This window comes from Lynx rufus, unplaced genomic scaffold, assembly GCF_022079265.1.
Source record: "Lynx rufus isolate CCGP_SWC_20201006 ecotype Redwood Valley unplaced genomic scaffold, mLynRuf1.p SCAF_7, whole genome shotgun sequence".
In the NCBI taxonomy this organism is placed as follows: domain Eukaryota; kingdom Metazoa; phylum Chordata; class Mammalia; order Carnivora; family Felidae; genus Lynx; species Lynx rufus.
Genome location: NW_025814889.1, coordinates 124,267,517 through 124,844,232, shown reverse-complemented (window position 1 = coordinate 124,844,232; position 576,716 = coordinate 124,267,517). Strand labels below are relative to the sequence as shown.

Genomic DNA, 576,716 nt, shown 5'->3' with positions numbered 1-576,716 from the left:
GATTGGATTGAATGAAGGAAGTTTAGAGGAGAGCGAATAATTTACCTGGGTTTGGTAATCTAGTAGAAGGCAGTGAGTTATTGTGAAACATTAGGAACCCAAAATAAGCGATATAGGGAGCCCAGTGGATGAGGCTAATGAAATCAAGGGCTAAAAATGAGAAATGATTTCACTAAAAGTGGCAGGGCTAGCTCAAATGAGAAGAGACTTCTTCAGTACAAATCAGTAGTCAAGGTCTGTGATCCCCATAGATGGGACTAGAGTGTCCTCCCAGGTTCTGATGAGCGTTCAAGGAAGGAGGAGTTGGCATGAGGTCACAGCAAAATGGCAGAGAGTGGTGTTGGGGTGAACATGAGAAAACCAGAGGGATGATTGTTTAAGAGCTTATTGGGATGAGCTCTGAGAAAGGTGATTTGATGGAAAATCCTTAGGAAAAGGGAATTGTGGATAAGAAATGGGGAACCTGAAGTGTTCAGGTCATGAAACTGATATCTAAAAGACTTTTAAACATAATTTTTGCTTAAGTGAAAGGAGTTGATCATTGAGAGAAATTGGTGAGGATTTAAGTTTACACAGGTTTAGATCTTAAAATGAAAATACTTAAAGTCAACTTGTTGCCTAGGTGCTGCAAAAAGCAAATTAACTAGACATGATCTTTCTTTATGAACTGATTGTACAATTAAACAATTAAGTACTTACTGAGTATTATTCAAAAGAATGAACCAAAATTTTTTATGAAACTAGAAAATAATTTCGTATGTCAGCTGAGGTCTGCCCTAACCTCTCTGAAAACTAACTGACCACATAATACATCCTCCGTGGTAACTACCTACATTTGAATAACTAACCAGAAAACATAGTCAAAGAGAAAACAGAAGGGAGCAGAATGCACACTATACGAATACATACAATTTATACAAATATATTTATATAAATATACACACCTGATGGACAAGTTTTGAGATTTTTTGACTAACTGTGAGAATGCTGGTAACAGATTAACTCAAAACAGTTTTGTTGTGGGAAGATAACAAAGTATTAAGCTCTCATTTAGTGCCTTTCTTAGTAATTAGGCAGGACAGGCCTGGTAACTCACAGCTCTGTTGGATTTTTCAAGTGTATTATTTAGCCTTTGCAATCAAACAATGCCTCCTCCAGCACCAGGAACAGATTTTCTCCAAGATAATGATGTAGTAAATCAACACACATACAATATGCTGCTTTTCCTAACTTTTTTTTTTTAATTTTTTTTTAACGTTTATTTATTTATTTTTTTTTTTTCAACGTTTATTTATTTTTGGGACAGAGAGAGACAGAGCATGAACGGGGGGAGGGGCAGAGAGAGAGGGAGACACAGAATCGGAAACAGGCTCCAGGCTCTGAGCCATCAGCCCAGAGCCTGACGCGGGGCTCGAACTCACGGACCTCGAGATCGTGACCTGGCTGAAGTCGGACGCTTAACCGACTGCGCCACCCAGGCGCCCCAACGTTTATTTATTTTTGAGACAGAGAGAGACAGAGCATGAACGGGGGAGGGTCAGAGAAAGAGGGAGACACAGAATCTGAAGCAGGCTCCGGGCTCCGAGCTGTCAGCACAGAGCCCGACGCGGGGCTCGAACTCACGGACCGTGAGATCGTGACCTGAGCCGAAGTCGGCCGCCTAACCGACTGAGCCACCCTAGGCGCCCCACCTAACTTTTAAAAACAAGCAATTTGAACTAGTGTTTTTCATTTTTGTGACCAAAGTTGAATTCATAAGGAGTATCTGGTATTATTAGTTTATATTTCTTTAAGTCAGTGGTTCTCTGATGTGACTCTGTAGACCAGTGCTGTCCCATGACAGTACTTTTATAGGGAACATGGAGTGAGTTCTTCATTAATCTAAATGTGTTTAATGGAAAGGCTGTCTTTTGGTCTAAGATTTTGTCTCTTCTGCATTCTTTTTTTTTTTTTAATTATTGTATTTATTTTTTTAGATGTTTGTTTTTGAGAGAGAGAGAATATGAGTAGGGGCGTGGGCAGAGAGAGGGGGACAGAGGATCCGAATCGGACTCTGTGCTGACAGCAGAGAGCCCGATGTGGGGCTCAAACTCATGAACTGCGAGATCATGACCTGAGCTGAAGTCAGATGCTCAACCAACTGTGCCACCCAGGCACCCCATATAATATTTTTTCTAAGTTTTAATTTATTTATTCATCTTAAGTAACCTCTACACCCAACATGGGGCTCAAACTCACAACTCCAGGATCAAGTTCTTCCAGCTGAGCCAGCCAGGCACTGCTCCCTTCTTCATTCTTGGTGTTAAAATGTACAGTTATTTTTTAAAGTTAATTAATTAATTTTTTAATTTACGTCCAAGTTAGCGTATAGTGCAACAGTGATTTCAGGAGTAGATTCCTTAATGCCCCTCACCCATTTAGCTCATCCCCTCTCCCACAACCCCTCCAGCAGCCCTCTGTTTGTTCTCTATATTTAAGAGTCTTTTATGTTTTGTCCCCCTCCCTGTTTTTATATTATTTTTGCTTCCCTTCCCTTATGTTTATCTGTTTTGTATGTTCAGCTTCTCATATGAGTGAAGTCCTATGATATTTGTCTTTCTCTGACTCATTTTGCTTAGCATAATACCCTCTAGTTCCATCCACATAGTTGCAAATGGCAGAATTTCATTCTTTTTGGTTGCTGAGTATATACACATATACATATACATACCACATCTTTTTTTTTTTTTAATTTTTTTTTTTAACGTTTATTTATTTTTGAGACAGAGAGAGACAGAGCATGAACGGGGTTGGGTCAGAGAGAGAGGGAGACACAGAATCTGAAACAGGCTCCAGGCTCTGAGCGGTCAGCACAGAGCCCGACGCAGGGCTCAAACTCACGGACTGTGAGATCGTGACCTGAGCCAAAGTCGGCCGCTTAACCGACTGAGCCACCCAGGCGCCCCATACCACATCTTTTTTATCCATTCATCTATTGAAGGACATTTGGGCTCTGTCCATACTTTGGTTATTGTTGATAGTACTGCCATAAACATTGGGGTGCATGTGGCCCTTCAAAACAGCACAACTGTATCCCTTGGATAAATACCTAGTAGTGCAGTTGCTGGGACATAGGGTAGTTCTATTTTTAATTTTTTTAGAAACCTTCATACTGTTTTCCAGAGTTTGTATTCCCACCAGCAGTGCAAAAGAGATCCTCTTTCTCTGCATCCTCACCAACATCTGTTGTTGACTGAGTTATGAGTTTTAGCCATTCTGACAGGTGTGAGGTGATCTCATTGTGGTTTTGATTTGTGTTTTCCTGATGGTGAGTGATGTTGAGCATTTTTTTCATGTGTTGGTTGGCCATCTGGATGTCTTCTTTGGAGAAGTGTCTATTCATGTCTTTTGCCCATTTCTTCACTGGATTATTTGTTTTTTGGGTGTTGAGTTTGATAAGTTCTTTATAGATTTTGGATGCTATCCCTTTATCTGTTACATCATTTGCAAATATCTTCTCCCATTCTGTTGGTTGCCTTTTAGTTTTGCTGATTGTTTCCTTTGCTGTGCAGAGCTTTTTATTTTGATGAGGTCCAATAGTTCATTTTTGCTTTTGTTTCCCTTGCCTCCGGAGATGTGTTGAGTAAGAAGTAGCTGCGGCCAAGGTCAAAGAGGTTTTTGTCTGCTTTCTCCTTGAGGATTTTGAGGCTTTCTGTCTTACATTTAGGTCTTTCATCCATTTTGAGTTTATTTTTGTGTATGGTGTAAGGAAGTGGTCCAGGTTCATTCTTTTGCATGTCACTGTCCAGTTTTCCCAGCACCATTTGCTGAAGAGATTGTCTTTATTTCACTGGCCATTCTTTCTTGCTTTGTCAAAGATTAGTTGGCCATACGTTTGTGGGTCCATTTCTGGATTCTCTATTCTGTTCCATTGATCTGAGTGTCTGTTTTTGTGCCACTACCATACTGTCTTGATGATTACAGGTTTGTAATACAGCTTGAAGTCAGGGATTGTGATGGCTCCAGCTTTGGTTTTCTTTTTCAAGATCGCTTTGGCTATTTTGGGTCTTTTCTGATTCCATACAAATTTTAGGATTGTTTGTTCTAGCTCTGTGAAGAATACTGGTGTTATTTTGATAGAGATTGTTATGTACGCTTATTTTTTAGAAAAGATCATTAAATTTTTTTTAAATTTTATATATATATTTATTTAATTTTTTTCCAGTTTTATTGAGATATAAGTGACATATGTCACTGTGTGAGTTTCAGGTTTACAGCATAAAGTTTAGACTGTGAAGTAATTACTATAGTAAGTTAACATCCATCAAGCCATATAGAGAGAATAAAAAGAAATGAGGGAAAAAAACCCTTCCTTCTTGTGGTGAGAATTGTTAAGATTTACTCTCTTAACAACTTTTATATGTCATAGAGCTGAGGAAATTATAGTCATCATGTTGCACATTATATCCCTAGTACTTGTGTATCTTATAACAGGAAGTTTGTACTCTTTAACCTTTTTTGTTCCAATTCGCCCTTCTCTTCCCCTGACCCCATCTCTGGTTATCCCAAATCTGATTCTTTTTCTGCGTTTGGGTCTTGTCTTGTCTTGTCTTGTCTTTTCTTTTCTTTTCTTTTCTTTTCTTTTCTTTTCTTTTCTTTTCTTTTTCTTATGATTCTACATATAAATAAGATCATGTGGTATTTGTGTTTCTCTTTTTGCCTTATTTCACTTAGCATAATGCCCTCAGGATTTATCCATGTTGTTGCAAATGGCAGGATTTCCTTATTTTTTTTATGGCTGAATAATATTCCATTATGTACACACACACACACACATGCACACACACACACACACACACACATGCCACAACTTCTTTATCCACTTACCTTTCAGTGGACTCTTAGGTTGTTTCATGTTTTGGCTATTGTAAATAATGCTGCTCTGAATACAGGGCTACAGATATCTTTTCAATGATCCAAAGATCATTCCTTTGGATATGTTCCCAGAAGTGGAATTGCTAGATCATATGGTAGTTCTATTTTTAATTCTTTGAGGATCCTCCATATTTTTTCCATAATAGCTGTACCAATTTACAATCCTGCCAGCAGTGGACAAAGGTTCCCTTTTCTTCAAATCCTAGTCAGCATTTGTTATCTTTTGTCCTGTTGATGGCCATTCTAACAGCCATCAAGTGGGAAAGATTGTTTTTGGTAAAATTTGGGGAGAAGTTTGACTGTTTAATGAGATCTAAATGTTTGCAAACCACTGTTACAAAATTCTTTAACTGTAGATGGAACCCTTGAGTGCTCAGAGACTCAACTAAAATAGGTAGGAATCTATGGGTCAGGGTTCTTTTCTACATACTTACTTTTAGGTAGCTTTTGTTGGATCATGCTGTGGTAATAATTCCAAACTCTCAATGGCTTTCAACCACAATGCTTTATTTCTCTCTCGCTTTACATGTTGCCTGTGGGTTACCACGTATTGGCCGCAGTTGCTGGGGCTCTGCATGGGTCTTTGTCCCAGGACCCAGTCTGAAGAAGTAGCACTAACCTAGGACATGCCATTCTCATGACAGATGGAAGAAGAGACATAGCTGAACTGTTTCTGCTTGTAGGTGTTGCTGCTGCTCTTATTCCATTGGCCAATTCAAGTCACATGGCCAAATCTGCTGTCAGTGGAGATGAGGAAGTAGAATTCTCTCACAGTCCCTTCAAGTAATGTGGCAACGGGTGGAGATAATTCTCTTATAGGAGGGCAGCAATAATGGGAGTAAAATAAAATCTACAATATCATTCTTACTGAAGCACTCATGTAGTCTGTATGAATAAAGAACAGTAAGAAACAGATATCCACTATCAAGCTGAAAAAATATAACCAATACCTTTGAAGCTCTCTGTGTGCTTTTATACCACGTACTCAAATATACCCATTCTCTTGAAGTTTGTGATTATTTCCTACCCGTCTTCATATATTCCATTGTATTAATATCCCACAGTTTCTGTTTTCTGTTGAGTTAATTCCAATTTTTTACTAGTATGAAGATGCTGCTAAGGATATTATTTTATGTGTCTTCTAGTATACTGTGCATGAGTCTCTCCAGGATATGAACTTAGGGTGGAATTTGCTGAAATGTGGGGCACAGAATCTTTAATTTTAGCATACAACAATTGTTTTCCAAGGCAGTATAATGTTTATAGTTGCACTAGTAGTGTTTTATGTATTACCAGTGCTCACATCCTTGTTCACATTTGAAAGTTTCACAACATCTAATTTTTAGTGTAATGAATGTAAATCAGATTCTTTTTTGAATGTACTGGGAGACACTTCTCAAGCTTCCATGTGTACACAAATCACTTGGGAATGCTATTAGAAGTGCAGGTTTTGATTCACAGGTTGGGCTAGGGATGAGAGCGGAGGTCCTGCATTTCTAACAAGCTCCCAGGTGATGACAGTGCTGCTGGACCATAAACCATACTTGGAGTAACAAGGATCTAAGGCACTAAAATAGAATTGTCCCTGTGTTGGTTGTGCTCAGCACCTAAAGAGTCTTTGGAACAAAACTGCTAAATAACAGTATTTGATGCAGCCACTTAATCTAGGGTTTTTGAATTATGCCTGATATCTTCACTGACGTTAGATGAGTAGTATAGATAAATATGTATTTTTCATCTAGCAATTTTGGAAAAAAAAAAAAAAGTCCCAGGCCACAATTTTAATCATTCTACTTGTACTCTACTGCTGATTTTTTTGTTTTTTAATTTGAAACTTCTGTTTTGTGGAAATACTGGCCATTAGTGAATAAAATAGTGGATTATTTTTTCTTAGAGTTTGTCGCTTTATAACTGACAGCAAGAATTCAGAATTTAAGCCTCGGCCACTCCACTAACGTTCTAAAGACACTATTTCTTCTCATCTAGGTTGATACTAGATTAATATAATCTACTAAGAAGTTGAAGAATGAGCCATAAATATCTCCACCGGCATTCTTTAACTTAAGCACCTTAAAGCTACGGGAAACTTTGCCCAATTCCTTTTATTTATTTTTAAAATTTTTCACTTGTTTTTACTCATTCATGGGTAAACAACAACATAGAGTAACCAATTTTTATTTGGGGGCATATATGTACATCACTCATTTTAAATCTACCACAAAGTATTTCGATTGTAATCCATTATTCCCTGAGTTCTTTATTTTATTTATTTATTTGGAGAGAGAGGGAGAGAGAGAGAATCCCAAGTAGGCTCTGTGTGGTCAGCATGGAGCCTGATGCAGGGCTTCACCCATGAACCGCAAGATTATGACCTGAGCTGAAATCAAGAGTCTGATGCTCAACCAGCTGAGCCACTTGGGTGCCCCTAGGTGATTTCTTTGAAAGACAAAAGTTTAAGGAGTCTTTAAGAGTGGTAATGGAACTTGTCAGTAAGCAAGCATTAGAGTAACTGGTGATCAGTCACTAACTTGATAAAATGAAGGAGAAAATAAAAATAAACACGTATTCCTCAGTGCAAAATAGTGATATGTGGTCCACGGCATGTGCCTGTAACAAGGTAATCCCTACTATTTCCAAATTGCATTCTTAAACAGCAACAAAAAAAGATGTTAGGACAAAAAACACCACTCAGACTAGCTTATGCAACGAAGAGTTATTGGCCCATATAATTGGTAACAACAACGCTGGAATGAGCTTAAAATAAATGAAATAGACATTCTAATTATGTTGTCAGGACCCTTTCATCTCCTGGCTTTGATTCTCTCTGTGGATCCTCTTCTAATGTAGATGGGCTTTCCTTCAAGTGGTACTAATAGTGGTGGTGGTAGAGGGGACTTTTTGAGGTGGAAGATAAAGGGACAGCTTCAGAATTATGTTGTTCCAAAGGGAAGTGAGTAAACTCTCCCAGAGACCTTCCACATTAAGGTAGTCCTATAACTTACTCACTCTTCATTAAATCAGCTCTCTCTTTTATAGCCTTTATCATAAATTATCTCATTTGTTTGCTCACCTGGTTGCTTTTCCTCCCCACTACAAGGTAAAATCTGTTAGAAGCAAGAATGGTGCCTATTTTGTTAATTATGTTAGTCTCAGCATTCAGTAGGCACTCAGGACATAGTAAGAAAAAAAATACAGTAAAACCTTGGTTTGTGAGCATAATTCGTTCTGGGAACATGCTTGTAATCCAAAGCACTGGTATATCAGAGCGAATTTCAGAACCATTGGCTCAGTTGTGATCATGTGATGTTTGGTGTCTTGTATTACTTGTATTGCAAGACATCACTCATTTATTAAATTAAAACTTACTAGACATGTTTGCTTGTCTTGTGGAACACTTGTGGAACAAGTTATTCACAATCCAGAGTTTTACTTACATATGAAATTCTGGGAGAGGAAGTAGGTTCTGCTCAAACCATTTGTCATCATGTAGTCTGGAGGGTAGGATACTGTTGATTGATAGACCTACCAGAACTGCATGGAATAGAGGAAGAATGTGTTCACGCAGGAAATGGAAATTTGTATAAATTTTTATTTTAAAGTGATCTTTACACCCATTGTGGGGCTTGAACTCACGACCCCGAGATCAAGAGTCTCAAGCTCTACTGGCTGAGCGAGCCAGGTGCCCCTGAAATTTGTACAATGCTTCACAGAAAAAGGTAGCCCTGAGAATGGAGGCTTGGGCTGGATTTCAGCCCTAATCCGTGGTCTCTGTCAACAGAGACCCTGATGAGTAACTATCTCTCCATCTCAGTTTCTGAATAGCTTATGCAGAAATGAGAATATTAGGAACAAAAGTATGAGCTGGACATGTCTTTGCATCTGGATCGCTCTTGGCCAACACCGTGTAGACTGTGCTTAGCCGTAAAAATATTCTAACAGAGATGTCTTGAGAAATTCCTCTCTTCCCCACCCCTACCCTCTCCTTTATTTTTCTATCTAGGGTTAATTGGTCAAGTTTCCCAAGGACACATGTTGGGTTTTCTGAACTTTAGGGTGACTGGATGGTGGTACAGACCGTCCTTCTTTCTGGTTTATTTACATTTCTCCGCATTGCTGTTTTGATCAACCTGATAATTCTACTTCAAAAGGAAGAAACTCCCTGTATATATCACAGGCCCTTCAGTAGAATAGATTTGTCTTAAAGCTCAATCCCTTTGGGGTTTGTTTTATATTTTATTTAGTTGAGGATCTCTTTGAGGCAGTGAAATGCACACTCTTTAAAAAGGGGCAATGGCCCCTGGGTGGCTCAATCAATCAGTCAAGTGTCCCACTCTTGATTTTGGCTCAGGTCCTGGTCTCATGGTTTGTGAGATCCAGCCTTGTATTGGGCTCTGTGCCAATAGCACGAAGCAGCATGGGATTTACTCTCTCTCTCTCTCTCTCTCTGATTCTACCTCATTTGTGTGTGCTGTCTCTCTCTCTCTCAAAATAAATAAATATTTAAAAAAAATAAAAAGGGGCAAATAGGTTGAAGGAACAGAAACCCGCTCAATCTTCTCATATAAGGCTGCTGGGAATCTCTTAAGTTCCAGAAGTACAGCTCAGCATCTCGACATGAAGGGTTTTCAGGCTGCTGTTCTGCCTGTCTTTCTCTTTCTGGGACTACTTGTTTTCTCCTCTGCTTTAGTCTCGACATTGGTTTTACTCTGGACACTGATTCTCTTTAAACACTGACTTTTCTCTATATGCAGATCAACCTGCGAGTGGCAAAAAAAAAAAAAAAAGCAACTAGTACTTAATCTACTCATTAGATTCTCAGGACAAGTCAACAAGAAGTCCGCACTGTAATCCCTTGGGGAGCTTGAAAAGAAAGATATACAGGCCTCAAATAACAGATATTCCGAGTCAGGAGGTCTGGAGTCCTAGAATCTATTTGAAAATGTTCCCCAGTAGGAATTCCAAGAGCCTCCACAGTCACAATAGGGAAGGAAGAAAAGTGAGTGAATGATGAGTAGATGAGACAGGCTCTCGCACCTGCTTGTCCCCTCCGTAGCTCCTTCTCTTTTTCTGCGTGCCATTTCTTGCTGTTGATTTTCCTATGCCAGGAGAGGAGATAGACATTCTAAGGAATTGAAAACAAATATTGAAAGATGTAATAGTTTTCACTAAAAGCAGCAGTACGGGCAGCAATCATTCTTACCCTCACCTGGTGGGTGGGCAGTGGGTCATCTGTCCCTTATCAAATAAGTGCCGATTTCTTGATCGCGGATGCTCTTGCAAGTATAAGGCAGGCCTGAGTGTTCTGACTTGAGGCCTTTAGACCCATTGCAGTAGATTGCTCTGAAAGCCTCTGCAGCTACGGCAGCAGCGGTTTGCCTAGGCTCTCTGCGTTGGCGGGGTGGGGGGGGGGGTATGAACCTGCAGCTCAGTGCCTGTCATGAACCTGCAGCTCAGTGCCCGTCACTCTCAAACCAGCTACAGCTGTGTCTGTGTCTCTTTGTTCAGTCTTTAGAGAGAATTTGGTCACTGGCCAGCCTGTGAGGGCTGGCTCTACTCCGGGCAGTCTACAAAGAGCAGACTTTGTGAGAAGAGCATTCAGTTATAAGTGCATTACAAGCTTTCTTTTGGTTGGCTTGCAAAGTAGATCTTTCAGTAAGTATTTGTAAAATAAATGCCCTGAGCAGTATTTAGGATATTTACCAAATGTTTTTATGGCAAAATTATCATTGTCTCCTCATATTTAATAAAAATAACATTTTGATAAAATATATATTATTCAAGTTGTAAATAAAGTTACACGGTTTATTATTTAAAACATGATGCCATATACTTTACCTTTTATTATGTACTGACGTATGTAAAGAGTTGTAATGATTTGATTTTAAGACCTCCCTGTAAGTAATAGAAGCCATCACTTTATTTAATAAATTTGTCCACTGTAGGACTGCAGGGACATTTGATGACTTTACATAGGTATCAGCTACATTAAGTATGCAAAGATGAGAAACTTTTGACAAAGATTGGGCACAATAGCCCAGTACTGTTTTCTGTGTACAAAGTAGTTGTATGGCTCAAAACGGGTATGTGTTAAGGCCACAAAGTATAGTGTCCCTATACCTTAGGGTTGGTTTAAGAGCGTATGTGTTTTCGGGGCGCCTGGGTGGCTCAGTCGGTTAAGCGTCTGACTTTGGCTCAGGTCATGATCTCACAGTTTGTGAGTTCTAGCCCTGTGTCGGGCTCTGTGCTGACAGCTCGGAGCCTGGAGCCTGCTTCCGGTTCTGTGTCTCCCTCTCTCTCTGCCCCTCCCCAACTTGTGCTCTGTCTCTCTATGTCTCTCAAAAAATAAATACATGTGAAAAAAAAATTAAAAAAAAAGAACATGTGTTTTCTATGAGAATCTTAAGTATGAAGATAGTTAATCTGATTTTTAAAAATGATTTTGTTTTCTTCTTTTCAGATCCAATCCCTCTGTGGACCTTCTAAACATCTTTTACTAGTAGAAACATTATTTCCTACAAAATGAAGTCAGCGTCTTAATTTAAACCAGCATTTGTGTGGTTCTGACTTTACCTGCTATGGTTTGTGAAGCTTGAGATCTAAGGAGTACAGGGTCTTTTGTGATGACAATATGACTAATAGTAAAGGAAGATCTATTACCAGTAACACGAGTAGTGGTCCAAGTAGTGGAGGAGGTTTTGTAGACTGGACTTTAAGCTTAAATACAATTCAATCTGATAAGTTTTTAAACTTATTGTTGAGTATGGTTCCAGTAATTTACCAGAAAAACCAGGAAGATAGGCACAAAAAAACCAATGGCATTTGGCAAGAGGGATTATCAGCTGCAGCCCAGACTTTTAGTAATCGATCTGAGCAGCACATGGAGTATCACAGTTTCTCAGAGCCGCCTTTTCATGGCAACAGTGGGCACACGCCGTCAGGCTGCAGCCCAAAGTATGATGACTATGCCAGCTACAATTACTGTGATGCAAGGGACACTGCGGAAACAGCTGCCATGTTACAGAATGAAGCTGCGTCTAGTGATGGCGACGAAGATGCCACTGTGGAAGTAAACCAGAAGTCACCAAAGGAATCCAGTGGCATCATGGCGCTGCAAATACTTGTGCCATTTTTGCTAGCTGGTTTTGGAACGGTTTCAGCCGGCATGGTTTTGGATATAGTCCAGGTGGGTTTATCATTTTATCTTCACCGTCTTTGTTGCTTTAGGTGCTTTAGGTGGGTTATTCATCTCACACATTTACTTTAGATCTAACTTATCCCTTAGTGAAATGAACCCATGCTGGCTCGGGCAGCGAATCTGCTACTTCTAGGTGTGTGTTTGTTTTCCTTTACAAGTTCTGAGAGAATGGTCTCATTCTGATTGTAAAGTAACCCTTCATAAAGTATTACAATAATAAAGCAACCCCAAAATGGATAAATCAATTAAATGCAAAACCCAATAAATGTTATATTTAAATGCTTCTTTACTTTTTGAATAAAATCATATACTTGTTAAAATGCATGAAAACCATGCAGAGTATTAAATACAAGATAAAGTCTTCCCTGTTCTTCCTCTTCAGACCAAACTCCCTTCCCCTCCAGAGGTTCCCGTTGTTCAGAATTGGTTGTGTTTACTTGCATATGTTTTTCTATGTTTTCATATATACACATGCGCAGTTTCTTTTTCGGAAATAAAAATGAAGTGCCATATATATCTGCAAGTTATTTTCATTGCTTAATAATACATCTTACATATTTTTCCAAACTAGTAACAAAGATATTCTGCATTTTAAAATGAGAACTTGATATTCCATTGTATGTACATACCAAAGTTTATTCACTCTCCCATGCTCGTGCTATAATGAATGCGCTTAGAAATATATTTACACTATTTTCATAGGCTAGATTTTAAAAATGGGATTGCTGGGAATTGGTAGGTGTATATGTTTAAAATTTTATTAGACACTGTCCTATTGACTTTCAAAAAGTTTGTGCCAGTTTATAATCCTCTCAATATATAAGTACTTTCATTTTTCTATGTCCTTATCAATCTATGTTGGACATTCTTGATCCTTTTCATTTTTGGCAACTGATAGGAAAATGTTTGCATATTTTAATTAGCAACTTTTTAAAAAAGTAACTTCTTTATTATTAATGTTTAGTGTGTTTTCATATGTCTGTTGACCATTCTTAGTTGTTCTATGGATATTTCTTACGTGAATTACTTTTATGTATGTTATTCATTTTAAAAATGTATATGCTACTTATCGTTTTTAGGAGTTCTTAATGTAGTGTGGTTACAGAATTACCTATTCTATAATTATCTTTCTAAAGTAGTAAGTTGTTAAAATGTGACATTCTATTACTGTCAGTTTTCATTCATCAGTCAGAGAAAGAGTAACATGCCCTTGTCTTTCATTGCTTTCTCCCTAAAAGAAATCTCAGGTCATTTGTGACACTAAAAAGCTTTCAACAGATAATATTTTTATCTAAATGGAAAACATACATAAATAGGAACATAAGTTCCACCATCAGTTGGAGAAAGGATATAAAAAGAACCATGTTAAGAAGTATATTAAGGGGCGCCTGGGTGGCTCATTCGGTTAAGTGGCCGACTTCGGCTCAGGTCATGATCTCACGGTCTGTGAGTTCGAGCCCCGTGTCGGGCTCTGTGCTGACAGCTCAGAACCTGGAGCCTGTTTCAGATTCTGTGTGTCTCTCTCTCTGACCCTTCCCTGTTCATGCTCTCTCTCTCCGTCTCAAAAATAAATAAAAACGTTAAAATTAAAAAAAAAGTATATTAAATTTTTAAGGAATCTGACAAGAAAAAGAAATAAAAGACATCCAAATTGGTAAGGAAGAAGTAAAACATTCGCTATTTGAAGACAACATGATACCATATATAGAAAACCCTTGAGGGGCGCCTGGGTGGCTCAGTCAGTTGGGCATCCGACTTCGGCTCAGGTCATGATCTCAGGGTCTGTGTGTTTGAGCCCCACGTCAGGCTCTGTGCTGACAGCTCAGAGCCTAGAGCCTGCTTCTGATTCTGTGTCTCCCTCACTCTCTGCCCCTCCCCCGCTCATGCTCTGTCTCTCTCTCTCTGTAAAAAATAAATAAACATTAAAAACAAAACCATTAAAAAAAAAAGAAAACCCTTGAGACTCCACCAAAACTTCTAGTACTGATAAATGAATTCAGTAAAGTCACAGGATACAACATTCATATACAGAAATCTATTGCATTTCTATACATTCATAATGAAATAGCAGAAAGAGAAATTAAGAAAAACAATCCCATTTACAGTTGTACCAAAAGTAATAAAATACCTATTATTAGACAACCAAGGAAGTGAAAGCCCTGTACTCTGAAAACTATAAGACGCTGATGAAAGAAATTGAAGATGACACAAACAAATGGAAAGATAGTCCATGCTCATGGATTGGAAGAACCAATATTGTTAAAGTGTCCATACTGCCTAAAGCAACCTACAAATCTTATGCAATCCCTATCAAAATAACAACAGCATTTTTCAGAGAACTAGAACAAATAGTACTCAAGTTTTTGTGGAAACACAAAGACTCTGAATAGCCAAAGCAATCTTGAAAAAGAAGAACAAAGCTGGTAGGTATCACAATCCCAAATTTTAAGATATACTACAAGCTGTTTTGATTAAAACAGGGCACCTGGCTGGCTCAGTTGGTGGAGCATGCAACTCTTGATCTTGGGGTTGTGAGGTCAAGCCCCACATTGGGCATAGAGTTTACTTAAAAAAAAAGAAAAGAAAAAAAAGAATGGTACTGGCACAAAAATAGACACTTACATCAATGGAACAGAGTAGAGAGCCCAGAAACAAACCCATGCTTATATGGTCTATTAATCTATGACAAAGGAGGCAAGCACGTACAATGGGGAAAAGACAGTCTCTTCAACAAATGGTGTTGGGAAAACTGAACGGCCACGTGCAAAAGAGTGAAACTGGACCACTTTCTTACACCATACACAAAAATGAACTCAAATGGAATAAAGACCTAAATGTGAGTGAGCCCCGAAACCATAAAACTCCTAGAAGAAAGCACAGGCAGTAATTTCTTTGACATCAGCCATAGAAACATTTTTCTAGATATGTCTCCTCAAACAAGGGAAATAAAAGCAAAATTTAACTATTGGGACTACACCAAAATAAAGAGCCTTTGCACAGTGAAGGAAACCATCAACAAAACAAAAGGCAACTGAATGGGAGAAGATAGTTGTAAATGATATATCCAATAAGGAGTTAATATCCAAAATATATAACGAACTTCTACAACTCAATACCAAAAAATAGGCAGTGTACCTGAATAGACATTTTTCTGAAGAAGATGTACAGATTGCCAACAGACACATGAAAAAATGTCAACATTAGTAATCATCAAGGAAATGCAAATGAAAACCACAATGAGATATCACCTCAGACCTGTCAGAATGGCTAAAATCAAAACACAAGAAATAACAAGTATTGGTGAGCATGTGAAGAAAAAGGAACTCTCATGAACTATTAGTGGGAATGCAAATTGGTATAGGCATTGTGGGAAACAGTATGGAGGTTCCTTAAAAAATTGAAAAGTAGAAACACCATATGATTCAGTAATTCCATTATTGATGATATTTACCAAAAGAAAATTAAAACACTAATTCAGAAAGTTATATGCACCACCGTGTTTATTGCAGCATTATTTACAATAGCGAAGACATGGAAGCAACCCAAGTGTTCATCAGTAGATGAATTGATAAAGAAAAAGTGGTATATATACAATGGAATCTTACTCAGCCATGAAAAAGAATGAGATCTTGCCATTTGGAACAACATGGATGGACCTAGAGGATATGATGCTAAGTGAAATAAGTCAGAGAAAGACAAGAACAATATGATTTCACTCATACATGGAATTTAAGAAACAAAATGTACAAAGGAAAAAAAAGATAAAAAAAACACTCTTGAATATAGAGAACAACTGATGATTACCAGGGGGAAGGTGGGTGAGGGAATGGGTGAAATGGGTGATAGGGATTTTAGAGTACGCTTATCAGGATGAGCACTAAGTAATGTATAGAATTGTGGAATCATATTGTACACCTGAAACTAATATAACATTGTATGTTAATTGTATATCAGTAAAAATGTTGGGGGGAAAAACGAAACTTTGCAGGTATAATTAATTTAAAGATATTGAGATGGGGAGATTTTGTGGATTTTCCAGGTAGGTCTTTTTTTAAAAAAAAAAAAATTTTTTTATTTTGTTTACTTTTGAGAGGCAGAGAGAGACAGAGCGTGTGTGGGGGAGGGGCAGAGAGAGATAGAGACACAGAATCTGAAGCAGGCTCCAGGCTCTGAGCTGTCAGCACAGAGCCCGATGCGGGGCTCGAACTCACAAACCATGAGATCATGACCTGAGCCGAAATCAAGAGTTGGACACTTAACCCACTGAACCACCCAGGTGTCCTGATATTTTTTTCTTGATATACCAATTATTCTGAAGAAACACTCAATATTTAGCTCTAAAATGATAACATCTATACATCTGTAAGAATGATGTGTTGGAGTATAGTTTATTGGAATATTTATATAGGTTATTTGTACATTCCTGTGGTGTAGTGTTCATTTCTTGATACTATTCGCAATAACAGCACATGTATAATTAGTTTGTAATATTAAGCTTTAGTGTTAAAAATTATAAAAACAAATGTTTTGAAAGGTTTAATTTAAATATGCTTTTTAAAACTTTTTAATTGTGAAATTTAACATACAGAGTATACAAACCAAAAATGTACAACTCAGTGAATTTTTGTGACACAAACAACTATATAACTATCAGGTCAAGGAACAGGATCTTATCAGTACTTTTCTTTGTGCTCCCTTCTGATTGCTGCCCTTTATTCCTCATCACCAAAGGTAATATAGTGCTTCCTTGTCTTTATAAAAGTGCATCATTAAACACCATTGTTTGGTTTTACTTAATTCTTCTAAAACCTTATATAATGAAGTATAGAGTATCTAGTCCTCTGTGTCTGGTTTTTTTGTTCAACATTATGTAAGTTTTATGAAATTGTATTTCATTTATTTTTATTGTCATATCTAATCCAGTTATGAATATATCACAGTTTATTCATTCTGCTATTGATGCTCTTTGGTGTTTCCAGAGTCTGGGTGCACATGTGCGTGCATTTCTATTGTGTATATATATATGTATGTAGAAATGGAATTTCTGTGTCTTAGGATATCCAGGCATTTAAATTTAGATATGTCAAATGATTGTAACAATTTACAGATTAATTAGCTGTGTATGAGAAGTCTCATTGCTCTGTATTCCTATTTACACAAGGTATCAGCAGTCTTTTTAATTTTAGAAATTCTGGTATTGGAAATCATGGGGGTTTCCCTCATGACTGATGTTGTTTATTGATCATTTATTTGGACATTAGTGATAAAGGGTTTTTGCCCATTTTATTATTTGTCTTTTTCTTACTGATTTATTAAGAATTATTTGTGTATTCTGGATACAAGCCCTTTAGTTATATGTATTAAAAATATCTTTCCTTCCTCTGCAGCTTACCGTTTTACTTTCTCAATGGTGTGTTTTGATGAGCAGAAATTCTTAATTTTGATATAGTGCCTTTTCCCTTACTTTTCCATGGCTTGTACTTTTCGTTTCTTGCTTGAGAAATCTTTCCATATTCTGTGGTAATTAAGGTATTCTCTTTAATTGCCTTCTTAAAGCTTTGCTGTTTTGCCTTTTACATTTAATTTTTTTTAATGTTTATTCATTTTTTGGTAGAGAGAGACAGAGCATGAGTGGGGGAGGGGCAGAGAGAGTGGGAGACAGAATCCAAAGCAAGCTCCAGACTCCGAACTGACAGCACAGAGCCTGACGCGGGGCTGGAACTCATGGACTGTGAGATCATGACCTGAGCTGAAGTTGGACGCTTAACCAACTGAGCCACCCAGGCGCCCATTGCCTTTTACATTTAGATCATTCTCTCCCTGGAATAATTTTTTATAGAGAGTGTGAGGTAGGGATTGTTTTTTTTTTTTTTTTTTTTCTTTCCACATGGACTTCCAGTTGTGTCTGCACTATTGCATAACCAAAATCTTTGCTGGCAATGAAGTACCCATTTATGTGCAGATGTGTTTCTGGGCTCTCTATTCTGCTTCTTTGGTGTATTTATGTTGTTTGGCATTAATATCACACTATCTTGATATCTAGTAGAGAATGTTCTCTCCATATTTTTCCTCAAAGTGCTTTGGTTATTCTTTTCCCTTTGCATTAAATGTACATTTTAGTATAAAAACTTGTCGGTTTCCACACAAAACAAAGGGGTGTTGTAGTTGTGATTCAGATTGCATTGAATCTACAGATAATTAGGGGGAGAATTGATTCTTGATAATGCTGACTCTTCTGATACATGTACATGAAATAGCCCTCTCCATTTATTTAGGTCATCTTTAATTTCCCTCTCTGAGGTTTTATAGTTTCTGAGCACAAGTCTTTTATATTTTTTGCTGGACTCATTCCTAATTATTTGATACTTTTTATGCTGTTATAAATGGTATAGTTCTTTAAAAAAAATTCATTTTATGTTTGTGTGTATCTATTGACCCTGTATCTAGCAATTTTGCTAAAATCACTCATATTAATAATTTATCTGGGACACCTGGGTGGCTCAGTCGGTTAAGCATCCACCTTCAGCTCAGATCATGATATCACTGTTTGTGAGTTTGAGCCCCGCATGGGGCTCTGTACTGACAGCTCAGAGCCTGGAAGTTGCTTTGGATTCTGTGTCTCCCTCTCTCTCTGCCCCTTCCCCACTCAAGTTCTGTCTCTCTCTGTCTCAAAAATAAACATTAAAAAAATTAAAAAAATAATTTATCTGTAATTCTTTTGGAATTACTTCATCATACCACCATATTATCTGTGAATAAGACAGTATTATTTCTTTCTAAACCTTATATATTTTATATTTTATTTACTTATTTATTTTTGTGCCATTCTGTACTGACTAGGACCTTCAAAGCACTATAAAATAGAAGTGCTGAAAGCAGGCTTATCTTGTTCCAGATCTCAGAGAGAAAGCTTTCAACAGTTCAGCATGAAGTATGGTGTTTGTTGTTGATTTTTGTAATATTCTTTATCATATTAAGGAAGTTTCTTTTTTAGTTTGCTAAGGCTTGTTTTAAAAATTATGAATGGGTGTTGAGTTTCATCGATATACTTTCTCTGTATTTATTGATAACATATGATTTTTTTCCTTTATTTATTGCTGTGTTGAATCATATTGGTTATTATTATTATTTTAAGTTTATTTATTTATTTTGAGAGAGAGAGAGGGAGAGAGAAAATCCCAAGCAGGCTCACCCTGTCACATGGAGCCCAATGTGGGGCTTGATCTCACAACCGTAAGATCATGACCTGAGCCTAAATCAAGAGTCGGAGGCTTAACTGACTGAGCCACCCAGCCGCCCCTTGAATTATATTGATTAAACCAACCTTACATTTCTGGAATAAGTATAACCTGGTCATGATTTATTGTTCTTTAATTTTGATTAGAATTCTGATTAATTTTGCTAATATTTTGATTGTAATTGGAATTGGGATTTTTGCATCTAAATTCATATGTAAGATGAGCCCATAATTGTCCTTCTCATAATGTCATTGGCAGTTTTCATTAAGGTAGTACTAGTGTCGTGAATGAATTTGAAAATGTTCTCATTTTTCCTCCTTTGTTGCGGTTTATGTCACTTTGTCATTGTTTCTTTCCTAAGTATTTGGTATAATTCCCTGATGAAGGCATCTGGGCCTCCCATTTTCTGTGTGGGAATGTTTTTATTTACAACTTGAGTTTCTTTAGAAGTCACAGGGCTAATCAAAATTTTCTATTTCATTTTGTGTGTGGTAAGTTTTTGTTTTTTTATTTTTAACCATTACATTCCTAGCAGGTTGAGTAGATTCTCGATAAATACTTGTTGAATAAAAGTTTAACAGTCACCATTTATTGAAGGTTTGCTATAGGCTAGGCACTACCATAAGCCCTTTACATACATCATCTTATTTTAATCCTTACAACTATAAGGAAAGTGTTATTGTCTCTGTTTTGTAAAATAAAATACTTCGTGATTAAGTGATAGAGCTGAGGGTTGGATCTTGGTCCAGATTCAGTATCTGTCCTCCTAACCACTATACATTATATAAATTTATGCATGTGGAAACTTTTGTAATCCTTTAAGGGCTACATACCTCTGAAGTAATAGAGTTTAGGGACAGTTTTATGCAACTAAAATAGTAAAGTTTGTCTTTGGTGCTGTCTTAGTCTATTTGGACTGCTATAATGAGATGCTACAGACTGGGTGGCTTTAACATGAGACATTTAGTTCTCCAGTTCTGGAGGCTGGGAAGTCCAGAGTCAAGGTCCCAGGCTATTCACTTTCTGGTAAGAGCTCTCTTTGTGGTTTGCAGAGGGCTGCCTTCTCTGTGCCCTCCCATGCTGGAGAGAGCAGGCCCCGGTGCCTCTTACTCTTCTTATTAAAGGCACCAGCCCTGCCAGATTAGGGCCCTGCTCTTATGACTTCGTGTAACCTTCGTCACCTCCTCATAGGCCCTATCTCCAAACACAGTCACATTGGGGGTTGGGGTTTCAACATATGATTTATGAGGGCGACGCAACTCAGTCCATAGCAGGAGCTGATGCACGTGCTGCCTCAGCTGGATTATCAAATTCAAGATAAGGAGTTAAAGAGCCATTAGTGTCTTAAGGCGGTATTCTTACATTCTAATATGTGACAGATGGCCAGTTAAGATAGACTGCTTGGCCATTATCTGCCTTCTCTTTAGTAGGACATCTACTCCCTGTTTTATTTAAGACCTGCTCTAGCCCTGCCTCTCTACTTTTTCCTTTTATTCTTTAATTATCAGTCAGCTTGGAGTTGTCAATTGATGTTTGCTGAGAAAATTTGCCAACATCACCTCTTTTGAGTTGAAGCAGTAGTTCAAAGATTGAGTTGTATAGATATTTCCTCACTTTACAACTGAAGAATTTGAGTGAGGCTCAGAGAACTCACTCAGCTAGCAATTCCAATTTGGAATTTCTGCCCCAAAGTTTATGCCTTTCTGTAGTAGTGGGAAATACAAATACATAGATTATAGCTATAGTGTATGACGGAATATTTAAGTATCTTTAGAGGTAAAGAGAGTGCTGCTATAGGAATTCTACTGACGTACCAAAAAGACCCGTAGGGATACAGAATGCTCTTTTTACATATTCAAGCTTACCCCAAGGAGTAAGCCTTTGTCTCAGCCTAAACTACCTTTGTGTGCTTGTGATTTACAATATCACTTTATTAATCCTGGGCCCCAAATTAAAGAACTTGTAAAAGAGCATGGGAAGCACAATTATAGTGCCTGGGAGATCAATGTTCAGTAAATGGTGTAATATTAACAAATAACATTCATTGAATGTTCTTTGTCAGTATATCGTATTAGTTATCTGATGTTCAGGAGGACTCTGAGGTAGGTGATGTTATTTCCATTTTACGTACCAGGCTTAGATATTAAGTTTTTTGCCTGGGGTCACACAACTGGTAAGTGGCTGAATTAAACCCAAGTTGGCTGACTGCAAAACTCATGTTTTTAATTATTATACTATCTCCTCACTGATGGGGGACATATCTTAATTTTGGATCACGTCTGTGAGTCAGAACTTTTTTGTTGTGAGAAATTGAAACCTATATATCCAGTTAATTTAAGTGATTAAAAAAAAAAGAATGCATTGTCTTCGGTAACTGGGAACAATACGTATACAGCCTACCTGAGATATAACTAGATCGGGGGCTTAATTTTATGATTACCTTCTCTCTGTCTATCTCTCATTTCAATTTCCGGTTTGTTTGTTGCCCACATTCTCTCCTGTTGCATATACCTCGTGATAGTTGTGGGGTCATATACTTTTAGTTTGTTTTACAAAAGGAAAGAATGAGCTGTTGTCTGTCTTCAGTTTGGAAAATTCTAAGGAATAATTGCCCCTGGAACCAGTCAGTGTGACTAGGGAGATAAAATAATATGATCAGCCCTGTTTGAGTTACACTTCTGTCTCAGGGGACAGATGGCCACTCAGATTGGCAATTTCACTAAAATCACAAAGAATAGGAATTGAACTGCTTCTTAAGTAGGAGGGAGTGGATGTTGTTTCAAGGAAAATGGAGATGGAAAAGTGTGCAGAAGAGGCAGGAACAAAACCTTGCGTGTAGTGACTCCTCACATATAGGACTTGGCCCCTCCTTGGTCTTTCTGTTTATCTGAGTCAGTGGTTCGCAAAGTGTGCTCCCTGAACCACAGCATCAGCATCATCTGGGAATTTATTTTTTTATTATTTTTTTTTAATTTTTTTTTTCAGTGTTTATTTATTTTTGAGACAGAGAGAGACAGAGCATGAACGGGGGGAGGGGCAGAGAGAGAGGGAGACACAGAATCGGAAACAGGCTCCAGGCTCTGAGCCATCATCAGCCCAGAGCCCGACGCGGGGCTCGAACTCCCGGACCGCGAGATCGTGACCTGGCTGAAGTCGGACGCTCAACCGACTGCGCCACCCAGGCGCCCCTCATCTGGGAATTTAGATACACAAATTCTTAGGCTCTATCCCAGCCCTGAATCAGAAATCTAGGGTGGGACCTAGCAAACAGTTTTTGCAAGCATTTCTGGTGATTTTGATGCGGGCTCGAGTTTGAGAACCACAAATCTAAAGTGATGTAAGTTCCCTTACTACTAGTAAATGGAGTTGGGCGGGATAGGTAGGCCACATAGTCTTTGGTCCCACTTAAGTAGTGCCCAGTCCAGAAGACCAGACTAATGCCTTACATAGAGTAGACGTTCATTAATTCCTTGTGGAATGAATGAATGCACGAATGAAATAAAGCATACTCTACTTTGTCATACAGATTCCTGAATTTTGATAATCAAATTTAGAGTTTTAAATTATAGGATTCAGAACTGGAAATATCCCTAGATATTAGAAAGCACCCAGTCTAAGCTTTTCTTCCCTTGCTAAAAATAAGCAAATAGTTTTAAGTGATTTGCTCAAGAATATACAGGTAGTAGACAGCAGAGCCCTGTCTTGTGGATGAATCCTGTTCTCTGTATAACATGCTATATGTGTATCTTGGATTGTCCATAGACTTAATCCATAGACTTAATCTCTGGATTATGTAAAGATTCTATAAAATGAGGTTAATGTTAGCTACCCATCCATCTAAAAGAAATTTAAGCAAACTGAGCTAATACCTTTGTAACTACTAGTAATTCCTAGGTACATTTATACTTCTCACTAGAATATTATTGAAAGCTAATATCTGCCAAACCCAGAGATCCTATTATGTTTTATGAAGACAGTATTCTTGCAATGCTGAAAATATTCTTTTGAAATAGAGGGTAATACAGCTCTCAAGTATTCCTTAATTTATTACTACACTGCCAATACAGTGTGTGTGTTTTGGAATTCAGAGAGAATGATGCAATACCTAAGTTGTGTTTCTAACTTGGGACTCTGAGTTAGGGTTATTTTCCTGATATGGAAAGTAGAGCGGTCAGAGAGAAAAGGGATGCTCTGGTGAAGTTTTGTGGACACAATACCAGTGTTTTAAATGGGCAAAGAGAAGGTAAGGGGGCAGGATCAAGGCAGGATCACAAAGCTAAGAAGGCATCACCATGTTTGTCTCTCCTTATAAAGCATAGCTATAATTTTAGAGTTTGTCCTAAAGATAAAATACCTCTTTTAACATAGCTGTGATCCCAGAAAGGCACTAGCACTCTCTGCTGTAATGGTTCTGGTTGTTATTTAAAAAATAATACATGGCCTTTCACTTCCGGGAAGCTATAGTAAATGTACTTTTACCTATCCTGCCCATTAAGTCCGATAAAACAAAGCACATGCACACGTGCGCGCGCGCGCACACACACACACACACACACACACACACACACACATCCTGGAAACTTGATATAAAACAAACCTAAGAAGATTCTCTAAAAGATGGAAAGAAGAAGGCAGCCTGGCTAGTCCCCTTTAGCTTCATATATCCCAGATTTGTAGCTAAAGAGGCCAACAACCTGGGAATGCCAACAGATGCAGACAACAAGAAAGGCCTGCTCTCTAAAGGACTAGGAAACGGGCAGCCTAGCAAGACTGAAACCTGGTAGGTAAGAATTGTCCTGCTCTAGCCAACCATGACAGAAAGAACTGTGGTCTCACCCATACACCCAGGGCAGCAAAGGTTCAGTTCAGGGCTTAGACTTCAACCTCAAGAGGCTGTAATGAACAACATGGATGTGTATGGAGGGTGTTATGCTAAGTAAAACATGCCAGATAGAGAAAGACGGATATGCATGGTATCACTTATATGTGGAGTAAAAAAAAAAAAAAAAAAAAAAAAAAAAAAAAAGTCAAACTCAGAAACAGAATAATCCTTGCTGGGGGATGGAGGAAATGGAGAGAGATTGGTTAAAAGGTACAAACTTTCACTTATAAGATGAATAAGTTCTGAGGATTTCATGTATAGCATGGTGACTATCGTTGATAATACTGTACTGTATAATAATTTCTAAATAAGAGAGTAAGTCTTAAGCATTTTCACCAAAGAAAAGGTAACAGTTTGGGTTGGTGGATGTGTGAATTAACTCGATGGAGGGACTTTTCACAGAGCGTATGTGTATCAAATCATCGTGTTGTACATTTAAAATATATTACAGTTTTTTCAATTATACCTCAATCAGCCTGGGCGGGGAAGAGGCAGCAGTGAGATACCCCAACATTTCAGCCAGAGTGATATCAGAGAAGGGCACGTAGAGTGCCAGGACTTTCATTTAGGTAGCTAGTAATGACAGCCCGTGATAGAACTGAAAGGAGAAATAGAAAAATCCACAGAGTCTTCCACACCCTTCTCTCAATAATTGATAGAACAACTTGGTAGAAAATCAGCAAGGATATAGAAGGACTCAGCAACGCCACCAGCCAGTGAGATCTAATTGACATTTGCAGACTACTCCACCTGAAAACAGCAACACACATTCTGTTCAAACTGTTACAGATCGTATACCAAGAGAGACCATATCCCGGGCCATAAACCAAACCTCAACGAGTTTAAAATATTGAAGTCATTCAGACTGTGTTCTGTGATTGCAATGTAATCAAACTAGAAATCAGTAACAGAAAGAAAAAAGAAAAAATTCCAAATACTTGGAAACTAAACAGCATACGTTTAGATAATCCATGGTCAAAGGGGAAGTCTCAAAAAAAAATCAAAAACAAAACATTGAACTGAGTGAAAATGAAAATGTAACATCAAAATTTGTGAGTCACAGGTAAAGCAATACAGAGATGGACATTTATAGAACTAAATGCATACATTAGGATAAGGAAGAAATCTTCATAATTGAAGCGCTCATCTCAAACGTAGAAAAAGATGAGCAAAATAAGCCCAAATCAAGCAGAAGGAAGATAATAAAGATAACAGCAAAAATCAATGAAATTGAAAGCAGGAAAGCAATAGAGAAAAATCTTTGAAACAATGGTTTCAAACGAATGGTTCTTTGAAAAGATCACTAAAACTGACGATCTGTGGCAAGACTGACAAAAAAAAAAAAAAAAGACAAATTACCACTATCAGGATGAAATGGGAGATACCACTATAGATCCTGTAGATGTCAGAAGGATAATGAGGGAATACCACAAACAGCTCTGCACTCATATGTTTTACAACTTATGCAAAGTGGACTGCTTCCTTGAAAAACAGAACTACCACAATGAACTCAAAATGAAATAGATAATTTGAACAGCTCTGGTTATGGCTCAGGTCATGATATCACGGTCTGTGAGTTCGAGCCCCGCATCTGTGCTCTGTGCTGTCAGTTCAGAGCCTGGCGCCTGGTTCGGATTCTGTGTCTCCCTCTCTCACTGCCCCTCCCCTGCTCATGCTCCGTCTCTCTCTGGTTCAAAAATAAGTAAAAACATTAAAAAAAATTTTAAATATCTTAAGCAGAATTGACACTAATCCTTCAGGATCTAGGGCTAGGTAAAGATTTCTTAGACTCAATACCCAAAGCAGGATCCAAAAAAGGAAAAATGGATAAAATTTTTGCTCTGTGACTGACATTTTTTTATACATATATTAGAGAGAGAGTGAGAGGGAGGGAGAGGGAGGAAGGGAGGGAGGGAGAGCAGAACGGGCAGAGAGAATGGGAGAGAGAGAATCCCAAGCATAGTACACACAGAGTCTGATGCAGGGCTCAACCTCATGAACCATGAGATTTTGACCATAGCCAAAATCAAGAGTCAGGTGCTTAACTAACTGAGCCACCTGGGCGCCCCTAAATGACCTTGTTAAAAGGGTCAAAAGCAGCTTTGCAGAGTGGAAGAAAATATTTGCAAATACATATCTGACAAAATACGACTATATAAAGAACTCTCAAAGCTAAACAGTTAAAAAAATGTAGAAAACTGGCAAAAGACAGAGACGTTTCACCAAAGAGTGTGTACAGATGGCAAATAAACATGAAATGTTTGATGTCTTTAGCCATTAGGGAAATGCAAGTGAGGATCTCTATGAGATATCACTACACACCTGTCAGAGTGGCTATAATAAAAATAGCAAAAATATGAAGTGCTGTTGAGCATGTAGAGAAATGGTATCACTCATGCATTGCTGATGGGAATTTAAAATAGAGCAGCTATTCTGGAAAACACCTTGACAGTTTCTTAAACACACACACACACACCCACACACTAACTAAAACTAAATGCTAACCATCATATAACCTAGCAATTGCATTCCTGAACATTTATCTCAGAGAATGAAGACTTCTATTCACACAATTCCTGTACATGACTGTTTGTAGCTGTCTTATTCATAACAGCCAAGAAATGGATACAGCCCCAACAGTTGAATGGTTAAATAAACTTGGGTAAATCCATGTGATGAAATACTACTCCTCAACAAAAAGGAACAAAGTATTGCGTGCAACATGCAACATCCTAGATGAATCTTCGGAGCATTATGCTGAGTGAAAAAAGCCAACCCCAAAAGTTTATACTTACTTCACTTGTGTAACATTCTAGAATTGACCAAATTATGGAATGAAGAAAGATTAGTGGTTGCCAGGGATTAAGAAGATGTTGGGAGTGGGGAGAAATGGATGTGGCTATAAACGGGCAGCAGGAGGGATCCTTGTGGTGGTATCTTGACCGTATCAGTGCTAATATCCTGGTTGTGATATGGTTCACTATTGTTTTGCAAAATGTTACCATTGGGGGAAACTGGGTAATGGGTACATGGGATGTCTCTGAATTTTTTTTTTATAACTGCATGTGAATATATAATTATTTCAAAATGAAAAGCTTAATGAAATTGTATATTTGATAAAGCATATTTAAACTGCATGAAAGAATATATAATGGAGAAAGTAGTCTCTCTCTGCCTGTATGTGCCTTTCTCCTATTCCCTTCCTTAGCACCATTACTTTTTGTTCTGTGCCTCCTTCAATAGACATCAAGTGTGGGGGGTGTGTGTGTGTGTGTGTGTGTGTGTATTTGCCAGAGACACAAACAATGCTTCTGTTCACCTTGCTTTTCTTAGTTTATCCTTATGTAGGTTCACAAAGATTTACCAAATTCTTCTCCAGCTATGTCATGCTCTATTGCAAGGATGCATCATTTTATATTATTTTTCTACTAAGTTACCTAATGAGGGGGATTTCAGTTGCCTCCAATCTTTTATTATGAACAATGATGCGGTAAATTCATCATATGTATGTATTTAAACTCATGTTCACGTTTATTTGTAGGATAAAATCCTTGAGGTAGAGGTTTGAGTTGAAAATTATGTTCATTTTATATTTATATATTTATATTTATATTTAAGTTGCCCAATTCCCCCAAAGAAGTTAAACCTTAACATTCTCCCCAGTAGTGTCATAGAGTGCCTATTTCCTTATACTCTTCCCAACGGAATGTTATCCAAGTTTTCGATCTTTACCAATCTCACAGATGAAAATTTATCACCTTTTATTTCGCATTTATCTGATTATGTATGAGATTGGTCATTTTGTCATATGTCTGAAAGTGAATGGATTTAAATTTTTTTATGTTTTGGTTTATTTTTTGAGAGCGGGAGGGGCAGAGAGGGAGGGGGACAGAGGATCTGAAGCAGGCTCTACACTGATAGCAGTGAGCCCGATGTGGGGCTTGAACTCACTAACCATGAGATCATGACCTGAACTGAAGTTGGACACTCAACTGACTGAGCCACCTAGTTGCCCCTGAATAGGTTTAGTTTTAACTAAATCAAAATAAGAACCAAACTTCTCCAGATTTGGAGTATGTATGTTTCTTAAAATTGCATCAACTTCTTTTACCAATTAGACTTTTTAAAACTTTTGCTGTTTATTTGGTTTATTTATGTATTTTAATGTTTATTTATGGGGGGGAGGGGCAGAGAGAGAGGGAGACAGAGAATCCAAAGCAGGCTCTGCACTGACAGCAGAGAGCCTGATGCAGGGCTCAAACTCAGGAATGGTGAGATCATAACCTGAGCTGAAGTCAGACACTTAACTGACTGAACCACCCAGGAACCCCTAAAATTTTGCTGTTTATATTAAAGTTAGGACTCTGTGGATCTGTTCCTCAACTTATTTAATTATTATTATTTTTTAAGTTTCGATTTTGTTTTTCCTCTTGGCCATTAAAAGATTTTTAGGTTTTGAGTCTAATGTATATGTACAAGCACTCTGACATTACATTTGATTGTGTGAGTACTTCGCTGAGGTTCTGGATGTTGACAGAAGTCCAAAATTAGGTAAGATTAGACATTGATTTCCTTTAGGGTAAGTTCTTGTGGAGAAGTTTAGGGATTCATAAATATATATAGCCTCGGAGGTCATGTCTTTATTATGGCAAAAATTTTTAAGTATATGAATTTTTTTTCCGCATTACCTCCTGCCAGGAAATTAACTGGTAATATATCTTGGTGTTATATAGCTAATAAACTTTCAATATTGCTACCCATTACTATGTACAGGTACAGTCCTAAGCACAACCATATGAGGTAAGTTCAATTATGTCCCTATTTTATTTTTTTTAATGCTTATTTAGTTTTGAGAGAGAGACAGATAGACAGACAGACTGTGAGCTGGGGAGGAGCAGAGAAGAGAGGGAGGCACAGAATCCGAAACAGGCTCCAGGCTCCGAGCTGTCAGCACAGAGCCCAACGTGGGTCTTGAACTCACGAACCATGAGATCCTGACCTGAGCTGAAGTCAGATGCTTAACTGACTGAGCCACCCAGGTGCCCCTCAATAATGTCCCTGTTTTAGATGAAGAAAGTAAAGCATAATTTTGCCCAAGTTACATAGTACAAGTCATTGACTCAGAATTTCACCCAGGTATCTGAAGCCTTCCCTTTGACTAAAGTTCTGCACAACTTCTCACTAACCTCATCATATATCCTAAGTGCTGTCTCTGGACACTCCAGGGTTGCTGTGGGATTTTTAAAAAAAATTTAAAGGAAACACAGTGACATCTCTTGGACACTTTACAGACTCAAGGTGGTTTAATACTTCAACATTACATCACACAACATTTCTCTTGATGACTAGATTTTCAGTGGTGCTGTGAAAAAAAGCAAGTGTCACACAAAAACCAATACAGAACAAGAAATGAAGGTGGTAGTTTCCAATTCCAAGGTTTGAGAAGTCATGCAGTGACCCACAGGTACACACACCCAATTAATAAGTAATTATGATGGTATAACATAAAATATTATTTTTTCAATATAATTGTATTATTTCTACAAATGGCTAGTAAATTGTTAGGAGGTAAATATTCACTAAGTTTTTTGGACCAACTACTTCATAAATAGGACTGTTGGTATTTCTTTTGGCCTAGGGGTACCATGAAAACTGAGAAAGTTTGGGAACTTCTAGACACATGCCTCTGCAGGTGTAGGGAAAAGAATGTAGAATTTATTTGGCATGGGATAGGAAATCAATCATTGCTCGTTCTTATTATATCAATGCTAAGGTGTTAGTGACTTCATAGGGTTTCTCGTGGGAGTATTTGATTTGAATTGAACTTGGAAAGAGTGGGAGTAATCAAAAGAAGTATATCCCAGTAGATACAATCTGTGATGACGTGAAGGAACTGGACTGATAGAGATATTCGGATAGTATTCTGGTGTTTCCAAAATTAAGTCATATAGGTAGGTATCTTAAAATTACGACCTAGGTAAAATGTGCTCCTGAATTATGTCTGATTTTTTAAGAATGGTACCTATCGTAGGTTTGTTGTAGCTTAAATGAGTAAGCCTAAGGAACAGTGTCTGGGCACATAACAAGCCATCAGTGAATGTCAAATATTGTTTTTGTTTTTCAGTCCATAAAGTCTCTCAGTGCCACAGTCACCTCTTAATAGCATTAGTAAAATAGCAGATTTTGCTATTAAGGGATTTGTGTGGGTTTTTTTTCCCACTTTATAAAGTACTTTAATATGTACTTTCATTAACATGAAAGTATTTTTGCAAGGGCTAGACAGGGCAGAGTAGAAATTGAAATCCAAAAGACACATGACTCATCCAAGATTATGTGGCTAGATTATGACAGATCCATGCCTAGAACCACAAATTTTCTAATTTCCAATTTAGTGCTTTTTAAATGATCCTATGCTTTCTTGCCTCACACCCTAAAGTGGGTACCACAACATGGGATGACTCAGAACTCCTGACGTCCAATCTAGGTCTCATCTTCTGGCCTTGGGAAAATCATTGAACTTCTCTGAGTCTTTATTTCTTCAACTGTGAAATTAGATAATAATATTGCTGTAATTTTCCTGTGGAGTTGTTGTAGTTAGTGTTGGAACCAAGATTCAAATCCAAATGTTCTGGTTCTTGAGTCTGCTCTCTTAACTACTGGTTACACTGACTCTTGTCCTCATTAAGGGATAAAGCAAAATGTAAGGGCATCAGACTTGTGTGGCAAGCTAGAGTTATTTGGGGATGTAGTGACTGCATCGACTATCACTCCCAATTTAACTAAATCTTCTAAAGCAACTCAAGGCTCCAGAGCTCTGGAGAATAGGGTTAAGCTAAATGTTCACTCATTAAATGACTTGTGTTGTCATTCAATATGTGGATGCAACATTGGGAAAGATGGCGGAGATTTTTAGAAATGTCCTTTATCTAAAGTGTTTTTGACAGGGTGTCAGAAAATTCTGTTTGTTTTGTTTTTGTTTTTTTCTTGCAGCACTGGGAAGTGTTCAAAAAGGTAACAGAAGTTTTCATTTTAGTTCCTGCACTTCTTGGTCTCAAAGGAAACTTGGAAATGACATTGGCATCCAGATTATCCACTGCAGTAAGTTTTTTCCTACTTCTAAGTATATATATTACCTATGCTGTTTCTTTCTGTGAAGGAGAATTTGTACCAGGAAATTTTTTTTTTCCTCTATCTGATAAATTTCTGGACCTCAGGGATATGATAAGTGGTAATGCCTGATATGATACCCTGAAAGTTCTCTGGGTTGGCTAATTTGCAAATTATAGACCTTCATTTATCCTGAGGTAGTATACTTGCCTCATTTTACTCCAGGGCATTCTGGCAATTATCATCAGTGCTTCAGACATGGGACAAATCAGATATTGAGATTCTTTATGGTTCAAAGGTTGGTTGATTGGTATTTATACCTTTTGTGATTATAAAAGTAATACAAACTTATTGCAAAAACTGAAGAAAAGGGAAAGATTATAAAGAAGAAAATTTAAAACCACCTAGACATAGTCATATATTAATATTTTGGTATAGATCCATCTATACCTATACATCATTAGGTATATCAGAGTAGATACATACTGTATATTCTAAAAAAGAACAGTAATCGTATATTTTGTCTCTTAAAATCTATGATATCCGTTTTAAGATATATGCTGATCATCTTTTCACCTCAATGAATATACACCTATGTCATTTTTATTGGCTATGTACTTTCTGTTATATAGCTCTCCTATAGTTCAGTCTAGCATCTATTTTTGGATATATAGGCTCTTTATGATGTTTTGCTATTATAAACAATGTTATAATGAATAATTTTATACAGACAGTTTTGCATTCTTTTATTTCTTTGGGGCAATTTTAGGATTGTAATTAAACTGTTCGGAAAAAAAAAGGCATTCTTTCAAGGCCTTAGCTACATATGCTAAATTGTCATCCAGAAAGGTTAAACATTTAAAAAAACACTGCCACTAACAGGGTTCTGATTTAATTTTAGAAGCCTAAAAGGGCATTACTTTCTCACTGTAACATTTGTTGGAGTTTCACCATCGTGCAACCAAATTATGTTGATTAAAATCACATAACTAGTGAGGTTCATTTCAGTGAACCATCTACCCGTTTAATGTTAGTCAAAAATTAAGCCTTCAAAAGGTGTTACTAATTGCATTGCCTTTAGTATATGAAGTTGGGTTTATTTGTTTGTTTGTTTGTTTGTTTGTTTGTTTAAAGATGCTACAGCAGGGGCGCCCGGATGGCTCAGTCAGTTAAGCGGCCGACTTCGGCTCAGGTCATGATCTCACGGTCCGTGAGTTGGAGCCCCGCATTGGGCTCTGTGGTGACAGCTCAGAGCCTGGAGCCTGTTTCAGATTCTTTGTCTCCCTCTCTCTCTGACCCTCCCCTGTTCATGCTCTGTCTCTCCCTGTCTCAAAAAATAAGTAAACGTTAAAAAAAAAAAAATTAAAAAAAAAAAAGCTACAGCAAATGAACCCATCTATGAACTAGGGGGAAAATTTTGCGTATCTAAAGCCTGAACAACTGTGTTGGTGATGGGAGTACTCTCTCCTGTTCCTTCCCTCCCCCCATTTCTCCCCCAGGCAACTGTAAGTTCCCTAAGGTTTCCTGAGTAAAAAAAATGCTTGGAAAGGAGATAAATGCATGGCATTATATAATGTTTTATTAACATTATTGGCTTGCTCAGTTAAGAGAAAGTGCTGCATATGCCCTATGGAACCTTCTAAGCTCCCTGTTGTATATGAAAGGTCATATAGCTAAACTCTGCCCAGGACCATAATGAAATATTGGGTATTAGTGTGCTCTCATAATGTGCCAGGACTGTACTAAATGCCTACAAGGGTATCTTATAGCAACCCTATGAGATAAACACTATTATTCCTGTTTATAGAGGAGGAACTGAGGCTTAGAACAGTTGAGTAACTTTCCCGAAGACACAGAGCTAGAATATAATGGAATACCTCACATTCCAGAACATTCCCTTTTACTTGCACAGGATAACTGAGTCAAGAGTTTTAAAACCAATAAATAACCTCAGTAACAAATACCTGATAGTCTCCTCTGCATCCTCCTCAAGGATGCTCTCCTGAGGGCTTGGTCTTAGCACCAATATACGATATTTTTTGTTACTTAATATTTTAAAACTTTGATATTTATTATTTCTCTTAATGTTTTAATCTTAGAGAGAGAGAGAAAACATGCGTGCACAAGTTGGGGAGGTGCAGAGAGAGACAATCTTAAGCCATGCTGAGCATGGAGCCCAATGCGGGGCTCGTTCCCATGACTCTGAGATCATGACCTGAGCTGAATTTAAGAGTTGGATGCTTAACCGACTGAACCACCCAGGCACCCATGTTATTTTTTTAAAGTATTAAAGATACAGTCCTGTTACTTATTTCCGTTATTAGTTGGTGAGCTAGAAACGTCTAGGGGTATCAGCCAGTCAGATACTAGCCAGACCTTGGTAGATTTGTTTGGGCAAATTCACTTTAGTCTATAATTTTTCATATCATCATTATAATGATTGAATATTAAAGGAACTGGAGAATAATAGAAATGAAGCCTCTTTGGACTGGAACATAAAAGTATAAAGTGACCTTGGAACATCTTGTGGTGGCAGAAGGTAAAATGCTAACCAAAAATAATTGGGGGGAGTGACTTGGTGTTAGCTGAATATTGATTTTCACACTTGGAATGTGTGTCCGTTATACCTCTAGCTTTTGTCTTAAAAAAAAAAAACTTTTATGTAGTTTTATCAATGTTTTAAGAGTTAGTGAAATTATATACATGTAGTCCGTCTGCCAGCTTTTCCCAGTGATCTACATTTGCATTATGTTTTAAGAACTGGTAGGTCAGCAAGGTAGAACTCAATCCAAGAGGCTTCTTGGCAAGACAGGGGAATAAAGAAGAGGTCTTGAAAAACAGAACTGGCAACAGTTAAAGGAAAAGAAAATCGTTACAATGAGAGTTAAAAGGTAGCTCTAGTTTCATTTTGTTGGAAAATGAACTTTGTTCTGATAAATATAGTTAGGCACCCAAACTTTTAAGCAACTTGATAACTTAGCCCGGAAAACTGAAATTTTGGCTAGCTTATCTCAAAGAAAATATTTCTAAAAGCAACATTCTTGAGCACTCTCCAGTATTTGTTTAGATTCAGATAATAGCTTAAATGTTACTCCATTTTGAAATAGGCCATGCTGTGGAGAATCTGCTTAAAAAGGAATTTGCTGCAAATTAATTTCTGTGTAATTTGGTCACATATTACCATTAATACTGCCTAAAGGTGAATTTAATCTTAATCTTTTAATTTGAACTTTAGTTTTTTTTGTTGTGGCATTTATATTTTATGGTAGATACTTTCATCAAAAGTCTGGTTACATTTATTTGTTCATATTTAAGAGAGTGGAACTCCAAAGCTGATTAGAAGCAGAGCCCATGGGAGGAGAGTATCAACCCATGTCTTCGCTGAGTGAGCTAGCTGCACTTTTCTTTGGGGGGGTAGGACTGCAGTTGATGTCTTCCACAGATCAGGAATTTTGTCACTGATTATAAGATATTTGAGTTGCAAAATGAAGAGATTACCTAGTTCTCTAAGTAATGAAAATACCATAAACTAGATGAGTATAACATGTTATCATAGCTTGAAGCCATGAGTTACTACTTTACCATCTACTAATGTGTTTTACTTTTATTTTTTATTTTTATTTTTTTGGTCAAAAAATGTTAATAGCAACTTTATTCATAATGGCTCTAAACTGGAAGCAACACAGATGTACTTTTATTTTTTGAGGCTAAGAATTTGAGATAGGCATGGCCTAGTCAGTGTTAAAGGCCAGAGGCAGGACTGTCGATATGTTAGATCACTGGTTCTCAAAGTTAGCAACTTTGGTTAGCAACTTGTTGGAAATGCAAAATCTTGGCTCCACCCAGAAGCTGCTGAATCAGAAACTCTGGGGGTTCGTTCAGCAATCTGTATTTTAACCAGCGATTCTGATATACATCAAAGTTTGAGAACAACACTGCATTAATGAAGAGGATAGAAGCCAATGGGCCTGGGATCAGGTGGGAGAAAGGAAAAATAACAGGGTGTGAGATCACCTTGTGGGCCTTTGTAAGGACTTTGCCGACTGTGGGAAATGGGAAGCCATTGGAAGGTTTTAAACAGAGGAGTGCTATGATATGATAGATATTTCAACAGATTATTTTGACTGTTGTGTTGAGACAGAGCTATAAAGGGCCAAGGACTAAAACAGAGACAAGTTAAAAGTCTGTTGCCATAATACAGGCTGGAGGCGATGCTGGCTTGGATCAGGGTGGTAGCAGTGGATATAGTGAGACATAGTTGGAGTCCAGAACTAATTTTCAGAGAGAAATGACAGAATTGGCTGATGGATTAGCTGAAATTAAGTACTGGGAGTAGTCACTTGAAAATTTCTCAGGATTTGAGAGATGGAAAATTTGTAGATGGAAAAGTAGTAGCTCATGGCATCAAACTATGATAACATGGTATATTTACCTAGTTTATGGTGTTTTCATTGCTCAGAGCATTTGATCTCAAGTGGTAGGGGGAGTGTGTTACCATTCTTACAGAATGCTAGAGAATCATTGCCAGCTATATTCCAATCCCGTTACTCCATCAACTGTTAAAGCCACTCTAGGTTAAAGCCTTCTTGAAAGCAGAGTACCCAAAGCCTCACCTTTGATAGACTCTTCACTGACTATTCTGTACTTAAAATTTTTATTACTCTTGACTTTGAGACCCCACACTGCGGTGTGGACTCTTTCCACTTCTTTCATGGCATCTTCTTAGTCTATCTTTTTTGGTTTCTTTTTCTTTGCTCATCTTCTTGATTTGAGGTTTTCCTGAAGTATTAGTACCTTGTTTTTGTGTTTCTGTCAATAATTTCATGTATGCCACCCCTGCCTGTACATTGCTAGCTCTCAGATCTGTACCTCCAGCCTCTTTCCTGATCACTACAGCTGAATTTTCAATTGTCTGTACCCTCACTACATTCAAAAGTAAACTCATTACCTTCTCTCGCTCCAACTGTGCTTTCTGTATTTCTTATCAGTTTATTAACATTACCAATCACTATCCCTCTTCTATCCAGTTAATGTCTAGGCTGTCCATTCAACCTATGAAATCCCTCTCCCCTTCCCTTTATGCCCCACCTGCCACTACCTTAATTCAGTTGTCCATTGTCTCTAAATGCGACGGTTGTGGCAGATTCCTACCTGAACTCCCTGGTTCCAGAGTAAAAAGTCAACGATGTTTGTTTGTTTGTTTAACTTAAAACAAGTACTATTTGAAAGTCAGCCTTTTCATCTATGGTCAAAAAATAATTCTTTTAAAAATTTTACAATTTTCTTGTGTAGTATTTATTTTCAGTTATAAAAGTAGGAGTAAGGGGCACCTGGGTGGCTCAGTCCTTCGAGTGTCCAACTTCAGCTCAGGTCATGATCCCACAGTTCGTGAGTTTGAGCCCCTCATCAGGCTCTGTGCTGACAGCTCAGATCCTGGAACCTGCTTCGGATCTGTGTCTCCCTCTCTCTGCCCCTAAGCCACTCACATTCTGTCTTTGTCTCTCTCAAAAAAAGTAAACATAAAAATAAATAAATAAATAAATAAAAGTAGGAGTAAAAATCATTATAGCTGTGGCAGGCAAGTCTGTGATTACTTTAATCTTTTTGCTCCATTAAAGAGTCTTTTCTCATTTTTATCATTGTCTGCCGGAGAATCAGGATAAATGAACTTATAGGATTATAAGGAAAGCTTTGTGTAAGTATAAAGATAGAGAACCTAAAACATAAGATATCAGATAGAGTCTACTCACTCAATCGTTGAAGGGCAGTTGTCTTTAAAACTTGTTATTATAGGGGTGCCCTGGTGGCTCAGTCAGTTGAGTGTCCGACTTTGGCTCAGGTCACGATCTCACAGTTAGTGAGTTCGAGCCCCATGTCAGGCTCTGTGCTGACAGCTCAGAGCCTGGAGCCTGCTTCGGATTCTGTGTCTCCCTCTCTGCCCCATCCCCACTCATGCTCTGTCTCTCTCTGTCTTAAAAATAAATAAAACATTAAAAAAATTTTTTTTAAAAACTTGTTATTCTATAAAGGTAAAGGTTAAATGTTACCAGATAAAAAGATATTTCAATAAAAAGGTTTTCTATTTTAACAAGGGAGATATAATAATGATGAATTCAAATCAACTTTATCATGCCCTCTTACCTGAGTCAAAATTTGTCTCTAAATTATAATGATTAACTTGAATAATTTTTCCTGGATTTTTATCTTTTCAACAGTAGATATGTATTATAGTAGATAATTGTTGTGGATATATAACAGTAGTATATAATTAGAAAACAATCCCAAGCACAGTGATTCTATAAATTGTTTAAATTCTGTTACCTGAGGTCTATAATTTTCTGCTTCTGGATGCTAGATATAAGAGTCAAAAATGGCATCCACTGTCTTAAAGACAATGTATATGTTTTTAAAGCTTATAAATCTATTTTCCAGGAGCAAATTGCCAAGAACCGTTTGATTAGTATTTTCCCACTCTAGACAAAACTGATTTCTGTTGCCTTAAACCTCTCAGAGAACTCCTTTGATTTTCTGAAATTATTTTGTAACATTTTAGCTTTTTAATTCATTAATTCAAAAAATATTTCTGAGCCCTTACGGTATGCCAAGTGCTAGTGTGTGCTAGGGAATCATCAATAAATAAAACAGAAAATATTCCTGCTCTCACTGAGCTTACATCCCAGTGTAAAAGGATAAGAAGCTGGCAAAACCTTTCCCTGATAACTATAAGTTAGATTTCCAATTCAAATTGTAAAACTTCTAAAATAAAGAAAAATTAAATCCCAAATAATGATATTAATAACTCTGGCATAACTTTGATATAGTTACAGTCTCAGTATTCTTTCCTAAATTTGACATAATTCTAAATTTTACAGGTTCTTATCATAAAACCGGATTGTTAGATACAAACAAAACTTGCATATTCCTACTGGTTCTCAATTTTAGAGTATGTTTCTTTACATTATTTTTTAAAATGTTTATTTCTTTATTTTGAGAGAGAGAGAGAGAATGAGCAGAGGAGGGGCAGAGAGAGAGGGAAAGAGAGAGAATCCCAAGCAGGCTCTGTGCTCTCAGCACAAAGCCCGACATGGGACTTGAACTCATGAACCGTGAGATCACGATGTGAGCTGAAATCAAGAGCTAGATGCTTAATCGACTGAGCCACGTAGGCACCCCTAGAGTATGTTTCTTAAGTTATAAATACCAATCCATAGCCATAGGTTTGTGGAGTGTACTACTTATGTATAACTTAAACCGTTTCAGTCATCGAGATTTTTAACTCCCCCCTTTCTTTGAAGCTTTATTGAGGTATAATTGACACAAATCGACTACACAAATTTAAAGTTTACAATTTGATGAGCTTCAATACGTAGTGTGTACATGTGAAACCATTACTGCATTCAAGATTATGAGCATAGGCATCACCCCTGCACATTCAGGAAGATATTATTAGGGTGTCTGTGTACATATATGTGTTTTACCATATTATGTTTTATGAAATACTTCAAGCATGTAAAAGTATGTAATATGGTTTCTAATTCCATATAATGGCAGAATGAAATAGTGAGTGACCCTTCCCAGAGAATAACAATTAGAAAACCTAGACAAACTATATGAAGGCAATAGAAAGTAATTAAAAGCAGGTAGAAATGAGAGGTCACCCTTAAAGGACCATGTCTGCAATGAGTAAGCATTGCAAAGTTTGTAGCTTTTTTTTTGCCTGAGGGAGTTTCCCCAGTCCCTGGATCTCATGTGGCAGAAACCCCACAGTCTTTCTTAACAGTTTGAGGTGACAGAGGTCAGGAAGTCTAACAAAAAATGAAAAACAAAACACACAACTAAATAGAAGCATGAGAGGGGCCTGTTCTTGAAAGACAAATACACTGGTTAAGATTTGTGAGTTTTTTTGCTTTTATTGGTCAAATGCCTTTTGTGACTCGTGCGTAGGTATAGTGGCAGAATGCTGAAGTTTTATTGCCTTGAATTATTAGATAACAGAGCTTGGAGCTGACACAGCAGGTAGAAATTTATGGGGAAATCCCAGCAGCAATAGAACTGTAGAAAGGATGAGCCCCAAAATCTGGGCATAAGTTCTGCTTAAATCTTTGGCTGACAATTAAACTACACAGGTGCAGGGGAGAGAGAGAGTGTGTGCGCATGTGCACAAGCATGAGCAGGGGAGGGGCAGGGAGAGAGGGGACAGAGAATCCCAAGCAGGCTTTGTGCTGTCAGCACAGAGTCTGATATGGGGCTCGAACTCATGAACTGTGAGATCATGACCTGAGCCAAAGTCAAAGAATTAGTCACTTAACTGACTGAGCAAGCCAGGTGCCCCTGGAGCACATATTTAATATATATATATTGAAGACTAATACTTCAGTGGAGACTTTCGGTACCCTTGTTTCATCTATTTACATATTAAATATATTTTTTTCCAATACCAAGTATAGTAACTATATTTGTAAATCTGTACTTTCAAGGTCATTCCAACCTACTTTTATCTTTGGTCCCAGTATATTTTAAAGCCTATCTGTAATTCATGTGCTTCAGGGTCAGAAAAGTAACATATACATCTATGGAGAAAAAGGTGTAGGGATTATAAAAAGTAGGGATTGCAGGCTCAAGCTAAGGCATTTAGATTAAAAACATTAATGGAGCGCTTGGGTGGCTCAGTCGGTTAAAGCATCAGACTTCGGCTCAGGTCATGATCTCGCGGTCCGTGAGTTCGAGCCCCGTATCGGGCTCTGTGCTGACAGCTCAGAGCCTGGAGCCTGCTTCGGATTCTGTGTCTCCCTCTCTCTCTGCTCATTCCCCGCTCATACTCTGTCTCTCTCTCTCTGTCAAAAATAAACATTAAAAAAAAAAAATTTAAAACCACAGTGTTGGCCAAAACATCTTCAGGCTCTGGACACCTCAAGCTCTCTTTCCTTAAAAATTAACTAGTGTCGGGGCGCCTGGGTGGCTCTGTCGGTTGAGCGTCCGACTTCAGCTCAGGTCATGATCTCACGGTCCGTGAGTTTGAGCCCCACGTCGGGCTCTGTGCTGACAGCTCAGAGCCTGGAGCCTGCTTCGGCTTCTGTGTCACCCTCTCTCTCTCTGCACCTCCCCCGCTTGTACTCTGTCTCTCTCTCTCTCTCAAAAATAAACATTAAAAAAAAAATTAACTAGTGTCTTTGCAAAAATATTGGCCAGGTTTATATAAATATTAAAATATTTAAAACACATAAAATATATATATTTAAAATATATAAAATACATATCAATTAAAAAATATTAACCCAGGTCATATAGAAGTCTTTATCAGATCATATTCTACTATATCACATTCTTAGTTCTCAGATTTTCTAGCCAGGATATTCAGGTCAGCTAATTGAATAAAAGTAGGTCTAGCAAAAGCCTTTAAACAGAACACTTTGTGATTCTTCCTCTCTACTCTGGAAAAATTTAGATGATTCATGCTGATCCTAGGCCACTGGCCAGTATCTTAGATCAGCCCAATTCTTGGACAGCACAGGTCAATTTTCAGTTTCCTGCCAAACTCCCACTTCCACTCCAATGCACGCCTGTACCATAAGTATTTTCCCTACATGGTTAAGTTTGGATCAACATTTCTCTCTCTCGTCTTTTTTTTATCCTTCTAAAAATCTTTGCTTTATAATTAAAAACAAAAAAAGGCGATTTTTATTTGTGAATATATTCTGCTTTATTTCACATAATACATTGTGATTTCTCATTATAAATTATATTTCATAAAATGTGAAATATATTTTATTTCACATCATACATTAACTTGTTATTTAGGTTAGACTAAAAGAACTATAGATTTAGAGACTTATAGATCTGGAAGGGACTTAGAAATTGTGATCTTCATCATTTACAAAACAGAGCAATTGAATAGCGTGACATTGTTCTATCAGTATGGGTTTGCTCACTAGAACCGCCCTGGTATATATTGGAATTTATAGAGAGCAATAAGGAATCTAATAGAGCAATTTGGGCTTACACAAATGGGGGAGAAGGAGAGATCTGTGATGGAAGGGTCGGAGAAATAACCTGAAGCACTGGAGAAGAGGAAGAAAGCTATGGGTGTATTGCAGTGTAGACATCTGGATGCCTACCGTGTCTGATTACCAAGACCTTACAGAAATAATGGCCTCTCTTTCACTTCTGCCTTCCAAATCTTAGGCAAACTCCTGTCACTGGCAGACTGTAACCTGCAGCTCTAGGGGAGAGGATTTTGAGGAAGGTAGCTTCAGGCTTTAAGCAGGAACTGTGGCAATGTTACAAGTGAATCTGGCACAGTAGCATACCTAATCCATAGCACTCATTCATTCTGTGACACCCCTTTCTTGACCTTTTCCTAGACCTTAGTGTATGTGTGTCTCTACCTCTCCTGACTATCAAGTAATCCTGGAGTCTTCACATCTTCTGCTTTTTCGTGGAATCATTTTAGATTGTTTCTTATACCTATAGACTTTTTTTTTCTAAAAGTTACTAAAACTAACACTAATTTCTGTCATGCCTATTTCCTGAATATTAAACCCTAAGTGGATTTCGCTCTTTAAACATTACCTCTGCCTCATTACTCACTGGAGGAAAGACTCAGGTTGTTAGAGCTACAAACACAAATTTCATGAATAATGTAGATTTCCAGGCTTAGGAAAGAAATCTGCAAATAAAGGCAGCATGAATAATTATACTGAAAAACTGAGAAATCTTAATATTTGCATTGCTGGATACTTTGGGACTAGATCCCAGAAGGAGGTTCGAGAATAGAATCTGTTTTCCAAATTGATAGTGGAAATGTTGATGTAGCACTTAATCTTCTGGTCTGAAGCCAGTGAGCTAAACTCTACTGATAAATAACAATCCTTATGTATCTCCTACCTTACCCGTTCACTTAACCTTCCATGACCAAGCAGATGATGAATAATTGAAACCCAACGTGGTATGTTTTTTTTTTTTTTAATAAACATTGTTCACTGCTTTCCAAATGATTGCATTAGAAAAACTCGACAGATTTGGATATACGTGTTTTGAGTCCTAAATGGTTGAGAAGTAATGATTTAGCATATAGAGCAATTGAATAATATATTTTTAGAGGGTATTCTTCCATTTAGCAGAAAGATACATAAATTTTAATAGTGAAATACACAATGAAAATTTATATGTGAACTGAATGAATTTTTTATTGCTAAGAGTTTTAGTCATGGCTCAAATATAAATTATGTACATATAAATGACTTATTTAATCCTGGGTTTTCTGGTCACTAATTCTTCAAATTAGACTAGTTTCATGATGTGGAATAAAATGCTAGCAGCTCAGAATTATGTGATTATTCCTATTGGGCTTCAGTACATAAAATTTGGCATGTTAGGATGACATTTGATGATGTTGTAAACAGTGGGCAAATGGATAGTATTAACTGGCCCGCTAGTTCTTGTGGGCTAGTAGTTAAATTTAAAAAAAGTGTTTTTTTTTTTCCCCTAAACGTATTGGGCAAGCTAAATGTGAGATTCAAGGCTGGTAGTGAAATCAGATTTATATTAAGTAAAAATGTGAGTTCATCAGATTTACTAAAGAATTATCTTTGGCTTAAGATTTCATATGCTGCTAAAACAGAGTTGAAAGCATATGATTAGTCAGTGATATGTGAAAGTATCTATCTTAACAGGTAAATATCGGGAAGATGGATTCACCCATTGAAAAGTGGAACCTAATAATTGGCAACTTGGCTTTAAAGCAGGTAAGTGATGCAGATATTTGCCTATGGATCTTGGGTTTATACATCTTGGGTGTTACCTGTAAGAATGGAATAAATATTAGTGCTATAAAAACTACCATTTAATTGTTTCAGGGGGCTTGGGGCACCTGGGTGACTCAGTCGGGTTGAGCGTCCGACTTTGGCTCAGGTCATGATCTCACGGTCCGTGAGTTCGAGCCCCGTGTCAGCTGTGCTGACAGCTCAGAGCCTGAAGCCTGCTTCGGATTCTATGTCTCCTCTCTCTCTGCCCCTCCCCCTGTTCATGCTCTGTCTCTCTCTGTCTCAAAAGTAAGTAAACATTAAAAAAAATTTTTTTAATTGTTTCGGGGGGCTCAAAACAATTTAGTACAATGAAAAAGTGATAGAGTAAATGGATACCCATGACTGCTGAAAAGTTTTCTTTCTCTAGAAATTGATCAGGTTCTTCCAAATTTGAAAAACATGTAATTAAAATATAATATATATATGTGTAAATTTTTAATCATAAGTGTGTAAGAGAGCCAGAATTTGAGTACTTGAGTTAATAACTGTACAAATAAATATTTAGCACGTCATTGCTTAGGTACTTTTTTTTCTACTTTTTTTAAAGTAAATCTTTTTAAATTAAACTTAACCCTTTTATGTATTATGGTTATATATTTATTTAAACTGAGTTTTTCTTAATCTGTTAATATTACTCAAGCTCATCTAAATGAACACATTAAATTGTCAGTTACATATACACTAAATCATGGATTATATATGGATTATTTACAGCTCCTTCTGATCTCAGGTGAATGTCTTTTCATCTTCCACTACTTCCTACTATGCCCAAGACACAGGACTGCAGCCTCTAGTAACTCTCCAGCAAGTGGGCTTAGGGAACACTCACTATTTTAATGTTAGCTCAATTAGGACATCACGTTGAGAGGCATGGTTGCAGAAAAGTAATTTCAGGTAATGTATTTCAAAGACATAGAAATAAAATGAGTTTTGGAATGTGGGCTTAAAAGAAATATTTGTCTAGCTGCTTCTAAGATCACAGGATTCGAAATAAGAAAATCTGTGATTTAATCTGAGCTCTAACGTTCACCAGATGCATAAACTTTGTTAATTTACTTAACTTTTCTGGGCTTCCTGGCCCCCTTCTTTTAAACCATGGTATTGCATTAGAGATGTCTGTGATCTTTTCTAGCTTGAACTTGTAGGAACCTAGGCAGGGTTAATAATCAAAATATTTAACAACAAGTAAGCTACTATAAATTAAAAGTTGAAACTATATTGCATTTTAGTCTCTTAATATTCTGAACTCTTACTAAGTAAGAGTGGTAGTATAAATTATTCGTCGCATCATTCTAATAACTTCTATCTCAGCTTAATTTTTCCTTCTGTTCTTTGTACCCTTCCCTTGTCATCCTCCTTCCCTGCAGCTGTTGGTCAGGATGGGAGCCAGAGATGGCTCTGGATTCCAGTACATGGACTGGCTTCAGAGAGTCTGTGAGCACCTAGAAATTCTTCTCAAATATTGAGCACAACTGTGTTTTCATAGAGAAGAGAATCTTTACAAAGATTCTTTAAATGTCTCTTTAAAAAATAGATAAGAGCTGGGGGAGAACAAGGAATAAATCTATTTTGAGTACTGTGTATCCCAAGACCCAGGAGAGCGCGCCTCCTACGTGGTAGATTCTAAATAAGTACTTGCTGGGTGAATGAATTTAAATAACTTGCCACAAATTAGGTGATAGAGCCAAGAGTCAGATTCTTATCATTTGATCATAAAATCCAGTCTCTTACCAGCACTGCCTCTGAAGTCAGACTTCAGTCGTGTGGATTGGGTACACGTTTCCGTTTCAGTCTTAAGGTTGGTATCTTCGTAGATGATCTGTGGATTAGACCGTCAGAGTCACTTTAGGTGCTTCATAAAAACAGATGCCTGGACCCCATTCCATACCCACTGGCACCAGATCGTGGCAGTTCGAGAACTCACTGCCTTAGGGAATATTAAAACCAAAATAGAGTGGCTTCTTCAAAAGGTAATGCGGCTCAGTGACCAGATGCAATCCTTTCTTCTGACTTTTGGTATGCATATTTACATAATGAAGTAAAAACTGGTTTTGAAATGAATAATTCAGTTGGACTTTCTAAAAAATTTTTTTAGGTTCAGGCAACAGTGGTTGGTTTTCTAGCAGCTGTGGCAGCAATTATACTGGGCTGGATTCCAGAGGGGAAATACTATCTTGACCATTCCATACTCTTGTGCTCTAGCAGTGTGGCAACTGCCTTCATTGCATCTCTTCTGCAGGGTAAGTGGATTTAGAAATGGCTACTGTACCATCCTTCACTTTCAAATAATTTATTTTCCATGTCGACTATTTTTATTGAAATGATACCTGTTCATTGTAAGAACCACAGAGAAAAAAATTTTAAGTTTTATTTAAGTCCCAGTTAACATACAGTGTCATATTAGTTTCAGGCGTACAATACAGTGATTCAACACTTCTGTACGTTACTCAGTGCTCACCATGATAAGTGTACTCTTAATGCCCTTCATCTGTTTCCCCCATCCTTCCGCCCAACTCCATTCTGGTAACTACCACCTTGTTCCCTGTAGTTAAGAGTCTGTTTCTTGGTTTGTCTTTCTCTCTCTCTTTTCCCTATGCTCTTTTGTTTTCTCTCTTAAATTCCACATGTGAGCGAAATCATACTTTGTCTTTCTCTGACTCATTTAGCTTAGCATTAATACTCTTTAGCTCCATCCACGTTGCTGCGAATGGCAAGATGTCATTCTTTTTTATGGCTGAGTAATATTCCATTATGTGTGTATGTGTGTGTATATATAAAACATATATATTTTTATATATATAAATATATATAAAACATATATTTATATATATAAAACATATATTTATATATATAAATGTATATATTTATATATATATAAAACATATATATGGTGTATATATATGTATACCATAATCTTCTTTCTTTATTCCTCAGTTGACTGACACTTTGGTTGTTTCCATAGTTTTGCTATTGTAGATAATGCTTCTAAAACATCAAGGTGCATGTATCCCTTTGAAGGAGGATTTTTGTATTCTTTGGGTAAATACCTAGTAGTGCAGTTGCTGGATCATAGGGTAGTTTTATTTTTAACTTTCTGAGGAACCTCCATACTGTTTTGTAGAGTGGCCACACCAGCCTGCATTCCCACCAAGAGTGCAAGAAGGAGAGAACATTTATCTACAAACTTCTAAAATATCTTATTTCACAAATACCTATATTTGTTGTATGTAAACCTTAATGTAGAACAGGCTTTCTGAGGTTGTCTCTTGGACTTAGGTACTCTGGTAGAGTTCCCGAATGAGATCAAGAAAATAGATAATTCATTAGTTTCTATAAATTAAATTAATTGAGAAACTCCTTTCTGGAAATCATGCAGAGGATTTACTGGCTTGTCATTTGAGTAGCAAGGATTCCAGGAATTCTGAATTTCAAAAGCAGTCCCTCTGTTAAAATTTTTTGAAGTTTCAGATTTCAAAAATTTTTTTTTTACTAATTCTGTGGCAATACAAATATAACTATATGCTCAGCACAGTATTTTACTGGCTTTAGACTTAAAAAGCCAGAAAGTTATTTTTTTTTAATTTTTTTATTTAAAAAAATTTTTTTTTCAACGTTTATTTATTTTTGGGACAGAGAGAGACAGAGCATGAACGGGGGGAGGGGCAGAGAGAGAGGGAGACACAGAACCGGAAACAGGCTCCAGGCTCTGAGCCATCAGCCCAGAGCCTGACGCGGGGCTCGAACTCCCGGACCGCGAGATCGTGACCTGGCTGAAGTCGGACGCTTAACCGACTGCGCCACCCAGGTGCCCCAAAAAGCCAGAAAGTTTTAAAAATTAACTACATTTGGAGCACCTGGGTACCTCAGTTGGTCGAACATCCACCTGTTGATTTCAGCTCAGGTCATGATCTCACAGTTTGTGGGATCAAGTCCTGCATCAGGCTCTGAGCTGACAACATGGAGCCTGCTTGGGCTCTCCCTCTCTCTCCCCCTCTTTCTGCCCCTCCCCCCCCAAATAAATAAACTTAAATAAAAGTTAACTACCTTAAAACTTTTCAGTTGCGGCATCATTCTTTTTATTTATTAAGAACTTAACAGTAGAGAACTAGCTTATTATGAAATTATAATCATTTTTATTTTACAGTTGTCATCTTCTTACCCTTATATCACCAGCAAGGTGAAAAATAGAAAATTCTCACGTCAGGTGATTATAAAACTGTTAAGCTAACTTTTTTGGTTAGGTTCTGGGAATTTAGAGAATCTTACTAAGATTAAGACTTGACTTCCAAAATATTTTCAAGCATTTTGTTTTGATACTTTTATTAAGGGTAGTTTCTTGTCTATATATAGAATTACCAGAATTCAGTGGTGTTAACACTGGCCAAAGTGGGATGAAGTTAAGCTATTGGGAAATTAATTTCTGGTTAAAAGAAATTTGGGGCACCTGGGTGGCTCAGTTGGTTAAGCATTGGACTTCGGCTCAGGTCGTGATCTCACAGTTTGTGAGTTCGAGCCCCGCAATGAGTTCTCTGCTGTCAGCACACAGCCGGCTTCTGATCCTCTGTCCCCATCGCTCTCTGCCCCTTCCCCCCCCCCCCCAAAAATAAAGAAACACTAAAAAAAAAGTCAAAGCATTAGCTTCTTTTACCTTAAGTTCGTTTCTGTTTTCTAATCTTGCTTCATTTAGAAATAATTGTTTAAAAGCTTTCAGTAAAAACTATTGGTATTGCCTAGGATTTTCAAAATCATAAGAATTCAGACTTTTAAAATACATGTGCTTAAAGCTTGTTACTTTGAACAATGTGTGTTCTAATTTTATGATAGTTATATGTAGAGAGAGCAGATACTATTAACCACCTTTTGTAGGTGAGAAAACTGGCTCAGGTAAGGTGACTTACCTAATTTCATCAGCTTGTTTGCAGAAAATCAGTATTAAAACCTGTTTCCTGACTCCCAGCTCTTTCCGCTGGCCCATGATGGCAAAATATTTGTGTTCAGCTGAAAAGATATGGATGGCATCCTGTCCTGGGAGAACTTTCCATGTTGATCTTTAAATGTGCTGACTTTGAAAAAAGGATTCTATGTGAGCACATCTTGATTATTACATAATACATTTTAAAAACTTTTCTATTGCTTTTTTTTTCTTTTTACAATGATATTATGGGAAAGGTAAGTCTATAGATTGAAAACATATCCAGAATATAAGAGGTGAGAAATTATTTGAAGCAAGACAGAGATTCTACTTTTAATAATTGTGGCTTTATTGGGGTAGTAGAAAACATGGAAGTAGAGTTACTTACAAGCTCTGTGACCTTCAACAAGAATTTAAGCTCTACTCCCAAGACCTCAGTTTTATTATCTATAAAATGAGTAATGCTAGACTAAAATCATTTTGAGTCATTTTCAGTCTAAAAATGCAGTGAGATTCTGTTTTTTTTTTCCCCCCCATAGCCATTTTTAGGCTTCCATACTGGTTTATGGTTAGCATATAAGTGAACTAATCTTAAATATTCTCTGCACTGCATCCTCTAAATGTTGGCATGAGAAAATCTATACAATTGAGTATGGATGTAAATGTTATCAATCCCCCTTCCCCATTTCTATGATTCAAGAAAATAGATATCTAGGAGTATAAGTACACAGTCGTATTTTCATCTTCTATTCTCTAGTTGGAAGTTCATAGACAGAAACTTTGGTTTTAAAGAATATCCTTTATAAAGACTGCTTTTTGTGTTCTGGTCTCCAGTGTTCAAATTTTAATTACTTCCCTCTTAATACTTCAACGATTTTAAATAATAAAATGAAGCAAGCATTCTGGCTACCACCATGTAGACAAAGCTGTTTTTGTTGGTCTTCTTCCCAATTGCTGTGCATATAAATACGAATCACCTTTTCTTTGATATTTTCATTCCTTATTTGAGGGTTAACATAAAATCTTTGGGTTTGGTACAAATATACATTACATCTAAGACATACATGTTATTAAATTTGAAACTTCAGCTTGAATGTTATTTTACAGTAGCTTTTCAGTTCTCTAAATGTAACACTGAACTTCTCAAATCTTCTATGATCCCTACTTGGAATTTGTTGAAAGGCATTTTGCCAGAGCATTAGAGTAAAATGTTTTGTTTGCTTTAGTCAGCTTATCTAAGCAGTCTAACTGGAAATGATGTACTCACTGTTTGTCTAGCTTTTATATTTCAGTATTTAGGGGATTGATTCTCTCTAAATCATAGCATAAAAAGTAATGAGTTTTCTTTCTTCCAGGAATAATAATGGTTGGGGTTATTGTTGGTTCAAAGAAGACTGGCATAAATCCTGATAATGTTGCTACCCCCATTGCTGCTAGTTTTGGTGACCTCATAACTCTTGCCATATTAGCTTGGATAAGTCAGGGTTTGTACTCCTGTCTGGGTAAGTTGACTTGATATTAAATATAATGTGCTATTCAGAGTCTCTTTAAATAAGTAATTGTTGCAACAGTGCTGTGAACCCCTGGTGGCCTTCACCTGCAGTAGAACTCTGGTTGAGACTGATTAGAACAATAACTGCCATTTGTTGTATACCTACTATGTGTTGTGGTTCTCATATATTTTTCTTCTCACATTTTTTCCCTCTTTTTATGGAGTTTAAAACTCTCTAAGATAAGGGTTATCATCTCTAATTTCAGATGAGAAAATTGTGGATTGTAGAGGCTATACATGTTACTCCCTACTGGTAGGAAAGTTGACCACGGGCCTAGTATTCTATGAATTCTGCCCTTTTGCTAACTGTGTAGCCAGTGAGGAGTCAACCCTCAGTATTCTGATATATGCATTGTACTAGTGTCCCAGGGCATAAGGTTAGAACAGTGCTTGAAATTTAGTGATTTTCCCCACCCCCCCCCATCAGAAACCAACATGGCAATTACTAACAACTAAAAAGTCACCATGAAAATGAGCCTGAATGCTGTGTGAAGTTGGAGACATCTTATATAAGATTCCTGATAATAGTAATAGATTACATATGGAATCTAATGAATCCTTTTAATGCAAATTTGTACTTTGGGATTATTGGTAATGTAAATGAATATGATTTGTGAGCATTGGTTTAGTGCTAAAAGTTGTTTATGGTTTTATTTTTAGATGCCAAATTGAAAAAGTAAAAGAGAATAGAAACCCACAGAATTCTACAAGAAAAAAAAAAGATAGTTTATAAGCTGAACCAGAAGCAAACATTTATTCATATATCCTCATATGATCCATGAATTCTATACAGTTTATGGTATAAGTCTAAAGTACCTTTGGTTTGAAGAAGTAAGGATCTCATGTATGTTTTTGAACTAAAGAAAAGACTTTATTTAACCTAACAAAAGCAGGCGTTTTACTACTTTTGGAGATATTAAGGGAAGCTTTGTTTAGTATATAAAATTACCTTAAATTATTTAATGAGTGGCATGAAATTAGTCAATAAGACATGATGTATATGTTCAAGGAAGAGCCTTCTCATTTAGAAGATGACGTGTGTCCACTTGATGTAAGGTAGAAGACAATAAATGATCAATGACCTCCATGTAAGATCTTGTTCCCATAGGTCTTGGGTTTTCATTATTGTGAAATATGCAAGGAATGACGTGTGTGCAAGTATGCTCAGGGTAATTAATGTTCAATCCTTCTTTCTCCCAGTCAAATAAAGTACAGAAAATGAGTAATGTTATTAAAAGGATAATCTTCTTTAGTTCATATTGTTAGAGTGATAACTGGTCATATTTTTCTCTATTATACAGTTTAGAAATTCATACTGAAGTCAAGGATTGAAATAGTAGCTTTGGCTAGTTTTAGAGAACGTGACTTAATGTTCTTCACCTACCTACTCTATTAGACTCCTTCACCCATTCACAGGCAGGTAGCTGGACGACTTGGAGGCCTCACCTCCCCAAAGGAACAGATTAACTGCATTGGGGAAGGAGGCGGTCATCAATAGGCTGGATCCCAAAAGAAAAAGGAGATGAATTAGGCATGGCTAGTGCCCCTTTCCCTAGTCTTACCAATTAGACCAGTCTCTCCCACTGTGAGGAGGAGGTAAGAGAAAGGAAAGGGGAAGCACAAGGGGATAAAGGGTTTCTTAGTATTATTCCATAGGTCTTGCCAAGACCCTTGAGGGTGGGGTGGGGATGGGGCTGGAAGGTTGGTAGTGGTTCTTGGATGGGTTCCCTTATATACACAAAAAGAAAGGTACGTTATTTTCAGACTTGGAAACCTATATTAACATGAAGTCATTGTAACACATTTCCCAGCTGCTGGTATCTCCTCAATCGGAAGTCCCAGTAGTAAGAAAATAAGCAAGAGAATGCTATTGAAGAATGTCGTAACAAATATTACAATTGTTACAGTGATACAGACTTAACATTATGATATTGCAGAAGATAAATCAACTTTTGGGGAAGTAATGTGTACTGACTTAAAATAAGGTGTGTGTGTGTGTGTGTGTTTTTAAATCACTTGAGTGATGAACTTCTTACCAAAGACTAAATCATGTGTTACTATCTAAAGCTTTCACTATTTTGAGGGTTGTATGTGATACATTAGTAGTTTAGCTAGATGAATAAAAAAAAGGAAAATAGAATGATTTCTATTTTGAGAAATAATTTTATTGTTAAACATTGCTTAGGCTTTTCTGGGCCTTTACTTGTTTTGTGGAAGTTAGCTCAAAGTAATTCAAGATGAATTAATCAAAATAGGTTCTTTACATTTTACCTGTCACTTATTTCCCTAAAGTGCTATATATATATATATATATATATATATATATATATATATATATATATATTATTATTATTATTATTATTTTGATGGGCTGCTGATTGATTCCATAGTTGATTTAACAGTGAAGGGTTTTTCTGGGGTCAGTGTTGGATTATAACATGTCTACATTGTGAGCACTAGGGGGCCTCATAAGATCATTATAGTATTTGTGGTATTCAGGATATAAAGATTAGGAACAGTCTCGTTTAAATTCTGAGGCCTCATTCATCCTGCTGAGATACCTGATTCTTGGAAACAAAGTTTAATTCTTGAGCTACATTGGAAACACTTAGCAGTCTTTAGAGATAAGAGGATTTCATGGCAGCCCTGGGCTTCTGTTACGAATAGAGGCCATGGGTTCCATAGGTCCCAAAGAACTGACTGGGCTGTGAAAAAAGCCTGAGTTAGTTCCCCACCTCTAATTTTGGATACTTAGAAATGACTTTGAACAGCTCCCCTCTTGTCTTGTTTGTTTTGATGCATGTACTGAAGCTCACTCTACGTTACTTCAATGTGTTACTTTTCCTTTGGTCCTGATAAAATTTGCTGATTTTTGATGTTCGAAGTAAAGACGGGATTTTCCCTCTTTTTACCGCTCCAGTTCTCCCCTAAAAGGACAAAATGAGCCCAGAGCTTTGTTTGTTCCTATTGACTTTATTTTGTGTAGTCACCTAAGTTTTTGCTGCTCATTTAACAAAGTTGAAATTTTATGTTAGCCTGGTGTTTAGGCCTCTGGGAGTCAGCAGAAACTTTCCTGTGATTGTTACTCCTGCCAGACTCAGCCAGTACCAATTCTCATACACTGTCCATGATTTTTCTCTTTTCTTTCTTACATCGTTCCCTTTCCCTCCGTTAAGGCCAGTTTTCATTTTTCAATGCTAAATTCATACGTGTCCCTAATGTTAACTGATCTTTTCCTCCTCTGGATTCCTGTAGCATTACACTGATACTTCTAACATTCTTTGCATTTTATGGATCATTATAGCTTTGTGTGCATATGGTATTAAGGAAATATTGGAAGAATATCTTGCCTTAGCAGAAAGTATCAGGGGGATTAATATCCCTAAGGAAAAAATTTAAATGGCAGAAAATGGCTAGGAAAGATCTCGAAATAGAAGAGAAAATAGAAAGTTAGTTTAGAAAGTAATCTAAGCTCTGGACTATGATATGCTTTGGTATGACTTGCTGAGAAAATATAAAGGTATTTATTCATTCACACAGTAATGTTTGAATAATAGTAACTTTTGAAAGCTATTAAAAGAATAGTGTTAGGCCAGTAACCGAAACATCTATACACAGTGATTGTTGCCCTCTCTTTCTTGTTTGCATACTTTTAAGAGGATTTTAAAAATGTTTATCAGTTGTTTATACCTGCATGGCTATCTAATTCTTCTATGTATGTGATTTTACTGATTTGAGAAACTGTCAACTTTTCTTCTTTAGACAAGATTTGAGCACAATGTTGACTGATTTCTCATTCTTCGAGGTTAACTTTTAAAAGATGGCTTAGTTGGGGCCATAAGGACAATAACAGTCAGCCTCAGGTTGCTTCAGTCTGGAAGCTAACAGGGATGCCAGCTAGTTATTTACAAGACATTCTAGAATATCATGGCCTTGCTATGAGTGGTGATATGAGTAGAATCTAAATCTGTCTTGCCTGTCACTCTTCTTCAGGTATTTTCAGCACCGTCTTGGTTTAGAATGATCACTGGAAGGTCAAGTTAGTGAGAAAATTCTGATAGTTATAACAGAGGGCATTTTAAAAATCGGCAACTTACAGAGCCCATTGCTTTGTTGCTCACGCAGAAACAGGTGCCATATAAAAATGTCACTCAGAGCAGTTACATATTTCAAAAAAATTTAGGGTAAGAATAATGGATGTTATTAATGAAGTTACGTAACAGTAGTTGCAAAATGCCACCAACAGTCTAATAAAAGGTGAAAGCCATGAGTCCAAAAGGTGGCTGTTATGGTTGGTACTTCAGTGTTACAGCAATTTGAACCACTTGAGCTGTGTTCATCCCACTTTTCCCTGGTCAACTTATATCACAGGGTCAATACTAATGCACACAGACATTTATTGGGCTTCAAATTCTGCAGAGCTTTATCTGAACACCTGTGTTCATTTCCTATTGCTTCTGGAACAAATTACCGCCGACTCTGTGGCTTAAAATAACAGAAATCAATTTTCTCACAGTTCTGGAGGCCAACAGTCTAACGTGACTCGCACAGGGCCAAAATCAAGGTGTCCGCAGGGCTGGTTTCTTCTGGAGATTTTGGGGGGAAATTCCTTTGCTTGTCTCTGATCTTCTGGCATTTGGGTTCACCCTAATAATCCAGACTAACTTCTGCATTTCAAAACACTTGACTTAATCACATCTGCAAAGCCTCTTTTGCCCTATAAGGTAATATGCATAGGTTCTAGGTTTAGGATGTGGATTTCAGCCAACTAAAACACCCATTGTGATCTACCCAGAAATTAATACAAAATATCATTTTGACTAGGATTATTTAAATGTATTTCCTATAGAAGGAAGATGTTATTTTAGATTTTGGTATTAATGCAGAAGTTCACAGTTGGCTTTTAACTGACCATTTTTTCTCACCAATTGTGTCACTCATGGTTTTCTGAAAATAATTCCTTAATTTTATGACATCTTTAAAACACCAATATATCCCACAAAGAGAAGTGTTTTAGAGACTTCTCTTTTCTTATATTTAGCCATCAGGATTGGGTTAGATGTTAGCCAGGGAAAAGATAGGAAGGTCCTATATAATCATAATTTGGTGGGAATGGGCATGTTAGGTTTCTCAGGAAATTGAGATAGTAATGATTTATAGTAAATCAGTTTTAGTAATTTTTATTTTATCATGGCTTTCCCACCTTTTTAATGTTTACATTTTCTTCATACTTGGAGATACTTTTTAAGCTTATAAAATAGTTGCAAAAATTAAAATAGTATTAAATATCTTGCATACCCTGGACTCAGATTCACTTAATGTTAACATTTTACCCCATTTACTTTGTTTTTTATTCTTTGTCTCTATTTCTCTATATGTTTTTATATATATGTATGTATATATTTTTTCTTTGTCTTTAGGACAGAGACTTTTTTTTTTTTTTTTTGAGAGATAGCACATACATTTGCAAGCTGAGGAGGAGCAGAGTGAAAGGGAGAGAGAATCCCAAGCAGGCTTGATCCACACCCAGTGGTGACGCAGGGTTTGATCCCATGACCCTGAGATCATGACCTAACCTGAAATCAATAGTCAAGTGCTCAACCGACTGAGCTACCTAGACACCCCAGGACATTGACATTTTTGAAGACTGTAGTTGCCTCTCCTTTTTTTTCATTATTAGAATTTTTGAAAATTGAGATACAATTTATATTCCACACTGAATTAATTCACCTTTTAAAAGTGTGCAGTTCAGTGGTTTTTAGTACATTCATAAGATTGTACAACCTATTATTAATAGAACCTATGTTCTATTCCAGAAGATTTTCATCACCTCATAAAGAAACCGTTAGCTCTCACTCCCCAGCCCCTGTGACCAGTAATCTATCTACTTATGGGTTTGCTTGCTTGCCTGTTCTGGACGTTTCCCCAAAACGGATGACCTTTTATATCCAGCTTCTTTCAATGAGTATGCTTCGCTTGTGTTGTAGCATGAATCAGTACTGAATAATATTCCATGTGTAAATATACCACATTTTGTTTATCCATTTACCGTTCCATGGACATTTGGGTTCCTTCCACTTTTTGGCTATTATGAAAAGTGAACATTCTTGTACAGGTTTTTGTGTGAACATATGTCTTCGGTTCTTTTGGTAGTTACCTAGCAGTGGAATTGCTGGGTCATATGATAACTGTTTAACTTTCTGAGGAACTGTCCACTCATTATTTTTAGTTTATTTACTGAGAAGTTTCCGCCCACTTTGAAAGTTCAAGCAATGACCCTGGGGTTGAGTTGGTAGGTGCCTCTTTCAACAGCAGATGTCCTTCCAAAGATTTAATGTTGAGAAGAAATTAAAAGCTGAGCATAGTGCTCCTTTTTTGACCTAAAAATGAAGTACTAAGATGGTCTGACCTAGCAGAATAGTTCTTTTCATTTGTGTTTAGTGGATTTTGCCTTTAGTTTTCTGCTTGATCCTATAAAGAGATTGTTGGCAACCTTAGTTGTTTTAAGAGGTAAGAATGCCTCCTAATTGGGATGTTATTTAACATAACATTAATGTTTAACATTAACATTGTTAATGTTTTAACAAGGAGAACTGGGAATCCGTTCAGTAAAGGTTTTTTTTTTTTCAACCTTTTATAAAAATTCATGGAGAAGATGACACTGTGTAGCATTAGTCATATCCCTGTAAATGGGAGAAAATATTTAATGGATTTTGTTAGCATAATTATTTTGAAGATGTGATCTAGATAAAGCCATGAGAAAATTTGGTTGGATATTAGTTTAATATTTATAGTAATTGTTTGTTCCTATCTGCTAGGAAAAAAAAAATTGAGTTTCTATCTAGTTCAAACATCTTTAGTCATAGGCAAGAAGATCTTTAAATATTTTAAGATGAGGAAATACAAAGTTCAATTAAAGATAAGAGTCTGGATAAGGATTGAAGAATTTTGTGAGATGCCAGAAAAATTTAGTAACATATAACTGAAATCTAGGACTAGAAGCTACAAGGACTGTGAGTTCAAGGCTGTCTTTAAGGTATAAGGTGAGGCCTCTACTATACACAATAAGTATTAGAATCATTGAGAAGAATCCAGGAACGTCCTGGCTGAAATCTCCGATAATAGTAAAACCTTGGTCAGCTAAAATGATATTACCAAAAATGTTTTGGGGTGTCACTGTTTTAAGAAGGGGTAGGCAACTTGTATTCCTGAGGATATTTAGAATTGACTATAAAAATATTTGAGAATCAGACTCATGGTATTAACAGTTTTATGCTGAAGAGGCAAAACATGGATTTTTTAATATACTTGTAACTTAACCCATTAGAGAAACACATCAGTCTTCTAATTCTGTCTTAAATTTGTAATTAAGTAATTGACTTATTCTTGTGATTTTAAATATAAATGTTCCCAAATTTGTATGCATTATATAAAAATTTATGAAAACTTAAAGACTTTCTGTATCTGTACATTTAATTTGCTAGGTTTATAAAGATTGTCATAAGTACTTGGAAACTTTTGAGAGACATGAGAAATGTCTAAGTACAACAGAGTATCTCAGAGTATTTAAGTTTGTAAATGTGACTAAATATTATTCCAAACACTGAAAAATAATTTTTGGTTGGGTGCTACACATTGTGATGTAATACCATTAAGTGCTCAATTGTTTTGGTTTTCTTTACAGAGTGTTTAATTTTATTCTTGTAGGCAGTTAATTGTGGATTAGCTTGAGCCTTACAAGGCATGGTTTCAAGCTTTATTGGAGTGAATCTTGAGTAGACTTTACGCTAGGGCTGGCCCTACTACTAAGATGTGACCCTTCTCAGGTCTTTACTAAATCTTCTCAGTATTCAAAGAGGCCTCTCTTCTCTACAAGATTAGCTCTTGAATGACTTCCAGCCCTTTGTAAACTCTGGGAATTTTTCAGTTTACGACTCCCCAATTATTCTTGGCCTGGCCTTGTGGAGTTCACCCTATGCATGCTTGACTTAGTATTCAGTTCACAAGCTCTTTCTCCGAGAGCTTCCTCTTCTCTAGTATTTTGTCCTATAAATTCCTGCTGCCCTATCATCACTCTGCTTGAGTTTTCCCTTCCTGAGCTGTGGTCTGGAATGTGCCTTAAGTCAAAGAGCTGAGGCTGTTATAGGGCTTATCTCATTTCTTTCCCTTCTCTTAGGGATCACAGTTTTCCAATGCCTGTTGTCTAGTGTCTGGTGTCTGAAAACAGTTCATATTTACCCATCTCTATCTATCAATCTACCTCTTTCATTTCTGAAAGCACTTAAAATTTTGTTCAGAGGTGATATGTAGCATGTCCACAAAGCAAGACAAATAGCTAAGCTCAAAGTCAATGAGACAGAGAAGGATATTCATTTTATAGGAAAATATAACAAGAATGGAGAGACAGTGAATAGTTGTGATCAAGTAAAACAGTTTACCACAAAGGGGTTGTAACAAAGTCCTGGCAATCTGGTATCTCAGTGTGTTCCAAATAGCAAGATGTTAATGATAATGGCCATGATAATTATGACAATAGTAAGTGTTCAATAAATATTAGCTAGGTGCCTGGGCACTATTGTACTTACGTGTACTAATTCTCTTAAGACTCACAATAACCCCATGAAATAGGTACTATTATTGTTGCCATTTTATAGATAAGGAATTTGAAGTTTATAGAAATTAAATTTCTTGTCCAAGGTAAGTTGTCACACTTAGATGTGAAACTAGGTGGTCTGGCCAACCTATGGTTAACATGGTGTACTATATTCTGTCTTAGAATATTAAGGGTTCTGAGAAGTGCAGCAGTGAAAAAATGTGTTTAACTTTATTAAACTTAGTTTTTCTATTTTATTTTGGAGCTTGGAACACTATTCAATATGGGGATATCTGTTATCAATTGATTGGCCAATACTCCTTGGAATGCTTGCACTATAAGATCTTTGTGGGTCAAAACAATATCCCATTTGACTCGAGAGTTAAGAGTACTAACTTTGGTGTCAGATTCCATTTCCCCCCAACTCTTGCTGTCTCTTAGCCATGTTCTTAAGGTCCAAAGCTTCAGTTTTCTTCATAAAATAGAAATGACAGTGTCTACCTCATATTTGTGAGGATTGTCACATGAGTTGATGTGTTGAGTTGAAAGTGTTTAGCACAGTACTTGGTAAATAATAGAAGCCAAATAAATGTTAGCTTTTTTACTCTTGTTCTTACTGTTTATTATTATTATTATTATTATTATTATTATCATTATTATTGCAGTTCTCATCTAGCACAGATAGCTAATTCCATAAATGTTTGTTGAATTAATGTATTAGTTTTTGGTTACATTATTTAATATTTTTACCTTATCTACTGTTTTAAATTTGTTTGAAGTTTATAGAAAATATAGCATGTGAATATGTTGGATAACATCCTATCTTCTGGGAAACTTCTACTTTTAATATCTACATTTGCTCCATGGTTAGAAGAGAGATTGAAATGTTGTCTCTTTTTTAATTTTAGAGAGGTATTACTACATTTCTCCATTAGTTGGTGTCTTTTTCTTGGCTCTAACTCCTATCTGGATTATAATAGCTGCCAAACATCCAGCCACAAGGACAGTTCTCCACTCAGGCTGGGAGCCTGTCATAACAGCTATGGTTATAAGTAGGTTAGTATTAAAATGTGTGTGCGTGTGTGTGTGTATCTATCTGTGTGTTCTATATGCCTGCATCTGTGTATACATTAAAACATCATTTCTTGGTTCAGTCATTTTATATACTCACATCTTTATTATCACATGTAATAGAGCTATTAGTCACAGGAGTTCTTGGAATGAGTAGACATACCTCATTTCGCTACCAGTTTCAAACTTTTCTCCAGTCAAATCCTTACCAGACTGACGAGTAAGGTTTAGTGGTGTGTGTGTGTGTGTGTGTGTGTGTGTGTGTGTGTGTGTGTGTTAGCCTGACATTATTTATTTTTAATAGTAAGTTGCTCACATAAGTATCAGACAGCCTTAGAAATGGACATACCATTTGACTACTTCTCCTTCTAGGACTTTGGCAGAACATAGGGATGTAATTAAGGATATTTGCAAATGATTAAGTTGTACGGGTCCTCATCACAGAGGAACTTTTAATAACAAAAGAAGAGAGAGACCACCGTAGAGGTCTCAGCAACCAGGTAGTGATCAAATAAATTATGGTATAGTCACGAAATGGAATATTCGCTGCTAAAAATAACACTGCAACGTTTCTGTTAACATGGAAAGATGTTCATTATGCCTTTGGTGAAAAGAGCCAGCTAGAAAAGGGTATGAATTTCCTGTTAAGCATGGTATATTGACACGCATTTACTGTCTTCCTTCCTGAAACTACTAAAATGACAGTAATAGAACAGAAAAGCTGTAAAACCACAAAAGCAGAAGGGGAGCAGAGAGGACAGCAGGTGAGAGATTCAACAAAATTAGTAAAATAGGAATCAGATGGATGACTTTTAGCTGAACCACCAGAATGGAAAAGGATAAAGCCTAACCTCCAGCAGGGTGAGGGGACACCCATAGGAAGCGAGCTGATCTAAGCCTCAGAAACCCAGAAACGTGGAGAAATTGGAGGCACTAAGTACTTCTCAAAGCTGAAATGGAGAAGATTGGTTGAAAATTTATGTGAGAAACAACTAGACCCTCAAAGCCCTTCTCCAGCTTGACCACCCAAGTGACTGCCCCCTCCCACCTTGGCAAAAGACAAGAATTAACTCTGGCGAGACTAAATCAGAGAAGCTGTGGATTAAGAAACACCTGCACAAGTGAGGGTGTGGATTAAGCACTGTATGGAAAGTAGGATTAAGTGAAAATCTAGATGCCCAGCAGTGAAAACCCTATCCCACTTCTTTTTCTTTGCTCATGGAATGCTGGTAGTCAAGCCTATACCCCCAGGCAAAAAAATTAGACTAATTCCCTCCTGGGGTAACTCATCAGCGCCAGAGAGCCAGAGAAAAACTCGGTTACTGACCCTTGTGGGTCCTTGAGTGAAAGAGCTACCTGACCATTCTTCAGGAGGCTCACCTGCTGACGAGTGTGCTCTGCAATGCCCTTTACAGAGGAGCAGACAGTAAAAGGATCACCAGACATTTGATTAAGACTTCTAACATGAAAGACAGAGACCAGAAAAATGGTACTCAAAGAAAGTGCAGGGATAGTTGAAAGACCTCAAAAACTCTCATCAGTGCCCTTAAAGCAATAAGAGAATCTATGGCATCCATAATGTAAGAACAGAATGTTCTAATAAGGAGGATTTGGAAAAGCAGGAAGAGCTCTTGGGAACGAAGAATATATATAAAGAGCAGAAACAAATAAGCAAACAAAAAACTGAGTAGAAAAGTTAGAAGACAGAGCTGAAGAAGTGTTCTGGAAAATAGAACAGAAAACAAAGAGGCGGGCAACTGGAGGTAAACAATAAGAAGAGATTCTTGAAGAAATATTGCAAGAAAATTCCCCAGGACTGAAGACCACAGGCCTCCAGATTGAAATGGCCCACTGAGTACCAAGCATAGTGAATACGAGGAGGGCCCCAAATCATAAATTTACTATAAATCCCAAAATCTCCTGGAGAGAAAAGACAAGTTACATATAAAGCATTGGGAATCTGAATGATGTCCAGTAGCAACACCGGAAGTGATTCCTTCAAGAAAGTTCTGAAGGGAGATTATTTTGAACACAAAGTATGGTTGCAGTATCAGCCAAATGGAAGAATGGCATCCATTCAGTCATGTAGGATCTCAAAATCTTTGCTTCCTATGTGCCCTTTCATATGAACGCTGGTAGAAGATACAGTCTATCAAAATGAGGAAATATATCAAGGAAGATGACATGGGCATGAGGAAACCCATTCCATGAGACCTTGTGGTTCTTTTTTCTCTGATGTAGATTGCTTTTTTCCTGGAAGCTTCAGGCAATAGGGTCCTATGAAATGTTGGGACTTTTTCAAAGACCCAGCATGGGAGATTGAAGTTCAGGTTGACAGCTGTGTATCAGGCCTAGAGGCAACCGTCCAGGTTGGCAGGAGGACAGTGGGCTCAAGGAGGAAGGTCTCTAAGAAAAAAAAAGCAGAATTGATTGGTTGCCAGGTGACTTTGACTTATTCAGAGGCACTTCATTAACTTTGTTAGAAATTTGAGGCTGAATTAGTAGTAAGTACCTTAAAAATTAGGAAAAATATGGGACAGAGCAACAAGTAACAGTGGGGAAATCCAATGAGACTTGGTGGTCCTTCTGTGAATAATGATTCCATTGTCACAATAAAGTAAACCCTAAATACTCCACCCAGAACTACAGAACCAAGTTGGCAGGATACGGGGAGGAAGGGATTTATGAGTGGTCTTAGGTGGAGAGAGAAGGGCAAGTGAGACTAAATCCTCATCCGTCATAGTGGAGGTCATTAGGTAAGTGTCTAAAATTAAAATCAAGAAATCACAGTATAAACATGCTATCTGGACATACAGAATTAAATGCCAGAGGAAACAGCTACAGAAGTTGAAAAAAAATTTACTGGGGCAGAACAGGTTTTGGGGGCAGGGGCCAGGGGCTATGTAATAGGCTTTGCGGCACTCTCACTTTTTAAATAATGTACATGTGTTTATTGGATAAAATCAAAATTTGATAAAAGTGAAGAGAGAACTACTTTTGCAATGTGGGTTTTCATTTTTAAAAATCTAAGTGTTTAAAAATGTCTGGGAGTCTAGCTACCAGCATACTAACAGTATAACTCTGAATGATGTCATGATAGTTGATTTTTATTTTCTTCTTTTTGTTTGTATTTTCTAATTTTTCTATATTTTGTTATCTGGGTCATAAAAACATTTTAAAATGTGTTTTAGCAAATATTCATGTTACAGTCGCAGCATGAACCTATGTGTTTTGGCACAGAGATTTATTCTTTAATACACAACTAGTTCTATGAAATATATACATATTTTAAATTAGAGCTTAAAATATGAAAATACTGCTAAGGATGACTATTTTTGGACTTTACAGTGTAACTTTAATTTTTAAAAAAAATTTTTTAGTTTATTTATTTATTTTGAGAGAGACAGATAGCACAAGTGGGGGAGGGGCAGAGAGAGAGGGAAAGAGAATCCCAAGCAGGCTCAGTGCTTCCAGCAAAGAGCCCAACGTGTTGATGTGGGGCTCAAACCCACGAAACCGTGAGATCGTGACCTGAGCTGAAAACAAGAGTCAGACGCTTAACCAATTGAGCCACCCAGGTGCCCCTATAGTGTAACTTTTAATGGGAAATTCTAGTAATTTAGGCATATTAAGTCACAATTCATTTATTTTACTAAAAAATTAATAAAGATTTAATAAATTCCTAATGTTCGCTGTCAAGTAGTGGTAAGAATATTTTGATCTGATATTTTGACAATCAATTCCATTCTCTGATAACATGTAGTTTATTTTTGTGTGATGTAGATTGCATTTTCCTCGAAAATTTAGGCAGTACGACCCCATGGAGTATTGGGACTGTTAATGTTTTATAGGGCTTAGACCAAGAAACTGAAGTTAACCAATTAGTAATGGCCTTGAAACTTAAAAAAAACCCTCGGAGCTCCATTGAGACATTGAAGTTGAAGGCCTGCTTCTATGTAGCTTAGCTATATGTTATTTTTCCAGACCTCCATTCTGAAAATCAGCCCTTTCTATGCTACAGCTCATTATTTCAATTTACCAGTGATAAGATTATTTATATGTATATATATATAGTTTTAACACCATAAAAATGATCCATTTAATGCTTTGTTAATTTCATAAATGAAGAAATATTCTTTTAAAAACTAGATTTTAGGGGCGCCTGACTGGCTCAGTTGGTAGAGCATGCAACTCTTTTTTTTTTTTAATCTATTTTTTTTAATGTTTATTTATTTTTGATAGAGAGAGAGAGACAGAGTACAAGCAGGGGAGGAACAGAGTGAGAGGGAGATACAGAATCCAAAACAGGCTCCAGGCTCTGAGCTGTCAACACAGAGCCTGATGCAGGGCTCAAACCCATGAACTGCCAGATCATGACCTGACCCAAAGTCGGATGCCTAACCGACTGAGCCACCAGGTGCCCCTAGGGCATGCAACTCTTGATCATGGGGTCAGAGTCATGAGTTAAAGCCCTGTGTTTGCTTTAGAGCTTACTTAAAAAAACAAAACAAAACAAAAAACAAAACAAAAAAAAACCTATTTTTTAAATTATAAGAGCAATAAATACACATGGTTTTAAAAAATTAACAAATACAGAAGGATATTAAATAATCATCAGTCTTTTGTCTGCCCCTCCACCCAGAGATGGACATTGCTAATAATTTCTTATATATCCTTCCAGAAATTTTAAAGCACTTAAAGCATATTCTTTTCCTTTTTATTTATGTTTTTTATTTTTTCATGTTTTTATTTATTTTTGAGAGAGAGACAGAGACAGTGTGTGAGCAGGAGAGGGTCACAGAGAGAACGGGGGAGACGCAATCTGAAGAGGGCTCCAGGCTCTATCAGCACGGAGCCAGATGTAGGGCTCGAACTCACCAACAGTGAGATTAGACCTGAGCCGAAGTCGGACGCTTAACCGACTGAGCCACCCAGGTGCCCCTATGTTCTTTTCCTTTTTACAAGGAACACATCTTGGAGATCAGAATGAGAATGGAAACAGAGGGCTACTGCTCATGCCATGTTTTATTTTCAGCATTTCACTGTTGACATTGATTTTTACTTTGAATATTTTTCCTTTTTATTGTTTTTTAAATGTCTGAAATGTTTACTTTTAAAAGTAGAGGTGTTTGTATGTAAAGAGCAGCTTTAAATTAGTGTGTTTTCTTTTCTCTTCCCTAAACTGTGTGATTTTCTTCCAGCATTGGGGGCCTTATTCTGGACACAACTGTATCTGATCCAAACTTGGTGGGGATTGTTGTTTATACACCGGTTATTAATGGTAAGAATGAGATACACTGTTTCACGATGACAACAAATCATTACATACTCCTAGGCACTAAGGAGAATCGTAGGGTTCAGATTTTAAGAGGTGTATCTTCCCTTCCCTTCCATTCTCTCTCCAAGCCCAGGGTGGTATCTGGGGGTAGAAATGATGTTCCCTGTTCTCAGTATGCACAACACATTTTTGAAAAAAGCTGTTTTTTTACTCTTACCACTTGATCTTAGCTTGAGAATCAGGCATACCTGATTTTTGAGGTTAACATAGCAAAATATGACATTTCAGTTCTGGATTATCACTGGCTTTGGGTTATGTGCTCTGTCCTGTTTTGTTGCTGCCTCTGTCAATTTTTATGGATAAATTAGAGTAAGCTAGGTGTAAGCATTGCTTAAGTCAATGCAGTCCATTAACATCTATCACTCCTCTGTGGGTCCCTTTAAAATCTGCCTTATGTTTTTTTTTTCTTACCTATAAAGTGGGAACTGTAATACTTAGGTTCACAGGGTTTCTTGTATCTATTCCATTTAATAAAATAATTTTAATCCAGCTATACTGACTTTTGGGCTGGCTCATTAAATTGGATTTTAGTATAACCTACACCAATATAACTTAAAAAGTAATTTTACCTGAGAGAAAACCTGTCATAGGATATGCTACACATTTAATATAAACTGCTTTTTATATTTATGTGTAAGAAAATAAATATGTTCTATGAAGGCAAGTTCTCCAAAATCTAACTTCATATCTAAAATGTCAACTGAACATTTACATTTCTGTGTAGCTATAAAATGTCTGTAAAGAAATTTCCCCTTGGGGTGCCTGGGTGGCTCAGTCGGTTGAGTGTCTGACTTTGGCTCAGGTCATGATCTCACAGCTTGTGAGTTCGAGCCCCAAGTCGGGCTCTGTGCTGACAGCTCAGAGCCTGGAGCCTGTTTCAGATTCTGTGTGTGTCTCTCTCTCTGCCCCTTCCCCACTCATGCTCTGTCTCTCTGTCTCTCAAAAATGAATAAACATTAAAAAACAAAAAAGAAAGAAATTTCCCCTCTAGATCCCCTTCCCAATTTTCCTAGTGCCACACTCCTCCCCATCATCCACCCTTAAAATCATGGCACCATCAACCTGGCCCTTCATCCTCTTTGAATAGACATGACCAAACCTTGTCTATTCACCCATTAACATAATTCACTTCTTCACTTACTTATACAACAACAGTCTCAGCATTGTAGTCTGCTGATATCTCACTTCAGCCATCATTGAAGTAACAAAGTAGCTTTCCTGACCCACTCCCTATTCAGTGCCAATTAAATGTCACTAACAGACTAGTCATCCTTAAACATTGTTTTTATTACATCAGACTTAAGATGATGAACTTATCAGTGGTTTCCTCCTACCTGTCAAATCAAGTTTGAATTCTTCTGCTTCGCTTTTCAAGGCCCTCTATATGCTCTTGGCTGCGTACAACTTTTTCCTTTATCTTTCTAACCGGATTCCTATTTGGGGGCCCCACAAAGATCTAATTTCCACTGCTTGGAATTGCTTTTCTTCCACCTGTTCCAATCCTATTCAGTGAATATTAGTTGATGAGGTCACTAGCATAAGTTTTACTCACTAATGCCATTAGAGCTGTATTGTCCAACATTTCAGTGAAAAAATGTAAATTACAACAATACTGTCATGAGTAAGGTTTTAATCAGTATTTCTGTTGTTTCACTTTAATCAGTATTTCTGTTATTTCACTTTACAAAAGAAATAATTTTAGAGCTTCATTGAAGTGCTCTTCTTGGAAGCCATCATATTACACGGCAATACAATCTTTTTTTTTTTTTTTTTGTATCCCAGTAAGTAAATCTCTTAGCTGCGTATCATAAGGAGCTCACTTCATGTTAAATTCCACTCTTTAAAGACATTGATAGAGAAGATTAATTCCATGGTCCTCAAAAAAGTGGAACTTTTGAGAATTGAATTTCATTTTAAATGTGTTAGAGGATGTGCTATTTAAAGGACCCCTATGTATCATGACCATCATCATGACCATCATCATTTACTAACTAGTGAGTACCTACTGTGTACCGGGTAACTTGCAGGTCCTTTATGCACGTTCGTATCATTTAATCCTCCCAATAAGAAAGTAATTTGTCCAGCATCTCATATCTAGTAAGTGGTAACTCAGCATTTAGACCCAGATCTGCTTGATTCCAAAGCCTGTGATTTTTTCCCCCTCAAAATAATTGCAAATTTATCTGTTTTATTAGATACAAGAATACACACTTTGTTTAAAGTAAGGCATATCAGTGTTGATATTTTGCTTAGGACATCTTTTAACACATCTCCCAGCATTTAGTAGCATTTTGTAAAATATATTTCAGGGGCGCCTGGCTGGCTCAGTCGGTTAAGCGTCCGACTTCAGCTCAGGTCATGATCTCACAGTTCGTGGGTTCGAGCTCTGCATTGGGCTCCACGCTGACCATGTTGAGCCTGCTTGGGATTCTCTCTCTCTCCTTCTCTGCACCTCCCTGACTCGTGCTTTCTCTCTCTCTCTCAAAATAAATGAATAAACTTTTGAGTATGTGTGTATGTGTGTGTGCGTATATATCACAAGAATACTAGTTCTATGAGATATTAATAAGTATAACTTGAAAAGTGAGTTTTTGTTGTCCATTCAGTTTGGGAAGCATTAGGTCAAATAGATTTCTTCACTACAGGATTTCTTAAAGATCTTTATCATGCTAATGTGTACTGTGAATCTTTCCCTCTGGGACTTGTGCTAGCAAGGGGTTAGAATTTCTAGAATTAACCTTCCTTCAGACCCCAGACCATATTTTGCAAACTACTGCTCTAGGTATTATAATGTATATCCTTATCACAGTGCACTGTCAAATAATAATTTAGTTCATTTACATAAAGGATAAGAACTTTGCATCAGTATACTTGGATTTTCACTCTTCTTTCTTATGTGTTCTTTTTGTCATACATTCTACTTTGTTACAAACCTTGTATATACATTGTTATTATTTTTGCTTTAAATGGTCAGATGTTTTTTGAAGAGATTAAAAATGAGAAAATATCTTTTCTATTTTCTGATATATTTTACATTTCTAGCATCCTTCTTTCCTTTGTGTAGTTCCAGATTTCCATCTGGATTTATGTTCCTTTTGCCAAGAGAAATCCCTTTAATGTTTCCTGTAGGGCATGTCTGTAAAGTATTTGAGAGAATAATCTAGGTTAAAAGATTACTTTCTGGAGTATTTTTTTCAGTCTCCTCTACCAATTTCTTTAGGAACCTGAGCAAAAAAGTACCAAGCCTTGTCTATTTGAAAAAAAAAAAAAAATCAAGCTTATTTTTCCTTTCATTAAGGAGGTAAGCATTAAATATCTTGCTACCTAGCTTTATACCTTGGCCGTGGTAGTAATTTAAAACAATTATGTAGTCTGGTCTGCTTTCAGTCGGTGAGCAGATTTGAAAAAGTAATGCAAGAGTCTTTCCTAATAATGACTTTACGCCTTTGGAATATCCACTTCAGCATTAAATAAGTCAACATTTCAGAAGAAATTCTTTTTGCTTGTTTTATTGCCCAGCACATAACACAAAGAAGGCCTGCCTTTGGTTGAATTTATGCAAGTTGCTTAAAATAGAAAGATAACTGCTTTGTTTTTCCTTATGTTTCAGGTATTGGTGGTAATTTGGTGGCCATTCAGGCTAGCAGGATTTCTACCTACCTCCACTTACATAGCATTCCTGGAGAATTGCCTGAGGAACCCAAAGGTTGTTACTACCCATTTAGAACTTTTTTTGGTCCAGGTATGTGCTTTGGAGTTTTGCATCTTATATCAGGAATAATTCTGCTCTGAGCACATAGGCAGGCAACAGTTGCTGAATACTTATTTTGTCAGAGTTTTGCATGACTTTTTTTTTTTTTCTGAGACCTGAATAGATTGGAAGTAGAATAGATTGTGTTCATTAAATCTCAGTGAACAAAAAGTTATTTGTATCAAGTCTGCAGCTGCTGAGGAACTTTGTATACTTTTTGTCTTTCATTCTTTTCTCTGGGATACCTTGTTCATGAGTCAAGAAAGAGGAACCTTATCTAGATCTAGGTGATCTAGAGAGACGGATGTACTGTCTTTACTGTATTAATCCTTTTGGCTTTTCTAAATGTAAGCATTTGATCCCAAAGAGAAGGAGAGGGATAACTTCTGTCACAAGGAACAGTGTCCTGTTTATGTCACCCGGGCAGTGAGTACCAAAAAACTAAGACCACTATATTAAATCTCACAATTCCTGTCACTTCTTTTTTGATCAAAATAAAGGTCATTCTTGACTTTTGAACGGGGATGAGAAATGCTCAGTAAAATATCAGTGAAAGAACTCTAAAGGAAAAGTAAAATTAAAACATTCCTGGGGCCCCTGAGTGGCTGTCGTCAGTGAAGCATCTGACTCTTGCTTTCGGCCCAGATCATGATCTCATGGTTGTGGGTTTGAGCCCTGCTTCGCGCTCTGTGGTTTAAGTGCAGAGCCTGCTTGGGAGTCTCTCCGTCTCTGTCTCTGTCTCTGTCTCTCTCTGTTTCTCTCTCTCTCTCTCTCTCTCTCTCTCCCTCTCTCCCTCTCTCCCTCTTTCTGCACCTCCCCTGCTTGCTGGCTCACTCTCTCTCAAAATGAATAAACGTTTAAAAACAACCAAGAAACCAGAACATTCCTATGCTTTAGGAACTTTACGTGTTTTCTTTTGTCTTCCCTCTATTAGTATGATAGACATTAAAGTCTGGCCAGTGTTCTTCATAGCAAGCTTTTATCAATTTCCTGTCATTTAATTAGCCTATAACATACAGTAAGAATTTCAAAGAATTAAGTGAATTGTGAAAAGTTGAAATGTTTTGCTAGCAACAGAATTTTTTATTTTATATATATATATATTTTTATTATTTTTTTTATTTAAAATTTACATCCAAATTAGTTAGCATATAGTGAAACAATGATTTCAGGAGTAGATTTATTTGTTATATTTTGAGAAAGAGCATGGCTGCATGTGCATATGGGTGCTTATAGGCAGGGAAAGGGCAGTGGGACAGGGAGAAAGAGAATCTCAAAGAGGCTCCATGCCCAGTGGGGGAGGGAGGGTTGGGAGGGTAAGGAGATGCCGACGTGGGGCTTGATCTCATGACCCACTATGAGATCATGACCTGAGCCAAAATCGAGAGCTGGGCACTTAACTGGCTGAGCCAATCAGGTGCCCCAGCAACAGAATTTTATGCAGTGCTATTCAGTATAGTAAGTAGAAAGTAGTCCTTAAATGTTAATAACTGACCTGTTATTAACCAAAATATGATTTTGTTTTAACTCTTATATTTTCTATTACAGGAGTGAATAATAAGTCTGCTCAAGTTTTACTGCTTTTAGTGATTCCCGGACATTTAATTTTCCTCTACACTATTCATTTGATGAAAAGTGGTCACACGTCCTTAACTGTCATCTTCATAGTAGTGTACTTATTTGCTGCTGTGCTACAGGTAAGAGTTGAAACCTCTTGTAATCTCTTTTATGCTCGGAATGCTGTAAAAGCATAGCTATGCAAATCTAAAAGCACATGAAATATGTTAACATTCCAAAAAGCAACTGAAAGCCTTCATATGGATTTCATCTTCCTAAAACCAGTAAGCTCATGATCGCTTTTAATATGACTTGATAAATAGAACCTTCGGATTTCCTGTTTCCTGAATTCCACCGGCTTTCCCTTTTTTTTAGATTCTCTAATGTTGTATGAACACATCTTCTGATAGATGCCTGAGAGTGCCTAAGAACCTTTGCAATTTGTAATATGCTTTTACATGAATAGGTTGAGTGACTATAAAATTATTTCTTTTAGAATTTGGAAGGCTTTGCTTCAGTGCCTTTTAACTTCTGTTACCATGAGAAGAACAACAGGTGCTTTTCTCACTGCTGATCTCATTATACATAACTTCTTTTCATCTCCCTAGAAGCTTGCAAGATCTTCTCTTTTTTCCTATTGCCTTTCAATTTCACGTTGATGTGCCCTGGTTTGGAAGTCCTTTGTCCGTTTTGTTGGATGTTATTTGATCCTTTCAGTCTAAAACTTCATGTTCTTCAGTTCTAGGAAAAATTTATGAATTATTTACTTGATTTTTTTTTCATCATTTTCTCCATTCTCTTTTCCTGGAGTCTTATGATTTGATTCCTACAATGCTTGCATTAAATTTCTGATCTTTTCTTATTCTCTATTTATCTTTTTCTCTCTTCTTTCTGGAATATCTCTGTGCCTTTCTGCATCTTTTCTCTGTTGTGTCACTGAGGTATCTGGAGAGGGTAGAGTTGAACATATGTACTCAACTTGCTATCTTTCTGTGGGAGGTTATTTTAAAATTTAAGAAAATTGACTTCATTTTCAAGATCTGTGATCGATATAATACATGGACAAAATTTAAAAATTAAATAGTACTAAGGTGTTCTACCTTTCCAATCACATTCCTCAGAGATAATCACTGAAATATTTTAGCCGTTTCTTCTGATAGATATCTGCAAGTTTTAAAGTAACATGCCTGAACTTTAGACCTTTGCTAATAAAAACTGAGGATTTCAGGGGCTGTGTTAACACCCCGTCTTTTCCGTATAGTTATATCACAGTTTTTTTTGTTAAATTTGCCATCCGTGTTTGTCTGATTAGGCCTATGGAAATATGTACTATAGAGCAAGATAGTGTAGTATGATTATATTTGCTTTTTGTGTACTTTATTTTTCTTGAGGTTAATAATTACCTCTTTTTTCCTTTGCATCATTTTCCATAAACCCAATCTTTCCAACGTTTCTACTTTATTTTGGCTTCTTAGGCTCAGCCCTTTGCCAAACTCTGTAGGGTTAGTGCCTTCTACAGTGAGAAATCCTAACCTCATAAGAAGTGCATTCAAATAATTCTTTGAAGAGATAACATTTACATTGGGCCTTCATGACCAGTATTGTTCTAAGTGTATTACATGTACTGATTCACTTAATTCTCAAAGAACCTCTATGAGATTTGTTCTTTTCATATAAATCAGTGACTTTCAAAGTGAAGTACATCTAAAACAATCCGTTGTGTCCAGGACGAAAAAATTAAAACTTCTATTTATATATCCTTCCTTATTTGCTTAAAATGTCTATTTTCATGTGTTTTTATAATTGTTTTATTATAAACATAATATATCAGCACAGTATTAAATGAGTATGCTGGGGTATTTTATACTAGGGCTAAATAATCTAAAACTTTTGGAGATTACTGAGTTAAAGTGTAGAGATGAGAAAGCACAGAGCTCGTGTCGGAAAGAGAAAGTAATTCTTGGGGCGCCTGGGTGGCTCAGTTGGTTAAGTGTCCAACTCTTGGTTCCAGCTTAGGTCATGATCTTGTTGTTCATGAGTTCGAGTCCCACATCGGGCTCTGTGCTGGCAGCCCACAGCCTGCTTGGAAGTCTGTCTCCTTCTCTCTCTGTACCTCCCCTGCTCACTCTCTATCTCTGTCTCTCAAAAATAAACACTAAAAAAAGAGAGGCAAAGTAATTTATGCCCAGGATATAACTAGGAAGAGAGTAGATGAGATAAGGTTAAGAAAGTAGATTAGGGCTCATGTAGAAAGGCCTTAAATGCCAGGCATGGGAGGCTGGAATCTATTTTTAAAATCACAAACACCCTTATGACTTAATTGATATTTTAAACTTTTCTATAATCCTGTGTAGTGCCTGAGAGTTTATCAAAAGTCACCTCTTGAATCATTCATTCATTTATTCACCCAATAAACCTTTATTCTACTAGATGCAGAGATGGGTTTTAAATCCCAGGATGAATAAATTCACACCCTATCCTCCAGGACTAGAAGTCTGGAGGGAAGACTGCTACATGAACAAATAATTATATTGTAATATGATATACAAATGCTGGGGATAGCTACCTATAAAGTGCTTTCAGAGTTTGGAAGAAAAAGCTCTACCTGGGGAGTAATATTTTTCTACTGCTCAGTAGGGACAAAAGTTATTTCAAATGCTTTTTTACCACTGGCTACCTTTATCACTGTAAATGATACGGTCATTTATCTCTGTGTAAGTATTGTGAAAAAGATGCATTCTTCAATCCGGTGGGAAATATTCAGAGATTGTTCTTTCGTCTATTGATAAACATGGCATTTTTAGAGCATGTTTCTATTTGCAACTCTACCTCTTAGCCTCATGGATTGATTTTACATTTATGTTTATGGCTCTGTGCCAACATACTATCACGCATCATTTCACCTGGGTCAATGAAGGATAGAAGTAATTTTTCTGAACTTAAAAAAATACTAGATTTCAGTCGGTACTCAGAGAAATCCTACATGTCTTTTTTTAAGCTCTACTTAAATTCTTACAGGTGAAGGTTGAAAAACTGGAGGAAAGATTGATATTCATTTCTCTGAATCTTGGTTACCTCTTCTATAACATGGGAGGAATAGAAGTATCTACAACAAAACTCATTTTGAAGATTAAATGAGTGAATTATATGAAGCTTGTAACATAGCAGATGCTATTTGAGTGTTAGCTGGTGCTCTTGTTATTAAAAATAGAATTATAAGTGGTGAGGCATTGACCTCTGACGACAATCGGAAAACGTTTTTTATAGTCTTACAGCGTTGATTGGCTTTTCTTATATATCTTTTACAGCTTTCATTTTTATGGGTTTCTCCCCAAGAATCAGATATCTGCCAGAGTAGATTTTTTTAAGTTGATTTATTTTGAGAGACAGAGGGAGACAGAACAAGTGGAGGAGGGGCAGAGAAAGAGAGAGTGTGAGCAGGAGAGGGGCAGAGAGGGAGACAGAGGATCTGAGGCAGGCTCCGAGCTGATAGCAGAGAGCCCGGTGCACAGCTTGAACTCACGGAACCGTGAGATCGTGTCCTCAGCTGAAGTCAGACGCTTAACTGACTGAACCACCCAGGCGCCCCCAAGAGTAGATCTTTGTATGCATCTGACATTGTGTGTTATTCCAGTGGAATAGCTTAGAGCCAGATTGTAAATGCTCAAATCAAATCTTCATGTTCTGATGCCGACATACGTGACACACATGTAAATACATATATGCACACACCTCTTTGGAAACTGAGGTTCAGATACAAGCCCTTCCCCTGCTTCCTTCAGTCAATTCAGAGATGGACAGAAGGAAGAAATACTTTATTTTTTTTTATTTAAATTTTTTTTAAATGTTTATTTCTGAGAGACAGAGAGAGAGAAAGAGACTAGCAGAGGAGGGCCAGAGAGAGAGGGAGATGCAGAATTTGAAGCTGGTTCCAGGCTCTGAGCTGTCAGCACAGAACCCAACGCAGGGCTCAAACTCGTGAACTGCGAGATCATGACCTGAGCCGAAGTCAGACGTCCAACTGACTGAACTGCCCAGTCACCCCCAGAAATACTTTTTTTTTTTTTTTAACGTTTATTTATTTTTGAGACAGAGAGAGATAGAACATGGACGGGGGAGGGGCAGAGAGAGAGGGAGACACAGAATCCGAAGCAGGCTCCAGGCTCCGAGCCATCAGCCCAGAGCCCAACGCGGGGCTCGAATTCACAAGCTATGAGATCGTGACCTGAGTCGAAGTCGGACGCTTAACCGACTGAGCCACCCAGGCGCTCCCATGAATACTTTTTAAAGACAAAGCCTCCTTGACTACTTAAGGCTTACCTTTTACTCTTCTTTACTTGATTGGCTTCCCTTTTTTGATCTGGGTTAAATTTATATTCAGAACTTTGGTTTAGGTCCCAGCTCTTACCCAAATATTTTAGTCCACTTTTCCCATCCCTAGACTATATATTTTGATTGAATATGCTATAGTAAGATTTTCTGATGCATGTTTAATTTCTCCCCATCTATATCCCTACCTCCTTGAGGCTAGAGACCAGCCTTTCCCTATGGTATTCCCCGTGAGACATTATATAGTGGTTGTTTTTGAATTCCTGGTGTTTTGGTTTTTTTCCTAATATTCTTTGATGAACTTTCCCCTCTATCCCTCCCCACCCAATTCCCCAACCAATTAAATGAAGGAAATCTGTTTGAAGGAAACCTCGTGCTGGTCTTATTATAATGACATAGTAACAATCATTTGCAGTATATTTGCATTTACTCAGATATCATCTCTTCCTGGAAGCCTTGCTTGAATCCCTAATCTGGCCTGAGTGCCCTTATTCTGTTCCCATAGTACCCCGTGAATATCATTATTCTAGTTCTGACACATTATATTGACATTATCTGTTTATGCGTGTCTCACCCCTTATAGAGAAGGGATCTTTGGCTTATTCATTTTTATTCCTTTTACCTAGCCCCATCCCTGGTGTTCAGTTCATGTTTGTTAAACAAAATGACTATATCTTGCCAGCTCTGCCTCCTCCTTCACTGGAGGGAGGAGAAAAGTTTACAACTGTATTTAAGTCCTGGAAACGCCAGAAAAACTGAAGCATCTAAAGTTTCTTCTCCTTGCTGTCAATAAACACCAGCTTTCTCTCTTTGAATGGCATGAGGATTGAAAATAAGAGGCAGTGAAAAATAAAACACAAAACCCCCCAAATTTCCATCAGTGTTCAGCCAGAATTATAAAGTTTTACCGAAGTGTTTAGAGATGCAATGACTTGGTATTGAGAGAAAACAAAAGGTAGGGGGAGATAGATACAGCAGAATTGGTCATGCGTTGATCATTGATAAAGCCAAGTGATGGTCCATGGGAGTGGTGTGGATTAATTTATACTGTTCTCTTCTATGTATTTGAACTTTTACATAATAAAGAGTTCTAAAAAGTTAAGGTTTAGTTTCAGATGTTAACACAAGAGTTTTTTCAGAGTATATTAGCTTTCTAATTTTGGTCCTGCAGCTGACTATTTCTCATATCAAGTGAAAAGTGAAACGTCAACTTGAATTTGAAATCGTTTGGGACTTGGAATGATTAAGTGTCTTTTATCTTATTTTGCCTCTGGCACACTCTAACTACATTTTTTGAAATTATTCTTTACTTTTTTTTTAAGTTTATTTATTTATTTTGAGAGAGAGAGAGAGAGAGAGCACATGAGCAGGGGAGGGTCAGAGAGAGAAGGGGACAGAGAGAGAAGCCCCAGCAGGCTCTACACTGTCAGCATGGAGCCTGATGCGGGGCTTGAACTCACAAACCACGAGATCATGACCTGAACCGAAAGCAAGAGTCAGATGCTTAACTGACTGAGCCACCCAGGCGCCCCGAAACTATTCTTTAAATTTAAAAATCTACTTACACAAATTACATTATTTAGGTATTTATTATGTGTCTTGCAATTCAAAGGAACCTAACAAATGTGTTTTTGTTGTGTGCAGTAAGGCCACTGAACCAGTCAGTAGCTGTGATGGATTATATGCTTACTCATGTTCTTGCCCAGGGCCCGAGAGCAATCAGGGTTAGTTGGACTGTGTCGAGGCCAGAGTAATGTGTGAAAGGCATTTTATTTGGTACACCAGTGACCATATTGCATTTTGAGTTTTCTTCAGCAGTAAGGATGGGTTGGTACCAAGCTAACCACCCTGTACTACTTGTTACAACTTTTGTGATATCAGCCAACATTTATAAGACTGCCAGCTGTGGCTAAGGATGTAGTTTTGGGCTTTCGAGCGTAATTTTTCATCTGTGTCACATTAGCCCATTGAACCCACAACTCTGATTTTATAGAACCAAAATATACTTTCTTCTACAAACTTAGAGATGACTGGGGTCTTTCTCCCTAAGCAGTGATTTCCTTGGCTTCACATCTTATTTATTCAGATGCTCCATTAACTGTTCAAAGCTTGTGAATTTGTGAAATGAAAAGCATAATATGGAATTCCGGGCTGTGATGAACCTTTTTGGCGTTTCAAGATACATCAAAGGGAATCCTGATGCCTTCTTCAGGATTTTCTGTCTGTTAATTCATTTGTTTGCCTTATTCTCTACATACAGTCTCTTTCAAGGATGTGGTATTTTGACAACATAATAAACCCAAGAAGGTACAAAAGTAACTATCAATCAAATAAGCAGACTGGCAATTTCTTGAGCAAAGAAGGAACAGAGTACATTGTGGCTTGTTTCCCTATTTAAAGTCTCTACTAGTTTCCCTTTGTGTTTGAAATCCTAACTGTGCCTCCTTTGTAAAAAGACAAAAGCGTAAAGCTTGGATGACATACCCTCCAAGAGTCAAAAAGATAAGCACATAAGAGTATATTAACATTTTTTTTTGCTATAAAATATTTTAATGGGAAAAAAGACTTTTTTTATTTTCTAGATGCCTATTGAATTCCAACAAAGTGCTTGCTAATATAATTGGTAAATTATGAAGCAAAACCATTTAAAATTTTTTTTAAATGTTTATTTATTTTGAGAGAGAAAAAGAGAGTGTGAGCAGGGGAGGGGCAGAGAGAGAGGATCGCAAGCAGGCTCTACGCCGTTAGCACAGAGCCTGATGTGGGGTTTGATCTCATAAACCATGGGATCGTGACCTGAGCTGAAATCAAAGTCAGATGCTTTAACTGACTGAGCCTTCCAGGTGCACCAAATCAAAACCATTTCTAAATGAAATTTTTAATTCCCTATTGTAGGCAGTGATTGTTTTGTGCAGAAAATTAGGTTATTAAGAACTCGACTAAAAATTTCAGCAGCACCAAATTCCATGAGAAATTCATTGTGCAAGTTGATTGTAGAAAACCTTTGCTCCCGGCTGTGTCTGTCTTTGCATATGGGGAAGACAAAATATTTCCATTAAATGGTGTAATGACAACAAGTTCCCAATATGTAAAATTTAGAATGATACGTATCAGTATTATACCAAATCCATAACACATGTAGTCTTCTAAGCACTGTGCTCATTGCTGTACAAAAGAAATAGAAGACATTGACCCTGGCCTTTACCATCTTTTCTGTTGTGGGAGATTGGACTTAAATGCATGAAACAGAGAAAAGCCTGACTTTCTTCCCTATGATAATAGAGTCTTCCTCTGTAACTTCAGAATCAAACTTTTTGCCAATGCCTGCATTTCATTCTTTAAAAGTGCCTCAGTACATTTTTCTTTTTATGAGTTTATTTTTGAGTAATCTCTACACCTAAGGTGGGGCTTGAACCCACAGTCCTAAAATCAAAAGTCACATGCTCCACTGACTGAGCCAGCTAGGTGCCCCTTAGATTTTTCTTTTTCTTTCCTTTTTTTTTTTTGAAGAGGAGAATCAGAGTATATATTGTAGCTGATGAGAAACTTTAATATCAATAAATATGAAATTATTCTTAGCAAAATAATGATTCTTACACTTTTTATTAGTATGATTTAAAAAAAATGGAGTCCCCTTAGTTTTTTTTTTCTTTGAAGTTTATCTATTTTTTATTTTTTGTTTTTTTTATTTGTTTTTAGTAATCTCCACATCCAGTGTGGAGCTTGAACTCACAACCCTGAGATCAAGAGTCACATGCTCCTCTGACTGAGCCAGCCAGGCGCCCCTTCTTAGTTTTTATTACTACCTTTTGGTAGACAGTATTTGATTTTGAATTTTACACTTATGTGCAAATTTCATGGGTTCATATTCTCCAGAAAAATTGTTCCCAGCAAATCCCAAGCCCACCTTAAATGAACAAATGTATGCCCCCATAATAAAATTTGTCATTAGGATCTTGATTAATGAATTTCCTAATAAGTGTTTCTGTCTTATAAATAATAGTTCATGGTCATTTTGGGGCTTTTTGTTTGTTTTTTTTTTTGTTTCTGTTTTTGTTTTTTTAGCTCATGGTCATTTTGGGGGTTTTTTTTGGTTGTTTTTTTTTTTGGTTTTTTTTTGACTGGGAAAGTAACTTTATTTTCTTCGGGGGTGTGGACAGACGTCTAGTCTCAGAACTTCTGGAATTGCTTTTTGGTGCTAGCGGCCTTTGTGACTTTGAGCACGTTGAAGCGCACAGTCTTGCTCAAGGTCCGGCACTCAGCCTGCTGTGACAATGTCGCCGATCTGGACATCCCTGAAGCGGGGGGACAGGTGCACGGACATGTTCTTGCGGCGTTTCTCAAAGCGGTTGTACTTTCGGATATAATGGAGGTAGTCTCGGTGGGTGACAATGGTCCTCTGCATCTTCATCTTGGTCACCACACCAGACAGAATCTGCCCTCGGATGGAGACGTTACCGGTAAAGGGGCATTTCTTGTCAATATAGGTGCCCTCAATGGCCTCCTTGGGCGTCTTGAAGCCCAAACCGCTGTTTTTGTAGTATCGCGAGAGTTTCTCCTTGCCAGTTTCTCCAAGCAGAATCCGCTTCTTATTTTGAAAGATGGTTGGCTGCTTTTGGTAGGCACGCTCAGTTGAATGTCCGCCATCTTCCCGGCCGCCTGGAAAAAGGCGCTCATGGTCATTTTGAAACATATGTTTGTAATATGAGTGTGGCCGCGACACAAATAGTATAAATTAAAAACAAATATCTTCCATTTCTTATCTAGTAGAGTATGCTTGGGACAGAAACATGGTCTAGATACTTACTAAAAGAAACACTGGCCACATCTTAGTTCTGAAGTCACATCCACGTGATTTAGTGTCATCTTAACTTTGAAGACATAAAATTAATGTTTTCACAGAAGGATATTTATAAGGCAGGCTGTCTATAATCACATACATCACATACAAAGGATAAAGGAAAGAAGAGGGAAGATAAGATCCCAAAATGAGGAATACTATAGAGAGATTGGAGCTGTTCACAGTCAGTCATGAGTCAGAGTTTCTGCTCTGCTACTTATTTTGTGACTTTAATCAAGTTTTGTAGCCTACCTGGCCTTATTTTTTCCCCCTAACTCAGAGGGTAGTGATGAGAGCTAAGCTAATGTATATAAATTACTTGGTGGAATTTCTGGGACATAGTAAGTTTCCAATAATGGTAGTAAATGCAGTGTATCGTATTATTGTCAGAGGCATCACTTTTCCTTCCTCTCATTATTTGAGACACCTTCATTTTGACGCCTGTTCTTTACCACACAATTCCCTTCTTGCCCTTCTGATGGGTGGCCTAAGCTTTAGATAGCATCCTTGCATTGCTTGCTCTCATATTGACGTCTCTAGTCTGGACTCCTTTTCTATATCTCCAGTTGTATGTTGAAAGATCTCTCAAACGTGAAATGTCCAAAACTAAATTCCTTGTTCCCCCATAATCTCTCCCAACTCAGTAGCAGGGGTGGGGAGATGAGAAGCCACAAGGGGTACAGTGAAAAGGGCAAGAAGCCAAGCTTAGGGCACACAAGCAAAGATGTCTAAACCTCTCCATCCTCAGCCCCTGATGCTGTAAAGTCCCTCTGGGATGGGGAGAGCCTCATTCACGTAGGCTTATGGCATGTGCGCCGTTGGCACCCCAAATCCTGCCTGTCACAGTCATCACCATTATCCTGCTACTGACAAGTGCATGCGTTGTGACAGGAAGACTCCTGGACTGGGAATAAGTATTTCTTTCTTTTTTTCTAAGTTTGTTTATTTTATGTTGAGGGGGGAGAGGGTCAGAGAGAGGGAGAGAATCCCAAGCCAGCTCTGTACTGTCAGCGCAGAGCCCAGTGCAGGGCTTGAACTCAAGAACTGTGAGACCACGACCTGAGCCAAAACCAAGAGTCGGATGGGACACTTAGCCAACTGAGACCCCCGGGCTCCCTGGAGTAAGTATTTCTGGCCCCCTCCTGTATTGTGACTTTAGCTAAGTCACAGCACTGCTGTGTGGCTTGGTTTTTTCACTTGTAACATTACAGTGACACTCCGTTGTGCTCTTAGTGAACTAACACTAAGGTAACCATTTAATTTTAGTCCAAACTAGGACACTTTGGAGAGTGACAGGGAGCTATTGATAATTAGAATGACCATCACTTCCGGGCAAATGAGGAAGCATAGTGACCCTAGCTATCACTCAGATCCCCTCCTGCATTCATGATGTTTGATTTTGTGAATTTCCACTTCTACAGGAAAGATGATTTGTTACAAAGCATTGTTGTATATATTTAGTAATGTATATGCTAATATTAAAATAATCTGCTAACTACAACAGTCTATTAATATGGAAGTCAATAATTGCTGCTAAAGTAATATTAAGTTAAATTGGCTTTTATGGGTTAGCCAGAGAACCAAAGCAATACAAAAAATGTTGTTTTCTTGAAAAATTGTATTCCAAGTCTGCTAACTTTTTTTTCAAAAAATAGTTTATTTTTAATGGGTCTTTTTTTTTTTTTTTTTTAACCCGGAAGTCTGGCACTTCTTTCTGCCATAATTTGACTTATATTATAGTGTTCAGTTATATTTCTTCTGGATTTTTTGAGAGGAAGAGCGTAATGGTGTGTGTGTGTGTGTGTGTGTGTGTGTGTGTGTGTATATATATATATATATATACATATATATATATATATATATATATATATATATATATATAGGCCAGTTCATCACCTCATCACCTAAATTATATATTCTGAAAGTTTCCCATCTCTGACAGTTCCTTTCCTGGGATTTGGTAATCTCAGCCACTTTTTCAATATATATAAGAGTTTCAAAAGTGGTGATAGCAAACAGTGTATGGCATTTATTATGAGCCATTCACTGTTAGGCACCTTACATATATGAACTTGCTGAGTACTCTCTACAACTTCGTGACATACGTTATGCTGTTCCCATTCACAGATGAGGCAGATGACATAGAGAGAAGTTGACTGACTTCTCCGAGGCCACACAGCAAGATGGAGTCTATAGTCTGTACTCCTAACCACTATGTTTTACAAGAATAGGTTTGACACTTTGTTGTGCTCTTAGAGGTACATGGTTCTTAGGATGGCAGTTTCTGAAGACTTAAAGCTGCCTTTTGTCTCTATTTTGTTCCATCCTCATATTCCTTCCAGCCTGGCATTTTGCCTCAGAAGGGCATTCATTGCACAGAGTTTACATAGAATCTTTGTCTACTGAAGTCAGGTAGGAATCCAGTCAAGAAGTGGGAGTTTTTCCCTCCATGGGGAGGAAGATTTATAATGGATAAAATTTTGTTTTGTGGAATCCATAGAAAATGCCATTTCAGCAAAAGGAAATAGCATTAGGTAAATGAGAAAAGTCAGGGCATTTACAGAAAATAGGAAGAAAATTTATGGAGCATAGGGGCTTATGTAAAGAAGTGATGGAAAATAAGGTTGAACATTAACAGATTGTGGCAAGATCATGAAGGATCTTGAAGACCGGACTGACGAGTTTATTTTGTTTTACAAAATGATGATTTTCAAAATTTGTTCCCCTTGCAACAAACTTGTGAGATCTGATAACATTTCATTCATCCGATGCAGGGAGCATAGTATGTAAGGGCTTGGGCTCTGGTATTCACCACTTGTACCTGTGTCAGCTTAAGCACGGTAACCTCTCAGGGACTGTGTTTTCTCATCTATAAAAAGTGGCTAAGAATAGACCCACCTTGTTGGCTGTTGTTATAAGGATGAAATGAGTTAATCTATGAAAGGTGCTATTACGGTTTTACTATTTTATTACCATCATCACTAGTAGCTGTGGATTACTGGAGTAATGAGTCTCTTAGGGGATCAGTGATAGGATCAAGACCTATGGAATCTATCACCAAGAGTCCCTACCATGATTCTGATACCCCAGTAATTGCTTGGAGTCATTCTTCTCAGTAAGGAAGAATGTAGCCATGTGGTGGCAACCTGCCCATAACTGGAATCCCAGGATAACTACCCAATAACTGAGAGAGTTAATTGGCTCAGCCCTAGGCAAGCTGCTTAATTCCTTAGGGGTCTCATTGTTCTTGCCTGCAAGATGAGGATAATGACTCCTCATTGTATAGTAGTAATAATGTTTAAATGTGTGGCACATAGTAGGCCTTATTAAATGGCGTGGTTATATATATATATATATATATATATATATATATATATATATTTTTTTTTTTTTTTTTTTTTATTACAACACTAACTCAAATCCTATTCCCAGATGGCATCACAAAAGAAGGATCTAAGCAATTAGGGGATTGTAACAGGTTGCCTGACCTCATTCCCATTCTTTTCTCACTCCTCAAGATTTAAATCCACCAGATTTCAAATGGGAAGTAAGGATCTCTTTATTCTTTCTGCATTCTGTCTCTGTTTCTTCATTGGTTTCTGTTTGGGTTGAAGGAAAAGTATGAAGAGAATGGTAAGGAAATGTGAGGAGAGGGTCAACAGTTGCAGGAGTTTTCTTCTCTTGTTCTAAAAACACCTACTTTAGCTTTGCGAGTTGATGAATATATTACCTTAAGGTAGACAGTTGAAACAGGCGAATTTTTGAGATTCCCTTTTCACCTTGTTTTGATTGTATTTTTTGTGATACGATGGTGTGATGACGCTATTGTAGCTTAGGTTGTAGGGTCTTAAGATGGAGACAATTTCCCAAATCCCTTTTTAGGATTAATTCTCTAGACAAGTATGCTTGGGCTCCAGGCCAGACAGCCACAGAAGATGAAATGATAGCCTGCCTCATTGGAGACATAGCATGCTGGATCCCTTGGGTAGTGAGGCATTGAGAAGGGGAGTTCTCTTCAGGCTTGTCGACCCTGATGAAGACGAAGGTAGGGCCAGAGACGCTGAGCTGTCTGTTTCTAGTGTTCTGGTGAGGATGTAACCACCCGTGCTCGGAATCCTGCTGAGACTGCAGACGTGACTTAGAGCACTCATCCATCACCGACAGAAAAAAAAAAATCTTATAACACAGCTATGGGAAAGCACTTAATTGAAAAATATAAAAACCATTACTCAAATTTGCCAGAATAAAGTCCTGGTTAATTGTGATTCCAGAATAGTCACTGTAAAAATTCTGACCTGACCTGATTTTATCATTTAAAATGTTTAGCTTATTTAAAAAAAAAAATGTTTAGTGCCATGCCACTTTTAAAAAACATTTTTAAAGCTAAATGTCTATGTCAGCTCTAGTTGTACTTATTGAAAGGAATGTTTAAACAATGTCAAAGGAGGATGAGACCATCATTCCGTATCTAGAATTAAGAGACAGTTGAATTTACTGCTCCCTGTTGTGAAGTAGTTACACTGGGATCAGGCAAAATCTCTCTAGGCCAGCAAACTGCCATTCTTACATAGGGTTTAGGGTTTGGGAGTTGAGGGTTCAAAAGCACAAGTGGGCTGATGCCAGGTGGAGAAGTACGGTTACTGGGGTGTGAGTAGTGTTGTTTGGTTGGCCCCAAGCCGTATACTTATTGGGCTGAATTTGTTCCTAATTGGCTACTTCAGAAGCAAGGACTGTCATTGATTGGCTGGTTTTTAAAGTGTGTTCAAGTATGTAAGCTGTTTATTGATTGAATGAATTCAAAACCACTTCTGTCGGCTTTTTGTTACATGGTGAAAGAATCATCAGTGTTTTCCTGGGAATGTGGGAACTTTCGAAATTCTCAGTCCCCATTGTTCTTAACTCAGTCAAAGCTCCAGGAGACCATTAAGGATTGTCCAGACCTTCCCCTCTGTTGTTGATTCTTCTTGAAGATGGGGTTTCATTTGTGAAGATCTGATTTTCAGTTTGCATCAATCAGCATGATTTCATTTATTTCTTTGAAGCATTTATTGAAACATCTGCCAGGATAGTAACTGTAGAAGAATTTGAGGTGCTAGACAATAAACATCAAATGACTCTGAGGCAAACAAGAATAATTAGAAGTATTGGGAGGGACTAGTATATATTTCACTCGCGTAACCTAAGATTTTTCAGGTATGACCAAGAAAACAAGTCTTAGGCATTCCCTAGGTGGCCAGACTGCCTTTTCTTTCAGCTTAGATATAGATTGCTGTATTCTACCTGTAATGTTGGTCAGGTATAAATAACATGAGTGTTAGTAATGGTTTCAGTTGGCCAAAAGAAAGTCCAAAGCCATTCTATTATCTATAACTGGAACTATTATTTTGATAGTCTTGAATGGAAGCTGTCTACTTGTATGATCATCTCTGTTCTGAGAATCTTGGGTTAATAGTCAAGTTCTATGAATCATCTGTTCCTGGGGGTGCTCTGGAGAACCTGTTTTTTTGTTTTGTTTTTTTTAAGTTTTATTCATTTATATTGTGAAAGAGAGAGAGTATGCATGAGTGAGGGAGGGCCAGAGAGAGAGAATCCTCAGCAGATTCTGCACTGCCAGCACAGAGCCCAACACGGGCTCTGTCTCACAAACCATGAGATCATTACCTGAGCTGAGATCAAGAGCTGGGGGCTTAACCGACTGAGCCACTCAGGTGCTCCTTGGAGAACCTGTTTTAGGTTCTCGACTGGTATTACCTTCCGGCTCCTCTAAGGTCCCTTCCATTTTTTCCCCCAGAGGGTGTCCATCATTGAGTCTTATCCAGGGATCATGTTTTGTTTTGTTTTGTTTTGTTTTTAGCTGAATAATTGACATTCCTTTTAAACCGGGTTGTACCTGTACATAGACAAAAAGATCAGGGATTATTTTATTCATCGTCATAGACTCAGCACCAGCCCCTAATGCAGTAAATAATTATCAAATACATTCAGCTTTCTATAATTCTTAGATTATTTTAGGCATTTCAGTCATGTTTCTTTTTGATTCTGATCTCACTGAAAGCAATAACTATGTCATATTCTTTTCTGAGTAACCCAGAAAGCTTATCACAATGTTTTTTATGTTAGGTACCAATAAATATTCGTTAAATTGGATTCAAGATGCATTGAGCATACTTTGGATATTTGGGAAAATACTTGACATGGTTGCTAACCGCTTGAGCAGAAGACGCCAGACACAAAAAGAATACATAATATATTATTACATTTGTATTAAGTATAGATAAAGGCATATACAACTAAAAAAGAAAGTAAATGAAGTTTGATAACTAACTTGTGCCAGAATAAGAACTGAGGCAAAGGAAGAAACAATAGCTTGTGGCTTCTAATTCAAAAACTGTTCGGTGAGTGATCAGGATCATTCTTTTTCTCCTCGCCTCTGTTTCTACTCGCTACTGTTCTTAGATACCTTATTTACAAGAAGAATATGAACTAATATTTATTAAGTGTCTATTAATTGCCAGATGACTTTTTTTTTTTTTTTTTTAAGTAGGCTTCACGTCCTGTTCGGAGCCCAATGTGGGGCTTGAACTCACAACTCTGAGATCAGGATCTGAGCTGAGATCAAGAGTCAGATGCTTAACCAAGTGAGCCACCCAGGTGCCCTAGCCAGACACCATTTTTTCTTAATGTTTATTTATTTATTTTAAGAGGGAGAGAGGGTGTGAGCACATGAGTGGGGGGGGGGGCAGAGAGGGAGAATACCAAGCAGGCTCCACACTGTCAGCACAGAGCCCAACATGGGGCCCAGTCCCACGAACTATGAGATCATGACTGAGCTGAAACCAAGAGCTGACTGCTGAACCGACTGGAGGCACCCAGGTGCCCCAGACAACACTTTTTATTGAAATTATTTCACATAATACTTTTAGCAGCCCTCTGAGATATGCAGTCTTCTCTACTTTCCAAGTGACAAATCTGAGAGACTGAAAGTTTAAAAAACTTATGCAGAGTCAGGGAGCCTGGGTGGCTCAGTTGGCTAAGCGTCCAACTTCGGTTCAGGTCATGATCTCACGGTCCATGGGTTCCAGCCCGACATAGTAGGGCTCTGTGCTGACAGCTCAGAGCCTGGAGCCTGTTTTGGATTCTGTGTCTCCCCCTGTCTCTGTTCCTTCCCTGCTCATGCTCTGTCTCCCTCTCTCTCAAAAATAAATAAACATTAAAAAAAAATTATGCAGAGTAACAGAAGTAGTTAAGTAGTAGATAAAATTTGAATTTAGATCTGTGTTACTTCAAAGTCTTTGTTCTGTCTATTCTATCACAAAGTAAAAGGACCAAGAATTTAACCTGGTAATTTCATTATTTATTAGCAGAGGATGACAAAAAGAGGTCCTACACTCGAGGGCAGGGGTCAGCAAACTTTTTCTGAAAAAGGCTAGAGAGTCAACATTTTAGGACTTGGAGGCCATGCGGTCTCTGTCACAAGTACTCAACTCTGCTAGAACAGCACAACAGCAGCCACAGACAATATGTAAATAAATGAGTGTGGCTGGTGTCCCAGCAAAACTTTGCCTATGGACACTGGAAATGAAATTTCCTAAAATGTTTATGTGTCACAAAATACTATTTTTTCTTTGGTTATTTTCAACCATTTAGAAATATCAAATTCTTAGCTTATGGTCCATACAGGTAGGTGCTGGGCCAGACAGGCTGTAGTTTGCTGACCCCTGCTGTAGGCTGTTCCTAGAAGAAACCCCTATCAGAGTCCTTACATATTTTTAGGAATTTCCTTTCCTTTATAGACAGATTTAAAAAGTTCAACAGATACTTATCAAACCTCTCCCTATGTGCTGCACACTGCTACTTGTTTTAAAGAGATGAATTCTCCAACAAAACAATTTGAAAGAAAATGACATTAAGGTCTAATTTATATGCAGTAAACCATACCTGTGTAAAGTGTAGTTTGATGAGTTTGCATACATAGTTTGCATAGTTTGTAGTTTGCTTAGTTTGTGTAGTTTGCATAGTTTGACGTATGCATACATCCATGTAACAACCACCACAGTCAACATATAGAACATTGCCTTCGCCCTCAAAAAGTTCCCTCATGCCCCTTTGCAGTCAGCGCCCCTCCATCCCTGGCTCTAGACAACCACTGATCTATCCTTTATCATTATAAATTGTATTTTCCTTTTCTGAGTTTTCATATAAATGAATATAAATTTATATTCTTTGACTCCTTCTTTTACTCCACATGTGTTTTGAAATTTATCCATATTGTTACATATGTTAGTAATTTGTTCCATTTTTGCTGCTTAGTATTCTATCATATGACTATACCCAACTGGTTTATCCATTCACCTGCTGATGAGCATTTGGTTTGTATCCAGTTTGGGTCTATTATGAATGAAGTTGATATTAACATTTATGTATAAGTTTTGTGTAGACATATGTTTCTGTTTCCCTTGGGTAAATACCCAGGAGTAGAGTTGCTGGATCTTCTGGAAAAGGCATATTTAACTTTAGAAGAAACTGCCAGTCTTTTTTCCAAAGTGGTTATACTGTTCTGCATTCCCATTAGGGTGAGAGTTCCCATTGTTCCACATCCTCACCATTACTTAGGATTGTCAGTCTTTATGCCTTTAGCCATTCCAGTGGATATAAAAGTGGTAGCTCATGACCATCGTAATTTCCATGTGCCTCCTGATTAACAGTATTGAGCATCTTTTCATGGGTTTACTGGCCATTCATGTTTTCTTTTGTGAAGTCCAAATCTTATGTCCATTTTTTAAAACGGGTTGACTTATGGAGTTGTTAAGAGTTCTTTGTATATTCTGGGTATAAGTCCTTTGTCATATACATGTATTGAAAATATTTTCTCCCAGTCTGGACATTGCTTCTTCATTTTCTTAACCATATATTTTAACAGTGAGAATTTCAATTTTAATAAAGTTCAGTTTATCAGTTTTTTTCATTACGGTTAGTGCTTTTTTGTTTTAGAAATTTTCTGGATTTTTTAGCTCTTCTTTGGGGCTCTGATCCATTTTGAGTTAATTTTTATGAACTACAGATTAAGGTTCATATTTTTTCTTGTGAATACTTGGTTGTTTCAGCCCCATTTATTGAGAAAACTAGCCTTACCCTCCTTGAATGACTTTAGTGCCTTTATCAGAAATCAATTTACTATGTATATGTGGGCTTCTTTCTAAATTTTATTCTGTTCCACTGATGTATATATCTATTCTTATGCAACTGTTTTCTTTTGAGCCTTCACATGGTGTTTTTTTTTAATTTTAGCCTCAAGAGAAATCATTTGCTTTTTTTTTTTTTTTTTTTTTTTTGGTCATTCTTTTTAATTGCAAGCTCTCTTTATGTGGGTCTCAGTTCATTTATGGGAGTATCTGTATCTTTACAGCTACAGATATGCCAAATAACCAAAACTAATGTAGATGTTTCTTCTGTGATTCCTGTCAAATCAACATCCTTTTATTCTCTACTCTTAACAAAGAGTTCTCAGTGTGCTAGCATTTCAACAGCAGCAGTAATTATATTTATGAATTCTTATGTGATACTGTATCTCAAACCTTATGGAAGTCCAAGTGGATTATGTCTGGGCTTTCACACTTGTCACTTCTCATGGCTGCTTTTTTCTAAGATGTGAATTCGATTAACTACGCATGTTCCTTCTTTTTGTACATCCAACTCTGTTCCCTGCTTCTCTCCATATTCTGTCTCTAAGCATAACTTTAGACCCTTCTATATCAAGAAAAGATCTATTTTCAAATCTCTCAATTGTTTCTTTGCCCCTTTCTCCCATTAAAATGAGTTGTCTTCCTTTCAGGGTTTACCTTTCTAAGGTCAAAGAAGTTCAGAACTGTACTCCTGACACCTTTCATTTTACCTGCAATCATAGTGGTTTCCAGGTAGTTCCGTGTTCTAGCACTATTTATTACTCAGTTCCTGTAGATTTCAAAGTTATCCTTTTAAATCTGTTTTCTGAGACAATATGTCACCTAGTAAAGTGAAAAAACAGATTTCTGTACTGAGCTTAGGCAAGGAAGGGGTTTTGGGTCATCATTTCATGGGGGTTTTTGTGTGTTTTAGTTTGAATTTTGTTTCGTTTTGTCAAGCAACATGCATTCATGACGGTAGAATTGCCCCAATCCAAAGACTACCACCATAAATATTTCGGTGTGCTATTAAAAAAACACATTTTTTAAAGATTATTTCTCAAATTTAAGTAATACATATATTGGAAAGGCATACAATAAGTGGTTTTAAATGAATGAATATTCTTTTTTTTTTTTTTCTCAGTTAAGTGTTTTGCTAGGCAACCCACAGAAAGGCCTCCTGCTTGTAAGACAAGCAGGGCCATCTTTGGGCTAAGGGCAGAGGGTGAAGGAGGAGCCCCTAAGTGGCTCAGGGCCTGGTCTCTGCTGATTGCGTCTTTCCCTATTACTCTGTGGGTACTAACAGCATTCAAGTAATTTAGCTTGGTAGTTGAAAATCAATAAAGGTTCATTTTCTATAGCTATGTACATATGTTTTATTTCTATCCTTTTTCCTCTTATTAGAAACTAAGAAATATCTTATTTTGCCTGACTTTTTTTTTTCTTTTAATTTTCCAGGCTGTCATTTCCTAATGTTAAGTGACATTAGTTATCACTGGCTCTTTGCATGATTGGAACAGAATGACATGGTCAGATGAGGGAGCGATCAGTGGCAGGATTAACTGGGCCAGGGTTAATGAGCACCCAGCCAAAAATTATGCTTTTTTAAAGTTTTAATTATATATTAAATATTGACTGAACAATGACCTGCACAAGGTATGAAGAATAATAATACAGTGAACACCAGGACCCTCAGCGGTCAGCTTAAGAAATAGAACACTACATGGGGCGCCTGGGTGGCTCAGTCGGTTGAGTGTCTGACTTCAGCTCGGGTCATGATCTCATGGTCTGTGAGTTCGAGCCCCGCGTCAGGCTCTGTGCCGACAGCTCGGAGCCTGGAGCCTGTTTCAGATTCTGTGTCTCCCTCTCTGACCCTCCCCTGTTCATGCTCTGTCTCTCTCTGTCTCAAAAAAATAAACGTTAAAAAAAAAAATAAAAAATAAATAAATAAATAAACGTTAAAAAAAAATTAAAAAAAAAAATAGAACACTACCAGAACCTTAGTATCTGTACCTTGTAAAGCTCCACATTCTAAAAGTTACAAAATAAAGCTGATATTCCCTTAGTGGGAAAAAATAAATAAATAAATAAATAAATAAATAAATAAATAAATAAATAAAAGTTTCTTTTGGACAGAAGGTCTTAACCATTTTTGTGCCATGGACTCCTTGAGAATATTATGGGCTCCTTCTCAAAACAAGGTTTATTCTTTTCCCACCTTCATCCACCTGCCACCTCCCAAGAATAGTTTAGACCAAAGAAAAGATGCTTTTATTTAAATATCAGAATTAGATTGAATTCCTGTTGACTGATAATCCTAAATTCTTCTGAGCAAACATTTGTATATTAGATTTTAATGAGTAGGGTTTCTAGTCTGGAGACTGGATTAGGGAAGCACATTTTTATAGGGGAAGTAAATTCAGCCTTTGTAAGTTAGGGGTTTGGAAGAACTTTATTAATTTGCTACTCCTGGCATTTATTTGTACCATATTTCTAAGCCTTCCTTCCCTGAAGAATCATCTTTCTTTACACAGTACACAAGGCTGTTACTGGCATTTGGGGCATTGAGGGGATGCTAGTACCCAGGAATGTTGATTCTAGCTCAAAGAAGGAGCTGGCCAAGAGAATCAATATCGTCCAAAGCAAACATATATTCTTGTATTTGGGATATTTATTTAAATTCCAAGCAATACATCTAGAACATGCAGAACAGGCTACAAAGTTGCCTTTTCAGAAGGTATATTTACCTAAAGAATGTATGCATATTTCATAAAAAACAAACAGATGATGTAAAAACACAGTCTACCCTTGGTTTGATTTCAGTGTGTTTTTGCAGTGAAAAGCATGCAGTTCTTAAATAATCACTTAGTTTTAAAATAAAACATGTTGCATTAAGAAGTATCTGATATTCATTGTGACTTTAATAATGCATTGTATACTGTTCCAAGGAAACACTGATATCCTTTGTTAACTTGCAAAAAAATAATTTAATAAATTGAAACCTGCATGAACTTTAAGTCATCCCAGTACCTTTAAAAAGAAATTGCATGGGAAGGGAATTTAAATCCTATTTAAAAGAGTAAGAATGTGTGGCAAGGCAGGAGAAGAAATGCAAAGGTGAGGCAAACAATCACTATGTAATTTAGGACAACAGATTTCTTACCTTTGTACTCCAGAGCTAGAACAGATGGTGAAGACATAAATTCATCTATTTCCAAGAAACCTAAACTAAGGCTCAGGGAGAAAGATCATGTTAGTAAGTGTTAGAAACCAGTGTTTACACTTCCAGTCCAATAACCTTTTATTTTTATTATTTTTAAAATTTAAATTCAAGTTAGTTGGATTATACATAGTGTATAATAATTATTTCAGAAATAGAATTTAGTGATTCATCACTTACATGTAGCACCCAGTGCTCATCCCAACAAGTGCCCTCCTTAATGCCCATCACTCATTGAGCCCGTACCCCCCCACCCAACACCCCACCAGCAACCCTCAGTTTGTTCTCTGTATTTAAGAATCTCTCGTGGTCTGTCTCCCTCTCTGTTTTTATCTTATTTTTGCTTCCCTTCCCCTATGTTCATCTGTTTGTTTCTTAAAGTCCACCTATGAGTGAAATCATATATTTGTCTTTCTCTGACTTATTTATTTCACTTAGCATAATACACTCTAGTTGCATCCATGTTGTTGCAAATGTCAAGAGTTCATTCTTTTTGATCACCGAGTATTATTCCATTGTATGTGTATACCACATCTTCTTTATCCATTTGTCAGTTGATGGACATTTGGGCTCTTTCCATACTTTGGCTATTGTCAGTAGTGCTGCTATAAACATTGGGGTGCATGTGCCCCTTCGAATCAGACTTTTTGTATCCTTTGGATAAATACCTAGTAGTGCAATTGCTGGGTTGTAGAGTGGCTCAATTTTTAATTTTATGAGGAACCTCCACATTTTTCCAGGGTGGGTGCACCAGTTTTCATTCCCACCAGAAATGCAAAAGGGTTTCTCTTTCTCCACATCCTCGCCAACATCTGTTGTTGCCTGAGTTGTTAATGTTAGCCATTCTGACAGGTGTGAGGTGGTATCTCATTATGGTTTGATTTGTATTTCCCTGATGATGAGTGATGTTGAGCATCTTCTCATGTGTCTGTTAGCAATCTGGATGTCTTCTTTGGAAAAGTGTCTATTCACGTCTTCTGCCCATTTCTTCACTGGATTGTTTTTTGGGAGTTGAGTTTGATAAGATCTTTATAGATTTTGGATACTAACCCTTTATCTGATATTTCATTTGAAAATATCTTTTCCCATTCCATCAGTTGCCTTTTAGTTTTGCTGATTGTTTCCTTCACTGTGCAAAGCTTTTTATCTTGAGATGATGAGGTCCCAATAGTTCATTTTTGCTTTTGTTTCCCTTGCCTCTGGAGACATGTCAAGAAGTTGCTGCAGTCGAGGTCAAAAAGGTTGTTGCCTGTTCTCTCCTCTAGGATTTTGATGGTTTCCTGTCTTACATTTAGGTCTTTCATCCACTTTGAGTTTATTTTTGTGTATGGTGTAGGAAAGTGGTCCAAGTTCATCCTTCTGCATGTTGCTGTCCAGTTATCTCAATACCATTTGCTGAAGAAACTGTCTTTTTTGTATTGGATATTCTGTCTGCTTTGTGAAAGATTAGTTGGCCATACGTTTGTGGGTCCATTTCTGTGTTCTCTATTCTGTTCCATTGATCTATGTGTCTGTTTTTGTGCCAGTACCATACTGTCTTGATGATTACCACTTCATAACATAGTTTCAAGTCTGGAATTGTGATGCTTTCAGCTTTGGTTTTCTTTTCCAACATTACTTTGGCTATTTGGGGTCTTTTCTGATTCCATACAAGTTTTGGAATTGTTTGCTCTAGCTCTGTGAAGAATGCTGGTATTATTTTGATAGGGACTGTATTGAATATGTAGATTGCTTTGGGCAGTGTCAACATTTTAACAATATTTGTTCTTCTAACCCATGAACATGGAATGTTTTTCCATTTTTGTGTGTCTTCAATTTCTTTCATAAGCTTTCTGTAGTTTTCAGTGTATAGATCTTTCACCTCTTTGGTTAAGTTTATTCCTATGTATTTTATGGGTTTTGGTGCAATTGTAAAAGGGATCAATTCCTTGATTTCTCTTTCTGCTGCTTCATTATTGGTATATAGAAATGCAACTGGTTTCTGTACATTGATTTTATATCCTGCGACTTTGCTGAATTCCTGGATCAGTTCTAGCAGTTTTTTGGTGAATCTTTTGGGTTTTCCATATAGAGTATCATGTCATCTGTGAAGAGTGAAAGTTTGACTTTCTCCTTGCCAATTTGGATGCCTTTTATTTCTTTGTGTTGTCTGATTGCTAAGGCTAGGGCTTCCAACACTATATTGAGTAACAGTGGTGAGAGTGGACTTCCCTGCCATGTTCCTGACCTTAGGGGGGAAGCTCTCAGTTTTTCCCTGCTGAGGATGACATTAGTTGTGGGTCTTTTATATATGGCCTTTATGATCTTGAGGTATGTTCTTTCTATTCCCACTTTCCTGAGGGTTTTTACCCAGAAAGGATGATGTATTTTGTCAAATGCTTTTTCTGCATCTATTGAGAGGGTCATGTGGTTCTCATCCTTTCTTTTATTAATGTGATGTATCACATTGATTGATTTGCAGATATTAAACCAGCCCTGCATCCCAGGAATAAATCCTACCTGATCATAGTGAATAATTCTTTTAATGTATTGTTGGATCTGGTTGGCTAGTAATCTTGTTGAGAATTTTTGCATCTATTTTCCTTAGGGAAATTTCCTGTAGTTCTCCCTTTTAGTTGGGTCTGGTTTTGGAATCAAGGTAATGCTGGCTTCATAGAATGAGTTTGGCAGTTTTCCTTCCAGTTATATTTTTTGGAAGCGCTTCAAAAGAATAGATGTTAACTCTTCTTTAAATTTTTTTTAATGTTTTTATTTTAATTTTGAGGGGCAGGGGAGCGGCAGAGAGAGAGAGAGAGAGAGAGAGAGATACAGAATCCGAAGCAGGCTCCAGACTCCGAGCTGTCAGCACAGAGCCTGGCACGGGGCTCGAACTCACAAACCGTGAGATCATGACCTGAGCTGAAGTCAGACGCTTAACCAACTGAGCCACCCAGGCACCCCTACTCTTCTTTAAATGTTTGTTATAATTCTCCTGGAAAACCATCTGGCTGTGGACTCTTGTCTGTTGGGAAATTTTTGATTAGTGATTCAGTTTCTTTATTGGTTACGGTCTGTTCAAATTTTCTATTTCTTCCTATTTCAGTTTTGGTAGTTTATTTATTTTTTTATTTTTTATTTTTTTAATGTTTATTTTTTTCTGAAACAGAGACAGAGCATGAGTAGAGGAGGGGCAGAGAGAGAGGGAGACACAGAATCTGAAGCAGGCTCCAGGCTCTGAGCTGTTAGCACAGAGCCCGACATGGGGCTCGAACTCACAAACCGTGAGATCATGACCTGAGCCGAAGTCAGTTGCTCCACCGACTGAGCCACCCAGGTGCCCCAAGTTTTGGTAGTTTATATGTTTCTAGGAATTTGTCTATTTCTTTCAGACGGCCCAATTTTTTGGCATATAACTGCTCATATTCTCCTGTTATTGTTTGTATTTCTGTGGTATTGGTTGAGATCTCTCCTCTTTCATTTGTGATTTTATCTATTTGCATCCTTTCCTTTTTCTTTTTGATCAATCTGGCTAAGGGTTTGTCAGTTTTGTTATTTCTTTCAAAGAACCAGCTCCTGGTTTCATTAATCTGTTCTACAGCTATGTATATATAAAATTGATTTCTGCTCTAATCTTTATTATTTACCTTCTTCTGTTCCTGGTTTTAGGCTTTATTTGCTGTTATTTTCCAGCTCTTTTAGGTATAAGGGTAGGTTGTATATTTGAGACCTTTCTTCCTTCTTTAGGAAGGCCTGGATTGCTATATACTTCCCTCTTATGACCACCTTTGCTGCATCCCAGAGGTTTTGGACTGTCGGGTTTTCATTTTCATTAGCTTCCACATACTTCCTAATGTCCTCTTTAATTTTTTGTTTAACCCATTCATTCTTTAGTGGGATGTTCTTTTTTTTTTTTTTTTAATTTTTTTTTTAATGTTTATTTTTGAGACAGAGAGACAGAGCATGAATGAGGGAGGGGCAGAGAGAGAGGGAGACACAGAATCGGAAGCAGGTTCCAGGCTCTGAGCCATCAGCCCAGAGCCGGACGTGGGGCTCGAACTCACAGACCGTGAGATCGTGACCTGAGCCAAAGTCGGACGCTTAACCAACTGAGCCACCCAGGCGCCCCTAGTGGGATGTTCTTTAACCTCCAAGTATTCATGGTCTTTCCAAATTTTTTCTTGTGGTTGAGTTCGAATTTCACAGTGTTGTGGTCTGAAAATAGGCAAGGTATGGTCTCTGTCTTTTTGTACTTGTTGATGGCTGATTTGTGCTCCAGTATGTGATCTATTCTGAAGAATGTTCCATGTGCAATCAAGAAGAATGTGTATTCTGCTGCTTTAGGATGAAATGTTCTGAATATATTTGTTAAGTCCATCTGGTCCAGTGTGTCATTCAAAGCCATTGTTTCCTTGCTGATTTTCTAGTTAGACAATCTGTCCATTGATGTAAGTGGGGTATTGAAGTCCCTTACTGTTATGGTATTATTGTCAATCAGTTTCTTTATGTTTGTGATTAATTGATTTATATATTTGGACGTTCCATGTTTGGAGCATAAATGTTTACAATTGTTAGATCTTCTTGGTGGATAGACCCCTTAATTATGATAGAATGCCCTTCTTCGTCTCTTGTTCCAGTATTTATTTTAAAATCGAGGGGCGCCTGGGTGGCGCAGTCGGTTAAACGTCCGACTTCAGCCAGGTCACGATCTCGCGGTCCGTGAGTTCGAGCCCCGCATCGGGCTCTGGGCTGATGGCTCAGAGGCTGGAGCCTGTTTCCGATTCTGTGTCTCCCTCTCTCTCTGCCCCTCCCCCGTTCATGTTCTGTCTCTCTCTGTCCCAAAAATAAACATTGAAAGAAAAAAAAATTTTAAAAAAATAAAATATAAAAAATAAAATCGAGTTTGTCTGATATAAGTATATCTACTCCAGCTTTCTTTTGACAACCATTAGCAAGATAGATGGTTCATCCTCTTACTTTTGATCTGTAGGTGGTCTCAGGTCTAAAATAAGTCTCTGGTATGAATTTAGTGCTATTTGTGTTGCCTGTAGAGTTGGTGTTTCTGGTGATGTTCTCTGGTCCTTTCTAGTCTTTGTTGGTTTGATCTTTTTTGTTTTGTCTTTTCTCCACTTAAAGAGTCCCCCTTAAAATTTCTTGCAGGGCTGGTTTAGTGGTCACAAACTCCTTTAGTTTTTGTTTGTCTGGGAAACTCTATCTCTCCTTTTTTTGAATGACAGCCTTGGTGGATAAAGAATTCTTGGCTGCATATTTTTCTGATTCAGCAGGTTGAATATATTCTACCACTCCTTTCTGGCCTGTCAAGTTTCTGTGGATAGGTCTGCTGCAAAGCTGATCTGTCTTCCCTTAAAGGTTAAGGACTTTTTTCCCCCTTGCTGCTTCATAATTCTTTTCTTGCCTGTGTATTTTGTGAATTTGACTATGATATGCCTTGGTAATGGTCGGTTTTTGTTGAATCCATTGGGAGTTCTTTGTGCTTATTGGATTTAATGTCTGTGTCCTTCCCCAGATTGGGAATGTTTTCTGGTATAATTTGTTCCCCCCTTTCTATCTTCTGGAATTCCTATGATTTGGGTGTTATTCCTATTTAATGAGTCACTGAGTTCTCTAAGTTTTGTATCATGATCTTTTGCTTTTGTTTCCCTCTTTGTTCCACTTCATTATTCTCCATAATTTTATCTTCTATATTGCTGATTTACTGCTCTGTTTCATCCATCTGTGCCATTGTGGCATCCATTCGAGATTGCATCTCATTTATAGCATTTTTAATTTCAGCCTAACTAGATTTTATTTCTTTTATCTCCACAGAAAGCGATTCTCTGGTGTCTTCTGTGCTTTTTTTCAACCCCAGCTAGTATTCTTATACTGTGGTTCTAAATTCTAGTTCAGACATCTTACTTATTATCTGTGTTGATTAAGTCCCTGGCTGTCATTTCTTCCTGTTTTTTCTTTTGGGGTGAATTCCGTCATTTTGGGGGAAGAAAAATGTTAATAAAATAAAAAAATTAAAATTGAAAAATTAAAAACAAAACAAAAATCAAATAAACAAAGCTAGATCCCAGGTGTGTTTTTGTCTCCTTGTTGAAAGAAACGGTAGAATATAGGAAAAAAAAAAAAAGGGAAAAAAAGGTAAGAAAAAATTTAAAAATTAAAAAAATATGTAATAATAGATTTAAAAATTTAAAAACATAAAATAATTTTTTTTCTCTTTCTGTATCCAAGAAAGAGAAAGAAAAGAAAGAAAAAAGAAAGCAATGTAAGCAAAAACAAGCAAAGAAAACAAATAAATGACCCACCAAACAGAATGAAACCCAAATGAATTTACATCCAGTTTCTCCTAGAACTGAAACTATGAAGCACTCTATAGTCTGTACACTAAGCAGGTGGAGTGACTTGTGCTGGTCTTCTGGCGGATGTCCTTGGAGGGCACAGTTGGGTGGGGTTTGGTGTAATGGCTCCATTCTCCACTAGATGGCGCTGCTTAGCTTCCTGGGGTGGATCCATGTGCATGCGGGTGTGCAGGGGAGGTGGAAATGGTTTCACCCAGCTCCCTAGTCTCTGGTGCAGGAACTTTGAGCACTCACCAACCCATAATCAAACACCCCTCCTTGGTGCCTCAAAAAACTAAAAATAGAACTACCCTACAACCCAGCAATTACACTACTAGGCATTTATCCAAGGGATACAAGTGTGTTGTTTCAAAGGGACACATGCACCCCAATGTTTATGGCAGCACTATCAGCAATAGCCAAAGTATGGAAAGAGCCCAAATGTCCATCGATGGATGAATGAATAAAGAAGATGTGGTATATATATACACTGGAGTATTACTTGGCAATCAAAAAGAATGAAATCTTGCCATTTGCAACTACATGGATGGAACTGGAGGGTATTATGCTAAGTGAAATTAGTCAGTCGGAGAAAGACAAAAATTATATGACTTCACTCATATGAGGACTTTAAGGTACAATACAGATGAACGTAAGGGAAGGGAAACAAAAATAATATAAAAACAGGGAGGGGGACAAAACAGAAGAGACTCATAAATACGGAAAAGAAACTGAAGGTTACTGGAGGGGTTGTGGGAGGAGGGATGGGCTAAATGGGTAAGGGGCTTAAGGAATCTACTCCTGAAATGATTGTTGCACTATATGCTAAATAATTTGGATGTAAATTTAAAAAATAAAAAATAAGATTAAAAATAACTCCACCCCTCCTTTGTCTCAGCCCTCTCTGTCTGCTTCCCACCTCTATCCTGTCTGTGCCCAAGCTGTCTACCTGCCAGGCAGCACCTCTCTGTAGAGTTTTATCTCAAATGAGGTTGTGTTTCAAAACCCCTGTGGCTGAGACCCACACCAACTCTCTCGGGGAGGGTCTTGCTGAGCAATGGCCCAGTGCCGGCTTGTCCTAGAAAACGTTTGTGTGGTCACTCAGTGACAGAGGTTCAGAGATTATGGCAAATTGCAACACACAGTCAGTGCCAGGTTTGGCCACACTCTAGCATCTTCGTCCCAATACCAGCAAATGTGGCTGCTCTCTGGGGTTCGCTGAGACTTTTGCCAGCAGGGAGGCCGAATGGCCTCTACCAAATGCTCTTCAAGCAGGGGAACCACTTTCTCCCCGTGTGGCACACAGACCCTTCAGACCTGCTGTCTGCTCTTGGGGATTTCTTGCCCTGTTTCCTCACCAGAGCACCACCAGGCACTGAGCTCTGAAACTTCAGACTCTGCACTCTAGTGTTTATAGAATTCTGGTGGTATTGAAACCCTCTCCTTTCTGCCCATCAGTACTTACTGTGTACAGACATTTGCTTAACCCTTAACACATATTAGTTAATTTCTGCAATGTACCAATGAGATAGTTAATGGATATCTCATCGAAAAGATGAAGAAACTAACATTTGAGGGTTTTATTCACTCCTTGACAGTAACACAGTCATTCAGTGGTAGAGCCCCTTCAGCAACACCCATTTGTTTCAGGCTTATCATGTAAAAGTGTTTTGTTAGAAACCAAGAAGCCAAATAGAAAGATGGCATGGTTTTCCCCTTCCAGAGATTCACATGTGAGATCCCTGGAACCTAACATGTGAAAAATACATGTTAGATCAGTAGCTTTCAAATGTTTTCGACCACAACACTCAGTAAGAAATATGTTTATACTGAAACTAATGCATATATATTTCTATATTTTATTTATATTTAAATATATGTAATTTTGTAGCTGAAACAAAAGTTTTATGAAACGTCCCTAGTAGCATGCTAATACTTTCTACTCTAACCCGTTGTATTCTATTTTATTCTATTTCATTACATTAAATTGATTTCATAATTCATTCATGGGTCACATATTGGAAAAGGATATGTTCTATATACAATTATGCTTTAAAAAGTTCTTTTAAGTGTGTGTGTGTGTGTGTGTGTGTGTGTGTGTGTGTGTGTATAAAACTAGTTCCTACTAGTCCTCCAGAGCAACTTTAGGTACTACTTCTGTTATTTCTATGTTGGATTGCTAATTTTGCTTTCTTAATTTAAGAAATTATCTATGGACTTTTAGTTATGGTAGATGAGGATATAGCCATCTTGCTCAATGCCTTATTTCCCCAACTTTCATCCTCCTAATATAGGAAGGCTCAAATTTATTTAACGAATAGTATTGTTTATATTCTATGACCGTAAATATCATTTATCACAGAGCCGAGTCATGCGGTATAATGATATTTTCTTTCTTTTCCTTTTATATTTTCTTCCTCTTAACCTCTCTTTGATTTTTTTCCAGAGATAATTGCCCTATTTTTTCACTGGCATAGTTTCCTATAGACCTATCCTTAATTTTTTCCTAAGTGCTCCATCACAGTCGTTGCATACCTAGACTTAGTTTTTTGCCCCCAAACTCTATTATGTCAGATAATTTGCCATTTGCCTTGATCACAGAGACCTCGTTTCCAGACTCTCCATCCTCCTTCTGTGTCTGGACTCTGGCTCCCCAGCCCACTGCATGGCTCTCATCCCAGAGCTTTCTTCCCTCCTTGCTCTTTTCGGTTCACTCTTCTATTTCCCGATCCCCGTTCTTTCTCTTTCTTGGTTCTCCTCTCATTTTGCATCAACAGATTTTCAAGAAAGTTCCCAAGAAAGAGAACATGGGAGAAAACTTCCTGAGCGCATGCATGTCTTAAAATGCTTCCGTTTCCCCTCCACACTTAGTAGATAAATTGACCGGCTATAGGATTCTAGTTTGGAAATGCCTTTCTCTCAGAATGTCGAAGGCGTTTGCTTCCTCGTCTCCCAGTATTGCTATTGGAAAAGTCAGGTTCTTGTTCCTTCATGTATGACCTGTTGTTTTTTTAAATCATAGTCAGTGTGTGTCATGCTCTTTCTATGTATCGGGCGCTGTTCTAAGTATTCTGCCCAATTTCATCTCACATCATTGTCTCGCTGAGATAGGCATCATTTCCTCTATCTTACAGGGAGGAGACTGCGGCACGGCAAACTTAGGTAGCTTGGCAGTGGAGAAGGCTGCTGACTGGGCGCTCTACCAGCAGAGGATGGAGGGGTGGGGCGCTTAACTGGGAGCCCTCCAAATGTGAACATCTAATGTCCTCTCTGGGGGGTATACTCCCACCTGCCACTGTTCTTGGAACAAAACCAGGGGCTAAAGGAATCCCATTGTTAACTACCAATTAATCCTCATTCTCAACCAGTGCTTGATGCTTCCTCGTGTTTTTGCGTCCTGAGACTTTCCCATTCAGTTTCTCCACAAAACGTCCCCTTATTTTCCCAGCTGGAGAGGACAGTTGCAAGAATGACCAAAGAATCAGCCAGTTTCTCACTCCACACACAGACACTTAAAGACCCCTTTGGTGTTAGCCTTAGAGCCATTTGGTACTAACAAGTCCAAACCTTTCGTGGCCTCTTCAGGGCGCACTTGACTTCCTCTCTCAGCTATCCCCCTGGGCAGGCATTCTAAGATGTAGCTTGGATCGCCCTGGTCAGTGAGTTACCACTGCCCCAGCAGCTCACTTTTTTTTTTTTAATTATAAAATACAAATGAACAGGAACTATAGGAAATAGGAAGTAAGATGATCTTGTATTTAGCACCAGCTTTATCAACTCTTAACAAATTATTTAAACAACTACTTCAAAATAATCAAAAATACATCATGTATAGGGCTGGTGCCTCCTGTACCCAGTCTCATTTGATTCCCCTCCCGAGCAGTTAGCAAAATTGGTATGTGTCACTACCAAGCATGTTTCTGTACTCTTGCTACGGAATGAATCTATAAATAACATATTGTATTTTTTGTCGTATTTATAAGCCTCATTGGAATCTTTACGTAGTCTCCTACTACCTTTTCATTCAATCCTTAGGCTTTTGAGACATGCTCCTATCGAGTCGCGTAGCTCTTTTTCATTCATTTTAGCTTCTCTGCAGTGTTCAGTCATGTGACCTCGGAGTCCATTTAGTCATCCCTCTGCCTGGAGACTTTCTAGGTTATTTCCAACTTTGGACTTTTATGACAATGGTGCAACGAGCATGCATGTAGGAGTTTCCCGGAGGCGCTCTTGCAAACACACCAAGATATTGGTCTTCTCAGTCCTTGAGGTAGCCACGTGGGACTGGGGCTCAGTGGAGCCCCCGGGGCAGTCTCCTTCAGCCATGAACAATTTTACCCTTTTACCTATGCTGCAGAAGAAACGGAGGGGAAAAATCATGTTTCCATGTGGAATTACCGAATTGAGGAAACGCACACATGTTGCCGAGTTGGTCCCCAAAGCAGCGCGCCAATTTATACTCCTGTTGGCAGTGCAGAGTTCTTTTGAGCAAAAACAGTGAGCTGCACTGACGGGTGATAATTTGGGCCTTAGCGTTAGACTATAATATGGGTTTGAGCCTGTCTCCGCCCGTGAGCTGTGTGATCTCGGGCAGGCTTCCTACACTTCACATATGCCTTAGTATCCTCTTGTGTCAAAAGGGATAGTAATAGTCCATAGCATATAATAGAGGTATTTTGAGAATTAAATCTGTTCACATGAACCTCTTTGAACATTGCATGTATCCATTACAGCTATTTCACAAAACAAAATTGCTATTACTGTTGCTGAAAGATTGATTTTTGCCAGTCAGTTGGGTATGAAATGGAGTTTAATGCGGTTTAATTTGCATTCGCGTATTATTAGTGAGGTTGAGCATCTTTTCATATGTTTATTAACACTTTAGATTTCCTTTTCTATTCTATTGGGTTGTCTTTTTCTTATGAACTGTAGGAGTTCTCTGTATATTCTCTTTAAATATTCTGAATACTAATTCTTTGTCAGTTATAAACAGTGCAGAGATTTTTTTTCTCCCCCAAGCCTGGAGAGTGATTTTTAACTTTATTTGTGGTATTTATTGAACCACAGAAATCTTTAATTAATTTATTTATTTTTATAAATCTTTGATTTAAAATTGTTTATAAACTAAAATATTTTATGCATTTTTACGCATTTTCCTTATGAGATCATTGCCTACATCAAGGTCACAAGACATTCTCTTACAGAACTTCTCAGGTATTGCTTTTTGTACTTGAGTCTTAGCTAGAATTTATTTTAGTGTATGAGGTAGGGATGCTATTTTATTTCTTTCTGTATGAATAAGTATTTGTCTCCTGAGTAGAGGTCAGCACACATTTTTCTGTAAAAGGCCAGAGAGTAAATGTCTTGGGTTCTGTGGACCATATGGTCTCTGTCACAGCTAAATAGTTCTGTCATTGTAGTGTAACCTGTAAAACAGGTTATTTAACCTCTCCGACCTGATTGCTCCAAATGAACATCAAGGGTAATAATAGTGCCTATTTCATGAGAATCTTTTGAGGATTGAATAATAGACTAAATAGAAAGTAAGTAAATAAATGGGTGGGGTTGTGTTGCAATAAAATTTTATTTATAAAAACAGTTGGCAGGTTGAATTTAGTCCATGGACTATAGTTTGCCCACTCCTGTTCTAGACAAATCTAATCTGTTCAGTGCAGATGTGCAACAAGGAATTAGTAAATTGTGTATATATCACATATGTATGATGTCATATATTGAATAAATTTATGTATATAACTATATATTAAATATCTCCTACATGAATATATAATATGATGTATATATGATAAAAGAGATTTATTTATTTACATTTCTTGCCAGTCTCATGGAAATCAGCTACCTTTTCCTCTTTAAAACTGTTGTTTCCTCTTGTACACATTACTCATTCATCAGCACATTCCTTTATTGAACTTCCATATAGTCCAGTATTATACAGCTTACTACCTAACTTATTCTATTTATAGACAACCCCAATTGTTTTCTTGAAAAAAGTTCTGTCTTTTGGTACCTTTTATCCTTTAGCCTAAAACTACCCTCTGAAGCTGTGTATTATAATCTAGCATCTCCTGATACTATAACCTTCTTACGTTCACATCTGCCACTCTCCCTGCCTGGGACAGACTGTTGTATGACATTGTCTCACACTGATTCCCCAGCATTCAGTTGGATACCAAGTATCTGCTTTGTGAGCTACTCACTTTGCTAGACCCTGAATCTAGCAAACTTGGGGGCGACCTAGTTTCTATAGAAATACGGCATCTGGAACAGAATGCACTGCCCAGATGTGGCCTGGCCCATTCAGGGTCCAGTGGATGACTCTTTCTCGCTCTGTGCATTATGCTTTTATTGATGTACCCTGAGATCGTGCTTTCTTACCTTTCTCTTCATGCCCCCAGACCAAGGCTCTTATTACTTACTTCAAAGTCAGTGTGGCAGATATTAGGCCCTTTGGGTTTTCTTCAAATGGGAAAATTTGGGGCACCTGGGTGGCTCAGTTGGTTAAGCATCCAACTTCAGCTCAGGTCATGATCTCGTGGTTCGTGGGTTCAAGTCTCATGTCGGGCTCTGTGCTGACAGTTCAGAGCCTGGAGCCTGCTTCGGATTCTGTGTCTCCTCTCTCTCTGCCCCTCCCTCGCTTGCTCTCTGTCTCTTTCTTTCAAAAAATGAATAACCATTAAAAATTTTTTCTTAAAAATGAGAAAATTTAAACTCAGCATGGTAAGAAGCTTGCCCACAGTCATACAGCTGATAAATGGAAATCAAATCCACATCTTATCATTTTCAAGTCCAGAATTATTTCTAATATTCCATGCTTCCTCCACACGCAAAACAGATTGTTCTGATGGAACTTTCTGTGATTCTAAAACAGTCTTTGCCAGGGAAACACTAAAGAACAAATAACTTCATACAAAATAAAATGGGTTAAAACACAGCCTCCCTCTCTGACAGATGTCCAAAGATATTTAAAGTTCACTCCTTTCGAATGGGTACACATCTGTCTCTCTGTGTAGACGAGCCAGTCTCCTCTGAAGGTGTCAGAGCTAAACCTCAGCACACACAAGTGTAGAACCCAAGGCAGCTCGCCCAAAGTGAGCCTCCATATCTACATGTCAGTGAAAGGTAACAGGCCCTTGGCGTAGACTCTGGGCCAAGGATGCGCTTCCTCCTGCACATAGAAATAGGAATGAGATGGCCACAAATGGTTCTAGCAATGACACCATTAAAATCTACTAGTAGCAGACATCTGATGAAAGCTTATTGTGTGCCAAGGACCGAACTATTCAGTCTATTTAATCCTCACAGCGTTCTCGTGAAGGTAGGTGCCATTATTATCTCTAACGTTCACTTGCGAGAAATAGAGAGATTAAGCTACTGGCCTTCATTTGGCTAGTAGGTGACAGAGAAGTGCTCGTAGCCACTAAACTCTACTTGACGAGTTGTCCACAATCAGGGAACACTGACCTCTCTAGTCCCAAATCCCTTCATAGTAAAGGAATTTGAAAATTAGACAATCCTTCTACTCTAAATATTCAAAGAGAAAAATATCTGGTCCCAAAATTCAAAGCATTACAAACGTCTTCATATTCCTGATATTCTAGAAAGTGCTTACATATATCACCTTCGCATTTGAATAACCCTTTAATATATTTTGACTCTATCTAGATCTATAATACATCCATGTAGATGAGTCATTCCTCACTACACCTCCCTTCTAGTTACTGTCCTTACCATTGGCTGAAATTTCCCTTGAGAAGCCACCCATGGCCTTATAATTAGTGAGTGCGTGGTCAGTTCCCCATCTTTATTTCATTTGATATACCTTCAATAGGAGAAATGTTATTCCTTATTTTAGTTTTTATTTCCTTCTTTATATGTCTTCTCAGGTTTATCATATAGAAAGAAGTTGAAACATTACAGTGATTTGGCAACTGTATAATACTATTCAATATAAGGATTATTGGGATTTGGGGAAGCTTGAAGAAAATGAGAAGGTATATGAAAAGTTGAAGAAAAATGTTATTAATAACAGATACACACGCTATTTTTTCTTGTGAAAAGATGTTCTTGTCAGTTAAAGATTTCTTCTCTTCAAGCATGGTTCTTGACGCATGCTCTTCCTTTCAGAAAGCAGTGGTGTAGGATTATGGCCCAGTGGGCGTTATGTCTACCGGGGTACAAATATCCAGGCAATAGAAGTAATCTCTGGTGTTTTCTAGGTGTTTACCTTGCTGTGGATTGCTGACTGGATGGTCCATCACTTCTGGAGGAAAGGAAAGGACCCAGATAGTTTCTCCATCCCCTATCTGACGGCATTGGGTGATCTGCTTGGAACAGCTTTGTTAGCCTTAAGTTTTCATTTTCTTTGGCTTATTGGCGATCGAGATGGAGACGTTGGAGACTAATAAGTCCTCAAACTGTTCTCAAGTTCCACGGAGGAAAACACAAGACAACCACTTATGACTCTTTTTCAAAAATCTTAAATCAGTAGTTTGACTTCTACCAGGGTGATCTTCAGTTGGCCCTGATTCAATTAAATGGCCTTAACATTTTTTTAAGGAATTTGTGTTAAAACCAGAATCAACAGTATTTGTGCTGCTTTTCATAGAATAAATGATAATTTGACATAGATGTAGACATAAGCTCAAGCTCCGAAATTAACAAAATAGGAAAGTATATAGGATGTTTACAATGAAGAAGTTAAAAACCGCTGATGTAGCGGAAATATGTGTTATTGTTTAACTTACAATGCCAGGTTCAAGGAAACAGAGCTCTACTTTAGCCTTTCTTGTCTCACAGATGTGTTGGACTGCAAATCCTACTACAAAATGAAAGAGACCCAGCCCAGCCTTTAATAGTTTTAACTATGCCCACCTCTCTGCTAGCTGAGAATAAATGATCAGTTACTAGCTCCCAACCTGACCTAAATATGTTCTGCTGAGCATAAGATAAACTCACTTTTCCCTGTGCCAATGCTAATTTCAGCTCTGTAAAGTCTTCACAGGCTACTGTTTAAACACAGAATGACCTTGACGGATCTTTAAAGAAAGCAATGGGTCATTTTTGATCATTGATTTGTTAAAAGAATTTTGATCTTTTTAAGAAAACTTAATAGTCAATAACAAGAGAAAACGAGCTGCATTTATAGGGACGAGATGGTGTGAGAAATCCTGTGTGTGGAGGGTGGGGAGAGACAGAAGACAGACAGAAATGTTTGATGGGGTACTGAATCTTGGATTGTTGATAGCAAAGATCATAGTACTATTGGAATATTAGCATTATGTAGTTCTTTTTTTTTAATGTTTATTTATTTTTGAGATAATGCGAGAGACAGAGTGCAGGCAGCAGAGGGGCAGACAGAGGGAGACACAGAGTCCGAAGCAGGCTCCAGGCTCCGAGCTGTCAGCCCAGAGTCCGACGCGGGGCTCAAACTCACAAACCGTGAGATCATGGCCTGAGCCGAAGTCAGATGCTTAACCGACTGAGCCACTCAGGTGCCCTAGCATTATGTAGTTCTTAAACACATTTTATCGATATGCTTTTGTCATTTGGTCCAAAAATTTTGCTACTGCCCAGAATTTACTATTTATTACCTATATTAAAATGAGTAGTTTTTTTCTTATTAAAAAAAAAACCCTACAATTTAATATAACCTTGATATTATGAGACTTAGAATGAGCAAGTGATTCACTTGGTCTTCCAAAGAAGTCTATTGGAACTTTTAGGCTTACCATTTTAAAAGAGAAGTTGGTGGGTTACTTCAATTATTGGTCATGCCTGTACATATCATCTCTTTGCACAAGCTTATTTCTACATGGGAACTCTATCATATACACTGCTATGTTTCCTATATATTTTTCTAAAACCTGATCTATATTCCAAAACTTTACCAACTCTTTAGTTATTCAATAGGTAAGTGTTTTTATATCACATATGGTTCATTAAAAAAATTCAGTGGACTCTCTCCAGCCCATCAGATATCTAAGGGAAATGTACATTAATTTTGATCATTGTGGTTTAAATTGTGAGTTAGTGTTAATATTATATAAATAGTACATTGTTCATAAACGTTGCGGTAAGTATTCCTATTAAACTCTTTAAGGGGACTGTGGTGTAGAGTTATATATTTTTGCTTATTTTAAAACTTTAATTATTCCACTCTTCTGCCTTATAATGAATCTTCCAAGGCAGAGAACTGAACTAATTATAGAATTTCTCCTTTGGAGAGTTATAATGTCAAACAGTGAACATTCTTTTAAAAGAAAGAATGATTAAGTCAATGAATATTTAGCTGCAAAGATTTTTTTATTTAAAAAATCCATAAATAATTTCCTTGATTTTATTGTAAAGCTTTTGTAAATTACTTATTTACATCTGGACTGTATGATTCATAAGCATTTGTATTTCCTGATAGATTTCTATTTTGATTTGTAACATGAAAAAGTGCCCAGCAAACCATACTTTTAAAGCATTTACCATCATCTTTAATGCATTACATATTCTGAAGCGCATTCGAATACACTATGTTAGATAGTACTCACAACAGTACCTGTGAAATAGGTCAGGTGGATACTTTTATCTGTGTTTTGCAGCAGAAGAAACTGAAGTGCAGAGAAGTTACACTTCTAAAGTTGCCTGGGTGCAGGGTGCCCAAATGATGACTAAAATCTGGGTCTCTGGCCCCCTGAGCCAGTACCCTTTCTATGACCCCTGGGTGTATCAAGAGTACCTAACTAATTAACTGACTGGAAATAGTCTGAAGCATCAGGATTTTCTAAAATAGGATAGAGTGTTGCTACATCTTTCAGGTTTCAGACAGGGAAACCTCCATTTACTAGATCGTAATGGTAAGGATAGCCAACTCTAAATTATTCATGCTCCTAAGACCAAGGAAAACACCAATAAACGAAGACTTCAGAATAAAGAACAATGCCTTATTTCATTGAACATTTAGTTGCCACCCCCTTCCCAGATTTAACCATTTTCCATAGATGCTAATAAATAACCAGCATGACTGATTGGAGTTCTGTCTCCTTTCTCTTTAGCTATCCAATCTTGGTTACAGCAACAAAATGTCTAAAAAGGCATGTCAAAGGGGAAAAATAATAATAAAGACATGGAAAAATCAGTTACCAATTAGATCACTTAATTTATAAGATGGATGTAGATTCCTTTAAAAAATTTTTTACTGGTTTTCTATAAGCCTTTACATGAGTATGCAACCAATAAGCTGACTTATTTACCCACAAAATAATTTATTTCCAGTCTTATATTATGTAAATCGACAGTATTTATTTTTATACAACATTAAAAGCTTCTGCTCTCCAAACTTCTTCCTTTCGCTAATTTATCACATGCTTTATTTATACAGAGATCATCTTTTTTAAGACATATTTTTATTCTTGCTCACTATTTTTTTTCTTTAAAAAATAAAGTTTAGGACCTGATAAAATGGAAACTTGTGATAATGTATCCTCTGGGAGACATCAAGAGTTTCGCATCATAGACTATCAGTGACGTAGCCAAAAGAAGTACATTTTCAAACTCTTTCAGTAACTGGGCTTCCTTGCCTTATAAAGTATGTATGGTCTAGTATACCCATTTATAATGGGCATCTGCCATCTTTGAATTGTTGTAAACTCAAATAAGAATAAAATTTAAGAAATATTACCCAGTCTTGTTGTACTTCTTGATAACCTAGATGGACATCAAGCCTGTGTGGAACTCACCCAGAAGAGACTAGGGTGATGTACATATATTTGTTGTATTTGTGAGTATAATACATTAGGCTCTGACCGTACCTAGACCTCCAAACCATTGCTTTACCACCTTTTCACTATAGAGTACTCTTCTCATTTTTCAGCTTAGATCCCTGGGTCCGTCAATCCATACATCCTCAACTGCCTCCTTCAGACACCCGGGGCAGCCCTGGTTAAATACAGCTCACTGCCTCTGCTTTGCCTGCACTTGAGCAGTTCGATATGGTTCATGAAAAACACACGACGGCTCGGACAGATCTTTATATTTATAACCTCAGACGTCGAGTTAACTCCCACTGCCCAGCAGCCTACTGTATTTCTCTAATTACTTCACTCTGGAAATCAGGCTTTTGTCTCCAACACTGAAAGTAGACCTGTCAAGGTCACCAACAGTCTCCATGCTGCCAAATCCAGCTATCAGTTGTCAGCAAGAATTCTTACCTTATTCAGTCCCTACAAGTATTTGACAGTCTCCTTCCTCCTTGAAATGCTTTCTTCATTTAGCTTCCCAGAAAAAACTCTGCCTCTTTCTTTCGTACGTCACCGAAAGCCTTTTCTGTGTCTTGCTGGTTGGTCCTCCTCAATCTCTACATTCTGGAATGCCCTACAGCTCAGTTTTGATGACCTCTTCTATCTACCCTTTCTAGGGGACCGCACTCATCTCATTGTTTCAAATGCCATCTGTACCGATTATTCTCAAATATATTCCTCCAGCCCAGGCCTCTCACCTGAGTTCCGGACCTGTATTTTTACACGCCTGCTGGACAACGCCACTCGAACAACTATGAGGTATCTCAGACATTGGAACAACACCATCAACCACTTAGCCTGCCTGACCCAAAGAGACCACTATATCAACAACTACAGAATAGGGCTCATCTCCTTAATATATAAAGAAATCTAGAAACCAGAAAGGAGGAGACCAACTACCCAATAGTTTTGGGTATTTACTCTCTGACCCTTTCTACACAAAAAAGGTGACCTACCCTGTTTTAGAGTGAATTCCTCAAATTTTCTTTCTTTCTTTTTTTTTTCCTTAATTTTTTTGTTTATTTTTGAGAGACAGACGGTATGAGCGGGGGAGGGGCAAAGAGAGAGGGAGACACAGAAGCAGGCTCTAGGCTCTGAGCTGTCAGCACAAAGTCCAACGTGGGGTCAGACCCACAAACTGTGAGATCATGACCTGAGCCGAAGGCAGATGCTTAACCGAATGAGCCCACCCAGGCGCTCCTCAAATTTTATTGCTAAGTCTCCCTCACATACCTGGGACTAGCTGGGATCAGCAGTGTGACCCAGGCGGGGCACCCCAAGCTGAAACTAGTCCTATTTGGGCTCCAGTTGCCAGAAGCACCTCACAGATTCGTAAGTCACTGCCCAATGCCCGAGACCAGCCTGGGCTGACAGTGGGCCCGGTTCCTGCTGCTTCTGTTCAGGGAAAGCCCCTTGTTAGGGGTTGACTAGATGCCTCTAGGAAGTCAGAGACTCCACCTATGGGGTAGCCCCAGGGCTTGAGGGGTGGCCCTGGTTCCAAGAAGGCAACGTGGTAGACCAGTCACTCTCACTGGCCAGAATGACAATGAGTCGCTGGAATGATGCTGACATTGATTTGGAGCGACTCTCACATCACACACAGGACAAGTGCAGAGCTCTGGGCCACTGACAGTCACCTCACAGCTAACCCTTGGACTTGAACCTTAGATCTCTTTTGTTAGCTTTCGGACTATGGGATCACCTCTGGTCTGCAGCATTGAAGCGTGACGGTGGTGGCAGGCACCCTTTACCCGTGTGCCCTCGCTGCTTGCATCCAGGAAGGTCTCCCCAACCTCTTGCAGGCTCTATGCCACATGTCAGGCAGTCCACTGGAGGTGACCGCTCCTTTCTCCTCAGATGGCTTTCAAGCCCCACAATTGGCCCTCCCAGTTGACATCCTGTCTTGCCTTCCATTGGTGAGATGATGCCGAGCTGTTCCCGGTCAGTCTTAAATTGTACTGGACAAGGAACAGCCATTCATTGTGTGGATGGTACCATTCTTCTCAATCTGCTGGCCCTTGCCTCGACTCCCTGCTGGTGACAGTGTGTGGAAGGCAGGAGCTGTTAAATATTCAATGACACTTATTAACAATGGTAAGGAAGACCTTATTCAGGGCCATCGTGATAGGTATAGGGACCACTGCAATGGGATGTCACAGTGGGGACAGAGATGGGGCTCAACTCTGAATACAGCATGGGCAAGTGGGAATTTGTAACCAAGGAGCGGGGGGGGGGTCAGTGGATGAAAAATTACTGATCGGAAACATCAGGGGTGAGGGGGATTCGGCCTCAATGGATCTAACAGGATTCTTGCCGCAGGCAGGCTGAGGTGATCAGACATCACCTGCCGGGGGGCGGGGGTGGGGGGGAGGATGAGGGGCCCATCAGATATTGAGGTCTGATCAGATATCAAAGGTGGGGGGTTCTGGTTAAACTGACTTAGCAGGGTTCTTGCTTGCTAGAACTGGATTTTACAAGGAAGTACATACACGGACCTAGAAGTTTCAGGGGCCTGACTAGAGTTTGACTCTTTGTCAGGGTGCAGTCGACACTGAAAGAAATCACATCTAAAATTGACCTACATCTACAGTCTGAAAGTTCAAGAGAAGACATGGTTGAAAGGTGTGCTGTTCTACATTTATGCTATAAGATTCCAAATGGTAAATTTGACATGAGAAAACATCACCATTCACATTTTCCTGCACACTTGAAATAAGACTAGTTACCAGCAGCAAAGGACAGTAAACAACCTTTGAGAAAGTCACTGGAAGCCAGTATTCACGGGGGAGTGAGGTGGGGAAGACGGATGCTGTAGCCACATGGCAAGTGTTGGAAACAGGGTTAAACAAATGATATCAGGGGACTGAAAACTATACAGGCACACCTCGGAGACACTGCAGGTTCCAGACCACCACAATAAAGCAAATACTGCTGTTGAGAAAATAAAGTTATGCACCATCAGATGGCCGTAAGCTCTAGTTCTAGCTTAGACGCTCCTCTTCCGGGTTCTTCCTGCCCTGCTTGCCGTGTGCACCAAATTACTACCAATGCGGAAGCAACAGGCTATAAATCGTCCCCTGCGTTTGTGCTCGGGACTCCGATCTCTGGAGAAGGATCTCCTCTGAGCCTGCTGGTGTAAAATAAACCTCCCGCCTTCCAAGATCTCCAAGCGCCGCTTGCTTTTCCACCAGTGATCCGGCATGGTTCCATAACACTGCAATAAAGCAAGTCAAATGAGTTTTAGTTTCCCAGTGCATATAGAAATGATGTTTACACTGTTTAGTCTGTAGTCTGTTACGTCTGCAATAGTATTATGTCTTTGAAAAACAGTGTGTATACCTTAATTAAAAAATACTTTACTGGGGTGCCTGGGTGGCTCAGTTGGTTAAGCATCTGACTCTTGGTTTCAGCTCGGGTCACGACCTCATGGCTCAGGAGTTTGAGCTCCTCATCGGGCTCCATGCTGATGGTATGGAGCCTGCTTTGGATTCTCTCTCCCTCTGTCCCTGCCCGCTAGTGCTTTCTCTCTCTCAAAAGAAATAAACTTTAAAAGAAAGTACTTTCTTGCCAAAACTGCTAACCCACATCTGAGCTTTCAGCAAATCTTCATCTTTTTGCTGGTAGAGGGTCTTGCCTTGATGTTGATGGCTGCTGACTGACTGGGGCGCTGGCTGCAGAAGGTTGGGGGTGGCTGTGGCAGTTTCTTAAGACAACAGTGAAGTTTGTCACGTCGGTTGATTCATCCATTCGCAAATAATTTCTCTGTCACATGCGATGCTGTCTGGTAGCATTTTACTCACAGTAGAACTTCTTTCAAAATTGGAGTCAATCCTCTCAAACACTGCCACTGCTTCATCATTTAAGCTTATGTAATATTCTAAATCCTTCGTTGTAATGTCGACAATCTTCACAGCATCTTCACCAGGAATAGATTCCAGTTCAAGCCACCACGTTCTTTGCTCACCCATAAGAAGCAACTCCTCATCTCTTCAGACGTTACCATGAGATGACAGCAATTGAATAGTAATCATCTAAAAGTCTGAAACACTGCAGGAATTGCCAAAATGTGACACAGAGACAGGAAGCAAGTGACTGCTGTTGGGAAAATGGCGCCGGTAGCCTTGCTCGAAGCAAGTCTGCAAACCTTCAATTTGTAAAAAACCAAACCAAACCAAACCACCACCAACAAAACACAGTATCTGTGAAGCACAGCAAAGCCAAGCGCAATAAAGGTATGCCTGTAAAATGACTCAATCTGCATTTTGGTCAAGTTAACTTGTATTCCATGAACGACCCTGAGCCTAAAGTCCCACGTGGATTGAACCTGCTTCATTGTGATGGTAAAACCAAAAGCTTTAATGGTGATTTCCAGAAGGTTTTGTCCTCCCAAAGGCACAAGTCAGGTAGCTTTGGTATGTAAGTCCCCTCTATCTTGGTTCTTCTCTTGGTGAATCAACAGTTGATTCTCATAGTAGCTGTTAGGACATTACCATCATTACATACACAGTGTGAGTGTGTGCACACGCGCATGTGTGTGCCTGCGTGCGCGTGCATGTGCGTGCAGTTTGTACCCGATCATCATGTTGGGACTTGACGCTGTGATTGCATACAGTGGTGTACCTCATCACCAGGAGCTCCAGGAACGGAGCTTACACCTACTACTGCCTAGGATTTGTTAGGTGGTTCCTCTAGAAAGGACATCATTTGAATAGGGGACTTTGTTGCTGTTGCTATGAATAAGTGCTTAGTATACATTCATTGCGACGTGTTTTTAAAAAAACGATTACTTGGGTTTTGATTCGCTAGTGCCTGAATGGTTTCTGCTAATAGCATGTCAGAAGTTGAATATAACAAAATGCGAGATGCTTGTTTATAGAGCAAAGAGCTTACGATAGATGCTAATCAGGGTTGGCACAATCTTGTGATTTCATATAGCTTAATATTAAAGAGACAGGTTTTCTGGGCCCCAATGAAAGCTGATCTAAACCATGAGTGAAGTTAACAAGCTTGTATTAAGGGCCACATGTGAAGCCACTCCTGCCCTTAGCATTGAGGAGTGTCCAAAGGATGAAATGAGGCACTTGTGGTTCATGGCAAATGATCTGTGAAAGGGCCAAGGATTTCCATGTGAGAAAACTCATAGCAGTTCTTGATAAGAGTAAAAGCTGCAAATAAATTAGATGTCCAACAGTAGAGGGATGGTTTAAAAAAATTATGGCACACAATTTGCGAAATATATCTAAAATATTTATCATCGTGCATAATCATATTTTCCAAAAACATCTAATGACATGGGGGAAATCCTCACAGTGTAAGTGGAAAAACATCAGGATATACGCAGGTTTATTTACGGTGGATTGCCTTCCATCATCGCCCTCACCCAGGACCAAGGAGAAACAAAAAAGTCACTTGGGTTTATCAATTTTCCTGCTAATTTAATGCAAGGAACTGAATACAATTCCGGGCAGGGAGAAGTCACTATCTCAGGAAGGAAACGAACCCTCACAAAGGTCAGGTCTATAATTTCAGATCTTCTAAACCAATCAGAACTCCACTGAATTCATACCGCCAGGGTCTCCATCTCAACCCCCACAAGCTTGTGTCTGCCATCACTGAGCCCTGTGCTCACTGCTGCCCCTGATGGAGCCAACAGGAACTGCAAAAAGAACAGCGACCTGAAGGTAGCGCGCAAGCTGTGAAATTTGCAAAAGGGGCGGGACTTAGTGAGCTTGTTATTTCTAGGGGATGAATGGCCGTGTACTCAAGGGAAAAAGAGGAGTTTGGGGAAACCAAGAGAAGGGAGAGGTGGGAAGAATTCAGGTATGAGTGAAGGTCACATGGCACAGCCCGGAAGACCTAGCCAGTATTTCTCACTGCTGCACATTACAGTCACCCGAGCGCCTAAAACGAACCCTGATCCCTCGACCTCACTAATGGAGTCCGCTGTGGGGCCTGGGCACCCAATGGTCCTAGTACAGATGGCAGGAGCGGTACAGTACAAGTATAGGAAGCCAGGCATGCTGCTTATCAGCTTCTCCCTCTCTCCCCATATGACTAAAGCAACTGTTGAAGCATTCATTGAAGGACTTCCAACCTTCTTTGGGGGAGGGTATATCTGCTCCAGGGAAAGGGTCACTGGGGAGGCTAGCCTCTTGTCCCTCCTTGAGTGAACCACGGCAGCCCCCTTGGACCGCTTGAACATCAGGAGGCATCAAGTGAAGGCCTGACTCACAGTGCCTTTGAGCTGGAGGACTAGTGGCTAGGGGGTGGGGAAGAAAGGTAAGAAATATATGTGTGATATGTAGCTGTGCGTTTTTAAGAGATTGGAAGGAAACACCAAAATAATAACATTGGTTATCTTATGGTGGTATTTTAGATGATTTTCTTTTCTGTTCATTCTTCTCTATATTTATAAGTTTTTCTTCAGCAAACATGTATTATTATTGTTGGATTTTTTGAAAGCTATATGTCCTGCCGAAAAAGCAACCTTGGCCTTCCAAAAGTATGTTCTAAATGGGGTTTTCAAGGGAAATTTTCTGGTGCAGTATTCACTTGGCTTTAGTGGTTATGACAGAGGGTATCTCTATGCTTATCGTGTTCTCATCACCTAGGCTACCAGCTGTCACTGTCATTAGAGCTAAGATTAAGTTGATTGACGTCATCACAGGATAGTGACTTAAGGATTTCCTGCATCCTTGTAAAGTGAGTGATACCTTCTGTGTGAAATGGTCAGGAACACACAGGACAAGAGCTCTTCACTGTATTTTCTAGGCTTCCAAATCCTCTATCAGATATATATTGGACAATATATATTCTTTTTTTTCAATTTTTTAAACATTTATTTATTTTTGAGAGACAGAGAGAGAGAGAGAGAGAGAGAGAGAGAACGAGTGGGGGAGGGGTAGAGAGAGAGGGAGACACAGAATTCGAAGCAGGCTCCAGGCTCTGAGTTGTCAGCACAGAGCCTGAAGTGGGGCTCGAACCCACGGACCGTGAGATCATGACCAGAGCTGAAGTGGGACACTCAACTGACTGAGCCACCCAGGCGACCCGGGCAATATCTAGTCTAACTTGTTTTATGAGTGTTACATACCATGGTATCTCCTTAAGCCCTGGTGTGCAACGAAATAGAGGCAAATACAACTTCAATTTCTATGTTGCCTCCTACTTCTTATCAGATTATTGGTGTAGGCGGTCTTTGATCCAAGCATATCAATCACCTCCATCGGAATATGCCATTAGAAGTAAGGTGGTGCCTCAAGCCTATTGACAATAGATGCCCACAAAAGCAAAGGATTAAAAGTATGGACATTTGGGGTCCATTTAGTCTGGTAAGTGGAGATGACTTGATTAGCTGGAGGAGATGTTGGCTTCTGAAGCTCCTATAGCTCAAATAACAAATGTCCTTCTCTTTCACCTTGGTGATGGAGAAACACAGGTAGGGTTGATTTTGAGTTTTAATTCACAGATATTATGGAGCATTTACATGAGGAAGAAATTTAGACTTCTTGGTCATTTATCCAGAAGGTTGAATCGTTTCAGGGCAAAGGAAAATGTGGTTTAGTGGCCTCAGAGTAATTGGCACATTAACCATCCTGCAGAAATTTAAAACTCTTCTGTGTGGGTTAATGGGTACGATTAACACCAAAATTAGATACCATATGTAAGTAATTGAGGCTATTTAACACAGCTATTGACCATATACATCTCTGGACTGTAGAGCAGGTAGCCTTAGAATTCATTAGAGTGTAATTAGCAAGCCTTTATTGGATTTTATTGGCTCCAGAGCAGATCTGTATGGGAAACACCTCGGTAAGTAGTTTTCTGAGAATGCCTGAGTGGCCGGTTTGAATCTCAGCATCCGGTTTGAAGTGGGTAAAGATGTATTTTCTTTAAAAAAAAAATTTTTTTTTTTTTAATTTTTAACGTTCATTTATTTTTGAGACACAAAGAGAGCACAAACAGGAGGGACAGAGAGAGAGGGAGACGCAGAATCCGAAGCAGGCTCCAGGCTCCGAGCTGTCAGCACAGAGCTCGACGCGGGGCTGGAACTCACGAGCCACGAGATCATGACCCGAGCTGAAGTCGGACACTTAACCGACTGAGCCACCCAGGCGCCCCTAAAATTTTTTTTTAAGTTTACATCCAAATTAGTTAGCATATAGTGCAACAATGATTTCAGGAGTAGATTCCTTAAGCCCCTTAGCCCATCCCCCCTCCCACAACCCCTCCAGTAACCCTCTGTTTGTTCTCCATATTTATGAGTCTCTTCTGTTTTGTTCCCCTCCCTGTTTTTATATTATTTTTGTTTCCCTTCCCTATGTTCATCTGTTTTGTCTCTTAAAGTCCTCATATGAGTGAAGTCATATGATTTTTGTCTTTCTCTGACTAATGTCACTTAGCATAACACCCTCCAGTTCCATCCACGTAGTTGCCAATGGCAAGATTTCCTTCTTTTTGATTGCCAAGTAATACTCCATTGTGTATATATACATCTTCTTTATCCATTCATCCATCGATGGACATTTGAGCTCTTTCCATACTTTGGCTATTGTTGATAGTGCTGCTATAAACATTGGGGTGCTTGTGTCCCTTCGAAACAGCACCCCTGTATCCCGTGGATAAATGCCTAGTAGTGCAATTGCTGGGTCGTAGGGTAGTTCTATGTTTAGGAACCTCCATACTCTTTTCCAGAGTGGCTGCACCAGCTTGCATTCCCATAAAGATGTATTTTCAATGCAGATTCAGTCCATCAAACTAAACTTAATCTCATCATATTCTCTGTCTCTCTGTTCCCTCCACCCCTCTCCAATCTTTCATGGCTCCCCTTTGTCCCACCCTCAAATGAACTTTTCTGCCCACCCATCAAAGTCCTTCATAATTCTCCCCATCACTCACAGCACTCGGACACAAGTGTTTGCTGGTGTTAGGGCCAGCCTTTCCATTCTCCACTTTATCAGCTGAGCTCAGTTCCTACCTTCCTCCATGGCTGACTCCCATCTATCACTGGACAAAAAACCATTTATTGAGAAAAAGGGAGCCAGGAGGAGGTAAGCCCATGGTAGAGAGAAGGAGAAGTGATGAATATTTGAATCTGGGAGGAGGGCAGTTGTGATAAAAAGCTTACCTGACATCTAATCAGGCTGAACCTTTGAGCAAAGGTTTTCAATGCTAGCTGACCACTAGAATCACCGGGAAGCTTTTATAAACCGCTGCCACCTGGTTCCACACCTAGAGATTCTGATTTAATTGCACTGAGGTGGCGCCCAGGCAGCTACATGTTTTCAGGGCATCCAGGGGCTTCTAAAAACAGCTTGGTTAAGAACTCCTCAAGAGCGTGGCTTCTCATACTTTGATGTACAGATACATCCGAAGAGTGGGGGTCAGGAGGATTTTGTTACAATGGAGATTCTGGTTCAGTAGGTTTGGGGTGAGGCCTGACATGGTGCAGTCCCAAGAGGTTCCCAGGGGCTGCTAATGCTGCTGGTTTCTGGACCACACTGGGCAGCAAGGCCAGCATCGTGGAGCCGGAATAGGACCCAAAGAAAACGTTTTGCAGCCCCAAACAAATCGAGATAAAGCCCAAGTGCTGTGACACTGAGTCTGTGCACAATAGGGTGGTAACGATCATTTGAATGCAGGGGAAATATAATAGAGGTTCCCCCAGACCTCCCCAGCCGGTGCGTTACAAGCCGGTGTGTTTACAGCACATACACAAATGATTCCTGCTCATTACTCAACTTATATATCAGAATCTGCAGCTCCTTTCCCTTCTAAGTCCCACCAGGTGATTTCTAGGTGTCCCTGGGGGTCTCACTCCACTTCAACCGCAGCCCAGCCTCTCAAGGCTCTTCAGCTGGGGATCGCCTTGTTCATTGCTCAAAGCTCAGGACACCTCTCGAGGGAGGGTGTTCCTGCGGCTGGTGCCAGGCCCTGCTCGGATCCCACCGGGGCCGCTCTGGAGGCGCTGTCCCCCCGGGGATCCCAGTGCCGCAGAACTTCGCGAGGCCAGAGCAGGGCTCCGTCCAGGGCAGCGCTGGGCAGCGTCTACACAGCAGTAGATTGCCTCGTGCTGAATCTCACTTCCTGCAGCGTCAGCCTGCATCTCCTTGGAAATGGCATCAGACTCTCCCTGCCGCCCCTCTCCTAGCCTGATCCACGGGCTGGCACACAGACATCATCTCTGCCTTGGCACAAGCGGAAGAATGTAAATTGGCTCCAAACAGAAAAATCTGCCTCTTGGAATCGAGTTCCCTGCCCGAAGAAGTTTTAAAGTAGGAGCAAGATGGCCAATGCTGATGAGCGGAGTGGGCCAGTGTTTCCTAATTTCCCTGTTTTTTTTGGTGGGAGCACCATCGTTTTTGGATTGTTTCAAGATGCATGCGGAAATTCAAACAATTAAGCAATGAGACGTTTAAACAATGTTGGATTAAACCATTAAAATTCCAACAATGTGGAGATTCGGCCTTGCTCCGCATCCCTAGTCCCCCGGCTCACAGGTAAGCCACCTGGACGCTTAGTGGCAGTCGTGCTGTCTTGCGGCTCTAAACTATGTGCTTCTCCCTCTGCCTCACGATTTCTTGGTTTTCAGCAATTATCTACTAATCACCGACGTGAAAATCTACAGTTTGATTCACTGACAAACGATCTCCTTTTCCAACCCCTTCCTCCTGATTTTGTTGTGGTTTTTATTATTTTTTGTAATGTTTATTTATTTTTGAAAGGGAGAGCGTGAGCAGGGGAGGGGCGGAGACAGAGGGAGACAGAGGATCCGAAGCTGGCTCCACGCTGACAGCAGAGAGCCTCATGTGGGACTCCAGCTCACGGACCATGAGATCATGACCTGAGCTGAAGTCGGACACGGAACCGACTGAGCCACCCAGGTGCCCCTGGTTGTGTTTTTAATGACCGGTTCTTATTTTGGTTACTTTGAAAATTTAAGTAACGTGCTTAAACTTCTGTTTCTCAATCCCTAATCTCTAGATGTTGGTTTCTTATTTACCAATACGTAATATAAGGGCATTGGCACCCCTGCCTACTCCTCCACACCTCCCTCTTTCTCCAAGTCCTGTTAACCGTGTTATCAAGTTTATCTAAACAACATCAAAGGTTCAGAAGTAGCCAAAGTAGAACCGATGAATCACTGAAGTGGCGATTAGTAAAAAATTTATTGTGCACACAGCACAAAGGACAGTTTGCAAACCGGGAGGTCGCAAACCAAAACACAGAAGGAGGCTCAGGGATACTATGGTTATGAAGCAGCTTCTATAATGAGAAAGCAGTGACTGCTCATTCTTCACATCGATTGTTTACAATATTAGAATTCTCCCAAATGATAGGGAATTGGCCAGTGGTTAGCTCATATCAAACCAGGAAAGCAGTTTAAGTTTTGCTCATGATTTCCAGAGGCATACACAAGAAATAACCCAGGTCAAGTTAGCCTTGCAAAATAAGCTAAATTAAGCTCTGCTTGTATGCCTAAACTGGTTTTGTCTGCTCCGGGAATTTGCGGGGCTGGTCTCTGTTTGTTTTTGATTTTAACAAGGAAAAACAGAGTTTAGAAAGTTATGTTTAAATAAACAGTGTTTAATGAAGGACTGGGACAGGTTGACTGGACGCACAGAATAGGAAATCTGTCCTATGGCAGGCATGGCTCTCCAAGGGGAGATTCCAAGAGTCAAGGGCAAATCGATTCTCTTCCCTTAAACGCCATCAAATACTGAACTGTTTATGTCACTGCAACATTTAGTGTCACTGAAAAGGAACACTGGGTATGTTTAGTTTGTTTTACTTTCGGAATGAATACTCTTGTACAGTTTTTCCTCCCTGGTGTTTAAAAATTATCTTCTTGGGGCGCCTGGGTGGCGCAGTCGGTTGAGCGTCCAACTTCAGCCAGGTCACGATCTCGCGGTCCGTGGGTTCGAGCCCCGCGTCAGGCTCTGGGCTGATGGCTCGGAGCCTGGAGCCTGTTTCCGATTCTGTGTCTCCCTCTCTCTCTGCCTCTCCCCCGTTCATGCTCTGTCTCTCTCTGTCCCAAAAATAAATAAACGTTGAAAAAAAAATTAAAAAAAAAATAAAAAAAAATAAAAATTATCTTCTTTCTTGATGAGAGAAAAAAAAGTACCCTATCGTTTATATCTTCCAGCTGTTTAATACATTTTGAGTGCACGCATATACACAGACTTCTTTCTAGGACTATTTTCATAGAAGTTATCCTGGGTTTACATTTCCTTACCCGCTTTAGTTAGTTTCACTGTTCTTGGGTCTGATGCATTCTTTCTTCAATGTACTTTTCCTTTTTTTTTTTTAATTTTTTTAAAGTTTATATATTTATTTTGAGAGAGAGAGAGAGAGAGAGGGCCAGCAGGGAAGGAGCAGAGAGAGGCAGGGGGTGGGGGCGAACGGAGGATCCGAATCGGGCTCCACACCGACAGCAGAGAGCCTGATGTGGGGCTTGAACTCACAAATTGTAAGACCATGACCTGAGCCGAAGTCAGACGCTTAACTGACTGAGCCACCCAGATGCCCCATTCCTTTTTTTTCTTTTTAAGTTTGTTTATTTATTTATTTTGAGAGACAGAGAATGAGCAGGGAGAGGGCAGGGAGAGAGAGAGAGAGAGAGAGGGAGAATCCCAAGTAGGCTCCATACTGTCACTGTGGGGCCCAGAGCGGGGCTCCAACCCATGAACCGTGAAATCATGACCTGAGCCGAAATCAAGAGTCGGAGGCTGAACCGACTGAGCCACCCCGGCACCCCAATGTGTTTTTCCTTTTGCTGCCGTAGTTCCCTAAATTACTTTTCAAAATAAAGCACCACGGTGTTGGCATGTCTGAAAATGCGCTTTTGCGCATCTGAGTTCTTCTGTGTCTGAAAACGTATTATGCTCCCCTAACATCTGATGAATGTTTTGATTAAGTCTACATTTAAAATCCTTTTCCTCCAGAACTTTGAAGACCATTCTCTACCGCCTTCGAGAATTTAAGCATCACTGAAAAGGAAGTAGGGTCCCCAGTACTAAGCCCGACTGCTGGCTTGAGCTCCTGGTCCTGCCACCTGCTAGCCGTGCAGCCATGGGTAAGTTTCTCAGTATTTTTACCCAATAAATGATAATGATGATGCATCGAAGGACTGTTGTGAGGATTAAATCACTTAGCTAATATATAGAAAGTGAAGGGGGTGCAAGTGTTAAGCCCTAGGGAAATGTAAGCTCCCTTAAAAAAAAAAATTAGTTTTATCATCATCATCTTAACATTTATCCTGGTTGTTCCGATGTGTCGTGATGTTATGGCCATGGGAATCTTTTTGTACTCCATGAACTTGATAATTAGAAGACCCTTTCAAGTATCTTCCTTTAGTTCTGGGAATTGTAAAATGTTTTATAAATAATTTTATGCCATCCACTTTCTCTCTTTTCTCTTTCTCAGTGGCCTTGGTTAAATGTAGGCCCTTTTGGATGACGATAATGTGTTTCTTATCTTTTTTTTCCCCCTCAGATTTTCCATTTCTTTGTCATTTTGTTCTATATTCAGGGAGACTTTCTCATCTATTCCTTCCACTTGATTTATTACATTCTAAATTTCTACATTCATGTCATTAATTATCACAAATGGCTTCTGGTTCTGTGCTGCTTCGGGTTAGCAATTTGGAGTTTTTAATGGATGTAATAACTATCCATATCTCTTTGTAGTGCTTAGGTTTGTTTTATGATCTACAATTTCTGCTAAATTATCTCAGTTCCTTCTAGAATGTAGAAGGACCCTAGTCCTTTATAGATGCCTCACTTCTTTTGAACAATCTCCTTGTATTTTAATCCTTTTTCATGATATTAATTACACCCTCCCATCATTGACATTAAAAAAAATCACATTTTGCAACTCCCTGTAACTAGGGCATAGACTTTGATTTGGCCACTCAGAATATGCTCCTTTGAGAAGTTTGATTCTAAAGTTAGTTGCAGGAGGAAATGGCCAGGACACCTGACATCTGTTTTGCACTGGGGGGGACAGTGCCAACATTTCTTTGGAGTCTGCAGCAGGGGCAACAGCAGATCCCTTACTGGACTAGGTCTGCAGTATGGTTCTGGGAGACGTTCCTGGAGACTCAGCCCAGAGTTGATTCCTCTAGTCCTTTAAAAGATTGTCGAAGATGCTTAACATGCGATGACAAGTACTTTCCTGATAACGACTTTCCAGCTGAATTTATTCCCCATGTTCCAGATTTGTTTCAAACTGCTCAGATGGCCTTGCCACGTAGACATTCAATGAACCCCACCTCTTGGTATTCATGTCCCTGTGTAATCCTCTTTCACTGAGTGTGGGCAGGCTGGGCATATTGGCTCACTTCTAACGATTAGAATATGGCAGACATAAGGGATGTCACCTCTGAGATTCCATAATAAAAAGAGCATGGCTTCCATTTTGGGTGCTCACTCTCTCTGGCTCACTCTTGGATCATTCACCCTGGGGAAAAACCAACTGCTATGTCATAGAGCAGACATGTGGAGAGGCCTACATGGCAAGATTCCAAGGCCTACAAAAATCTATGTGAGTGAGCTAGGAAGTAGACTTCCTCAGTCTCATTTGAGCTTCCAGATGACACCACAGCCCAGCCAGGAACTTGATGGCAATCTCATGAGAAACCTTGAGCCAGAGGCACCCAGCTAAATAGCACCTGATACCTGACTCACTGAAACTGTGACATAATAAATGTTTGGTGTTCAACAGCATTTTTCACAGAACCAGAACAAAGAACCCTAAAATTTGTATGGAACCACAAAATACCCTGAGTAGCCAAAGCAATCTTGAAAAAGAACAAACCTGGAGGCATCACAATCCCACGTTTCAAGATATACTACAAAACTAGAGTAATCAAAACAGTATGGCACTGGCACAAATGTAGACACAGAGATCAACAGAACAGAATAGAGAGCTGAGAAATAAACCCACGATTATATGCTCAACTAATCTATAACAAAGGAGGCAATATATGCAATGGGAAAAAGTCTCTTCAACAAAGCTGGGGAAACTGGGCCACTTTGTCACACCATACACAAAAATAAGCTCAAAATGGATTAAAGCCCCAAATGTGAGACTGAAACCATAAAAATCCTAGAACACAGGCAGTGATTTCTCTGACATCAGTCACAGCACCATTTTTCTAGATATGTCTCCGAAGGCAAGGGAAACAAAAGCAAAAATAAACTTTTGGGACTGCCACAAAATAAAAAGCTCCTGCACAGCCAAACAGTCAACAAAACAAAAAGACAACCTACCGGGTGGGAGAAGATATTTGCAAATGATATATCTGATAAGGGGTTCATATCCAAGATAAATGAAGAACTTATACAACACAACACCAAAAAACCCCAAATAATCCAATTAAAAAATGGGCAGAAGGCGTGAACAGACATTTTTCCAAAGAAGACAAACAGGTGGCCAACCGACACATGAAAACATGCTCCACATCACTCATCATCAGGGAAACGCAAATCAAAACCACGATGAGATATCACCTCACACCTGTCAATAGCTGAAATCAGTAACACGAGAAGTAACAGGTATTGGCAAGGATGCAGACAAAAAGCTGGTGGGAATGCAAACTGGTGCAGTCACTGTGGAAAACAGTACGGAAGTTACTGAAATAGTTAAACACAGAATTACCGTGTGATGCAGTAATTGCCCTGGTGGGTATTTACCCAACGAATGCGAAAACACTAATGCAAAAAGATACATGCACCCCTCTGTTTACTGCAGCATTATTTACAACAGCCAAGATATGGAAGCAGCCCAGTGTCTGTAGACAGATGAAGGGGTAAAAAAGATGTGGTGTATATATATATATACAATGGAGTATTTCAAGTGTGAAATCTTGCCATCTGCAACAACATGGATGGAGCTAGAGTGTATTATGCTAAGTGAAATAGAGAAAGACAAATACCATATGATTTTACTCATATGTGGAATTTAAGAAACAAAACAAGCGAACAAAGAAGAAAATGAGACAAACCAAGAAACAGGCTTTTTTTTTTTTAATGTTTTTAATTTATTTTTGAGAGAGAGAGAGAGAGACAGCATGAGCAGGGAAGGGGCAGAGAGAAAGGGAGGCAGAGAATCTGAAGCGGGCTCCAGGCTCCGAGCTGTCAGCACAGAGCCCGACGCGGGGCTCAAACTCGGGAATGGTGAGATTATGACCTGAGCGGAAGTCGGATGCTCAACCGCCTGAGCCACCCAGAAGCCCCAAGAAACAGACTCTTAACGACAGAGAATAGACCGACGGTTACCAGAGGGGTGGTAGTTGGGGGGACGGGGGAAATGGGAGATGGGGGTTAGGTGTACTCAGGTGAGCTGAGCAATGAATGGAATTGTTGAATCACTATGTGGTACACCTGAAGTGTATATTATACCTTCTGTTAATTTAAAAAAATTTTTTTCTAAATGTGGCGTGTTTTTCGGCCACTAAGTTTGGAGTAATTTGTTGTGCAGCAATAGCTGAACAGTACAGGTATCGCAAAGTTAACTTGCCCAAAACTAGGCTCCTGACCTTCAGTCGTGCCCCCAATGTGTTCTTCCTCTCAGCAAATGACTACCTCATCCTTCCAGGTCCTGAGGCCAAAATCTTGGGGAATCCTTCTTGGCTTCGCCTCCTCTCTCATGACTGATAACCAAACCATCAACAATCCCTGTCAGCTCTGCCTTCACGATATTTCTAAAATTGGCCCATTTCTCATCCTCTCCGCTACAGTCACCCTGGACAAAACCACTGTCCTCTCTGATATGGATGATCGCATTAGCACCCCCACGGGTCTCCCTTCCTCCATTTTTATCCCTCTACGGTCTACATCCAACGCAAAGCCAGAGTGACCCATTTAAAGAGATCATTTTTCTCTTTTGCTTAAAGCTCTCTAATGGTTCCTCATCTCCCTAGTAAAGACAGTCTTTTTTTTTTTTTAATTTTAGAAAGGGGGAGGGGCAGAAGAAGAGAGAATCTTTTTTTAAATGTTTATTTTTGAGAGTGAGAGAGAGAGAGAGAGACAGAATGCGAGCAGGGGAGGGACAGAGAGAGAAGGAGACACAGAATCCGAAGCAGGCTCCAGGCTCTGAGCTGTTAGCGCAGAGCCCGATGTGGGGCTTGAACTCATGAACCGCGAGATTATGACCTGAGCCAAAGTCGGACGCTCAACCGACTGAGCCACCCAGGCACCCAGAGAGAGAGAATCTTAAACAGGCTCCGCACTGATGTGGGGTCTGATCCCACGACCCTGGGATCATGACCCGAGACAAAATCAAGAGTCGGATGCTCAACCGACTGAGGCTTTCAGGTGTCCCAAGACAGTCTTTATAATGACTTGAAAGGCACGTGTGGTGACCTTCTCTCCTAACACTCTTCCCTTTGCTCTCTTCCCGAGCCATCCTGGGCAAAGGCAAAGTCTGACTGCATCTCAGGGCCTTTGCATGTGCTGTTCTCCAGCTAGAAGGGCTGGACATACCTGACTTTAAGGAAGGGATTCTCTCTACTTTGTCCATTGCCATACTCCCAAACCTAGACAGTGCCCAGTTCATGGTAAGTCAAATATCCATTGAATACCTGTATACACGCACGTAGAGTGGATGCTGTGCTCTGCAGCTAAAAACCCTGATGAATATAAAGCATCCGTTATTTGTTTCTCCTTTGTGCGGGAGCCTTTCCCTGCATGTCCTGTGACTGTTAGTTACCTGCTTGTATTTAATAGCGAAACACTGGTTCATCCATTTAGGTAGTTAGCATGTTTTCCTCTGTCTTCAGTGGCCTCTTTCCTGAATGAGAGGGCTGACTTATACTATGCGTGTGTGTGTGTGTGTGTGCACGTGTGTGTGCATGTGTCGTGGGTGGGGGCTGCTGGGCATATCCAATGGTAGGCTTCACTAGAAGCTTTCATTAAAGCATATTCAGGTTAAAAGCAGGCAGATACACTGAGTTTCTTCCCCGAAAATGTCCAAATGAGGATGGCTTTCTCTACTTTGAGGACTCAACCACCACTGGAGGAGCCCTAGGTTGTCCCGGTCCAATTTTTGGAGCATTTTCCTCAGATTTCAGTCCGGGGTGGGGGCGTGGCAAATCCCACCCATCACTGGTAGGGGTGAGGGTGTTGAAAACCAGAAAAACTTGATGTTTTTCTAAAATTTCCATCAATGTCTGCTCTTCATCCCATGTCCGTCCTCTGTACCATCTGACTCTGAAGACGCCCAGAAGCAAGAACTATGCTGTGTATCTTGGGAGGGGCTCCTTCCCTGTGTGTGTGTGTGTGTGTGTGTGTGTGTGTGTGTGTGTGTGTGTGCACACATTCCCCCATTTGCTTTCCATACTCCCGGTGCTCACAGTTGAAGAATGCAGATGCCAGCGTCCTTTTCAATTCACAGCAATTTTGTGATTTTATTCTCTTCAATTCTTTTTTGCTTTCACGTGAGTGAGTTTCCTGCAAAACGAGGTGGTAAACTCAGTTGTGTGCTGTGTCTTCTTCAATCAGAAAACACCCATTATATTGTAACTTTTCCTTCTGCCATTCTCATTATGTGGTACCTTGATTTTTCTGCTTGCCTTCATTTTCTTTTACCTGAAGCTTTTGTTCCTGGTGTTATGAAACTTTATAGTGGTATGCCTCCTGGTGGAGGTGTTTTTTATTCATTGTGCTGAACGGAATCCTTTCCTTGCTTCCGGAAAAATTTCTACTATTTTTGATAGTTTTCTACTCACTGTTTTATCTTCCTGGAATTCCTATTAGTTGGACATTTTACCTCCTGCATAGATTAGCTACCTGTCTCATCTTTCTTATCTTCTTCCTGTGAGATTTCCTTATCTCCTTATCCTTTAATTGAATTTATTTCAGCTATCCCTGCTTTTAATTTCCAACAGTCCTCTTTATTCTCTATTTGCTCCTTGTTTTTTGGCATTTCTTGTTTTACGAATACAATATCCTCTTTTACCTCCTGGAGGATAACAGCTCTACTTGGTGCTTTGTTTATTTTAATCCCTATTTCCTCTGGATTTATTTTTTTCTCTTTCCTTTGGATGGCTTTCCCAAATATTTGGAGATTCCTAACTGTATACTTTGTTTAAAAGATAAACTGAGACATACAAAAAACGTTAAGAGTTTGAGCAAAAATTGCTTTGAATTGGGTAGGGCCAAACTGAAAATGGTTAAGATTCGCTTGGCTGATGGGAGACGGGAAAGGGCTTCCAGAGAGCCAAGTGTGGAAACAAAGAAAGGAAATTATTCTACCGGCTGTAGTTTAGTTGGCTGTTAATGATTGGTTGTGTTTAGCATTTTGATTTTATAACCTGAGGCATTTATAGGCTTAGATTTTGGTTTGCTTCTGTAGGCCACCATGGCATCAGAAATACCCTAGTCTAATGGCCTCCTTGTTTGATTAAACAGCCACATTCGAGAGTAAGACGAGGCGTGCCTTTCATTCGTTGACTGGTGGGTTTCACGTTAGGATCATTTGGATCATTGGGCATTTGTATGGAGGTCGTTTTTCTGGGATCCTGCGTGGTGTGTGTATTGTATACTGCAGGACGCTCATTCCCACATTGAGTGGCAGGAATAATAGTCAGAGACTGGCAAACATCAGTAATAAAATGTCATGTCCAAACATGATATCCCCCCAAGATACTCAGCTACGTCATTACCGTATTTTACTGTTATTATTCTAAAATCTGTGACCAGCTTGAGGATAAGTACTATTATTTATTTATCTTGATATTTCTTGATGTCTCAATACATTCATGTAGAATGAATAAATGGATAAACTCAGCCTGGTAGGAATTTACTCATGACCCTGCCCAGTGCCTTGAATAACACCAGCCTAATAATACAGGCCAACTAGCTGCTGATTGTGTCACAGGTTCCTTCCCAGGCCCTGAGTGATCCATTTGAGGTGAGGCAGCTCAGACCTCATGGGACCAAGACAAGGGTGAGCGTGTGTCCAGGGCCCAGAAAGAGGACAGTCATCTCTGTTGTGCTGTGTTGCCGTGCATTCTTTTTTTTTTTTTTTAATTTTTTTAATGTTTGTTTATTTTTGAAAGAGAAACAGAGCACAAGCAGGGGAGGGGCAGAGAGAGAGGGAGAGACAGAATCCGAAGCAGGCTCCAGGCTCTGAGCCCAACGCAGGGCTCGAACCTATGAGCCCGAGATCATGACCTGAGCCCAAGTTGGACGCTCAACCAACTGAGCCACCCAGGCACCCCCGTGTTGCTGCACATTCTTAACAGTGAGCTTGAGTTTACTGTTGGATCCTTTTTGCCAAAACTCAACATAGAGCTAATGGCTTCCAACTATATAATGATTGCAAGCTACCCACGTATACCCTCGTGGCTATACGGTCTGGATATTTTTCCCTTTTGTATTTTCCACATTAAGGGTTATCAGTGTTGTATCAGCCCTGCCCCATCTTGCCGTTTGCCTAACTTGGAAAGCCACTTTTCATCTGAAAATATACCCTCTTCGAAACCAGTGGTGAACATGATGTTCTTTTCCATCTAGAAAAAGGAGCACAATCCTTATTCCCTCGTCCCTCTTGTTTTGTTTCCTTTTTATTTATTTTATTTTTTTTGAGCGAGAGAGAGAGAGAGAGTAAGAGAGAGACAGAGCGCAAGCAGGAAAGGGGTAGACAGAGAGGGAGACACAGAATCCAGAACAGGCTCCAGGCTCCCAGCTGTCAACACAGAACCGTGAGACCATGACCTGAGCCAAAGTCAGAGGCTCAACCGACTGAGCCACCCAGGCGCCCCTCCCTTTCCCCTCTTTAAGTCAGTCCGTGCCAGATTTGCCCCAATGCCAAGATAATTGATTTTTTTTTAAATTTTTTTTCAACGTTTATTTATTTTTGGGACAGAGAGAGACAGAGCATGAACGGGGGAGGGGCAGAGAGAGAGGGAGACGCAGAATCGGAAACAGGCTCCAGGCTCCGAGCCATCAGCCCAGAGCCTGACGCGGGGCTCGAACTCACGGACCGCGAGATCGTGACCTGGCTGAAGTCGAACGCTTAACCGACTGCGCCACCCAGGCGCCCCAAGATAATTGATTTTAAATAGGCTTTCGTAAGACTTTTAAAACGTATAAATAAATGATGCCTTTCCTATTTAAGCACATCTTACTCACTTCCTACTAAGTATGATAATGGATAACGAGAAAAATGCTCCCTTCAGAGTTTCACAATCTAGTGGAGGAAAAACATACAAACATAACTAATCTGAGTTTGGCGAATGTTGCATTATTCTTAACGGCTCACAGACAGTATTTAGGGAATGGAGAATAAGCTCGTGGTCTCTCTGTGACCCCGGTTGGGTATTCACAGAGCCTCTGAATGACTCTCAAATATAGGAGTAAAATTTTAAGTCAGTAGAATTACCTTGTGCTTTGCTTTTATCACTTCTACTGCAGATTTGTAAATTAACAAATGGAAATTCGAAGTGACAGGCAGGTGTGAAAGAGAACTCCCAGAAACAGCTGCTTTAGGGAATAATATTGAAAATGTATAAAAGCTGTTAATAAATAAAAAGAAGCCCATATGTGTATTTTTAAAATCCCAAACACTTCTTTCCTGGCTTCTTCACAATCCCTAAGTATAAATAGCTTTTTTTTTTTTTTTTAATTAACCAAATCTGCCCAGATTTCCAAAGACCCTCAAGGAAGCATAAAGGATAAGCTATGAGTCAATGTAAAAGATTAAGTTAGAAATGGTGGTTGTTGAAAAGGAAAGTGGAGCAGGTGCGAAACCCAGAGCTGAGGCTCACGAACGAACAGAAGCGCTGGACAGTGAAAGAGGTGGGGAGGGGGGACTGACACCAGAGCAGCCCGATTAAAATCCTTAGTGGAGCCTTTGGATTCTCTGAGCTCCTCTGCAGGGTGAAGTGGTGGGGAAGGCTCCAGACCTCCTCAGCCCCCTTCCACCACCGCCAGCCACCAAAGAGGCTCCTCTGTGTCTCCTTTAAAAAAAATTTTTAATGTTTATTTTCGAGAGTGAGAGAGACGGTGTGAGCAGGGGAGGGGCAGAGAGAGAGGGAGACACAGAATCCGAAGCAGGCTCCAGGCTCCGAGCTGTCAGCACAGAGCCCGACGCGGGGCTGGAACTCACGAACCGCGAGATCGTGACCTGAGCCGAAGTCGGACGTTTAAATGGCTGAGCCACCCAGGCGCCCCAATGTGTCCCCTTTTTAGACTGGACATCTGCATGGGATTTCGTGTGGACACAGAGTTTGGCAGTTCTGTAAAAGTGTAAAAGAGGGCTATTGCATCAGCATGTAGGACCACGTCACAGGGCGGAAGGTGCACCTGGACGGCGGCCCTAAATCAGGTCCACATCACAAAAGCAAGCAAGACAGACAGACCTCGGGAGTCCTGGCAGGTACTTGATAAAATAAATAGAACACGAAGTTCCCAACAGGGCTGAGGGCTCCAGACAAAAAGGCAGGGTCAATCAGAAGTCATTCCAGATCGATATCGTGACCCGAACGGCAATCTCAAGTCATTGGGAAGGAACGACCTTGACATCCATGTAGGAATGATGCTCGAAGAGAGCTGCTGGGGGAAGAGTTTAAACCTCAGAATTAAAGAGAGGCTTTTCCAGGGACTTAAGAAAGAAAGAAAACATTGAGGGGTAGAAGAAGAAAACAAACTTGGAATTCACCCCTGTAAGTATAGAGAACAGCAAAGGAAGGCTCTGGAGAACACGTATCTGAAGCTAAGAGCTGGGGGTTGTCCGTGTTCCTGCAGGTTGGCTGGGTTGACCTTTCATCTGACCTTTACCATAGGCCACATTGACCTTTCTTTTGGAAGTGAAAAGGGGGTTGGTAAGAGGTAAGACAACACGTTATCAACCCCAGATCCCACAGCTGCAAGGACCCTCGTGGGGAGCACTGCCCGTTTGACACGGGGGCTTTTCTGAAAGAGAGGTTGTCTGGACACTCCCATCATGCAGTTAGTGTCAGCATACCAACATCTGCACATCGGTCCCCAGAAGCAAGAGAAGCACAGATACAAACCCGACTCTTTTTTTTTTTTAATTTTTTTTTTTCAACGTTTATTTATTTTTGGGACAGAGAGAGACAGAGCATGAACGGGGGAGGGGCAGAGAGAGAGGGAGACACAGAATCGGAAACAGGCTCCAGGCTCCGAGCCATCAGCCCAGAGCCTGACGCGGGGCTCGAACTCACGGACCGCGAGATTGTGACCTGGCTGAAGTCGGACGCTCAACTGACTGCGCCACCCAGGCGCCCCCAAACCCGACTCTTAAAGAGATTTCAGATTTCTGGGTTAATCCACACACCTGGTCTCCACTGCATTCCTGGTAGGATCCCAATGACTATATTTTAAACGGGGTGCCGGGGTGACTCCGTTAAGCCTCTGACCGCGGCTCAGGGCATGATCTCACAGTTCAGGAGTTCGAGCCCCGCGTCGGGCTCTCTGCTATCAGCACAGAGCCCGCTGCGGATCCTCTGTCCCCCGCCCCCTCTGCCCCTCCTCTGCTCGTACTCTCTCACTCTCAAAAATAAATAAACTTAAAAAAAACACCACAATTATATTTAAAATGACTAAATCAGCGTGCCAGACGCTGTGGCAGGCACTAGGAATGTGGGGGTCATAACACACGAATTTACAAGTCCCGTAGTTTGAGAGCAGAATGAAGTGAAATCGAGACGTTACAATTCACCCTGCAAATAAAAAGAGAGAGCAAGCCACTGTAGCGATGAAAAATGTATTTAGAAAGTGGTGACAAAAATCTAGATGTATCACTTACGTTTAAGTTGAGAAGCTGAAATCTGGTAAAGAGCCACTGACAAAATTACGAACAAAATCTAATTATCTGCTGCTGAAGGCGTCACACTTACAAGAGAAAGTCCCATGTAAACTAAATGCTCTGTGAAGAGCACAGCTGATGAGAGCCTGCTATCGTATACTATGTAATGAGGTCCCACGACGGGAAAACATACGTGATTCCTCTCGATGCGCCGTCGAGGCTGACGAACATGAAGCATCTCCAGGAGAAAATCCAGATATTGGATTATCTAATGGGAAAACGCATAATTTTCCTAGCAGTATAAGAAAAAAAATACTAAACTGAGGTACCTTCTAGGCACCATTAATCATGGTTTTAACTAACAAAAATAAAGTGATAAAGCCCAGTGCTGGCAATCAAGAAGAAATATGTATTCAATTGTCTAGTGACACCGTAAATGGTATTCTTCTGTCTGGGGCCAGTTACAAAACTGGGGCCAGTAACACAAACTATGAAACTGCTCAAATCCTTTGTTCTGGTATTGCTGCCGAATCTCCAGGAAATATCCTTAAAAAAAAAAAGCTTGCCAATATGAACATTGTAAAAAAAGAAAAACATTCTTTATAATTTTGTTTTAACAATTAGAGAACTACTCCAGATTCTCAGTGTGAAGGGGTTAATTAAATAAGCTACAGCTATTGAAGCAACAAGCAGACGTCTGCGTTGGACCATGAGGGATGAACGCAGTCCAGAATTACCTTCCCACCCACACAAACCAGAAAAGTGGACAAAGGCTAGGAATCAACTGTTTTCAGACACCAGACAGCAGGCCGAAAGTGACTGGGATCCCTGAGGAAAGAGAACAGTTGAGATGAGGTCCGCCATTTTCAAGTCCCTCTGTCAGGAGGTAATTTGCAGGGTGTGGCTCACCAAGGAGAATCCCAGACCCAGCCTACCAGTCCCTGTGAATTGAGGAGACGGACTGATGTCCTGGGAGGCCAAGGGGGCTAGGATTGGCAGAGTAGGGTACCCAAGTGAGGAGAGCCATGCTGAGAAAGAGCTTCCCGAATTTAGACAGGGGTCTTCTTAAGTCTTTGACTAAATGCCCGTGAGTGCCTGTGTCGAGGAAAATCCCACAAGGCTGGACAAGAACAACTCCCAAGGAAATAATTCCAAAAGTTACACGGTGCCGGGGTTTATTTGCTTCTCCTCCACCGGAGTGAAAGATCCCACTGAATATTCAGGGCACTAAGTAGGGTCCTTGGAAAGGTGACATCTTCCAAATGGGGTTTAATGAGTTCTAGGATAAAAAGCAGTCTAAAACCACCTTAAATGACTTTTTACTACCAAAACTCAGTCCAGAAAAGTTAGATAGCTTAATTAATCATGTATCTATTAAGTAAAATGAATGCGTAATGAAAGGTCTTCCAGCAACGACGCAATGAAAATTCCCGGTTCGGATGGCTTCACAGGTGAATTTTACTTAACATCTGAGGAAGAAATATTATAATGTCTACACAGGTTCTTCCAGAAAATACAAGAAGGAGCCCTTCCTAAGTCATGTTATGAGGTCAGCATTCTCCTGACATCAAAACCAGGTGAAGACATTATAAGAAAAGGAAACTACAGGACAATATTTCCCACGAACACAGATGCAAAATCCTTAACAAAATAGAAAATTGGCCACCTCAGTTTGCCGATACAGGGCACCTGCCAAAGACCTCTAGCTGGCATCATACGTTGTAGTCAACAATGGAGTGCTTTCCTCCTAACCACCTCTATTAAACCTTGTGTCGGAGTTTAGAGCCAGTGCAATAAACAAACAAAAAACCAAACCTGCTGGGGGAAACGATACGACATGATATCAAGGCTAACTATGAAACTATACTAATTATGACGCTGCGAGGTCAATGGAACAGAATAGGATCCAGAGAGATACCCACATATATGTGGTCACTTGGTTTTTGACAAAGCACCAACAGGAGAAAAATACAGTTTTTTCTGGTAAATGGCACTCAAAGAGCTGAATATCCAGATAGTCTTAACTAGGGCCCTTCATACCGTTTGCAAAATTAACTAAACGAACGTAGACTTAAATGTGAGAGCGGAAGCTTTAACTCCTCTGTAAGAAAGCCCTGGAGAAAACCTTGAAGGCTTCAGGGAGGGGCAAAGGTCACACAGGACACAATCTGCCACAAAATAAACATCCACGCATTGGACTTCATCAAAATTAAAATGTTTTCATCTTCCAAAGATGCTATTAGGAAGGACAAAGAGGCAAGCGACAGACTGGAAGAAAAGATTTGCAAAACACGTTTCTGAAAAGGACTCTTGTGCGACATTTATAAAGAAATCCCACAAACTGATACCAAGAAGAACAAGCCAATTCTCAAAATAGGCAGAAGATTTGAATGAGCACTTCTCCGGAGAAGATATGTAAAAGTGGTTATAAAATAATATAATGTCAATAAACACACAAAAGTGTCCAATCCATGTGTCCACAACGGTAAGACTCAGAAATGAATCTGAAAATTATTTTGATTCAGTATTCACTGAAGTATTTTTAAATAAGGTTTTCTTGAACAAACTTTTTTTTTATTATTATTATTTTTGAAGAGCCTAAGTTCATTGAACTAGAGAATCGGTGATCATGGATTTGAGTGACAAGATGCCAAATTTCCAACATTTACCTCGTGGCAACACATCCCAACGTGTGAGCTCGAGAGCGAAGAATACAGCCACGAGGATATCACATACGTGTCATTTTAGAGTTTGCAAAATTTCAGAGAGGGTGATAGGCTGATTCTTATCAGGCTAATCATTTCTAGCTCCAGGTTCCTTTCTGGGAGGAGAATGAAGCCTGTTCTTTGTTGAGGGAGCCGAGGAATCGGGAGCGGCCCCTGGCTCGGAAGAGATGACAGGCACTCTGTTCTCCAAAGCACGCGGCTGTCTTTTCAAGAAGGAATTGGCGTTTGGATCTTGCTGCTGCTGCTGGAGACCTCCATCTGCAGCATAAGAATAGCGCAGCAGAATGCGGTCCCTGCTGTTTTGCTCTCGTTTGTATTGTATCAATCACAGATCCAACGAGAATTCGCTTGCTTTCGTTTTTTTTTTTTTTTGCAAAATCGCTGGGATTCTCTGTTGTCTGCCAGGGGGGTAGAAGCGGATGGACGCTTCCAGATGGGGGTCCTGGCTTTGGGCTCAGTGCTGTCAGAACACCTGGAGGCTTGTTTGGCAATGTACGGTTCAAGTGCGGGGACTGGCATTGTGTCACGAGAGACCGGAACAAACACAGATCCTGGCGTCTCTCGCCTATGTTTCTGTCTGAAAATTCACATCTACCTAGGAGGGTTGGGCCAGGACTGTGTACCGACCAGCGTCGTACTCCATAAGCTTCTTGGAATTAGCCTGGTGCAGAAAGAGCAGGAGGTTTGGACCTTGGCTCCCTCACGTACTTAACCTCTCTGGGCCTTAGTGTCCCCATCTGTAAAATTAGGGTAGTACGAGTTGACAGTTCCTCTCCGCAACGCTTGGACCCGGTGTGTTTTAGGATTCAGAAATTGTCAAATTTCAGAAAAATAATGCTGCACACACCACGTGTGTTACCTAATACTCCAGGAGGGCGCAGGGCTGTCTCCCCTCACAAAACACATTAATATTTCTGCAGGGAAATGTATCGCTATTTACAGTAAGTGGGATAAATAAAGGCTATAATTAGCCTCATGTTAGTTTAGGTCAGGTTTTGCTGCCGAGTGAGCCTGCTGTAAATCTATAAAAAGACTTTTGGTTTTCAAGGGTTATAGATTTCAAAACTGCAGATAAGGGGGTGTGGAACCGAATTATATCCAGGGTCACTGCTAGGCCACAGGGCTTTTCTGTGAAGAGAATAGGACAACCATCATATCACGGAAACCACCAGCTTTTGCGCAAATTAGGACGGAAACCTTCTGGGTGATCGCAGCCCGTGCCGTGACTTGGCAAGTAGAGTAAGAGAAATGCATCCTTTCCTTCAGGGTAAATATCAGGTGTCAGCCCCATCCTCAGCTAGGCACCTCTGTGCAGTGCACAACCTGTACAACCAGATGCTATACAACCCGTGGCCCCGATCGTACCCACATCTCAGGGTCGCTGGAGGAATAAGCAATACTATGAGAAATCCCCCTTCCCCGAAGCTATGGTTCTACTTCAGACTGTCTCTTGTGCTCTGGAAGAATGCGTCTCCAATGTGAATGTGCACATGAATCACCTGGCTTCTCAAAATGCAGGAGGGCTGAGTGAAACACGGTGTTTCTAGCAAGTTCCCAAGTAGTATCATGCTGCTGGTCCACGCATCACAGTTTGAGTAGTAAAGTTCTAGACCCACTTATCCATCTTCCTCTGGATGTCCCGCGTGAACTTAATCAAGCACGTCCCATACTGGAGTCATGACCCCTCCAAAAACCTGTTTCTGTTCCTGATTCCCTGACCTCCATTAACGGACCGTCTCCAGCTACCATCTCCCAAGCTGGGAACGTGCCAAGCCTGCTTGCCTCCTCATTTCCTCTACCTCACCCCCACATCGATCAGTCGCTAAAAGCCACAGATTCTAACCTCCTTGGCATTTCTCCCATTCAGGCATTTTTGAGCTGGACAATTCTCTTTTGTGGAGATCTGTCCACTGGGGACAGAGTCACCCCTGATTCAGAGCCGCTGCTCCAATCTCTCGCCTTCTCTCCATTTCTCCCGCTACTGACTTGTTATCACGTCTTTCCCAAGGATAGTCTGCTGTTTCATCTTTGTGTATATTTTAATTATCCTATAACAATCTGTTAACATTTCTGTGTTCTCCACTTGAGCGCGAGTCCTAAGAATTCCCACATTCTTGGCATCCTGCACAGGGTCTGACATAGACAATGCCTAACACAAGTTTGAGTGAATGAGTGAGAGGACGAATAAATGAATGATTCAATCCCCTCACAGCTGCAGGTTTCTAGAAGGCGTGGGGAAGCTTAGGAAGTCAGCTCACGGGAGATCTGCCCCAGGGCTGGAGTAATCCTGTGCATGTCTGGAGAGAGCCTGACCGTGCAGAGTGGGCTGTGAAGACAGAGGGACGTCCAAAGCAGTTTCTGTCCCCCAGATACTCCCACCTGCCCGTCAGCCTCTCTCTTAAGTAAGCTGTTTTTGTCTGGCCTCTCGACCCTGCTTAGAAAGCTCGCTTGTCCCACTGCTGCTCGATCCAGGGTGCACGGTGCAGTGTAGGTAAGAGCTGCTTGAACACAATCTCTTCATCCTGAACAGCTGCGCTTGAAACCTGGTTTAGGGCTTATGGTTTGTTTTTTTTTCTTTTTTTAAATTTTGTTATTGTTAATGTTTATTTTTGACAGAGAGAGAGAGCGAGCGAGAGCGAGAGTACGAGCCGGGGAGGGGCAGAGAGAGAGGGAGACACAGAATCCGAAGCAGGCTCCAGGCTCCGAGCTGTCAGCACAGAGCCCGAGGCGGGGCTCGAACTCACAAACCGCGAGATCATGACCTGAGCTGAAGTCGGACACTCAACTGACTGAGCCACCCAGGCACCCCTAGGGCTTATGCTTGAAACACAGATTGGCTTGTTTGGTTCGGACTATGAGAATACATATAGTATATGCGTTCCGTTCGGTAGACTCACGACCTCCTCCGAGACCCCCCCCCCCCCCAGCTGGAATTTCATTCTTGCCACTGGCTTTTAGTTAAAGTCCGACCTTTAGGAATAGTTTGTCTGAATTTGCTGATAATTGGTCCAGCTATTTTGACAAGATACTTGTAATAGACAACTGTGAGACAATAGAAAAAATATACATTGGTCTCTGCCCTGGTTCCTAAAGCTCCTAAAACCCTTGTAATTTCCTGAGTGACCAGAGCACACAGAGAGAGCTTCTGTGGTTGCAGTAATTGGTCTTTGACCCGGTTCTTGACACAGAGCTCCTAAATCCCTTGGAATTTTCTAGGTGATAGCAGTATTTTTTGCTCTACCGAGGTGACGCTTGGTGGGCTCCTGGATGGGGGCTGCTCACCAGAAAGACCACGCCATGATTAGGAGCTTGGAATTTTCAGCCTCACTCCCCATCCTCCAGAGAGGGGAGAAGGGCTAGAAATGGAGTTAATGATCGATCGTGCCTACATGATGAGGCCTCCGTAAAAATCCCCAAAGTGTGAAGTTTGGCGAGCTTCCAGGTTGGTGAACACTAGGAGATCCTGGGAGAGTGGCACACCTAGAGAGGGCGTGGAGGGCTCCGTGCCCCTCCCCAAACCTTGCCCTGTGTCTCTCTTCCATCTGCATATTCTTTTTTTTTAAATTTTTTAAAGCCTTCTTTATTTTTGAGAGAGACAGAGTGAGAGCAGGGGAAGGCCAGAGAGAGAGGGAGACACAGAACTTGAAGCAGGTTCCAGGCTCTGGGCCGTCAGCACAGAGCCTGACACAGATCTTGAACCCATGAACCGTGAGATCAGGACTTGAGCCAAAGTCAGATGCTTAACCGACTGAGCCACCCAGGCGCCCCGCCATATACTTTTATAATAAACCGATAAGCAGTTAGGAGACTGTTTTTCTGAGTTTCGCAAGACACCGTAGCAAATTCATCTAACTTGAAGAAGGGGTCATGGGAACCTCCGCTTTATAGTCAATGGGTCAAAAGTCCAGGTGACAATTAGGACTTGTGACTGGCATCTGAAGTGGGGGGTTAGTGTCTCGCAAGACTGAGCTCTTAACCTGTGGCGTCTGACACTATTTCCAGGTAGATAATGTCAGAATTGAGTTGAACTGAAGGACACCCAGCTGGTGTCGCAGAGAAAACGCCTCGCATCTGGTGTGCGGAGGGTGGGGTGTGACTGCGGTGTGAGGGGTAAAGGGGACACATGGGAGGGGAGCTAGTTTGTCCTATCTCAACAACACAGGCAGAAACTTAATAGACCGTCTAGTTGCCTGTGACTGTTAGTCTGAACTTCCCCTTTTTGTCTTCACAGCTCTTTTCTTTTCTCTTTAGTGTCCTTCAACTTTTCAACTTTCAGCTTTTGCCCACTTTGGCTAAAGTTTTCATCTCTTCCCATGTCTGTCTGCAGGACCGTCATCCCCCAAGTCTGGACTTCTGTCCGCTTCCCCTCTTGGCCCACCAGTGATGTCAATTCCGGTGGGCCAGGAGTCGACCCGACCTGGGTTTAATTCTGGCTCTGCCACTTATTAGATGAGTGATTTAGGAGAAGTTACTTATTCTAATCTTCTGCTTCTTTACCTGCAAAAAGGGTCCAGGCATCTACCTTGCTGGTCGGTGTGAGGAGGAGATGGAAAGCATCTAACACCGTGCGGTAAAGGTTGTGAGTTAATAAGTTAGCCACTTTTATGGTCAGCTTTCTTTATGAAACTATGTACCTTTGGAAGAAACGATATTAAAAGGAAACATTCCCAAGCCACCTACAGTTGAATCTGTGCTTTTTGAGCAAACAAGCTCAGTGTATAGGTATCATTCCTTTATTTATGTATCTTGAGAGAGCGAGAGAGCATAAGCAGGTGAGGGGCAGAGAGGAGAGACGAAGTCCCAAGCACAGATGGCACAGAGCCTGATGCGGGGCTTGATCTCATGAACCCTGAGATGGTGACCTGAGTCAAGATCAAGAGTCAGAGGCTTAACCGACTGAGCCACCCGGGCGCCCCAGGTATGATTCCTTTAGACAGAGGTCCTTTCTTCCTTCATTTCTGCTTCAGGCATTTCCCCTTCATCTTGTTGCTAGTTTGGTTCCAGGCACAAAGTTGTTTCTGGCTTGATCTGTCAGGTAAAGACCCAGGGCTGGCCTCAGCCATAAATACCTTCTCCAGCTGATGGTTTGTCTAAACCAATGTGAAATCCAAGGCTTTGCCATTCTTCCATAATGGCACACTCTATTATTTTTATTCTATTTTTTTTTGGATGCACTCTATTATTTTAAAAAACAAACACTGAAAATTAAAAAGATTAATACAGAGAATGGTTTTTATTCCAGTCTCTTGCATTTCAAATAGGAATTGGGAGCCTGCATTTCCTTGGTAGACCATTTGGAAAGAGGAGTCTAAACCTTGGTTCCCACCTTGAATCTGGGTGTGAGCTCTTTCTTTCCTGTGTCTGCCTTTACCTTTTTATTTTCCTTTCTCCTTATTTCTTTTTTCCCATCTTAATCTTGTTCTCATGCTGTTCCCTTTACATCCCTTCTTGAAGCACTTGACGCCTCTATGGTGTCATCTAATTGCTAATCAACCTCTTTGGCATAAAGAGCCACCGAGGAGGGTTTGGGCCAGTCGTTTAGAGAATGTCACAGTTGGAAGGGCTCAGAGGTCACCTAACTTCTGGTTCCCAAACTGTGTTCCCTACAACCCAAGGGGGCCATGGAGGGTCCACAGGAACTTTATGGGGAAAAGAAGCTCAGGTGGGGCTCAAACTAGTCAACCACAGAACCTCTGCTTCATCTATTTTACAGATGAGCGTTTAACATACAAAAAAAAAAAAATTAAGAGGCTCGTTTTTCCTTTTAATTTACAATCACAGATCTAGCTCAATTCTTCCATTTCACAGGTGAGGGAAGTGAGGCCCAAACAGGAAGTGACTACCTCTAGGGGACACACAGCCCCTTGGTGGATGAACCAGGGCTAGTAACGTCAAGGGTTCTTATTTATCGCAACTGAGATAAACAATTCAGCTATTACTATTTTCCTCTTTCAAAGAGGCAGTGTATTTGTACATAGTCCTTCGCCAGCTGTGTGTCTGAAATCAGCAGGCTGCTTCTGTCCGACTGTTCTATCCAGGGGTTGTTGTGAAGTGGGGAAGACGGTGGTGCTGGGGGAGGATTGTAAAATGGGGGAAAGATTGTTTGTTTCCCATGTCAGTCCTGCTAGAATCCCCCTTACCGTTTCATATTGGAAGCACTAGACCCAAGATGTCTGATAAACTCCCTTTGGTGAACGTAGACTGGACTAGTCTTCCCACTTCCTGTAAGTCCTCTAGGACCCCAAGGGGCCATAGCCATTGACCACAATGTGCCGGCAGGAATGTGGGGACCAGCTGTGCAAAGCTCAGAACTGCACTGCGAGAGGGATTTCCCTCCCCAGAGATCTGTTCTCCACCAAGCCCTCAGGGGTCTGCTGCCTCAAATGTCTTCCGGGCCAATGGTTCCTAGTCTTTTTGGATCTTGTGACTCTTTGAGAAAATGTTTGAAAACACTTTGGGGGCTGATCTGGAGCTGCCGATGCCTTATTTTCTTACATCAGCCAATGTCTATTATCATAAAAGTTATTCGAACACCAGAAATGTAGGAAAGATACAACTTGAGAAAGAGGAACTCTTCCCAAGAAAGGACACTTGGGCACTGGGTGCTAATGATTCTGCCTGGTGCTACTGTTCACTTGGAGGTGGGTCAATAATGACCTCACCCTGGCCCAGCCCCGACAACGTTCTAGGCCACAGGCTCCTTAGTTTTTGTAGCTTCTACAACGTCAGAGGGCACCACCGGCACCATCAGAAATACTGACCGATTAGCCACTGACAAGAGGGCATTTCAGTCTTATTCCGAGAATTATCGAAGACTGGAGATGTTCTCGTTCAGCCTTGCTTCCCACTGACATTTCCCACTGTCCCAGATGAGTCAGGGACAGGACATGACCAAGTTATGTCCACTTATTACATTAAAAAGAAATGCATTCTCCATTAACTTGAGACAACTAAGCTCTGTGGTCTGGACATCTCCCAAGCAGATGGGACCAGAGCAAGGACGACCGGGACACCAGGAACGGGGGGAGCTGGCCTCTGGGGGCGGATGGACACTCCGCTGGTGGTGGACATATTACAAACTGTATCTGGCATGGATGAGAATGGGATACATTTTTAAATCCAATATTCTCATGTTAAATGTTCAGGTAATACTTTTAAAGAAATTAGAATAGAGAAACAGCTTTGGCAAAATAGAAATAAGTAGGTAAGTCATTTCTATCAATAAAGCCAAAATATGCCCATCAAGGGAGCAGAAAAAAGCTATCTGGGGCATCTGGAAAGGAATGGATTTGGACCTGGGAAATTGGAGTCCACAGGGCAGGTCTGCAACTTCTGGACAGTAGACAGCCGCTTAGTGGCAGTCGTCTGGTGGCCAGAGCATGGGCCTCTGAAGGCACATTAACCCACACTGGTACACTGGCTTTGTCACCAAAGTCTTTAACCTCTCAGAGACTCTGTTTCCTTGTTTTTCCCATGGATGGTGGGACCGCGTGATCATGGGGTACGCATCACTCTGCAGAATTTGTAGGCAAAACAGGAAGGAAGAAAGCTTCTCTTCATCCACTAAACAGGAAGGGTTCAGATCGGTGGCGGCCTTTACCATGGCCAAGACTGCCAACGGGGTCCACGTCTCTGTTTCTCTCTCCCCATCCTTTGGTGCACACGAACAGGGCTCCCCACACACTAAGGAACACAGCCCACCCAATCCCTACAGTCTTTTGTCAATGAGCCATGAAGAAACCATACACAGAGAGAAGCTTTTTTTTTTTTTTCTTCTTCAATTTAATTGAAGTTACTTAGAAAAATAATCAGGCTTGAATGGCTTTTCCTGGAGGAAGGTTCATGAACATTTCACGCTTTTGTTGGCAATGTGGAATTCAGCTTTCTTGAACAGTACAGTAAGATACAGGGAGAGTTTTCTAAAACAAGCCCTCTACTGCATACAAATATGTAAAAAAAAAATCACACTCCACAAAGATGTTAAATTATATGTGCATATACCATACTGAGCATGCTCATAAGAAAATAGTACGGGCGGCTCCTTCTGTACCTGATAAAGAGTAGCAAACTGAAATTCGCCTGTGAACAGCCAAGGGGCAAGCTGGTTATGGTGGTCCTGTTGCCTGTTCATAGGGTCCAGTCAGTCGTGATGAGAAAAGGCTGGAAGAAGTGCTGGTCGTAGGAACTTGGGGGGACTTGTAGGAACTTGGGGGAGCCATACGGTCAGTCCGGCTGACATACGAGTGGGCGAGGAAGGGATTCTGGTCACAAGGACTGCACAGAACAGGGCAGCTGAGATTGTGTGTGTGTAGGGCAGGGCTAGACTGCGAGAGAGTTGCTCTCTCACCCACCAGGGACAGAGTCTCTTGGCTTTTTGCCAGGTTAGAACAGGAACTTCTGTAATCACTAACTCAGCAGTGGTCCAGACCCCACCATCTAAGTGTGCGAGCAACTTGCTTTTTTTTCTGAGAACTTTCTACCAGCAGGAAGTAGCTCCTTGTGCTTCCACACCCTTGCTCTCAGGAGGGTGAAACTCACCTGGGTAGGAAGGAGACGGGAAGGTCCCCTCTGAGACAACCACAGGTCAGCAGAAGCCTTTCTTCCCAGACCAGCTGGGGAGGCAGATGGGGGGAGGGTGGCATTGTCTGGAGAAGCTGCAGGAATTCAAACCCTGTGGCTAATATTCTAGCATTTTCCAACCAAAGGGATAGGTTAAGCAGGAATGTCCTTGTAAATACTACCCTCACTGTACCTGGTTTTGAAAACACAGCAGCACCTTTGAAAAGTGGCCTGGAGATAGGACACCTGCCTGTACTTTTCTCCAGCTAAGCATGCAATGAAAAAGCGTTTTCAAACAGTTTTCCTTAAAAAAAACAAAAAAACAAAACAAAAAAAACCCCCCAAAAAAACCCCAAAACACAAGCTTTTGCTTCCCAGGCACATTTTTACCCATGGATTCTTTTACACCAAGGACACAGAATACTTTCTACATTCCGCAGAACAGTTGATTCAATTTCTTGAAAAGTTTTTATGCCATTAGAAAATAAAGTGTGAACATAAAACACAAGGGGAAAAGTCCCTTGTTGCAGAACGACACTGAAGTCGTGTCCCTTGGAGGACAGTCCTTCTCACTTGAGAGAAGATGGTGAAAGGCGGTACTCTGCACACGGCACGAGCAAGCTCACGCAACCCAACAAACATGGCGGCAGGCACACAAAACTTGGGAGATCTACGTGAATTTCCATTGGAAAAACCGAAAAAGCACATGGTGAGCAATTCTAAACTCTGGAATCGAAGAAGTACTTGTCAAGGGTTGAGCCCACTCTGCTTGCATTGAGCAACCTAAGGCTTGAGGAGTAAGGGGACCACTCTGTGGCCTGATGCCACCCCTCCCTCCCTTTCTCTGTCCACACCACCCAAGACAATCCCCTGCTCCCTTTTGGCAGGGATGGAATCATCGCCCAGGGTAGAATCCAGGATTAAAACCATTGCACTGACGTAAAAGTTTCATTCATTTGATAAAGTACCTCTGTTGTTATAAACCAGATAGAGACTGGTGTTCTATTGTTTTGTTTTTGAGAAGGGTCAGGGAAGTAGTTTTATCTTTGAAGACCTCAGATCTGCTAAATCAACCTAACCAGAGTATCTTCTGTGCAGTATCTCTGTGAGATGTGCGAAACAGAGTAACCTGGTCACAAAAGTTCAGAAAATGCTACCAACTCAATGATGCTTTGGGGGATTCACAACGCACAGCACACATCCAGGCTCTGAAAAGTCCTGTAGAAAGGAAATTGACTTAACTTTGTTTCCCAAGGGTATGTGACCCCCAAAACGCATTTTTCCCCTTTGTGGCATCACACTAACTTTACACCCCCTAGAAGCTTTGTTCTGTGGGGCACATTATCAGGAAACGCTGGACAACATGTCATTAACAGAAGCGCTGTTTCTGAGGACAGGGTCCCCTGATGGGAAACAGGACCCAGACTCCCAACTCCAGGGACAGTTGAGGTCTGTCACTCTGTTCAGTAAAACATACTGCCTAACATCTCTATCCGTGGAGGACACAGTTGCTGTGCCCTTCCCCAAGGGGAGAGAGCTTGGAAGAAGGTACAGAACATTTTATAAAAAGCCTTGGCCACCCTCTCCAGTGCACACCTCACTCACATTCAACAAAATAATATTCTCGGTGAGACGTGGCAGCTGTGGCTGAGTCGGCTGTGAGCTTTACAATTTGAATCATTTCTGTGAATAAATTATTCATTTTTTGCTTGTTTAGAATAGTCTCACCCCTTTGCTATATACTGCATCAAAAACAAAAAGCAAACCCCACACCCATCCCACCCGACCCCCTATTATTAGAACTATAATTATTATTATTATATACAGGAGCTGCTACCAACTCACACCCTAGCTCTACGAGGGATGTGGCTCAAACTTCAACCAAGGCATCGAAATGGCTGGAAATGAGAAGCGTGCGCAGATGCGCATTAGCAAGGAACAGGAAGCGGACCGTATCCGGACTTCCGGAGGAATGGGGACGTGGGTTGCCGTCACGGAAGGCTGTCCTTGCTGCTCAGGCACGGTGGCCGCAAAGGTGTTGATGGTCTCAGCCTCTGGAGGACTTGGGCCTATGTGTACGAATGGCCGGCCTCGGATCTCTACGAGGGAGACACGCCGGGCCTCTGCAGATCCCACATGGCCAAGGCCTGCCATGTCACCGCACTCTCGCCCGTGGCCAAGAAGAGAGAACGCTTCCACCCGGAGATGTGGATGCGGGACTGACACGACAGGCACTTGGTGAACGTTCCCCTTCCCTCGCCCAAGGCAGGACATCACTAACCAGCCACAGCACCCTCTCGTGCTACGCCTGGCAAATCTGTTCCGGGGCTTAAAGCCAGATGCTACGGATACGTCGGAGTGGACACAGGATCTTTGTCATCTCTTGTGTTGGGCAGTGAACTTGGATTACTCATCAGCTGAAGTGGCCTGTTCTAAGTGTGTTTCAAATCTGGGCCAGAGAGAAAGGCCAATCTGTAGGGGTCACGGACATTCTGGGGTTGTTCAAAACAGCCCAAACCTCATGGTAAGTCCGTGAATATCAGGGGATTGCTAATTGCTGGGCTGGGTACTGCATTCACATAAAGCTTTTTGAGGGCCAAGACTATCGGTTTTGTTCAATGCTCCATCCGCGGGGCCTAAACTTAGGCAGAGCACATAGTAGTTGCTCAATAAATACTTGTTGACTATAAAGCAACAGCCACTTCACCATCACAACTGGCACCGCCAGTTAAAAGTTTCTGTAGAAAAGCCTATCCTAACAAACTGCTATTTCTGGTGAAAAGGAAAGGAAAAAACAAAACTACAATCAGTTCTTCTCCTTGGGTTAAAAGCAAAAACAAAATCACATTTTTTTTTTTTTTCTTAGTGCCAGGGGGCTCCTGGGTTGTTCGGAATCTATCCAGAATTAGTCCCTTGCAAAGGTGCCTATTTCTATTTATCTCTCACAGAATTTCAAGATGGCGGCACGATGGGCCTCGCGGTGGGTGTCATCACACAGCTGGCTCCGCGAGCGCTTAGCAAGGGGGGGCATTTGTGCCCCCACGTGAGCCGCAGCAAGCACAGAACAACACACGCATTTCTTCCGCAAAGACGTCAGAATCTTGCTGCCACAAAAAGAAATCTCTACAGAGACCACGTTTAAATAACGATAAATAATATTAATTAGAATTTACGGGATGCACAATTCATGGAATTCACCAGAGCACAAGGAAACCTTTGAGACAGCGTTGCAGTATTCCCGTCTAAAACCAAGGACACCCATCCCATCCCCCTGCAAAGACAGCCGTCCTTCCCTACTAAGGATTTTAAATAATTCTCACCATGCTGCTCGCAGCATCATTCCCAAAGAAATATTAATTTACAAAATAACCCAATATCCATATAATTCTTTTGACAAATAAAAATCTTAAATTAAAAAGCACGACTCTCTCCCTCTCCCACCCCCTTTATTCCAATTTCAGGTAGCTTGGCACTGAGTAATTGAACATTAAAAAATCGAGTTTGTAGACTTCGTACAGCTGCGTTTGGTGCTCGGAGCTGATGTTCTGGAAGAACTCCGTGGTCATTTCGTCAGTAGTTCTCGTAGACTTGGCGTAGGTGGGGAACTTGAGGTAGCTGCCCACCCCCGCCAGCCGCAGCACGTAGTTGGAATCCTCCTCCAGCGTCTCGTACTTGCCCACGAGGTCGTAGCGGATGTGGCACGGGTGGCACAGCGAGTGCACGGTCTGCCAGTGCTCGTTGAAGGGCTCCTCGCGCTGCGTGTGCGGGTCGATGAGATAGGCCACGAACTCCTCGAACCTGACGTCGTCGCCCCTGCGCAGCGCCTCCTGGGTGGCGTTCTTCCGCTGGCGCCGGATGATCTTGGTGCCGTAGCGCTTGTGGAAGGACGTGTTGTACTTCTGCGTGAACTTGTTCCGGTAGGCCGACACCAGCCGCTCGAAGGGCTCCCGCACGAACAGGAACTTCATGTAGCTTTTCAAGCGGTGGTTGATCTCGGGGATGCTGTACTGGTTCAGGGTCTTGAGGTTGGCCGCCACGTGAGCCTCGTTGGCCGGGATCTCCATGGGGTCGCTGTACTTGCCCCGGCCGCTCAGCACCATCATGAGCCGCTTCCAGTTGGTGCACGCCACCTTGGGCACGTAGCAGTAGATGAGCTCGTGGTCCTCGTCCACCACCAGGTGCTTCAGGTCGTTGGGGGTCAGCACCCGCCGCTTGCGGCTCACGGCGCTGTTGGCCCGGCAGGTGTCTGTGACCTGGTCCCGCCTCATCTGGTGCAGGACGGCGGTGTTCGAGAGCTCCAGCTGCAGAGGGGACACAAGGGGGTGGGGGGGGAGAGGAGAAATCAGTGTTGGTGCGGGATGTTGCCACTTGGCCACCGCCCCGATGGCCGGCGCCGGCCACCAAGATGGCCGGCTGACCACCTGACCGGCCCGTCTTCCTTCCTAATCCCCCACCAGCTGCCTCCGCTCTTTTTGTTCTTTGTTCCGCGATATTTCCTTCCTAGAACGACAGTAATGGTCACCTCTGTGACTTACCCATCACCCTCTACGTGCCTGGCATTTTACCAGAGCCTCACGTTGGCCATTTCCCCCCCTCTGCACAACCATCTTGAAATGACATCGATTTAATAGTGTCAAGTACCCACCACTGTGCCAGGTAGAATGCTGCCAGCAATGGGGACGCAGTCAAAAGCTACAGTGGGGAAACTGCCCTTTGGAGCTGATAATCTAGCTGGAAAGAACGAGGGAACCGAGGCTCAGAGAGGTGAAGTTACTAGAGTGAGATCATACGGTGGGGAAGCGACAGACCCCAGATTCAGACCCAGGTCTTCCTGGCAACCAAGGCCGCCCACTTTCCACTCTACCCAGAGGTCCAGTACTCCCATCTTCTTGATTGAAGCATGAAAGGTCTGGCATCTGACGGATCTACTTTATTTTTGTTAAGGTTATTTACCTTGCAAGACCGCACCACATGTGTGTGGGGGGCGGGGGGGGGCAGGGGCAGAGAGAGAGAGAGGGAGAGAGAATCCCAAGCAGACCCTGCGGTGTCAGCACAGAGCCTGCCACGGGGCTGGAGCTCATGAACTGTGAGATCATGACCTGAGCTGAAATCAAGAGTTGGACGCTTAACTGACTGAGCCACCCAAGCGCCTCTTGTCTGATCTACTTTAAATGGGATCCAATTTCTCTCCAAGCCTATCGTTGTGAACATCTGTTGCTTTGTGCTTCTTCTGGTACCAGGGTCTTGATTTTGCCCTGGGAACCCGCTTTCCTCCATTCCCTGTTCTTTTTCCTCTCAAGCAGCTGAGCTGTGAGAATGGCAGCCTGGGGCTTGGGGACAGGGAGGAGGGCCACTGTGCAGCAACAGCTAGACTGGGAACGAAGGGCTCAAAGGAAAGATGAGCAGGAAGACAGAGGGATGTATTCCCAGGGACGTCACCTGAATACCTAGGTCCACACACTCCTGAATCCAGATGCCCTAACTCCTGGGCTTTTGTTACATTAGTATGTTTGCTTTTGTGCATAAAGTTGTGTGACTCTGGATTATATCATTTGAAGCCCAAATATGTGGGTATTTGCATTTACTACCTTAGAGCTTTTCTCTCTGCCGTATTCATCCATTGATGTATCCACTCAAACATCTGTCCAGAACTCACAGTGGACAGGGTACTCTACTCAGCATTGGGAGACAGAACCTTCTCCTCAAGTGCTCACAGCCAAGGAGGGGTCAGGCCTAGAGCTAGTGGCCTCAGTAGGGTCTAAAGGGAAGGTGTGTGCACCCCTCTAAATTCTAGGAACAGAAGTTTCTCCTTCAAGGCCACTCACTCCCAGTGTGAACCAAGAATAGGAATCCACCAAGAATAGGAAACAGAAGACCTCACTGCCCTCGTATGCTGCCATCTTGGTCTCCAACACCCAGAGACAGGGGGACTTTGATGGATGCCGACACCTTATTGTTGTTGGCTGAACGCTGTGCCTCCATCTACCATCCTGAATGTGCAACGTGGCTCTGGCAATTAATTAATTATGGTTACAGCTATAGAGAAATTGGGGCACCAGAATTACGGAATAGCCAGTGTGGGGCTGCAGATAACAGGATGTCCTGGTTGCCTTCCTGGCCTGAGAACGCAGTCCCCATCCATGTACTTGTCTTTGAGGACCTCCACAGTCCTGCACCAACCTACTTTTCCAGCCTTGTTCCTATTCCTCTCCCCTTCAGAACTAAAGGGAACTCCAAAGAAATCAATGATTCGCTCTTTTCTCTTTATTTTTTAATAAAAAATTTTTTTAAATCCCAGTATAATTAACATACAGTGTTATAGTGATTCAGCAGTTCTGTACATCACTCAGTGCTCAGCATGCTAAGTGTACTCTTTTTTTAAATTTTATTTTATTTTATTTATTTTAAGAGAGAGAGTGCACATGTGCTTGTGTGAGTGGGGGAGGGGCAGGGAGCGAGGGAGAGCGACAATCCCAATCAGGCTCCTGTCAGCATGGAGCCTGACGCAGGGCTCGATCTCACGAATTGTGACACCATGACCTGAGCTAAAATCAAGAGTCGGACGCTTAACAGACTGAGCCACCCAGGAGCCCCAATAAGGGTACCCTTAATTGCCTTCACCTATTTTACCCATCCCCCCACCTGTCACCCCTCTGGCAACCACTCGTTTTCTATATTTAAGAGGGTGTGTGCCTCTTTTTTTGTTTTGTTTCATTTCTTAAATTCTACATATGAGTGAAATCCTATGGTATTTGTCTTACTCTGTTTTCGCTTAGCATAGTACCCTCTAGATCCATCCATGTTGTTGCAGATGGTAAGATTTCATCCTTGAAATATTCCATTACTTCTTTATCCATTCATCTATCTATGGACACTTGAGCTGCTTCCGTATCTTGGCTGTTGTAAATAATGCTGCGGTAAACAGAGGGGTGGCACCTATCTTTTTGAGTTAGTGTTTTCACATTCTTTGGATAACTACCCAGTGGTGCAATTACTCGGTCCCATGGTAATTGTTTTAACTTTTTGAGTAACTTCCATACTGTTTTCCTCAGCGGCTGCACCGGTTTGTGTTCCTGCCCACAGCGCTCGAGGGTCCCTTGCTCCACATCCTCCCCAACACGTGTTGTTTCTTGTAATTTTAGCCGCTGACAGGCGTGAGGTGGTATCTCCTTGTGGTTTTGATTTGCGTTCCCCTGATGATGAGTGATGTGGAGCATCTTTTCAAGTGTCTGTTAGCCACCTGTTTGTCATCTTTGGAGAAACGTCTGTTTATGTCTCCTGTCCATTTTTTAAAATTTATTTACTTTTTAATTTATGTCCAAGTTAGTTAGCATATAGTGCAACAGTGATTTCAGAAGTAGATTCCTTAGTGCCCCTTCCCCATTTAGCCCACCCCCCCCCACAACCCTTCCCGTAACCCTCAGTTTGTTCTCCATATTTATGAGTCTCATGTCTTGTCCCCCTCCCTGTTTTTATATTATTTTTGTTTCCCTTCCCTTATGTTCATCTGTTTTATCTCTTAAAGTCCTCATATGACTGAAGTCATATGATATTTGTCTTTCTCTGATTGACTAATTTCGCTTAGCATAATACCCTCTAGTTCCATCCACATAGTTGCAAATAGTTAAGATTTCATTCTTTTTGATTGCCGACTAACACTCCATTGTGTATATACATACACCACATCTTTATCCATTCATCCATCGATGGATATTTGGGCTCCTTCCATACTTTGACCATTGTTGATAATTGCTGCTATAAACATTGGGGTGCACATGTCCCTTCGAAACAGCACACCTGTATCCCTTGGATAAATACCTAGTCGTGCAATTGCTCAGTCGTAGGGTAGTTTTATTCTTAGTTTTTTGAGGAACCTCTATACTGTTTTCCAGAGTGGCTGCACCAGCCTGCATTCCCACCAACGATGCAAAAGAGATCTCTTTCTCCGCATCCTCGCCGACATCTGTTGTTGCCTGAGTTGTTAATGTTCGCCATTCTGACAGGTGTGAGGTGGTATCTCATTGTGGTTTTGATTTGTATTTCCCTGATGATGAGTGATGTTGAGCATTTTTTCATGTGTCGGCTGGCCATCTGGATGTCTTCTTTGCAGAAGTGTCTATTCATGTCTTTTGCCCATTTCTTCCCTGGATTATTTGTTTTTTGGGTGTAGAGTTTGATAAGTTCTCTATAGATTTTGGATACTAACCCTTTATCTGATATGTAGAGTTCGCAAATATCTTCTCCCATTCTGTTGGTTGCCTTTCAGTTTTGCTGATTGTTTCCTTTACTGTGTGGAAGCTTTTTATTTTGATGAGGTCCCGATAGTTCATTTTTGCTTTTGTTTCCCTTGCCTCTGGCGACGTGTTGTGTCTCCTGTCCATTTTTAAGTGGATTATTTTTTTGGTGTCACATTGTAGAAATTCTTTATATATATATATGTAAAGTATATTTAAATTAAATTAGTACATTTAAAGTAGGCTTCGTGCCCAGTGTGAATCCCAACACGGGGCTTGAACTCACAACCCTGAGATCAAGACATGAGATGAGATCAAGAGTCGTATGCTTAACCTACCGAGCCATCCAGGTGCCCCCGAAATCCTTCATATGTTTTGGATATTAACCCCTTCTTGAATATGTCGTTTGCAGTTATCCTCTCCTTTTTAGTGGGTTGTCTTTTAGTTTTGTTGATTGTTTCCTTTGCTGTGCAGAACCTTCCTATTTTGCTATAGTCCCAAAAGTTTATTTTTGCTTTTGTTTCTCTTGCCTCAGGAGACACAGCTAGAAAAAAGTTGCTCTGGCTGATGTCAGAGAAATTACTGCCCGTGCTCTCTTCGAGGATTTTTTTATGGTTTCAGGTCTCATACTTAGATCTTTTATCCCTTTTGAGTTTATGTGTGTGTACGTGTGGGAAAGTCGTCCAGTTTCATTCTTTCACATGTAGCTGTCCAGTTTTCCCAACACCGTTTGTGAAGAGTCTTTTTCCCATTGCATATTCTTGCCTCCTTTGTCATAGATTAATTGAGCATATAATCATGGGTTTATTTCTGGGCTCTCCCACGGCTCTATTTTTGTGCTAGCTTTGAGTACTACAGTTTTGTAGTATATCTTGAAGTCTGGGATTCTGATACCTCCAGTTTTGTTCTTTTTCAAGACTGCTTTGGCTCCTCAGGGTCGTCTGTGGTTCCATATGAACTTCAGGATTATTTGTTCTAATTCTGTGAGGAACGCTGGTGGTATTCTGATAGGGATCGTATCGAATCTGTAGATTGCTTGGGGCAGTATGGACATTCTAACAATATTTGTTCTCCTGATATCTTTGTATCTCCTAATATTTATTAATATTCCAAAGCATGGACTATCTTTCCAATTGTTTGTGTCATTTTCAATTTCCTTCATCAATGTTTTATAGTTTTCAGAATACAGGTCTTTCACTTCTTTGGTTAGGTTTACTCTTTTTGGTGCAGTTGTAAATGAAATTATTTTCTCCAATTTCTCTTTCTTCCCCTTCATTATTAGTGCATAGAAATGCAACAGATTTCTGCATATATTCATTTTGCATCCTACAATTTTACTGAATTTATTTATCAGTTCCAGTAGTTTTTGGTGGAGTCTTAAGGGTTTTCTATGTGTAGTATCATGTCATCTGCAAATAGGGAAAGGTTTACTTTTACATATGGATACCTTTTATTTCTTTCTCTTGTCTGAGTGCTGTGCCTAGTACTTCTAGTACTATGTTGAATAAAAGTGGTGAGAGTGGACATCCTGTCTTGTTCCTGCTCTTAGGGGAAAAGCTCTTAGTTTTTCACCATTGACTATGATGTTACCTGTGGGCTTGTCAAATTTGGCTTTTATTATATTGAGATATGTTCCCTCTAAGCCTACTTTGTTGAGGGTTTTTATCATGAATGGATGTTGTAGTACTTTGTCAAATGCTTTTTCTGTATCTATTGAAATGATCATATGGTTCTTATCCTTTCTCTTATTGATGTGATGTATCATGTTGATTGATTTGTGAATACCGAACCATGCTACCATCCTGGGAATCAATCACACTTGACTGTGGTGACGAATTTTTAAAAATGTACTGTTGGATTTGTTTTGCTAGTATTTTGTCAAGGATTTTTGCATCTATGTTCATCAGAGATATTGGCCTGTAGTTCTCCTTTTTTTGTGGTGTCTTTATCTGGCTTTGGTTCAAACAATCCCCTTCAGCATTTCTTGCTAGGCTGGTTTAGTGGTGATGAATTCCTTTAACTTTTGGGAAACTCTTTATCTCTCCCTCTATTCTGAATGATAGCCTTGCTGGATAGAGTATTCTTGGCTGTAGTTTTTTTCTTCCAGCATGTTGAATATATCATGCCACTCCCTTCTGGCCTGCAAAGTTTCTGCTGAAGAAAATCAGCCCTATGGAGTTTTTCTTCTATGTACCTGTTTTCTTTTCTCTTGCTGCTTTTGACATTCTCTCTGTAGTGCTACTTTTTGCTATCTTAATTACTGTGTGTCTTGGTGTGGACCTCCTTGGGTTAATTTTGTTGGGGATTCTCTGTGCCTCCTGGATCTGGATGTCTGTTTCCTTCCGCAGATTAGGGAAGTTTTCAGCTATTATTTCTTCAGAGAACTTTTCTGACCCTTTTTCTATCTTCTCCTTCTGGGATCCCTATAATGCGAATATTATTATGTTGGATTGTGTCGCTGAGTTCCTTCAACCTATTTTCATTTTTTATTCTTTTTTCTTTCTCCTGTTTTGCTTTCCATAACTCTGACCTCCAGCTTGCCGACCCGTTCTCCTGCTTCCTCTAGTCTATTTATTCCCTCTAGTGCATTTTAATTTCATTTATTGTGTTCTTCATCTCTGACTGGTTCTTTTTTATGTTTTCTCTTCATTGAGGGTCTCACTGAGATCTTTTACTCTTTTCTCAAGTCCAGTGAGTATCTTTATGACCATTCCTTTAAATTCTCTATCAGCCATAAGGCTCATCTCCATTTTGTTTAGCTCTTTTTGCTGTGATTTTTGTCCTGTTCTTTCATTTGGGACATATTCCTCTGTCTCCTCATTTAGTCTCTCTGTGGCTGTTTCTATGTGTTAGAAGAGTCAGCTAGGTCTCCCGTCTTGCAAGTAGTGGCTGCATGAAGAAGAGGTCCCATGATGCCCTGCAGTGCCATGCTCCCTGTTCACCAGAACCTGGCACTTCCGGGGTGTCTCCTGTGTGTGTTGCATGTGCCCTACTGTTGCGTCTGAGCCGCTTTTGCCTCCAGTCTATTCACCTGCAATGGCTCTCTTTGTCTATCGTGGTCACGTTTTGGTCCCTATGTTGTTAGTATTAGTCTGGTCAATAGGAATTTGTGAACTAAGACTTAGAAGGAAAATGTAAGGTTTTCTTTTTAAAAATTCTCAAATTGGGTCATCTGGGTGGCTCAGTCGATTAAGCGTCTGACTGTTGATTTTGGCTCAGGTCCCGATCTCACGGCTCGTAAGATCGAGCCATGCGTTGGGCTCTGTGCTGACAGCACAGAGCCTGCTTGGGATTCTCTCTCCCTCTCTCTCTGCCCCTCCTCCACTCGCTCGTGTGCGCTCTCTCAAACAAACTTAAAAAAAAAAAAACACTGCCAGTCATATAGAAGATGCTCAATAAATATTTGTTGTGAGTAAATGAATCAGTTAATACTCTCTTTAGGGAAACCTGATACGAAAGCAGGAAGGCCCCTCTGTAGCAAATGAAACTTCCCAAATGTTCATAGATGCCAGAACATTCTTTAATAAAGGCTGTACTAGGATGAATGGTGTCTCTCCCAAATTCATGTCCACCTGGAACTTTGGAAATAGGATTTTTGCAGATGTAATTAGTTGAGGTCATAATGAATTAGTGTGGGCTCTAATCCAATGATTGGTGTCTAATTAGGAGAGAAAACAGAGACTCAGAGACACACAGAGAGGTGGCCATGTGATAACAGAAGCAGAGGCTGGAGTGATGCATCTACAGGCTTAAGCGGTCCCAAAGATTGCCAGCAACATCCAAGGAAGGGTCTACCCAGGAGCCCGAGGAAACAAATACAGGGGCCAAGCCAAGTCAATAACTTTGAGCACACTGATATAAAGCATAAATGTATAAGAGAAGATAACATTATATAAGAGGATATTTTTACATGGAAAAATAAGAAAAGGGTTTGAGAGCAGTAGTAAGTAGAGAGAGCAGGAGATCTGAAATCGGAAGCTCTGGGCTTGATCTTGGTTGGCCAAGACCATTAACCTTCTGGGCCCCAGTTCTCTTAGCTGCAAAATGGGGATAGTACCATTTTGCAGGCGTGGGTTCAGCATTTAGAAAATACGAGCAAGTCTAGTACTGAATTTGGACAAGGTATGGTACACAGCAGGCAGTTCATATGCAGGCGTTCTTTCATGAAAGAAGAAAAAAGGAACCCCAAAGAGAGGGCCAGGACTCCCAAAGACAAATTTCACCAGCTCTATATTTTGTTGTAGGTAGCTCTAAGCTGTGGAAGTCAAATAATATTTTATTAACATGAAAGGTTCTGACTTGCATTTCCTGACTTCTTAGCAGAGGTATCCATCATAGAGGAGCATCTATGCCATTCACATATCAACAGCGACAACAAACTGTCCAAAAGGAAACAGAAGGATTAGGAAGGTGAAACGACCATCAATTTAGCCCATTCAAATCGCTATAGGCTGTTTTGAAGGCAATACGTTACTAAGTGAGCAGAGAAACAGGGGGATCTCCCCCAATTTTGTTTTCTAGCTCTTTTCCATTGGGGACAATTTTCTGGCCATCTGAATCTCCGGGGAGGTAACACATCAGTTAGTATTGCATTTGGGACCACAAAGCCATGAAATGGAAACGATACCACGGTTTCCTTTTATGTCCAGTTGCAGAGACAAAATTAACTCAATGGGACTCTGAAATGTGGTATTTGAGGTTTCTTTCTCTTTCCATTTCCTTCTTCTCCACGGCAGTTGAGGTGGCAAATGATGCACCTGCTGGAATGAGGTATGCCCAGTCCCCCTCAGGAGGGTGAAGGTCAAGAGAAAGGGCAGGTTCTCAAACGTGACACATATCTAGTCCCCGTCAGAGGAAGAAATTCAACTGGGTCTCTACTGTTCCATTTTTTTTTTTTTTTTGCAAAATATTTTAATTGGTCTTTTTATTGATTTTTTAAAAAATTTTTTTTCAACATTTATTTATTTTTGGGACAGAGAGAGACAGAGCATGAACGGGGGGAGGGGCAGAGAGAGAGGGAGACACAGAATCGGAAACAGGCTCCAGGCTCTGAGCCATCAGCCCAGAGCCCGACGCGGGGCTCGAACTCACGGACCGCGAGATCGTGACCTGGCTGAAGTCGGACGCTTAACCGACTGCGCCACCCAGGCGCCCCTGGTCTTTTTATTTTAAAATAACTTTAGACTGGTGTTGATTTAACTTAGTAAAAATACAATGTTACTAAAATGTGCATAGATAAAAAGCTAGGTATACAACTGAGACCAAAACAAATGTAAACATTCAAGTGAACATGAATGTGACAGATGATGTTGTTTTGCTGGAACTAAAGCCCTGCTTGAACCTGGAAACTGCTCGCTCACTGCTCCAAGGCAGGTTCTTTGCAACACAGCATTCGTCCTCTGTGTCCTGCAGGAGGTTTGCCCACCGTTTCCTCCTTTCCAGTTACTGTGAAACCCGCCACCCTGTGACATCACTTGACCATCACTTGGTACAAACTCATCATTTACGTATTTTTTGTCTTTGCTCATTTCTAATTAGCCCAAGACGACAAAAATAGAGCTACACGATGCCATCAAGGCCGTCAATGAACACATGCACCTGAGTCTACAGGGTAGGACTGGGTTATCAGGGGTGGCCCTAATAATCCAGAAATGCTTCAACTCTTTCAAAAGGGCATCACCAAAATGACAAAACGCAACTAAGGCAATTGTCAGGCCGAACTCCAGATCCCTGGCGGTTGTATTGTGGACCCCTTGAGCCTTGGTTTAAGAAGCCTGGATTAAGGAGGGGAGCCCTGGCCAGGTCACAAGGAAGAGAGGAATTCTTCACCATTATGGCCAAGATGAGGCAGGAGAGATGTCTGATGGCAGCCTGGCCAGTTCCAGATATCTCTATGTTTGTTAAAAGGACCAAGAGTACGTAGAGATCGCAGTCGGGCAAATGGCGACTTCTAACCTCAAAAAATGTAAATCTTCTACACCTGTTCCCAAGCAGGGCTCACAGGAGCTGTTGTAAGGGTGATAACTCTTTAGCAACTAACAGGTTCCCTGGGTATCAGAGAAGTCTCCAAGGGGTCTACAGCTATGGGACATCAGGAAGACAAGGGACTGAAGAGGAACTCACTGATGAAAAACAGTTTGGTCCTTGTCACTGTAAGAGAACATCCGTCTTTTCCAACCATGTTTCTCAGTTGATCTGGTAACTGTGAGATCAATCTCTTTCCTCTCTCATACTCTTTCTCTCCCTACTTCTTTTCTTTTTTTCTTTCTCAAAGGTATTTGAAAAGAACGTAACAAAGGACAACACTAAAAAGGAAAAAAAAATATGCTAACCATGAAAGCTGTGATTAAGAATCTGACTTAGTTGCGGGCTTCCTAGTAGCAGGGACAAAAGGGAAATGGGATTAAATCTCCTTGCCTTAGTTCTCGGAGGTATTCCAATTGGTTGGGGTGGAAAACGTACAAGATTTTGAAGGACTCAGATTTTGGTCGAGGAGGGAGATTCTTGGATTCAGTTTGCTCTTGCTGGGTATTCAGATGGCTGTCTTCTTCCATTGACAAAAAATTAACGTTGCCACTCACGACCGCCTCATGTCGCTTCAGAATTTACAGGGCACTTTCACACACATCATCCCATTTAAAGAACAGGGACTTCTCTAGAACCCGGTAAAAGACATTTGTATTTTAGCAGCTGTACTTCCCACCACGTGTCCTCTTTCTCTGGGTCGGTTACCACCGGGTATTAACAATACCTCACGTTAGTGGTCCTCAACCTTGAGCACCGTGGCAATCACATGGGGGGGCTTGTTAAAACACAGTTTGCTGGACCGCACCCCAAGTTACTGTTCAGTAGATCGGGGATAGGGCCTGAGAGTCTGCATTTCTAGCAAGGTCCCAGGCGTGTTAGTTCGTTAGGGGTTGCTGTAACAAAATACCTGAGACTGGGCGGCTTACGCAGCAGAAATTAATGTTCTCGGGCAAACAGGGTTCGTTCGCTCTGAGGCTCCTCTCTTTGGCTTGCAGATGTCGGCCTTCTTGCTCCTCGTCCCCTCTTCACATGGGTGCCCCCTGTGCACGCCTGTCTCTTCCTTTTCTTGTAGGGACACCAGTTGTATTGAGTTAGGACCCTAACGGCCTCATTTTAATTTGATCACCTCTTTAAAGACCCTAACTCCAAACACAGTGACATGCTGGATTATTGGGGATTAGGACTTCAACATGCGAATTTGGGGGCAGAGGCGGGGGGACGGGCACAATTCAGCCCACAACACTGGCAATGCTGATGCTGTTGGTCCAGGGACCATACTTTGAGAACCACAGGGTTGTATGCTGAGGAAATCACCGATTTGCAGCTATTCTCAATTACAGAACACAGAACCCAGGTTCATCGTCTGTTGCCAAGAGGCTCCTAGACCCACCTCTGCTCTCAGCCTGGACTCCCTTCAGCTCCCTTTGATCTCCCAAAAGTATAAATTAGGTCAGAGGAGGGCTGGTTCTAGGAAACCATGAACATGGCTACAGGCTCTGGGCTGTGTCCTGCGTCCTCATTTAGACGTCTATTTTTAATTTGGACATTTAAACAAGGCATCTATAATTAGTTTAAGTACCAAATTTAGGGACTGTTTGAAAAAGTCTTTAAAACTTCACTACGTTTCATCTTAAAAGGAAGAAACGCTGGTTTCCTGTAAGTTAAAACATCTTCCGTGGTGTTTACAATTTCTTTTTTTTTTTTTTTTAATTTTTTTTTCAACGTTTATTTATTTTTGGGACAGAGAGAGACAGAGCATGAACGGGGGAGGAGCAGAGAGAGAGGGAGACACAGAATCGGAAACAGGCTCCAGGCTCCGAGCCATCAGCCCAGAGCCTGACGCGGGGCTCGAACTCCCAGACCGCGAGATCGTGACCTGGCTGAAGTCTGACGCTTAACCGACTGCGCCACCCAGGCGCCCCTACGATTTCTTTCAGACATAAGAACCCAACCGGAAGGAGCAGCTGTCCAGTGGGGAAGATGCAGAGAAATGGAAACCCGGAGAAAAAGGTAAACTTGGAGGCATGAGTGGCTGGAGCTTGGCGCGGTCTGCCATTAACGACTGTTGGCGTGCACCCGGGATCAGTCTCTCCACTTGACAATTCTAATACGACTCCCCTTCCAGCGCCTCAGCTGCACCTGCTATCATCCCGCTGATTTGAGAATTGGGGAGGAGAGAGAAACCCGGAGTCTATCACATTTCTTTCTGGCACAGAGATTCCCAAATGCTCACGGGAAGGGCTAGTCTTGAGGCATCACTGAAGGAACCACATCCACAGCAAAGCAAGAGGCCCGCGTTCATTATCCTTGCTGCCAACTGCTGGACCCATGTACCAGCCGCTTAGTCCTCACGCTCTAGGAGACAGGTATGCTCGTACTCCCAACTTACGGATGAGGCAACTGAGGCACAGGGAGAATAAGTAGCTTGCTCGTGGTCATGGTGCTCTGAGACCCTGCACCGAGTGGCCTCTCAAGGGCTGCACACCCGCCTGGGAGTTACCATCTCCAGCCAGGGCAGTCACTGGAGCCGAGGGTCTCAACCCTGGCAGATCACTGGGATCAGAGAGAGGGTCTAAATACCACTCAATCCTGGGGCCCACCCCCGTGATCTGATGTGATTGCTCTGAGTGTGGCCCAGCTCCCGGGGGATTCCATTCTAAGGCTTTCCACGTGGGGAGTCATTGCCCTGGAGGCTCCAACGCCACCAGCTATAAATGAAAGCACATACAGAACCCAAGCAATGCCCGAGTATGGTCCTAGGCAAAATTCCTTTTCCGGGTGCTCAGATTTAAGATGAAGGGGCTTTCCGATCATTCAGCAGGGCCAGAGGTCAAAGGTCCAGAAGGCCACAGTTCTCAGATGTGTTTGGATGCATCCTTAGGGGACTACCAGGAATTATATAATGCTTAAACACTTTTATGTTTAGGAAAGAAAGGAGAAAAACACTGAACCTCTGAAGAAACAATCTGGTCTGAATCTGTTGCAAAACTTACAGGGTTTAGCATTGCCAGGAAATGGGTTGCTTAGGATTGGAACTTGTCGCTAAGGAAGCAAGGACTGATTAAAAGGACTGAATGTCTGCAGGAGCTTCTCCTACCTTTCCAAAGCAAAAGGTGCACAGATGGGGAGCATTTTGAGCTCTGGCAGGTGAGGTAGGGGTGCAGGAGATGCTGGGTGCCTGAGGGCCGGGTGCTGGGCTCTGGATGCAGCCCCAAGCCAGGCGCAGCTGACGGGGCCACAGGGGCTGAGAGTTCCGACGGGCATTTTAATCTCAGGAACTTTGTGGGCCGAAACAAGCCAGCAGAGGTTTCGGGCTAACAGATCACTTCTCTCGTATGCGGGGTTTAAATCTGTGACCTGGATTCAGGTTGCAAATTCAAAAAGGCCCTTCCGGGGCCAGGCAGAAGTCCCGGGCTGCTGACAGTAAGAGATGCCCCTTGAATCCTGCTCCTGTCGCCATGAGGGAATGGGAACCTGGTCTTTCAAGATGTTTCAGTTTCTCAAGAGAAGCCAGAAAGCCAGATTTTATGTGAAATCTTGGCATTCTTAAATGTTAGCTACAATTAAAAAAAAAATTTTTTTTTAATACGTGGGCCAAACCATACTTGTTTGGGCTGGGTTTGCCCAAGGGCCACCAGCTGGCGCCCTCACCAAGGCGTTTGAGGATACTAAGGCAAGTAAGGAGGTGCCCTCCTTAGAGCAGGCTGTTCTAAGCAGCACCCCCTTGCCCCCGCTCAGTTAACAGAAGCAACTAGGGGTGGGGAACCCCCAGGTGGAACTGGCCAGACCGTAGGAGTCCCAGGGAGCAATTGGGAAAGTTCTCAATCAGCAGCAGTTATTAAGAGAAGCCGCTGGAACGCCAGCTCTCACACCCCCTTTCCTGGTTAGTGCTCACCTCCTTCTGATGCTCTTGTCACAGCTTCTGCCGTGTGGCTCTCCCTCCCGGAATGTAAGCTCGCGGGAGGGCCGGGCGCTCTCACTGCTTTGCTGACTCCTGTCTCCCCAGCCACCCGGGGCTACGTAGCGGCCCCTCAAAGCTTTGTCGAATGAATGAGTGAACAGTGAGTGCAGGCACGAATGAACGACTTGGGGATGGCAGGGACTTTAAAGGCCACAGAATGGCTGATGCGGCTGCATGGGCTTCCTGGCGCCTGAGCCTGAAGCACCACCCCGTCCTCCCACAGAGGTTTCTGGCACAGACTCTGCAGCTGCAGAGCCGGGTGGAAACAGGCTCGGGGTGGCTGCAACAGCCTTTGATGGGGAGAGAGGGAGACTGGCACTTTCCACCCATCTGGTGAGGCCAGGAAACAGGAGGAGGGGAATCACGCGAGAGGGTGCCGAGCCAAGGGCTGCCCTGGGGAGGCCTGGTGTGGGGTGCGTGCTGCCAGGGCTCCCTTTCAGCCCGGCCAGGTGCGGCTGGAGGGGCTGCATTTCCATTCCAGATCAGCTGTTTGGGCTTCCGGAGGCCTGGGCAGGGTGCGGGAGGGGCGCAGGAATACGGATGGGGCTGGTGCCAAGCTGGACCGGCTTCCCGTGGATGGTAGCCAGGAACAGGGACAATGGTGAAGGGATGTGGCCCCCACGCTGCTCGGCGGCGGGGGGGCGGGGGGCTGGATTTCCCGGGAAATCAGAAGTCAGAGGGCAGGTGTAACGTGCACCTGCTGACTGAGGTTTTGGGGCCCTCGGAAGTCACAGCTGGCAGGAGGGCACAGGGAGGAAGTTTCCACCGCACAGATTCAAATGGCTCCGACTGCCTCTCAGCCAAGGTGCTGACGGCACCTCTCCAGAGGGCAATGATCTCCCGAGGCAGGGGGCTGTGACCCCTCAATGTCTCTTTCTGGTCTCTCCCTCCTTGGACCACGTGGCTTCGGTGGTTTGCTTCCTGATGCTCCTAGACTCACCAGAATGTTCAACTACTCACATTTTGCCCAAGTCACTTGACCCCCTCAAGGGTCTTGGTTTCCCCACCTGTAAAATGGGGACCATCACGTCTACTTCTCAGAGGTGTCCTAAGGGATTCAGTGAGAGCCCACGAGGAAAGCACTTGGCATGGCGCCATGCACGTTAGGAGGCATTCGGTAAACAGTGATTCGCTTTCCCGTTATAAATATAACACAGGGCTGCTTCGTACGCAGCCGGCAGGACAGCAAGCCTAGCACTCTGTCTAAAAGCAGCTCAATCTTTGGTGTGTGGAAGGGTCACGGTGGGTGTTGGGCAAAGCGTGGATGCCTGGGACATGCTGACTCAGAAGGTATGGCTGTCCTGGGTACCTGCTCTTGGCTGCTGTCCTGTGGCAACTGGACGAGCCAATTCCAGGGACGGCGGTCCTGTGTTCCATTCTGAGAACTGTCGGCTGAGCACTGCTTTTATACGAGCGGGTTCTAGAGCTGACATCACACACATTTGTCACCCGTGCCAAGCACCCGGCTCACCACCGTTCAGTCTCGCTGATGTAGGGGACCGACAGGGGCCAACGGAGGCAGCTCGGACTGTCAGCCATGAAGCAAACTGGAGGTCTCAAGAGTCATTTCCTAGCTATGGAGAGAGGGCCTACTAATACGTATTAACAGACTCTAGCCTATCCGTGGAATTTCAAAGTGACCTGTGGATGGAGAGACGCTCCAAAAGGTCAATTTAGTTCATCATCAAGTAGCATGTTTCAACAACATCCCATTTCCTCTTTGTTCAAAAGGTTTGCAGAAGCCACTCTGTCGGGCCTTCTTTTCTGCATGTGGTATCTTTCCTGGGGAGGGGGCGCCGGTTTTTCACAAGGTGGCGAGGTCGAGCTGGCTCTGCAGAGGGGCCCCCAAAGCCCTCCTCTCGGCTCTGCCGGGACACCTCCTCCCTTCCACGGTGACCAACAAACCTGGGGTCCCGGAGGAGCGGTTTCCACCGCCTTTCACCCAGCCCCGCCGTGTCTCAAGTGCGCCATTCTGATCACAGGTATAGGGCCCTGCACGATGCGAGTTTAACTAATTTCCCTCCTCTGAGGTGGCTCCGACAGGCCTCGGCTAACTCTGCATCCCAAGTGCCAGGCACTCGGTGCCCAACGCTTGCAGGACTTGGAGACGGTTAGTTTCGTGCCAGCACCTTAAGGCCGTTCCGGCACTAAGATTCTTTTTTTTGTCTCTGTCGCTCCACCGCCTCTCCCTCATTTAGGGATGGCCCATCTGGGATGATGGGCGTGTAGCAGGAAGGCCACTCTGGAGGGCTACAGGGTATCTGAACTCGCCAGCCGAAGCACCTGGGCTGTGGGGCTTAGCCATACACGCCAGCAGGGACCTCGACCCGGGCCCACAGGTGAATAAGGCGCCAAGCGAACGACACCGGCGGTGTAAATGCACTTCTGTCTGTCTGGAGGGCTGGGGACTGATTTCACACCCCTGGGGTCCTTGCAACCCAGAGGTGCAGAGCTGGAAAACACCTTTGTGAATAACTGACATCACGTTGCGACCTCCCGACGGCAACCCTGAGGCCCAGAGATGGGAACCCCTCACCCTCTCCCAGGAAGTGGCACAGCTCAGACTGGAACACGAGTCCCCTGCTTTTGGGACGGCGCGAGGGGCGGGCCAGCCCCAGGGCCCCTCCGTGAGGTGTGAGGTGTCGAAAACATCCCTGCTACCTTCCACCAACCTGAGGGGCAAATCACTCCATGTGGAGTCATGATGGGTGGAAGTTCTGAAGCCAAACAGGAGCCAGTGACCTCGTATTATCCCAAACAGGAAACACGGCAGAGGCTCCCCACCGGGCTGGCTCGATTTGGGAAACCGTTAAGGAAAAGTGAACGCAAGAAATGGGTGAAGTCTTGACCGTTACAACGCACACACACACACAAAAAACCCTCAGTGACCCTGTTTGGGTCAGTGGAAGGAAATGAATGAATCAATTTCAGGACAGGGCTCCTACAGAAAAATCAGTGCCTCCCTGATCCCATTGCATGAATACGGAACAAAGATCGAGAGCATTTGGTTTCGTACCCTGCGTAGAAAGTCTGGGATTCTGCTGAGCCAACCCCACACAAGGTTTGGAGGTCAGACTCTGGACATAGGCAGACACATCTGGATACGAATCCTGGCAATGCCCCCGTCTACCCACATGACCTAGGGGCAGTCATTTCTATCCTCCCGGCTTCAGTTTCCTCATCTGTAAAGTGGGGCTTATGACAGCACTGACCTTCTAAGGTTATAGGTGATGGTGATACCAGCTTCCTGAATACAGAATGCCCTGGAAATGCACAGGTGACTGTCCCAGAGACCTTACTTGTCTTCTGACGTAAGAAAAGACGAGGAAATCCCCCCCCCCCCATTCACCTTCCCTGATCTATAAAGCTCAGGCCCGCGTGGGCCCACACTGCCGGCCCGGGCTTCTGAGCAGTGTGGGAAAGGGCCCTGATGCCCAGACCTCTGGCAGGCAGGCACACGGTGGGACCCCCCCCAGGAGGAACACCTCAATCCACCGGCTGGCACTGGTTAAACCACCAGGCTCCAAGCTAAGGCGCTGGAGGTCACCGACTGCGAAGCAAGATAAGCTTTGTCTCCAGGGGAGAACCTCACATTCTAACAGGGGATACAGATGAGGAAAGGAATAAAATAAAATGCCGCGTGGCAGGTGACAAATGTTACCCCAGGGATCAGGAGGATGCTGGTGTCAGACTCTCAGATGTAGCACCTCCTAGCCTGGAGGCCTGGGGCTCACTCAGCCCTCCCAGGCCTCTCTTTCCCCAGCTGTAAAATGGGCAGAGCAACAGCCCCTGCCTCAGCGGTGGGAGAAAAGATCAGAGGAGGAGCTGTGTCTGGCCTCAGCACATAAACACTCGGGAACATGGCACGAGGCGGGGTGGTGATAATGAAGTGGGATGAGTAGCACAGGCAGTGCCCCTTCCCTGTTAGAGAACGACCTCCCCGAGAAAAGAACATCCCTGGGAAGCTGGAGAGACAAGAAGTTGTGAGCTGGGCGAGAAGAAGGTCTAGCAGGCAGCGGATGGGGCGGGCGAAGAGGAAGCACAGAGACTCAGGGAGAGAGAGGCCAGGACACCTCTGGGCCCTGCAAGCCGGACGCTCAGTCCGGCGTGACCGCTGTCCCTGTAGGACTGCGGGCCCCAAGTGACAGGGACAGGTCGACCCACTGAAGCCGGAGGAGCCTAGGGCACCCGCGGGGGGCTGTAGCACACCCCCCCACCCCTGGCCTTGCAGAAAGGAAGCTCCGCAGACATAATCGCACCGCCGGAGCAAGGGGAGCCACTGGGAATCTTTTTTTAAACGCTAAGTGGCATTCTCTGAGCCAAAGCAATGACCCGATTCGGAAGAGCAAGTGGGGTCAGGGTCTGAGGGGGCCTGATTTTCAGGAATGCATCTACTTCCCGTGGCGCTGACGCCCCTGCAGCTCCAGGGCACAGAGGTGCCTGGTGACAGCTGGGGACCCAGCTCTCTCGCAGGAGGGAGGCGCGGCCTTCCCCTCCCACGGCTCCCCTTTCACTTCCCCTGCTCAGCCCGTTTTCCAGGCCGGGGCCCTGAGCACACAAGCACCTGGTGGGGGAGCTCCTTCCTCTATTTCTCTTTTCTTGTGAAAAACATAGAAACTAGAGTCACTCAGGGGAGGCACGGATACCCCCACTCTTGTCTTTTCTGGACTGCCCTGAGGAAAGCGCTGGGCCTAGAGTCAGTGTGAGGTCTGGAGTGAAACAGAAGGATCCGGAAAGCTACAAATTCACCTGCAGGCTCAGGGGGGAGAAGAAAGAAAACCAGATGTTGCATTCATGGAGGGCAGCACTGAGTGAGTACCCATCATGCCGCAGGGGAGATGCCGGGTCCAGAGGGCGGATCAGACGTGGCGGCAGGACGGGGACAGGACCCGAGAGGCCCGGGCTGGGAGAAGAGGGCTCCGTGGGGCGGTGGCCTCCTGCCTCTTTACTGCCACTAGGAACTCCCCATCCTTAAATGAAGTCACGGAAAATCAGAGCCAGACTGACAGCAGGAGGCCTGCTGGTCAAATATGGAGTCACAGTGATTGTGATGGCCGCTCACCGTGGACCCAGACCTACTTCACCTAATCGTCGCTCGTTCCCCTAACGGCGAGGTGCACCCTCATGCCTTTGTTTTACAGATAAGGAAACTGAGGCTTAGAAAGTTAAGCAACTTTCCAATGGTCATCAGTCCACTTTTGCCCTTTGACCCAGCAGAGCTGTCCCATCGTTCACTCCGTCGAGAGCCACTGAGACATGGAAGTGGAAGCCCAGCTTTCCGGTCTGGGAATTCCTCAGAGTGTATCCTGCGTGGGCTTCCTCAAAGCACTCTCCACGGTGCGCCGGACATTTTGTGACTGGAGCATGGCGGGCTGGCTGGGACTATGGACGTCGCCCGGGCGCCACACGGGGAGTGCTGGCTGGGCCTCAGCAATGGGACGGGGTTGCCTGCCGTGTGCCAGGCATCCTGCTAAGCACCTGGCAGCCACCCTCTCGGTTAAACCTCACGGTAACCTGAGAAGTGCTACCCACTTTCCAGATGAGTAAACTGAGGTTTACGCGACTTAAACACATCTCTCCAGGCCTACACCTTGTGGGGCACGGATTTGACCCTGGAGGTGCGGTTCTGGAGCATGGTTCTTCAGCCCAAGCCAGTGACCCCCACGCTGACTGCCTTCGTGACCTCAGCCATTCCCACTGGGAACAGCCTGGAGCACACAGGCTGATCCCAAGGCCCAGATCTCCCTCGAAGGGGCAGGCATGGCTTCCAGGTGCACGGAAGACGCCCCGGCGACGAGTACTGAGCTGAACTCTTAGGAAGGAAGCTCCAATTAAATTCTCTTCCCCAGTCGCTAAAAAAGTAGATCTTCAAAGTTCTCTCCACAAGGGAGAAAACAAAACGTGTAACTATGTGTGCTGACAATGTCACACTAGACCAATTGTGGGGTCATTTCCCAGCATATACCAGTGTCGGGTCAAGTCATGTACCTGAAACTAATGTTACGTCAATTATATCTCAACTGAAAGAATAATAAATTCCCTTCCTGAAGTTGTTAAGGAGTTTTTAAAAATCCCGTAACTACCTGGGCAGGCAGTGTATCCCCATAAAGATCATCTGTAGACGGTGTTAAGGGAAATGAAGATTTCCTCTCAACGATGCCACGAGTTTCAATACTCTAAGCCACAGGGTATGGTTTTGTCTTCTGGTCCCTGAAGCCTGGTTTCGTTTCTATCAAGATCTGTGATGAGGGCACCTCACAGCAGAGGGACGCATTTCTCCTTGGCTTTCATAAATCGGATTTTCGCGGTGGTTTCCCCTGCCTTCTAGCACATCTACAGCTCTGTTTAGGGGCCTTGAGGCGGGGCCCAAAGGATCCGAGTCTCCCCTGGGCACCTGGGGGGGGGAGCTCAGAATTAAACCAGCATTTGCAAGGGCTGCTCTGTGAAGCCCCCACGGGGCCAGCTCGGCAAAGTGAGGCCTTCGCCAGCAGGAACACCTCACGCAGGCTCACAGCTGCCCACACAGGCTTCCCAAGATGCCCTGGATGGGAGGCCCAGCCCCTGCCCACCCTGCCTCTCTCTAGGCTCTGCTACAGCTCAGTCAGCCCGAGTGCTCTTCGACAGGCCAGAATCCAAAAGGGCGGGGCATCTGCTCAGAGTTTTATAGGAACTTCTAACCAGAAACATCTGGAAATACAGGGGACCAAGTTGGATGCCTCAGGGCAAAGCTCCAGCTCTGCCAGGCTGGGCATTCGTTCGCTGTATGAGCTGGAGTCACTGGCCTCTTTCCCAGCGGCCTCCTCTGCGAAATGGCCCTCCCTCCTTCCCTCCCCTCCTCCTTCTCTTCCTTCCACTGAACATGGCACACTCGTTTCATTCTCGAGGTCGTTGAACCTCCTGTCCCTTCCTTGGTCATCACCCTGTCATGTCCCATAGGAATCTCAAGCTCAAAATATCTGAAAATAAGTTGTCACCCATCCTGTCCCATGCCCCCACCTCTGGGAACAGCACTCCCCAGCCTGGCCTCTGGCCTCGACTGCTGCTGGGGGCTCCAGGCCCGGTCTCCTGCAGGGCACAGTCCCTGTAAACGTGGACTCCACTGTTCCTACGCTGTAAGCCCCCAACGAGTCTCCACTGCCTTCCGAGGGGATTTCGGGACTCCTGAACCTGAACTCAGGACCTGTGTGCCCAGCCCCGCAGGGTGGCCCAGTAGCTATGCTGGGCCACCGGGGTTTCCTCAGAAGTGCTGTGTTTTCCTGCACCTGAGGGACCCGTGCAGGCCTGAGTGTTCTGCCCCAAAGCCTCACTCCTCACAGCTGCTCTACCCACGGACTCCTGTGGGCTTTCGGTAATCTCTGTACCCAACGTGGGGCTCGAACTCACGCCCCCGAGATCAAGAGTTGTGTGATGCTCTTCTGACCGAGCCAGCCAGGCGTCCCTTCTGTGGGCCTTCAGACCTGCCTTTACACCTCCCTTCTTCCAAAGCGATGTCTCTGATGACCCGCCTTCGGGCTCGAATCGGTTAAGTACCCCCTTCCCCTGCTGCTCCCCAGTCCTGGGCTTCCCTCTCTCATGGCACAAAGTATTACATACACCTGGTATGATTGTTAACAGCACAGCCAGGAGAACCACCACCACCAGGAGAACTGGTATTTTTTGAGTGCTGTGTGCCAAACACTGTTCTAAGTTCTGGAGTCCTGTGGGGCAAAGGATGGAAGGAACGAGGCCCTCACCCCTGACCCTGGCCGAGTGAGAAATAAGGAATTAGAGCCTTGCCATCGATCCTGTTTTCCACCCACATCGGTGCTTGGATTCCATTACTGCCCCTAGTTTGCTGCAGGACCTCGGACAGGTCGCCCTCTCAGCCTCAATTTCTGCATCTGTGAAAAGGTCTGCGATGAGAAGGAAACGCACACCATCCATCCTGTAGGGCCTGGGATTGCTGGCCCTGCAAGAGGGACCTTGCTCCTGGTTGAGCGGAACCAACCCCAGATCCTGAGACCAACATCCTCCTTCTTATGGATGTTGGGGCTGGCTTTTCCTCAGTTATACGTCTCCAACCGCCTTGAAATACAATTTTGAAAACAAAAGTACCAGAAACGCAGGCCCACTTCTGTAAAGGAGCACAAAGTCAACCGGCCCCTTGTGCTCTTGGCGATAGCACACGCCAGGTGCTTCTCGGCAAACAGCGCTGCTGGCAGGAGCCGGTCCCTCCCAGCCCTCCCGATGTTTGTCCAGGTTGCTGCTGGCACAGGGAGAGCCCTGTCGCATTCTTCAGAGGGGCTGGCCCAGCCGCAGAGAGCTGGTGGTGCAGAGAGGGGCACGCGCCCACATTCCCGGACAGCCCCACCGATACGTACTCAGCACCCGTGCCCTCACCAGGAGCATCTCATCAGAAAGCTCACATCACCCACGCTGGCTTTTCAAAGAAGCCCTTCCCTGCTCCAGCCCCAAACCCACCCCCTCCTGTCTCCAAGTCTCAAATGCGGAGCTCCCCCTCCTCAGGACCTCAGTGTAGATGATCTCGCTCGGTTTGAATCCCAGCTCTGCCACTTAGCTGTGTGACGTTGGGCAAGTTACCCTCCCTCTCTGGGCCTCGGTTTCCTCATCTATAAGGTGGCGACAGGGGCAGCGCGGGACTCACAGAATATGTCAAGCACTCAGAAGAACGCCTGAAACAGCACATGTTAGAGCATTAGCCATTGTTACCATTAAGCGACAGAAAGATTCTAATTCCTTTTGTCACTGCAAAATAAATCACCATGTGTTTTGCCGTCTGGTCTCATAAGAGACCAAGCTGGGAAGGAGGGTCCCAAAGAGACCCTGGAGCCTGAGGGTATTGATGGATGATGTCAACTGCCCGGATCCAGCACAGGCCCCAGTGACGCCAGTGTGAGTGGCATTTACCTGGCTGAGCTCAGGTTTTGATCCGGCCACTGGAACTTGAAGGACACCAGGCATGGGTAATTTCCACCGCTAAGTACCAAAAGGTGTTTTTATCTTTAGTCACGTGGGTGAGGTCCCTCTTGCCCTCACCCACCCTGGAGTCTCTCCCATCGCTGACCCCTTGGAGGCGGGGCTAGAGAATGGACAGAGAGCAGGGGAGACTCAGAGATTGGGCAAGAAGTTTGATTTCCAACGCGAAAGCTGGATTTTTGAAAAGTTAAGTGACAGTCCAATGATTTGGTTTTCGGGCCACATACAAGTACCCCTGGTGGTTCAAATAGCCATTAAAATATGCCACAGTCTGGATTTCCTGCCACGATCGAATCACGCGCCGGGGAGGTTCTTCGAGTTACCATTGCTTTCTGTCTTTCCATCGTGGTCATGTGGGTGGAAATCCATGGCTTCTAGCACGTGGATCAACACAGGCCACGCTACTGGCACAGCCTGGTCCACACCACTGGAACTCGCCGATCCCTGGGAGGCCATACGGGGTGCGGATGTCACCCACAACTTCTGGCCACCAGCAGTTCCCTTCTCTCCCCTGGAGAAGCAGAGCATAGACGCAGGACCAGCTTCTGCTCTAGGCTGGGGCTTGGGGGCAATGGTGAGGCAGACCCGCCAGCCCCAAAACTCCAACAGAAGCTGGAGTAACCGTCGGGCTGTAAGACCACGGGAGAGGCTCCACATCTGTCTCCACAGCTGCGCCCTTCGTGTCTCAGCACAGTGCCAGGCGCTCAAAGCTACTTGGTGAACGAACACTCCTCGGGGAAGGCTACGGTTCATTCAAAACCACGTTCTGGAGTCATTCCACACGGGTTCATCATCCCGGGAAGGGGTGGGTAAGAGAACGAACATTTTGGAAACCCTTACGTGGTGCACGGAAGCCTGACATGTTATTTCCTGAATCCCTTTAACTGTCAGAGGTGGATAAGCTCATCTCTGATTACAGATGGGACACAGAGACTCGGAGAGGCCCGATCCTTGGTCCTGAGTCTGAGTGCTGCCAGGGAGGCGGGCAGGGGCTCAAGTGCCGCTTGCCTGCGCTTCTGTTACAAAATGGTCTCGGGGCGCCTGGGCGGCTCAGTCAGTCAAGCGGTGAAGTGTCTGACTCTCGATTTTGGCTCAGGTCGGGATCTCACAGTGTGTGGGATTGAGCCCCGCGTTGGACTCTGTGCTGACAGTGCAGAGCCTGCTTGGGATTCTCTCTCTCTCTCTGCCCCTCCCCGACTCATGCTCTCTCTCTTAAAAAAAGAAACATTAAAAAATAAATAAAATGGTCTCAGAGCCACAGCCTGAAAGCTCATTTACAGGACAGAAGGTACCAGATCCTCCCCTTCCATATGCCCCCCAAATAAAACCAGGAGAGGCCTCCTTTCAGGTGTGTTTTCTTTATATTCCTAACCCAAGCGGGTCTTACTCCCAGGGTCTGAGTATAGTTGAGAGCTACCTACCAGCACAGGCCGGAAAATAATCACATCTCTGCTGTGCTCATTCGGGCTCCGGTCTGCTGATGGATTGACTTTCCTGTTTTGTTTCCTGGACTGCACTTATTTTCCTGAGTGGGGGGGTCAGCCGGGTCTGGGTGATGGATATGCCCACGCTCTGCTCCTCTAAAGCCCGTGTTAACAGCAAACAAGCCCTCCGAGGAAGGTTCTATCCACTCTGTGTTCTTTGGCTTGGAATGCCAGAGACCGCTCACGTCAAGGCACGCGTATCGGTGGGATGAAAAGGGTCGGGCAGCAAAGGCTGGCCTCAGGAGGGCAGCCAGCCAGCAGAGATCAGGGGGCCACACGGGGAAGGACGCAGCAGAGGTGCTGGAAGGCAGTGGAGATAAGACGCTCATCCCTGCACCGGCACGGACACCGGGGAGTCGCAAAGGTGCCCCGGGGGAGTGGGGGGAGGGTTCCAGAGCTGAGACTCTGTGGGCAGCTGCAATCCCCAGGAGCCAGGAGAGCCCTTTGGGGGAATCAGCGTACCTTCGGTTCCCTCCAGGGCAGCCCTGGATTCAATTGCTGGCCTCACACAGAGACAGGGTGAGAAGCCTGTCCCCACTTCTTTACCAAGCAGAGCAGATGATGGACTTTTCACCACTCTACCCTCCATCTGGAAGCACGCGCCCCCCCCCAACTCCACCTCTCATGCTCCCTCTTATTTCAAGCCCTAACCAAATGTCTTCTCCAAGCCAGTCAATGAGGCAGCCATTCCGTGCACTGCACCTGTGTTCTGGACGCACTGCTATAATCACACTGTGTCACAGGAAGCTGTTTCACACACCCGTCTGGGCCCCAGACCTGAGCAACTTGTGCTTCTAGCGCCTTCTGTGCACTTAGCATGGTAGGTGTTTAATAAATGGTTGCTGGGTGAAAAACTGTAACCTACTAATAACAATTATTTGCCCCTGCTGTGGGCAAGCCCTGCAGCAAGGCTTCTGTGCGGATGACCTCGGTGAAAAGCCCTAGGACAACCCTCCGTGGCAGGTACCATTCTTCCTCCCATTTGACACAAGAGGCCATATGGCCAGAGAGGTTAAGTAACTTGGTCTCAGGTCACACAGTGAGCGAGTGGCAGAGACAGGACTCCAGCCCAAGCAGGTGCGGGTGGCTCCTGAGTGTGCCGGCCACGGTGCGATGCTGCCTCTCCAATAATGAGCAGAGCAAGTACAGGGAGGGGGGTGGGGGGTGGGGGGTGGGAGGAGGTCACTGTACCCGGAACTGGTTGGAAGCAAAGTGAAAGGCCCAAGAGGCAGGCCCTGCTATCGCCCATGTTTTTGGGGTGGCTTTGCTCTCATCTGACACCACCCGGCCCAACAGGTTAGGGGACCAGGCTCCCGGTGTGTTCAACCGTCTAGTGCTACTTAGAGCCCCCGGTCTGGTCATGGGGACACGTGGCGATCAGGGAACAGAGAGTGCAAAATCACGGACCCAGGCTGCCTGACAGCTCCGGAGGGAGGCCAGAAGAAGGGCTGCTTTCTGTCCCAGGCTAAGCCCCTGTCCCCCAGGCACGCCCCCGCTAGACACCCCTGGGCTCCCCCTCCCCTTCCTCATTCTAAGTCCAGCCTGCCCTTCACAGATCCCCTTCGCTGGCTGCGACCAGCTCCCCCTGAGCTCACGAGCACACGTGTTACTCGACCATCGAACCACTCACTCTGCATCCATTTCTCACGTTCCTGCCACAATGCTGTTTGCTCTAAATCCCCGGATCTCAAACTTTCAAAAACACAGGAATCCACGGGGCAGGTAGAGGGCTTGGACCTGCGCGCTAAAATGCAGATTCCGGGGCCCAGCTCCCAGAAATCCAATCTGTGCCACAGGCCAGGAAGTCTGCATTCTTAACAACTCACCCAGGTGACTCACCTGGGAAGAAACACTGTTTAAAACCTCAGTGGTTAATTACTGGATGACAATAACCCTTCACGAGTATATAGTTTCTCATATAGGTAGGCCCCTTACTTCTTCTTGCTGGACTATCTCAACAACTGATAAAAGGGTCTGGACAGGAGGCGCGGGTACCACTGCCCAGATGACAAAGGAGAAGTTCAAAGATCCGCTGGTTCAAGGTGATAAAGCAAGTCAGACAGGAGGCAAGATCAGACTGCCCGGCCCTGTCACTCCAGCCATGATTCTGTCTGTCAGCATATCTAAACCCCCCCTCCCCGCCTTTTTTCTTTCTTGCTATTAATTCTCTACATTAATTCTAGAAACTGAAGGTAACAATCAGGGATAAATAATAAGAGGAAAATAAAAATTGTCCAAACTGCTGTTACCCAGAGATAATTATTAATGTTTTGGTATATTTTCCCAGCTTTGTTCTAATGTCTTGATTGCTATTATACTGTTTTGTAAACCACATTTTCCAACAACCAGAAACAAGGATAGTATTGCTTTAGTTGGTACTTGAAAGGACAGAAAGACACTGGCTGTCTACTTTGTCCCTTCCTGTCCCCTGCCTTCCTCGGTGGACGCTGCCCCTTCATGCTCTCCCCCTTCCCTCCAGCAATTATTTTTTTAAAGATTTTTTTTTAAAAAAATGTTTAATGTCTATTTATTTTTGAGAGAGAGAGAGAGACAGAGCATGAAGTGGGGAGGGGCAGAGAGAGAGGGAGACACAGAATCCAAAGCAGGCTCCAGGCTCCGAGCTGTCAGCACAGAGCCCGATGTGGGGCTCGAACCCACAAGCCGTGAGAATATGACCTGAGCTGAAGTCGGATGCTTAACGGACTGAGCCGCCTAGGTGTCCTTCTAGAAACTGTAGGAGCAAGTAGCATCCGGGAGGCCACCTTCCTGGGCAGGGGTGGGGTCTCTGGATGTTCAAGCTGTTGAGGAAAGGACTTCAGGAAATTACAGGGGTCTCCACTGGTTTCTTGAACAACCCAGGGGGACAACAGCACACTGAAACTAGCACTTTCCCAAGGACATAGCGAAATGCAGAGCGCTCTGAAGAACTGGGAACTGGGACTCAAAATCCATCATAACCTCAGACGGAGGCGTGGCTGGTGTCCGGGGTTCCTGTTCCAGGTCTATCTCCCGACTCCTTGCTTCTGAAAGGAGCGAGAACTCATTGGCGATGCAAACTGACCTCACTACGTTTCTTTCTTCCTTTTTTAAAAAGGAACTTAGGGTTGAAGACAGTTTAATTGTTCCACAGATGCTTCTGAATTGACCAGAAACTGTGTGTGTTGGGGCGTCTGCTAACCGTAGGGTAGGTACGTCTGACTTCCTTTTTACTTTTACTCTGAAATCCAGCGTGGATCCCCCAGGGCCTTGATTAACTTGTAGTCACAGCTTTGGGGAAATTTTAAGGCCAACTCTGAAGAGACTTGCAAATTAGTTCCTGCCAGACTTCTGAATAGCAACTGATTACAATCTCTAATTATTTTTAAAGGAACTACTTACTCAATTAGAGTGACAGCCCATGAATGGGATGTGAAAATCCTTTTGATGGAGAGCAGTGAGAAATCATAGCTATTTATTATTTTTATTATTATTATTGTTTTCTAGAATCATGTGATGTCTAGAGGCCATCAACTCGTTCAATACTGGCTTTTACCCCAACGCGTTCCAGAAGGCATGTGCTCTATGCCTGAATCCACTTCTCCTCCTCTTTTACTCGCTGACTCCTGTAATGTCAGGCTTTTATAATATGATGCTTCCTGGGGGGACTTTCCTGAGCCTCTATACTCCTCCTTCACAGCACTTCTGTGTTTCTGTGACCATTTGCTTGTCCTCTGTGTATGTCATGTTCGCCGCTGTGTCCTCAGCACCTAGAATACTAGAATACCTGGCACATACGAGGCACTCAACAAACATCTATTGAATAAGACTGAATAAAAGGGTCTGGAGGGGCACGTGGGTGGCTCAGTCGGTTGAGCGTCCGACTCCTGATTTCGGCTCAGGTTATGATCCCAAGGTTGTGAGATCAAGCCCTACGTTGGGCTCTTCACTGAGTATGGGCCGGCTTAGGATTCTCTCTCTCTCTCTCTCTCTCTCTCTGCCTCTCTCCCCTGCTTGTGCTCTCTCAAAAAAGAGAAAAAAAAGTTCAAAAGAAGGGATTAGAGAATGTAATCTTTCCTCCTTGGGTTCCGAGTATAGATTTCTATCGAAACTTGATAATAAAAGCACATTGACTCATTCGTTCGTTCAACATTTAGGCATCTGTAGCGCGTCAGGTGGCAGCCTGGATGGTCCAATCTCATCATCTCCAGTCCATCACCATCCAAGGTACCGCTCCAGGGTTTGTGGCCAACCTGCTCCCCGGAGCCCACCCACTCCCATTGGCCATTCTGTCGGCTCCATAGCCCCGCAAGGTCAGGCTTGGAGAAGGGAATTTCTGTTTGCATTGGTAGAACTCCAGTCACCTGAGCAGTTACAGCACTTCCCTGGCTCTGATGTCAGCTCGTGGCTAGGTCAACACATTTGTGGCTCTTCAGAGTATTGAACGGGGTGAGCTGGGAGCAAGGTGTGACCTTCAAGGGTCTTCAACAAAAGACCCTGGGGGTATAACACAAAGTGTGAACAATCAAGATCTTAGGAACCCCAACAACTGGCAGGGGGTGGGGAGTAGGCACCATTCATTCCAGAAAATTCTAAAAATGTCATTTGTCACTGCCACATCTACATCACCACTTGGTGGGTGAGGAGGGGAGGTGGGGCCAAATAAGTGCTGATCTGGTTCCTTCTAAATCCCTAGAGACCTGTCCGTAGCTACGCTGGTCACCTGAGGTAACTCGGTGGCTCAGCAAAACTGCGAGTGGGCAAAAGTGTCCTTCTTCATCATACTAACCGTCTGACGTGTCCTAGGTTTGTTCCTAATCTCTTCCCTATTCCAGCCACCCAAATTTACCCACCCCACATCCTCCTCTTTCAGAGCCCTGAGTTCTGCTAGACAGATCAGGAGATTGTTGAGACACAGCAAACCGTGCGAATGGCACACACTCCATTCGGCACTGTATTCTGCTCACCCACAGCCGAGCCCAGTTAAAACATACACGACTAGAACATTCTTGAGAAAATGTACTCTAATGTCTCAGCAGGTTTACAGCAGCCTTTGATGCCCCCCCCCTCCCAAATCCTAGCCCATTACACCAATACACCAGGCTTGCCCTCCCTAGACAATTCCATCCTGGAGGAGGGCTGCTGAGCTCCTCTGTCTGGGGGGTGGCCCGGGGTGTGTAGAGGTGGGAAGGCAGATACATGCCACCCCGCTCGTTTTCCACTCCCACTGGCCCCACATCACTGGGATTCTCCGGTTTGCTTTGTGGAAACGGCCCATTTTTAGTTCACCGTAGCAGGTACTAATCCCAGCCCTCTGGTTTATGCCACAGTCTTTTAATTACAAGGCCCTTAGGTTTCCATTTTAACCCAGCTGCCTTGCTTTTCTCTTAGAACCACGGAGGGGCAGGTCCAGCGTCTACTCGAGCTTGGACTCAACACCCCAGGGGACACCCCGCTGGTCACAGAGACCACCCAGAACCCAACTGCTAAACGGTCTGTCAGATAATGAAAAGGACAAAAACTCCTTTGAACTTTGAAGCTGGACTTAAAGGATGAAAGTCTCTGGGTACGTAGTTTGCTAAGGATTTTAGATGAGACACTAAGAACCCCACCTGAAATATGTAATTATTTCTCTCTGCCATGACGGGAGGGGACATATTTGTTTTCTACCCCGTCCTCTGGGTGACGGAGGCCTCGCTGAGAAGGCCTTCATCGCAGGCACTGTTCTTGCCAAACCTACTTCACTAGCTTCAGGGATGGGCAACAAGGGAGTGATGGCTTGAAGAACCAAGAGGCTTCTTCTGCTGCCCGGTCACATCTGGATTGTTCAAGATGGCAGTCGTAATGTGGTGAGGAAATATTCCGTGTACCGTTTCCATCGGCCTCTGGGAACCATACAGACGGCCCCACCTAGCTTCACCTGCCCAGGGATAATCCGTCCGGGGAGACTTGACCTGGGGCCGGCCTGTGGAACCCTGCTTGCCCCCAACCGCCTCCAAAGAAACCCCTGGTTTGTAGAGGATGGTAAGAACAGGGGTACGGGGAGACCAAGATAGGAAGTCAGGCTCTGCCACAGAATGGCCGTGTGACCCTGCACAGGCTACTTAGCTTTTCTGAGTCCTGAGAGTCATTAGCCAGGTAGGGCAAAGGACACCTGCTTCTCATAGCTGTGAGCATTAGGTGAGAAGACTTACATGGGTGTCTTGTGCTGGGAGACACAAGGGAGGTACACTTCAGAATTAAAAAAATACATATTAATAGCTTTATTGAGGTATAATTTACACTTCTGATTTCGAAAGCCACCTTAGAACTGTTTAGATCCACTTAGATCCAATTTAGAGTTGAGGAAATGGAGACCCAGAGGGGTACGGTGATTTGCCCGAGGTCACACAGCATTTCAGCGAGGCTGGGGTAAGCAGCCAGACTGTTGTCTTCCTGTCCTGGCATCACAGCCTAACGCTCGTTAAGTACGTGGTTCTCTTTAATTCATAAGGGAAAGAAACTCACGAGAATAATTAAAGAAGAGTTACCACTGATTCAACCCGTACTGTGCTTGGGCTCTACAGGTACCGCTGTTTAACCTTTCACCATTTCATGAGGAAGGTGCTGTCATCATCCATATTTTAAGATGCAGAACTGAGGGGTGCCTGGGTGGCTCAAATTGAGCAGCCGACTTCCGCTCGGGTCGTGATCTCGTGGTTCGTGAGTTTGAGCCCCGCGTTGGGCTCGCTGCCGTCAGCGCGGAGCCCGGAGCCTGCTTTGGATTCTCTGCCTCGCTCGCTCTCTGCCCCTCCCCCCACTCGCACTCTTTCAAAAATAAATAAACGTTAAAAAAAAAAAAAAGAGGCAGAATTGGGGATCAGAGGGCTGAGTAGCTCGCCCAAGGTCACACGGGTATTTGATGAGTCCGACACCAGAACCCGCATCCCTAATGTTGACACCGTGCCACCACCTGTAGTTGTCAAGTGCAAAGATACCAGGGAACGAGACCCCGGTCGCCTCTCACGGAAGCTCGCCAGATTTAGCAAAGAAAATTCAAACCACTGAAATCGGAATTTCAGATAACTTGGTATGGGTATGTCCCAAATATTGCACAGGACACACTTATACTAAAACATTATTCATTGTTTATCTGAAATTCCACTTTGGGTGTCCCGTATTTATCTGTCAACCCTACGGTAACATGATGTGTTCCTCGAGGCAAGCCTCGTTGCCTCTTCTGGTCTCCATTTCTCTCCTGTAAAAGGACAGGACTGACCACAGCTGACCTCCAAGGCTCCGTAACGGAGTGCACAGGTGGAGGGAAGGACGGAGGGAGCCCGCCGGTGACTGTTCTAAGCAGAGACCAGCCCAGGAAATCTACACCGAGGCCTCAAAGGTGCAGGACAAGGCCTGAGGGCAAGGTCCCTGCTCCTGGCAGCTTCTCTCTGACCCTTGGGGACAAATGCTTTAGTAAGGGCGTAAACTCCCCGGGCAGTACCGGGAGCAGAAAACCACCCGGAGTTCTTGTGCGCACGCGCGTTTAAATTGTGGCACGGTATACGTGACACGAAATTTGCCACCTTAACCATTTTTAAGTGTACAGTTGAGCACCATGAAATATAGTCCCTCTGTTGTGCAGACAAACACTGTCTCTGGAGATGTGTCCCCTCCCTAAACCAGAACTCTTCTCCAGTGAATACTAACTTCCTCAGTCCCTGGCACCGCCCCCCCCTCTTCTGCTCTCTTTCTGAACTTGACTGTTGTAGGTCCTTAGTGTGCTGGAAACACACACAGTGCTTGTCCGTCTGCATCTGCCCTACTGCACTTAGCAGAATGTCACCAACGTGCAGCCACGTGGTAACGTGTCACAGACCCTCCTTCCTTTTTAAGGCTGAACAGAGGTTACTTTATGTAACGTTCTCTCTCCGGGGAAGAAATGCAGAAAACGCCCCAATGCACCCACTCAGTCTTCTGGGCTCTGAGGACGGAGCTCCTTTCCAGGGAGGGCTGCTGAGGTCACAGCCATCAGGGGCTCTTGGGGGCAGGGTGACGGAGATAGCCCCCTGCCCAGAATCTACCCTGGACCCCCATGGGCTTATAGGACTCCCCGCCTCCCAGGGGGCACTCCTCTCCGCGCCAAAGACCTGGCAATAAGCCAGAGGCAGATATACGAGGTACTCCAAGGAGGCTTTATTGCTGCTCTAACAATACGACTGGAACAGGGAGTGATTTACTGAGGGCGAGCACTGGGGAGGGAAGAGACCCAGTTCGCACTTGGAAGCAGGCCACAGGCCGAGGGAGCCTGCAGAGTCAAGGGCAGTGCAGGCACACGGTACAGCCTGTCCGTGCCTCAGTTGTACCACCAGTAACGGTGCCAACAGGGAGCACCCAGAGGGTGGCTGAGGCTTTGTCAGCCGCATACCGCGGTCCCCGGCAGACAGCAGGCCCTCACGGAAGGCAGCTGTTTTCCGGAAGGTGGGGGTGAGCCGGTGGTGCTCAGAAGACAAAACCCCAAATCGGAGGGGAGTGTCGGGAAGTCTGTTAACGGGCTGCAGGGGACAGGATTCACGTAGATTCAAAAGGGGACCTCTTTCGTAAAAAATCAATTAAATAAAACGGGAGAGTCAGACAAGCCCCCTGCCTCAGGAGGTTTCGTCTGGTGAGAGGCCCACGGGCTGCCCTCTGAGCCACTGGGGTGTCTGCGTTCCTCGGTGCACCAAGGGGGAAACAGCTCCCCGGGTTCAAAGGGCCTGAACCCCCCAATGTTTGGCTGGGCGTTTCATTTACCAAAACGTTGGGGTTTTTTGACAAAAGCACATGTATCTCCAACACCTGTGCACTGGCTCTCTCAGAAAGGAGACCCTGGGACTCAGCAGAAGTGGAGCGATGACCCGCTCACCTCCCGACTCAAAGCTTGTGCAGGCCGCGATGTGCTAAGTCTGGGTTTTTACAGGAGAATAAGTGAGGAGTAGAGGGGAGTCAGAGGGAGAGGAACAGGGGAGGCACTGACCTCCCTGCCTATGAGCATCACCCCACCTTGAAGACAGGCTGCTGGCCTCCCAGCCCCGGGGGAAGGGAAGAGAAAGGACACTGCTTGAGCACCCACTGCGTGCCTGGTCTCGTGCCTTCCATTCACCTTTGAGTCCTGCCTCTGCTGCGACCTCTTGCTGTGTGACCCTGGGCCAGCTGTGAACCTCTCTGTTTTTCTCACTGGCTGGTGAGAGGGAGACCTTCATGAGTAAACACACAAAGTGCTTACCACAGCATTCAAGAAGCATCAGCTCTTATCCCACCGCAAATAAAGTCCTGATACACATCCGCTGCCTTGTTATCGTTGTGACTGATACTGCTGACTGTCAGCACAACTCCTGTGGGAGATGATACAACCCTCATGTCACAGATAAGGAGACTGAGGCTCAGCGCGGTTGCACAGGGCTGGAGTGGGGATTCAGGCCAGGTATGTCTGGTTCTCTTGGAAGAATCTCGTGGTGAGATGTCTGCCCCAGCAAGAGTCTGACCAGGCCCCCCAGCACCGCACCCCTGAGAACTGAGGGACAAAGGCCAAGAAAGTCATTAGCCCCAGGCACACACGAACCCTTCCTGTAATACACTTCGGTTTGTCAGTGGCAGGTGTACAACTCTTAAGAGTTCTGGAAAGATGCTCTCTCCATCTCAGCCTCCGAAAGGTCTCGGCTAACTTTTCACAATGTTTCACTGCCAGGGTTTTTGAGAAAAGCCCCGGGTATCAGGAGGAAGCAGAGGGAGAGGGACTGCAGAGGAGGGAGGGACCGTCTTTCCTTTTGAAAGATGTGGGCAAAGAGCCCCGAAGCGAGGCTGGAGCAGAGACTCGGACGGCAGGAAGCCAGAGGCACCAGCATGCGGCCACCAAAGCCCATCATCTCCCACGAGCAGAGACGGCGGCGCTCCAGAGGTAAAATTCATCACCACCACTTTTAAAGGCATTGGGAAGTCATGACTCATCTACTTGAAACAGATGCACATATGCTGGGTTTCATAAAGCAAATCTAGCCCACCCGAGTACTGCAGCACACTACAGTATGAGAAATACACAAACAGCCACGGTTGGGAGAGCGCTTCTCTTGAGCTTCCCAGCAGCCAAGGTATAAAGGGAAATGTGATGGGGCATGAAACCTTCCACCTCCGACGAAGTTGAAAACGCACAGGAATGAGAGTTGATACCGGACTGGTTGTAGGCTCTGCAATTTGCAGACCTTGTGACCTCAGGCAATACTCAAACCTCCAATTCCTGTTTCCTCATTGTAAGCTTCCTCTTAATAATACCTTTGCCATTTAGGTCAAATAAGACGTGGGAGTGCTTTGAAAATTATTAAATATCTCACGCAAATCTTACTACTACTGATGGTGAAGTATTTATAGTAGTTCTTCAGAAGAAATGAGCTGTTTTTCAGTGCCACCTGTTTTTGAGGTATAGTTTGGAAAACATTCCATCACATGACTCCTTCTACAAGGGCCACTGGATAACAGAAAGGACAGCTGCAATAACCACCATTTTTGAGCATTAATTAGGTGCCAGGCACTTAACACCCATCTGAGTTTGAATGAGTTAATAAGCAGAACCACTTAACCTCATTTTGCCTTCACAGACATTCCAGATATGGGCACTATTAGTATTCCTATTTTTCTAGAAATGGGGACACGGAGACATGGACCAATCATATTCTCTCCCCCATGAACACAGCACTGAGGATCAGAGAGATGGGACGAGCCAGCAGCGGGCACTGGACCCATATGGAAATGAAGGCTCTGGACTGAAGGCGCCATTTTGAGGTGGCTGTGAGTGAGTGAGTGAGAGAGAGAGAGAGAGAGAGAGAGAGAGATGGAGGGAGACAGATGCAAAGACACAGAAACAAGCAGTAGAGGCTCAAGGGTCCAGAGGGAGCACTGTGGAGTCACAGCCTAGCCCTGAAGGGGTGGGGGCAGAGCAAGGGCAGGCACAAACCCAAACACCCTTTCTGCCCCAGTTTGCCCTTCCAACACATTCCCTTTCTGTTTTAGCAGGACAGGATGGGTTCCGGTCCTTTACAAGCAAGCATGTCCCAGGAATGGATGGATGGCAAAACCCAGGCAACGAGAGTGGCCGAGGAGCCCCTGGGGGCAGGCAGAGTGATGGCGCACCAGATGGCACTTCTCCCCGTCCCTTATGCTCCTCGACCCCCAGAATGCTGCGCCCAAGAACCCAGGCTCATTAAGGGAGGCAAGAGGAGACAGACGCCCGGTCTAGAATACGGACGGTCGTTTTCAAAAGCCCCAAAGCGACGCGGCATCTGACCAGCTAACTGCACCCCACACTTCCTGTTTGTGTGAACTTGTTCTGTTTTTTTCCAATTAGAGTGCTACTCACTGGTGCGCTCCAATTTTTTTTTCTTTTTTAATTGAATAGCAAATCAAAAGGAGAGCACAGGAAAAGCTCGCGGTGTTCTCCTCCCTCAAAGGCCAAGCATCTGCTGGCTTTGTTCAGTCTTGGCTGCCGACCACGGCATTTCAGGCTGTTGGAGATTAATACCTGCGACGATGCCTCCTCGTGGGGAATGGGTGTGAGGTGGCCGTGGTCCTGGGGAGACCCTGGGCTGAGTGTGGCTGCAGGCCTGCCTGGCAAGGGGCCTTGCAGGACGAGGGTCTGGAAGGGGAGGTTGCACGGCCGCCCAGAAGGGACAAGGGACACAGAACCAGAGGCAAACATACCTCCCAAACGAAGGGCAGTGACGACTGCCCAAGTCCCCAGAAACTTGGGTGAAGTGTCTGTCCTACTTTGGTGTCACGCATCCTGGCTCTGCCCCTCACTGTCGCGAGGGCACGGACAAGCTTACCGAACCTTCTTCGCTGCCGTCTTCCTCATCTGTGAAAAGGGGAGTGTCATGGTACCCACCACACGGGACTGTGGGAAGAAAATCAGACCGTGTGGGTAAAATGCTCGGCACACAGTAGGCCCTCAAGAAATGGGAGCTGGGACTCAGTCTCTGAGCGCCGTCCCGCCTGCCCTGTGGGCACGTTTCAGGAGGAAGCGGGTTTCCTGGGGCCCCGGCTGCCTCCAGCAGTGTTTACCGAACCAGAAAAGTCTACTCATCCAATTTACAAAAAGCAATGTGTTTACAAGGCCACTGGAGCCGCAGACCCAGAAGTGTGGAAAAGCCTGGAAGGCAGCAAAGATCCGGAGAGAAAGGTTTATTCCAGAAGTTATGGAGCAGGGACCAACTCCTAAGCCATTTTCATTTGACTCCAGGAAATGGGCGCAAGGCAAGGGAAGCTGTGAGCCGGACGGCCGGACGGCCGGACAGCCGTGCAGGAAGTGGCCGGGCCCCAGGGCTCGTGGGGCTCCTAGAGGAAGCGGAGCCTGTAAGTCCCCTCCAGCCACGCCCTCCCTGAGCACCTCCAGGTACCGGCCGCCTCCCGTGGGCCCGCTGGCCACTCAGCAGCTCTTCTGTCTGAAGAAGACTTGAAATGAGAAGTCCTAGCTGAAAAGGGGGTGTTTATAACGCGAAAAGTGCTGACATGCCAACTAGTCATTGGCCCTGAAGTAGGCATTAGCTAGAGCAGCAGTTCTTGGAATTACAAAAGGACTATGAATAGACTGTTATGCTAGGTCTGCAGCTAGGGGCCTCCAATTAATGGCAGGAAGCCTGTGTTCTTGTCGGACTGGAGCCGGCATCACGCGCGTGTGCGCACAGGGCTGGCTGTGTGTGTGTGTGTGTGTGTGTGTGTGAGAGAGAGAGATACAGAGAGACAGAGAGGGAACGAATGAATGAATAATGGTGAACAAGGGGACAGTGGATGGATGTACTTGAACGTACACTAAGAATAACGGCCAGCCTGCTGTCTTCCAGAACAAATGCGGTGGGCCACTTTGACTTTCAAGTCGCCACTGAGAGATGCCATGGATGGCCTAGAAGGCGGGGCACCAGGGGGGTGGTCTGGCACCAGGGTTCCCTCATTTGGGAGCCACCCCGAGTGAGAGAGGACGGCCGAGGAGGCCAGGGTCGGAGCCGCACCCCTTCTGGACCCTCGAGCTCAGTGGATAAGGACTCTGGGACTGTGTTTAGCATTTGCTTTCACACACTGCCTCTGGAAATCAGCCCCCAGAGCCAGCGTTGGACACGTGCTTAAAACGGGGACTTGCCATCCTCGAGGCCAGAGGGACACCTCGGGGCCCACGGTCACACCGACATCTTCTCTGGAACTTTCCCCATTCCCTGTCATTTTGCACGCAGCACAGACCGGTCTCTAAAGGACTGCCTGCATTCTGAATCTGGCCCGCCGCCGCACAGCTCTGTGACTTTGCGCACGTCCCCCAAACACCGTGCCTCGGTGCCCTCATCTGTAAAATGGGGATGATAACCGGTGCCCCACCACCTCTCTCATGAGTATCAACAAACTGATGTGTGTGAAGGGCGGGCACAGTGCCCCGCACTCGGTTAGCTCCAGAAAACCTTGGTATTATCATCCTCCGTAAGGATCGGGTAAAGATCAGCATCCGTGTTGGTCTCTGAGCCCCATGGGGGCAGGGGGCCCGCCTGTCCCGCGCACGGCTGCGTCCCCAGTACCGAGTGCCGGCTCTGACATACGACAAGGTCTCAGAAAGCGTTTGCAGGAAGGGGGGACAGAGGTAAACATTACTGCCCCAGCCACGATGGGGGTGGCGGACGGGGGTCTCCGGATAACTCGGAGCCCTTTAGGGGTTCAAGGCCCAGAAGTCACCCCAGCAGGAAACTGGGGTGCTGGGACTGCTCTACTTTCCTATGGCTGCTGTACCAAGTCACCACACGTTTAGTGGCTTAAAGCCACACAAATTTACATCTTACAGTTCTGGGGGTCAGAAGTCTGACACGGACGGGCCCACTTGGCTGCAATCGAGGGGATTTTAGCTTCCAGGGGCTACCTGCTTTCCTTGTCTCCTTGTGTCTTAACCAGACACTCTTCCCTCTTCCCCACTTCAACTACTTCTGTGATTACACTGGGCCCACCCAGATAACCCAGGAAAATCTATCTTAATTAGACGATTAGCAACTTTAATTCTATCTGCTGCCTTAATTCCTTCCTCCTTTGCCAGTTAACAGAGCCTATTCCCAGGTTCCAGGGATTAGGACATGAACATCTCTGGGGACCACCATTCTGCCTGTCACAGGGACTTTCAGGCGGTCGGGAAAGCTAATGCAGAAACTCCCTGTTTAACTGCTCCAAACTCCAGGGTCGGAACCGCACCCCTTCCGGACTGTTTTTGGAGAGCAAGGCGTTTTGTTTTGTTTTGTTTTAAGATTTTATTTCCAAGGAATCTCTATACCCCAGGTGCGGCTCAAACTCACAATCCCAAGATCAAGAGTCTCACGTGCTCTGCTGACTGAGCCAGCCAGATTCTCTAGAGCAGGCAACAGGTGCTAGCACAGCCAGACTTAATAATGCATAAGAGCCCGGAGTCAGAATCGGGAAATGTTCATGGAGCCCCTCCCGTCCGCCGGGGACAGCTGCATTCGGCAGCATTCCTATCACTCACGGCCATTTTCCTTAAGTACTCCGTGAAAGGCACTCTACCAGGCACGAAATGCCCATTCCGTCCCTGAATCCTCACGACAAGCCCCTGAAATAGGTTCAGTTGTTACCCCCATTTGACAGAGGAGGAAACCTTGGCACAGACAGGCTTTGTGACCTACCCAGGGTCACACGGCCCATCAGTGGCAGAACTGGGATTTGAACCCAGGGGGTTGGACTCTAGAATCGTGCTCGCTTCTGGTTTGCTCTCCTGCCTCTCTACCGTTCATGCACATTCTCTCATTTCAGTTGCACAACTAACTGCCTTGTGAGGGCAGGACTTCTCGTTAGTTCCCACTGCTTAGATTAGGAAAGTGAGACCAAGAAGGATCGCTCGGCCAGCCCTGCGTGACCCAGCCGCCCACCGCCCTGCTCAGGCGCTTTCTCTGCATCAGGCTGCCTCCCTAGGTGTTAGCGATGAAGAATTAATTTTAGAAAATGAATCGTTTCACAACACACCCCGCCCCCTAGTCCCTTTCAGGAGCATTGGCTGCTTTTAATGCTCCCCCACCCGCCAAAGGTAAGCAATCGCTGCTGTTTAGGAGGAGGTGTGGACAGTGTCTCCCGTCTGCAGCCCAGGCCTTCCGTTGAGCCGGCTGCCTGAAGATTGCAACAAACAGGCAGACGAGATGCCGGAAGAGTAAATGAAGCTGGTCCCGCAGGGCCTCCTTAATGAAAAATCTCAGTCCTGTGGACCAGACACAAGCCCTCGTTACTACCCACGTCTAAATTAAACAAGACAAGGGAGGCTCTTGAGGAAAAAGGCACAAGTGACCGAAGGCTTGAAGAACGAGCCACAGGAGGTAAGCGAAAGAAAGTTCTCTGACTTTCTGGGGGTGCAGAGAACCCCCAGCACCATCAGATCCGCGGGTGCAGAGAACCCCAAGCACCATCAGATCCGCGGGAGCTGGGGGCTTGGGGCTGCCCCTTTCTCCGGGCTTGGCAGGGACCCCAGGCCTGAGCCCGAGCGGGGCTGAGCCAGCCGACAGTCAACAGGCCTTTATTGACTGTTCATTCTCAGTGAGCACAAGGCTGTCCATTTAAACGCTGATCCAATATTGCTGTACGTTGGGTAAGCTCATCGAGAATTCATAGGGTGATGCTCACTCAGCAAGAGACAGGCACGCCACACATGAGCTCATTTATTCCAGCAGCAGCCGCGATCCGGACCCATTGAGCCCTGAGCAATAGTCCCCAGGGCTGGGGGCAGTGAGCTGGCAAGGCTTCCTGTGGGGGGAGGGGGGCACAGGAGGCCGAGAGAGAGGGGGAGGGGCCGGCGTGGATGCAGGCAGCCGAGGGGCCTGGGTTGCCACAGCTGTAAAGTAAGGAACAATAATAACATCTGCCCGATGGGGACAGGGAGGACTGAGACTATACGAAGTGTTTCGCTTGATGTCTGGCACCTAATGGCGGCAAACTTAGCGTGAGCTGGGATTATGTCACGCAGTCTTACATAATCCCTGCCGGTGACTGAGTGCAACCGTTCCTGTCTCCATTTTACAGATGAGGATTCCAACGTCCCCAGAGGGGCCGGAACTTGCCCGTCGATTCCTGGCAAGAGCCTGGGCAGGATTCACACCCGGGGCTCGAGACTGGGCGCTTCCCACAGCTCCGCCTCTACGTCCCATACTCCGGGGTTTGCACCGGCTCTCTGCACCCTCCCGGGCGGGGCCTTTCCCCCTGAACCACGATCTGCTCTTCCTCTGGCACTTGCGGGGGAGGCGGCAGGACGCCCCCAGAACCGCGGGCTGCCTCAGCGACGGGGACTTGGGTCAGCTGGCTCACTGAGTGGGACTCCCCTCGGTCGGTCTCTCCCGGGAGCTCCTTCTTCATGTGCTTCGGCCTTTCGGAATACACACACGCATCCGTGTGCGCGCGACCCCGCGATATCAGACTTGAAGTGAGCAAGGCTCAGTGTCCCGAGCCATTCGAGGGGTGGGAGGGCAGGGGTCATGCTGCTGCCCCTGAGAGCACATGTTGGGGTAGGGGCCTCCCAGGGAGCACCAGAGAGACTGAGAAGCAAGAGAGGCTCTGGCTAACCAGGATTCCTCCTGGCCGGTAGTCCCGAGGGTTAACAGTGGATCCGGGTAGGCTGCCCAGCTACCGTCACAACAAATGCTTCCCCAAGGGCCTCCGGAATTCAGTGGCCAAGAGGGAGGCGGCTGCTTGGGCTCTGGAGCCAGATGGACCTGGATGTTTATCTCAGCTTTGCTACCTTTTTAGCTGTGTGACCTTGGACATATTACCTAACCTCTCTGGGTCGTAATTTCCACACCTGTAAAGAGGGAGAAAGGCTTAGAGGCGAAGTTGTGGTGAGCAGCTTTGTATCGGGCGCACAGTAAATGCACAACTAAAACGAATCACCTGCTCCTTTGCCTCTTAGCACGAAGATGAGGAGGAAAAGAGAGGTTCCGAAGGCGGAATCCAGCACGTGGTTTACCCCTCAGCCAGTTGTGGACCTTGGGGGAAAGCTGTGCTGCTCTGTGCCTCGGTTTCCTCCGGCATACAACGAGAATAAAATACAGTTCCCACCTCATAGAAACCAACTGATACAATCTGTATAAAATGCTCACATAACGTCTTGACACACGGTAGTTCCCAGCGTGACTTTTCCACCCTAACGATTCCATCCCGACCTCGCCGGGCGCAACCTTGGTCCACCCGGACCCAATCAACACCCAGTATCAGCTTCTCCGGAGGATGTTCCTTCCCTACCTATATCTGGTGGCACCCCCCCCCCCCATAAAGTGAACTCTTTGGGGTCGGAGGAAGTCCTAGGCGCTCCAAGGGAGACTTCTGTCTGTAGTGCCTTCTCATTTTTCCTTGTGGGAGCCACACAGGGCAAGTGGCAAAGACACTGAGCCTAAAGTGAACTCAGAACCAAGCCATGTTAAGACTCATCAAAACCCTGTGTTGTAATCATTTCCTTTCAAAGTCTTTTTTTTTTTTTTTTTTTTAAGTTTCCCAAAGCATCCTTCATCTTCAAAGAGTCTGGCTGCCAACTCGACTTTGCCCTCTGAAGTTCTTTTTCATTCACCCTCGCAGGCACTGCTCCAGAAATGCCACATGGCGGAGACGAGCCCCTCGCTCCCCCCTCCTCCACCCCCACACCTCCCAGTTTGGACGCCATTATAAATTGGCCGACGTTGTCCTTGGGTCCTTCCCAAGATCAATTAGAAAACCAACATGAAGGGCATTTGTAAAAAGTAAGCCACGCTATTTATTCACAGAGGAAGGAAAGGGGGGGATAATTTCTAGTGCTGTTTTCTTCTGTCTTCTCATGACAGCCCCACCAGAGGCCCTGGGATACACGTACGAGCAAACAGATCAAAACTCCAGTCAAGTCTGCAGCCTCAACTTTTTTCCCCCCTTCTTTTTCTATTTTTTATTATTTATTTATTTTTAAATTAAAAAAAAAGTTTTTATTTATTTTTGAGAGACAGAGCGTGAGCAGGGGGAGCGGCAGAGAATTGGAAGCAGGCTCCAGGCTCTGAGCTGTCAGCACAGAGCCTGACACGGGTCCTAAACTCATGAACTATGACATCATGACCTGAGCCGAAGTCAGATGCTTCACCGACTGAGCCACCCAGGTGACCCTTTCCCTCTTTTTTTTTTTTTTTTTTTTAAAGAAAGCACTTATTTATTTGGATTTATAGCCTATTCAAATGATGTCTTGGTGCCACAAGAAAACACGGACCCCCTGCAAAAGGAAGCTCGTCTATAAACTAGTGGAAAAATCAAATCCATCTGGGTACTTCAGGCACTGCTTTCAGAGGGATGTCTTTATTTTTTTTTTAATTTTTTTTAATGTTTATTTATTTTTGAGACAGAGAGAGACAGAGCATGAACTGGGGAGGGGCAGAGAGAGAGGGAGACGCAGAATCGGAAGCAGGCTCCAGGCTCTGAGCCATCAGCCCAGAGCCTGACGCGGGGCTCGAACTCACGAACCGTGAGATCGCGACCTGAGCTGAAGTCGGACGCTCAACCGACTGAGCCACCCAGGCGCCCCAGAGAGGGATGTCTTTAAAAAGCATTCTCAGGATGTCAGGAGATATATTCAGTGGACAAGCCCATCTTGGCACGAATACAGTTTTACTGAGCGTGACACAGCCATTCCGGGGAAGATGTGAGAAGATGAACCCCCCACAATACTTGATAATTTCATCAGGATGTTAAAATGGCAGTTTTCACTGAGGCACCCGGCTACACCATACATTCGCTGGCTCCCTTCAAAGCGAGTGCTAGGCTCTAAGCAGACTTAGCAAAGGAGGTACTAACAACGGAGTCACCCGACTCCGAACCGTGAAGCAGAGTCCCAGTTAACCTCGCCCACAGCAACACCAAAGGGTGGGGTTGGAGGAGACGGAAAAGAGGTTTGAGAGAGGTTTCCTGGAGGGAGCTGTTGAAGGACCCCCCAAATCCCACCTGTACCTGCCCATATGCCCAAGGGGGAGGGCCGGGCGGTTTCCCCTTTCCTTCTAAATTGAGAGAGGGGCTTTGAAATCACCGACAAGTTTAATATACGTGACCCCTACGGTCTGAGGCGACACATTTACCCAAAGAGGTTCGAACCTGCGACCTACCAGCCATTTCGATAACAAATCAGGACTCTTGCTGGGCTGGAGAGCAGCCCACCCTCTGAGACCTTATCACAGAAGGGCTGGATGTGTGTGGTTCTTGATAACCAGGCAGGGTCTCACTTGGGGAAAGGCAGCCACAGGTCATCCCTGGGCCTGCCCACGAGGGGCCGCCTGCAGGGGTAACTGGGATTCCCAGTCTCCGGGCTGCGGAGGAACAGAGGGGCAGGTGCGAGCCAGAACCTCCTGAAGGGAAGCGAGGGCGAGGATCCCCAGGGATGGAGAAGTCTCCAAAGAACTCACAGAAGTGCCACGAAAGAAAGAGCCTGCCAGAAGCATCTCCCTGGTTGAGGGGGAGCCGAAACCGACTTAAGACTGTGTTAGCCATGCCTGAATCGTCTTCCTTTCCACTACCTCCTGCCCTCCCCACAGCAGAGCTCAAGGCAGAGAGAGAGAGAGAGAGAGAGAGAGAGAGCGCGAGAGAGCACACACAGATACTGACCCAGCTGCTCCCTACCTGCAGGGACAGGCCAGCTGACAGAGGGGGAAGAGGGAGTGACTTTAAATGAAGCTTTCTTGAGATATAAGTTCCATGCCATGCAATTCACCCATTAAAAAAAATTTTTTTTTTAATTAAAAATAGAACTACCCTATGATCCAGCAATTGCACTACTAGGCATTTATCCATGGGATACAGGGGTGCTGTTTTGAAGGGACACAAGCACCCCAATGTTTATGGCAGCACTATCCACAATAACCAAAGTATGGAAAGAGCCCAAATGTCCATCGATGGATGAATGGATAAAGAAGATGTGGTATATATATACAATGGAGTATTACTCAGCAATCAAAAAGAATGAAATCTTGCCACTTGCAACTACGTGGATGGAACCGGAGGGTATTATGCTAAGTGAAATTAGTCAGAGAAAGACAAGTATCATAGAACTTCACTCATATGAGGACTTTAAGAGACAAAATAGATGAACATAAGGGAAGGGAAACAAAAATAATATAAAAACAGGGAGGGGGACAAAACAGAAGAGACTCATAAATACGGAGAACAAACTGAGGGTTGCTGGAGGGGTTGTGGGAGGGGGGATGGGCTAAATGGGGAAGGGGCATTAAGGAATCTACTCCTGAAATCACTGATGTACTAAATGCTAACTAACTTGGATGTAAACTAAAATAATAAATAAAATAAACATTGCAAAGGCAAAAATAAATAAATAAATAAATAAATAATTTTTTTAGTGTTTATTCTTGAGAGAGAGAGAGAGACAGAGCGTGAGCAGGATAAAGGCAGAGAGAGAGGGAGACACAGAATCGGAAGCAGGCTCCAGGCTCTGAGCGGTCAGCACAGAGCCCGACGTGGGGCTCGAACTCATGAACCGAGAGAGATCATGACCTGAGGGGAAGCTGGCCCACTAAGTCACCCAGGTGCCCCTGCAATTCACCCGATTAAAGGGTACTCGTTCATGGTTTCTAGTATACTCACAGATTTGGACATCCCTCACCACAATTAATTTTATTTATTTCTCTACTTATTTGTTTATTTTTGAGAGAGAGAGAGAGAGAGAGAGAGAAATGGGCTGTGGGTTTGGCTCAAGTGGGCTTGTGTTCACCCAGAGTGGGGCTCGAGCTCACAGGACTGGAACCCACGAACCGTGAGATCATGACCCGAGACAAAGTCAGATGCTTGACGACTGAGCCACCCGGGCGCCCCTTGTCACAATGAATTGTAGAACGCTTTCAGCACCTCGCAAAGAAACCCTCTCCTTACACCCCCCTCCTTGGCTGTCACCCCCCTCCCCAGGAAATCATTAACCTACTCCCTGTCTCTATGCATTTGCCTATCCCGGACCTTCGACAGAAGGGCGGTCACACGCCACGTGGTTCTCTGCGACTGGCTCCGGAGTGAAAGAACCCTAAGTGTTGACCAGACACCCCGGCCCTGCAGCCTTCTGGGGGCGGGCTCCCCGGCAGGCCACGGCAGCGCCTTCCTTCCTCAGACTGAGATGCCCGCCCGCCCCCCCCACCCCTCCCCGTTCACGGCTCCCTTCGAGTGAATTCACCCAGCCTCCCCAGCTAGGCCTGGGCCGGCAGGGAAACGAGTCCGCCCGCACACCCACCTCGCGGCACGCCCGGCGGCGGCGGCGGGTGCCATTACGCGGGTGAGGTCTGTCCTTCCAGAGGCAAACGTCTGCCTCCTCCGTGTTCCTGTTCCCAAAGGTGCCTGGTATGTTTATTCGCTGGCTGAGGATGCAGGCGGCTGTGCAGACAGGGCGGAGGCCCCGGGGCGGCCGGGGTGGGGGGTGAGTCCCTGGGGGGACCCTCAGGGGGCTTCCACATGGCGCTCGGGAGGGCCAGGAGGCAGCAGCAGGCCGCAGACCGACTCTGTCGCTCTCTGGTTAAGTTTTAGGTGTTTCCTTGTGTCTCAGCTTCTCTGGCACTGACATCTGCTGCTCTGAACGGCTCCAGAGGCCGACTGGAAAGTCGGAAATGTGTCTGGGACGCTTTGCTCCCCCCCATCCCAGGTGCCCTGTTTGGATGTGCTTTGTTTGCCCTTGGCCCCAGGACGGCCCCCACCCCCCACCTTGGTGACCCTTCTCTTTCCTGCCTTCACCCCTCCTCATCTCCTCCCTCAAAGCCAGATGCCGTGCAACTAAGAAGGTGAAGATCACGCTTGACGTACATTAGCGCTCCCCAGGGGCCTCTGGCCCAACGCAGGTAACACGGGGTCGTTCCACCAGAGCCTTCTGGGGACGGGGAAGCCCAGCCTTGGATGGCAGGAGCAAGAGCGGTTTCCCAGGGGGAGCCCGGCCTGGCTTCCTGTAGCCTCAGAGATGGTGAGGACCGCGTGGGGTGGTGGGGGCTGGGAGGGGGCCCACGGGGGAAGATGAGGCCGCAGGCCTAGAGCACGTGACGGGCACCGAGCGCCTCCCAAGCTTCACCAGCCACCAGCCGGCCCTCCCACAGACCTACTATTTCCTCCCAGTGATCCTGGCCGCTGCAGATTCGACGTCCCCCTCTCACAAAAGGGGCCCGGGGAGCTGGTCCACGATCACACAGCTAGGGGGAGAGGCACAGTGGGTCCCAGTGTTCCCGACGGGGCATCTGGCAAGTCTGACCCACGCACGCGCCCAGCTCGTCCCCGCCACCCCGGCTCCTCTGCCGCCCCCTGTGAGGCAGGCGTGACCTTCACCAACTCCAATTCCAGGTGAGGAATCGGGCTCCACGAGACGGAGTAGCCTAACTAACTAAGGTCACTCAGCCAGTCAGTGGAAATTTGAACCCAAGTCTGGATAACTGCAAAGGCTGCGGACTTCTGGAGCCCAACCTCCCCCTTGGTGCAGGTGGTGAGAATGGCCTGGTGTCGCTGTGTGAGAGAGGGCCACAGAGCATCAGAGGGAAGAAATAAGGATGTTCTTGTGTGGACCTGTGTGTGTGTGCACGCGTGTGTGAGTCTATACCTATGTCTGTGTATACATAAATGTGGTGTGCCTATGTGAATTGGTATCTGTATCTATGAGTGCATGTGTCCACGTGAGTTTGTATGTACAGATGTGTATTTGTGCGTATTACTGTGTGCGTGTGTGTACAGAGAATGTGGATGTGTCCGTGTGCATGTAAGTATGTGTCTATGTATATGCTTGTGTGTGTTAGTAGGTGTCTGAGTACATCTGTGTCTGTGTGTATTTGTATGTGAGCGTGTAAATGACCCCATACATGCTGGTGGAGACTCAGGAGACAGAGCCCCCTCTACGGTAGAAAGTTATTCCTTTTTTTTTCAGTTAATAGGAAACAAAGGAATCTTTTCTTAAAGTTCTGCTTTGGTGCCCTAGAATGTAAACTTTATGCAACTAAGTTTACAGTCTCTAAGGGAAGAATGTTCTTTGAAGATCAAGCCTGAGAAGACTTAGAATTCACTGCTGCATTTCAAACCTTTCTGACTACTCTACAGTGAGAAATACAGTATTTCATTCCACATACAGTGAATACGTGTATGTACATGTATTTCTTAAAACAATACTTGCCCTTACCATGTGTAATGTGCTCTGATATTTTAAATTCTTTTCTATTTCTTTTTTTAAAAACGCTAGCTGTGAGCCACTACACTGATATCACAGCTCACTGATGGGACGGAGGCTACAGTTGGAGAGCACTGGTCTAGGGTGACCCTTCCCTGGCTCTATGGAAAGAGATTTCATCCATCCACTTAACAAATAAACACTAGGCAGTTGCTGCGTGACAACTACTTTTCTAGGTTCTTTGGAAACAAGTTTCCTGCCCTCCTGGCACTTTCATTCTAAAGTAGAAAATGAACCATGAATCTGGAAACACATAAGATCATTTCAGGTAGTGACAAGGTCTATGAAGGTAATTCAGTGGGCTGGTCAGGGAGGACTTCTCTGAGGAGGTGACGTTTCTGCTGAGACCCAATGATCACGAGTTGGCTAAGGCAAGAAGTGTGGGAGAAAGGCTCATCTGTATTTCGTGTCCTGCCTCTACCATCAAAGGTTAGAGACAGACCTTGACTGGGACAGCGGCGGGGATTCTGTCCCTCCGTCCCCAGCCCTCCTGTCCTCTCCCATCAACTACATTTTGTCCCAACACTCCACGTTAGAATTTGGCAGTTCTGCAGGGGCACATACTCCGTCTTTCCCTGGAACATATAAAATGACATCTGGTCCAATTAATTCCGGTGTTAAGGAAAACTCCCTGAAGACGCGGCCGATCTCGTGGAGAGTGGTTCCGCTGGGCAACAAAACTCAGGACTGAGGAGGCAGAGGACAGGCCATGGGGCTCAGAGCCACGCGTGGCACAGCCCACACGAAAGAGGCAAAGACGGCGACGGGCCTCACCCTCCAGGCTGTTCCAGGGTCAGGCACGGCTTCTCTAGAGGTGTCTGCATGGCCAGCAATGTTGTCACCTTCGGGTTCTCGCTCAAGTGCGTCTTCTCTGAAAGCCTCCCCCGCCCACACTATTTAGACCGCAGCCTCCCTCCTGCCTTGTTATCTCGTTACTGTCGGGCTCCTCCCCCCCAGGGTGGGGATCTTTGCCTGTGCGAGTCCCCATCTTGTACCCGGCTGATGCCCAGTAAATAGCTATTGCATGGCTCAGTGAGTAACAGCGTCCATTTATGGAGCACCTACTATGTGCCGGGCTCTTTACATCCACGGTCTCCAGGCCCCACAGAAATCCTGCGAGATGGCGGCTGTCATTCCCATCTTACAGATGATAACATGAAGGCTCAGAGAGGTGAAGCGAAGGCACTGAGTAACCGACAGACGTGGGTATGAACTCGGGCCTCCCTGACTCCAAACCCACCAGGCCACGACACATCCACTCCCATAACAGTAATGCTGTATAAACCAGATGACCCACACCAGGATCCTTCCAGAAGCAAGCTCTGTAGGCATACAGCATTCCTCTTCATTTTGCCTAAAGACAGGCAGAGGGTATGTTCTTAATCAGGAGAGGTGCCTCTCTGCCAAACGGCCGGGTCATCCCCTCCGAGTGGAAGGAAAGTTTCATGTTGTGTTGTTCTTCACAAGAAATTTCCATGCCTTTTGTTTTTCAAACACACTGAGGCACGTGGAACATAAATCGGCAGAAACTCAGGCCACTAAATACCCTCCTCCAAGTGCCCTGAGGTTGAAGCTGGGTGTGTTCCTCGGGGCACCGCGGGAGGCCTTCCTAGGGGGCCAAGGTGGCCCGGCAAGGCGGGACGACAACCTTCCATTCCCTCTGTACCTCGGGGACAGGCGGCTGAGGCTGAATTAACCAGGGGAGACCTCTGAAGGCTGGGGTTCTGGGAACACCAACAGAGTGGTTTTGCTTGGGGACATCAGCTGCTTCAAATTATGAACTGCTCCAAACAGAGTGCACATTAACACGTTTTTCAGCCCTGGAAGGAGACCAAGGGACTCGGGCCACAGCCTTCATCTTCAGACTCTTCTGGGGGAAGGCTTCCAGCTGAGAGGCCCGGGCAGGAGAGAGAGGGCAGAGGTAGAAGGTCCCGACCCCCTTCCCTGACCAGCAGCAACTCACGGGATGCCTGTGTGGAGCCTGAACGCCAAAGGGGAGGGGAAGCCGCCCCGTCCCATGCCACCCTCTCCCTCTCCCCCACATCGGCAGTTCGACAAACGTTTGAGTTCCTGCTCGGTGGCAGGCATCGGGCCAGGCCCTGGACACATAACCCGTTCAAGTAACCTTAGTGTCTGCTCTGAATCAGGCCCCAAGGATCCATTGTAAGAATACAGTAATAACTAACAGCTACGGGGCCAGGCACTGTTCTAAATGCTTTTCACATGTTAACTCATTCATCCTCAAAACATCAAAAGTGATTTCTAAGCGGAGGCCTGAAGGAAGCGAGGAAGTTAACCAGGAGCGTGTCTGGGGAAGTGAGACAAAGGCCGAGTCGGGCGCGTGCCGGGCGTGTGCCTGGCAGGTGCAGGGGCCCCCGCGAGCCTGGGATGCGGCGGGGAGGACCCGGGCCTTCACCGGGCGATGGAGGGTGGTGCGGGACTGCCAAGCTCCCACCTGTGTTCTCCAACAGGTCTGCTGCAGCACTAGAATGTTCCTTGGTGGGAAGAGGGGTGGAGGCTGGGATAATCCAGGAGAGGCGGGAAGAAAGAGCAGCAGTGGGGGCGGGGAGAAGCCGCCGCACCCCGGATCTATTTTGAAGGGAGAACTGAGAGGATGTGCGTGCGGGCTGAGCACGTGCACGGAAGACAGGGCGTCCAGGAACGCTGCGAGGATGTCGCCCTGAGCAGCCTGAAAGAGCGGATGCCATTGGCTGAGGCGGGAGATGTGAGATGAGCAGCTTTCGTCAATTCCAGGCATGTTAAATCGCAACGTCCAATGAAGATGTCCAGGAAGTGGGTGGGGAGACGGGTCTGGGGCGCAGGGGGCCGGGGCGCTAGCCGAGCAACACCATGAACGGGAACGGCGACCGGTGGGCTGGCGTTGCCGCGGCCGGTGCAGCAGGGAACCACTCGCCCTGGTGAGTTCACATGAACCAGCAGGCACGGGAGGACAAGGGAAGGGGCTGGGAGAGTCTGAGAGGCCAGCGTTTCTGGTTCTGAGTCCCAGAGGGGTGTGGGTGTGGGGCCGCAGGGCCGGGAGGTCAGCCGTGACCACCCGCCTGCTGGGCCTCCAAGGCCCTTCCCGGGAGGCAGCGCCCAGCAGCTGCCAATGCACACGGGGGACTCAGACGCCAGGCTTGCATTAGATCTGAACGGTGTCCAATTTGCTGGAATCCATTATCGACTCTCGCTGACCCGCTGTCTGCCCTTGGAGAGATGTCTAAACTGTACGGTCGGAGCCAACGCCAGCCAAGACAAATGGCTGGGGATGTGTTAATGTTTCCAGTGTGCTTTAAGACGCCGCTGGGGGCAGGGTGGGATCTGGGAAGGAGGGGCGACCTGCCACAGTGGGCTGGGACAAAGGGCTGAGATGAACGGCTGCCTGTGCCCTTCCTGGAGCTTCCTAAGGGACCCCGAGGGATCCCCTGGGCCCAGTTGTCCCACGCCCCGCAGGCCCGCATCTTCACACCTACGTCCAGGGCGTGGGTTCGGGGCTGCCCCGGGTTGCCAGCCCCGCCGGCAGTGTGACCGGGCAAAGGACTCACCCTCCCTCTGCCTCAGTTTCCACATCTATCCGTCTCGCAGGATTCTTGAAGTAGCAGAGCATGAACCAGTACGGTGTCATTCACGGTTAACGGTCGTGATGGTTTCCTGAGCACCTAGAATGTGCTGGCCCGACGGACGCCTTGCCATCTTACAACTTGTCCATTGCCCATTTCAAAGAAATCCTTCATGTCAGCACATTCTAGATGAGCTACGCCGGGTGGGGAGACTCTCTCCAAGGAGCTGTGAAGATGGAAGGGAGCAGAATTTCTCAGCCTGCTTGTTGAGTGAATGAAAGATGGCCTTTCAGGATCCAAGGTGATTCTGTGGCCACGTGACCACATGCTTGGGGCAGCGTGTGAACTTGTGAGTTCTGACCACCCCAGCCCAGCCTGGCTGCCAGGAAGTGCAGGCCTCCCGGAAGTCCCCCCTGACCTCAGCCCAGATGAGCTTGGATTGGAAAAATATCGGGAACCCGTGATGGGGATGGGGGACAGTCTACGGCCGGGGTCACACTGTGCCTCTGCTGTGTTCCAGCACCCAAGTGGGCATCAGCCTCCGTCCTCCTTGTCCAGTCCCAGCTAGCTGTCCGCTGACCAGCCTTGGGGTGGCCCAGGTCCCTGCTTCCCATTTAATTCCCTGACTCCATTCCTGACTTCCCATCCTTAAGTCTTACCTGGAGGACCACGCGGGTCTGCCCTGAATGCTGTCTTTAGCGTCTGCTTGACTCCCAGGCAGCCCAGCCCGGGACCCCACCTATAATCATCTCCAGGCCCCTCTTAGACTTTGAGAATAGCCCACCCACAGTGTGCCTGAGGGGTACACTTCACAGAAAGCAGGGAACTTCTGGTTTTAACCTCAGTGATTTGTTTTGCCTGGTCTTCCATAATGTTGGGGATGAAAATGTCTTATTATAAGATTTTCAGAGACATCAAAAGGATTGACCCCATCACTTTAATAGAGAGAATTACAAGCTGGTGGAGAGAGTGGAGGTCTTATGGGTACAAAGACTCGAGTTTGGATTCAGCGAGGTGTCTCAGGAGCTGGTTCCCCTTGGACTCAGCCCCTCTGAGACTCAGCTTCCCCACCTGTGTCAGATGGGATGGTTATAAAGATGAAATGAGACCATGTATGTAATGAATGTGTAAAGGGACTGGACGGTGGCAGGGACTTAGCATTATTATTGTCGTTACTGCTGCTATTTTTTTTTTTTTTTTTTTTTTGCCTATCCAGCTCCTGTGAGCTTTCCTTTCCGAATCTTACGGCTGCTTATACCCTTAAACTTCTCACTGTGCCATTTTCCCTAAAGCTGCCGCAATGGCGGAAAACTTCCCTTCGCTGGGATATTGGAAGATATCCCAATAATGCCTGTCATTGTACAGGTACACAATGAGGTTCGATAGCTGTTAGTTATCTAACATAACTAATACTAATATATTACCAGGTGTCAGATACTGTGCTAATTGCCTTCTGCACATTATTCTCATGTAATAACCCTCTTGATCTCACATAGGAGTTTATTACTAGTACTGCTCCCTATTTTGCAGATGAGGAAACTCAGGAAACTGAGGTACTGAGTGAATGTGCCCAATGTTACATAACTAGTAAGACGTGGGGATGAGATTAGAAGCCAGATGATTTGACTTTGGGATCTGCCCTTGTGACCACCATACTGTCTCACGAATACGTAATTTTCAGAGCAAATATAGAAGGGGAAAAAACCCCACTGATGTTTATTTAATCTGGGATTTCTAGAGTTGAGTCATGAATCATGGGTGATGGGATAAAATGAATTCCAGAAGTTGTGTGTGGACAGCTGGAAGAAAGACGGGCATCAGATAGGCAAAAAATAGTCGGATAGGCAAAAAATTAGGGTGGTCAGGACTATTCCCGGTTCTAAGTGAAACCAAGAGGCGATCAGGGGAAGGATTACACAGAAGATGAAATTATCCAGGATTCCCAGTGAGGCTTCTGACCTCACCACCCGGCAAGCTGAGGATGGCATCATTTCCTGCCCCTGCTGAGCAGCGTTCTGCCGACACTACAAGGGGCAGATAAGAGCCTTTCTCTGAATCACTGAAGAGATCCAACCCCAAGTGGATAACGGGGCTCCTGTTACTCTGCTTACTTCATGGATGAGAAAACTGAGGCCCGGGAAAGCGAAACAGCTTGTTTAAGGTCCCACGACAGGTAAGTGGAAGTCGTGTCACCGATCAACCTCACTCATTCATCCAACAGACACACAATGAACACCGACTGTCTGAAATTCACCAGGAGACAAATGCCACGTTCTCAGTGACTCAACAATCCAGACCAGCACTGTCCCACGGAGACAGGGTAAGCCACGGTTGTAATTTAAAATGTTCCCATAGCCACATTTAAAAAGTGAAAAGAAACAGGTGAAATTAATCTTCAATCTATATAGCCAAAATATTAATGTTTTAACATGTCATCAATATTTAACAATATTACTAAGACATTTTACTTTTTTGGGGGGGGGATACAAGGCTTTGAAATCCAATGTGTATTTTACACTGAAAGCACATCTCAATTTGGACTGAATACATCTCAAGCGTTCCACGGCTGCATATGACTAGTGGCCACCATAGTGGACGGCACAGATATAGATCCATGGATCTCAATCTCCGTATTAGAATCACATGGAGAGCTTGTCAAAAAGCACAGATTTCCAGGTCCCACCCAGAGAGATTCCTGGGAGTGAAGGCAAGGCCTGGGAATCTGTATTTAAGACACAATTTTTTTTTTTAATGTTTATTTTTGAGAGAGAGACAGAGCACAAGTGGGGGAGAGGCAGAGAGAGAGGGAGAAACAGAATCCAAAGCAGGCTCCGAGCTGCTGGCACAGAGCCTGATGCAGAGCTCGAACTCATGAACCGTGAGATCATGACCTGAGCTGAAGTTGGACACTTAACCAACTGAGCCATCCAGGCTCCCCTGGGAATCTGTATTTTAACTAGCATTCTAGGCGATTCTGAACCAGTTATTTTGGAACCAGTGAGCTGATAAAATGAACCGCAGCCCAGTAATTTGTTGTACCTAATAGAGAATGGCCATTTAGCTAGTGAACACTCTTCCTTCATTCCCATTGATTAGGGAAAGCTTGATCTTCATTAGCAAAATCTGAATTAAAGGCATCAGGTTACAGTCAGTTGAATTACTTTTAAGAATAAAGAGTAAACTCCAAAGAGTTTTCAAGTAGAGGGTGTTTGTTTACGTAAGGCTTCCTGATTAAAAATAAAGAATATTCATCCACACACTTTGTTAAACTCCTTAAAAGCTAATCAATTCTCTTAAGATGAAACAAACCTTCCAACAAGTCTCCAGCACTAATTTGCAGAACAGAGAACTTCTTGGCGGACAATGGGCAGCTGGATGGTCATGGTGCCTACACCGAACTGGGAGCGGGGGAGTGAGGAGATCTTCATCACGAACTTTAATTATGCACGTGCTGTATGCCCGAATCGGTCCTCAGCCCTGAAGCTACAGGGGTGGATGAGGACGGGTCATGCTTGGGAAGAGTTCACACAGTAGCTAGTGGGACAGGTGAGGATGTGCACAGCTCTATGGGAGCACAGAAGGGAAAAGGTCAGTTCTACCCGGAGCACAGAGGGCTCCTCAGAGAAGAATGGAGCTGAGCCTTGGGCGACCACAAAGTGTTTAACAGGTAGACACCGTGGTGGTGGCAGAGGGAGCGAGTAACTTGTCACTGAGTGTCTGGAGAACTGTGGACAAGGAGATTAGATGCCAGGGCAGAGGAGACCGAAGTGATGCAGGGAAATGAGCTGGAGCAGGGATGGTGAAGTGCCTTGACAGCCAGGCTAAGTCCGGGAGGTAATGAGGGGCCATAAGCGTGGTTATAGGGATGCACACAGGAAGGTTTCCGTCAATGATGGATGAATGGATTGATAAACGACTGACTGAATGAATGGGGGACCCGCAAGCCAGGAGGCCAGCGAGGCTGAAGGGCAGCTGTTCAGGCGAGAGGTGGTAACGAGACCTGGCCCAAGTGCTAACAGCAGATGCGAGATGTTTTCTGTTTTCTTTTTTTAATTTTCTTTTTTTAATGTTTATTCATTTTTGAGAGACAGAGCGAGACGGGGCATGAGCGGGGAAGGGGCGGAGAGAGGGAGACACAGAATCTGAAACAGGCTCCAGGCTCCGAGCTGTCAGCACAGAGCCCGACGCGGGGCTCGAACTCACGGACTGTGAGATCATGACCTGAGCTGAAGTCAGACGCTCAACCGACTGAGCCACCCAGGTGCCCCGCGAGATGTTTTCAAATGACCCAGAGTAAGAAAGGTACGACTTGGGGAGATTGCCGTAGGGAGTCGCCTTCCACCCGGCGAAGTGCCGAAATGCAATGCTATTGTGCGGGAGGCTGAAAGTCCCAGGAAAGCAAGGAAGAGGCTCGTGAAGCCAGAATCTCCAAAAGCCCCGAGGAAGGGAGATGCTGAACCCTGAGACTTCCAAAGCATTCTTTTTCATGGGCATGCTTAGGTACTTCAGTGCAAGATCCTCATTTAAAAAAAAATCTTTTCTTTTTCTATAGGGAGCTCATCGATTTGGTCAGAAATGCAAAATGGCTGACAAAATCAAGTGTCTGGGAGGATATAGGAAAGCAGGAGCCTTCGGCCACTGCTGGTGGGTGTCCTGACACACAGTATATCCTGTAGAGAAACTCTCGTGCTTGGGCATGCAGAGACAGGCATGCACCAGAACGTTCAAGTCAACGTCGTCTGCACTAGCAAAAACTCGGAAGCAACCTATGTGGCTACCTATAGGGGGTGGATACATGAGGAATAGTTATACGATGGGAAACAGTAGTACAATTAAAACCAACGGAGGGCTGGACCTCAAAACACAAGGTTGAGTGGGACAGGGCAACTGAAGGATAACATACTCAGGACGACAGCGCCTGCCTGGGCTAGGACAACACACACCGTAGGCATACTGTATACATGGCGTGGATGTAAACGTGTAAAAACACAGGCTGGCATTTATGGTAAATCCGCAATAGGAGATGGACAGAACGGGGATAAAGAGGAGACAGGAAAGAGATTATGAATTATTTCTACCATATATGCAGACCTACACAAGATCTGAAACAAACACGCCCACATGGAGAAAAAAGTGTTTATTATATTATTTGCTACGCTTTTCTTTCAAAAATTTCCCAGACTGGGGTGGGGGAGGGGTGGGGGGAGAAAAAATGGTGGAGGGGGAAGGAGCCAAACAGAAGGCTTGGAAATTACCCAGCCCGACCAACTGGCCTCACCACACAGCAAAGGAGCAGGCAGATGGTTACAAAACGTACCTGGAAGGTATTCCTTGGGGTCTAACAGTCCATTTAATACACTCAGATGACTGCGCGGGCAAAGGAAAAATAAACACACTTTCTGTGCTTCCCTTCCTCAGCCCTGCATCCAGGCCAAAGTAAGGGTGTGGCTGTCACATCATTTATTTACACAAGGACCTCTTTATCTGCATGTCTCCAGGAACCTTATTCATCTGGTTGGCTCCCCTGGGGACCATCCCACCGTTCCCGGCAGACCAGGAACGTGACCTCACTGTGCAGCACCACATCCAAGTTACAAGTATGTGTGGAACACCAAACATGCACGAGAAAGAACAGTGATGGGGCAAGCTAGGGCTGCTCCTGCATCGTGGGTTCCTCCCCTATTTCCGTCAAAGAGCTCTGTGGTTGCAGAATTAAAAAAACAATTAATAGTTCGTTAAAGCACATACCATGTGGAATTGGGAGCAAGGAAGCATTCTTATCACCATTTTTGAAGCCAGATAAAAATATCTGTCTGGAGTTCCTTCTTTGCAGCCAGGAACTGTGCCTTAGTCAGCTCTTTCTCCAGGGCTTTGCACAGAGTAGGTGTTCAGGAAATGCTCGCTCAATAAACAAAACCATGGACGCACACACACATGCACACACACACATTTTGAGAACTATGTTTTTGTTTCTGTGAGTTTCACTTCTCTTCCTGGGGCAGTACCACCTAATGGTTAAGAATGTAGATTCTAGGGGCGCCTGGGTGGCTCAGTCAGTTTAGCGTCCGACTTTGGCTCAGGTCATGATCTCATGGTTTGCGAGTTTGAGCCCCACGTCGGGCTCTGGGCTGACAGCTCAGAGCCTGGAGCCCATTTCAGATTCTGTGTCTCCCTCTCTCTCTCTGCCCCTCCCCCGCTCACATTCTGTTTCTCTCTCTCAAAAATAAATAAACATTAAAAAAAAAGAATGTAGATTCGACAATCAAATTGCTTAGGTTCTTGGAACAGACACGGAACCTCTCTTTGCCCAGTACCTCGCAGCATCTTGAAGAGAGCAAGAAGAGGCCCTTAGCACAATAGTTGGTACAAAAAAATGCACTCACTACACTTTGGTAATTTTCACCGGTTAGTCCTCATGGCAAGCCAGGTAGACAGGCCATATCATGTCCATCTTACAGGCGGGAAAGCTGAGGTTCAAAGAAGTCCTGCGACTTTTTGGAGGTTAGGTAATTTACCAATAAGTGACAATAGGCCGGGATTGGAAAGCAGCTCATCTAACTCCAAAGAGCTTTCCCAAGGAGTTCTGTTGCAATTTCCCACTAGCTGACTCAAGGACCAACTTCCAGAATCTTCTCCGGCTGTTTTGTGTTCCATCCAGCAAAGGGTCTCGTGGGAACTCCCTCAGCCAACTGGAAGCTCCTGATTTCTTCAGTGCCTGGCCAGGAATCTGACTCAGGCCCAGGAGACTCTTAATTCCCACATCAAAGCTGACACCTCAAAGTCACTCTGGCTAAGAGCAGAGAAGGCAGAAAGTTCTAGTGCAAGAAGGCAGTGGAGACTCCTGATAGGTTTTCATCACTCTGCACTCACCCCAGGGCTGATGCCCAGAGATGAACAGTTCCAGCCACAGCCTGGCCTTTCTGTTCCGAGAGTTCAACGAACCTCGAGCCTACGTGCTCAGAAAAGCTCACGTCCCCCCTTCTGCCACGTTCGTGCTTCATTTCCCTGAAGTAAACATGATCCTGGGAGAATACGTCGCAGGTGGCTCAGGTGAAGGCACGCTCTACATCAAACACATTCCCTCCACAAAAGGTAGTGTCGGAACAGGGGCTTGTGCTCCTGACCGAGAGGGCTCACACTTTTCATGGAAATGACCACCAAAAACACGTTCAAAAACTATCTGTGAATGGCGTCCCGGCCACCAGCGATACCTTTGAACTCGTAGGGCCTGGTGCCGTGCTGACGAGTGGACTCTCACTGGGTGTTCCCGGCAGCCCTGAGAAGTAAGTGGCATCACGTGTATTTTACAGATCAAGGAAACTGAGATTCAAGGAGGTTAAGCAGCGTGTCCGGGGCCTCACTGCCGCTGAGGGGCGGAGGGGGGCTCGAACACAAATCTGCTGGGCTTTTGGACTTCTGAACCGTGGACGTCCCGATACTCAGCCGCCTCCCCACTTCCGCACTGTGTGTCTAATACCTGGCAAAGCTTTCTGTTGGACAGATAATGCCAGTGAGGCCGAGGCAAGACCGTAACCTCCAGCAGAAACCCAACAGCCAGACCTAATCAGACGCCTGGTTGTTTTTTTGTTTTGTGTTTTTTTTCTTTTATGGTCCTTGAGCTACGAATGCCTTTCATAGTTCTACAAGGTTACGTTTTAAATAGTCATAGATATTCCCACCTAACATCCTCAATTTTGCCTCTTGGCCCACAGAGCCTAACATATTTACTACCTGGCCTGTTAAGAAAAAGTTTGCACACCCCTTATATAAATAAGCGGCATCCTGTTTTATTTGAGGTCCCAGAGAGTAGGGGTGTGCCTGAAGCCAGAAGCTTGGGACCTCCTCTCTAGACTCAGCCCTTGGTCCCCCTCCAATGCCGGCTCTCACCACCATACCCCTTCTCTGTCAGGCTAATGGCTACCAATGCATCGGTCTCAGCTTAGTTGTCCCTTCCTCCAGTCCCTTTTCTAGTGGTGTGACAGTGGGTAAGTCACTTACCTTCTCCGTGACTCAATCTCCTCCTCTACCAAATGGAACTGATAATAGTGTTTACATCACAGGTTCGTCGTGAGGGTTCGAGTTAATAACATACCTCAAACAGCCAGAACGCTACCTAGCAAATTGCAAGTGCTACGGAAGGGTTCGCCGTTACTGCTAACACGGAATCCGCGACGCCAGTGCAACGTCTAATACACAGCAGACGGTCACACACGCTGCCTGACATCAGAGGCGAGACAACGCGGGCCTCAAGGCCCTGCCGGTCACAGCTGGTCAGAGAGCGTTCGGTCAGAGCAGCCGAGTTCATGGGCTTCTGCTCCAGGACCCGAGGACCGAGGCTCACTCCATGGGTATAAGTGCTCGTAGCTCTATTCCTGGTCTCCTCTCTACCTTCCTAGATGGATCACTGATCCTCCCAGTTTGACACAAGTCCTCCCAGACTATTCTCTATACGTTCATAAGCCTCCAGCCTAAGTGCACCTCTAGAAAAAATGTTGTAATTTCTTTCTTTTTTCAACGTTTATTTATTTTGGGGGCAGAGAGAGACAGAGCATGAACGGGGGAGGGGCAGAGAGAGAGGGAGACACAGAATCGGAAACAGGCTCTAGGCTCTGAGCCATCAGCCCAGAGCCCGACGCGGGGCTCGAACTCACGGACCGCGAGATCGCGACCTGGCTGAAGTCGGACGCTTAACCGACTGCGCCACCCAGGCGCCCCGAAAAAATGTTGTAATTTCTTAAGATATATGGTATTGCGCTGCAGGTATCTCTTAGCTACTTGCTTTTTTCTTCAACGGTAGAGTATGAATTTATTAGACTGAGACCTAGCTGATTCTTCCTAATTGTTGCAGAGCATTTCATAGTTCGGATATAATATAGCTCATCTGCCTATCCAAATAATTCCCTATTATAAATATCAGTGTCACAATGAGTATCTTTGCTGGGCCTCTTTAAGCTCTGGAGAAGTCTTCCAAGATGTTCCCACCTCTTTTCAAGGCAAGCTGTTTCTCACTGTTTTCTCAGGACTGACCAGAGGAAGGCCTCAGATGCTGGTCTTAATGCTTCCATTTCTTTTTCAAATTTTTTCATTTGAGAGAGAGAGAGAGAGAGAGAGAGAGCGAGCAGGAGAGGGGCAGAGGGAGAGAGAGAGGGAATCCTAAACAGTCTCTTTGCTGAGCATGGAGCCCGATTCTCAGGGCTCAATCCATGACCACGAGATCATGACCCGAGCTGAAATCAAGAGTCGGATGTTCAACAGACTCAGCCACCCAAACGCCCCAATACTTCTATTTCTCATATGAGCTAGAGTCACAAATCAACGTTTATTTCTGTCCATGAAGGAAACAACTAAGTACATTAAAAAAAAAAATTAACAAGCGTTTTAGCTAATAGAAAAAGAGAAATACAGATGAAGTGACTCAACCCTCTGAATGCTGATGATGCTGGGATAGGAAGGAATGTCTACATTCTCAAGGAACCCCGTGCACTCTCTGGAATGCAATTCTTCCCGTCAATTCCCCTTGAATAGAAAGCTATTAACCGGATTCTCACCTTATTTATAGGTACCGTGTCATTTTAATGAAAACTAAATCTTGCTTGCTCTGTCTTTTCAATCCTTTCTCCACTCAATTGCTTTCCTGTGGCTACATGGGAATAATTTATATTTAAATCTTCACCTAAGTCACAAGAGTTTTAGCTCACCTGAATGGAGAGGCAATTGCCATTAGACAAATTAAAAAATACTCTGGAGAACTTCATGCAAACTCATCCAGCTCTCCACATTGAACCAACCTGGCTTTGACCTAAATCGTGATTTCTGCACAAAATGTTAGCAATAAAAAAATGTGTACTTGCATTATGTGAAAGAGGTGTGTGCGGGTTGGGGGTGGGGGGACAGTAAAGAGAAGAAGGGGAGAAACGTCCTCAGGACAGAGGGTTGGGGGAATGGCGCGCAGGGGCAGAGCTGAGAGAGCGCGGAGTGGAGAAAGACGGATTTTTCTCCCACGTTAAGCTGATCGCGCCTTTGCAGGCCTCGATTTTCCAGAAGATGGTCTTCCTGGGGCTTTGCCTCTCCCAGCGCAGCCCCAACCTCCCCGCTGTGTTCAAGGCCAGATGCCTCCCCCACCCAGGCTCCAGCCCTGGGCAGGTACCCGGGATGTCTTCGGCACTACTGAGAGACTAACACAGTGCCTGCCACAGAAAGCATCAAACAAACGTAGCTACTTTATTAATCATGTCATTATAGTAAGTGCTTAATAAACAGTTGCTGAATGACTACCTGGAAGAAGACTAGACCCGCCCTTCCTCAACTTCACATGCTGGAGGGAAGTCTTGCTACTGCCTCAACCAGGACATAGCACACATACGAGGGTCTCCCGTGTCAGCGTGAGGTTGGACGGGACAGTCGTCGGATCCCACCCTCAGCAATGGAAAGTGCTTTCAATGCAGTTTCGTGACAAGGAAGCATATTCCTTGTAGGAGGTGGCCGGAGATTTAGGGCCCTGAGGCTGCAGGTTGGGTAGGAAGGGGTTTGGGCCGGGGCCACATCGGGGACCAGGACAAGAGCTCCAGGAATTTTTCCGAATCTGCTTTCCTAACAGCAACCCTGTCACCCACATTAAGACCCAGCAGAATCACAGTCACCTGAATGCTTGCAACTCATCTGCAAAATGGAAGGAGGGGACGCGTGAGTCTCTAAGGTTCTCCTCTGCCATAATGGCCTTAAAGCGTACCCTCAGCCCCCAGTTTACAGACACAGAAATAACCGCATCTTGTGTTTTCTGAGACTTACAGGACCATCTGATGTCACGCTGGGAAGTGACACACAGAAAACATGATCACAGTATTGCTAAATTCAAGTGTGAACTCTTCCCCCCTCCACACATCGAGAGCAGGAAATACCGAATCACCCCAACCCACTCCCAACCCAACGGCATGAAACAGATGAAACACAGGAATGGTATGAGAAGGGTGCCTTGCGTGCCACAGGATCGGTACAATTTCTCACTAGAAATAGTTACTAAAATCTGAAGTTGTAAAAAATTTTTTTTCCTCTGGAGCACTCTGGAATTTGGGTAATCTGTATGAAAAGGCCCTTTCCATAAAAGGAATAGTGAGCTAACCTGGCCTTGGCATCTATCTTCCCATCTTGACTGGTAGCACCTGCTCGCCTCCCAGAAGTGGTCTAAGGACCACTCTGGGACACAGTCCCTGCCCTGCTTCTTAGCTGTGATGGCAAGCAAGGTCTTGAGTTCTTCGGCCTCAGTTTCTTCATCTGTAAAATGGGGCTTGTCATGGCACCTACTTAATGGGGTGGTTGGAAGGTGAAGTGAGATAAACTGAGTCAAGCACTTGGCATGGCGTATGGTCCACAGTGAGTGCTCAATAAATGCAGGCCATTGTCATTAATCATTATTACTGCCTTGCTACCTAAGATTTGTATACATTTACTTAGTATCTCTCATGTGCAAGGTGCTTTTGAGAAGTCACTTGACAACCATGGGCTTGAACACCCAAATGAGAGGAAGACAAGGCAGAAAGCACCCGGATGCGAATCCGATGGCCCCAGAAGTGCTGGTCCCTGGCAAGGGGCCTTGCCGACTTCCCAGAAAGCAACCGCAGAACCCTACACCCCCCTCTTTGTACCCGGCAACATGCAGAGGGCTTGCTGTGTTAACTACAGCTTTGTGGCATCTATACAGGAGAAGGACCACGTGCCCTGCAAGTTGGGCCTATGCCAGTCTCTGACCACGTCCTACAGAGGCCCAAAGGGAAACTGATTCACAAGGTAAAGCCTTAAAACAAAACCAAGGTCAACAGTCACAGAAAACCCAAAACGTTCTACCCTAGCAGCAGCTCCTTCTTTTGATGGAATAGTGTCCAGAGTTGCAAGCCTTGTCCAGGAGACCAGACGTTCTAGAGAGGGACACAAGGGAGCTGAATCTGTGTGGGCCTCGAACCAGAATCAAGTTTCCTCTACTCGGACAGCAATCGTCAACCAACTGCCTGGTCTTTAGCATCTCCTGCACCTGGGTGAGTGGGGAACCACAGAGGACTGTCTCTTAAGAGCATTGACTGTCCCACGGTCTGGCAACCAGGGACAGACAGTCAGCCAAGCCCCAGAGCATGGTAAGAGAGCCTGGGCTGCTTTTGACTTTTAGGAAAAGTCAGGTCAACCGTGTGAATCATCGTGTAGAAATGTTTTGAACAGTGGAGCGTCAGCCCGAGAAATCCCCAAATAGCACAAGAGTAATGGTGCAAATCAGTTCACGTCTCAGGGGTGCACTGGCGGAGAGGAGGCCCTCAGCACCAGGAGTGCTGGCCGGGAGCTGATATTTTGATCTAACTTGCCCAAAATGAACGCAGAGGCCCAATCTCTCCCACAAACCACCTTCGTGAGCTCAATCGCAACAACAGCACTACTTAACGGCACCAAGCACTAAGCACTCCAAGCACATTATCACATTTAATCCTTACAGCGGTCCTGCAAACAGGTGGCTTGCCAATGTGGAGAAATGGAACCCACCTAGGCCGATGCACTTGCCTGAGGTCACACAGCTTATTAGTATTTCAATCCCTGCTCACTGACTCACGTATCTTGCTTGAGTGATGAATGTTTACAAATGGAAAAAAGGCACTCAAAATTTATCACTGGGTGATAAATCACAGCTTAATTTTTCTCAGTACAAAGCAACTTTAACCTGTGACAAGCATATGTATTAAGAGTCATAAAATTAAGTTTGGGTTTTTTATACCAAGCAACCTCACTTGCTTATCGAGAAACATCAAGGAATAGAAAGGCAGAATTTCAAGCCAAACTGAATAAGAAGTGTGCTGTAACATCGCCCCCCAGCCCTTTCAGGAGGCTCTATATTAAGGGTTTTTTAAGGCCTTCTACCTAATGTTTCTAGAGAAATGAGACAGATGAGGTTTTACAGATTTATTTCAGCATAAATTAATGCTAACCATCTGGATGGATAAGATAACCAAATAGCCATAAAATCTTGGCAACCTCCGGTGTAAGAAAAATTGCTTGGGAAAAGAGAGGAGGAAAAAAAAAATCCATGCAGAGTTTGCTGGAGTAATTCCAAAGTGATCACAGAATTTACTACGATTTTGACTTACTCTTGTACTTCAATCATAATACATTTGCAGCATGGGGGACTACGGGCAGTCTTGGGAGGGACGGGGTTATGCAGGTAAGAATTCCTTATAGTTGCCGAGCACCTTGACTGAACAAAGGTGTCTGGGTTTTATTTTGAGGTTCCCGAAGGCCCCTGCAGCCAGGGAGGAGCGGGGTTTGCAGACGCTAGGACTGGGCTCAGAGAGGGAACAGGTGGTTGGCTCTGCCTTTCAAGACCAGTGCCCTTTTCATACCAGGTTCTGATGCCCATTCACCCAACCCTCCATCCATCCATCCACCCACTCATCCACCCGACCATCTGTTCATCTGTATTTCCTACCAAGTCCTATTTATTCTCTAATCCTTTAAGAAAGAAAGAAAAGAGAGGGCTCCTTTGGGGAGAAGCCACCCCCGTGCGTCTGGGCACAGTCTTGCAGGAAGAGTAATCCTTCTCTGTCAGTAATACCATCAGCTTGGGGATTTGGAGCGTCCGGCCCTCCTTCCTGGATCTGCTGTATCTCCTTGTCCCTCCTGCATTTCCACTGCGATTCTTCTGCGAGCAGCGTGTGCCTACGGTTAAGCGCTAACCATTATAGGAACATTCATTCCTTCACCTCTCTGCCCTTCTGCTAATCTGCTGTACTCGTGTGCCTCCCGCCTCACCATGCCGGCCTCGCCCTGGCGGACAAAGACGACCATGATGGAACTGGATCTAGGGACGAGTACCCAATAGTAGTGAATTTTCCCACCGATGTAAACGTATGCCCGTCGTCACCCACGCGTTCATTCGTTCATTCACTCGCTCGCTATGCCTTCCTTCCCTCAGCAAACAGCCTTTGAAGCATCTACTAACTAATCAGCAACGTGCCGGAGGGAGTTGGCTGCAAATACGATTCAAATACCAAATAAAGCTATTCAAGTAGTTTTAAGCCATTTTCCCTTGGGGGGGTGATAGCCTGGTGTTGGAAAATCAAGGACGGACCGTTCAAGCCTGGGGGTGGGTGGCAGGGCAATCTCACTATCTCTTACCCTTTTCCTGAGGAAAATCAGGCCGCGCCACCTGCTCCGAATGGCTTATTCTGACGGCACTGAGTAGCTACCAGCAGTTAAATGCGAAGTCTCAGTGTACTGCAGCCGGATGCAGGTCCTTCGAGGCCCTCGGCCCCGCCGTAACCCCAGGGCGCCTCCAGACTGGGAGCCCAAGTGAAAGCGAGGTCAAAGCACGAAGGAGCTGTAAGCACAACCTGTGTCTGGTTTTTCCCGTGATGACTCTACTGGTGATTTTCGTATCAGAAATTTCTCTTTGTCCTTCCTTGGGCGATGGGGGAGCCACGTTCCCAGCTTTGCTGAAACCTCAGCACTGGTCGCGCCTGTCTGCTGAGTCATCCCTCGCGGGGCAGGCTCTGGTCTTGAGCCAGAAGGCATCAAGCCCTGCTCCTGCTGCCATTCTCCTATTCCCCAGGGAACCTCCATGCCCGCTTCGGCGGGTGACCCCCTCGCCCTCTCCCGCTCTCCTCTTTCCTGCCAAGGGCCGGCTGCCCTTTTGAGACACGCGGCCCCTCTTCTGAAGTGGGTCCACACCGGTCTCGTGAAGGCAGGGACAGCTTCTCTCCATTCGACAATTTGGAGAGGGAGGAGGGCACCGGGGGCACCAGGTACTTGCCCGGGGGCGCTGGCACAGGGTCAGTGCTCCGTGAGCGCCTGCTGTGGCCACAGCGTCCGGCCCTCAGATCCAGTTCTGCTTCCCTGAGCTTCCTGCTACATCGTGCTGCAGGGATGGAGACTCTCCTGCCACAGGGGCAGCCCTCAACCCCTCATGAGGTGGCTTCCCGGAAGAATCAGCACGAAGACGAAACCTTCAGAGCCTGGAGAGGGCACCACTGCCAACTTCGGGGCTCGCTCTCTGTCAGCTCGTGAAACGCAAGACCCCGGACGCCAGAGACATGGAAACCTTCAGTACCAAGGTCCGGGCCGCGCTATTACAGGTACTAGCGGAGCTGGGGGAAGCAGGAGTCAACCGAAATCAGGGACCCACTTGTGTCTGGTGGTCAGTAAGAGCTTCTTGTCACCAAGGGCAGAACTAAAATACGACCATAAGAAATAATACTGCTCTTCCCGCAGGCAGGGAAAAGCACCGATCTTTTGCACGCTGCGACTTCTACCCATCTCAACCAGCCAGAGGAACTCCTGTTTATGCCTCAACACCTCGCTCAGGTGAAATGTCCCTCAGGAAGCCTGCCTGAAGCTCTCGCTAACTCACCTGGTCCCACCCAGATGGAACCTGCCATTCCCAATACTGTACTGTGTGTATGTGTGTGTGTATATATGTGTATACGCGCGCGCGCGCGCACACACACACACACACACACACACACACTTCCAGTATGGCCCAATCCCACACTATATATAAGTTCAACATATGTCAAGATAGTCGGTGATACATACGTTTCTCTTTAAAAACAAAAGAATTTAAAAAGAAAAAAGGGTGGATGAGTGTTTCTAGACTGCTCAGACTGAGAAATAGCAGGCTTGTGAAAGTAAACAGGTTTCCCTTCATCGCAGGACTTATCAGGGCCTTTGGGGTGCAAGCATGCTCTTTGAATTCCCAACAAGTACAGAAAGCGGTTACTTCCCAAATCTTCTAGGAACCGTGTTTGGAGGGTAGCAGGATGAGTCACTGGGCTAGTATGATGACTGATTTTTCCTGTCAACTTGATTGGGCCACAGGGTGCCCAGGAGGCTCAGTCAAAGGTCATTCTGGGTGTGTCTCTGAAGGGTGTTTCTGGATGAGATTCACATTGGAATCAGTAGACTGAATAAAGCAGACTGCCCTCCCCAACGTGGGTGGCTCTCATCTAGCTAGTTGAAAGCCTGAATAGAACAAAAAGGCCGACTCTCCCCATGAGTAGGAGGGAACTAACTCCTCCTGCCTGACTGCCTTCAAGCTGAGACATCAATATTTTCCTGCCCTTTGGGCTCAAACTGAAACGTCGGCCCTCCTGGGTCTCCAGCCTGCCGGATGCAGATCTTGGGACTTGTCAACTCCCATAATCATGTGAGCCAATTCTCCATACTAGATCTCTTTCTAAATAAATATACGCACACCTCCTAGTGGTTCAGTTTCTCTGGAGAACCCTGATACAGCTGGTATCCTGAGCAACACCCTTCGGTGAGGGTGCCTGTGTATTTACGGGGCCACCTTGGAAATCCTTCAAGACAGCCACTGTGCCTACTTCTGCTTCAGCACTTAGGACAGTGGCTGACACACGGTGGGTTCCCACCACGTACATCGGAACTGATGCCAATGAAAGTCTGCGTGGAATTAGGAATCGTTTCTATTTTCTGTGGACGTTTAGGGCTTTACTCTGAAAAGGACCAGAAATCCCACCTTCACAAAATCAAGGATTCCGTCACTGACTTCAATTTTCCATCTTTTATTCTAATGCCCTAAGAGCAGGGAACAGAGTCAAACCTTACATGGTAATCCTCTCAGATAACGGGTACAATTTTGTATTAACACCTAGGTCCTATTTTTGTATGTCTTACTTTGAAACTGTATTATTCCTGAGAGTAATGAAATCACACCTTTTAAAAAAATTTTTTTAATGTTTATTCATTTCCTGAGAGAGAGAGACAGAATGTGAGCAGGGGAGGCGCAGAGAAAGAGGGAGACCCAGAATCCGAAGCAGGCTCCGGGCTCTGCACTGTCAGCACAGAGCCCAACGCGGGGCTTGAACCCACGGGCTCCGAGATCATGACCTGAGCCCAAGTCAGACGCTTAACAGACTGACCCACCCAGGTGCCCCAAACTACATCTTTTTAAAGAAAACTTAATTGAGATATAGTTTTTATACCATACAATTCACCCACTTAATGTGTACGGTCCAAAAGTCTTTAGTTTATTTAGAGAGTCTTGCAACTATCACCATAATTGAATTCTAGAGGATATTTGTTGCTCCAAAAAGAAACTCTGTACTAACAGCTTCATCCTCCACACTGACGCCCAAGCCCCATACAACCTGTCCCTCTTCCAAGTGCTACACAACAGACTAGAGAGGACTCGGGGAGAGGAAAGCTTTACACTGATTAAGCATTTACCTCTGCGTGACATGAGTTCACATATTATCTCAATTAATCCTCACAACCTAGTCAAGTAGGTAGTATTATCTATTGCCATTGTTACTGAGGTTCAAAAACTGTGAGGGACTTGTCCAAGGTCACACCGCCATTACATGACAAGACTGAGCTTCAAGCATGGACCTGTGTGACCCTAATATCTATTCTCCTTCCCCCGAATCCTCGTTTTCAGCAGGAACGTGGAGCTTGGCACTCAGCACTGACCTTTAGGGCGAGCATAAGCCAGAGGAGAAGGGAGAGCCTTCAATTCCATGCTGCCTGGGGCAGGCGTGGGAGCTGAACCACTGCCTCAATGAGCAGAGGTAAGCCGCCCACTGAGAGGACGCCAGGAGAGGCCTTGAACTTCTGCCCCACAGTCAGAAGTCGTGTGTTTCCAGGGCGCCTGTGTGGCTCAGTTCGCTAAGCATCCGACTTCGGCTCAGCTCATGATCTCGTGGTTTGTGAGTTCGAGCCCCACGTCGGGCTCTGCCCTGACCCTCCTGTTTGGGGTTCTCTCTCTTTCTCTCTCTCTGCCCCTCCCCCGTTCATGCTTTCTTTTTCTCTCTCAAAATAAATATGTAAGCTTAAAAAAAAAAAAAAGAAAGAAAAAAAGTCATGTTTCCTAGTAAAGCATCCCTAGTTCTGTGGTCTAACCGGGTCCCATGGATTGGCTCCTGCTCCCTGCCTGACCACACTTCCCTCCCTTTTCTCATTAGAGTCCAGCCACACCCTTTGTTTTGGGTTCTTCAAGCCACCGCACTAGCTTCTGCTGTGGGGCCTTTGCACCCTCTTTTCCCTTCTGCCTGATGATTTCCTCCACATATTCCCATGGCTGGCCCTTTCCTCTCCTTCACATCTCATTCAACCTAAATGTCTCTGCCTTAAGACATGAATAGACACTTTTCCAAAGAAGACATCCAGATGGCCAACAGACACATGAAAAGATGCTCAACGTCACTCCTTATCAGGGAAATACAAATCAAAACCACACTGAGATAGCACCTCATGCCGGTCAGAGTGGCTAAAATGAACAAATCAGGAGACTACAGACGCTGGCGAGGATGTGGAGAAACGGGAACCCTCTTGCACTGTTGGTGGGAATGCAAACTGGTGCAGCCGCTCTGGAAAACAGTGTGGAGGTTCCTCAAAAGATTAAAAATAGATCTACCCTACGACCCAGCAATAGCACTGGTAGGAATTTACCCAAGGGATACAAGAGTACTGATGCACAGGGGCACATGTACCCCAATGTTTTTAGCAGTGCTGTCAACAACAGCCAGATTATGGAAAGAGCCTAAATGTCTGTCATCTGATGAATGGATAAAGAAGATGTGGTTTATATATACAATGGGAGTATTACTCGGCAATGAGAAAGAATGGAACCCTGCCATTTGCAGCAATGTGGATGGAACTGGAGGGTATTATGCTGAGTGAAATAAGTCAGGCAGAGAAAGACAGATACCATATGTTTTCACTCATATGTGAATCTTGAGAAACTCAACAGAAGACCCTGGGGGAAGGGAAGGGGAAAGGACAGTTACAAACAGAGAGGGAGGGAGGCAAACCATAAGAGACTCTTATGGATTGAGGGGGGGCGGGGGAGAGGGGAGAAGGGGTGATGGGCATTGAGGAGGGCACTTGGGATGAGCACTGGGTGTTGTATGGAAGCAATGAATCATGGGAATCTTCCCCCAAAACCAAGAACACACTGTATACAGTGTATGTTAGCCAATTTGACGATAAATTATATTTAAATAAAAAAAAAATGTCCCTGCCTTAGTGAGGCCTTCCTCCACCGGCCGCCCCACTGTCCTGCCTCCTTACTTGCTGGCGTCCTTGTATTTGATTACTGGCTGGTGAGTGAGTGAAAGCTGAACGAGATTCAGGTCCCTCAAACAGAAGCAGCTACGCCATGGGCTTTCCCAACTGAAGGGCAGCCCAGCAGGTAACACTGACTCCCGGGCTGGGGGTGGCGTTGGGGGGTGGAGCGCGGGCAAGGCCTCACCCCTGCACACTCAGAGTGCCTTGCGGCAGGAATGGTGCGACGAGCCAATGGCGATTCCAGTGACGCTGCTAATGAAGAGTTTCCCAGGTCAGGGGCCCGTTTCGTCTGTTTTCACGCTCTGTTGTGAAGGGTGAAGGTAAAGGCGCGTGTGCTCTCCCCCCAGGGGCAGATGTCAGCGCGCCCTGTTCTTGCGGCCCTGACTTCGCTGCCCCACGGGTCAGGCCCCAAACCCCACGCAGCGTCCACACAGGCCTGGCCTCACCAGCCCCACGTGGCTCAGCGGCAAATGGCTTGGGCTGGGGGCCTCTCTCCACCTCCGAGCCACGTGTGGGGCCAAGGCTAATGCAGAATACCCACTCCAGAGCTCTGCCCAGGAGAGACCGCAGCCCTGTGGGAGATGGTGTTCGGGGCCCATGTCCCGGGGGGTTTACAAACCAGAGTATATATCCTCGCTCTCCCCTCCCCTGTCTCCTGCTGGGGGGGGGGGTGGGGTGGGTGGGGTGGGGGGATCCTCACTGCGGGACCCTGCATCCCACCCCTCGCAGACAGCATTGGCTTCAGGAGTTGCAACCATCTGGGTTGGAATCCTGACTGCTCTCCCACCTGGATGACCTTGAACAGAATCTCTCCCAATTCCTATTTTCCTCACCTGTAAGGGGGAGACGGTGGTGTCCACCCTGAGAGGCCGAGCGGCGTCCCTTCCCCCCTCATTCTTTCAGCCGACGTTTATGTAGTGGCTACTGTGTCCAAGCACCCCTCCATCTGGAGGATCGCAGAAAAGTAAAAACAGGACTCAGGCCGTGGAGGCGGGACTCGGTCCTTTCGCTCCCCGTCTCTGCCCCCTGAACAGAGTGAAGTGGGGCCAATGCCACACACCTGTCAGGACCGCTTGACGTATTTACAGATAAAAGCATGCCCAACAGCGGAGGTTAGATCCCAGAAAAAAAAAAAATAATAATAATAATAAAATAAAATGTCACAGAGAGCCTGACAACACAGGGCCAGTGCCCAATTAATGTTCGCCACCACTCCCTGCAAACATAAAGTACCGTCTCTATCCCTCCCCCAGAGGAAAAATTAAAAAAAACCTTATTCTTTTTGTTCCTCAGCGCCATAGACGGCTACCGTGAGGAAATGGGATGTTTTGAGGGGCGCCTGGGTGGCTCAGTCGGTTAACCATCTGACTTTGGCTCAGGTCGCGATCTTACAGTTTGCGAGTTCGAGCCCCACGTCGGGCTCTCTGCTGTCATCACGGCCCCGTTTCAGATCCTTGGTTCCCCCCTCTCTCTCTCTGCCCCTCCCCTCCCTACTCGCACGCACGTGCTTGCGCTCTCTCTCAAAAAATAAACATTAAAAAAAGAATTGGGATGTTTTGTCACACAGAATTATTGTGGCGATAATTGATACATTGCTAAATTCAGTGATACTTCAAATATGGCAGAATAATCCATTCATTTGATTTTTTTCCATTTATCACACTATGTCTCCGTGTAGAATAGATGAGCTGAGAGAAATTAAGTGAATTACTGCACGTAAGACATTTAAAACGAGATGTGGCACAAAACAAGGGCTAGTATTAGCCATTCTTATCATAAATGCCTTCTATGTGCTCAGGCGGCGTCCTCGCTCTGGGGTGATGGCCCTAAATAGGAGGCAAGGTCCCTGTTCCCTTAGAGATTACAGTCCAGAAGGGGTGACAGGGATACCAGAGAAATAGAAGAGCAAAGTCATTGCTGATGGAGATAGGTGCCGTGAGGACAATAAAGCAAGGCGATGGTCACCCGAGATTGGGAGGCTGGGGAAGACTTCTCGGAGGAGGTGAGATTGCATCTGAGATTTGGAGCCAGACACATAGAGATCTACGGGGACGTATGTTCCCAATGCCAAAGTGGGGACAAGTTGGTCATGTTTGAGGAACGCAGGTGGGGGGGGGGCGGGGGGGGCAGGGCGACAGATGAGATTAGAAGGGGAAGCAGCCCCCCCCCCCACCCCACCGTTAACAATCACTGTTCCACTTGCCAGTGAATCTCCAACTTCCCGTCTCAGCAACATGGCACCTAAGGAGGCCAACTGCTGTATCTGAAGTTCACAGGGACTGGACTCCGCTCCCTTCTCTCTGCTCCACGCCCTTTCAATTTCTCCTGGTTTCCCCTCCTTCCAGATAGATACCTGGAGAGATTTATACCCGATTCCTCCTACAAACATCACATAACCTGTGAAAGGCTGATCAAACAGGGTTGCTATTTAGGCTCTGGGGCCTCAATCGGGGCCATAAAATATCTCGTGCCTCCTTTAATATAAACGCCGTTACAAAAGGCTGCCTTGATGTGCAGCTTTCACAGTAATACACTGTTTGACAAGCCAATCTCGGCCCCATTTCTCTTCTTGTTCACACCTATCATCTGGTCAGCTGAATAACGCTTTTGTTTCCAACTGAGTCCAGTTCTGGTACGTTGGAACCGAGCTTGGCTCTTTGCTGCTTTTCATAGGCCCTTTTTAGAGACCCCCTTGACCTGTATGCTAAGACCTTTGTTCGTTTTTACCAAGACACTGGGCTCTGTTTGTTGTTACGGGAGCATTAAAAATAATTTAAAGGTCCTCATTGTGAGAATAATGGTTCCCAGTTTTGAGGGCCAGTTAGGAACAGGCGCTCTCCCCACATTCCCTCATTTTGGGCACTCAATAGCGCTGCAAAACTGTGGTAGTGAAGCCTCTCATCTTTGGATGAAGAAAGCGGAAAACGAGAAATGAAACAGCAGTGGCTCACAGGTCAGCGGGGGAGGGGGTGGGGCTGGGACTACATCTGCCTGAAGTCAACACCACCCAGCACCGGAAGAAATGAGAATATGGTCAGCATCGTGGCAAGATGAGAAGGCCCACCTGGGGGGTACAGGATGATGGCCCCCAAAGAGGGCCAGGTCCTAAGCCCCAGAATATCTGACTATGTGACCTTGCACGAAACAGGAGACTTCGTGATGTGATCTTGAGATGGAAAGATGATCTTTACCTACATTTGAGTGATAATTGCAAGGGTGCTTATAAGAGGGAGGCAGGAAGATCAGAGTCAGAGGAGATGGGACCGTGCAAACAGAGACTGAGGCAGTGTAGCCACAAGCCAAGGAATGCAGGTGGCCTCTAGAAGCTGGAAAGGGTAAGAAATGGATCCTCCCCCAGAACCTCCAGGAGGAGCTCAGACCTGCTGACACCTTGACTTTAGCCCCATGAGACCCATATCAGACTTCTGATCTTCAGAGTGTAAAATGAAACATTTACCTTGTTTCAATCCCCTGATTTGTGGTAATTTGTTCCGGCAGCAATAGGAAACTAATATCCCATTACCAACTGACAGGCTGGTCTCTTGCCCCAGTGAGACAATGGCTGAAAAATCAACCTTCTATAAAAAGGTAATCATTCGGCTGTTTGCCTCCCGCGCATCCAACATTACCTTGTGCAAGATGACTGGCTGAGGCCTGCCAGGGTGCACAGTGGGAGCCCCGCCTCTGGGGTCAGAGCTGGGCTTGAGCTCACGCCTCCCAACCAAGGCATGTGTGGCCTCGAGCAAGCCCCTAGCCTCTCTGAGCCCGAGTTCCTCATACACAAAACTGGGGGGTCCCTAAAAAGTTCTTAAGGGGATTAACAATAATTAACACACGGGGCACCTGTGTGGCTCAGTCAGTTAAGCATCTGACTCCTGATTTCAGCTCAGGTCATGATCGCCTGGTTCACGAGACTGAGCCCCGAGCCAGGCTCTGTGCTGACAGTGTGGAGCCTGCTTGGGATTCTCTCTCTCCTCTCTCTGCCCCTCCACCACTCATGCTCCCTCCCTCTCTCTCTCTCTCTCAACATAAATACATAAAGAAAATCTGTCTTTAAGAAAAAAAACAATAACTAACATGACCGAGTGTCTTCAGCCAGCCAGATATCTGCTATGTACTTAACATATATTCTGTTGTTTGAGCCTCAAAACAACACTATCAGAGGGTAATGTGATTAATTCCAAACTGTAGGAAAGGAAACCGAGGCACAGAGAAGTACACGGCTCAGGACCAAGAGCCTGACTTCAGAGCTGGTGTTTCTTCAATAACCACTGTGAGTAAAGTCCTAACGCAGTATCTCGCACTGAGTTAAACACTCAGCTACTAACAGCAATTGTTATTGTTAGTTTTCACATTATTATTTCTACTATTATTCTTGGTCGCAGTTACTTTCTTGGATCCTGAGGAGAGTAATACATCCTCCTGACATTACATAGCTAAGTAAAGAACAGAGAAGAAAGACAAAGATTGCAAGGACGGGACTCTATCCCTTAGGTGGAAAAGGGCAAAGCTACGTATGAGGCAATTTGCTACCATTGTTCATTGTTGTGCAGGGGCCACACGAGTGTTCACAGCTCCAACCAAGTACACACAAGAAGCCAAAGTCATTGATGTCTATGACAGCTTCTGACTCAGATCCCTTTCAATGGTAAACTATTCTGTTTCATAAGTAATGATGTTCGTCATCACTCATTACTGGTTCAACTTTAAAAAGTGTATTTTTATAATCGTTCATTGGGCCAGAATATTTTAATGTAAAAACTGATTCAGATGATCTCTACTAAAAACATGCGGCATAACAGAGACACCTAACACTAAATTTCTCTGAACCAACAAAATGTACTAAGAAAAATGTACCTTCAGAGTTATGCAACAACATGCTTCAGGGAAACATCACGTATTGTATATTTTACCTTTCACGTCTCCATTTCTTGAGACCTGCTTTGTGCCTGGCACTTTGTATATACAGCAGTATTTAAGGTGTTCAATGTTACTAACACGAGAAAAGTAGGGCTCAGAGAGGTGATGTGGCCTGCCCAAGTCACACAGCATCTGGGGTCTGAAGGTCATCCTTTGTTTTTTTTTAATGTTCATTTATTTTTGACACACACACACACACACACACACACACACAGGGTGTGAGCAGGGGAGGGGCAGAGAGAGAGAGAGGGAGACACAGAATCTGAGGCAGGTTCCAGGCTCTGAGCTGTCAGCGCAGAGCCCGATGCAGGGCTCGGACTCACAAACCTGAGATCACGACCTGAGCTGAAGTCAGACGCTTAACCGACTGAGCCATTCGGGCACCTGAAAGATCACCTTTTGACACCACACCCAGGTTAAGAAAACCAGACCATTACATCCTCGACTGAAAAAACAAATAAGGGAAAAATTTACTCTAGTTTCAAGCCACAGGGGCAAAGAAAATGTTCTAATCTGCTGACAGAGGCGAAGATTTCTAAGTTAACAGGAAAAGCCATTCGACATTCAGTTAAATCGACAATACATTTTCGGAACTGCGTGTCCTTGGAAGTCACCGCAGACATCCAATGAGGCGCAGTCCCGTGGGGTGGCTCAGAGCACGGATGCGGAACTCTGCGTGCCTGGGTTCAAATCCCAGCCCCCCCACTTATCGACTGGGTGACACCCGGCAAGAAGTTACTGACACCCTGTGGGCCTCACTCATGCCTCGTTCGTAAAATGGGGATCGTAACAGGACCTTCCTCATGAGGCCGAGGGGATGAACGTGAAGTTCAGAACGTTCCTGGCACAGAGCACGGGCGGCCGGCATGCCAGGCGTGTTAGTAGCTACTACGGGAGTTAGGATCTGGTTACTGCTCACCAGGACAGGCCACCGAGGGAACCGACGCAGCGTTTTCCCGAAAGGTTGGGAGTTTTAAGCACACCAACTTAGGATGTCCCTGGAAACCTTTTCCCTCGTAGAACAGCTAAGTCTTGATTGGATACTACCAAACTTCCTCCCCAAACGCGCCAGCGAAAACCTGGTCTGGAAACAGCAATCTGGAAAGCACAGCCTTATGTGTGCTGGGAACCGAAGAGAAAGTGGGCTCAGGGGAGAAAATTGACTAAAATTAACTGCCAGCCAATCTCTGCGTTCTGGGGAGAGCAGACAGCAGGTGCAGACCAAGCAGCCGTGAAGACACAGGCAGGGAAGAAGGAAGAAAGAAGCCACCAGTGCTCGTGGAGAAGCAGCCGCTCCCTCACTGCTCAGCCAGCATGGATTGATGCAAACGGGGCGGGGGGGGGGGAGGGGGTCACACAACTTTTGATCTTCCAGCAGCCCTTCCGGGATGTGCTCTACCAGACTCAGAGAGGGTAAGGAACTTGCCCAGAGTCGCACAGCAACAAATTCCACGCTATTTTCACTAAGCCAAGAAACAGAGGCATAAAAGGCCGGCACACTAGGAGACGATACTGAATGTTAAACGAGTGGTCTGGAGAGAAGTTCCGGTGGTGATGATGAGGCCGTGATGGTATCACTATGGCAATGGCTAATACTCAGAGAGTGCTTGCTATGTGACAGCACTCTACACATGACACGTACGTCGGTGGGCAACCCCTACTATTATTATTCCCACTTTATAGGTGAAGAAACTGAGGCCCCAAAGGGGTTAAGCAGCTTGCCCAAGTCAAACATCTGGAACTAGATATCCCAAGATGTTTATTTTTGAGAAAATGCTTTAGGCTCACTATAGAAAACCTCCTCCAGTCAGTGTTGACCCATATAACCAACCTTCCCGTTAGAAAATACAACAGGTTGGGGCACCTGGGTGGCTCAGTCGGTTAAGTGTCCGACTTCGGCTCGGGTCATGATCTCACGGATTGTGAGTTCGCGCCCCGCATCGGGCTCTGTGCTGACAGCTCAGAGCCTGGAGCCTGCTTCGGATTCTGGGTCTCCCTCTCGGCTCTTCCCTCGCTCGTGCTCTCTCTCTCTCTCTCTCTCTCTCTCTCTTTCAAAAATAAATAAAAACATTAAAAAAGAAGAAGAAGAAGAAAAGAAAGTACAACAGGTTATAGGTAGCCCTCCAAAGATATATCCAATCGAAATTCCTGGAACCCGTAAATGATACCTTATTTGGAAAAAAAGGGTCTTTGCAGATGTGATTAAGGATCTCGAGATGAGGACACCATCCTGGATCCCCAGGGTGGACCCTAAATCCCATGACAAGTGTCTTTATAAGAAACAGAGGCCACGTGAAGACAGAGCAGGGAGACGCAGCCACCAGAATCTGGAAGAGGCAGAGAACAAGTGCTCCCCTAAAGCTCCCAGAGGGAGAGCAGTCCCGTCGACACCTTGATTTCATCCTTCTGGCTTCTAGAACTGTGAAGGAATGAACTTCTGTTGTTTTAAGCCACCCGGTTTATGGTCACTTGTCAGGGCAGCCTCGGGACAGTCATGGGGAAGGTATGGCTCAGTGTCAGGAGTTCAGGCCAATCTGGAGGCCCGGATGTGTGGGTGGCAGCAGCAGGGAGAAGAGGCGCCTTGCTGGTGGCATGTGAAACCCGGGGGAGGTTCACTGCCTGGAAGTTGTAGGAGGAAGAGTTGAAGTCAATATAATGAGCCAGTTTTCCAGCCAGGATTACTGTCCAGCAGTGTGCGCCCATCTTGTTATATACTGAGTTGCCCATCACGATGAGTAATCTAGCCCCGCTGGGAGGTTATTCCTCCCCAGCTCTCTTTGGAGGTGGGACTGGCATCTGAAGCCAGCCTCAGGCACATGTTCTACTAAAGGCGCCCGGGGCCAGCCAAGCAGACGGCTCTCAGAGACACTTGCTCACGGAATCAATGGACACGAGTCATGAGATCGCTCACAGAGTGGCTTTCCTTTAAGGTGTTTCTGTAGTATTTTGGCCGAATTTGCCGGGAAACAGAAAGCAACGACGTCTTCATTCTCTGTTTCTGGAGCCATCCGCTCCTTCCTGCCCGTCTCCGCATGCACACCTTCAATAAGACGGTCGGACGGCTGGAGCCCCGAGTGCTGGAGTACCTGTCACTCAATGCCAGCTGTTACTCTGCGTGCCAGAGTTCCACGACCCCTTCCCCCTGCAATCTGCACCCCACTGTGTGGACCAGACAGGCCTCGGGGGGCCTGTAGGCACCACGCACGTCCCTCGTCCACTGTGCTTCTAGAAACAACCACCCTTGCGCCAGGCTGGCATTCTCAGGCATTTTCACAGTCAAGGATCAAAAGCCTGGGCTAGTACCTAAATTGTATTAAACACGTAAAATCAGAGCAGAAATCGTAGCATTTTTTTCTTCCAGGGCTGATGATTACAATATTTTCTAACCGCTGTGACTGGTCAGGAGAAATGCTGGCAGTGACCCCAGTTACACACAGGAAATCCCAGAGTCCCTGTCCCGTTTGCGAACTTCAGCGTTCCCAGGGCCACGCACCTGTAAGGAACACAGGGGCTTCCATGGGGCTGTGGAAAGCCTCTCCTCACTTTAGGTAATATGAGGGAATAAAAAAGAGAGAGAGAAAAGAAAAAAACTAAGCTTGGGCAAGATGTCCGAAAATGTAAGCAAAAGAGAGCCCCTCTGTAACTAATCTTTTCTAAACACAGTGTCACCTCATTTGTAACAGTGGCTTTTTCTACCCGCCAATTGTTCTCTGGAGTTGAATAAAATACTCTCCTGGTTCTTAATCTGCTGCCAGACCCTTGAGGGACGTAGACAAGTAAATCATGGATTACAGTCCAGTCCAATAACGATAACACTAGTCATAGTGATGGTATGTGGCCAGACGTTCTAAGCACTTTATATGGACCATCTCCCTGAATATTCCTAACAACCCTATGAAAAGCGGGTTATTATTGCCCCGAGTCTACAAACGAGGAGACTAAGGTACTGTACAGGCAAATCACTGAGGGGTCAAGACTTCGATCAAGCAGACTGGCTCTCATCTACTCCCCTGTATCCCTTGGTTAGACTCACGGGAGCACAAAACTGCTGTATGCAAACAGCCCGGAGACTCACAAGAGGCTTCCCGGAGGAGGGGTTGCAGGCCAGCAGACAAGATGTAAACTAGGGGGGAAAGATCATCTGTCCCCATCCCGTGTAAAGGAGTAAAGATAAAACTGCCCATTGGCCACTGTTTTAACTCAAGACTTTCAAGCTGGAGGTTACCTTTTCACATCCACACATGCTCTTATGGCCTTCTCCTGTGCCCATCACTTTCAGGAGGCAGGAGATGGAAAACCAGCTTTGTTTTCATTTCATGTGGGATATCAAAGCAACAGAGAAGGCCGAGGCGGAAGCATTAGCTGGGGGTGTGTGCGAGACAGACAGACAGAAAGGGAAGGTCCATGAGGAGGCTGAGCGGGGACATAGTGGGGTGGGAAGCAGTTCATGGAGGGACCTCAACAGAAAAGGAAGGAAGGACCCCTCTGCCCCAGAGAGGGTATCAGGCACACATCACCTGGAGATTCAGAGCATGGGCAAGTCCCCGGGTCTTGAGGACGGTCTCTGCTGCTGACCTCCTTAGGGAGGGTCTCCCTGTCCCCGGCAAGGACAGTGGGGAGTCAGCACACCAGGGACCTTCTGAGGGCTGTTCCTGCCAGGGTACGGCTGGCCAGGGGACACCCTTCTCCTTCCTCTCCCGATTAGGTCAGTAAGACCTTCAGCAAGCTGAGGGGAGAGTACAGATTCTTCTGACTTCCTGGCAAGCTTCCGCTGCCGTCCAGCTGTTGGCTTCTTTAGCGTTTAGGAAAAGAGGGAGGGGGAGAGGAACTTAGATTTATCAAGTGCCTCTTGCCATGGGACTGCGTATGTGTATTTGCCCTCTCCCCCCCCGCCCCAATGTTGGCTGCATTGAGCCCTTTCCATGGGCCAGGCACTAGCTAGCACTTTATATATACATTAACACAGTTTTCTCAGTACCTTTTGAGGACTTACTGTTACCCTCAACTTAAAGAGGAGTTAACTGAGAAAACAGAGAAGCTGAGATCACAGAATGAGAAAGGGGCAGAGCTGGGATTCGAACCCAGGTTGCCTCACTTCTAAAGCAAGAAGGTAGAGCTGTCATCCGACCCATTTTACAGATGAAAACCAAAATTCTGGAGAAGCTGAGAACTGTGCCTAGGGTCCCACAGCCAACTGGCAGAGCATGACTTGGCCTCGGGGTCAGCCTGGACCCAAAGCTCATGCTCTCTAACCTCCAGGTGGCTGCTCTCTGTGTCGGAAACATTCACAGTCCGGAGCAGGAAGGACACGAGTCTGACCCGGGATGGGGAGACGCCCAATTCATGTTTATGGACAGCCTGAATGAAGAATGAACAAAACCTCGGCTCACACACCCAGGTCTGGAGACTGACTGCAGAATCCAGCCTCGGGGGCAGCGGAAGGACCCAGAAGCATCCTTTTCAGAGGGGGAAAAAAAATAATAATCACTTGCACCATTTCTGAAAGCTGGAGGGGGAATGGACTGAAAAATAAGCAAAGCTCTCCAAATAGCGATAAATACCTTAAATTACCCAGCAAGTTTAAAAGCCTTCATGCTGCTCTTTTTCCCAGCACAGAAACAGGCTCCTGATTGTGGCTGGTTTAGAATGGAACATTCAGGAGGGTGTGGAGCCAGCGGGGCAGGAGAAGGGGGGAGGGGGGTGGAGGATGGGGGGAGGAAAAGTCTCCGGGGGCCCAGGAGCATTCAGCCCAGCTGGCTGGCAGGAGACAGAGCGGGCAATTGTACAGGCTTGTGCCTGCACAGGAGTGCATATGTCTGAGGATCGCTGGAGCTAGAAACTTCCTTCGTTCCTGGGGGCAGTTTTCCTGCCCATAGAAATGGAGAGACAGAAATGTCAGGGCTGGGATGGCTGTCTGCGGATGCCTTCCTTTCTAGAACCCAGTGTTGCCTGGGGCTTCTCTGTGTTCCTACAGGGAAACAATATATTGATTCCAAAGAAGAGAACAGTTCGCGGAGGGCTGTAAATTCCCAGAATCCAATTCCCTCCTAAAAGCGTGGTTTGGGGATGAGCTTTCTCCCTCTTGCTCCATGACCCAAGCATCTCTGAAGGCTGCTGCTATCAGACTCGTATAAATTAGTGCTGTCCACACTGGTGGCCGGGGGGGGGGGCAGTCAATGGTCACTGGCAACAGGGAGGGGCCTGAAATGCTCCTCCCTTCTGCACCACACAGCTGATCTCGAGCCCCAGATAAATCAACATCGTTTCCGGAGAATGTATTCCGTGTCCACTTGTGTGGTCAGCTGCAGCTTGTGGACCAAGCAATCACAGCCCGCTCAGCTGGGCAGATTCTACCGCCTGCAGACAGCTCATTCTGGCATGTTCTGTGCTGTGTCACGGTGAGGAGTACGGTGTCTCCGGGGAGCAGGTTCAAACACTTGTGACCTTAGAGAAGTTACATAAGTGCTGTCTTTGTCTCCCTATATATATAATGTGGATAACGATAGTACCTACTATCTAGGGTTATTACCAAGATGAAATGAGTTCATATGTATTAAGTGCCTACCACTTGCTTGGAGGCTTACTCTGTGCCAGGCACTTTATAAAACTTGACATGTTACTATCTCATTTACTCCCTATATGGCCCTATGGGGGTGCTAATCTTGTCCTTATTTTCTTGCTGAGCAAGCTGACCTCCAGGGAAGTGAGGTCACCGGCGAATGGTTGTGAGCAGGTGAGGAGCACTGGGGTTGGAATTCAGCTATTCTGACTCCAGCATCTATGGGTTTGGCTGTTGGGGCTCCACTGCCTCCTGAGGAAGAGACCCCATGCCTCCAGTTGCTTTAGAATCAGCAGTTTCAACCCTGGCTGAGCACACACAGCATCTCTGGGGTTTTTCGAAGATATGAACCCCTGGTCACCCACCTCCAAAGATTCTGATTCAGTAGGTCTGGGCATCTCAGGAATTTGAAAAGCTCTCCCGATGATCTGGATGTGTGACCACAGTGACCAATATCGCCTGGGCCCTCGGGCAGTGCTAAGAAGTGGACGTGCTTCATTCATCCCTCACCGCCGTCCAGCATAGAACCATTACTGTCCCTATGCGACAGACGAGGAAACTGAGTCCCAAGGAAGCTCATGGATGCCCCAGGTCAGAAGTGAGTAGGAAGCAGAGCCTGGGTGAATGTTGGCGTCTCTTGTAGGCGCAACGCCCTGCTATGGATTCAGGCATGAAGAAGTCAGGGCCACCCATCCGGCACTGTCCTCTGTCTCCACAGGGCCCCTTCCCAACAGACCCTGCCTCTGACTGAGACGCAGGGTAAGGGCTGATACAAAACTCTAAGCGCTGGCGGCTTTAAGAGCACGTGGGTCGTTACTGCAGGACATCGATCTAGAGCCGAAGCCATGTTCTGGCAAACTCCATGGAAGATGTGGCCTTGGCGGGCAGTCTGTGAGCCGGAGGGGCCCATGTGACACAGAGCACCGAGCCATGGGGGCTGAGGCTGCCTGACTGTCACATCTTCTTCCAAAAATAGTGGTCAGGGAGGAACACCTGTAGGCCTCCAGGGCACCGAGATGCTACCAACCTCTTATGACACAGGCTGCCTGTAGTCGAGAGTTCAGGAACAAGGACTGTGAAGGACCAGAGACTCTGCTGGACCAAATTCACTGAACTGAGTGAGGGCCCACTTACTTCTCAAAATATAGTCACATCAATTAACACAGGAGTTCTGTAAGTGAAACCGGCTATATTTACTAAGAAGCTGTCGGGTCAATGGAGCATTTTATTCAACAGCATTTTTGAGGCGCCTTTTATTTGCCAGGTCCCATTCCAGACACCGGCAGAAGGAACATGACCGAGAGACAGAGAGAGACAGAGAGAGAGAGAGAGAGTCCTCTCCCGCTAACGTTGGCACAGTTTGGGAGAAGACGATGGGGTAACAACTGCCCATTCTGCCTCTCCAGGTCCCAGCACACACGGTATTGTAGAACCCTGGCCAGGGTGGGTGGTTGTCAGACCCCTCCCTGCCTCTCTGTCTCCCCACCTACCGCCATACACTGGACTCCCCCCTGTCTACCCGCCCTCCCCTGCCTCCTCCCTTCCCAGTCTTTCCTTCTTTGCTTAATCAAGAAACATTTGTTGGCCATCCATTGTATTTCAGAGCAAAATCTGTATTTCAGGCATGTTGAGCCTTGAATACCGAATTTGAATACCAATGGGGCTGGATGCTCATATTATTTCGTCCTATTTTATTTGTCCATAATCACACCCTCTAGAATTCAACATGCAGACAGATGCAAATGACTTACAGAAATGCAGAGTCCCAAGAACAATAGAAGGAAATTGGACAGTCTTATCTTAATAAAATCTTGCTTTCGCAGGGCAGAATTCTAGGCCAAGGGAGCTGCAAAGGTCCTCATGTTTCACAATAACCCCTGCTCTTCTGTATTGCATTTGGGGCAGGGCGGGGAGAAAAAAAACCCCTGAAATTTCCTTTATTACATTTCTCTGTTCTTGCCTCCATCCAAAGGTAAACTGTTTTTGGAAAGATTGAGAAAAACTGTTCAGGTGTTTTTTAGGGAGAGAGAACCTACACTTGGCTCAATTTTAAAGCATTAAATACATTTTTAACCCCTACCCAAACAGAACTTGCAACTGACAGCTATTCAAATAAAGTATCCCAATGCCAATTCTATATATGTTGGTCTAAATACGCTAAGAAAGAAGGAAGCAAGGAGGGAAAGAAGGAAGACATAAAATGGGTGTTTGCTCTGTATCCAGAAAAAATTACAAAGTTTTGCTTCAAATGTACACGCGGAGTTTTCAGCAGGCATAAAAAAGCTCAAAATGAGGAACACTACTACTTCAACCTATTGAATATGTGTGTCAGCGACTTTGCAAGGCACTTAGGATTGATTCTGTAGGGTCATCCTCCGAATGATCCCACTGAGGAGTTATTATTATCCCGAGTTTACAGAGAGGAGATGGAGTCACGACAAGTCACAAGACTTGCCCGAGGCTACACATTAATACCACGGAGACCGGAGGCAGTGCGACCCCAGGGCCTGCACTTGTGACTCCCATACTCAAATGGCACAGTTGGAAGAGAGACTTTCCAGAATACATTTTCAAGCGCTGCTCGAGCATATGATGTCCTTTTCTTCCTGCACTGCCCCCTGCTCCACCCCCCCCCCCCACAAAAGCTCTATCTTCCCCCACATCCTGAGACGAGTGTTAGGCTCACACCTGTCTTTTGCAGATGAAGCGATCAGCCCAAAGGAACACAGGCACGTAACCAAGGCCACACAGCTAACAATAAACGGGGTAGAGCGAGCTGGACCTCAGATCCAGGTCCTTCGACTCCACATCTGCCATCGGTACACCTGCCATCAACCTCAAAGCGGTCAGATCACCGGGGAAAAGACAGCAGGGAGGAGAGGGAAAGAGGAGCGGGTGCGGGAAGCGGCGGCTGCCGGGCGCTAAGCGGGAGGGAGGCCCGTGGCGCTGGGGCCCCGCAAGGACCCGCCGACCCGCCGTCGTCGCTCGTCGAATAGCCTGGGCGTTGGCCACCTTCCTTTTCAAACGAGACCTCTGAGGTTTGCCTCGGGGCTGGGGTTGTTAACAGGATTTTGGTTATCTTTAAAAAGCCGCACACGCACGGGGCTGCGCTGGTGACACGGCAACGTGTGCGCGCAACAGTTCGGGCGATTTCGTTAAGTGGCACATGCGACAATTTAGGGGATCACCAAGGCCCGTTGGAAGAATTATTTCCTTATAAACCTATGGCGGTCTCAGGAAGTCGAAATGGCACCATAAAAAGAAACAGCCCCGCTTCCCTGGAAGGAGCGCAGCCTACTGACTCCGTCTGGGGAGGGGGGAGGGGGAGGGGGGCAGGGGGGAGGGGGGCTGTTCACACTTGTAACATTTTACAGTAACCGCTGCCGGCATCCAGCGAGGTACTTCCGCCCGGCTGTAGGCTGGTGCCGGGCTGGGCGCTGCGTTCTATTTTACTGGCAAAAATAAATCTTCCCTTTTCTTACACAAAGCCCCGCTTCTCCAGAACAAACCGGGAGGGAAGGGAATGCTGCTTAAGGCTTAACAGACTAGCCTTGCTGTCTCTCACGGACCTAAGACCACACGTAAAAAAAAAAAAAACAAAAACAAACCTAAACTCATCAGAAAGTTTTGGGTCACCCCCCCCCCCGTCCTTCTTTGGTAGGTGAGTTATGTAACCGCTGTGCTGAGAAACAGCTTTTTAAAAATGTTGCTGCCCCTTTACCCTCTGGTCTCATATTCAGTTTATCTGGTGGTCTCGCTGAGCCCTGGGCTGCACAGGGTTAGTTGGCGTTTCGGAATTTAGAGAAGGGAAGCGACACAGAGATGCTTCTACTGTGCAGGAGGAATTCCCTGCTATACCCCCCGTTATCTGCCAGGCAGCTGGCCGGAAGCGGTCAATTTCATGGCGGAGAAACAAGACGGAGGCTACCATCTCAGGTCCAGGGTAGATGGAAGTTCCCGACGGAGGCTGGAAAGGCTTAGGCGGCCCGCATCATGTAGCTCCGCCTCTTTGCCACCAAACACCATGCCTGGCACAGCCTAGTTGCTGTGACATATGATAGGATATTGACACTGATGATGGATGGCTGATGGGTGGACACTTGGATGTAAGGAAGGACAAGACGGACAATACGTTGGATGGATGAATGAATGTTCAGAAGGAAGAAGGTAAGGGAGCGAGAATAACACAGTCGTCCTTAGGAAGTTCTTAAGAATGGTACCTCAAATGGGCTAAAGAAAGGGAGAGGGCCATCTGGGTTACCTCACTGCCCTTGAAATGACATCGAAGCAACCCAAACTGAAATGTATGGCAGCAGCTAATCTCGCCTCTCTCCAAGGGCATGATGCACTTAGGCAAACCCTTCCCAGGGAGATACTTTGTTTTTAGAGTCAGTCTGCCCAAGCCCCTTTGAATACCAGCCTAAGCAAGGCCATTGGCGATTATGGAGAAAAACTGCTCAAAAATGGTAAGTGAATCGAATAACTACCAAAAAAATATGGGCTCTGTGTGTCCTTTTTCTCTTATTATTATTATTTTTTAATACAAAGATGTATAGCAGAGAAACAAGTCTGGAAGGATACTTATCAAACCTGTTAACAATGATTACTTCGGGATGATGGATTTGGTGATTCCTAGTTCATTCCTTTGATTCATATGTGTTTTCTGTGTCTTCTGTAATAAACAAATTTCTCTTTCGTATCAGAAGAAAATTTAGAAGTTGCAAGAAAGCTGATGGCACCAGAGAAGAAAAAGTCCTAGCAAACAAACCCACTGGAATAAGCCTTAGCTAGATCTCAGTCAGATTCACTAGACAATGAGGAGGTCGAAAGAACTGTTGAGGGTTTCAAGCCCGGCTGATGGGTGAGGGTAAATCTGTAGAAGTCCCACAGCCGCCCTGAAATGCTGTGGGGGTGACGGGTCCGTCTTCCCCTCCATTCATGTAGATGAATCTCAAAAGAGTCACACAGAGGTGAGGGCAGAGTGGATTAAGGGCTTCCCCAAACGTCCAGAAGGAAATCTGCCTCGCAGACCTAACCCAGCCCAGCCTGCCAGACCCTACCTGACGCTCTCTAGAGGCCCGGCCCCCATCCCCTGGGCACCTCCTGCTTTGCTAGGGGAACAGTTGATATTTGTTTTTCCTCCGACTATGGCGAGGAACAGCTGCACAACGCAAATCACATTAAACAAATTAGTGGCTCCAGAGTGGGCTCCGTCACATAATTTCTAATTCATACAATGCCTCCAGTTTCGCTATTTCAACTAAATCATTTATCAATCCCTTCACGGATGTCAGTAAATCTCAGCATCTGGGGACCTGTAAACATTAAAATAAGAAGCTATAAAAAATATTAGTAAACCAATTAAAAGCTCAAGTAGCAATAAACTCTCCTTGCATTACACCTAAAAAACAAAAACAGACCCACCCTCCTCCTCTGAAATTAAATAAACACTCTATATCAGCAGTTTTTCAAAGAGCTTTTTCTTTCTTCTGGAAAGAGCCCCCTGGTCTCCCATCTGGCGCCGTGGTGAGCTGGGGATCATTTATGGATCAGGCAAAAAGGAATAAAGGACGGAAGAAACCTACGTGTTTGCCTCCAGAAAGCAAGTGTGATCAATATTCAGTTGCAGGAGTTGAGAAATGGCCTAGAAACTGCATTATTTGAAAAACATCCAGTTTGAATCACGACTGGCAATTGACTAATATTTATCCAAATCAAATAAAAAAGAGGCACAATTATTATCATTAACCACAATAATTAAGGATGGGGAACTAGTATGCTGTGGAGTTTTGCCATTTACAAAGCACTCTCGTTCAGTTATTCTCATCACTGCACGAAGTAGGTAGGGTTGCGATTCCTAATTTTTTGGACGAAGACCTGGGACTCAGAGACGGAAAGTGGCTCGCTTGAGGGCACACGGCTAAGGAGAGACGGTGCTGATGCTTGAACCCAGGTTTAGGACTCCAAGTTCTTTTCCTTTCCTCGATGGCCTGCTTCAGGCACACCAAGGACAAGGGATCCACACGCATGGAGATCCTACTATGTGCCAGGTGCCATGTTCACGATGTGATCCCCGACTTCAGTTAGTAATCCCTGACTACTGGAGCTTCTATTAAAAATGACTTCCTGCTTGCCTTCTCCTCTACCCACCTGGAGCTCACTGAGTCATCCCCAAATAGGAAATGAGGCTCAGGATGTTTAATTAAAAGTAATATCTCCTCTTTGCCAAGACTCCTTGTTCTAATCCTGACATAAACAGAAAGGACAGGTGGCTTCTGAAAACCAAGGAGGGAGAAAGACGGGTAATCTCCGACTTCCAGAATACTTTATCCACATTCTGTACCTGCCATAGAAGAGAACTCTTTGCTGGACAGCATTAAATTGGGAGGAAAATCCTGCGTGCGTCAGAGACCAGTGCAGAAGGATCACTCATGCTTCCCACATGTCTGCCACATTCTGGGCACTGTCTGTGGCTGTTTATATATTATCTCATTTAACCACAGTGGCAAACTAGGCAGGTGCCCACTATTTCCATTTTTATTCATGCAGAACCGAATGCCCGAGAAGCTCAAAGACACATGACTTGAGTCAAGCTACATCAGGTTTTGGGAATAGGTGAATCAAAGTTCATATAAATTCAGGGACATCACCTTGACCCTCAGCAGAGTGAGTGAGCAAGGCCAGGTCTGTGGTGACGGACAGCAGATCAGCGGTGAGAAGAAAGAGAGGCGGGTTAGTTAAGCTGTGGATGCAGTCAGCTGGGTTCACAGCTCCTACATGCTGAGCCCTCACCAGAAGCAGTGATGTCACAGTAGGGGTAAGAACAACAGAAATCCAAGACAGTAGAGACTGGACCAGAGACCTCTCTAAGACCCATCTAGCCTCAGCATTCCTTGACCAAAATTCCTCCCCAGATGCTCTACCCGGTGGCCGCAAATCTTGGGATTTGTCAGGACTGTGGGTGGAGCTAGTCTGTGCCCACAGACCTAAGGTCAGAGAAAGATGTCAGCTCCTCACCCCCTTACAAGGGCTGGGTTTGGGGCTGCTCTGGGGACGAAGGGGATATGGAGGAGGGATGGAGGTAGAAGGATTAAATTTTCTATCTTCACAACGCTCAATTTGAGAAGCCAAGTCCAGAAAAGGACCTCACACTTGGTGGAAATTTCCTGCAGGCCTTTCTCTCCTGCACACCGTGCACAGTGATCTCTTTCATGGGTCTCCTTTGGCCTATAAAGTGAGCTTTCATGTCCTCTGTGCAGAATTAGTTTCCCTAACATGCTGAAAATAGAAGAGATGTCCACAGCCGTGTTTTCCCTCTGGCTGAAGAGCGAGGCTGCCTCGAGAGAGGCGGAGGCCTGGCCGTCAAACCCAGCCATCGGTGGGAGGCTGGCCTGGGCCAAGCCCAAGGGTAACGACACCAGAGACCCAGTGAGCTGGAAATTCCAGTCTGTGGGGCTTCCCTGAGCTTTGGGAACCGAGGGCTTTCCCCTGATCCTGGCTGGGTACCCAGCAGACCTTTCTGGGCTAAAAACAATCAAAACCTCAACAATGATTGATTGATTGATTGGCTGATTGATTGATTGATTGATTTTAGTGTCTCCTATGGGGCTGGGATCTGAGGGAGGTGCTGAGGTACAAAACAAAACAGATGTGGTCTGTACATCTACAGTCTACAGCCCGGACCAGTACTATCCAATAGGAAGTATAATGTGAGCCACTCATGCTGAGCTTTTCTAGTGCTGCCTTAAAAAAAGGGAAAAAGAAACAAGTGAAATTAATTTTAATATACTTTGTTGAACACAATACATCTAAAACATCACTTCAACCTGTAATCAACATAAAAATTGTTAATGAGACAATTCACATTGTCTGGTACAAAGCCTTCAAAATACGGTATGTATTTAAACCTGCCAGCACATCTCAGCTCACACGAGCCGTATTTCAAGTGCTCAGTAACCACGTGGGCTCGGGGCACCACACTGAGCAACACTGCTCGGGCCTCTGAATGAAGAGGGAGGACAGAGTGGGGACGGTGATGGCTGATGGTTCTTTGAGGCAAGCGGCGAAATAAGATTACCACCGATAATATCTATTAAGCATAGTTACCACATGCCGGTCACTCGTGCGATCTTCCCTAAACCACCCTGAAAGACTGTCATCCCCACTTTACAGATGAAGAAAGGGAGGCACAGAGAGGTTACACCACTTGCCCAGAGTCACCAAGGTGATCATCAACGGTGCGCAGATGTGGAACCCAGAGCACCATCCCAATTCTTGAGTCTAAGTTAGAACCTCCTCAGCCTCTCCAGTGTTGCTCTTGGTGATGAAGCTCAAGCAAGAGAACATACCTGGGGCCCTTGGTAAGCCGTGAAGGGCTTCCCGGCAAATACTGACTCTATCAAGTGATGTGGAAGTCGTTTATAAGGTAGCCAGAGGGGCTGGGTCCAAATCTTTGCTCCAGCACTTAAGAGCTGCGTGACCTCGGACAAGTTACTTAACCTCCCTGTGCCTCGGTTTCCTTGTCTGCGCCATGGCAATAAGGGTCATCGTGAGGGTTACATGAGTTAATATAAGCTAAATGCCTACTGAGCACCTTGCTTGGTGCCTAAGGGGCAAACAATAAGGGGCAGCTCTAAATATTTCAACATAAACGGGGTTTAGATGCTGTGGGGTCTGAAAAGTATGTATGGAAGGCAAAGGACGAGAGAAGAAGGCAGAGAGGAGGGCCGGTCGTCCACCCACTATACAGTGCCGGTGTTAGGGACCCCCCGGACTGCTTCCTGCGTTTCTAGATACACAAGGTGGTACACAACAAGGTACACACCATTGTGGGTTGAACTGTGTCCCTCCAAAATTCACATGTTGGGAGTCCTAAGCTCCAGTATCTCAGAATGGGATTCTATCTGGAGATGGGGCCTTTACAGAGGTGATCCCATTAAAATGAGGTCACCAGGGTGGGCTCTAATCCAGTGTGCCTGGTGCCGTTCAGGCAGAGGAAATTTGGACGCAGCTGTACACGAGAACACCGCATGAACGTGAAGAAGCCCGTGTCCAAGCCAGGGAGAGAGCCCGGAACAGCTCCTTCCACAGCCCTCAGGAACCAACCTTGCACACACGTTGATTTTGGACTTCTGGCCTCCAGCACCGTGAGCCCATAGACTTCTGTTGCTTAAGCCCCCAGCCTGCGGCCCTCCCAAGCCCATGCACAGCGGGACACACACCTTCCCCGAACCTTGACCGGGAGACGCCACGGAAGGGCCTCTGGGTCAGCACCCAGCCCCGTCCCCACGGCGTGCTCGTAAAAATCTCCATCTCCTCGGCTAGCTGGCTTCGGTGGATCTGCCGCAGTGGAAAACTACCCGGGAAGGTGGGCTGCGTCCTTGAACACTGCTCACTCTGTCTCCCCTGTTACCTTCAACATCCCCCTCTGTCAACTGCAAGGGAAATAAAGCGGGTCTTTATTCGGGCCCGGGCTGCCTTGGACACGATGCTCCGGCCTGAGCCAGGACAGACACAGTGGCTCATTGAGCACGGTTCTCCCTCCGTGTGTTCCAGACACACTACACCGGAGCCCCCGGACCCTCAAAAATGCGCACACGTCCGTCCGAGTCCTGGGCGGCAAACGAGGGTGAAGGCGGCAGAAGCGTCTCAGGTAGCCGCTGTCACGCTTACCTGTTGATTCAAACGCATGGGGGCGCCGAGAGTTTTATTTCTTCTTTTCCTTCCAAAAGCCCAGCAACTTGAGACAGTTCTTGCTAATTCTCCAAGCTGTGAGATTCGACGTGCGTGATTTCTCACATGCTGCTCACAGGCAGAACATGGGAGTGGTGGTGGGGGGGGTGCGGGGAGCCTGCAAATGATTTCTGAGGGGTTTTTCTCATCTGCCCCAGAAGAAAGAAGGTTCTGTGATGCCCTGATCAATTCTGCACTCCTGAAAACGTGCCTCGTGAGAGGCGGGTTCCTGGAAGACCTCGCTCCCCTGTCCACAAACAGCTTCCTTGGTTCTCATCAATCATGCCTCTCACCCAGGAGAATCGGTGAAACACAGCAAGTCTTGTAGTACAGAAGGCGGACCCCCTGGCCAAGAACTGAAAATGGGGACAAACGGCCCTTCAGGGTCGAGGATGTGGAACCTTTAAAGTACATTCTTTTTGTTTCCTCGCCCAGAGACCGGACCTGCAAACGGTGAAACTCAAGATGCTTCCTGGAACACGCCAGGACTCCGCTCGATTGTCATGATGTGCGGGGCCGACTGGCAGCCGCGAAACCGGAGCTGAGAAAGGGCGCCACCGTTTGTGAGCTTTGTGGCCTTAAGTTACTCCACGTCCCTGGGCCACACTTTCTTTCTTGATCAATTTTGAAAAACAGCAAAGATGAAGCTCCAACTAGGCAACGTCTAAAGTTTTTGCCAGCCCACTGTCCTTTCGTAAAAGAGTTCCGCATTATCAGAACCCTGAAACTTCCCGCGTGTGGCCGGAGGCAGGGACACAGGCCGGGTCACCTCTGTAGCCTTCAGTGCCTAGAAGGGGTTAATAAATGCCTCCTGAGCAGAAACAAAGCCGAGGCCTGCTTCTTTCCTCCAATGTCTCCCCCTCCTGCCCAATGAAGCCCCTGTGGTCGTAAAGATGGTTTGTGTCTGTGTTTCACTCTGCATCTCATGGGCTGGTGGCCACATTCCAAAGTCCCATCAGCAAAGCTGGCAGGGGCCACTTGGGCATCAGTTAGACCAATCACAGTTAGCCTGGGGCTGAGGATGTCGTGGGGCTCAGATGCCACAGAGGCCACTGAAGGGTCACCACATACATGCTGACTTCCACCAGCAGACCAGTTGGCCCCGTAGGGACACAAGATGGCGGAGATGGTTTAACATGTCTACAGCACGCTCCCATTCAACTCTGGAACTTTCTAATCCAAACATGCTTCTTGGGTTCAAAACGATGACATTTCCACTCTTCCTTTTCACCAAGATCTCTTACCTACTTCCTGGAGCACTGCTTCTCTGTTAGGTTGGCTCTTCAGAGTATTCTGTCTGAGCAACAAGGAGTGAGGCAAGGCAGCCTAGCGTTTGCTAGGGGTCTCCGGCTGCGAAAGCCAGGAAGGGGAACCCCGCCTCCCCCACACCTTCCCCAGCCTCCCGTTTCGCGGATGCACACGGTCTGAGGAGCCCCCAACCAGAAGGCAGTTCTCCCTCTTCTCCCACTGCCTGCCTGGCATTTCTGGGCAAAAGCCTGACAGATCTTCAGGGAATGAGAACGGAGAAGGAATCCATCTCCTGGCGTCCTACTGAGGCCGGAGGGGCAGAGCTGCCTCCACGCTGGCCATCTCTTAAATCAATCAGGAACGAATGAAAAGAAATGCCGTGAAGTGGAACATACCTGCCCTCGGCACCAGCTCCAAGGTCAGGGGGATTTGTACTGAGCAGCCGGAAGCCTCTCTGAGCTCTGCAAAGCCACTCACCCCCGCCTACCACCCAAAGCAGGGCACGCAGAAGGCTTCTGCCTCAACTCCACAAAGCACCCTGCCGTTTCCATCAACGGTTCCTGGCCACGGATGCAGTGTTCCCGCCCCGCTCTCCAAATTCTCGGCATTTCCCAGAATTTCACGAAGGGATAAGACAGACAGAGACCCAAACCACACATGCCAGCAGGCAAAGGAGGAGAGAAATTAGTTAACGGCATGCTCCCGATTCGTAGACGCTGTGTCAGACGCTTCACCTGCATTTCACTCAGTGCTTACAGTGCATGTAAGCTGTAAGCATGTAAGGATGCTGTGACGGTCTCAGCTCTGAAGGTGGAGGGGCTGGTGATCCGGCGATGAGCCCCATACGCTGGGGAAGGTGGCAGTGGATGGGGAGGAGGGGCTCCAGGGCGATCCTGGCTCACTGTGCAGGAAGGCCAGAGGCCAGCAGCGGTCTGGAGGTGACCTTCCATCAACCCAGCAAAGGGATGGGGTGTCTGGTACCAATTCCTTGCTCCTGGTGAGTGGACAGGTCAAAGCATCCAGAGCACTGGGCTGGGGGCGGGGGGCGGGGTGCACAGGACGTACCGTCCCCCATGGGAAGGGAGAAGCTTCCCCACAAAGTGGACCCGTCCTCTGTGCCCTTCCCTTGGGGAATCCAGGGATGGGGGAAACTGTGCCCACCGCCAGGCGCAGCCTGTGTTATCTTGCCCTCTGCACACACGTCCGTGCCCTGGGCCACTTCCCCCGGAGTCTGTGGGTGTCTCTCTGTCCATCTCTTCACCAGCAGCTTCTCCCACATCCCTAAGCCTTCTTAGAAAACTATGCTGATGGAAAAGCGTTTGGGTCCCACCAAGTGCTACGATAAGCCCAGGGATCCTGAATTCTGAATACCCCCTGACTGCGGGCAGTCAGGAAGCTCCCCCCTTTCTTCCATGCCTGCGGTCTTCAAGAAGCTCCGTCTGTGAGGTCAGGGCCTTGCTACATCACCTTTGCATCCCCAGCACCCGGCACATGTTAGATGCACAATAAACTCTTGGGAAATCAATGTCTTAAGCCTGGCAACCCCTTACCTTCTCATAGGAGGACGAAGGCCACTAGGTGCCCAGCACGCTAGGCTGCCCGTGGCCTCACACAGCACCCCACTACGTTCTGCCAACCGGCAAACGACCTACACATCCATGGTTGGCTCCAGACCATGGGGCAGGAACAGCACCTTGGCCCCCAGCAGGTGCAAACGACACTGAAATGTAAATACAGCACCCTCCTGAGGTTTTCTAGCTGGTCCCTACAGCTCTTTTGGGGAACAGGAGTAGGGATGAGGGTCTGGAGTATCATTCATCAAGGCTGTCCAGGGGAGGTGCCAGGGAAGCATTTTCAGGCCTGAGCCTGACTCTGTCTGCAGTCTGACTCTGCAGCTACTGCTTAGAAATCGGAGGCTCAGAGCCAGACAGCCCGGTTCTAATCCTGGTTCTGCCACATGCACGGGCGTTGTCACTTCATCTCTCTCTCTCTGTGTCCTCACTGGACAGAAGGGGAGCACCTACTCTACGGGGTTACCGATACGGTTAAAGGAGATCACGTAAAATGGCGACACAAATACAGACCTGAGACCAGCGCCCGGCTGGTGGTAGGGAATTTGATATTGTGGGGTTGCTGTCACGGTGGTCTCTGCTTTCCTCTCACCCAAGGGGAGATGCAGCTTTCTTTCTGCTCAGGTACCTGGATTCACACACGCTGCCCTTCCCACTCGTACACATACAGCCGACCGTAGGGTACCTACCACGTAGGAGCTGCTCAGAAGTACCTTTTTAAAAAGGTAAATGCAGGGGCGCCTGGGTGGCTCAGTCAGTTAAGCGTCCAACCGCAGCTCAGGTCATGATCTCACGGTTCGTGAGTTCGAGCCCCGCGTCAGGCTGGCTGCTGTCAGCACAGATCCCACTTTGATCCTCTGCCCTTCTCTCTCTCTGCCCTTCCCCTGCAGCCATGTGCTCGCTTACTCTCTCTCTCTCTCAAAAGTAAATAAACATTAAAAAAAAAAAAAAGAAGAGCAAATGCAGGTGGAAGCCACCCAAATATTAACTGATGGGTGAATGGATAAAGAAAATGTAGTATATGCATATAATGGAATATTATTTGGCCTTAAAAAAAGAGGGAAGTCCCGACTTCCTTAAAACTGACTTAAAACAGGCTATAACATGAAAAGAGAAATATGGTAGGATTCCACTTCTCTGAGGCATTGAAAGTAATGGAACTCAGAGAAAGAAGTAGAACAGTGGTTGCTGGGTGGGGGGGCGGGGGAGAGGGAGAAATGGGGAGTTGTTCGGTGGGTACAGAGTTTCTGTTGTGCAAGATGAAAGAAGTTCTAGAGAACTATTGCACAACAATGTGAACATAAGACTACTGAACCACAGACGTAGAAACAGTTAAGACAGCCAACTTTATGGTATGTGTTTTCTGCCACAATTTTAAAAAAGGATGAATGCCTCCCTAGACAAAGCGGGCGGTCATTGGGCCCAGGCAAGAGCAGGTTGGTGCACAGCGTGGGTGGGGAGCACCGCCAGAGCAGGGCTGCGGCCCCCGGCCCTTTGGACCTGCTTCCAGGGCGGGGAACACAGCTGAGGATCAAAACCAAGAAGACTCATCAATGCACAGCCTCATGTCCACCTGGGAGCCGCGTCGGGGCTTCCAAGACGGAGTGGATGGCTCTTCCAGACCGGGTTTGTCACTGAGGTCTTCTTCCGTCTGGGGGCTTAGGAATTTAGGACCTGGCAAGTTAACATTACACATGGCAGTCGTAGACTTACTACCCCAAATGCATGCTCTGTTCTCCAGAGGCAACCCGGCAAAGGTATACACCAGGGATCGCTTGTAGGCTGAGCCGAGTTATTTGGCACTGTGGCCACCGCTCCCCTCGCTGGCCCCCACCTAGTCTAGTACCTTCCTTTCCCCTTGCAGCCACCCAGGACGCAGGTCCCCATCAGAGGCTGACAGGCGTGGCTCCCCGGGGGCGGCTTTCCTTTGTGTAATTAGATCAATTATCCCGCTGCCTACAATTACCCTCATTGCCTGGGGGCCACTTTTAGATTATTTGGCGGTTAGACTCCTCTCAATCACACTGCAAGTAGGACGGCACCGAAAATGTAAATGACTGCGTAAAACCCCTCAACACTGCATTTTGCAAGAATCTCTAAGAACTGGGGTGGGTGGGAAGGACGGGGCCGAATGTGGGTTGGGGACCACGTTGGGTAGAGTCCCATCTCCTTCGTGCCTCACAGCCCTTCCAAGAGGGTCTACTTATAATCCCAACCCTACCCTACCCTATCAACTCCCTTGTCCTGTTGTCACCTAACCCAGGGGTGTCACTTGCTCCCGCAGAGACAGAGAAAAGAGGTGAAATGTTAACCCTGTATTAGGTGAGGACTAGGGTCAGTAGAGACCCCCTCAGAAAACACCTATTGAGAGCTTCTGGAACAAGATCTGTGATAAGAAAACAGGTCAGGTTAGCAAGAGCTGGGATTGGAAGAAGCCAAGGGCAGTAGAAAGAACGAGTTTTTAAAGTTTTAAATTAGGAATAAAGAGTAATAAAGACTTAGGCGGAAAAGGTGGGGGAGAGAGCTGGGGGGCTCATGGGGTCTAGTTTTGTTTCATCAAAACCTCCCAGAGTGGCCTTGGGTCGCTCACCTCTGCTCAGTGCCCTCCCACCCCCACCCTGTGCGGGAAGCAGTGATCAGGGAGGGGCCCAAGCAGGGAACCCCAGACAGGACTGGCTTGCAGGTGGAGGCTGAGCAGAGGGGTCAGGGGCTTCTTTCAGCCCCCAAATGGAACCATTCTCTTTCATCTGGGGTTCCAAGTTAATATTCTGTGTACAGTGTTTTTCTTCTCAAAAGCATCAGCAGGAGTGCGTGGGTGGGGGGGGTCACTGTTGAGATGCATAGTGATGAACAAACAGCACAGTGCCCTGAACAGAGCAGTTATTCAATAAATGCTAATTAAATTACATGCCCTCAAACACCCCTCCTTTCAAAATGAACAATCCACGGTGTCATATTCTTGGCTCGCGTGGAACTTTTTCGGTGTGAACCCACAGATCATTTTCACGTGAACGGATGCCAAATTGTAAATCAGGGCTCTTACATCCAGCATTAATTTTTTTAATGCAAGTAAGAAATAAGCATAAAGCTTTAGGTTAATTTAGAAATTAATCCAATGGTGTTATGCTGGATGGCTTTGAACCACGAGAGGAACTGGAGACCGGGTCCTGATAAAATCGGGGTATAAGAGGCCATTTTGGCAAGCTCGAAATGGAGCTAAAAATTAGGAATAATGACTAATAAATACTATGTGTTAAGCTCTTCCTGTAACATCAAATCATTTAACCCTTATAACAACCCCATGAGGTAGGGCCATTATTATCAGTGACTTGTCCATGATCACAGAGAGTGGACGTAAGCCCAGGCCTTCTGGCTCCTTGAGGCTCTGTTCTTAACCACCCCCATACTTGCCAGGCCCTTAGCAACGCTGCCCGAGGGAGCACCTACTGTGTGCAAAACCCTGGGTCTAAGTTCACCGAGCACTACTGTGCCTCCCACGTTTTCGGCTCCAATCCAATGGGATTTCAAATTCAATGCCATACGGCATTGTCCCATTGGCTGGCAAAGGCCTGGATGGGAACCCGGTCCCCGCTTTCGTGCCCGGGGGGACTTTCCAAATACACAGGCTGCCACCCCCCCATCATCTTCTCTGGCAGGACCCTCCTATCCTTGGCCTGCATCTCCAGAGTGAATAAGCAGGTGTTTGGGTGACCCACTCACAGACTTGGCTTCCAACTAGAGAGATTAGCTAGGTAAATGTGCACGTACCCCAGGATTGATGGGGTTTTCAATCATGGCGCCGAGAGTTTAAAGCATAAATAGAAGATTCTCTACCTAGAGGACGAATGCAAAACATCCCCTCAAACTCACTAGGTTCTGGCTGCAGCCATAGGAGACCCCGGCGAAGAGCCAAACCAAAGTCTTCTAAAGAGCTTGGCCCCTCCTCCCCCAGGTGACCTTCCCAGCAGTGCGAGGCCACCCCTTTCCTTTGCCGGAAGAATCCGGAGGATGTAGATGAAAACAAACCAGGGAAGTTCCTACATTTTTTTAACTACATGACCAGCACTGAAGACAGAGTGGGTAATTTTCATTATTCCAAACGCCGAGTGCAAAGTAAGGCATCTCCCCTCCATCCCCAACCACCGCACACCCATCCCTCTGCCCTGGGGTAGGGGTGGGGTGGGGAGACTTTCTTCTAGAACCAAGTGATTGACAAAGTGCCTCCCGAGTGCCCAGGGCTGCCAGCACGCCTCGTCCATTAGCCGCGGGCTCCGCACGGTAATTTACTAAGATCTCAAAGGTGACCTCCACTATGGCAGGTGCCAAGCTCCGCGTGCCCCTTTCCGTCATTCCAAGGGTTAGCTTTCTCCCCCCCTTCATGCCTACTTAGCACGCACTGGCACAAAACTCAAAATGTGTCAAACACACAATACTCTTACTCCTGGGCAAATGTCCAGAGGGTTGGTGTGTTCAAGATTTTATTCTTTCTTTTAAAAAATTCCTCCCTTATAGAAGCAGCCATGGAAGGCTTCTTAGAGAAACTACATCAGTCCACTCCCTGAGGCTGGCCAAGGCTGCTTTGACAGGAAAGCACTCGGAGAAGAGGGTAAAAGAGACTGGAGTCCAATCCTAATTTTGTAACCTCGGGTGGGATCTTGAGATTCTCCGAACCCATTTCTCCTTGCCTGAGAGGGGCTCCCAACAACATGTGCCCAACAGATTGGCTATAAACATTAGACACGGTATGTGTAGAAGGCCCGGTAATGTAACACCTTGCCCTGTACGTGGAAAATACTTAACGCAAGATAGGTAATACTATTATGATTATGGATAATAAAATTACCCCACATCTATAATATGGCAAGAGTTAGTTACTTCTGTTCTTCTTCTTCTTCTTTTTTTAATGTTCATTTATTTATTTTTAGGGAGAGAGAGCCAGAGCACAAGCCAGGGAAGGGCAGAGAGAGAGAGAGAGAGAGAGAGAGAGAGAGAGAGAGAATCCCAACAGGCTCTGTACTGTCAGCACAGAGAGCCTGATGTTGGGCTCAAACCCACGAACGATGAGGTCACGACCTGAGCCGACACCAAGAGTCGGACGCTTAACCGACTGAGCTACCCAGGCGGCCCCGTTACCTCTCTTCTGACAACGCTGTTCTGTGCCCTCTTGGTGTCCCCAGACTACTGACTGACAGTGTGTTGGCCATTCCCCTTTCCTTCTTCTTTCCATCCTCCCGTCCATTCTCTACCTTCCTCTCTTCCCCAGGAGGCTGACCTCATGGACCACATCAACAGGAGAGTGGGCAGAGGAGAGAGACTAGGGTATGTCTTCCCTCCTTCCGTGCCGTTCTGTTGCCCCGTCCCCTTCAGGCCTCAAGGTAGCAACGGCTCATCTCTGCTGCCGGTCTCGGGGGCGCCTGGAACCTTGGTTTCCTCGTTCCTGCTCACGTCTCTGCGAGTGGTTCCTTCCTTAGAGGCTCAGAGTTGAAATGTCTCCTGCCGGACCCTCTAACCCACTGATGTACTGTGGCTGTCCCTTCAGGGGATACCTGAGGAGGAGTAGAGGGGGTGGTCCAGAGGGAGCCCAGTGTTGGGTATGGCCCCTCGTGACTTTGCTCCTGGGTTGTAACTTTGAGACCCTGGCTGGACTAAATGAAACCGAACGCAGACCAGGCACTTGTACCATATCAGAGACTTAAGGCTTTCAGGAATATACACTCTGTATAACAGCGAAAGAATGGAAACAATATAGGTGGGCAACAATATGGATTAGTTATGTGGGGGGAGGGGGCGCTACGGAATTAGGAGGATGTGGCAGTCAGCCCCCATGGTGGCTCCAAATGACCCTCCCTCCTGATATTCATGTCTCCCAGTGCTGAACAGGGATGAACTGGGTGACAAACAGAATATCGCCCGAGTGACAGTGTGTGGCCCCCGAGGCCGGGTCATAGAAAAGACGTAATTTCTGCCTGGCTGTCTCTCTCTGGGATCATTCGCTCTGGGGGAAGCCAGCGGCCATGTTGCAAAGCCACTCAAGCAGTCCAGCGGAGAGGCCACGTGGAAAAGTGCCACTTGCCAGCCACGGGAGTAAAGCCACCTCCCCCAGTCCAGCCTTCGGATGATTACAGCTGCAGCCAACATGTGACCGCATCCCAGACCAGAGACCCCAGACCAGAACTGCCTCACCAAGCCACTGTCAAGATCCTGACCCACAGAAACTGTGAGAGAGAATGATCATTGCTGTTATAGCCACTAAATACTGGCGTGAGTTTCTATCAACAGATAACACCTAAGTGGGAACGCTGTACCGTAGGTAAAAATCTTAACGTGGAGTCATTATTTCCTGAAGTAAAACACGCTCAATCTATTAAGTGAAAAGAACAAGACAGAAGATGGGATCCCATTTTTTTAAAAATATAAGTATTTTTTATATATTCATCAAAAAAGACTGGGAGAGGGGCGCCTGGGTGCCTCAGTCAGTTGAGCAGCCGACTTCAGCTCAGGTCACGATCTCGCGGTCCGTGAGTTCGAGCCCCGCGTTGGGCTCTGGGCTGATGGCTCAGAGCCTGGAGCCTACTTCCAATTCTGTGTCTCCCTCTCTCTCTGCCCACCCCCCCCATTCATGCTCTGTCTCTCTCTGTCTCAAAAATAAATAAATGTTAAAAAAAATTTTAATTAAAAAAAAAGACTGGGAGAAAATAAATTTAATGTTTACAGCGATCACCTTCGTGTAGAAGAATTAAAGTTCCTCCTCATTTTCTTATATCTTCCCGTGGTTTCCAAAATGATCAGTTTTTTTTTTTTTTTGTTTTTTTTCTTAATCATCTGAAAAACATGTACTTTGAAGAGGAGCTTTCCTGGTATATTTTTAAAAATGGAAATTACTTGACATGAAGTGAAAACGTTTGGCTCCAGCTTTAAGAGGAGCCTGCTGACTTCCACCAGGAAAACACGAGACAATGTCCACCTCGTAGGCCACCCCGGGCCCCCTTCCTGATCTCATCTTGCTTCCTTCCCGTAGGTCTGGCAGCTACACGGCAGCATTCGGCCCAGTGTCCTTCAGAGAGTCAGAGAAGGACACGAATGGGACCTTCAGAAGCCCCTACTTGCAGCATCACGACAATAGGTGGCCCAGGCTCTTCTTGAATACTTCCTGTGATGGGGAGCTCACTTCCACGAGGCAGCCCACTCACTGAGAGGAATGACTGTTCCACTGAAGGTTGGTCACTTATTTAGCCAACAGGAAAGAGTGGCTGGTCTGCAAGCACCACGATGGTGGGCACTTTGCTTTGTTCATTGTTGTATCCTTTGTACCTAGCACAGTGCCCAATACTCAGTAGGTACTCAAGAAATAGTTCCTGAATGAATGACGGAGTTAGCGGTTGAACGTATTTTCCAGACACCTTCTGGGGACTCTGTATTGAGCAGAACACACGCCATCCTGGCCTTCTCTGAGTCTACAGTCTGGCAGGGGAGATGGGCATCCCAGAAATCACTGATTACCATTATGATGAGTGCAGTGCAGGGGAACATTAAGGGGCTCTGAGTAACCTGGTTTAGGGAGGTCCCAGGAAAGCTTCCCTGAGAAAGCGACATTAAGGACAAGGCCTGAAGAAAAGGCAGGAGTTGGCCAAGCAAAGAGGGGGTGAGGTGGAGAGAGTTGCCAGCAGAAAAGAATACAAGTGGGGGTGGGGCGCCTGGGTGGCTCAGTCGGTTAAGCTTCCAACTTTGGCTCAGGTCATGATCTTGCGGTTCATGGGTTCGAGCCCCGTGTTGGGCTCTGTGCTGACGCCTCGGGGCCTGGAGCCTGCTTCGGATTCTGTGTCTCTCTCTCTCTGCCCCTCTCCCCCCGCTCACACTGTCTCTTGTCTCTCTCTCAAAAATAAACAAACATTAAAAAAACTTAAAAAACACACACACACACACACACACACACACACACACACACACACACAAGTGGTGGCCGTTGGAGAAACAGAAGAATGAGAGAGGGCAGGGGCCACAAGGAAAAAGAGATAGGGCCTTGGGAAGCAGGACACACAGGAGTGTGAAATGCAAGCTTCCCCCCATCGAGGGGCAAGACGTGTGCAAACCATTACAGGTGTCCATTCCCCCGGGGAGCAGCTGGCCATCCAGCCGCATTCTGTACACGAGACTCAGGAAGGGGCTGAGGAGGGACTGATACAGTGAAGGTGATGGGAAGTATGGCTCTCGGGACCCCTAGGAAACCACGCCTGCCTCGACCACCACTGCCACGAGCTTGGCCATGGCGGGCCGGGGGGGCCGGTGAAGGGTGAGGACGACAGGTTGACGGCTGCCTACCGGAGGCCATGCCAAGCTGTGGGTAGGATCGAGAACCGTGCTCTGCAAACTCATCTGCTTTGCTGCTGTTGTTTTTCTCATTTCGGATTTGTTTACCCTTTCATTTCCTAGTTTAATTTCCTTTTAATAAAGCCCTAATCTTGTCTTGGCTCACCTAATGGGAAAAGGGATTAGTCTACGGCTGACCCAGGAGGGTGGAGGGGACGGCTGGGGGCCCTCGGAGGCCAGGCCCAGTGAGGGGAAAGCCGGAGTCGAGGATGTGCCTCCACAGCCCAGGCAGACAGACGGCAAACTCAGGAGGGGCCGGAATCCAAACAACCCCAGTGCCCACCCCACTGGATGGGCCACTCCTCCTCGAGCTCATGCCAAGCTTTCAACACAGACGTCTCTTCCAAAGCTGGAGCAGGGAGGCCTGAGCGCCTGGCCCGGCCTGGCCCCTGGCTCTGTGCTGGGCAAGGTCTTAAACCCCTCAGAGCCTCGGTTTCCACACTTGTGTGACAGATGGATAGAGTTTCTGCTGCAGAGGGTTACCGCAAGTACCTGGCACAGAGCGAGTGCCCTTAAACCACGGTAACTATTACTGTTCATTTGAAAGTGTGATGAGCTCTGTTTCCCTGATCGGATAGTCACACAGATAAGCCCCAGGCCCACGCCAGCCCCTGGGGCCAGGCTCTGCGACAGCCCCTCCCAGTTCTGACCAGACTCTCCCAGCACCCGGGAGGTCTAAATTCGGCCCCGCTTTCGAAGGACAGACCTCTGCTGGGGGTGCCAGTGTGCTCATACCTGTATCGGCCAGCCCGCCGCCTTGCTCTGAGACACAAGCACCCAGTCAGGAGTTTGCCCGCCAAGGCCACAAAGTCTACTGCACACGGGAGGGCCACAAGTCGAACCCAGGCTCCAAATCCCGGGCCCTTTTCTCTGCCCCCCGATGCTGCTCCCGAGGCCCTCAAAACACAGAGCAGGAAGACTCTTCGGGAAGGAAGGCCGACTGGCTTGTCGAGATGCCCAGACAAGAGCAGCCGGTGTGGCTTTTCGGCGGGTGCACCAAGCTGCCCCGCCTTTGAGGGGAGAAGACTGGCCACATGTTGGACGCTGGAGGCCGGAAGTAGAATCTGGCCTTGATGAAGGGTGGGACCAAGCAGAAGCCATTTCAAAAGGTGACTGAGGGGGGTGCCTGGGTGGCTCAGTCGGTTGAGCATCTGACTCTCGGTTTCAGATGTGACTCTTCGGACACCATCTCACAGCCGCTGGGGTTCGAGCCCCGTGTCTGGCTCTGTGCTGACAGCATGGAGCCCCCTTGGGATTGTCTCTCTCTGCCCCTTCCCCACTGTGCACGTGCTCGCTCGCTCTCTCTCAACATAAATAAGTAAACTTAAAAAAAAAAGTATTAAAAGAAAAGAAAGGTGACCGAGGAAAGACACAGGCAGGAGAGTGGTGTCGGAAGAGTGATACCTGAGGAGGCTGTCACATGTAATTTCAAGGGGTGGAAAGCCAAAAGGCGACTGGAGATGAGATGCCTCGGGAGGATGTGGGAGCCTGCCCACACGCATGAAAGGTGGGGAGCGAACCTTTCCGGGGATGTCCAGAAACGTCTCCAGATAGATATTCAGGAGTGTGACCAGACTCTTTGGCATAAGTGACATTTCTATCCATGATCTAGAATGAGTTCTTCCAGACAAAGGAATTTTCCAGGTAAGAAAAAGCTCTCTAAATGCAAACAAACAAAACTAATAATGAAACTTTTTTTTGTGTATATAAGGGCGCCTGGGTGGCTCAGTCGGTTAAGTGTCTGACTCTTGGTTTTGGCTCAGGTCATGATCTCATGGTTCGTGAGTTTGAGCCCCACATCAGGCTGTGTGCTGACAGCACGGAGCATGCTTGGGATCCTCTCTTTCCCTCTCTCTCTCTGCCCCTCCCCTGCTCGCTTGTTCTCTCTCAAAATTAATAAATGAACTTTTAAAAATAATAACGAGGGGTGCCTGGGTAGCTCAGTTGGTTAAGCGTCCAACTTTGGCTCAGGTCATGACCTCATGGTTTGTGGGTTCGAGCTCCACATCAGGCTGTGTGCTGACAGCTCAGCACCTGGAGCCTGCTTTGGATTCTGTGTCTCCCCCTCTCTTTGCCCCTCCCCTGCTCACGCTCTGTCTCTATCTCTCAAGAATAAACATTCAAAATAATAACAATAATGAAACTTTTTTTGTGTATATGAATAGAAGTTGTCAGAATGCTCTCTAAATTCTCAAAAGGGAAATCCCCTAAACACGTTAGGGATGTCTAAGCTACATACTGAAGAAAATCTGACTTCTCACTGATAATCCCACATCAGCACGTTACCATGCCCCTCAGCACACCGGCCCTTCTGTGGTATAGCAGGGAAGGTGCGGGGCTCGGATTTGGAAACCCTGGCACATAATTCCACGGCTGCTGTTGACTCAAGCACCCTCTGAGCTTTGGGTTCCACATCTGTACGATGGGTGCAGACGCACAACAGTTCAATATGAATTAAAAAAAAATTTTTTTTAATGTTCATTTATTTTTGAGAGAGACAGAGAGAGAGCATGAGCAGGGGAGGGGCAGAGGGAGAGGGAAACAGAGAATCTGAAGCAGGCTCCAGGCTCTGAGCTGTCAGTGCAGAGCCCGACACGGGGCTCAAACCCACGAACTACAAGATCGCGACCTGAGCCAAAGTCGGATGCTTAACCAACTGAGCCACCCAGGTGCTCCTCAATACAATTTTTTTCAGAAGTGAATGAGACGTCCTAAAACCTGGCATGCAGTAGGCACTTAATTAGTATGGTAGTTTACTCCCTAAAATGCTTTTGAATGTAACTAATGGTTGCAAGTATTTTTTTTTTTTTTACATTTATTTATTTTTGAGAGACAGAGTGAGACATAGTGAGAGCGAAGCAGGGGCAGGGAGAGGAGGAGACGCAGAATCCGAAGCAGGCTCGGAGCAAGCGTTCACCACAGAGCCTGATGTGGGGCTGGAACCCACGAACCGTGAGATCATGACCTGAGCCGAAGTCAGACACTTAACCAACCGAGCCACCCAGGTGCCCCAATGGTTGCAAATAAACCCCAAAACTTCAGCATCCTTTACCGGACTACACATCCAGCAGCATGAATTTTTAATCTCAAACAATGTATTTTTGTTTTTATTGGTTTTTTTTTAAATTTTTTTTTCAATGTTTATTTATTTTTGGGACAGAGAGAGACAGAGCATGAATGGGGGAGGGGCAGACAGAGAGGGAGACACAGAATCGGAAACAGGCTCCAGGCTCCGAGCCATCAGCCCAGAGCCCGACGCGGGGCTCGAACTCACGGACCGTGAGATCGTGACCTGGCTGAAGTCGGACGCTTAACCGACTGCGCCACCCAGGCGCCCCTATTGGTTTTTTTTTTTAATGGTGTAAGTGATACATGTTGAATGTAAGAAAAAATTCTAAACATCAAAAAAATTTTAAAGGGTAAATTTTCCGAGGTAAAAAAGAATTTTAAAAGTCTCTTGAACACGCTCGACTGGCTCTTGTGAAGCAACCCCCGCCTCCCGCCAGAGGTTGAAGACTTTGTCAGGCATCTTCTCCGACGTTTTAAGAAATGCAGAGACACTCTACCTTCACAGTGATAGAATTATACTATGCATGTTGCAGTGTCCTCCTTCCTCATTTACGATGTCTCGCGAACACTCTTTCACGTTAAACACCCCAGCTCCGTGCCCTCATGCTACAGGCTGCTCAGGATGCCGCAGTATGGACGTACCCGCCTTTACTGAACTAATCTGAATGATTTTTGGCGATTTCTAATTTTTCCCTGCTCTGAACGACACTGAGATGAGCATCTATGTCCCCGCACACTGTCCCAGCTGAGTTTCTCAGCCGCGGTGCCGCTGACAATGCAGGACTAGGTAACCCCCGCGGTGGGGGCCGCCCTGTGTGTCGGTGGGTGCCTAGCAGCACCCGGCCTCCCCCCACAAGATACCAGGAAGCAGCCCACCAGCTGTGACAACCAAAAATTTCCAGACGTTGCCAAATATCCCCCTTCCTGGGGCGGGTGGCAGGGCACAAGATCCTCCCCGGTTGAGAACCGCTGCTTTAGGATAAACTCCTACACGAGGAATGGCCACATCAGGATTCCATGCCTTTCAGGTGGTGACCCATTGCTAAAATGCCCCCCCCCCCGCCCCGCCCCAAGGTTAAGTGCCCTAGCCAGCACCAGGGAGATCGATCCTCCTTTCCATTTTTGCCAGTGTAAAGGTGAGTAGGGCCAACGCACTGTTTTGTTTCTAATTAATACTTTTTTTTTTTTTGGAGCAATTTTAAGTTTACAGAAAACTTGGGTGGAAAATACAGAGAGTTTTCATTTAGCCCCTCACCTCTGGTTTCTATGATTCACATCTTCTGTTGGTGTGGTGCCTTTGCTGCGGCTGAGGAGCCCTTGTTGATACAGGACTTTTAACTAATGTCTGTAGCTTATATTAGGGTTCACTCTTTGGGCAGTGACAGGTAGGCACCATTACAGTATCGTACAGAATAGTTCTGACACCCTAAAAAGTCCCTGTGCTCCTCCTATTCTTCCCTCCCTCATCCCTAACCCCTGGAAAACACTGCTCATTTTACTGCTCCCAGAGTTCTGTCTTTTCCAGAACGTCACAGAGCGGGGATCAAACGGTATGTAGCCTTGGCAATATGCATTGGAGGTTCCTCCATACCTTCTCATGGCTTAAGAGCTCATTTCTTTGTCGTTGCTAAACAACACTCTGTTGGACGTACTACGGTTTATTTATCCATGCACCTCCTGAACGACATCTTGGTTTCTTCTAAGTTTTGGCAATTGTTAGTAAAGCTGTTATAAACATTGCCGCGCAAGTTTTTGTATGGATGGAAGTTTTCAGCTCGTTTGGGTAAACAGCGCAGAGCAATCGCTGGGTGGTATGGTTAAGACTAAGTGTAGCTTCGTAAGACACCGCCAAACGTCTTCAAAAGTGGCTGGATCATTTTGCATCCCCACCAGCAAAGAAGGAGAGTTCCGGTTGCTCTACAACGTCACCGACGCTTGGTGGCATCAGTGGATCTTAGCCATTCTAATAAGCATCGTTGTCTCTCCTTAATGTTTTAATTTGCAGTTCCCTAGTGACGTGATGCTGAGCATCTTTTCATGTGCTTCGTTGCCATCTGTGTATATTTGTTTGGTTAAGGTCTTTGGCCTATTTTTAATTTGGTTCTATTCCTATTGTTGAAGCCTAAAAGCTCTTTGCGTATGTTGGATACCCGTTTTTTGTGTGTTTTTTTTTTTTAATCACGTATGTTTTGCAAATATTTTCACCCAGTCTGTGGTCGGTCCTTTGCATTCTCTTCATGGTATCTTTTAAAGAGCAGGAATTTTTAAGGAGATCCAACTTACAATTTTTTTTCCTTTCATGGACTGTGCGTTTGCTGTTGTATCTCAAAAGTCACCACTCAACCCCAGGCCACCTGGACTTCCCCCAATGTTATCTCCTAGGAGTTATCTTCTACAGTTTTGCATTTAACATTTAGGTCTACGATCCAGTTTGAGCTTAATTTTTATGAAAGAGGTAAGGTCTGTGTCTAAATTCATTCTTTAGCTTCTCCCTTTTTAAAAATATTATTTGAAGCTGGGTATCTTCATCTTTTAATTGCCATGTGTCCTCTCTCCTGAACCACCTCGGTGTGTTCTTTGTCCAACTTTTTGGTCATGTTGTTCACATCCAGCTCTATTTTTTTTTTTTTTGGTCATTTAACTATTGGCTTTACCAGTTTACGGAGGTATGATTTACCTACAATAAATTTTACCCATTTTAAGCATATCACTTGGTGAGTTTCATATCACTTGGTGAGTTTCAATAGATGTAAAGGACATCCACAACCACAGTTACTACCACATCCTTCCGTCACCCCCCCAAAAATTCCCTCCTGCCCCGTGTAACCACCCCCCCCACCACAGCCCCAGCCAACAACTGATCTGCTTAGCTTTGCCTTTTCTAGAATTTCATATAAATGGAATTCGGCAATTTTGTAGTTTGGGGAGTCTGGCTTCCTTCACTTGGCTGAGTTCATCCTCACTGCTGCATGTATGGGCACTTGTCCCTTTCATCATTGCTGGGTATACTCTATTATGTGGACATAGCACATTGTATATGTCCATTCGCAAGTCTGTGGGCACTGGGATCGTGTCCAGCATAGGTCCTTCGGGAAGAATGCTACGAACGCTCACGTACAATCTTTGTGCCGTGGCCAGTTGTTTTAAAAGATTTCGTCATATTAATCTTCAACCCATAATATACAAGCAGGTCTTCTTACAGTCCCAACAGTGTCAACCAATCCCCACAAAGGGCAATATGGAGTATATGACTCCGGACCAGAAGTTACGGCCACGTGCCCCCTCGACTGAGGGAGGGCATAAAATTCTAACCCAAGCTCATGGGAAGCCAGGTGTTAACTCTGAGAGTCACCAAACAAACCAAGGTGCGTGTAGAGTACCAAGACCAGGAAATGCACTTTACATTGACATTTTCAAGCTTAGCACTCCCCAAGTGACATTTCTAGAAAAGACATTCTCGGCTCGAGTGCCAGGAGGAAAGGGATGTGCACGGCTCTTTGGATCTGTGCCTGCCACTGGTATTTGGGATTTGTTAAACTCAAAGCCACTGCTCTTTAAAGACTGCTGGTACCTTTCTGGTTTTAGGAAGAAGGAGGGGAAAAAGCTAGAAAACTAAAGTTACGGCCAATGAAAGGAATCGGAGGGCCCGGACCTGTTCAGATAAAGAAACTTCCGTCACGTATTCAAGGGAGATTTCCACCAGACCGAGGAAGGGAAACGGTAGTGCACCGCGCCTTCCCTGCAAAGTGACCAGGACAAAAGAAGGCGATTCCTGGCAGACACATAAGCGGGTTTTCTGTGCCACCCCAACCTTAACTTCACCCCGTGCGGCACTCCATCCCACCCCCCAAACCCCACGTGTTCCCTTTATCATGGGAGCGGTAGGCCCTGCCCACCCTCTCCCATCATGTCTCGGTTAGGGAGGGCAGGAGCTCAGGGTAGGACATACAGTTGGCCCTTACTGCATACCCATTGCTGACAGCATCCTCAGTTTACACTCAAAGAAACTGAAGCACAGAGAGCTTAAGTGACTTGCCAAGGTCACACATCTGGTAAGTGGAAGGGCCCAGATTCAAGCCCACACTCTTCCACGCCATGCCATGCCACTAAATAAACGAATGGTGCAAAACCACTAGAAGTGGCTAGAAGAGCGAAGAGGGTGTTCCTGCTTCTTCGCCTGAGTGGCCACGACATGGTGTCACGGAGATGGAGGGCACTGGAGCCTAAAAAGCCAGGGACTTTTCGAGGAGCGTCTCGGGCGGGCAGAGAGAACACAGAGAACAGAGCCACAGAACCGAACAAAGGGCGGAGACCCGGGATGTTTCTCTGGTTCGGCCTCCCTTCTCCAGGCCTCCGCTGTCCTTCTCTGTAAAGCAAGGGGTGGCCCATGCTGTTTCCTCAAGTCAGGGAGTAACTCAGTCTGACCACAGTGGACGGGGGTGGGATTGGGTGGAGAAGCGGAACGGGAATCCCTCAAAACCATGAACAGCATAGAAGTGAGGATACGGGACGGCCCAGCGCCTGGATTTGGACCTGGACCAGTCCCTAGGACTCAGTGACTCCATCTGTAAAACGGGGAGGATGCGATCCATAGAACAACATCTAAAGATGTACAGCTCTTGGCACATAATACACACACGGTAAGTGCTAGCTCTATTTTTATCATCACTCTCATCATCAGTCTAAAATTGTACTTCACTCGTTATGTGGTTATAAAACCGCACTTGATCCAGCCCAACCTGCCTAGAATGAAAGGCACACGGGGCCAAGCAAGGACGATGTTCACTGAGGCCACCATGCGTGCTGGCCCGGTGGCTGCTGAGCACGACATTGGCCTGGTTAGCGCAGCTGCTTCTCTGCTGGGTCATCTCCAAGCCACACGGCCACATTCGCAGCCCCTGGGCCCCCAGCTCACTTTCTTCCCATGAAACCAGCACTGGTGAGCTCCTCCCCCCTCGGCAACCAGGAGTGGAGATGCACAGAACTCAGCACGGCTCTGCCCCAGCAGGTGTGGTGGCCACGGCCATGTCCTGCGGCCACGTCCGTCCACCGAATGTCTGCCACCTGCCGGGCCGTCAGCACAGCCGCGTTTCACTTTGTTCTGACACATTCTCCCGCTGAATTGGACCCGCCAGGTGTTTGTGCGGCCGTCTGCCTCCTGAAGGCTCCTCCCGATCCCCGGGGATGGGACGGTGCTTGTAAGCCATCAGGCAGTTTGGGCCCTTTTAAGGCATATTTAAACACTCGGAAGAGCCCTTAGACACGTGCCACCAAGTGACCAGGTAGCATTCGTGATGGAAAGGGCCTTGGAATGATCATTTAAATGTAAAAATGTACTTTCCTTCCTGAAAAGGTGGAGATTCTGGCCCCTCTCCTCTCCCCGCATTGTGTCTTTCAGGCATTTGCGACGTACAAAGCACAGACTTGGGGGCGGCAGGGGGAGGGGGGGGGTTGTTAGCCAGCATGCTACCCTGGACCCACAGCTGGAGGTCAGATATCAGCTAATGAAAGCCTTTTGTGATCAATGGAATTTATTTTATTTTTTTATTTTATTTTTTTATTTATTTTTAACATTTATTTATTTTTGAGACAGAGAGAGACAGAGCATGAACAGGGGAGGGGCAGAGAGAGAGGGAGACACAGAATCCGAAACAGGCTCCAGGCTCTGAGCGGTCAGCCCAGAGCCCAATGTGGGGCTCGAACTCATGGACAGCGAGATCATGACCTGAGCTGAAGTCGGACGCTTAACCGACCAAGCCACCCAGGCGCCCCAAGAAGAATATTTTTAAAAAAATAAAATAAAATGACCCCAAAAAGTTGCAGGAGTGAAAACAGAGCCACAGCACGGAGGGGAGATGGTTGAGGAGACGTTTGGAAATGGTGCAAGGTGCACAGGGCGCATAGCAGGGGATGGACGAGGAGTGCCTCCAGTCCCCAGAGGAGACCCCTAGGTTCTGGGAGCACCTGTGGCTGTGCCAACGCCTCTTCCCTACATTCCCTCTCTTGGGCCGGAATCCAATCCCGAGAAGCTAATTCTGCCCGATGATATCTGGATTCCCAAGGAAAATGCCACTACCTCAGAGATCCTAGGTGACCAAACAGCAGCCATCAGATCATAAGCTGCCTTTTTCTTCTTCTTTTTTTTTTAATAAACTGCCTTTCATTCCCTGAGTACCTACTGTGCGCCTAATGTGCACCTACTGTGCGCCTGCTACGCACCACAGATTCACGGTACGTGGTAGTAGAGAGACTGTTGCCAATAAGATGGACATGGCCCTGTCCTCCTAGAGCTTCAAAGTTGGTGGGGAAGACGTGTCCATCAACGAATCGCCAAATAATTACTCATCGCCACAGCCTCAATGAATTTGGAATACGCCTTCCCTGAAGACAGGGATTTGTGTCTGTTTGGTCCACGGATATGTCCCAAGTATCTAGAACAGAACCTGCCACGGAGCAGGTGGTCAGCAAATATCTGTCAAATGAATGGAGGGCTAGAAAAGCGAAGGGGTGGGGTGAGAGCATATGATGAGGGGACCTAAGCTAGCTGGGGCGCCAGGGAAGGCCTTCCCAAGGAAGCCACGTTAAGCGGATACGGGCTGTGTAGATGCTACAGGCAAGGGAAAGCGAGCTGGGGGAGGGGATGGGATGTCAGAGGGACGGAGAAGCCTCCCAGCGTGGCCAGGGGCGGGCAGGGGTTGACTGTGCACAGCCACAGTCAGGGACGCGTTTGAAGCCGGACCACCCTACCCTCACCCCCACCTCACCCCCTGCCCCAGAAGACAAATCCAAATGAGGACAGCAGAGAGAGAGAAAGAGAGGAAACGTGACACTCCTCGTCCACTGCCTTCTTCCCCTTCCAGTGCCACTAGGTCATTAAAAATCATTTGATTATAATATATATCCATAGAACATATGTAGGCCTTCTTTTAATTGCTTAATAGAAGGCAGTGAAGAAAGCACGAATTACCGCCCCAAATGGGATATTTGTCAAGAAGAAGTACGAGCCATGACCAGTTGGTACTCACATCAAGTTCGGGAGCAGCCAAATATTTCAAGCTTTAGAAAAAGAGCACAACACAGAACTCCTCCTGCTTCCTGGCAAAGCCCAGAGGCTTTTATGGCATTTACACGCTTATTCTGGGATGGAAGAGTTATCATCCTCCCTGCCAATGGTCACGCTGTGAAAAATGAGGGATGGCCTCAGTCTGACAAAGCCAATGATAAAGAAAAGTTTCCCAGGGCCCCACAGAACCACTGGTCCCCTGCCATCGGCCTCACCGGGAGGCGCACGGCCGGCACCTACACTTCCCGGCCTGGGGTGGGGAGGCCCCTTTCTCCCACCCATTGCTGTCGCGTTCTGGGAAGCCGGCGGGGTGTCCGTGGGCTCCCCAGAGTGGGTGCTGTCTGCAGAGCACTGTCACCAGCCCAAGTCAGGATGTAGCTGGAGGTGGACTGTGGGACCTGGGGTCATTTCAGAGGAGAGCCCCACCAACTTGGAAGAGGACTGAACTATTTCGTCTGAGCAAACTGATGGGCTAGGGGGCTAGGGGGCTAGTTCAGGGGTCCAGACTGAGCGGACTCTTGGAGGGGGGGGCTTCCAGAGGGGAGCTCCAACCCCTTGTCAATTTCTGACATTCCACAGTCAGGAAATCTTTTCTTTGCTGAGCGGTTCTGGGACCCCTCACACCCAACAGTAAATCCTCGGAAGACTGACACTCTCTTAGATTTAGCGCGTGTTCTCACCTCCTTCAGCTCAGGCCTCTCTTACAGAGTTCCGCCTGAGGTGGGCAGAAGCCGCTCTGGAGAGCACCTTGGGGGCAAGGACCGGGTTTTTTCAAATGCCAACCTTCCGCACTGAGCACACAGTAGGCAGCTGCTAAATGAGAAGTCTCCCCTCCGTACCCCTGCTCACACCGTGCCCCCTTTCATCTGCTGCCCCTTCTCCTACATCATCAGCCCCGAGTCTCTCTGTCCTGCACTGGGGGCACACACACCACACTCATACCCAGGGCAGGAGAAGGAACCCTGGCCTGGAACTGGGAGCCCTTGTGCGGACACACCTTTGTCCCTGTTGCATCCACGACTCCTGAAACAGAATGCTACGGGCACCAGTGAGAGTCACAGCAAGGTTTACTGCAATGAGAGGCAAGGCCAACAGATTGGGACCAACACTCTTGATAAGAGTGCGGCCCCGAACAGCCGGGGTACAGAGTTTTTATGGCCGATCACATCGTTTTATCATCACCTGGGAACAGAACAGAGAAACAGTTCCCAGACGAGTTAGAAACAGTTGCCGAATGAGGTTGATTATTTTAGACTTTCTGCCGCTAAGTTGCAACCAGTGGATCTCCTTGACCTTGCCTCTGATGCTCTTTTCTTTGAACTTTTGTTTCCTTAGTTGGTCAAGCTTGATTTCCAAGAGTAGGAAGCGTAATTTATAAGAGTAAAGCAAGGCTGTTATCTCTTTACCTTCAGTGTCAGAACAAAGCTGTTATTTTTCAAGCTACGCTTAGCCCTACACTACAGTTTAACCCTTACAGTCCCCACACCTCTCGACGGGGCCCCTCACCGGGAGGGCTTGAATGACGTGGGCTTGAATTCAGTCTGACTGATGGGTGACGTAAGGACCTGTGCCCTCATCTGTCTTTCTGCAGCACCATCTTAGAACCATCCGGATGAGACAAGAATTCCCGTGCAAGCGACTGCGTAAGCGATGCTCCCAGGAAGGCAGGGGATAGAAGGCAGGGCCAGCTTCTTAAGCATGTGACGTGTGAAGTCACACAGGGCCACCAATCAGAAGGCTCTCACCCTTGGTGAAATACTCTGCTGTCACCACCTCGAGAGTCTTAATTTCTAATCGTATTTTAACAAGGGGCCCTGCATATAACGTAGCTGGTCCTGGGAAGTGGAGAGGGGAAATGAAGAAGCCCAACAAAAGATATAATGTCAGGTTTAATGCCACGTCTTAAACCTGACTCTACAGGGGGAGCTTGGGAGCATGACTTTACTCCTCTGAGGTCGTGTGACTTGAGGTTAAGGGCTGTACAGGAAGGGATAATTTCCCCGATTCTTTTACATCTCCGTGCAGGCAAGGAGGCAACTCTAAAGCCCAAATGCACCCTCAGAAACAAGGTGCAGGTGTGGCCATTAGAAACCAAGCACATAGAAGCTGGAGGACGGGCGCCCAGCTACCCTAAGGGGACCCAAGGGTGTCTGGACAGAGTACCAACAATGTCCACCAGCACTGTCACTAACGTTACTGGAGCTGAGATGTCACATGCAAAACACGAGGTCTGAGCAGAGTGGATGACCCAACCAACGGGGATTTCAATGAAGCAGCTCCCGTCCGGACAGAAGCTTTCTCTTCCGCCAGCCGGTATTCCCAAATACGCCACCGTGAACTTGCCTCCCTGCCTCACCTCGCTGCACCTTCCCACATTTGGTTAACAGCATCCCAGATTGAGCAACAAATTGATTCTTAACATTCTCCAGCAAGCTGCACACATCGTGCAGCAAATTTCCATGAACGCCTCCTGCTAGCCATGTTGTGCGAGTGCTGGGTCACACGACTGTGGGTCTCCCCGGGGTAACGAGGGACCCTTAATTTTTATTTTTGAGAGAGAGAGTAAGAGAGCAAGAGAGTGAGTGCATGCATGTGCGTGAGTGGGGGGAGGGGGACAGAGACAGAGACAGAGAATCTTAACGGGGCTCCACGCTCAGCACGGAGCTTGACGCAGGGCTCGATCCCACAACCCTGAGATCATGACCTGAGCCGAAATGAAGAGTCAGACACTCAACTGACCGAGCCACCCAGATGCCCCAGGACCCTTATTTTTAAACGGAACCAACTAAGATCTCGTTTCAGGAGACGCCTTTCTTTAGGTCAGACTTTGGAATACAACCTGCTTACATAAGTCGCCTGAATATCCAGTTATGTTCACGCCCTCCTATTTGGGGAGGTCAATCTTGATTAAAATTCCTGATATAAGGGATGTCTAGGCTTTCCAGAGAGACGAGAACATTCTTCTGCCTCGAGAAGAGACGTTTTAATGAAATGAACTCAAGTGGGGGGCATATGCGCCCACTTATATCCAATTTGCTTTGGTAACTTGATCCAGCTTCCCTTCTGCCTCGCCCTGTTTTGCCCCGAGGAGTAGAAGCTGTCAGCTTCCCTTGTAGAGAGGCAATTTACCAAGCTCGTTGATATTCTCTGGTCTCTTCTTTCCCCTTTAGCCTGGCTTCTCAGATTTCATTTGCAGCCGGTTAGTGGATTGTATTTCTAAGCTTGGATGCCACTGGCCCGGTTGGGGATTATCATCGTTTTTATGGTTGTAACAGCTAACATTTACTGAGTACTCACCACCTGTCAGGAATTGTTTTAAGCATTTAACATAAATTAACTCATTTGATCTTCACAACAAACCCTATCAAGTGGACACTACCATCACTCCTGCTTTACAGAGGAGGCAACATTGGCACAGAGAGGTAGAGCAACCCACCCAAGGCCACACAGCTAGAGTAGCAGTCAGAAATGGTCCCTGTTGATCCCTGCCCACCCTGGGATGCATATGCTGTATAATCCTCTCCCTCTGAGTGTGCACAGGACCTGGGAATATGATGGAATATCACTCCTGTGATTAGATTATAAGGCAAAGGCAAAATCATTTTGCAGATGTAATTAAGATCCTTAATCAATCGAGACTGTGTGCTCATCAAAAGGGAAGCTATCCTGGAGGGGCCTGGCCTAATCAGGTATGCATTTTTAAAGAGGGCTTATCGTTTCTCTAAACTCAGACTCTCGTGCCGGCCTGGAAAAAGCCAGCTGCTGAGATTTCTACAGCTACAAGGAAAGGAATTCTACCAATAACCACGAGAACTCCAGAGGGGACTTGAGCCCCACAGGGGACCGCGGTTCTGGAGGACACCTGGGTCGCTGCCTGCTGAATCCCAGAGCAGAGGACCCAGCGTGGCCTGCCCAGCTCCTGAAGCACGAAAACCGTACGCTATTAAACGTGCGTTGTTATCAACTGCTAAGATTGTGGTGATTTGCTATGCAGAACAAATAGAACTAGTAAGGGGCAAGGCCGGGAACAAACCCGCATGGCCTGGCTCTAGAGTTCTCACATGTAAGTTCTTCTCTATTTGCAGCTCTAGATATGGGGCCTGGGGTGGGTGGAAAAAGAGTTACTGAGCAGATGGGTCAGAAGACTCTGGTCTTATGAAGCCGGGGGTGGGGGGAGGGTTCTCATGCTCACCCCATCTACCCAGCGCCCGTCATGTTTCAGGAACTACGTGAGGCATAAAGCAGGCACAGAGGCAGCCAGCACGGACTGTAGCATCCAGTGAGGAAGAGGGCACTAACCAAGTAACAAAAAATGATAATAATTACAACAGGTACAGGGCTGTAAAGAAGTCAAGGTGCTAAGGGAATGTGGAACAGGTCCTAGGGAACACCTTGGCCTGTGTCTGAGCAGGGGCCAATCAAGCAAAGGTAAGGAAGGGAGGGAAGAGCGCCTAGGCAGAGGGAACAGCATGTGCAAAGGCCCAGTGGTAGGAAAATGCAAGTACAGTGGAGGCACCAAACCAGGTCCTGTGTGGCTGGAAGGGAAAGAGGATCCTGAGATGTGACTGAAGAGGCAGGGCCGGGGCGGCTCAGGTGAAATGATACTGCTCATTACAGCAGAAACTGACCCTCTTCCGCAAGAGGGATTCAATGTCACATTACCCCAGACAACGGAAGCACATTTCACTGAGCACTGGTGGCCCAAAGTCAAAATTACTGCTCTCTGAGAAGGAAACTAGAAATGCTTTCAGACTCAACAAGCTTTGATAGGCTCATGTCGTGATCCTGGCAGCTGAAAATAGAAGTCTTTTGCCCTCTGTCTTTTCTTCCATCTGAAAACACAGAGATGGCCTGAACATATGTGGTCAGTGGGCTCTGTGAGGTGGGGAGTCACCTGTCAGCATGTGTCAAGCTGGAGATGAGGCCCCTAAAGGAAACACAGGAAGAATGGGACCTTTGGGATTAAGCCAAAGAACCACAGTCTCCTGTCTCCTGACCTCAGGCTTCCTGGCAAATGTCGGGGGCCTGACATACATTGCTCCCAGCCCTGAGTCACCGTAATGGGAGCAGCACACATCCTGGGACTCTTAAGAGTCTCGGCAGATGGAGACTTAGAGCCCTGCGCCAGGCGGCCGTGAAGGGCGTCAGGGCATGAGATGGTGGGCGAGGAGGGGTCGTCTCTTGGGGCCGTCACTTGCCAGCTGTGTGACCTAAGGCAGGCTATCGACCTCTCGGGGCCTTGACAGCATCATCTGTCAAATGGAGTTTCTACCTTTCGGGGTTGTGATGATTTAAGTAGTGTCTATATAGAAAGCACCAGAATGGTGCCCGGCACAGAGCAAGTGTGCAAGGAAATGTTAACAGCTACAAACAGTGCTGCTACAATCACCACCACTGCTGTATCACATTATCATCATTATCACCTCCACCACCACCAGCATCCTATCAAGTACAGAACTGGTTTTATGACTAAGGTTGTAAGCTTTAATCTCCCACAGTCTGAAAATGGAGTTAAGGATGCATTAAATACTCAGGAAGGAGAGAGAAGCCCCCCTCACCCCCCAGATACTGGGAGTGTTCCATTCTCGGTGGCCATGGCTGTGGCAGAGAATTCAATCCCAAGGTCAAGGAAACACACTGTAATTTTGTCCACCTCACGGGTGCTGTGAACCTGGCATCACTGAGTAATCTGTTGATTGCAGTCTGGTGCCCTAATTGGTCTACCCCAGAGAGAGGACGTGCTGATGTGCTAATGAGAATATTCCTGTAACTGTGTGGCAGTTACAGTTGGAGTTAAATTAATAAATTGGCTTCTCGTTTATTTTTTTTTTAAATCACATGGGAGACAAGCCCATTCCCTGGGGCGTCTCCAAGGAAATGTTGTATTTGCATCCACAAATACATTTGGACCACTCTCTGGGGGCTACCCAGGCCAGAGATGGTAATTGAGAAAACATAAAGCATTTGTGTATGCTTTCACACCCATTTTTTCATTTGCTCTGCCTCGATCTTATAAATTATAAAGCATTACACTTCTCGTTTCTCGGGGGTTCAGTGAATGCTGCTTTTAAGGTTAACATGAATAGACAAAAGTTCTGGTCTTTTCAAAAGAAGTTGTTAGTGACATAATTGTAAGAGGGGGCATTGGTTAGAATGAATTGTACAGAAGGTTTTATGAGGTTTTTAAAAAAGCTTTTCTTATTAAATAACTATAAAACCTCACCCAAATAGCTCAAACTAGCTTGGGAGAACGCCAGTCATAATTAGGGAAAACCTAAAATGCAGAATATTTTTTTTTTAATGCACTTTTAATACTTGAAGTCCGCATAGTAAAAAGAACCCACAGCTAATAAAGCGCCTGTGTCTTTCACAAACAGGACTCCGTGAATTAGGTCGGTGTCCTTAAGGAGGGTAGACAGCCCCACTTGCGCAAGCTCGGAGGGGCCACATACCCTCACTGGGCCTCGACGTCTTGACTTGAAAAGAAATCAGCCACCAAGGGAAAGGACTGGATCATCTCCAGGTACCTCCCAGCTCTACAAGACTCGTCTTTTCTAATTATGTTCACACTATTAATTTGCTCCACAAATTCCTTCTTCGTGGCGACGTTGGAGGAAATGTTACATATTCTAAATTAGCAGGGTTCAAGTTAATGAGCTTTTCCTGTCTTCCAGGTAGATGTGGAGATGAAAATACATAGAGAGAAAAAGAAATGAGTCCCACCAGCGCTTAACTCTGACACAGAATTGCAGCCTCACCCGGTCGATTTCTGCTCCCAGGGCACCTGTTTCATGGAAGCCTGGGAGAGGCAGTTCAGGTATTTCGCTTTTTTCACCCAGGAAAAGGTTATTTCGGTCGTTTCAAAGGTTTTGTGTGGCTGCTTAGAAGAGCGTGAGGCACAAGAACTACAAAAGCAAAGTCTGATTCTTTACGGGTATTAAAGACAGAATTGTGTCCTCCCCAAATCCATATGCTGAAGCCCTAACCCCACAGACAGGGCCTTTAAGGAGGTCATCAAGTTCAAATGAGGTCATAAGGATGGGGCCCTAATCCATTAGGATTGGTGTCCGTAAAAGGGACACCAGATCCTTCTCCCTCCATTCTCTCTACTCGCACAGAGAAAAGGCCACGTGAGGGCACAGAAAGCTGATGGCTGTCCGCTGGCCGGGAACAGGCCTCACCAGACATTAGCCCGCTAGCATCTCAATCTTGGACTTCCAGCTTCCAGAACCTAGAAAATAAACACCTGCTGTGTAAGCCCGCCACTCTGTGTGGTATCTTGTTACGACGAACCTAGCTGACAAACGCACCTAAGGAAAAAGTAGGACCAGCATTGGCTGAGATTGAGCACCTGCTCGTGCCAGGCACTGTGCTCAGGATTTCAGGTGAGTTATCCCGTTTAATTCTCACACCAGCCAAACGAAGGAGGTGCTATTAGTATCCTCATTTTACATGATTATTGGCTTGTTAATCTGTTCATTCATTCCTTCTTTCTTTCATTCCCGTATTTGACAAACATGTGACAAGCACCATTCATTCATTCATTCATTCAACCAGCATGTCCGAAGCACCACGCTTGCGACCTTCTAGAGTAAACCTCTTTGATTCCAAGAAGGCCTATGAAGGACACCGAATATGCTGTCCGTGTGGCCCATATGTGACTCTGAGACCACACGCTTAGTCGTGAGTGACTGGAGTGTCTGCCTCTTTGCGTCCCATCTTCCTTGCTGCTACGGCCATTTAATACCTATTGTTCCAAACCACCTCCCTCCTCTTTCTTCTCCTGCCAATTATGCACTGACCCCTTTTCAGACCTCAAAATTGACGTTTGCACATAATGGCTCTGACAATTCCCCTACAATCGAGGCCGAGACTGAGTGCATCTTAATGAGATGCATAATTGCTTAGCACAATGCTTTTTATTCACTAACCACTCTGTGATTCAGCTCCGCAATTCATTTACCACCCATCTTCCCCCATCAAGGCTTCAGGTTCCCCTTCTCCAGCCGGAGACATTGAGAACGAGCATTGTGCTTCTCTGGAGCCCCCATTCATCACAGTCATTTTGCTCATTTGCAATTTCCAGAATGGAGATCAATTCGCACTACACGGAAGGCATTGTTGCTTGAGAAACATCTCATCGCAGTAAAGGGGAGCTTTGAGAGGCTGGTGCTTTTCTCCTATCCCCAGACAAGATGAATGCAACTGAAATTAAATAAGAATGTAACTGAAAATAAATAAGTCTTTTTGACCTCATCATGCAACTGCAGACAGGAGAGCTGGGGGCCAGCATGCAACATTTTACACCAAGTGCACGTGCATGCTTTATCTACCAGCAGTGGCCTGGACCACGATCGTGCATCAGTGACAAAATGTTAATAACCGCACTAGGCTTGGTCCTGTGGTTTTATACATCGCTCTCGTTGTCCTCGCCGTTGCCTAAGAGAGAGAGGCATGGTTGTTCCCAATTTTAGAGGTGACAGACCTGAGCCCTGAGAGCCCGTGTGACGTGCTCAAGAACACTCTTGCGGGTATGATGAGGCCGGGACTTGAACTGGGAGCTTCTGGCTCTCAGCCGTGTCTAAAGGCCACCTGTGGACCAAACCCAGCCCCATCCGTTCATTTACACATTGTCTACAGCTGCTTTCACACTGCCACGGCATCGCTGAACTGTTACCTACGATAGTCACTATCTAGAAAACATGTGCGGACCTGGTCTAGAACTTAAGGAACCGACTTTGTTTAGCACTTTAGAATGCTCCAGCAGAATGAGACGGATTTGGGGTGCTCCGGCTCTTAGTATGTGGGGAACCCTGGAATGAGCCCTGATCTAGGACTCAGCTGACCCTGGTTATGGTTGTGGCCACTACTGCTCTTGGTATACAATTACACACCCCACAACGTGCCTGGCACCGTTCTAAGCATTTCATTGTTGCATCTTTCCTTAGTCCTTGGAACAAACTTCTGAGGTATGTCCTATGATTACCCTTACGTGGACAGATGAGGAAACTGAGGCACAGGAAGGTTAAGTAACTTGACTAAGGTCATCTAGCTAGGGCTGGCAGGGCATCGGCTCTAAACCAGCACCACACTCTACGCCCTCCCCTAGCTTAGACTTGAAGTTCAGCCTCGTCTTATTCATGGAGAACTTGCTTTGGGGGACTCACTCAGTACCCTGGGCCTCCTTCTCTTTGCATCTAGAGAGCGGGAGTTTCGATGGAACCAGCCTTTAGCACAATACTTTGAGAACACTTGTAGCACTATAGAACCATGAAGGAAAATCCCCACAAATGTAACACCACGACCTCCAAATATGCATCCAGTCCTTTGATGTAGTGACAAAATATAGTGGGAGCACCTCCCATCCACAGGAACCCATCACCAAAAAAAAGCGTGATGGAAATTTCAGGTGGTGTATATGGTTGTCAAGGAGACGCTTACAAATACAAGGATTTCGCTCCATCCCGGCCCATGCCCTGGAGGGGTGGGTGCCACAATGAGCCAGTGGCTTGGCCACCAAGGTTGCCGGTTCAAAACTTAGATTCATTGCACATTTTCACGGAACTTCACTTTAGGCTCAAAGCCATCTCTTCGTGGAGGCAATCTCACCACCTCCGTCAGCAGTATCCTCACGTTCCACACCCAACAGACCGCTACGAGATTCCGCTTTCCTGAGGTGACCAACCCAGCACCTTCCAGCACCTTCCAGGTCTCTCGCAAACCCTGGACCGGGGAGCTCATGGACCAGTCTCCTAACGGCCACTGTAACAAAACCCTACAAAGTCGGGCAGCTAAAGACGACACAAATGTATTCTCCTACCCTCCAGAGGGTCCAGGTGCTAGCAGTTCCTTCTAGAGGCCACCTGCTCTCCTTGGCTCATGGCTTGGTCCTCACATCACCCTGACCCTTGCTTCTACGCATCATCACATCTCTATCACCTCCGTTGTGACTACCCTAAACCCATCTACGATAATCTTCCCTACTTAAAATCCTGGACTTAACCACACCTGTCAAGTCCCTTTTTGCCATGTGAAGTAACATACTCACAGAGTCTGGGGATTAGGGTATGGACCTCTTTTGTGAGGCTGGTTCTGCCTATCAGTTTGGGAGGCAAGTAACTCCAGGCTCTAAAAGGCTGTAAATGACCCTGGGTCAAGGGCAAAGTCAAGGACAGCACCAGAGAGGAAGAACAGGTATCTGCTCTGGTTCCCTTAACTCCTGCGGTACACATTCACCTTGGAGACTGGCTTGGCTTTTATTCCCCTAACAGGTCCTTTCCCTAGGTCACGATTAAGGTGTGCCCCCCACACTGGTGGCTGTAATCTGTGGCCTTCCCAAGAGCCCACTGTGAAAAAGCCCAGAAGCACTGCAGCCTTCCAAGGTTTGCACCAGGTTTGGACCTTGCTATTGAGCAAGTTAAATTTGAACATCCAAACTGATAAAGATGAGCAGGCTTTTCTTAGGCTCAAGAAAGAAAAGCCTGCGCTGTGCTGTGCTGCACTAATCCGATAACGAATGGCAACAATTTGCCAGGGGCTGTTTTTGGCAAGGCCTTATCTTAACAAGATGTTTATCACTTCTTCCCTGGGACTGAGTTACACCATGATGGAGGGGGCGGGGGGGGGGGGACTTCCTTATCAATAGCAAGGGCTTCCTTCTCCCAGCTCCTGGTTCTTATTTCAAGATTACCTACCCCTGAATCCCAATCATGTTTTCTTTTCAACAAAAAGAAAATTGCAATGTTATATGCTCTTCTCTAATCAGACAATGAACATACCAACCAACACAATAAGCTCATTTTGCCACTTACTCGAGAAAAATGGCACTTTACTCAGAAGGGGGAAAAATCAGTTCCTTTGGATCCTTCTCATTAAGAAAGGGGTTGGCAAATTATTTCTCCTGTATGATCTCTTAAGATCTCAGTTTCGAAGAGAGCGATGAATCAGCCAATTTTTTGGCACTGGTTAAAGGCATGTTGGAAAAGAAGGCTATTGATTAACATGAGCTTTGGAGATTATCTGTGGATTTCTATTTCGTATTCAATCCCTTTCCCCCAGGACCGTGAATAATTGGATGTCAGCTGCTTCTGAACTCCCCACGTATCTGCCAATTTCTTTAAAAAAGTCACATTTCTTTTCAGACACCAGCTCATTTATCCTGTAAACTGGAGAAAAACCTACTGAGGCTGAGATTCTAAACTAAGATTAACCAGTCTAGGAATAAGAGAGACCCAATGCAGAGAGCAGAAGGTTGGAGGTACCCTTTGTGAGCCCGTCAAAGTGGTGACAAAACACTTTTGAGGGACATATCCCGAGACAGCCTCCTTATTTCCAAATGTCACTCTAGCAATTTCCCTACAAAATGAGATGAGGCTTTCAGCTGCTGCATCAGAAGTACAAGGCTGCTGCAATGAGGGTGGACGGCTGGGCTCCCTTAGGAGCTAAGGGACCAGCTTTTTCGGATTCACATTTGTCCCTCTGTAAAGATTATAACCGGTCCCTTCTTAATGGACTTCCAGCTTGCTCTTGAAAAGTGGAACCCAGGGGTGTTCCCTGGGTTGGCTTGGTCGGTTAAGCGTCTGACTTCAGCTCAGGTCACGATCTCGCGGTCCGTGAGTTAGAGCCCCGCATCGGGCTCTGTGCAGACAGCTCAGAGCCTGGAGCCTGTTTCAGATTCTGTGTCTCCCTCTCTCTCTGCCCCTCCCCTGTTCATGCTCTGTCTCTCTCTGTGTCAAAAATAAATAAACGTTAAAAAAAAATTAAAAAAAAAAAAAAAGAAAAGTGGAACCCAGAATGTTCCACCTGCAAACTCCAAAAGCTTAGGGTGAGTTTATGTAATTCCTTACCCTCAGTGATAAATGGGCTACAGGGGTGAATTAACCCTTTCCTACAATTCCCTCCATCAGCTACTGCTGGTAAACAGGCCCCTCTAGAAGAGAAGAATGAATTGGGGAAAAAATTACAGATGGTCCCTGTGCCTAGGCCGGGAAGTACTCAAAAAGGAACATCCAAAAGCAGCCTCCCAACTCTTAAATCCATGGGAGTACCTCCCTGCAATTTCCCTGTTTCAGGCATCATCTCTGGCCTGAGCACCCTTGTTCCTGGTTCAAGGATGCTCTGTTGACTCAGGAAGGGGCTGGGTGAGTTTCTGGGAGAGGTCTGGAAGCCAGGAAACAGAGAGAAGCTGCGGGCTCGGGATGCGGGCACACACAGCCCCCGTCATCCTTCCTCCGGTCACTGCATCCTGTCGTGGAGCTGGGACAGGCGGGACCTCAGGACCCAGCTTCCCCCAGGGGTGCCTGGAGCAGCCGATGTCTTCCCCATACGGAGTTCCAGCTGGCCAGCTACCGAGAACAGGCACGGAGCTGGCTCATTTATGAACTCCCCCTGGAAGGGGGGCTTTTCACCTGTACCTCAGGACCTGTGAACTGGGAATCAAAGGAGTTCAGGTCACCCATCCAGGCCAAGAACTTTTACGCCAGCCGGCCAAGAACTTTTATGCCAGCCGCGCCAACGGAGGGGGCCTGCCCCCCGGAGCAGTGGGCTTCGGCATTGGATTGAATCCTGGCTCCGCAACACCTCACCTAGACCAGATGGCCCCGCCCAGTTTACTTTAACCACGGCACGGCCTCTCTGTGCCTCAGTTTCTGCAGCTGCAAACTGAGGAACGATGCATTTGAAGGGCAGTAACAGGTTGTTTGGATGGGAGGAACTGTAAAAGCCACAGGGCCACACAAGCTTTTTTTCAGTCAGTTACTGGGACCCAGATTGTGACGATCATTTGTTTCAAAGGGAGAACAGTGGGGAGTTTCAAAGAAAATATAAAGGCAAAAAAATGCTCACTGGCACATTTGAGAGCGTCCTGCTGGTGTCCGTCCCAGCACTTGACACAAGGCAACTCCTTAAATTCTCGTAACAGTTCAAAGAGGCAGGTACTGCTGTTATCCCCATTACACGGATAAAGATACTGAGGCACCCAGCGATTAGGAATCAACCCAAGGCTCCTCTGCCAGGAAGTATGGATTTAAACCGAGCCGGCCTGATGGGGAGAACACGGTTTTCACTGCGGTACCATGTGGCCTCTTTAGCTAAAGGTAAATAAATTCTTCCTACTTTCCTGGTGAGGGGATTGAAAGCCCTAGGAGACTGAGATAGTTCCCCAAGATCCTATTGCTAGTAAGTGAAAAAAGGCAGAATTTCAGCTTAGAACCTAGGGCTCTAAATTCCATTCTCTTACTACTAAACCACTTGAGATCTGCTGCATTCGGGGCTCCGGGGGTGGGGGAGGATGACATCTGAAAATGTCATTTGGAAATAAGGGCAGCAGGGTGGGTAGGGGGAGTATGCAGGGTCCACGTTGGGTTCCTCCTTCTTGTTTCTTAACAAAGTGAGGTCAGGAACAGCCCAATCCATGAGGAGAACAAACTTGAACTCTGGCCACCCAAGGGAGCCCAGCGTACCTCCGAAGCCTGCAAATCCCCTTTGCCCCAGGGTCACGGCATCCAGGAAGGCCGGAGCTGCCTTCTAAAAGCACTACAGTGGCCTTCACTGCCAGGGCCCTTGGCTCAAAGCCACATTTCTTTCCCCCCTGAGTTGAGCCCATTAGGGATATTTAATGCATCCAGAGGAACTGCAAGGCTGGCCATCAAGCTAGCCTACCGCGGGACTCTGGGTCCCGGCCACTGACAAGCACTCCATGCCACATAAACACAGCTTTATTTCCTAAGTTTTCCGAAAGCAAAAGCGTGCCAGGCTCTGGGAGAGATAAGGACCTCTTCTGGCTTCCCCGCCTCCAAAACGCATGCACCTGTCCCTTGCTATCTAATCCACCTTGTTATCAATGCTTCTTCTGGGAGCCTCAGGATGGGGCCGTTTGCTCAAGAGCCTTCCTCAGTTGCATTCAGCAGACCAAGGCTCTGCATTTCTAGCAAGTTCCTGGGTGATGCCAACACTGCTGGTCCAAGGACCGGTCTTCGATAGTAAAAGCCCAGAGCGGTGGTTCTCAGACGTGGCTGCACGCTGGAATCAACAGGGAGGCTTTTACAAAGCACTGACGCCCCAGAAACGCGGATTCAGTGAGTTGAAGGTGTGGCCTGAGCATCGGGATTTTTAAAATTTCCTCTTTTGATTCTAAAGTGCAGCCCAAGCTGAGAACCCCAGCTCTAACAGACAGAATTCCCTTGTAACGGGGAGAAGATGATCTAGCTCTACGGAGCTCTGTCTTCCAAGTGACCTGAACTTGGACTTGCTCATTTGTCCCCAGGGATCATTTGCTCCTTTCTGGCTTTCGTGCCTGAATAACAATCACAGCAACAAACAGCAAACAGTTACACTGGCCTCGCTCAGGGCCAGGCACCCTTCCAAGCACTTCACATGTCTGGATTCATTTAATCTTCACAAGAACCCTATGACGTGGGCGCCAGTATTATCCTCATTTTGCAGGTGAGGAAACAGACACAGAAAAGGTTAAGAAGCTTTTCCAAGTCACGTAGCTGGCAGGTGGTGGCCCCAGGACTCTAGCCCACGTGGGCTACTTCCAAGGCCCGTGCTCTTGACCACTTCTAGGCTGTGTGGCCTCAGACACTCCCCTTTGTCTCAGAACTTTTCCCCAAACACTGGGACAGGACGTGAGGCCTGGATCCAAGCAAGCACTGAACTTGCCCACCTCTTGAGAACAAAGCTCTGCATTGGCAGGATGTCATTACACCCATGGATGTATCTGTGGATGTTCCTGCAGGGAACATGCTGGAGACGGAACAGGCGGTCAGAGCCATTTCTCCAATACTCAAAATGACTGCCAGACTGCATATTGGCTCTTTTGTGGCTTTAAAACCCCTGATTTAAGATGAGGAAAAAAGAAATGCTGCAAAAAGCCGTTTTGGGCAGCACCAGAATCTGCCCGGGCGTCACACCCCTGTGGTAAGTTCCAGAACGGCCAGCTTCTTTCCAGGGCTGCCCAACACCTGCCAAGGCTGGGACACAGCCGACCTGGCAGTGCCTCCAATGTGGTGATGCAGATATCAAACAGTGGAAGATCAGCTGGAGGCCCTGGAGCTGCAGACCTTTCTAGAAGTCCTTTCTACAAGGAGCTACAGAGGAACCTGTGTTTTGGCAAATCCTTGGCCTGCTTGTCCCAACTAGAGGGGCGTGGGTGGGGCTGCCCGCCCAGGAGGGACAATGCTTTAGTCCCTTGAAGGCATGTCCTCTCTGCTCTGCTGGTGCATAACCATGCGGGGAGGGTGGAGCCATCTGTCGCCATGTGCCACCTCTCCTGTGCCCTTGCTCAGGCTACACACACACACACACACACACACACACACACACACAGAACACCTCATGAGGGGGCAAGACAGAGACGGAGGTAACATTTCCACAAGCCACGGAACGCTAACGACTGCCAACAAACAACCAGAAGTTGGGCAAGAGGCATGGACCAGATTCTTCCTCATGGCTCTCGGAAGGAGCCAGCCCTACCAACACCTTAACCTGGGACCTCTGGCCTCCAGCACCGTGAGACATGAAGTTTCTGTTCTGGACGCCGCCCGGTCTAGGGCAGCCGAGCAAGCTACCTGAGTGGGAACACAAGGGGATGGGAATTTTAGTTCTACTTCATTCAGTGCACATTTGCTGAGTTCCTATTTGTACCACATGCCGTGGAAGAAGGAGGGAAGAAAGAAACAGGGCTGGATGTGGACTAAGTATGGAGGGAGGGTGAGGTCTGGCTTAAGCAATCCCCCCACCCCACCCCTGTATTCCTTTCAGTCTCCTTCAAGCACCCGAGCCCTGCATCCATTCTCTCCCACCTCCCACGCTGACACATGCTGGCTTCCAGGCTGCTTTTCTAAGCATCAGCCCTGCCACAGTCCTCGCACTTTACAGTGTCAGGAAAAATGTGTTCAGGGGAGACCTAGGCATCGGCTTAGCTTGGAGATGTATTTCTGGACCAGATATCACTGGGCCTCATGAGACCTCTTGCTCTGATGGTTGAAGCCCTGATCACCTTCTCAGCATGAATGTCCACACCAGACTTGCTCAAGGCACGGGCAGGCAGCTCCCTTCACTGCCGAAACACCTGCTGAGCCCCTCTCTTTGGCAGCTGGCAGGAGATAGCCACTGGGTAAACAAGACACAGCCCCTGCCCTCAAGGAGCTCAAGGCCCGTAACATCATTTCAGACGCATGGGATATGTGAATCACGATTATTCCTGATAGGCAGCACCATTCTAGAAGGACATTTAACCTGAGCTTGGAGACAAAAGAAAAACAAAACAAAACAGGGAGAGCTAGCTTCCTGAAAGAGGTTTCATCTAAGCTTGAAAGGAAAAGAAAAGAAAAGAAAAGAAAAGAAAAGAAAAGAAAAGAAAAGAAAAGAAAAGAAAAGAAAATCAGCATTGATTGAACAGCTTGCCACGAGTCCAGAACTTTCTCTGTACTTTCTGATTTAATCTTTGATAACTGAACTGTTGGTATTTTGTTCCATCCAGCCCTGTTTCCAAAGTCTCCAGGGCTGGAAAGGCTTCAACTGTTTGCCTGCGATTTCACAGTAATTAGTGGTGAGGACGAGGCGGAGACCTTGCTCCCCACCAGATCTGCAGGCCAACTTCATTTTCGGGAAGAGAGGAGGATGGGGATGGGGGGCAGGTGATATCACCCACCCCCACCCAGGTCTCTCCTCCAGAGAATCTGAGAACAAGCCAGGGCTTAGTTTCAGCCCTATGCATCCGACACGGTTCAAATCCAATTGGCTGAGAAGCTACCTGAGTTGTGTCATTTACAGAAAAATCACATTATGTGGAGGCCTCCTATAATTGGGGGTAATTTAGGAAATAACTTTCCGAAAATGGCAGATTTTACAGCTGTGTTACCATTTGGAAACTGCCGGGGGTCATTTTGCCACTCGGATGCCCTTCTCTGGTGGAAATGGGCCAGACTGTCCTCACACAGACTGACACAGAAGAGGCCCATTAGGGCACGGAGCTCACGCTCTAGATTTGAATATACTGGGTCAAATTAGGCCCTCTGAAACAGAGCAACTGCCTCTAAAGGCAGGCCGAGTGAAATGCGGATGAAGCCATTCGCTCAGCAGTATCACATTGACAGCACACAGAGAGGGGGATCCTATTTCATAGCTATTATGACTGAAGCACCTCGCCAGGGACTGGGGGATGATCAACATTAGCGGAGGAGGTCTCTAAACTTAACGGCTGTATCCGCCGCGTTCCGTGGGCTGACTGTCCAGGCACACACGCTCACGCACATGTCACGTCCACGCGCGGAAGCACCCACGGCCTCATCGGTCACTACACCCGGCTTCTTAATAACAGAGTCAACCAGCCGCAGTCATCAAACTTTTTAGGAAGTGCTCACCATGAACAGCTGGTAGCTTCCGGGCGAGAGGAAATCGTCTGTCTTACTGTTATTCAACAAAATTCCAAGTGTACATCTGCCAAGTCTCTGAGCCTGCAGCACAGGGGCCCAGCGTGGCCCAGACCCCCTAAGAAAAGTCCCAGGTCGCCTAATTCAACTCGGCCCGCTGTTGGCTACTGATGAACACCAACTCTTTCTCGGTACTGTCTTAGGTGCTTTGTATACATGATTTTGAATCTCGTAAACTTACAAGACTGTATTGTGCTCCTATTTTACGGATAAAGAAACCAATGCTGGGAGGCCAATGCTGGGAGGCCAACCTGGGCTGGGATCCCCCAGTTCCTTCACGCAACCCATTCTCTCCTCTGACCCAAATCGTGTCTGACTCTAGAGTCCCCATCTGTCTTGGCTTGACTGGAAATCTGACCAGGGCGCCTTCCCCGGTTCAAAACTAATGGAGCCACCGGCCGTGGTGAAGGAGGTGGCTCGCTGTCCCTGGTGTTTGCAACGGGCTCGCTCGTCTATTGTAATTTGCAATTAATAATGAAGCATTCTCCCAAGCCCTGTGTGTAAGATCAAGTTCACGTAATAGTTCATCTTTGCCAGCCAGCTGCCGTTCTGCTAGACTGACAGTAAGTAATATCTTTGCATAAGGAGCCAGTCCACAACTAAATCAATTAATCCCTCTTTGGCTGGTAGACAGCTGTTGGGTCAAAACAAGATAATTAGATGGACTCGTCATTTACCAGGTGGTTGGTAATGAAGGGATTAATTGCCCAGAGTTGGCGGCTGTACGATGTCTGTTCTTTCTTGCCTTCTCCAGTGTGTCTGACCATTATTAGCACCAGTCTTAACCAACAGTGTGGAGGGCAGAGAGCCTCTCCCGTTGGCTCCTTCACTGGGAAGCCAACGCTGGGGCTGCTCCTTCTGAAGGGCCCATCGGATGCCCGGCACGGAACAAATCTGCGTTCTCCTCCTTATGGGGTCCAGAGCCGAGTGGCTCAAGTGTCCCTAACACAGGGTCCTCCCAAGTCCCTGCCTGGGGGCCCCGCCTCCTGGGTTTGTCCACCCGGCGTGGGGTCTCCAACACTCAGGGCCTCGACTCACCAACCTGCCAATGGAGCACGAGGGCATGTGATCTCCGCGAGGCTGAGTGCTGAGCACGGACACAGGGCCTTTGTAACAAACGACAGGGAGCCGCCTCGGTGCGGAGGCTCTGAAGCGCTTTTCCCGGAACGGGCTATAGGAGAATCAAAGAATCGAAGAGTTTTGAACTGGAGGGACCGCTATGGGCCTGCCAATCCAGAGCTTCTGAACTCTGCAGCCCGTCAGAATCACCGGGAACTCTGAAGACCACCGATGCCCCAGCCCTATCCCAGACCCACAGGTAAAATCAGAATGTCTGGGTGAGGCCTGGGCACCGGCCATTTCGTCCAAACTCCCTGAGTGGTCCTGATGTGCAGCCAGGGCTGAGAACCCCAGAACCAGCCCATTTTGTAGATGAGGCCGTGCTCTGCCTCAGAGGAGCCCGCGGTTCACAAGCGGCTTGACTCGGAAGCGGCAGCCGGCTGGTCGGTCGTACACGATCTCCTGTGGGCTCCTTGGGACCAGCCATCCTACTGGCGGGTGAAGCCTACACCCACCACCCGGGTGGGCAAGCCTCATCCAGCCGGCACCACCCTGCCCTTCCCGCCTTCTCTCAACCGGCTCCCAGCAGCTCCTCACTCCAGCTGCAAACCCCTCACCGTTCTCTGAATGTGCCACAGACGGGCCCTCCTGGGGCCCCCACTCCTGCTGTTCCTCCTCTCTGTGATGCCGTTCCCTCTTCTCTGTCAGGTGAAGTCTGACGCGTCTTCAAAGACCTAGTTCAACCGCCACCCCCTCTACAAAGCCTCCCACTTGCCCCGTACTTTGAAGGGTTGATGACTCGCTTCTGATTCTCCCGTAACTGAAAAGCTTCTATTGTACAGCACGTATCATGTCTATTACCTACGTGCCTCTCCTCCCCATGTGCTTTCGCTCTGTTCACCCCATACATGTGTGCAGAAGAAACAGAGTTGGGCAAGCGTTGCTGAGAAAGCTATTCAGGTGGGTGCTAGATAGAACAGCTCCCCCTCCCGACCCCCTGGGATAATTCAAGCTTTTATCAATCTAAACTTAAAGACCCCAACTTCCCAATCTCTCCCATGGCAGAGCTCCTGAGGGCGATTCCTGCTTAGCCTGGCTCCAGCCCAGAGACAAAGCCCTCTCCAAATATCAGGTTCAGGAAGCAAAAAACAAAACTTCAATTGTTTATTGGAAATCTACTATGCCTTCCATAGCACCCCACAAGCCTTGGCCCCCAACTTTGGGACTTTTACAGCTGTCCTGAGCACACCCATCTCAGCTTGGGTCACTAAGAAAGAGAACCTCAAGGAGGCATTTTTTCCACCTGGAAAAGAGAACGTGAGAGGCTCTCATCCTCCCACAGTCTCGCTAGGTCAGATGGGCCTGGCTCTACCATATTTAGGGGCTTTGTGACCTTGGCAAATTGCTCAGTCAACTGAACCTCAGTTAACTTATCTGAAAAATGGGGTTCAACCTCGAAACAATGAGATATGTATGGAAATGCCTCGAATAGCGTAGTGCAGTATAGTGAACGTAGATGATACTTTCAATGAATAGTAACTTTTCTTCCTTTCTCCCTCCCCTCCCGCCTTCTCTCCCTCTTTCCATCCTTTGTCCTGGAGCCTACCTTATAGAGAGGTAAAGTCACTTTAGCACACTGAAGATTGGACGCACAAAGGGCCATCAAACAACATAGAACTCAGGAGTGGCCTCAGGGATCTTGCCAACGCTTGGCATCCCCGGAAGCCTTTTTCCCCTCTTCCTGTTAGATCTTTTTTTCCTCAAGCAGTTCACCCAGAACCCAACTGGATCCCTCACACACGGACTGGCCCTCACACAGCCTTAGGAATGCCCGCAGACAGTTGCATCCGGTGCATTCCTGCAAGCCTTCTAGACTCTGTGTTTACGAATTCCTGGTCAGCCCCTGGGCTGCGCATCTGTCTTCTCGGAACGTGGTAATCACAGAGCGAGGATAAAGGCTAAAGAAAGCACCGGGCAGGGCAGGGCCGAACCACATGAGTGCTGCTGTGAACATCTCAGGGAGCCCGCGAGAGGACCAGGAGGTGGGCGAGGCAGAAGGGACAGGCTGTCTCGCTCCCGCTGGCATTTGGGGGCAATTATGCCCTATTAATGGCTGACAACTTAGCTCTGCCCTGCGATGTGAGCTGAGCCGGGCCGGCCCACAGATGTGCTCGGCCCACAAATATGCAGTTGGCAACTCCTGAACTTTCAGTGACTTCACGCCAGCTGATCTGATCAGCAATTACATTTTATTTTGGGGCCAGGGAGACAGCACAGACCAGGAAAATTATAAGACATCAGAGCGCAGTTTTGCTAAGAATATCAACTTTTTTTTTTTAACCAATTGTTGTTTTAACGGTTAGGGATTTGGGAGGCACTAAAATAAGAAAACCCTGGACACGACAAATCAGATGATGGCCAATTTTCCCAAGGGCGCCTTTAAGTCTTTGTCCCATAAAAATCTGGGTGTGATCCTGCTGTGGTTTTAGAGGGGAGATGGGGCAATTCCTGCCAAGGGAACTTTGCTGGCGACAGTGACTGGAGCGTGGAGATAAATGGATTTGTACTTCATCCTGGGTTTAAATCTTTACTCGGTTTCTTGCTAGCTGTGACCCTATGCGAGTTGTAGAACCTTCTTGGCCTCAGCTCTCCCATACGTGAAATGGAGGTGTTATGCCTAGTTTGGGGTTTATTATGAACATTCGATGAGATGTTGATAAGCATCTAGATACCATCTGGTCCACAGCAGCGATACATGTAACTAAGATGCTGCCTTCTTACTACAACCCTGGTTTCCCATCTACAATGAATGGTTCCTGTTTTCACCATCATCTAGCAAACCCAAATAACCAGGAGGCATAAAACGGGGGAAAAGGCATCTCCAGGAGCAGTTTGGTTTCTAGCAACTTCACGGTTTGTCATCTGCCTCCGTGATAATATCAGTCCAGGCTTAGCGGCCTCAACAGCTTGACTGGTAGGGAAACGCAAGAAGCCACGACCACGCCCAATCGGGTGCAAAGTTTGTAAATGTCTTGTGGACACGGAACTAACCTCATCAGGGGCGCCTGCTCCCTCCTCTCAACGCCCCGCCCACAGCAGCCCAAAGGATCAACAAGACAGTGTCTCCGAGAAGCGCCCCTGACTGTATTTGCGTGGGAATGGAACATAATTGGAGCTTGTAAAGGAAACCAGCCTAAGAAAAAACATCCCGGGTAACATCCCAAGGAAACGGGGAGATCTTCCTGCAGGGACATTTTCCTGGTTGTCCGAGAAGGGGGCCAGACAGCTTGCCCACGACATTCCTGCTGGAGGTGACTCACCCACCTCCAGCCTCGAGCATGGTTCCCAGGGCGGCCTCTCCAGCCCCATCTTCCCTCCCAGGCCCTAGGCTACCGCTAAATGAGCTTCTCACCCAGACAATACTCAAAACACCTCCAGAAGGAAGAGATGACTTCCACCAGGAAGGTTATCTCTCCTTTGGTGGGTTGACCAAGGGACTAAGCAGGGCCTCCTGTTCCAGTCAACTCGAGCCAACCCTGGGGTAACTAGAGGAACCAGCTATGGAAGGCTAACCATATATGCCCAGCTCACCCTTTTGTGCCCAGCACCTGGCACTTACAATGGTGGGTGAAGAAATGAATGAGGGAACGAGTGAATGAATCCAGGAAGGAACAAACTCCACAGGAGGCACAGAGCAAAATATATCCTCTCATGCAAACCTGCAAGGCAGGTACTCTTAGCACCATGTTATAAACGAGGGAAAGCAACTTCAGAGGGGCCAACTGTCTTGCCCACACTCACGTAGCTAGGAAATGAAGAAACCAGGCTTTGGACCCACGTCTGACTCTGAAGTCAAGGCTTCCAGTATGGAAACCACCCTCACGACCAGGATAATGATGAATGATGTTTACATAGCCCCTGACACAGCAGGGTTATTTTGGCCTCCCAACATTCCAGAGAAACGGACTCATCACGTACTCGAGTTGCACAACCAGTTGGAGGTGAGGTAGGGATTTGAACCTAGACTTTGATTTTCTCAATCGCAGATATTTGGGGGCACATGCTATAGGTCAGGCCCTGTGTTAGGGGCTGGGGATACAACAGGACACAGCCTAAACCCGGTCCACGCGCTTCCTGTCCAGAGGGGTGTCTGCCTCAGAAATAAGCTCTTCCCACGACACCATATGCTGCCCATAGAAATTTCCTCAGGAACACAGCGGTGCTTCAGCGGTTGTATTTTGAAAGGGAAAAGGATCTGAGAACAGAGCCTGTCGACAAAAAGATAGGAACGGTCTGCATCTCAGCAGCATGTGCTGTTTTCAACATGGATTTCCAGAATTCCTATCCTTTGTCGAGGCCGATTCCGCCTCTTCCTAAGGACAGGTGTGTGAACATGCCAGGAGACTTGCCTATAATAATCAGATTATCTGGGCACCAAACAAAACCCAAATCTCAAATTCCCTGCTAAGTCACCAGAGAACCCATTAAGGAAGCCTCAGGCAATCTGAGTTTGCAATGACCTAGCTAATCCAGCCTCGTCATAGTAGAACTCCAAAGCAGCGGGGCTGACAGGGGAGTGAATTCACCTGGTTAGGCCACCCGTGATGTACAAACTCGGGAGTCCATTTTTCCAGAAGGGAGTGCAAGTGAGAGACAAGAAAGATGTGTGGGATCACAAAGTGCCCTTTGCGAGACCTCAGGGACTTCAGTACCTTTGAGGCCCAGGTATTATCTTCCTCTACCAAGCACCTTAGTCCACAGAAATACTGAATTAAGAATTTGATGCAAAATAAAGCACAGAGGCTATGGCTAAAGCAGTGCATTTTTTTTCTTTTTTAACAGCAATCAAAGGTCAGATCGTAGGCCACTAGTTGTTTACTGTTTCCTGGCATCAATGCTAATTAACGTTCCCAAAAGAGAACCAGCCTTATGGTCTCCACATCAAGACCCACACACCACGGAGGCCATCACCATGGCGACCAGACCTCCTCCCTTTGCTCCTAGCTTTCCACGAGACACGTTTCCTAGCGTGGAGCTTATTTTGCTCACAGAAAAACTCTTCATGATCAAACTCAATTTATCATGAGGTGACTTAACAAAAAGCACCCCCATAAAATTGAATCTTGGTAAACTGGTGCAGTGAGGTGGAATTCTTGGGGGCATCTTGGACTTTAATAAACCGGCGTGGGAGCAGGGTGGCAGGTTCATCCACACGTGAACTTTCTTTGGGGGTGCTAAGGGAGAGACTGCCCAGCCCCTGCGGCTCTACAGTTTCAGAGTCCCATCGCTGGCACCTGTGACTGTGGAGAATCTCTAACCTGAGCAGGTCTGTCTGAAAGCTCAGTCCAGCACTACACCAGGGCATTTCTGGAATTCTTAATCCTTCTTGCTAGAACTTCAGAGCCATTATACAGAGAAAGGGTGACCAAGAAAGCAACCACCGAAGCTAAAATGCCAGGCAGTAGAAGGAAGTTTCAAATCCCTCAAGAACCAAATTTTGAAGTTTATCGTTCTCCCTCCCCCTCTCGCCACCTCCCCTCCAGAGATCGACGCACGGAGACCAAATCGAACAAGCAAGAAAGTTTCCAGGGCTTACCTGGGTTGGGTTGTAGAGCTCCTGCAGGGGGCTTCGAGACCCCTTACGGCAGCAGATGTCCACACCAAAGGGGTTCCTCCGCATGACTGAGGAAAGAAAGTGAAGGCTCATCAGAAATGAGCAACAAAGGCTTGTTTGACAAAGAAAAAGGCACAGAGGTGGGGGAAGAAGAAGCAGGTAGGAAAGGAAGACAGAGAACCAGTTTCTGGCAAAGCTGTTGTTCCTTTATCCAAAGGCATGTCTGCCCCAGTATTCAGGCATCTCTCCACACCCAGAGGACATAAATAATGCTCAACATTTCTTCCCGGCAAGTTTTTAAGAAAAGAGGACAGGCCTCTAAAACTCAGTGTAATGAAGCAACTTACAAAAGGCAGCATAAAGTTGTTACAAGACAGTTCCAGCCAGCAGCACCAGGCTTGGGGGATTTCAAATTCCACAGCCTTCTCCCTCAATGATCCATTACAGCCTCTTATTCCTGGTCCCCGAGCACCTGGCCCTGGTCTCCTGCGCAGGCTGCAGCGCCTTCCCCCGGAGGGCTCTTCCCACGGGCTAAGTCAGGCGCCCGGTCACCCCAAAGCCTCTTGTAAATTCGGTTATTTTTAATGAAAGTAGCAGGTCGAGGAAGAAAGGACACGGGTTTATGGTTCTAAACAGAGGTGGAACTTAAAATTAATCAAAGAGGCAGAATTAAAAGAACTCCTCAAAAACCAATGGCACTGAGGACACCACGACCTATTTCTTTTTAAGATTTCATTTTTAAGTAACCTCTACACGAACGTGGGGCTCAAACTCCCAACCCCGAGGTCAAGAGTCACGCGCTCCGCCGACTGAGCCAGCCAGGCGCCCGCCCCAAGAACTAATTTTCAGGGGAAAAGAACTTTCTTTTTTCATTCTTCCTGTTCCGGGCAGTCTCTCGCAGAGTCTAACACCTAGTCACCTGTCGATAATTATTTGTTGAAGGGAGGGCGGCGTGGGGGAGGGAGGAACGAATGAATGAGCCAACGACCGTTTTCTTCTCCTGCAGGAGGCAATTTTCTTTGCGGAACGACATGGCTGGGGCATGGGAAGCGGACCCATCCACAAGCCTAAAGAAGTCACCGCTGTGTGCAGCAGCGAAGTGGGCTGCATTTTGTTGCCCGGAGCAGACAGCCTGGATGGGTAGCCGATTACTTCTAGGAGTTCTCCAGGTGAATCCACTCTTTCTCAGGCACCTCTTGGACTTTGAGCCACGTGGACACCCTCGGCGCAAACCATCGACTCCAGGAAACCGGAAGCTGCATTTTCTGTCCCCTTCTCCTTTACCCCCTTCCTAGAGCGGGGTCAGCAAACTCTTCCCGTAAAGGGCAGGCAGCGCCTCAGCGTTGCGCCAGCCGCAGACAACACACAACGGGCGGGCGTGGCTGCGTGTCAACGCCCCTCCCTTTATGGAGGCCGAAGCCTGAATTCCGGGTAATTTTCACGTGTCAGGAAGTATTATTCTTCTTTTGATGTTTTTTTTCAACCGTGTCACAGAAACAGGCGCTGGGCTGGCTCCGGCCCGCGGGCTGCAGTTTGCTGACCTCTGCCCTGGAGAAAGGTCCCAGGTATCGCTGGGGGCGGCGGAACCAGCCCCCCAACGCTCCCCGAGCCCCACGGCCCTCTCCGGGGAAGCGATCTGCGGGCCAGTGTCCATACATAAAAGCTGTTAGGATTTGACTGGGCTGTGCGGGGCAAACACTGCCTCTTTGTTCCTCCACGGCTGCCTCGACAAGAAGGGGGAAAAAAAAATCCACGTTGTGTTTTTCTTTAATTTATTGCTTCATTTTTCATTTCCACCCCAAACGAGGTAAACTGTTAAATGCACGCAAGTTGCCCTCGGTGCACAATGACATAGCAACACTTTGGAAGAGAAAAAACAGCCATAAAACTTGTAAAATTATGCTCACGCCGTGCGAGATTAAACTCTCCCCATGGCGGCAGACAGGCTCACCGAGACTGGGGCTGCAGACCGCCGCGGTGAGAACCCCACCGTGGAGTCCATTAAAAGTCAGCTTTTATGGGGGGCAGTATTATTTAATTGGTTTATTTTTCTAATACAAGGCCTTTAAAACGCTTTGACCGTGTGGGGCCCGCAACACGGGCCCTTTCCCAAGGCCGTCTGTCCTCGGGGCCTCCTCCAGCCCTGGCCGTGCGGGCTTCGTTGGACGCCCCGTGAATCAGCTTTGGCTTTGGCACGCCAGGCCACAAAAGCCAAAGGGGCTTTGTGTGCCTTTTGTGCGAATGACAACAGCCTCACTATTTATGGAGTGAGTGCTCATTGTGTGCTAGGCACTTGGTTAAGGGTAATCCTTCCCACAGAGAAGGAAGTACTAACCTCCCTGAGCCTCTCTTGACTTCAGCAACTTGACCAAGGTCAAGACCATGGAGGCGGAAAGTTGCCCTGCCAAGACTCAAACCTGACTGCTAGGCTCTTCACATCCAAATGATAGCAGTGGGGACCTACTGCGTGCCTGGGACACAAAGGAAGGGTTGGCAATTAGGCAAACAAGTGGTAAGAATGTGTATCCCACGTGTGTCTTAGGAAAAGTGGCATCAGAGAAGGCTGAGCGACTGACGCTCACGGATGGTGGCAGCCACAGTTTAGAGAACCCTCACGGTGTGCCAAGCAGTTCACACATAAATCTGCACAGAAGTCTCACAGGGTGGGTACCACCGCTGTCCCCATTTTATGGATAGGAGTAACTGAGGCAGGGGTAGGTAACTTGCCCAGGTCTTGTGACTAGGAAGAGGTGAAGACGGGCTTCTGACACAGGCAGCCCATGCTCTCAGCTGCTGCCATGCTGGGCTTATGGTCAAGTGCCAAGTTTCCTCCTGACCTGGCCCAAGACTGGGTTGGCTGGCCACTTCTAGGACAGGCGATCTAAAATGTAATCTGGTGGGGGCGCCTGGGTGGCGCAGTCGGTTAAGCGTCCGACTTCAGCCAGGTCACGATCTCGCGGTCCGTGAGTTCGAGCCCCGCGTCAGGCTCTGGGCTGATGGCTCGGAGCCTGGAGCCTGTTTCCGATTCTGTGTCTCCCTCTCTCTCTGCCCCTCCCCCGTTCATGCTCTGTCTCTCTCTGTCCCAAAAATAAATAAACGTTGGAAAAAAAAAAAAATTTTAAATGTAATCTGGTGTTACAGGAGTCATTGCGGTGATGTGATATGAGGGCCAGACTATTAACTAACAGTTATTAGTACACTCCATTCATCCAACACACTTTTCTCAAGCACCTACGTATGATATGCCAGGCATGGGCACGGGGGTAGAGACCCTCTCCACCTCATTCACATTTTTCCCCGGTGCTTGGCACACAGTAGGTACTCAAAAAAGCTTATAAATGAGCTAGGATTAAAGGCTTCCTTTTAAAAAATATTTATTTATTTTGAGAGAGAGAGAGAGAAAGAGCAGGGGAGGGGCAGAGAGAGAGAATCCCAAGCAGGCTCTGTGCTGTCAGTGCAGAGCCCGAGGAGGGGCTCAATCCCAGATCCCACGACTGTGAGACCGTGACCGGAGCTGAAATCGAGACGCGTAACCGCCTGAGCCACCCAGGTGCCCCGTAAGGCTTCCTTTATAAGCACCGGACAGGCTTTTTCTGCTCCACAAGGAAGAAACCACCAGTGGCATCAGCATTTTTTTTTTTTTAAATAAAAGGTCTAGTGATCAAAAGCCCTAAGAAAGGAGTCCCCGAGGACATTTAACAGTGGCCTTCCGCCACCCACCCACCACCACAAGTTTTATTTAGCTACAACACTTGCTTTTTTTCCTTTCTAAACTCTAATGAACGAAATGCAAAACTGTTTTGTAAGAACCTAATTGGTTTAATTTACGGCACAATTTCTTGGACCCAGGACGTAGTCCAAGACACATAAATGAAGCTAAAATCAGAATCAAGCTCCCGTGTTTATTTTACTCTGATGAAGAGCACGTTGTTCTCAAGTGGACACTCCACTCACAGTAAAGTGACAGCAGGTGACAGAAAGCTGGCTCACAACAAAGGAACAGAGCCCGCCTCATCCATTCCCTGACCTTGCCTGTGTCTGGGGAGTGGAAAGGAGCTGCTGGATTGTTAATTCCAGTCGGATGACATCAAACCCAAAGGCTGTGGGGCCCTGGGTGGGAACTCATTTTTGATCCATTTCAGAAAACTGGAGATAGGTGGGATGCCCGGGGATTAGAGTCAAACCCCATCAGTTTACAGAAAAACAGTCGGAGTTGATACACTTGCCTCACCTCCCCAGGGTAGCTAGCAGCAGACCCAGGGCCGGAAGTCAGGTCTCATAAAATACAGCAAGAGTTAATAATAATAATCATGACAACTACTATTTATTGAGAATTTGTCACGTGCCTGATGCCTGACACCACGCTAAGGCTTTTTCTCACATTGCTTCATGGACTTCTCATAAAAACCCCAGAAGTTAGAAATAACGAATGATAATAATATCATTCATTCCCATTTTACAGTTGAGGCAACTGAAGCCCAGAGAGGTTAAGTAACTTGCCCAAGATCACACAGCCAGCAAATGGCACAACAAATGGCAAATTCAAACCCAGGCCTGCTTCCAGAAATGGTGGTCTTCACCACTGTGCCATGCTGTCCCTCAAGACGGCAGACCACGCCCGCACCCTTGGAGCCGTCACCGCAGAATCTGTGCTCTCCCTCCCGCCAACGTCCAAAGTGAGGCGCTTCGTACTAAATCACCCAGGTCCACACGGGCCTCCACTCCCCTCCCACGGACAAATCAGCCCCAACACCCAACTGACTTCGCTCTCCAAATCTAGTTTTGCTAACAGCCTGAGCACGATCCCTCACCTACACCACGCTCTGAGGGTGCAGCAATGCGGTTACAGACGTGTCTTCCCCAAATGCACAAAATCATGCTGTGCCTGAGTGAGTACCGTCCGGGCCATCCGTCAAAGCGACGCTGGAATGGGGGAGTGTCTAGGTCAAGGGCATCAAGCTGGGAGAAGCGAGAGTGACCCCCAGTAATCTCGGAGGAAGCCATTTTTATATAAAGACAGGCCATCTGCTTTGTAACGGCAGGCCCCACAGCCTGCCCCGAAAGGCCACTACGTCACAGCTCTCCCCCTCTCTGTGGAGGTCACCAGGCTGGAGCTACAGTGAGCGACCATCCTGACCTGCCTGGGACTGAGGAGATTCCTGGAGCTCCGGACTTTCTCCAGGCTGAAACCAAGAGAGTCACAGGCACCGAGTAGCACCCTTTAGATTCAAATCCTGGTTTCACTATTAACCAGCCTTCGGGCCTTCGGTCAATTTCTTTTTATTATTGTTATTTTAGAGAGAGAGGTACAGCATGAGTGGGGGGTGGAGGGGGAGGGGGAGAGGGAGAGGGAAAGGAAGAGGGGGAGAGAGAGAGAGAGAGAGAGAGAGAAAGAGAGGGAGAGAGAGGGAGGGAGAGAGGGAGAGAGAGAGAGAGAGAGAAAGAAAGAATCTTATGCAGGCTCCACGCTCGGTGCTGACCTGGATACGGGGCTCGATCCCACGACTCTGGGATCATGGCCTGAGCCAAAATCAAGAGTAGATGCTCATCACACCCCCTTCAGTCAACTTCTTAATCTCTGAAACGCAACTAGACAGCAGTAATAGTGCCTACATCCTAGGATGGTTTTGGAAATTAAAGGAAAACATAAAGTAGCCTGGTCCGTAGTATCCATGTGAAAAGTCACAGGCCTGGATCCTACAGCTGGCTCTCTTTGCCACCAAACAAGAGCCTCACTTGGAACCAAGTCCCCCCCGGACACTCAGATTTCTCCTTGGTGAGATGCAGAGGTAAAACCAGGTGGTCTCTAAATTCCTGACATCTAAGCACAGGGCAATGGGAAGACTCCCTGGAGAACCTCGGGTTAAATGAGCCCTAGAGAGGTGCTGGGGGTGGGGTGGTCAGGTGGAAGGGGCAGGAGGTATAGACAGAGGGGGCCCAGAGGGCAGCCACGCAGTAACAGAAAAGGAGGAGAGGAAAGTGTAGGCCCAGAAGGGTTTGGGAAGGAAAAAGCAACACCCGGCTTTGAGATCTATTTCTTATCAATTTCTGCCCAGTTTACAACCCACCACCAAAGGCTGGCCTTCTAGTTGAAACGAAGAGGTTTCTCAAATGAAGAAATACCATCTACAAAGAATAATTAATAATACAAAAATCGGAACCCCCCACCAAAAAAAAAAAATCAAACTCTGATATGGAAGCCCTGGGGGGGCGGGGCACGGGCCACACCGCCAGTTGCCGGAACAAAGCCCTCTTGTCACAGTGACCCAGGGCCTGAAATGCCACAGGGAGGGAATCAGAGTGGAAGGAACCCAACCCTCTCCCAGAAGCACCCGTGAACCTGGCCTTCCGGGAGCACTCATATTCTTCTAGAGTTCAGCATCTCCTTTGGACCACCACTCTCCTTTTAAAGCACGAAGAAGGAAGGAAAAAAAAAAAAAAAAACCCGCTTTGACTCATGCACTAACATCAGAACCCGAATGAGTTGTTCTGCCCAGATTTCTGGAAGGAATTTTAGGACCAGAGGAAAGAGGAAGAGAAAAGAAAACAAAGGGGAAGGGTGGGGAGGAGCAGGATAAGCTACTAAAGCTCCCAGGATTCTTGGACATCACAGACTGGCTTAGAACTGGCTCAATCCCAAGTAGTTCCCATAAAGCTGAGAAGGAAACAGAGGTACGTAAGTCCTCACAAACACGGCGTCTGTAGCTAACACATCAAACTTGTCTCAAACACTCAGGAATTTCTATCTCTGGGAGATTTCGTTTTATCTCAAGGAATCTGAGGCTCTCTGGATGCAGTGTGTGTTCAACACATTTCGCAAGTCCAGATGGGCTCAGGTTTTTGCGTTCCCCGTTTGCTCCTGCCAAAGAATTAAGAATCAAAACTCGTGTCTGGAGTCGGAGGCGTTCTGACCACTCCCCCTCATTTTCAGAGGAGAAAGCGTGGCCCAGTCAGGGGACAGGAGAGCCAACGTTCCCACTGCAGGGCTGGAAAAGGAGAGCCAGGCCTGCCCTACCCTCGGCCAGCTCATCCCTCACCTCTGAGTCCCTGGCAGCCCAGCCCCGTGGTCCTCTCATTGGCCCCCCTCCCCATGCCCTCTGCCCAACTAGGTACTCAGCACATTTGCATCAAATGAATGAGCTAAAACAACAGGTCAAGTAATCTGAGGGTTTAGCCAAAGACACTTTCTGTTAAAGGGCACCAGGCCAGGCCGCTTACTACCAGCAGAAGAACAAAGAGAAGTTCAAAGTGTGTTAGCTGACATGCATCCTCAAAAGTATTTAGTTATTTGGCTTTCTTCGTTAAAGGAACTAAAACAAAACAAGCAAAAACACAAGGCAAAATTAGTACGATCCGTTCCAGTGGAACTGGGGTGTGCCGTCAGCGAGTTCTACAAGCACTCAGGAGAGCTAGCCTTTATTACCGTCTCACCTCTACTCCTCACCACTACCCTGGAGGGCAGTGGTATCACACCCATGTCAAAGACAAACTGAGGCTTGGAGGGGTGGAAGAATTCACCCGATGGCGCAGCTTTGTGAGCAGCAGAACTGGGATTCAAACCATCCATTCTATGCACGCACATCTGTAGCATCTCCCCCACTCCTGTGAAATGAGCCTTATTAGAGCTTGTAGAGGCTGGAGCTGGAGGAGGCCAAGAAAAAGACAACCCTGAATATTGACCCAGGGCCCTCCAACCAACCAGGCTTCGGGGGTTTTACAAAACATTCAGCACACTTGTATTTGTAGGCAGCTTTTCAGGAGTCCCCAAACACAGGCGGAAGCCCCAGGACACGGGGGTTCGACCTGAGCTAACATTAATGCTCTATTACCAAACTTCAGTTTTCCAACTTCCTTTACCCACCTTCTCACAGTCCCTGCAATAACCCAGAGCCATGGAATACCATTTCAGATCTGTTTTTCCTCGTTGGAGACCCCACTAGCAACCACTAAAGAACACTGACGGATTTGGGTTTTATTTGATTTGGAAATCATCAGAACCCTTATGATAGCTAATTCCCACGTCGGTCTCCTTTCCCTACCGTAAGCTCCACAGACCTCCTGATGCCCAGCCTGTGGAGGTGTTGGCAGAACCAAAGTGAATTAAACTTTCGGCAGAGGGAGGGCAAGGGTATAAATCCAAGAATTAGGTGAAAGCATTCCATATAACTCTGGAAGAGAAAAGTCACAGCTTCATTTGGGAGCCAGGAGATTTACTGTCACACAAACCTTCCATGGAGATACTCAGCTCTGAAGAACATACCATATACCCTACAACATTGACCTGCCAGGGAAAGGACTGAGCCATCAAACATACTGACCAAAACCGAGGGCCACTGCACTCAACGCACGCCCTCTTTTGGGTGATTCTGGCCCATCTGCAAAATTTTCCCCAGAGCAGAGCGTTGTGCCCACTTCCAAAAAGCACAGAGTCCCTGCCCAAGTGCAAACCAGCTGTACCAGACAGGTTAATGCAGAATCAGGCGCATCTTGGACAAGAAGAGCCTTTGGAGGCCATCTGGCTCAATGGCTTCCACACAAGCAAAGGGAGGGGGTAAATACGGTTGGAGAAAAGTACCCTCAAATTTGATTCCGAGTAAGCAAGACAAATGGCAGGATGCAACTCTCAAAAATGATCTTTCTGGGGCGCCTGGGGGGCTCAGTCGGTTAAGCGCCCGACTTCAGCTCAGGCCACGATCTCACGGCTCGTGGGTTCGAGCCCTGCATCGGGCTCTGTGCCGACAGCTCAGAGCCTGGAGCCTGCTTCAGATCCTGCGTCTCCCTCTCTCTCTGCCCCTTCCCTGCTCATGCTCTGTCTCTCAAAAATGAATAAGCATTTAAAAAAAATTTTTTTTAAAAAGATCTTTCTGGGGCGCCTGGGTGGCGCAGTCGGTTAAGCGTCCGACTTCAGCCAGGTCACGATCTCGCGGTCCATGAGTTCGAGCCCCGCGTCGGGCTCTGGGCTGATGGCTCAGAGCCTGGAGCCTACTTCCGATTCTGTGTCTCCCTCTCTCTCTGCCCCTCCCCCGTTCATGCTCTGTCTCTCTCTGTCCCAAAAATAAATAAACGTTGAAAAAAAAAAAAATTAAAAAAAAAAAAAAAAAAAGATCTTTCTGGACAGTAGTGTTTACGTAGCCCACCCCAAGACAGCATGGAAGAGGTGAGGAGAGGAGGTGCCAGGCACTGAAACGTTAAGAAACCCCAATCCAGCGGAACCCACCCCGTCCACAGCCCCATTCCACAGGTGGAGAAATGGGCGTCCAGGAGCATAAGTGATTCGTTCAAGGTCACAAAGCTAGAGACCTTCTGTCTCCTGTCCTTTTGCCCCAGCTTCCATGTGATGAACTGGTATTTTCTATTCTCTTCTATTTTTTTTAGTACTTGTGCCAACTCATTAGGCCCTGTGCGCTCGCTGTTCCCTCACCTGTAATATCCTTCCCTCTGGTCTTACTCACGTTATCAGCTCCCCGGAGAGCCCCCCACCTGCCACCACACTACCTAACACAGTCTGTCTCTTTTTTCTCACGGTCTCCCCTCTGGTTTGTTTTTTATCCTTCTTCAAGGCACCTATTGTCTTTTGACTTTTTTTTTTTTAATAAAACAGTATTTATTTTTATTTATTTTGAGAGAGACAGAGACAGAGCGAGTGGGGGAGGGGCAGAGAGCGAGGAGACAATCCCAGGCAGGCTCGGTGCTGCAAGGGCAGAGCTTGATGCGGGGCTGGAACTCACAACACCATGAGATCATGTGACCTGAGCCAAAACCAAGAGTTAGACGCTTAACTGACTGAGCCACCCAGGTGCCCCTATTTTATTTTTTAAGTTTATTTATTTTGTGAGGGGCAGAGAGAGCACGAACCAGGGAGGGGCAGAGAGAGAGAGAGAAAGAGAGAGAGAGAGAGAGAGAGAGAGAGAGAGAGAATCCCAAGCAGGCTCTACACTGTCAGCACAGATCCAGACACAGGGCTTGATCTCATTACCATGAGATCGTGACCTGAGCCTAAATCAAGAGCCGGACGCTTAATGGACTGAGCCACCCAGGCACCCCAAGGCTTTTTATTTTAAATGCTTTATTGGCCACTGCCCATTGCCACCACAAGACTCAAAGCTTGAGAGGAGAGACCCAGATTGTCTTATCTACCACAATATCCTCAGTTACCTAAAAGTGTGCCTAACTTCGGCGCCTGGATGAATGAACGAATGAACACATGAATGACTGAATTTGAGCTCTTTTCCCAAAAGATGAGAAACGAGACCATTTTTGAAACACAGTTACCCTAGTCCTATGTCTTCAAAACATGCCCACTAAGAGTCATTTGAGGTACTTGTAAAGAAGGCCTATCTCCACAGCCCCTCTGAATCAGGCTCCCCCAGAAAGGGGTCTGGGAAGAGAAGAGAAGAATGAGCACCCCCAAGGGATTCAGATCTCAGAAGGCTTTGGAGACACAGCACATACAGACAGTGCACATGCGGGGCGATCTGGAGAAGAGGAGGGGGAAACCGGGGCCAGTGAGTTCAGGGGCCTGGGTGCAGGGTGTCACAGGGAAGGTCCTTACAAGGACTCACAACACCATGTGAGTTCAGGGCCAGTGAGTTCAGGGGCCTGGGTGCAGGGTGTCACAGGGAAGGTCCTTACAAGGACCGGGTGGAGCCTCGCCGCAAAGGGCATGCTGGCGAGGCTGAGGCATCTTCATTTCCTTGTTGACACCTAACTCCTTCCAGAAAGGATTTGAGGCTAGACTGGGAAAACATTCATGTGACTCTGTAGTCAAGAGGGAGCCCCTGGAAACCATCTTTGAGGCACAGAACAACACAAATGGGATTTTGCCAATGTTTTTAAGTTGTGCTAAAATATACACAACGGAAAATTTACCAGTTTAGGCGTTTTTAGGTGTGCAGTTAAGTAGCATGACGTACATTCACACGGCTGTGTAACCGTCACCACCAACCGTCTCCAGAACTTTATTTTCTCATCCCAAAGTGAAACTCTGGACCCATCAAACACCAACTCCCCATCCCCCTCTCCTTCCAGCCCCTGGCAACCACTATTCTATTTCCTGTCCCCGAATTTAACAATTCTAAGTACTTCACACAAGTGGAATCGTACAGTATTTCACTTAGTAGAATGTCTTCAAGGTTCACCCATATTGTAGCAGAAGTCAAAATCTCCTTTTTAAGGCTGGGTAATATTTCTTTTTTTTTTTTTTTTTTTAAATTTTTTTTTCAACGTTTATTTATTTTGAGACAGAGAGAGACAGAGCATGAACAGGGGAGGGGCAGAGAGAGAGGGAAACACAGAATCGGAAACAGGCTCCAGGCTCTGAGCCATCAGCCCAGAGCCCGACGCGGGGCTCGAACTCACGGACCGCGAGATCGTGACCTGGCTGAAGTCAGACGCTTAACCGACTGCGCCACCCAGGCGCCCCAAGGCTGGGTAATATTTCACTGTGTGCATAAACTACCTTTGACATATCCAGTCATCCGTCAATGGACACTTGAGTTGTTCCCACCTTTCGGCTGCTGGGAATAATGCCTGTTCCAAACACGGGCGTGCCTGAGACATCCTGCTCAGACATGAAGTGTGAACCTAAAGGGGCCCCTGAGGCTTCTGGGGGAGCGTGCTGGCTGGGGGCCTCCGAGCGGGCGCTGTGGGGACCGCAGGTGGCCACAGGAGCATGGTTGATGAGCGCCAACCCAGCAGGGAGGTCTGCCGTCAGCTCACGCCTTAACCAGGTCTTGGAGCCCAGCAAGGAAGAGGAGTGGCGTGAAACTACCTGCTGGGATTTGGCTCCTGCACAGAGGCATCTGAATCAGGCCTCAGTGATGAGTGTGGGTGATGGGTTCCGAGAGCCCCCCACTCACAGGCTGGGCTGCCCAGCTCCCGCTCATGAAGAAATTCCAGACCACTGAGGCAGTGCCCCAAAAAGCTGCTGGAGGAGATGCCCCCCAAATGGAGAGAGCAAGACTGTTTCCTTAAAAACCCAGCATGATTTCAAATTAAATACAGAAAATGTCCACAACAGGACAATATACAGAAAGTAGACTAGTGGTCACCTAAGGCCTGGGCGGGATGGCGAACGACGGTAAATGAACCTAAAGGTTCCACTTTAGGGTAACGGAAATATTCTCAAATTAGATTGTGGTGATGGTTGTAGAACTCTGGAAACATACTAAACTTCACTGAATTCTACACTCAGACTAGGTGAATTGTGTACGTCAATGCTATCTCAATAAGGCTATTTTTTTTTTAAAAAAAAAGTATAGAAATGTTTATGAGGAAAATCCAGAAGATTAATATTTTCAAGATTTTAACCTATTTGAGTAGGAGATCTACCTTGGAATCCCAGCATGAAAGGTTTAGTTGAATAATTCATTTGACTTGAGATTTTTTTTTTTTTAAGAAATCTGTAGGTTTTTTTTTTTTTTAGTTTATTTATTTATTTATTTTGAGACAGAGAGAGAGAGACAGAGTGAGCGAGGGAGACAGAGTATCTCAAGCAGGCTCTGCACCACCAGCACAGAGCCCGATGTGGGGCTTGAACTTACAAAACTGTGAGATCATGACCTGACCTGAAACCAAGAGTCAGATGCTTAACCGACTGAGCCACCCAGGCGCCCCAGACTTGAGATTTTAAGTTGAAATCTGGTTTACACATACTCTTGGGGCATTTTTAAAAATATTAATTTAGTCAACATACTCCTAAATTTGAGGTATTAGATCTGTACTCTATCTAAGTCCTTGTTTGTTAATCAGGCAACTGAAGTACTCCAAGAAGACATTAAATATATTAAATTTTAAATGCAATTTAAAATGTGAAAAGCAGGTTAAGCTTGTTAAAGAATCAAATATTAATCAAAGGCTACCCTGAATGTAGCTGTGAAAATTTACCAGACTTATAAGGAGAGTCAGATTCTTTTTTTTTTGTCTTTAAATTTACATCCAAGTTAGTTAGCTTATAGTGCAACAATGATTTCAGTAGATTCCTTAATGCCCCTTCCCCATTTAGCCCATCCCCCCCCACAACCCCTCCAGCAGCCCTCTGTTCTCCATATTTAAGAGTCTCTTATGTTTTGTCCCCCTCCCTGTTTTTATATTATTTTTGCTTCCCTTCCCTTATGGTCATCTGTTCTGTGTCTTAAACTCCTCATATGAGTGAAGTCCTATGATACTTGTCTTTCTCTGACTGACTAATTTCGGTTAGCATAATACCCTCTAGTTCCAACCACGTGGTTGCAAATGGCAAGATTTCATTCTTTTTGATTGCTGAGGAATACTCCATTGTCTATATGTACCACATCTTTATCCATTCATCCATTGATGGACATTTGGGCTCTTTCCATACTTTGGCTATTGTCATTAGTGCTGCTATAAACATGGGGTACACGTGTCCCTTCAAAACAGCACACCTGTATCCCTTGGATAAATACCTAGTAGTGCAATTGCTGGGTCGTAGGGTAGTTCTTTTTTTTGATTTTTTGAGGAACCTCCATACTGTTTTCCAGAGCGACTGCACCAGTCTGCATTTTCAGCAGCCGTGCAAAAGAGATCCTTTTTCTCCACATCCGAGGAGAGTCAGATTCTTAACTTAAAGGCTAGCATCCTAGACTTGCAGCCTTGTTTTTCTAGAAGCTTTTTCTGTACACAGCTGTCACTTTCAATGACATGAAAACCCTCCCAGTAACAGAAGGTGGGGAATCTGAGTGTCTGGGGTGAAGGAGAGCCAACCTCCAGCCCCATTCCGTTCCCGAAAACCCGACAGGAGTGGACAAATTTTACTGTTGAGAAACATAAGACCCTGTGGAAAAACAGAGTTCAAGGAATTGAAATTGGCAGTTCACCTAGGAAAGCCCTTATAAATGATGTTTTATGTTCCCTTAAATAAAACAAGAGAGACAGCACGGGCAGGACAGCTCATCTTAATTATGTTCTATACCTTGAAGAAGTAATTACGGACATTGTTCAGTTACTAATTTTCATTTACCCTTCCTTGCATGCTGGAGACTTTCTATACTCTCCCCTGCAGTTTGCTTGGAATGCTTATAAATGTATTTTGCAGCGATGCAGATAATATGCCAAAATCCTTTCTTCCCTGTGGCTGGTGCTCCAAGTCTGATTTTACGACTTGGAGACATTTATGTCTGCCTCTGGGGTTCCCCTGCAGCTTCAGAGACAGGCAATAATGCGGCTGCTTGAGAAGGGAAATATTTCAGGTAACCTTTATGCAAGCCACTCAAGCATGGCGGGGCATTAACCCCAAATCCACTCTCCCCCCTCAAGTACAGAAAGCTGTTCAGCTCTGTGCAGGGTAATTTCGCTCAAATGCAGTCGGCCTGTGCCGGGCACCCTACTTCTTGTACGAATCTCTGTTCCCTCTTGGCCACACAGGGACGGTCGCCCATCCTTTGTCTGTCTCAAGGCCACCTGGGCAAAACTTGAGCATTCCCAGGCTTCTGTTTTCTTTCCCTTTTCTCCACCGTGTCCTAGAAGGTGGAAAGGGGTCCTGGCTAGACTATGGTGTTGTGGATTGAATAGTGGCCCCCCCCCGAAATTCATGCCCACTTAGAACACCTCAGAATGGGACCTTGTTTGGAAATACGGTCTTAGCACGTATAATCAGTTAAATTAAGATGAGGTCATCCTTGGGGTGCCTGTGTGGCTAAGTCAGTTAAGCGTCGGACTTTGGCCCAGGTCATGATCTCACGGTTTGTGAGTTCGAGCCCCGTGTCGGGCTCTGTGCTGACAGCTCAGAGCCTGGAGCCTGCTTCGGATTATGTGTCTCCTCCTCTCTCTCTGTCCTTCCCATGCTCATGCTCTGTCTCTGTCTTTCAATAATAAATACACGTTTAAAAAAAAAAAAAAAGATGAGGTCATCCTGGACTGGGGTGGGCCCTAAATCCAATGGCTGCTGTTCTCCTAACAGAGGAGAGGACACAGAGACAGACACACATGGAGAAGATCCTGCACAGATGGAGACAGAGGGTGGAGGGGCACGACTACAGGCAAGCCAAGGAGCGCCAAGGACTGACGGGAGCCACCAGAAGCCAGGAAGAGGCAAGGAAGGATTCTACCCCAGAGCCTCCGGCCCTGCCAACACCTCGCTTTCAGACTTGCAGCTCCTAGAACTGCGAGGGACCAGATTGCCACTGTTGAAGCCACCAGGGCTTGTGGTACGTCGTTAAGGCTGCCCTAGGAAACGAATACACACGGGCTCAGGTCCTGTATGACCCTGACAATGTATTCCAACCTCTCGGCCTCGGTCACCTCTCTGTAAAATGGGGCTAACAATGTACCTACTTAGTAGGAATGTTGTGAGGACAAAATAAAGTAATCCACGTCAGGCCTTCGTAAGGGCTTAGTAAGCCAGAATTAGGTACCACTCCTGATGTCTGGTAATACCTTCTCTTTCTAACCGTTCCCCAAGACAGCACTGCAAAAGTCTCTTCTATTCCACCCAGAAATCTCACTGTTACAGACATGATACATACACATTCATCTGTGGACACGAGATGATCTCACAGATCGGCGAGGGGAGTTGGTGACTTACGGTGGAGGTCTAACCAATCTGGATTTGCTCAAGACGAGCGTGAGGCAGCTGTGGGCTGCCGAAAGGGGGTTGTTGAACAGACGGCGTGTGTACCTCTCCTCCAGAAGCAAGAGATGGCTAGAAAGAGATTATCCCCCACAACAAAACACATGCTACCCAAACCCGTAGTTTCATTTTCATGTGTCTACATGGGTTAAGGATGGGAATTATCTTTTTAACTTGTTCATGTGTATTGTGTTCTCCTGACATTTTTCTGGCACAAGATGCTAATACTAATTTTTAAAATATCCCCACACGTACTATGTCACTGGAGCCACGAAGATGTTTATAGCCTTCGACTCCAGCGATTTCCCTCTCGGGAAATGACACCGACAGAAGCTAAAGAAGTTACGCACCAAGATGCTTACTATAATGTTTCCCCTCCGATGGCCAGAAATTGTAACAACTGAAAAATGCCCATGACTAGAGCAATCATTTCATAAATCATAGTTCACTTAAAGTACATCATTAATAAATCACAGTGTATTAACTACTCAGAAATGATACTGTTATTAAAAGTAATAACGTGAAGACACGGAGAAGGGGTTTAAGTAAAAGCAGCCGATTTCAAAATATTATGAGGATCGGAATCTCAGCCACATAAATATATATACGTATAAACGACAATGTATAAACACGAAAACGCATTCTTCCACGCTGTTTATCATCTTTCTTACTTAACAGTGATGACATCAACGTAATGCCGGATCCAGATCAACTCTAAATGTTACAGATGCTCCTGAAAGCCAGGAAAGTTCTAAACAAAGAGTTGGATTTCTCCCACCGATGAAGAGAGACTGATCTTTGACGAAGAACACAGTGAGCGTGCTTCATGCTTGCAGGTCTCAGGACTATGAGCTGCTTGAAGTATAACTTCAGTTGCTGTTACCAAGAAGTGGTGTAGGGGTGGGGCGGAGAAAAGCAGGCGCTGGAGAAGATCCGCAAGTGGGTGGAGGGAGGCGGGAGGCGGGGGTAGAAAAGGCTCTGGGGGCAGCCATGCTCTGCTTCAAATGTTATTCTTCTTGAAATGTGGTCAGAAGGAAAGACCACTGCAGCTGTGGCCTATTAAACGTGCCCACGCTCCCCATCTCCCTCCCTCCCTCCCTCCCTTCTGGCGAGTCCAAGATGCAAGACTGAACCCCACTCCACAGTCTCTCTAAAGACCTGCAGCGAGAAGGCAATGAACCCGGCGGGGGAGGGGGGGGCAGGGGACGGTGCGAGAGGCCCAAAGCTACTGGGGTGATTTTCCCTAAGGAAATATTTAGCATTTTGCGACTTCTCTTTTCCTTTAATAGACAGATAGGTGGATAAAGCTTTGTGACAACATGGAGAGACAGAATCCCACCTTTCTCCAAAAAGTAAGAAAGCTGTGCACAATATCCTTGTTGCTACGATGAACAGGAAGGTTGGCCTCTTGGGGGGCAGCACACGTGCGCAGCGTGAGTGTGGATATTAAAATTCTTCTCAAAGTCAGCCAGGCAGGACCTATTTACGCAAGCAAATTAAAACGCGTAGAACAGTAAGAGGGTGTTTGCAAATGTCTAGAGCTACAGGAGGATCTGACGAGAAGAGGCCAGGCGTATCAGGAAGGGCTCTGGTTCTGAGCTCGCTGCCACCAACCGCGTGGGTGACCCAGAGGAGAGGGGGACAAAACTAAGCAGAACGTATGTGGCGTTCCTATGATATGCCATGCTGAATGCGGGGCACTCGGGGAAATGTTATTTAACCTCCCCTTCCTTGGGAGCATCCTGAAACGTTAAGTGTTATCATTTCCATTTTACAGAAACAAATTCAAACAGGTTATTTGCCAGAGTCACACAGATAGCACCTGAGAGATTCTGCAGACTGATAGAGCAGGTAAATGTTTATTATCTCTGAGTGTTATCAGTGGAGATCTACCTGATATAGGAGAGGAGGGGAGCAGAGCAGACGTGAAACACACAGAAAGCAGCAGCGTTTCACAACGCTGGGCCCATCCCCTAGTAAGAGTTAATAATGTGAAAAGATGGAAATGGGGGTTGAAATTACTTAGGAAACAGTAACGGAGCTGAGTCAAACACACCTGTCTGACTCAGCTAGGTCAAAACACTGACATGGAAGTGTTCAAACGGGTGACCAGGTGGCTCAGTCGGTTCAGCATCAGACTCTTGATTTCGGCTTGGGGCACGATCTCATGGTTGGGCACTGGGCTCTGCGCTGACAGTGCAGAGCCTGCTTGGGGTTTTCTCTCTCCTTCGTTCTCTGCGCCTCCCCCACTTACGTGTGCAGGCACGCATGCACGCTCTCTGTCTGTCTCAAAATAAGTAAACTTAAAACTGTTCAAACACACACACACACACACACACACACACACACAGCAGCAGCAGCAGCAACAACTTTGTAGAGCAAAGTGGCTAAGGGTAAACCCCAAGGGCGGTAGAGCTCCTGCTTCTAACCCTGGCTTCTCCAGTAACCAGCCAGTGACCTTCTGCAACAGTGTCTTCACTCCCCTGTGTCTCAGGCTTCTCACCAGTAAGAGAAGAGCAAGAGAAGGTACCACGTGGTTTGTAAGTTTGTAACTTCCCTGATGAGAATCACAAGGGAAAGTACCCGCATGGTTTGTAAGTTCCCTGAAATCCCAATGCATCTCACAGTCGCAGCCTCCTCCACTTGATAGAACAGTTGGTGACGAGGATGGGTGACGGTGGGGAGCATCCCCGACTCCCTTCACGGGTCCGCCGGCCCCTGTCCCCAGACCTCCACTTCAAGCTCACCCCCCAGCACGTTTTCTTTCCTTCTTTCTCCCTCTTTATTTCCTCCCTCTCTCTGCTCTCTCAGTCTCCTGCAAGTTTGATACTTGGTTTTCCAAGCCGAAACAAATATCTCCAAGTCCAAATGGCAAAGCCGGGCAGCATCAAACGCCCTGTTCTCTCTGAGGGTGAACCCAGAGCAAGGGCTTACTGGGGTGGAGGCAGACAGCTCGGGGATAACAAGACCCCGGAGCCAGCTGCATGCACAAGCCATGCATCACAGCTCCAGGGACACTGGCCCCAGTGCCCTGAACGGCAGTGGAAGCTACCACACCCTGTGGGTGTCAGGGCAGACCGGGGGTGATGGGTCTTCAGCAGTTTCAAGAAAGACCCTCTGTCAAACATTTAAAAACGATTTTCTTAAGGTGGGGGGAGGCGTGCCTGGGTGGCTTAGTCAGTTAAGCGACCAGTTTTGGCTCCGGTCACCATCTCATAGTTCGTAGGTCCGAGCCCCATATCAGGCTCTGTGTTGACAGCTCAGAGCCTAGAGCCTGCTTCGGATCCTGTTGTCTCCCTCTCTCTCTGCTCCTCCCCTGCTCGCGCTCTGTCTCTCAAAAATGAATAAACGTTAAAAAAAATTTTTTTTAAAGAAAAAAAGAAAGACCCTCTGTCCTAAGACCCAACCCTCCTCCAAATAACTGCCCTAGATCTTGCTGAGTCTGGAAACCCAGTGTTCCTTTAGATCAATGGTTCCTAGTAACTTTCCAATGTTTTGCCACTTAAATAATAACCAGCTTCCTCAAATTTTGAAAAGCCACAACATCTAAAACAGGGTAGAATTTTCCTAATTTTCTTCTCCAATAAAACCTTGTTAAACAGTTAACTCTGTTATGTTTGAACCATATATAGATTGATATGCATGTATAGATATCAACAGTATTAATGCGAAAATATTAATATATCACTATGACTTCCAGATGATCTGCCAACTGAGCAAGTTTGAGGTTATTCCTCCAGCAGAAGGTAAAGAAGGTCAACATCCCTGGGATCAGGGCCCCAGGTCCAGAAGGGTGAGGATGTCAGTTTGTAAAAGGTTGGACCCAGAAAAGGCTGATAGAGAAATCCTTCCTGGGTGTCCAAAGTCAAGGGTGAGGGTTTGCCGGAGAGAAGAGTCGGAACAGAACTGGGATGGCCAGAAACAGCAGGGGAGGCAACCTTTGCCTTTCACTCGCTTCTGATCTCAGTCAATGTCAACACTCAAGGCCTCACTTGCTTATTCGCCGGTATGTTGGAACCTAAAATTCTGAGTTGTTCACGCAAGCGTGTCACCATAAGAGATGCGAAAATCTCACTTCCTTCCAAGTGACGTAGGGAGCGTCAGAGGGCTGAGCACCCATTTCTTCTTTCTTTCTTTTTTTGATGTTTCTTTATTTTTCAGAGAGAGAGCATGCGCACAGGAGGAGCAGAAAGGGGGGCGGGGGGGGGGGGGGGGACAAAGGATCCGAAGCAGGCTCGGTGCCAACAGCAGCGAGCCCGATGCCGGGCTTGAACTCACGAGCGGTGAGATCATGACCTGAACCGGAGTTGGATGCTCAACCGACTGAGCCACCCGGGCGCCCCTGTGCACCCATTTCTTGATAAAAAATCTTCCTCATTCCAGGGGCCAGCTACAGCATAGAAGCAGAAGAGACAAGTACAGGGGAAAAGGAATTAGGTTCTCTAGGCTGCCAGGAAGATCCCTGTGGGGCACACTTGCAGCCCCACTGTAGACGTGGAAGGCTCGGTTACATATTGGGTCTGCCACTCTCTGATTACATGACACACGGAATATCCATGCGGGCTTCTCTTAATTTATCCCAAACCTACACGTCTATGGGGCAAGAAGGTTTAAAACTCCAACTGAAGGGTGGGTGGGCGTGGGGATAGATGAAACAGGCAAAGGGGATTAAAAGTACACTTATCTTGATGAGCACTGGGGAATATACGGAACTAATGAATCGCTATGTCATACACCTGAAAGGAATCCAACACTGCGTGTTAACTACACTGGAATTAAAATAATTCTTGAAAAATATATAAATAAAACTGAAAGTAAGAAATTGAGAGTCATGGTGTTCCGAAACAGGCAGTGTTAAGTAGGGTCCCACCTAATTGACCTAAGTAACCCCCTTTTTTAACATCCTGAACTTTACTATACCAGCCTGTGCATACAGTCATACAGTTTGACTCTCCTGTGGCTACAATGCTAGAAACGTTAGTCAAACCCAAAAACCAGTCTTTAGTTTCAATTTTCTTTTATACTCTGGCTTAAGCCTGGAATCTTCCTGCTTGTTAACAGAAACCACAAAAGATACTTTATCCGCCAAACTTCTAATGCATGGGGGAGAAGTCACAAATGATTTCTGGCTCCGATCCCCTAATGAAGTAACTGCAGGGCCTCGAAAGCAAAAGGCAAATGGTTTTATTCAAAGTTCAGGCCTTATTCTTTAAACGTCCATCAAAAATAAAGGACTGGGGACTCAGGGCTGATCTTATGTGACCACTGTGTGTGAGCTTGAATTGCAAATAACGGCTCCTAGGTCCCTCTCGATTATCAATGCTGGTGAGAATGCGGTAAGCGAGACCATTCAGAATCAGCAGGTGATCCAAAGCCTCACTTCTGGTCAGCTGGGTACAGCAATGGGGTCCTTAAACACTTAGCTTTTATCTCCAGGGATGTTTGGCCTACAGAGCTATTCAAGCACCGGGTCAGGGCTGGGGATCTGAAGGGCACAGCCCAGGGGACACATCCACCCACAGGCCGTTGGAAGTTACCCACACTGGAACATATTTAGGCCCTTAAAAATTCATTTGAAGGGCGCCTGGGTGGCTCAGTTGGTTAAGCATCCGATTTGGGCTCAGGTCATGATTTCGCGGTTCGTGAGTTCAAGTCCCGCATCGGGCTCTGTGCTGACAGCTGGAGCCTGGAGCCTGCTTCGGATTCTGGGTCTCCTTCTCTCTCTGCCCCTCCCCCACCTGTGCTCTTCTCTCTCTCAAAGATAAATAAACACCAAAAAAAATTCTTTTAATTCACTCGAGATAAAGCAGTAAAATAGCCTATTCCTGACACGGGCATGATAATGTTTAGCTGTCTGGCGGTTCTGACAGCCCTCCACGCACATCGCCACTTGCCTCTCATTGTAAAGGTGAGAAATCCGAAGTCAGAGAGGGTATGTGGTGCAGGCATGGTCACAAGATGAATCACTGCATCTCCATTCCATTGATGAGCAAATGGCGGCCCAGGGACATAAGTGACTTGCCCAGGGGCACGGAGCCAAGTGGCAGAGCAGAGACTCCAGACCCAGGTAACCGAGACTCACATTCAGTCTTGCCCCCTCTACACAGTAGCTGCCTCCCATATGGACGTTTTTGTTCAAAGGGTACGGGGGTGGTGGGCACTCAAGAAAACTGTTCATGGAGCGTCCATACCGCACTGCAGTGACCACAACAGATGTCGCCCTCGCTGAGCTTCACGGGCCAGCAGTGACCCCGATTCTTCTTTCGCATCTTTCTCGGCTTCTTTAAGGACAACGAGGAAACAGAGGCACGTAATTAAGCCCCTTACTGGGCACACAGGCACCAACTCAGAGGCCGAGTTAAACTCCTTCTTGTACCTCCTATTCTGAGGAATAAGTCCTCAATAAACATATGGCACTCAGTCAATTAATTGATCTGCCCTTGTAGCTGGGACAATTGCAAGTCCTATGAACCCAGAACCTTCCTAGGTTTTGCTTGGGAATGTGAGAGGTCTGGTCTATCTCTCAATAATAGCCAGCTCCCCATTGCCTCTTCTAGAATGGCTATCACCAAGAGCTCTGCTTACATCCAAATCCCTTCCCAGACCGAAAGGACAGGGAGTATCAGACGGGACTTCAGGATTCTGGGAGAGGAGAGGAGAGGCCACGCCAGAAAGCTGATGACTCAATCGTCCACGTTCAACCAGCCGTGCTGGCATCCCGGCGAGAGGGCCAATGGACTCAGCGCTCTCATCAGAACAGAGGCAGGGGGTTCCAAAATGCAATCAGGAAGATAAAGATCTTAGGAAAGAAACTCAAATAGAAAGGTCTGCTCAGAAGCAAAGTTTCATTCCACCCAAATACAGGAGCAGAAACACAGAGCAGGCACAAAATACACACATGCATTTGGAAAGACCCCTTGACTCGGGAAAACTTATCTTTAGGCTTCTAATACTGCACTCCATCCAGTCGACAGAAGCCAGAGTTCAAGGACAAGGAAGGTCTGATGCAGTGGAAAGTCTGTGGGCTGGAGACCAGGAAGCCAGTGTTGGACTGAGTTCCTCACGGGGGCAGGGGAGAGGGGGGTGACCTTGCAGACACTCCCCCTTTCTGGGTCTCAATATGCCCCTCTTGAATTAGGGGGTTTAACTCTATAGAAGATCCCTTCCAGCTGCAAAATTCAATACTTCTGTAACTCTCAGCCTGCCGGCTGATCCGGTGCTCTCCTCTCCACGGCCCTGAGGCTCACCAAAATTCCACTGGCAGTGTGTTCCAACACTGAACAGGCCAGATTTGGTGGCCTCCTCGGAGCACGGTAACCAGAGAAGTAAACACAAACGCACGAAAAAATGTAAATGGGTCGTAAGCACTCTTACGCTTATGAAGTCAGCAGTGCGAAATGTATAACAGGATTGTCTGCAGATCTTTTGTTGACACACAGTAAAAAAAAAAAAAAAAACACAAAAAAAAAACACAAAAACCCTCCTCTTAAATAGAAAAAGGCCCATTTGTTTGGTGCTTAACCAGATCGGCCTTGAGACGGCAGCATTTGAAAAGTTTAGTCCCCAGTCACGGCCACGAGTAGCCTCTTACCAGCACACACATAGGAGGGAAGCTTGGATGTTTCACAGAGGTATCCTCTATTCTGCTGGGGTAACTAGGGGAGGCAGGGGAAGTTGCCCTTGGCATTGGCCAGACAATGAACTCATCATCCTGCCTGGTTCAGAAATAGAAACTGAGCGTTAAACATAGCTCACCAGCCTCTCCTTGACCAGCATCTCAGACTGAAGTTGGTTTGTTCATAAGGAAGTCAGGAGCGGGGACGCCTACCCAACGTGTAATAATTTACCTATCACCCCAATAATCCCCACAAGTCCTCTGTCACCTGAAAGCAGGTATTAAGCGCCTAACATGGGCCCAGGGCCATCTCCCTCTGAGTCCTCTAGATGTAACAACAATGTACTTACCGCCACCGAACTCGACACCTAAAATGGTTCAAATGGTAAATTTTAGGTTATGGGCATTTTACCACAGTGTTTTTTAAAAGATACCCACCCACTCCCCCGAAAAAAAAAAAAAAAAGTTTAGGCTGCAGCCCCAGACACACCTAATCACACTGATGCAAAACAGAAACACTCAGCCAGTGAGCTATTTCTAGCATGTTCCCAAAATGTCTGGGCCTGATGGTAATAACCTCTGCCCTGGCCAACGTAACCATGGCCCTTTGTTTAAGCATCATGCCTGGAACCTCAGAGTCAATCCGCGGCCGTGTCCACCCTTCTCGGGGTCTCCGTACTGAGGCCTAGATGGGTGGCTCTCCAACATCACCACCCCTCACGACCACCTGGGGTGAGATGGAGGCAGATTCCAGGACCTCCCAGTCAAGATCCTGCCTGAATATGCCTATCTCAAGTCCCAAAAGGCTGTCCTCTGAAAAGCATCCCGGGTGACTTGGGGGGATCTGGGGTGCATTACAGGGCCTGGGAGCAATGAGGAGCAGGGGACAAACCAGACACAGCCCTTGCAAGGGCTTTGGAAACGCCCGGAAGGGTGCGGCCACGGGGACCGCCGCCAGCTCCTGCTCCCCAGGTAAGGCTGCCTGGTGCTCCTTTTTGGCTTCCAGGAGGCCCTTGACTTTGAGTCCTCGAACAAGTCAGGGCAAGGGACACAGTGCACCGATCCACCGCCTTTCCCACTGCTCGTGGACAGACCATCAGCCAGAACCAGAACGCCCAGATTCCAGAGCCAACTGTCTCCACAGTCTCACCTCGGAGCCTCGGGCTTCCCCCTCTGTAAAACGGGCCTCGCCATGCCTGCCCCTGGCCGCCCGCAAAGGGCTGCTGTGGTAGAGACCCCGGCCCCTCTTCTCCCCACCGCGTGACCTTGCGCTTTTTACATTTCCCCTCTCCGGACCTTGGCTTCCACAGCTGTCAAGTGGGAACAAAACCCGTATCAGCTCACGTTGTTCTCAGGTGCGCTAACTGGGCCATGCAAACGCAGCGCTCAATCACTAAGACGCACACGCAGAGCACTTAGGAAATGTCAGCTGTTCACGGCTTTGTGAATCTGGTGCTTGTGGATGTGCTTGGGAGGGAGCAAGTCTAAGAGATGACCGTTTTCGCACTTGTGTTATTGAAACACACACACACACACACACACACACACACACACACACACAACCTAGCTGTGCGTGCCATCCACCCTGTGATTACAAATCACGGCTCTTTGGCTTAGAGGTGACCAGAATGAATGATGAAGAAGCCAACCTTTTTATTTCAGATGTTGAGTTTCTCCACTCTCTAGGCAAGAGGCCAAGGGATACTTCAATAAATAATGATTGAGCACCGCTAAAGGAGGGAAGGACGAGGGGGCCTTCTGACGAAGGAGGGGCCCTAGCCCTGCTGCTCATATGGTGGATTCCACCACGTGGCTCAGTGTCTCAGACAGGCACCCCACCCCACCCCAGCCCACGGAATGCCCCCTTCTGGCCACACAGAATGACACACACATCTTACGACACATCCAGGGACTTCCGTTCCTTCCAACTGTCAAGCTGTTCCTGCTTCTGGAACTTTCTTTGCCTTCTCAGTCGCCTCAGCCATGACCTACTTCGCCCCATTTCAGTCAGGCTGCAGTTCAAGTGTCCCCGCCTGAGGGAGGCTTTCTCCAGCATCCCTTTACCCCACGATCCTGCGTGGTTTTCCCGAGAGTATAGGCCCCTTCCCTCAGAGCATCAAGCCCTTGGGTCCCCCTCTCCTGCTCACTGTGATGACAGTGCCCGGCACATAGCACGTGCTCAGAAGATGCTTGTTGACGGAGTCCATTTAGGGGGAACACGGAAGCCGGGCACCCTGGGCACGTTCCACTTTATGCCCGTGGTCCCGGAGTCATTTTCACAGCTGCCCCGCTTAGTCTAACAAGTGGCGGGGTCTCATGGGAAATCTTGCACTGCTGTGACGAGAGATGATACAGCCTGGGGGGGGGGGGGGGTCAGAAGCCCCAAGTTCTAGAAGCAGACAAACTTTGCTATCAGTCTCAAGCTGTCACTTCCTACCACGTGATCCTCAGCAAGCCATGACCTCCGGAAAAAACCATCCTGAGAGCATTTCCCGGAGACTGAAAGGCAGTATGTGTGCATGCACTTGCTACATGGAAAAGTAGGCGCTCCATAAATAATGTTGTTTGTCCTCTGGAGACAGACTACCAAGTCTGCCCCCCATGAGCTGCCTGACCTTGGTCTACCTACCTTTCCTCCCTGCCGTGTTCTCATCTCTCGAACGAAGAGAAGAAAACGTCTCAAGCTCACAGGGTGTTCACAAGATGAGATTAGATCATTCTGGCAAATGGGCACCTGGGTGGCTCAGTCGGTTAAGCGTCTGATTCTTGATTTCAGCTCAGGTCACGATCTCACGGCCTGTGAGCCACGTCGGGCTCGGCACTGACAGTGCGGAGCCTGCTTAAGATTCTCTCTCTCTCTCTCTCTCTCTCTCTCTCTCTCTCTCTCTGTCCCTCTCCTGCACGCCCTGTCTCTCTCAAATAAATAAACTTTAAAAAAAAACTAAAAAGATCGTTCTGGCAAGGCGCAACGCCTGGGCACTCATCACACAGCAGCAATCAGTAACCTCCATATTGGTGCCTTTCCGCCCAAATTCATGACCTCCTTAAGGGCAAGGACTTGCGCCCTCACGTCTCTATCCCTAACACGAACTGCCTGGCCCGTTTTTTCTGGAAGGAAGGAAAGGAGTGGGCTTCTCCGTGAGGTCATCCCTCGCCCGTCGCCAGCCAGCTCAATTCCTCCTGTGAGAGAAGGCGGACGGGACACAGAGAAGGCACGTGGTTTTGGGGTGGCTGCACAGCGCTGCAAAAGCAGGAGGAGCCTTTGCTGGGAGTGTGGAGGGTTCACAGATGGTAAAAAATCCCCAGCTGCTCACACACCTACTGGTGGGAGGGAGAAGGCTTGTTAAATGTTAAAAATGAGTCAACTTTCTCGTAGACTACAATAACAACAAAGCCGGTGATGGGGAGAGGAATACACAGGGCGTGGGTGAAGGAGAGAAAGGGGTACCTCAGCCGGACTCTCGTGAAGCTTAACCCTTTATTGGGGGGGGACAAGGGGGGGTGGGAGGTGTGGAAAGCAGCCAGGTGGGGGGAGGGGAGGGAGCCACTGATTGAATTCACAGCCTCGCAAAAGGGCTGGATCGCAGCCCCGCTCACAGATGCTCATTTCAAACTCCTCTGACGCCACCGGGGAGAGCAAACACAGGGTGTGTCGGTTTTGTGGGCTGTCAGATAGTCCGTTAACTGTTTGAGTTTAGCAATCTGGCAGAACGTGGAGCCGGGCTGCTCAGATGGCCAAGGGCTCCGACTGCAAAGAGGGCTTCTTTCGCAATCTTGTCCTTTCCGCCAACTGTACAACGAGATCATGAAGCCGAGTCAAGGGTCCAGCACCGAGCACTGGACCTCGGAAGAAGCAAGCCAGGCCGTGGGGGCTCCTGGCACAGCGTGTTTGATGATGATGCCACCCCGGTGATGCCTGCGCCCCATCACCTTCCACACCCCGTGGCCCCTGGGCTGGGGCAGGCACACGGATAAAGTCCCCATTCCATTATCTTCTTCTCCCAGGCGTAAGATTTCAATTTCCAATCCATCCAGCAAGTTTGCTGTGCCCCCAGCGCCCTGCGCCGGGCTCCGCTACGGAGCTACGTGTCAGGAAGATTACAAAATCGAATCAGGCGCCCTCTGGGCTCTCCTCTAAGTTTTCAAGGTAACTGAGAATGTAAAGGACATCAGCCTGTGAGTATCCTGTCCACCAACCCTGATGACTGTTCCTTTCAGTGAATTCAACAGGTGGTATTCGCATTTTCCTCCATTCAGAATACAAAACATTCTGACAATCTGAGGAGTCTCGTGAACTGAGCTCTGCTATCTAATAAGGTAACTCCAGGAGGGTCTCTATCCCCTGGCTATTTCTTCCCCCAGAATAACCAAGCAGACAAGCTTGTCTTGTTCAGTTTCACGAACTAGCAGTTTTACTGCTGTGTGGAGAATACAGAATCGGGCTGGCGGGTTCCAGCCCCAGCTCCGTCACATCCTGGCTCTGTGACCACGGACTGGTTACTAAACCTCTCCTTGCCACAGTTCCTTCATCTGTACGGGGATAACAGTAACGCTTACTTCTCAGGGCTGTTGTGGGGATTAAGTGCTTTCTAAGAGCACTTGAAAGAGCGAGTGGTACACTTGTAAGTACTCAGTAAGGAAATAATAAATGTAGCTACATATTTAACACAGCACTGCCCTAAAAGAGATTATGACCTACTTCCATTTTAAAGATCTCCAAGGGTAGGTTTCCACTTTTATTTTATTAGTAGAAAGGCAGTATAGAGTACCGGTTAAGAGCAAAAACGATAAAACCACATTGCCCAGGATGGACTCCCAGCTCCGCTCCTTACTTCCTGTGTGACCTTGGGCAAGTTACTTAACCTCTCTGAGATTTCGTTTCTTTATAAAACGGAGCTCATGGGGCGCCTGGGTGGCGCAGTCGGTTAAGCGTCCGACTTCAGCCAGGTCACGATCTCACGGTCCGTGGGTTTGAGCCCCGCATCGGGCTCTGGGCTGATGGCCCAGAGCCTGGAGCCTGTTTCCGATTCTGTGTCTCCCTCTCTCTCTGCCCCTCCCCCGTTCATGCTCTGTCTCGCTCTGTCCCAAAAATAAATAAAAAACGTTGAAAAAAAAAATTAAAAAAAAAAAAAAACGGAGCTCATGCTGCCTTCAGCCTTAAGTGAGTTAATAAATGCGAAACGCACGGTAAATAACAGCAAAGTATGACCGTTCACTGCTGTCCTTGCATCTCTAGGGAAGGTCCCATCAGCAATTCCCACCACGGCAACATTTGTAAAATATCAAGATGCCATTTGAAGTCCTGGGAAGCGACTAGGTAGTCAGCCACGAGCCACTGTCGCCCCTTCCTAGCTCCGTGCATGGTTGCTGACTTTCAGCTCATCAGTGAAGGTGTAGCCAGCAGAATTCAATTCAAATTGGCCCGGCTTGCTATTCCAGTCCCCTCTGCCCCCATCCTGCAGCAGGGCTGAGAGCCAAGGGGATGGACAGATGGGCTGATGCACGTACAGAGGGAGAGAGAACCCCAGCAGCGCGGTCCCGCCCGCTGTCCCGTGGCAACAGTTAGTGGAGCAGTAGCACACGGCAGCGACAGAGAGCCTGGCTCCCCCTGGTCAAAGCACCAAAGCGTCCACAAGGCAGAAGGCAAGGAGAACCCCGTCCTGAACAGCAGCCTGGGCACCCAGCCCAACCCTCTGTGTCCTGGGCCTTTCCCATGGCCACCTGCCCTGGGAAGCCTCTAAACCTTCCACGTGGCTCGCAGTGAGGCCCCACCACGGACCAGGAACCCCACTCAACACCTCCAGGAGCGAGCCAAGAGATTTGCAAGGGAGCTGGTGCCCGAGGAGAGCTTGGGAATGTCTCAGTGGGAACAGAAAGCCACAACATTACACAGTATATTTCAACAGGAGTCGAACTAGAATAGAAGCGTCGTGGGCACTCAGCAGGGGGGGGGGGGGTTCCTGCAGGAGGGACCTGGGTCTTGAAGAACATGAGGAAAGGGGAGAGGAGGCAGGGAAGGAGTGGCAGTGACACGGGTGTCCCCTGCACACCCAGGGAACATCATTCTATCCAAAGAGAAGCTAATTGCTGAAAACAAACCTTTCTCTGCCTTCTAAGAAAGGACTGGATTTTCTGCCAGATCTGATTGAATCAAAGGTATTCTGGAATTGCATTTCCCTGCCTACCTAAAAATGTCCCGACTTGTCAACCACCCTCCATCATGGATACGTTTTCCCTGTTCCATGTGACATAGCCAGTCTGACCCATGTGGCTCAATTTCCCAAAGGTTCCTGCAGCTTGAATGTGGCTAGCTTGAATGGCTGCAGCATTTTCTCAGTGTGATAGCACACTTTATTCTTTAGACACATCAGCAAATTTGCCTCTGGTGAATAGGTACCGATGGAAAACCTCAGATTTAAAGGTATAGGGAGATGGGGCACCTGGGTGGCTCCGTTAGTTAAGCATCTGACTTCGGCTCAGGTCACGATCTCACGGTTCACGGGTTCGAGCCCCGTGTCGGGCTCTGGGCTGACAGCTCGGAGCCCGGAGCCTGGAGCCTGCTTTGGATTCTGTGTCTCCCTCTCTCTCTGCCCCTCCCCCTGCTCGCACCCTGTCTTTCGCGCTCCCTCAAAAACAAATAAACTTTAAACAATAAAAAATAAAGGTATGGAGAGAGAAGTTCATATACATACAGGAACACGTGTGTCTATGTGTGAGAGCATGGGTGTGTGTGTGTGTGTGTGTGTGTGTGTGTGTGTACGTGTGTATGTGCATGCATGGGTTAGCCCACCTAAGAAGAAGAGCTTCCTTGAGCTGGACTCTTAAGACTCGGGGTCTCAGTTTCTGTAATTGCAAAGGCACAGGGTTTCTCAGGCTTGGGCACTGCGGGGCAAGGATTCCAAGGCTCCATTCTGGTTCAGCACAGAGAAAGGTGCTGGGGTCCACTGGCGATGTCTGAGGTGGCCACATTAAAGACAGATGGCAGGTATGCTTGGCTGGTACCCTGATCAGCCCACGGGACCCCTCTTGACAGTTCTAAGATCCTGAATAATCATCTGAGTCTGAAACGGGGGGGAGGTTATTTTAGAATCTCTAAAGGCCTATTAGTTCAAACATTCTGAGCACTGAATTATATAAAGGCCACACTCATGGGTTCAAAGCTGTCCCTTTGCAGCATCGGTAGCCCAGTGGTGAGGTTAGCTGCCTTCCAAAGCAGTCCTTTTGCTACAAATAGAGGGGAAAAAATGCTATTTGTGTTGAGAAGAACCCCCCTGTGTCCAGTCCCGCAAGCCCCCCACAAGCCCATACCACAGGCTCCGGGTCACGAGGGTCTCTCCTCTGCGGGATGTGGGGATGGGGGAAGGAGAAATTGCTGCTTCCCCAGCAATTTGGCAAAGCGGTAAAGGGCACAATAACTTCTCTGAGAATCTGAAATAATTTCCTTTAATTGCAGCTTTCACTCTGTAGACTGACTCCCCTCAATGCAACTTAAAAAGGAAAAAAGAAAAGAGAATTTCACACAAGTAATAATGACTTCTATGGAGCATAAGACAGTGCTTAGGAGAAGTAACCGATGGGGACCATGAAGCCTCAAGACCTATCTGTGAGAACATTCTAGATTCCCATTACGGCAGCGACATTCAGGCTCAGAGTCATGACATTAACGCCCACAGGAAGGTCACAGAACCAGCGAACGGCTTCCAAGTCCTGTTCTTTCCATGCTGCAGTCAAAAGAAGACAGATGCACGGAATGTGCATGGTTCCCACACTGCCCATCCCGCTCTTCTGAGAAACTCAGTCCACACGGGTCTGGACGTTTCTGTCCCAACTCCTGGGCGACCATTCCCAATTTCTCCCCAGCAGCCATAGCTGCTCAAGGAGAGAATGGTATGTTGAGCTCCTTCATATCCCAGAGATGATCTGGGGACCCGCCCAATCTCAAGGGACTGCCGGGAAGAACACCAAATGACCAACTGCGGAGCGCCCTAATTAGCCGTCCCCCTGGGCCCTGGCGTGCTCACACTTTCCCTCTGCCCTCCCCCCCCACCCCAGTCCCTGCTGCCCGCAGACCCCCTCCAGGGCTGGCGCCAGGGAGTCCTGCTAGTGGGGCAGAGGCATTCTGAGCCCCACACAGCACACAGTAGGCAATTTGCTAAAGTCCTAAAAAAAAAAGGACAGGGGCCGTACAGGGAAGTCTCTGGAGTCCCTTGCAGGGTGGGGGTTAGACGCATCTCCGCAGCTGGTTCTAAGTACTGATGCTATTTGCCACCGGGAAGCCTCAAGTCCCCACCATCAGAGCCCCCCACCCCCAGGGGTGAAAGACAAACATTTTGTTGCGGGGAGGGGTCGAAATACCTTGGCAAAAGGATCACGGGTTCCCATCGTGCACAATCCCATCCTTAGGCAGACTTGGGGAGAAAGTGGGTAGGATTCGACGGCGCTTAACGTGGAGAGGGAACTAGGCTCCAAAAGCCTTGAGCAGTCAGGGGTGACAGGAACACCACCATAAAAAGAGCAGCTAAATCCTTTGCACACCCGCCATCTACGGGGACACCATGATTCAGGCTTCAGAAACACCACCTCGCTGAATCCTCTCCACAACACTATGAAGTGAGTACTATCATCTCTATGGTACAGATAAGAAACTGAGGCACTGAGAGATTCAGTGACTTGCCCAAGGCAACACACGGTTCATTCATTCCTTCAAGGTATGTTTATTTCACACGTGGCTCCAGGCACCAGATGGGGAGCCACACAGCCGCTGGGCTAGGATCCAAACCTAAGCATTTGGATGCTAGAACGTAATGCCCCAGATGGGCCCATCTGCAAAGGGAAACACTGTGTCCCCTGAACCAGAAGGACACACAGAGGAGGTCCCCAGGGGAGCCCAGGCCCACCCTGCGTTGGGGTCTGCTGCTCAGTGGAACTGCAGAAAGGAGGGGAGGCTGCAGGGAGATCCGGTCCCACCGGACAGCATCCCTGGAAGGCGGGATCTCCTTCCTGTCTGAGCCAGCCTCGTCCTCAATGCCGCCTCAGTGTCTCCACGTATAGGGTCTCAGATGACTGTTCTGAGAACTTCCTCCACCCTCTCACCTCAGTAGCGGCCCTCTGAACCCCTCATGCAGCAGGTAACCAGGACCTGATGAGAGACCACTCTACGAGGTACGTCCGCCAGCCCCTGGTACGTCCCAAAACCCTAAAGAGCCCACACTGTGTCCTTCCTGACCCACAACCCAACAGCCATCGGAGAGCCCCTTATATGTGCCAAAACCCACCAAGAACCAACATCCACAGAGGTCCCACCAGATCCAGAACACCACTCTCACCAGGCCACACCGAGCCTAACACAGCTGGGTTTCTACGGTGCCGATTAATCACGGCGAAAGTCAAGTTCTGGGTAGCTAGAACAAGCTGGAATCCAACTTGTGGAAGAAGAGAATATTATCATTGAATAATACACGTCAAAAAGCAGTGGAGATAATCAAGGCAAACAGAAAGGTCTTAAGCTTGTGATGTGATTCAGGAAGGGCAAACGCAGGAGAAACACAAGGACCTCTACGGTTTTTTAAGGAGCACAGAGTCCCACGAGGGAGTGTGAAAAGGGTTAGAATGGAAGAAACAGTAGCTAATACTTTGAGTGTTTACTTCATGCTAGACATGGTCTAAACAAATTAGATGCTATCGACCCATTTAAACCTCACAGGCACCCTCTCCAAGGCGTGTTGTATGACTACCGTGGCCATTTTACAGACGGGGAAACGAAGGCACCAAAATGTCAAGCAAATATAGAGTAGAGAGCTGGAAATGCCTCTCCAGCCCATTCCGTGTTTCAAGAGGGCGCCAGAAAGCCGACAAATGCTCAATTGCCGCACACTAACACTTCTCTTGCCTGTCGGAGGTGTGAGAATTCACAAAGCAGGGTCCCTCCTCATGCTCAAGTAGGATGTCCAAAGATGGGGCCTTGATACAACTTAGCTGTGTGACCCTGGGTAGGCCAGGCAACCTCTCTGGTCTTCCGGCATCTTCCTCTGTGAGATAAAGGTTGGACTCAGTAACGCCCGAAGTGCCCTTGAGCTCTGAAATTCTGCAACTAAACCAGGATATACAATAACCTTTCGCTGGGTAATTAATTTGACATCATTCAGAAATATGCAAATGTGTCTGAATTCTGAACCCACTAAACCTGACCAATTTCCAAAATAATAGGAAAGCACAGTCACCGAAGCCAGAGGAGACTTTTAAAGTTCTGCTCTGATCCAGAAAGGGCCAGAGATGGGCAGACCCAGACAGACCAGAGAAGACTCTGGCCCCTGCGCGGGCCCTGTGTTGCCTCTTGTCAGAGTGACCACGGAGCAAAGGGAAGACGGCCTCATTTTCCCCCAGCACTCATGTGACCCTAAGGCACTCAGAGCCTGAATCCCATGCTGATTTGTTATTTCCAAACGACATCCATCCACCTGAAGCCAGGGCCCCTGGTCCTGCCACTCTGCCTTCCCGAACAGGTGACCCTGTCAAGTCACCCCCTGGGCCGACTTTCAAAGCCCATTGCTGCCCATGGATTCTATTCTGTACAGATGACACCAGAGCAGACTGTCAGGAAGAGCCCAGGGCCATCCCCCCCATCAACAGACTTCCTGGAAATGAGGCCCCGAGAGCCGAGAGCCGGGAGGGGACAGAGGAACCAAAGACTGAGCAGAATGCAACAGTGAGAGTACGTGCTCTGCGGTCCCACAGATCTGAGTTCAGATCCTTCCTCTGACCTAAGCCTCAGTCTCCCCAGCTCAAAAATGGGCCTTAAGATGGGGCATACCTCATAAGGCTGCTGAGGGGATTCGCCGGAACTTGTGCGCGTGAAGAAGCACGACGGTGTCGCTGAGCAAGCATTCAATGACAATCACAAGAAAACAGAAAATTCGGGAAACTGTTTCTATAAGATTCCAGCAGAGTAAAATCATGTCCAATTCAAGCTGCCCGTGACCCATGAATCATTTCCATTTCAAGGTCCAGAAACATCTTTTATTGGGCTGTGGCGGGGACGTGACTTGTCCCCCCCAAAATGTGATCTCACTCTCTTACACGGGATTAGAAACGGAGTCGGGCACTCGGGCATCTACAATAATCTACAATGAAGACTACAGTTCTTACGTTCCCTGGCGGAGAGTAGGTCACGTGACCCAGTTCCAGCCAATAGCACACGAGCAGGAGCACCGTGTCAACTTCCAGGACAAGCCAGCCCTGGAGGACAAGCGATATGGCGGAGAGCCATCTTGGACCACACAGGTAAGGTCGACTACAGAGCACCAACATGGAAGGAATCTAGGCCTCTGACACCATGGGACTACCACAGCAGCCCACGGCAGGACTGTTGTGAGAGACGAACTTCCGTCTTTTATAAGCCACTGCTATTTGGGGAACCAGTGACAGCAATCAGAATTATACCTCACAAGTACCAGGTGAGGTTCGTAAAGTTATCTTACCCGTCTCATAGTTGGGGGAAAGGCCCACAGAGAAGTTAAGTGATCTGTTCAAAGCCACACAGCCCCACAGAGTGTCTGAGCTCCCATTCTAGGGGTCTTTTTCCAAGTTACGGGACACTTCCATTCCAGGCTCTGTCCCCCAAGGAACACCGCTGATCACAGCAGATTTCAGTTCACAACAAATTCAAAGAGCACCTCCTAATACCCCGGCATTCTTCAAGTCCAAAAGACACAGGATGTATAAATTGTAGCCCCCGAATAGAAGGTCTACCAGAAGGGTTATAATGCAGGATCGATGCCTTCCTTTCAGATAGTGGTGACCGTTTATAAAAGGTTTTCTTCTGCATTACGGAGTAGCACAACAAGGACACCAGCTGCAGATACTAAGCTCGGAGAGGACAAATGACTCATCCAAGATCAGTTGGTACGGGGCCAAACTGGAACGAAAACCTTACCTTCTTCTAAATGCGAGTCCTGGTGACTTTCCCGCTACCCAACTGTAAAGCACCAAAAGTAACAGGTATTGCCTGCTGAGCCACCCCCACCTACCTCGATTGCAAGATGCATTCTTGGTGCCGATCCTTGTTTACGGGCACGGTAAGTCCCACCAATGGCGCAACTGTTTCTCCGCCACGTTGAATTCCTAAGGCTAATTCTAACAGCTATACCTTTCTGTGTATGAACCGTGGATAAATGTAGAATGTGGAGTAGAATGACATGAATACAACTGCCCTCTCTTTTCAAGAGTAGTTCAGTTTTCTTTTTTTTTTTTTTTTTTAATTTTTTTTTTCAACGTTTATTTATTTTTGGGACAGGGAGAGACAGAGCATGAACGGGGGAGGGGCAGAGAGAGAGGGAGACACAGAATCGGAAGCAGGCTCCAGGCTCCGAGCCATCAGCCCAGAGCCCGACGCGGGGCTCGAACTCACGGACCGCGAGATCGTGACCCGGCTGAAGTCGGACGCTTAACCGACTGCGCCACCCAGGCGCCCCTTTTTTTTTTTTTAATTTTTTTTTCAACGTTTTTATTTATTTTTGGGACAGAGAGAGACAGAGCATGAACGGGGGAGGGGCAGAGAGAGAGGGAGACACAGAATCGGAAACAGGCTCCAGGCTCCGAGCCGTCAGCCTAGAGCCCGACGCGGGGCTTGAACTCACGGACCGCGAGATCATGACCTGGCTGAAGTCGGACGCTTAACCGACTGCGCCACCCAGGCGCCCCGAGTAGTTCAGTTTTCTAAAGGCCTCTGATGAACATCCAGATCACCGCTAACCTAGCTTGTAAACAATTAAACCTTGACCTTGAAGACTCTGCTTGATCTACCCCTTGCCTGCCTCTCCCATCCCACTCTAGCCACACCATTCCCCTAACATGGCAAGCTCATTCCCACCTCTGGGCCTTGATCCTTGGTGTCCCCCCAGGACTTCACACGGCTCACTCCCTCACATCCCTCAAGTGTCTACTAAAAAGCCACCTCTCTAAGCCAAGACAGTGTTCCTATCTGTGAGCTCACAGCTGAGAGGAAGATGCCTACAGAGGTGTCCAAGGCCGAGGGTGCTAGAAGAGAGAGTAGCCACCATGTTCCAGAAGCAGGGAGTGCTTCCCCACCCCCACCCTCCTGCTTGACCCTGAGGAACCACAGAACCACATACCCACCCACCCCCACCCCACCCCTCCCAGCGGGGAACCCAAACTCGTGTGATATAAGCCCTGCTCTCGGCCACATACTGTCCACTCGCAGGAGACGAGGGTTCCGCACTGACACCGGAGGGAGAATCTCATTGCACGGTTTCTTTATGCTGAGCATGTGACTCTCCTGCTTAGGAAGCAGTCACCCCACACAGAAGCTTAAAACCATTAAAAAAAAAATAGTTTCTCCGGGGGTGCCTGGGCGGCTCAGTCGGTTAAGCATCTGACTTCTGACGCTGGCTCAGGTCGTGATCTCACCATCTGTGGGTTCGAGCCCCGTATGGGACTCCGTGCTGACAGCCCAGAGCCTGGGGCCTGCTTTGGATTCTGGGTCACCCTCTGTCTCTCTGCCTCTCCCCTGCTTGCACTCTGTCTCTCCCTCTCTCAGAAATAAATAAACATTAAAAAAAATTAAAATAAAAAACTACTTTCTCTATTTTTTTAACTGAGATATAATGGACATATGATATTACATTAGTTTCCACTGCACGACATAACGACTCAGTATGTGTAGATAGAGTGAAATGATCACCGCGATTAGTTAACGTCCCTCAAAAGCTACAAGTTCTTTTTTTTGTGATGAGAACCTGTGCGATCTGCCCTCTTAGCACCTTTCTAAGGTACCTTAGCACCCGTATTATTAACTACAGTCAGCATGCTGGACACGACATCCTCAGGACTGAGTTGGTTTTTAACTGCAAGTCTGTACCTTTTCACCGCCTTCCCTCATTGCACCCACCGCCCCACCCCCACCTCGGGCAACGACATGGAAAAATTTTTGAAAAGTCTCTATTAGAGATGCTCCTGGCGCCTGAGGCCTTGGCACGAAGAGTTTCTGGGTAAAGAAAGGTTGACAGCACAACGGAATTAATTTCACATACTTCGGGAGGGGGGTGGGAGGCAGAGAGGGGACAGGCATGACAGCTCCCAATCTGCAGGTGGAGGGACTGGGTGCTTTGTTTCCAGAAGCCACGCCATCAGACGCCAAGGCTCCGGGAGCCCCTGCGGCCCAGCTCTCGCAGGCCCACCAGCTGGGACGTGTCAGGTCTTCCTTTTATTCCCTGAAGCTGCCGAGAAAGACAGAAAGGCGGAGGGAGCTGCTCTGTGAAAGCAGAGACTAAAATATTGATGAGGGACAGTAATTGCACATCCCCGTGACAGGAGGGCAGGAGCCACCGCTATCTGGGGACGGCTCGTGGGCTCGTCAAAGCGGGTCCTTTCCCAGCTGCAGAAGGAACCTCATGCAGAGCAGCCCTGGGCCCGTGCACAGGCCCTCGCACCGCTCAACCACCCTCCCTGCTGTCGTGCCCCGAGCCAACGCCACCTCCCCCGGGAAGCCCTCCGGGACTGCCACAGCCTGCGCTCCTGGAATCCCAGGAAACCTGCAATGTTAGAGCCAGGAGGAAGCTGCGAGATTAAGCAGTCCAGTTCCTACATTCTCTGGGAGACAAACCCCAAGGGCCTGGGGCACCGTGCTCACTGGTGCTTCTAGGGGAAGTGCTCCCTTTCTCTCTACAGACTCCCCCGATTCACTCAGCGAATGTTCTCTCCCCTCTGCCCTCCCTTCAAGGGCGAGCTCTGCCTACTCAGCTACCTACATCCCTCTCCATCCTCCCCTGCCTCTCACCCCTCTGCCAGCGCCTGGGCTCGGCCCGGCTCGCCGCAGGGCTGTTAGGTAAGGCCCATTGTGGCGCCCAGAGCCCCTCTTGTCCCTGCCCTACGCATCCTCCTCCCAGAGCTCGCAGTGCCAGCCTGACACCCACATCCCTGCTTCAGATGCTTCGAGAGCCAACCCCCCCCTCCATTCCTAGTCCAGGACTGAGTTCAAAGTCCGTGGCAGGGCCACGGGCCCTCCACAAGCCGGCCACTCCAACCTCAGGGGTCCAAGTTGTGCATGTACCCTACCCCCTCTCTGCCTATTTCTGCCTCACAGCTGTCTCCCCTACTGTGGGCTAGCTTGTGCTCCCCTAAAAAGATATGTCCAAGTCCTCACTGCTGGGTACCTATGAATGTGACCTTATTTGGACAGAGGTCTTTGCGAACGTAATGAAGTTAAGATCGGGTCATACGGGAGTAGGGTAGGTCCTAATCCCATGACTGGCAGCCTTATAAGAGGAAAATCTGGACACAGGAATGCAGAGAGGGACACAATGTGAAGACAGAACGCACAGGGAGAATGTCATGTGAAGACAGAGGCAGAGATTGGAGAGATGTGTCTATAAGGATTGCCAGCAGTTGGCAGAAGCCAGGAAAGAGGCATGGAAAAGATTTTCCCCCGGAGCCTCCAGAAGGAATCTACCCTTGATTTCAGACTTCTAGACTCCGGAAGTGTGACAGAATACATTTCCGTTGTGACAGGCCACCCAGTTTGTGGTAATTTGTTCTGGTAGCCCTAGGAAAGTACCCCCCCCAACACCTAAGCTCCAGAACCATGGAGAGCCCTCCCCTCTGGCCCTCTTTCGACCTCTCAGCTGGGGGCCACAGAAGAGAGGCGCTTTGGAAAGGAACATGTGCTTCTAATCTTAGCTCCAGCACCCTCGTGGAACAGGTTCCTTGAGGTCTGTGAGTCTCAGTTTCCCCTCTGTAAAATGGGGCGCCGTGCTCTCCGGGGTATTATCGGTGATATATGCTTAGCTAATTTGCACAGAAGAGAAGTAAGCATCGATGCTATTGCCAGGACTCCTCTTTTCTGGGACATCTTCCTTGTCCCTCCAAAGCTCATCCCAGGAAGGTCCTCCACACCCTGCACCTCTGGGACCCTGGCGAGTGGAACCAGCCCTGCCAAGGATCCCAAGTCAGCCTTTGGAAGTGCTCCCCCCCTCCCTGTCTCAGGAACCCCTCCTCCCTGGGGCAGGGCTCCTTTCCCGCCCAGCCGGCTGAGAGGGCCCTGGACCCCCCCGCCCAGAGAGCAGCAGGGAGGCTGGGGTTCCCCGGAGACTTCCTCTGTGAGCCTGCCGGCCCCCAACCTGTTGTTCTTGAGGACAGGCCCCTTGCCAACACCATCTGCCTCAGGGACAAGCCGTTTAATGGAGCGAGAGTTGGCTCTAGGGAAGACAATGAATTTTAATGCTTCCGGACACAGCAGTCACATAGAATCCAGCCTTCCAGGCCTGGTCGTGAGGGGCTTAGAGTTCATGGGTCCCAACCCCCTCCTCCACACCTGAGCTCCAGGTGGCTGGGCGACCTGTCCAAGGTCCCACAGCTGGTTAGTGGCAGTCAGTTCCCAAACTAGGACCAGCTGTCACTCTGAGCCCTATAAAGAATAGCATCATTGGGGCGCCTGGGTGGCGCAGTCGGTTAAGCGTCCGACTTCAGCCAGGTCACGATCTCGCGGTCCGTGAGTTCGAGCCCCGCGTCAGGCTCTGGGCTGATGGCTCGGAGCCTGGAGCCTGTTTCCGATTCTGTGTCTCCCTCTCTCTCTGCCCCTCCCCCGTTCATGCTCTGTCTCTCTCTGTCCCAAAAATAAAAAAAAAAAAAAAAAAAAAAAAAACGTTGAAAAGAATAGCATCATTGATAAAAGTTAAAAATATACAGAGAGGAACGGGGCACCTGGGGGGCTCAGTCGGTTAAGCGACCGACTCTTAATCTCGGCTCGAGTCATGATCTCACGGGTCGTGGGATCCAGCCCCTGCTGGGGATTCTCTCTCTCTGCCCCTCCCCTGACCACCTGTGCACTCTCTCTCTCTCTCTCTCTCTCTCTCTCAAAATAAATAAATATTACGAAGTATATATGCGAAGAGGAAGGCAGGAAGTGAGAGGGAAAGAGGACAAGTGAGAGGTGGGTACCACCCGTCCAGAAAGTGAGCAAACGATTTTTTTCTGGGTCATTCCAGATTAGTGGAATTTAACCCATAAGTCTAACAAGTGGAAACCCTATTACAAAAATATATTTCCCTCTCCTAGGGGTCAAGGCCTCCTTACCCTACTAATCTTTAGTCCCCATTCTCCCACAGATACCCCTTTTCATTGGGTCCCTTAAAAGGAAGGGACAATGACCCTGATGTAGTGATAGCAAAGGAACAGTTTCCCTGCCCTCCTCTAGACAGTGAGGCACAAGGCAAGTAGAACCTGAATTATTACCTGCCTCTCTAACGTGGCCGGGATTGGAGTTTCCTATCCCAGATGCTCAGCATTAACGAAACACATTGAGGATGAACCTGAGATGGCCCCACAATGACACTGAACACTATGTGCCTGACGGCACGTTGAATGAACAAACACATCAGCGACTGAGTGGACAAATGAATGAAACAGACAGTTCTGATCACAAGCTTAGACCCTGGATTTCCTAACAATTCAGTGGCCCACCTCCCAGCAACCCCAGTACAGCCTCAACTCGAGCCCCTCCTACTGCTAATTCTGTACGGAAAAAAACCATGCCGCTCAATGTAATTGACTGACTCAGGATCGAAGGTTCTCTGGTTTTGAAGCAAGCCCACAAGAACCCTTAATAGAGCCACGTGGGACCAGCACAGGAGGACCCTCCAAGAGCAGCTAGGCATTAAGGCAACCTGGTTAAGTCATGGAAGCTTCCATTAAAAGAGAGCCCTGGGCAGAAAAGCCCGTCTCCGAGATTGAAAGAGAGCTGCTCTGGTGGGGAAGGGCGCAATGCTTCCTTCCCCAATCCCCCATCCTGACCAGGAGCCCCTGAGATTCCTCTGTGTCACCCCAGCTCCCTGGCACCCAGGTGAAAACTCCTGCTCTTGTCCCAGGCAGCAGAGGAAATGGAAGGTGAGAGCAAGGGACTTACTGTCAGTCATCATCAGGAAGAGTGGTGCCAGTGCCAGGGCCCGTGGGTCCTTGCTCCTGGTCCATTCTCACCTCCAACCACTGCACTGTGACTTCTGGTCAGTCACACCTATCAAAAAGGGCACCTCCTCAACAGCACCTGGTCCCTTGCACCTCTGTGCACCTGCACATGCTGTTCACACTGCTCAGCTTTTCCCTCCTCTCCCACCCGGGGCCCCTCTTGCCTCTGTGGTGGACAGACTGTAAGGTGACCCCCCTCGACGACCCCCAAATCCTGGTATTTACAGCCCTGTGTGATCTCCCTTCCCTCCTGAACATGGGCTGGCTTAGCATCTCGCTTCGGGGACAGTGAGGAGACATCACTTCTGTGGCTATGTTACATAAGATATTACTTCCATTTTGCCATCACTCTCTCACCTCTGATGAAGCAAATTGTCATGTTGGGGTCTGTCCAATATAGACGCACAGATGGCAAAGTACTGAGGGCAGCTCCAGCCCACAGACAGAAGGAACTGAGGCCCTGTGTCCGAGAGCCTGCAAAGAACCAAACCCCGCCTGCAACCACATGAGCTTGGAAGCAGATCCTTCCCCAGTCGGGCCTTCTGATGAGACCCCACCCTAACCGCCATCTTCATGGCGGCCTGTGGGAGATCCTGAAGCACGAGACCCATCTAAGCCGTGCCCACACTCCTGACCGACAGAAGCTATGTAATAAGAAATGTGTGCCGTCTTAAGCTGCTAAATTTGTGCTAATTTGTTACAAAGCATTGATAACTGATACACTGCCCAGGAGTTACTACTTGCCTTTGAAACTCAGCTCAAAGGGCACTTCCTATGTGAAGCCCTCCCTGAAAAGCTAGGCATTCCCTCCTAAACCACCACCGCCACCACCATCACTGTTTTCGTCACCTTGGTCGTCACAGCTAACATTGCTCGAGGACCGACGGCCATGCCAGGTACTGTGCTTGGTGCCTTATATCTATAGTCATAGTGGGGACAGGAATCCTGACGATTTGTACACACATGAAAAGTCTGAGAAACTGGTCTACATCACCCAAAAAAATGCTTGTTGAATGAATGAATGAATGAATGAACGAACGAACACCCTGCAGATCAAATTTCCAACTTCAACTGCACCCCTCATCAACCCAGACGGCCTCCCCAACCCAGGCGGCAGGGAGGGTGTTAGCTTCACACCCTGGAAAGCAGGCTGACTGAAAGGAGACCAGCAGCCCACCTCAGGGTCAAGTCACCCGAATTCCAGCCCCCTTCCACCTCCCTGCGTCCCCACAGCCTCACCAGGGAGCTCCGGATTCCGTTACTGGTCCCCAAAAGGCTATCAAACCCACACAGCATAGCTAAAAATACCCTTCACACTCGTTGGGCCTCCCCACCGTTAAATCACCTCGAGGAATCTGACAGCTAGAATTAGCAAAATATGTAAATCCAGCCTTTCCTTACACGGGGTACCCGGCTAAGTCACGCTGGCACAGCACAGGCCAGGAAACAAGGGGGGTCATGCCACTTCCTCCTGCGAGACCTCAAAGTGACTGAAACTGGGTGATTCCAGGAACACGAGCAGGGTTTTCGTGACGTGGAGCTGAACCACTTCCAACAATCAACAACCAACACATGCTTGCAAAGCCAGGCGACACTAGACAGGTCATCTCCCTGCTCCCGGCCCCTCCTCCGGGAATCACGGGAACCACACCGTCAGCCCTTGGAGCTGCTAACACCTCCGTGTGGGCCTATGAGATGCCAGTCTGGCCCCGCCCTTCTCCCGGGTCCTAATGTGACAATATCTGTGCCGCGTGGAGTTGAGTGTTCATCTCTCCCGTTGAAAGTCTGTCCAAAAATCGTATTTGTAAAACTGAGAACTGTTTTCCTCTCTTCACAGAGCTTTCCCCAGTCTGGGAGGAAATGCCAGTGAATCCCAACCCACACTTCAAGGTAGTAGAATAGGCTGCTTTTGCAATAAGACCGAAGCCTGAAAATTGCTGAGAAATAAGCTGTAATCGGTCTCAAATGGGCACTGTCGGCACTCACCGTGTTATCCTCTTTACCGAGACTATTAGAAGGATGAAGGAAATAAGAGATGGAAAGCTTTAGCAAAGTCCTGGAGGGGAAGTTAACCTGCGGCTGGCCATCCAGCCAACACGGGCCACGCCAACGCCGCGTCGCTGGGAGTTCCGGGGGCTGCGTCATCCAGGCAAGACTAGTGACGTCACTAAAGTGACCTGAAGACGTTCTCTGCCTCCTTCACCCCTTTGATTCACCCCCACATCACCACCAATAGGATAAGAGGGGGTCTGATGACCCCTTTCGGCTTCACTCTAATTTCCGGCGGGGAAGGGCCTCGTAGCACGATAACGCATCGACTTTTACAACGCACCATCACCCACACTGGCAAGCGACAGGTTTCCGTTCCATCTCCGGCCCCTTACAACAGCGACTGGCAAACGGTGGCCTGCAGGCCCAATCCCTCCCTGGCCCCCTGTCCGCTGTTGCAAATAGTTGTACTGGAAGACAGCCATGCCCATCCACCCACTTTTCACCTGTGGATGGACTTGTTCTACAACGGCCTGCATGACTGAGCAGTTGTGACAGACAGCGTGCGCCGCCCCCACCCCCTTCCAGAGCCCTAAAGTGGTTACTCCCCGGCCCTCAAGAAAAGGTCTGCCCACCCCGGCCTTAGAAGAACCAGCCATATTCACGGCGGAGTAAAAGTACACGGTATTTTCCATGCCGCGTGAAGAAAGACCAAAGCATTTGGCTGGTGACTGACTCTCCAGATCTTGCTCGCTAACTTAGAGCACTGCAGACTTTACAACCCAACAGGACCGACCAGGTGGGACGATGCCAGCTGATCCAGGGGAAAACACGACAAATGACAAAGGACCAGCGCTGCTCGTCTGCCACGGGTTGTAGGTTCTATACAGGAAAAGCCCAAAGGAACTGTGACTTCAACCCATGCTCCCCTGAGTGTCGGATCAAAAATGGCTGAGCAGGTGCTTCTTTTTTTTTTTTTTTTAATGTTTATTTATTTCTGAGAGACAGAGCACGAGTGGGGAAGGAGCATCGAGAGAGGGAGACACGGAATCCGAAGCAGGCTCCAGGCTCCGAGCGGTCAGCACAGAGCCCGACGTGGGGCTCGAACTCAGGGACCGCGAGATCATGACCTGAGCCGAAGTTGACGCTTCACCGACAGAGCCACCCAGGCGCCCCCTGAGTGGGTGCTTCTAAATCGGCTTTACAAACAGTCCAAAGGGGTCAGGTAGGGATCAGCTCTGACTCCCAGTGTGCACTACGCAGCCCGCTGAGAGATAACCGCCTCTTCCAATCTCGGCTCTTCCGGAGATTTCTTCCAACTGAAGCGAGCCGTCGCTGCGCTGCGTGGCACAGTCCGGGTCTTCCAGCGTTTCATCGTTGTCCCCGTCAACTGGATGGGGAGCAGAGCTTAGGCTCCTCCATCACGGGAGTCCTCTGAACGGCATCATTAATCTCCTCACATCTTCTCCTCCTCTGCCTTTGCTTTTCCTCTCTGGGCTTCTGATGAAGTAGAACCGATAAATCACTTATAATCTTTTTTTTTTTTTTTTTTTTTTAAAGAAACTGACACCGGGATATAAAATCTGCAAAAATTCCTAAGATGATACAGAAAACTCCACCCTCAAAATAGTTCCGGCCTTCTGTCCCCAACAATGGCCCCAATAATTTTGGCATTTTCCTTTGTTATATATTTTCCACCTGCCGGAGGCACATGATAAGTCTGGATTGTGGTGTGAGCCATTTGCCCGGAGAGGATGGATGTAAAGAAGGAAGCTGACCTCACAAGGAAGGAATTTTGCAGTAGACATCCCCATCACCTCATCCTCCCCACCTCGCTCTGCACAGACAGTCTCCACCCCGGCCCCATGCCAGACTTCACAGACCAACTCAAGTGCCTTGAACGTGCACCTTGGGGGCGCTGGTGTTCTCTTCTGGAGGCTTTAGCGCAGTCCTGTTTTCATTTCCTTTCTCCCCAACTCATTTATCACTGTGGTTGGTATCTGGTTGAGAATACCAACTATTCATTCCACTGTGAAGGACAAGGTCAGTGTATGATGTCCGGAGTGGAGGACAGACACGAAGGAAGGCAGGGAAGAATTCTGTAATTTTGATGATAACGGGGCTAGTTAACTTTGCTGAAAAGGCAGTTTGGGTGTCTGAAAAATAACTCCTTCTACTTGGAAAGTCTTACCCTTTTGGACACTCTTGGTTGCCCATCGAGCAGCCGTCCTTCATTGCCAACAAATGCCCGCCTGTGTTCAGAGAGGCAAAGGGCCCAGCTCTAGAGAATGACACACGAATGGTCTATTTCAGTGACAGCACACTCACCCCCACCACACCCCTCTGTTCACTTTTCCTCGGCTCTCCTGCAGCTAGCAAGAGCCACTGTGACCCAGTTCTGCACTGGGAGGTGCGAGAAGACCACTGAGAAGGTCTTGGGGCAGCACCTGGCACAGAGTAAGCCCTTGATAAACTTTAAATATTATTATTGCTATTATCATCATTACTACTATTAATTTTAACAGAACCTTCCCTTCCCTTTCCTCTCTCCTTTTTCCCCTGCATCCCTCCGGTGGTGAGCCAGGGCTGGTTTGGACGAGCTCATCAAGAGCTGATTGAATGTATCTCTTCCCAAACATGAGTTCAGTGATGCTACATTGGTAACTGGCAATCAGCCATAGTGGGGATATTTACACCGTGGAAACTGGCAAATGCTACAAATCAGTACTTTTTATAATTTATTTTATTTATATTTTAATTTAATTTAATTTTATTTTATTTTATTTCATTTTATTTATTTATTTATTTATTTTTATTTTATTTGAGAGCGTGCGCATAAGGGAGAGGGGTAGAAGGAGAGAGAGAGAATATCCAGCAGGCTCCACCCCCGGCACAGAGCCCGACACAGGGCTCCATCTCACGACCCTGAGATCATGACCCCAGCTGAAATCAAGACCTAGGTGGTTGCCCAGCTGAGCCACTCGGGTGCCCCTACAAATCAGGGCTTTTCCCGCAGAAAGCTAATAGTTAAATATTTACCAGCATGCCACTCTACCTGTCTCCTTCTCTCCTTCCCTCTTTCCAACCATCCATCTCCAACCAGTGAGTACCTACTATATGCAGGGTGTTCTGTTGGGTTCTCCTTAAGAGTTCCAAGATGAGTAAGTCACTGCCTACCTTCAATGAGTTTATAGTCTAGCAATAAATTTGTAGCAGTGAAGATACATTTGGCTGCAAGTAACCGAAAACCAAACCAGCAATGGTTCACCTAAGAAAGTCTGGAAGGAGGCACCAGCCTGGCCACCCGGCAGAGTCAAGGATCCCAACCACCCTCGTCAGCCACCCTCTGCATACTGACCATTCCCCTCGTGCTCATTGCCTCATGTGTACAAGAGAGCTGCTACAGTTCCAGGTATCGAGACCACATCCAAAAGCAAGAAGCAAGGGCAGGGCCTTTTTCTTTTTATCCAGAAGGAAAACCAGTTAATCCTCCTAACAAATTCATGAGGTCACTCCTATAATTACTCTCATTTTATAGATAGGGAAATTGAAGCCCAAAAGGATGAAATAATTTGCTCAAGGCCACACAGCCAGAATATAAAGCCAAGCATTCTGACTGCAGAGCCCGAGCACTATGTCAGAGATACCATCACTAGAGAAGCAAACCCACACAATTTACTGCTTCGTTACCCTGGCTTGTACTACCCTCCATCGTGGCACCCATTCACCTTCTAGCCCGAGACTTTCTGTTGCTCAGGAATGGAAATTCTGTGTGCTCATTCTTCTCTGACCCCCAGCCCCGATCATAGGCAGAATATCAGGTGCTTGGATTTGTTAACTGACATGCACCCATCCCAGCCCTGAGACTATCCGACCTGAACGGAAAACCTCGCCGCTCCCGGTGCCAGCGGGCCTGTGTGTGGCACCTTCCTGTTCCAATTACCCGCTTGAAAACCTGGAGACTCGGGCTCCGATCCATTTGGCAATCAGACCATCTTCCTGGCCTATCTGCCTGGAACTGTGCACACACACACACACACACACACACACCCTTTCTGGGACTGCCTTGCTATGTTCTGTACCTGCTGCTTGAGAAGATCTTCCCGTCTGTAGCCTCCCAATTACTCCCCCATCACAGGAAATTCCAACCCCAACTGGCATCCCCACCGCAAACTGCTGGTATTCCTCCCAAGATGCAACAGGAAGAAAAACATTACTAGTCGCTGGAGTGGCCAGAAGGCTTGACTACTCTATTATTCATAATTTCGTAAAACAGAAAAAGTTAAGTTCTCTACCTGGTTCTCGGGTGTCTCCATGACACAAGCCAGAAGCAAAATCCTGCTCTGCGAAGCACGTCATCTGGTTTGGAAATCCAAGTACCTCTCAACTAGTGCTTTGGAGGCCACTGTTCCAAAAGGCACAGCCCGGGGCTGCGTGTGTCATGGCGAGTTCGGGCTCACACCCTGAGCGACAGCCAGCCACCCAAAGGGAACACGGCTGGTCCTACCACTTGTCTCTTGACTTTTGTCTTGGACTTTTTGGTCCCCTTTGTTTTGGTCTGTCCTAGAGAGAAAAGAGATGGTCCGCCCGAGGCAGCCGCAGGAGCCCGCAGGAGCCCGACACGATGGAACTTTCCCCGCCCTGGAATAAAAGATCATCGGGGGCTGCACACACCCCGTTCTGGGGCTCCAGTTCAATTCTGTTTTCAACACGTGTTGAATCAAATCCCAGAGCTTTCCAAATGGGCACTCTGGGCTGCTCAGAGAACCCCGGCGCGGCTCGCTAAGAAGAACTTGGGGAGGAAAGGGCAGCTGGGTGGCTCGGTCTGTTAAGCGTCTGATTCTTGATTTTGGCTCAGGTCACCATCTCACGGTTCATGATTGCGAGCCCCGCGTCGGGGGCTCTGCACTGTCAGCACAGAGCATGCCTGGGATTCTCTCTCTCTCCCTCTCTCTCTCTTTGCCCCTGCCCTGTGCATCCTCTACCTCGGTCTCTCTCTCAAAATAAATGTAAAAAAAACCCAACCAACCAAACAAACAAAAAAAAACTTGGGAAGGAAAGCTAAACATCTTACTATCCCTGAAGAATGGGAAATACTGAGAAATAAACTTGACCACTTAGGGTTCCACGACCTGGGGCAACTCACACCGTGCTTCCTCACCTCTGACGCGACGGGAAAGGACACGCTTGGGCTCTGGAGCTAGGAGCCAGCTGGGAGTCCTGCCTCTGTCACTGACTAAGTACAATCTTGGATGCCTTGCTTCACTTTTACGTGTCTCAGCCAGCCGAGCTCTTCTCTCTCTGCTCAGAGCACTGCTCAGGGGAGTCAATCCGTAAATCCTAACACGCAGAAAACTGAGAAGAGAGCCTGACACGGTTCTGTTTGCAATGAGTGCTCCCTATTATTGCCATTATCCGTCTCACCAGATCTTGCAAGAACTATGGGAAAGAACACAGTTAGAACACAGAGTTTCCCTTCGGTAAATATTAGTTTCCTTCTCAAAAAAAGAAAAAGGTTAAAAGATTAGGGATCTTCATATCCCTTTTGTTCTATATGTGAACACAGATTTTTAGATCTTCAACTAATCAGCCAAGCGCGTGCCCAACCAAGAGACAAGGGCAGTTATTCTCAAAAACCTGCTTCCTTTCCGCCATCCTCCACCGGCACACAGCCCGCATTCATTCTCCGAAGGACTCCGGGACAGGCCCCACAAAGGAATGCTGGAACACGGATCAGCTCCAAGGGTCAGGGCGCCTGAGTTCAGCAAAGGCAGGGGGCCTCCCCTGCCCTCCAGAGGCCATTCATTCACTCAGAGTCCTTAAACTGCACGACAACATGACAGAACTCAAGAAGGCAATGAATTAATTTTTTAAAAATTTTATAAGAAAACTTGCCTTGAGTCCTTTTCTTTCCTTCACTCTACAGGATAACAGCAAGGATGCTCAGGCCGGATTTGCACCCAGTTCTGGGGGATTCCTGCCTTCCACAGAGATGATCCACGCCAAAAGGAGTGCGCACCCCTCCCGGATGACTCTCAGTCCTCAGAACAAGGACACCACACCTGCCGTATCTCATGACACCACCTCCCCGATTTTCATCCACAATCAACACGACAGCACACCGCTACGCCACACCACGGCCGGGGAAAGACCAATAACCACCCGACAGAAATTTACTGGGAGTGATTCGAATGGGGATGGAAAGGACTTCCTTATGATTTTGAGAAACCAAAACGAAAAGTACCTAATCCGTTATCTCCAGAGAAGGATTTTGACCGCCACAGCTCATGACTGTAGCTCAAACTTTTGGTTTCTACAACAGCAAAAGAAACTTTCTCCTTTACCCTCCCTTCTCCCTACCAATCTGCTAATTTCTCTACGCTGACATGGGGCACCGTCCCTCTGGTTGAACTAGGCCATTATTTTCTTTTTTGTCTTTTAATGTTTTCATTTTCATTTCTTTTGGCAGGGGGGAGGGACAGAGAGAGAGGGAGACACAGAATCTGAAGCAGGCTCCAGGCTCTGAGCTGTCAACACAGAGCCCGACACGGGGCTTGAACCCACGAACTGTGAGATCATGACCCGAACCGACGTCGGACGCTCAACCCACTAAGCCATCCAGGTGCCCCCATTTTTGGCCATTTTTAAGCATACAGTTCAGAGCATTAAATATTCATCTTGCCATGCCACCATCAATACCATCCATCACCAGAACGTTCTCACCTTCCCAAACTAAAACTCTGTATCCATTAAACACCATTTCCCCCTTCCCTCTTCCCTACCCCCTGGCAACCACCCTTCTCTAGCTTCTGTCTCTAGGAAGTTGACCCCCATAGGTACCACACATAAAGGGAAGCATACGGTATTGTTCTTCTGTGAGGAGGCTTCATTTATCGTAATGTCTTCAAGGTTTCATCCATGTCACAGACTGTGCCAGAATTTCCTTCCTCTGGGGACTCCCGGCGGGCTCAGTCAGTAGAACATATGACTCTTGATCTCAGGGTTGTAGGTTCCAGCCCCACGTCAAGTGTAGACATTGTTTAACAATAAAATCTTTAAAAAAATGGTTTTCTTCCTTTTTGAGGCTGCGTAATATTCCACTGTGTGTACATACCGCCTTTTGTTTATCCAGTCGTTTCTTGACGGACAATTTGAGCTGCTTCTACTTTTTGGCTATTGTGAATAATGCTGCTATGAAAATGAATATATAAATACCTGTTCAAGTCCCTACTTTCCATATTCGGGGGGGGGGAGGGGATACACCCAGAAGTGGAATTCCTGGATCATATGGTAATTCTACGTGTGAGTTTTGAGGATCCCCCATACTGTTTTCCATGGCAGCTGCACGTGGATTATTTTTAAAACAAATGTTAGCATATTCTCCACAACGTTCTACACTACCATTTCAAAAGCACTTCGCACTTTTCTCAGTTAAGGAAAGATGAAGTTACTTGTTAATCCCAGCTTGATCCTTCACATCCAAGATGTTGCAAACAGAGTAACACATGCAAGTTGCTAGAAAGGAAAACGCGTGATATTATTATCCAGCTATTACTTACGGTATATCAGCAGGACGTCTGATCATCTTTACTCCCCAAACAGTTATTTCCCCTGCAGATCAGCTGTCCTGAAATAACTTGCGCTGCCCTTTCCTCAACTGTTTTCCCAAGTCACCCAAGAAGCGGAGCAAAGAACAAATGTGTCCCTAAAACATCAGACAAATGCACTCTGAGTAAATATCCCATCTTCAACGGGGGGATTTGAAAGGAAGAGGTGATGGCCAAAATTCTATTTCAGAACATCCACTGGGCCACCATGGAAATTTTTAGAACGTTAAAGGGAACCACTTCATAAATGTCAGACAAGGAGGCTTAAAGAAATCAAAAAGGGAACACTCGTTATTTTTGTTTGAGTGAAAAGAAAGAACCGTACATGCAAGCTGAACACAGAGCACTTTTAGAGAAAAGGGTCTTGTAAGCACCGAGAAGGAACCCTCCAGAAGAGATGTTAAGGTAGATTGTCATTTAAGACGTGAACTTCTCAGACATGTGATGAATCACTCTGTGGGCTGACACCACTCCACACGGGTGACCTTCAAGGATATTTCCATCTCTGGGGCAAAGCCAAAGACTGCCAATTAATCACCAAACAAGGACAGCATGACTAGGGCGGATGAAAACTCTGTGTGTGTGTGCGTGTGTGTGTGTGTGTGTGTGTGCGTGCGCGCGCCTGTGTTTAAAACAAACAAAATGGGCTGCTGGAGACAATATTCCCCAGAGATGAAGTACTTTTCTGACTTGACCTCAGCCTTAACATAGGGAGCAAAATCTTAGAGGAAAAGTTTAGTGTTCGCTCCATTCCCTCAATTCAACACACACATCGTTCGAGAAGACCATGTTTCGGAATGAAAACGCGTGCCCTTTTAGGGCATCAAAATTCTTGCTGGCTCACCACAGGCCACCTGGAGCCCTTGTCTCCAATGCTCATTAGCCTTGTAATTAGAGAGGATGGAGCCTCCGCATTCCCAGACGGAGCGCTGCGGTTTTAGCCATTTGCAACTTTCCCCACAGGCCCCTGACATGTGTCAATTGCTTCTGATTTTGCTGAGGCATGAATCGGAGTCAAGAGCCTCCAGGTGAGGAAAGGGGAGGACAGGAGAGTGGCCTCAGGTCACCAGAGATCTGCCCTTATAGCCCGATGGCTCCGGATTTCTAGCTTCTACACGCTCACACGTTCTCTCTCATTCTTTGCGAAAATATGGCTCTCCCCCAAAAAGCTGCCTGCCAGAGCTATTGATAGAAGCAAAGCTAAAATAAAAAAGTCTAGGAATTGATGGTTCTTAACTAAAAATAGTGACTTCCCCTAAATCCGAGATGCTACCTATGTTCTTCTTATGGATCCTAAATTATAAGAAATTTTAAAACACAGGTCAACTCAGTGGCACCTGGGTGGCTCAGTCAGTTGAGCGTCCAACTTCAGCTCAGGTCGTGATCTCACGGTTCGTGGGTTTGAGCCCCGTGTCGGGCTTTCTGCTGACTTCTCAGAGCCTGAAGCCTGCTTCAGATTCTGTGTCTCCCTTTCTCCCTGCCCCTCCCCTGCTCTTACTCAGTCTCTCTCTCTCTCTTTCAAAAATTAAAAAAAAAACATTAAAAAAAATAGGTCGACTCAAATATATTAATATTATTTAAGTCTTTTATTCCCATATTTAGATATTTAAAAGTCTGAAAAGATGACCGAAGTCCTTCAATCTATGCTTTGCTATATATTCTGCTATTACAACTGACAGTTTGGGGGGCCTGAATGACAACGTCCTGACTTGTTCTGGCTTTCTCCCTCCCTCACACCTCCACCTTCTTCCTGAGCATCTTATCATTCCACTGTGCAGCTATCCCACTTTTAGGAGACAAGCCCTATTTTAAATAGTTCATCCTCCGGTCCCCACACTGACACGTAGTTTACATCCATGTCTCCTTATTTTAATTCAGAAAGTATGGCAGCGGCATCTGCAATATATGATAAATACTAAGTTTGATGCCTTATTTTACCAGAACGTCTCGGGGAGGCACAAATGTTACTACCCACACCTTCATAGGTGCAGAGACAGAGAAGGGAAAGAAGTTGCCCAAGGTCACACAGCAGCTAGGCGCTGAAGCCAGGAATAAACACAGGAGCCAAAGCCTGGGCTCTCTGCTAGCACAGGAAGAAGGTGATGAATGGAAATGTCAGCTAGCGTGGGCAGCAGGAAAGAACGGTTAGCGAACACGCAGATAACTTCTTGCTTTCTAAATGCTCCCGCCCGGCCCTCAATTTACTACCTGTGTAACCTTGGGCAACAGTTCCCAGTGCACTGCAGCTCTCTGTGCCTCAGTTTCTTCATCTGTAAAACGAGCATAATAATAGTAGCTGCCCTAGAGAACTCCTGCGTGGATGAAACGAGTCAGCATACGTTAAGGGCTAATACCGTGTCCGGCACATGAGAAGGGTGTGTGTGGAGGGGTGAGCTTTTGTTATCTGTACTTGAACTTCCTAGGCCTTAATTACTCAGAACTCAGCGCTTCTCAAAATATGCACAGTGAATGCTTCCCAATGACGAATGACAGAATACAGAATTAGGGTACGGATTGGAAATGGGGGAGCTGATCCCAAATGTCAAACAATTTGGCCACCTGACCTACAATGTTCACACAAATAAGCCAAGAAGAAAACTCCAATCTAGTGGTGGAAAAGACATAGAGTGGATTTGGGGGCGCCTGGCTAGCTCAGTCGGTGGAGCGTGCGACTCTTGTTCTCGGGGTCATGTGTTCGAGCCCCACGTTGGGCGTAGAGTTTACTTAAAAAAAAAAAAAAGGAAGGAAATGGAGTAGATTTTAATAAGATGCAGGGTGTGGGAAGTACTGAATAAAAGTATGGGCAAAAAGAAATTTTTTTCATTTTCTTGAACACCTAAATGTAGGCTATAGCCAATGACTTCCTCCCGCAGCACAAGTGCGGAAGGGGGGCGGGGGGGGGGACCATTTTACAATGGAGAAATGACAAACACCACCTCAGCCTGGTGATCAAGGCCACATCAACAGTGATAAGTCATGTTGAAAGTATGTCCCCTTGACATGATGTGACAGCAATGGTACTTTACCGTGCCGTTGAGGGACATTCTATTAAAAAAAAACCTGACCAGTACTCTTCAACATGGTCACGATTACCAAAAACAAGAAGTATCTTAGGAACTCTCACAGCCACATGCCTCAGGAAGCATGACAAATAAGCGACATGGTGTCCTGGGTGGGGTCCTGGGCCAGGAAAAGAACATGAGGTAAAAACTAAGGAAATCTAAACAAAATGTGGACTTTAGTGAGTAATCATCTACCAGTATCGGCTCATTGGTTATGACAAATGTACCACACTACTGTAAGATGTTGACAATAGGGACATCCTGGGTACACGGGGACCCTGTCTTAGCTCCACTATCCATACTAACGTTTCCCTAAATCTACAGCTATTCTAAAACTTAAAAAGCATGAACAAGATTTTGTAAAATTTCTACTGAATTGCCAACCCAAAAACCTCAGGGACCAGGCAGAGCACCAAGGCATCTACAGTTTCCTCATGAGTGCGTGACTCAGTGAGGCTCAGTGACTCACCTGTGATCTGGCTACTAGAAGGTACAGCTGAGATTTCAACCCGGGTCGTCAGACCTCAGAGCCCACCCAGTTAATTACTTGGCCTCGTTGCCGCCTAACACGAAAGAAAGCCCACGTGGGTATCTGGAGACCAGTGGCACCCAGGAGGCACGTGGTTAGAGTCCCACGGGACCGGCTGCGTCCCCGGGCGAGCCCAGCCCACCGCCCTAGGATTTGCTGTTTTAGATCTCCTGGATCTCGTGACCACACCCCAATCCAAGATGAGATCTTCCCAAGCTGGCGGACAATTTAAGCCAATTGGAAATGTACTTGAGCTCTTCATTCTGCGTCGCATTCCAAAGTGACACGATGAGGGAAGCTATATGAGCCAGCGTTTTCTCAGCAACTGCGCCTTCCTGCCTCAGCACACCTGTGTGCAATGTGATATGCAGCCAAAGAGCAATCCGGACTTGCCCGGACCTGACCGCCAAGGAGCTCTCTTGTAATAGGCTTCTAGAACACTCCCCCGTGGAGCCAAGGTTCTTAAGACTTCTGCCTCTGACTCAAACTGAATTTTCCAAAGATCAAGGGTGATTTTAAGCTCCAGACACGAGTGCTGGGAAGCAGCTACATCAGTCGTCAAACACGGTCTAGGCACAGAGAAGGGGCGGGGGAGGGGGGCGGGGAGAGGAGAGGGAGCAAAGATGAACCAGGCTGGAGGCCTCTGTCAAAGGCACACACAGTCAGCGGGGGAAGCACGACATAAGCGACCTCACCATCACATTACTACACACCGCATCCCTTTGGCCTGGCTCTTGGATACGTATTTTGGAAATATTCTCTTGCTTAATGCTTGAAAAATCCCGGTGAGGTGGTTGCTGTTATCTCTACTTTACAGATGAGGAAAGCAAGGCAGAGAGGTAGGAACTAACCTTCAAGCAGCAGAGCCAAAAGAAACGCACTTGATGGGATCCCGAACCCGGACTCCCCACTACCCAAAGAAGAAGGTACATGGAAGAAGATACATGGTGTCATGAGCTCTCATGGGTAACCGGAACAGCAAAGCAAGGGTGCGGGCAGGTTATATGAGGGCATTTCATGAGCAGATGAGGTCTGGGAGTCTGCATTTCTAAATCTAACGACAGCGGGGAGCCTGAGTGGCTCAGTCGGTTAAGCATCTGACTTCGGCTCAGGTCATGATCTCACGGTTCGTGAGTTCGAGCCCCGCGTCGGGCTCCGCGCTGACAGCTCGGAGCCTGGAGCCTGCTTCGGATTCTGTGCCTCCCTCTCTCTCTGCCCCTCCCCTCCCCTCCCCTCTCTCTCTTTCTCTGTCTCTCTCAAAAACAAATAAACATTAAAAAATAATTAAAATCAGGGGCGCCTGGGTGGCGCAGTCGGTTAAGCGTCCGACTTCAGCCAGGTCACGATCTCGCGGTCCGTGAGTTCGAGCCCCGCGTCGGGCTCTGGGCTGATGGCTCAGAGCCTGGAGCCTGTTTCCGATTCTGTGTCTCCCTCTCTCTCTGCCCCTCCCCCGTTCATGCTCTGTCTCTCTCTGTCCCAAAAATAAATAAAAAACGTTGAAAAAAAAATAATTAAAATCAAATCAAATCTAACAACGGTGATGCTGATGCCACCGGCCCTTGGACCACACACTGAATAGGAGGAACAGAGACCATAAACTCGGGGTCAGTTCTATCTGAAGGAGGGGCTGGCCTCATTAGACTTACATCCTGGGTTTATGGACACCAACACCAGACTTACAGTAAATTACGTGGTCTTAACTCTGCCCTGAAAGGGTGTGAGAAAGTACTCACTATCATTTTTCATGAACCCCAAGGCATCATTTCTCAGCCCTTCTGAACCCATGTCTCCAAGATGCTTTCCTGGTCCATCACGTCCCTGGGTAGGCAAGGAGACTCGTCCAGCTTTACCCTCTGCATTTTATACACAGAAAAATACCCAACTGGGTACATATGCTTTATCAAGTTACAGTCTCTCCCTCACTTCGAATGCACATCCCCTCTATATGCCACCATCGAAAGCAGCTGAAGTAACAGATACCATAAAGGAAAGGTAACGTAATATAATAAAAAGGATGGTCTTTCACAATCTAACTACATACAGGGCTCTAGAATGAATCTGGTCATCATCCACGTTGCATCTGGAGCTATGATCTCGTTCATATGTCTAGGTATAAATACACGTTTCAGTTAAATTTCCCCTAGCACCACAAATGAATACCTGATCCTGTTTTAGGAAATAATGTCCTGGTTTATAACTCTGAGGTCACCTCTGGTTACATGAATGTCATCACAGACACATAAGGCAACCCCCCTCCCCCGGCCCTCCCCATCTGCTCAGTGTACCCATATGGATTTAATTTTAGTAGACATTGAACCACCTTGGCAATAGCAGAGGAGAAGATGTTTTCAAATGCCTCCGTTCCACAATGTACGGTTTATGTTCCTCGAGGTAAGCAACATTCCACAGTGCTTCTGGAATGCAGCACCGTCAAAGAGTCAGTGTGAGATCTGGCCCTGAGGTTTAAGGACATGGAGACCTCATCGCGAGGAGCAGATTAGAACACCCAGGCATTAAGGCCCTATTACGCAGTTTAGACCGAGGGCACGGTGACCCACGGGGCACCAAGGACAGACACTTCCCAAAGACCAGCTGCCCCAGGAGACAGTGTTAAGACTCTGATGTCTTTCGACTTCTCTGTCGTTCGGCACGGAAACGCGGGATGAGGGAGTCTCCGCGGGGATGTCAAGGACAGAGCCCCCGAACTAGAGCTCAGCCTATAGACTCTAAAGGGCAGGGGGGGGCCTCAGAAAAGAGGATCAGACGGGATAATGTGCGATCTTCTCACATGAGCAAGTTTTCTTACAGGCAGAAATCGCTCCCACTGGGAGTGATTTTACAACCCAGTATGATGTAGTCTTCCAGCCCCAAATCTTTGCCGCAGCAGCTTTACAGAAATGCAAATGTGTCAGGTTGTACCATAATTAGCTACTTTTTAAAAAATGTATAATTCCCATCTTAAATTGCCTAATGAAGACGGGGTGGTACGGCTCATCAGAAACGTGGCTTCTGTGAACTAAAAATAATGGGGCTCCTTAATAAAATAAAAAATGTTAGCCCTGATGTTCCGCCGCTTAATAAACCAGTATGCAGATGAAACTAATCAAAACAACAAGCTCCCAGGAAATCAATCAACACATGCATTACGTTCTTCAAGCTGGCAGGCTGGAGATGAGGGGAGCTTCAAGGCCCCCCCACCCCTCTCCCGGCAGGAACCACACGTGGCCAATGCGGGATTAGACTCCGAGTCCTTCCTTCCTGGAAGGAAACACTAAGCAGATAGCGGTTTCTCTCACTTCCTCCATGGGATCAGCTGAAATCCATCCACCCGGTCACCTTCAAATATGTGTTTCTGAGGTTATAAAAATGAATGTGAAAGTTCCTTAACGCTAAGCTTCAAGCCCCGACAAAATAGAAATCACTACCTAGGAACCATGAGGGGCAAGTGGCTAACTACAACCGGGAAGAATGATTACTGGAATTTTGTTCTTGCTCTATTCCCCTAGCTCTGAGAAAAGAGTCGACAAGCTAAATTTTGAGAGCTGCTAGGGACCACAGATGGCCTCAGGGCCCATGTCTTCATGCAAGGTGTCTATTACACCATCAAAGAAAACTGAAGACAGCAACAGTCCTTGCTAAGCATGTGGTCGCCCATCTTCCTTAATAAAATATTCTGAACCGAGAAACCCAGCACATCACAGAGATATTTAATAAGCTGGTTTGCTAAATAAGTTTACCCCTAAAACTTCTTTCACTATGACATGAGTAATCTGGGAAAAAAGAGCTCAGTCACTGCCATACGAACTGTGCCAAGAAAACCACATTTTAATTTTCGTCTTCTATTAAAAAAAAAAAAAATGCTAGCATCTCTGCTAACCCAAGACCTTCCTTTCATTGTGGGATAACTTTGATCTTATTTAAAAAGAGGGGGAGGAGGGGGGACCTGGGTGGCTCAGTCAGTAAAGCTTCTGACTTCGGCTCAGGTCATGATCTCGCAGTTCGTGTGTTTGAGCCCCGTGTCCAGCTCTGTGCTGACAGCTCGGAGCCAGGAGCCTGCTTCGGATTCTGTGTCTCCCTCTCGCTCTCCGCCCCTCCCCTGCTCGCACTCTCTGTCTCTCTCACAAAAATTTTTCAGTAACAAAAAAGTAAAAAATAAAAAGAAGGGGAGGGGTTTAACTTTAGTTTCTCTTTAAATAAGTGCTTTCGGGGCGCCTGGGTGGCTCAGTCGGTTAAGCGTCCGACTTCGGCTCAGGTCAAGATCTCGCGGTCCGTGAGTTCGAGCCCCGCGTCGGGCTCTGGGCTGACAGCTCAGAGCCCGGAGCCTGTTTCCGATTCTGTGTCTCCGTCTCTCTCTGACCCTCCCCGTTCATGCTCTGTCTCTCTCTGTCTCAAAAATAAATAAACGTTAAAATAAATAAATAAATAAAAATTAAACAAAAAAAAGAAAGAAAGAAGTGCTTTCATGGGGCGCCTGAGTGGCTCAGCTGGTTAAGCATCCAGCTTCGGCTCGGGTCATGATCCCACAGTTCGTGAGTTCGAGCCCCGCGTCGGGCTCTGTGCTGACAGCTCGGAGCCTGGAGCCTGCTTCGGATTCTGGGTCTCCCTCTTGCTCTCTGCCCCTCTCCCACTCGCACTCTGTCTCTCAAAAATAAATAAACATTAAAAATTTTTAAGAAAGAGAGAGAGAGGAAAAGAAAGAAATGCTTTCACGTTGCCAGCTCCAGGCCAACGAAGACACATCAACAAACAGGACACGAGCGTTACCCAAAAAGACCTATTCTGGGAAGGCTGCACGTGACCCACCCTGAACATGCGTTGGCTACAAGGCCATTTCAGAAGGACGCCTTCCTTTCATTGCTTATTGATCTGCATTTGCTGCTGCCTCCTGGGCTTCCATTCTGCCAACGCCTTAACGATCCACAAACCACCACTTACGCATCTCAGGGGAACACACGGAAGGGAGTGCGAAGAGAAGCACCCTTCTGCAACGCCAGTAACCCTCCCCTCATCCGTGTATTTATTCTGTTGGTGTGGGAAAGTTCAGATTAAAAGGGTTGTGGGACATGCACCACCATCAAGATGAGACTTAACGAAAAGCGCTCTCAACTTTACTAATCCTCCCTGCCTAATATCTTTCCAAGGGTCTTTTTTTTTTCCCCCAGAACCAGAGAAAATCAAAGTAACTGACAGTGCAACCAACAGGACAGCTTCTCCCTCGTACTTCACCAAATACCACCGTTTTGGTACGTGGTGCCGAGGTGAGGTGTGACCGAGCACCAAACCCCGAATGAATCTACGATGCTGGGAAAGCTCGACCACGTCCGTGAGTCGATTAAACTTTTTGCAATTCTTCCCATCTCGGGGCTGCTCAGCTTCCTCAACCGTTGGTCTGTAATCCAAGGGGGATGAATGTGAAATCCACGGCCAAATGAGTCACAGTAATGGGGGCAGGCTCCAAAGATGATGCGAACTCGTGAAAGTGTGACCGGATCTATCGGGGGTGTAAGGGTTCCGGTGATTTGTGGACTGGTCAAGGAAAAAGATGTGAGCGGGAGAGGCAGGGACACACAACAAGCATTACTGGTGGCTGGGGGACCCTTGGACAAGGCTTCAGGAGACAGGGAAGTTCCTCACTGCAGGACACAATCCAGGGGCATGGCTCAGCGTCCACCATCCAGAAGGGGACAGGACTAGGGAACTACCATGGGGGAGGGGACAGGAGAGGAGGCTTACAGGCCTAAGTGATGTCACCGTGCAGCAGGTGGAGAGTCTTTGAGACCCAGAGCTCCAAAGGACAGGAACGGCTTGGGGTCTTATAACCACAGGCCTCTACCTTATCAACGACCAACAGATGCTGGGTGTAGTTTCCCGGGATACGCAAAGCAGGCAGGCCATAAATGGCTAAAAATCTGCACGTTTGGGCTATTTTTAAATCGTGGATGTGTAAAAAATGGAGTTCGGCGCCAGGGTTTGAAGGTACGGGGTCTCAGCCTGCATCGAAGAAATAAAAAGCCAGGAGCCAATACGGTGGCCATCTTTTGCACATCTATGTAGCAGGAGGCGGGAGGGGGATTCATCATAGAGGCGGCTGTGAGCTAGACCTTGAAATAAACTTTGCCGGGGTGCCTGGGTGGCGCAGTCGGTTAAGCATCCGACTTCAGCCAGGTCATGATCTCGCGGTCCGGGAGTTCGAGCCCCGCGTCAGGCTCTGGGCTGATGGCTCAGAGCCTGGAGCCTGCTTCCGGTTCTGTGTCTCCCTCTCTCTCTCTGCCCCTCCCCCGTTCGTGCTCTGTCTCTTTCTGTCCCAAAAATAAATAAACGTTGAAAAAAAAAAAATTTAAAAAAAAAAAAAAAAAGAAAGAAACTTTGCCAGTCAGAAAGGCAAGAGATAACTAGACTTCTCATGGTGATCATTTTGTAATGTATACAAATGTCGTATCACCATGCGGTACACTTGAAACTAATATCGCACGTCAACTACACTTCAATTAAAAAAAAAAATGGCAAGGGAAGGTAGTCTTGGCAGAGGATCTGCAAAAAGGCACAGGCGCAGTGACGCGGGCAACTTCTAGGCCTTGCTGTTCAAGGCAACAGGACCGGCCATGGGGGATTCGTGGGGCTGGAAGCCAAGGCCTGAGGGAAGGAGGTAGCCGGAGAAAAGGCCAGAAAGAAACAAGCCCAACACAAGATGTGGTGCTTGGGAGTGCCGGTTCTAGAACCCAGTTTTTTGGGTTTGTTTGTTTTTTTAATGTTTTATTTTTATTTTTGAGAGAGAGAGGTGGGGGGTGGGCAGGAAGAAAAGGGACAGAGAATCCCAAGCGGGCTCTGCGCTGACAGCAGAGAGCCCGATGTGGGGCTGGAACCCACGAACTGCGAGATCACGGCCTGAGCCGAAGTCAGACACTTAACTCACTGAGCCACCCAGGCACCCCTAGAGTCCAGTTCTGATCTCATTGCTTTTTCTCAGATCCTCTAGGTAGGTTACCTAATCTGTCTCCATTCCATGTCTTCAGCTATCAAAGAGGGTTATAAATACCTACTCCCATGCTGGCTATTCCCCGTTATTAATATGTCAGCAGACAGCCATAGTAATGGCCTGGCCTTGGACCCCCGCGCCTAAAAAAGGCTGCTGCCATGCCACAGATAGCAATGCAAAGAAGTGACTATCTATAACCAAGACAGTGACCACTCCACATCTGTGCTGGGAGAACCTGCAGGAGACAGAGGAGAGGCAGGAGGCGGGGAAACCAGGAGACTACTGCAATAGTCCCGGCAATAGATACAGAGGGCCTGAACTAGAACAGTAACAGAAGGAACAACACAAAGGAGAGGAATTCCCAAGACATTTCTCAGCGCATCAACAGGCGCTGGGAGGCGGAAAGGATGAGGGAGAGTCAAAAAAAAAAAAAAAAAAAAGAAGATTTCAACGTTTCTTTCTGGGGATTTCCCAATCTCTTCTCTCCATGGCCCCCAGTCTTTAAAGAAAAGTGCTGCAGTGGAAAGAAGCAAGGCCATAACCTTGGAACAATTCACTTTCCGACACAGTATTTTAAAAAGGAGAAGGAGGGAGACAGACGACGGAAGTTAAGTGTGGCTAATGGAAAACGTGAAGGCTAGCTAGAGTGCCATTAAATTAGCCTCACTGGGATTTATAGCAGGAAAGTGGCACCTGTCTTCCTCTATACTTTAATGAGTCCTGAGCCCACGTGATTTCTCAACGAACCACCTCCACCAGGAAACACTCTTGCAGAGCATTTAAATCGTGAATCAGGGCCTGGAGAACAAATCTCTTCCCTTATCCAAAATTCTTCTGAAGGAGAAGGCACTCGGCTTCCGCATCCTCCCAGGGGTCGCCCGTGTCGTGGGAGCCCCGGAGGCGAGCCAGGAGGCCGGTTCCGGGCGAACACTTCGGCAAGACCTTCGTGGAGACTCCAGACGTCTTCGTTTGAGGCTCACAGACAGGACGATGGAAGCAGCAAAATAAAACCTAACGAAGGTTTAGCCTACGTTCAAAGGTAGGTGGACTTCTTCCTTCCCTTCGTCAACTTTTTCCTGCAACGTTTTAATTAAGCTGCCGAAGGGATCACTACGACTTTATGCTCTGCTCTCCCTTCCTCCTACCTGGTCAATGTCTTCAGCAGCCTTCATCTCCATTTCTGTCACACAGGACACGGGAGGGCTCTGGTCGCTCTGCCAACCTCTGGGTAAAGAAAGGTGCCGAAAGTACACGGACACGGAACTGTGTGATGGAATAATGCAGAAGCTAAAATGGTCAAAATGGAAAACGAGGGGGCAAATCAGGAAGTAGGGACACGGAGGAAGTTATAGGCTAAGATCAGAAATGACGATGATCAGGATGATGGTGGTGAACTGTTTACTGAGCACTTACCTCCTGAACAAATACTATCAGTTGTCCCCCCCCAAATCCAATCTCTCCGTCGTACGTAGTAATAGAGCTCTCAGTGAGGTACCAGCTAAGGCCTAAAATTTCCCTAACTCGCTTTTGAATAATGCGGTCATATGACTCAGCGCTAGTCAAGGGGATGGAACAGAGACATGGGCAACTTTCAGGCCATACCCTCCGCTTCCCTTTCCCCCTTCCTGGCCGGGATGCAGAGATGACGGCAAGAACTAAAGCAGCCACCTTGGACCGCGAGACGGAAAGCACACATTAAGGATGGCCGTGCAACAAGGGAGAGAAAATTGGCTCCCTCCGCTCTGACCAGACATCAGGGAGAAATGAACTTTCACTTTCCGAAGGCGCTATTATTTTTTGCCATCTCAAAACAGGTAACCGGATCAAACTCTGCGCTGTACGCATCCCATGCGTTATCTCATTTAATCCATATGCAACTCTATAATAAAGTAGATACGACAGTTATCCTCATTTTGCCCTGGAGGACACGGGGACCCCGAAGGGCAAGTCACTTGCCTAAGCTTTCACAGTCAAGCAAATGGCAGGGCCTTGTTGCAACCAAGCGGCCAGGTTCCGGGGTTTGGAATATGATGTCTCCTTGCCACACAACCAGTCGACCCGAACCAAGGAAGGAATCTGACCAACTTCCAAAAATGTAAACCCGGCTTAACAATCCCCGCCGCCAAGGGTGAAGAGGCACGACTCCTTGGCGGTTCTTAACGGTCTCGGTCTGCAGGCATCAGTTTGCCCTTCATCTCCTGCCCCAGAGGCAGGGAGGCTCGGGGAGAGACCTGTCCACTGTTCCTTCACTCCAGTCTCCTCTCCTCCCCCGGGGGCTGTGTGAGCATCGCAGTGCGAAGGGCGTCCACAGTCACAGCTGCCCGGACGTCCGCGGCTCCCTCAACCCTAGACCGAAGTCCGGTCAGCCCGGTGACATGCTGCTCGCATTTCGACACTTCTTTATCTTCACGCTTCCCTTCCAGAAGATGCCGTCCCCCTCGGTGGATCCCGTGGAGTTGCGCAATTTAGAGAGAACTGCAAAGCCGGACACAGCTGTGCAAGGAAAGGCTGTCAAGTGCACTGCATCGGAAACAGCCAGGACACCACTGTTTCTCACAAGCCGTCAAAGTCAAGAATAACTCAAAAGCCCCCTGTAGTGCCCGGAGTGAGGAGTGAGCCGAAAATTCTATGTGGACACCAAAGGAAAGCAGCATTAAGAGTCCTGTTCACTCCTTGCCTTTCTCGTGCCCTGACAGAGTCTCGGAAATGTCCCCAGGACTCCATCTCCCTTTCCAAAGAGTGGCACGGGGAAGAACAGCCCCTGGCGACCCAGCTCCCAGGCGGCGGGGTGCTGGAAGCAATTTCTTCCTACATTTGCAAATGAAGTATGAGTCATTTCCTCACCAATTTCACTGAAATTTCACCATGCATTAGGGCATCTTAAGAAAAATCTGCTTTCTGGGGCACCTGGATGACTCAGTCGGTTTAGCGTCCAACCTTGGCTCAGGTCACCAAGTCGCGGTTCCTGAGTCCGAGCCCTGCACTGGGCTCTGTGCTGCCAGCTCAGAGCCTGGAGCCTGCTTCAGATTCTGTGTCTGCCTCTCTCTCTGCTCCTCACCGGCTCTCTGTCTTTCTCTCTCTCTCTCAAAAATAAATAAACATTAAAGACAAGCAGCTTGTATCCACGAAAGAAAGAAAGAAAGGAAGAAGAGAAAGAAAGAAAGAAAGAAAGAAAGAAAGAAAGAAAGAAAGAAAGAAAGAAAGAAAGAAAGAAAGATTGATTGATTTGCTTTGGGGGTCCAGGCCTGCCAGAAAGGACACAGAGAGAAAGAAGACTTGAACGTGCAGGTCCTACAGCAAGGCCACACTACCTGCCCGGGAGAGGTGGCTCAGGTTTGAAGACAGGCCCACCTGAAAGCGTGCTGTGATGACCAGACGAGGTACATACTCATTTGGCATACAGAACGCGCTTAATAAACACTCCCTAGAATCACTGATTTCATTGTTCTCACCCGGGGACATACCCATACCGTGTGGCGCTATTAACACCCTCCTCTAACAGAACACAGCACAAAGGCAAGAGCGGGGAGGCTTCCTAAGGAACAGTAAAAGGTAAGCCTTAACTGAGCCAATAATCGTTGACGAACTCCCAGGCTCAGAGCGAGGCACTGGGGAATAAAGACAAACAAAAACGCCTTCGCTCAAGGTTCTCAGAGTCCGATGTGGGAAAGACAAAGAACAGATGATACCAGACCGGCTCAGAAAGTTGTGACTGAGGTTAAGACCCAGCGCTGCGCGAGTATCCAGAGGGAGCGCCAAGTCTGCCGGGAGGAGAAGGAGGGGGACAGAGCCGGGTGGTCCAGGAGGGCCTCACAGAGCAGGTGGTCCTTGACCTTGGCCTTGAAGGAGTTGCAGCCCATCAGGCGGAGATTTCTGCTCACGGCCAGAAGGGCAGACAGATGCCAGGGAAGATGCTACTCAACCCATGGGCTGAGTAGCCGTAGGCATGCGTCTGCTGGGGCAGCCCTAACAAGCCACACACCAGGTGGCTTAAACAACACACATATTGTCTCACAGCGCTGGAAGTCCAAGTTCTGGGTGTGAGCGGGGATGGTGTCCTCCGAGGCCTCTCTTTGCCTTGCAGACGGCTATCTTCACAGCATCTCCCATGGCCTGACCTCTGTGCACGCGCACGTTTGCGCCCTCCTCTCCTTGTCTCCGAAGGACACCAGGCAGCTCGGATCAGGGCCCACCCACAGGACCTCCTTTTACCTTCCTGACCTCTTTAAAGACTCCCTCTGCAGAGGCGCCTGGCTGGCTCAGTCGGTCGAGCACCCAGCTCTCGATCCCAGGGTTGTGAGTTCAAGCCCCACGTTGGACCTGGGGCCTACTTACAAAGTAAAACAATAAATAAATAAAGACTCCTTCTCCAAATGCAGTCCTGTTCTGAGGCTAGGAGAGTTAGGACGTCAGCGTACGAATTTTGGGAGGTCACAATTCAGCCCATAACACCACGAAAGGGTTTGCAGGAGAGTGACAGGAGCCAAGTTTTCATTTGGGAAAGAGTACTCGGTGAGGAAATGGGAATACGGAAACGAAGAGCCTTGAGGCAAGCAGGCCACCAAGGAGGTGATGTGGTCCCCGCCTGGGGCGCCTGTTCACCTGGAGCCTGGTTGTTTTTGCTTAAGATACAATCTCTTGCCACCCAGTGCAAATCCCTGCCATTCCCTGCTGCGAGGAGCCTACTTGTCCGTGTGGATTCTCCCAACTACTGTTCCAGCATGTTCCCAGGCCGGGCCTGATCACCCACTGCCAGTACCTGCCAGGGTCTGGGAACCCCCAGAAGCTAAACAAGCAGTGGCCTGGGGAGCAGGAATAAAAACACTGCCTTGCATTCCAAACTCAAGTCAGGGGCCCAGGACCCAAGGCCTGAGCATCAACCCTTCAGCAGTGGAAGAACAAGGGCTCTGGTGGCCTGAGGCGCCTCTAACCCCCGCCCCCCCTCACAAATAAAGCCCCGGCAGGAAGCCCATTAACACCTCACAGGGGCAAACCTCAGGCTTCGCAGGAGAAACTTCAAAAGACATCCCAGTCGCACAAAATGCCAGAAAATCATCAATCAAGCACACCATCCCAGGAAGTAGCCAGCTGAATTTGGGGAAGGAGTCTTGCACATAAATTAAATGTCCCTGAGCCCCCATATGGCTCTCGATTTATTACCGTGGAGGCCAACTGTGCTCCTTAAGTTTAAAAAGGATCAAGGCCTCTATAAACAGCATATAGCACCACCTTCATAGTCAAAGGGGGAAAAAAATCGAGAGAAACTCTTTTTTAGTTCAGAAAATGATCCTTTTGTGAAAATAATTCCCACTACCACTGAACTCTTTGCCTCAAGTGTTATAAAATCCAACTGGCCAGGCGGCCCTTTAAAAATGTATAATGTCAGCCATAATTACCAATTGCCTTTTGGATTTGCTGAAATTCATTTCGGAATTGGATTTTCTCCCGAGTAGGTGACCTGCCTGAATGATATGCTCCCATTCGGGCGTGTTAGCTGAAAATCTACGGCATTGCTTATAGACTTAAACTCTTTCTCCTCCCACCTCTGTACATACACACTCACCCACCTTTCGCTGCAAAAACAGCTAAAACTCACCATTCATCCTCCTCACGGCAGAGATGCAAAAAAGGGCCATCCGAGAAGCATTAATATTCCCTGGGGAGCAACAGTTGTGTAACACTGAAAGGCCTCATCCACCTCATTTCCATACTAAGACTTCATGTTTCTTTGTCTTTTTTTGAAGCATCCTGGTCCTTTGCTCCTCATAAGAATCAAAACAGCTAGGGCACTTACTCCACGCCAGGCTCACTTCACCTTCCTGTGAATACCGTGACTATTCCGGGTTCACAAAGAGGGAACCGGGCTCAGAGAGGTTAAGCAACTTCACCAAGGTCACACAGGAAAAGAGTGGCAAAACAGAGACAGATCCCAGTCGAGGCTTGCAAGATCCAAATCCAAGCTCTAAACTGCTCATTTTAATGGCTGTCCCCGGGCTAATTCGAAAGATGGAAAGCTTGCCTCCCAACCAGCCTTGTAATATAATAGATTTAGAAGGTGTTTGTGCTTAAATTTACCCGAGGCTCAAGAAGCCATTTTGAATACTATATACCAGGAGGCTTTAAAAAAAGCTTTTAGAATTCCAATGGATACCTTAATACATAAGATTTGGTCTTTTCTCCTGGATGCTGATTTCTTCCACCTTCTCCCGTTTAATAACACAAGCACTTACACCATGCTTGGAGTTACACAAAACATGAAATCCAACTCTAGAATGTGGGTTCATCACAATGAGTGGACAAGTCACAATGGTTCCACGCCGTGCTTTGTTCAAAAGAGATGAAATCCAAAACAAAACAGGAATAGGTATGTGTCGGGTAAGAATGTGACTTAAAATTTAGGAAAACATCCTGTACCCTAGACCGCCAATTCCTTGAGGACACGGATCCTGTCTTATTGGGCTTTTTATCCCTAGAGCCCAGCACAAAAGTGGCACACAGTAGGTGCTTAATAAGGATTTGCCGAAATGGAGGATGGAGGGATGGATGGATGGATGGATGGGTGAATGGCTGAATGGAGGAGGAAATAAATAGATGAGTGGATGCTTACATGAATGATTACACCTGAAATTATCTGTAAGGAACTCTCTCTCTCTCTCTCTCTCTCTCTGTCTGTCTACAATGTTTTTCTGGCCAGATGTATATTTCCCACTGTCCACCCAGGATTTGGACAAATGAATGGGCTGGCTGTGGAGCCCACAGTAGAGCAGAGACGAGGGAACCAAATGTGGGCTGTTACTGAACTATGACCTTTCCCAAGGACAGACAGACAGATACCAACAACTGTCCATTTAACACACACATGCTGAATGCAAATACTTTTTCTGGGAGGCAGCTCCGTTTGTTGGCACCAAAACCCATTTGTGATCTCTGCGTGTCCTTCCCATTCTTGAGTCCCCAAAGGGGAAAGCACCATTTATTCAAAGCAAGCCGCTTTGGGTTGGTAACCACTCCAGAAAACAAGTCCTGTAGTGCCGTTCCATTCCAACTGAGGAGCGAGGAAAAAGAACACATTCGCTGGCTTTCGTGCACGCTGCAGCAATGAGGCTGCTGGTCGGAGCAGGTTCACGCAGGCATCTGTTTTCACAGTCCTGCAAACACAGCGCTTGAGATGGGCTTTTAAAGACAGCCATGTTCCCAGGGCACAAAAAGGAAACTGACATACAAATAATCTGCCATGTTAAACATGGGGAGAAATAAGAGGTAAACCGCAGGCAAAACTCGGGAGGAAATGCCAGAGTTCTAATAAGCAGCAAAATATTCCTTATACAATAAGGTGACACGGCTCTGTGGCTTTACAAAGCATTCACACAGAAAATGTGTCATTTGGGAAAACTCAGGAGAGGAGTGTGAACACCCCGTATAACCAATAAGGGAACCACGGCTCGCTCTACGAGGATTCGGTTACTTGCTCCGGATCACGGATCCAGGAACTAGAGACGGGGCACGTTTTGCATCCTGCTCTGACGTATTTCTCGTTGCTCCACAGAAACGTTGTAGGCCCCACCCTGAGTACCAGGTTGTACCCAGGTAAGCTGCAAGCTGGAAACGGCTCCTGTCTTTATGAAATTACCAGGCCATGGAGGGTTGGAGCCAGAAACGTAAGCTGCCCTCCCTGGCGTGACAAGCACCAGGGAGTTCTCCATGAAGCAAGCTAACCAGAGGAGGAGGGAGGGAGGGCGTTAGGGAGAGGCAGAGAGAGAAGAAACCCCACCCACATATCTGAAACAGACAGGGAACTAACTGCAAGCTGACTCTCACCCATCCATCTTTTTTTTTTTTTAATTTAAAAAAAGAACTTTTTTTAATGTTTACTATTTTTGAAGGAGAGAGAGAGAGAGAGAGAGAGAGAGAGCAGGGGAGGGGCAGAGAGAGAGGGAGACACGGAATCCGAAGCAGCCTCAAGGCTCTGAGCTCTCAGCACAGACGTGGGGCTCGAACTCACGAGAACGGTGAGATCATCACCCGCGCCGAAGTCGGATGCTTAACCGACTGAGCCACCCAGGCGCCCCTCTCATCCATCCGTCTTAAAGTGATCTCAGAGACCAATTTCTATGTCTTAAAAATGAACCCGGTGGCACCTGAACAGAGAGAATCCAGTTGTCTTTCATACCACAAAGAATGCCTTTTTAAGGTGCGAATTACCTATTTCTAATTAGTCAAGCATCTACAAAAAGTAGACATTTTTTTTTATAATTGCCCTATTTTCCACCCCACCCATCCCGACACACAGAAATAATTTACTGTGAAAACAGAGCCCAAATCAAGCATGAAAAAAAATGGCCAAAATATTTAAATCCTCGAATCAATTATACCACCTCACCATTTTACCTTGATCAAAGACAATTATAGAGACAATAAATAAAGCCCATCCTGCAGAGGTTCCCAAACACAGCTAGGGATCAGAAGAAGCACAAGAGAAACTTTTTCCTTTTTCTGAGAGAGAGAGAGAGCACATGTGTGGGGGGAGAGGGAGAGGGGGAGAGGGAGAGAAGGAGAGGGAGAGGGGGAGAGGGAGAGAAGGAGAGGGAGAGAGGGAGAGGGGGAGAGGGAGAGGGGGAGAGGGAAAGGAGAGAGAGAGAGAGAGAGAGAGAGAGAGAGAGAGAGAGAATCTTAAGCAGGCTCCACGCTCAGTGTGGCGCCCAACACGGGGCTCAATCCCACAACTGTGAGATCAGGACCTGAGTCGAAATCGAGAGTCAGACGCTTAACCGACTGAGCCACCCTGGAGCCTTGGGAATCTCTTTAAATGATACAATGCTGAGCCCACCTCTGGAGATTTGAATGAGTGGGTATTCTGGAGGGGCCGGGTTGGCCCAGTGTTTTAAAGCACCCCTCCCGTAATTCTGATGGTCAGCCTGCTTGAGAACCTTTGCAATACACCTCGAGAGATCATCCCAGAGCAAAGGCTGTCTGGACAGGACCCACCCCACCGCACACCAAGCACGAAGGGAGGCTTATTCCACACACACTAGAATCCCACGTCATCCTTACAACATCTTTAAGGTTGGCACAATGACACCCATCTACAGATAAGACACCTGGGGCTCCATGATTTGCTCAGGAGGTGTGTATTCCCTGGCTTCCCAAGAAAGCCTGCTCTATGCTCCTACCCTGCATAGAAAATCCACTGCTGAGGAAAGGAGCCAGGGCGAGCACCAGAACAGAGACACCGTACAAGTATTTGAGTGGCGGGCGCCGGTTCAAGGACTGCCTTGATTTAACTTCCTAGTATTGATTCGTATAACTGGGAAAGAAATGCTAGTGGAGACAGACACCCTAATTTTACAAGCACCAACCGAGTGGCCTTTGCCAGGCACGGGGAGGGTGCTGGGCGCCTGTCTGGGCTTTCACCGCCGAGCAGGAACTACGCAGACCAAGTTCACGAGCCTGAGGCTCCGCCAGCCACAGCCTGGGTGCCCCGGCCCGCAGCCGGGAGAGAGGATACGGGCAGGAAGTGCCCACTGGCAGGGAAACAGGAAACAATTCTCCAGGCCAGGGGAAGAAGAGGCCCATTTTAATCAGACGGTGGAGCAGACCCAAATCCGTTTTTCCCTCAGTGTCTGAAGCCTCAAAGCATCACCCCGGGATCCCCCAGGGGCCAGAGTGAGGTACTCTGACACCCAAATGTAGGACATGCCCATCCAGAAATAGCGCCTCTGCCCAGGACACTAGGAACAAAGGTCACAGCCTGCTTTCCTGGAAACAGGCCAGAGCTACGAAAAGTCAGGAGATGAAGGCTTCTCTCTGGTTCGCCCGCTAACTCGCCGTGATCTTGGGCAAGTCACTTTGTAACTGAGCGTCCAAAATACAGAGGTGGAAGGAGACGATCTTTGAATTTCCTGCCAGCTCTGACCCCAGACCCACACCAGGCTGGCAGGACAAACATGCAGGGAGATTTCCCAAGGTGCTGACCACAGGGGACCAGGTGGGAGGGCGGCCACCCTGCTTGGAATTGCATTTGCCCGAGCATGCCTGCGGCGGATACACGCTGCAGGAGGGCACGCGGATCAGAAGGAAGTGGTTATGGGAGAAAGCAAAGGATAGAGACCCAGGGAAAAAAAAATATCTGTCCCAAAGGTCCCCTCCAGACTTGAATTTGATGGTAACTTCCAAATCTTCCCCTGTGGGCCTCCCAGTCATTCATCCACTCACTGAATAAACACATACGAGAAACTGCACTGGGAGCCAGGGGCACTGAGGCCATTATTATTATTATTATTATTATTATTATTATTATTACTACTATACAATTAAAGTGGCTGGGAAATAAAGACATATGTATGTATCTAAGTGATGCTGGGATTCCCCTAATAGACAAAAAAAAGTCCACCAGCAAGACTCAGAATGTGTCCAGTTCTTTCCCCTGCAACTTACATATTCCAAAGGGATATCAGGCAGTCGGCTTCGAAACAAAAGGCCACGGCCTCCGAGGCTCGAACAGAAGGGCAGACTCACACCCCAGGGGCCACGGATTGTCTGGCTCTCTGAGCAGAGACATGCAAAGGTCAAGGGCTCTCAAGGGAATTCAGAAGCACCCCCTCTGATGCTCAGAGCCCAGAACAGATTTAGCTCCACCCACAGAACACTGCCCCCCACGGCCTTGATGCACAGAGCTTGGCCTGTGCTCTGCCAGGGTCGCGGCCCAGGAGAAAGATCCCATCGCTGAACAAAATTAACACATCCGAAGAATCTCCTTCAACAAGTGCTCTGCAATTTCAGACGACAGACCCATCCCTCCTGGAGTAAACTGAGGGTTAAAAAAAGAAGAAGTAGGGGTGCCTGGGTGGCTCAGTCGGTTGGGCGTCCGACTTCGGCTCAGGTCATGATCTTGCGGTTTGCGGGTTGGAGCCCCGCGTCGGGCTCTGTGCTGACGGCTCGGAGCCTGGAGCCTGTTTCGGATTCTGTGTCTCCCTCTCTCTCTGCCCCTTCCCTGCTCATGCTCCGTCTCTCTTGGTCTCTCAAAAATAAATAAGTGTTAAAAAAAAATTTTTTTTTAAATAAAAAAAAAAAGAAGTAAAAAAAAAAAAAACAACTCACAACTGGCTATGTAGCGGCAGGAGTGACGTTCATTTTCCTAACTACTACCCACGGACTGACCAGACCTTCTTACAACTAACTACCACCACAAGTACACTGCTAACTTATCACTCACCATGAGGCTATACTGCCTCTCACTGAATGGACCCGTATCTATCGCTCTATAAAGCAGGAAGTATATACTTCCGGATGATCTGACAGAAGATGTAAGACCTTGTGAGATAAGCGGAGCAGGTATTATCAGACCCATTTGACAGATAAAGATACTGATGCTCAGCAGTTCAGAGAGTCCGCCGAGGGCTCACAGCTGATAAGCAGTAAGATTTTTTTGGCTCCCTCAGGCCTCACTGCCCGCGGCACAGCTGTGCAGAGAGACGAGCGACTCCTGAGCCCTGCACCCTTGTTCAGTTCTGATGCCAGCGGCTAGGAATGACAGCTGAGGCAGAAGAAACTCCTAGACCCCGACAGAGTCCCCTTCTCTTCTGCAGCTGGGCCTCCTCAACTACACACGCACACTGGCTCCCTCTCCTTCCCTCCCTCTCTCTCTCTCTCTCCAAGTAGTTTCCCAGGAAAACATGATCATCACCCTTTAGGAACCCAGGCTGCACCTGCGTCGGACCTTCACTGCACCCGATCGTGAAGGCTTTGCCGAAACGGTTCTCGGGACAGCTGTCCTGGGTCCTGCAGCCGAGACGGACATCCTTGCATCTCGGCAAACCCCACTGCAGCCACGTTTCTGCGCCGCAGCTCAGAAGAATGGAAAGAATCAATTTAAGCCAAGCAAACCCAACAGGCTATCACACAAAGCGCCGATGTCAAATCAAACCTCATAACCAGCAATTACCCATCAAGCCGGGGCCGTAATGACGGGCTCCTCGGGGTCACCTCCCCGGGAAGCAGGGAGGGGGTTACTGAAGAGAGAGCTGGGATCAGACGAGTGCGATGACAGCCTCAAGAGAAAGGTGTTCCCCTCGCTTTTCGATACATCTCCCCACCCCCCGTGTCCGAAGACACAACCCTGTCCTCGGAGGTCAGAGCCCATCGTGCTAGAGGAGATTCCAGGCTCTCATGCTGTGCCCTCTAATTTTAAAGGAAGCCGGCTTTAGATAATGGTCTGCAAGGTGCTTCCTTTCAAAACTGCTGTAATTAAACTAGAAAAACGTTAATTTGTACCCTCGTGGTAAGAGGGTTTCCTGGAAATTCCTGAAAGGAAGTCTATAATCGATGAGTGGGTGAACGTCACACACGCAGCACAAGCACCTGAATCCAGCACAGTCTGTGAAGCCTCAAAAATCCCCGGCTAAAGAAACAGCACTGCGTCCCCAAAAAGCATTGTGCCAGACCTCTATTGAGGGCTGGTAGTGTGACAAAGACAGACACACACACACACACACACACACACACACACACTCACAGAGGAAACAACATTTGCAGTCCTGGGCCTCAAAGCTCCTTATAAGACGAGCTCCAACTCTTTAATTTGAAGAGAGAAGAAAGCATTAAAAAAAAAAAATTTTTTTTAAGGAAAACAACAGCTTCTATTAAAATGCATAACACTATCTTTCAATAGATGAAAGGACTCAGTAGAAACACCATAAACCTCAGAATTACACGGTAAATTGCTTCTTTTGTTTAACGCAAATTAATATCATCACAGATAAGAAAACAATAAGCCCAACATCCCCTGTGGGACGCTACGTCCATAAGGCAGCTTGGGAGACTGTAGGTTGACTGAGGTGGGGAGAAGGAAGGAAGGGTGGGTCACGGCCACCTTCCCACTCGGATCCTCAAATCCTGTCTCATCACCTGAAGTGTTTCTCCTGCAAGTGACACACAGATGACTTTCCAGTCTCCATTTTCCTTGCATAAGCCGCCAGACGCAGAGCCGGAGTATATTGGCTGTGACAGCACATCTGTCCGGGGCCCTCCCAAGTGCCTCCCGGAACACGACACACAGACGGCGTGGAGTCTGCTGAGTGGCGGCCTTGCCAGGGGCTTCAAGAGAGTCAAAGTGAATCTGGCACCGAGGCAACTAAGAAACCTCTTGACTATCCCTTCCCGGGCCTCCCAGCAGCTGACTCCCTCGGAACCACATAACTAATGAAGGAAATCCAGCATGAAAATGTGCGTAAATCCAAATCTTCCCTCTTGCCCACAGGGTCCTGGCATGCAAGCCGATGGCAGGCATGCCGATTCAAAGACCGTCCTTGAACTCAAACGAGTTGTACGTCCCACCTCCAAGGTGACCTTCCATCCAAAGTGACCCAGCATGCTACTCAGTGGGGAGAAGAAAGCGCGGGCACATAGTAGGTGCTCAGAAAATGCCAGCCGCTCCATTAAGAAGAGGGGCCAATTATAAAACACCTGGCTTGGGGCGCCTGGGTGGCCTCGTCGGTTGAGCGTCCGACTTCAGCTCAGGTCACGATCTCACGGTCCGTGAGTTCGAGCCCCGCGCCGGGCTCTGTGCTGACAGCTCAGAGCCCGGAGCCTGTTTCAGATTCTGTGTCTCCCTCTCTCTCTGCCCCTCCCCTGTTCATGCTCTGTCTCTCTCTGTCTCAAAAATAAATAAACGTTAAAAAAAAAAAATTTTAAACACCTGGCTCAATTTCACCAAGCTTAGCAGCAGTCAACTTAACTCACACCACATCACATGGACTCTGTGACCCCCCCAAAGGATGCAATTCTTCCTGGGGTCTGGTTCCTGAGTCTCTTCTGGGGCCACATTCTCCTTCTAAGAATTCAGTTAAGCCTCAGAAGGAGGGCAAGTCCTCTCTCACCGACTCCAGTGTGACCAGTGGACCTCGGCATCACCTTGGAACTTGTCAGAAATGCATCCCCGGGGGCAGAAAGGCATCCTGGCCCGGGCCGGGCCTACCAGGGGATCAGTCTGCTTTTTGGCCAGACCCCAGACGGATTTCCCCACATCCGAGATCGCTGTGTAAAGGGTGACGGCAGCCTTAAAACCGACAAGCTTCAGAAAGAAAAGACACTGACGGACGGAAGAACGAGACATGATAAGATTACTGAAAACGACTCCTGAGAAGGATGTCAATCCATCATTGGTGCAGACAGGCGGGGATTAACCTGGCTTCAAGAAACTCACCCAACACGAAGAGTGAAAAGTGGACTCAGAGACAGGGGAAGCCTGTCGGTGGAGCCCAGGGACCCCCCAGACATTGAGCTTTGGAGTACAACTTTAATTTCTTTGAGGGGCGCCTGGGTGGCGCAGTCGGTTAAGCGTCAGACTTCAGCCAGGTCACGATCTCGCGGTCTGTGAGTTCGAGCCCCGCGTCGGGCTCTGGGCTGATGGCTCAGAGCCTGGAGCCTGTTTCCGATTCTGTGTCTCCCTCTCTCTCTGACCCAACCCCGTTCATGCTCTGTCTCTCTCTGTCCCAAAAATAAATAAACGTTGAAAAAAAAAAAATTTAATTTCTTTGAAAAATCCTCAGCATCCTCTTACGTTACATCTAAGATTTTATAAAAGAAACGGATTATAGGGGTTAAATTCCAGCTTCCCCAAATTACTGAACTGCCAGGCCTAGGAAAGTTACTTAACTGCTTGGGAGCAAACTCACTTCCGCTAACAGCCTCGCTGGGGAGGATTGAGAAGCAAAACAAAACAGCGCATAGAAAGTGCCTCCAGCCCATCACAAGTGCTCAGCACATATCAGTTATTGCCCCTTTCTCTCCATAACTCTAGAAAAAAGAGCCCACAGCAACATTTTGTCCCGTGACCAGCTTAGGCACAGACGAGGGGGGGGGGGTGGGATAAGGCCAAATGAATCCAACATGTAGCACAGAGGCGCTCCCAACAGGCCCCTTTTGGGTGCCCTGAGTGCACTGGGAGATACAGATGCCGGGCTGTCCAGTGTCCGTCAACTCCTCCCGGTTGCCCTTCTTCTTTACAGCAGGTGCCCCTTTCATCCAGTGTGGCCCATGGTGACATTAGGTGTCAGGGTGCTCTGGGGGCCCCCCTGGGACAAAGAAGCCGTTTTAAGCAGATGCATTAGCAGGTCAGCTGCAGAGAACAGTGGAAAAGCTCCTCTCCCTTATCTAACCACCCTGCAAGCCTCCCCTCTCACCCTTCATCATGCGGGCTGCCCACAGCCCAACGACCACTGGCGTCCCGGGAGCCCTCCATTTCCAAGCACCCCAAAAAGTGGGAGGAATGGTGTCTACCTCATGGCTTCATGGGGCAATTCGGAAATCGTCAAATAGCAGCCACACATAAGGGACTGATGACTGGTAAATGGGAAAAAAGCAAAAGATGACCATTTCGGTAGCTTGTGCTTTAACACAAGGATGGGAGCCCCTCGTAAAAATTGTATCAATACACCTCTCACCGAGACAGAAACAGACACTGCTCTTGACTGAACACCAAGGTGAATGAAAGAAAACCAAGAGCCGGGGCCTCTGCTCCCCCAGCTAACATCTGTCAAGGGCTTGGGCCAGGCCAAGACCCATGCTGAATGCTGGCTATTCCCCGCTTAATCCACTCAACAGCCCCAGGATGGCAGGTCGAGGTATTACTTCACTCTGTAGATGACAAAACTAGGGTCGAGAGAGGTTGAGTAACTTGCCTAAAGTCACGCGGCTAAGAAGCAGCCTAACCCCAGAGCAGCAGTTCTCAGTGGGGGGAATTTTGCCCCTAGGAGGCATGTGACATGGAGACATTTTTGGTTGTCATAACTGGGGGATTATTACTGGGAGTTCGTGGGCAGGAGCCAGAGATAGCGCTAAAGATTCTCCAGGGCACAGGACTGCCCCGAACAACCAAGCATCATTCAGCAGATGTGGGGAAACCTCACCCCGAGCTTCTATTCTCATCCATTGCGCTGTACCGTCTCCCTTCTTGTTTTCTAACGTGCCCACAAAAGGGCAATAAATATTTTTTTAACATGACCATAAATCAGAGTACCATAGCCCTGGAGTCAATGCTGAAATTGAAAACACTTATCATGCCTTGCTTTCCTTGACTTCCTCCAATGCTTCCACCCCAAGGCTTTGAACTCGCTTTTCCCTCCGCCTGAGCAGTTCTTTCCCCCTTCCCACCAAATCCCTCATGTGTGTTCAGGGCTCACACATCACCTCCTATGCACCAACCATGACCTTCTTTTTTTTTTTTTTTTTTTAAGTTTATTTATTTTAAGACAGAGAGAGAGAGCGGGAGGGGGAGGAGCAGAGAGAAGAGAGAGAATCCCAAGCAGGTTCCACACAGCCAGTGCAGAGCCCAATGTGGGGCTCAATCTCACAAACCAGGAGATCATGACCTGCACCAACATCAAGAGCTGGACACTTAACCGACTGAGCCACCCAGGGGCCCCCAACCATCACCTTCTTAATAAGTCCTTTTCTGACCATCCCACCCTTCCCCATAGCAATCCTCACCCCAGACATGACAGATATGTTTATCTGTATGTGATCTAGTTTGTCTCATTAGATTGTAAGCTCCATGAGGGCAGGAATCTGTTTCTGTGTTACTTACTGCTGTTTCCTCAACACACAGAAAAATGTCTGGCACACAGCAGGAACTCAATAGATATTTGGTGAAACAATGACTGACTGACTGACTGACTGAGTCATAAGTGAAGGAACTAGCTGAGGTTCCTTCCTCAGGAATTCAAGACCGTTGGCTTTCCCAAAGCCTCAGCACCATCAGGGGGAAAAGATCTCTACAGAACCTGGCTCATCTTGCTACAGTAACCGTTAGTCTAGATCCGGGTCGGCACACCTTTTCCTGCAAAGAGCCAGATAAATATTTTTGGCTTGGTAGGCTGTCCAGCGTCTGGAGAAACTACTCAACCCTGCCACTGGGAGTACAAAAGCAACCCTGGAAGATACAGGAACGAATCATTACGCCTGGCTGAGTTTCAGTGATACTTTAAGAACACTGAAAATTTGGAGGCACCTGGGTAGCTCAGTCAGTTAAGCATCCGACTCTTGGTTTCAGCTCAGGTCATAATCTCACAGTCATGGGAGTGAGCTCCACATCAGGCGCCACACTGAGCATGGAGCCTGCTTGAGATTCTCTCTCTCTCTCTCTCTCTCTCTCTCTCTCTCTCTGCCCCTCTACCCACCTCAAGCACTCTCTCTCTAAGGTAAAAAAAAAAAAAAAAATAATAATAATAATAATAATAAACATTTTTTTAAGTTTATTTATTTATTTTTTGAGAAAGAGACAGAGTGCAAGTGGGAGAGGGGCAGAAAGAGAAGGAGACAGAATCAGAGGCAGGCTCCGGGCTCTGAGCTGTCAGCACAGAGCCCGGCCCATAGGGCTCGAACTCACGAACCATGAGATCACGACCTGAGCCGAAGTTGGATGCTTAACTGACAGAGCCACCCAGGCACCCAAATAAATAAACTTAAAAAAAAAAAAAACAAAAAAACAAAAAAAAAAACCTGATAATTTGAATTTCATGGAATTTTCATGTGTCAGTAAATTATTCTTCTTGATTTTTTTTTTCCAACCACTTCAAAATGTAAAAACGATTCTTAGCTCACAGGCCACACAAAAACGGGAGATGAACTAGATGTGGCCCAAAGGCCACAGTTGACTCACTAATTCCAGATCTTCACAAATTTTGGTGATCTATTCAAAAGGGATGGCCCAGGGGCGCCTGGGTGGCGCATTCAGTTAAGCGTCCGACTTCAGCCAGGTCACGATCTCGCGGTCTGTGAGTTCGAGCCCCGCGTCGGGCTCTGGGCTGACGGCTCAGAGCCTGGAGCCTGTTTCCGATTCTGTGTCTCCCTCTCTCTCTGCCCCTCCCCCGTTCATGCTCTGTCTCTCTCTGTCCCAAAAATAAAATAAACGTTGAAAAAAAAAAATTTTTAAAAAAACCAAAAAAAAAAAAGGGATGGCCCAGAGTCCTTGCAGGATCCTCATTCACCATCATGGCACGCCCCAGAGGTTGGCTCTTCACATCCTTGTCTACCTCAGTTTACCTCTGTGGAAACAGAGGCCTGACACGACTTATCCGAGGTCACAGCACCCCGGCCGCTGACTCCAGGGCTAGAATTCTGTCTGCACTTAACAGATTGTCACAAAACCTTGTCCATAATGGATACAAAGCCCTCAATTAATCCATTATTGATTTCTGAGAGTTAGCAGGGAAGATCCCAGGGATGTGAGCATCGGAATTAGCAACGATTCCTGAGCTGAAATACAAATGCCAAATCAACGACAGGGCAGCCGCGCATCTATCCCCCAGCCCAGAAGGCTGTGCCACCTGCCCTGGAGAAAGAAGACATGGGTGCCGGCAGCCGTTTGCCCTTCGGTGTCACAGGAAAAAGTTAACGACACAGAAAATTGGCTGTCCTGCCCAGGATGGCAAATAGGAACTTGGAAGGTGAAGGCTTCATAATAAACGCACAGGGCTTATACTTTAATACCTAAGCCAGGCGTGACCCTTTCCCACCTTAATTTCAGAAACATTCCTGAATGGCAATTAAGACACTCAAACGAAAGGCAGAGACTCGGGGGAAAAACTCACATCCAAAATCCAAGAAGTTGGAACCACATTCCTCAGGAGTACTGTCCCAGAAAAAAAACCCTGACTACGTGTACATATCACCTTAAAACGGCCCCCAAGTCTACCGCACCAATGTTCTCTCAGTATGTGGAAGACAAAAACAAACAAAGCCTTCCAAGTTCCAGCACGACCTCAAGGAAGGGCTACCTCCCCTGCCCCACCTCCCCCCAGGAATCAGGTCATTTTGAAGCACCGATGGATATGCCAAAGCCCTGAGCCTCACCCCTCAGGGGCTGTACAGCTAGAATCAGAACGAAAATGGCCATAAAAACCAGGATGATGACTCAGTTCAGCAACTGAAGCAGTGGACCCCTCTCTTGCTCCTTCCTCCCCAAATCCTTTTGCTACAGAATTCTTAAGGCAAAGGTTTAAGCCTAATAGGATCTCAATGAAAACATCTGGGATGGGCTGATGGGTGAATCCTAAACAAAAATGCCCGGATGCCTGGAGCCAGCTCTTCACACTCTGGAATTCAAGATGGCGTCTCCAGTTGGGTTTCCACTGATGACATTGGTGGCGCTTGGCTTGTTCTGTCTCTAAACTGCCTTCCCCTCTTTCTCCTCTGCTCTGGTCCTACAAGCTAACCATCTAGCCTGGATTCGACTTGCTGAGGAATCACTTTCATTGTGCTCCTTCCTGTTCAGAGAACTGAAATAGACCTTTTCTCAAGCAACTTCTTCTGTCTCAATAATTGACTATATTGGTGACCATAAAATTGATTTCGCAAACCAGGATACTTCTGAAATTAAAGGGGTACTATTAATAATTATGCCAGGACTACAGCAATAAACTGGAACTGTCCAGGACATACTAGGGCACAGGGTCCCGCAACTATAAGACGTTGGAGGAAGCACCCTGTATTATCTCGTTAACCCTGTCTCACCTTTTTAACCAAGTAGTTCCTAGGGGCGCCTGGGTGGCTCAGTCATTTAAGTGTCCAACTTCGGCTCAGGTCATGATCTTTCAGTCTGTGGGTTCGAGCCCCACGTTGGGCTCTGTGCTGACTGCTCAGAGCCTGGAGCCTGCTTCAGATTCTGTGTCTCCTTCACTCTCTGCCCCTCCCCTGATCATGCTCACGCTCTCTCTCTCTCTCAAAAATAAATAAACTTTAGAAATTGTAATAAAAAATAAAATAAAATAAAATAAAATAAATAAATAAATAAAATAATAAAATAAATAAAATAAAGTAAATAAAATAAAATAAAATAAAATAAAATAAAATAAAATAAAATAAAATAAAATAAAAAACAGTTCCCAGCATAACACCTGAAACATCACAGGTGCTTGATAATAAATATTTGTGAAACTGATTCTATAAATTGTAAGAGCCCTACATGGTAACATAGGTACCAGCTGCTTGGGATTTGTTTCCATAAATGCTGCAGATGGTTACAAAATAAAATCCTACTAGAAAATCATGGCTTCTGATAGTCTATGTCATTTTATTTCCACCATGGATATTTTAAAACCTCTCACTGTATTGCGTATCATAATAATTAACAGTAGTTATCACATACTGAGTCCTGTGTATATTCATTACAGTCAAGAAACCTTGGATACACCCTCCCAAACACCCTAATAAGGAAGCATTAGTATATCTAGTCTCTAAGTGAAGAAAATGAGGCCCAGCAAGGCTAAAGAATTCAAGGTTACAGATTCTGGCTAAGCTCATCCCCTTCCACTGACTAAACTGGCCAACCAGAACTTCCTGGTTCCCAAGGTGGTAGGTTTCAAAACCATTTCATGATCAAGACAAAGTGGCATGTCATTCAGCCAACTATCCCAGAGCCATGAAATTGGCCATGTGTGGTCCAGCCGTACCACTGTCCGTCCGTCCGCTGCACTAACTACAACGTTACACAGATCCAAACTAAATGAAAAGGAGAAGACCTGGAAGAATATTAGGAAGACACTATGATAACATAAAGCACAACCCTTCTTTGAAAGAAGTCAGAGATGGGCACCTTGATTTCCAAGTTCCCAGTAGGCTTTGCAGGACAGCCCCCCAAATGGGACCTGCAAACAGAATTTCCTAAGTGATGGAAGGAAGTGAGCCCGTGGAGGTGAAGGGAGAAGAGCTTGTATTAGTAACAAGACCAAAGAAAATTGCTTTTGAGGAGGGGAGGGAACTTAGGCTGTAAACTCCATAGGCTGGAGGCTGATTCAACCCAGGGTTGCCCCAAACTGCTCGGGCCTTTTGTCCAACTTTTTTTTCTCAGTGAAATTCCACAAGTCTAAAAAATTCATCTCCCATGATGCTTGGATTTGTGGGAGTTTCACCTCTAACACAAGAGGTTTAAAGCCCTCCCCCTTCCACCCCACCCACTTAAAAGTATGTATAAATTCCCCAAAGCTATGAAACAAGGCACTCTCATGGGTACATTCCTCAAATTACAAGCTACCAAAATACTTGACAGTAACACACTGGGTTGTTGACTCCTCTTTAAAAAAAAAAAAAAAAAATTCAAGAAGCTCACATATCCACTTGCAAGAATCACAAACCGACTTCTCCTAAATACACTCCCAGGAAACGAGCTGACCAGCTCAGCCCCAACAAGGGGAAAGCTTTGTCTGCCGAACAAGAGATTCTCTTCATTAATGTCTCCCTTGTATTGATTATGGACGACATGCTGTATAAACAGTTTCCACACCGAGGAGGAAGGAGCAAAGTTTTGCTGCAGTCACTAAATTCAACAGGAGTCACCAACTCCCTGCAGAGTCCATTCTGCTCCTGAAAACATATTCGGCCATCCCTCATCTCAAAGGCTCTAAACCCACCAAGATGGGCGCCATGTTCCCTGCAGCTGCCAGCCAGGAGACCATATAAACTTTTAGCCTAAAAAGTAACTAGGTTCTGGGGCACCTGCCTGGCTCGGTCAGTAGAGCATGTGACTCTTGATCTGGCAGTCGTGAGTTCAAGCCCCATATTGGGCATAGAGATTACTTCAAAAAAAAAACAACAATTAACCGTGCTCTAAGAACAGCCTAGAGCAACACTCTTATCTTCACCATGCGTAAACTGTAAACTGCAACTCACGTTCTCCAACCCCACCTTTTGGGTTCCAAGATCCTCATTTCTCACAGGGCTGCAGACTAGAACCCAACAGTGCATGAAATGGACATGAGACTCAGTTACTAAGACTGGGTTTAGGGTGGAAAATCCGATAGAGGTGTTTAAAAAAATAATAATAAAAGAATTGTTACATATCTCTTGCATAAACACTGTTGTGTGGGGTCTTGCTAAACAGAAAACGAATATGTAGCTAAATACATTTCTCTGCCCCCTTGAGACCAAGCTCCGGCCAGTGCCGTGAGAGTAGAGGTGGTGGCTCCCAATTCCAGGCCTGACTCAGTATCGGCGTCCCTCTGTGGAAGAAATGGTGAGGTTAGTCATTGTGGCAAATTACCAACGCGGCCCCACTTCTTCACTCCTCCCCGATGCTCTCCTCTGGCCTCAGAACTCTGCACGCCACTCTGGGCAGCGCACTCTGCCCCGTGTTCTGACCCGGGGCTCGGCCGTGTGACTTGTTCTGGCCAACAGGATGCCAGCAAACACGGACGAGAGACAGGCACAGCACAGTCGAACCACCTCAGTCATCCCAGCCCAGGCCATTCCGGTAAGTGACCCGCGGCCACAAGAGCAAAGCCGGCTTAGACCACCCAGATGTGCGAACGATAAACGACTATTGTGTGCTACCGAGGCTTAGCGGTTGTCTGCTAGGCGGAATGTTATCGCCGAGCACCACGGTCATCATTCCCTTTTAACAGATGGAAACACCACGGCACAAAGAGGAAAAGTGCATTCATCAGGGTTACACGACTGGTACCTGGCAAAGCTGGAATGTGAAAGCAGGCACGGGGCTCTTACGGTCTTTGCTCCTCTCCATTTCATCCACCTTAACTTTTCTCAACAAAGCAGCAAGAGTGGGCTCAATCGGCAGGAGGCAAAATGCTCTGCCCAGGTTCGCCGTGGGGGGCCTCCAGGCTGGGAGCAGGGATCCTGGGGACCCTGCCAATTGGCGGCACCCATCCTCTTCCAGCCGCTGCGTTAGCACGGACAGTGATGGAGGCTGTCTGTTCACAGGGAGCTGTGCACTAAGCAGAAGGAGCCTGCGCCCCGGAGCTCTCCCTGCCCTTCCCTGCACTGCAGTGTCATAACCCAGACCCTTGGCCTCCAGAGAGGCCTCCTCGGGGCCAGCGCCTGGAGCCAGCGGGGGCTTCCTCTCCACCAGCCTCCTCCCCATGCCTACCCCTCCAAGGCTTTCTTTCCTGCTGGGCTGCGCAGCGTCTTTTCCCATTCACCAGGAAATCTGCAGAAATGCCTCTGGCACCTGCCTCTGCTCTCACCTCCCTCACCTCCACTTCCTGTTTCCGGACGGCTCAAGCCTGACTTCCAAATTATCCCATCTGGAGGTCAACTGTTGTGACAGCCAGCTGTATATGTCCCCTCTCCCGTCCCCACTGCCGCCCCCCCCCCAAGTAAGGAATAACGGCTTGGCAAAGAAAGCATAAACCTCTGTCAAAGTAATGTCAGGATGACTCACAGAGTTGCTGTGTCCTCTTACCCCTCTACCCAGCCAGGTCCCCCATGCATTTTCCACCTTCGCCAATCATCGAGGGACCAAAGGTGACCACTCTAACCTGAGCACTAGCACTGGCGTCCTCAAAGCGGCACACCTGTTCCAGAATGCCCCGGGACCCTCGCCTGCGAAGCAGCTTCCTGAGCCTTACCCTGGCCCTGCTCAATTAGACCACCTGAGGGAGGCATAGAAGCTGTGGTCACAGTAAGTCTCCCCAGCACTTAAAAATAGCCTTCCTCGTGACAATCTTAAGTTGCAGGACCACAGCAACACCCGCCAACGGTCAGCAAGTAGCTGACATGCTTTATCCCACATGGCCTCCCTTCAGCTCTAGAAGTAGGTACGACTTTCCTACCATTTTAGGGGCAAGGAAACTGAGGCCCCGTGATATGAAATAATAGCCAGGTCACAGAGCTAATACGCAGCAGTGTTGGGCTTTGAACAGAGATCCACCCCACGTTCCAAACCTGCTCTGAACAACTCCTACACAAGGTGATGTAAGTATTTCCAAATGCCGGTGACCCTGGATGTCTGTGTTCACTTGCCGTGCATCTCTGTGGTCCAGGAAGCCATTATTAGAATGCAAACTCAAAACGCAGGCACCTTACTTTCAGAAAATTCTCTGTACGCTCACTTGTGGTGAGTGAGTGTAGTGTAACCACTGGATTTCAGGGATGGGAAGGACAGAGCCAATGTCACCGCTTATCCAACCTCAATTCCCACCCAGTGCCAGAGGGTGGGGGGACTCATGAGTAAAGATGACATTGGTTATCTTCATATGTCACCAGCACAGAGAAAATCCTTTGCATCTTCTCCCAGCTAATCCTATTTTAGCAAAGCATTAGGCACCAAGTCGGTAAATAATGACACACTGGACAAAGAGCTGAAGTGCTAAGCAGATAATAATAATAATGGTAATGACAGCAACCGCTACATGTATCTCCTTTGACTCCAAGGAATATTATCCCCATTGCACAGATGAAGAAACTTACAGAGGTTAAGTAATCTGCCCCGGGGCCACGCAGCCAGTTCAGAAGGAAGGCTGTGACACCAACCCACGCCCGAGTCACTCGGAAATCACTGCCCTGAAAACACTTGCTATGCAAAGTGTGGCCCCCCAGAAGGGCAGCATCGACATCACCCAGGAGCTTGTTAGAAATGCAGAATCCCAGGCCGCACCCCAGACGCACGAAGTCAGGCGGGAGGGCCCGTTAAGTCTGCAAAGTGTTCATTTGCCTACACAACGGTTTCTCAGACTCAGCGCTACTGACGTCTGCGGCTGGATGATTCTTTGCTCTGAGGACTGTCCTGTGCCGATATTTAACAGCATCCCTGGTTTCTCCCCACTAGATGCCAGCAGTAACTCCCCTTCCTCCCCAGGTCACGAGGACCAGAAATAGCTCTAGCAGTACCCGACGTCCCCTGACAGAGTCACAGAGCCCCCCCAGCAGAGAACCCTGATTAGACTAGAGCACGCTTCTGCAGGGCTGTCTGGCACAAAGAGGAGGTCTATATGCAAAAGTCACAGAGGCCTGTCCCTAGATGCGACACCGATTGCCCTGTGAAACACAGGGCGACGGAATCACAGATCTGCACCTCGATGCCCAGCCCCAGCACCGAGAAGGCTGGACTAGAGCCAGGCTTTGCCAAACCTCGCCGTATCCAAGGATCACCTGGGAATTGTTTTAAAAATACAGATTAAGGTGGGCCCTACCCAACCATGCAGATCTACTAAATAAGAAACTCTGAATGGGGCCCTGGAATCTGCTTATTTTTTCTTTCAAATTTGTTTAATCTATTTATTTTTGAGAGAGAGAGAGAGAGAGAGAGAGAGAGAGAGAGAGAGAGACAGGGTGAGCAGAGAAGGGGCAAAGAGAGAAGGAGACAGAATCTGAAGCAGGCTCCAGGCTCTGAGCTGTCAGCACAGAGCCCAAGGTGGGGCTCAAACTCATGAGGCATGAGATCATGACCTGAGCCGAAGTCAGATGTTTAACCGACTGAGTCACCCAGGTGCCCCTTTTTTTTCCCTTTTAAATCTTTATTCATTCACTGAGGGCCTATTCTTGACTTTTCAGGTCAGTTCCCAAAGCAGTCTCCGGCCACAGAGAAAGGGAACAAGTCCTAACGGGTTCCATATGCCAAGAGCGGTCACCAATGGCGGCCAGGATTCCCAGGAAGGTCAAGGCAGCCCCGTAGTGAACCAGGTCCCCAGTCCTGGTGTGCCTGCCAGGGACACAGGGCCCACAGTCTCACTGGTCATGTCCAATCAGGTAGAGGTGCTCCCAGGTGAGAGAATGGAAAGACCTTGCAGTTGGCTGCTCTGTGTGGGCCTGAGGCTGTTCTAACCATTTACAGCACTCACTCCTTTATTCCTAAAAGTACCCACTTCGGAAGGTGGGTGGTAATCACCTACCCCAATTTGCAGGTGGGCAACGAGGCTCTGACAGGGTTAATGACTTGCCCGAGTTTTACGGTCTGGATTTGGGTGTCCCCCCACCCTCCAAAATTCCTATGTTGAAATCTTAAATTCCCAAGAGGATGGGATTAAGGAGGTGAGGACTTTGGGAGGTGCTTCAGCTGTGCGGGGGGGGGGGGGGGAGCCCTGAGGAACGGGGTTGGTGCCCTTATAAAAGAGGGTCCAGAGAGATGTCCAGCCCCTTCCATGGGGTAAGGACACAGCGAGAAGGAGTCGGCTATGAACCAGAAGGAGGGCCCTCACCCGACCATACTGGCACCGTGATCTGAGATCACGTGATCTCAGCTCTCTCCTTTCTAGCCTCCAGACCGTGAGAAACAAACCTGTTGTTTATCAGCCACTCTGTCTGTATTTTGCTACAGCCGCCTGAACAGGCCATGACACCAAAGTCACACACCTAGAAGGTGACAAAGGTGGGGTCTAAATGCACACCACGCGGTGCCACTCACCACCCTGAGAATGTTTGGAAAGGCCCATTAGTCCCATATGCCAACAGTTCCTTCTCCCTTGTCATTTGTCCATTTTAACGCATTATCTGGATCTATAGACTAGTATCTGATCTCTTTACACCTCGCTACCCCAAGCGTGCACCTCGGACCAGAAGTATCACCCAGGAGCTCGTTAGAAAGGCAGAATCCTAGGGGCGCCTGGGTGGCTCAGTTAAACGACTTTGGCTCAGGTCATGACCTTGCAGTTCACGAGTTCCAGCCCCACACTGGGCTCTGTGCTGACAGCTCAGAGCCTGGAGCCTGCTTCGGATTCTGTGTCTCCCTCTTCTTCTGCCCCTCCCCGGTTGGTGCTCGCTCGCTCTCTCTCTCTCTCTCAAAAATAAATAAACATTAAAAAAATAAAAAATAAAAAAAGGCAGAATCCTAGGCGCTGCCCCAGACCTGCTGAATGCAGTGTGAGAAGCACTGATAAGATACTTTCTGCACTTGATAGTCTGAACTTGGGTAGTCTGTGGGCTACCCAATTTAACACCCAGAGCGGTCTCCCAGCTAGCTCACATATCCATTGTTTCTCACACGCAGAGAAGTCGGGGTGGAAAGGTAAGACTGGTTGCAGAAGGGATGGAAATAAATTACCACTCACAAATTATCTCCATCCAGTTAAATTACTAGCAGTCTAAAGAGAAGACCCGGGCTGTTGTTTGGGGGGCGGGGGGTAGGGTATTTTTTGGCCCCCGGCAACTGACAGGTACTTACTCCAACAAGTGGACATCTTCATCAACTGAAGTATCAGGCCAACCTGATCCGTTCTAAAAGCTAAGCATGCCTGGGGGCACCTGGGTGGCTCAGTCGGTTGAGTGTCCGACTTCAGCTCAGGACAGGATCTTGCAGTTCGTGAGTTCAAGCCCCACATCGGGCTCTCTACTGTTGGTTGGACCAGAGCCCGCTTCAGGTCCTCTGTCCTCCTCTCTCTGCCTCTCCCCCACGTGCGCTTTCTCAAAAAATAAAGAAAACATTTAAAAATAAATGCAAACTAAGCACACGGATGGGCTAAGGGAAGAGGAACAGGAGGCAGGGGTGGGCGGAGCTAGGAGCCTCTGCCCGCCCGTGCGCTGGCAGGGGAAGGGAAAGTGACAGTGTTTGCTCAGAGCTGTGCTCTGCCCTAAAATTGGCAGCGGCTGGCCACGGCTGTGTGTATGATTAACAGTTTCCACAGTGCCTGACACCAGGGTTTGCTGGAAGGCACTTAAGGTTTGCAACTCCCTTCTGCAAAGGCGCTAGGTCCTGCCGTGATCCCAGAAGGCTGCCTGCTTCCTTCCTCCTGCATGGGGACCCCGAAGGGGCGGAGGCATGTAGATGGCAACTACGAGTTCCCTCTCTCCAGGCTGACTTCACGCAGCCAAGCCCTGGGCTGAGCGCTTCACCCGCCTAGGCCGAGTCAGTCTTCACAAAGGCCACGAGGGTGCCCAGAGGGTGCCCACGGTGCCAACTGGAGCCCATCTCTGCAGGTCAGCTGGGCATCTGCAAGCTTAAGTGACTTGCCCAAGGTCAAAAATCTAGTGAAGTGGTTGGGTGAGGATCTGAACATAGGATACATGTGACCTCCAAACGCTAGACCACAAACCCCAAGAGGCAGAAAAGTCCTTCAGGTCCGGCACCTCCCCTTAGCCTCCGCAAGATTATCCAGGAAAGTTAGGGTGTTTGCCTTCAGAAGTGTCCTCTTGACTAACACCTGTCCGTCCCCAGTAACTCCCCAGGCAGCAGGCTTTATGCTTAAGGGCGCAAAATCTGCTAACAGCAGAACCGGGCTCGTGGCCCCGCTGTGAACACAAGGAGGGCGGTCCAATCTGAGCACCCTTCTGCTCCACCCCCAGACCCTGGTTTTACCTCTCACCCCAGAACGCTCTGGAAAGCTGCTTCACTGTTGTACCTGTCTCTCTCAGGCTGAGAAACTCAGCGCCCCGATCCTCGAGGACTCTGAGGGAAATGCAGTGCCCTCAACAGCAGGTCCTGGGCACTAGGGATGCGATCAAAGGGCTCTATCCCACCCCCTGACCAAACCTACGTTCCCGCCCCAGCCCCTACACAGATCAGACCTGAGGAACCTCCTCCCAGTTCATTCCCTAAAGTTACCACACTAATCCCCTGGCTTGCTGCAACCATTCAATTGCATATCTCTCTACGTCTTTCAGAGAATCAGGTGCATTGAAAGCCAAAACCCTGTAAAGGAACGCCACACCAACCCCAGGGCAAAAGCTGACAGTCTCGTCATTCAACTGAACCCCCCCACCCCCAACACAAGGGATTGGTAATCTCTCTACGAAATCGGCTCTGGGGGAAAAGCGTATCTCCCACTCTCCTGCTGATGGCTCCTTTCTTGGCTCCTATAATCTTTTCTACCCACTCCACACGGAAACACCATGCCAAAGACAAATCAGTCTCGTACCAGTAGCACACCAAAGGGCAGAAGATGTCACAAGTTCACTTGCCTTCTTCCTTTCTCTTTCTAGTATCCTTGGTTCATTTTGCCCCTGATTAGCCACGAGGCTTAACATAAACCATTGAAAATTCTCTGTGCCGCTTATCACCAGGCTGGGACGGATGATACCTCCCAATCGAAAACACGAGAGGCCAACAAACCCTTAGCAAGCACCAGGTCTTCCAAAGGGGAGGCGATATTGTACGTTAAGGAAATAAAAGGCGAGCGCTCAGATAAGCTGCCAGGTATCAATGCAAAGTAATAAACCAGGAAAAGCCCCAACAGCAGCGCTTTATGGAGACAAAGCAAGAACTTCTCCCAAGGAGGGGGGAGCCCAGGAACGGAGCTTCTAATCTAATAAATCAAAGCAGAAAAAAACCAAACCATTAACAAGGCCCAGCAAATGTAAATCAGAAGACAGCTGCAGGGAAAAATAGAAAGTTTACAGGTCACCTGGGGTGCCAGATTAAAAATCCACAATCAGATACTGCAAAGCTGTATGAATCTTATTTATAGTGCCACCAAAACATATTTTATAGAGCACTCCCCGCTGGGGCCTGGGCTGGCTGCACCAGGGACAGGGGCTCAGAGGACACCCTAGACCCTCCGGGGGTGGCCTCATGGCTGCGAGGGGGCCAAGGGAGGGCAGCAAGAGAGAAAGGGGAACAGAATGAGAGGACCTTGGCAGTGACAGAGGCCCCAGAGGACCCGCCTCTCTTTTTGATGATTTCCCTGTGTTTTTTTGGAGGGGAGGGGGGAAGGCTGAACTCTCCAGCATTGAGCCACCTGCTGTCCAGAGCTACTCTATCTATTTGATTTACATAATAATGCCTTCTTCATAGGAATGGATCTGTAGCCATTTGACAGGGCACATTTTCTCCGTATCTTCCTCCTTGATGTTTTCTTGCAGAAGCCAAGGTTAAAAAACGCACAGTCTGGCCCCAGAACTGCATCAAGTTAATGGCCCAACAATCAATTACTGCTCTAGGCTTGCAGGGGAAGGGTTGGGCAAAATAAGGACGGCCCAAGCATCCGGCCATGAGGTCCCGCAGTTCATCCCTTCCCACCTTCATCCAGGCAAGGGGCCAGAAGGAAGACACAAAAATGTCCGCCTCAACTGTTGGGGATCCAATGGCTGGTCACAGGCCTCGACCCCAAAACCCCAGCCCCTCACCCCTGTCCCACTTTGGCCTCCACAGACGAGGAAATCAAAACTAACTCCTTGCTTCTCTAACAGCCTGTAAGAAAAGGATGAAAAAACCTAACACCCCTTCCTTCCCCCCAAGAAAACACCAACCAATACATATTTGCTGAGTGCTTGCTCTATTCTTTCGGATCTGTGGGAATTAAAAATCAAGAACCATGGACCACACGGGGAGACCTAAATTAAACTAGCCCCGGGAGAAAAAGAGGTAAGGTTATTAATAGTGAGCCACTGAAGTTTGTAGAGCAGGAGAGTGGTGGCCATGTCGAAAAGGAGTTATAAAGATCGAGAAATGCCGAGAAGAAATTCAGAACTGAATCACTTCTCTCTCTTCCTACTGCTGAAAGAGAAACAAAACCATCTCCTTCCTCCAGCCACCTGAAAGCCATTATATTAAAGGTTTCCTAAAAGAAACCCGTAACAATGTTATCAGCTGCAAAAGACTATTAAAATCAATGGCTAACTCATGGATCCCAGCTCTTTGAACTGAATCCTTCCCACATCTGCTTGAATGGACTTTCTTGGAAATCATTAAGAGCTGCACAAATAACCCAGACCCCTTGCCGACAAGTCAGATAACGCAGAAGTGAAATTTGCTAAAATCTCCCATGAAAAGGGTCTCTTAGGGAAGTTTCCAATAAAAGCATCTTTGAAGGTTTGGCCCTCCTGTGAACTGAACTCCACAGTAGATTATTCCGGTCATAAGACATTAACACTATCTCTAACCTTCATGTGCACATCCCTTTGTTCCTCTGGCTTTTTATTGGGTTGAAGTTAAGCCCGCCCTGGCAGCTTAAAATTCCCTAAAACCTAGTCATTTCCCATTCTATTTGCCTGCCTCCCAGTAAAGGTTGGCAGCAAAGCCTTTAAAATAAAATGGACCCATATGCTTAGGGAAGTGGGGAAGCATACGTGTGACCCATGCACAGACACGCAGACCAGGAGGGAGAGGAGAGCCCCTCTCAAAGACAGACACTGTTCTTAAGATGAAACACGATGCGGGGCGCCTGACTGGCTCAGTTGGTGAAGCATGTGACTCTTGATCTCAGGGTTGTGAGTTCGAGCCCCCACGCTGGGTGTAGACATCGCTTAGGGAAAAAAAAAAAAAAATTAAACATGGTGCCCAACATCCCTGGAGCCACAGTATCCAACAAAGTAGGGACAAAAGACTGGACCTGGACAATTCCCAACAGCAGCACATGCAGGGCAGGGTGGGGCCCGGGACAAAGTGCCACATGTCTGTGTGCAAACAGCGCGTGAAGGGGCAGCTGGCTTCATCATGCTTGCTACCACATGACCCTCCCCTTCTCCACCCGTCTCAGCCACCATCACTGACCCAGCTCCTTAGAAAGGGTTGGGGGCGCTTAGTGAAGACCAAAGAGACATCAGCCCCTCGTAAGAACCCGGGAAACACGTGAAGCAGAAACGTCCAAGGAAACGATTTACAGAGCGAATGGGATGACAGCCAAGGTATTCAGGAAGCTGCGAGAGCATCCCAGGAATCAAACAGCGTTGACTTTGCTGGGACTGCCATGACCCAGTACCACGGAGCGGGTGGCTTAAACAACAGACATTCGGGGGCGCCTGCGGGGTTCAGCCAGTTAAGCGTCCGCTTCTGCTCAAGTCATGACCTCACGGTTCATGTGTTCGAGCCCCACACTGGGCTCTCTGCTGTCAGCACGGAGCCCACTTTGGATCCTCTGTCCTCCTCTCTCTCTGCCCCTCCCCAACTTGTGCACGCGCGCGTGCTCTCTCTCTCTCTCTCAGAAATAAACAAATATTTTTTAAAAAAATCTATTGCCTCCTAATTCTGGAGGCCAGAGGTCTGATATCAAGGTGCTAGTAAGGCTGACTTCTTCTGACGCCTCTCTCTGCGGCCTGCACCTTCTCCCTGTGCCCCCACTGGTCTTCTGTCTGTGAGCGCGCACCCCCTTGTACGTCCAAATGTCCTCTTATAAAAAGACACCAGTCGGCAGATTAGGACCCACCCATACGACTTTATTTTAACTTGAGCGCTTCTTTAAAGACTCTACTTACAAGTGCGGTCACATTCCCTAGTGGGGGCGAGGACAGGGCTTCAACGTGTGAACTGGCGGTGGGGAGACTCAATTCAGCCCCTAACAGATGATAATGGCAGTCGCTGTGCTTCAAGGCATGCCACCTGTTAAGTGACAACCATATTACGCCAGCCACTAGATGTTCCCCAGCTCCTTACATCCCTGCACGCGTCCCGAGAGGCAGGTGTTCTCACTCACGAGTCACCGATAAGAGCTCCAGGGGTCACACGGTTAGAAGAGGCCCAACTACACACAGGCATGGCCGCAGAGGGAGGCGTGAGCCCAGGAGAGGGCTCTCCTCCTCCAGTGGACAGGCTGTTTCTGGATGGCAAGTTCTTTCAGACTCCCCAGTTCAACGATCCCCTGAACACTCCTTATAACTCATCCTTCAAACTGTCTAGGATTTTGTGACAGGAAATGACACATCATGTTTTCTTTGTCTAGCAGAGAAAAAGGGAGAAAAAAAAAAAAAGTCTCAGAGGATTAGTCCGTGAGTCAACTCTTTCACGGAGACTTCACTTAATGGTGCCCAAATAAGAAATATGTAAACAAAACACATCAAAGAGTGAGGCGTGGCCCTGCAGATTTAATTGCCGAGGCTGGAGGGACCCTGTGCCATTATTTACCGATAGGATTAGCCGATGTGAGTGGGATTAGCTCCTTGAAATAACACAATGTGTTTTTCCTAATGTAATTGGAAATGTCAGCAAAAACAATGACCCAACGCAAACATTAGAAGTGATACGGGGGATCGGGGGATCGAGGCCGCTAATCTCCGCCAGAGTGCGTAAAGGAAACTGGGCTAATGTGAGGCCTAATCAAAAAAGAAAATTAAATAGGATAAAGGCTAACAAAAATTAAACCAAATATTTGACATGCATTCCACTGCTTTCATGGCTTTCCAGAAAATCTGGGGGCTCCAAGAATGAACCCTCCAATAGTAACTCATTAATTCAACATCTACCCCCACCCCTCCCCACACACAGGTTGGAACCCAAAATCAGGAGCTGAATGGCATCAATGAAAAATGTTCAAAATTAATGTGGCTCTTTCCTCATTTCCTCTATTGTTGACTCAAGAGTTACGGGAATGGAAACCAAAAAAAGTACAAAGTCCTTCACCAGCCAAGGCCTTAAGAGGCTTGGCCACGGTTTGTGGCGTCCCAGCTTTGGGCTGGTACATGAGGCTCCAGTGATGACTGAGACACGGGTCTTATTCCGGAATCTTCACCACCAGAGCTCACCAAGGAACTCTAGTCTCCAGGAAAGATCTTGTTATCTACTATAGCTTTCCCGATATGGGTCGGCTCTGGATGTGAATTTTACATAGCTTAGGGAGAAAGAGAGGAGCAGAGAATTCCACGAAAACCAGGGTCAACTCTAGATGCAGGCCTTCACTAGCTGTGTAACTTTGAGCAAATTACTAAAATTCTCCAAGCTTCAGTTTCCTCATCGGTAAAACGGGATAAAAATGGAACCATGCCTACAGGGTGGTGGTGAGAACTTAGTCACGTGAGGTGCTTAGAAGACTTAACAGTCAATGCTAAATGATGTGCTGATTACAACACGAAGTCACAAAACCGGATTGTTCAACCACGATGAGATACCACCCATTACGATGACTGTGACCAGAAACACAGAAATCAAGTGGTGGCAAGGACGTAGAGGCACTGGGACCCTTGGGCACTCGCTGGTAGGAATGTGAAATATGGTACAGCTGCCACAGAAAACAGGACAGAGGCTCCTCAAAGAATTAAAAATAAAATTACTATATGACCCGACAATCCCACTTTTGGCTATTTACCCAAAAGAATCGAGAGCGGGATCTCAAAGAGATGTTTGCACGTCCACGTTCAGAACACCACTATTCACCATAACCAAGAGCAGAAGCAACCCGTGGGGGCATTGGTGACTACATAAACAAAATGTGGTACATCCATACACTGGGATATACTAGTCTTAGGAAGGAGAGGCGGGGCGCCTGGGGGGCTCAGTCGGCTAAGCATCCGACTCTTGGTTTCGGCTCAGGTCACGATCTCACAGTTCGTGAGTTCAAGCCCCACATCAGACTCTTCACTGACTGCATTGCCTGCTTGGGATTCTCTCTCTCTCTCTCTCTCTCTCTCTCTCTGTCCCCCCTCGGCCCCTCCCCCCACTCGCACACACAGGTGCTCTGTCTCTCTCAAAATAAATAAACTTAAAACAATTTTTTTTGAAAAGATTAAAAAAAAAAAGGAAGGAAATTCTAACAACCCACTACAACATGGATTAACCTAAGCGAATTAAGCCAGTCACAGAAAGACAAATAGGGCATGATCCCACTTTATGAGGTGGTGTTTAAGCAGTCAGACTCACAAAATGGAAAAGTAGACGGGGGAGGGAGAGGCACAGAGGGAATTATTTCACAGGCTTGCAGGCTGAAAAGAGCTCTGGAGCTCTGTTCCACGACGATGCGAATATACCTAACGCTGCCGACTGCATACCTAAAAAGGGAAGATAGAAATGTAAGTGAAAATGGGGATGTTACGCGATGTGCTTTTGGACCACGATTAAAGTTTTTGATTATTGTCTTAAATCTCTCCGCACAGGAAAGCAGCTGCATTGTTTAAATGCTCTAGAAAACGAACTCTAGACACGTCGGAGTCCATCGGCTAGCCCCCCGCCCCTACCGCAGAGTTCGGATTCTGAATCCGTGCTGAAACAGAACTGACGCCCACAAGATTGCTTGGAGAAGGGGTGCAGCTCATCGTCAGGAGTCAGCTGCTAACGAGAAGATCAGGATCGGAGGAGTTTTGAGGAGTTGACTTGGAAAGAAGTGTTCTGACTTAGAACAGATTCTATTTTAATGCTTTGAGACAAAATCCTTCCCCTGCGAAATTATATCCAAGTCACTGATTGCATCCTCAGAAGTGGAGACCCCACCTTTTCACGTCTGAGATGTTATCGCGGAGCCGTTCCAATAAGAGCGATGATAATGTGGGGCGGCGGGCGCCTGGGTGGCTCAGTCGGTTAAGCATCAAACTTCGGCTCAGGTCACGATGTTGTGGTCTGTGAGTTCGAGCCTCGCGTCAGGCTCTGGGTTGACAGCTCAGACAGGCCTGGAGCCTGCTTCAGATTCTGTTCTCCCCTCTGTCTCGCTCTCTGCCCCTCCCCCACTCGTACTCCGTCTCTGTCTCTCTCTCTCAAAAATACATGGACATTGGAAAAAGTTGTTTGTTTTTTTTTTTTAAAGAGCAATGATAAGGGACATTAAGGTCCCTAAGGTGTGATGAGGCGCGATGGGATGGCTCCGGGGCTCACGCCAACGAGGCCTAGGCCAGAGGGGCCAGCCGGCAAGCTGTCAAGTTCCGGGTGCCCGCCCACGGGGCAGACTCCATCTTTCATCTCCACGCCATCCCTTCAGAGGGGACCCTGTTGGAGACTCGGGGAAACCTGCCCAATTCTATCCCCCCGTCTGTGGCCCCAGCTTCTAGCACGGCGGATGGGTCACGAATAACAAAGAGCTCGTTTCTGCACACATACAGCCCCAGGGAGCCTCATGCCAACTGATCAAATGCCTCAGAAGGGACTGCCCTTAAATCTTCCTACCCCCCTCTTCCGGACCACCGGCGTGAGCCCGGGTGAGCATCGGCCTGAGCCAGGGGCCGGGGGAGGGAAAAGGACAGAAGGGAGGAAGCTTCGCTGACTCCTCAAGCCCTCCGGACTCGGCTCGCCCCTCCACTGCGTTCCCGAAGCCTGCTTGCCTCACCTGTCTCCCAGGGAACTAAGGCCTTTCCCATCGACGAAGCATCTGACACACATATACAGCCCCGCCTCTCTCCTACAGACCATCCAAAGCCACTACATTTCAAGCCAGCATTATTCACCGGCATACCGCTGCACCTAATAGGTGCTCAGTAAGTAAATACCTGTTGAAGGTGCAACCACTTTCCAAGGACACCCATGTTTACTAAAGGGCCAACTAAACAGCCCAAGGCCCACCCGGTTCCAGGCAAAAAGTTCTCTTCCACACGCATCATCTGATGAAAAACCAACAACGATCTGGTCACGTGGCTAGAAAGCGATTCCAAGGCACAGGCACGGCAGAGGCTCCCCCCCCCCCCCCGTGAAGGGGACAGTCGAGGCTACACAGGCTGCTGGCAAAGCACTAAGCTGTGACACACCGTGGCGATTACAGTCTTGTTTCGCTTTCTGATCTTTTTTTGGTCAAGAAAATCTAACTTGGCTGACAGAAGGAAACAAAGTGATGGGTAAGTGTACGTATATGATTTCAACTTGAAACTTTCCTCTGTTACAGCTCAGATTCTTACTAATAAAACCTGCATCAGCTCAACTGAAGTCATGCCCCATGGTGGTATCTCCAAGATGAATCTTGTTCCAGAAGCCCAGTTCAAAAGCCAAAAGTGTAATTTCAAAATGAATTCCATTCTTTACTCGTAGCTTCCAAAGGGTATTAGCAAGGATTTACTCATGCAATGAGTCAACAATAATATTTTTTGGGTTCTTACTGTGGAAACACTGGAGTACGTGCAAAGGGAGAAAATAACAGGCAGAGATAACAAGGGCTCTGCCCTCAGGCAGCCTCTACTCTAATTGGGAAATGGGTAATAACAAGGAAACAGGAGAAAGCATCTGGGGGCGCCTGGGTAGAGTCGGTTAAGCTTCCAACTTCAGCTCAGGTCATGATCTCACAGTTCATGGCTTCGAGCCCCATCGGACTCTGTGCTGACAGCTCGGAGCCTGGAGCCGGTTCCGGATTCTGTGTCTCCCTCTCTCTAACCCTCCCCTGCTCACACTCTGTCTCTCTCTCTCTCTCAAAAATAAATAATAAAATTGAAAGAAAGAGAGAGAGAGAGAGAGAGAGAGAAAGAAAGAAAGAAAGAAAGAAAGAAAGAAAGAAAGAAAGAAAGAAAGAAAGAAGCTAATTTCAGAAAGTGATATGTGCTTTGGAGAAAATAAAATAGGGTGATGTAATAAGGGGGAATTCTTTAGACTAACTAATCAGGACAAGTGTCTCTAAGGGAGTAACATATGAAGCTGAGATTGATTGATGGAAATCAGCAAGTTTTTAGGAAGAATGGCATTCCAGGTAACAGCCAGTGCAAAGGCCCTGAGGCAGTTTATGAGACCAAGTGATCTGTACGACTAGAGCACCACAAGTGAGGCCACAGATAGTAAAAGATCATAAAGATGGGCAAAGGCTGTAAGTGGTAAGAATTTCATCCCAAGTGCAGTGAGAAGCTCTGGAGGATTTTAAGGAGAGCACAAAGGTAAACTAAGGTGCAAAGAATAGATCATGGGGGTGGGGGAGAGTCTTCATTGTGTGGATTTACTTATACAGCTTTGGCTAAATTCTCCTGTCCATCCTATCTCAGGTGACCCAGAAAAGTCTAGATCAAGTGACGTGGGTATGGTGAATTCTCTCTAATGGTCAGGAAGGAACCCCATCTGGGGGAAATCTAACAGGTTATTCGTTTAATATGTACCCAGTGAGAGAAAACTGGCAGAGAGCTTAAAACCATACCTAAATGCAACAGGCCTTCACAAACGTTTGTCACAGAAATGAGCAAATGATTAAACACGCTGTCTCCACTGGGCTCAATGCTGAGACAGATCAAAACAATCAGAGACACCCTGACATGCAGCACAGCACCTGGTCCACGGTAGGAGCCCCCAACAAGTTAGGGAAACGCAAGCAAACTGACAGGTTATACCGAAGATTGCCCTGTATTTTTCTCTTTGAACGACGGTCAATATTTTATTACTTCTCAAACCCTACTCTAGATTTCTGGAAACAGTTCAGAAACACACACTCCTGAGATCTAAACGTGGTCTCTTCCGGCCCACCATACATACTAAGCCATTTTTTTTCTGGAAAGGTCGGTTCTCGTCGTGATGACTCCATCATCTCTCTTCCAACAGTCAAAGAAGCCCAATTTGTACTCCTCCAATTCCCCTGACCAATGTTTAGCAAAAACAGCTTCAAGACCCACACATTAAAAAAAAAAAAAAAAAAAAAAAAAAAAAAAAAAAAATGCAGCATCAAACCCAATACCTCTCTTGATTTTCATGAACTTTGTGCTTACACCTTCCTCTGGGACTAGCACAGGCTCAAGACAAAATGCTTATATGATAAAGTTTTCTGACGGCATCTCATATTGTCTGCAATTTACCTGAAAACACTTTGGCATCAACTGTGTGGCATAGCGTATACCCATTTAAAAATAATTTTTTTTTACATTTATTTATTTTTGAGAAACAGAGTGAGACAAAGCGTGAGCGGGGGAGGGGCAGAGAGAGCAGGAGACACAGAATCGGAAGCAGGCTCCAGGCTCTGAGCAAGCGGTCAGCACACAGCCTGACGCGGGGCTCGAACCCACGAACTGTGAGATCATGACCCGAGCTGAAGTCGGACGCTCAACCGACCGAGCCACCCAGGCGCCCCACGTATTCCCATCTTAATGTAGGTGCAGTCGGGTCATATCCAAGGCCCCTAAATAGGAAGCGCACACTGCCGGGGGGGTTAGTATTTGAAAGCTAACAGTCTGAAGCTTACTGTCCGTTGGCAGGTTCAACAGCAGATCCAGCATCCATATCTCCCACACGTACCAGAAGGTGGGAAACTCAGCATAATGAATATTGGAAATAACTTCACACTGGCAAGGAGAGGCGTGTTCAAGATGTGTGGTTTGGCTAGACTCGTCTGCTTTTCCTCAACAAACTCTAGGCCAAAACCTACATCTTTCAGACGACACCCTGGCCCAGCGTACCCCGTGGTCTGCGAGGAGATATTTCCAGAGGATTCTGTTGCCTGACCCGGCTAGAAAGTCAGCAGAACGCTTCCCCAGGACTTTCTCATCTGCCCTGAGGGAAACCTGCGTGCAAGGTACAGTCAGAGAACCCAAGGGGACGGACGCCTGCCTGGGACTTCACTGGGTTCCATGCACAGAATGTAACGAATGCTTATGTGAGTCCTTGCTGGAAAATGGGCATGAGGCAGGTTTGGTCTAAGGTTTGCTTTCTTCCTAACACTCCCACAACAGATTATACGGGAAGTCAATGGCCCTCGGCTCCCTTGAAATGCTAGACACAGGCCTCTGCCAAAATAAGGCAGGTAATGGGGGCGCCTGGGTGGCTCAGTCGGTTACAATTCCGACTCTTGATCTCAGCTCAGGGCACGATCTCACAGTTCGTGAGTTCGAGCCCCGCATCAGGCTCTGTGCTGAGTGCACACAGCCTACTTGGGATTCTCACTCCCTCTCTCTCTCTCTCTCTGCCCCTCTCCCCCTTTCAAAAATAAATAAATAAACTTTAAAATAGGGGCGCCTGGGTGGCTCAGTCGGTTGAGCCGACTTCAGCTCAGGTCATAATCTCACAGCTTGTGGGTTCGAGCCCCGTGTCGGGCTCTGTGCTGACAGCTCGGAGCCTGGAGCCTGCTTCGAATTCTGTGTCTCCCTCTCTCTCTCTCTGCTCCTCGCCCACTCGCATTCTGTCTCTGTCTCTCTCAAAAATAAATAAACATTAAAAAAAATTTGTTTTACCTTTAAAATAAGTAAATAAATCATGTAAAAATCACCATATAAAAAATTAAGTTGCCAGATAATGTGTCTTTTTGCAACTTTCAGCAGTACCTGAAACGTGCAAAGAATGGATACAAATAATAAAGTGATTCTGCGACCCTACTTCGCACCCAAGAAGATTCACGTTTTGCTTTTTTTCTCCTTTTAACAGAAATGGTGCGCACTGTTGCAAGTGCATTTCAACAGGATTCTTAACCTGGAGGAGCCAGCGATCTGTGTTGGACTCTGGTGACCTGGGAAGACACCTGTCTGCCTCTCCAAGTCCAGCTTCCTCTGCTGAAAAATAGGGACAAGGAGAACCGCTCCAAAGCTGTTTATCAAACAAGATACTGTTCCTAAAGCCCCCTGCATGGGCGGGAGCAGGCACTCAGGAAGAAGTGCCACTATTATTAGTCTAGTAATTATTGCTAACGACAGGGTCATTAGAGGCAAGAATTTCTGACAGAGTCGTGGGGTGGGGAGAAGGCTGTTTTTAAGCAGACAGAACCCAAGCTCAGCCAAGGCTGTGTTCTCCATTTATTCTGCTGCATCCACCAACGGATTCCACAAAAGCAAGGTGAGACTCTAAACCATCTCACACCAGAAATGTGGCTTCCTGTTGGTTCTTTTCAACGCCATCCAGCTAGGCCTCATCGTAAAAGCCAAGCTCTATGGAACTGCTAAATTGGACTAGTGTCTATTTGTACAACAAAAACAGAAAGCTAGCAAGACCCCCAGGGCCTTTTAACGCCGACCCCCATCAGAAATCCCGTTTGGCCTGCAACGGGAGTGGGGCCGGGCCCCAGACAGAGGTCTCTCTGGTCCCAGGGAGGAGGACTCTCCCGTCCCGGTTTGCTTCGGGGCCCTTTGGAGTTCTGAGACTCCGTGGTCCCATGATTTGATTTGTGCCAGGAAGCAGCCCCAGCAACCTGCTCATCACACAGGCACCACAGTGGAGCCTGATGGAGAAGTTCCGGGAACACGCCCTCCAGACAGTCTCGCCACCCGGAGGAATGCACCAGAACATACAGCTCATGAACCTGAGGCTCCGTCAAATTCTCACGCTCCCAGGGGCCACGAGGCCCAAGATGAAGCTCTGGCCAATTAACCCCACAGTCCAGCCGTGCAACAGGCAACGGCCGACAGGCTCCAGACCCCACAGGGCTGAAGTCATCATTTTCAAAAGCTAGGCGCACCACGGGCCATTCTCAGGCTTCTGTCTCAACAGCCGTTAGCTGCAGAGTGGTCCCCTCGGCTACTATTCATTTCCATATTATTGAGAAAAGTTCACGCTGGCTTTAAAACACTTTTCTCCCATGGATGCAAAGGGATGCGGGAAGACAGTCTGTGACTCCATTACATCTGCTCGAGAATACAGACTAACGATCCTATTTTCCCTAAAGACAAAACTCTAAAGGTCCAGCAGGGATGATGCAGCGGAAGTAACACAATGAAAGGAAACTCACGTCCAGCAGAGAAGGATGGAAGAAGGGAGAAACACACACACGCACGGATGTGCACATGCACACATATGCACACATATGCACGTGCACACACGCATATGCACATGCACGCATATGCACATGCGCACACGCACATGCACACATATGCACGTGCACACATGCACACACATGCACACACATGCACACGCACACAGAGGTGGGTGATGATTTATGCTCCAGCTTTAGACCAAGACAGGCCGTGCAAAGGCTCACGTCACCTTAGATCACCCTGCTGCCTAAAAATGGGGTGTCAAGTAGTCCCCCCCGAGGTGCACGCTGAGCGGAGGGGGAAGGCAGGCTGGCAGGAAGTCTGCGGTCAGAGGCCATTTCATTTTTCCAGTGTGACCATTTTCAGCTCAAGTGCTCACAATGAGCCCCACTGACCAGGAAAGCACTGTGGTTCCCGAACACTGAAGATGCTTTGGGTCTGAACTTAAGCCTCCCCACCACCCACCTCCCAGCTCTAACAACGGATGGGAACATGAAGAGGCACCCGAATCTGTGCACAGAACCCTGAAGTCGGGGCTGGGTGTTAGACGCACAGCCTTCGCTCTCCGGGCTGAGGTGAGGGCCGGGAACGGCGGAGGTCCCAGAGACCGCGGACGCTTCCTGTGACCTGCCAGCCCAGGCATCCTGATGCCGTCGCCACGGCGACGTGCCAGGCCTGGGCCACACGCTACCCGTGTGGCCCGTCCCATACACGACTTTCTAAGTTCAGATACAGACGTCCCTTTAGGGGCCCACTTGTGCTCTCCACCAGAACCATTTGCCATTGTGGAGGTCAAGTTCAGATTTTGCACAGCCATCCAACCTTCCCAAGATGTGTTTCCAAAATGAGGTCAGGGAACCCCCTGAATCAGAATTCGCCTGTCAAATAGAGTCCGACCTCAAACCTCCCGAATCCAGCCCCACATCTTCATTTTGAGCAAGGGTTCCAGGTGATTCCATAAGCACATGAATGTTTGAGACTCACTGCCCCTAGTGCAACAAATCCCCCCCAAATTTCCTAAGGCAGGTTTAAGAGGAACACACATTTCTGGACCCTACAGCCTACTAGAGTTCCCGCCCTGACTCCTGACAGAGACCAGCTGGGGTGGGGCCCGGGAATTAAATTCTCCAGAGAGCACCCGTGTCTGTGAGCTCCTGACATCGGGCCACGTTTCCCCCAAAAAGTGGCCCCCATCAACACGAAATTAGGTTTCCTCACTACCGCCTCTCGACAGCTTGCCTTTCTCTTTCGTATAACTTACCACGAATGTTATGAAAAAAATTTTTTATGTTTATTTTTGAGAGAGAGACAGAGACAGAGCATGAGCAGGGGAGGGGCAGAGGAGGCACAGAATCCAAAGCAGCTTCCAGACTCTGAGCTGTCAGCACAGAGCCCAACATGGCACTCGAACCCACAGACCGTGAGATCATGACCTGAGTCAAAGTCAGACACTTAACTGACTGGCCCCAGCCACAAATGTTCGTTAAATACGTTATCTGTTTGGGGCACCGGGGTGGCTCAGTCGGTTAAGCATCTGACTTGGGCTCAGGTCATGATCTCACGGCTTGTGGGTTTGAGTCCCACGTCAGGCTCTGTGCTGACGGCTCAGAGCCTGGAGCCTGCTTCAGATTCTGCGTCTCCCTCTCTCTCTGCACCTCCCTCACTCTCACTCTGTCTCTGTCAAAAATGAACAAATGTTAAAAAAAATTTTTTAAGACGTTATATGTTTAATATTTGTTTAATGTCTGATCACCCACTAGGCCGATGATAATCACAAATACTTTTCACTGACACCCCTCAATGTCCCCAGATAGCGACCTCTGTTGAGTTTCACCTGCACCCAGGGCAAAGCCCAGAAGCCAGACCCACTGATTCCAGCTGGGAATAGTTCCCACGGATCAAGGCAAGAAATGCGTTCTTCCTGACTCTATTAGCTTCCTGGGGATGTTGTAACAAAGTACCAGAAACTCAGTGCCTTAAGACAACAGAAATGTATTCCCTCACAGTTCTGGAGGTCAGAAGTGTAAAAGCAAGGTCGGCAGGGCTGTGCTCCCTCCAAGGCCTCTGCGGGAGGATCCGTCCTTGATTCTTCCACATTCTGATGGCTCCTGGCATTCTTGGCTTGTGGCTGCCTCCCTCCAGTCTCTGCCTCCGCCGTCATGTGGACGTCCTCCTGGGCACGTCTCCGTGCCTATTTTCTTACACAGGCACCACTTAGTCCATATTGGACTAAGGGCCCACCCTACTCCTGATGACCTCATCTTAACTAATTACACCTGCACCAACCCTATTTCCAACTAAGGTCATATTCTGATGTTCCGGGAAGGACATGAATTTTGAAGCAACACTATCCAACCCAGTCTACTGGGCACGTAACCATCTCAGGCGTAGAACCTTAATGTCGCGGAATTAGTGGTCAACCCCCAATATCCGTTCTCTCCCTCTCTTTAGAGCTAAAAGGCCAAAACATTAGAGGAGCACAGGACCGCACAGAATAAAGACTACCTTGCCCAGCCTCCCTTGCAGATAGGAATGGCTGTAACTCAATGAGACGTAAGCAGAAATAATGGATGCCAGGATACACCCTCCACTGTACCTCTCTGCCTATTCCCGCTGGCAGGATGCAGACATGGAGGTGAGTCATCCTCAGCAAGTGGATGAGGACACGACCCAGGTAGAGCGGTGCAACAAGATGGAAGGCGTGTGAGCCTCCAGCACCGTGGAATCACTGAATCCGCCCAGAACTAGTTATCAGAGAAACACAGAGCTTCTCTGGGCCACAGTGACGCGTGCGTCTTCTTAAAACAGGAGGCAAATGGAATCAAAAGTTCCTGTCACCACTTTAACCCAAATTGGTTTTCCAAGGAGCAAAACACTGCCAAAGAATACTACCTACTATAAGAAGGCAAGGTGTCTTTTCAATCCAATTATAGAAATTTCACCTCTTGCCTTTGCCTCGGTTATTCAACAGGGGAAAAAAAGAGAGAGAGAGAGAGAGTAGCCTTCGACAGCCCACGATGACCCTGGGCCTAAAGCAACCACGATGCCACTTGGAGACCACATCTCCAACACCACAGGTATCTCAATACACGTGGCCCTAAGTTACATATTGGGAGGGAGGGGGTACCCAGATGCTCTCTTGGTTTTCAAAATACTGTAGTCTCAGCAGCCAATTCTAAGCCTTTATTTCGGTCACAAGATAAGTCTTGGACCCTCCTATCAACTCTTCAGTCAAGGCATTGCGCACCTCAAGGATCCCACAAGCTGGCTACAATTCCTACTGGTGGAGTGACTAGGCCGGTAGCAGATGTCACCTTGGTTTCGCTAGGTGGCTCCTCCAGAACTCTCCACACGGGTTTGGTATCACTGGTCCGGCTCAACGCAAACCCTGTGTTTTGTCCAACATTCAGTGCCCCGTCTTAGACAACACCCAACTTTCTTTGGAAACCACTCTCCTCCATTCTCCCCGACTATCAGCCCCACTCTTGGACTGGGCAGGGGACCCCAGCCACACCAATGAGATTCGTTCATTCATGCCAACACACACTTACTGAACACTTCCTATTAGCCAGGTGCTGTTCTGGGACCTGGGGAAAGCACAGTGAACAAAACAGGAAAATCCCTGTCCTCGCAGAGTTTTACCTTCCAGGACTTTCATGAAAACTGCTGGGAACGAGAAGGACTCTTCCTTTCCGGTGGGATCGCTGAGAGGACAGGACGATGGCTGGAACTGTGACAGCCATCTTGCCACCGGGAGGAGAGAGACAGGGCGTGAGACCTGACCCAGGTGCCTGCACCCTGCCACACTGACTCCTTCAGTTCTCTGTGCCCAGAAAAATAAAGGTCGTTTCGGGTTTTGTTTTGTTTTGTTTTGCTTAAACCAGTGTGAACAGTGTCAGGGAGAGGACCTGCATCTAAAAGTCTCCCGGACCAATCAATACCTTAAGTTCCCTCAGAAAGGTATTTGAGGCGTATTTGGAAATGCCAATTAAAAACAGGTTAACTTTTCTGGAAAGGCCGATCCTCGGATATTCTGCACACCCAGAGACTGTTTTTTGTTTTTTTGGGTTTTGTTTTTTTTTTAAATGTTTTTTATTTCGAGAGAGAGAATTCCAAGCAGGCTCCACACTCAGCACAGAGCCCAACACAGGGCTCGATCTCATAACCCTGAGATCATGACCTGAGCCAAAATCAAGAGTCAGGCAGACAGAGCCACCCAGGCGCCCCGAGCACCCAGGCAGTGTTTTAAAGATTCCTTCCAAGTTGTCATTCCCAGTTTTAAAGATGATCCCTCTAATAACCCCCTAGAATGAAAGAACCAGCCCGTGGCCTCTCCCACTGTGCGCTAAGAACAAAACCATACCAACAGCTCCCAAACGACCAGAAACTAGATGGTTCCAGCCACCTCCTGGCACTCTCGAAATTACCTGCCACTGCTGATGGCCACAGGTAGCATCAGCTACCTTTATTTCCCAAAGGGCCAAAGACACAGTGGCTTTTCTCCAGGTCGTTACTGGGTCCCAGTGCCTTCTAACGGCTTTCAGTCCTAGGCGGGCATCACCGTGTTCCTGTGTGCTTACAGTTAGCAGGACCGTCTGAAGTAGACACAGATAACCAAGCTTAATTAACCACATCCGATTTAACAGGAAACCTAACAGCCAGCTATTTTAGACCATTCTCACTTCCCCTCACCCGCTCCTCCCACGGCGCTAAGTTGATGGGCAGTCGGGGTGAGGGAAAAAAAGAAAATGGGGAGAAGGACAGTGAGGACTCCAGGATTCTGACAGGAAAGGCCTAAGGGGAGCTTCCCTGGTGGAAGGGAGGTATCTGTTTGCTATCTGCAAACAGTGCACATGTTCCTAGTGTGCATTTCGGGGTGATGTAGTGTGGGCAGACGGCAATTGGGGGGGATTAACATTTCCCTTAAGCCATCCCTTGACCCTGCCATTGGAGTGTTTTGCATCCGGTCTCACTCCAATACCATGAATAAGTGATTCGCCATTCTTGTTTCAAAGACATAACACAAATCTAAAAGACGTGTGTACAAAAATGTTAATTACAGCATTAAAAAAAAAAAGGGACAATCTTGTTTTAAAATGTTCAAGAAAAGAGAATGATGAAATTAGGTCTATCAAGGCCTCCCTTCTGGAGGCAAAGGCCACAGAGTTATCACATGGGAAGCCCCACCCGCCGTGTGTGTGTGTGTGTGTGTGTGTGTGTGTGTGTGTGTGTGTGTAACCATCAGTAGTGTCTTTCACTTTTGCAAAAGGAAAGACACAGTCATCGGTTGGATTGGGTTGGGTTTTTCTCTTCCCCCACCCCTGCTTCCTGTTCAGGGGAGACCGTCGATTTCCCACCGCCCCCGCCATCTGACAGCATCATCAAGACGCAGCTTTAAGAGTCAGGCTTGAAGACTGAGAAGACTAAATGGTTTTTTAACACAGGCAAAGGGCACAAAGCAAGTAAGCCCAGAGAGGCTTCGCTCTTCAGGGCATAGCTAACCGAGACCCTTCTGAGGGGGGGTTCGAGGCACATAAACAACTGCCCGGTGGGGCCGCAGCACTTTGGTCCTGGTCACTGACGAGCTCTCTCGCATCTGAATTCCCTCCTCCATCGGCAGAGGACCACTGGGTGCACCACGCCTCTCAGAGCTATCGTTATGTCAACTGTAGAGCAACTGTCCATTTTCCTTCCAGCTCAGGGCTCGTCCCGCTGCACATTCTTCCTCCTCAATCACCGAAAGGAAGTGTTCACACGGACACTAGCCCCGTGGTTTGCAAGCAGAAGTAAGTTCTCAGTAGGGGCGCCTGCATGGCTCAGTCAGAAGGGCATGTGACTCTTGATCTGGGGGTGGTGAGTTCAAGCCCCACATCGGGTGTAGAGATGACTTAAATAAATAAATAACTTTCGCAGTTCTGGTGCCTAGAAGTCCAAGATCAGGGTGCCGGCACGATCAGGTGAGGGTCTGCTTCCCTGGTTCACAGCTGGCACCTTCTCTCTGGGTCCTCACATGCTGGAAGGGGCAAGAGTTCTCTCCGGAGCCTCTTCTAGGAAGGCACTAATCCCATTCCTTGAGGGCTCCATCCTCATGACCCAAGCAGACGCTCCCCGGTGGTCTAGTGGTTAGGATTCGGTGTTCCCATGACCCAAGCACCTCCCAAGTTCCCAGCCCTTAAAACCATCACCTCTGGGGGTTAGGATTTCAGTACATGAATTTGGCGGGAAAAGGGGCACACAAACATTTAGAGCACGGGGCTACGTCACCTTAATTACGAAATGTGTCCGCATCCACCCAAAAATGAGGACGCCTCCCTCGCCGGACTGCTGAGAAGACTGAAGTGGTTTTTTAACCCAAGAAAAGGGCACACAGCAAGTAAGCAGCCGAGACGTATCTTTGCCTTTCAACCCTGTGGATGATCTGCTGGCCTCGCGGACACACGCTGAGACCGCGGAGGTGGCTTTCACACAAGCGCTTGCCTACCGATGAGCTTCCCTTTCCCTGCAAGTCCACGGTGACGTGCTTTGGGACAACGATGGAAGTTCGATTCCCTTCCTTCCCAGGTGCCCGGTGAAACTTCGCCACGTCCCTCTTGGCTCAATGCCAACAAATGTTCATTTCCTCGCCCGGCGGTGACAGGGCAGGCACCGGGGACACAGTCTGTGCTCTCGTGACACCCGTCATCTAGAGTGGACCAAACACGAAGGAAGAGCTTCCACGCTTAGTGTGAGGGAGGCTCCGGCAGGCCTCTGGCCGACCGCCAAATCAAACTGGCTGCAATCGGTGAGACCCACAAACTCACACGCTGCCGGGTGGGGCATAAGTGGACACAACCGTCTGGGCAACAATTTGGCTACCCTTAATCAAGAGCCTTCGCAAACTTACAACCTGTGCGTTCCCATTCTGAATGTTGATTCCAGAGAAACGTTAAGAAACTCATGTAAAGATTTACGTGCAAAGAGGTACACCATGGCAGTTTTTACAAAGGGGGAAATCTTCTTTGAAAATGTCCAAAAAAGAGAGAATGACTAAATTCTGTCCGTATGATGACATATCCATATGATGGAATATTATGACATCCATGATGAAATATTATGGTGTTTTCAAAGAAAATTGGATGACATTAGGAAATACCCATGATTCAGTACTAAATGGCAAAAGCAGATAGGCTATAATATATGCGCGATGCTTTCATCTTTATAAATATATATATATATGTGCATAGAAAAACAGACTGGAAGCTTTAACAGAGATTCTTCCTGGGTGGCAGGGATCAGGAATGACTCTTTCAGAAATGGAGCCATTTTTTTTTTCAAAATTCTCTATAATACACTTGAATTAAATGGATAATCGGAATTACATATATACATTTTATACACATACTCATATAATAACATACATATACATATTGTTATATGTAATATAACAATACATAATAACATACATATATACATATAACAATATGTATATATGTATGTTATTATATGCATATATGTATATATACATGTTATATGTACATATGTATACATATACAATATATATTATATTATTATATATACATGTTATACATATACATATTATACACACACACACACACATAAACAAAACACTGCTTTACTCTGACATTACATGGCAGGGGAGGGGGACAATGGCAGAAAAGAGCCAGTAATGTTGCAAACCTTGCCACTTGATACATTGTATGCCAACAATGTCAGCTCCATTAAGACACGGATCACGGTCTGTGTTTGTCCCCCGTCTCCCTAGCACTTGAAATGGTCCTGGCACACACAGTAGGCACCCAGTGCTTGTTGTATAACTGAATGGCTCGAGTCCAATTCAAAGGTTCCTTCTCTGTGAAGTTCTCTGACCTCCCTTAAACTAATTACTCCTTTTTTTCTAGCCGCCTATAGCCACTATTACAAAGCTCTGCAACTAACAATTATGGGTCTGTCACCACTTGCCAAATTACAAGCTATTTCAGTGCAGGAACTAAGTCATACTGAGATTTGCCTCTTAGGCAGATAAATGTTTGGTCACTAAACGTTTGAGTGATGGATGGAGGGGCGAATAGGTACAAGTCTGTTCATACTGTACGAACAGTTACTTTAATTACGATTCAACCCTAACTGCAAATGGGTATCAATTTTGAGACCTGCTAACAACACAAGATCTGAGTTGGGAGAAATCGTCATAAAAACAGATGAAGTATGGGGCACCTGGGTAGCTCAGTCGGTTAAGCATCTGACTTCAGCTCAGGTCATGATCTCACTGCTTGTGGATTCAAGCCCCACATCGGGCTCTGTGCTGCCAGCTCAGAGCCTGGAGCCTGCTTCAGATTCTGTGTCTCCCTCTCTCTCAGCCTTCCCCTACTCACACTGTCGCGCTCTCTCTCTCAAAAATAAATAAACATTTAAAAAAGAAAGAAAGAGGGACATCTGGATGCCTCAGTCAGTTAAGCGTCCGATGTTGGCTCAGGTCATCTCACAGTTTGTGAGTTCGAGCCCCGCATCTGGCTCTATGCTGACAGCTCAGAGCCTAGAGCCCGTCTCAGATTCTGTGTCTCATTCTCTCTCTGCCCCTCCACCGCTTGTGCTCTGTCTCTATCTCTCAAAAAATAAATAAATGTAAAAAAAAAAAAAATTAAATAAAGAAAAGATAGACTAAGCAGTAAACTGCAAAGTTGTTTTGTTTTGTTTTTTGGTTTTAGCCTTGATACTTTCTTCTAACAAAATTTACTCGGAACCCCAAAAAATAAAAGGGACATACAAGGAGCCACTCTGGTGGGGGTGGGGCTAAGTTATCTGGGCTTAGAGGTTAGTTTGAAAACTGCCAACGTCCACATTTATCCACGGATTAGTGATACGTGCAAGGGTCCCCAGAAGTGGGGGAGAAGACCCAGGACCAGAACTCAAGTGTCCTGACCAATAGCCAACCCGTACCCAACACCCTTTCTATTTCACTGCACTGCCTCTTCCCGCCAAGGTCATCCATGTTTTACAACAGATCAAACTTTGCAACGACGGCAAAGGCTTACGTGCCAAGACTGGGTGTCCTGGGGCCACTCCACGTTTATTTCCTATGCAAAATAAAAAAGGAACATCGCTGTGACTTTCCAGTGACAACATCCTCTACACAGCTTGGATCCCACATGCAGGAAGGCACTTACGATCAGACCTGTATTTATTTTTAAAAACCTCAATTTGTATTTTACAGACACAGGAAATGAAGTCTGCATAAACCCCAGGAAGAACTCTCTCCTGAGTCCTGTGGGAGCCCTGAGCCACTCCCCTCCTGCATGAAATGCATTATCCTAAAATGAGCAAGGCCACTATTACTAGTTAATATTTTTAAGCACATAATCGTCTTTCATGCATGGCTCACACCTTCCCAACAAAAGCTGCGTTATTGCAAGTAGCCAAAGGATGGCCTGTTCGCCTTCTGATTTCACAGCTGGGCCTCCATTTTTGAATAATAAAATTATACAGAAAGCCGTCCGTACATAAAACCTGGGCTCATGAAAGGCTTCACTATCTAATTCTTCCGTTTTCAAAATAATCTCCATTCCGGTACTTTCGCACAGTCTCCCAATAATAAGTACTGCCTTCGTGAGACCTTCCAATCCTTAATCCCCAAATCCTCACAAGTTCGCCAAGTGTAAACCCAGAAGCCCCTGCCATTTGCATGGCCGCACGCCCCCCTTAAACAATGATGCACGTCTACACCATTATATCACTTTTTAAAAAAATTAAGCCTTTTGGAAAGTTCTGTGTGTTGTTGTTTTAATGGGAAAAGGGGGGTCAAAGGGGGATAAAAAGGGGATCAAATCCCTATGTGGAGACCAGCTCTAGGATATTTATCAATGGGTGCCAAGTGATACAGTCTAGTAGAGAAAATGAAGGGAGCCCTCAGCTTTGTAGCAAGCACAATGCCCCCCAGAAGTGATTCTGAAAGCCAGAGATGCCTTTTTATGCTGTGTGTGAGCTCTGCAATTAACCCGTCCTCTCTCCCACAGCCCAGGAGTGGAATGGTAAAAAGAGGGGGCCTTTTGAAATGAAGATTACTAAGGGTAGCATCTCTCAGGGGGACAATGAAACCGGACCCCACACACAGCCCACAGGGCAAGTCTCCAGGTTGGGGGGGGGGCGGGGAGCCTGACCCCTGCGCCTTGGCTCCCAGGGGGAAGCGGCCCGACTTGATTCTCCAGTCTACACTGCCTCTCTAGGACCGCCCACAGCTGCATCCTGACCCCAGACAGACCCAGGGGCTCACACTGGAGGGAGAAATTCTCCCGGTGACTATTTACACACTTTCCCTTTCTCCTACCGCTTCTTCCAGGGCCTCTCAGAGTGAACCCAGGGCACCATTAGCAACTGAGAGACTGAAACTTAACCTTCACGGCCTATAATTTTGGCACGAGCAAAGCAAACAGCGGAGTTTTAAATCCCATCACAGAGTGCTTTTAAGCTATTCTTTACTTCGCACTTTAGACATTCATGAATAATCTTCCTACCTCCCATTAATGATAATAATAGAAACGACTTCAAAATGGCCCGAGTTCATTTGAGAAAGTGCATTGAAAACTTCTGCCCTTCAAATGAAACCGAAGAGTTTAATTAAATGGAGCTTGAATTTCATCATCTGAAAAACAAGAGACCTTCAACCTTCTATGGCTCCCAGGTCCCAAGAACAAAGTTCAAACTTGAGAGCCTTCAGAGCCCTCCAAGTCGACTCCCCTCTCCACCCTGGAGCCTCCTGTGTTCCCAGACATCACTCTCCTTCCCACCTCACCCCTGTTCTGATTTGGTGAGTGCCCTCACCTGGAATGTCTTTCCTCCCCTTCTCTCATATTCCCTAGCAATTCTCTACTCATCCTTCTGGGCACAACAAACACCACCTCTCCTATGAAGCTCTCCTCAACACCCCCACTCTAAATCAACAATCCCCCCACCCTGTCCTGAGCTGTTTGTCTCTCTTTGTAACCCTAACCACATTTGGCCCCGTAGACTGTTAATCATGTGTATTCTGTCCACCCCAACAGAATGAATGTTCCTTGGGCCCGCCTTTGCACTCAGACGTTTACATTAGAATCATTTCAAACCAAACGTACGCAATTCCCTGAACCCCTCTGAGTTTCCACTGCCTCATCTGTGGAATGGAGTTGATAACTTTCTCTCTCTACGTTACAGAGTTTGTTAGGATCTCACTGGGAAGGTCAAGCTTCAGGCAGCATTTGACCAACCAGAAGACTCCAGGTATTTTAGAGGCCTGAAATGATTTGAGTGACGCATATCTGATTCCACAGCTAACATCTCTTATTTAACACCTAGTGTCCCAGAGGGTACAGCTTAAACCCAGGAAGTAACACATGCCTTAAATAAAGGGGAAAGGGGCGTTCTAACCCTTCAGAGTAGCACTAGCCAATGCGGTAGCCACAAACACGTGGAATGAGGCTTCTCTGAATCGAGATGTGTTGTAAACGTAAAATACACACTTAGCGCAGAGACTTAGTGCAAAAATGTAAGATCTCAGTAATTTGTAATATTCATTGCTTGTTAAAAGGATTCTTTAGCTATTAATTTCACCTGTTTATTTTTTTTCTGTTTCTTTACTTTGTTTCAATGTGGTTATGGGGAAATTTAAAGTTACACACATAGCTGACAGTATATTCTGGCTGGACAATGCTGTCCTAGAAAGGTCCTGTTCCAGGCGCTCTCCCATTCCGGGTGAACCAGCAGATCCCTTCCCGGGACATACCGGTTTACCATTGTGGCTACGGTACCTAACAACCACGTCTTCAAAAGTTGCTCATTTTTGGGGCGCCTGGGTGGCGCAGTCGGTTAAGCGTCCAACTTCAGCTAGGTCCCGATCTCGCGGTCCATGAGTTTGAGCCCTGTGTCGGGCTCTGGGCTGATGGCTCAGAGCCTGGAGCCTGTTTCCGATTCTGTGTCTCCCTCTCTCTCTGCCCCTCCCCCATTCATGCTCTGTCTCTCTCTGTCCCAAAAAATAAATAAATGTTGAAAAAAAAAATTTTTTTTTTTAAAAAAAGTTGCTCATTTTTTGGCTGGGTCTACACCTAGCCAAATGAATCGTTAAATGAGTTGCTAAATGAATTGTTCTTTGCTCTCTTCCATGACTGCTCACTCACTGCACAAACTGAAAACCCAATCAGCCACGACAATGGCTGAAAACTCCACACTCACCACCTTCATTAGCGGGATTTTCTTCTTGTTTACCAATCGGCATCAATGTCTTCATTCTTTCGATAAATATTGACTGAGCGACTATTGCTATGGTCCCAATGTTTGTGTCCTCCCCCCAAAAGTCATACATTGGAAACATGCCCGAGGTGATGATATTAGGAGGGGGAGCCCTTGAAGGTGATTAGGTCATGAGGATGGGGCTCTCGTGAATGGGACTGGTGCCTTTCTAGAAGGCCCCAGGGAGCTGCCTCACCCCTTCTGCCACGTGGAACTACAACGCGAAGTCTATGCCCCAGAAGAGGTCCATCACCCAATCATCCTGCCACCCTGCTCCTAAGCTTCCCGCCTCCAGTGCTGTGAGGAGTTAATTCTAGTTGTTTACAAGCCACCCAGTCTGTGGCACTTTGTGGCAGCGGCCTGAACGGCCTGGGACAACTTCTCCGGACCAGGCTCTAGTCAGATGTTGAGGTACTGGGCTGAACAAGACACAGCCTGCCCTCGATGACCCAATACGCCAGAGTGTGTAATAACAGAAGTGCGCACGCACAGAGTACCACGGGGCGCAGAGGAAGGCCGCCCACCTCCTTCATCTGACCGAGAGGGCAGATGAAGATTTTACACGGGAGGTAACATATGAACTGCACTTTGACCTCAGGATACATCCAAGTTGAAGTGAGAAGTGTCACCTGAACACAGCTGACAGCACGGGTCCCAAGAGGGGATGAGCTCACCCCGGGATAGAGTGTAGGGTAAGAAGAGAAGAGGCTATCACTGAATGTTCCGCTTAGAGTCTGCAGCTGAGCGGAAGGTCCTTATAAACAAATTACCTCCTGACCTAATTAGCTGAAAGCAAGAACAGGTAAACGGAGCATAACGGCGAGCATTGCTCATCTGTACAACGGAACTGGGAAACGCTCACAAGATCGCAAAGATTAACAGTGATAATCCAAGTAAAGCAGTTAGCACGCTGACACATAGTAGGTACTCAGCAAGTGAGCACTTACTTATGCTGTGAGTGTGAGTGTGTGTTGTTCTTAATAAGGCATCAAAAAACTACAGAATCTAAATAAGAGTGTCCCAGCTATTGCCACTGTGGGTTGGATTAGTCTTTGTTGGTGGGGAGCAGGGGGTGGAGGGGGGGGGGGGAGGAGGCATCCGGCACATGTAGGATGTTTAACAGCATTTTCTGGCTTCTCCCCACTAGATGCCAGTAGGACACCACCGCCCCCCTGCCCCCAGGTGTGACAACCAAATTCTCTCCAGACATTGCGAAAGGTCCCTTGCAGTGGGAGAGAGAAGGGAGCAAAATTGTTCCCAGCTGAGAACCACTAATCTAAATCAATAGTCGGGTGAGGTGGAAAGTTCATTTGGAGGGTCCAGTGCCTAAAAAGATAGACTCTTCAACTTGTAAAGAACCCCGAGCATTGATGGACCCTCACCCATACCCCGTGGCTATCAAGCCCCGTGGGACTGTCTCCAGGAAAGTAAGGGGTGGGGCAGGGAAGGGCACCAAATACACCTTGGCCTCGCCCAAATCAGGATTACAGCCTTTGAACTAAACTTCAGCACCTTCTCTGGTGACCACGGCAGAGAGGGCCTCTGCCCCCACTATGAATGCCATCCCCCAGGGGCAGCTCCATCAGGCTAGCAGAGGGTGACTGGTCCCTGTGCGAGAAGAAGCCATACGGTCCTCCTCTGCACACAACAGGTTCAAGTGTGGTGACAAAGGCCAACCGATTCTGTCCTGTGCATTAAGCCACCCAACCTCGGCTCACCCAAGGGCTGCCACTGAACAACGGCTATTTTTCCGAAACTTTTTATCCTCCTGAGTTCAGCTTTTCAGAAATGGCACTGACAGTGCCCTGTGTTTTATTTTTCAAACGCCACCTTTCAAAGTTAATGAGAACCTGAGGGGTTGGTCGGTGGGGGGAAGCTATGGCCTCTGCATGCAGCATGAAACCGCAAAGCTGAGTTTTCACCAAATAAACTCTGCTTTTGTAAAATGCGCCACCGAGGCAGAGCTCAGTTTTGGCCTTGGCGGGGAGGTGAGCCGGCACAGCAGACAGGGGGTTAGTGCAGACGGAAAGGAGATACTCAGGGGCACCTGGGTGGTGGCTCAGTCGGTTAAGTGTCCAACTCTTGATTTTGGCTCAGGTCATGATCGCAAGGTTCATAAGCCCCACGCTCTCAGCTCGGAGCCTGCTGGAGGTTCTCCCTCTTTCTCTGCCCCTCACCCACTCACTCTGTCTCTCTCAAAATAAATAAATAAACTTTAAAAAAAAAAAAAGAAAGAAAGAAGATACAGCAGTCTGGAAGCAGGACCCTCTTAGTAAACCTCACAGTGCAGGGCAGACATAAGGAACGGATAAACACCTGCTCAGGTATCAAACAGAATGAAATACGACAGCATTTTTGTAAACGTGAAGATTAATATCTCAGAATGAGAAACCGCAGTGCATTTACTCTAACAATCTGTGTGCACAGTGTCTGCATCCATTTTCAAGGCATTTTCCCATCTAGTTTCTCATTTAATCCTCACCCCCACCACGAGGTTGGAGAGGTAATATTACTACCTTCACTTGGCAAAGGAGGGGACCAAATCTCTGAGGCTATGACTCTCACTCGGTCTTTCAATCCATTATTAAGTGGCTATAATTTGCCGGGCGCTTGCCCAAGTTGTGGGGTGTGGCCAGGTACTACGCCAGACGCTGTTCAAGCCTGGAGAGTCTTGAGGAATTTCTCAAGGAGAAGCATTATTGGCATTTGGGCAAGATGACTCTGATGGGCGGAAAGATTCCATCCTTTGCAGGATGTCTAGCATCCTTAGCCCTGCCAACAAGACTGATGTCATCAGTCCTAGAGACAATCAAGAGCATCCCGACACACGTGGGGGAGGGGACAACCCCCAACAGAGAGCCCCTACTAGATATCCGGAGCAACAGATCTTAGACAGCCATGGCGCCTCAGTCCTCTCAATGTGACCTCGGATGAGTGATATTCTCTATGCCTCAGTTTGCCCCCTTACAACATGTGATGATAATAACCGTGTGTACCTTGTAAGTTCTGCGAAATAACATATTAAATACCTGGCCCAGGTCGGCCTTCAGAAATAGTACTCAATAAATACCTGTATTATTTCCCTGGCTCATCTCCTTCTATCTTTAAAGAAAGCCACTTTCTCAGGGAGGCCTCATCTGGGCATCCCTACTGCAAACTGCAGTCCCCAGGCTGCTTCGGTTTCATATCCTCCTTCCTTGCCTTACTGTCCTTCTGTAGCACTTGTCATCATCAAACATACCCTACGTTTTAAACATGCATTTGGTTATTGTGTCTTCCCCGAGGAGAATGTACCGCGAGGACATGGATTTTTGTCTGTGTCCCTGTCATATCTCCAGCCCCCGAACAAAGCCTAACGCTTAACAAGCATTCAACAAAAACATCTTGAGTGATGTCCAATGGATACAGTAGGTGGCCAAGGTCCAGAAGCTGGTCTCTACACCGCAAATTCTGTGCTCTTTTCTCTATAGCGAATTCTGTGCTCTTTTCTCTATAGCAAATGACCACGGACGATGACAATAAAGGGAAAGTGCGTCAACCGTTAAGAGATGTAAAGTGTGATATGACAATACTCCCTTGGAGGGGCCTTTGTGTCTTCCCCCTCCTAGGATTCTTTGAAGTTAACAGCTTCAGGCAGAAGCCCAGTCACCAGCCTGTTTCAACTTGAGTTGCCTTTGTGGGTTTTCTTCCCGAGGCGTTTAGGATAACCACTCACAAGACTGAAATGGACTTCAACACCCACATTACCAGGTTTCTCTATCCCTACCCGAACCTGCCGGAGTCAGAAACGAACCTCAGGTGATACTGGAGATCTCAGTGCTACCTGTCCTCCTTACCTACAGTCAGACTCGGACTCCCCACTACCAGACCAAGCACGAGATTACTAGCACCCTGACCCAAACTTGGCTGTGGCGGGCCTAGCAGTCACCGGTTATACTCGCGACAAGTCCAGACCTGGAGTTCCAAAGTCTAGTGGACACTAGGGCCCTGGGAAGGCAACGTTACGTCTTTCATTTATATTTAGTCTAAAAAAAGAACTTTAATGTTGAAAATAGAAATCAACACAAACACTTCCACGTAACCCATCATAACAACTTAACATGCCTTTTGTGAAACACAGGTGAGGGTGCCTAGGTGGCTCAGGTGATTCAGTGTCTGACCTTTGATTTCGGCTCAGGGGTTGTGGGATAGAGCCCCACGTCGGGCTCTGTGCTGAGTGTGGAGTCTGCTTTAGACTCTCTCTCTCCCTCTCCCTCTGCCCCTCTCCCCCGCTCAATCTCTCTCTCTCTCCGCCCCTCTCCCCCGCTCAATCTCTCTCTCTCTCTCTCTCTCTCTTTCTCTCTCTCTCTCTCTCTCTAAAGAAAAAAAGAAACACTGGTGTCATGAGGAGGACAATGGAGAGCCACAAAGTGAAGGGACTCTGTGGCCGTTTCCATGATCTCATTGCTCCGGCATATTTCATGGCTCGCCATTTACAACGAATCGTAAGTAGGTGTACAGATTATATTATCTACTTTCACCTAAACCAATCCTCGCAAAATGGAATGGAGGCTTAGAAAGATCCCCGCCAAGAAACCACAGCGCACGAATACTCACAATGCGCACACACTCCTCCGAGTCTCCATCTGCCACGTTACAAGGTAAAAAGGACGGCAGAATCGGAGTGCACAAGGTGTCGGCCAACAGAATTAACCACAGGATAATGAACTTGTGGTTTTGCAATCACTACTCGTAGAAAGTTTAGAAATATCCTCATGCTGGATATTTAGATGATGGTGGTAATACATATAAATTATCTATAAACAAAACATATTGGGAACGACTCCTCAAGGATGCTTCACCAAGAGCGTACCAATGTGTGGTGGACTACTGTGGATGTTTGCTCATCATCCATTCCACTACCCCTTCTTCTAGAAGGCCTTCTTACGCTGCAAAAGCCATACTTGGCCAGGCTTTCTTGAAGCCAGGGTTCTGGCTGTGAATTTGGTTTCCCCAAACAGAAGCACTCACTCAAGACTTAGAAAGCAGACGTGAGGGGCACCTGAATGGCTCAATTGGATGAGCATCTGACTCTTGGTTTCAGCTCAGGTCACGATCTCACAGTTCTTGAGTTCGAGCCCTACACTGGGCTCGACGATGACGGTGTAAAGACTGCTTGGGATTCTCTCTCTCTCTCTCTCTGCTCCTCCCCCACTTGCATTCTCTCTAAATACATACATACATACATATACTTAAAAAAAAAAAAAAGACATGAGGCAGAGACCAACTTCCTGCCTTCTGGGCGGTTTTTCGCAGGCTAATGTGGTGATGGGGACAGGAGAGGTTTTACAACAGCATGACAAGGTCCTCCCTCTGTCCTTCTGGGTGTCAAGAGGCAGCTGCAGTGGGGAATCATTCCAACTCTGGAACCAGGATTTCTGACCCCTGGTTCTCAGTAGCCTCAGTTTGTTCTCAGACTCAGGAGTTCCGGGACAGTCTTGGAGACAGACAGCTGCACTCCTGGGGGGTCGGTTTGGAGCAGCCAATATAGATTTGTTCACAAATAATTACATGTACTGTCAACTGGGGCTCCTTTCTGCAGGCTCAGTGGAGAGCCCTATGCCTCCAGCCGCCCCCAGCAATTTCATAAGCACCAGATCCCCTCCATTAAATACCCTCTGCTTAAAATACTTAGACCATTTTTTAGTTCCAGCTCTGAACTCCGAATCCTAGTAGAGCAGGAGAGCAGAGAGATTTAGAGGACAAATGGAAGAGACCACCCGGAAGCTGTCTGGGCCTGGCAAAGCAGCCCAGCTCTTCCCTCTGGGCTCTAGACATTCAGGTAAGGAGGGGACAGGAGGGAACAGGTGTCTTTGAGATGAAATGTTTACTCTTGTTTACTCTTGAAATGTTTACTCTTGAAATGTTTCCGAAGGACCGCCAGGCCAACCTCGGAGACAGAATCCGTGCCCTGATAAATCTAAAGAAGGCGCGCACGCAAACAAACAACTACATTTCTAAAGGGCCAGAGAAATTATAAAGGCCACGTGAGCTCAGTGGCCATGAAAGAAACTAAAATCCACACTGTGATAGTCTCCCCAAGAAACGTCTACACCTATTTCTGTTGGAACTTCCAGGGTCGAGCCCCGGGTTAAATAAGTCACTTCGCCACCCTTCCCATTCGAGCTCTTCCCGACCCCTATCAGTTAACGTAAGAGAGATATGAACTGCAAGCCCCAAGCCTCTGAAAATGGGTATGAGCTCCCCCAGGCAGAGCAGAAAAGGCTTATGGGCCTACGTGCTGGCCAAGCCTTCACGAAGCCCACAGTCAGGGCTGATCAGGCACTTCTGGGCCCTCACCTGGAGCCTGCGTCTTAGGGGGATGCCCTTTCCCATCACCTTACTAAGGTCACGGGGTGTGCCGTGGTTTGCAAAAAGTACCTTCCCAATTTACAGAGGTGGCCGCCTCCGAGGGCATCAACTCTAAGACAATGGCCACTCTGCGTCCCAATGAGAAAGAACAAGCCTGGCCACAGAAGCGTGGCACGGTGCCAAGAAGCCATCGATGACGGCACCGTCAAAGTTCATCGCTACGAAATTGCGAAAAAAAATGAGTCTCTCAGAATGGAGGGAATACGGTAATTGATGGGGTTAGGGAGCAGAGGAGCCCCGCCCCAGGACCCAGGCCTTCCACGTCCAAATCACGAAGCCCCCAACCCAGTCCCGCTCTACGCCCTTACTGAGTGCCCGCAGAAGTCAGGGTGCGACCGCGCTTTGTAGTCGTGAATGCCATGGATCGCACCCCGAACATTTTGTTGAAGACTTTCCCAACACCAGTTCCGTTAAAATGTTTCTCAAGTCTCTTTTACCATTTTGTGGTCTAGCGGGGGGGGGGGGGGGGGGGGCGGGGGCGGGGTGAGGAGAAACGGGATTAGTGCGGTGACCCCTTTACCAAAGCTCAGGACCAGCTGCCCAAAGATAAAGGTGCAAGTAAGAAGCTTCCTCACCTCCCGCCCGGCCTGCCCCAGGCTCCGGCCCCTTCCCTCCGCTTTGAACACTCAGTGCTGCCTGTCCGGCAAGTTCCCACCTCAGGGGCAGGCCTCTGCTGCTCTATGCCCGGAACATTCTCCCTGGGATGGACACGTGGATGGCTCCTTCCCTTCCCTGAGGTCTCTGCTCTCCAAGGTCATCCCACCAGTGGCATTCCCTAATTACCTTTATATTCAATTGCAAGCCCCGCCCCTCATCTATCTCTCCCTGCTTTTTCTCCACACCACCTGACAGGCCTACTTTTTTTTTTTTTTTACTTCTGCATTTGCTTCAAGTCTAGCTGTAAGTTCCCTGGGGGCCAAAATCCATACTGAATCCCCCAAGTGCCTAGACCCACCTCCAGGGCCTGGCACCGAGTAGAAGAGAGAAAGACAAGAGACAGAGGAAAAAAAAAAAAGCACAACTCAGCTTGTAAATTTTGATCAATCATATTTGATCTCAGATGCGTCAAATAAGCTTCCGGGAATTTTTAATTGATAGATCAGACTATTCAATGACCTCAGAGGAAGATGTGCCTTCCTCTTCACTTGTGATAAAGACAGGGTCTCGAAATTCAAGAGAAAAGAAACGAAAAAGAAAAAAATGAGTACGCAAAACAATGCTGGTTTTTCCAAGAATTTGGACTTACATGCCTGCTGGCGATGACTTTCACAAGGCCTTTTTCACCTACCCTCCCCAGGTTAAGGAGGTGGGTCTTGTGGGTGGATTTTAAGAGGGGGGAAAGGGTGGGGCCTGAACTTGTAAGTGTTTGACTTCCTGTTTTTAAACGGCTGTGCTGATAGAGCTGGTCATGAGCAAAATGGCTTTCCAACCAGATAAATCTAAACCGCAGCCCCCACTGCTGCAGGATGGATCCCCACGTCCCCTGCCCCACGGACATCTCCAGCCACCCCTCCGCTGACCACCACTTTTATTTCCGAAAGCAATGAAATGAGAGCTCCTGAGCAGTGGCTGTAACTGTTGGAGGAAACTGCCTACGTGTATCTGTCTCCTCTTAATGCGGCCACGACAATGCCTCACTGAGGTGCAAACGTTTCAACCACCAAAGGGAGTCCCCATACTGGACAGGTCTTAGCCTTCAGTTATTTAATGCTGCTTTCAGGATTCATAACAGTCTCCTATTTGAGACCCTCCTGCTGCCTTTGCAAAAGGAAACGTCAGAGAGATAACCTAAGAACCAGCCCTACAAACCGGTGAGTCCAAATTCATTTCATGTATAAGCAAAAAGATTCGTGTGCAGTTTAAAAAAAAGTACTAAAAATGATACAGGACGGACATCCTGCAAAGTGGGGCGGGGGGCGGGGGGGGGGATGGCAGAGACATATGCAAATCTATAGATTAAAAAGGTTGAGGTTAAATGTTGTCTTTAAACATAATAACTAGTCACCATAATGATGCACTTGTCTAAAATACATCGAAACAGGTACAAAAGGCATGATATAATCTCAACTTTTTTTAACATATATACTCTATAATACATAGAATAAAGCACCTGTTGCCTCTGGGTGGTGGAATACTAAATGATGGTTTCTCTTCTACACTTCCTAAGTTTCCTAAAATGAGCACATATTATGTTTACAATTAGATTAAAATCATAACACAAAAGCACTGCACATTCAATCTCATCAAGTACAACCACAAAGGGGTAACCCAAGAAGTCTTTAAATAAAGGGTATAATCTTTCAATACCTTCGACCAAGGCAAAGAAATCCCAGGCAACGGTGAAAGTAAACATACGGCAGGAGGAAAAAAAAGAGAGGAAGAGAAAGAGAGAGAAAAGGCTTTCTCCTCCGCAGGCTTCTCTTCTTTGAACAGGAGATTTCGAACAAAACCACAATCCTAGGGAGCACACAAAAGGAAGGTTCGGAGGAACTCTCTTCACACGCTGGGCACAAATGCAGCCCCGGGGGCCTCCTCCGCTTTGCCTTGCAGAGCACAGCTCCATCAAAGCCCAGCTGTCCGGGGCAGGTAGGCAAGACAGTTTACTGTACAGGACGCACGTTTACAGGACGCATTCGCTGATGGACGCGAATGTGTGCAGAAACCGCTAGCATGCGGTTCCATCCTCACCCACTTCAGGGGCTGCTCACAACCACAAAAGGGGTTTGTCCTGTGGACGGGTTTCTTTGAGTCAGTGGCTAATGGAGGCCAAGCTCCCCCAGTACCCAGGACACCGAGCAGTGAGTGCCCCAACTGCCTCATACCTCTGGGCAGCAAATCTGGGCCGCGGGGAATGCTCCACCTGGGGTACAAAGACTTAAGCCAAATCCATGTGTGCGGGGGCTCTCAGAGACCAGGAAGGCAGGGAAGGGCGCCCACCACACGGACCCAGACTCACAGACACAGCATTGTTGGCAAGGCTTGATAACGTTCCTGAAAACCAGAGAAGCGGGTCTTCTGGAGCTGAGCTATTTATTCGTGCTTTTCCCCAGCAATTATTTTATTGGGAACCTACTATGTGTCAGGCACTGCGTAAAACACTGGGATTAGGATGGGGCTAAAACCTGATCCCAGGGTGCCTGGCTGGCTCAGTCGGTAGAGCGTGCGGGACTCTTGATCTTGGGGTTGTAAATTCAAGCCCCACACTGGGTGTAGAGATGACTAAAAAATAAAATCATGGGGCACCGGGGTGGTTCAGTCGGTTGAACACCATACCCTTGATGTTGGCTCAGGTCAGGATCCCACCGTCATGGGACCAAGCGCACAGCCCCCCCCCCCCCCCAACAGCCTCTGAGCTAAGCATGGAACGTGCTTAAGATTCTCTCTCTCTCTCTCTCTCTCTCTCTCCCCCCCTCCCTCCCTCCCTCTGCCCTCTCCCCACTCACGCACAAGCTGTGCACACACTCTCTCTCTTAAAAAAAAAAAAAAAAAGACATTAAAAAAAAAAAACAACAAAAAACCTGACATAAACAAGGACTATAACTCAGATGTCAGAGATCTAAAGAAAGCTGCCTTACTGACAAGGCCCACTTCTCCTGAACCCTCCAACCAAATTAAAGATCAACGACTCAAGTTTATGAATTGCTTGGGAACTAGAAAAGTACAGAAGACAATGGGCCCCAGATTAGAATCCGAGGGAGAGACAGCCAGCCCTCCCATGGCCAGCTGTCTCCTTTCTTTTTTCTCCCCCACCTCTCACACTCCAGGTGTTCTCAAGGTACCGATGAAGCCCGGAATCCATTTCTTTCGGAATACTATTTTTCTATTTCAGATACAGGAATGTGGAACTCCTACCGGAGGGCTCCAAATTTTTAGCAACAATCTGTGCCATGGCGTGGTCCCTTATGCCTCTCCCCGGGTGATCTTTCAAGACTGAAACTGCACAGCCAGGCCAAAGGATCATCCCACCAATGACCCCAAATCCTCAAAGAAGCAAAGATCTGGCTAAGTTTTAAAGAAATTCAAAGTAGTACAAAAGATTTAGCATCAGCTGTCATCAACCGTGAAGTTTAATAAGATGGGGGGGAGGGGAGAAAGGAACATGTTTAATATTGATTTCGAAGCATATTTTTATGGCCCATGTCATAATAAACTGATGGCACGGAGTTTTCGTGGAACCATACGTAATTCAACGTAAGGAAGACCTCTCAATTGGACCATCTTCAGTTGCACACTCAATAGAAGGTATTGACAGTGGAACTTGCTATGGGCTGCGAAAACATGTCAGGAGAGAACACTCCTATAGATATGAATAATAAGCAAATGCCATTTCTTAAAAGGAAATGGGGCCAGGAAGGGAAGCGAAGGCTGAGAGCAGAGGACAAGCTTCTTCCTGGTGTCTCTGGTTAGAAAGTTATTTCCGAGTTTTCAGACAAGAAAAAGCACCGGCTGCATGAAAACCATGGCGAGTGGGGGTATTATCAGTACCTGGACGACTAACAGGTACGGAGAAGTTCAAGTGCATTCCACATGGAGACTAATATCCGTCCTGTCCTTGGCATTTCTGCAGACAATTACCCGGCATGTTCTGTCCAGGCAAAATTCTAAGCGGCCTAAACACATATCTGAAGTCTAGACCAAACCCCTGGGCCCTTTGTTTAAACTGGTTGAGCCCCGGGGCACTTGCACGTCACCCAGTCCCCCAGTCTCTGGGGCGGAGTCTGGCCTGGCCTCCAGGATGCTGCTGTCTGTCTGGCCTTGCCCACTGGAACCACCGCACCGGCTGCCCAGAACATAAGCGAGGTCCATTTTTAAATTCCCTTAGAAGTTTCCCAACCACCGGTTTGGGTGAGGAGACAAACACGGCTGCAGTTTGCTGACATGAAACTAAAAATACCCAACTGCAAACAAAAGCCATCTTTTACAAGGCTGGCTCGGATGTCCTGAGGTTACCAGTGGTAGCGTCAGACCATTATCCTTGGCCGCCTGAACAACTGCTCCAGGGCGAGCCGGGCAGAGGGGCCCGCTCAGTCCCCGACGCTGTCAAGGAATCTCACACCCGCAGCCCTGCCTGATTGATGGAAAGAACAGCTTTATTCCTCTGCCACCCACCCAAACGCAAGCTAGAAGAATTCGGGGCTGCGTCTGCTGAAAGTGTTAGATACATACACACTGAAAGGAGAACGCGGGAGGCAAAAGAGAAAAAAAACCAACCCCATTTCCCTGGAAGGAAATGTGTTTCCAACTCCCTCCTTGCAATTATAAAAGCAAATTATTGCTGTGGCTGTACTGAGAAAGGCAACTCGGAGGCGTAAAAAAAAAAAAAAAAAGAAAAAAGAAAGAAAAAGAAAAAGAGAGAAGAAAAGAAAAAGAAAGAAAGCAAAAAGGATTTCGGAGCCAATGTGGCCCAGTGGGAGCCGGCCGGGGGTGAGGCGGGGTTGTGGATACCACGGCTCCCCGGGCCGAGCCGCGTCACCCCGAAGCCTCCTCGGAAGGTTTTTGTACCTGTTGGGCTTCGGGGCCGAGCAGTGAATCCCCGGCCGCCGCGCTCGAGGGCGCCCCTCCCTCCCCAGGTCCCAAACTTTCCTTAGCGCCTTTTGGAAGGGGCGAGCCTCGATCCTCCCCCAGTCCAGATTTCAGATGTGTAACTTGCCTAAGCTACGGAGGGCTGGGGGAGGGGTTCACTGCCACACGCCCCGGGGCCCTCCAGGGGACTTCAGATGTTCGGAACCCAGGAGAGGGGCAAGCAACCTGACGGTCAGTCCAGGACCGGGCCAAAGTTTCCTCCAAAACCGCCGCGGCCAAGGCGTGACCCAGGAGCAATGACCAGCGCAGGGTCGGGAGAGCCGTTGGGGTGGGGGCGCGGGGTGAAGGAAGCCCCAGGACACCAGCCGCAAGGTCAATGAGGAGCCAGACCCCGGGGGCAAACAAGGGGCGCCTGGCCCCTTCCCCAACCTAGTGGAGAGGCAGTGCGGGGCACCAAGCCTCTCCCTACACCTCTGCGCGGCGCTGAGCCCCGGACACGTGGGAGCCTGAGCCTCAGGCTCCCCAGCAGGGACTGGCGACCTCGCCGGGGCGCACACCCTTAGCCCCCAAGCCCCCAACCCAAGGAAAAGGCAGCGCGCCCAGGCGCAGGGCGGCCGCCTCCCGGCGCCTCTTTCATCCGCGGATCGCTGCATCCGCGGGGAGTTGCATTCTCTTCAAACCGGCCCCCCACGTCAGCAGCTGCCCACAACCTCTCTACCTTGCTCTGCTACCTCGCAGACAGACAGACAAGAGACACAAAGAAAAAAGGGAGGAAAAAAAAAACAAAAACGCTCCCCCCTTGCTCCCATCCTCCAGCCTGGAGCCGGGAAGAAGAAGAGGAGAGAGAGCACGTCTTCTCTCCTCCTCTCCATCCCGACTCGTCCAGTCCGGGCAGCAAGGAGTCCCGAGGTGGCTGAGGGAGAAGAGGTAAGGTTGGAATAGGCAGAAACCAGGCGCCAGCGAGCGAGCGAGAGCGCGAGAGAGAAGAAAATATCCAACAAAACCACGCTAACGCGCCCCCTACCTGGGTGCAACATACTTTGGAAATAGAAGATGACCAGGATAAAGGATCCCAAGCAAGTGGCCAGCACCATCCGGCAAATTCTGTTCATCCTCATCACTTCCAGCAGCGCCGGCTTCATGGCTTTGTCCTGGCTGCGGGGACCGGGGTGTCCGGGAGGCGCGCCCGGGGCGCAGGAGCCGGGACCCTGCCGCGCGGAGCGGAGCCCGGGAGGCGCAGGGCAAGGGCTGGGCAGGGCTCGGGAGGGGGACGATCGGGAGGGCTTCGCGGCCGCTCTCGGAGCCCCCAGCCCCGGGCAGGGGTACGGAAGGCGCCGGAGTTGCTCTGGAAGTGCCGAGATGCGTGGACCCGCCGGCTGCGCGCTCCTGCTCCTCCCGCTGCTCCTCTTCGCCTCCCCGCCGCCGCCTCCGCTCCCGCCGGCGGCCGCCGCTGCCTCCTCGCGGGCCGGGCGGCTGGGGTGCGAGCGCTGGTGGTGCCGCCGCCGCCGCCGCTGCTGCGCTGGCCGCTGTGGCTGTCGGACGGGCCCCCTCCCTCCGCTCCAAAGGCTACTTCATTGCGCTCCAATGATCTATATATTCCGGGCTGGGTTTTACCAAATGCAACTCGCGGCCCCCGGCGAGGGGAGGGCGCCCGCGGAGAGCCGGGAGGAGGGAGGGGCCGGAGCGCCGGGGCGGAGCGTCGCGCTCCCCCCGCCCCTACCCGGGAATTGGTCGCGTCCAGCTGTTTCCCGGGGAGTGCGGAGAGCGCGCCGCGCTCCCGCAGGGTCCCAAAAGCCCTCAGTCCCCGGCCGGGCTCGGCCGCCGTCTGGAGGTTGTGTCAGCGTTTCCATGACAAAACCCGGAGGAAAAAAAGAAAATGCGAATCAAATCGCCTCGGTGCTGCCACCCACTCCTGCCGGCGTTCGTGGAGGGAAGTGGCAGGGAGCGAGTCGGGCACCGAGAGCGTAAAGGGGGCTGGTGGTCCGCGATTGTTTAAAATCCCTGGACGAGGTGATGGAGAAGTTGCCCCTGAGCCCCCAGGGAGCGAGTGCCCTTTAGCCGAAGCTTCAAACGGGCGGTTTCGTTTTTTTCTTTCAAACCACTCCCGGGCTCGAGCGACGCTTTGGAAAGGGGTTAGAAACGGCTGACTTGGGGGTCAAGGTTAGGGAAACTGCACTACCCGCGGGGGTCTGGCGACCGCCGAGCTTTCCCGGGGATTTGTGCAGAGTCTCTCCCAAAACAAGGCAAAAGGGACTGGCTTGCGGATTTTAAAACTCTGGCTTCCCCGAGGGTAGAGCTCCCTCCAGATTCTCCCAAGTGCACACGAGTCCCAGAGGGTGGAAGAGAGAGGTGGCCCCCACGAAGTCACCGTCAGCCGAATTCAAACAACTGATGGAAAAATCCAGCCGGCCTTAGCACTGGCAGGTAAATGGAAAGATGGCGTTGTTTTCCTGCATTGTGGGAAGTAATTTACAGTTTCCAACCCCATGCATTTAAGTTGGTTAACAATCGATCAAGTGGATACAGGCTAATAGTGCAGACGTCAGTGGCTCACCTACCCCGTTCTAACTTTTGAAAATCGGCGACTACGACGGTCCACTTAGCCACTACCCAACATTGAAGACCTTGTTCTTCTGCCCTTCATGGTTTCTGTAAGCAAAGAGATAGGGGCTGTCATATTTTTTTATTTTCCTTGTAAGTTTACATTGGGTTTTTTAAAGTTAAAGGATTATTTAAATTCCAACAATTATATTTATGGGGGGGGGAGGGATGTCATTGTAAAGACTACTTTTGTGTCATATTATCAAATTATTACTGCTATTAACTCAATAATGAAATAAGAATATGTCTTCCGATGCCGCTCAGATAATAGGCATTTGATAAATACTTATTGGGTCTGAATGCAAGGGGCATTACCCTCTTCTCAATACATCAGAGACACAACTTGTAAATAGACACATGCAGTGAAACCTGCGTGGACAACCTCCAGAGTTTTCCTCCAGAGCCGCGTGATAGGGAAAGTAACAAAGTCAGCAGCCTTGCCTTTGATTACAGAAGATAATCAATGACAGCACGATATTTATGTAACTGGTCTGTACTGTATTAATTTGTAGTCACTTGTGAATGAGCTGCTTGCTAAAGGCTGTAGAGCTGAACAAGCTCTGGAGCAAAGCCACTCTTCAGTGATTCTCCCCACAGGAGCCTGGGAATGGGAGTTGAACACATGGCCACCCACCCCAACCAAGGCAGGGATTCTTTGCAGGGAGCATGGTTAGATAAGCACTTGCCGCACTTCGCCTAGAATGCCAGGCTCTCATTTCACTCCCGGTTTTACAGAGCAGGGAGGGGTCACCCACCTGGCCTCTGGCCTTCCAGGGCAGAGCCCACACTGTACTTGGACAAAAGTCTGAACGTGCATAAGGCAGTCTGGGAAGTCACAGAGCCAAGGGAGAGATCAGAGGTGCCTCTCTGGTGGGTCATGGAGGGCTGAGTTGGCCCACATGGTGGAGAAGGTGGAGAGCCGTGCCCAACGTCCATTTTTGCATTCCCACAATCAGTCAAGAAGTGGCCCAAGCATACAGTGAGGGGTAAGGCTATGTAGGTAAACTACCACCTCTTCCAAGAAGCCTTCCCTGATTTCTTGCCTGAAATAGCGTCTTTCCTCTTTGGTGCTCTGAGCACTAGGTCCAAACCACTCTTGGGCCACTGTACCCAGTAGGCTGGGTTTTCCTCACCTCTGTCTCTGTCTAGTTCTCAGCTTAATGACTGGCACTGGGTAGGTACAGATAAGTCAGAGATGGACAAGTAATGCCTTCTTGGGCTACAAAGTTAGATCACCTCTGAAGTCCACAGGGAAGGTCAATGCTAATGGCCTGTGATTACGCACATTAGGGGGGAGGGAAAAGGTTCTATTTGTCTCCCTCAACACACTGTAAACTTCCCTACGTGGAGCGGAGTCATTGTTTTCTGTAGGTTGCTAGTCTCACAAAACTTTGTCACCTCTTTCACTCATGCTACATGCTGCATACTGAGCAGATAAAGCACGGTGTTGACTGATAAGACTGAGGAGAAGGGAGAAGATGTGATATTTTGAACTTTGAAGCAAGGATACGGAAGGACTGCCTGTCAAACCAGGGTTTTTGTTTTCCCAACGTAGCAGTCAGGACAGGCCAGGTTAGGCTGCAGTGAAAACCGAGTCCCAATTTCGGAAGCTTAAGGCTCCCGCCTCACTCCAGCTCACTCCACCACGCCTGCTGTGGGCCAGCAGCCGTCCGTGTGGCATTTTTCGAGGACGGGGCTGAAGCAGCCCCCACCTGGAACCATGCTGGTTGCAATGCCTGAGGAGAGGACGTCTCTGGGAGGTCTCGCCCGGGCAACTCAGCGAAGCACGCAGAAGCAGCTCGCGTCACTTCTGCTCATCGTCTATCGGCCAGAACTGCTCACAGACTGGTCCACATCAGAGGAGGTCAGAGCCTAAAGCATCTCGGGAACAGTCTTTCTGGCTGCAACCCCCAGTTGCTCTTCAGATCTCCTTTTCCCTTATGTTTCTGATTCCCTTTTACCCCGAGGGCTCTTGCACACCAGCACTGTACTCATCCTGGGACCTGGCTAAACCCTGGTGCAATGTTAGGCTTGAGACTTACTCTCCGGACGAAAACCACAGGCAAACAAAACCGGGGCCTGTCCGTTTCAAAGGCTGGTGTGGTCCTGAAAAACGTGTTGAGGAGACAAGTCCTATTTGGACGGATGCTCTTGGAAAACCCACAGGCGAGGGAAAAATAGACGGGAAATCACGATTCCAGCTTGCGTGTGCCGTCAGCAGTGAACCGCCAGGTATTTACCAAGCCCTCCACTACCTGCAGGCAGGGCTCTGCCTCGCTCCTGTGGACTACGCCTTCAATGGACTGTCTTAAGACCTTGCACAACTGGCGGCGTGACCCTTTCTGCACTTGGTCGGACAGGGGAGTGGGCCCAGGGCAAGGGCAGACAGAGAGCTCTTTAGTATCCTGGGGAAAGGGGGGCTTGTCTTCTGCCAACATCAGCCAGGGGCCCCAGACTGGCTCCTCCGAGGACTGGCCTTGCCCGTTTGCATCTCTCTGGCACCACGGGCACAAAGTGCGCTCAGTTAACCAGAGCACAGTAAATATTTGTGGAGCGGAATCAAAACCACTTGCCCACAGCATGTGGCGATCTTAGGTGCAGATTTTCTACAGGTAGGTAAACCGCAAGTACACAAGTGGGTTACTCATGACATGCTTCTGAGAGCAGACTCTTCTTCGCAGGCTTTTTAGACCAAGGTGGGGATGAGAGACAGGAAGAGAGGGGATGGGAGAAGGGGAAGAGACAGAGAAGGAGAAAAGGAGAGAGCAAGGAAGAAGAGGAGGGAGACAGGGGTGGGGGAAAGAAATACGCACCATTATTCTGCTCACTCTCTGATGCTACCTTTGCCCTCTGCCCAGTTTAGGGCCCCAGAGGCTCGTCTCCTGCCCTTCCGGGGGGGAAAGAGGGCTGATGGACCCTAGGACACTCCCCATTCCCGGTGCCCCCTGCATGGCCTCACCCACCCTCCCCACCCACGCGTGGCACAGAAACCAGTTCCTGAGCTGCTCCTCTTTCCAGGGGGCCCTGCCCGACTCCCAAACTCCCATCCAGATGACCTGGAAGGAAGCTCTCCACCTCCAGTATGATGGCTTCGCTCCCTCTGCCCGCCCCATGCCCGACTCAGGGCTGGTGGCAGTGGAAGCCCCCCTTCGCAGGGCTCCCTCGGGCTGGGCCATGTTCCAGGCACTCGATATGTCTCCCCTCACCCCCTGCCTCCAGATGGGGGCCATTACTACCCCCCCCCAGCCTGAGGGATTTGATAAAGGCTTTTCTTGCGAAAAATGTAACAGTAGGAGAGAGAGAATGCCAGGGAGAAAAGGGAGAGCTTTGGGGGAGATTCCTGAAGGGAGGTGAGAGTGCCCTCCCATCCTATGCCCTGGGAGGCAGAGGGAATCTGTACCAGGGGAAGCAGGAACCTGGCATGGTGGCCCCTGTGTCACCAGGGATTCCAGGGCCCCACGCATGGCATGAAAGTCACAGAGCCGCTGACCTGAGGGAGCTTGGAGGACAAGAGCAGCAGATGACAGGTGACCAGTGTGACCAACGCAGGACCAGAAGGGACTCCGATGCTTTCGTGCCGGGGCCAGATGAAGACACTGAAAACTTTACGATTTCTCGCTCCCACATGTAATTCAAAATAGAAATCATATCAAGGCAGAAAATACGTTTGAAGAGGGCCAAGAAAGATCAATTTTTTTTTTCTGATGTTTTTTCTCGCGGCTTTAACACACAAATAAAACCTCTTCATTCTTAGGTGTATGGCTTGCCGAGTTTAGGTAACTACAAACGGTATATAACCTCCATCACTGCGATCAGGATGTAGAACATTTCCGGGGTCCGGGCAGTTCCCCCTCGTCCCGCGGCCGCCCGTCTCCTGCTCAGATGCTCGCTCCAGGCAACCACTGATCATCTTTCTTCCACCACGGTTTTGCCTTTTCTAGAATTCTATGGCTCTGTGTAGCCTGCCATGGCTGGCTTCTTCCACTTAACAAAATTATTTTGAATATTCACCTTAATACGCAGTTCCTTTTTCATTGCTGAGTAGTATTCCATAGTGTAGATTCATACCACAATCATCCGTCCAGAGGTTGACAGACATTTGCATTATTTCCAGTTTTGAGCTAACATGAATAGCACTTCAAAGAACATTTGCATGCAAGTGTTTATGCAAACAAATGTTTCCATTAATCCTGGGCACATACCTAGGACGCTTTTTTTAAGTAGGCTTCATGCCCAGCGTGGAGCCCAGCATGGGGCTTGAACTCACAACACTGACTGAAGACCCGAATTGAGATCAAGAATCAGACACTCAATGGCCTGAGCCACCCAGGTGCCCCGTACTAGGACCCTTTATAGGACATGGCCTGCCTCGCCTCCAAAGTGACTGCTGTGCCCTCAGATCCCTCAAATCGTCTTCAATACATAGTGCTGTCAGTCTTTTTAACCTTAGCCACCCGGACCGTGTAACGATCTCTCGTGTTAGTCTTAACTGCCTGTCCGTGATGACTAGTGATGCTGAACATCTTTCCATGTCTTTTTTTTTTTTTTTTTTTTAGAGAGAGTGGGGGAGGAGGGCAGAGAGAGAGAGAGAGAGAGAGAGAATCCCAAGCAGGCTCCACACTCAGCACGGAGCCCAATGTGGGGCTTGATCCCACAACCCTGGGATCATGACCTGAGCGGAAATCAAGAGTCAGACGCTCAACCGACTGAAACACCCAGGCGCCCCTTCCATGCGCTTCTTAATCATTCATAAATCTTCTGTTGTGCAATATCTGTTCAAATCTCTTGCCCATTTTTAACGGTTATTTCTTTTCTTATTATCAGTTGTGATATTAAATTCTTCCTATATTCTGGATATGAGCCCATTTTCAAACACATGTTTTGCATAAATCTGTTTTCAGTCTGCTTTCCTTTTTGTTTTCTTTCCGTTTTTTTTTTTTTTTTAAGTGGGCTCCACACTGGGGCTGGAGCTTGACCACCCAACCCTGAGATCAAGACCTGAGCTGAGACCAAGGGTCAGACCCCAAACCAGCTGAGCCGCACCCCTCCTTTTTGTTTTCTTAACTGTGCTTTTGAAAAGCAAGCATTTTCAAAACTGAAGTCCGTTTCATCAAGTGTTTCTTTGATGGCTTCTGTTATTGTGTTCTGTGAGAGAAATCTTGGCCGAACTGAACGCCATCAAGATTTTCTCCTGTGTTTAACGGGAGAAGCGACATAGTCTCAGCACTTACGTTGGGGTCTGTGACCTATGCTGGGAGAATTTTGGCGTCTGGTGTGAGGAAAGCATGGAGGCTCATTTTTTGTTCATACAGATATCCATCCGGTTGTTGCCAGCATCACTTTATATTATTATTATTTTATCCCATGTTGTGCAATTACAGTATGCCACATCAGGGTATCATCCCCATGTGATTGGTTTAGTCCTCAAGACGTTAATAATAGATAAGTTTCCAAGGATGTTCACGAAATGAGGCCAGAAAAGCATAACTGATTTCATCTTTTTCTCCTAGAAAATCCTCTGGGACGCTGTGTTTTGTTGCCCCATCGTCTGTATCGTTGCATGAGGTAACAGAGGCAAAAGAAAACAGCCATCTCCTTGGTCCACCGACAGACACGAGGTTGTACCAGCACAAAACCTCAACGGACGGGCCCTTTTCATGTCATTTACTAAGGACCTGAGTGGATAATCAAAGAAATGCGAACCATAACTGCCCTCATCACAGTTCACAGGAACCCTTTTTTTTTTTTTTTTTTAAGTTTACTTATTTGAGAGCGAGAGAGCACAAGTAGGGTAGGGGCAGAGAGAGAAGGGAGAGAGAGAATCCCAAGGGGTCTCCGTGCTGCCAGCGAGGAGCCCAAGAACTACTTATTCAATGTCTCTCAACCCTGTGGTCTTTGAGCTCTGTGAGGGGAGGGCTGGGGCCATGGCTGTATCATGTCTCACGTGACGGCATTAACATAGGGCAGTCTAGAAAAACCTATTAAGTGAAAGATACAACTTTTAACGGGGTGCCTGGGTGGCTCAGTCAGTTAAGTGTCTGACTTCAGCTTGGGTCGTGATTTCACCGTTCATGAGTTCAAGCCCCAAATCCAACTCTCTGCTGTCAGCACAAAGCCCGCTTCGGATCCTCTGTCCCCCTCTCTCTCTGCCCCTCCTCTGCTGGTTCTGTCTTTCAAAGTAAATAAATAAAGTTTTGTGGGTTTTTTTGTTTTTTTTTTATTTATTTTTTTTTTAATTTTTTTTTTCAACGTTTATTTATTTTTGGGACAGAGAGAGACAGAGCATGAACGGGGGAGGGGCAGAGAGAGAGGGAGACACAGAATCGGAAACAGGCTCCAGGCTCTGAGCCATCAGCCCAGAGCCCGACGCGGGGCTCGAACTCACGGACCGCGAGATCGTGACCTGGCTGAAGTCGGACGCTTAACCGACTGCGCCACCCAGGCGCCCCAAGTTGTTTTTTTTTTTAAAGGAAAAACACAGCTATTTTCATTCAGAGGGGGAAAACGTCCTAATAAAAAGAGAATAAATACATTTCTTAAATTGTCAAAACCCAATTCGAGCCCCTACTTGCTGTATGAAGCTTTCCCGAAATCTTCAGCCCACAGCGGTAGCTTCCTGCTTGGAAGATGCAAACCCCTTTCTCTGTAATTCGGTACTTCGACCCGACCCCGTCGTATAGCTGCAGAGTTGTGGTGAGCTGTGCCCTAGCTCTTCGGCCACACCTTGTGAGCTCGTGAAGGTTGATTTGGGGGACCAGTTGCCACTGACCTGATGCAATGCCGGGCACACAGCAGACGACCCGCAAGCACTTGCCGATTAATTTCCTGGTGCATTAGAACGGGCTTCCACGGTGTATTTACTGCAGGCCAGACTCTGCTAAGCATACTACATGCAGCACCCTAATCCTTGTACCAGTCACACAAGGCCAGCATGAGTAGCCCATCAGATAGATGACAAAACCGAGCCTTAGGAAGGATGGGGCACCTGGGTGGCTCTGTCAATTAAGCGTCACCTTTGGCTTTTTTTTTTTTTTTTTTTTTTTTTTTTTTTTGCCCTAGGGTGGAGTGAAAAGCTATGCCTCTCAAGAGTTGTTGATGATCGTCTCTCTGGAGATGAAAGGGCTCCTTATAAGCCTGTTGACCCAAAAGTATTGTGAGGTGGCAGGGCATGGAAAAGAGGAATTATCTAAGTATTCAGCGTTAGACGTGTTTCCCCCAGGAACACTCCCTCGTGTCATGTGGCCAGCCTGAAAAACGACTGTTAAATTTTTAGCCCTGAAGTGCAAAACTCCTGTCTGTCAAAGGAAAATGAACAAAGTTCAACAGGAAATTAAAAGATGGTGAAAGTATTCTTTGGAAACAAAAAAAGAAACAAGAAAGAGTTAAACCTCGCTGCTACAGGGAAAGAGCTCCTGCGAACGACAACTAAGATGATGCCACCGAGACCCCAGTAGACAACGTGAACAAAAAACACGGGTGGGATTTTTCACGCATACAGAGAGGAAATATAAATGGATAATAGAATATCGGGAAATGTTCCGCCTCAACAGTTATGAAGAGAAGCAAACCAAAACAAGAGGTCACCATTTTAGTCCATCAAATGAGCAAGGACGTGTGATAAATGACACATCTCCCTTGATCCTGGGAAGGGTGGCGTGAGAAGGGGGTACACTCACATCTCTGGTAGAAGCAACGGGAATGACCCCTTTGGAAGTACACGTGCCCAGCAACGGGGTTGAGGCACCAAGCGTGGTCACTGGGAGAGTGCGCTCCAGCGTCAGGCAGACTGAGACCTGCCGTCGACAAGTCACGTAACTTCTTCGAGCCTTAGTTTCCTCATCCGTAAAATGGGGACGGTGATACGTATTTTTTTGAATTGTGGTGAGGCCTAGGCAGATCTAAGTCTGACCAATCACGGGCACCCACTGCCGCATGTCGAACCAAGAGCTTCTGATGCAGAAAAGCAGGGGCAGCAGCAGATCTGTTCCAGGGAGAGCACGGCAAAATCCTGTGGCGGTGGCAGTGGGGGCCCCTCTGGACCGACTGTGTACTGGGATTTGGGCCATGTTCCGCCTCCTTTCTTCCTGTGATTTTTTTAGCTATTTCCCAGCCCTCTTAGCATCTCTCTGAGTTACCCATCAATCTTTCAATAAAGTCCTTCTCCACCCAAGTCATGGTTGGTTTCCGTTGTCTGCCACGAAGAACTCTGAACACACCGATTACAAAGTATGGATGGAGACGGCTGTGCCACCAACATCATGGGGGAGCCGGCCTGTGCCCCCTTCCTGCCAGGCAATCAGGCAAAATGGTGCCCAAAGCCAGTCACCCTGGGTTTTCTAGATACACCGTGACCGGCACGGCCAAATCTGACGGGAGCTGAGGTAGGAGGTGGACGCGGAGTCACGTGCGTGCACAAATCCCAGCTCGCCTCTAACCACCGTGTAACTGCTGTGGACGGATCGTGTCCTCCCAATTTCTCATGCAGAAGCGTAATGCCCAATGTGCCTATGTTTGGAGACAAGGCCTTTCAAAGGTGATTAAAGGGGGCGCCTGGATGGCTCAGTCCGTTTGATGATGGCTTGGTCAATCAGTGAGCCTTGAAGGCTCACTCTTGATTTTGGCTCAGGGCATGATGCCAGGGTCATGGGATCGAGTCCCAAGTTGGGCTCTGCACTGGGCACGGAGCCTGCTTAAGATTCTCTCTCCCACCGTCTCTGCCCCTCCCCTGCTCCTGCCCACACACACTCTCTCTCTCTCTGTGTCTCAAAAACAAAAGGGGGGGCAGTTATCAAGGTTAAATGAAAGTATAAGGGGGCACTCGGCTGGCTCAGTCAGAGGAGCATGAAACTCTCGATCTTGGGGTTGTGAGTTCGAGCCCCACACTGGGTGGAGAGATTACTAAAAATAAATAAATAAGTAAAAACTTAAAAAAAAAAAGAAAAAAGAAATCGTAAAGGTGTAGCCTGACCCCAGGGCTCAGCCTCTCTGCATACAAGCCAAGGAGAGAGACCTCCTAGAAATCAACCCTGCCAGAACCTCAGTCTTGGACTTCTGGTCTCCAGAACTGTGGGAAAATCAATGTCTATTATATTATTTAAGCCACTGAGTCTGTTTGTTACAGCAGCCCAGGCAGACTAATAATACAGTGGCTGTGGGTGAGTCCCTTCGGAGAGGGTGCTTGTCACATTTCTAGACACCCCGCATCTTTGAGCACTCCACATTGCAGATCCCTCCCACTCCGGGTAGGAGCCGGAACGGAACGTACGCTCCACTCCCAGCATGCCCTGCAGCTAAAATACAGCAAGTGACCTTGCTCAACCCATCAGACACAGGCGCTGTGTGGCAAGGGCAGAGCCACGGGGGTCTGGCTCCTTTAGAGGAGCTGTGAGTTCACAGGATTCGGTCCCACATTCATCCACGTGAACCTTGGAGCCTGAGCCAAGTGACAGGGTATTCATCTTCTGCGGCACCCCAAACCCGTGACCACACACTTGGTGGCCTAAAACAACAGCGATTTATTCTCTCACGGTTTTGGAGTCCAATAGCTCAACATCAGGGTGTCAGCAGGGCCACCTGCTTCTGAACATACCAGAACAGTTGCCTTCAACTGAGAACTCTGATTGACACATACTTGACTTTCCAGCCTCCGTTTTCCAACTGGAAAACGCAAAGAATAATGCATATTTCTATGTGAGAGAAGCCAATCCGAAAAGGCTACACGCTGTATGATTCCAACTACATGACATTCTGGAAAAGGCAAACCGATGGAGGCAGTAAAATGATCAATGGTTGCCAAGGCTTGGCACGGAAGAAGGGATGAACAGGCGGAGCCCAGAGGATTTTTAGGGCAGTGACAATGCTCTGTGTGGTACTACAATGATGGGTATATAAGTCATCATACATTTGTCCACACCCATAGGATGTATACCACCACGAGTGACCTGAATGTAAACTATGGATTTGGGTGATCATGATGTGGCACTTGTAGCTTCATCAACCGTAGTAAATGTCCCACTTGGCTCGGGAATGTGGGTCATGGGGAGGCTGTGAGGCGTGTGAGGGCAGGGGCATATGGGAGATCCCTGTATCCCCCCCTCAATTTTGCCGCGAACTTTAAACTGCTCTAAAAAAATTAGGTCTAGGGGCCCCTGGGTGGCTCGGTCGGTTAAGCGTCCGACTTCGGCTCAGGTCACGATCTCACGGTCCGTGAGTTCGAGCCCCGCGTCGGGCTCTGTGCTGACAGCTCGGACCCTGGAGCCTGCTTCCGATTCTGTGTCTCCCTCTCTCTCTGCCGCTCCCCTGTTCATGCTCTGCCTCTCTCTGTCTCAAAAATAAATAAACGTTAAAAAAAATTTATAAGAAAATTAAGTCCTCATTTTATGTATTTTTTAATGTTTATTTATTTTTGAGGGGGAGGGGGAGAGGCAGAGACAGACAAGGAGGCACAGAATCCAAAGCAGGCTCTAGGCTCTGCGCTGACAGCATGGGCTTGAACCCACGAACTGTGAGATCATGACCTGCGCCGAAGTCGGATGCTTAACCGACTGAGCCACCCAGGTGCCCCAGTAAAGTCTTCATTTTAAAAGGACATCTTTAAATTATAGAAAAAGATTATGATTAAAACAACATACAAAGATTGGACAGGTACACTTTAAGATCCCTTCTTGTCCTGACTCTGGAGTGACTCTAGGATCATCAGATGAGCTGGGTTCGCGTAGATGTGTTAGACGAGTGCCACCAATATTAGGAACTCAAACAGAGATACTTTTTTTTTTAATGCTTATTTATTAATTTTAAGAGTGAAAGAGTGGGGTGGGGGAGAAGGAAGGAGAGAGAGAGAGAGAGACAGAGAGAGAATCCCAAGCAGACTCCATGCTGTCAGTGCAGAGCCCGATGCGGGGCTTGATCTCACAATCGCAAGATGAGGACCTGAGCAGATATCAGGAGTTGGACATTTGGGGTGCCTGAGCGGCTCGGTCAGTTAAGCATCTGAGTACGGCTTAGGTCATGATCTCGCAGTCTGTGAGTTCAAGCCCCACATCAGGCTCTGTGCTGACAGCTCAGAGCCTGGAGCCTGCTTTGGATTCTGTGTCTCCCTGTCTCTCTCTGTCCCTCCCCCCACTCTCAAAAATAAATAAATATTAAAAAAAAAATTTTTTTTTTAAAGCAGGTGGAATGATGAGTGCTGGTAAACAACAACAACCTTGGAACACAAACCTTACTCCGTGGAGTCAAATTGTTAATACTCAAGATGTTAAATAATCTCGTCATGATCACGATAAACCCAGGGCTCCGAAAACAAAATTGAGAATGCAAATCATCGAGGGAGAGCAGCAAGGACTAATTACACACAGCAGGGTGTGAATTTTCAGAGCCACAAAAGTGGGAGGGAAGGGCACTCACCGGAGAGCCTTTGAGAAAGCACGCTTCAGAGAGCACGTGGTACAGGGAGTCAGAGGCGGGAGTTCTGATCCCCACTCTGCCGCCAGCTGCCCATGTGGCTCGAAGCTCGTCATTCCCCTTTCCTGGGTCTCAAAAGCCACGTGCAATCAAACCTCAGAAAAGCAATGTACCAACAGACAAGCGTTAGGATCCGTTATGTGAAAGGACTCCTATTTTCTCCTGGGTTTTAATTACACAGTCAGTGTCATTTGGACAAGAACATGCCTCCTCTTGAGTAGTACTAGATAATACTCACTAGCATCAGACTTCAACCAAATCAGGCATCAAATAATACCACTTAGGTGACTCCTGACCAAGCAACTGTATTAGTCAGGAACATCTGGGCTCAGAAATCTGACTCCCTCTGGCCCGAACGAAAAAGGACTTTTAGTAGAGCCTGTAACTGGAATCTTTGAGGGGCAAAGCTGGCTTCAGGCGTGACTGGACTTGAGGTTTCAAGCCATGCCTTAAGGACAATGACTCTTGTCTGCATCACCTCCAGAGGCTCTCGGAAGAATCTATTTTCTTGTCTGTTTAGCTTCCTCTGGAGGCCACCTGCATTCCTTAGCTGGTGGTCCCATCCTCCATTTTCAAGGTCATAGCATAGCATCTCCCAGTCTCTGTCTCTCCGTGTCTCTGAAACCTTCCTGTCTCCCTCTTATCAAGACCTCTGTGATTATAGGGGCACCTGGGTGGCTCAGTCGGTTAAGCGTCTGACTTCAGCTCAGGTCATGATCTCGCAGTTCATGGGTTCGAGCCCCACTTCGGCTCTGGGGCTCTGTGCTGACAGCTCAGAGCCTGGAGCCTGCTTCGGATCCTGTGTCTCCCTCTCTCTGCCCCTCCCCTGCTCACACTCTGTCTCTCTCTCTCAAAAATAAATAAACATTAAAAAAAAAATTTTAAGACCTCTGTGATTACATAGGGTGCACCCAGATAATCAGAATCGTCTCCCTATCTCATGACTTAGTCATGTCTGCAAAGTTCTTTTTGCCATATAAGGCAACATATTTACAGGTTCCGTAGATTAAGATGTGGATATCTTTGGGTTATTAATCAGCCATGACTCACCCCATCCCACTGAATGAGAAAGAAAATATTTTTTTAAGCACATCTTCATCTGTCCAGAGGATACAAAAGTTAATAAAGATTTATTGCTAACAATGAATATCATACAGTAAGAATCTATTGGACATCAAGGTCTAAAGACATAAGTTTAAGTCCAAACTCTACCATTAACTAGCCCTCTTTCAGTCTCTGTCTTTTTTATCTGTACAATGAATACGCTTTTACCTCAATCACTGAGTTACTGTGACGTGCTCGTAAGAGCACATTTACATTGTAAAGCATCATATAAATGTAAGTGATCATCTCTAGAATGTGGGGGGATTAAATTTCACCCCGCTTTGAGCCATCCATGCCAAGCATAGGCCATGACACTTCTCTCCCCGTGGAAGGAAAGGTCCCATCTAGATCAAAAAGGTAATTCGTCAGCTCTGAATCTTGAAGCAGCATTGGAAGCCAAGATTTGCCAAGAGAAAAAAGGACTTTCTATATTTCTTTAGCTCTGATGAACACATTAACAGCAGCCAGGCTTGGCCGCCCAGATGCCCAAGTTTATTCTGAGCATGATGTTGTGGCTTTGAAGACATGGGAAGCCACCTGTTCCCGGCTCAGTGGCCTGTGGGAAGGAGAATAGAAAAGAAGGCAGAGAAAGCAGCTCAAATGCCAGGGTCCTACCCACCTCCCACCTCCGGAGCAAGCCACGGGCGGATGGTCAGACCCAAGGGGCGTGTGGGATACTAAGCGGGAGAAGGGTCATGTCATACTTTTCCCAGGGAGGCCACCCTCTAGCACAGGATGATAGCACTGGCGGAAGGCTGTGTCTGGCTGGGTAGGTGGCCTGCCAGGCCACTTTTAGCTTCCTGTGACCAGCTCACGACAGGCACGACTTCAGAAAGCAAATGGCCTCCGGCAGAACCTAGCGCCGATTGTGATGCAGTGACAAGCAATATGGCTCATGCTGAACACCTGCCTTCCTCTGGAAGTCTGGGATTTTGGTACATGCGAGGCACAGGGTGCCTGCGGGACTGAGCCCCAGCGGAGTCCCTGGCCTCCCAGGCTCGGCCAATCTTTCTGGTAGACAACATTTCACACGTGTTGTCAAAACTGGTTGGTAAATGAATTAAGTGCCTCCCTGTGTGAGCACTGGGAGAAGAGTCTTGAAACTTGCACCTGGTTTCCTCCAGACCTTGCCCCGTGTGCCCTCACCCTTTGCTGTGTCGTAAATCACGGCCATGAATAGAGTTACATGATGAGTCCTGTGAGGCCCCCTAGGGAGTCTTCAAAGTTGGTGGGGACTCCTGAACCAGGCCCTTTTCCCTGCCTCCACGTGTCACATGACCTCTCCTCCATGCGCCCCGCTGACATCTTACAGAGAAGCAGGTGTGCAGTGGAATCTGAAAGACCGAGCATTTAATGTTGAGCAACCCATCACTTCAAGAGGTTGTATCAATGGGGGGGCCTGGGTGGCTCGGTCAGTTAAGTGTCCGACTTCAGCTCAGGTCACGATCTCACGGTTCGTGGGTTCAAGCCCCGCGTTGGGCTCTGTGCTGAACGCTTGCTCAGAGCCTGGAGCCTGCTTTGGATTCTGTGTCTCCTTCTCTCTCTGTCCCCTCCCCAACTCATGCTCGGTCTCTCAAAAATAAATATATGTAAAAAAACAATTTGTTTTACAAAGAGGTTGTATCAATTATTTAGGGAACCAAATTTTGATTTTTTCCCCTTCTCACCATTCATTCCATTTCCTCTGTACGCTTAGGTGGACAAGGCCACGTTATTATTATTGGAAACCGCCCCCCTCCCCATCCTCACCAGACCCGTGCGTCATCCCTCCTATCCACTCAGCGGGGGACTCGGCCATCACCTGACAACCTGGTGCCCCCCCCACATCCGCCCACTCCCCCCCCCACATCTGCCTGGCTCCTGCAGCTCCCCGGCACCGACCCCGTGCTCACATCCAGCTCCTCTCAACACCAGCCCTATCGCTTCCAAAAATATCTATGTGCGCACACACACACACACACACGCGCGCGCGCGTTTGTTAACGTATATACTTGTTTAACATATGTATATGCTCGGTGGCCCCAGTTTCCTTACCCATCAAATGAGAGTTGGAATGATAGAATATCTGGTTTCTCGATCCCCGCCCAGTAAACTTGCACAATCACCTGTGAATGTGTCTGTGCAGTTCAGGTTGCTGTTACGAAAATACCATCGCCTGGGCGGCTTACACACCAGACATTTGTTTCTCGCAGTTCTGGAGGCTGGCTGTGAGGGAATGAGAGCCTACCTCCTGGGTGCAGACGGCCACCCTCTTGCTGTATCCCCACATGGCAGAGACATGGGAAGCGAGCTGCCTCTGGTGTCTTCTTCTAGGGGCACGATCCCATCATGGGGGCCCACCCTCATGACCCGATTACCGCCCAGAGGCCCCGCCTCCAAATGCCATCATATTGGGGGTTAGGGTTTCAACGTAAGAATCTGGGGGACCTAATCATTCAGTTCACAGCACATATATTATATTCCTCAATAGATTTAGGAATTTTTGAATTAAGCTTCCTTTTAAATTCATTATCCTTAACAAAACCTCATAAATCCTCATAATGAAATTATACTTCTATACGGATTCATTAAAAATTCCCAGGTTTGGGGGCGCCTGGGGTGACTCAGCTGCTTAAGCATCTGGCTTTGGCTCAGGTCATGACCTCCCGGTTTGTGGGTTCGAGCCCCGCATGGGGCTCTGTGCTGATAGCTCGGAGCCTGGAGCCTGCTTCGGATTCTGTGTCTCCCTCTCTCTCTGCCCCTCCCCTGCTTTCACTGTATCTCTCTCTCTCTTAAAAATAAATAAACATTAAAAAATTTTTTTAATTATTAAAAAAGTTCCCAGTTTCGGCTCGACCATGGAAAATAAAGTTTGTGTTTGTCCATTTGTGTCTAGGTGAGTCAAAAGTGAATACCTTCAGCACTGAAAGTTTTGTAAGTGGGAAAAATTCCCTGAAACCCAATGCCATTCCACAAGTCAGTGCCTGGGAAACATTGGCCCACAAGACCCCAGGAGTCCCTGCCAGCCCCAGTGTGCTATGATTTCTCACATGGAACTCACTCCAGGCAGATGTCTGGATCAGAAAGTTCTTTTCCACCGCTATAATTACATGTTTCTCAGATTGTATGAATCCTGCTGTAACCCGCTCACTTTTACCTTCCTTTTTAATTTAATTTTTATTTTTTTTTTTTTAATTTTTTTTTTCAACGTTTATTTATTTTTGGGACAGAGAGAGACAGAGTATGAACGGGGGAGGGACAGAGAGAGAGGGAGACACAGAATCGGAAACAGGCTCCAGGCTCTGAGCCATCGGCCCAGAGCCCGACGCGGGGCTCGAACTCACGGACCGCGAGATCGTGACCTGGCTGAAGTCGGACGCTTAACCGACTGCGCCACCCAGGCGCCCCTATTTTTTTTAATCTTAGAGAAAGAGAGCATGCAAGTAGGGGAGTGGGGAAGCAGGGCTGAGGGAGAGAGAGAGAAAGAGAGAGAGAGAAAGAGAGATCGAGAGAGAGAATATCTTAAGCAGGCTCCACACTTACTGGAGCCCAGCACAGGGCTCGATCCCATGACCCTGGGATCATGACCTGAGCCGAAATCAAGAGTTGGAGGCCCAAACAACGGAGCTACCCAGGTGCCCCGTTACTTTCCTTTTTTAAAATAAAGTTTTAAGTTCTTCTTTCTTACTTTAGGGAAGAAGATGTAAGAAGGAAGGAAATGCCTGAGGAAAAAACCCAAACTACCAGAATTTGGATAAACAAAACAGGTAAAAGAAGAAAAAGTGACAGAAACTTGGCCTTCCAGAAATAGTTTACAAACCTTTTTGCAACGGCAGGTTTGTCCAGTACATGTATAATGGAATTTGATTTACCAAAATTCAATTCTTTTTTAAAATTTTTTTATGTTTATTTTTATTTTTGAGACACACACACGCGCACACACACACACACACACACACACACAGAGTGTGAGCGGGGGAGGGGCAGAGAGAGAAGGAGACACAGAATCCATAGCTGTTAGCACAGAGCCCAACACAGGGCTCGAACTCATGAACCTCGAGATCATGACCTGAGCCGAAGGCAAAGCTTAACCGACTGAGCCACCCAGGCGCCCCGCCCAAATTCAATTCTTATCCGAGAATCTCCAGTATAAAGTGAAGCTTACCAATAACAGCAAAGGCAAAGTCATCCCCCCCCAACCCCCTAGCCCCGGAAGACTCAATGCTGCTGGTGACTTTCTGTGTGCCTCTGGAGAAGTCGCACCCCCGTTCTGATGCCTTCCGAATTTATGCCTTCAGCCCTGCCTCCCACTCAAGCCCTGAGCTTTAAACCGAGATATCCAGCTGCTTGTTCGTCTATAGCTCCTCGTGGATGTATAATATGCATCTCGCTTTGGGCACAGACAAAAGAGAACTCTTGAATTGCACCCAGTCTTGTTGGTTTGTTTTCCCTAGACTTGACCATCTCCTTAAATGGCAACATCTACCCAATTACTCAAGCCAAAAACATAGGAGGAGAAAGGTGGTCTAGACTTGCTACCAAGGCTCCACTCATGAAATCCTCAACAATACAAGCTCCTTACGTCATTGCCACACCATCCCTGGGTGTGGGCTACCTCTTCACGGTACAATATGGCAGCTAGGCTGCCAGCCATTGCATCAGGGATCCGCACAGCAAAATAGAAGGAGGCATGGAAAAGAAGCAAAGGGCACATACTAGCTATCTTTTAAGGAAGGTAATTTCGCTAACATCTCATTGGCAGAACTTTTAGTCACATGACCGTACCTGACTTCAAGAAAGGCTTGGAAAGGCAGTCTTTTCTCAGATAGCCATGTGCCCCGCTAAATGTGGGAGGTTTCATTGCTGTGGAAGAAGGATAGGCTGCATACTGGGGGTACTGGGTAGTCAGCAGTTCCTGCCATATATGGCTTCTGAAACCTGCATGACTGAGCCCCTGCCTGCTACTTGACCTCATCTCCTCGACCTTGCTTTCACACAACGTGGCCACCCTGGCCTTTTTGGATGCCATTGGACGTACCAAACTCGTTCCTGCCTTGGAGCCTTTGGCTTGCTGCTCCGTCCCCCCGGGATGCGGTCCCCCAGATACGCACATGGCCAGTCTCAGCTCGAATGTCAGTTCCTAACCAGGGCCTTTCCTGACCACCCTTTGTAAAGTAGCATTTCCCCACCAGCCAGCCTCAATCACATAACTGTGTTATTTTCTACAAAGCACTCGTCACTCTCTGAAAATATCTGTCACTTGTTCCGTTTTGTTTTAGTTCGGGCTTGTTCCTCCCAACACAGGAGCATACGCTCCATCAGGACAAGGGTTTCGACTGCCTTGTTTCGACTTAGTCATCCACACTGGATGCAGAGTAGGCGCTCAATAAATATTTGTTACATAAATGAATGAATTTAACGATCCAATTGCCATCGATACCGCCCGAGCTTCCCACACAGACAGGCTGCTGCTTGGGGACTTGTTTGCTGCCACGTCGGGGAAGCATGCATTCATGTTTCTTGAGGAAGTCTTCATCAAGAGAAAGACAACAGAGGTGCCTGGGGGGCTCAGTCGGTTAAGCGTCCGACTTCAGCTCCGGTCATGATCTCGCGGTTCGTGAGTTCAAGCCCCACGTCGGGGTCAGTGCTGACAGCTCGGAGCCTCGACCCTGCCTCGGGTTCTGTGTCTCCCTCTCTCTGCCCATCCCCCACTTGTGTGCGCGCGCGCTCTCTGTCTCAAAAATAAACATTAGAAATCTTTTTAAAAATAAAAATAAATTAAAAGAGAGAGAGAACAGAGTTTGGACTCCAAAGGAAGCTGTATTTGGCTCCAATTTTACCGCCCGAAGCCACGACCTGGCCCTAAGCGAACAGGTGAAGAGAAAGAATCTGCCAGTCTTCGTAGGTTGTGCTACCTACCAAGGTGTCCAACAGGTGGACATTTTTGAGCTGAGTCTCCAGGGCGGCAGCACCCTGGGCAGAGGGGCCTGTGGCGGTCAAGGTCAAGGGCAGAGTTTCCTTCCCAGTTCTGCCACCTGTGGGTTGTGTCCGCGTAGACTCAGGCAAATTCCCCATGCCCCCGGTGCCTTGGTTTCCTCATCTGTAAATTGAGAATCAAGACTGCTGAAATGATGAGATGAGTTAAAATATGCAAAATACTTTTCAAGCTGGATATATGGTAAACAGCCAACCCTGCAAACTACCTAGAATAAGTTCTGGTTTCTGAGGCAGTACTGACGTCCTTGGAGTGCTGATAATTCAGCAGATGTGCCTTGAGTGGCCATCGTTCTGGCTTATTCGGCCACCTGTACGACGAAAGTTCTATTGAAGTTGTACTGAGACTTGACTGTGGGCCAAGCCCTGCGACTGGCACCAAGGACCTCAAAGTGTAGTAGGAAATCCGGAGGCTCCTGGGTGATGGGGAGACACGAGCTCTCCAGCATTTCCGCAAACAGGGGCCAGCGCTCTGCCAGGGGCCACGAAGGCTTCCCAGAGGAGAGAACATCAGACGTGAGTGTAGAAAGAATGAGGAGGCAGTCACCATGCAAAGGTGGGGGGTGGCGCTGGGGGAGAGGAAGAAGGGCGTGGTCAGGGGACGAGCACCTCCCACAAAAGGGACAAAGGCACCAAACGACACAGGGATCTTCGTGCCATTCACTGCTAAATCTGGAATGATGCCCGGCACACGGTAGGTGCTCGGTAAACACGTGTTGGCTGACCAGGAAACTAAGGTAAGTTAGGTATTATGACTTTCAGAGAAAAATGAGGCTCACAGAGGCTGAACAATTTTCCCAAGGTTCACAGAGCCAGGAAGTTCTGTATCCGAAGCTTGAATCCAGGGCCTTTCAACTGTCAGTTGAGTGTGAACCTCAAACAAACACATGTTTGAGATCGGGGGGATGTAACAGCGTACAGGAGCTTTGGCTTGGTGCGAGCCAAACGGGGAGAACCTTCACCCACCAACCTGTCGGTCTTGACGAGCAGCCTACAGCAGTCTAGAACGAATGGAAGCTGAGCGTCTAGAACGGCCCTAGGTGACAGTGCTGGAGGTGGAGGCCAGGGGCAAAGGCCTGGAGGGGGGGTCCCCCTGGCCTCTGAGCCATCAGGAGCCCTGATGGGCCACAGCTACGCTCTCTGTGGCTCAGCTTGGCTCTAGGTAATAACAGTTCCCATCTGCTTAGCGTTAAGCACAAAGTCAAGCAGAGAATTTAGCCACAATCTGAGTTCGCACCCTCTACTTACTAAGTGTGTAGCCTTGAGCAACCTAGTTGATCTCTCCTTGAACCTCAGCTTCCTCACCCGTAAAATGGAGATAAATAATACCTACTCCCTGGGGCTGTTCGGAAGATCAAACGAGGTGACACTGAAGGAGAAAGGGGGGGGTGGAAGATAGGGGGACGTTAAGTACCGACCCCTCAAAAGATCAGAAACACCTATAGGTCAAGCAACACCGTTTGTCAGACTGACTGCAGTAAGGGAGACAGCACCACCAGGGTGATGTCCGAGCGATATCTCAGAGGGCGTGTGTCCGGGAGGACAGTTACGAGGCTTAGGGCTGGAGATGAGTCTTGCAAAGCTGGGAACTGCCTGGGGTTGGGTAAATTTGATACAATAGCTTCTGGCTCGGCGCTAGCCAAGGTGTGGGAGTCTTCACAAGCAAGCTGTTGGTCTTGACGAGCAAACTCTTTCAGTTGGTTTACGGTCTTATAGTCTAGGAATCATGTTTTTTTTTTCTTTTCTTTTTGCCAATATTAACACAGGGACGGGGAAATGTTGCTTCAGTTCTGAGCTTGTCAGAAACTACCTCCTCTGATCTCACAACAGTCCCAGGAGGAGTCAAGGAGGGGCCTTCGCTGACCCTTCGCTACAGTTCCCAGGAGACAGATGTTCATGACGACTGGAGAGCTGAGGAAACTGACGTCGGGCAGGCATTATGACCCCTCCCGGAGGAAAATGAGACTCAGAGAGGTTAAGGAACTTTCCCAAAGTTCCCAGAGCTAGTAAGTAATCCATCTGGGATTTGAATCTGGCACTTGAGACCGTGAGTTGAATAGGCACATATAATAATATTACCTTAAACCAAACAATAAAAACTAGAGCTACCTAAGCATTATTTGTAGTAGCCCAACTAGGAAAAAAATAAATAAATAAAAATCTATCAGCAGCAGAATGGATAAATAAAATGTGCTGGGGTCACACACAGAATACCCTACAGCAAAGAAAATGAAGGGAACGTCGCCACAAGTGACCACGTGGCTGAATCCCACAAGCGCACGCCAAGGGAAAGACACAGACACCAAAAAAACAACAAAAACCTACCTACTGTGTGCTTTAATTCACGGAGAGTTTATACACAGGCCACCCTAACCCACATGTTAGAGGACAGGATGGCAATTCCCCTTGGGAAATAAGCAGGGGTCGGGGGTGAGCAGGATCGCAGGGGATCCTGGGGTTTCGGGGGAACTGGCAAAGCCCTGTTTCTTCATCTGGCAGCTGCTTACACAGGTGTGCTCACCTGTGCTAACTCACCGAGGTGCACACTTAACAGTTTGTGCATTTTCCTCTACATTTTTTTAATGTTTATTTATTTTTGAGAGAGAGAGAGAGAGAGAGAGAGAGAGAGATATCGTGTGAGTGGGGGAGGGGAGGGGCAGAGAGAGAGGGAGACACAGAATCGGAAGCAGGCTCCAGGCTCCGAGCTGTCAGCACAGAGACCGACGCGGGGCTCGAACTCACCAGCCGTGAGACCATGACCTGAGCCGAAGTCAGATGCTCCACCCACTGAGCCACCCAGGCGCCCCTCTACATTTTTATTTAAAAGTTTGTTTTAAGCAGGGATATCTACGCTTTGCTTTTAATGTTAATTTCAGGATCAGTATTCCAGAAGATGTCTGTGATCACGCAGGCTGAAATGGAACGAGCTAATGCCCCGGGAACACTTAGCGTGGTGTCTGGAACAGAGACCTACGTTCCATAAATGCTAGCAAGTGCGATTACCACTGTGATCATGTCTGTGACTTTCCGAAACGGCAGTGGAGAATTTCTGAAAGACACAGCACGACTAATTCCCCGCTCGAGCGCCAGGAGTTGGCTTAAAGAGGGGGCAGAGACGGTAGCAAACAAGGTGAAATCCCCCACCGCCCAGGCAGGCTGTGGACATGGCCACAGGCCCCGGGCGGGCTGGCAGCAACGGTGGCGGGCACCTCGGGAGGGCCCAGCCGCCTGCCAAGTTCCAGCCCAGATCCCTTCCCAGGTCCAGATGGTTTTCTCTGCCCTTTTTCCATTACCCACACAGGACACCTTTTTTATAACGTGAGGCTTCTGGACTCGGCCAAAGCGCAGGCACATGCGTCCGCGGGGAAAGCAGAGCAGCTGTGGGGCTCTGCGGGCCACCATAGCCGCTGCCATCGAATTCGCTGCGCCCCACACCGAAGCCCTTCTCCTCCCAGACGCCTACGCCCCCGTTTCCCCCCGCTGGCTCCCCCGCTCCACTGCCGTCCGACTCTGCGGCCCACCCTCGGTCCGGAACTTCCCCCACACTTGGGCACAGTGCTGTGTTCACACTCACACGTTCACACTTCCGCTCATCGAGAACAACCTGTGACCAAGAAATGCCCTTTGTTCACCAGGAGAGGCTCGTGAACCCAGGCCAGGGTTTCTCGAAGCACCGTCTCCCCGTGGCTTACGTAGCACGGTCCCCTGATGGCTTGCGTCGCAATCATCTGCCGTGTAAAAAGTCTCACCCTCCTCAAGCCCCAGGTCGGCTGAGGCAGAACCCACGGAACCATGGCCCAGGAATCTGCACTGTACCAAGTCAGCACGGGTGGTTTTCACGCACAAAAAACCTGGGAGCCACGGCTCTTTCTAGAGAAAAGGCAGAGGAGCGTGACGGGGGCAGCAAAAATAATCCCAAGGCGGGAGTGCAGGGGGGAGTGGGAGTCCACACCCCTGACCCCTCGACCCCCTGCTCTGAGCACCACGAAGGTGGCTCTGGCTGGCCATGGAGGGGGCCGGGCCGGGCCGCAGGACCAGGGAGGGACACAGGGGTTGAGTGACTTCTCTTGTCTTCAGTGCTAAGAGCAACAGTACCAAGGACTGGAAGAGAGCAGATGTCACGCTCCACAATAAGGGTATTTTCCCAACCCCGGCAGCTTCGGAGGGAACTTTTATTCTGGAGTCCTGGATTATCTAATTACTGGGTAATAAGCCATCCCCAGATTTAATGGTCCACCATTTTATAATCTCATAATTCTGAGGGCTGACGGGCTGGGTCATCTCTGCTGGTCTCACTTGATGGCTCTCACGTGGCTTCAGGAAGATGGAGGTTGGGGCTGGAACATTCAAAATGGCTTTGCTCACACGTCTGGCACCGCAGCAGGGACGGCTGGAAAGCTGTGCCGCCCTCTCTCTCTCTCTCTCTCTCCAAATAGCTAGCTAAGGGCTTCCTTCCATGGTGGCTGGATCTCAAGGGTGGGAGTTCCAAGACGAAAGAAGTCCTTCTCCCTCACCTCAGGTTTTCACACAATTATTAAGTAATCTTGAATAAATTTGTCTTTGTTTAATAAAGTTAACAAATTTTGTATCATCAACTAGCATTTTCTCGATTCATCACCAAGAGTTTTTGACACCATCAGATCTCAACAAAGAAGACAGTATGTTGTGACAAGATCCATATTTCCTGTTTCATAAGAGAAGCAAAACCTTGGGGCACCCTCCGTACAGATGTCAAAGAATTCCTCCAACACAGACCATTTGCTTTCAGATATGAAAATGCAGCATGAAGTATATTAAATGTCTAGACAAAAACACGAGAAAAAAAATCCTAGTGACCTTGGGTTTAGCAAAGATTTCTTAAATAGGACACAAAATATATGAACTGTAAAAGAAAAAAAAAATGGATAAATTGGGCTTCATCAGAATTTAAAATTGTTGCTCTTCAGGGCGCCCGGGTGGCTCCATCGGTTAAGTGTCCGACTTCGGCTCAGTTCACGGTCTTGCCATTCGTGAGTTCAAGCCCCACATCGGGCTCTGTGCTGACAGCGCGGGGCCTGGACCCTGCTTCAGATCCTGTGTCTCCCTCTCTTTCTGCCCTTCCCCCACTTGTGCTCTGTCTCTCAAAAATGAATAAACTTTAAAAAAAAATTTTTTTTAAATTGTTGCTCTTCAAAAGACAGCCGTGAAATCAAAATGCAAGCCCCGCTGGGCAGAAAATATTTCCAAAACACAGAGCTGACAAAGGGCTTGTATCAAGAATAGAAAGAGTACTTACAACTCAAAAAGAAGAAGATAAACAATCTGATAAAAAAATGGGCAAAATATTTAAACAGGTTCTTCATCCAAGAAGTGATACAGGTGGCAAAATATGCACCTGAGAAGATGCTCACCGTTACTGGTCCCTCAGGAAATACCAATTAAAACCGCCATGGGATATCACCACACACTACTGGAATGGCTAAAATTAAAAAGACTGATCGTATCGAGTATCGGCGAAGATCGAGCCTTGCAGCAGGAACCCTCACAGTCTGCACGCGGTGGATGCTAATGAGGTACAACCACTTGGTAAAGCGGTTTGGCAGTTTCTTGTAACGCTAAACACCTACCTGCCTATGACCCGGCCATTCCACTTCTAGATATTTCCCCAAGAGTAATGAAAGCACATGTCCACACAAAGACGCGTACATGAGCGTTCATAATGGCTTCGTCGGCCAGTTGAGAACTAGAAACAAACCATACGTCTGTCCACAGGTGAACAGATAACCTGCGGCAGATTCACACAACGGACTATGACTCGGCAACGAAAAGGAGCAGGCGAGGCCTACATGTCAGCCTGGTTCCATCGCATCTCAAAAAAAAAAAAAAAAGGAGCAGACACAAAAGACTACATCATGATTATATTCTATTAAGTTCTGGAAAATGCCAACTAATCTGTAGGGACAGAAAGCAGATCCGTGTTTTCACCTGGGCACGAGAATGGGGAGCAGAGAGAAATGCATCGCACAAAGATTTCAGGGGTGGTGGGCATATTCGTGATCTTGATTGTGGTGGTGGCACAAAGCGTACAAAGACAAGATGTCGAAACTCGTCAGATTATGCGGTTTATTGCATGTCAACCGTACCTCAATAAAGCTGTAGTAAAAAATAAAATAAGAAAAAAATAAAAAGTAGGGGCTCCTGGGTGGCTCAGTGGGTGAAGCGTCTGACTTCGGCTCAGGTCAGGATCTCGAGGTCTGTGAGTTCGAGCCCCACGTCGGGCTCTGTGCTGACAGCTCAGAGCCTGGAGCCTGCTTCGGATTCTGTGTCTCCCTCTCTCTCTGCCCCTCACCCACTCATGCTCTGTCTCTGTCTTTCTCAAAAATAAATAAACGTTAAAAAATGTTTTTAAAAAAATAAAAAGTGTATATTGGCCTTTACTTGTTTTAGGCAACTCTTTGGAGCAGGAAAACTACCCTTGGATTCCATCATTTACAAATCTTACAAATGCTACCTTTAGCGAAATACATTGACATATCAACCTAGATGAAGAAGCTATTTTTTGTCTCGCGTAAACCTCTTCAGGGCAGTGTGCCGTGTCATCAGTATCTTCACTGAATTGTATTCTTTCAGAGTGGGACCTTTCCAATTCCTCGGACTGCATCTCATCTTGGCATTTCACTCACGAAAATTTTACTGGCGTTATTAGGTTTGCACCAACCGTGTGGCCTTTCCTTTTTGGGGCATTAGTTCTGCTGCTAGATAATTTCGCTTCTTCCGCCTGAGTGACTTTTCCTCAAAAGCTTTATGCTGCTAGCGATTCCAACAGCCATTTCGATGCTCGCCTCCTTCCATATCAAGGGGCCATGCCACTGCTGCGCCTGCAAATTGTGTGACACACGGGAGGACAACAGGACAGGACCTCGTGGATCGCCGGCTGGTGAAAAAGCCCGCGGATGAGTGGCTTTCATCGTAAAGAACAGCGTCTCTCGTGTCCCTCGTCTGCCACGGCACTGTGAAATGTCTCCAAGGACCGAAATTCCTCATCGCTGACCTCCGGTTTCAGGTCCCACCTGCAGCCCTCCTTCCCCCGATCCCTAACCTCATCAGGACTGTCCACCTTGGACCTAGAGCTCTCCTTTGTTTTGTTTGTTTTTTAATATAATTTATTGTCAAATCGGCTAATGTACAGTGTATACAGTGTGCTCTTGGTTTTGGGGGTAGATTCCAGTGGCTCATCGCTTACATACAACACCCAGTGCTCATCCCAACAAGTGCCCTCCTCGATGCCCATCCCCATCCCCCCCCCCCATGGAGCTCTCCTTTGTCACTTCCTACCTCATCTCCAAAGCTCACCACCCTACTCTCAAAAGAGTTTGTAAAACACAAAAGTTAATAACACATAAAGTAGAAGGGCATGATAGATAAACAAGAAAACTGCACACAGGCGGAAATTCACAACGCCGTTCTCTTCTAAGCTACACAGTGGGTGTTTTGCAATGTTTACCACGGCAGCACAGATGCAGGGTAGGGCAGCTGAGGCACAGTGGGTGAAAATTCCTTTTTCCCTCTTGACTGTTCTTTCTTTCTTTCTTTTCTTTTTGTTTTTTAAGTTTATTTATTTTGAGAGAGAGAGAGAGAGAGAGAGCCTGGACGTGAGCAGGGGAGGGGCAGAGAGGGAGAATCCCAAGCAGGCTCCACACTGTCAGCACAGGGCTCAAGGCAGGGCTCGATCCCACAAACCGTGAGACTGTGACCTGAGCTGAAATCAAGAGACGGCTGAGCCACCCAGGGGCCCCTCTCTCCTTTTCTATTACACCTGTACAGCTTGTTTGCTCCTGGAAGCCAGTCAGTAGTGGGTCAGGATGGCGGGGAGAGGTCATTTGGGAGGGAGGAACTGATGTCATCAACCTGCTGTCCCCCCCCGCCCCACCTCCCCCCGGGGTAACTGAGAACTCACTAGCTTTCAACAGCCCTTGAATCAACAGACTCGCTGAGAACCGGCTCAGTAGATGAACCCAGCGCTGCTCTATACTCCCGCGGAGGCTGGGGTGGTGAGTTTTCTGTGTCAACTTTGTTATCAGGCTATAGTCCCGGGTTATTGAATCAAGCACTAATCTAAGTCTTGCTTGAAAGTATTTTGTAGGTGTGATTAAAGTGTATAATCAGTTTACTTTAAGGAAGGAAGATTATCCTAGATAATCTGGATGGGCCCGATTCAATCAGTTTAAAGGCTTTCAGAGCAGAATTGAGGCTTTCCCCAGGAAGGAGGAATTCTGCCTGGAACAGCAGCTGCCGCTCACGCCTGCCCCTCCTCGAGGTCCGCCCTACAGAGCTCAGAGCTGCCTCGGCAATCCCCACAACGGCTGAAGCCCCTTCCTTGCAGTAAATCTCTTCACACTTGACTCCTGCTGGTTCTGTTTCTCCGACGGAACTCTGTCCGACCCAGGGGCCCAAGGACCTTTAACAAAATTCTGAGTCTTTTGTTGCAAACGCAAGCGCAGACACAAACATTTAAATATAACGCGTGCTTTTTTATTGATCGCAAATTCTCACAGACGCTGAGGTCTACAGAATCCTAGTTTAGAAACTCTGGTTCAGGGGCGCCTGGGTGGCGCAGTCGGTTAAGCGTCCGACTTCAGCCAGGTCACGATCTCGCGGTCTGTGAGTTCGAGCCTCGCGTCAGGCTCTGGGCTGATGGCTCAGGGCCTGGAGCCTGTTTCCGATTCTGTGTCTCCCTCTCTCTCTGCCCCTCCCCCGTTCATGCTCTGTCTCTCTCTGTCCCAAAAATAAATACACGTTGAAAAAAAAAAAAAAAAAAAAAGAAACTCTGGTTCAAAGTCTTAGTTCCCGACCATTCACCTGGACCTCCTTCAGCGTTCGGAGACAGCTCTCTTTCTGACACTGTGACACTTTCTCATTTTGAGTTATCTGAACCGAGCTTTGCACACTGTCTTGAATAAACAACTCCCAGCTCTAGCTGATCCAGAGACCCCCCCCCACACCCACCCACCCCATTGCCTGCTCCCATCGCCCTTGGAAGCCACTTCCCAAGAAGCTATCCACAGACCAAGCAGAAAATAAAGATCTCCTCTCCTCGTAGGCAAAATGAAGATAATGATATTTGTCCTACCCAAGTTCATAGAACTGTTGGGAGAATCAAATGCGATAAAGGATTACTTTGAAAACTTCAAGTCATAAAGAAGGAAGGATCATCATTATCTTTGTAATTATCTTAATTATTATTATCGCTTAACTAGACCCACCAATTATTCTCTTCCTGCCCACACCCCTTTCTAAGAGCATTTTGCCTCCATCCAGAGTGAGGCCCTGTTAAGCCACTGCATATCCTCCTGGGTGGTTTAGACGGAAACATTTGGATTCCTTTAAGAATTGGCTATACTTCTGTGCTCAGTATCCTTGAAAAAGTTACTTTATATCAGTGAGGGTTCTCGGAGTGTAAATTTCAGAAAAACCCAAGCATACTGACTTAAGAAAAACAACTTACTGGGCCATAAACTGAAAGTTTGCAGTGGACTATCACCGCTAATGATTACATAGTACTCCAGGTCATAGCCGATGTTGTAAAGAAAGAAGCAAATGGTGTAAAAATTGGAAGGGAAGAGATAAAACTGTCATCATTTACTTAGAAAAACCAACAGGATCGACAGACAAATTATTAGAATTTATAAGCAATGTTGCCTGATACAAGATTAGCCCATAAAAATCAATAGCATTTTTCTACACCAGCAATAAATCAATAGAAGAAAACAACTTTAAGACACATATTTTTCCACATTTTAACGTGTGTGAAATTGGGATGCATCATACATTTGAATACATACAGAAGCAAAAATAAGACGTCATTCACAATAGTCACAGATATTTTAAGTGTCTTGGAAATAACAAAGAACGCACAAGACCTCTACGGAGAAAGCCCTAGAACTCGAACAAAGGATACAGAAGATGATCTGAAGAAGTGAAGTGACTTTTTGTGTTCTTGATGGGATGACTTAATAGTATAAAATTGTCAATTCTCCGCAAATTAACTGATAAATTCAATGCAGTCCCAATGAAAACTCCATATGGATGTTTCAGAGGAACTTAGCAAAATTCTACATAGATTGAAGACCTCACTGTGAAAAATACTACAGAATTAATTTTTTAAAAAACAGAATATCACTGTGACATTGGCAAAGGTTTCTCAACCTTTTTCTATTAGCACCTCCTGAGGAGATTTTTTAGACATTTTTTTTCCTAATTGTAACCCCACCCTCACCCCAGGAAAATTTTAATATCACAGTTATACTGATTTTCTGTTTATATATTGTATGTATATCTGTGCTTTATATATAAAAAGAGTTAAGGTTTTTCATCCCCCAAGAACCAATTTTCACCCTCTTGGGGGTGATCACCCCACTCACCCACTTAGAATGCATGCATGCTTAAGGTGAGGAAGACCTTTTTTTAAAAAAAAATTCAGATCTATCAATTCCACTCCTGGATATATACCTAAAGGAAATGAAATGAATATGTCAGAGATCTCTGCATCCTCAGGTTCACTGCAGCATTATTTACAACAGTACAACAGCCAAGACATGGAAACAATCTAAGTGTCCATCAATAGATAGATGGATCAAGAAAATGCAATATATATATTATAATATATATATATATATATATATATAAAATACACACACACACACGCACACACATGCACACTGGAATAATACCCAGTCATAACAGAGAAGGGAATCCTGCCATTTGTGACAACATGGATAGAATTCAAGGGCATTATACTAAGTGAAATAAGTCAGAGAAAGACAAGTACTGTATGATACCACTTATATGTGAAATCTTGATTAAAAAAACCAGGGGTGTCTGGGTGGCTCAATTGGCTAAGCGTCCAACTGTTCATTTCAGCTCAGGTCACAATCCTGGGGTTGTGGCATTGAGCCCTGGGTCGGGCTCCACGCTGGGAGTGAAGCCTGCTTAAGATTTTCTCTCTCTCCCTCTGCCCCTCTCCCCTGTCCATGTGCATGCGTGCTCTCTCTCTCTCTCAAAAACAAAACAAAAACAAACAAACAAAAACAAACCCAGACTCATGGGAAAAAAGATCAGATCTGTGGTGATCACAAATGGGGGCTGAGGGGGAGGGGAGATTGGATGTAGGTGTCGAAAGGTTCAAACTTTCACTTATAAGATAAAGTGCTGGGGATGGAGGGCACAACAGGACAACGAGAGCTAACGCCGCCGTGTGCTAAGAAAGTAAATCCTAAACGTTCTCATCACAAACATACCACAAGTATGTTTTGTTGTCCTTTTTTTTTTTTTTTTGTAACTCTATGAGATGATGGATATTAACTAACTGCGGCAATCATTTTTGCAACAGACGTCAGTCAGGTCATTATGCTGTACATCTGAAACTTATACGGTGCTCCTGTCAACTCTATCTCAATAAAAATGCAAGAAAAAATTCAAAAGCAAGCATAAACTGTAAGGCAAAAGACTGATAAATTTCACTACTGTGTTTAGTTTCCTGCTGCTGCCATAACAAATTGCCACAAGTCTGCCGACTTCAATCAGCGCTCATCTATCGTCTCACGGTTCTGTAGGTTGGAAGTCTGGTGAGCTCAGCGGGGTACTTGGTTTAAGTTCCCACCAGGCTGGCCTGGGCTCTCCGGTCTGGAGGCTGGAGGAGAATCTGTTTCTAGGCTCATTCCAGTTGTTGGCAGAGCTCAGTTCCCTGCAATTGTGGGACTGGGCTCCCCGTTTTCTTGCTGGCTGTCAGCCGCGGGGGTCCTCCTTGGCTTGTAGAGGCCACATTCATCCTCTTTCCTCCTTCCTCTGTCTTTCAAACCAGCAACATCTGTCTGTCTCATGACTGAAGTCTCTCCGGCCTCCTATTTCATTTCTCCTCATGCCTCCTTCTTTTTTTTTTTTTTTTTTTTAGCAATGCAGTCGGCCCTCTGAGGTAAAGGGGTCAAGTCGAATTTATACAGGTCCTGCAAAATTTCAAGCTCTACATGTTTTGTTTTTTTTTAACGTTTATTTATTTATTTTTTTTTTTAATTTTTTTTTCCAACGTTTTTATTTATTTTTGGGACAGAGAGAGACAGAGCATGAACGGGGGAGGGGCAGAGAGAGAGGGAGACACAGAATCTGAAACAGGTTCCAGGCTCTGAGCTGTCAGCACAGAGCCCGACGCGGGGCTCGAACTCACGGACCGCGAGATCATGACCTGAGCCGAAGTCGGCCACTTAACTGACTGAGCCACCCAGGCGCCCCACCTCATGCCTCCTTCTGACATCAGCCAGAGAAATGTCTCTGCTCTTAAAGACTCAAGTGTTTAGGGGGTACTGGGTGGGCTCAATTGGTTGAGTCTCCGACTCTTGATTTAGGCTCAGGTCATGGTCCCAGGGTCATGGGATCAAGCCCCGTGTAGGGGTTTGCGTTGAGCTTAGAGCCTGCTTAAGATTCTCTCTCTCCCTTTGCCCCTCTCCCCCACTTGTACTCTCTCTCTCTCTAAAGTAAAAAAAAAAAAAAAAAGAAAAGAAAGAAAGAAAGAAAGACTCAAGTGTTCAGATTGTGCACACCGAGACAATCCAGGATAATCCTATTTAGAGGTCTGGGCTATGGTCTGAATGTTTCTATGCCTGCAAATTTCATTGAAACCTAACCCCCAAGGTGATGATGATACTAGGAGGTCAGGTAATTGGGAGGTTATTACGTCCTGAGTGGGGAGCCCTTACGAAAGAGGCCCTAGGGAGCTCCCTTGGCCCTCCCTCCATGTGAGGTTACAGCTGGAAGGTGCCATGTCTGAACCAGAAAGTGCACCTCACCAGACACTGAATCTGCGGGGAGCTTGATCTGGGATTTCCCAGCTGCCTGTACTGTGAGAAATAAATTTCTGTTTATAAGAAAATAAACGTGTAAGCCTCCCCATCTATGGTATTTTGTTATTGCAGCCAGAATGAACTAACACAGGGCATAACCTGAGTTACATCTGCAAAGTCCCTCCGCTACAGTATCTCCATTAGTGTTTCATGGAATAATCAGGGGACGGGAATCTTGGAGGGACATCTTCAGATTTCTACCTACTACAGTGACATTAAAACTAAGGATTTCTGATTCACAAAGGACACTGTGGGCAAAGTTAACGAACCGATGAAAGAAGGGGAGAAATAGTTTCAATTTCGGAAAACAACAAGAGTTAATACATATAATATATTTAGAATACAGAAGGAATCTTTGCAAACCAGAAAGAAGAAATGGGCAGAGAGTACGAACAGGTAGTTTATAGAAGTGGTAACCCAAAATACTTACAGGTATATAAAGAGATGCTCACAATCGTTAGTAATCAGAGAAATGCCAATTTTAAAAACATGAGGTATCATTTTATTTTTATTTGCCTGGAAAATATTAGAAAGCTGGATAATGCTCAGTGCCGATCGGGAAATAGAGACACCGGAACCTTCAGGTACTGTCGTAGGGAGGGTAGACTGAGACACCCATTACCCAGAGAAGTCAGCCATTAGTTAGTCAAACTGTGTAGCCCCTAGGACCTAGCAATCCCACTGCTAATGCTCTGACTCTAGGAATCTTCCATAGCTCCATCAGGAGATCTATGCAGCCTGTTCACTCTGCGGAACACGTTTGCTCTGGTTCACTCTTTCGTGGCTGGAGAATGGGTGTGTAAAATATAGTAAACATACACCGTGGGGAAGTACGCCATAATGAGAGCCAGTGGATGATATGGTACCCGTAGCATCACATACAGACTCAGTAAAAAAGTAAAAGAAAGACTGAAATATGACCAAGTCGTTTGTGTAAATTAAAAATGCTTCCAACAAAGGATATAAAGCTACATGTTACACGCATGAGGATCCCTGCCCACAGGGGGACATGGGGAAAGGGAGGAAGCTGTAGGAGTTAGTGGAAATAAAGAAATAAACAGGAGATGTTGAATCAAATGCCACCATGATCTGAGGCTTATGATCACCTCAGCTTTCTTGATGCATGTCCATTTTTGTTTTTGTGTTTGTTTTTGTTTCTTAAGGTGGTAATAAGAAAGGTTTCAGGCACAGCCTCATCCAGGCCTCAGGCAACGTGACCGGGATCATCTCTCTTGGGTTGGCTCTACCCTCGGACTGGCTCGGAAAATCAAATTCGCTGATACGCGATTTGCAAGGCAAATGTGTGTTCTGCTCGATTGAATGTTTTTATTTACTAGGCCGTACTCAGACTCGTGGAAAATATACCATCTATTAGTGGCCGCCCCTGCTTTGGTAATTTTAGCCCCGTGAACTCATTTGAATGGGGTTCACTAACGTCTCCGGCGGGCCATGTTGAACAGCTGCAGTCATAGTTCTCAAGACGAACAGAACACAGGCTCATCTGCAGATGAAAACATCTGCACATGGTTATAATCACCCCTGGACATGCTTATGATTTGATTAAGTACTTGAGATAAGCTTGTTTATTTTTCTGACAAATAGAGAGGAAAGGAGAAAAGTTCATTACGTGAGGACACTAGCTTAGTCGGAATGAAAGCGTTAATGAAGGCTTTGTTCCCCTTGGTGGTGGTGGTGCTGGGGGAGACACTTCTCAGCTTTCTTCCAGTCTCCTTGTGGATGAGCTCCCCCTCAGACCCCAAAAGTTGGGGGAGAACCAGGGCAGCAGCGGCTCTGCCCCTCCCTTCATCTTGAACTCTGCGACCCGCCTAGAACATCACTGTCCGTGATAGCTGTGTTAGTTCTTAGGGCACCTCTAACAAATGACACAAACTGGGGGGTAACCTCTCACTCTTCAAGAGGCTCCAAGTCTAAAATGGAGGTCCCTTCTGGAGGCTCTGAGGGAGAATCTGTCCCAGGCCTCCTGCTCTCTCAGCTTCTGGTGGTCCCCAGCAACCCTTGGAGGTCCTTGGCTTGTAGATACATCCCTCTGGTCTTTGTCTCCGTCTTTACAGGAACATCTTCTCTGTCTGTCTCTCTGTGTCCTCTCCTGTTTTTATGAGGACAACAGTGATCGGATTTGGGGACCACACCAATCCAGTAAGACCTCACATTAACCAATTATATCCACAAAGACCTTATTTCCAAATAAGGTCACATTCTGAGGCCCTGGGTGGACATGAATTTGGAGGGGACACTTCAACCCACCATAGTGGCCTAGCCCTGCATCCGCCCAGGCCTGGACAGGTGATCCGTGAATGCAGGTGCATTAGGCTGATTCACCTCATGCAGAGGGAGGGAGGGCACGTATGGATTACGCGCCATTTGGCCAGACCTAAGCCACGCGGTGATGGCCACCTCATCAATAATAAAGGTCAGGAGCGAGTTCTGACAAACCCCCGCGTTCTGCAGGCAGCAAAGCACCGTATGCTCTGGTAGGGAGAAGTGGCAAAGAACAGAAGTTTCCCTTGAGGCCTCTTTAAGACCCCGAGGTCCTCTGGGCTCCTCCGTGGCCATCCAGTGGAGAACAGTCACCTTTCTCCAGCTTCCTTGGGTGGCTCTTTTACGTCTAATTATGCAGCAACCAACCCCAGCATGTGACTGGAATCCCTAACCGCCATCCGTACCCTGCAACTGAGAGGCGTATCCAAGGAGACTGACAGGTAAATGTGAATGGTATAAATCAAGATCTTGATGTTGCATTCTTAATGCCTTTTTTCCTCTGAAAGGGCTTCTGTGCGTCTCTCTCGGCAGACTTGGTCGGGATGTAATTGAACTGAGGGCTGCACCTGAATGAGAATGTCATCCTGTCTGATTCCAGACCGAGGTGGGAAATAATCCTCCTACCCTGGAAACCCAATTCCTGGGGGGCGTGGGGGTGGGCGTGGGAATAGATACTGCAGCCAAGTATTGTCTGGAATCTTCCTTTCCAAGTAGCTTCATCTCACAAAGGCGCTGTCCACACCTTTGGCCGGGTCAGCCATTCAAAGCATAGTGGTCATTCTTGAATTTGTTACTTTGCAATTGGTTGTTTTAAGGTGCGAGTGCAGCTAGGGCAGGAGTCATTTGTAAAGCTGTCATCCCTCATGGCCTTTTGGAAGATGCTCCATAAGCTTTAAAAGGATCTGTGGGTGAAAGGCACACGGGTCCTTTACAGCAAATTGTTTTCTGTCTTTAAAGCCTGACGGTGGGGCGCCTGGGTGGCTCGGTTGGTTAAGCGTCTGACTTGGGCTCAGGTCATGATCTCACAGTTCGCGAGTTCAAGCCCCATCTTGGGCTCTGCACTGACAGCTCAGAGCCTGGAGCCTGCTTCAGATTCTGTGTCTCCCTCTCTCTCTGCCCCTTCCTCACTCACGCTCTGTCTCTCTCTCTCTCTCAAAAATAAATAGACATTTATCAAAAAAAAATCCTGATGGTTTGTTTCTTTAGTCATTCGCTGAATAATTTTTTGAGCCTTGTTTTGTTATCTACTGCCGCATGACTCGTCAACCCAAACTCAGTGGCTCACACAACGACAATCATTTCATTCATTCACAAGTCTGTCATTTGGGCAGGGCTCGGCCGGACAGCTTAGGGCTCTTGCTGTATACACAAAAGGACGATAATGGCTTGTGTATATAAAGTCTCGGAGATGAGCATCCGACGTTGGCAGCCACCTGTCTTTCTTCATTTCTTGACTAGCTTTCCTCTCAGGCAGGCCAACCCTCCCCTTGAGATGGCAAAGGCCCCATCCTACCAGCCCCCTCTGAAGAAACCTACTCTTTGCAAACAGCTACCCCAAATCTTCAGGGATTGAAGGTCGTTGAACCAGATTGGGTCATGTGCCCATCCCCCAAATAATCGCTATGGACAAAAGGCAGGAGTAGCTTGGGCGGCCAGGGTCACCTGAATCCTGGGGTCTAGCCCCACTTCAGGTGTTCCCGGAGTGGAGGAGAGGCGATTCTCCAAAGGAAAATCAAGGTCCCGTCGTTAGAAGGAAGAGGAGGGAACGTCAAGCATGCAGAATCAGGTGTCCGTCACGCTACCTTACCTGCCTCACAGTCAAGTTTAACGTATGAGGGTCATGCATGTGGCATTTATTCATTGCATGTGGCAGATACAGCTCCACTCCCTCCGCACCCCCATTTCTTGCTACCAGAACCCAGAACCTGGATTTTACTTCAGTAGAAGGCCTGGAGCCCTTGAGTTCAGGGACCAAAGACTCCTCCACAAGCTCCAAGGGATAAATCATGATTGGTCTACACCAACATGGCGATCCCACTGCACCTTGCCCGATACTGTCTTTCCCATCCTTCCTCGCTGCTAGAGGCGGCCACATCCCCAAGTTCTAGCTGGTGAGATACAAGGAGAAGTCTGCCTGGGGGCTCCTGGGAGAGTTTTTGCCTCCTGGTAAAAGTCAGCAGAGCTCCCTCCGGCCATCCCTTCCCCACTTCTTTTCTTGACCATGGTCGCGTCAGGACAAGATGCTTGGAGCTGCAGCAGCCATCCTGCAACCATGAGGCAACAAGCCTCAGACCAAAAGCGGCATGCTGAGCATGACAGAAGAGACAGAAAGCTGTGACTGAGCCACTGCACCAGCCTGGGACTGCCTATCGGCACTCATCTCGTTGTAAGAGATAATTAAACGTCTTCATTGCTCTGGCCATTGTTAGGTATTCCATAATGTGCAGCCACACGCACCCTGACACTTCATTATAAAAATGAAAGATTGTTACACCCCTAGTCTGTTTTCCTTGAAGGATCACAAGAGACTACGGAGAAGCTTTCACCAAAACCACGAACTCAGATGCTTCCTCTGCCGGAATTTCAGCAGCTGCCCATTAATATAACTTCTGGAGGCAGGCAGCGTATCTGCAGCTAGCATCGCTAATTTATAAAGCTGTTTTCACAGCATAGTGTACTATATTATTAGCTGCATAAAGTAGGCAAGTTAATTCCATTCCCTCTGAAATACATGAAGGAACAGGGTATAATTCAGTTTTTTTTTCTGGGTATTAAAGAGAAAATCATCAGGGACATTTGTCAAGCTTTCAGCAGGGTTTTTTTTTTTTTTTTTTTTTGAATTACGAAAAGCAAAAAGATTTTTTTTTTTTTAAAGATGACAAAGTCACGGAAGTCCAACATATAATAGCAGGACACTCTTGAAACAACTGTAGAATTATCTTTTGCTAAATAGAAGTGAACAAAATCCTAACTGTTCAAAAGAGACTCATGTAGCAAAATGATTATACACGACCCACCTATCTGGAGATCCACAAAAATGTCTTAGGAAACCGGGGTGGGGAGAGGGTTGTCTGGGGCTTAATTCCTTAAATAACAATTAGGTGTTTGTAAACCGTAACAGCAAATGCAACAAATATTTCCTGACTGCATACTCTCGTGTATGCAGGCGCTCCGGCTTGTGCTGTCAATGGATCAATTTACTTAATATTCACACGCATTCGGGAAGTAGCTACTGTTATTATCCGCATTTTCCAGACGAGGAAACAAGCCTGAAGCTGTTCAGTAAATTGACAAAGGTCATACAGCTCCACTGGGGTGCTGATGGTTAGATATTCAGGAATTTTGTGAGCCGGTTGTTAAACATCGGTGGCTTGAAATTAGTGTGGCGGGAATATTAAGACCATAGTAATTGGCAAATACTACCAATCGGGGCTCCCCCTCCCCATTAATGAGCACACTACTGCACAGCTGATAACTGGTCTAATTGAAGTATCAACATTTAACCAGAACAAATACATGATTCTATTGATGGAAAGTGACAGACCAGGTATGTTGCTGACAGACTGGAAAATGAGTGGGAATAGTGAATATTCCAAGTAACGACAAGCCCCCGACAGATCCAGGCAAGGTGGCATATATATGCAAAAACAGGATTTTTAAGGATATGAGAATCATCTCTGTGACTCAGTCTCCAGATAGAAAAATGTAAATTCCTCAAAGCTTAATCAGTGTCAGGGCCCCCTGCTCAGACATCTGAGTTATGTAAATATCACAGACTTGAGAGCTGGGTAGCGTCGAATACATTTGCAAGAATATAACTACTTTAAAGATATTTGCAGAAGCCTTCATTTTGGGGCTGTTGAAAATATTCTACCTAACCGAGAAAAAGAATTGAATCCTCTTACGAGCCCAGAAAACAAGGACGATGGCGATAATTTTACAGTGTTCAAAATCAGAAAACTGTAACTGAATATGTGTATTATACGGAGAAAACTCACATTTGAACTGATATCAAAAGACAAAATAAACGTCTTTGGCCCTCAGCTCGTATTGGTCTTGGGTCATTTCCTGACATTTCCCGTAGCATATGCTGTGCTCTAGTCACTCTGACCACTTACCTGGCCTTTGCATATACTTTTCCAACGGCCTTTCTTTTGGCTTAACAAACTCCCAGGCCATCGTTGAGACCCAGATCAAACATCACCTCCTCTTGCTGACCTTCCCTGACTCCTCCAGGCACTCCCAGCCACTCTGTTCTCTGAAGTCTTCTAGCCCTCTTGTAGAGATCTCTATTTTGCTGTCATTTACCCAGTCACATGGTGATCTCTCCCACTTAATGGTAAGCCTCACAGACAATCGTGTCAGATTCATATCAGTATTCTCAGCATAATCCCTATCTCTTCTCCTAGCACCCCACCTTTATGCCCACCCTAGTGACAGTGCCCTCTATTTCTTGAACTTAGCTAGGCTCCTTTCCATCGTAAAGTTATTGTGTGAGCCCTACAAAGAATGATCTACACACACACACACACACACACACACACACACACACACACACTTTACCTGCTTGGCACCATTCCTAATGTTTGATTGAATCTTTAGGCCTTAGTTTAAATGTCACCTCCTCCTGGAGTTCCTCCTAGATCTCCCAAGCTAGATTAGATGCCACCCTTCCTCCCATATTATATTCTCATGCTATCCTCCATTTTCCTCCTCAACAAATATTACAGTTAGAACTACATACTAGGGGCACCTGGGTGGCTCAGTTAGTTGAGTGTCAGACTCTTGGTTTCAGCTCAGGTCGTGAGCTCACAGTTCATGGGTTCAAGCCCCATGTCGGGGTCCTCGCTGCCATCATGAAGCCTGCTGGGGATTCTCTCTCTCTCTCCTTCTCTCTGTCAGTCCCCTACTTGTGCTGTCTCTGTCTCTCTCAAAATAAATAACTAAACTTAAAAAAAATTTTTTTTTGCTTCTGTTCCTACTATGTCCCAATGCCTAGCACAGTGACTGGAGTCTAGTAGGTGGTCAAATTCGTGTGCTGAATGAATAAGTGAGTGAATGAGTGAACAGATGAACAGCTGGCCTTCAATTTATGTTTTCGAATGGGTGAAGTGCTTACAGGGGTGACGTGGGCTGGGTTCCTGCTCCTCTCTCTCCTCCGCCCCCTCTCCCATAACCTGAAGGATAGACGTGTCAGCATATTATTAAAAGAGTATTCTCTTTCACCCCAGTCTTGTGATGGGTACTTGATTTCATATAAAGGGATTACTGGTCAAAAGAAAGGATTACTTTGGACTATGATCCATTCCTGGTAATAGGCTACATTGTTTCTGAGTAAGAGACTCAAAGAGCTTTTTCTTGGTTTCTGATAAAGCCCAATACATCATGGACAGCAGACACAGCGCCCCTCACATTTAGCTCCCCCTGCCCCTCCCTCCTCCAGATTCATTTCTCTCTGGAGGAGCATTTAGGGGAGCCCTGCTGGCTGTTTGTTAAGGCTGGAATCATCCCAACAAAGCGAGGATTGTCCACATTAGCTGCTAGGGAAGCAGCCAAGCCAAACAGACCCTCTCTCTGGGGCCATTTGGGTAAAGCTCTGACCTCTCATTCCCTCCAGGCTAATTATCTAAACACTCATTAACTAATTAACCCAAAGCTCCACCCTCCTCTCTCTGAGGCCCTTGACAATAAGTCTTCCTCTTCCGGCCCTCAAACCCGTCTCTTGCAGAGTAATGGTGGTGGTGGAGGTGATTTTACACCGACAGAACTCTTGAAGGTTGAACTGTCATTCTCGCCAACTGACCTAAGCCAGTATGGTCACGTATAATCTCTTGGGTTACTTTTGACAGATAGGAGAATTTTCCAGAACGTCTGAAGTGAGCAAGGGTTAGCTAACTTCTCTGCAACCTTGCTACCGGTTATACTGAAAGCAAACCTCCGACTAAATTCACCACACCTCACAGATTTTTAATTTAGTGCATGAGCGTGCAGTTCACAAACAGTTTATACAGCATGAACTTGGTAAAGTTCCAGCTCTCCAACTTTTTAGCTGATCTGCTCACACATTACAGGGAACGCGTTCTTGAGGATTAGACAAACAAATTTTAGAGGCAGGATCCTGTTATCCCTATGGTTCATATTGGGCAACCGGATAGCCTCCAATGCCATGGCCGGACACAGGCACCATCCCTAAGGGCGCAGGGGAAGCCATGTTGAATTCTTAAGCCCAGCCATCCAAGCATTGAGAATGTCTCAAAAACATTTCACCCACTCCCCTAAACTTGAATACCACTGATTTTACTAATGAGAGCCCATTTCTGACACCCGTGACGTCGTTAGCCACGATTTCACCAATAAAAACCCGCTTTTGCTACTCTCTATGCTAATTAGTGAGACACCTGGTGTTGACCAGCGATAAGGCGAGCAGACGACCTTGCAGCAGGTGCCTTGAAGTGTGACCCTTGTGATCTCTAATCATAACCATCCCTGGCGTGTGGATTCCCTACTGGCTTAGAGGGTCCCTAACACACACACTTTATATCACACCATCTAGAACTAAGCATGTTAAGGTAACAGCAGATATGATAACACCAAGACTTTCTTTTTTAACTTATGGGTCACAAACCCTCAGTGAGTGCGTGCATGGAATTTGGGGGGAGGTCCACGGCTTTGGGTGGGGAAAGCTTACATCTTTATTTTCATTGACCTTGGTATTTATAAACCCTGTCTCTTTGCCATTAAATGAAGTCAGTTATTTTCATATCACATTATAGATGCTTTACGTATCTTGAAATAGCAACACGGATCGCTTCTTCTGGATTATTAGATTCTTCCTCTAGATTCTTCTTCTAGATTATTAGACCTACTGACAGGTCTTTCAGTAACTGTATTACTGTATCAGAATAATTCCTATGTCATGTATTAATACGTCATAAGCCTGTTTTTATAATAGTTTGATAACTATGTTTCAATAGCATTGGTTTCCTTTGCAATCCTATGTATTTTATTATGCATCTACAAACACTACTCTAAGAAGGGGTCCACAGCACAAAAAGAGAATTTCTGATGTGGCTGAGAAGCCTCTTGACCCAGCGGCCGGGCCTCCGGAACACTGCTTTGCTTCTCAGCTTCTAGACTGAAAATTTGCAGTATAGTGTCTAAGTTTGTGGCCAACAAGCCACACCTGATATTCTGGTGGCTTAAAACCATTCTGTCAAGATGATGCGTCACAGGTTGGGTTCCCCGGGAAGCACACTCCGAGGGAGACACCTGCATGCGGGAAGTCTATCGGGGAGCGCACTTTGGAGCAAAGCCTGCTCTGTCGAGGGGTGGCCCGCAGTGCAGTCACAACCCGGGCCTCAGCCCATCCCATGGGGGGCTCTCGAGCTGGAGCCTGGTGCTTCACCCCTGTCCCAACTTGGTAGGGAGCTGAGCCTTTGCATCCCCACATCTACTGGTCTCTGGGTGTAGCTGACCCTGGGGAAGGAGGTGTGTCCTTGGGCGAGACAGGACTCAGCTGTCATCTGTCAGCTACCAACACATCCAGCAACTGGGGACGAAAATGCTTCCGTCCCGCAGGGATTCCGGCTGGCGCAGCACGACCTCCTCTGTGTCTACACCACACTGCAACCCGCCGTGAACCCCTCACCTGTCTCGGAACCTCACAACCGTTCTAACAAGGTGCGCTTACCACCCTCATTCCAGAGCGGAGGAACTGATGCTCAGAGCTGGTGGGGGGGGGGGGACGTGTCCCCTGCTATAGCCCTCAGTGTCACAGGCTGACACTCTCGTTAAATTTGGGACTTCGGGTTACATAACTATCAGTTCTCAAGCTAGAATCAGAGAACAGAGGAACCTTTCTATTTTCACTCAGGTTTCCCCTCAGAACCTGCTCCTCCCTGTAATCTCCTTTTTCTGGTCAGAGCAGCACCCTCGTCAGGTCCACACCCTGGTCCCTGATCCCCACTCAATCCCCATGTCTGATGATTCCCGTCATCCTCCCCACCTCCCAGCCCTCACCTGCCTGCCCCCCTCCCCGCTTCCACACCCACAGTCACCTGAACTGTCCTCACAGAGTCGGGACTCTGGCAGCTACCGGTGTCCCCGTGCCAGCCCACCCTCTCCCCTTCCCCCTCCTCACAGCCAGGTCCACACTCTTCAAGCTGAGCTCCGACCATATCTGATCACAGCACCCCATCACCCAGCAGATTAAGCACCGGCACTCACAGGTGCCCTCTACAGAATGTTCCCACCCTTCCTTGCCATCTGTCACCTCCTACACATACTCCACTCTGGTTCCAGCTCAACTGGGTGACTCATTCTATTCCTCACTATTACTCACGATCTTCCCTTTGCCAGAAATGTCCTTCCTGCTACCCGTCTCCCTCCATTCCCCAACCATGCCTTCATTCGTTTCATCAGGGGAATATGTGCTGAACGCCCATCAGGTGCCAGAAACCATGGAGGAGGGAGCAATGAGCCAGACGAATGGGGCTCTGACTTTCCGGCTTAACCTTCTGCTGGAAAAAGAAGGTGGTGAGCGAATCAATCCACACGATAATTGCAGATGTTGGTAATTGGTACAAAAGAGGTAAAACAGGTTCGCGCAGGTGGGCCGAACTCCCTGGCCCTGTGCCGGGAACATATTACACATAGATGAGATGTGGAGCCCCTCAACTTTTTGCTTATCCGTATAGCCCAGGGAGCCCTGCCCTGTAAGTACCGTTTTATGCCTCCACTGGGACATGAAAAAAGCTTGGAAATAGCAAGGGCTGGAACGTGGCATGTGAAACAGTAAGGGCCCCAGCGGCCGATGGCCTGTTTGAGGTGTGGGCCGCTAGGCGGAGAGTCGAGAGAAGCCCTGTGTGTGGGAGTTCGGAAAGGAGCAGTCAGGCAGAGGGTCCAGTGGGCCGCAGGCCTGGAGCCAGGCCAGAGCTGTGTGTGTTCCCAGGACACAAGGAAGCTTTCCGAGGTGGGTCCTGGGTCAGGTGGAGGCCTGGTGTGGGGTGAGGCTGGAGGGGCGGGCCAAGGACCAGACCTTCCCTACTCCTGGTGTGGCCTGTGGACCAGGAGGGCCACTGCATGTGGGAACTCATCAGAAATGCAGAAATGCTCCACCCTAGGCTTACTGAGTCAAAAATAGCATTTTAATAAGCTCCCCAGACCATTCATTAAAGCTGTGCTTCAGGACCAAGCCACCTAGGTTCTTTCAGACCCTTTTAGATTTAGGAATTTGAAATCCTATCATCCTCTCCTTCAAGGTCAGCGTCAAGTGCTTATTGCTCTGGAAGCCTGTCCTGATCCCCATAAGCTGTTGGAATTTACGTCCTTGTAGATGTCTAAAATGCACTTGGCCGCAATTATTGGATCAGAGGATCACAGGTTTCCCGAGATCAGGAAGTACACCTTAGTCAGCTTGCAATCTCCAAATCCCCTCACAACATCTTGGCCACCATGGGTAAATTATCAAAACAAAAACAAAAACAAAAAAATATACTCACATACTGAGTGCATGTCAGTTAGAATGATGCCATATCAGACGGAACTCTTTTAGGGGAAAGTGACAGAATCAAACTCCACTGGCTTAGGCAAAAGAAGAGGGATTTATTATCTTCCATAGCTGAAAAGTACAGGAGAGTAGCTTCAGGCATGGTTGGATCCGGGTGTTCAAAGAATGTAATCAGAAGTCTGTTTTTCTTCATTTCTCTACTTTGCTTTCCTCTATACTGGCTTCATTCTTAGGATCAAGTCTAAGAATTGATAAAAATGGCCTCCAATAGCCCTAGACCTATAAAGTACCTATAAAGGAACCTGGAGAAAAGTAATTTTGATATTTGCAACTTTGTTTTATGCCTTTACATGGGGACAAGAGATAAGACTTAGCACCACCTGAACCAACTACTATTATCAGAAACAAAGGAGAAAGGCCATTGAGCAGAAGGGGAAGCCATTCATTGTAGCCATCATGAGGCAGACCTGCTGTGGCATCATTAAAAATCAGGATATGGGGGCACCTGGGTGGCTCAATCGGTTGAGCGTCCCACTCTTGATTTCAGCTCAGGTCATGATCTCATGGGTTCGGGCCCCACATGGGGCTCTGCACCGGCAGTGTGGAGCCTGCTTAAGATTCTCTCTCCCTCTCTCTCTGCCCCTCTCACTCACTCGTGCTCTCTGTCTCTCTTTCAAAATAAATAAACTTAAAAAAATTTATATAAAAAATCGGGGTATGGAAGAATATTTATTAAGCTGGGGAAAAAATTCACGGAGTCTTGCTAAACGAAAAGAATTGGATGTAAAACATTACTGTGAAATGACATCTATCACCTGGGGGGATGAAAACATATTTCTCATAATGTCCATATGCCTAGAATTAAGGTGTTAGGCAATATCCATCCCAATGGGCCCTAGTGGATTGAATATTTTTTCCTTTTTTATATTTTTTTCCATTTTGAAATTTCTATATTGAATACGTACTGTATTTGCTATCATTGAGAAATGTATCTGGGGCACCTGGGTGGCTCAGTCAGTTAAGCGTCCGACTTGATTTCAGCTCAGATCATGATCTCATGGTTTGTGGGATCGAGCCCCGTGTCGGGCTCCATGCTGTCAGTGCGGAGCCTGCTTGGGATTCTCTCTTCCTCTCTCTCTGCCCCTTCCCTCCTTACACACACACACACACACACACACACACTCTCTCTCTCTCTCTCTCTCTCTCAAAATAAATAACTAAACTTAAAAAAAATGTATTTAAAAATGAATATATGTGTAATCGTTCCTTTACTGTGTCACTGTGGCTGAGCCACAGTGCCCAGATGTTATGGTCAAACACTCTGGATGTTTCTGTGAAGGTGTTTTTTAGAAGAGTGGACTTTGAGTAAAGCAGATTACCCTTTATAATGAGGATGGGCCTCGCCTAATCAGTTGAAGGCCTTACTAGAAGACTAACCTCCCCCAAGCAAGACGGGATGCTGCCAGCAGACTGCCTTTGGAGCTGACCTGCAGCTCTTCCCCACGCTTCCTGCTCGCCAGCCCACACTGCAGAGTTCGGACTTGCCAGGCCGCCATAATCCTATGAGCCAATTCCCTAGCGTAAAATCTCTCCCTCTAGGTATATATGTATACACATCCTGTTGGTTCTGTTTCTCCGGAGAACCCTGACTTCTACGGTGTGGTTCCTGCCTTCTATTGTTAACTCCTCATCAAATTTTTAGCAGTCTCGGAGCGAGAAAGCCCATGTTTGAGCCCAGGGACCCTCTTACCAGAAGGCTGGGCTAGGTAAATCCATGCACCTCCCAGAGCCTGGTTTCCTTGTCTCTAACACAGAGATGACCATTCCAACCTCAACTGTAGGGTTTGGGGGACAGAGCCAACAATCCCCACTATCACAGTCCTTAATGTCACTTTCCAACACTGAGCTGCCAGGTACCTATTTTTAGAGATTAGGTGTTGCCAAGAATTTCTTTACCTTAGAAGTCTGCATGGAACAAAAAATACATACATACATATATAAATACATAAATAAAGGGGCGCCTGGGTGGCGCAGTCGGTTAAGCGTCCGACTTCAGCCAGGTCACGATCTCGCGGTCCGTGAGTTCGAGCCCCGCGTCAGGCTCTGGGCTGATGGCTCAGAGCCTGGAGCCTGTTTCCGATTCTGTGTCTCCCTCTCTCTCTGCCTCTCGCCCGTTCGTGCTCTGTCTCTCTCTGTCCCAAAAATAAATAAACATTGAAAAAAAAAAATTAAAAAAAAAAATTATGTTTAAATACATAAATAAAACCAAATCTCTTGAGCTGGGAGCCTTGTCGAGTCACTGATGAACAGATAAAAAGAAACGCCTGTTTTATCTTTGCACTTAAAACACCTACAATGTCAATATATTTCCCAATCTCATTATTAGCGTGGAGGCAGACTGATCCGTGTTTAAACCCAGCAAGACTTTGCTCCCACAAGGAAAAGACTCTCACTTCTTGGGTCACCTCTCTGACTTTGTACTTTCTCTGTGCGTTAAACATCAAACGCGTCATGAAGTGAGACGCTCACTTCAAACCCCCACTCTCTGCATTCCTGAAGAGGTTCTGAGAGCAGTGGAAATGAAACAGCCCTCTCTCCTAATTCCAGCTCGTGTTCACGGCAGGTGCCCGGGAAGGAAGGCCTGCCTTTTCCCCAGATGTGTGTGTCATTGAAGACACCAGCAGTACCCCAAGGTCCCCAGGGCTGCCCTTGGTCTGCCCAGAGTTGTCTCGTAGCATCAGAGATGCTCAAGGTGATCCCCCCAGGGCCCGATGTCATTCTGTCTACCCCAATACTTCTCACACCCGTCAGCCCAGCAGCCCCTTTATAGAACAAAAGATGTTAATGCTTCCTTCACTGTGCTGCAGTGAAATTCATAGACAATTTTACCTCCCTGCACACACGGTTGTTTTTTTAAATCAATAGGATGTCCTATCCATTATATGAAAGAGGAATAGAAGAAATTTAGAATAAAAATTAGTCATTTAGAGTAAAATAATATCCATGCTTGCAATCATTCAACGCATGTTTATGAGTGCCTCTTCTCCGGTAATTGTGTAGGTGCTGAGGGGTGGATGAAATTAGCAGGCAGAGGGACAGGAAACGTTGAGGGTGTGGGTTAACAGCTCAGGCAAGACCTCACTGGAAAGCCTAATGAACTAATCAGATGCTGGCACCTTCTTGTGTTAATTTATTCAATATTTACTGAATGTCGATGGGGAGAACAGGGGAAGGGGCGGGAGTGGGGGGGGGCAGCACTGTTCTGGGAGATAGGAAACCAGCAGGGAACCAACCCTTCCCCTGTGGAATGCCATTCTAGGCTGGGGCATAAGCTTGGATGAGAGAGGAATGAGGAGATCGGGACTCGATCTGTATGAGGACACTGGAGGAGCCGGAGGTGTGGCAGACACGAGAGTAAAAGCTAGGATAGCTTACGTCCCACCACAAAGCCTTTGCACTCCGACGGGAGGGAGAGAGAATCGTGGGTCCCTCCCAGTCTCCATCCTTGCTTTACTTTAGGGCGATATTGCTTCCAACGACCATGGCTAGAAATACATCTGCGTCCTAGAAAGAAGGCAACCCCAGGCCTTCCAGCTCTCAAGACCTTCAGAAAGAGACTAAATGCAACCCCCAGACACCCAAGCCACCTCCCGCCTGCCACCTCGTTGACTTTTCGCTCGTTTTCCCCTTTCCCTAGAATGTTCTTTTCCCAGGCATCCTCATGGACTCACTCCTTCACTTGACTAAGTCTGTATTCTCGGCACCTCTTAGAGAGGCCATGCCGTCTGCTGTGTGCAAAAGCCCCACCTGTCTCAACCCCCCCTCTCACTCTGCTTCATTTTCACTCCTCCCTCCTGACAGCACGTTACCTGCTCGGCTGGTTAGCTCGTTTGTCTACTGTCTGTCTCTCCTACTCAATCTACACTCTATCAGGGCAGGGGCTTTGTCTGTTTGGTTCGCTGCTGTCACTTCGGCTTAGGACAGTGCCTGGCACATAGTACGCTCTCAATAAACCTATGTCAGATATAATCTAGATGCAGTGGTGTGCCGGAGCCAGCTCAGAGCAGCTCGCCAGGGGCGACTGCACACATCTCTTCCCAAATGCACGTGCCGTGAAATCTTAAAACCCGCCAGAATCGGGGGCGCCTGGATGGCTCACTCGGTTAAGCGTCCGACTTCGGCTCAGGTCACGATCTCACAGTTCGTGGATCTGAGCCCCGCGTCGGGCTCCGTGCTGACAGCTCGGAGCCTGGAGCCTGCTTCGGATTCTGTGTCTCCCCCTCTCTCTGCCCTTCCCCTGCTCACGCTCTGTCTCCTTCCGTCTCTCGGAAATAAAAATGCTTAAAAAAAATTTTTTTTTTTTAATCTGCCAGGATGGGAGTATTTACTCTGCAGAAATCGGCCAGTACGATACCCCGGGGATTTTTACACCTTGAAAGCTGGTTTTTAAACATTTACCAGTATCTCACTGAACATAAATGAACATGTGCTGTTGGTATACATCTCCTTTGTTAAGAGAGGTGGTTCCCATCCAACTCTACACCATTTGAGGCATCTGGGGACACACTGTTTCGACCCCAAGTTGTGTTGTGTCATAGGCTAACAGCTGAGCGGTCCCGCACGAAGGCCAAAAACCTACCTCCTGTTTGTTCTCTGCACACTAAGTTACTGATATTAATGTGCGAATGCAGTCGTAACGACACTAGAGCCAGCTAGTGAGGGGAAACATCCTCTCTTTGTTCTAGTAATTAAAAAACGGGAAATGCTAGTCACTAAACTAGGAGAGCTGATAAAGAGTGGTGATAATTTCCGCATTTTTCTCCTCAGGGAAAACAGCAATACTGTACGTAGTCATTTTCGATAAATATAGAAAATAAGTAATTATTGCCGGAGCCGTTCATTATGAATCTCTATTCCCAGTCGCACTTTCGTAAACACCACACATTGTTTAAAATAATCACTTGGAGGGGCGCCTGGGTGGCTCAGTCGGTTAAGCGTCCGACTTCAGCTCAGGGGACGATCTCGCGGTCCGCGAGTTCGAGCCCCGCGTCGGGCTCTGGGCTGATGGCTCGGAGCCTGGAGCCTGCTTCCGATTCTGTGTCTCCCTCTCTCTCTGCCCCTCCCCCGTTCATGCTCTGTCTCTCTCTCTGTCTCAAAAATAAATAAACGTTAAAAAAAATTTTTTTTTAATAAAATAATCAGGGGGCGCCTGGGTGGCGCAGTCGGTTAAGCGTCCGACTTCAGCCAGGTCACGATCTCGCGGTCCGTGAGTTCGAGCCCCGCGTCGGGCTCTGGGCTGATGGCTCAGAGCCTGGAGCCTGTTTCCGATTCTGTGTCTCCCTCTCTCTCTGCCCCTCCCCCGTTCATGCTCTGTCTCTCTCTGTCCCAAAAATAAATAAACGTTGAAAAAAAAAATTTTTTTTAAAAAAATAAAATAAAATAATCAGGCCAAGCCAAACTTCTCACTGCTGGGTGATGGGCACTCCTTCAATGAGGAGGCTGCAAACACACAAGGGCAGCCCGGGTGCCTAGGGCCTCGCTGGTCGTCCGGGTGCTGATGGTGAAAACGAATTTGAAAAGATCGTCTTTCCAACATGGAAAAAGCCAGAAAGCTCAAGAAAAAGCTAACGTGTCTGTGTGTGCCAGCCAGGGGCAGCTGTAGGTTCGGAGATCTAATTAAGAAATGCGCGGGAGGTGAAAGGCTCGCGGATTGACTTTGTGTCCGCTCAGCCCACAAGAGCTCCCTTTCATGTCTAACCTTGATTGAACCACGCTTCTCAGAAAGTCCGGCCCCGACGGCAAATAAATTCCACGGAATTCGAATGGAGCCATTAACATCTCCCTTCTCGGCTTCTGAAACATTTATTTGCTTTAAAATACACACACTCATCTCCGTTTTATTAGGAGGGAGAGCCAGCTTTTTCCTCGGGGGGGGGGGGAGGGGGGCAGATTTCTCTCTGCCACTCTCCCGGCTCCACATGCTGTTCTCCTCCCCAGACGAGACTGAACTGCTGGGGGAGGGTAGAAGGGACAGGGGTCAGGATACGGGGAGTCCCAGGGGACCCACTCCTCATTGGCTAGTGAGAGAAACCTCAGCACCACTTTGACCAACCCCAAAGCCTTGCTCCCTCCTGGAGCTCACTTTTTGATCTGAATCAGTCATAGCGCCAGTGACTGGAAGAAGATTATTAGTGCAATGTCAGAGATTTGTGCCCAAATCCTGGCTCTGGACTTTTGGCAAGCCTCTCCCTCCCTGTGTCTTAGTTTCCAATCCATTTGGGAGCGGGGGTTGGACCAGTAGGGGCACTGTTCCCCATGGGGGGTCCTGGAGATCCGTCAGAACATATTTGATGATCACAATGACCAGGGCCACCGTGGACACGAATGGGCATTAAGCAGAGATACTAGATGGCCTACAACGCTTAGGACAGTGTCGCACAATGAAGAATTGTTCCACATCCCACGTGACTTTCAAAGGCCCCACTGCACATTCCTGTACCTCTGTGGTCTTTTTGGGTCACTCTGCTCCTCCAGACTTTCCTTTCCTTATCTTTAGCTGAGACGTATTGTTCTCTGGGCTCATTGTAGGAGTCTATGAGAGTGACTAAAATCAACATGTTCCTGGGGCACCGGGGTGGCTCAGTCGGTTAAGCGTCCGACTTTGGCTCAGGTCATGATCTCTCGGTTTGTGGAGTTCGGGCCCCCACATCCAGCTCTCCACTGTCAGCACAGAGCCCGCTTTGGATCCTCTGTCTCCCTCTCTCTCTCTGCCTCTCCCACCCCTTCTCAAAAATAAATAAACATTTAAAAAATCAGTATGTTCCTCCCCAACAAATATTTCCTTTGGTAATCATTTTTTAACATTTATTTATTTTTGAGAGACGGAGACAGAGTGCGAGGGTGGGGGGAGACGGAGAGAGAAGCAGACACAGAATCCCAAGCAGGCTCCAGGCTCTGAGCTGTCGGCACAGAGCCCGACATGGGGCTTGAACCCCACGAACCGTGAGATCATGACCTGAGCCGAAGTTGGGTGCTTAACCGACTCAGCCGCCCAGGCACCCGGACAAATAGTTCTTGAGCTCTAACTATGTGCCAGGTACTGTGCTGGGTGGTGGGACCCAACCCTGGGTCAGACACAGGTCTCGTCTGCAAGGGGTGGCTACATTCAAACTTGTAATCCTAGCGACGATGGAAAAGGGGTCATGCCTCCAGGTTATCAACCCTCGGCCTCCATTTATTGGTTTTCCATGAGGTGCCAGGCGCTGAACTACTGCGAGAGGCTCTGAGTGGAATAAAACAGATCTCCATCCTCGAAGAGCTCAGAGTTAGTGATGGTGATGACCAAACAGCGAACATACAACACAGTGACATAAATCCCGTAACGCAGGTTTGACCGCTAACAAGATAAGAGCTCCCACGTATCACATCCTTCCTCCGTGCCAGGGAGAGATACTTTCCACACATCACGTCATTTCGGCCCAACAGCCTCGCGAAATCAGGCAGCATGAGTGGGCGTGTCACCGGGACACTTTTTGCCACGGCAACCTAACACCTGCTCTGTTATCAGCTCGACATTTTTCTTTAACAAATTAAACCGACCCTCGTCTCAGGCAATAACCTCTCTGCGATCATGAGGCTGATGAGCTCGTTTTACGTATATGTGTATTTTTTCCTAATACCTTTAAACAAATGAGCAACAAATCAAAATTTAAAGGTGGACACCACCTAAGACGTCTTGTGTATCAGACGTGGGGAAATGCTGTGGACGTGAGTCAGGGTAAAGAATGGTAGCCGCTGCAGAAACAACACGGTCACGGGTGATTTTTTGTTGGTTTTGTTTCGTTGTTTGCTCATGTGATAGTCCAATGTAAGCGACTGGGGATTGGGGATTCTCCACCAAGTCACTCAGAGGCCCAGGCCCCTTCCGCTCTCCTCTGGAGCCTCAAGGCCTTTCCGGGGTTCTCTGCATCCAGAGGGCAGGTGAAGGAAGAAACGGCATCACGTGTGACCCATATGGCCCGTGTGACCGCACCTAAAAGCAGGGGATGCTGGGACATGCGGTTTGCTCATGGGCCCAAAAGGAAGGGAAAACAGGTCCAGTGAAGATCTGGCATTGTCTCCGCCACGTCGAGGTAAGAATTCCTACTTTGGCAACACCGAGACAAAGCATCTTCCATTTTACAAATGAGGAAATGGAAGTTTTCAAAAGTCGAGTGCCCCGCCCCAGGTTACACAGGCATTAAGAGATAAAGCTTGGCTGGAAGAACAAGTCAAAGACTGTGTTGTAACCGTCGCCTCTGTTCTCCACGAGGACTCCCACGCCCTACCTCCACTCAGAACTCACTCCTCACCTCCAGATCTGCACATCAGTCCTTCCGCAGATGTCCTCACCTGAGTGTCCCACAGGCACCTCTCACTACGCATGACCCGAGCCCAGGTAACCATTCCTCCCCATATCCAGCCCAGCCACCTTCTCCTTCTGAATTCCCTTTTGGTAAATGAATCCACTGACCAAACCAGAAAACTAGGCCTTTTCCTAGAATTTTCTCGTCTCAGAATGTTTTTAGCAGCGAGGAACCGAAAACCCAACTCAAAATGGCTTACACCGTTATGACGTGTCCCGTCTCATATAAAATAACAGGCCACCAAACGTGGCAGTTCCAGGATTGGTTGATGGGGTGGTTCACCATCAGCATCAAGAATCCAAGTTCCTCTGTCTTTCCATTTGGCCACCCTCGGCCTGTTGGCTGGATCTCTCAGCCTGGTTCCAAGTAACACAAGTAGACACCAATGCCCAGAGGCAGAAAAGAAAGTTTCCCTCAACATTCTCTTTTAGAGAGCAAAAAAACTCTCTACAGAGGTACCCCAGTGGAGAGTTCCTTCACATCTCACTGACCATGACTGTGTCACATGCCCATCCTAAAGCGGCCATGGGCAAAGGGAATGGAATCATTAGAGTGGTCGGGATTAATGGCGATTTACCTTCTGGGATCGTGTGAAAACCAGACCTCTCTGACCACATGATGTCAGAACCAAAATGGTGCTCTTCGGGCGAGAAAGATGAGGGAGAGAATGAGCATCATACAGTCTGCGTGGTCCCTTCTTCCTGACTTTACATCCAACCAATCACCACTATCTGCCAATTTCGGTTTCTCTTGGCTTCATGCTTTAATTTTGGTCTCCATGGAGGCTATCTTAACTCAAAGCCTCAGTAGGTTGAGCAAACTTCTTACAGTGAGTGACTTTGTGAGCGTGTAAATAAATCCTTCTTAAATGCTAAAAACTAAACATTCTTACTTTTAAATCACTGGGATGTCAATTTGCTCCGGTAACTCTTCTCCTCATAGATATATAAAGATAAATTTTATCCCGGTTTTTGTGCAAACTGTAAAAAAAAAAATCAATAAATTCTAAAAGTGAGACACCAGAATTAATGGGTTGGTACTGTATTTGATGTTCTCAGTTTCTAGAAATAATTGCGACTAAAATTGTTATAGAATCTGATTTTTGAAGATGCATTAATTAACATTTTTTAAAGTGGTTCGTCAGAGAACATTGAGAGCATATATATTGGTAGCTAACTACCATTTGAAAAATTCACCACCACGTTATCAACAGAAACAGAAATGTGTGTGTATTGTACATATGCATGACCAAATTTTCTATTTTCCCACCAAAAAGCCCTTCTATCTATGCTCATCTTATGATATGCTAAATGGTAATTTTATTCTTCCAGTTGCCCAAATCAAAAACCTTGTGTTTATTAGTTATGTACAGAACTGCATAACCAATTATCCCCAGAGTTAACAGCTTGAAACCCACTTGTATTATCACCCAGTCCCTGTGGCTGAGGGATCTCGACAGGGCTTGGAGGAGCCCTTGCTGTCGGGTGGGTTCATAGGCTGATATCAGTGTCAGTAGGTGCTGTGAGCTCATCTCAAAGCTCAGCCAGGGAAGGACCCCCTCCAAGCTCATATGGCTGTTGCCAGATTTCGATTCTTCATGAGTTGTTGGGCTGAGGACCCCAGTTCCTTCCTGGCTGTTGGTCAGGGGCCACCCCCAGGTCCTTGCCATGTGGACCTCTCCAGCGAGGCACTCTGTTTCGTTGACGTGTGCACGCACAGAAGACAACAGACAGAAACTGCTAATACAGGAAGTCAACCTTCTGTAACCTAATCACAGAAGTGACATCTCATCAACTCTGCCATATTCTATTCATTAGAAACAAGTGACAGGATCCATCTCGAATCAAGAGAAGGGGAACTACACGGACACGAGTATCAGGAGGTGGGGGTCACCGGATGCCGTGTCGTAAGCCGCCTATCGCACTTTGGAACCATCCTCAATTTCCCTCCTTCTCTCAGACCCTGTATCCGACCCATCAGGCAACACGACAGGCTGTCCCTTCAAAGCAACAGATCCAAATGCTTCAGTTGTTTTGCCCCTCAAATGTCACCTGCTCAGTGGTATTTGATGATCCTCTTTACTACTGCCACGTACCCATTAACACACACAAGCTCCCATCCCTCTTCCCTCATTTTTCTTTATAGATCACCATGACTCTAGATACTTTTATCATTTTTAAAATGATCTCTCTCCCCACTTTGGCACATACGCTGCATAAAGGCAGGGATTTTTATCTGGTTTTTTTGTGGCTGTATTCCTCACGCCTAAGGCAGCTCAAAAATTTTACTGAATGAACGAATGAATATTAAAATACACGGAGATGTGTTCCCTTCATTAAGCCCAATACAACGGGGAAAATGTTATTCAAAGATTTGCAAAGATTCCATCCTGTCTATACAAATAGGTGTGGGCTCTGTTGGTTTTTCCAGGTGCTCTTGCTGGCCTCCCAGACGGCGCCCATCACAGCTCTAACCCCTTACTACACCAAAACCAGATGGGATGGAGCAGAAGAAGGAACTTGAAGGGTGATCTCTAATTTAGCTTCGAAAACCACACAACATGGGCTCCTGGGATGAAACTGCAGGGAACATTCTGCCAAGGGAGCCCTCAACTCCCAGTGCCCACCAATGGGCAGACCATGGTCATGGGTGGACAGCAATGGAAGGCAGCCCAGGACAGAAGGAACCGGGTATATTTTTCTGCTTAAAGCCCAATGGCCATGAGGCTCAAGGGACTCTTTGTAAAGCAGAGTTTCTCAAACTTTTCCATATCAGTGTCCCTCAGGGTAGAAGAAAATGAATGCTCAACCCCGGGGGCTTGGGGGTCTAGTCTGAAGCTGACCAGAAAGCCAGAACTGTATCTGCTCTTTTTAATTTCCTCTTTCAAATTCACCCAGATTTCACATTTTTCTCCGTCATACAGCTGCATTTGATTGAATACAAAAATAATGCTTAAAATTGCTTATAAAAGTTTCCTAAAATTTTCTACCCTTTTTTTCAGGCAATGAATGCAATGTTGAAGTACCGAAGCTGTAAAATCCAGAAAATTTGGGGTGAATTGACAAGAGTTCGTGCTGCAGAGCACATTCAGGACCTGGGCAATTTCTTCTCATGATATTTTGAGAATTCAGATGCTCCCAAACGTGTGGGTGCAGAAGGCAGATGGCGGGGAAGTCAGAGAAGAAAGTGCTGGCAGGGATGAAGTCCCGTGCTCCTCCTGGAAGTTCCTGTCCAGGGAGACTCTATAACCATCTTCTCGCTGAGCAAGTAAGAAGCTTGGGTCAGATGGTGGACTTTCTGGGTCTTTGATCCTGCTCTCTTTTGGGGGCTGTTTTTACCTTGGGATAAAAAAACAGTTTTCCAAAGACATTTTCCATGAACAAAGCTGACTGATTCTTTTGTTCCTGTTTTATTACCAAGATTGTAACTTTTGGCATCTTTAAATGAACCGAGCCTCCAAAGATTCAGTCTCCACAATCAATTCCATTCGTATCTCATGTTTCATTGTCATCACATCAATTCTGTCATGTGTGGTAAAAAGAAAAGAAAAGAAAATGTGCGCTAATTCAGGCTTTTAAGGAACTCTGCTAAATGAAGTAAACTTGGGAGCAAGGCTTTACCATTAGGTCAACACTGAATCCACATTTTTACCTTTTGTCTTAATTGGTCCATTTACTCCTTCTTGAAGGATAATAGTTTAAGCCTGAATTCAGTCCTTCAGAACTGGGAGTGCCTCTTCCCCTGACAAAGACAGCCAAAGTCTGTAGAAAATTCATCATTAAATTCACACCCATTTCGGGGCGCCTGGGTGGCTCAGTGGCTTAAGTGTCCAACTCTTGGTTTCGGCTCAGGTCATGATCTCATAGTTGGTGAGTTCGAGCCCCACATCGGGCTCTGTGCTGACGTCTCGGTGCCTGCTTGGGATTCTCTTTCTCCCGCTCTTTCTGCCCCTCCCTCACTTGCTCTATATCTCTCTCAAATAAACAAACATTAAAAAAGATTCACACCCATTTTAATCCAAAGCTACGGAGAACGATGAGTAGCCAAATAACTTTTGTTTCTGCTTTTTTCAATGCTCCATAGAACACAATGAGAAACCACGAGAACCTTTCCGACGTGAGGTGTCCCTGTACAACGAGGCAATGCCTGCTGGGGAGTTCAGGTGAGAAATAACCTTGATCCTGGCTACTTTTGCTGCCCTTTTGCCTGTCACGGGACTGACCTTGTCTTTGCAACATGCTGGCACCTTGTGTTGGCACACTCTCCCCCCTAATCAATGCTATGCTCGCTAGAATACAAATCTGGTGGAAAATCCTTCAGCAGGTATTTGACACATTACAAACTTACACACTTCTACGTGAGATCCTGTAGTACAGTGTCTGAGCCTGGACCCTGGAGCTGACCTCTTGCCCTGGATCCTACCCAGCTCTACCAGTCTCTGGCTGCACCTCGGTTTCTGCATCTCCTAAGCACCTCAGTTTCCTTATCTGTAAACCGGGCCTAACAGGAATGAGGATTCGAATGAGTTCACGGGCAGGGAGTCTTAACGCCTGACACGTAAGAGGAGCTACATGTGTGAGCTCTTTCTACAAACCGCCATGTCCAAGATGCCATCACTTATAAGAAGTACACGATTATTGTATGTACCGTGAAGAAAGGGGGAAAAAATGCTGCCAGTTAACTATGATGCAATGCTTTCGGATCTCTTAAAATGTTTATTTGAGACTTCTCAAAAGTATTTATTTAAAAAAAAAAATTTTTTTTTAACGTTTATTTATTTTTGAGACAGAGAGAGAGACAGAGCATGAACGGGGGAGGGTCAGAGAGAGGGAGACTCAGAATCTGAAACAGGCTCCAGGCTCTGAGCTGTCAGCACAGAGCCCGACACGGGGCTCGAACTCACGGACTGTGAGATCATGACCCGAGCCGAAGCCGGACGCTTAACCGACTGAGCCACCCTGGCGCCCCTCAAAAGTATTTATTTAGTGACTTGCGTGGATTTATCACATGTCACCCTTGGGCGCGCCTAAAGAGGCAAAAAGCGGAAACAAGTGGTTAAGTTATTCGCAAAATGCTGCCAGAGTCCGAATCTTCTCAGTGATTTTTCAATTCAATGTTGTCAATGTTCATAGTTTTCAACACAAAGTCAGCGCTCCAGGCAATCGATGGCGTGAGGAGGAAGCGTTTCTCTCAAGGCTACTGCACTGGGTTTCTGAAAGAAGGTGTCAGGCAATGACAACCATGTCACAACCTTGTGTCAAAGACAATAAGACATATTCCGATTATGCAGCTGCTAAAAACGTGTGTGGAGGGGGTGGGCACTGCATCTTAGAATCAATGAAATGTGTTAATAATAATACATTCTAAGCAGAGCAGACGAAGCTTACTAAAATGGCGGCATCATGCAAACCCATGCCTTTATCAAATTGCAAAGGACTGTTAACCTCGGTCACGATCCCAATCAGTTGTTCAAATGCAGCTTCTGAGAACATTCCATTTGTCATTCCCCAAGGGCACGGTGTTCAGCTTGGCTGTTTCATTTTGACCCAGATCAGGTGCACACAGTCTTTGCCAAAGTTTCTCCTGGGATGTGCAGGTTCCCATCCAAGGAGTTCTGAAAGGAAAGGTCAAGTCATTTTTTATTCGTGTGTTTGATCATGCAGTTGAATGAGAGAGCAGCAAGCCCAGGGTTGATTCCCTTCTGATGGCCTCTTCTCTTTATCCCCTCTGGATTTTGCTCATCTTTCAAGAGCCCCCCCCCCACCACCACCCCAGGGTAGTAGAACTCGTGATTCTTGCTCAAATCAGGATGCAGTACAATCAATCACCTGGAGAGCGTGGTAAAAATGCAGAGAAAGGACCCCACTCGGGAAGTGGACTAAAGAGACTCTGGAAGTGAGACCCAAGAGTCTGCATCTTAGAGAACTGGACCCGGGGCGCCTGGGTGGCTCAGTCCGTTAAGTGGCTGACTCCTGATTTCGGCTCAGGTCATGATCTCAAGGTTCGTGAGATCGAGCCCCGTGTCTTCACTGTCAGTGCAGAGGCTCTTGGGATTCTCTCTCTCCTTCTCTCTCTGCTCCTCCCCTGCTTGGCTCTCTCTGTCTCTGTCTCTCTCTCTAAATAAACAGACATTTAAAAAAAAAAAAACTGGATCCTCCCCATGATTCTGATATAACCGAAGTTTGTAGGTCACAGCTCTAAAAAAAACAGACGGTAGGAAAAAAAACGGGCAGAAGATGGGTCAAAGGACACGGCAGGAGAACATTAAAAAACGTCCTTACGACGTATTTTCAAAAAGTGGTTCTTTTTCAGCTGCTTTTTAAAGGTAATATATTGACTTTATAGTGTTGTTAAAATGGAGTGAAAGATGTGGGGGAAGCTGTGGAAAAGGCCGGTTCAGGCTTTGTACCCTCCATCAGAAGCACTATCCCAGCCGTGTGAAAAATAGAAATACGCTGTCGCACCCCGTGGGCTGAAGGCTGGGACCCTCAAGATCACAGGGTGACCACCAGGGAAGGTGGGGTAATGTGCTCGCCACGCAGTCCCTGGAAAATGGCAACCAACTGGTTCACCTGTCCAGAAATTACTGCAAGAGTTCTTTTGAAGAAATAAAATATAGCATCCACTGTAGAGGAGTTTACGGGTATTTTTAACTGCTCAAAACCCCAGCAGTCTTACAAAATAATTATTTCCATTCATTAATGATGGCTTTCTAATTTTAATTCTTACACACCCACATAATCCTTACATGATTTCAATCACAGCAGGTATACACATATATATGATTTTACGCATAAATTTTTCTCCTAATATTATTCTGTAAAGTGTCCTCACGTTTCACAGTCGCCGTATGATTTTAAATAACAGCACGGCATTTCTTTTCACTGATACACCACAGCTTACTTAACCAAACTCCACTGTTTCTTCTAGCTGTTCCATGTTACAGGCAACGCTGTGATGAAAATCTTTTGCACAGGGCATTTTTACACACCTACGGCTTCAAATGATGTCCATTTTCATTCCTGTCCCGTGCTCTTCCTCGGTTTTCCGACACCTCATTGTTGCCGTCACTGGCTAACGATACGTACTGAGGACTGACAGTGGCAGAGAAGCCCGACCCTTGGGGAAGTTACTGAACTCTATTAGATGAAAATTTATTCCTGAAGTCTCACTGTGGGCTAGCTTTCCCACTTCCAATCTTCTCTTTCTTACCCCAGGAAGAATTATTATTAATCACAAACATACTAAAGAAGAGGGGTGGGGAGAAGGAGGAGGAGGAGGAAGCGTAGGAAGAAAGGGGAGTCAGGAAACGTGGGTGGCTGGGGCGGGGCGTCTGGGTGGCTCAGTGGTTAAGCGTCTGACTTCGGTGTGACTTGGGCTGGGGTCGCGATCTCATGGCTTGTAAGTTTGAGCCCCACATCACTGCTGTCAGCGCGGAGCCGGCTTTGGGATCCTCTGTCCCCCTCTCTCTCTGCCCCTCCCCCACTCGAAATCCCCCTCCCTTCCTCCCTCTCTCTCTCTGAAAAATAAGTAAATATTAAAAAGAAAAGAAAGGGGCGCCTGGGTGGCGCAGTCGGTTAAGCGTCCGACTTCAGCCAGGTCACGATCTCGCGGTCCGGGAGTTCGAGCCCCGCGTCAGGCTCTGGGCTGATGGCTCAGAGCCTGGAGCCTGTTTCCGATTCTGTGTCTCCCTCTCTCTCTGCCCCTCCCCCGTTCATGCTCTGTCTCTCTCTGTCCCAAAAATAAATTTAAAAAAACGTTGAAAAAAAAAATTTAATAAAAAGAAAAGAAAAAGAAATGTGGGCTGGAAGCTGGGTCAACCAAGGAAGTAGATATCCCCCCCTGAAACCTCCAGAAACAATGCAGCTCTACCAACCCCTTGATTATAGACTTCTGGCCTCTGGAACTGTTACCGAATAACTCTGCGCTGTTGAAGGCACTAAGTTTACGGGCCTTTGTTACAGCAGTACTAGGAAACGAATGTAGCTCTTCTTCAGGCAGGGCTGGGGAGGACACAGAACCTAACGATAGGAGAGACCGTAGAAATAGCCGCTAACACCCAACCATCGAGTGCTTGCTCTGTGCCGCACGCATATCTACCCAGATTCAAGCCGCACAGCACTGTGAGGTGAGTGCCATTATTATCCGCGTGCGACAGACCCGAACCTGAGGCTCGCCACGGTTGAGTAGCTTCGCCAAGGTGGCACAGCCTGGGAGGGGTTGATTCAGGACTTGGACTTAATCCAGCCAGGAGCAGTGGTGGGTGCCTGGTATCCCGGCTACTTAGGGGGCTGAGGCAGGAGGACGGCTTGAACCCCGGAGTTCTGGGCCATCGCGGGCTGTGCCTATGGGACGTCGGCGCTCAGTGCGGCATCCGTGGGGTGACCTCCTGGCAGCGGGGGAACACCAGGTTGCCTCAGGAGGGGTGAACTGGCCCAGGGCAACAGCAGAGCAGGTCGGATTTTAGACCCAGTCCAGAATCTGGCAAAGATGCCGTGCAAGACTTTCCCAAGGCACGTGGTTTGTGGCGAGGGGGGTGGGGGGGACCTACCTTGGACCTTCCAGCTGACTCCAGAGGACTCTTGTCTTGGAGTATGCTTGATGAGGGGGAGGGGTCGGTGGGACTCTGCAGGGGGCTGGATCTGGTGGAGGGTGTTGAGGCAGGCCCGGAAGGGAACGAGGTGGATTCTTCAGCACTCTGCGCCGGGCCCAGCTCTGGGTTATCACCGCTTCCTAAGCAGACAGAGGCTCTGGGTGGCCGGCCTTGTCTCAGTGTGGACGTAGTCTCTCCAGCTGCTCTTTGGTGCTTCTGTACCTCACAGCCGCCCCCCAGCACCACCCTCTCAAGCCTTCACGCCTCTGTCCACAGGGAAGTCTGAGAAAGGGTTGGCAAACTCCACCAGCCCAGGGCTCCTGGGGCCCTTGCAGGCTCCAGGCTCTAGAGTTCATCTCCCAGAAAGAACAAAATGCCCCACAGGCCGGGCTTGCCGAACTGAGCCTCGCAGAGCCACCACTGGCCGCTGCAGGTAACTGTGTGTTCGGAGCGCCACCTAGTGGTGCTCAGGCACCCCAGGGTTTCTTCCCAAATCTGATCTCCAGGAAGGGGCTCCCACCTCCCTTCCTCCAGGGAGGTTTAGGTGACTGAGAGGGTCTCCAGCCCTGGGCTGCAGGACACTTTAGAGACGGCCAAGGCCAGCTGGTTCCCTGAAACACTGAATTTACATGGAGCCTGCCCCATCCCGGGCTCTGCCTGAGGGTCCAGAATGCGGGCTCTGGGTTGAGATACAGAATACGGTTTTTTGTCATTTATCAGCTCTGTGACCTGAATGAGTGTGGGGAAGGCGTGGGGGGAATCAGCATCTTATTTCAATGTGAGAGGAACTAATGGAGGAGAGTGAATTTTAAAAAGCTGTTGAGAACACATTTTTTGACAACTTAGATAAAATGGACCAATTCCTCGAAAAACGCAAAGACTCACTTAATATGAGCTAGAAAATTTGAATATGCCTACAACTGTTAAGGAAATTGAATTTGTAATTTGAAAACGCCCAAAAAAAGAAGTCTCCAGACCCAGATGGTTTCACTGGAATTCTACCAAGTGTTTAAAGAAGAATTAACACTATCTCTGTACATTCTCCATCAGAAAATACAAGAAGCAGGAAAACACTTCTCAATTCACTGTATGACACGAGTATGACCATGCTATCAAAACCAGACATAGACAGTACAAAAAAGAAAACTATAGATCAATGTCCCTGTGAATATAGACATAAAAATCAATAATGAAATATTAGCAAGTAGAATTCAGCTAAGTACAGGAGGAATTGTACGCCATAACCTAGGGATACGAGGCTGATTCAATATTTGAAAAATCAATGAATGGAATCCACCATATTAATAGGCTAAAGAAGAAAATTCACATGATCATACAAATTGATGCGGAAATAGCATTGACAAAATTCAATGCCCATTCATGTTAAAAACTCACAGAAAAATAGGAATAAAGAATCACTTTCTCAACTTGATAAAGAACATCTACAAAAAAACACCCTACAGCTAACATACCTAATGGGGAAAGACTGAATGTTTCTCCTTAAGCCTGGGAAGAAGGCAAAGTGTCTACTCTCACTACTCTTATTCTACACAGTGCTGTAAGGTCTAGACAATGAAGTAAGGCAAAAAACAACGACAACAGCAACAACAACAACAACAAATGGAAATGAAAGGCATACAGACTAGAAAAGAGGATATATTTGCAGAGGACATGATTGTCCATGTATAAAAATTATTGTATTTCTATATACTATGAACAGATGGACATCAAAGTTATAAAAACAGTATCATTTACAGTTGTTCACAAAAAGGTGAAATATTTAGGTGTAAATCAACAAAACATGTACGGGACTTGTATGCTGAAAACTACAAAATATTTAGGGAGAAATAAAAAATCTAAAGAGACATACCATGTTCATAGATTGGCAGGTTCAATATAGTGAGGATGTTAATTCTCTCCAAATTGCTACACAGGTTTAACCCAATTTCTATCAAACTCCCAGCAAGATTTTTGTAGACATAGACAAGATTATTCTAAACTTTATATGGGAAGGGAAAGGAACTAGAATAGGTAAAACAATTTTGAAAGAGAAGAATAAAGTGGGAGGAATCAGCCCACTCAATTTCAAGACTTATTATAAAGCCAGAGTAATCAAGGGTGTGTGGTATTGGTAGAGGAATAGACACATAGATCAATGAAAGAGAACAGAGAACCCAGAAATAGATCTATACAAACATACCCAACTGATTCTGGGTAGGTGCAAAAGTAATTCAATGGAGGAAAGGTAGCCTCTGCATTTAACACATGGCGGTCGTGTGATGGGACATCTGTAGGCAAATAAACAAACAAAACCCTTAACCTAAACCACACACTCTTGTACAAAAATTAACTCTAAATTTGTCGCAGACTTAAATGTTGAACATAAAACTATAAAACGTTGAGGAAAAGACAGAGGAGACAATCTCTGGGATCTAGGTTTAGGTTATTTTAATTTAGTTTTGAAAATACAAAACGCAAACATACTACAATCTGTTTCAAAAAAAGTAGGAAGCATTTTCTTTCCTTCACCTTCCCAGCTGCGGCCCTTTCCTACAGAAATGATGAAATTACATGGGAAACTTTTAAAGATACTAATGTCCAAGTTTCAATCCGATTCACTTGGTCTAGGGTAGCGCCTGAACATCTGCACTTTGGCAAGCTCCCGGGTGATTCTAATGTGCAGCCAGGTTGAGAGCCACTTTGTGAAATGCAGAGCTCCCACAAAACACCTCAGTACAGTGGTTTCCCAAGGGTGGCCCCTGACCATGCTGCAGCATCACCTGGGAGCTTGTTAGAAGCGCCCATTCTCAGGCCCCACCCCAGACCTGCTGAATCAGAAACAGCCACCCATGTTTCAACAAGCCCTCCCTCCAGGGGATTCTGATGCCCACTCAAGTTTGAGAACCTCTGCCTCAGTAGACCAATTCTGACACAGACAGGAGCGGCTGGTTCACAAACAAGAAAATACACGACATTGAAAAGCACTGAGAGCACTGTTCAACCTCCCTGGTGATCAAAAGAGAAGCAACATAAAAACAGCAGGGAAATTCCACCTGACACCCGTCCAATGAGCAAATTCAGAAATACATCCAACGAAAGACAATACTTTACGCTTGCCTTTTCACACAACTGAGGTAACCAACCATCCGGTGTGACTAGGACTGAGGGGGTTCCCAGAAGTGGGGCCTTTCTGTGTTAAAGCCAGGACAATTTGGTCCCCTTATACAAGACTTATCAGATTAATATAATCATTGCTTACTCTGTTTTCCCCCATTAGACAGTGATCCACGGGGGCAGAACCCTGTGTTTCTCATATTCTATCATGGTCTCTACCCTTGAACATAATATATATTTGGAGATGGAAGAAAGAAAGGAAGAAACAGAGAGAAAGAGGAAGGGAAGGGGAAAGGAAGGACGATAAAGCATTCCGGGGCAGTCAGTTTCTCCTTCAGTATTTCTACAGTCCCAGACACACACCACGATTTTAATTCTGACTGTGCTACATTACAGCTACTTATTTATAGGTCTTTCTCCCTCAAGAACCCACGAGCTCCTCCTGTGCATGGACTATATCCTACCCACCGTGGTATAATCAAAGACGTCAGCGCCTACAGGTTAGGAGACTGAGTGCTGAACTCAAGGCTTCCTGGGTTCAAAACCTGACTCTGTGGATTATCAGCTGTGTGCCCTTGGACAAGCTAACTCACCTTGCTCTACTTCAGCATCATCTGACAAATGGGTATGAAGAGAATAGCACAGGACCTACCTCGCGGGGTTGTTGTGAGAATTTCACACTGACTAACGCATGTAAAAATGGTGCCCGGGAAATACAGAATGCTCAATACAGTTAGCTATTATCATTAGTAACGGAAAGGGACCCACAAGCCCCATGTGAAGGACTGAAGTTACCTTGTAGTGATCAGGAAGCTGTATTTTCTAGATGGGGGACAGACAGCAGCGTGACTACCTCCAAACGGTCAGGAGGGAACTTTGTAGGGGTGGGAAGACGATGCAGGAGGTTGCAGGCTACCACGGGGCTCCTCTTGCCCATGTCCTCCTTCTGTGTCCCCTACTCGTTACCCCACGAACACCAGACACCCCAGTGTCCCTGGGGTCCTCAGAGTGCCTAGCCTACAACTACACTTTCACAGGCATGGTCCCTGGAGAGGGACAAGGGGCTCTGACCGGAAAGTCATATTTGGGGGAGCAGACCCTTTGGTTCATTACTGAATCCCTAGGACCTGGTTTCTAGCACAGCATATGCATTCGGGGACTATGTATAAACTGACTGATTTTAATGAGTGTAAATCCTTCTTTTAATCCCGTTCGTTAACCACCTTACCTCTGGTTCTGCCCTCGACGGTGCACTTCCTAGCTGGATCTTTCCTGTTGGGTCACGAACCAGGAAGCAGAACGGCCAAAGTTACTCCACGGGCATTTAGCTGAAGGGGGCGGAACCCAGGTCCACACAAGAACCCGCGTGTGAATGTTCACAGCAGCTTTATTCATGATTATCGAAACTTGGAAGCTACGACCCAGACACCCTTCAGCAGGTGAACGGATAAATAAACTGTGGCACATCCAGACAATGGAATATTATTCAGTGCTAAGAAAGAAATGAGCTAGGGGTGCCTGGGTGGCTCAGTCAGTTAAGCGTCTGACTCTTGGTTTCCGCTCAGGTCGTGGCTTCACGGTTCGGGAGCTCAAGCCCCACTGTGGGCTCTGTGCCAACACGTGGTACCTGCTCGGGATTCTCTCGCTGTCTCTGTCTCTGTCTCTCAAAATAAATAAGTAAACTTAAAAAAAAAAAAAAACGAAATGAGCTAGCAAGCCATGAAAAGACACGAAGGGACCTCGAATGCATAGTGCTATGTGAAAGCAGCTCATGTGAAAAGGCTACGTACGTACTGCACGACTCCGATTTTCTGACATTCTGGAAAAGGCAAAAAACTATGGAGACAGTGGAAAGACCGGTGGCTGTCAGGGGTTAGGGGGACGGGTGCACAGGAGGGGTACAGAGGGTTTTCAGGGCTGTGAAACTCATTTTGAAAACTAAATAGCCCCATCTATAAACTCTCCAGACCTCCACCGCTCCCCATAGCCCGCCCCCCCCCCCTTGACTTGAGAGCTAGCAAAGGGAAAGAAAACATGCTGGATTAACTAGGCGAGACTTCACACTGTCTTCATCACCACCCTTTTAAGGGACCTAAAAAAGGGCACCCTTTTTAGGCGCCCCCTTTGTCCCGCCTCCTCACTGGCATTCACAACGCAGTCTCGGCCCTGACGCACGGAGCTTGTCTTTCCCATGGAGTTAACCATGCAGTTGGGCACGATGAGAAGACAGGGGCTTGGGAAACGAATAAAGGCTGAATTGGCACCAGTGTCCCCCTCCCTCTGCCCCCCCCCAGAATGGATCCTCCCTACTGTGTGTCCCCGCCCCCCCCCCCCCGGGACGTGCTACCAACAACACCTCAGCAAGCTCATTTCTTTATCCCTTTCCTGGACCCAGAGTTGTTAAGGACAGGGATCCCGTTCACTCATGGTTAGGTGAGCCAGCCCCCCGCCCCACCACGAGGTAGCAGGGACTACGCTAAACATGGAAGACAGAGACAAATAAGACACAGCCACAGCCGCTGGCAAGTGTTCGATGCAGGAGCCTCGTGTCTTGCTCATTTCTGCATCCTTGGCGTTTAGCACAGCGCCTCGCAAATAAAAGACATGTTTGTTGAAGGAATGGATGAAAGTCCCTACATGACCCCACATCAGGTTGCAGAAAGCGCCACCACCGAAATCCATTCCGAGTTCTCTGGCCATCTAGGCTTGGCCCTGGGGGAGGGGCAGCGATGAAGGCAGGAAGGGTCCAAGTCATCTAAGGACGGAAGGCGGCTTTTATTGTCACAGATCGACAGCCAGGCCGGCCAGCTCAGCGTCCGGACAGCCCAGCGCTGCCCTCGGTGTGAGAGAGTGTAGCTTGGAGAACTGTCCTCCCAGGAGAGGAAACGTATTGACAGGCACCTCTCTTGTCCTTTGAATTTTTTCTCCCTTTAACAAAAATGGGACCTTATATAGTACATACTATTTTGTGACTCTGGGGGATTTCCTCCGTAGAACATACGAACACTCACAGTAAGGGAAATAAATCAAAACCGCCAAGAGCCTCCTGGCGGCCCGGGGCAGGATTTGCCACACTGTCTACATTTTGGAGCTAGGAGTATGTTTAAGAGAGAAACAAGCACCCAAACTTTCAGCGTCCAGAACGTCTGCAGTTTGCATTCATGGAGAGGGGAACGTGGGGTACAGTCACTCTGCTGCTTTGTGGGAGAAACTGGCCTCATAAGGCAGAAGGAGGTCGTGCGGGGTAAGGATGAAGTCCTCCCCCCGGGGAGGAAAGCCCGTCTGTGTTTGGATGCCGGCTTTTCCTACTGCAAGCGGGGTGACCCTGGGCCAACCACTCGCCCTGTCTGGGCCTCGTCCTGAAGAGCTGTGGAGGAGACTACAAAAGATGAAACTAGCTTAGCAGGGACCTCGCTAGTGCTGAAGGGATGAGAGCGGTCAGTAAGCTTGCCTTGGTGGATGGCAGAGCCGAGAAGTGAAAGCCTTTGCTTTTCCTGCAAATGCCACGTGGACCCAGCTACACACTCCGTCCCCGCTAGTCCGTCTCTCCGACTCACGTAACTGGGAGGCCCAGAAATTGGGCTAGAAGGAAGGACCCAACAGGAGACTCGGGAGTCCCTCTCTCAATGGCCCCAAATGGCTTCTGCCCACCCTGGTGGCGCTGGGGTGCTCTGGGTGGGGCAGAGCCCAGGCCAGCCCCACCTGGACCTCCACAGAGACCTATTTCGGTGTCCCGGAATGTGGTTGTTCCAAATGAGGGCCTGGATGGTTCGAAGCTGCGGTTCCAGGAGCAAGTCAACCAAATACCTGGGCAGGACACCAGCAGGTCTCACAAAGAGTCAAACTGTCTCGTTAAGGCCACGGGCTGTCCGGCGGGAAGAGGTGTGAGAATGGGCAACCGTCCACTTTCCGCAAGTGCCGGGGTGCTCTGTCAGGCCACAGGTGGGTGCCCCAGCGAGAGGGGGTCGAGGGGGCACTGGACAGGCTGGGGGCTCGGAGGTCTGCGCTCGGCTGCAGGGACAGAGCAGAGGGAAGGGAGGGGGCCAGTGCAAGGCTTCTTTCCACGTGATACAACCACACAGACCTGGTGGTTGGAAAACTGCACCCCTGGCTTGTGTACTAAAGTTGGGGTGGGGGGCAGAAGGAACAGATTTGGAAATAAAGCCTGAAAAGCCCTCTGTCCAATCCCCTCTGTTGGCGAAGCTTGCCCGCTCCAGATTATAGCACCTTGGTTGCTGGAGGCTCTTTGCACTGAGAATTCTGAGACCAGCGTGCATTTGCCAAGAATAATTTTGCCAGGTCTGAACCGCTCTGCACCAGGAGGTGGGAGGTGGAAATTTTCAAAAGCCCCCGATCCAAGGAGGCCTTTCACAGCTCACCAAATAGACCCTGGAAAATAGCAAACTGGGTCTCATCTCTTTAGAAAGTACTGAAGGGGTTTGTTTCTTTAAAAATATTCTAGACTCCACTGTAGAAGTTATCACAAGTGTTACTTACTTGCTCATAAGCCCACTAATTTTATACGATAATAACCTTATGTCTCAATGTACCTTCTAATCTATATCTTGATTTACGTGTTTATGTTGTTTTAATCAAGTGTTTTTAAATTTCCATCTGTAGCTTTTTCTTAAACACTTTTCCATGTTTTTATGCTCTCCATGTTAATTCTAAAAGTTTTTTAAATGTTTATTTATTTTTGACAGAGAGAGAGAGAGAGCATGAATGGGGAGGGCACAGACAGAGAGAGGGGACACACAGATTTTGCAGCAGGCTCCAAGCTCTGTACTATCAGCACAGTGGCCCACAGGGATCAAACTCAGGAACCGTGAAGTCATGACCTGAACCGAAGTCAGATGCTTAACCGACTGAGCCACCCAGGTGCCCTTCTCTGTGGTAATTCTAACAATAGTATCCATTTCATTGTATTTAATACCATAGTTATTTTTTTTCTGTTTATTTATTTATTTTTTTGAGAGAGAGAGAGCGAGCAAGCCAGGGAGGGGCAGAGAGAGAGGGAGAGAGAACCCCAAGCAGACTCTGTAATGTCAGTGCAGAGCCCCGTGCAGAAGCCACAAACCACGAAACTGTGACCCGAGCCAAAAGTAAGAGTCGGACACTGACTGGGCCACCCAGGTGCCCAAATACGATAGATTTCTTAACCAGACTGTAAAAAATAGTTTTTAACTATTATAAATAATGCTTCAATGAACATCTCATGCCAACTACTTAAATTAATTTTCAGTTATGTGTTCAGCATATATTTATTGGACGCCTATTATGTTAGGCCCTGGGGATAAGTGAAAAAACAGACACGGTCTCTGCCCCAAAGGCTAACAAACATTTTCTATCTTAATAATCCGCAGATTTTTCTCAAATGCAACAATAATCCTCTGATGTAAACAGGGTAGTGCCCACTGCCAAGACAGCAGACCGGGGCCTGGGACATGCAGAGCGGGGGGCTAATCAACAACATTCCTGCCTCACCCGCTCCCTCCTCAGCTCCCAACACACACACACACACACACACACACACACACACACACACACAGCACCGGGGAGTCCAGGACGGACAGCAAATGGAGCCCACAGCCCCAGGACCGAGGCTGAGGACAGAGGCCCCACTGTAGCAGGACCTTGCTGCCCCACCACAGGGCACGGGTCTGGGCCTCTGCGGGCCTCTCCCACTCCCCTCCCCACAACTCATGCACCCGGGGGCCTCCCCTGTAAAGTGCTGGGATTTGGGGTGCAAGGCGGGTAGAAAGGATGCTTCCTGCAGACGGGCTGTTCCCAAGGGGAGAGGGTTCCCTTCCCTCCTGACCTCCTGATGCAGGCGACTCACCCCCTCCCACCGCCCCCACGCCCCGACAGAAGACAGGATGCTGAAGCATCTGGAGCCGCTCCCTGCCCCCACCCCCACCCCGCAAGGAAACAGGAATGGGGGCAGCAAAGGCAGTGGCGATGGATTATGGTGCCGACAGTCGACAGTCAGTCGGGAGCTCTCAGCGCCAGGCTGCTTTTGACTTACTGTTGCTAAGTTAACACACTGAACCCCTATTATGTGCCAGGCAGGGTGCCAACCTTTTGACATCACTGTCCTGTTGAGTCACCTGAACGGCCCCCGACCAGGAGCACTGACCGTCTCTCCTTCGCCAGGGGGCTAGTTACCTTCTCTGGGATCACGCTAGTAAGTGGCAGTGACCAGTTCTAACCAAGATGGGTCTGATGGCGAAGTTGGGATTCCCAGCCTCTGTGCTCTGCTGTTTAGACCTGGTCACCCCCCCCCATCCCCCTCATCCCTTGTGCCTTCCTTCTCGAAAATGCAGGGGTTGAAAGTCAAAATCACTGCTCAGGTTACCAAAGAGGAAGGAAAGAAAATGTGTCTTCAGGCACACACAAGAATTCGTGGGTCTAGCTGGAAGAACCACCCCCCCACCTCCCCAGTGGCCAGATCGGCTGTCTGCCGAAGGTTCGCATATAGTCTTCGCTCACACCGGCAGAGGGCTCTCCTTATTTAGTCCTTGTGTCAACCACACGAGGGAGGGGCTGATGTTATCACCCCCTTTCTCTGGCTGAGCAACCCAGGCCCCAAGAGGTTCGACAGCAAAGTCAAGTCACACAAGCACGTGGCTCAGCTAGGATTTGAACCCAGCCTGTGTGACTTCAGAAGCCGTTGCTTTCAACACCTCCCTCCAAATCCTCTTGGACCGAAAAGGGAGGAAGCAGTCAGTCCGTAGGACGCTGTGGGGATTGCTCACGGAGGTTCTCCCTCAGGCCTTTTGACATATGCATCTCTAGATTCTCCCACCAAACAGTCTCAGGGAAAAGTCCGTTATTTCCTAAAACTGGGGACGTGGGGCCGCAGGGCAGGGCAGGTGATAGAAGAAGTCTTGCCTTCCTTCTTAGGCGGTAGACTCCTCGGTGCCTTATTCTTACGCCCAAGTTCTTAACCCTTCTTAGCCTCTTTATTGACCCTCCCTGATTCTAAAACGTCTCCTGCATAAAACATTCCATTCCCATAATGTGGCCTTTCTTTCTCGTGAAGACCTCTCTCCCTTGCAAATATTGACAGAGGTGTTGTTGCCCCCTGTGGATGAATCAACACACGCCACCGCCCGGCCAGCATCCACTGTGCCCATGCACACCTCGAAATGTCCCCAGAAGGTTTTTCGCTGATTTTGTTTGCAGAGAGAACTGACTGGTCCCTGTTGCACTGAGAACAGAGAGTGAACAGAACAAGGAGGGATCACGAGAGGTGAGGTTTTGAAGCAAATGCTCCACCTGCTTAATGATGATGTAAGTCACATCGAGACCTTCTGTAGCAAGTAAACAGGGGAAACACAGGCTGTTCTAGGATGGTTAGTCTTGCTTTTCCTTTTCGCAGCTCTGATATTCGGAATCATGGCTCTAACCTGTGCAGTGCGTTAGAGAGCTCTTTCATGTATGCAATCTTCTTGGAGCCCTACAGCAACCCCAGGGGCGGGGGGGGGGGGGGTCGGCGGTGACAGAGCCCAGAGAGAAGAAGACAGACATAAAACAAAGATTAGCTCCTCCACTGCCTGGGGTTATCTCTGCTTTGCATGGGCTAATCCACTCAATAGACTGGAAAAGCGGAAAAACAAAACAAAACAAAACTCACTTTCCCAGTCTCCCTTGCAGCTGGAGGTGGCCATGGGACACAGCTTGGGCCAGGAAGTTAAAAGTAAAAGTCAGCTGGGGTTTGCTGGCATGGCTGCACAAAAGGTAAAGAGGCAGTAGCACCCTTTTTGCCCTGACTATGGACTTGATGCCTGGAGCTGCAGCAGCCATCTTGTGACCATGAGGAAAAGGACAAGAGAATTGCCAAGCAGCAGACCCAGAACCCTGACATCAGCGAGCTGCTGCTCCAATAGCTGAAACCACTTGCTTGGGACTTCTTATGGGAGAAGAAGAAACGTTTATTGGTTTAGGCCCCTGGTTGTTACTTGCAGCCAAAAACACTTCTAAACAATACACTTGGGTGCTATTATCTCCATTATTCAGGGCAGGAAAATGAGACCAGAGACACTGAGTGTCTTGTTCAAGGCCCAGTTGCCAATCAACAGAACGTGAACTGAAGCATGAACCTTGTCTTGCCTCTCCCCTCCTCTTATTCTTTTTTTTTTAGTTTTTTAATATTTAGTTTCGAAAGAGACAGACAGACAGAGCACAAGCAGGGGAGGGGCAGAAGGAGAGGGAGGGAGGCACATAACCTGAAGCAGGCTCCAGGCTCTGAACTATCAGCACAGAGCCTGACGCGGGGCCCAAACCCCGCTGAGAGATCATATCCTGAGCCGAAGTTGGATGCCTAACCAACCGAGTCACCCAGGCGCCCCAATGCCCCCTCCTCTTCTGATCTGGCTTTTGTTCGAGGCTTTGAAAATACAGAGGTCGGGGCGCCTGGGTGGCGCAGTCGGTTAAGCGTCCGACTTCAGCCAGGTCACGATCTTGCGGTCTGTGAGTTCGAGCCCCGCGTCGGGCTCTGGGCTGATGGCTCAGAGCCTGGAGCCTGTTTCCAATTCTGTGTCTCCCTCTCTCTCTGCCCCTCGCCCGTTCATGCTCTGTCTCTCTCTGTCCCAAAAATAAATAAACGTTGAAAAAAAAAAAAAAAAAAAAAAAGAAAATACAGAGGTCAATAATATTATTGCTAATAATAATAATAGTTAACATTTATATTATTGATAATAATAGTAACAGTTAACATTTATTAAACACTTAGTAAGGATCAAACACAGTGCTAAATGCCTTCTAACCATTATCTCCTCTAATCCACATCCAGCCTCTAAGGTAGGTAGATGCTACAACACGTCCACTTGACGGGGAAGGAAAGTGAGGCACAGGGAGGCTCAGTCGTGTTTCTCAAAAGGCCACATGGCTAGTAAGTGGCAGATGGAGATTCAGTCCGGACTCAGGGCTGCAGGCTCCCACAATTCCCTATGCTGTCCCACAGATTCCCTATGCTGCCCCCAGCTCTCTGGACCCTCCAGACTGGTTGGGGAGAAAGACATTCCTGAAAATGATCCCACTCTGATCGGCGCTATGAAGGAAACTTCCCAGGGACGCTTGCTTGATAATCAAGTCTTTTGAGATCCGGGAAGGGCCTGTTGGGCACCAAGTTGCTCCTTTCAAAGCTGCCATGGGTTGAAACCACGGGGGATGCAGGGAGAAGCTCCCGGCCTAGGTTCCCGGTCTTCAGAACACAAGGCCGTGGGCAAGCTGGAAGGTCCCCAACTAAAGCCATTGAGAGGCTGCTGCATAACTCCTCCTGGCCTCCTTTCCTTCTGGAGGCTTCTCTTACCTAGCCTCTCTTCCTGGTCTCCATGCTGGCTCTAGACAAGACTTCGGCCCTTCCGGGAGGCCCCTGGAATTTACCTTAGAACCTTTCCACAGGGCGTGATGTAAGGGAGAGTGTGGGACTTAAGCCACCCCAATGGTGGCATTCAGTCAAAAGGTCACACTCCAGAGGGGCCATCACGAAGTCTGGCTCTCCTGATCTCTGATCCACATTGAAGAGTTTGCTATTTAGCAAAAATAGATGTTAGAAGTAGATTTAGGAGGTGAAATTCGTGGCTAAGGAACATCATGGAAGCTAGAAATGGGCTCTCCTAGGGGCGCCTGGGTGGCTCAGTCGGTTAAGAGTCCGACTTCGGCTCAGGTCATGATCTCGCGGTCCGTGAGTTCGAGCCCCGCGTCAGGCTCTGTGCTGACCGCTCAGAGCCTGGAGCCTGTTTCAGATTCTGTGTCTCCCTCTCTCTCTGCCCCTCCCCCACTGACGCTCCGTCTCTGAATAATAAATAAACATTAATTTTTTTTTTTTTAAATGGGCTCTCCTTGGTAAAATCTGTGGTTTTCAGGTATGTGCATTGGCTAACACACTCTAGAGACATCTCATCCATGTACGAGCAGGGAACGGAACCCAGTGCGCCCTCCCCCATGCTAGCACCACATTCCCAGTTCCTAAAGGGTCCTATGTCCAGCCACCAGCTCAGAGGATTTGGTGACACTTTGCATCAATGAGTTTTTTATCCAAGGTGCAGGTGGAGTGTCTAAAAGGACCAAGAATCGGGGCCTCCCTGGGTTTAGTGAGCAGGTCTGCACCTCCCTGCTGATGAGTGTCAGCCAACTGGTAGCATTTTCACCAGGGAGCAAAGTCAGGGAGCAGCTTCCTTCACCACCCCCGGCAACTACTGGCCTCCGATAGCAACCAAAGGCTATCTGGCCATTTGCCCAACGAGGCTGGCTGCCATTATTCCACAATATGTCTTCTACTACTCAACCCAACACCACGTGCATGGGTCCTTGTAGACTTCTGTGGGGGTTTTGTGTGGAGTCTTGGAAACAGCTCTGGAAGATTCTAGAGCAATCCTAGAACAGGGTCTCTCGATCTCCACACTGTCGGCGATTTGGCTGGATAATTCTCTGTTGCAGCGGCCGTGCTTTGCGGTACGTTTTGCAACACCCTGGCTTCTTCCGCCGGACGCCGATATCACTCCCACCCTCTCGGACCCCTGTGCCCCGTTGTGACAACCAACATGAATGTCCCCTGGGGGTAAAATCACCCCTAGTTGAGGAACCCTTCTTCTGAGTTATTGGGTGAGATTCCAACACAGTTAACATGCCCATTAGTCAAAGGAAGGACGCCCTTCAACCTCCTACAGGAACTGAGTCTCTAAAGAAACACACCGGCCAAAACAGAGCCCCACATCTCCACTTCCTAGTGGAGACACAGCCGGAAAAGTTACTGAAAGACTAGGTCTGCTGCGCACCCTAATCTTCGGATCATCTCAACATCTGGAAAAGAACACGGTCTGAACGGCAGAGGCGCCTCAGAGATCAAGTCACTGGTGCCACGTCTGTCCCCGGCGGCCGGTGGTGTCGCAAGTTCCCACTGCCCTGGGTCAGAGCGGGTCTTCCCACGCTCAGGTTGCTTGGCTCTACGTGGGCGTGGCATTTGCTCACTGTGTGAATTAGCTTCTCTGATCCTTCAAGCTTCCTTTGGAAATCAAGGCCGGGAGCCCTCACCCTGCTCCAAGGCAGAGCACTGGACAAAACGGGCCCCTGCAGGTTCTTCCCTCCAGCCTGGAGAGCTGGCATCTTCGACACGCACACCTTGCCTCTGCATCCAGGGAAGGTTGTGGCTGAGAGACGCCAAGAGCCTCGGGCGCGCGAGCTGTGTGTCCTTGGAGAAGTCACTCCTTCTTAAACCTCGGTTTCTGCTTCTGCAAAGTGGGTGGCTTTAAGAAGTCCCAGAACTCTTTGCAAATGTGACCGAGACCAGCTACCATCTCCCTGGATCCGAGAACCTGGTCAGGAATATTCGCTTGGGGGGCTCTAAGCCCGCTCTCAGTTCTGACTTCCTGGAGCCTGTCCTGTCCCCGGAACAATGCTGACCACAGGTCGGGGCCAGGATGCTGAGGGCTGGGAGGGAGCTCAGCACGGGGTGGAGGGCGGCATGAGTGACACAGTGGGAAGGTGGTTCTGAGCGGGTTTTGTTCTTTGATTACATCAGAGAAAGCCTCCGCTGGTTTCCTTACCGCCTCCCTCTGCCACCTGATGCTCTATCGCAGAGGCCTGAGGCCCAGCGGCTTCGGGAGGCCACGCTATGTAGCCAGAAGTTAATGCCAACGTTTCGTTTTCATCGCATTTCTTTCAAACTGGTTTTGTTTAATTCCAAAGGCAGAAAGAATAAATGGGATTAAGGAATAGGCACTCACAGTTGTCCCCCACCCCATCCCCGGCCACCAGCTCTTCTCTCCTAGGTCATCACCATGTGCTTCTTACGTGGCCTTCCAGAAACAACTCATGCATTTCAGGCACAGGCAATATGCATTTTTACAAAATTAATATCTGTTTACGGCAAGTGAGGCTGGCTTCCATTTATGATTTTGTTACATGGCTTTGTTTTCAAACAAATGTGTTCAGGGGGTCCCTGGCTGGCTCAGTCAACGGAGCATGCAACTCTTGATCTCAGGATTGTGAATTCAAGCCCTATGATGGGTGCAGACAGACAGACAGACGTATGTACATAAATGTGTTCACATTTAAAAGAAGGTGGGGGGCACCCGGATGGCTCAGTTGGTTAAGTGTCTGACTTCGGCTCAGGTCATGATCTTGCCGTTCACGAGTTTGAGCCCCGCGTCGGGCTCTGTGCTGATAGCTCGGAGCCTGGAGCCTATTTCAGATTCTGTGTCTCCTTCTCTCTCTCTGCCCCTCCCCTGCTCACACTTTGTCTCTCTCAAAAATAAACACTTAAAACAATAATAAAAGAAGAGGGATCACTTTATTAAACCAGAGCATTAAGTAAATACACAGAGATGACAAAGGTGCTGTAAGCTATGTGATGACACCCACAGGAAAGGCTGTGAAATCCGTGGGGACCTGTCCTCAGCTCTGCCCTGCAGGGATCAGGGGGAGTCTTCACTCCCTCTTACACCCACCCACAGTGACCAGTGACAGAGGCTGGCAGGAACCTGGTTCATATCCAGATCTGTTGGAGCAGCCCCTCCCCGGGACCCTCCCCCCTGGGAAGGAAGGGGAGCCCGGGTGGAGGGCACAGACCCTTGATGCAAAGCCTCCCGGCCATCAAAGGAATCGGGAGACGGGACCCCAGCCTCCTGTGTTCCGCAGAAGCCTTTGGGTCTGTCTCTATTGTTGCGTCCACGTGATGGAGGTTTGGTTACATCATGCCTGACACGTATTTGCTTCCTGAAAGAAGGCATCATCTGGAGGGGCGCCCGGGGTGGCTCAATCGGCTAAGCCTCCCACTTCAGGTCAGGTCACGATCTCACGGTTTGTGAGTTCAAGCCCCGCACCGGGCTCTGTGCCGACGGCTCGGAGCCCGGAGCCTGCTTTGGATTCTGCATCTCCCTCTCTCTCTGCCCCTCCCCCGCTCACACTCTGTCTCTCTCTCAAAAATAAATAAACATTAAAAAAAAAAAAGAACGCATCATCTGGAGATGGTCCTTCTGCCCGCTGTGTGAGTGCCCGCGGGTCCCCACGCGTGTCTCAGCTCCTCCAGAGAAGCCGCAGGTCTGGAGCAATGGCTCCAGACTCGTATTTGGCACAGCACTGGCCTGCCACCACTTAACAGTCACGAATAAAATATTAATGCATTTTAGTTAGGCACTAATGAATGTCATTATAAATACAACTAACGCTCTCCTTCTTCTCAGACACGACACCTTAGGAATCCAATAAACAAAAGTGAGGGAGAACCACCTCCTGGCGTTTTCCGCAGAGATTAGTTTCACGGGGTCGGATGAAAACACGCTCAGCAGTGCCTGTGTGGTCATAGTCACCCTCTGGTGCCACGAGCCATGTGACAGCCACACGGCAGCAGGCCCGAGTTTAGTGTGATGTTGGATTCTTGCTCATTTGGTGGGTGGCTGGCATCACGAGACCTTGAGGCCCAGCTGAACCTTGGGGACTTACCTGAGCATCTCACGCAGAGAGTTTGTTCCCTAGGCGCAAAAAGGTCCGGGTCCCAGGGGCCACCTTCAAACAACCATGCGGACCTCTCGGCAGGCCGTGAGAAGGTTGAGGCCACGCCACAGAAAAATGCGTGGGTCTTCCGCACTGCCGCACATCTCTGGAGCTGGATTGGGTTGTCGTGCGGTTCTTTTTTTTAATAGCCTTTATTTCTTAGAGCAGTTTAATCTTCACGGCTAAATTGAGTGGAAGGGACAGAGATATATAACCCCTGCCCTTACACACAGGGCGTCCCCCAATTTCAACATCCCCCTCCAGAGTGGTACATTTGCCAAGATCCATGAACCTGACACATCATAATCACCCAAAGTCCCAAGTTTACATCAGGGTTCATTCTCGTTGTCGTGCATTCTGTGGGTCCGGACAAATCGTCATCCAGAGTGGTCCCAGTGCCCTAAAAATCCTTGTCTGTATACTGACAAAAGCTATTCACTGTAAGCTATTTCTCACATCATTAAATATTCTCTGGGACAAAAAATGATTTAAGTGGCTGTATTAGCGGGAGTAGAGGCTAAGCTGGGGTATCAGAGAGCCCCAGAGTGCTGCATCTCCAAAGAGGGGTCCAGACACACTTCTTTCTCTCTCGTCTACAAGATGGAGGGGGGCAGGGCGCTCCAGGGTTGGTCACCCAAGGACTCTGGTTCCTTCCGCCTTGTTGTTTCCCCTTCGTGTTCTATTCACTGAAGACAGCAGACTGTCCCCATTCCGCACGTGTGCGACCACCCTGAGGTTCTTCTAAAAAATGGGACAATAATGCCCAGCTCTCGGGTCCACCTGTGGGCTGAGACCCTGCACGGCGGAGCCTCAGACGATGTGCAGCACAGCGAATGCTTTTACTGGAGCCTCCTTGTTTCAGAGGCTCAGCACAGAGCAGAGTGCATGATGGTGACCGCAAGCAAAGCCCTGAGGAAGCAGCTCCTAAATGCTGCACGTGGCCGTGGGAGAGCCCCCACGCCAGTGGCCCAGAGCCGCCTGACTCCACACCGAGCAGGGACAAGTCCAGGCAGGCCCAGCCCTGAGCAGCTGCCGATGGCCTTTTCTCCCTTCCTTTGTTAAGGGTCCTGGGTATGGACCCAGGCAAAGTACCACCAGATTTGAGGAAAAAGAAATTTATAAGAAGGTAGTCATTAACCTGTGAGAGCCAAATGGGAGGCAAGGCAGTTACCTTCCTAGTCATTTTCCTGTCTCTTCACTTCACCGTGAGAAATTCATTTCACCAACTATTAGGCTCAAATTCACTACCGCAGGAAGGACACCAGGGAAGGGTGGTGCCCGTGATGCAGCCAATCCCCACCCTACGCCCTGCAGGGGTGGGGGACTCATCCACAAAATCCCCTTCCCATGGGTTGTTGCCACACTAGAGCTGGGGGTAGGGTGCGATATTAGCTCCTGCACATTACACGGTCGTCTTCAAAGGCCTATGCGGGTTCCAGGCTGGCTGCTGGGGGCCAGAGCGTGCACGGGCTTTTCCTCCCTGCCTCTGCACTTGACCCCTTGGCACAGACAGGCCTCTCCTTCTGGGTCTCCCTCCTGCTGGCCCAGCGCTCTCCTTACCCTAGAGTCACCCCTACACCCTTGAGCGGCACCAAGGGCTTGAAGCCCCACTCCACGGCGGCGGGGCTCACAATCCCTCAGAGGTTATTATCAGGTGACAGCCCTCTCCCACCCTCCCTACCCAACCAACAGACTCCCCTGGACATTTGGAGGCTGCTGTGTGTGTGCAGGAAGCAGCAGGGCTAGGGTAGAAAGAGACAGAGAGTCGCCGTCCTGGCCTTGAATCCCAGCACTGCCCCTTTGCTTCTGTGGACCTCACATGCTGAAAACAGACTCACTCCTGCTCTGACCCATGTCGCGGCACATCTGGAACACTGCTGCCCTGTCCTGCGCCCACCGCAGCCCACCCAGCCGTCCCCCAGTGAGAGACATCGGGACCGGGCCCAGCTTCCCGATGCCCCGAATGACGCTCCAGTAGACAGCGGCAGGCTCGCTCCCTTACACACACGTACGAGCTCTCTGGGGCTGGTGCCCCGGGGGGCAGGACGGCCGGGTCGTGGGGTACACACAGCCCAAGAGTCCCCTCGCTTGGCCTTCATCAGCCTCTGGTGTCGGCAGATCTTACGAGGATAACGTGACCTCCCGTCATTTCCATTCACCTCTTAGTCACTCGTGAGCCTGCACATCTGTCCTCTTCAAGGAACAGCCAACTCAGCGTCCTCTGCCCATTTTCTTCCGGGGGCCCTGTCTTCTTGAGGACTGGGCAGGATTCCTTGGAGTCACCTGGTTCCAAGTCCCTTGTCAGTGTTAGACGCTGAGATTGTCTTTTCCCAGTTTTGGTGCGTCTTTATTCCCTCTTGTCCATGGTGGTCTGTTGGGTCAGAACCTGTGACACTGTCGGTCCATTCGATGTTTTTGCCTCACGGTCCATGCTTTCAGACCACGGTTTAGTAGTCCATCCCCACCTCCGGGTCACCGACGTATTTTCCTATATTACCGTACGCACTTGATGTTTGTGCCACACGCATGCATTTAGGTCTGTTTCAAGGCTACCTTTGTTACAGGGTGTAGACACGGATCCTGTTTGACAGTCACACAAGTACTGATGGAGTTTTCCCAGCATTGTCTGCCCAGCTGTATGTCCTGCCCTCTTGATGTGCAAGTCCTGTAACTTTTTTTAGCTCAGCGGGCTTATTCACTCAGCTGAATAGTTTGTGTTCCAAAAAAAGTAATGGATTAGAAGTGGGAGGCGGAAGCGGCAGCCTGCTGTTCACACAGATGAACACCAGGGGGCACACCTTCTCTTTGTGCTACTTCACATCCCCGTGAGTTTGGACTGATGAATGGATGCTTGACTCTGAGCCGCATCTTCCCGCCCCCCCCCCCCCCCGGCCCGAAAAATGGGCACAAAAGTTCCGAGCGTTCTTACAAGGGTTCATGGAACCGCTGCAAGTAAAGTGCCTTGCATGTGCAGTGCTTTTGTTCTCCTTGCCTGAAGTTTCCATCAATAATGTCTCTTTTGAGCATCTCCTCTGGGGCCGTTTTGAGGTCTTTGTTCTCCTACACACTTGTATTAGCACGTTGCCCCCACATCATCCCAGACATATGAACTATAATGTTTACAAGTATATGGGAGCCAGATTCAATTGCGTTTGATTAGTTGAGATCGTGTTAGGTAGACATTTAAAGATTTCTCCATTGAGGGGCACCTGGGTGGCTCAGTCGGTTAAGCATCCTACTTCAGCTCAGGTCATGACCTCATGGCTCGTGAGTTCAAGCCCCGTGTTGGGCTCTGTGCCGACAGCTCAGAGCCTGGAGCCTGCTTCAGATTCTGTGTCTCCCTCCCTCTCTCTGCCCCTCCCCTGCTCGCACTCTCTCTCTCTCTCTCTCGCTTTCTCCCAAAAATAAACACTAAAAATTTTTTTTAATGTTTTTATCATTTTTGAGAGAGAGACAGAGACAGAGAGCAAGCAGGGAAGGGGCAGAGAGAGAGGGAGACATAGATTCGGAAGCAGGCTCCAGGCTCTGAACTGTCGGCACAGAGCCCGATGCGGGGCTCGAACTTACAGACTGAGAGATCATGACCTGAGCTGTAGTCGGCCGCCCAACCGATTGAGACACCCAGGCACCCCAACACTAAAATTTATTTTTTAAAAATATAAATAAATAAAAGATTTCGCCATTGCAGTTTTCCTGTGTTAACTTTTTTCCTTCATGTTTTGAAGCATTTTTTAAAAGGTCTAAAGCCCTGAGCACTGCTGGGGACACAGCCCAAATCCCACCGCTAGACCTACAGCTCCTAAGTCACCTGTGAGTCCTTCCAGGCCAACGGATGAGCTGCTTTAGGCTTGTTTTGTCGAAGTGCCCGCTGGAAGCTGGGGACTGAGCTGAGGCCGCCGTGTGCCCGTCTCCTGTGTTCCCCGGAGTCTGTCTGGGGAGACTGAACTTACCCTGGCTTTCCCATCAAGCCAGTTCTGAGCACAATTCCAAACACACAGTAGGGAATTTATACGTAACTGTGGAATGACACACGGCCGTGTCACAATCGGGTTTACTGCTCTTCTCTCCATACCTACCACCCCACCTTCTCCACGGCAACTGCCCTTTCCAGGCTCCCTCCGTCTCTTGCTCTGACTTGGAGCTGCCTACGCGTCTGTTTCTCCGACCTCTTTTCCACTCTTCACTCCGACCGAATCATGTAATAACAACCGTCAATGTTGCCATATGCCTGCTCTCCACACAGTAAGGTTATATTCTAAGTGCTTTATGTTTTTCAACTTCTTAAACGCTCGCAGACATCCTCGGAAGGTACGAGTTAACAGCCCCACTTTACCGAGGAGGGAACTGAGCGAGGCTGAGCGCAGATAACTTGGCCCAGCGGTTGGCACAGCTGAGATTCTAACCGTGCTGCCTTGGTCAGGGCTGGGGCAGGATGTCAACCGGCCCAAAGCCGACTGCCCATCAGGTGCTCAGGACCAGGGTGAGAAGCATGTGGAGTCCAGAGGGCAGAACTCAATTCCCAGAGCTGTGCAAGGGCTGATCCCGCTCTTAGGAGGCCTTCAGTGAGCAGGCCTCACTCACCTCACCCCCATCCCGGCTCCGGCCCCAGAATGCGTCCCAAAGCACTGGCCAGAGCTTGGAATCTTCCACAGGCTACTTACAACTCCCCTCTCTGCCTTCCCATCTTCCGTTTTCTGTTTCCCCGGGATCCACACCCCTATCTCTTTCCCTGCTTAGATTTTTCTCCATGGCATTTAACACCAGCTCACATTCCACACATCTGACTTGTTATTTTTGCCTGTTTCCCTCCACTATGGTGTAAAGAATTATTGATGTTTTTGTTCACTGCTGAATTCTCCTGCCTGCATAGCATTTTTTTAAAAGAGAGAGCGTGTGCGAGCGAGGGGCAGAGAGAAGGAGAGAAAGGGAGAGAGAGAAGCAGGGCTCAAGCTCACCCAGTGTGGTACTCAAACTCACGAACCATGAGATCCTGACTTTAGCCAAAGTCAGATGCTTAACAACTGAGCCACTCAGGCGCGCTGCACAGCATTTTGTTTTAAAGAATTTTTTAAAGTTTATCTATTTTGAGAGAGTGTGAGACAGCACGAGCTGGGGAGAGACAGAGAAAGAGGGGAGAGAGAGTCCCAAGCTGGCTCCACCCTGCCAGGACAGTGCCTGATGCGGGGCTCGAACCCACAGAACTGAGATCATGACCTGAGTTGAAACCAAGAGTCGGATGCTTAACTGACTAAGCCACCCAGGCGCCCCATTCATAGCATTTTTTAAAAAAGAAATGAAGGAGTAACTATGTGCATTCACCCGCCCTCCCTGACCACACACACCTTCAGAGTTTTAGAGTTCTCTAGAGAAACTAGGCCAATAGGATATATGTATAGGAAAAGATTTATTATAAGAAATTGATTGATGCAATTACAGAGGCTGAGAAGTCTCGCGATCTGCCATCTGCAAGCTGGAGAGATCCGGGAAAGCTAGTGGCTCCCAGCTCAGACTCAGTCTGAGTCCAAGGGTCTGAGATCCAGGAGCACCAAGGGTAGATAAATATCCCAGCTCAAGCAATCAGGTAGGACAAGCCAAATTCTTTCTTCCGTTAAGGCCCTCAGTGGATTGGATGGTGCCCACCCACACTGGGGAAAGCAAACGTCTTTACTTGGCCCACTGATTCGATGCTAATTTCCTTCAGAAACACCCTCACGCACACACGCCCAGAGGCAGTGTTTAGCCAGATATCTGGGTATCCCCTGATCCAGTCAAGTTGACACATAAACTAACCATCATAGTGTTTATTCACCTCGTAACCACTGTGCCTCGGATGGAAGGAGCGATCCATAATCTGGTCTCCTGTCTCTTCATTCATTTGGCAAACACTCACCCAGGGTGTTTGCTTTTGCAGTTATTGGGCAGGCCCCACCGCATTTCCCTGACATACAAGAAGGAATCCCCATCATCCCTGTGGGGCAGCCAACCCCACGGGCTCCCCACGCCTCACCGCCGGCCAGTCGCCATGCACTCCCGCACACCTACTGTGTGCCGACCGCAGGGCCAAGGAACTGCTTACCTATCGGCTTCTTCAGAGTCAGCACGTGCTTTCCTCCCCTTCATTTTCATGGCAGTCGAGAGTGTGCTTGCGTGGCTGGTGTTTTTAAGCATGTGGGACAATCTACAAAGGAGATGGTGGCAGGAACCAAGCGGTATTGTGCTGTGCAAAGGCACGCGGCTGCAAGCCAGGATGGCTTCTGGTCGCGGCTCCGTTTACACCTGTTCACCCCTGACCTTGATGTCGAGGAGGCAGCTTCACGTCTGGCTGTGTTTCTGCACCTGTAACTGGACTCAGAGGAGCTGACCTCCCTTTCCAATCTCTATACTATGAAATAGTACCTGACGGACAAACGACTGTCATAAGGCTGGTCATGGGGTGGGGGGCGGGCACTCGCGGACGGCCAGAAGATCCAGCAGCGCCCCATCCCTGCTCTGCTCGGCTCCTTGTGAGACCCCCCCCCCAGGAGTGCCCAGAGGGCAGTGGATGGTGTCAGAGCTACAGGGCATTAGCAGGAAACATCCTGCAGTAAAATCCTGCTTTCTTGCAGTGGAATTTCAAATTCACAAACTCGAAGAAAAAAACAAAACAAAAGCTCTTTTCTTTTTCTACATAAAATCTTATGAAATGTTCAGAGTTGAGTGCTCTGATTTAAAGTGGGTTTAGGGAAGAGACCTGGCCTGCCTGTTCTCTGACCTCGCTCTTCGGCTCCCATCGTCTACTGCTGTGCCACAAATGACCCCAAAACTCAAGTTTATGTTCAGCTGACTCCTGGATCTCAGATCAAGGATGCAATCGTGGTGAGTGAAGGTCAGGAAAGGCCTTCTGCCGTTTGGGCACACCTCAGAGACACTGCCGGTCCAGTTCCAGTGATACAGTGTGAGAATAAAGTGAGTCAATACGTATTTTGGTTTCTTGGTACATTAGTTATGCTCATGCTAAACTATAGCTTCTTGTGTGCAGTAGCATTATGTCAGGGGAAAAAAGTACATAACTAAGTTTAAAAACACTTTATTAATAAAATAAAATAGCCATTGGGGCTCCTGGGTGGCTCAGGTCATGATCTCATGGTTCGTGAGTTCGAGCCCCACGTCGGGCTCTGTGCTGATAGCTCAGGGCCTGGAGCCTGCTTCGCATTCTGTGTCTCCCTCTCTCTCTGCCCCTCCCCTGCTTGTGCGCTCTCTCTCTCAAAAATAAAAACATTTTTGTGGCACTTGAACACTTTCACAGCATCTTCACCAGGAGTAGATTCCAGCTCAAGAAACCACTTTCCTTGTTTCTGTGTGATAGGGACGGCTTCTTCCTATAGACCTCATGAGCCAACCTTTCTTCTGCAGCTCTCTCACCTCTCTCAGCCTTCACGGGACGGGAGAGACTCGGGGCCCTGCGCTGGGTTAGGTTTCGGCCTAAGGGGGATGTTGTGACCGCTCTGTTCTTCCATCCAGACCGCTCACACTTTCCCCGTATCAGCAAGAAGGCTGTTTTGCCTTCTCGTCACTCACGTGTTCCCCGGAGTGGCACTTTTCTTGCCTTCACGGACTCGTCGTGTTCACAGCTTGGCTAACTGGATCAAGAGGCTCTGTTTTGGGCCCGTCTTGGTTTTTGCCATGCCTTCCTCGCCAGGCGGACTCATTTCTAGGTTTTGATTTAAAGTGACAGACTCTCCCTTCCACTTGAACATGCAGAGGTTGCTGTGGGGTTATTAATTGGCCTCATTTCAATATTTCTGTGTCTCACAGAAGAGGAGGGAGAGAGACAGGGGAATGGCCAGTTGGTGGAGCAGTCAGAACACGCACCACATTTCTAGATTAAGTTCACGGCCTTGTACGGGAGCAGTTCGTGGTGGCCCCTAATTACAGTCGTAACATCAGATGACAGATCACTGTCACAAACAGAAAAATGAGGAAGTTGGAAATATTGCCGGAATTACCAAAATGGGACACAAAGTGAGCAGATGCTGTTGGGAAAACGGCACCAATATTATGAAGGGTCGCCACAGACCCTCAATTTGTAAAAAAAAAAACAAAAAAACAAAAAAACAACAACACAGCATCTGAGAAACACAAGAGAAGGACGTACGTCTGGGTTCTCTCTCCTCAGAGCCTGGCCTCCTAGCTCTGCGTGCGAAACCTCCTCGGAGACGGTGCCGGCTCCCTCCCAGTCGGCTAACCTTGCGAGCTGCCCCCCTCCCCTTTTAAAGCCGCTTGAAAGAAGTGCTGAGTAGACACAAAGGAACATCCCTAAAAACCATAAATAATGACACAACAGACACAGAAGTGCTCCAGCGGGGTTAGGAAAGGGACCTTTGGTTCCTAGCAGCCGCTAAGTGACCCCATCCTCCACTCTAAGTTGGTAACGAGCAGCTTACACTCTGGATGGATCCTTCATTTTCAACTGTCATTCTCTTGCTTTCCCTTACGGTTCTATGCCAATTTTCTCTCTCTCTCTCTCTCTCTCACACACACACACACACACACACACTGCCTAGTTCTGCCTGTTTGTTTACGCAATGGAGTCACACTGTACGTATTCCTCTGTGACTTTCTCACTCAGCACTGCTTTAGACCGATCCCTCGTGTTCTAGATCTTGCCACGGCTGCTCCAGTCTTCTTGCGTGGATTCGTGTGTCCATCCTCATCTGATGGCTACTGGGGCTGTTTCCGGGTTTTGCTTTTTGCTGTTCCTCACAGCGCCACGGATCCCCGTACGCGCCTACTGTGCTGGCTGTGTGTCTGAGCGTGGCAGAGCCGGGCACCAGGCTGTGCAGCCTTCACCTCGTCCTAACGTCAAACTGTCTTCCAAAGTGACTGCACCGGTTCATTTACACTCCTGCCAGCAGTAAGTAAGCGCTCGATTTCGCTCCACACCTTTGCCAACATCCGATGCCGTCAGACTCAAAATGTGCAGTGTAGGTGGAATGCAATGGTTTCTCAAAGCAGTTTAATTTTCTCCTCCCTGCTGAGGTGGACGGTTTCACGTTCCGCCTCTTCAGCTCTCATTAACATGAGAATCAAAGGTTCCTGGGGTAAGAGGAGAGATTAACAGGCTCCCTAAAGTGGCCTTGTCCGATAGGTCCTGAGCCAGGCGTAAGAGGCTCCATCAGCCAAGCCTCTTGCAGGCCTCGTGCTAGAAGCTGGGGGGTGGGGTGGGGGGCCGACAGAGGGGAAGAGACAGAGACAGACAAGACACATACGCCAGTCTCCACGCAGAGTAATTCAAAGTGCTCTTGAGAGAACACAGAGTACCGCAGAGTGCGTGTAGGGAATCCTCGGTGGAGGCGGTCCAGAGCAGGGAGGTCAGGAGTCGAGTGTATGTGGAGCACAGGGCAGGTGTGACCAGAAGGGGCAAGGGAAAGCAGAGGTCACAGGTGGAGGTGACAGGCCCTGTGTCCGCCAGGGGACTATGTGCCTATTTAGAGGCCCCCGATAGACCCTGAGGGCTTGGGGCAAGGGAAGTCTGAGCAATGAAATCCTGGCTCTACAAAGAGTGGAAATAAACTGGCAGTGTAGAGACCAGTCAGGAAAAGCGCTAACACACCTCAGAGTATGTATTAACTGTGCCGACAACACTGTGCAACGGCGTGCGAGAAGAGAGGGGCCCCGGGAACGGACTCCGCAGCCCCGAGAGCTCGCAGGAGTCACAGATGGAGGGGAGGCAGTATGGAAAGGCGGCGAAGAGGCTGGGCCTGTGACGTCACAGACCTAGCTCTGGGTCCGAACACTTGCTGCATCACTAAGCAGCAGTGTAATCCTGAGCGAGGATTCCTACCTGGGGCTGTTTCTCCATCTGTAAATGGGTGGGTCCGGGAGTACTTCCTGGCAGAGCTGTTGGAGGACGAAGGATGAGGACAGCCAGAGTGGGTCAGGACACAGGGCCTGGCACGTGCTGCGGCAAACACGCACCGGGCTGATGCTGTCAGCCCTCGGCAATCGCCCGGGATGGAACAGACGTTTTGGAAAGGTTTCGGTCCGGGTTAACACAAAACAGACATTTCTGCTTAACAACTGATGCATAAGAAAATCAGGTGCACGTGAGTGAATCAACTGAGCCCTGAACACCTACCATGTGCCAGACATGGCCAGAAGCCGGAATGGTCATAACCAGTGGATCCGTACCCAAGGACGGCTCGGTCCGGAGAGGAAGGATTACAGACCCGCACGCGGCCGTGTGGGGAGGTAACAGGGGTACGTAGCTGCGGACGTACAAAGCGCTGGGACCGAGAGAGAGTGCACCTGAGTGTGGTTGGGGGCGGCGGGGTGGGGGGCTGGTGCCGCTCTAAAGATCACGACCTCAAGTAAGCTGGAGGATGGAATCGGAAGAGCCAACAGCACTACCACATAAATCTCAGCAGCTAGTTCTCGTCATCATCGACGCAGAACCTGAACTCTATCCGGCAAAGAATCCCGACACCACCATTCAATAAGAAGGCACACAGGGTGGATATTAATACCTTTTAATGTTTCACATTGTCTGTTTTTCCCAGAAGATACATAACAAAAATACATGGAATTTAATAGGAATCTCAGTACAGTGGGCAATTATAGAATCTAAACAAGACAAATCTATATATAAAGTGTAATCCTTCTTGGGGGGACAGAACATTCCATCCCACTAAGAAGAGAGAATCACAACATGATTAGGCACGAAAATCATACTGCCTATTGTTCTAACTTCAGAGACTGGCAGGCTTGGAGAAAAAAAAAAAAACAACGGTTAAAAAAATAAATAAAACCGAACACAGTCAACTGCCTCAACTCCCCTCTTTGTCCCTTCCCACCTTCTTCACAGCACTGCAGGGGTAAGGGCGGGAGGCAGCGCCCTGGGGGGCAGGCGCAGGCGCTCTGCTGACTAAGAGCCAGGCAGGCACAGAAGGTCCCTGAGGTGACCAAGAAATGTACTTTGAACCAAGCATTCAGGGTTGCCGCTGGAATACACGCGGAGGGGAGAGCTGACAGAGGGGCCGGAGGGCCTGCGGACGGGAGGCCCGGTGGCCACAGCACACGTTTAAAAGCCAACTCAGAGAAAGACAAGGTGGCCTCCACGTAATCCTGGAACAGTCAGCACATTCACGCAGAAATCTACAGCTGCAGAGTCAATCCCTCTTTGTAACAAGACGAGTTGGAAAGCTAACAGAGCGCAAAAACTGCCACCATTCTGCCAGCGACGGTCATCCATTCAACAGAAAAAGGCAAAACCATTCGGTTTTTCAATGAAAATCCTTCACATCCACCTGTGTTCAAAAATAATAACTTATGATATTAATAGCTTCCTTAAAAAAATGATTACCACAGAAGAGTTAAATCCTAAGTGTGGGAAGACCTATTTTCCTATGAATGTGGTTCTTAGGAAGGGACAGATACATATAGCACGTGTGAAAAGTAAGGCCGTGATATTTGTGTGTTTAACTTAAAGCTAAAGTTACAACAACAAAAAAAACCAGTTTTACACAAATTAAGTGTTTCTTATTGCAAAAGAGCTCACTTTGACCAACACACAATAAACCAAGTAAAGGAAAACATTTATTGTTTTTCCCCATCTAAGGTGTACCTCTGCCTCCATGATGAGTACTGGCAGGAACCATGGTACAAGTTCCACGCCGGGGAACGTCACTTGAGACGGGCTGGCCAAGGGGCCATCACCTCACAACTGGTGATGTGGCACATGGGGCAAATTTGGCCAGATTCAATCTTAAATGTACTCGTTGGTGGACACGGAACTCATTAGGGGAGACCCTGCTCAACAGGTGAGTCACATAAAACAGGACACTTGGCTCCCGGGACCGTTCTCTCTCACGGGACAAGCCTATGCAGCCTCCGAGGGCCTCTCATGCGCGAGGCACCTTACTTGCACACTCTAGACAAGACTTGCTTTTGGACAAAAATCGACTGCTAACGTTTCTCATCTCTAGTAATCACGTACACCTTGGAGGAAAAAAAAAGAAGTAATCAACATGAGAAAGCTGAACAATGAGAATAAGCAAATCCAGAACGGAGAGGTCGCGCTAAAACTGCTCGGCACTTGTTCCATCACCGCCCACCGCGGGGGCTTGGGGCCGGTGACTTCATGGACGCGCCCTCCGATGCGCTGCCGAGTGTCAGCTCCAGTCCGTCACGGTGACCCCAGTGCGACGCTGTCTGCCTTCCATCCACCACCTTCTACCCGAGAGATCCAAGGGGGCCTTGGGTGCCACCAGCGCGGGACACGCGGGTGCCAAAGCACAAAACCCTTCCTAAAATCTGCACCTTGGACTTGGGCAAGTTAACACAGCAGTGGCTTGGAGTGTCGGCAACAGCATCCGCACTGGGGCTTAACCTCAGCAGCCAGCCTGGAGGATGCTTCCCCCAGAGCGCTTGGTCACCGACAAGGTTGTGAATACCTGCGGGGAGGACAAAGCATGAGATTTTCAGACACCTGAACAGATGAGTTAACAGGGAGTTAGAACAGACAGCACCATTCCTATCAAGAGTGACTTGGGGGACCACTTCAAATGGATGAAAACAGGAGAGTGACATGACCAGGAATGTCACAACTTCTCCCGAGGATAAAAGGGGAAAGACATTTTAAAACCAAGGTGAAAGAAAAAAATTTAGATTATAACTAATGAAGAACTTTATTACCATGAGGGTGATTAAAACAATTAAATGAGACGCCCCGGCTGGTCGTCAATTCTCTAAAAGAAATGCAGGGTGAAATATTTTGGATGTGCAGAAAGGTATAAAGTGTACTATTACAAAACCCTTGTGTTCATATACTCAGCTCAGGGATTACAAATGTGGTTAGAGCCCCACGTGTGTCCCCCCCCCATCACCTCCTTCCTCCCCTCCCCCAGTCAGTGCTCACCATTCCTACACATTCCCTGCATTCCTTTTGTAGGTTTTTCACAACCTTGCATCTAAATAGCAAGATGACAGATGCACTGTTCTGTCGTCTGCGTCCTGGGCCCCAGTATTCCTCGGAAATACTGTATTTCCGTAATTCACCCATATGGCTACAAATGGCTCTAATTCTTCCATTTGTCACTGAATAGTATTCAGTTCCTCTAGTATACGATACATACTGTAGACTACAGAACTCAACTATCAAACAGTGAATATATTACACATTACACACCCAGGCTCCTAGAGCTGGCTATCCCTGCTACTGCTGATACGCTGTTTGCGACAGGCTCCGTGATGTCCCAGTCGTCTCCCTGCACCCAGAGCTAGACACACAATTGATGGGTTGGAGGGTATGCGTCACTTCTAGGCGACTGGATCCCCAGGGTGCCTGACCAACTGATACTTTCATCTGCAGTGACTGATGAGACCACCTCGTGTCATATCCTTACAAACACTCAGTGCTTATGGACTTAGAGCTTTAACATCATCAGGCAGCTGTTTTACTGGCTACTGCGCAAGAGGGTCTATACAAAAACAATGATTCTCATACTTTGGTGAACAAAGTCTATTCACATTGATTAAAACACACAGGAATTATACTGATCTTAATATGGCAGATTTAGGGTAGGGCCCAGGAATCTTATTTTTAGCAGGAGTCCCCAGTGGCCTGATCCGTTCTAATGCGGGTATGCCCAAGCACCACACAGTAGAATTTCTTGTGGAGTGCCAATGCAGGCAATGCACTGCGAATTCTTGGCCAAATCCAAAGTCTGGAAGTCTACCGATGGTAAGCTACCATCAGTTGCTTACCTTGTAGTTTTACCAAATAGGAAGCCTACAGTCAAGATTTTTAGAAACCTAATACTTCTATACATTTAGAAACAGATTTTCATTCCTGATCTAATGGAGTAACTGGTACCACACCAGCTCTCTGGACAAAACACCAGACAACAGGCAGTGACTGTAATTCCCTAACAAAGAGAAACAAACAAGGTGAGCCTTCAATAGGCCTGGCTTTCCATCTGGAAGCATCTACCTGGTGCAGTAGGAGGAAGGAGCCCAGAGAGAACACAGACATCTCAGGGTCTCGAAGAGACAGAGTGGAGGCTGGGGAGGGAGAGGCGGCTGGGATTTGGGGGGTCAAATTCCCAAGAGGCAGCCACCCCGAAGAAGAGCTGTCCCCTCATCTCTGGCTGAATACCAAGCTGTGCACACCTAGAGGGCAGGGCTCCATGAAGCCAGAGAAGACATAGCACCAGACAGAGAGCTGGAAGCTGACCACCACCAGAACCCACTCAGGGCTGGGAGATGCTCCAGTTCTCACTAACCAGAGTCAAGAGGCTTCTCTGAGCAATCAGTAGAGACCCTAGAAAGCCACATCTAAAAACAGCGTTGGGGCGCCTGGGTGGCTCAGTCGGTTGGGCATCCGACTTCGGCTCAGGTCATGATCTCACAGCTGATGAGTTCGAGCCCCATGTCGGGCTCTGTGCTGACAGTTCAGAGCCTGGAACCTGGAGCCTGGAGCCTGCTTTGGATTCTGTGTCTCCCTCTCTCTCTGCTCCCCCCCACTCATGCTCTGTCTCTATCAAAAAATAAATAAATGTAGGGGCGCCTGGGTGGCTCAGTCGGTTAAGCGTCCCGACTTCGGCTCAGGTCGTGATCTCGCAGTCCATGAGTTTGAGCCCCGCGTCGGGCTCTGTGATTCTGTGTCTCCCTTGCTCTCTGCCCCTCCCCCACTCATGCTCTCTCTCTCTCTCTCTCTGTCTCAAGAAAATAAACGTTAAAAAAAATTAAAATAAAATAAAATAAAATAAAAATAGGGCTAAGCATTACTAGCGCCAGAATAAAAGCTACTCTAAACCACCCTAACAAAGCATAAAAACAAGTTTCCAAAGGATCAAATGATGCACAAGGACATTAACGGTCTACCACAAAAACAAAAGCAAAAACAAAACTCAGTACTCTTTAGAGGAAGACAACAACAAAGCACAGATTCAAAGTGCTAAATAAACAAAAAAACCTGTCAACCTGGAACTTCCTTCCATGAAGAAAGCAAAATAAAGACATTTCAGACAAAGAAAAGCTAAGAGACTTTGTCACCAGCAGACCTCTACTACCAAAAAATGTTAAAGGAAGTTCCTCCAGCTCAGGGAAACGTAACAAAGGGATAACACATTTTCCCACCATCACCTGCCTGCTGCTCGCCACCCAGGGCGAGCCCCTCCTTCCTCCTCCATAACTCCTCCTTCTGCCAGGCTGGGCTTTGGATCCCATCCCCTCACCTTCTCATTTCACACATCACCTGAACCCACACCTTTTGATTCTTCACCTTGCCTTTTCCATTGGTTCTTGCTCCTTAGCATTTAAAAGGGCTCACACTGCATTTATCCTAAAACAATCCTCCCTCAACCTTAGGATCACCTCTACCACCACCGTCTCTTATCCTCTTTATAGACACAATCTTAAGCTGTCAGTACTCATCATCTATTTTTATCCCTCATTTCACTGAAATCTGGCTTCCATCCCCGCCAGGCCAACGAAGCACCTCTCCTGTGGTTCATCAGGGACTCACCGGCCGCCAAACCCAGAGGGCACCTTGCGGTTTTCCCCGTGCACAGCCTTCTGTAGCCCTCGTCGTCGACCTCACCTCCCTTTTGACAACTCCTTCTTTCCTCTTCTTGTCCCGTGAGAATGACCGTGCCCACATCCCTGTCTTGTGGCCGCCCCCCACCACGGCACCAGGCCTGCTGGGATGCTCATCTGCCCGGTTTGATGGGCTGAGCCCCTGGAAGGCGGGCCGTGCAGCCCAGCCACCTGCTCTACTTACTCAGTGTGCCGCACAAATGCTGTCACTGAGGCCGGAAGGTGCTGCCCAGGGCATCCACCCCCAGCGCTCCCCCCTGGACACCCTCGCATCACACATCTCATTCAGCCCGCCTCTCCCTTTCAGGCAGATGAATCCACTATCTCCCCAGCCACCGTGTCCCTCCTCAACTACACGCCAGTAAGACCTAACGAACACCTCTTCCCGGATGGCACGTCAACCTCACCATGTCCAAGACTGAACCCTTACTCCGGCTCCTTGGTGAATGCCATTACCAGGCCATACATCCGGAATTAATGCTTAATTCTTCTGTCTCCATTGCTGCTGCTAAGTAATCAATTATGAGGTCTGATTCCACTCCTCTGTCAAATCTCATCTTTGTGTTAACACTGACACTTAGTTCCTGTCTTTATCATTCTGACTGAACTCCTCTGAGACTTTTGCTAGTTTCCAAAACATAGAGTGCCTTCACCTCCCTGTGAAGACCTTTTGTGTAGACCACACATTTTATACTCTTGCCCTATTGGATGTTAGGGGCCCAGGGCTTGCTTTGACTGGGGACACATGTATGGAAGTGGGATGTGTCATTTCTGAAAATCCTGAGCACCAAGGCACGCATTTTTACATGTCCTTCCCCTCTGCCACTTAGCGAGAAACGCCCCGGGAAGGGGCTGCTTTCATCAGTGGGGCCTGGAGCAAAGCGGCATAGGAGTGGGGTCGCAGCTGATCCACGATGCCCACAGAGCACCGGTGAGGAACAGACCCAAATCGTCACCCAAACTGTCCATCCGTATTGCCCAGTCACGAAAACATAAAAAGGCTTTGTGTTCAGTTAATCAAACTTAGAAACATATTTGGCTACTGAGTATAATTAAGATTGCGATCCAAACCTTTTTGGCCACACCAAGCAAGCTAGAGGGAAACACTGGTATGTTTCTAGCCTCCCCTACATACAGGCCAAGCTTTTGCAGCCACACTAAGTGTCTAGTAAGACTGGAGGCCATGGCTTAGGTGAGTCCCCAGGGGATGCAAGACTCACAGAGTGCCCGTATCCTTGTTGGCACACCTGGACAAACCTTTTGGTCAGCTACCCCTTTGATTCCTGAGAAATAACTGCTTTCCTGGTTTTTAATACAAAGAGGAAAAAGTACAACAAATCAAGGCCACTTTCACTTATGCAAGTCAAAGCAATAACAATCAGCACCAAAACTACCTCTGAATAAAAGGAGAAAATACTTTTATGGACAGAAGGAACATTACTGAGAAAAGTCCTTGGTCCACTTCAATCTTAAAGCAGTGACAACGCCTTTTTACTTCCTGCATCAGCACCTTATCATCAGCACCTTAAAAAATGCAGACCCGATGGACAGTATTTTAAAACATTACAAAAATGAAGCCAGGAGAAAATATGAATGATTCACATTTAAAAAAAATAATAAGACACTCATCTGTTAGCAAAGATACGTAAAAGTCTTTGAAAGTTTACAAGCTTAAGTTTTACTTCTCAGGAATTATTTTAGAAATAGAACTGGTAGGTTTGGATAGAAAACTAAGCCCATCGGGAGCACCTGGGTGGCTCAAGTCCATTAAGAATCCAAGTCTTGGTTTCGGTTCAGGTCATGATCTCATGGGGTTCATGGGTCCGAGCTCCACATTGACAGCACAGGGCCTGCTTGGGATTCTCCCTCTCCCTCTCTCTCCTGCCCCTCCCCTGCTCACACGCTCTCTCTAAATAAATAAGTAAAATAAACTTAAAAAAAAAAAAACTAAACCCATCAAAAATGCAAGATTTTTTAAAAAAGAGCTCCTAGGGGCGCCTGGGTGGTTCAGTCGGTTAAGCCTCCGACTTCGGCTCAGGTCACGATCTCGAGGTCCATGAGTTCGAGCCCCGCGTCGGGCTCTGGGCTGATGGCTCAGAGCCTGGAGCCTGCTTCCGATTCTGTGTCTCCCTCTCTCTCTGCCCCTCCCCCATTCATGCTCTGTCTCTCTCTGTCCCAAAAATAAATAAACGTTAAAAAAAAAAAAAAGAGCTCCTAGTTATTTTTCTTGTACCAATAACATGCTTATGGTAAAGCATGTGCCACTGCTGATTGGTCTAGATGAGAAAACTAATGAGGTCAATTTCTTATAAGATTTTATTTGTACATAGCTGTTTTAAGAATTTTCGTGTGGCAGTTCCTCAAAAAATTAAAAACAGACCTACCCTATGACCCAGCAATAGCACTGCTAGGAATCTACCCAAGGGATACAGGAGTACTGATGCATAGGGGCACTTGTACCCCAATGTTTATAGCAGCACTCTCAACAACAGCCAAATTATGGAAAGAGCCTAAATGTCCATCAACTGATGAATGGATAAAGAAATTGTGGTTTATATACACAGTGGAGTACTACGTGGCAATGAGAAAGAATGAAATATGGCCCTTTGTAGCAACGTGGATGGAACTGGAGAGTGTGATGCTAAGTGAAATAAGCCATACAGAGAAAGACAGATATCATATGGTTTCACTCTTAGGTGGATCCTGAGAAACTTAACAGAAACCCATGGGGGAGGGGAAGGAAAAAAAAAAAAAAAGAGGTTAGAGTGGGAGAGAGCCAAAGCATAAGAGACTCTTAAAAACTGAGAACAAACTGAGGGTTGATGGGGGGTGGGAGGGAGGGGAGGGTGGGTGATGGGTATTGAGGAGGGCACCTTTTAGGATGAGTACTGGGTATTGTATGGAAACCAATTTTACAATAAATTTCATATATTGAAGAAAAAAATAAAATAAAAGGAAAAAAAAAGAATTTTCATAAAACACATACTTTAAAAATGAGCATGGAGGCTGCCTCTTCATGCTTTTCTAACCCAACACAAAGAGCACTTACAAAGGTCAAGAGCTGCTGTACCTCAATTCCGGTCTGCCACTACCTCCCAGCCTCACAAGACCCTCCACTCTAGGCCACAATTATGTTGCTAATTAAAACTTCCGATGTTCGGTACTAAGATTCACTTAAAAACATTTCACAGGGGTCTTTTCTAACGTTCTCTCCTCTCAAGCTATTACTTTTCCCCTACGGATAAACTTGGTTAGCTGAAATTACTACTCTGAATGATGTGCAATCAGTTTCCTATTCAATTACTGCTGCTCAGAAGTCCGGAATAAATTATCACCACCCTACCTTCACACTGAATAGCACTAATGCGTTACTGATGCTCCAAGCGTTACAACCCCCCCACCCCCGCCACCTGTACTGACACCACAGTCCTCATAACAAGAGTACTCTCTCCTCCTTTGATAGCAATTCCTCAACTGACGAATCTGTCGGCTTTTCTAAGTAATTACTCCTCAGAACCAAAGATCGCTCAGTTGCCCAGGTTATTTTATCAAAACGGTATGAAGACCACTCGAGCGATTCGCTCCGCAAACAACGCACAGCCGGCCAGGGGAGCTGTGGCTGGTTCTGAACACTTGAAGACAGTGTTCAGACCAGTTTTTAAATTACTTCCAATCCATCCCGTGGACTAACATTTGTGAAATTCAATAAAAATGTATTGGAAAATGAAATTTAAAAGCCATGTAAAATTAAAAGCCAAGATCGGATACTGTCAAATAGGTCTTAAAGTTTCTAACCCTTCCTTTTTCATTTCCATCCATACCTCATGTGGACTAGTAACAAACATTCCGGGGGCATTTTGTGTGCCACCTCCCTACAGCATGAGGCTGGACGTGAAAAACACCAATGGGTCCAGTAGCATATCCAATTACTGCCCAAGCTAGACCCACCATTTAACACGGAGAAAAAGTCCCTAAAACTTCTCTACAAATCAAATTTCACTTTCCCTCGATCAAGAAGCTTTATTTTTTTTTTTATTTTTTTTTCAACGTTTATTTATTTTTTGGGGGACAGAGAGAGACAGAGCATGAACGGGGGAGGGGCAGAGAGAGAGGGAGACACAGAATCAGAAGCAGGCTCCAGGCTCTGAGCCATCAGCCCAGAGCCCGACGCGGGGCTCGAACTCACGGACCGCGAGATCGTGACCTGGCTGAAGTCGGACGCTTAACCGACTGCGCCACCCAGGCGCCCCATCGATCAAGAAGCTTTAAAAAATTTTTTTTTTTAACGTTTATTTATTTTTGAGACAGAGAGAGACAGAGCATGAACGGGGGAGGGTCAGAGAGAGGGAGACACAGAATCTGAAACAGGCTCCAGGCTCTGAGCTGTCAGCACAGAGCCCGACGCGGGGCTCGAACTCACAGACGTGAGATCGTGACCCGAGCCGAAGTCGGCCGCTCAACCGACTGAGCCACCCAGGCGCCCCGATCAAGAAGCTTTAAAAAGTATTTCCGGGGGCGCCTGGGCAGCTCAGTCGGTTAAGTGGCCGACTTCAGCTCAGGTTATGATCTCGCGGTCCGTGAGTTTGAGCCCTGCATCAGGCTCTGTGCTGACAGCTCGGAGCCTGGAGCCTGCTTCAGATTCTGTGTCTCCCTCTCTGACCCTCCCTCGTTCATGCTCTGTCTCTCTCTGTCTCAAAAATAAATAAACGTTAAAAAAAAGAAAGTTTAAAAAAAAAGTATTTCCATAGTCAAGGGTCAGAACATTTTGGTTTTTCAAAATCTGGTTTCATACTGAGGGGTATAAAAAAAAATGTACAACTCAGCAGCAAAAAATCCAATAACCCAATTAAGTAATAGGTAGATCTGAACAGACATTTTCCCAAAGACATCCAAATGGCCACGAAAAGATATTCCACATCACTCATCATCAGGGAAATGCAAACCAAAACCACAATGAGATACCACCTGACACCAGTCAGAATGGCTAGTCTCAAAAAGTAAAGAGTAAGTGTTGGTGAGGATGCTGAGAAAAGGGAGCCCTTGTGCACTGTTGGGGGGAATACAAGTTAGCTGCAGCCACTATGGAAAACAACACAGATAGTGGAAAACAACACGGAGGTTCCTCAAAAATTAAAAACAAAACTACGAATGTGATTCAGGAATGCCACTACTGGATATATATCCCCCCCCCAAAACACTAATTTGAAAAAGATATCTGCACCCCCATATTCCCTGCAGCATAATAGCTAAGATATGGAAACAACCTAAATGTCCATCAATGGATAAAGAAAATGTGGTGTGTGTTACATACACATACACACACACACACACACACACACACACACACACACACTAGCCAGCCATAAAAAAGAATGAAACCTTGCCACTTACACACAACGATATGCATGGCCTCAAGAACATTATGCTAAGTGAGATGAGTCAGAGAAAAACACAAACTATAGCAGCTCTCTTATATGCAGAATCTAGAAAACAAACAAAACAACAGGGGCGCCTAGGTGGCTCAATCAGTCGAGCATCTGACTCTTGACTTCAGCTCATGATCCCAGGGTCATGGGATCAAGTCCCGTGTTGGGCTCCAGACTCAGCGTGGAGCCTGCTTAAGATCCTGTTTCTCTTTCTCTCTCTGTCTCTCTCCCTCACTCATGTGCACTCTCTCTCAAAAAACAAAAACAAACAACATAAAACACAAGCTCACAGAGAAAACAGATTGATGGTTGCAAGAGGCGGGTGTGGGGGGTGGGAGAAATGGATGAATTATTTTGTTCTTGTTGTTGTTTTTAGTTTACATACGTTTCTTTTTAAGATTTTATTTTTAAGTAATCTCTGCATCCTAATGTAGGGCTCAAACTCACGATCCCCAAGATCAAGAGTCGTGTGCTCTACCGACTGAGGCAGCAGGCGCTCCTAAATAAATTTTTTAACAAATCACCAGAGAAGCTTTTTCTTTCTTTCTTTTTAAGTTTTTATTTATTCATTTACGAAATCTCTATCCCCAATGTGGGGCTTGAACTCACGACCCCGAGATCAAGAGGCACATGCTCTTCTGACTGAGCTAGTCAAGCGCCCCAGAGAGGAGCGCTTTCAAACTATGCATCCCTTCCCAGCACACCCTGCAACCCCCTTAGAAAATACTGTAGGGGCACTTGGGTGGCTCAGTCGGTGAAGCGTCCAACTCCTGATGCCGGCTCAAGCCATGAACTCACAGCGCATGAGATCTCTCACGCTCGCTCTCTCAAAATAAATAAACAAACATTTAAAAAGAAAACACTGTAACGATCACCTTGACTGAAGCCACATCTTCTATAATGAAATACCACCAATACCAATACCGGGTGCAGGAACTCTCCCAAACACTTTCCGCACAGCACTGCTCGTCAGCCCTAGGACTTAGACGTCACCTCTGTTTTAGTTAACATGGAGACTAAGGTGCCTGAAAAGCTGGGTGCGGTGGCCAGGTTCACGGAGATCTTGCTGAGACTACAATCCAGCTGTGTGTGTCTCCACCACGCTCATGTTGCCACTTTTTAAATTCCGTCTCAAATGCCGTACAAGGGGCCTACGAGTGGAGTATCACTCACACAGCGGCGGGCGCCTGGGGAGCCAGACTGCCTGGGTTAGAATCCTGGTTGTGCCACTTCCAAGCTGGAGAGCCGTGGGCAAGTTATTCAGCCCCTCTGTCCCCAGGGTCCTCCCTCATCTGTCAAATGGAGATACTACTGCCCCCCCGTCCCCCCTCCCCGGGGAATTCGCGTAAGCACTTCCGCAGAGAGCACAGTGCCTGACACACAGGACATCAGCGCCACAGCCAGCATGACTCCCCCGGACTCTGCTTTCTCTGCTACTGCTCCCTACTTCACTCCCACACCCTCCCCCTCCCACTTCAGGGAAGCCCACCTCCTAGTTCTCTCTCAAATCCTCCAGGGCTTCTCAATGTCCACTGCCGCCCCCCCCCCCCCCGCCCCGCCCCAGTTCAGGCCGGCACCACATCCTTACTTCCGCATGTGCCTGCTCTGGCCCAGGAGGTCCCATGCCACGGCGTGGCCAGGGATTTCTCCTCACGGCACGTCTGATCACGGCACTCCTGCCCCATCCAACCTTCTCTCGGCTGAACACCAAGGCCCCAGGATAAAGCCCAAACACCCCGCCTCGGTTTACAAGGCCACCGACCTTCCTACCTCCTTTCCTAGCATAGTTTTTTCACCTCTCTCTGGGCTCTCCAAGCTCCAGCCGTGCTGAGGGCCTTCCAGCTGCGTGAAGAAACACGATCCCTCCCACAGAGGCCCTGTATTTACTATTCCCTGTGACTGGCTCTCTCCCAGCACGTTTTACTTGTCTCAGACGAGAACTCCCTCCTCCAGACACCACTTTGGATTTCCCTGATCGGGACCTGTCACGCTCCACCGCATCTGGCCCTGGACTCAGCTGCCTACTGCTCTTTCTTGGTCTCATCCTAAATCCCTGCTGTATCCCCAAGCGCCCAGCACAGCGCTACACACAGAACCGCACAACAAACATGTTCACGGAGTGAGACAGCTCCCAATTTTTCTCTCATTCGTCAACCACCAGCTTGGAAAAACAAACTTTTTTTAAGCCCCGTCAAAGCAGTGAAACTTTCAGTCTGCAAGCTTCACAGTCATACGGGAACTGACTGATGGAGATGCACAGCAGCAGAGATTCACAAAGGTCCCCGGTTGTGCCAGGTGTATCCAGGAGGAGAGGCCTTTGGTTGGCTCCGGGAAGCCCTGCCTCTTCGGCGCATCTCCCCGCCCGGCCGGCGGTCAACCCGCCCGACGCCACCCCACTGGCCGCTGCCTGTGCGGACGGTGGGAGTCGGTCTTTTAACCGGCCCACCGACAGCTAAGTTCAGATTTAAAAAGTCAGACGCTCACATACGCAAGCTGAGAAGTCTCTTCATCCATGTCAGAGATGGCTGCTGTCGTTTTTAAGTATGGAGGCCTGACTTCTGAAGTTGTAAGTATACTCACTGCTGTGGGTTAAGTCCCCCAGAAAGATACACTCGAGCCCTCACCCCGGGTGCCTGTTAACAGGACCTTATTTGAATAAGGTCAGGCTGGATTCGGGTGGGCCCTAATCCAATGACTGATGTCCTTCTAATAAGGAATCCAGACACAGACATGCAGCAGGTGAGGCCACGCACAGGAAGACGGAAGCCGGGATGCAGGAGCGAGCCAAGGAAGGCCCAGGACTGCCAGCGACCACCACGAGCTGGAAGAGGCCAGGCAAGAGTCTTCTCGAGGGCCGTGGGAGGGAGTATGGCCCTGCCGACGTTTGATTTCGGACCTCCAGCCTCCAGAACTAAGCGAGAATCAAGTTCTGTTGTGGTAGGGCCACCCGGTGTGTGGCACTTGGTCACATAAGCCCTAGACGAGTGGAGTTCGTACACTAATGTTCTCACTGAAAGAGTTTTTGAAAAAAATGAAGCTAGTTGGTTCCCTCCCTAGGCAGAGACAGCCTTGGTCATTACACAGAACAAAAGACATACTCACCGTACATTCTTTAAGAGCTTCAACCTAGACTCTTTTCAATTTGGGGTCACATTTTTAAAAGTTTAGTTTTATTTCACAAAAAGAGTCGTTTTCTGGGAGTAACGCCCTGGTCACTAGACCTGTCCATACTGTGTGCTTTCACCCTAGCCAGGTGCATATGAACGCAGAGGAAGACACTGCCCGGCCACAGGAAAGGCAAAGCCAAAGGAAACCAAAACCCTCCCTCCTCCAGGTCGTAAAGCCGACATTTCACACGCTCAGCAAAGACTTCAGTTGTTCAAGGGCGGAAAGAACAGAGACCAACGAGTTAACGAGCTCCTGGACGAAATCAGGCAGGAACGTGCACACCTGTGTGCGTGTGCGCACACGTACGCCCTGGAAACCACGGACGGCGGGGGCCAGGTAACGGCTACAATTTCCAAGTCCGTATCCTAAGCTGGACTCATATGAGCTACCTCCCCCCAACCTTCACCAGTCTCCAAAGGAGACACATTTGTGGTTCGCGAGCCCTACGTGGCAGTAAGCAGCACACTATTCAACCCTGGCATGACCCCAGACGAGCATGAAGAAACACGGACACCCACAGACCCAGAGCGGCCGACTTCCAGCTCTACTGTCTGCTTCATCTTTCAAAAGCATCACTTTCGGGGCGCCTGGGTGGCTCAGTCGATTAAGCGTCCGACTTCGGCTCAGGTCATGATCTCACAGTTCATGAGTTCGAGCCCTGCGTCAGGATCTGTGCCGACAGCTCGGAGCCTGGAGCCTGCTTCGGACTCTGTGTCTCCCTTTCTCTCTGCCCCTCCCGGCTTGTGCTCGCTCTCTCAAAAATAGTAAACATTAAAAATTTTTTAAAAAATAAATAAAAGCATCACTTTCAAATCTCATCCTTTGACACCAAAAGCTAAAGAGGCAGACAACATCCTTTAGCCTCGAGATGGCTCTGGGACACCTAGGACTGAAGCTCTTTCCGGGTATGAATGGCACCAGTCGCTGCCAGCCATGAAAATAACTGAGGAGACGCGATAAAAGGTTGAATCTCTGTAAACAAATCCCCACCATCATTCCTACCATTTAATAGCATGCTACCACTATCTAGTTCCCATCAGGAACGAAAAATATTTGGAAAAGGAAAACTGGTTTCTAGACCCAAGGCTTTTTTGAGGTACCCAATCACGAGCTGAACTGTAAGGATGCACAGAAGTAGCTGCACTGTAGCAGAAAGACCCCAGCTCCAGTTCAGAGCGCTACACCCTCCACTTGCCAGCCAGGCGACGGGCACTTTTAAACAGAGCTGTCGACGCACAGGTGACCCACCTCTGCACAGACGGGGTGGATCCCGATGGTACTATCCAGCTGCGTTTTGGTCAGTCCACACTTGAGTGCAGCTGCGAAGCCTTGCGTAACCTCTCCAGCATTTGGACCCAGGACGTGGAAGCCGACAACACGTTCCTAAGATATAAAATAAAGGAAGACGGTCACACTGATTCTTTCCCCCTTAACAGACTAGCGTGTTAACCCTGTGTATTCTAAAACCCTGTTCAGAAATGAGCAAAGACTTGTATTTACAGTTGCCAAAAGCGATTTGGGCTGAAGATACTCCAACATGGGCCCACAGAGTGTGGTGGTTACACCAAGCAAGAAGGAAGAGACAAGAGCCGGCCTCGAGCGATGAGGGGGAAAATCATTAAAAGCCAACACGTATGCAACTCCATAAGCACCAAAATGTTCTGGAAAATGTTTTCAAAGGGGCAGATGTGTCCTCATCTCTTTTATTTGGTTGTCTCAAGGCTCCAGATAGACTATCTATGATAGCTGGAACGTTTAAAAGCAGCCACTTAGGGGCTCCTGGCTGGCTCAGTCAGTGGAGCATGTGACTCTTGATCTTAGGGTTGGGAGTTCAAGCCCCATGCTGGGTGTAGGGATTACTTAAAATTAAAAAATAAATAAATAAATAAAATCTAAAAAAAAATTAAAGAAAGAAAAGCAGTCATTTAAATTTAAAAATCATTTTAACTAAGGCTTTGGGGGTAGACAGCACAGTTAGACTTAAGATGCTTCCAATCTGAAAACATTTCTGAAACCAACAGAGAAACGTTTGGCAATTCTGAAATACCTATATGGAAATTACTTTGAATAAACTCTATATCCCAGACTCTGGCTACCTCTGCCAAGGGCAGAGAAATCTGATGCATCCTAATGTTCAGATTTTCATGACTGAGCTATATTATCTAGTCCAATCTCCTCATCACAGATGAGGCAACTCAGGCTGCGGGGTGCAGAGCCTTATCTAAGGTTCAATCGCTGCCTGGAAAACAGTTGCCAAAGTATGGTAATATTCCACGATGGACTCTCACATTATTCATCCTGCCAATCAGGGGTTTAGTGTATGGATAAAGCACAAAACACACTGCACTGAAAATAAACTAGATTTGCATCTGATAATATGAGTAGATCTCAAAAAAAGAGATATATCAAAGTTGCAGGCTTGTCTTTTTAGCTGAGGATACCATTCTTAATTAAACCACAATGCATAATATTTAACGGGGAGCAAACATAAAACCGTGAACAGGGGAGACACTCCAGGCCAGTGTTGCCTCTGGGGCAAGGAGTGAGGAGTACAGGATCGAGAAGGAATACAAAAGATTACACAGGCATAGGATAATGCTTAATAGCATGGGATCAACACTGCCTGGGACTGAGTTCCATTGCCATTAACTAGGCAAGTAGCCTGAGCACACTTACTTAACTTCCATGCGCTTCAGTTTCTTCATCAATAAAACAGGAATAATAACAACACACACTGCACAGGACTGTGTAAGAATTAATTAAGTGAAACCATGTAGATTTCTAACAAGTACAGGGTACATAGTAAGTGCTCAATAAACATTTCCTGTCATGGTTTCCCTCTTTCAAGAGGGAAACATTACTGAATCTGGGTGGTAGGTACTTTCCCTATCTTTCTGTAAATGTTAAAGATTTCATATTAAAAAAAAGAGAATAGCATACAAAAAGAAGCAAAGCCTAGCAGATACTAAATACTGGAAAAACCAAGCACATGTAGACACTGTGAAATGACTGACTCAAAGCGAATAAAGCATATGTCCCAAGCATGGTCAAGTTCTAGAAGCATGCTTTTGTTTAAGACTGCTCATGACAGGGCACCTGGGTGGCTCAGACGGTGGAGCAACTCTTGGTTTCGGCTCAGGTCATGACGTCACGGTTTATGATTTTGAGCCTACACCGTCAGCACGAAGCATTGCTTGGGATTCTCTCCCATTCTTGCTGCCCTTCCCCCACTCACACGCATTCGCATGTTCTATCAAAATAAATACACTTAAAAAAAACAAAAGATTGCTCATGACCAAAGAACAATGACAAGTATTCATCTTTTCTAATACTATCTTTGCCAATGAAAATAGCTGAGAGTAAGACCACCCTACTTATGGCCTCGACTATTTTAATTAATTGGGCTCATTAATAGTGAAAACTACTCTTTATATCATATTTAAAAAGTGTTACTTGAACAAATGACACAACAGTGAAAAAAAAGGCCAAAGAACTACAGGGGCGCCTGGGTGGCTCAGTCAGTTAAGCATCCGACTTCAGCTCAGGTCACGACCTCACGGCTCGTGGGTTCGAGCCCTGCATCAGGCTCTGTGCTGACAGCTCAGAGCCTGGAGCCTGCTTCGGATTCTGTGTCTCCCTGTCTCTCTCTCTACCTCCCTGGCTCATGCTCGCACTCTGTCTCTGTCAAAAATAAATAAACTTTAAAAAAAAAGAAAAAACACCAAAGAACTACATACAGTTAAAACAAATTTGCTTGGTTTGAAGGAAAACGTGGAGGTTCAATTGACTGCTACACGCAACTGAACCAGCTCTTGCTAGAGGCAGAGATCGGACTGCCAGCAAGAACATCAGTTTCCCCTTCTGTCCACAGTAGCACGATAGCTAACGTATACGCTCATACAAATACTTTTAATAAAACTTCTGTCTGCAAAGAAAAAAACTGCATAAAAGTGTTCTTTACGTCAACTGTGTCTCAGTACATTCATTTATTAAATGCATCTAGGATGAGATTTTTGTAAAGGATCCAGGCTTTCCTGTACTACTGTCTGGAGTAGTAGTTTCTAAACAGGACACATGGTTTAATTATATTCAAATCTCAAAATAAGAAAAGTATGAGTTTATTGGGCTTTTAACTATGGATTCTTTAGCACCATTTACATTTTTACTCAGGACTTTTTTTTGAAAGGTAAGATCCCAACGAAATTAGAAATACCGCTTCTCGAAAGATGTGTACATACATGTGTTATGAGTTACAATATAAAATGCGGACGGGGCGCCTGCGTGGCTCAGTCTGTTAAGTGGCCGACTTCGGCTCAGGTCATGATCTCGCGGTTTCTGAGTTTGAGCCTTGCATCGGCTCTGTGATGACAGCTTGGAGCCTGGAGCCTGCTTCGGATTCTTTGTCTCTGTCTCTCTCTGCCCCTCCCCCACTCGCACTCTGTGTCTCTCTCTCCTTCAAAAATAAATAAACATTAAAAAAAAATTTTTTTTTAAAAGGGGGGGTTGCCTGGGTGGCTCAGTAGGAAGGGCATGCAACTCTTGACCTCAGGGTCATGAGTTCAAGCCCCATGTTAGGTGTAGAGATTACTTAAGTAAATACATATTTAATAAATAAATAAAATAAAATGGGGACAGCAGTCAAAAAAAGACTGACGGGGCGCCTGGGTGGCTCAGTCGGTTGAGTGTCTGGCTCTTGGTTTCAGCTCAGGTCATGATCTCGTGGTTTGTGGAGCTCGAGTCCCCCATCAGGCCCTGCGCTGACAGCATGTGGCCCGCTTGGGTTCTCTCTCTCTCTCCCTCTGCCCCTCCCCCTGCTCGCACTCTCTCTCTCAAAAAGAATTAAACTTAAAAAAAAAAAGAAAAGAGAAGGAAAAAAAAAGACTGAAAACCAACAATTTACTCAATCATCGTGTAGGTGTGGAAACAAACCCTATGAGGTCAAGGAGTCCGCCACAGGCCTTCAGCTACTGGTTGACATGCAGCGGCAGGCAACAAAATCTGAAACCAGAACCCAATTAAGAGCTCTTCCTATTACACTTTTCTCATTAGTGCCAGCTGCTTAGGATACAAACTTGTGTAACTCCGTTTATATCTTCTCATTTTTAGACAGTGACTTCACTGCTTTCCTTTTATAAACACAAACATCAGTTCTCAAATCGTCTCTGCGGTCTTCGCTCCGCAAGTTCTGCCTGCCTGCCTGCCTGCCTACCAAGGGCAGAGCCCTGTGCCAGTGACACTGAGTGGAGATCAAGCGCATCACCATGACCCCTGCCCTCAGATAATGTCCACTCAGCTGGGGAGACCAACAGGTAAAGTACGAAAGGAATGCAATGTATATCATGGGATCAAAATAGAACCACATAGTAAAAACAAAATGAAATTACTGGAGAAAGGATTAAATGAGGATTTCACTTACATTGTCTTTGATATTACAGATTATTTTTGCATAACACTTATTGTTATCTCTTGATGGAATCGTCCATTCCAATGGCCAAAAGTAACTATGGTAAACCTAAAAAGATACAAACACAATTGAGACCCATTACCTTAAGAAACATGTTTGTCAAACACCCGGTGTGGTTTGAAAACACTGGAGGCTCTTTGATACTTTCATTAAAGAATAAAATTCATGGAATAAACAGGAATTTGGTAGAAGGTAAATGACCTTAAACTTGTGGTTAAGCCTCTTTGCTATAAGCTCATCCCTTAATTACATCTCAACCTGAGAAGAATAAACTTTAAGTAATAATAACAACAAAGAGCAGACAAATGAGAGAAAGAAGCCAGGTAATTACTTGCTGTCTTCCATCAAAAAAAAAAAGGAAAAGGAAAAAAAACCCCAACACTATCTTGTATAGAAATGACAACTTTGGGCAAGAAACAAGCAAGGTGCCAGGAAAAATTAGAGCAATTATCTAGCTCCTTGCTTAATGCTTCCAAAGACATTTCCTCCTTTGGCATTATTCACCAAAGGAAGGAGAGAAGAAGAGAAGGAGGAAGATGAGAAGGTGGAGGGACGCAGATATTTTTATTGATGTTTCATAAACTTAAGTCTGGGTGACTACAGGGATTTGTTTTCCTCCTCCAGCTGCTACCCTCAATTCAAAATATATATGGTTGGCTACCTCTTAAAAACTTACTGATTACGTAGCTATTCTAGTGTTCTTCAAGGTTGTAATGCAATGTGAATTTTTTTTTAATGTGGGTTACAAAACTGAATATAGTGTCATAGTATCACACCAATTATGCAGGGAAAAGATAATTAAAGAAATTACCCCAAATTGCTAGCAACTGCTGTGTTACAGACATTAGTCTATGGGTAACTGTTTGCTATTTCCATTTTCAAAATTTCAACTGAAATGTATTACTTTTATAACGAAAAATGCAAATTCTAATAAAATGAAAGCCAAAGCCTGTCAAGAAATATGAAATATACATTAAGAACCTCAAATTTTAAGTACCTTTCAATAGAAATCTATCCTCAGAAAATAATCTAGAGAAATGGACAATGAATTATGAAGATGTTCATCATTCTATCTGTAATAGTGAAACACTAGAAACAATGTAATAAAAGTATGGCTTAAATTATTGTATAGCATCCAAAAATGCAGAAGTCATTTTTTAAAATGCTGTTTTTAGGGAAAAATGCTCATGACCTAACATTAAATGCACATAACTTAATCACACTTAAAAAAAAAATTAAGACATATGTACCTACAATTATACATGCACACGTATATATACACTATATAAACACATAAATATTTTGAGAAACTAGAAGAAAATATGCCAAAATATTAATAGCAATGATCTCTTCTTGAATTCAAATTTCTTTATATTTTCCTAATTTTTCTAACTTCCTATGAGGATATACTATTTTTACAATCAGATGTTACTAATGTGATACTAATTAGATCAAGATATTACTACTGATGCATATAATAAGAAAAAGATTTAAGAGATTTAAAACAGACTTTTAAGGAGCGCCCGGGTGGCTCGGTCAGTTAAGTGTCCGACTTCGGCTCAGGTCATGATCTCACAGTCCGTGAGTTCGAGCCCCACGTCGGGCTCTGGGCTGATGGCTCAGAGCCTGGAGCCTGCTTCCGATTCTGTATCTCCCTCTCTCTCTGCCCCTCCCCCGTTCATGCTCTGTCCCTCCCTGTCTCAAAAATAAATAAACGTTAAAAAAAAAAAAATTAAAAAAAAAACACACTTTTATGTCATAAAATTTACTCTGATTTACAAATCTGGTCTTTAGAAGGTTTTACTGGTAACTTTTTTCCTAAATGATTTAAAGCAGTAATCCCTTTGGGTAGCATTGTATACATACAAATAGCGTATTTCTTGCACATGTTCCTTGACTGTGGCAAAGTTACTAGAAGGTGATGATACAAAACTACCCAACTATTGTTATTAGAGTGGTAAAAATGTAGTTAATTTTTAGTTTTCTTCTTTGTATTTTCCTGTATTTTTCCTATTTCCAGCAATATTGTTTTAATAATCAAAAGAACTAGTTAAAGTGGTTTTAAAAAGTAGAAGGAAGGGCACCTGGGCGGCTCAATCGGTTAAGCGTCCAACTCTTGGTCTCGGCTCAGGTCATGACCTCACAATTCATGGGTTCAAGCCCCACATCGGCCCCTGCACTGAATGTGGAGCCTGCTTGGGATTCTCTCTCTCCCTCTCTCTGCCCCTTCCTCTGCTCTCTCTCTCAAAAATAAATTAAAAAAAAAAAAAGTAGTCAGTCTGGGCCAACTGACAGAATCGGAAAATGAAAGTTAGATCTTAACCTTCCTAAAAAGGGTAACTATACAGTGGTTACTTAAGAAAATACCCTGTTCACAGGAAACACACACGCTGAAGAATTCAGGAGTAAAAAGGCATTTAACTTACTTACCAAATGTGGAGGAAAAAATAATACACACAGACACACAGAAATAAAGAAAGAATACTAAAAGTTTATATAAAATAAGTGGGCAAAATGTTGACAGCACCCATCTATATTATAGGTCTTTGTGCTACTTTTCACCCTTTCTGTATGCTTGAAATTACTTTTAATTTTGAATAAAAAGTAGTAGTAGCTTAACAGAGGAGGGTGTAACTTACCTCGATGTTTTCTTCCCCAAATTTCTCCACAGCCTTCTCCTCAGAAAGACCACAAGCACCATACTCCAAAGGAGTAAACACAGTTGTCGGAACATTTTCATAGTCACACTGGTTCAAAATGAAGAAAAGAGTTACAACAGGAGAAATTGTAACCCAAAAAAGGGTGTATGGCAAAAAAGGTTCAAACTTAGGAGGGGAAAGCAGACTAATAAATTTCTACCAAAAGTATGGGAAGTCAGAAACCCAAATATCAGACCTACTATGCTGAGAACCATCAACTCATGTGATCATTTCAGGAAAGGTGTGAAACCTGGCAAGACCAGTCATGCCTGCTCCGTCCGTCAACCAACTGATGTCAACAAGGACGCACTGCTTCTCCCTTTATCAAGCAGCCAAAAACAATACGAGTGCACCCGACGCTAAGAGTCTCATCTTGGTGACAGGAATTAATAGACTTCTTTTGGGAAATCAATTAGGTAACGCCTATTAAGAGCCATAAAAACATTCTTTACCCTTGTGCCAAGAACCCCACTCTTAGCATTCTATAATAATAATTTACCGTCTAGAAAAAGCTACATGCGTTAATGGAGCACTCTGCAGCACTCAACAGCGGCTCTCTCGGGATTAGCAAATCCCAAGGGCAAACAGGAAAGTGGTTCATACTCTCAGTGTATCATTATGCAGCCACTGAAGCGGTAATGAAGACTACAGAAACAGAAAAAGTTAGTGACAGTATTTCCAAAGCATATTTTATGATGTTAACAGTGCAGATGACTAAAGGGTTCTGAAGTCAAACAAGTCTGTGAAGCGCTGGATTAAGCAAATAAACAGGTTTCTCTACTACTGATTTCTCAGAGCCTTCAGTATACAGATGCGAATTGTGGAAAAGGTATTATGTAAGTGCCAAACACGTTTGTAAATGCTAGTGGGTAAAAATCTACCAGTCACATCCGTACACAGAGGTGAGCCTAATAAGTAACATTCTGCATTTAAAATATTGGAAATTCAATTCTCAATTCTCATTCTTTAAAACACTAGTATAAAAATCTTTAAAATGTGTCTCCCTCTAGAAACAATAAATATAATTCTTTTTCTCTAAAAAGAGCATAAACCCTTGGAATTCTGAATCAAAAGTAAAGGTAGGGGCGCCTGGGTGGCTCAGTCAGTTGAGTGTCCAATTTCGGCTCAGGTCATAATCTTACGGTTCGGGTTCGTGAGTTCAAGCCCCGCGTGAGGCTCTCTGCCATCAGCAAGGAGCCCGCTTCAGATCTTCTGTCCCCCCACCCTTCTCAAATAGAAATAAACTTAAAAAAAATAAAACAAAAGTGAAGGCAGACATCCACGTACAGCCATAATGGTATGCCAGGGACCAATTTACTTTCCTGCTGTCAACAACTAGACCACCAAACAGCAGGCGACAAACACTTCCAGACACGGGACGACAGGCAGTGCGGGACTGTGATCCTGACAGAAGGGAAACGAATGAGGCGAGCCTGGAGATTTCTCTAGTTTACTGCCCAGAGCACTTCCTGAGGACTGGGTGCAACAAGAGGGAAACCAAACAGAGCACAGAGGCTGGAAGCTGCAGGGCGGAGCCCCCGAGGGCAGAGCTGCACGAAAAGAACTCTTGACATCTGCAGAGATTTGGGCTGAGAACTGATCTGTAAATGTGTCACAGGAGGGATTCAAGGGTGAGTAAAGAACCACGGGAGAGCAGTAAGCAGCAGGCCCCAGAGCCTTATGGGACTGGAAATAGTTTCGGTTCCCCGAAGCCAAAGCAGAAAGAATTCATAAAGTAAGAGGAATGGGGTGGAGTTCTCCAAAAGGCATCAGTTTAGTGGTGGAACCAAATCAGCCCTAGATAAAAGGTGGTTATTGGCAGGCCCTAAAAAAGCTTTTAAAAGCAAGTTACAAAAGGATAAAACTAATTCCATGTAACTTAACAGGCTGTCAGAGCAAAATTGAACACCATATAAAGGAATTCAATAAAACGTGGCACCCAACAATGTAAAATGTTCAACGTATAACGTCCACATCCTTCCAAATTAACAAGACATGCAAAGGAGCAAGAACGTGTGAGCCAATACCAAGAAACATCAATGAACAGAAAGAGACACTGAAAAATAGATGACAGAATTAATAGAGGACATTAAATGAGCTATTATAAATATGTAGAAAACTGAGAAAAACATGAACTTCCTGAGGAGAGAAAAGGAAAACATTTTAAATAAAACTAGTAGAGATGAAAAAACCCAGTTGAAGCGCAAATTACACAATACAGAATTAATAGCCTAAGAAGTGGAGAAATCAGCAGACTTGAACTTGATCAGGCTCTCTAAGAAAATAATGCACAGAAAGGGGTGGGGGGGAAAGAACATGAAAAGAGCATCAGAGACCCATAGGATAATACTGAGTGAACCAACATTCATTAACTGGAGGCTGAGAGGAAAAAATAAAATAACTTGATGACAAAGGCAAACAGATAAATCCAAGAATCCTGACAAATCTTAAGCAGAATAAATATAAGAAAAAGCATGCCAAGACATACAATAATTTAGCAGTTAATTGCTAAAAAATCACTGATAACAAAAAAAATCTAAAGAAGAATAAAGATAAAAATGATAGCATACTTCTGTTCAGAATCTATGCAACCAGAAATAGTAGGCAAATTGTTAAAATATTTAAAGAAACACAGTAAGTCTAGAACTCAATATTCAGCAAAAATATTTCCCCCCCGCCAAATGGAAGTAAAATAAACAACAACAACAAAAACCACCACCAACAACAACAAAGAGGAGAAAAGGAATTCACTAGGAGCAGACACACACTAAATAACTGTGAAAGGAAATTCTTCAGGCAGAAAAAGGTGTATCAGATGGAAAGCTGCATTCACATAAAAAGACCAGTTTCTTCCAGGTTCCAAAATGCAGTTTCCAATCGACTTAAATGACCGTTGTGGCCTAGCCTGGAAAATGCAATCCTCGTTTCTAACACTTTTATCTGGAAAGCGTACTCGGCAGTTTTCACAACAATCAACTTAATGAACTTTTGAAGATATGTGTACTGTAGCTGCTCCAGAGTTTCCACAGAAAATATTTTATATATATAAATATATAAAAATATTTATATATATATCTACATATATATAGAGAGAGAGATATATATTATATATATATATATTTTTTTATATATATCTGTAGATATATATATCTTTTAAGTAGTCTCCACACCCAACACAGGGCTTGAACTCATGACTCTGAGATCAAGAGTTGCATGCTCTACCAAATGAGTCAGCCAGGTGACCATAAAATATTTTATATTTACTATAAAACTGAGCTAACTAATAAAGTAGCACCTTAATAATAAAGATGCTAATGTTTACTCTTTATAAATTTCAAGGGTTTGAGAGCAATTCTAAAAAGATCCAAGAGAAAACAACGGTTCACTCTGCTGAAGTGCCCATCACACTGTGCTTTAAAGTTTGTACGTGTATCTTATCATTGGGCTTTTTTTTTTTTTTTTAAAAAAAAAGGGCTTAGTGGAATATCTGTCATCCACAGGCTGACTCAGCTTTATAGTCTGTTCTCTATCAGTTTTTGAAATGATAAAAACTTTTTTTTCATTCCTTCATTTATGTTCCCTAAAGAATGGAATATTTAGTATTTAGTGGCAAATATTTTTAAGTTTTGAAAATGACGTTAATCATTATTAAGTGTTAAAAAGGTTCAGTTAAATTTTCCCGATGTATTTTCCACTTCATTTAGGAAAATTACACATTACAGAGGTGTTTGCAAATTGGTAGATCCTTTAAAAGTCTGGAGGCTGGGATGCCTGGGTGGCTCAGTTGGTCGAGCATCCAACTTTTGGTTTCGCCTCAGGTCACGGTCTCCCAGCTTCGTGGGGTTGCCCTGCATCGGGCTCAGGGCTGACAGCGCAAAGCCTACTTGGGATTCTCCTTCTCTCCCTCTCTCTCTGCCCCTTCTCCACTTGTGCTCTGTATCTCTCAAAACAAATAAATTAAAAAAAAAAAAGTAAGGAAACATCATTCCTATTCCATCCCCTATTCTTCTATAATCTATACCTTCCAAATCTTCTTTCTTAGGCAATAAATCATCATGAGTAAGACAGCAGTACTACAGGGGCGCCTGGGTGGCTCAGTTGGTTAAGTGTCCGACTTCGGCTCAGGTCATGATCTCACAGCTGATGAGTTCGAGCCCCGTGTCGGGCTCTGTGCTGACAGCTCAGAGTCTGGAACCTGGGGCCTGGAGCCTGCTTTGGATTCTGTGTCTCCCTCTCTCTCTGCTCCCCCCCACTCATGCTCTGTCTCTATCAAAAAATAAATAAATGTAGGGGCGCCTGGGAGGCTCAGTCGGTTAAGCGTCCGACTTCGGCTCAGGTCATGATCTCACAGCTGATGAGTTCGAGCCCCGTGTCGGGCTCTGTGCTGACAGCTCAGAGCCTGGAACCTGGGGCCTGGAGCCTGCTTTGGATTCTGTGTCTCCCTCTCTCTCTGCTCCCCCCACTCATGCTCTGTCTCTATCAAAAAATAAATAAATGTAGGGGCGCCTGGGAGGCTCAGTCGGTTAAGCGTCCGACTTCGGCTCAGGTCATGATCTCACAGCTGATGAGTTCGAGCCCCGTGTCGGGCTCTGTGCTGACAGCTCAGAGCCTGGAACCTGGGGCCTGGAGCCTGCTTTGGATTCTGTGTCTCCCTCTCTCTCTGCTCCCCCCCGACTCATGCTCTGTCTCTATCAAAAAATAAATAAATGTAGGGGCGCCTGGGTGGCTCAGTCGGTTAAGCGTCCGACTTCGGCTCAGGTCGTGATCTCGCAGTCCGTGAGTTCGCGCCCCACGTCAGGCTCTGTGCTGACAGCTCAGAGCCTGGAGCCTGTTTCAGATTCTGTGTCTCCCTCTCTCCGACCCTCCCCCGTTCATGCTTTGTCTCTCTCTGTCTCAAAAATAAATAAAGGTTAAAAATAAAAAAAAATTTTTTTAAATAAATAAATAAATGTAAAAAAAAAAAAAAAGACAGCAGTACTGGAGACTTCCATTTATGCTTTGGCTGCCTACCAGCCTTGTGACTTTGCACAGTTACCTAATCTCCCTGGACTGTGTCAGCAATCTCCATAGCTGCCTGAGGCTGAATGAGACAATGCATACAAAGCACTTAGCACATTACCAGGCATGTCCCAAGTACTCAAACGTCACACTCTGTCTCCTTCCTCTGAACACTCTTGGGAAGCGATGAGGAATAGATGACAGCAATTTTGGAGGAAGGCACGAACACCCACAATTCAATCTGGGCTCTCTTAAAATCCCACAAGGGATTAAACTCAGCCAGGTGTTTATGTTAAGCTAAACTTTTCCATAGACAGCTGCTTCTTCGGGAGACAGGCAGGCATGGATTCCCTCACCTCTCTGATATGTGCTAACGTTCTCACACACATTGGGTGAAATTAAAGGAATTATGCAGTTACTTAAAAAAAAATATGTGATTTCCCCCAATACATTTAACCTTGATACCTGCTGGCATTTTGACTTTATTTACTACACTGATGAACAGACCAGTAAGATTTCAAACTCAGAGACCTGAGCAGCACCTGTTGATCTTCCTATTTGGTCAAGCATCTGTCTTATTATTAGACTACAGATAAGGAAAAAAACAAAAAAGAGTCTTTTAATTTTAACTTACATTAAATTCTGACGTTGATAAAAGCTTCTGGCCCTCTCAGAAAACACCTGCTCTACCGAGCAGAGGACAGAATACAGCACCACACCCACACATGGAAGGCCGTCTATGTCCAAAGCGGGTGCAAACATTCAGGAAAGGTTTTGAAGAGTTTTGTGCTACTTTTAACTTCAAATTTATTTAGGAGTAGATTTTTGTAAGTGCTCCCTTTGGTTATTGTTGGTATATAAAAATATCTCCACTTTAGGGAAACACAAAGACACAGGGTCAAGAGCAAATCAAATGCATCTCAAGCTATATCTGTAGATACGCTTTTCTCAGTTTACTGGTCAGTAACTGCAACAATGAACACAAAACAGGACTCACTCAAAGAAGCAGTTAAATGTACCCCAAACAGTAATATGAACCAGATGCTATACGTCCTGGATGATCAGACAATCTGGGATTCAAACTCTTTTTAGCCTCAATCCTGTTCATTTCAAAACATGAGGTCTTATTATACGATTATGCAAACTAACCCCAGGTGCACTGGGAATGCTTGTCACAAATTTGACAAGCTGTATTCTTTGAGGTTTCTGTTCCCGAAACCAACATAAATCAACCCATGATGATTATGTGCAAGAAAAATGGGTAGCGACTAAATTATTTACAATCTATGCTCCTGGAATCCTTTCAAAAAATTAATTAGGGAGGGAATGTTGGTAATGAGGAAGGCCATGCATGTATGCAGGCAGGGACTAACACAGGAAATCTCGGATTTTCATCTCAATTTCGCTGTGAACGTGCAACTGCTCTAAAAAATAAGCTTAAAAAATAATCAGAATATATTTATTCCTTCCTTGACATCTAGTCCCATGAAACATACTTAAGAGTTTCAATTTCCTACAATGACTAAAAAAATCACTTTAAAACATTAATATAACACATTAAGCATTCCAAGAGCAGAAGACATATTTTTAGAAAGGACAGGGTAATAAAGCCTGAATTCTGGTTTAAGCAGCTCTGCACATGATTACCACCCACATCCCCAAATCCTTGTATAGCCTAGATAGGTGCCATAAAAAGATTTAGAAAATTATACTGAAATTGGTAACAATGAAATTAAGGTAAAATCCAACTATTATGAGAATATGGAACACAATAATAGTGCTGAAACTTGATTAGTCAAGTTCATTTTTTCCCAGTGTGATTCCAGGAATGACAATTTTCATAACAAAGTCACAAAGACACAGCAGTCTTAACGATGTCTTGTTTGGAATACAGTTAATAGAGCACATGTAGGATGCCACCAGCAAGAGAACTAAATTATTCAAGACCTGGAAAACTTCACAGCTACCCCTAGAGAACTAGTGGTGTTACTAAAACCAGTATCAACAGGTGTCAGCCACAAGCTCACCTTGATATTGGAGCCAGCATAGAGCCTCTGAGCCAGCAGTCTCCCTGCCTGGATTGCTACTGGGGTGAGCTCGAGCTTCCCCTCCAATATATCGCCAATGGCATAGATATAAGGCACGTTGGTCTGCTCTTCATCTGTGACAGGTATTTTTCCAGTCCTGAAAATTCATTCAGTTAAAATCATCAATTACTCCTATTAATTAAGTGGAACAAAAAAATTCCCCTTTCTCCCAAAGAAGCCAAAATTGTGACTCTAGCAAAGGGCAACATTCTAACGTATTATTTAAAAATACATACATACCTACATACATAAAATAAAATAAAAATAAATGAGTATTTTAAAAGCTTAGAGACAATTCTGGAATAAGAAAACTGTAAGAAAACCTGGGAGAAAACTACAACAGAGTGGTTAAGAATATGTGTATTCTTTTTTTTTTTTAAATTTTTTTTTTCAACGTTTTTTATTTATTTTTGGGACAGAGAGAGACAGAGCATGAACGGGGGAGGGGCAGAGAGAGAGGGAGACACAGAGTCGGAAACAGGCTCCAGGCTCTGAGCCATCAGCCCAGAGCCCGACGCGGGGCTCGAACTCACGGACCACGAGATCGTGACCTGGCTGAAGTCGGACGCTCAACCGACTGCGCCACCCAGGCGCCCCAAGAATATGTGTATTCTAAACTATAACAACTAGGTCTGTGAGTTGTCACCTCTATGATGTTGGGAGGGCTATTTAATATCTCTGAGCTTTATTTTCCCACCTATTAATGCGAACAATAATAATGAGAACACTGTAAGAAGAAAAGGGATGCCATCAACTACCTTAAGGGGCTGTGAGGATTAAATGAAAATAGGTACAAAATATTCAGCACAACGGTCCATGGCTCACAGTAAGTGCAGAATAAGTGTTAGCTGTTTCCATTATATAAAATCTAAGCTTTGGACCCCCTGGAAATAGGCTAGCGTGTTTATTATGCTGGTGCAATATTTGGTCTGCTAAATCTTATTGGTGACCTCCTCAACAATTCTGTCTGTCTACCCTAGTTAAAAAATAAATAAAACAGGGGCGCCTGGGTGGCTCAGTCGGTTAAGCGTCCGACTTCGGCTCAGGTTATGATCTCGCAGTCCATGAGTTCGAGCCCCGCGTCGGGCTCTGTGCTGACAGCTCAGAGCCTGGAGCCTGTTTCAGATTCTGTGTCTCCCTCTCTCTCTGACCCTCCCCCGTTCATACTGTTTCTCTCTGTCTCAAAAATAAATAAACGTTAAAAAAAAAAAAATTAAATAAATAAATAACTAAATAACTAAATAAATAAATAAAACAAAAATCCTCACACTAAGATTAGGAAGTCTCTTCTCCAGAATAGATGTTATTCCTAGAAGGGACAAAAACAAAACAAAACAAAACCACCTTTATTTTTTAGCTTCCAAGGCAGTTCCCATTCACAGCACTTGTTTCTACTTGGCTGTAAGGAAGGTGATATTGGGAAATACCCCAGACAGCAGATAAGCAGATACCACTGAGTCTCAGTTATCTCCTCTACTGCTATAGGCCAAAGGATTTTAACTTCAACCCTTGCAAGTAAGTTTTTCATACTTGTAGCTGTCACTAGAAATGCAGTGACCACTCATCATCCTAAAACTTAGTAGCTCTCAACATGGTTCAGATCTACGTATTATTTAGTAAAGCTCAAAGCACATGCCTGCAATTAACTGGGGGGTTAGACTCTTTTATTCTATACACTGTACATTAAAGAAACAAACTGTAAGCCGCCCTATCTTCCACTTAGATTTTGAAAAGGAAAAAACAAAATAAAACAAACAGAAAATACCAACGTGAGTGGCACTGAAGGAAGAGATCTCTAGGCTTAAAAAGGGAAATCTCCAACTATGATAAAAACTAACTCTAACAATCTAAAACTCCACTATTAATCAGTATTATCAACAACTGAAATAATATTCAGTAAGACACAATAAAATTGTTTTCTTACTTGTCATTTATCTTTACCCCCACGGTTTCTAAGCCAAGTTTTCTTGTGCAAGCGTCTCTTCCTATTGCCAGCAATACCTGAAAAAGTATTAATATACCAGGTGAGTATGATTAAAAAGACTTCACGTAAGTTACTTAACCATTAAGCTACTTTGATTTCACTTTCCAGACCTGTAAAGAAATATTTCATTAAGAAAATAACGTAAGAGTTTATGGGGCACCCAGGTGGCTCAGCCAGTTAAGTGTCTGACTCTTGGTTCCAGCTCAGGTCACGATCTCAGTTTGTGGGTCTGAGCTCTGAACTGGGCTCTACACTATCAATGGACAGTGCGGAACCTGTTTGGGATTCTCTCTCTTTGCCCCCACCCCCACACTCTTTCTCCCTCAAAATAAATAAACTTAAAATAAAAAGCAAGAGTTTAAGCAAATTAAAACAAACAAACAAAAAAATCCCTTGAACAGGATATAGCAGAAATCCTCATCCATTGATTAAGGAAAAAAAGTTAGCAATTCCTTTATAAATCTAGTGAAGTTTAGAGACAAAGACAACATAGCCTATGACTGAATTAAGTTTTTTTTTTTAAGATTTTTTTTTTTCTAAATGTTTATTTTTGAGAGAGAGGGACAGAGTGCAAGCAGGGGAGGGGCAGAGAGAAAGACACAGAATCCGAAGCAGGCTGCAGGCTCCAGGCTCTAAGTTGTCAACACAGAGCCCAATGCGGGGCTAGAACTCACCAACGGTGAGATCATGACCTGAGCCAAAGCTGGAAGCTTAACTGACTGAGCCACCCAGGCACCCCTTAAGTTTTGTTTTTCTTTTTTAAAGTAGTGAGCTATGAAGATAAAATTTTGAAGGACAGAGAAGTTCTACTTCATTTAAAAAGGATGTCTTTTGGGGCGCCTGGGTGGCTCAGTCGGTTAAGCGGCCGACTTCGGCTCAGGTCACGATCTTGTGGTCCGTGAGTTCGAGCCCTGCGTCGGGCTCTGTGCTGACCGCTCAGAGCCTGGAGCCTGTTTCAGATTCTGTGTCTCCCTCTCTCTCTGCCCCTCCCCCGTTCATGCTCTGTCTCTCTCTGTCTCAAAAATAAATAAACGATAAAAAGGATGTCTTTTTATAGCTATTTGACAAATGATATTTTTAAGTTACATGGAAGAAAATTTGAAGCCATCCCTATCCCAAAACAAATTACAATATCACAAGCAATACAGATGTCTTAGAATAGGAACATAATCAGGTTTTTGAAAATAGAAAGCAGCCATTACAGGTACCCAGCAAATATCCAAATATCCAATAAGCACATTATTTGCTTTCTAATAAAGGGCTAACCTGGGTCCATTCCTTACCGTATTATACTCTCCTTCAATAGTTTCACCACCACTGGTGGACTGGGCTACCACCCTGAGTCGGCCTGGTGTCCCTGCTTCAATTTGTTCAACCTATAAAAGTGACAAAGTTTTACTCCACAATAAAGACCTGTATCAACTCCCTCCTATCAGGTTGACCCGAAGTGAAAACACAAAATCTGGCGTGAGAGGTCTTTCATGTCCCACCCCCCTCACCATAACATCATTAGGACAGTAAGAGATTTTTCTATCTTATCCCCCTTTTTCTTGCTGCTTAATGTTTGCTAGAGGGGCTTTCTTTCCAATAGTTCCCAAACAGAATAAAATTCAAAGAGAAAAAAGTGGGAAAGGAAAAAGCCCGAGAAAGCACACTACGATCCCTAAAACACAGCTAATGACGTCGCTTTTCCCAGGCTCCTATCTCTTAACTCACCCACAGCCCTTAATCCCCTGGACAGCCACTACCGCTCAAATTCAGAGATTGTCTTCTGGCTACAGACGTTCAGCTTTGTCAACAAAGAACAGACACTGGAGTAGATCAAACATGATACAGGTAAACAGCCAGAAAGCTCTAAAAGGCATAGTGAGCAAGGAGGTACGTTTATAAGGACGAGGGGTGATCTTCGTTGTTCAAGATGTAGGGAAGAACAAGCAAGCCCCGGAACGTGCACTCTGCCAGATGAGATTAAACATACCAGCTCACCACTCCTGGATGTCAACAATAACCTTCAGACTGCGTTGCAACAAATGAAAACCCTTATCACCTAGAGGCTTCTGCAAGCCTGCAGTTAACCTTGGTCTCTGCACTGGCAGCAAATCATGGGTTCCTGTAAAATATTTACTGGGAGAAACTCATAAAGTCACCTGCAATTTCTACTCTACCTTTTAAATGCAACCACTCTGCATGGGAAAATGGTCAAGGGTCATTTTACTTTCACCATTAATAAGTAGCAAAAATTTCCTTCTCAAATTCCTTCCTTCTTACATAGTTAAGCCCATCTGAACATACCGAAAATGTCTTTCGTAGTTAAGCTATAATCTAATCTTTGGAGAAGAGCTGCATTAGTCAGATTACCTGCATTAGCTCAGATTTACCTAAAAATGATAAGGGCCTCATCTCACCTCTAATTCCTTCCTGCCTCACTCACTTTTGTGTTCCAGTTAGGCTTTTCCTATGTCTACAACAATTTCTGCATTTAGAACGACTTTATTCCCCACAATCTCTGTGCACATCACACAATGCGCTCTCGCCTTCCTCCCTGCCAAAGGCCACTTCTATCAGGTCACTGAGTAACACAGCATGTGTTCACCGTGACCCAAGGAGATCAGAGACACCTTGGTAACCCAGGTAAAATGTTAATGTGCACAGACACAGGTTTATTTCACTAGGGGATAGTCTATGAGATTCTCAAAAGGGCCCACAACTCTCCAAATGTTAAGACATTATAAAGGAATGGTCAATTCACCTTCAACAAAGGAGGCAAGAATATGCAATGGGAAAAAGTCTCTTCAACAAATGATGTTGGGAAAACTGGACAGCTACGTGCAAAAAAAAAAAAAAAAAGAAAAGAAAAGAAACTGAACCACTTTCTTATACTATACACAAAAATAAACTCAAGATGGATTAAGGATCTAAATGAGAGAACTGAAACCATAAAAATCCTAGAAGACAATACAGGCAGTACTTTCTATGACATCAGCCACAGCAATATCTTTCTAAGATATGTCTCCTAAAGCAAGGGAAACAAAAATGAAAATAAACTATTGGGACTTTATCAAAATAAAAACCTTTTGGGGGCACCTGGGTGGCTCAGTTGGTTGAGCGTCCGACTTCAGCTCAGGTCATGATCTCACAGTCCATGAGTTCGAGCCCCGCGTCGGGCTCTGTGTTGACAGCTCAGAGCCTGGAGCCTGCTTCGGATTCTGTGTCTCCCCCTCTCTCTGCCCCTTCCCCACTCACACTCTGTCTCTCAAAAATGAATAAATGTTGAAAAAAATTTTTTTAAAAATAAATAAATAAAAAATAAAAACCTTTTGCACAGACAGCAAAGGAAAACAATCAACAAGACTAAAAGACAACCTACTGAATGGGGGAAGATATCTGCAAATGACATATCTAATACAGGGTTAGTATCCAAAATATATACTGAACTTATTAAAAAAATAAAGAGTTTATACAATTCAATACCAAAAAAAAAAAATCCAATTAAAAAATGGACAGAAAACATGAACAGACATTTCTCCAAAGACATCCACGTGGCCAACAGACACAGGGAAAGATGGTCAACATCACTCATCATCAGGGAAATGCAAATCAAAACCACAATCAGACATCACCTTACACCTGTCAGAATGGCTAAAATCAAAAAACGTAAACACGCGTTGGCAAGGATGTAGGGAAACAGGAACCCTCATGCATTACTGGCGGGAATAGAAACTGGTGCAGCCATTCTGGAGGAGCCTTAAAAAATTAAAAACAGAACTACTGGGGCACCTGGGTGGCTCAGTCAGTTAAGCATCCGACTCTTGATTTCAGTTCAGGTCATGGTCACAGGGTCGTGGGACCAAGCCTCGCCTTGGGCTCTGTGCTGCCAGTGAAGCCTGCTTAAGATTCTCTCCCTTTCTCTGTCTCTGCCCCTCCTCTGTTTGCACTTTCTCTCGCTCTTTAAAACAAGAACAACAAAAAAAGCTAAAGAAAAAAAATAGAACTACCATATGTGATGCAGTAATTGCACTACCAGGTATTTACCCAAAGAATACAAAAACACTAATGCGAAAGGATATACGCACCCCATGTTTATCGCAGCATCATTTACAATAGCCAAATTACAGAAGCAACCCAAGTGTCTATCGGTAGATGAATAAAGATGTGGTTTATATAAAAAATGATTACTCAGCCATAAAAAAGAATGAAATCTTGCTATTTGCAACAACACGGATGCTAAGCGAAATAAGCCAGTCAGAGAAAGACGAATACCACATGATTTCACTCATATGTGGAATTTAAGAAACAAAACAAATGAACAAAAGAAAAAAAACACATGAACCATGGGGCACCTGGGTGGCTCAGTGGGTTAAGCACCCAACTTCGGCGCAGGTCATGATCTCACAGTCCGTGAGTTTGAGCCCCGCATTGGGCTCTGTGCTGACAGCTCGGAGCCTGGAGCCTGCTTCAGATTCTGTGTTTCCCTCTCTCTCTGCCCCTGCCCTGCTCACACTCTGTCTCTCTCTCTCTCAAAAATAAACATTAAAAAAAAAATTAAAAAACAAAAACAAAAACAAAAACAGATGAACCAAGAAACAGACTCTTAACTACAGAAAACCAACAGATGGTTACCAGAGGGGAGGTGGGTGGGGGATGGGTGAGATAGGTGATGGGGATTAAGATCACACTTCTCAGAGTACTTAAGTGGCTCAGTCGATTAATAGTCCAACTCTTGATTTCAGCTCAGGTCATGATGCCAGGGTCAAGGGATCGAGCCCCAAGCTGGGTTCCATGCTGAGTGCGAGGCCTGCTTAAGATTCTCTCTTTCCCCCTCTGACCCTCTCCCCTGCTTGCATGCTCACTCTCTCTCTCTCTCAAAACAAAACAAAACAAAAACACAGAACACACTTCTCATGAGCAGTGAGTAAAGGGTGGAAGTGTTGACTCACTGTATTGTACACCTGAAACTAATGTAACACTGCATGTTGCCCTGCATGTTGGAATTAAAAATAGACATCATAGAAGCAGATGTTACTTTTCCATCGCATAACTTGTATGTACAGCTGCTGTTTTCTAACCACAGCCCTAAGGCAAATGTATCACATGTACTTCTACTCCCTAAAAGACATCTCCAGGAATCAAGTAGCGATAACTTCCAGGACCTGTGCTGCTTCACCCTCACAACAGTATTAGACTTACTCTGTGCCAGGTACTGTTCTAATTACTTCCTAAGTGTCAGCTAACGCAATCTTCACAAGAACTCTGAGATAGCTGCTGTTATTATCCTAATTTTATGGAAGAAACTGAAGCTCAGAGAGGTTAAATAATTTCCCCAAAGACATACAGCAAGAAAATGGTAGCACAGTATTGAAAGTAGGTCATTCTCATCCCAATGCTCGAACTCTTACCAACATGAAGCGATTCTTAACATGGTCACCCAAAGGGCCTAAGTTAACCCACTGAGCAAATGACAGCCAAAATTCCTTAACTTTAACACAACAGTCTCATCCTTACCTGCACTAAAGGAAACTCATCTATTAGAGATATGAGAAGTGATTGGTTTTGTCACTTTTATGTATCAAAATATTTGTGATGGTGTTAACAATTCCCAGCGTAACCTGGCATATTTTTCTACCTTTTCAAAAGGAGACTAAATAAGCAGAAAAAAAAAAAAAAAGGGAGCCCATGTAACCAATTTAGATAATCATTTTCAGAGAAGCCAGAATAATACAGTGTATCTGTTGACTACATGGTACACAAGGACAAATTTCTCATGAAGAACATTTAAAAATCAGCCGAGTCTTGAACTCTTATTTCAATCACTGGTGTGTACAAAGAAACAAAGGATAACAGACCAAAGATTATAAAGTGAAGGAATGTATGAAGGGAAACATTAAACAGAAGAGAACTAAAAGTAAGAAGGGTGAGATGAGAATAAAGAAATTACTGAGCTGCAGAGAAGAACAAAGCTCTTCAGGTGGCAGTGGGTACAAGTTCATATACCGACATCACAGCTGAGAAACTGCAGCACTCCCGATGGTTTAGACCGCAGAAGGAACGCTTCCATCACCTACCCCAACCCTCTCTCTCCTGCCTAAACAGGAGTATGAAACCAACAAACCTACCAGCAACTCCACTTACTTTTATTGGTATGAACTGTTTTATAAACTTGACACCATGTTCTTCCATATGTTCGCCAATTTTGTTGGCCATGTCCTGGTCAAATCCTCTCAGGAGAATGGATCGTACCATAACAGTGACATCTAAACCGATGCCAGCAAGAAATCCAGCACATTCCAAGGCGACGTACGATGCTCCAACCACCAGGGTCTTACCCGGGCAATAAGGTAAGGAGAAAAGATCATCACTGAAAAGAAATTAAAAAAAAAAAAAGGTGGGGAGGGATGGGGAAGAAAAGAAAGAAATTGAAAATGTTTCTATGTGAGTAATGACTGAATCAAAATAAATATTTTTGCTTTCTTAAGAATGCACTTTTAAAAACTAAAAACATTCAGGGCGCCTGGGTGGCTCAGTCGGTTAGGCGTCCAACTTCAACTCAGGTCACGATCTCACGGTCCGTGAGTTCGAGCCCCGCGTCAGGCTCTGGGCTGATGGCTCGGAGCCTGGAGCCTGCCTCCGATTCTGTGTCTCCCTCTCTCTCTGCCCCTCCCCTGTTCATGCTCTGTCTCGCTCTGTCTCAAAAATAAATAAACGTTAAAAAAAAAAAAAATTTTTTTTAAAAAACTAAAAACATTCAATTGGCTACATACATAATCTATGAAAACTGTTTACAAGGGCTTAGGCCCAGTTCCTTTCTTGCCACTCAGTTGCTCTGGGAGCAGCTCAAGCTGCCCATAGCCAAACACAGTCTCCGAGGTGGAAGATCTATCTAGAACACGAATCAGCAAGAGAGGAGTAAGGGAAAACTTCCAACATAACTGTTTTGTCATATAAAAACCAACTATAAAGAGTAAAAGCTGACAAAATCTTTTAGCCAAGTAAAGAATACACGAGACGTGAGAGGGATCACAAAAGCATTTTTAGGAAATGAGTTTTTTTTAAATATGAGAAGGAAACCCATCCAAGACAGAGAAGACAACAGTCGCCATCTGAGCTGCCCTTGTATGAGGTGCAAAGGAAAAAAAATCACATACCCTCCCCGAGAAAGGGCCTGAGAAGAAATAATTTCTAACATGAGCAGAAACTCCTCAGCAGAAAGCATCCAAGAGGACACATTTGTCAACCATAGTATGTTAACACGTTTACAAAACATGCCCACACATGTATAAATTTCAAACAGAAGTTTCAATATAAGTATGTATTTATATGTTAATAGTGATGTTAAGTGGGTGGTAAGAAAGACCCATGTTTATAGTTTTGAATTTTTTAAATGTTCTCTTGCATAAAAGAATTTTTTCCCTTCTCTTTTTCCCAGGCCCCTGTCCCTTTGGGCAGAAACACAGAAATTAAAAAAACAAAAACAAAAAACAAAAAAACAAAAACAAACCCTCGGAAGTTCTAGGAAATGGACTAAATGGGTTTGAAGAAAACAACTGAAAAGTAGAACTCAACAACGGGTGCCTCCTTTTCTCCCTCCAGTGCCCCCTCACCTGCTGATGCAGAACTCTTTGTCACCAGGGATGCCCAGATACCGTGGCCTCTCGCCAGTAGCAATGAGAAATTTCTCTGCTGTATAAATTTTTTCTTTGCCTTTGTTATTTGTTGCCTACAAAGAAACCAAGTGCCAACTTTTAATAAGCTAGTGTTCATTAAAATTGTAGTTATAGTGAACAGAGGCCATTCGCCACATTATCCAATTTGATCCTCATAAAAATTTGGTAATACGTACTAAGGCTCTAAGAAATTAACGGACTTATTCAAAATCATAAGGCTAATAAGTGGCAGGGCCAAGACTCAGATCCAGGTAACCTGGCCCCAAATCCAGTATTCTTACACTGCCACAACCACACGGAAAAGGCCCATAAGAAGATGTGTCTGCAAAATCATCAAACTGGACAGTTTGGGTCACAGTGGCTTTTACTTTTATCAAGACAATCACTTTCTCTTTTCCTCCCCTACAAAAGTTTAAGACAAACAAACAAACATTAGCTCCTCAGGGTGTCACACAATTACCTTAATCCTATGAGGACCTACAAACTGGCCATATGCATTCTCATAGGTCACTTTTCTCTCCCGCAGAGCGACCCGGTAGCCCCAGTTCAGGGAGCCGATGTAATTCTGTACAGCTTCTGTCATCTTATCCCAGTCATGTTTAACTGCACAAGAAAATAACACAAAATGTTTTTAGCTTTTCAATCGCCTGGCAAATATCACTTCTCAGGAACTGTTCGCATGGGTTACAAAGGGCAGACCTTTTTGTCTAAAACAGCAGGGTCCTTCATTTCAAACACATAAACATCCTTTTCAAGCTCAAATATTCTTTCCTTTTTTAGAAAACTACCATACAATTACATAATGTCAGGCTTCCTGGAAATTCTTAAAATAACCACGCATAATAACTAAAATAACCATGCATAATCCTTTTTACTTCTTTAGAAATGAACGGGAATTTTACTTTGATTGTAAATACTGATTGCTGGGGTAATGGTGAAGCCTGGAGGATTCTATACCCTGTAACAATCCCCAAGGGATCTTGATGTAGTCTGGAGTCACTAAACTGGTAACAGTGTCTAAACCAGAGGCTGGTACACAAAGGCAAATTAAGGCCCCACAGCCAAATGCAGCCCATCACCTTTTTTATAAGCAGTTTTACTGAAATACACCAATGATCATTTATTTACATGTTGTCTAAGGCTTCTTTTGCGCTATGATGACAGAGCTGAGTAGTTGTGACAGATCAGCAGGTCCCATGAAACCTAAAATATTTACTGTCTGGCCCTTTATAAAGCAAGTTCGCTGACCCTTGATATCGACAGAGAATTTTGAGAGTCTGTCTCACTGCCCCCCCAAGTCCCTCCCTCACCAAAGAGAGGACGATTTTTAAATTCTATTATAAAATGATCATTTGAGTCAGGCACAAATATACTGAATTTCAATGCATAAAAATCAATCATTTACTAATTAATACCTCATGAATAACAAGGAAAAAAATAGGATACATAGAAAATATACTCTGGTGGTAGGATGAAGACAGATTCCAGGAAAGCTGTGGTTTAGAAGGAAGGAAAAGAGAACCAACATATACTGAAAGACTGTCATGGAAATGAGGAGTCTCAATCTTAGATTCAGGGTTAAGTAGCTTGACCACATAGGAGGTGGTGAACCAAGTCTACGAGACACAATGGCCAGTGTCTGGAATCGGGAATGACAGCACAAAAATTGGTTTGTGGCCTCCTAGAGAACAGATCATCGGTGTTCGTTTCACAGAACCGTAAAATGTTAGACTTTGGGAGATCAATTCAACTTAAAAGGACAGTGACTGCAGAAGCCACTGTGACTGCAGTACTAAGAGGACTAGGTGCAGGGCGACAGGAGTGGGGGACGCTGCCCACCTGCCCATCTGGCCTCCACCTAGCAACACCAGAAAAAAGACGATAGGGTTCACTTCCGGTTTCTCCACTAGAAATGGAACAGAATAGTAACTCTGCAATGATCTTGCTTTCTTTGTAATGATAATGGGATCCTCAAATACTTAATGTTTGAAAGGCAGATTTAATTCTTGAGCACAGGGAACTCAAGTTGATAAATAAAATATATAAAGCAAAGAAATCTTCCAGAAAGGACCAATTCATCCAGTTTACATGACTGGGCTCCAGGTTTTTTGTTTGTTTCTTTGTTTGTTTAAAGGCCTGAGGCTTTCTCTGTACGTTCTCAGTTCAGAGCTTTAGGAAAAGGGCAGATCACACTGAGTCCTGGATGTGTTACTCCCCCTACCCCTGTCCCAGGCAGATTCAGCTATGCTGCCTGGTCCAGGTCCCTTTCCTCCTCCACCATGCCTGGAGCTATCTGCAGCGTCAGAGAAGACAACCCTCCCAGACAACTAGAGGGCTGTTCTTTGGTCAAGGACGTGAGATTAGATAGGTTTCTAGTCAAAAAATGTAAAATGAGCCTTCACACTTCATCTGTGGGAACAGGAATCAGCAGCCTCTAGGGGGTTCCCATTTGAAAAATACACCTCCAAGTTTCTTTCTCGCTCTAAGATCTAATGACATAAAGTAACGTTTGTTTAAATCCACTATATTCCTCATCACAACCATTTTCAAAGGAGGGAGGTAATTTACTGCTGCCTCAGTGGTAGACTCTGGCAGGCACAGAAGGCCTCTCCCACCAAGCCCAGCTCTGGTTCCTTCTGCTAGGCCACAGCAAGCTTCAGAGGTCCCAAGGCTTCATGAGAAAATTGAAGATAACAGAATAAACAAACCGCTAGGTTTCCATTTACCAAGAGTAAAGGGATTTAAATACAGGGCACAGCTCTCATCAAACACGTTGGGATTGCTGCTGCTAACAAATACAAGAGGAGTAAGGCATTAAAAACAGAAAAGTCTGTATTTCTAATGTTAAAACCTGGAAAGGGGTAAGAAACACAAAAGTAACACTGTTAACCTAGCTGAATAAATAATTTCTTTAAAGAGAGACAAATAAAACAACTTTGATCTGGTCCAACTTTTAAAACCCCATGAAATTCAGGGAGTTTTTACTGGTTTTAACGTATAGATCTGGACCATGCTACTAGTGACTCTTTACTGCTTCAGTGGCTAGACATTTATTAGTTCTTTATTATGCAACTTAGAAATAAATTCAACATAAATAAGCATAGCCAGTCCTTATTGTTACATGACAGCTACAGAGATATTCTTTTGCTGGAAAGATCCGCCAATTCACCAAGTTCTATTTCACCATCCACCTGGTTACTGAATTTATTAGAATGAACTCACTTGGCCCTGTTAACAACAATCCACATTCAGCGGAGACCTGTACTTAACTCTTATCTTTTTAAGATTCTAAAGACCCACCCGCTATATATACTTCCTACATTTTTAAATTAAGAATTCTGTTCCAATGACTTCATTTTTCTTAAGAGTTGACAGTTTAAAGCTAACATCAATTAGTACAATATGCCAATTTGAGTACTAGACCCCTGTGTGAATGAATAAAATTTGTGTGGTTGAGTCGTATAGCTCCCCGGCACTGTTTTTACCTAGATTTAAGGGACAGATAGCATCCACTACGTAGATGACAGTACATCGAAATTATAAAGCTGCGTCAATCAAAATTTGCTCGGAACAAACTTTTTCCAACAAATTCTAGACTTTATCAGATTAATATTCCTGTTACGTGTCCTCTTTAAGAGGAAACTAACTTCGTTCAGATATACAACTTCCTTTAGTATCTGTAAAGGTTTTCCTACAAACCAGTAACCAAAGAACCAAGTGCTTGCCAAGCGCTTGCCAGGGTCTACTCTAATTTATTGAAACTCTGAACGGAAGAATTAAAAGCAGCAAGTCCTGAGGAAAGGACAGAAACTAATGTTTGCTGAGTGGCAGCTATTTTACCACACTACTGTATCCAGTCCTCATCACAGGCAGTAAATGGCAAAGTCACCAGTTGTGCCCAGGTCTACCTACGACAATAACCCACCTTTAACGCTGTCAGGAAGGCTAGGGTAAAGGAAAGACTACGTGACACCACTTCAATCACATTACCCATCCTCCCTCTGGGCTCCCAGGGTACTCGGTCTGTACAGCGATGACGTTAGTGCATGAGTGATTAACAGAATCTGCATGCTAACAGAATTTGTATTATTCACCTGAATTTCCCCAGCACAGACTCACCTGCAAATAGTGGACGCTCGACAATAAGATTATATGACTTTATCAGCAGAATTTCTAAAATTTCTAAAACGTCTACTAAGAAGCCTAATAAATTAACTGAAGGGAGACCCTCTTATGAACCAGGTACATTAAAAGCAGGCTCGTCCCCCTTGCCCGTCACGTAACACGCGTTTGTGGGGAACCTGGTGCCAAACCATTCGTAAACGACCTGCTTCTGGGTCCGGGCTTCATATGTAGCAGAGCAGCTGCCTCACGGTGATCTAGCGAACGTCAGCCCTCGACACAAGGGTTTGTAAAAAAAAAATTTTTTTGATTTAAAAAGAAAAACAAAAGTAGGCTCCCCGAAAGGAAGGAGTGTATTAATGGCAGACTCAGTGGGGAGACATTCAGACATGGGAGTAAACAGTAACTTGGAGGGGGGGGGGTAGAGGTAGGAATAGCGGTGGACTACGGCTAGATTATGTGTTAGATTCATATTCCACAGGTCAAAGGAATCAGCTCAACTACCCTTTTTGTTGGAAAGAGAAATGGACATGAGGCTGCCTGAGGGCCCAAAGGTCACGGACAGAGAACAGCCTTGTAAGGATCTGAGAAAGAGATATGACCCCAACGTAAGAAAACTTTTAAAGTAACTGATTTTCTAAGATTCCAGACTTGAAAAAAAAAGTGCTGTTGATTTTAAACAGGAAGTAAACACATCAAACAAAGGAAGCATGACTAATTTGAGTAGGAGCAAAATTTTTCAAAGCATGTATTTATGCCTTGTTTTTTTAATATTTAATAAACTATTAATTAAAACTCAGAAAAAGTTATAGAATAATTTACCCTAGCAAATGTCCCATACCCTGTAGATCTCGAAACTAATATTAGATAAGGTTAGAGTTTCCCTCTTCAAGGACACGGTGACCTATGTCATTGATTAACTGTGAAGCTGTGCCAATCTCATTTTATTCTTCTACCAAATAATACAACCTACTTTCTAAAGCCAACAAATTCCTCTTCAATATCTCTAGGGTTGCTAGGGTACTGTAAATATTTTATCCAAAGACTAACCAACGCTTTCTCAACAAACAGAGTCCCTCCACCCCAAGAATATCGCTCATAAACTGATTTCTTTGGACAGAGAAAAACAAAACAACTTCAAAGGAAAGCAAATAAATTTGCACTCCCTTATGAAACTCTATGTAATTATAAGAATTGACTTGAGGGGTAACTGGCTGGCTCAGTTGATAGAGCAAATGACTACTGATCTCAAGGTCGTGAGTTCAAGTCCCATGCTGGGTGTAGGAGATTAGTTTAAAACAAAATAGGAATAATACAAAACGAATTTATCTGAAAAAATTCTGGTTTTCTTTTTTTTTTTTTTTTTTTTTTTTTTTAAGTTTATTCATTTTTGAGAGACAGAGCATGAGCATGAGCAGGGCAGAGAGAGAGAGACACGGAATCCAAAGCAGGCTCCAGGCTCTGAGCTGTCAGCACGGAGCCCGACACAGGGCTCGAACTCACGAACTGTGAGATCATGACCTGAGCCGAAGTCAGACACTTAACCGACTGAGCCACCCAGGCGCCCCTGAAAAAATTCTGGTTTTCTATTACAGAATGACACTCTAAGGACAGTATCTGTTCTGTGCAGCTAGTGACGCAAGGTAATTGCAGTCATTTTATACATAAAAAACATAAACAATAAAAACTTCCAGATTATCCTCTAGTCTTGTAAAAATGGATGCTGCGTCCCCAGACCACAGCTCGCACCCCTCAAAAACGCAAGCAGCTTCTCCCACCATACCTGTCTCCTCGATCTTCCAACCGTAGTTTCGAGAGTCTTGCACAGCTTGTCCTAACAAAGCCGCTTGGTGCATCAGTTTTTTAGGTATGCAACCCACATTTACGCATGTTCCTCCGAGACCTGCAACAACATCAAGAAATAAGTTTATACCCTGCTTCATGATCCTTGATGGAAAAAGGTCAGTAATCATTATAATGTACTACAAAAGATCATAATTTATTTGCCCAACGTAGCCCAATACTGTTTATGCAAATTCATTCCTAAGTTTCAAGGCATTTCTAAGCTCAGAGAGCCTTATGTATCAAACACAGTGAGTGACCTCACCTTCAAACAAAAGAAAAATGAAATTTCCACAATTTCCATACCCTCAAAAATTCAAAATTAACTGACTGCTGATAAAGATGCCAGAAATTGAAATTTTACTTTGCATGCAATCCTATACTTGCCACCAAATCTTTGAACAGAACTATATGGTAAAGGGGTTATTAAGCTAGCCACAGTTGGACTGCGGTGGGTCTGGAACTACAAATAAAATGTGGTGTATGTGAGCATTTTTTTTAAGATGGTGGTCTACAGCTTTCATGGATTCTCACAAAAGGATTCATGACCAAAACAAACACAAGCTTTAGCATCTCTGAGACTAAAGAACATGGCGCTAGACTGTCTCCATTAGAACAAAATACAGGCAGGCAGGGAGGCAGACAAAATGGCGTGAGATTGCAAGATGGCAGCAGACGTCACAGCTCAGAAAACAGAAGCCTTCTGAGGAGAATGCTTCCAGACTGCCACTATGGAGTGCAACCTCCCCAGGCCAGAGGGGCTATCCTCAGCACAAGAATACTGCCTGGGGCACCTGGGTGGCACAGGAGGTTAAGCATTCGACTTTGGCTCAGGTCATGATCTCACGGTTCAAGCCCCGTATCAGGCTCTGTGCTGACAATGAGAAGCCTGCTTGCTTGGGATTCTCTCTCCCTCTCTCTCTCTCTCTGTCCCTCCCCCACTCACTCTCTCTCTCTTTCAAAATAAATGAACTTAAAAAAAAAAATGGGGCACCTGAGTGGCTCAGCTGGTTAAGCATGTGACCTCAGCTCAGGTCATGATCTCACAGTTCGTGGGTTTGAGCCCTGCATCAGGCTCTGAGCTGACAGCCCACAGCCTGGAGCCTGCTTCAAATTCTGTGTCTTCCTCTCTCTCTGCCCCTTCCTCACTCACGTTCTGTCTCTTTCTGTCTCCCAAAAATGAGTAAACGTTAAAAAAAAATTTAAAAAAAAAAGTGTCCAACACAACACCGACACCTAATAAATATTTGTTGAATGGATGAATTAGAAAGTGAGACACTCTCTTATCCAAGAGTTCCCGCTTCTTGCCTCCTAATGAGAGCAGCTAAGTCATCTTGGTAAAATTTATGTATCACATCAATCCCCTTCTCAAAGGCTTCCTACTAGGCTTCGATTAGGTCCAATTCCTCATCTCGGCCTATTGAGACCTGTACAGCCTGACACCTGCCTTCGTCTCTAATCTTACCTCCAGCTCGTATCACCCAGGCTACCACCATGAAGGACTCCCACCTGCCTCAGGGCCTTTATATGTTCTATTCTGTGACAGAGACCGAGAAAAGTCCCCTGGAAGGTTCTTCCTAAGCTTTTGGCATAGCTGGTTCATTCTTATTCTTTTGGCCTCATTTAAAGGCCACCTCTTCAGAGGCCTTCCTTGATAATCTTCTCAAAGTTAAACTCTTTCCTCTACCCAGTTCCTCTCTATCCCACCATATAATTTTTTTAGTACCACTCATCATAATTTGTAAAGTTCCCCACTTATCTCTTGTCTCCCCGCTAGCATATAAACTCCACAAGGACAAGAACTTCACGTCTACCACACCCACTGCTACATCTCCAATGCCCTGGTTCGTAGTAAGTGTTCAATTAATATCTGTGGAATAAATGAATACAGAACACTGATTCAACAAGATTCGGAAGCAGCACGGGCTCTCCACTGAGATATCTGATTCCAGTTCTTATTGAATGTAGGAACGGGTTTTAAAACAGAAACCCACAGGTAAGTGTTTAAACTTTCAGTTATTAAATCCCTAAGTTTACCAAATTACTCAAATCTTTAGTTTTAAATCATCATGACAGCTGTGGATAAGATTTTGCATCATCCTGACACTGCCAGAATCTCCAAATTTTCAACATTTAACATTTTCATTTTAACTTAGCACAAGTGAAAGAGGCATATATTTTGTTTGTTGTTTTAATTTAACTTTTAAATTTTTAATTGGGTTTTAGGAGCCATTTAAACATATGCCAGGGAAAAGCCTGCTCCTACCAATCCACTTCTAAAATACTTCAAAGCTTACCCCATCTAGTTCCATGGGGGGTTGGAGTGACAAAATCCAGGACCAATATCTTCTTGTCATATTTGGCTGCCTCCTAGAAAATAAACGTATTAAAATGAACTCGAAAGGTGACCATGACAGACTAGAAATGGACTGTTAAAAATCCAAGCTATTCTTATTAAGCTACAGTGCCCACAGCATAACCAGTTATTACTGCCTGGAACTTCAGATACTGCACCAAGATGGTTAGTGAGACTCCAAAATAAAAATTAGGCAACTGAGACAGTCACAGGGTAGTTGTAAAGAACATACAGAGCACAGCTGTAAAACTGTCTTCCGGACACACTAGTATCCTCTTACATAATTCCATGCAAACAGTAACATATTAAGCAATAATCTGAAGAACCTGGGGTCTTTTCTAAGCAGGCAGAAGGTGAATAGCCAGTAAAAAAGATTTAGGACAGTCTACAACCTTTGATTCAACCTGTATTCTGTAAGTATTTCTGAAAGTATTTTAAGTTTTATCTAATTCAGTATCTAGGCAGAATATTGGAAAAGTTTTTCTTCTAAAATTGTCAGATTTCCTAAAATTTCACATGAAAAGCCAGTAAGAAAGTTGATGGTATCTATGAGCTTTCCAAATAGATTTTAAGGGAGTGATGACAATAGTCAGAAGTTCATTTTGCAGAGTATCCTTTATCTTTTTCAGAGAATAAGTTTTGTGTATTGGCAACTACAACCTCCAAAGGTTATTTGAAAGGATTGAGTCTATGTTTCCTTTAAAACCAACAGAACGAGGGGTGCCTGGGTGGCTCAGTCGGTTAAGTGTCCAATCGCAGTTCCTGAGTTCGAGCCCCACGTCGGGCTCTGTGCTGACAGCTCAGAGCCTGGAGCCTGCTTCGGATTCTGTGTCTCCTTCTCTCTCTCTGTCACTCCTCCACTCATGTTCTATCACGCTCTCTCTCAAAAATAAACATTAAAAAAATTTTTTTTTAATAGAAGAAAAATAAAACTCACCAGAACTAGAGTAAAATACATCCAGTATTATTACTGAATTATTTACAGCTAAGTATGGCTTCATGCCAGATGCTGGCCTGCTCCTCATTTGGGCAGCTTCATTTGAATCTACCCTTACTGACCCACAAGCTACACCTTTTAAACCATGTCATCTTTTATTTAAAAAAAATTTTTTTAATGTTAGTTTATTTTTGAGAGAGAGAAAGACAGCTGTCAGCACAGAGCCTACTTGGGATTCTCTCTCTCTCCCTCTCTCTCTGCAACCCCCCACCCACATGCACACGCATGCATGCACATGCTCGCTCTCTCTCTCTCTCTCAAAATGAATAAACTTAAAAAAAAATAAAAGTACCTGTTGGAGAAGGATGACAGGCCCAAGGGCCCTTGGCCCCTCACACATGGAAGATGTATCTCAATTTAGGACCAGGAGTCTCATTCCTTAACCTCCCTTATTTATACTTCCTCTCCCCCATGACTCCCAGACCAGAGTTAGTGGGTATTCTCTTAGTTCACTTCTTATACAAAGGAGGCAAACATTTTCAATTTTTTTTAATGTGTATTTTTGAGATAGAGCGTGCGCGAGCGAGCGGGGGAGGGGCAGAGAGAGAGAGGGAGACACAGAATCTGAAGCAGGTTCCAGGCTCTGAGCTGACAACACAGAGCTTGATGCAGGGCTTGAACTCACAGACCTCAAGATCAGACGCTTAACCGACTGAGCCACCCAGGTGCCCCAGGAGGCAAACGTTTTTAATGATTAAGTTTAAGGAATCCAATTGCTCTCCATTTTTCTACTGGGGAGGAGGGCCTGTGAACAGGAAAATCATCAAAGTGACAAAAACCTAATATTGATATTTATAAAGAGTAAGAAATATATTTATTTCATTTCAAACTGTTTCTATACCACACCTTTATTATCTCTGAAAAGTCAGCCAAACTTAAAATGAATGAAAATGTGTCCCAAAATACAGGCCACGGTACTGTCATGTAGAAGTACTTTCACAAAGAAGGTACAGTTCAACCTGGAAAACTGATTTACAAAATAGTCCCTTTGTAAACATGTCCTGCCCGAGTTAAGGTGCAGAATGTCACAAGAGTGGCTCAACCTAATTCCAGTGAGAACCGGCGGACGTCTATCAGGAGCATGACTCCTACCCATCACCCAGATGACACACAGGAGCCTTGCCTTAGCAGCTGCCAGCCCTCCCGAGCCGCCTCCAACGATGATGAGGTCATAGTCATAGGACTCGGGAAGACCCTCCGAGCCGTTCATTTTCAGTAGCTTTTGAAGTGTGCCCTCCTGATAAGCCTAAAGAAAAGGAAGAGGAAATAAGTTAACTTAAAAGCAGCAATGCCGAAAAGTTTTGTGAGAAAACCTTTCTCTGAAAAAAGCAAAAGGAATATTCAAAGGAAAAATATCGTTTAACTTCTATCACAGCACGCAAGAAGAAAATGTTCAACCCTCTTTTCAAGTGGTGACCAAAAATTTGCTTTTTGTTAGGAAAAACAAAAATTCCTAATTCCTTTTCACATCACAGGTAGCTAACTGAAATGTTCATATAGTACTTCCAATGTTAGACCCTGACATTCCAACAAAATCAACTTAGTCCTAAATGAAGTATGATCATCAGTCCTTTTTCCCCAGAATTATTACACTAGGTTTTAAATTTGGTTTTTAAAATATTTGTACTGTATGTTTTTAATAAAACCATCAATAACCATTCAGTAGTCATCTTTATTTTCTGGCCAAAGGTACAAAAATAAGTGGCCTAAGTTCTCAGATTAGGATAGCGGTCTGGTAGGGGCACCTGGTTGAGCGTCCGACTTCGGCTCAGGTCACGATCTCACAGTTCTTGAGTTTGAGCCCCACATTGGGCTCACTGCTGTTATCCTGTCAGCACAGAGCCTGTTTCAGATCCTCTGCCCCCCTCCCTCTGCCCCTCTCCCGCTTGTGCTCTCCTAAAAAATAAATATTAAAAAAAAAAAAAAAAAGATAGAGGCCTGGTAAATAGCAACTGAAACAGATTAGCCAAATACTTAAGACTTTTCTACATTGCTCAGGTAAAAGTTCAGAACAAAAGCATTAATTGACATTTACCTACAAGAACAGTTAAATGTAAAAGTCCCTGCTTTTCCAAGGCATTTTATTTATTTTTTTATGTTTATTTATTTTTGAGGGAGGGAGGGAGAGAGAGAGAGAGATCGCGCCTGCGCACAGTGTGGGAGGGGCAGAGAGAAAGAGAGAGAGAGAGAGACAGAGACACAGAATCCGAAGCAGGCTCAGGCTCTGAGCTGTCAGCACAGAGCCTGATGTGGGGCTTGAACTCATGAGCCGTGAAATCATGACCTGAATCAGCTGGACGCTTAACTGACTGAGCCACCCAGGAGCCTCCCAAGATACTTTATATAAGGAAAGAAATAAAAAGTGGGGGAGGGTGCGGGAGACAATAAATTAAGCACAACTCTGTACAACTTTTTTTTAAGAACACTTTTTTTAAATGTATTTTTTTAGTTGTTTTAAGTAATCTCTCCACCCAACATGGGGCTCGAACTCACAACCCTGAGATCGAGAGTTGTATGCTCTACCCACTGAGCCAGCCAGGCACCCCTAAAGCTTACTGCTTTAATCTACCTAGGCACGAGGCCTCCTATACTGTATTAGTTTCCATGTACTTGGCACATAACAGACTTTATAATATAAATATTATAGACTTTTAACTTCAAAAGCCATTTCATTTCACTAGGTTTTATATACATGAGTTATATTTCATATTAGCTTGGAACACTGTTTTGGTGATTATTTTTTAAAGCAGGCTTCACTCCCAGAGCGGGGCTTGAACTCATGACCCTGAGATCCAGCCCTGAGCTGCGCTCAAGAGTCGGATGCTTAATCAACAGAGCCTACCAGGTGCCTCCTGTTTTGGTGGTATTTTTAATATTACCTTTTATTAAAACAAACATGTGTGCTAAATGTTATACCAGCAACAAAAAAGTATTTTTAAAAATGAAGTTTTAATCTCAATAATCGATAAAAGTCCCCCAAACTTACCAGCCCCGACGCCACATTTTTCTCCTGCCTACCATCAGCTGTAGGGGGCGAAGGGCAGAGCTTAGGGTCAGTAGAGCAGGATGCTGGGGACGCGGAAGGGGGCGCACTGGAGGAAGGTGCAGGAAGAGGCATGGCACCGTGGCTGCCCCTTGGCAGGGTGGCAGGTGCACCTGACGGCTCAGAGACTGAAGGGAGAGCACGTGGGTACCAGCAACAATGGGGACAAGACTGCATCAACCTGACCGTCTGTACAAAAGGTCTAACGTGAGAGGCTGGTAAACACAGCCAGTATTCATCTACTGGCATTTTGGCAGAGGCTCCTCCTTCAGTACAAGGCACTGTGGGGGGGAAAAACAATTTGGTAATAATAGCCATTCAGATCACAGGAACGTTACAAGCTTCAGGTAACAAACATTACTCTCTAGTTGGTCTCCAGGAGCACAGGCTGACTTGCTGGCTTAAAAGAATTAATAAATGCAGCCAGATGTCCTTTTGGAAAAATAACGTATTACCATTTTAATCTCAGCCTCAGTTTTATCTGCAAGTACTTGGCACAGTGCTGGAAGACCGTCACTGGCTGTCTAAATGAAAACTACCCATTTCATAACCACCCCCACCATTATCTACTAGAACAAAAGAAAGAAAACGCACTGTCATGCTGAAAAGCCACCAATGTATAATCTGTTCTGTCCTGAAATTCTGGATCACACCTGATTCTTATTCAAGCTTGAAGTCAAATTGTATCAACCAGAATACAGATTTTATGAAGAAAACTAAGTGAGCCTGAACACTTTTGACTCTGTAAGTATAACGGTAAGACACAGGCAACTAAAGCAGTCCACTGACCCCAAAACTACACATAGTGTTTTCAAATTCCAATCCAACTTAAAACTGAAATTGCTATCCTTAAGGTCTAAGTTAAGTTTGCCACCTAAAATATAAACAAGATAGGCAGTAGAATAAAGCTCCCCCAACGTCAAGGAGGAGCACACAGATGGGTAAGACAGAAAAGAAAAATGCTCCCCCCTTCTCCTCCAATTATGCTTGTTAGAAATAGTGGCCACTGACTATATTACCTGATAAAGAACAAGAATTCTCAAACTTTTTAGTCTTAGGATCCCTTTACAACCTTAAATTATGTAGGACCCCAAAGAGCTTTGGTTAATGTGAAGTTTATTTATCAATTTTAGTGTACAGAAGTTAAAACTAAGAAATGTTAATATTAAAATATTTTAAATTAAAATATTAAATGCCTTAAGCATTACCGTTAAACATACTTGTTAAAAATAATTTTTTAATTAGTGACAGTACAATTCTTTTTAATGCCTGTCTTAATAAAAAACACTCATATCTTGGGGCGCCTGGGTGGCGCAGTCGGTTAAGCATCCGACTTCAGCCAGGTCACGATCTCGCGGTCCGTGAGTTCGAGCCCCGCGTCAGGCTCTGGGCTGATGGCTTGGAGCCTGGAGCCTGTTTCCGATTCTGTGTCTCCCTCTCTCTCTGCCCCTCCCCCGCTCATGCTCTGTCTCTCTCTGTCCCAAAAATAAATAAACGTTGAAAAAAAAAAAAATTTATAAAAAACACTCATATCTTTAATGCGTTCAGTCTGTTACAAAGTCACCTGTCTGGAAAACTCCATGGTAGACTCGTGAAGGAATTAGATGAGAAAAGCATCTCAATATTATGGAGATAATTTTGACTTCAAGGTCTTCCTGTTAGGGCCGCAGGAAGTCCCCAGAAGAACTCACTTTGAGAAGCAGTACTATAGGACACAGCACCTCACCCCTAGCAGGTGTTTGCCAGACTTACATACTGGATATTCTTTCACTTTTTCCATCTGCTTCTTAGGAAAAATGCGTATTCCCACCCCTACCCCTAGTGAAACACTGCTCCAGACTCACCTCTGAAAAGGCACGACATAGAAAACAATTCAAGTGTCCCAGATTTCTTCAAAATTAGAATGATTTTTACGTTCCTCCCCACCAAACATGATTCATATCCACTGAGCAGAGACATGTACTAGTTTTTCTTACCATTATACATCAGCTCTGGTGTTGAAATGACCTGGGTTAAAACACTTGCTCTACCACTCTCTAAGCTAGGTGACTTGGGCTCATCACCTAATCCTTAGGGAGTCTGTCTTTTTAGTTTGTAAAATGAAATTAACATACCCTTGTACTACACCAAACGGCAGGGTAATGCATATCGGCACAGACGCTGGTAGGAACAATCTCTTTAGGTTACTAATTCTCCCCTTCCCAGAGAAGGAAACCTGCGTGGTCAAAAAGCTCCTGGAGTGTTTAACAGATGTCCCCTGCATTTCCCTGTGCCACACCTCACTTGAAATGCCCTCTTCCCATCAAATCCTGACACAGTATATAAACAGTAAGTAAACACTGATGTTATATTATTTTTATTCAATACACACAAACACATCACCCTTTCTAAGGCATTCCTTCAGGAGTTGGGGGGGGACGGTGGGTTCTTTTACCAACATTCTAAGTGTCCAATACAATATCCGTTTCTTCCATTAAGGTCTTCCTAAATTTCCCAAACAACTTTTTCCTTTTGCTTCTTGCAACTCCATTAACACATACCATAACCTTATACAAGGAAGCAGAGGGAGACTTCACTACAGTAGTAAATGTGAAGACAGACTTAAGAAGTTGCACTGGCAAGTCTGAAAATGGGAGGAAGACCCTGTAAAGCAAGGATTACAGGTGGCCTCTGAAACTGACAAGAAAACAGATTCTCCCCTCAGAGCCTCAGCAGAACCAGATCTGCTAACACCTTGATTTTAGCCCAAACAGATACGAGACTTTCAACCTCTAGAACTGTAATATGATATAATATACGTTTTCTGTTATTTTAAGCCACTAAAAGTGTGGTAATTTGTTACAGCAGCAATAGGACACTACTACATGCACTAAAATATAAATTCCCTAAGAGACGGTCCATTTTCTGTCCACCACTTTCCCCCCACTGCCTAGACCAGCATCTGGTACAGTGAACACTCAAACAATTGCTGAGTAAGTAACAATTGCCAATTCCAATCACTTGATAATAGATTCCCCAAGACAAAGGCAAAGGCATGAGGAAGTCCTATCTAGATATAAAGTGAATGAACCGTGACAGAGATGTCACCACTAAAGTAGCTTACAGCACAGAATATCTGACCCTGAGAGGAGGCCCTAATATGAGGGCTCACTCCTGAGCCAGACACTGTGCGAGGTGCTTTGCATATATTACCCCATTTGTATATATTATCCCATCTAGTCCTCACAATAGCCTTCCAATGTGGTCATCTCATAAACGATAATACAGAAGCCCTTAGAGATGAAGAAAGTCGCCCCATGAATTAAGAATTGAACCCAGGAGTAAATGATTACTAAGCTCTTGCTCTTCTCACTATACCATACCCCGGAACTCAGGTTTCTAAGTACAGCTGACCCTCCAACAACATGGGTTTGAAATGCAGTCTACTTACATGCGGATTTTTCAATAAATAGAGTATTATAAACATATTTCTCTTCCTCTCAGTATTATGATTTTCCTATTTTCTCTAGCTTCCTTTATTGTAGAATATAGTATATAATACATATAACATACAAAATATGTTTTAATTGACTTTATGTTAACAATAAGGCTTCTGGTCAACAGCTGGCTATTAGTAGTTAAGTTTTGGGGGAATCAAAAGTTACAGTTGCATTTCTGACTGTGCAGGGGGGATGGTGTCCCTAAACCCCTCATTGTTTAAGAGCCAACTGTCCTTGTCACATACATTTTCCAATTTTATCCTTATTGTAAACTTAAGAGACAGGTGTTATTCCTATTTAGCAAATCAAAAACCTATGGTTTACACGTTCAATAATTTGCCCAAAGCCTCTAACTAGAACGTTAATTAAGTCAGGATTTGATTCCAGGTGCTTTGATCAGAAAGTGGTTCTGTTACACAATAAAGTTCTAGTTAAAAATTCTTTCTGTAATATTCTCCTAAATTTTAGTTGATTTTATTGAACCTGTGAAATTTAAGCCCCTCTGATTATATTCCTGGGAAACCAGCAGATCTGCAGTTTGCCTCATATCTAATCTCTGTAATTATCTATCAGTCAATTCTTTTTTCCTTCAAGGTAAGCTGTCACTTTAACTTCAAAATGATGTGGCAACTAAGGTATCACAGTAAAAACAGAAACAAGTGGTCAACATGATTTAGATTTTAAAAGCTGTTAACTTTAGAGAAGGCCCCCAAAATTACCTTCCCCCCAAATCTGTACATTCTCTACTGATGCTTTTAGTCAAGTCTCCAATACTCTGTAAAGACACTGGGCACTTAACTGAGCAATCCAGTGATGAGTAAAAAAAGTGAGGCAGAATCCTCTTGCTACTAAGAAATTCTTTTCCTCTAATGGCAAATCTCTGGAAAACCCAAGGAACTTGGGTACTAAAGACAGGCTAAAATGAGAATCAGCGAAACCAAATGATACTTCCATGATGCTAAATAAATCAAAGGGTGGCACACCCAGCAAGGTTAGCATTCCTTTATGAAAAAAGGGGGAAAGAGGGGCGCCTGGGTGGTCAGTCAGTTAAGCATCCAACTTGAGTTCAGCTCAGGTCATGATCTCGCTATTGAGTTCGAGCCCTGCAGTGGGACTCTCAGTGTGTAGGCTGCTTGAGATTCTCACTCTCTTCCTCTCTCTCTCTGCCCCTCCCCTGCACTCCCACGCTCCCTCTCTCTCAAAATAAAAAACTTTAAAAAAAAAGGAAAGAAAGGAAGGAAAAGGGGAAGGAATGGCTACTTTATTTTTTTTTAACGTTTATGTATTTTCAAGAGAGAGAGAAAGAGACAGAGCACAAGTGGGCAAAGGGCAGAGAGAGGGAGACAAAGAATCCGAAGCAGGCTCCAGGCTCTGAACTGTTAGTAACAGAGCCTGATGCAGGGCTCAAACTCACAAACCGTAAGATCATGATCTGAGCTGAAGTCAGACCCTTAAACAACTGAGCCACCCAGGCACCCCAGGAATGGCTACTTTAGAAAACAACTGAACAAGTTTCGTGAGAAATTTCTATTTTGGCAAAAAACCTCAACTACTACTGAAGAATCTGTCCCCAACACACATTAGGATCACTCCTGTCAACCTTGATGCCATTTAATTAGTCTTTGGACTTCCTTTCCCTATTCTACACAAGACTTAGTAGGAAAGTTCATTGTTACTTCTTCCCAAGCCAGATACTTATCCACTTGCCAAATGATGCCTAATGGCAAAGTCCACTACTACCCCAGATTAAGTTCCTATAGGGATGAAAAAAAGCAGCCTAGGGGGCTCCTGGTGGCTCAGTCAGCTAAGCACTTGACTCTTGGCTTCGGCTCAGGTCATGAAGCCTACTTTGCAATTTTGTCTGCCAGTCCCCCGTTCACAGTGTCTCTCAAATAAGTGAACTTCATTTTTTTATGTTTACTTATTTATTTGAGAGAGAGGGCGTGAGTGGGGAGGGACAGAGAAAGAGGGGGACAAAGGATCTTTAGTGGACTTGGTGCTGACAGCAGCAAGTCAGATGCAGGCCTCCAACTCACGAAAGGTGAGATCATGACCTAAGCTGAAGTCGGACCCTCAACCGAGCCATCCAGGTGCTCCAAATAAATAAACTTAAAAAAAAAAAAAACAACTTATGGGCAACTCAGTCCATAGAGCAAGTGACTCTTGATCTCTAGGTCCTGCATTCAAGCCCCACATACAGCATGGAGAAGGAAGGGAGGGAGGGAGGGAGGGAGGGAGGGAGGGAGGAAGGAAGGAAGGAAGGAAGGAAGGAAGGAAGGAAGGAAGGAAAGAGAGAGAGAGAAAGAAAAAGAAAGAAAAGTAGCTTACAAATAGACATGCTCTGCACCTTCAAGATTGTTTTCTTAAAGACCCACATTTTTAGCATAACTTCTAAGATTGTAATTCATAATTGCAAGCAACAAAAAGAAAAAACAAGTCTTTATGGTGAAGTAAAGAACATATGGGCAAGTTAGTTATATATTTCAGCATAAACAGAGATAGTTTCCAGGCATTCAAAGCCCTCATAAGAAACACAAAATTGAACTGGGAATATTCAAGGCTGTTACATAATGAAACACCACTGATTCTGAAGGCCAATCTGTGTACCAGCAGCAACCACAAAGGGTTTGGAAATTAGAGGCCAGAGAAGACATTAACCAAGTAGATAAAGACTGTAACTCTTGGCCTCTATTTGGCCTCCATGTTCCCCCTGCCGAGAATACCTCTGCTGTCTTTGATTAATCCCTACTTACCTTTCAGCACACACTTAAATGATGCCTCACCTTATCTACTGTAGAGGTTATTTTGTCCAATCACAGGAGAAACTATTTAGAATATGGATACCCACGCATTAATCTTATGGAGTCTTCCTTGCAATGAAGCAAAAAATCTACATTTTTTAAAAATAGTGTTGCATCGCTTATTCACTGACCTATGTATAAAGTCTTTCTTGACTTTTTTTTTTTTTTTTAATACCCACTCTTCCCCCAACCTTGTCGGAGCCTCATACGGGATTCCTTTGGTTCCCTGTAACAAAAGAAGCAATGCAGTATCACAGTGCATCATAAAATTGAGTTTTTGGTAAATTATCGATGCCTTTTAGGAAATTCAGAACTGACTTTTATTGGTAAAGTCTTAATGGGCATTCAAAAAAAATCTTTCCGTGAACATGCCAATGAATATTTTTTAATAACAGATCATGACAACTTCATAAACTACCAAAAAAAAAATACATTGCACAGTAAAACAATTTCTGATGTCTTGAAAATACTTTTTCACTTTACATGAAATACACTATGTGCTTCTGCTTGGATCTTATTCTCAATTTTCAGATACTTTGGAAAAGCCACAAAATACATCCTATACTAAGAACAAAAGTCCCTAGTATGAGTTTGTGATCATAGCCTCTGAAATCTCAAAAGTTGCCACAATATTTTTCCAGTCCTGTAAACTTAAAGATATAACTCCTTGTCTCCTGCCATGAGAACTGGGATCATTTCCCTCACCCACTTGGTTAATATTAATCGGCTCTAATATTGGCAGCCTGTCTTGGTCAAGCCTTATTCTTGCAAAACCATCCCTTATAATGAAAGAAACATAAAATATATTCTCCACAGTACGAGAAAAAGAGTTTGGATCAATCACAAACTCAAAATAGGACACGGGAGTATCAGGATACTTTCGAAAGTAAGTTTGCAACAATCCCAAGATTCTTTCTACTTCTTTTTCTGTTGCTTCTTGATTATTACTCAGGTCCAACTTCCTCAGCTTTGTAGGCATAGCCCCATTTTCTTCCATTTTGTGAGCTTTCTTCTGGTGTTCAAGTCGGGGCTTTGGTGCAGAAGGCTTAGACTTGAATGAACCAAAAATAAAGTGGAATGTTTCAGCTTGCACTATCCAGGATGTTGCTTCCTTCTGTACTGTCTCCCAGAAGGAAAGAGCTATATTATCATCACAGCCACTCAATTCATCACGTTCATCATCTTCCATCCAGTTCAGGCCCACAAATATAAACAGAAAGTCACAAAACGCTACTTGATTAAAAAAGCTCATATCACAGTTCAGTTGCTTTGCTTTCTCTTTACCCAAATCAGAAGCCAAAACAAGAAACTGGGCATCGAGTGCTGCTTCTCTGGTTCGGCTCACTCCATCAAACAGGACATTGGCTTCTTCAAGGGCCTCGGTTAACGTGTCGCTCGCCGTGTTCACTATGTCATCACGGTTCTGCTGGACACTATAGATGAGCTGTCGGTACTGCCTGCGGATTTTCCGGCATTTCTCCTCGTCATCCGCAAGCCCTAGGAGGTATGGGTCTATGTCGGCCTCCCGGCAGCTGAGGTCGTCAGGGCAGCCATCAGCCCCCACCGCCACTTCCACCTTCATCGGTTCTTCCTCGTCCTCCACCCGCTTCACAGAGAACGCACTACCAGCGACGGTCCCCGCTGGCTCCTCTCCTTTCTCTACGCCTCCCCTCAAGGAGCTTTTTTCATCAGACATTCCGGCGACCGGCGCGCTCAGCTGACACTCAGCTAACTGCATTCGCTACGTTTCCGACCATGGCGGAAATTGAAGTGGGTCCGTAGGAGAAGACGTCGCCCATGCGCACTGGCGGGGTCCCGAGGCCCCGCCCCCAGCTGGCTCCGGTTCCCGGCGGCCCAGGCCCGCGGAGCCCAGACGCACCCGCGTTAGCAACCGGCTCCCTGCCGCACAGCACAGAACGTGCGCAATAATGGGGCCCCTCTCCACACTACGATAATACCCGCTCAACAGATAGCTATTATTTTAGCAATTACTGACAGTGTCCTCTGGCTTTCAAAGAAATACCTAGACAATCATAGCAAAATGGGGGAGGGGAGGGTCAAAGCTCCTGCACTTTAAAACATTTGCCGTCACCTTGCAGTTAGGTCAGCCTATGTTTTTCGTTCTTCTCTGATTAAAAGGCAGGGTCCTTGGGGTTTTGGTTTTTTGAGAACTGAATCTGGCTGCGTTGTAAACTGCCCATAAAGCCAAGCATTGTGAGTTGCTGAACCTCCACTACAAATAGGCCGAACTCTCAGAGTTCACTTGCAAAGTGGCTGTTTGCATTAATTACCTTCACGGGCTCTCAAAAGCCAGACCCCCCTCCAAACTAGGGCAGAGGCAGTTGAGAGGCAAGAGGCAAGAGAGTGTCGGCTAGCGCATGAGCTAAAGTGGTGTCAGGTCAGGCATTACTCAAGTGACCTTTGGTTCTCCACCACCCAAGGGTGGAAGAATAAAGTGGGTGCAGTCTCTGCAAAAGAGAGGTTTCTTTGAAAGTTTGCCAAAAGCTAAAGACCACAGACTGAATGGAGAGTAAATCTGAACCCTAAAAGGTAAGCAAAGCTATGAAAAAAAAAATTTTTTTTTAAATTTTTTTAACGTTTATTTATTTTTTTGAGACAGAGAGAGAGCATGAACAGGGGAGGGGCAGAGAGAGAGGGAGACACAGAATCTGAAACAGGCTCCAGGCTCTGAGCTGTCAGCACAGAGCCCAATGCGGGGCTCGAACTCACAGACTGTGAGATCATGACCTGAGCCGAAGTCAGACACTCAACCGACCAAGCCACCCAGGCGCCCCAAAGCTATGAAAATTTTAAACACAATCTGTTGCAAGAAAAAGGAAGCGAATGATGTAAATCGAGTGACTACATTGGAAAATTCACCGGGAATCCCCGCACAGTTGGGGGAAAGGGCTTATTTAGCTCATCAGTCTCACAAGCAGCAAAGCAGATGTAACAATAAGGAATACATTTTGTTTTTAAAGAGAACAAAAAAGTACACTCTCAACCCAGATCAAAAGCTTTTCACTTCAACAGGTGCCATTTTAATTGGGGGTGCGGGGAGACAAATACCACTGCACCTGTCAATTCTGGTTTCAAGGCACCAAGAGGTAGTAAATTAGCCCTACCTTCCTCCCCATGCGTCTAGACTGGGTCATTTTTCCTGTCTTTACCAGAAAGTTTCTTGCAAATGCGTGAACAGTAAACCCTAGTATTAAGTTTCTCTAAACTATTTACATTACTCTTCATCCCCCATTATTTTAAGTATAGGTAATTCAGGGGGAAAAACGTGCATTTTTCAAAAGCACCAGGCATTATAGTTACTCATGCATATATATTATCCTGCTCTATTAGACTGAACTTCTCTAAAGCAAGAATCTGATTTTAAATCTTCCAAGCAAAGCTGTGTGTTCACATGGATACATTGGAATATGCATGTTTGAATGTATAAATGAATGTAGATGAAAGCTTTGTTCCAGCCCCTACTGCAAGTTATTTGGCAGCAAAATATTAATTTCACAGATCAGTGGGAAAACACAGATCCAACACACTGAAAAGAAAACTTGACTGCTTTTCAGAAAGTCAGGTTTAAGTCTTCTCTGAAGTACAGTAAAAGCAAGAGAAAAACAAAGGTGGGCCCCAGTTTCATCAAAGGGCCATATTTTCTTCCCCAAGTTTGGCCAACTACAAACTATTTAAATCTGTTCTAAATCTTAGATGAAAACATATAATTAACCCCAAGTTCCAAATACAAAAATGTTTCCTTTTACAGTTAACCATATTCTTGGGAGCTTCTGTGAAATCCAGTGAAAGCAATTTATGACAAGAACTCCAAAACAAAGGCCAACCTTGCCACCCCAAGGTGCCTCTTCTCCCGTCTCAGAGAAGGGAAAACGGGCTGACACCAATGTGCTCCATACACAGCCTTTCATCTAAGAATTCCAAAACGGTTTAGAAAAATAATTCTCCCAACCTACTTCTAAAGCATTATTAATACCATTTACAGGGATTTCTCAGGAGATAACAGCCCACACAACTTGCCCAGAGCAACAGAACGCATCAAGACAAGCATCGTATTATTAAGTAGTGATTTCCAGTGCTGAATTCTGTGCTGGATCCCTGTCCTTAAGAACCTTGGGAACCTGTAACTCAGATCATCCTCAGAAAGCCAAACTTGTGGGGCACCTGGCTGGCTCGCTCGGGAGAGCATGTGACTCTTCATCTTGGGGTCTTGAGTTCCAGCCCCACATTGGGTGTAGAGATGACTTACATGAATAAATGAATAAACTTAAAAAAAAAAAGTCATACTTGCATTATATTTTGCCTTTTCAACTCTGCCTTTAGAGTACAAGTTTTGAATGTCGCTACAGAGCAAAAATCTCAAGTGTAACAATTTTCCTTAATCTTTTAAAGAATGGGATTTCTACACTTGCGAATCCTGAAATCACTAAATAGCGATTTTCTACCCTAAGGTCCAATTACTCGTAATAAGTATATAAACGCAGCTTAAAAAGAAGAACGCAATGCATATGTTCAGTTATACTGGTAACCTTCTCTATGAATTGTAACAGCACAAGCACACTAGTGCTTCGAAGAAATCACTCAAGTTTGCCTTCTTCGTTCAGTAAGGTGACAAGTTCAGGCAACCATGACGTACAGCCTGGCCTCCAAAATAATTCAGCTCTTCTTCTCCCCCTTTTTTCCTCTTTCAGGAGTTGCTGGCAAGAGCTCAACATGGCCCTATATTTCCTTTCTTCTTTCCTCCAGTTTTTTCCTATTTTCCAGTCCCTTGCTAGGAGTTCGGACTCATTCGAGTCCCAGCTCTTAAGCGGTCTCCCACAACCCCTGGTGGTCAACACAAACGTGATGGGATGGATGGCACAGATTACAGGTCTCTCTATGGCCAAATAAAAAAAGAACTCCCAGAGGGTCAGTGGGGTTTCTACTGCAGGATTAATCTATAACAAATGGGCATATGAGAGACCTCTGAGCCGAAGCCAGGAGCCAATCAGGTCTGGGTCCCCATCCAGCACGTATGCTTCTACTGCTACCAGCTAGCTCCCTGAACTTTTCTGTTCCTTCTTTCCCAGCCCCTTCTCTGCCCTTATCCTGCTACGGTGACTATTCAATACTTAGATAAGAAGAGTCTTTTTTTTTTTTTTTGAATTTGTTGTTGTTGTTTTATTTTTGAGAGAGACAGAGCACAAGCAGGGGAAGAACAGAGAGAGAGAAAGACACAGCATCTAAAATAGGCTCCAGGCTCCAAGCTGACAGCACAAAGCCTGACGCGGGGCTCGAACTCACAAGCCGTGAGATCACGACTTGAGCTGAAGTCGGACACTTAACCGACTGAGCCACCCAGGCTCCCTAGATGAGACGAGTCTTACTGATCAAAGTACTAGTTTGATTTGTCAGAATAGCAGGACATGAGGTATATTTTCTCTTTCATCTTAATTTCCTTCAAGGTTATGTTTGTGTGCATACGTTTTTGCTTTAGTTGGGGTTTTAGTATTTCAGGTAAACTTTGCCACGATCAAGGTAGGTACATATTTTTTAAATAACCATGGACAGTGGAAGGAGGCAAACCTGGGTTCCAATCTTAACCTATTATTAGTTATTAGGTTTCTCTTAGGTAGGTTGCTTAACTGCTCAGTGTCTGGTTTCCTCATTTGTAAGGTAGAGATAGTACTACTTAAACACCATAAGCTACTATAAGTTTTGAACGAGAATTATGTGACAGATCAGATAATATTTTCAAATACTTAGTAGGTAATTAGTAAGTCTTCAATCATCCCAAAGATAGTAAATGTTTAATAAACATTATAAACTAAATGGAAAAAAAGAAGTATACAAACCAGTAGCTTCACTCCTGCATGTTGTTTTAGGAAAAGAAAAATATTTTAAAGGTTAAATCCACAAGGAGGCATACAAGAATATATCCCCACTGTAACTAATACCAGTGAAAAGGCACTTGCCACATAATGCAATTTAAAAACCTAGGAAGTCTTCAACTAATGGAGTGCATATAGTACTTTGAAGAGATAAACCTCTGTACTAAATATTCTGAAGCCGGTCTATTAAGAGTCTGAGATTGGGGCGCCTGGGTGGCTCAGTCGGTTAAGCGGCCGACTTCGGCTCGGGTCATGATCTCACTGTCCGTGAGTTCGAGCCCCGCGTCGGGCTCTGGGCTGATGGCTCAGCGCCTGGAGCCTGCTTCCGATTCTGTGTCTCCCTCTCTCTCTGCCCCTCCCCCATTCATGCTCTGTCTCTCTCTGTCTCAAAAATAAATAAACGTTAAAAAAAAAATTTAAAAAAAAAGAGTCTGAGATTTATATGCAAAATTATCGGGTATATTTTTCTCATGAGTGGTTCCTTGGATTTCAGCAGATTCTTAAAAAAAAAAAGTATCCAAAAGAAGCTCTGAATAACTGTTCTATTCAAATAACATGGGATTTATTGTTGGCGAAGTAAGAGTACACAAAACCTCCGCCCTCGCTCTGTAGTCAGAAGGCACACGCTTTGCGGACACCAGCAAACCCAGTGCTGGCTGACTTTCCAAGCCTCAAGAGCAAACGTAAACAAGGGTGTGAGTTGAGAATAGAACCTTTCAGGTTATGAGAGCAATTACCAACCCTCTCGGGACACACCTCAGAAGTCAGCAATGACCGGGAGCATCATTTTGATAAACGACGGGCAGGAAAGCACAGGGTATGTGGTTTCTAAGAAGGCAGCCTTGAAGGAGTTCACGCTGGAGGTCTGGGCTCCAGTCAGAACTAGTGCTGTATTAGTTTCCACTTATTCTCCTCAGAGTCTGAGTTTCCTCATTTGTAAAGTGAGTCTATTGGATGTCAACCCAGATTGGCTGTCACTCTATAATCACATACAAATATTTGTTGACAAACATATTTTTAAATATATACATTTGCCCCACAGATTTCTGTTACAGATAGCAAAAACAGTGCCTAGCCCAAGGTGGAGAACACAGGTACTCAAAAGTACCTGTAGCTAAATAAATGTAATGGGGCTTCCTTCTCAGCTGACCTAGACACACCTGCATAAAACAATGAAGGTAGCCGCTGCTGCTGTTATACAGCTCTTTAAAATTCTGAACCATTTATATGCTGCCTAGAATCTCTCCAGGATATCTTAAGTCTTGGTCTCAGGGGCGCCTGGGTGGCGCAGTCGGTTAAGCGTCCGACTTCAGCCAGGTCACGATCTCGCGGTCCGTGAGTTCGAGCCCCACGTCGGGCTCTGGGCTGATGGCTCGGAGCCTGGAGCCTGTTTCCGATTCTGTGTCTCCCTCTCTCTCTGCCCCTCCCCCGTTCATGCTCTGTCTCTCTCTGTCCCAAAAATAAATAAACGTTGAAAAAAAAAATTTTTTTAAAAAAAAAAGTCTTGGTCTCAGATAGAGACAGTCCACCTTCATAAAATCAGACATCTTGTAACTAAATAACCTCACTTGAAGTTAGTCTCCTCTGGCCCCTACCATCATCCAGTCATTCAACAAATTATTTATTGAATGCATACCAAGTGTTACACACACACACACACACACACACACACACACACACAGAAGGTACAAAAATAAGTCATTTTTGTTCTAAAGGAATGTAAATTTAGTAGGCACGGAGGAATGCAGTTCCACTCTGCAAGCATTTAATGAATGAATGCCAATTTGCCAGAGCTATGCTAGAAATACTGAGATATGCATGGGCTCAGCTCTGAATCATGAGCACGCAACCACACTGGGGAGCTCAGGCATGTATCCCAATAGCTGTAACACAAAGTCAAGTGCCGGGAAGTATGAGTACCACACAGTGAATTTCACAGACAGGCCTGGATTCCATTCCTGGTTCTGCCACTTAAACTAGCTGTGTAATGTGGGCACGTTCCTTAAATTCCCAGGGCCTCCATTTTCTCCTCTGTAAACCTAGATAAAACCACCTTCTGCAGAGGACTACTGTGAGAATTTAATCAATGAGGCAATAGAGCATTTAGAGTAGGCATTCAATAAATGGTAGCTATTATCATTAATAGGCATGTTCATTTAAATAGTTTTTTGAGGGGCGCCTGGGTGGCGCAGTCGGTTAAGCGTCCGACTTCAGCCAGGTCACGATCTCGGGGTCCGGGAGTTCGAGCCCCGCATCAGGCTCTGGGCTGATGGCTCAGAGCCTGGAGCCTGTTTCCGATTCTGTGTCTCCCCTCTCTCTCTGCCCCTCCCCCGTTCATGCTCTGTCTCTCTGTCCCAAAAATAAATAAACGTTGAAAAAAAAATTAAAAAAATAAAAAAATAAATAGTTTTTGAACTCTAATATAGACCTGGGATCCTAGGCACAAAGAAGACTAACTCTCCACTGCTGATATGTAAGCCAAAAAATTATAATTGGCAGGATTCTTCCTCTTCCAGAGAGCAGATTCTCGGGGGTGCTGTGGGAGCACGGAGGGAAAGAATGGGCAAATCTGGCCTTGTACTGTAACACAGGGAGGCGGTTGGAAAAGTGTCTCAGAACAGGAAGATAAACCAGAAACTGAAATGAAGAACAGAGGAGAGAAATTTTAGGGACTCTGGCTGCAATGGTAGCCCCACTGCAGATAGGTAAGGGAGCAGAGCAAGAGATAACCAGAGAAGCAGGTGGGGGCCAGGCCCTGCCACACAGAAGGCCAAGCTAAGGAGTGTGCCCTTTACCCTGGATGCGGACCCAGGGGCAGCGAAGCAGCAATCAGAAGAGGACTCCCGACAGCCCAGGGACGAGAAGGGGAGGGAGACCAAAGTGGGAGGCCGGGGCAGAAGCCTCTGTTACAGGCAGTGGGCACGTATGTGGGAAGCAGTCAGGCCCTGGCACAGGAGGAGCCAGGAAAGGCCAGAGTAGCAGCACTGCTGTGGAAGGAAAACGAACAGCAAGAAAGAGGTTCATGCTGTCAGTCCAAGTGGAAGGAAGCGAGATGGGGTCTCAACGTGGATTCACTAGTAAAAAGTTTACTACGTAATTCAGCCCCAGATAAATTTATTTGTGGTCCTAACAATCCAGGCGTCTTTTGGATCTTGTTAGTCCTTCCCCCCCGCGACCTTCTTAGTGTCAGCCAGTCGGTGCTCTTCCCCTCTCCTTGGGCCTCAAGCTCCACTCGGCCACAGCAGGTACACCACTAGTCTCCCCAGAAGGATCAGGTCAGAGTAAAGAATCCAAAGAAATGAAGTTCTCTGCCAATTTTGGTAGAGTATTAAGATACAAAGGGGATGGTTGGGGAGTTATTAAATTACCACTCATTTCCTGATGTCTACTCAGTTAAGAGTCTGGTTCCTGGTAACTTTAGAAGTTAGGCTTCAAAGGAGGAAACCTGCCTCTTAGTGTCTACCCATAGAGCCTGGACCGCGGGGCCCGAACCTCTGCACGGGCCTGAGCTCCTCCTACAACTGCCTCCATAATTCACCTCCCTGTTAACCGGGCACTGCCTTACGTCTGGCATCTCTCCTACTATGGCCTTGAAGAAATGAAGTCCTGTGTTGCCAGTGTTAGTCTTCTCTCCCAAGACTATGATCTCAAACTACTTGTCTTAATTCTGTCCTGCGCTTAGTATCCCCATAAACACTTTTTCATGCACTTTGCTTTTCCTCTCTATACCACCACCAAGCATTTATACAAGTGGTTTCAAAACTCTGCGATCCTGGAGACACTGACTCACATACAAGAAAGGCTCCCTGCAAGAATACTTGCAATCTTGCCCTTAGGAACTAAAATGTTTATGGGGCGCCTGGGTGGCTCATTTGGTTAAGTGTCCGACTTCAGCTCAAGTCATGATCTCATGGTTCAGTGGGTTTAGCTGGCATGGCCGACATCAGGCTCTCTGCTGTCAGCGCAGAGCCGGCTTCGGATCTTCTGTCTCCCTCTCTCTCCCCCTCTCTCTCTCTCAAAAATAAACAAACATTGGGGCGCCTGGGTGGCTCAGTCGGTTAAGTGGCTCAGACTAGGGTTAAGTGTCCCCTGCCTGTGGGAAAACTATCCATGAAAACAAAGATTTCAAAAATAAGACAATTCAAGACCCAGCATCAAAACAGTCCTTTAAGGGGCACCTTGGTGGCTCAGTTGGTTAGGCGTCCGACTTCGACTCAGGTCATGATCTCATAGCTCGTGGGTTCGAGTCCTGCACTGAGCTCCGTGCTGACAGTTAGGAGCCTGGGGCCTGCTTCAGATTCTGTGTCTCCTTCTCTCTCTGTCCCTCCCTTGTTCATGCTCTGTCTCTCTCTCTCGAAAATAAACATTAAAAAAAAAATTTTTTAAACATTAAAAAAAAGGAAGAAAAAAAGGAACTAAAATGTTTATGAAAGCCAGATGACTTTGAGCATAGGAATTTTTTCATAGTTCTTAGAATTCAGTAGGCTCCTTAGTTCCAATTTCACACCTGCACATTCAAGTCCTGGCCACAGACAGCATATTTCTCTATTTTTCTATTCAGGTATAAAGTGTTAGTGGCCTGGTGAGTTACCCCCATTTGCTATCTTCTAATGCATATCCTTTGGGTATTAAACAGTAGTACTTTGGGGGCACCTGGGTGGCGCTGTTAGTTAGGTGGAGTCAGACTCTGATTTTGGCTCAAGTTATGATCTCACAGATTGTGGGTTCGAGCCCTACAACAGGCTCTGCGCTGCTGGTGCGGAGCCTACTTGGGTTTCTCTCTCTCTCCTTCTCTCCCTCCCCTGCTCATGCTCTCGCACATACCCGCTCTCCCTCAAAATAAATAAAACATAAAAAAAAAAAAATGTAGTACTTTGTTTGGTTTTCCCCGATTGTAATTATTTAGCACCCAACCCTGACCAAACTACCTTCTACATTAAAGTAAGTCTCAAATGTGAGATTTATCCTAATAATTACTTGAGGGAACTTGCTTAAAATAAATTAAAAGGCAGATCCTAGCCCCTTCCAGAAAGTTCACTTAAGAAGACCTCAGGTAAAGCCTAGGCATGCACATTCAACAAGCACTCCAGACATTCCGTGCAGGTGGCCCATAGACTAGTTTTCTGAAACACACTTCCTTAAAGCTTTCAGCTTCCTATAGGTAGTCATCTAGACTTATAAGTGCCTTCAAGCAGGATTCTCACTCCCTGTCTTCTATAGGACACTGTGACAGCTAGGTAGATTTTGCTGCTGCTGCTGCTGTGTTTATTTAGGGGAAAGAGAGACAAAGGAAGAAAGAAAAGAGGAGAAAAGAAAAGCAGACATTTGAAAGAGCTCCCTCTCCCCTATTTACCTTGCAATTAAAGTATAAAATCTTAACCTTTTTTTTTTAAGGTGTGAACTTTAGGATCATAACACTACTCCTATAAAATCAATTCTCCACTAAATAAATGTTTTTCTCCACTCAAACCCAATGTTCCCTAAAGATTTTCAGAACCTACCACTTAGCCCCAAATTGGGACAGCAGTTGCCTGGAAATTCACAAACATTTCAAACCAGTGGTCCTTACTTTGTTGTGTCTTAGGACTCATTAGAAACCAAAAATAAATAATACAAAGTAGAGTGGTAAGCTTACTTTAAAAACTGTGCTAAATAACTTTTTTTAATTTTAATTATGACTTGGTGGTATACTTTTCAACCTTGGCACCGCACCTCATTAAATGTCTGAAATTAACTATGATTAATGGATTGAAAACATCAGAACATACCAATAAAGTGGGTTCAAAGCTTATAAGAAGAGTGATTCTTTTTACTCCCAACGATGCTAAAACCAGAACCATTTGTAGAATTTATATAAAGGTCAAATACCCATATAACTTTTTAAGTGCAAATTTATGACACAGGTGGAGAAAACAGAACAATCCAGACAGAAAGTAATATTAATAGACCTTTGTCTCATTTTACTTGCAAACTAAAGGTCTGAGTAATACTTTCAATCAAGCTAAAAGCCTTTTTATCCTTTAATTATTTTCCATGAATTTTCCATTTGTCTTTGAAGTCTATCTGTTTCCTATTTCATCACCCATTCTTCAAAAATGGTAAACAAGATTCTTTTAGAAGAAAAGGTAGTAAATAAAAATGCAAATTAATTGTTAATATTCTTCCTAAATGTGCAGGCATCTAAGTAGACTTTTTACATTTAACCTGAGGCCTCAGGTTTACTTCTAAGAAGGCAATGTTCAAGCACGAGTTCCATTTCTTAAGAATTACACGGATACAAACAGACAAGGACAAAAAGATAATCAGCAAAACTTAAAGCAGACAGATGTATTAGGGTGATGAGATTATGAGACTTTCTAACCGGGTAACCAACCACACTCAATGGAGAACATCATGCACGACGGGTATTCCTCTACAACATGCACGGGGACCACAGCCATGACCCACCCACCCCACGGTGCGGGGTCCTAAGGGAGGACTGCCACCGCGCCTGCCACTGGTCAAAGGAAAGATTTTTCTCCCTTTCCCTCCACCCAATAGTTAACTCTGGGCTACAAGAGATACCAGAAGGGAAATGAACTCACTCCAGGAGCTTGCAGGTTACTCTCCCCAGAGCCTGGGGCTTCTGGGTTTCCCTCCCAGTGAATTATAGAGAAACAGGATAGGGACCGACGAAGATATGCGTTTCCTGATCCCCTTTGCTCAGTACTTCTCCAAACAGCTCACTTTCAGCCGTTTACACTGCTGCTAAAATTTAAGTTATTTAGATTGATTAGAAGGGGCAAAGGCAGGGAAAGTCGGGAAGGAAAATTTTTCTGAACGCGTATTTTAGAAGACGAAAAGTTACATACTCCCTTGCAAGCTCCCCAGTTCTGAATTTACCCGCCGTCTCATCAACTTCCATTAACACGTGAGCTGGCCCCTACTGCTTCTTTGTCGTTTTTAAGGACGCGCTCCGTTTGGAGGTTCGTTCACACATCCACCCTGGCCCCGAAAGGAGGGCCGCGAGCACGGTGGGCTCCAGGAGCTCCCTCCCGGGACCGGCGGGTAGAAAACGTTAATGTCCCCCGCGCCCCCCCGCCCTACCTTCAGGGTTGGATCATGGCCTCCTATCTTTCGCCGCTTCACAAACACCACCGGCACGTCGGTTTCCGAGGTCAGCTCCGAGAGCGCTCTCTCCAGGCCCCCGGCGTCCTCTGCGGCACAAAAGCAGAGAGGGGCGCGGGTCAGTCTCGCCGCCCCGGGCCGCGGCGGGAAGTGCACGGCGGGGGCGGGGCTTCCGCGTCCCCGACCGCGCCGCCCCCTGCCTAGGCCCGGGGCCCGGGCCCCTCTCCCCGCACACCTGCGCGCGCCGGCCGCAGGGTCCCCGGCCGGCTCCCGCACCCGAGGTCCCGCCGCGCTCAAATCCTGGCGGCCTCGCGGGACCAGACGCCCCGAATCCCGGTAAATCCCCAATGCAGAGAAGCCTCGCAAAGGAGGCTTAAGACAGTCATCTCCACTTCTATAAAACGCCTCCCAATTTAATCTGCCTTTGAACTCTGCATTTATATAGAATGCCAAAAGCCAACTTCCCAGGTTTCTTTGAAATTTGAAACCACGAGGCAAAATTAGGAACACTCTGCCCTCTTAGGGTGCTTTCTTTCATTTCAGAACCTTGAAGCCATACAGCAACACCCTGCTTGACAGACGGGGAGCTAATGGCCCAATTTTACAAACGGGTGAACTCAGGTAGGCAGTGAGTCAATGATAGAATTAAAAATAGACTCCAGTTACTCTAACATCATCCGGCCCATTCATGACACAAAAATCACACCAACTCAGAAGCGCTGCTGCTTTGACAACAACAATGGCAGCTAGCACTTCTGCGATGCTTTGCACATTACCAACACTCAGTCTTCACAACTACTCTTTGCAAGTAGGTCCCGTCCGGCCCGTCTCACCCACAGGCAGAGCCGGCACGGAAAAGCTAACGTGCCCGAGTTCAAAGCAGCTAGGTCGTCAGAGCAGAGCCAGGGTTCAAACCCAGGCAGTGCAGTGCACGCCTGTAACCCTGTACGCCCGATACAGCGAGACCAGCCCTGGGTCCCACTCGCAGCTGTCGCGTTGAAGAGCCTGGGGCAAGTCACGTGATTCTGAGCCTCGGTTTCCCCAACTGTAAATAGGGAGGTACGGACATTTTGCCAACTCTGGATTTCCGGGGATTAAATGGTGCGACAATTTCTTAAGAGACATCTTTAAATTATTATACTCCTTTAGTGCTGTGGAGGATCTGTCGATCTATGCATCACATTGTCATCTACATTCCGACACTCGTACAGTAGGAAACGATACAAACACCCATTTTCTCACGTTTCTGCACACTGTCTCTACAGAGGGCGAGCGGAAGGAAGCCACCAGCCGACAAGGGCCTGCCGGTCTCTCCCCAGCCCAGGCTCGGCTTCCACCGACCCACGCGACACAATGAACGCGGCCCGCAAGAGCACCGCCTTACACCAAGCTTCACCCCTACTCAGACACACCTTAAAACATCCCTTTCCGGGGTTCGAAGCGCACCCGACAGACGGCTGCCCACGTCCCCAGCCCCGCAGCCCCAGAGGCTCGCAGCCCTACCCGGGTTTCTGGGTCCCCACCGCTTACGTGAAGGGGAGCGCCGGGCCACCAGGCTCTTCTGGAGGGCGGCCCCCCACCTTCCGCTCGGAGGCACTGCGGAGACACTGCGAGGGACTGCTGCGAACCGAGGGGAAGGGTGGCGGGCTCCCCGCCGCCACGAGAAGCCACGCCCTGCTCGGAGCGGGCGGCCGGGCCGCCAGAGTCAGAATGACAAAGCAGAAATCCACTCCGGTGCAGCCCTGGCGACTACGCCAACGGGCTTAGCGAAGCGAGACCTCCTAATTGGGTGACACCACATCCTCTTCCTGCTCAGAGCGCCCCCAACCCAAGGAAAGAGCAAAAACAACGTAAGAATGTTTGGAAGCAGAACGCAGAGACAAGTGTGTTTTAATTAAGGAAAACTGGACCGTGCCCTAAGGCAGTGACTCGGGAACTTTGCTGCCCATTGTGATCACGAGAGGATCTGGAAGAACACCGACGCCTCACTCCCACCCCCAGACATTCTGGGTGAATGGGTATTAGGTGTGACCCGGGCGGGCATCCGAGGGGGTTTTGTTTTTGTCTTTAACTCCCTGGGTGATTCTAGTGAACTGCAAAGTTTGGGACCCTTTGCCCTAGCGTAATGGACTTGTCAGTCTGGCAGTTCTCCAAAGGAAATTACCAGGCTTTTAAAAGAAACATCTAGTCCATTCTGACTAATCCTGAAAAGTGACAAATTCTCACCAACACATAACTTCCCCTTACGTCCTTCCTCCTTAACCCACTCAGGTTTTGGGTTGTCACGTTTGTTTTAGGGAAAACAGCATATTTAACTCCAGTCATGCCAAGCCACCTGCAGCTGCCCAAGTGAGCCATGCTCTCTCATACTTCCTATTCTTACTCAGCACCTTGGATCAGTAGGGAAGTAGGAATATTTGCTGAATAAATAAATGAATGAATGAATTTCTCTCCCACCGCTTTGGATATTGGCCGACTGAAGCACACAGGGGTGAAAGTGTTGTTGGTTTTTGAAGGCTGCGAGAAACCACACCGTCTCTGAGGTGGCAGGCAACCACAGTTTGCTCCTTTGAGTTCATTCCAAGGCACGGTTGGAGGCTTGGTGAACACACACGCACTTGTGCAAACACACATACACACACTCACGACGCACATGAATGGAGGTACTCTCCTTGCATGGTAGTTGTTTGCCTAAGTGTGTGCCTCACCTGTTCTGGGGTCCTTAGAACAGAGTATGGGGGCGCCTGGGTGGCTCAGTCGGTTAAGCGTCCGACTTCGACTCAGGTCATGATCTCGCGGTCCGTGAGTTCGAGCCCCACGTCGGGCTCTGTGCTGACAGCTCAGAGCCTGGAGCCTGTTTCAGATTCTGTGTCTCCCTCTCTCTCTGACCCTCCCCCGTTCATGCTCTGTCTCTCTCTGTCTCAAAAATAAACGAAAAAAAAATATTATAAAAAAAAAAAAAGAACAGAGTATGGGTCTAGCACAGGTGTCCAGGAAACAAGGAGCAAAGGAGAGGGAAAGAAGCCAGGACTCCCAGGTGGAAAACAACATTTCCTCCTGGCTGCTGTGCCCACCTCTGTTAACTGTCTTATATGCCTTAGCTCAGTTAATCGACACGATAATGTCCCATGAACCAGGCACATAAACTCCTCATTCCTGTGATGTATAGAACCTACAGCTTCTCTCAAAGGTCAAGATAGAGATGGACTTTAAAATCATTTCACTTGAAATAATGTACTAAACGCAAGCGATAAGGACTGATTTTTATGATCCTTATATGACAGGTCAGCGTTGCCATAGTTAGTATCTTCGAATAGCATACAAGAAAAGGCTAGATAAGGCATTTTAACTTCACACTGTTCTTAAGTGAGCAAATTATAGCACAAATACGTAGAGTAGCTCCATGTAGTTGGTTTTTTTTAAGTTAAACAAATCGCCACTTAAAAAAAAAAAACAACCTTCACGTTTCTTTCAAACCTTTCTTGCTGCAATTAAGGGGCCAGATGCCTTACCCTTGTCACAAAATACAGAGAACTCCAACTCCTTAGTTATATTTAGTTTCCGGGCAGTGGAAGAAGTGCCTCATCTCCCACCATTTCTCATCGCGCAGCATTTGTTTCAGACATATGTCTTACATCTCTTGACTGAGCTCATGTTATTCCCCTGCCTAAAATAATCTACCCTCCCTAAGGCCTATTCCTTCAAAGCTCATCTGAAATGTCATCTCCTCTGGGAGGGCTTCCCTGATTCCCACCCAGTGTTGATAGCTCTGTCCCTATTCTGAGATCCCACATACCTAAAAATCATTATAAATCATGTATATCCAAGAGGGCTTTAGGAAGGCAAACCCTTGTTTGATTTATCTTGTCTTCCCAGAACCTGCTACATATAGTAAGTACTCAGAAAATGCTGGAAAAGACCCTCTCCATTCCTGAACTGTCATCTAAGCACACTATAAACAGATCTATTAGGGGTATTAGATCAAGGGTCCTATTGCACTAAACTATTGTTCCTCCTACAATAAGTTTCTCACACACACACCACCACATTGAGCTAGAACAATCTTTCTGACACTCAACTCTTCTCCGCTCAAACCTTGTCACCCTATAGGACCCTCAAAATAAAGTCCAGACTCCTCAATTGTACTGACTTGGCAAGGCAGTTAAACCCAGCTGTCCACACATTCTGTACCCTACTTACATAGCAAAACACCACTGGAGAAAACAGAACTTAAAAGTGATTTCACTTTAAGGTCAAGACCACAAACTTCAATGTGTCCCCAAGGCTTCCCAGCAGTCCTTTACATCTCTGGTATACTTGTTTTCCTAGTTTCCCAAGTAAATATTTCATACTTCTTCCCCTTTTGTCAAACCTCTAATATACCTACACCT

General features: G+C 46.2%; 4 protein-coding genes and 1 pseudogene across 7 annotated transcripts; 1 reads left to right on the top strand and 4 right to left on the bottom strand.

The window, feature by feature from the left end:
• The first annotated feature begins 11,375 nt into the window (after positions 1 to 11,375).
• SLC41A2 (solute carrier family 41 member 2) lies at positions 11,376 to 106,360 on the top strand. Its single transcript, XM_047067129.1, has 10 exons — positions 11,376 to 12,097; positions 31,220 to 31,327; positions 43,009 to 43,080; positions 45,236 to 45,380; positions 49,408 to 49,554; positions 59,106 to 59,253; positions 64,470 to 64,549; positions 68,217 to 68,348; positions 69,906 to 70,054; positions 106,022 to 106,360. The coding sequence occupies exons 1-10, from the start codon at positions 11,543 to 11,545 to the stop codon at positions 106,205 to 106,207; spliced, it is 1,722 nt and encodes a 573-aa protein (XP_046923085.1). The 5' UTR covers positions 11,376 to 11,542; the 3' UTR covers positions 106,208 to 106,360.
• On the bottom strand, positions 78,354 to 78,943 carry LOC124502462 (40S ribosomal protein S11-like; annotated as a pseudogene).
• Positions 106,361 to 143,878: 37,518 nt separating the features above from the next.
• Positions 143,879 to 413,900, bottom strand: CHST11 (carbohydrate sulfotransferase 11). Of its 3 annotated transcripts, none has more exons than XM_047067130.1 (3): positions 413,245 to 413,900; positions 285,754 to 285,839; positions 143,879 to 148,952 (listed from the first exon to the last, which is right to left on the bottom strand). In XM_047067130.1, exons 1-3 carry the CDS (start codon positions 413,360 to 413,362, stop codon positions 148,098 to 148,100), a joined length of 1,059 nt encoding a protein of 352 aa, XP_046923086.1. In that variant the 5' UTR covers positions 413,363 to 413,900; the 3' UTR covers positions 143,879 to 148,097. The 3 variants fall into 3 exon arrangements, with proteins under 3 accessions (XP_046923086.1, XP_046923087.1, XP_046923088.1); XM_047067131.1 differs by having other exon boundaries at positions 413,260 to 413,900; XM_047067132.1 differs by lacking the exons at positions 285,754 to 285,839; positions 413,245 to 413,900 and adding an exon at positions 185,016 to 191,281.
• Positions 413,901 to 502,119: 88,219 nt separating this feature from the next.
• On the bottom strand, positions 502,120 to 573,964 carry TXNRD1 (thioredoxin reductase 1). 2 transcript variants are annotated; one of them, XM_047067372.1, is made up of 15 exons: positions 573,856 to 573,964; positions 572,305 to 572,414; positions 551,131 to 551,253; positions 548,952 to 549,024; positions 546,596 to 546,715; positions 541,151 to 541,293; positions 540,628 to 540,743; positions 539,159 to 539,384; positions 534,313 to 534,405; positions 532,970 to 533,046; positions 530,986 to 531,142; positions 523,901 to 524,008; positions 521,214 to 521,309; positions 517,046 to 517,180; positions 502,120 to 504,058 (listed from the first exon to the last, which is right to left on the bottom strand). In XM_047067372.1, exons 3-15 carry the CDS (start codon positions 551,215 to 551,217, stop codon positions 503,996 to 503,998), a joined length of 1,494 nt encoding a protein of 497 aa, XP_046923328.1. In that variant the 5' UTR covers positions 551,218 to 551,253; positions 572,305 to 572,414; positions 573,856 to 573,964; the 3' UTR covers positions 502,120 to 503,995. The 2 variants fall into 2 exon arrangements, with proteins under 2 accessions (XP_046923328.1, XP_046923327.1); XM_047067371.1 differs by lacking the exon at positions 573,856 to 573,964 and adding an exon at positions 573,829 to 573,851.
• On the bottom strand, positions 559,627 to 561,935 carry EID3 (EP300 interacting inhibitor of differentiation 3). Its single transcript, XM_047067373.1, has one exon. It carries the CDS (start codon positions 561,066 to 561,068, stop codon positions 559,911 to 559,913), a length of 1,158 nt encoding a protein of 385 aa, XP_046923329.1. The 5' UTR covers positions 561,069 to 561,935; the 3' UTR covers positions 559,627 to 559,910.
• Positions 573,965 to 576,716: the final 2,752 nt, after the last annotated feature.

What these genes read in the sequence shown, in the direction of transcription:
- SLC41A2 (XM_047067129.1), top strand. Translation starts at nt 11,543, where the DNA reads ATGACTAATAGTAAAGGAAGATCTATTACCAGTAACACGAGTAGTGGT. An exon ending in CATTGCATCTCTTCTGCAGG is followed by an intron (nt 45,381 to 49,407) that starts GTAAGTGGATTT and finishes TCTTTCTTCCAG; the next exon opens with GAATAATAATGGTTGGGGTT. An exon ending in TAGAACTTTTTTTGGTCCAG is followed by an intron (nt 68,349 to 69,905) that starts GTATGTGCTTTG and finishes TTTCTATTACAG; the next exon opens with GAGTGAATAATAAGTCTGCT.
- TXNRD1 (XM_047067372.1), bottom strand. Translation starts at nt 551,217, where the DNA reads ATGAACGGCTCGGAGGGTCTTCCCGAGTCCTATGACTATGACCTCATC. An exon ending in TAGGTCCTCATAGGATTAAG is followed by an intron (nt 540,744 to 541,150) that starts GTAATTGTGTGA and finishes GTTTCTTTGTAG; the next exon opens with GCAACAAATAACAAAGGCAA. An exon ending in AACAGTTCATACCAATAAAA is followed by an intron (nt 534,406 to 539,158) that starts GTAAGTGGAGTT and finishes TCACTTTTATAG; the next exon opens with GTTGAACAAATTGAAGCAGG.
- EID3 (XM_047067373.1), bottom strand. Translation starts at nt 561,068, where the DNA reads ATGCAGTTAGCTGAGTGTCAGCTGAGCGCGCCGGTCGCCGGAATGTCT.
- CHST11 (XM_047067130.1), bottom strand. Translation starts at nt 413,362, where the DNA reads ATGAAGCCGGCGCTGCTGGAAGTGATGAGGATGAACAGAATTTGCCGG. An exon ending in CCAAAGTATGTTGCACCCAG is followed by an intron (nt 285,840 to 413,244) that starts GTAGGGGGCGCG and finishes TTCTTTCCTCAG; the next exon opens with TCATGCGGAGGAACCCCTTT. An exon ending in AGCTCTACAACCCAACCCAG is followed by an intron (nt 148,953 to 285,753) that starts GTAAGCCCTGGA and finishes TCCCCTCTGCAG; the next exon opens with CTGGAGCTCTCGAACACCGC.